We start from the raw sequence: 576,716 nt of genomic DNA on the forward strand, positions 1-576,716 counted from the left end.
AGATTTATATGATGTGAAGAGAAACCAGAGTATTGTTTTTTTATTCAAGTTTTACTTCAAAAAAAAAAAAACTTGCAGAGTAATAAAACCCAAAATGTGTAATTGCTATTGTAAAAAACAGAGGAAAAGAAAGTGCTCTAAAGAATATAACTGCAGGGCTGGGGATTTAACTCAGCAGCATAAGCACCTGCCTTGCAAGCAGGCAGTTGTGAGTTCGATCCCTGGTACCGGTAAAAATGAAAAAGACAAAAAAAAAAAAAAAAAAGAATATAACTGCATGTATGTTTAAGTGTATATGATTGATAACCATATTACTAAGTTTTTGTTGGATAGTTTAACAGAACTGTTTGCAGTCTCACTGTTCAAATGTTCACTTTGTGCTTTACTTTTGTAACTTGAACTAAATAAAATTTTAAAAAAAGAAGTAAAGAAAGACAAAACAAAACAAAATGCGTATAAATAGTACATACTTTCAAACAAAAAAAATAAACAGCAATAAATCTCTTGTTGATGTTTATATATTGTCCTTTTACAAATAACTGTTCAAAATACAAAAGTGGAACATATAAATGGGAATTCAAACCAGGAGACTACAAATAGTTTTGTTCAACTATCTAATAAAAACTTAGCAATATGGCTATCAATCCTATACACTTAAACATGTACGCACTTATCCATATCTTCATTTATGTTGAAATTAAACAAACTAAAGCAGGCTAAAATCACTCTGAACAAAGATTAATAGTATTGCTGGATTTCACATGATGACACTCCAGAATCAGCCCTAGGTACTGTAGTGCCTTTTTTTTTTCCTTCAAAGCATTTGTGCATTTCATCATGTGTCATAAGAGCCGTTCTCATAAACTATTTACAGGTTTTACACAAGCATGAGTCTTAACATGTATTTCTATCCTTTCTATATTAGAGGAAGAAACAGAACAAAATAGGACAGAACAAAACATATTCCTAGGGGCGCCTGCCTTGCAAGTGTGTGGTCGTGAGTTTGATCCCTGGTACCAATAAAAAAGAAAAAGACAAAAAAACAAAAGACCATATTCCTATAGACACCTAAAACTAAAAAGACATATGGAACTGCTGTACAAGGAGTTCTACCATGGTTACTGTGTTGTCTCTTGTTATCATGAATAGAACTGGCCATATCATCAGATAAAGTATAATTGAATATATCAGTACATAATGGTATTAATAGAAATATAACTTTGTAGATAGTGTAGAACTACAAAAACAGGTAGTAATCAAATCAGAATGGGTATCATAGTGAATCATTGTCATTTTCAGTATAGTTGTCTATACTCTCTGACTTGATACTATCAACCTAACAGTTTTGAAAAAAATTTGTTAATAACAAGCAGCAATCAAAAAAATCAGATTTGGGGGCTGGGGATTTAGCTCAGCAGCATAAACGCCTGCCTTGCAAGCAGGCAGTCGTGAGTTCGATCCCCGATACTGGTAAAAAGGATAAATAAATAAATAAATAAACAAACAAACAAAATCAGATTTAACTAAGATCAGTCATGACATAATAGTGTAAGTTATATAGGGATTCAGAAAGTTAGTAGGAAACTAAAGATGATTACTGTGCTATATCCTGATATTTTTGGGACAGCTGTCTGTGCCCTCAGATCTAGTGCAAGTAGACAAACTGGGACAGAGTAAGTTTTATTTAAGCAGAGTGGTGCAAGTAATATGGATATTAATTCCTGATACACTATTAGCAATATCTTCTGCTGTCTTTTTAAAGACTATTCCTCCCCTGTCACTCCCCCAGGATGTACTGAGCATTTTGGGGTCTCCCTAACACCCTCAGTTTTATATTGAGGGGGGCGACCTGCTATTTACCTAAGTGTTGCCAAACCTTCTTACCCCTGGACTTGATCTCTCATTGTATTTCTTTACTTATTTAAGCCTGTCTTTCCATCCTATCCATAAATACTGGTCCAGTTGCTCCTATTACTCTCTGGTTCCTTATCACATACAGTTGTGTTTTCTCATATTTTATTTTGGTCCATATATCCTTCTGTAGGTTAATTATATTTCCTATAAAGAGCATCTCAGCGGATTTTACCACTTGATCCACTCTGCCTGAGATTCTCTTTTTCCTTAATTTAGTGTATCTAGGCCATCTATATTAGAAATTATATCCAAACCTTCTTTTCCTCCTTTCTGTTGTGCTCTTTTTCCATCATTAGTTGTCTGATTCTCTTCATTTCGCTTTTTGCTCCATTCATTGGGGCCTCTCTGCCACTGTTCCTGAAATCCTGGTGCTTTTCTCTCTCTTTAGAATGTCCTGTAGTATTCTCTGTAGGGTTGAATTGGTGGTTGCAAATTCCCCCAATTATTCTTTATCTTGGAAGCATCTCATTTCTCCATTAATTTCCAGGGACATTTTTGCAGGGTACATCAATCTGGCCTCGAGGTTATTTTCTTTCAGGACTTGGAATACTTTGCTCCGCTCTCTTCTCGATTTGATGGTTTGTGCCAAGAAGTCTGCAGTAATTCTGATGGGCTTTCCTTTGTAAATAATCTGTTTCTTGTCTCTGAAAGCTTTTAATATTCTGTTCTTATATTGTATTTCTGGGATCTTGATTATTATATGCCTGGGTGTAGTTCTGTTTTGGTTGTAGGTGGCTGGAGTTCTGTATGCCTCATACATCTAAATATCTTTTCCTTTTCCTATATTTGGGAAGTTTCCTTTAATTAATTCTGTGAATAGCCCTTGTAGTTTCTTTGTTTGTACCCTGCTTCTTCCGTCACATTCTTTATTCTTAAGTTGTAGATCCTCTTGTTGTCTTCTAGCCTTTGTATTGTTACTGCCTGTTTCTTTGTTATTTTTAAGCAATTTTTCCTTTCATGATCCCACATTGCAAACCTGTCTTCAAGTTTTGATAATCTATCCTTCATTTCTTTCAAGCAGTTTTGCCAGCTTTCAATGGAGTTTTTAATTTCCTGGGAATCTCTTTGAACCTGCTTCATGTATTCTGTGTTTTCCCTGTTTTCTTCATCAAATAGTTCTGCCCTTTTTTTGTATTCTTCCCTTCTTCCATCTGTTTTTTCTTGAGATGTGCTTAGCATTTCTTTTATTATTCTATTTATATCTTGCTTTACTTGGTTAAATACTTCACTTTTGAACCCATCTATGAGGTCACAAAGATACCACTTTATGTCTACTGATGCCCTGTCTGATATTGTATGTTTGCTGTTCTCATTCTCCTTTGCATTTACCTTTCCTGGATCAATGTTCTCAGGATTGGGGACAGGGGACCCTTTCTTGTTGCTTCCTCTTCTCATATTTTTTGTTCCTTCCATACAGGTGTATATAGGAGGCCCAGCTTCTTTCTTGTTGGTTACAGTTTGTCTGAAGCGCTGACTAGGTGTTCCCACCCACTGCAGTGTACTATGGAGATACAGACCAGGGCAGCCTATGCTGGGCCTGCCCCTCTGGGTTAGTCAACCTACTGAAAGCGTCACTGCATTAGGGTGCATTGCCAGGCATAGGGACTTGGTTTGGGCTAGCCTATTAGGTCTCAGTCCACAGCGTGACCCAGGTTAAGTGTTCCCCACCAATCCCATCTGAGAAGGGAGCAGCTGACTGAAGTCACTGCAGCCCCTTGTTCTGGCCAGCCTACCCGGTCCCAGAATGTCATCTGATGGAGCCTCTTTGTCTATGGAGGGGTTTTTATTCCCATCACTCACCGCAGGTCGATGCCAGGTTCCCCGCCAGCTCGGCTCTCAGTTCAGTTCGCTGATCCCTGTCCTTAGGGCAAATGCATCTCCAGTGAGTTGAAACTGGTGCGCTTTTGGGTAGCTTGGTAAGTTTCTGCTGCACGGGTTCAGGCACAGCAGCAGCAATGAATCCAAGCAGCGAGTTCAAGTGGCAGTACTAAGACTGTAGTTGTTCCGATAGTAGCACCAGGACTGTATTTTTAATTGGTTTCTCTCAGCTTAGTTTGTAACTGGGTCGAGAGGGTTTATCTCCCTCTGTTTGGGACTCCCCATGCTGTATTATTTTTGGAATCTAAGTTGACTGTCTTAGGGAGCCTCTGTAATCTGGTGTTATCTATCTGCCATCTTTTTCGAGTCCTCCTTACTTTGATGTCTTAAAAGCTATTGTAAGCAATTATAGTCCTTGTTTCATCTTCATGAAGAATTCAGGAGATGCATGGAAAGGGATCTCATGTTCACCTCTAAAGTCACCTTCGCTTGCCTCTAAGGACCCCTTTCATCACCGTTTTAGGGTGCGTACTCAGAGCCTCTTTCTGGCACAAGGAGACCTCAGCCTAAACAACTATTTCTAAAATGACAATATGTAATTATCAACTAGCAATTTCTTACTGTTTTTTTGAAATTATATATTATTTCTACCCTTTTTGCTTTTTATTTTTCTTTAAATAAAAAAACTTGCAGGACCTTTAAGAACTTCAAAAATAATGCTAGTTTTCTAACAATACCTCTCACTTTGAACTTTAAGTATTTAGGACTTTTTAATCCTCTGATAAATAACATACTTCTCACTGATTAAAACTCCATCTTACTCAATTTTAATTTCCTAGCATGAGGCCTAGAAAATCACAGTGTTTGTTAAATACTCATTAACTGTAACTACTTCCTATACTTAAATTTTGTCTATCAAAAGGGTAACTCATAGGTATAGTAGTATCACTTTTTCTAAACCTTAAGCATTGAGTGGTTATATATTATTTACTTCAGTAGAAGTGTAAATAAAATTTATACTATTATTCTTGAGTGTTTCACAATTTCAAACACAAAAGGAAAAAGATCACTAATAATTCATTTTATAAAAATTGAAACATTATGCCAGGAATGCTAGCATACACCTAGAGAAAGAAGGATCACAAGTTCAAGCCCAGCATGGGCAAGCTAATAGTAACTTGTCTGAAAAAATTAAAATGGGCTGGGAATATAATTCAGTATAAAGGATATGGATTCAGTCCTAAGTACTAGCAAAAAATGACATATTTTGTACATATCATTTCTGAGATTACTTTTCAAGTCAAGTTTCAAAGCTGTGTCTTTTTTAAAGCTATTTTATTTCAAAGAGAAAAAGAATTTTCAAAACAGGTCAATCAGGGGGCAACAATGGTACATAAACCATGCATTATTATCCCCAAAACATTCACCTAGAGCAAAGACATCTGCATTCAATTGTTCGAACAATATCAACACAATCTTTCTCTTCAGTGGCCTCAGAGAAATTAGTTGTATAACTATCTTAACTATTTTTATATATATACATACATATACATATGTTGTTTCTTTCAGTTTCTCACACTAGTGAGACAATATGTGGGTCTGATTTACTTCACTTATGAGTATGGTCTCAAGTTGCATCCATTTACCTATAAAACTCTCCAGTTTATCCTTCTTTATGACTGAATAGTACTCCATTGTATGAAAACATCACATCTTTTGGCAATATGTAATCCATTAACTAGTGATTTCCTACTGTTCATTTTTTTCTTCTGTAAATCTGTATAACTTGTACCCTTCACTTTTTTTTCTTTTCTCCTTAAATAAAAAAAAAAAAAAGAAAACATCACATCTTTTTTATCCACTCCTCAATCAATGGACATTTAGGTTGTTTCCAAGATCTAAACATTGTGCTGTTATAAACATGGGTGCACATATATTGCTGTGCTATGATGTCTTTAATTCTTTTGGGAAGATACCCAAAAAGGGAATAGCTGGGTAGATTGAGATCTCTAGTCCTAGATTTTGAGGAATTTCCACACTTATTTCCACAGTGATTCTACCTATCTACACTCCCACCAATAGTGAAGAAGGGTTCCTTTTCCTCACATCCCCTCCAGCATTTGTTACTGGTTGATTTCTTGAAAACAGTCATTCTTTCTGAGGTGAGTTGCAATCTCAGTGTCTTTTTAATTTGCATCTCTCAAATGACCGGTGATGTTGAACATTTTTTCACAAATTTACTTGCTGTTTGCATCTCTTCATCTGAGAAGAGTGCATTCATCTTAGATGACCATTTTTGGATTGAGCCTTTAAAACTGGGAGGACTGATTCTCAGTTTTTTATATAGAACTATTTCTTAACCACATATGTAATTTTCAGATAACATCAAACCTGTCACTCAGTGACATGGAGTTATTCAACAAATTTATACACTACAATTTACCAGACACAGACTCTTCTTAGACTCAGTTCTGATACATGAGTCTTCAATTAATAGTAGCTATTGTTAGCATGAATACCCCCAACCTGAGATACAGTTACCATTCATGCATTTGTACCCTACACTCAATTTCACCTGCAGAAATACAGAACTTCTGTTAAGTGCAGAGCTCAAGTATATGCAATCTTAAGCATAATATTCTTTGCTTCAAATAAATCAACCTTTCAACTGAAGCAATGATCCAAAAGAAAAAAAAATCCCTGACACAAAGTTGAGAGTGTCAAAGATTATGTGGAGGCTACAGTTATTGAGGAATTCAGCTTTTAGAGCAAAAGAAAATATAGAACTTAAGGGAAAAAAGATGGAAAGTGATTGAACAATAAAAATTGCAAATAGTGATAAACACTTAGATTAACAAGGACAACAATTAGCAAAGTTTAAAGTTTAGTGGAGCCAAAAGAGATCTGAGAATTCCTGTGGGCAGGTTTCAAGAGCCATTCCTCAATCGGGAGGAGGATGCTGTGAAAGACCAGGTGTGGTGATGCATGCCTGTGATCCCAGCACGCAGGAGGCAAAAGCAGGAGGACTGTGGCAATTGAGTCCAGCCTGGACTACAGAGTGAGTATAAGACCAGCCTGAAATACATGGTGATACCTTGTCTTTAAAAAAAAAGATGCTATGAAAGTATTGCACAAATTTTTTACCAGAAAGGTAAAAGAGGTGTTTTACACTAATTAAGAGACAAAAGCAGCTGGGGATTTAGCTCAGCGGCATAACCACCTGCCTTGCAAGCAGGCAGTCGTGAGTTCGATCCCTGGTACTGATAAAAAAAGGAAAAAGACAAAAAAAAGAGAGACAAAAGCAATTGCTCAGCATTGGCCTGGGTATAGATACTGACAGTAAATAAGCCATATTAGTAACAAAGAGGCAAAAGAGATTCCAGGAAGCTCTGGCCATCCCAAGCTTAAGATACCACAAGATATCAAAAAAAAAAAAACCTACTAAACTGTACTGCAGTCAATAATATTTACTGACTCACAGGGGATTTAGCTATTTGGCATAAGTATCTGCCTGACAAGCACAAAATCATGAGTTCAATCCCCAGTACAAAAAAAAGAATGCAAAAAAGAGAAAATATTACCAATCCCCTGGCTTTTCCCACTACATCTACTAATCCACACTACTTTGTGTTTGGTCTATTTCTCCTAGTGTAGGAAAACTTTATCATCCTTAGAATTTTCATATAGGCCACTACATGTACTTATACACATGTGGGCTAAAGTAAATAGAGTCCAACACTCCCCAAATGGTACTTCTATTTTTTTTCCACAGCTGCCCCACTTGCCTCAAGACCAGCTGCAACTACATTAAGTGCTCCACAACCATTCTGGCAGACATCTGCTTTTGGATGTAGGAAACTTAAGTCACAAACTCAACCCAAATGCCTCTACCCTGCAGATCCTTCAGGTAATTTAAACCTTACCACCACTCTAGATTACTTGGTCTCTTTGTACCTTTCCTCACCCAGGTCTTCAAGGAGCCTCTCCCACTTAGGACCAAACAGAAAGACTCACACTGCATGCACAAGCCTGCTTTTCTTCTAGAGAAGCAACCTTCTCATACATTTAGAAGGTCATTCTGGGCACTGTTCCCCCTTATGCTGTAGCATAAATCTAAATACAGCCTCTTGCGGAGGGCCTTTTTCTGCCTATTCTGATTCTTATCTCAAAGAGAGTACAGTGAACTGGTACAGTAACAGCCCTTAACACCAAAGGTCACTGGAACTGAAAATGGCCAATATGGTAGGGCTGTGGGAAAAAGAGGAACACTTTTTCCTCTGTTGGTGGGAATGTAGGACTGGCACAACCACTGTAAAAATCAGTGTGGAGATTCCTCAGAAAAATAGGACTAGAGGTCCCATTTGACCCACCTAGTCCCCTTCTTGGTATCTTCCCAAAAGAATTAAAAGCATCATACCACAGTGATATATGGACACCTATGTGTATACCAGCACAGTTTGCAATAGCTAAATCTTGAAAATGACCCATCAGATGAATGAATAAAAAACATGTTTTTTTATATAATGTAGTACTACTCAACCAAGGAAACATGAGAGATTTCTAACTAAATGGATGGACCTTGAGACCATGCTCTTAAGTTAAATAAATCATACACATGTATAAATATTGCACGGTTTCTCTGGTGTGAGAAACTGAAAGTGTAAATAAGAACCAAAATGTATAATAGAAATTGTGACATAGGAAGAAACTGTTCATAAAAACATAGGGCTGGGGATATGGCTCAATAGCACAGTGCCTGCCTGGGCAAGCACAAGGTTGAGTTCAATTCCTGGTACCAAGAGGGGAAAAAAAGCAAAAGGAACAACGATCTACCACAGGGGGATGGGAAAAGAAAAGGAAAGGAAAGAATTGAGAAAAGAAGAATAAAATGGGAACAAAGCTTTGTAAATGAAGGGAGAAGAGGGGTTGAAGGGAGGAGCGTGGAGTAGGGGAGAAAGGTACCACAAGATTATGTACAGGTACAGATTTCATATGATGAATGTGATCAATATGTGTTATCTAAATGATACCACTAAAATTTTTTTTAAACATTAAAAAGAAAATGGCCGGTAGTTGAAGCAGATAACACTAAAGACCACTGGTGCTGAGAACAGTCAACAACTGAAGCTGCTAACACTGAAGGCTACTTGGACCAAATGTAGCCAGCAGCCAGGATCAGAGACATTATAGAATGTTGGCACCAAAAGCAGCCAGTGGCCTGAACTGGTAACACTGAAGAGAACTGAACTGAAAAGAATTGCAGAGCTGCCATCTCCAGTGGCCAGAAGAATTCCTGAGCCCTGCTGGTAGCTGCTGGCTCAGAGCAACAAAGAAGACTGACCACTAACACTAATAGCTGACAGCTGCAGGTATTCAAAGCTTGGAACTGCTATCACTAATAGAGCTATACTGTGCCAATTCATGACCACTTTATGAAATGTGCCCAAAAGACAAAACAAAACAAACAAAATAATCTCACCTACAAAGTACAGGGGCTCATTCCTATAATCCTAGGGGAGACAGAAGCAGGAGAATTGCAAATTCAAAGCCAGCCTAAGCAATGTAGAAGAACCTTTTCTCAAAAATAAATTTTTAGAAAGATGGGGCTGGAGACATAGTTTAGTGGTAGAATGCCCCTGGGCTTCATCTAAGTGCTACTTTTAAAAAAATCCTCATCAACTGACAACATCTTAGCAGCCCATACAGGCCCATGAAGAATTGGACAGTGATGGTCATCAATGGAGAGGCCTCTGAAGCACTAGCCTATCTCTGATTTCCACCTTACTGTAACTATGCTAGATGGTTACAGTATCACCCCTCAAATGATGCCTGTATCTACCCATATGACAGCATCTTCACTAGCAGGATTCCCATCCAAAACACCATCATTTCTCATCTGGACCACCATAATAATCTCCTAAATGACTGCCTGCCTCCCCCAAGCCACAGCAGTGTTTTCAAAAACCAAATTTGACTGTGTCTTTACCCTACCTTAAAATCCTCGGAGATATCATATCTGAGATTTACTTCAAAATAATACAAGAGAGCTGGGGATATAGCTCAGTGACACAATCCCCTACCTGGCAAGTATGAGGTCCTGAGTTCAATTACCAGTACAAAATTAAAATAAATAAATAAATACAAACAGAAGGCAAGGAAACTGAATGGGGACAAAATGAAATACAAGTAGTAAACTGATAACTGTTGAAACTAGGTGTAGATAGACATATACAGATGTAGATGTAGATATATAGCACTTTTCTGTAATACAAAGTTAATGAAGTATTTGAAAGGAAAATCAAACTTTTTTGCAGAAACATTTTAATAGTTTACTGGAAAGAAAAAACTTCTTTTTTGGCCAATGCCAAACTACTTTCTCACTCATGCCCTCCCTTCCATAGTAGCACCTGAGATCCTTTCTATTTCAGGCTCTTTGCACACACAGTTCCTAAAGGGTGCCTTCATCAAGTTAATATTTAGTCACAAAATCTCAGTTTAAACAGTCCAGTACCAGGGATATATTATGTACTCAGTATTCAACCTAATTATAAGTTTAATGAGTTCGATCCCTGGTACCAGCAAAAAAACAAAACAAAACAAAAAAAAATATGTTGCTTTTTCAAGGAAGTTACTGTAAAGTAAAAAAGCAGCAGAGACCACCAGACTTGGATAAAGGCAAAAGGCATGGTATTGATTTTTGTGCCTGATAGAACCATGGGGGACCGGCAGCAGCAGCTGAAAAGATAAGTATGAAATATAAATGACCTTTATTTTAAGAATGGGGGGAGAGACACCCCGGATCTCCTGGGGCATGGCCCCTCTCCGCCCGGTCAGCAACGGCATCTGTCCGCGGAACATGTGGAGTGGAGGCATAGGTGTAGCTTAGGTTGGGGGTGGTGACTGAGGCTGAGGCTTTTCCAGCTACAGTGTCCCGCCTGGGCCAAAACTCTTTCAGTGCCTGGGTTCAGGCAGAGACTGCCATAAAATCTTCTGCCCCAAACCAAGAAATGTGTCCCTTTCAAGGGGATGGAGAGAAGACAGGGGACATTTAGGCAGGAAAATCCCAATGAATATCTGTGATTAAAGTCTTCTGGTAATCTTGCACCTCAGTGGGCTGAGCCTTTGAAATGTCCATTGTAAATTTTTGGGTGTCTTCAGATGTCTCTATGACCTGCAAAACTGCTTGATCCTATCTTATGTCCTATCCTGTGTTTGCCAATGACACCCTCAGGGCTGAGCTGAGTTCCCTGCAGAGGGAAGTGCTTCTGCTGGCAGTGGGGAGAGTCAGGCCAAGTTGCAGACTCACAGTTACCCCTAGATGAACCCACATGAGATTTAGAAAAGTCTAAAATGCTCACACAGCAGCCACTGCTGGACCTTCATTGCGCACTGCATAGTTTGCAACTACATATTATTTTTGGTTACCTGTTTAATGTGTGTTTGTGGCTTAATAAGAAACATATATTTGATTTTGTCCTAATACTGCTTCTGAAATTCTAGGAATTTCATGAGTGACAGGAATAAACCGAACATCTTTTGTTACAAGCCCTTTCAAACATATCTGACTTTATACTAATGAGGAGACTTTTTGTTATAACCTAAGCCCCCTTAACTATTGCGCCGATAAGCGCCACCTGCTGCTTCCCCTACCCTTCTCCCTTCCCGTCTAACTAGGTTAAGTTTTAACTTCCCAAAAGGCCATAAAACAAAGGCCTGAGGTAATAGCTCCTGATAACCCCCTTCCCTACCCGGTGGCCCGTCACAAATTGTGTTAATTGCATTAGATTGTATTAGATTGTACTATTCTTCGCAAAAATAGCTTCATTATATTTGTATCATAGCAATACCTGTAACTTGGCCTTACTGTATGTGTTTTCCTTTTCCCTTTGGGTGACCTAATTGATATGTTAATCAATGCTCTCCTCTGTAAAGAATTGTAAAATCTTATCTAATTGATATGTTAACCATTGTTGCCCTCTACAAATAACAGTTGTGGTGCTAAAGTAAGGTAACTTAGGTTGTTAATTGCTGTTAGACTTCTCTATTCTTACAAGAAAAACAAGACTTCTTCTTATCTAAACTTGCTTGTATGCATGGAGACTTGCAATCCCCATTTCTGTTTTGTAGTGTGCCACACCCCCATCCCCCTCCTTACATTGTGTGACTAGCAGCTGTTTGTGGATTTACAAGATAAAATCCCTGACTTTAAGCTGTCAGGCATGCAGTCTTTGGGTTGACCCTAGAGAGACTGTGCCATCAGGCCTGCAAATAAAGCCTTTGCTCCCCAAATTTTAATTTCTTGCTTCCTTGGATTTTATACCAGGGTCCGAGTTATCAGACTTTTGATGACCCCCACAATCAGACCTTCAGAACCGTAGAGGGGCCAGAGATGAAGGTAATAACCAATAGTCAATGAGCTAATCAACTGAACCTACATAACAGTACTGCCACAAAAATTCCTTAAGAGGTTTGTTTTTCCTTTTTCTTTCTTTTTTTGTTTGTGGTCTGGGGATTGAACCAGTGCATGCTAGGCAAGTACTCTATCACTGTGCTACATTCCCAGCCTCTCAGACAGTTCTGAGAGCCTATAGGATGCTGAACTACCAAGGTGTTGGAAGGGTGGCATATCAAAGGGAAGAGAAACACCCATCCTCCTTGAACTTGCCCTATGCATCTCTTCCATCTGACAATTCTGAGTTGTATCCCTTACAATAAGCTGGCAATGAGAAGCACTGTTTTCCCAAGTTTTCTGAGTCATTTTAGCAGCAGGAAGTAGTAGTTGGAACCCCAGTTTTTTGCCACATCAGACAGAAGTGTGAGGAACCTTCTGAAGTGAGGGCTGTCTTGTAGGACTGAGGCCTTAACCTATAGAGTATGATGCTAACTTATGGATATAAGTATTAAAATTGAATTTGTAGACACTCCTATGGTTTCAGAGATGGGAGAATTTGTTGGTATGAGTAAAAAAAATCTATACATATGGTATAAGAAGTGTTCTAAGTAAGCAAAGCATAGTCAGCTTCACACCAATCTACAAAGGTCTAATCTACAAGGACTATGACCACAAAGACTGTTGATTTCCTTATATCCCCAGTGTTTACTAGTATAGCTAAACCACACAGAAGAATCTCACTAAATATCTGTTGAACCAGCTAAGCTGAGCAACCTAACCTGGATCTAGTTCACTACTCATATTGAATACAGTTTAAACTCAGAAACTGTCTTATCCCAACTGATACAGCAGGAACATGGTGGTACTACAGTAGACATACCCCCATTCTGTCTTCATTCCTTCTTTCAGTGTACACACATTTTTGGACCTCAGCTACTCCCAAAGCTTTTGCTTACCTTTCATATGTGAACAACTCCAGTGCAAATTTCTCTCATGAGCTGTAGACATGAATAGCCACTTTAACATGATATACCCCTCAAATGTCCCAAAGGAAACTCAAATTCATGTTTAAAACTGAATATATTTACTACCCAGGACTCCCTCAAACATGTAAATATCCTTAGATTAGATTAAAAAACAGATATAAAGACATTTATCAAGGGCATTTCTCCAATGCAAGAGGGACAGTCCATTTGCAAAGTTCTGCAACCAAAACTGAAGCACACACTTTGGTGCAGTTCCTGCACTCTTGCCTCAAGTATAATACATCTACAGTAGAGAAATTCACGAGGCTGACTGCCTCTGGCACTCTAGTTAAACCATACAAACTATTACACAAAAATGTAGAGGAAGCCACTAAGTTTCTGCATTAGGTCCAAAAGATCAAACTAAATAAAGTCATTCTTGCCAAATTTTACATCTCCAGGGCAGCTGTATCTATCTGACCGTGCAAGAAATTAGAAGAACCAAATCTCTAAACAGGCCCCTTTTAGCGGCCGTGACAGAAACGCTCTTCTTCTTTAACTTTCTCAAGGAAAGTAAATAAGAGACTAGTACAAATATTCTAGTTATACATTGTTTTTGTTTTCATCAGCCCTTTATAGAAATATAAAGCCAATCTCCTAGACGCAGCTTATTGGAACATTCATTCTGTTTTATGAAGGAAGATGTCACCTGAGTCATGAATCATAGATAAATGTTAAATCTACAACTAAATATGCTGTAATTTTATCTTTTGTTTTTATTTGAAAGAAAATACACTTAACAAAAGATTTGCTGAGTCTGCTGAAAAACTGTTTAGCTACATCAATAATGAGAACTAGTCAAATAAAGCCGGAAGCCAATGTGTTTATTCAATGAGTAAAGAACTACAGACAAAAAAATCAAACTAATAGGTTTTTCCCTTTTCTAGAACCACCAAATCACAATGTAGCTGAACCAGCTCAATACAAACAAAGAAAAAAAAAGCTGTTGTTGTCGTTTTTCAAATAATGGACCAGATATGGTGATGCACACCCATAATCCCAGCTTCTCTGGAGGTTGAAGCACGGCTATCACAATCCTAAAGCCAGCCTGAGCAAGTAAACAAGACCTCTGTCTCTAAACATAACAATTATTAAGAGTGGCAGAGTGTTTACCTAGCATATCTAACACTCCAGGACCAACCCTCAGTACCACATCCCAAAAAGGTTTTTTACGATAATGATTTATGCCACCAAAAACCAATAATGCTTTTCCCCCTCCTGGTTCAATGCACAAATTCAAATTTAACTACATATATAAATTACCAAATTCACCAACAAAATGTAAAGTTTGAAAAACTACCAAAGAACTAAGAAGAAAAATTTAGCACTATTGCTATCTTTCTAAACCTGAAATGAGGAAGGCTGAAAGCAAAGGTAGATAAAAGGTTCCCATATATGAGTCCCTAATCCCTGTAAGTGAGTTTAGCAAATTCTGAAGCTTTCTGACATTCCCTAGTAAACAAAGCAATGATAATTGCTAACACTCATTGTGGCAGGAGTAACTATTTAATCTTCAGAACTCTATAAAACAAGTACTCTGTTAACTTCATTTGCCACAAAAGAAAAGCACAAAGAGGCCAAAATTCATCCAAGGTCACGCTGCCAGTGCTTGGCTAAGCAAGAATTGAAACCATAGATGGGCCTGGTGGTGGTACATGCACATAATCCCAGCATTCTGAGAGGCTGAGGCAAGAGGATCACCAATTTAAACCCAGCCTGGGCAATTTAACAAGATCGTGTGCCAAAATAAAAATGTAGAATGGGCTAGAGATATAGCTTTGGTCTTGGGTTAAATCCCCAGAACCAGAAAAAATAAATTCAAACTAGAACATCTGACAGTTGACCTTTCTATCACTAACTGATGCCACTTCTTATCATCATGGTGGTTTCACATGTTCTTTATCACTCTTTTGAAATTAAAAATCTCAGAAGACTTCAAAGAGTCAACTGCCAATTCAGTTCATTCTTAGGGGCCTAAGCACTCACTCAAAATGATAGTCTCAGTTGAGTATCAAAAGAAAGAAAACAAATCACTTTTCACAGTCCTCATCAGAAACTTGAAGGGCAAAAATGCAAAAGACTGAGAATAACAAAACAATTCTGATAGAGAACACAGTTGAAGAATACACATTAACTGGCTTTGAGGCTTACTATAAAGCTATAATAATCAAAACATGTGGTATTATCATCAAGATATCAGTATCTGTGGTACACACCTGTAAATCCCAGCACTCAGGTGGCTAAGACAGGAGGAGCATCAATTCAAGGCCAGTATGGGGAACATATGAGAAAAACAAAACAAACTTTAAAAAGTGATGTCTACACCAAAATAAATCAATAGAACTAAACAGGAAAAATTTTTTGTTCTTCAAAAAGTACTGTTAAGAATATCAAAAGGTAAGCCCCAAACTGAAAGAATTTATAAAACATATGTCCAGTAAAGGCCAAGTGCAGCAGTGCACACCCACAGTCCCAGACGCTCAGGAGATTACAACACGCTGATCATTTCAGTTCAGTAGCTTGGAGCTAGCCTCGGCAACATAGCAAGATCATGTCTCCAGAAACAATCCATCAGCTCATGTGAGGCACATGCTTGTAATCCCAGCTCTTAGAAGGCTGAGGCAGGAGAATCGCTGTGAGTTCAAGGCCAACCTGGGCTACAAAGCGAGTTCAAGGCCAGCCTGAAATACATAGTGAGATCCTGTCTCAAAAAACCAAAAAAAAAAAAAAGAAAAAAAGAAAGTCCATCAAAAAAAAAAGATATTCTTACAACTGAGTAATAAGAAAACTCAATTTTTAAAGTTAACAAAGTATTTTAAGTCACTTCACTGAAGATATACAACAGTTTCAACATAGGCTGTATTCAGTACTAAGAAGAGAGCAAAAAGTAATTTGAAACTGATAAATCTGGTACGTTTAACTGTGTCCCATGTAGACTGCTTCTTGTTTCTGACTTTAGTAAGAATTCATCCAACTTTAAAGGTGCCTTATTTAAAAGGATCTCCAAATTCCTTTCGTGTGCATGAACAATTGGCATATATGTTAGGGTATAATGGGGTGATGCTGTGGTGCCTGTGCTTTGGATCCACTGATAAACTCCTTCGTTGTTTTAAGAGGCTTGTTTTTCTTAAGATACATATGGTTTAGGGGCTGGGGATTTAGCTCAGTGGCATAAGCGCCTGCCTTGCAAGCAGGCAGTCGTGAGTTCAATCCCCAGTACCGATAAAAAGGAAAAAGACAAAAAAAAAAAAAAAAAAAAAAGATACATATGGTTTGATGCATTAACAAACAGATGTAACATCAGACCAGACTATATGTTTTATATTATTTCACAGTTTATAGTAAACTTGGTTTTTAGAAAATATGGTTTGCCACTTGCGTAAGTACATTGCCCCCTGAAGTTCTTCAAAAAAATTTAAAGCAGTAACTGAGGGGCCAGAAGTTTTCTAAGCATTATAAAATGTTCTGTATTAATATTGATCTAGTTTGAGAGAGTAGAGTCAGGAGGTTGTAAAGAAATAAATGCTTTGTAAAAACATAATTTTAGAGGGGCTGGGGGTTTAGCTCAGTGGCATAAGCGCCTGCCTTGCAAGCAGGCAGTCATGAGTTCGATCCCCAGTACCGATAAAAAGGAAAAAAGATCAAAAAGAAAAAGAACTGTAATTTTAGAACAGATTAATGATTGTGGGAAAATATTTCTAATTTGATTATTTCTCTGAAAGAAATGGAAAGTGTGATAAGCAGGTTTAACTCCCAGTAATATCTTTTGTTTTTGTTTTTTGGTCTTTTTGAGACAGGGTGTCACTAATGCAGTTCAGGCTGGCCTTGAGCTTACCCAGGCTAGTCTTCAACTCACAATGATTCTCCTGTCTCAGAGTGCTGGGATTATGGTGTGAACCACCACAACTGGCTTCAATAGGGTATCTTTAAGAACTCTTGTTATTTGTCTGTTTGTGGGGGTTAATAGTATTGCAGATTTAACCCAGGACCCTCACACAAACTGAGTTATCCTTTTTCACTTTTTATTTCTGAGACAGGATCTCACTAAATTGCCAAAGTGCCCATTCTGGGCTCAAACTTGTATTCCTCCTACCTCACAAGCCCAAAATGCTGGGATTACCAATGGGCACCACTACGAGAACTGATGTGTACAAGATTCCTTAAATAAAAAACAGAGAAATAGCAAAAACTACGGCTAGTCCATAACCATGAAATATGAATTGTAGTCAGGCGTTGTGAGAATATTTAGAATCAGGACACAGAATTTGTAATATTATGATGGTCACTTGGAGTTAAACACAAGAAAATCTGTCCACAACACTAAAGACATAGAATATTCAGCCAAAGGCCTGGATCCCACAGCAATGTCCTGCATGAGTCCAGATGAAAACCTAGAGCCCATGACAGTGCCACCCATGCATCCAACTGGAGGACTAGAGCCCACAGAAGGACTCACGCCAGACTCTTTTATGGATCTGTGCTGGGAAGGCCCAAAGGTCAACAATAGAAGCTAGAAAGTGTATGCCAGTGGGGTGAAGGAGCTGTGCTGGTAGGTTGAGGTTCTACCCTGGAGCTAAGAAGTCACACTCAAAACAAAGATCAGGGCTGTCCTGAAAAGCACCACAGCCATCCTCAGCGACATGGAGTCCTGAGCTCTTCCAATAAGAACATGCCAGAAAGCCAGCATGATGAGTTTTCCTTGGAGAGTAAATGGCACACATCTTTCCCTCTAGAGCCAGGAAGCAATGCTCCATGAAAAGACCACAGCTCTTCCAAAGGGAACCACAGCCACTCTCACCAACAAGGTCCCGAGCTCTTCAGATGATGGTGGAACTCACGTTGTGGAAGCTAGTCATGACGAACTCCTCCAGAAGAACCAACGGCTCAAACAGCAACACTTAGAGAAACCCACAAAGCCTAGCTTCTCCTTTTCCATGTCACTATTTATGCTGGCAACTTTCCTCAGGTGGAACATCTATGCTCAGCACGGTGCTGATTTAATTCAGCTGGTGTTAAGTTGACCATCAGTTTTTAATCCACAAGTACTACCAAAAAAAAAGTTATCTGAAAGATCTACTGGTATAAAAATAGTGGGGTAAAAGAAAAAGCCATAATAACAAGAACACTAAACTTTACCTTTAAAGCTACCTATTAATCTGTAAATCTAAAAAAAAATTTTAAGGGTATATTCTAAGGGTATGTCCTTTTAGTTTTTTTTTTTTTAATATGGTGTCACTTTGCTTTTGTTGTTTTTGTTTGTATGCTTCTTGATATTTTTTATTTTCTCTTTAAAATAAAAAAATCTGTAATTATGTTGAATTTAACAAACGTATTATGACTTATTTGTAACCAGAACTTGATAAGAACATATAAAGTTTATCCACAGTAATGCAGTCTATTACATATAAAGCACTTTACTCTTAATGACCTGGAAACTCAAGACAGAGTCTAGGGAGTAGCTCAGTAGTAGAGAGTGCACTTGTCAAGCATAGGCAAGGTCCTAGGTCTAACCCACTGGAATTCAAGTCAGCCATTAAAATGAGCCAAGCATGGTGGTGCGCATGCCTATAATTGCAGCCCTCCAGAGGCTGAGGCAGGAAGATTGCTGCGAATTTGAGGTCAGCCTGGACTTATACAAGCCAGTTTAACATCTGCCTGTACTACACAGTGAGACTGTCTCAAAAAACAAAAAATCATTACAATGAATAAAGAAGATCTATAACTATCTAGAATGTATTAAACTAGAATGATCATTTTGATACAGTAAAGGAATGAAGATATAACAAACTGGGTATGGTAATGCATTCCTGTAATCTCAGCTATTTAGAAGACTGAAGCAGGAGAATTTCAAGCTTACGGCCAGCCTGGACAAACTGGCAAAATCCTGTCTCAAAACAAAAACTAAATTAGAAAGTCGGAGATGCAGCTAAGCACTTACTCCTTGAGATCAGTCCTCAAAACAAAATTTAAAAAAGGAGACCAAGCAACCAATCTGAAATATATATCCAAAAGAATTAAAAGCAAAAACTTGAACAGATATTTGTATACAATGTTCACAGGTTCATAGCAGCACTATTACAATAGCCAAAAGACAAAAACTCAAATGTCCAGCAACAAATGAATAGATAAACAAAGTACAACACATACGTACAATGAAGAGCAATAAAATTTTGATATATGCTACACCAAGGAAGGACCCTGAACACATTGTGCTTTGTAAAATAGCCTTTCTGAGGTGGGGAGAAGAGGGAGTAAATAATGGACAAGTACAGAATCTCTGAGAAGACACATAAAAAACTGATTAATAGAGCTACAGACTGCAGCTCAGTGGCAGAGTAAGCAGAAAACCCTGGGTTCAATCTCTACCACCATGAAAAGGAAAAGAAAAAAAATAAGAAATGTAATAACAGGAAAGATTAGGAAAAAGAAGATTGGGAACAAAAAGCAGATGTACCTGTTGCTATAGCACCCTTCGTACTGTGTAAGAGTTCTTACCATGTGCATATATTGTTCAAGGACTTTAATAACAAAAGAAATGATTGTTCAGGTAAGGAAACCATCCATATACCCTAAAATCATTGGGAAAGGGCTGTGGGAGAGGCAATTTCATGTTATCTCAAAATACTACCCCAGAGATTACTGATTACTTACAAATGCTGAGAAAGTATACATTTACAATGAAGTAAACTAGAAGTAGTCATCACCTGAAATAAGCAATCAAACAACTCCACTGATAAAGAAAACAGAATTGGGACTGGGGATTTAGCTCTGTGGTATAAGCACCTGCCTTGCAAGCAGGTTGTCATGAATTCGATCCCCAGTACCAATTAAAAAAAAAAAAAGAAAGAAAACAATTAATACTGACTTAGGTGAAGCAAGGTATACACATCACCTTTATGTCACCTGTATAGCATTAATGCAATTAATGTTTAGTCTGATTGCATAGTCTTGAAAAAATAAGGAGCAAATTTAGACTGAGACATTTATTATACTGACTTAGATTCTTCAATAGTTAATTACTTTTACTTTTTTAAAAAATGCAGGTTAACTTTATATGCTCCACTTTAGTATCTTGAATAACTATTTGTAAGAGGACATCTGTAATCATCAATTAGTGATTTCTTACTGTTTATTTTTTTCTTTGAAAGTACGTATTATTTCCCCTCGTTTCTGTTTTGTTTAGTCTTTCTTTAAATAAATTTTTTTAAAAGACACTACAGTACCCAGTGCTGATCCCAGAGTGTCATGATGTGAAATCCAGCAATACTATTATTCTTTGTTCAGAATGATTTTAGCCTGCTTTAGTTTGTTTAATCTCAACATAAAGGAAGATATAGATAACTGCATGTATGTTTAAGTGTATAGGATTGACAACCATATTACTAAGTTTTTGTTGGATAGTTGAACAGAAATGTTTGCAGTCTCACTGTTTGAATTCCCACTTTATATGTTCCACTTTCGTATCTTTTTTTTTTTTTTTTTGGTCTTTTTCGTTTTCGTTTTTATCGGTACCAGGGACTGAACTCAACATCTGCCTGCTTGCAAGGCAGGTACTTATGCTGTTGAGCTAAATCCCCAGCCCCCCACTTTCGTATCTTGAACAACTATTTGTAAGAGGACAGTATGTAAACTTCAACTAGTGATTTCTTACTGTTTATTATTTTCTTTGAACGTATATAATATTTCTACCCATTTTCTGTTTTGCTTAGTCTTTCTTTAAATAATTTTTTTTAAATGCAGGTTATCAATCTATATTTAAAGGACATAAAAACTAAATTATGCCAACATGAATAGATCCAGGATCAGGGAAAAAATAAAGACAATTATAGGAGATATGTGGGGAAGAAAAAATTTAAATACACACATTACATATTAGATGATAATGAATTAGAGGTACTTTCTTTAGGTGAGATAAATTTGGCTTATGCCACACAGTCTGGTTTTAGGAAAAGCAGGTCAAACTTTTAGGAGGAAAATAAGGAGTATGTTGAAGACAACAACTTACTTTCACTTAAAATGTGTGTATGCACACATTGAGAGAAAAGTGCAAGTACAGCAAAATGCTACAAATTGTGAATTTATGTGAAGAATGTAGGTGTTTATTGTATAATTCATCAACTTTATATAAATTTGAGAAATTTTCAAAATAAGTTTGGAGAGGAAGGTAAAAACGTGGATCATGGACAGCTGAGCCTCAATTATATTAAGAAGAAAAAAATTTTATCATAAAATATGCATAATTATTAAATAAGCATGGATTTTATTCATGTGCTTTCTGATGGAGCATGTGTAACACATTATTTATTCCCAGAAGTATCTATTTGTATTAGCCAAATCTTACCTTTAATTTCCTTGCAACATAGTCATTTTCCTTGCAACAATTACACTGATATCATCCATATAAATTCAGAGCTATGCAGATAGATGCGCAACTCTCAACTCTCATTCAAAAATGATGTAGCTGACAGAAAAATGTTATTCCTATAAACAAGCACTAAGTTGTCTACCCTTCCCACATGTAAGATAAAATCTAGATAGCAAAATAACTTAAGCATGTACTTTGTACAAACTGCACAAAAGGAGCTGAAGGGCAAAGAATAGCTTGGTTCACCCAAAAAGAAAAAATAGCACTGGAAGGCAGAATTTTCCATCTCCTCAATATCTGCCCACATGATCATGTTTTAAAGGAATATGAAATCCTGCACTAGAAAACATCAAGGCAATCTCTAATGTAACATGCCTGCAGGTAAGTTCTACCAGGGAAAATCTGATCTGCACCACTAATTTGGACATTTATGTACTTATCTATCTTTACATGTCTATTGTCTTAAGAAGTCACTTTTAAACAAAACAATGAAGTCACACTATTAAAGACATGACTCAGGAGGAAGGGTAAAGTTTTTCCTGTTTCCTATCTTGAAACCTATCTAACTCCTCCCCTAAAATATCTCATGTTGATAAAAAGTAGCCAAATTTGAAAGTAAGCCTATTCTTATGAACTCATCAAACTGTACATCATGTATACTTCTATGAATGTATATTACATTTTAATAAAGTTCTTTAAATATTTTTATTGAAATAAATACTTAGGTACAAATTTAGCAAAATACACAGAGGGGATCTATGTGCTAAACATGACAAAACACTGGTGACAGAAATCAAAGATCACTTATATTAAGCGACAGGCTGGCCTACATTGGAAAACTAAGCATTATAAAAATGCTTTTGATGCATTTTGAGCATTATAAAAATGCTCCTTTTGGGGGCTGGGGATTTAGCTCAGCAGCATAAAGCGCCTGCCTTGTAAGCAGGCAGACATAAGTTCGATCCCTGGTACCAATAAAAAGGAAAAAGACCCCAAAAAAATGCTCCTTTTGTGCAGTTCTCCCCTCAAACTGATCTATCAACAATATTTATCAAAACCTCTGAAAAGCTTATCCATATCTATAAACAAATTTACTTTAAAACATATGTGAAGGCCTGGGGCTATAGCTCAGTGATGGAGCACTAGTTTAACATAACAGACACTCTAGAATTCAAACCCCAGCACCAAAAACATTTTTAAAAGAATGACTATGTATACTTAATGACCTGAAAAGATAAACACAGCAATGCTGATTTTATAATCAAAAGTGAAACCCCTGTCTTGTATGCATTTTTTTTAAAAATTGGTAGGAAAAATATATAAAACTTATTTGTAAAGGTAAAGGAACAAAATAGCTAAAAGCATAAACTATACCATCAACTTGGAACAACTAAGAAAATCTTGGCAAATATAAGTAAAATATAAATTAATCCTCAAAAAGAGAAATAGTTTAAAAATAAGACCTTTGGAAGACCACCAGGATGGTGCTTCTTAAAAGTAGACTATCTGGGGCTGGGGATTTAGCTCAGTGGCATAAGTGCCTGCCTTGCAAGCAGGCAGTCGTGAGTTCGATCCCAGTACCGACAAAAAGGAAAAAGACATAAAAATAAAAATAAAAAAAGTTTAAAAATTAAAGCAAACTATCTGCCTCCATTTTGGCTAAACCTGGCCCTAATCCCATCTATTGACATGTACAAATCTGGCAAGGATAATACTCGACCCCCTCAATTGGCTTTACGCATTGCAAGAGGCACTGATGTGTAGCCTTTGAAGCAATGCAACACATCAGTATTGTCCCATCTATATCTCCTGAACAGCACGTGTGAGCTAGGTCAAGAGACACCATGGTGTGACTGAGATTGAAGCTTCAGAAAGAACCCCTGATGTCTCAGGGCAAGAAGGCCAGACAAGGGTGGAGCATATTGCTCAGTGACATAAGTGCCTGCCTGACAAGTGCAAGGTCCTGAGTTCAATTCCTAATATGAGGGCAGAGCCCAGCAAAATGACAATCTTTGGGCTGGGGACTCAGCTCAGTGGCTCCAGTGCTTGCCTGGTAAGCATAAGGTCATGAGTTAAATCCCAGATATCAAAAAAAGCAAAAAAAGAAGCCCAGACAATAAAGCTGAAGCCATGGCCAAAAACACAAGATACTTCCTCAAACTGTATTATGCAGGTTCTTCCAAATTTACAGGTCTGCATACCTCTCTCTCTCTGCATCATGCAGAGGAGTTATTATGCCTCCTGCCCAATCCAGCTCACAGTCACTCAACCTCGAGCCACTCCCTTCTTCACAGACTAATAAACCTGGGTTCAGCCCTGGGTCATGGCCTTTGTTGCAGTTAGCCAGTGTTCTGACTGAACTAGGACCTCCCTTGGCTCCTCACCACTGAAGATAGGTCTCTGTGTCTTCATTCTTGCCATGAATTGCACTGGAAGTTACTGTGCTCTGTCACCAGAGACTTTTTTTTGGTTGTTTTGTTTTGGTACTGGGGATCAAACTCATGACTTTGCACTTGCCAGGCAGGCATTTATGCAGTAAGCTAAACCCCCAGCGAGTTGCACTGGAAGTGGTAGATTGGAATTACTTATTGGAATTCCAATAACTTTTCTGTGGGATTACAAACATGGACTCCTCTGGACTGGGATGAGGCCGATGAGGGCTCTCTATAAAGACTATCCAAAAATCTGCTTAAGCAGTAAGAGCAACTAAAACAAAGCAAATTATGAGATGTTGTCAATTAATCAGGAAGCAAAATTTGTTGTAGACGCTATTAGGTGGTTAAAAAAATTGACTTCAGGGCTGTGGATTTAGCTCAGTGGCATAAGCCCCTGCCTTGCAAGCAGGCAGGCGTAAGTTCAATCCCTGGTACCGATAAAAAAAAAAAAATCGACTTCAAGCCAGGTGTGGTGGTGCACTCCTGTAATCCCAGCACTTGGGAGGCTGAGGCAGAATTGTTTGCGAGTTTAAGACCAGTCTAGGCTACAAAAGTGAGCCTAAGGCCAGCCTGAACTGCACAGCAAGACCCTGTCTCAAAAAGACAAAAAAGAAAAAAAAAAAGAAATCAACTTCAAATACAAAAATCCACTTCCCAACAAAACAGGCTCTTTAGCCCTCCTTTTATTCCAATAGTACTAATAGTCAGAGATGGTTATATACACACACAAAAAGAGCCAACATAGAAAGTATGCAAAACAATGCTGCTTTATTTTTTTTCCAGTACTAAAAACTGAACTGAGGTCCTTCACATTAATGTACATTCTCATCCCAAGTACACACACCCTTTTTTTTTCTTTGAAGCAATGCAACACAGGATCTTGCTAATTCACTAACCTGCCCCAGCAGGGCTTGAATTTGCAATCCTCCTGTGTTAGCCTCATCAAAAGGCTGAGATTAAAGGTGTGTGCCACCACTTCTGTTTTAAAGTTTAAAAGATATGGGTCACTTACTTTTTATTCTAGGGCAATTTGAAAATTTTATTTTATCAAACTATAAAACAATAATCACAAAGTCTACAGAAAGCAATAAAGAAAGCTTTATACTAACTGTGAAGCAGGAGGAATCCCACCATTCCCCAAGAGGTACTTTTAATTTTGCCTTTTGCCTTGCAGCCAGCCTAGCTACATCACAAGCCCCAGGCCTGTTCCATGAAATTTATGTGTTGGTTACAACTCTGGTCATGGACTTATCCCACATGACTCTATGCTATAGCCTCTCTGGATGATGCCATTGCCTTGCAGCACCCCCCAATTAGGTCCCTAAGGAACCACTCCCCTATCCATGACCAAAAACAGTATGATACTGTGCATGCTGATGCTCTATATAAAGCAACCTTTCTATACTCTTGGTTTATGTACTTTTCCCCTTATGCTGTACCTTAAGTCCTAATAAAGATCCTTCTAGATGGCATATTTTTGCCTGCTTATGATTTGTATCTTGAGTAGAACAAGCTGAGCTGATACACTAAGAGCTGATAACACCAAAGGCCACTGGTGCCCAAAGCAGCCACAACTGGCAACACTGAAGGCAGCAGCAGTAGAAAACAACGGACAACAACAATTTACTGCCAGATGCCACCATCTCTGTGGCTAGAAAAATTCCCTAGGTCTGCCAGTAGCTGCTGGTTCCACGCAGTGAGGTGGGCCATTAAAACTAAGAGCTGAAAAAAAATATCTAAGAGCTGATGATAGTCCCTGGCATGCAAAGCTCAGTGACACCAAAAGAGCTTCACTTTGCCAATTCACACTTTCTGTATTAATTAAGCAAGAATCCTTAGACAACTGGCAAGATTTTAGAAGGCCAACATTTTAGAAGACCTTCCCTTTTTGAAAAAGAGGCTGGGCAATGGCAAGAACAATAAAAAGGTGACCTAGGAACAGGTCCATTTCTAATTTCCACGTTATATATGTCCAAAAATCCACACCAGCCAGAGACAACTGCCTCCATAAGTAACTTATACTTAAATATGTTTTTTATCTATTCACCTAGTCTTACTAATATGTAACTATGGGAGAAAGAGAGGAAAGAATTATATGTTCCAATTTCACCAGGATATGACCATCTTACTTGCTCCTGCATGTACTGTTTACTGATTTGTTGGTTTGTTTTGTAGGCCTGGGAATTGAAACCAGGACTTTCACAATGAGCTACATCTACATTTCATTTCCATTTTTTTTTTAATTTGACATAGAATCTTGCTAAGTTGCCCAGGCTGGTCTCAAACTTTGATCCTCTGCCTTAGCCTCCTGTGTGTACTTCTTTACTTCAACACAGGCAAAAGATCAAAATGCCTATCAATGGTGTCTATTAAGAATACAATATTCAGCCAGTCATAGCAGAAATGCCTGTAATCTGAGCATTAGACAGAAGCAGGAAGACTGTGTGTGACTTTGAGGCCAGCCTCAGCTTCACAGTGAATTCAGTCCTAAACTAGGCCTTAAGGCAAGTTCAAGGCTAGCTTCGGCTGTATAATAGGACGCTGAATCAAGAAATAACAATGGGGGAAAAAACTTTTAAGAGGATATATAGCTCAGTAGTAGAGTGCTTACATAACACATATGAAGTCCTGGAGCCAATCCCCAGAATAAGGTAAATTTTTTTCAGTATTTGGCAGGCTATAAAAATTACAGAATTAACTAAGACAAGTTACATAGCATAGAGAACATTTTCCTTTTGCTAAAGCTGGAATCAAACCCATGGCTTTCTGCATGCCAGGCAAGCACTATACTACTAAACTACATCCCACTCCCAATATTAACTTTTAATAAGCAGAAAACTTAGATTTAAGAAACAGCAATGCAGTGGAAAATAAGGAACTTAACTACCTTTCACAGTTAGAAGGATCAAATGAGAAACCCACGTGAAAGTACTTCAATGCAGTGTACTAACATGAGCTTTGATTATTATAAGCTCATGAGCAAACTACATAAATCTCAGGTCTCACTGTAAGATGAGAAAATCCTGTTAAATGAGCTTCATTTTATTTTTAAGTCTGAAGTTCTGGTATAGTGTGCTCTTGGCCTTCTACCTGCATTTAATGTATCTCTTTTGGACTTGTAACTTCTTCTATGGATACTAGTTCCCATGTCTTCATGTTTTCTATATTCACTGGGACACAGCCAACTCTTCACATTCTTCTCTTATGACCCTAGCTGCCTGAAAGTTAAAGAAAATATATCTGCTCCTTCCAAATAGAATTTAAGGCAAGGGATTTAGCTCAGTGGCATAAGCACTTGTCTAGCAACCACAAGGTTGTGAGTTCAATCCCTGGTACCAAAAAAAAAAGCCAAATAGACTTTAAACCCCTTCTTAAATTAATTTGTATCTCACACTCTCTACTTTTCCTGTCTTGCAGTGTAGGGTGGTGGTTATGCAGACAGACTCTGGAGCCAAGCTAAATTCAGATCTTGGCTCTGCTATGTCATCTTTAACCTTGAATGATTTACTTAATCCCTTTGTCCTTTGGCTTCTTCACTTACACAAGGACTAACAACAATGTACCCACTACTACACAAAACTCTAAAAACACTGCTTGGACATAGTAAACATCATATAGTGACTTTCATTTTCCAATACTGCTTTCTCTAGAAGTATAGTAAATATAGAAGAATAGGCTGAGATAAAACAAAGCAATATTTATCTCTTATTTTTCCCCAGCAAAAAATGTCTCATTATTCAACCACTACCAAAAGCTCCTCCACATCACTGTAGGAAATACACTCTTCATCCCTGGCTATTCAAATTCTCTAATCCAGTATTTCCCAAATTTAATTCCTTAGATTAGTAGTTTGGCTGGACGCTGGATGGGAAGGGTTCAATAAACTTGGGAATGTTTAGTTAAACAGGTTTCTTTAGGTCTTTCACATGTCAATAAGCACCATGGCATTCCAGAGAAGGTTAAGTATACATTGTTTCTCAAATTTATTTGACTCTAAAAGCCTTTTGTCAAGGAGCCACACTGGAACAATCTAATTCAAAATGTTACATCAACTCAGTATTTTGTTAATTTGACTCAAAGGCAGGTCTGTTCTCAAGTACATGCTGAGAATTTTTACTTAAGAAACTAGTCACTGAGTCACTAGCAGTGGTACACACTGGAAATCCCAACCTATGGGGCGGGGGCAGAGGGGGGCTGCTAATACAGAAGACTGCAAGTTGAAGGCCAGCCTGACCAACTTTAATGAGACTTTGTCTCAAAATAAAAAATTTAAAAGAGGGGCTGGGAATGTAGTTTAGGATGAATGTAGGCTCTGGGTTCAATCCCTGTTACAGAAAAAGGAAAAGAAAGAAAAAAGTAACTGCTACCTTGCATAAATTACTTCAGAAATTTCTTAACAGGAATACTGACCCATTTTTTTAAAAATCTGATGACCAATTCCACATTCTTTATCACAAATGATTTCATGATCAGATTCTAACCTTTTTATTGGTGACATGTCCTTTGAAGAAAGTCTATTTATTCATTAATCCCAAGTTTTCATAATGAATTGTACTCTTCCCTCAAAAGCATTCCACACAGAATCTTGTCAAATTATCCCAGTACCAGTGCAGGCATAAATGCAATTTACAGTGTTGAAGAGCTTTCCAAAAGAACACCGTCCAACATATGAAGACAGAATAATAGAGTTCTGCTACTTCACAATCCCTAATGAATCAATAAATTTAAACAATGATCATTACAGCTGCTAATATGACAAAGAGATAGTAAGATCTTACGTACCTCGTAAAAGAAACAAACCCACTCCTATTAAGTACTCATTCCAAAAACAAAAATAAAAAACAATCTATCAACTTACCGGAAATTCAGGAAACAGAAAAATGTGTTAAATGACATTGCTGAGATGCAATCAGCAGACTGAAACTATGGGAAACATCTCAGGGCAAACAACATAGTTTCTTCTAACAAAACTACAAGAAAGGAAAAACAGTGCAGAGTGTCAAGATTAACAGTGAATGAAAAGCCGGGCATGGTGGCTCATATCCATAATCCTTCCATTCCAGGAGGCTGAGGTAGGAAGATCACAAGGTTAAGTCAAGCCTTGGCAACTTAGTGAGAATCCAACTTAAAATCAAAACAGATGGGAATAAATAATAAATCAAAACAGATGGAAATAAAAAAGTAAAAGTGGAAAAACATCCCAAAAATTGTACAGTCAAATCCCACTTCAAGTTAATAAATTCTTCATCTTTATCTATAAACCAGAGAAATATAAAACTGAGTTGCACATATGATATTAAAAATTTGCAATAAGACTGAGGTGTAACTCGGCAGTAAAGCACTTGCCTAGCATGTATGAGTCCCTGGGTCTGATCCTCAGGATTACAAAAGGAAAGCATCTTGCTATAAAATTTGGGGCATGATTACCAATGTGTTATAAAAGATTCTTTTAGGGCTGGGCATGGTGGCGTACTCCTGTAATCCCAGCACTCAGGAGGCTGAGGCAGGAGGATCATTGCAAGTTCGAGACCAGCCTGGGCTACAAACTAAGCCCAAGGCCAGCCTGAACCACATAGTGAGACCCTGTCTCAAAAAGAAAAAAAAAAGTTTCTTTTAGGCCAGGTGTGGTGGGGCACCCCTGTAATACCAGCACTCAGGAGACTGAGGCAGCAGAATCCTTGTGAGTTCAAGACCAGCTTGGGTGACAAAGTGAGTTCAAGCCAGCCTGAACTGAGTATCAAGACCCTGTCTCAAAAAGAAAAGAAAAACAGATACTTTCAGAGCTCAACATTGAGATATCTGAAATGTACAAGGTGTATATGTCTAGAATTTGATTTAAAATAATCTATAGAGATTGGGGGTAAGGTGTGACACATAGAAATATAGATGAAATAAGATATCCTTTACATGTTGATAATTCTATGTATTTAAATATTTTATAATAAAATGCTGCTTGGGAATTGAATTACTTTCCTAGGATTATTTATTATCTCTACATATTCCTATAACAGATTAATCTAGTCAGGCAAAGTGACTGTAAATTTATTACTATTAAATTATACATTACTGAGGCTGGGGATTTAGCTCAGCAGCATAAGCACCTGCCTTGCAAGCAGGCAGTCATGAGTTCAATCCCTGGTACCGATAAAAATGAAAAAGACAAAAAAATAATTATACATTACTGTAAGAAATCATTTGGAAGCCAGATTCAGTGACACATGAATGTAATCCCAAACTACTCAGAAGGCTGAGGCAGAAGGAAAGAAAGTTCAAAGCTTGTCTGGGGAACTTAGCTAGACTCTGTCTCAAAATAAGGACAAGGGTATGTAGCTGAGTGGTAGAGAACTTGCTTGACATGTGAAAGGCCCTGGGTTCAGTGCCCAGCACCACAAAGGAAGGAAAAGAGGGAAAGAGGGAGGGAAAGAAGGAAGGAATGATTCAAGAGGCTAGGAGTGTAGCTCAGCCATAAGACACTTGTCTAGCATGTGTAAGGCCCTAGGCCTTGGGTTCCATCTCCAGTACCACCAAAAAAAACAATAAAAACAAAAACAAAAAGTCATTTAACATGAATTTTATCAGTAATCCACAAGCTAAATTCTCCAATGTAATTGTTCATTACAAGGCTGTTAATAAACAACAAGGCTTTTAACAGTATCTGACCAATTTGCAGCGTCCCATCAAAAAAATACAATGTTCAGAAGGGCATGGTGGCACACACCTGTAATGCCAGCACTCCTTAGCCTGAGGCGGGAGGATGACCAGGAGGCCAACTTGGGCAGCAAAGTGAGTTCAAGGCCAGCCTGAACTACATAATGAGACATCTCAAAAAAAAAAAACAAAAACAAAAACAAAAAAAAAAAACAAAAGAGTACAATGTTCAAATACAGAATAGTTTATCTTTATTTATTAAATATAACAAAAGTCACAGAAAAAAACTTGCAGGCAATGTTGCACAGTCATTGCTATCTTTCTACTCCTCTGAGCCTCGGGATTTCTGGACTTTATCATCAGCAAACTTAACTGCATAAGCACTGTGGCTGATCGAACTACCAAATAGATCCAGTTTTACCTTGCATACAAAATCCCTTTCCCACTTGCCTACTCTGAAATAAGGAGCCAAACTAACAGATGGCAGATCAAAAGGGAGGGAGCAGTGATAGAGAGCCAGCATAAGAGAGCATGTGAAAAAAGAAAATAACATGGAGACCTCAAAGACATCTTAAATAGTAATTAAAGACCATAAAACAATTAGCAATTCCTTAAATTTTTGCAGAACACACTGTCAATCCTCAATTATTTTCAATAAAACTAAGTAAATTTGCATTTGATTTTAGCCCCTTACACAGCATAGTTTTAAAAACTCCTTAATAGAGTAATTAACCAAACCACTGCAAACCACTCTCAAACAAGAGAAATGAGACATACCAAATTTTTATTCTATTCATTACTGCGGTACATTACATCTCCCTTTTTAAAAGCAGCCAGATTTTTTCACTTCAAGAAACTGTATATCTTAAAAACACCTAGATTTAGCGTTAGAGCTGTAGCTCAATAGTAGAGCACTTGTTAAGTAGGTATGAGGTCCTGGGTTCAACCCCCAGTATCTTAAAAAAAAAAAAACGTTTTTTTTCTAGCTATGAAAAAAAAATTCTACCACCTGGTATTTAGCTCAGTGGCATAAGGGCCTGCCTGGCAAACCCAAGGTCGTGAGTTTGATCCCCAGTATTAAAAAAAGAAAAAGATAATAGTCCATTAGGAGGTCAAGTGAAAAACATCAGGAAAACCAGTTAATAAATTATGTACTATAATTAGCTAAGAAATAATGATGGTTTATACCAGGGTAGTAAGGCAGAGATGATGCAATGTGATTGGATTAGAAATATAGAATCTGGGGATGTAGCTCAGTGAGTAAAGTCCTGGGTTCAGTCTTCAGATTTGCAAAACACAGATGTATATATGTATGTTTACATATGTATATGTATACATATTGAAAAGACAAAATCAAGAAAATTTGCTGATGGTCTGGTTATAAGGTACAAGGAAAAAAATACAACTGATTAGTCAGTGGTGCTGCCATTTACTATAAGTAGATTAAGAGAAACTGATAAGGATAGGGAGCATATTTCAGTTGAACACATTTAGCCTGAGATACCTATTAGCCAAACAAAATATAGAATAAACAGATGCATTACAACACTGGATCTCAGGAAAGGGTCTAAGCTGTAAAAGAAGGAGGAAGTCAGCACACAGACAGTAAGTAGTAAAAGCCGTAAAACTAGATAAAGATAATTCAAGAAGATTTTTTTAATTTAATCCTCACTTTAGTTCTATGAAATAGCAACTATTATTCTCATTAGGAAACTTAGAGATTAAGACTTGCCTAACACCACTAAGCCAGTCAGTGGTAGTCTAAAAGAATAGAAAACAAACAAGATGGGGCCCAAGATATAGCTCAGTAGCACAAGCACCTACCTGGCAAGCACAAAGTCCTGAGTTCAATTATCGAGTACCAAAAAAAAAAAAAAAAAAAAAGAAAGAAAGAAAAAAGAAAAGAAAAAAAGGTATTCTGTCTACAATTCCCATGGACATTTCTCAAATGAGACTCATCATCTATAACACACAACACACACAGCAAACAGTTGGGGAGAATATTTCTTGATTCTCCCAAGGATAATCATTCTAGATACACTGGAGAAAAGTTAATTCTTTATATGTACATGTGTCCAAATGTCTTAGAATATTAAGAGTTACACTTTCTGGTGGAACTCCAGTTTTAAAAAGCTATACTCTGTTACTGTTATATTACTGGTCCATTACTACTAGAACAACTAGGAGCCACTTAAAATAAGTTATTTCTATATAGCAAAGAAATCAACAAAACGAAGATAGCTTATGGGTGCAAGAAAAGACCTGCAAGATATTTAGTAAAAGGTTAATATCCATATAAAGGATTCACATAACTCAGTAGAAAACACACACACAAACAACTAGTAAAAAATGGGCAAAGGAGCTAAGGAGATGTTTCTACAAAAACTGTAAAAATGACCAACAGATTTATTAAAAGGTATCCAGCATGCCCACTCATTAGAGAAATGTAAATCTAAACCACAATGAGAAAAATGTAAATCTATACCACCATGAGGTACCACCTTATACCTTTTAGGACAACTATTACCAAAAAGACAAGAGATTAGAATATCTCAAGTGACAGAACCCACACTTTAAAAAAAGAGAGAAAAATGCTGAAGAGGATATAGAGAAAAAAAGAATACTTTTTTACTGTTAATAGAAATGTAAACTGGAACAGCCATTGTGTAATTAAACTATGGATATTCCTCAAAAAACTAAAAATAACACTTCCATATAAGCCAGCAATTTTTCTTCTGACTATATACACTAAGAAAATAATATCAGTACCTCATCTGCACATCTGTATTTACTGAAGCATTATTCACAATAACTAAAATATTAAAACCACCTAAATCTCTGTTGACAGATAGGCAGATAAAGAAACTGGAATGTTACTTAGTTTTAAGAAAAACGATCCTAACTTGGTGTGGTGGCACCTACCTGTAAACCCAAGACTTAAAAGGCTAAGGCAGGAGAATCATGAGTTTGAAGCCATCTAGGCTACATATCATAAAACTGCCTCAAGAAACCAAAAAGAAAACATAGTAAAAAAAAAAAAAAAAAAAAAAAAAAAAGATCTTGCCACTTACTACAATATGGAAGATATAGTGCTAAGTGAAACAAGCAAAACACAAAACAGAGAAACACCCATTCAGTGTAGTAGTGCACATCCAAAATCTCAGCATTTGGGAGGTTGAGGCAAGACAATCACAAGTTCAAGCCAAACCTGAGCAATTAAGCAAGACCCTGTTTCAAAATGAAAAATTACAAAGCATTAGGAATGTAACTCATGTATCCCTGGATTCAACTCCAAGTACTAAAAGAGAGGGAGATGGACAGGGATGACAGAAATTGCCTAATCTCTTCATGTAAAAACAGAAGAAAGGGGATGAGACTTAGGCTTTTTAAAAAGTGCAAGTTACAGTTACATTAGATGAATAAATCTGGAGACCTACAGTACAGCATGAAGGCTTTAGTTAAAATTATTACACTATGTGTTAGATATTTTCTGAGACATTTTAGGTACTCTTACCACAAAAACTGGGGGAGATGAAAGGTTATTTTTAAATGCTTTTCTTGTAGAAATAATTTGTCATGTATATTTATTTCAAAACAGCATGTTGTATATCTTAACTTTATACAACAAATAAACGCAAAATTAAAAAATAAGGAGCTGACAGCATGTTAGGCCTTGGGCTCAGTCCCCAGCACCACAAAATAGTAATAATAACAACTGATAAGTAGAATGAGAAAATATATGTGGACAACATAAGTCACTATCCTGTTACTTTCTTATGGGGTTCTCTCTGTCACCAATAAACTTGAATGTTCCAAGTTTGACAGATTACACTGTCAAATGGTGATTTTACTTTAAGACTGTACCAGACTTTTATGATTCCATTCACAAGCACTACTCAGGATCTGTTCCCCTGGAAACATCAGTTCATATTCACCAGAAGCCAGGTGTGGTGGTACATGCTTACAATCCTAAGGCTGAAATAGAGGGATAAATAGTTCCAGCCTAGGTAGACAGATCAGCAAGACTCTGACTTAAAATACAAAGGGCTGGAGTGTCAGTGTGAAGGGTTCAATCCCCAGGGCAAACACACACACACACACACACACAGAGAGAGAGAGAGAGAGAGAGAGAGAGAGAGAGAGAGACAGAGAGAGAGAGAGAGAGAGAGAGAGAGAGAGAGGAGAGAGAGAAGAACATTACCAAAATACAAGCTCCTGAATCTCAAGGACTTTTTTTCTGTTAGGGATCAAATGCAGGGCTTCACACATGCACTCTACTGCTGCGTTACCTCCTCAGCCCTGTTTTATTATTAGTGTGTTCTAAGCATGTAGAGAATCATCCTTTCTGGGAAAGAACTGAAATTTCTAGCTTCACTGAGCAAATCTAATTACCCTGTATGCTGCAGATATTTTTTTATTTTTTTCTTAGTTTCTTAGCACTACTACCATCTGATAGGATAATACTAACCCAGAACTTCTAACCTCGGTTTCATTTTATAACTTTGCTTTCACATTAATTATGGCATTACTAGTCACAATAACTACCATAACATGGGTATCAGTATGTACAGTTGTATACTGCTTAACACAGCACACAATGGGAACCAACTGCTACTATATCTACACACAAATTCTAGAGGAAGATAATGACTTTCTTACAATTTTGGATATCCTTTGCAAAACAACATAATTATTTCAGACCACAAGTATAATGAGTCAATGCAATATTTTCATTAAATACAAAAGATTTCATCAAAGAGAAGTAGGCTAAAAATTGCATTTGAATCAATTTCACCAGCACATAATTATGTTTCAGTACCATATTAGCAAATAATGCATTCTATTTCCAAGCTGTAAGATCCTATTAACCACAGGCATTAAATGCCCTTCCACTAGGAACCACTGGAAAGACTACAGAGCATTTTTTTAAATTGAAAGAATGAAATCAAGATATTGGAAAACTTGACAACACATTCCGTTAGACTGTAGGAAAAAAAAACAGCAACTTTCATTCATTACTAGTGGAAATGCAACTGGTACCAGTTATGTGAAGGAAAACTAGGATTACTTGAGCCAGGCGTGATGACTCACGCCTGTAATCCCAGCACTCGGGAGGCTGAGGTGGGAGAATCGTTGCAAGTTCCAGACCAGCCTGGGCTACAAAGTGAGCTCAAGGTCAGCCCCAACTGCATAGTGAGACCTTGTCTCAAAAAAGACAAAAAAAGGGGCTGGGGATTTAACTCTGCGGCATAAGCGCCTGCCTTGAAAGCAAACAGTCATGAGTTCGATCCCCGGTACCGATAAAAGGAAAAAGACAACAACAACAAAAAAAAAAACTACGATTACTTAGCAAAACTAGATGTACATTTAACTTTTTATTTGTCAATTCTACTCATAGGAATCTCCCCTTTAAGACACCTGTCTAATAATATAAGAAAGTCGGGACTAGGGATTTAGCTCAGCGGCATAAGTGCCTGCCTTGCAAGCACATGGTCGTGAGTTCAATCCCTGGTATCAGTGTAAAAAAAAAAAAAAAAAAAAAAAAAAAAAAAAAAAACACACAAGAAAGTCATCTATAGTCACATTGTTCACAGTTCTAAAAAAGAGGAAACTATCTAACTGCCCATCCATTGAACGGCGGAGTTAACATACATGTGCACACTGGAGTAACAACAGCCCTTTAAAAAAACTACAATACTGCTCACTTCGGCAGCACATATACTACAATTGGAACGATACAGAGAACATTAGCATGGCTCCTGCACAAGGATGACACGCAAGCTCGTGAAGCTTTCCATATTTTTTCTCTAAATTAAAAAAAAATAATAAAGAGTATGAAAAAAATTGTTGAAGTGCAAAACAACATAATACACCCTTCACCTAAGAAGGGAATCCATAACAGTGATATAGTTCCTCAGAAAGTTAGGCATAGGGCAGAAGATGTAACCCAGAGATAGCTCTGAGACCCCGTCAATACTCAGGAAGCTGAAGCAGGAGGATCGCTGTGAGTTCAAGACCAACCTAGGCTATTTAGTGAATTTAAATCCAGCCTGAACTGCATAGTCAAACACTGTCTCAAAAAAAGACAAAAACAGGAGGGCTGGAGACTTAGCTCAGCAGCATAAGCGCCTGCCTTGCAAGCCCATGGTCCTGAATCCGATCCCCGGTACCGATTGAAAAAAAAAAAGAAAAACAAACAAAGCATATCCCCCAAAGTCCTCATGGGCTCATAGGTGGGCTTTTGGAAGGTTACTGGATCTTGGGGATCCAGCTGCAGCTGACTGGCTGTTAGGAGGTGGGTCCTGAGAAATGTGGGCCACTAGGGGTGTGGCATGGAAGGGTGTCCATCTCCACCTCTTTCCTGCCCCTATGAGGTGAGTGGCCTGCTTGTGGCCTGCAGCCTACCAACCATGGACTGTAATCATGACCCAAAGTAAACCTCTCTTCTTTAAGCTTTGGGTGTCAGGTTGTGTCTCAGCGACAGAGAAAATAACACAAGTATCACATGTTCTCCTTCATATTTGGGAACGGAGAGAGAAAAAGAGGTTCTAGAAGTAGGAGAGGGATATCAGGCCTGGGAAAGAGGACGGGGGAGTAGGAGGAAGAGAGACAAGGTGAAGGTGACCTGTATATAATATGATATGTGCCCATGTGCAAATGTCACAGTGAAACCATATTTAATGCATGATAATAAAACAAATCAGATAAAGTAAGAAAAGGCTTTCTTAAGCAGCCAAAGAACGGAGAAGCAGGAGATTTGCTTGTAAATCAACTTCCCAACTGCAGGGAGCTGTGGGATTACAGACACAGCGCAGGAATAAAAAGGGAGAGGCAGTCATGCATTTCCCACGTATGGGCAGAGCTCTTCCAGACCTGGTGCTGCCCCTTTGGCTCCTTTCACAGTCTGCTGTCCCTGAGATTGGAGGCCATGGTGTCTTCAGCCTTGGAGGGGAAGGAGAGAGCAGAGACAGGTCTAGGTCAAGTAACCCTTGTACTGCAGTTTGGGACAGAAACATTTCTCAAATGGTCAACTTGTCTACATGCAGATCTGAGGAGAATTTGATCCATAAGTTAAGGCAGCAACGGGAACAAACATGGCATGAAAACAGAGATTTCAAGCTTTGTCTTCCAAGGGAGCAGTCAGAATCTCTGGCCAAAGCAGCTTTCAAGTCCCTGAAAAGTAACCTAGGCAACCATTGCCACCTTAACTCACACTGCAGATGTGTTTTTCCCAGTGAAATTGCTGGAAGACTAACCAGCGCACTAAATATGCCAAGACTAAATATGTGAACCTGGTTGCCCTGCTGTGTGGTTGCCAGAATTAGTGATTTTAAAGTCAACTCAAAGCAAGTGAAGCTAGAAGGTTTATTTAGGTTTTCCTTTGGTGTGGGATTACCAGCATGAATCAAACCATTTGACCTAAGGATAAAGTAGAAGATTGTGTCACATAATGATTGCGAACTCATCCTGGGTCATGTTATTCCTAGAAATCTTATGGGTGTCTTGGGTTCTAGGTACTCATAAATGTTTGTTGGACAAACTGTAAAGACAATAAGATTCATTATGACACTCATTCCGGTTGACTATTATCTTCTTTTAAAGCCCTGTAATGTCTCCAATGTTTTGGTTTTATTCTTTACTGTTTTGTTCAATTTTATTATAACTGATGATATAGGCAATTCTTATTAACATAACAAGAGGCAGTATGGTAAACATTGTTAATCACCTAGTATTTTGTTTTCACATTATCTACTATGTTCATCCTTCCGATTTGACTGACTCTGTTCTGTTATGTCACATTTGGTTTTACTCTCTTCAAAAGAAAGTAATAAGATCTGTGGGAGTAATAAAACCCAAAATGTGTAATTGTCATTGTACAAAAGAAAGGAAAAGAAAGTGCTCTAAAGAATATAACTGCATATATATTTAAGTGTATAAGATAGATGACCATATTACTGAGTTTTGTTGGATCATTGAACAAAACTGTTTCCAGTCTCACTGTTTGAAAGTCCACTTTGTATGCTTTAATTTTGTAACTTGAACAACTATTTCTAAGATAATAATATGTAATCTATTAACTAGTGATTGCCTATTGTTTATTTTTTCTGAAATTCTGTATAACTTGTACCCTATTTCTGATTTTTTTCTTTTTCTCCATAATAAAAATAAATAAATAAAATTTAAAAATTTTAAAAAAATGTTTGTTGGACAAATTCCTCTGAAGTACACCACTGTGCCTGCATCCCAGTGAACAGAAGAAAAGGACAGAGAAGAGAACACCTCCACACACACACACCTCTTGCAAACTTGTTGCAGAGGCTGCATGTGCATTTCTGCTTTCATTCTGCTGGTAAAAACTAGTCACTTGACCTGCTAAAGTTGCAAAAGAAAAGGATAGAAAATGTGGTTGCAGAAGGGTATTTAGCTCAGTGGCCTAAGCGCCTGCCTGACAAGTGCAAGGTTGTGAGTTTGGTCCCCAGTACCAAAAAAAGAAGTGTGCTTTCAGTGGTACCAAAGAAGAATGGATGTTGGAGGATGATCAGAAGTTTCTACCAGAGGTGTTTGTTTTTGTTTTGTTTAAAACAGTGTCTTGCTCTGTAGTTCAGGCTGGCCTTGAACTCAGAGATCCCCCTGCCTCTGTGTCCTGAGTGCTGGAATTACAGGCATGTGTCACCATACCCAGCGTTGTTTCATTTGAGACAGGCTTTTGCTAGGTTTAGGTTGACTTTTAACTCACTGTGTATCCCAGAGTAGTCTCTAATTTGCAGCAATCCCCCTGTCTCAGCCTCCCAAGTGTTGGCATTACAGCTGTGTGTCACCACACCTGGTTCTACCAGAGTCTTAATCTCATCACTTTTTACAGTATTATTGCAATATTGTCTAGGATTTTTTTTAGGCACTATTACAGGTGAACCTCTGCAGAAAAATTTTTGTGTATGAAGGAAGATGTTCCAGTTCGCTTGTCATCAGAGTACAATGGATTTGAGTTGTTCTTCTAGAACTGGGTAGGAACTCACAATAATGCAGGTTGCCTCTCTGAGTCCATATACCTCTATTCCAAAGAGAGAGTGAAATGTAAATTTATCTGGGTATGGTAGCCCACACCCACAATCCTCCCACACAGGAGGCTGAGGCAGGAGACTCACCATGAGTTTGAGCCCAAAATACCAAACCTCTTGCCTCAGCCTCCCAAATGCAGGGGTTACAGGTAGGCACCACCATGCCTGGATGTTCTGTTTTGTGTTTGAGACAAAGTGTTGCTATGTAGTTCAGTATGACCTTGAACTCATTTATGTAGCCCAGGCTGGCCTCAAACTTGTGGCCTTAGCCTCCCAAGTGCTGACATTATAGACCTGAGCCACCACACCTGGATCATCAATAAATCTTAAGTAAAAATTAGAATTTCCACTTATTATCGTATTAATGCAAGAGCATACGTAATTTGATCATTTGACTAGCATGATTGTTGTGTGTCAGAAACTGTGCTAAGTTCTGTACGCCTCTCTTTAACTCTCACAGTACCATTCAGTGTATGTCAGCAAAGTCCAGTAATGTGCCCAAAGCCCATGCCTACCCAGCACAGAGTTTTAGATTCTAGTCAGAGCTCATACTTGCTGTGTGCTGCAACCCAGCTCAGCTCCCTCTCATCTAACATTACTGCAACACTGAGGTGGTGGTGTCCCAGAGCGTTGAAGAATGAAACTGCGGTGGAGAAGGTAGGGTGCAGGAAACTTATTAAAAGATAGAAAACTCGGAGCTGGGGATTTAGCTCAGCAGCATAAGCACCTGCCTTGCAAGCAGGTGGTCGTGAGTTCGATCCCCAGTACGGAGAAAAATGAAAAAGACAAAAAAAAAGAAAGAAAACTCAAGGCATTGTATAAGCACTATGATCTCTATCCTACAGGAGACTACATACTGCTTAGACTTTGTGCCGTATTCACAGTGTCCATGAAGGACCACACCCCCTGAGTCAGTACCTGTTTGATTATCCCCTGGGGAGTTTCCTGACAGCCAAGGCCACTTGGCAGATGTTTCTGTAAAATTGCTGGGGGAGAGGGGCACTCTGCAGACTTCATTTTGAAGCTGCTGTCCTTAATAACTAATAGAACCCTAACTTCTGTCTCATTCATTCCTGTCACCCCAACAGCATGGGATCCTCATGGTCACACTGCAGTAGCCACAACACTCAGCTGCAAAAGGCAGTGCCTGTTGCTCTAAGAACATTGCAAAAAAAAAAAAAACCTGGACCAAAAAGGAAAATACACCAGGGAGTTTGGGAAGCAACTTGTTTATTAACATCAGCAGGCTGGGGGGCTGAGTTTGAGTCCAAATCATCAGCCCCCAGTCAACTTAGAGTTTAGCTTAAATACTTTTTTTTTTCATGCTGGGGATCATACTCACAATCTTGTGCTTGCCAGGCAGGCGCTGTGCCACTTAGCTAAATTCCCAGACTTAAATACGTTTTGCAAGCAGGAAGTACAAGGTTTGATAGCAGGTTATTACTTGATTAGTTACATGAATTAAGTCACATGTTGTCAAGCAGACTGGTTTTAAGCAGGTTTACTTTAAAAGGAATTGTTTATCATAAAACAGGGACATCCTGGGAGGAAAGGGGGAGGGTTTGAGTGCAGAGTTAAAAGTGTCCTTGACTGAGCCAGTCTGTTCCAGACATGAAGTCCTTGGAGCAAGTAGGAAAAACTACAGATATTTTTTTAGGAGAAAAACACAAGATATTTCTGCTGGATGCAGTCGGGCTGACCTAGCCCTGGCAGCCACTGCCACCTCCTCACACAGTAAAGTGGAATTTCAAAGAGTCAATGTGTCGCTCGCCACATCTCACTCATGTCTCCCAATGACAAGGCCCATGGGCAAAGCCTGGGTCATACACCCATTTCTGAGCTTATTTAAGAAAATTAGGGACTGTTTCTCTTTCAAAGGGCTGGCCTGCTCTTGGAGGAAGGACATCTTCCCTAGATGAATGATGTGTGCCACCATCAATATGGTCGTCTGACCGGTGACAGGTAGCCAGGCAAAGTGTGACGGCTGTCCACTAAATCACTGAAGCAAGGCTCACTGAGATTCTTAGGGCTCAACTGGGCAAATCATGATGTAAACTGAGTACCTCGGTGTGGGCGTGGTTTTAGTGTGTCCCCCCAAATCTCACAGGTCACAGTTTCGGCCCCCAGGCTGACATGACTAGGAGGTGGGACCCTTTGAGGGGCAGGGCCTATAGGGGAGCCTGACATTCACTGAGTGAGTTCTGGAAAGGAAAAGCAGGGATTTCTCAAGGGGCCTGGTTAGTTTTCTCAAGAAGGTTGTCTCCAGCCACAGCCCAGCTGCCCCGGTCTTTGTGGCTTCCTGAGTGTAGACACCATCTCTCCCTCGATCCTGGGGTTCCTCTGTGATGTAACCAAGAAGGCCTTCATGCCAGAGCAGGGCTAGTACCAGTGCCAGTGCCAGGCCTTTAAATCTCTAAATGGTGGGCTAAATAACCCTCTTTTGTTTATAAAATTAGCCTTCCTCAGGTATCTAATCATAATACCAAAGGGATTGATACACTGTGACTCCATGGAAGAGTTGAGAGGAAAGGCCACAGAACCAGGCTTGGCCACAGGGGTCAAGGGGACCCGGTCACAGATACCAGGTAGGTTGGCTCCATTGCTCCCTGGGAGTGTAGTTGGGTGTAAGGTCCTGCTCAGGCCTTTGGGTAGGGGCTGCATCATCTCTGCAGGAGCTGGGGTGGCTGGTTCATGTGACTCATTGGGGGAAGATGCAAGTTCTCCTGCAGGAATCGAGATCCTGCAAGCTGGTCTTGGCAGGAGAGAGATTCCTACTTTCTGGGATCTGGATCTGAGAGTGGAGATGTGGGCAGGGGATCTGGAGGTGGGAGGATGACAGAGACTCTGCTGCCCCATGGCAGGCAGGGAACTGACTCAGAGGCAAACTGCAGGCGGCCTCAGGAGAGGCTGTCGCATCCTAGGAACCTTCTTCTGTTCTCCAGTGCCTTGAGGGAAGTGGTATTTAGAGGCTCCAATCTGCCTCAGCCAGCCAGGGCGTATTACGGGCTCAGTGTCCCCTGCCTGGAGCCAGGGTGCTGGTAAACTTAGTGCTGAGGTGTCCATTTGTCCCACACACGCACACTTTCTTTTTGGTGCTAGGGATTGAACTCATGACCTCACACATGCCAGGTAGGCACTTGTGCCACTGAGCTGAATCCCGAGCCCCATGTCCTCTTATAATAAGATTTTTGAGAATTCAGTGAAATCATGGATTTTCCTTCAGCCTCATTAAATGAACCAAACATTATCAAGACAGGAAGATGATACTTCTAGGAGCAGGTAAATCAGCCTAAGTCATCAGGGGCTAGGTGGCACTGAAATGTCCAAAAGGTGGTTGAGGGCCAATGAGGGGGACTCAGGTACATGGCAGCAGGTTGTTGGGGTGTAAAACGGTCAAGCACAGAGGCAGGGGGAAGGTGATTCCAGGCCCAGGAGGGCTGCCCCTAAGAACAGAGCTAGGGCAGGGCATATAGCTCAGAGGCATAGGGCCTGCCTGGCAAGCATGAGGTCATGAAAAACAAAACACAACAAAACAAAAACAGAGCTAAGTCACTAGGGCACAATGACAATGCAAACTGTGGGAAGCAACTTCAGTGACTCCCTTTGAATCCAAAACAATTGCTGTGACTGAATATTTGGAGACTCATTTCCTTATACTGATATGTAAAAGGGTGCTAGGGTATTTTCTTCTCTTCAATTAACTCTGAGTATGACAAATAAGGCTAACCCAGGTGCTAATGTGCAAAATCTATAGCCATCACAGAGATGTCAGAGACAACTCCAGTGACTCCTTTTGGATCCAAAACAATTGCTGTGACTTTGATTACTTGGAGACTCATTTCCTTATACTGATATGTGAAAGGCTGGTAGAATATTTCCTTCTCTCTTCAACTGGCTCTAAGCATTGCAAATAAGGATAGCTGAGGTACTAATGTGCAAATCAGACAGTCAGCCATCAGTCATGTTTCCTTGCATGGTTCTCTCCACAATATAGGATTGAACTGGGGAGATGTAGAACAATTTGCTCCGGGAATGTCAACTGGGTATGAGCCTCAAGATAAGAAGCTATGACTCCCCAAGGCACAAGACTTTGCATATCACAAACCGAAGCAATAGCCCCCCAAAACAATCCCATTGCTACCTTAATCAGGTTACATAAATTGATCCTTCTGCATGTCTTTATCTCTGCAAATTAGAGATGCCATCCTTGCACCTGGCCAACCATCTCAAGTTACTCAGAATCCCTGACATCCTGACTATCACTCATCCCTGAGCAACCCCCACCTTTCTCCCAGGATAAATGCTGGAGAGGCCTAGGATCAAGGCCTTTTTCCACATGTCCTCGTGGGAAATGGAAGTAGGACCCCTTGGCTGCCCTTAACTTGGAATACACCTTTGTGTTTTTATTCTCACCGCGGATTGCACTGGTTGGTGGTGGTAGATTGGAATTGACCGGCTGGGATTCCAATAATGTCTCAATGGGATTTCAAATATAACTTTTTGGATTGTGAGGCAGACTAGAAAGAGGATTACAATACTCAGGTGACTGAACTCGAATTTTGGGTTTTCAATAAAAACCAAGAGTAATGCAATTGTTCTCTCGAGGAATTTCAGTTTTAGTCCGGTGGTACCAGCAAAGCTACTGAGGCCAAGACTGGAGGAAACAGAACGAGAGGAAAAGCCCATTCAGACTGCTAGGAAACAGAAGCTGGTGATTTGAGAAGCTGGCCTCTTGTTTGTTGGGCCACAGTCCTTGTTTTGGGGTTTGAAGAATTCAGTGCGGATATTAGGGGCATGGAAAGACTGAAGCCATGCAGAGTCTCGAGGTGTGTCTATTAGTGAATGCAAAAATCTCAGTAAAGCCAGGCAAGGCACCACAGATCTATATTATTAGCTCTGGGGGAGGCTGAGGCAGGACGATTGCAAGGTCCATCTCCCACTGTGCCCCAGGTTTGATCCCCAGTACTGCCAAAAAATAAAACATAAACTCAGTAAATTATCACTAAACTGAGAAGCTGGCACTGAAGACTGACAAAGGTCAATGCAGAGATTAAGTCTTCAATTACAATTCAACAAATTCTCATAAACTGTCTCAACTCCTTTCTCTGGCCTACAGTTTGGTCAAGAGTCTGTTTTTACATAAACGAATTTGCCCTCAAGATATGAAGACTGTATCACAATCAGATTTCATATCATCAATCAAAAACATTTTTAAAACCCATTTACTTAGATGGCCAGCCAAAAATATGGTTATTATTAGTTGTTTGTACAAAAATAGACCATTGAATAATCATTAAAGTAACTATTAATATAGACATTCACAAACATAAAGTACGTTGTGCTGAAATTAAGTGTTCTGACCTCACTTGCCCACTAATACTAAAAATAGTTTCATTCACGTTTGCTGCAATACAATTAAGACTTTTACATCTAACTCCACTTTTTAACAAAAGTCACAGACTTTTTTTTTTTTGAGACAGGGTCTCACCATGTAGTTCATGAGGCATGTTATTAGCTCATTTTTTTTTTTATTGCTCTGTTTTTATGCTCAATGTTGTAGGACAGTTGGACTAGAAATTTTTGCTAATAGTTACAACAAATACTGAGCAACAAAGAGAGGAGAGGTTCTGGTAATATCTAGCTGCAATGAACATTATAGAGTTTAAGAAGTAATGGCATTAAGTCTTGTCAAAATTTCTTATAGAATTGAACCCTGGGGTTTTTTGCATGTTTATATCTTTAATTACATCTTGAATTTCATTGACTGAAATTGGTTTATTTAGAATTTTTATATCTTCTTGATCCTGCTTTGGTAACTCTTTTTTATTTTTTTATTGGTACTGGGGATTCAACTCACAACTGCCTGGTTGCAAGGCAGGTACTTATGCTGCTGAGCTAAATCCCCAGACCCTTTGCTTTGGTACCTCTTATGTATCAAAAATTTTGTGTATTTCTACTTCATTTGTCTCTTATTGGCATGCAAATTGTTGAAGTAGATATAGATAACTTTTAAATTTCTGTGGGATCTGTTGCAGTTTCACCATTTTGATTCCTAATTGCATGGATGTTAGTCTTTTGATTCCTTCCTTTTTTTTTTTTTTTTTTTTTTTTTTTGATTAGTCTGGCTAGGGTTTTGTTTCCATCCTATTTAATCTTTAAAGAAGGAACTGTTGCATTCATTGATATCTTGCTTTGATTTCTTAGTTTCCATTGCATTAATTTCTGTCATGATATGTAATTTTCTTTTCATATGATCTTAGGCTTGACCTGCTCTTCTTTTTCTATAACTTTGAGGTTCAACAGTAAGTTGTTTATTTGAGCTTGCTCTGTTTATTGATATGTATATTCACTGCTATATGTTTCCTTTATAGGACTGCTTTCATCATGTCCCATAAGTTCCAGTATGGTGTACTACTATTATCTTTTAAGTCTAGAAATTGTCTAATTTCTTTGTTAATTTCATGTGTGACCCTTTGGTTGTTCAGGATGGTGTTATTTAATTTCCATATGTTTATGAAGTTCTTGTGATTTCTTTCTTTCTTTCTTTCTTTCTTTCTTTCTTTCTTTCTTTCTCGATATCTGGAATGGCATTCCCTACTTTGCACTGGCCAGGCAGGCACTTATGCCTCTAAGCTATACCTGTGAGCTAATTCTTTGGTTTCTTTTGCCATTGATTTCAAATTTCATTATTACATGATCTGATAATATGCATGGGATAATTTCAGTTCAGTTACCTATACTTTAGATTGTTCTATGAGAAGTATAATTTCTATTTTAGAGAACATCCCAGAGAAAGTGTCAGAGGGGCTCTGTTGTACATGTGGAACTCATTAGTATTTGTGCAACTCTTTGAATTTATGATAGAGATTAGTTTTATTACTAGGTGTGGCCATCAGATCAGTTGAGAAGAGAGTAATAAGCCTGTGATATCAGGTACAAGAGAGGAGAGTTGCTGCAAGGCACAGAATGGCTTGTGACCTGTAGTTGCCTGAGGATGTGGGTAGGCAAGAGAATGGGTTCAAATCAGGGGAAGAACACTGGGAATCAAACCTGCTGAACTAAGCAAATGAGCTTGAACATCATATTCTGAGGAAATAATGGTACATGTGCGGTATCAGATTCTTCACAGCTTTAATACTCTGAGAGATTGCAAGGAGATCTGCACTTATTAAAGCAGATCACAGTGCAGTAGAAACAGCCCTGCACTCCCTGCCAGGGTACCTGAGTTACTGTTTGTTGCCCAGATAGCAGTTCCTGTCAGTTTCTGTTACTTCTGCTTCTTACAAAGAATGATCACTGTGATACACAATTGGTGACTTTGATACATATTGCAAGAACCAATGAGAGACAGCCAAGTGCTCTACCTGTGTACTTCCCTTTTGCAATATATAAAATCCTCTCTCCCTGAGTCTTTGTATTCTGATATTCTTACAAGGATTGATTCTTGTCACTTCCCAACACTATAAATAAATCAGCCTCCTAATCCTGTGTGTCATTTTGGTTTTTCTGTTTGCCATTGCAACAGCATGGTAGAAAAAATATTTGAAGATACCTGAAAGGGGAATGTTAGCAATTTTCAGGGAAACTTGCCCTTCAAGTACTGACCAATAGGTGGAAGCAAAGGGCCGTCTCTTTTAAAGGTAACCTTTCAAATCTTGTCCCTTCCCAGAAAGAGCTGTGATCCAAGAGGCACAATGTTTGAGCTATTTATAACAACCTGCCCTAAGGACATTCCTACATTCTTTCAACACTTTATTTTACATTTGTGAAACTTAAAAGATCTCTTAAAACTCTGTTTTGATTCTAAAACCTCCTTTTCTTTTTTTCCCCTCATCTCTCTGTCTGTTTCTCTGCTTTTGTCTCTGTATCTGTTTCTCTCTCTTTTTCTCTGTCTCTGTCCTTCCCACAGGTGACTGCTATTCGACAGCCTCCCTTGTGGGTTTCTCTTTGTGTCCTGACTGCTGAGAACTGGGTTGCCTGGTAGGGACCAATCTGCTCTCACCTACTTACTTTCATTTCCTGGTGCCTTCAACTCTATTCTTATATTTGCATCTCAAGCACAATCACGTCCCACAGCTCCAAAATCTCACATATGCAGGTTCCGTGGGACAGCTGTTGAGTGGAGGTCCGGGGCCATCTCAGTATTGGAAATATGTTCCATTGCAAGTCCTTATTTCCCCTTGTTTCCCAGTGTTGCTTTTTCTGTCTTCCCATCTAAGGAAGCTTCATAGAAAATTCTGTGGTGGCTCCTTTCCAAATATAAGGCAGGGTTTGATTTTGTTTTTCTGTCTCAGCTCATGTCCAGAATGTCAGCAAATATATTTTTTGTCACTTTAAAATATGGCCAGGATGTGCCCACCTTTCAAAAAGCTGTATTCAGGACTGGAAAATAAAATGACATGATGACTTGGAATATGACATTAGAGGAACTTTTTAATGTCTACTTTGTAAGCTGTCTGGAAGGCCATGAAGAGCAAATAGGCATCAAACTGCATATTATCAGAGTCTTCATTTGTCTCATGTTAAACCTAAGTTTGAGGATAGCAGTGGTCTTGGAGGACTTTCACAAAAAGGAAGAAATGGAGCCTTTTGAGATTTACCAGCCATCATGAGGATGAGCAGACGTGTGAGTTACCAGCCTTAAGTCTAGAAGCATTAGTTCTCCATGTTTTGTTTGCCTGTAAAATGCTTGGAAACAAAGATCTTTGTGGAGACTAAAACCCATATATCTTTGTCAGTAGCAATAGAGAACAGGGGCAAAAATGTCCCATAAAATGCAAATTGAATTTCTGCTAACAGCTGTGAGACATTTTCTGAGAATTTGTTTGCCCTCTTTGTATTGTAGCTGTATTCCTGGATATCACCAACTGTGGAATCCTCCAACTTCTCTCAGGTCATTCCCAGTATGTGAACAGCCAGGAACATGATTTGGATGCCATGCTACACTGATGAGAGAGATGTGACAGGACTGAAGTTTCTTCAGGCCAAGATCTTTCCTCACCCAAGGAGTCAGTAAGACTAAGAACCCTGCAAGATGCACCACTTCATGAATGTCCATGGAGTCTCAGGAATGCAACATTGCGAGCATAGCAAAGATCTCTACAAATTTGACCTTTTCAGATAGAGGCAGCTCTCCAGGAGTGACACACAGGCTGAGAGGAAAATGCTTGTTCACTGTATCCAAACTGGACTGTGATATCTTAACATGGAAGTGCAAATCCAATATGCCTTTTCTTAGTTATTACTCATTTTAGGCTAAACTCATTGTGAGATTGATTTGGTTTCATCAGGTAACAGAGCTTTTAAAGCTCAAAGGAACCCTTCATAGCCAGTTTCAACCTTCTGTCTCTGTGTCAGAGTCCTCAGAAGAACACAGTCTCTGTTCCTTTGCTTTCTTCCTCATTCAGAGTCCCAGGCAGAGGCCTCAGCTACAACTTGTTGTTCTGATTCTTCAGCCTCTTCCTCTCACACAGAGCAGTCTGTGATGTGCTGCTCCCCAGACAGCAGTGCAGGAGGGCAGCTGGGCCTCCTCAGGCAGGGAGGTTTGTGTTTGGGCTGTAGCACTGGGGCAGGATCATGTGTACCTTGCACACTGTAATAAACTCCAGCGCCCTCAGCCTCCACCCTGCTGATTTTGAGAATGAAATCTGTCCATGACCCACTGCCACTGAACCTGTCAGAGACCCAAAATTCCTGATCGGAAACCTGATAAATCATTCTTCGTGGATCCTGGCCTGGTTTGTGCACCACCCAGTGCAAATAGGTGTTTCCATTGCTGTGAAGGAGACTCTGACTGGCCCTGCAGGAGATGGAGGCTGGCTCTCCAGGGATGACAGAGAGGGATAGTTGGGTTTGGGTCAATACAACATCTCCAGAGGATCCTAAAATGATGAAAGAAAAGTAAGTGCAACTTCAGATACAAACATCATCATGCATTTTTACCCTGTTCTCTTTTTTGTAAATGTCAAGCTTAACTATTATGTTATTTTAATATAAAGGGAACTAATATTAGTTTTGAAATAACTCACAAGATCTAATCACAAGGATTCCTCTCGAATTCATCTCCCTACCCATATCTTTCTTTGTGTCATTCTTCATGAGAGGCCCACTCCTGAGGCTTTAGAAATGTTCTTAATTCCCTCATAGAAAGACACACATCCATGCTTCACGTCAGGGCTGCACATCTCACGTATGTACAGAACTCATCGAGGCAGCAGTTTGACCCAGAAATTCACCCCTTCCTCCCATACCCTTCCTCATCTCCCTGTGTCCTTACCAGTGATCCAGAGCAGTAGCACCTCCAGAAGAGGGAGCCTCATTTTGAGAAATTGAACTGAGATTTCTAATCAGTCAAGGCCAAGTTAGAACCAGAATTTATCTGAGACTTGCTTGGGAAGGTCTTTCCTGGGGAGAAAATGCAAATTCCCTGGTGGATGCAGTGGTGCAGAAAGAGTAAAGCACATGGTTTGAGGTTTCACATGTGAGCCAAGTATAATAAAATACCTTCTGCATTTAGAGCAAACAATGCAGCTAAAATACACGCTGGGTGCAGCAGTGGGTACAAGGATCCCTATGAAAATACTCACCTCCAGCAGGGACACAGTGCTCAGGGCTCTGCCCATTCCAGACAGAACTGCAGGCCCTATGATATGGGAGTGTGTGCAGATCAGTCTCTGGGAGGGGGAAAGTCTTGTGCTTCTAGGCCTCCCTGGAAGGAAAGGAAGTGATTTTCACTTGTTGAGAATGCATTTTTAGTATTTTCTATCATTAACAGCCTGTAGCAGAGGTGTGAAGCCCTTCTGACTAGGTGAAATCTCATCATCTAGAAAGAAGATGAGAAACAATATTTTCCTTTATCTAGAAATTAAACAGCATAAGAGCACTAAAGTCAACACAATACGATACAGAGAAAAAGTAACTGTCTTCTAGCTGGAGGGAGTAACTCTTTTGAAGGCAAGACTAAAAGGAAAAAAATATGCCTTATATAATTCACATGAAATTATTTGTAAATAGACTTAGAAATTGGTAAATATGTAGTCATGTCTCTCCCTGTAGATATGTATAATATGATATCTATCTATCTATCTGGTTTATTAAAACCTTTCTTAAGAAAAAGATTTCTCTTGATTTTATGCAAAGTCAATGAGGAATAACATTACACTACTCTTTTCTGAGTGATCATAAATCATCCTTCTCAATTCTACTCATAACAAATACTGAGTAGCCATGGTCTGTAGTTTAAAGAGACATTCTCAATATCAGAATGTCACTATTGAATCTGATTTTTTAATGTCTCAATGTTATTTGAATCAGTGGCTGAAACTTTCTATACCTTATCTAAAATGGTCACTGTGGATAGAAGGTCAATTTCAGACTTTCTCCAAAGCCCCGAGACAATGAAGCCATGCTGTTTTCAGTCTGTAAGGACACCATATGTTTCATGACAGTCCAAGAGCTGCAGTGTACCCTTACACATTTGGGAAAGTGGGTTCATGGAAAAATAAGAAATAAGGAATTTGTAATGTGTGCTTTTATTGTAAATAAAAGACTCTCTGGATGTGCTCATCATCGTGTGTGTGTGTGTGTGTGTGTGTGTGTGTGAGCGCGCGCTGTGGCTTAAACCTGGGACATTCACAACTAGCTACAACAACAGTCCTTTGCATTTTGAAGCAGGGTATCATTGTGTTGTTCACTTGTGCAGCTTCATCTCCAGCTGTCTATTTTCCTGCCTCAGCCACCATTGTGCTGCAGTTACAGGTGTGCACCATGTTTCTTGGTTGATTTTATCTTCTGATTGTGTTTTATTTCTGAATACTTCAAGAGGTTGAAAAGTTCACTTATTGAACCTGCTGGAATCTTAAGTTTCCCTATTTGTCTCACAGGAATCAGTGGTAAATGAAATGGAAGAAAATAAACTTCATCTCAAAATCTTGTGTATTTGGGGGAAAAGCAGTAGAAAAAAAGTCCATGTGGCATCCATCCGCGGGAGGAAGGATCCCATTGTGAAAGGCTGAGTCTCTACTGGACACAGTGCAAAGTTCTCTCCCCAATAGAATAGGTCACTCCCTCCTCACCATTACTGCTCATCGGAGGAGCTTTCTGCTAGTGACACCTTAGTACTAGGAAAGGATTTTAGCAACTGTCATTTCCAGGTGAGCTACTGTGTGTTAGAAACCATGTAAGCCAGTCTTCCCGGCGCAGTGATTAATCTCCATAAGGGCACTGCTGTCAAAAGGATGTGAAGGAAGATAAAAAATGTTCTTATTTCAGGTAGAGACCTAGGTTACCTGTTGAAGTCAAGTAGAGAAGCAGGAAATATTGTACGTTAGGTAATGAGCCGCAATTCCTGGGCAGAGGTGAGTATATTGTCCTGGTATCTCCACATGGACATGTTAACTATACGAGTCTGAATATATGTTAACATGTAAATGTGTATATTTTAAATATTTATTTATAGAAATGTATCTATATATGAGTATTTACGTATTAGTGTGTACCAATTTATATACACACATGAGTGAATATACATCTATAAACGTATACACAGAGCTATGTATATAAATCCATATATGTACATACTCAATTATTAGGTTAGTTAAAATTGTTCTTAGTGCAGTGATTTCTTTGAAACCTTTTTTACTTTTTGGGCTTTTGAGGCAGGAACTCAGTTCAGGCTGCCCTAAGATCACTGTGTAGCCCAGGCTAGGGTTAAGCAAGTCAGCTACTAATCCTGGTTCCATCAGAAACTGCTCGCTCACTGCACACACACCTGAGAGTCCCAGGTCTCTTACCAGTTCAGTGGCCTTTGGTCTGGAAAAGGTTTCAATGTTACCAACAGCAGCTTGTAAGCTGAAGGCACAGTACATAATGCCTGTCAGCAGTGTTGTAGTCATTCTCTCCATGTGATTCATCCTGGAGCAAAAACTCATTTTAGTGTCTGTCCTGCTGTTTGCTGTCCATGTGACAAGGGGGTTGCACTCTCCATCTGCCTAAAGACTACGTCTCATTCTTCCGTATAAGAAATATGACAGGGTCAGTAGAAAATTAAAAGGATTGGTGTGCCTTTAAACTTTTAGTATAGAAGAGTAACAGGAAAACCCAGTAAAGACTTTCACATTATTTTTCTATGTTTACAATTCAATTTTACATGAATTTATGTCTTGAACATGCCAAAGTCATCATGTTACAGTTCCGCAGGTCAGAAGTCCAACTCAGTACTCAGTGTGACAGTGAGGTTGCTATCAGGATGCCTTTGGTCTGGAAGATCTAGAAGTGAATCTGTCCCTTTCCTACTCCTAGAGGTGTCTGGGAGCCTTTGTCCCTCATCTTTCTGTCTCCCAGCAGTTCATCTCTCGCCCCCGTCCAAGTCACACCTGTGGGTGCCACCTGTGTGCTTTTCAGGTGTCAACACTGAGAAACTTCAGTCCACAGGAATGAAGGATGTTGTTTTGTGCCCCAGACAATTTAACTTTCAGTCTTTCCACCTCAGTTAATTCAAAGAATTCTGTTTCTGAAGAGGGAAATCTTCCAATGTGCTAACCAATTCCATTCATGATTCCATTTTCAACTGGAAATAAGCCTTGGCTGTTCTCTGAAGCATAGAGACAATGAAGCTGAGTGTCACAGACCATTTATAATTGTTGAAGTTCTGCACTGGATCTTCAAGTTGTCTCTGTGTGAAGTAGCCTTTCTTTATTTAATTGGTCTCCAGGTGTTCACTGAGATGACAGATGTGCTCAGTGGTACCAGGTGAAGCACATGGTGATGTGGGTGGTGCCATGCACAGATGTAATGGGTGCACCAAGATGAGAGCTTCACCTACACATGAGAAACCCACAGATTTACAACAACAGGAATAACTGATATATACTCCAAAAAGGTAAGAAAAAATTTTCATAGAGAAATTCAAAATTTGTGATGTCCTCATCACAGGGAAGCTGAGGATGAGCATGTGAAACATCTAGAGCATTTATGCAGGGTGCAGGCAGCAGTGAGTCTCAGGTGAGTTTGCAGTGAGTGAACAGAGTGCACCCGGGAATGTCTATGGGTAGTGGATCTGCTTTACAGACCAAATAGGGTTTGAAAACATAGTTATACATATACCAAAATCAATAGAAATATATATTGAAAAAAATTTTTCATAAATGTAAAATTTAGTGCTATAAAACTATTCTAAAAAGAGAAAAGTTCTGTGATTGTGGATGTGCTCTAGCATTGAGTTTCTCAGACTCTAATTCAAAGAAAATAATGTATTATGTCACACATTTCTCACCTTGGGAAAATTCCTGTTCTCATGTCTGGCTAACTTTTCTAGTACACATAGAAGGTCATTTCTCTCTTGGGGAATTGTATGGGAACTGTTAAGAACTACTGAGTAGTATTCTCAATTATAGCCGTTTAAAACGGAAATAGAGGATCCATATGATATTTTCTTGTACAAATGGTGACAGTGCATACATACTATTAAATGGTGAGGCTGGAGTATGGCTGAGGCTTAGGTGCAAAATCTACTCAGTGGCCATATAGCATAGCTTCCCAGCACTTTGCCTTGGTGATGTCCCTGGAGTTGTGGACTCCCTTAGCCTTGGGTGATGTGAAGGTCCTGATGCTGTCTGAGAGGTGAGTAGAGTCTTGCAAGAGTTGAGGGCTTCATTTGCTGCCAGAAATCTTACTCATCCTGATTAGTGAAGGCTGGATGCCCTCATTCTCTGGCCAGAGGCTTTCTTCCCTGTGGAGAAGGTGTGAGGATCACTTCAGACTCAGGGTGAGATCCTCAGATCTTCATATCAGCCATTCCGTGTAAGTCAGAGAATTGTCCCCAGTGCTGTGATTTTTCATTTCAACGTAGAACTGCTGCATTTTTCATGTCAATCACAGAATAATAATGATAAGAATTCTTCTCCCCTAAAAAGAAAAGAAAACAGCCACATCAAATAAACTCTATGATTAAAGTATTCAGCAATATGTCTTTGTCCTGACTGTCATGGTCCTTAGTCTTATGCTTGGTTGCCAAGCTTGGCTGCTGTGTTTGGTGTCTGGTGCAGGACTCTGAAAACTCCTCATTTTCAGACCCATGTCCACAGATTCAGGGGAGACTAGTCTGGCCATGGCTGACTAGTGTTTCTTTCTTTTTTTCTTTCTTTCCTTCTTTCTTTCTTTCTTTCTTTCCTTCTTTCTTTCTTTCTTTCCTTCTCTATTCTTTCCTCCTTTCTTTTGTTTTATTGCAAAGTATTCGAGACAGACCTCAGGAACTCTGCACGCTAGTGAGGTACCGCTATGAGTTACCCCTGCAGCCTGAAATTTGGATTTTCCTGGGCTCTGCAAGGAGAACCAGTGTGATCTGCCCCGCCTGCCCTCTACTTTCTAACCATGTATATTAGCCAACTGCCTTTTTCCCTGCACCTGTTCCCTGGGCCTGCTTTTTGTCAGATGGATTGTTGAATTCTTCCCCTCCTCATGGCCTCATGGCTCCTCATTTCCTTGCCAGGCACTGTCGCCCCTGCTAATCAGGCTTGAGTTCATTCCCCAGGGCCTCTGGCCCTGATGGCAGCCTGGTGGCTTTTTCACTCAGAAACCTGGTGCCTAGAAGTAGAGGACTTTAATCATGTGAACGTTTCATTACCAGTTGTGACAGGAACCATGTATCATTTTATTCATGGATCATTCTTTTCTCAGGTCTGGTCTCCTATTCACAGTGAAAACATTAGTCTCATACTTCTAAAATTATCCCCATCCTTGAATTCTCTGATTTTGGGACAGACCTAGTGTGAGGCAAGTGAGCCATTTGCCTTCTTGCAAAATTTAAGAAAGTGCACAAATCTCAGGCATTTGTGTGAATATCTTTTAGTGCAATCCAAAGTTGTGCAAAGCCTACCTCATAAGGAAAATTCACAATTGTAAGTCAAAATAAGATCTACAAGTTGAAAAATAAGTGTCACTATGAACTGCTTTATATTGTGGCATATCATATTTGTGAGCTTATTTCATTTAAGTTCTTGAACTTCTACCACCAGTTGCTATCAGGGACTGGTTTGAGAGCAGCATTGCAAAATGATTAGAGCACAAGACACTGGAGCTTCTTTAACTTGGAGAATGTCTTGGGTGCTGTACTGGGATGGGACAGGGGTGGGTGTGAGAGTGGATTCCAAAGTCTACAACAGCACTGGGTCAGGGAAAGTGGACGATGGAAAAAAAATGTTGAACAAAAAAATGTTTCCTATGTGTCTACATTCATTATGAAGAATGATAATAATGGGAAGATTAAATGTCTGGAGCTTCCTGAAATCTCTGTGGAAGTTCTGTAGTCACTGAACGAAATCACAGCTGTGTTGTAAGTGTGTAAGGAAAATATTGCAGGAAGTAGTATTTTGAAAGAGGATGACAATTTGGCTTGGGACCCGCAGTGCATGGAGATGACAGCAGAGGGCAGAGCGTGCACACGTCTTTGAAAGCAACCTTGTGTCTCTCCCACCTGCTTGGGGGGAGTCACCCAGAGGTGAGGCTGTATTTGGACCATTCTGTAACAATGATCCACAAAGGGAAATTTCTTTTCAGTTTAATATTGTTTAAGTTTACATTGGTAAACTGAAAAATCATTCTTAAAATGTTATTTGTCTCTGGCATTAAGGTTACTGTTAGGGTGCAAGTTGGACATCTGATGGCATCTGAAAAGTGTATTATGTTCCAGTCCTCACTCTCCATGCTGACTTTCCCTTCCTTCCCATCTAAAGGCATCAATGCAAATTACCTTGTGGTTCAGGTTGAAATATATGTCTCTCATCCTTGATTTAACATTTTCTCTCATATCTCACATTAGTATGTCAGTAAAGTTCATTTGCTGTGCGTTTAAAACATGACCAGAACCTGTCCACCATTCACCACATCCACTGCTCAGTCATAATCCCAGAAATGTGAGTTCATAGCCACTTGGATAGAAGCATCAGAGGAGGCTTTCGGGACTTTTCTATATTTACTTCGTGAACTTAGGCAAAAGACCAAGAATTGTGTATTAGATATCAATTGTCCCTTTACTAAACTCATCATTTTTCTGTTGCCCTGCATTTAACTTTGTTTTTATGTATTTTCAGAGTAATTTTTACAGTGACTAAAGATTTACCCAGTGTCATGAGGATAGGGTGGAGGAATAAGGTGCACCTGTTAATCCTAGAAGCAGTAGGCTGAAACTTACTGTTTGGGTGCAAATAGCCTTAAATAGAAACACTTGTGGAGACAAAAGCCTCTTGTATCTTAGTGGATAATCATGGAGAATAGAGGCTCAAATTGGCCATAGATCCCATCTGCAATTGTTGTCAAATGCTGTGTGAAATTTTCTGAGAATCCATCCACCAACTTCCCATCGCAGGTGCATTCCCGGATCTCACCAAATGCAGAGCCTTCAGATTCCCTCAGGTCATCACCAGTGTAGTGAAGCAGAATCTCCTTTTGAATGCTCACCTTGGCCTTGCTGCAGTGATGAGCAGGGTGTGACACCAACGGAGTTTGTTTAAGCTGGGATCTTTGTTAATCCTGGAGTCTGTGAAGACTGAGAGCCCTTTATCATGATCCATGCAAAGGCCCCAGGACCAACCTTGGAAGCCCAGAAGTGATCATTCCCCTCTGCACTGTGAGCTGCGAGCAGCTCTCAAGCAGTGACAGGCAGGCTGAGGACAATGCATGTCTACTAATTCCCTCCTTGGTGACAAATAAGAGGGCAGTGAAAGATAAAGTACCACCCATATGAGCCAATTCTATTTTATTAATCATTTTAGGCTTAGTTTATGTGTGTGTGTTTGTTTTGCTTTTATTCACTTTCTTACGGAACAAAAATTTCAAGGGCAAAGAACCCGGGAGTCAGCTGCATCATCCTCCCTCTGGGTCAGAGCCCGAAGCACAGCACAAGTTCTGGCTGGTTTTCTGTTTTCGTCACTCTCGGTCTCAGGCAGAGACCTCAGCTCCAAATGTTTCCCCTGCTTTTCTCCTCCATCTTCTCCTTTGTCTTTTTACTCTCTGTCCTTGGGATTGAACCCATAGTCTTTACACTAAGCTGTATCCCAGCGCCTTTGAATATTATTTTTTATCTTATGAGACAGAGTAACCTTAAGTCACTAAGATTGTCAGTTTAGGATGGCACTTGCCGTCCTCTTGCCTTAGGCTCCCTGAATGCTGTGTGACAGGCTTCTACAACCTGGCTTGTGTCTTTGTCTTCTGAGTGTTTACATTCTCTGTAAATACTGGGAAATGTTGGTGTGATTTCATGCTTGACATTTCTAGTCTCTGTTTTGTTCTTTGTGAAATGTTACACAGTGTTACACTAGCATGTTTGCAATGTATAATGATCACATTTATTGTGTGGGGTAGGTACATGTACAGAGCATACCTTAGTGTATTTCCCCTTCTCCTCATTTTTAGATTCTGTGCTTCATCTGTCTAACCTGAGTTAAGAGCGACCAGTAACATGAAAGAAAAAAAGGTTTGAATTTATGGGAACAGACACAGAGCAGGGTTTTAAAGTTTCAAAAAAATGTAGAGAAGATATGAGAAGTTGATGGAAAATAATGGGCACATTGATTCAGCTTTCAAATTCTTGTCCTTGGAAATTCAATAGTCCTTGAGCCCGGCTCAAGGGTGTGCAATTTGGGTGTGTTACTGTAGTCTGTGGCAGCAATCTTAGATCAAATTTGAATCGGATTCTAGAATTTGTAGTACATTATCTAGCTAAGCAAAATAAATGGGAGCTCATATTAATGAAATAATACTCATGTTTTCAGTAATGTTACTGTGCTAATGCTAAATTTTCAAGATGAGTTGTAAATTTACACTGCTTATAAAATACCATGAAATATCAATATTATTGTTGATTAATAGGTTTTTTTTGTTAGTTTCACTTTTCTATATAATACTCTGATTTCTTCAATATGTTTTTCCATTTCCAATTCTGGTTCAGACCTTTTGCTCTCTGTAATTTCTAATTTTTACTTATAATTGAATTCTTTTTCATGTGTGTTTTAGAGATAGAGTTTCATTGTGCAATTTATGCTGGTCTTGTATTCACTTTGTAGCCCCGGCTGGCCTCGAACATGCAGCAATCCTCCTGCCTCGGCTTCCTGAGTACTGGGCTACAGGGATGCACAAACGTGCCAGGCTGAATTATTTTTGAACTGCCAGAATCTTAAATTGTTATTTGTAAAAGCTTTTACATTGTGAGTTACTGATGAAAAATAATGAGTAATTCCTGTCATTGCATTATTTTTCTGTTTCTCATTTTTGTTTTTCCTTTTGATGAACTTCTCACTTTTTGTAGTGCTAGTTTCATGGTCATGAATTTCTTTAATGGCACTTTGTCATGAAATTTCTTTATTTGTTCTAAATTTGGAAAGTTATGTTTGTACAATATTGTAATGCACAGTGAAATGTTTCTTTTGGACTTGATGCATTCCTCCTAGTTCGCCTGTCTAAAACTGAAGTCCATTTTGCATTCTTGTGATTTGATTTATTTTCCAACTTTCATAAAATGCCAGGAATTTGCGAGGCACACAAGGAACCTGCGAAGTCACCCTCATTCTCCCCTATTTATTCGGGATTCACTGGAGCACAGGCCCTTGTTATTCATGGCCTCTTCCCGCTTAGTCTTCTCTATTGACACTGTAGACTCTGGGTCATCTGTTCTTCTGCCGTGTTTGTCTTTCAAGGTCATTACAATCGATAAGGTTATTAATGAATTGTGTTTGGTAGGCAGCTGAGGTACCTCGGAGATACAGACCTTAGTCACAATTTGCTTCTTTCAGGCCATCACTGTCTTTGTTTTCCACAACCTCAAACAACTGGCTGTGCTGTTCCCCAGGCAAGTAGCACAGGAGGGCAGCGGTCCACCCCAATCAGGGAGGTTTATGTTGAGAATCTAACAGTGCGGGAAGAGTTCGTGGACCTTGCACACAGTAATGAATTCCAACATCCTCAGCTTCCACCCTGCTGATTTTGAGTGGGAAATGTGTGTCTGACACACTGCCACTGGATATTTTGAGACATAAATGTGCTTCTTAAAAGTGTTATAAATCATACGTTATGAAGGGTGCCCTGGCTTCTGTATAAGTGAATTGAATAGATGTTTCCATCGTGGTAGAGGAGGCTCCAACTTGGCCTGCAGGAGATGGAGGCCGAGTCTCCAGTTGTGATTGACAGTGAGTAGGTTGTGAGTCATGTCGATAATGCAGTGTATCCCAAAGTAATGAAAAAGCATCAGTTCATTTTTATTGTTTTCTCTTTCTTGTAAGTTTCAAGCTACATTATTTTTTATTTTGATATATAAAGAAAACTATTAAAATTTTATAAGTTAATTAAATTTATTGGTGAAATTTAAGTATACATGCTGATCACAGTCTTCATTGGGAATTGGTTCCATACATGATATAAGTTGATTCTTTTATCCCCATTCCTCTCTACTCTCCTCAATCCTTGATCCCTTCCTTACTTACAAAAGCTTTGTTTCCATTTTTCCTTCTTTTATCATTTTTTATTCTATCCTTCCCTTCCTTAGTTCCCCTTCACATTTGAACATTTTCTTACTATTTCACATCTGTTATACCTTTTGTTACTCACTTACTCTTTTGCGCTCTTATGGTGGAGAAACAATGTGGTATGTACCCTTGTGTGTTCAATTTATTTCACTGAATAGGATGGTCTCAGTGTGCACTCATGTAGATAGAAATGTCTCAAGCTTTGGCTTCTTTATGGCAGAACAGCAGTGTACTATATAACCCCCCACATCTCCTTTTCCCATTTCTCAGTTGATGAACATTTGTGTTGCTTGAGTAATATGAAGTCTTGAGTAATATGAAGCGTGCTGCTTTAAACATGGGTGTGCATGTCTTACTATGGTATGATTACTTGAATTCTTTTGAGAAGATATGAAGACGGAAAAAGCTAGGTGGAATGGATCCTCTTGTCCTAGTTTTTTGGGAAATCTTTACACTGTTTTCCACAGTGCTTGTGTTAGTTCACAGCCCATCAACAGTGGAGAAATCTTCTTTTTATCCCACAGCCCCACCAGCATTTGTTTTGGGCTCATTTTTTGATGATATTCTTCCTTTCTGCAGTGTATGGAATCTAAACATGGTTTTAATCTCTTAAATCACCAGTGACATTGAATAATTTTTCATATGTCTATTTGCCAATTGTACTTCAACTGAGAAATATCTATTCATTTCAGATCCCACTTTTGGATTGGACATCTTTACTTTTGGGCATGTAATTTATTAAATATCTCCTTATATATTCTATAAAATAGTCCTTTTCTAAGAAATGGATGGCGATTTTTTTTCCACTGTGTGGGTTGTCTCTTCATTCTGTGGGTGGTTTTTCTTGCTGTGCAAATGCTTTTTAATAAAATGAAATTCCAGTTGTTGATTCTTTGTGATATTCCTGTGTAACTGGGACCCTGTTCATAAAATCTTTGCCTATATCTTTCTTCAAGAGTTTCACATATTCTATCTTCCTGAAGAGTTAGTGTTTCTGTTTTAATATTTAGATCTTTCATTCCTTTCAATTTTAGTGTAGTGCATGGAGATAGACACTGATCTAGTTTAAGTCATCTGCATGTGGAAAGCTGTTTTTTTAGGCATCTTTTATTAGTGTCTTTCTTCTGGTGAACCACTTTGGCGGCATTTTCAAAGATAATGTGGCTGACAGTGTTCGGAGTTGTTTCTGCATCTTCTGTTCTGTTTCATTGATCCTTATCTCCTTTTTTTTCTGTCACCATGCTGTTTTCATCAAGTAGCTTTGTAGCATAATTTCAATCAGGGATTGTGATGACTCCTGGATGCCTTTTTTGCTCATTTTTTTTAAATTTTGCTGTTTTAGGTCTCTTCTGACTCCAGATGAATTTTAGTAGTTTTCTCTAATCTTGTAAGACATGTTGTTGGAAATTTGATTAGCATTTCACTTGATTGGCATTTTACCTATCTATGTATTAAATTTGAGAATATCGTTTTTTCACTATATTGGTTTTTCCTACCTAATACAATGTTTCTCCATTTTTTGGTATCTACTTCAATTTCCTTTTCCAAAGTATTGCGATTTTGAATGCTAAAGTCTTTTACTCCCTTCTTTAGAAGGGTCCCTATGTATTTCCTTTTTATGGATGCTTTTGTGAAAGGTGTTGTTTCTCTAATTTCTTTCTGGGTGAGTGTGTTTTTCTTGTATAGGAAGGCTATTGACTTTTGAGTGTTGACTTTGCATTCAGCTAGGCTACTGTAGTTGGTTATTAAGCCTAGAAGTCTTTGGGTGGCACTTTAGTATTCTTCCAGGTAGAGTATCATGTCATGTTTGAGTAATGACAATTTAACTTCTTTCTTTCCTATTGTTATTCCTTTTCTTTATTTCTCCTGTTTAATTGTTCTGCCTAAAGTTTCCAGAACTATATAGAATAGGAGTGGTGATAGTGGACATCGGTGACTTGTTATTGATTTTAGAGAGAAAGCTTTCAAGTTTCATTGATTCAGTGTGATGTTGGCTATTGGTTTGTCACAGAATTTTTTTATTAGATTGAGATAAAGTTTATCCCAATTTTCTGTAGTGTTTTTATCATGAATGGTTATTAGACCTTTCAAAATGCTTTTGTTGCATCTATTGAGATGATTGTATGGTTTTGGTCCTTGGTTCTGTTAATATGATATATCACATTTTTGGAGCTGTATATGTTGAAGCACCCCTGCTTCCCTGGCATGAATCATACTTGATCATGTTGCATAGTCTTGATAACTTACTGCATTCTGTTCACTAGTATCTTACTGAAGATGTTTGCATCTATGTGCATTAGGGAGATTGACCTTTATGTAGCTCATTTTCTTGGAGGACCTTCTTGCATTTTGGTATCAGGGGAACGCTTGCTTCCAGGAATGAATTTGGGATTTTTGTTTCCCTTTCAATTTCATTAAAGGTTTTAAGAAGTAGTGGTATTAGGCCTTCTCTAAATTTCTTATAGAATTCTGCAGCAGACCATTAGGGCCTGGGCTTTTCTTTGTTGGTAGCTCTCTAATGTCTTCAATTTAATTGGTTGCTATTGGTTTATTTATAATTTTTAAATCTTCTTTCAGCTTTGAAAATTCATATATATATCAAGGAATATATCCATTTCTTCTGCAGTTTCTATTTTACTGGTATATAATTTCTTGAAATTGATAAACATAATCTAGGTTTCTGTGGGGTCAGTTGTGATTCCACCGTTTCATTTCTAATTGTCTTGATTTGAATCTTTCTTTAATTTTGTGGTAAATTTGGCTGGGTATTTGTCCATCTTATTTAATCTTTCAATGAACCAACTCTTCCATTCATTGGTTCTTTGCATTGCTTTGTTAGTCTCTGTTGCATTAGCTTCTGCTCTGTGGTATAATTTACTGCTTCGTGTTAGCTTGGGTGTAGACCCACTCTGCTTTTTCCAGAACCTTGAGTTTTGACATTAAGTTATTTATTTGACCTTGCTATGTTTTCTTGACAAATGCATTTGGTATTACAATTTTCTCTCATAGAACTGTTTTCATAGTGTCTCACAAGTTTCAGTATGTTTTATTGACATTATCACTGTGTTGTACAAACACATGATTTTTCTTTAATCTTGTCAGTTACCCATTGTTGTTCAGGAAGGTATTATTTAATTTTCAGATATGTATGATTTCTTTGGTTTCTTTGGCTATTGATTTTCAATTTCATTGAGCTATGTCCTGACAATATACAAGGAGTAATTTCAGATCCTTTTTATTTACTTACGCACCTGTTTTGAATGAGTGTGTTTTCTATTTGAAGGAACAACCTGTATGCACCTGAGAAGAATATGCATTCTGATGTTGTGGGTTGGAACGTTCTGTAGACATCTAGTATGTCTTCAGAAGATTGTTTCTGGTCTAATATTTCACCGTTGATTGTCTAGTTGTTTTTTTTTTTTTTTTGTAACAGTGGAGTGTTGATTCCCTAAGAGACTGTGATAATGCTTTTAGATTTTTCCTGTCTGCTAATATTTGTTTTATATAGTTAGAGGCACTAGTGTTTATTGAATCCATATTTATGATTGTTATTTTTCCCTCTTGGATTATTCCATTAGAAGTATGTAATGATTTTTTTGTGTCTCTTAATTTTTAATAGGTCTGGCTTGAAATTCACTTTATGAATAGAATAGCTACCCCTGCTTTCCCCGGCCCCAAGGTTCATGCTGTATGGAGTATTGCTTTCTGTCTTTTGTCTCTCAGTTCATGAATTTCTTTTGGAATTAAATGTGTTTCATGTATACAACATATTGATGGATTTTGCTTCTTGATCCATTTTGCCAGTGTTAGGTATCATTGGTGAATTGAGATTATTACCATTGAGGATTATAAGTGGTATATATAAATTCATCCTGGTGATGTTATTTTCCAGATGTTGGCTCTCTTTTTCTCTACTTTGTTTTATTACATGCCCTACCCAGTAGATTCATTCTGTTGTTGATCATGGAATTGTATTTCCAGTTATCTGTTTTCTAGAATGTCTTTCAGAATATTTTGGAGTGCTAGTTAGGTGCTCATGAATTTCGTCAGGGGTTCTTTTTCAAGGAAGTATCTTATTTCTCCATCAATATTGAAAGATAGTTTTCTAGGGGATATCAATGTAGGCTGAATGGTTTATTTTTAACTTTTTAAAGTTTTTTGAGGGAGTTTGAAATACATCAGTCCAAACTGTCCTTGATTTGAGGGTTTGTGTTGAGAAGTCAGCTATGATTGTGATAGGCTTTCATTCATAGGTTATTTGATTCTTTTGTCTATCAGCTTACAATTTTCTGTTCTTGAGTGGAATTTCTGGAATCTTGATGCTTCTATGTCTGGGTATAGTTTTATTATTTTTATTCATTGTAGTTGAAACTCTATGTGGATCACTTACAGGAATGTCAAATTCTTTCTCCTTGGCAGGCAATTGTTTTGGCATGATGTCTAAGAGCAGTTTTTTCACATGTATGCAGGCTCCTGTTTTTTTTTAACTGACTCCAATCATTCTTATGTTATCCTTCTCTGCTTCATGTAGCAGCTGCTAGATGTACTTCTTGTGCTCCCTAGATATTTTTAAGAAATATTTTTTTTTCATCTTCACTAACCACTATCCTACATTCTATATGTGAGATTCTGTCCTCACATTGTTTTATTCTGCTGTGGAATCTTTAATATCCTGGCTATCTCACTGAATCTGTTTTTGTATTCCTGTTCTTTCCAATATTGGCCATTCATGGCGTCCATCAATTTCCTATGCTCTTCTCTTTTTTCATCTATATCTGCTCTAGAATACTAAGGATACCTTTATATTATGGTCACCATGACTTAGTTATTTAAGAAATTATATCTGAATTGATTTTTGTCTAAATCTTTGTTGATTTGTTTTATTGTTTGCACTTCAGAGATTCTACATAGGTGGCTGTTTGTTTGCCCAACCTCATTACCCCTGTAGGTGAACTGGATGTGTGGGGTTGCATCCTGATGAAATACCTTTTCATTTTTTATTTTTATTATTTTTTTAGTTTAATTCTGGGAATTACGCTTGCAAATTGCTTGTGGTGGGTAACATGACTGCTATTATTTAGAACTTGTAAGAAATGGCTAGTTCTGAGAAGTATCTTCCATATTTAGCTAGCTTTTGGATTTTGTGTGCATTGCAAAATTATACCCCTTCAGTTTATTGAGGATGAAAAGTTGCTGCCTACTTGATCCAGGACCTGGTTCTTCCAAAGTGACCCAGTGTATTACGTGACCTTTAGGCAATCTCAGTCTTGGTATAACAGGGAGAACAGCTGGTTAGCAGAACTATGTCACCTTGGCTAAGGTGCTATATTTGTCAATAAGAATAACAATAAGATCAAAAAAGCCTAGAAAATGACAAACTGTGGTATGCAGTAATTTGCTACCTTTAATTGTCTGCACTAGATTTTTGGTTATATAACAAAATCTAAAATGAACCAGATTATTTATATGAAGTAAAAGTCTTCAGTATACCAATTTTACCCTCAGGTGAGAAACTTTAGCTGTGATTGGCTAGGGAGAACAGATAAACAGAACAAAAGAAAGGGATTAGCTGCAAAACTGCAGGACAAAGGAGGATCATCCAATGTTTATGAAAGTGGTGCAAACTATAGGAGAGAAAGAGAGAAGGAAGAAAGAAAAGAAAAAAAAAACAGAATGGAACCACTAACCCAGGAGAGATAGAAACCATGTTTACATTCATGTAAGGACAATGTCAAACAATAAAGAAAAAAGAACAAGTCAAGAAGAGAATAAAACACAACTGTCCACTTCAAGATGTGTCTCTGTTATCATTGGTACACAAAATGTGCAGATAGAATCCAGATCCATGCTGACTTATGCTAGAAAGCCAGCAATATCTTTACAGTAGGGTTGTGATTAGTCTAGAGGAGCCTCAGCTTTATTTCCCAAGGAGGCCAGGCTGGTTCCTGGCCATAAGGTTGGAACTTGAGCTGGTCAGCTTCCAGCAGTCATCACACCTTCCGCAGGCTTGAAGTCATGTGTGAGCCACTAGGTGGATCCAGTGGTTATTCTGAGTTAAGACCTTGGTAGCTCCAAAACAGCTACTGGCCCATCATGCTACTGGCCAATCATGCTGTTCTGCAGATTGCTAAATCCACATACTCCCATCTATTGCAATCCACGGCATCTAATGTACCCCTGCGTCTCTCCATAAAGCCCTCAGGGGTTGCCAGCATTTGCCATGTGTCCAACCTTTGAAATGCTCCTTCCATGCAGTGAGTCCTGACACTGAGAGAAGGCACCATCCATTACCTTCCAGTCTCTTCAAGCTTTGTACAAACAGCCCTGCCCTTTGATCCTCTGGTCCAGGCATCAGAGTAGTGCAAGGGCCATGCTGAATTTGTATTAATGCAAAATTTAAGAAGTGCTTTTTCTATCCCTTAGAACAGCTGCCTAGTATCTATTATATAGAATAATAGAAAAATGCCAAAATTAATGCAGAAAAATCATCAATAGGAAAAAACTATATTATAAGTAAAAGAAATTCATTGTTTTGTGTAAAGCAAAACGTTCATTTTCTTTTAGTTAAAAACATAATTTTAGGTTGTAACTCTGGATACTAACAAAACATTGATGTGTACCTATTTTACATTGTAGGATGTAATATTTGAACAATGATTTGATTTTAGATATTTGTGCATGTGTGTGCATGTGCCTGTGTGGGTGTGTGTGTTGTTTAGTCAGCAGTTGCATTGAGAGTCAGGTTGAGAGCAGAAACCCAGCCTGTGATGTGGAGTACAGACAGAAAGCAGAGCTGCTGTAATGGACAGGATGGTTGTTATAATTGTCTCAGGATGAGGTGGATCAGACATGCCATTCAAATGATGGGAAGAGCAATGGGAATCGAGCTTGATGAAGAAATCAAATGGTCTTACACCACTGTCTTCCTTATGAGCCAGTTTCCAGCAGGGAAAAAGGAATAACGATACACTCGAGGCATCAAGTTGTCAGACATTCAATATTACGAGGTATTGATATTTCCACAGTAATTAAACTATATAATAGGATGGTAGATAAAATATTTCACTGTGTTTGACAGAAGAAATCTCACTCTTCCTAGGTACTTGCAGTACATGAGAATGACCACTAGGAGAAGCACCTGTCCACTTCTTTGTGAAAGTTCACTTAAAAATCTCCCACCTACCAGAGGGAAACTTTGGATCCTGAGGATGAAACAGTGACAGTGGAAGTTCCATAGTATTTTGCATTGGTGCTCTATGGTGGTTGAATAACTGTTGGATTTTGTGCATTTGGAGGGGGCTGAATGGTTTTGGGAACTGAACTCATGGCCTCGTGCATTTCAGGTAGGTTCAGAGCCTCTGAACTTTATCCCCAGCCCTTGTCCATTTCCTCCTGTCAATTCTTCTATTTATTTTTGCTGGTTGTGGTCAGTGGGAAGGTTGAGAACAGAATACTAAGCTTGTTATATCAGAGTACAAGACAGGAGAGGTACAAATTCCCCTGTGTGCTGTAATTGCTTGAGGAGAGGGGAAGGTGATTGGTTGATTTCAGATTACAGGACCAACACTGGGACCCAAGCTTGGTGAACTGAGAAAATTACCTTGTACAACCTGTTCTCAAAAAATAATGGTACACAAAGGCACCAGGCTCTTCACAGCTGTTGCATTGTAAGATACGGCAAAGGAATCTGCACTTGTTAAACCAGACCACAGCATGATAGAAAAAATATTTCAAGGCAGTTGAAAGTGGAAGGTTAAGAGCAATTTTCCTTTGAAGGTGCCTTGCATAGGAGTGACCAACAAGGGTATCAAGTGGCCATCTCTTTAGAAAAGTGATCCTAGAACGCTTGCCTCTGGCCAGGTTGAGCTGTGGTCTTGTAAGAAACATAATGTTTGCTGTTTATCACAGCCTGCCTTAACTTGGTGTTGATTCAGAACCTTGATCTTATTTTCCTGAAAGGAAAAGAGATTCTTAAAACATTGTCTTGATACTAGGACCTCCTTTTCTGTCCCTTTCTCGGTGTCTCTCTTTGAGAATAGTAGAGGTCTTGGAGGATTTTCCCAAGCAGAAAGAAATGGACCCTATCGAGATTTACCAACGATTACAAGTATTGGTGGAGGTGTGCACCTTAATTCAGAAAGTAGTAGGTCTAAATGCTCTGTTTGACTGTAAAAAGTTTGGAAAGAAAATGCTTGTGGAGACTAAAACCTATTTCTTTCTGACATGGAGAACAGACGTCATAACTGTCCATCAAATCCTTGTCCTATTGCTGCTCAGTGAAGTGATAAATATCTGAATATGTATTTGCTCTCTTTCTATGGAGCTATATTCCTGCAGAAAGTTCTTCATTTGGGCACCTCCTTCACAAGGTTATCTGCAACCAAATTCAGGGTTGGAAGGTCCCAGTCTCTCTGGAGCAGATATTTAAGGATGATAAATCTTTGGTATAATTGAATATGATCTAGGAGCTCAGGCAGGATTGATGCCAAAGAATAAAAAAATGGGTCCAAAATTTGTCCCTTTCTTTTGTCTTTCCTCTTCTTTTCTGTACCCTTTCCTGCCTCTTCCTCTCTGCTTTCTTTCTTTTCTAGTCCTCTCATTCCCTTTAGTATGTTCTCTCTTTTGTGTGGTTTCTCTACCTCCTTTTATCACCTCAGGGATATTGTTGATCTGAGGTAACCAGGGTGTCACTCTGTAGGACCCAACACCTTTAAGTATAGGTTTTATTTGAAGCTAAAGCTCTCTGCATCACATATAGTAGCTGTAACTGGAGTTTCTAAGTTGACCTTCAGGCTGCATCCCCATCTTGTGACTCCTGCAAGAAACCCCTCACCTGTGGTTTAAAAATCAATGAGGACCCTGACATTCCTCCTCTGTGCCCCTCTTTCTTCCATCTACACTGAAGACTATATTTCACCTCTCTGCACTTTCTTCAGAGTTGTGATCCTCTGTGCAGCCTCCCTCTCTGATCTCCTGATGTCAGCACTGTGTAACCTCAGTCTGCACTGCTGATGGATGTGACTCTGTACCCCACATCTTCCTTCCCCTCTCCCAGTATCTATTGATGAATAGAAAGCCATATGGCAAGGGGAAACTTTGTGCATCTATGGGAAGAATTTTCTACCTAATCCTCTTCATATATTAATTTTAAATTGGAATTCATTGCCTACTTTGGGGCATAAATATACAACAGTAAAGAAGGTTCCCATGCCCCTTATCATCATTTAAAAACATGGAAGCATCTTAAGGCTCTGAATAGGAGTCAGCTCTTCCTAACTTGTTTGTTCTGCCAGTGTATACTAGAAACACAGAGATGGCTTTGATATTGCCCACAAGAACACAGGGTGATGTGAGTTTTACCACGCACTGCAAATTTTTGGAGGTGATACATGAAGATCTTTGTAATTCCAGTAACTCTAGAACTTGATCAAAAGCATTTGCCAATGTAGATTCTGACAAAAGGAAATGTGAATACTGCACTTCAGGAACATGTAAAACATGCTTTCATGGTGCAGGCAGCAGTGTGTTTTAGGTCTGTTCCTGGTGAGGGAAGATTTCCTTCAGTGTGGAACCTGGGAAATTTCAAGGCCATCACTTGAGTATGGCTGTGGAGACATAGGTGTGCATTTGTCAAAGAAATACACGATAAAGGAAAATCTACATTTATTCTAGGCAAAATTTGCCCCAGATAACCTCTCCTAAAAAGAAAATAAATTTGTACTTGACATAGGTACTTTTGTGATAACTCTGACCTTCCTGGAACTAATGAAACCAAAATCATACATTAGAGAACAATTCTCATGTAGGGGAAAATTGCAGCTCTCACCATGGCTCAAGGCTTTCCTAACACAGACATTAAAGCTAATTTCTACCTCAGCATGTTACACAGGAACCATGTTTAAAAAACTCTGTGAAAATTTATTAAACAATTGTTATGGAAAATACAGAAAAACATCCTATTTTCTAATAAAAATGGTGGCTGTTAAAGGGCACCACCAGTGTGCAAAGTTCACGCACAGATTCAGTGTCAGTTGGATGACTGATTTAGTGGACTCAGAGGTGACCTTGATGACTTCACACTGTCACAGGCTGGGCTCGAGCTCACTACTCATGCACACCCTGATGCTGTTTCAGAGCAGGCTGGGATCGCTGTACTGCATCCCACATGCTCCTGCTCCAACTGCAACTGGAAACTTACCTGCCCTGTCAGTTGCATGGTGGTGACCTCTGGCCTGCACATTTTTTCCCCAGTGTTGGAGTGTGTTACTGTTGGTGGGAGATCAGCTCAGAGAGTAGAATAGAATCTGCATTTGGTAAATTATATGTGATGTTACATAAGTTAATTTTTCTATGCCAAAGATTTCTCAACTGGAAATCACAGCATGTCTGCAAATTTGCTGTGAGAAGGAAATAAAATAGCGCATGAGAGTTGCTGAGCACAGAATCTAGGAATGTGTCATGTTCTTAGTGAATTCTTATTCTTCTTGTTCAGATTCAGTTTAACAGGAACCAGAGAGGTGTCTGATGAGGAGCAGCAGCAACAGCAGCAGCAACCACAGTCACGATGAAAGAGAACACCACAGGGAAAGGCAAGTAAAACCAGTTTTCTGCTGGCGCTGCTGCGAGTTTGCTGTTTCTTTGGAAAGGCATCATAGTTGGACTTTAAGCCGCCGTCTATGGTCCCCATGTGTGGACGTCTTGGTGGATGGCTGTGACTGGAGGCCCCTTACCTAGTTGTTCCCTTTAATATTCCCCTTAGAGAGACTGCAGGTGATGGATAGTTTCCATTATTCTGTTGCCACTTGTTTTAATTTTATTTGTTATGAACCCCATGACATACAATGCTGTTTTTTGAGCAGATAGTCAATGAACAATTAAAGAGACTGAAAACCAAGTAATTTTTAATACATTTATCCTTGCAGCTACCATGGTTATTGTGACTTAAAAGTTTTGGCCCTCGTTTTCCCTGTGCCTGGGGAACGTGCATCATCATTTTCTGTAATGTTGAAGTACCACTGGGCCTCCTTTATGTCTTACACACTCCTCACATTTCCTTCTCACGTCTCATTTTTCTAAGCAGACTCTTAGATTGAACGTTGTTTCTCAGTATTTTTAGTATTTTGTTTCTTCTCCTTCTTCTTCCCCTAACCCTTTCCTCCCCCACCCCTTTATCCCTCACTTAGTGCTTCTTTCACGTGTGCTCTCCCCAGCCCATCCTTCCCTCATGTGTCTTTCTGTCTCTGTTTATCCCTTTCAAGTGTGTGCTGTTACTGCACAGTGTTAGACGGATACTCTTCACATGGAAGATGCCAGTCTCATGTGAAAAAAATGCTTCATGTCCTTGGAGCTCCTGGTACCTGGGACAGACTAGAATGACACCACTGAGGCATTTGCCTTGGGTGCAAAACTGAAGAAAGTGCCCTCATCTCTGTCACTTGTATGGTAAACTTTAATGCAATCCAATGTTGTGCAAAGGCCACTTCATAGTAAAAAATAAGAATTGCAGATGAAAACAAGATCCTCCTTGTGAACATATAAATGGCAATAGGGATTATGGCAATATGACATTGTTAATGTTATTTGGTTGTTGATTTTGGTTGTGTTTCTGCCACCAGTTGCGATCAGTGGCTGGGTTAAAAGTAGCATTACAAGTGTGTCCTGCAAGATCATTAAAGCTAAAGACACTTGATATCTGTAAGTGGAGAATGGCTGTGTGCTATGCTTGGCTGGGTCAGGAATATGTGTGAGGATTAATTCCAATGACTTCAAGATCTCTGTATCTTGTTAGGAGGATGATGGGAATTGTGTTTCCCCAGTGTTCTGTATGAGCCAGTCTTCAATGAATAAAATGTAAATATCAGACACATTAAATGCCTAGAGGTTCCTGAGATACCTGTGGCAGTTCTGCTGATGTTGAATTAGGTCACAGTTTTGTTTTTTTTTTGTTTGTTTGTTTGTTTGTTTGTTTTTTTTTGATGTTCACATATTATCATTTTACAAATAGTGGTTCAAGATACAAAAATGAAACATGTAAAGTGGGAATTCAAAGAGCGAGACTGCAAACATTCCTGTTCAAGAGTCTAACAAAAACTTAGCAACATGGTTGCCAATCGTATACACTTAAACATACATGCAGTTATCCATATCTTCATTTATGTTTAGATTAAACAAATTAAAGCAGATTAAAATATTTCTGAAAAAAATAATAGTATTGCTGGATTTCACATCATGACACTCCTTGATCAGCACCAGGTATTGAAGCGTCTTTTTTAAATATTTAATTTAAAGAAAGACTAAACAAAACAGAAAACAGGTAGAAATTACACATAATTTCAAACCAAAAATAAACAGTAAGAAATCAGTTATAGATGATTACAGATTATCTTCTTACAAAAAGTTATTCAAGATACTAAAGTGGAGCATATAAAGTGGGAATTCAAACAATGAGATTGCAAGCAGCTCTGTTCAACTATCCAACAAAAACTTAGAAATATGGTTATTAATCCTATACACTTAAACATACATGCAGTTATCCATATCTTCAATTATGTTGAGACTGAATAAACTCAAGCAAGTTAATAGCACTCTGAACAAAGAATAGTACTATCGCTGGGTTTCCCATTATGATACTCCAGGTTCAGCACTGGGTATTTTAGTGCCTCTTTTCTTCAAAGTATCTGTTAATTTCATCATGAGTCATAAGATCAGTTCTCATAAACTGTTTATAGATTCTACCCATGCATGAGTCTTAACATGTATTTCTATCCTTTCTATATTAGAGTGAGAAAGAAAACAAAGCAAGGCAAAACAAAACATATTCCTATAAACACATGAAATGAAATAAACATATTAAGATCATTGTACAAAGAGTTCTACCATGGTTCCTGTGTTGTCTCTTGTTATCTCCAGGAGAACTGGCTATATTATTAGGCATAATATAATTGAATTTATCAGTACATAACAGTATTAATAAAAACAACTTTGTATATTGTATAGAACTTCAAAAAACAGCAGTTACCAAACCAGAATGTGTATTGTAGAGTCTTGTCATCTTCAGTGTAGTTGCCTATACTCTCAAGACTTGATACTATCAATCACATCAGTTTTCAATACAATCTTCTCTGCCTCACTTCTGTTATGCTTTTTTTAGCCATCAGTTGTCTGCTTATCTTCTTCATTCTGTTTTCTACTCCATTCATTGAGGCCTCTCTGTCACTGTTCCTCGAATCCTTATAGTTTTCTCTCTCTCTCTCTAGAATGCCCTACAGTATTCTTTGTAGAGTTGGATTGGTGGTTGTGAATTTATCAAGTTCCTCCTTGTCTTGGAAGCATCTTGTTTCTCCATTAATTTCTAGAGACAGTTTATGAGGGTATATCAATCTGGGATGGAGGTTATTTTCTTTCAGGGCTTGGAATATTTCACTTCAGGCTCTTCTTGACATGATGGTTGTTATTCTGATGGGCCTTCCTTTATACATGGTCTGTTCCTTGTCTCTAATGGCTTTTAATATTCTGTTCATATATTGAATTTCCGGGATCTTGATTATTATATGCCTGTGTGTAACTCTGTTTTGGTTGTAGGTGGCTGGAGTTCTGTATGCCTCATATATTAGAATATCATTTACTTTTCCTATGTTTGGGAAGTTTTCCTGAATTATTTCTGTGAATAACCTTTGTGGTTCCTTTGTTTGTACCCTAGCTTCTTCACTCTCATTCTTTATTGTCCAGTTATAGATCCTTTTGTCATCTTCTAGCTTTTGCATTGTTACTGCTTGTTTCCTTGTTATTTTTAAAGAGTTTTTCCCTTTCATACTCCCACATTGCAAAATTGTCCTCCAGTTTGGATAATCTATCCTTAGTTTCTTTCAAGCTGATTTGCCATCTTTCCATAGATTTTTTAATTTCCTGATGATCTCTTTGAATCTGCTTCATGCATTCTATATTTTTTATATTCTTCATCAAATTGTTCTCTCCTTTGTTTGAGTTCCTCCCTTCTTCCGTCTGTGTCTGCCTGAGGGGTGCTTAGTATCTCTTTAATTATTCTTATATCTTACTTTATTTGGTTAAATATTTCACTTTTGAACTCGTCTATGAGGTTCTGAATATATCTCTTTATGTCCACTGGCGTGTGTCTGATATTGCATGTTTTCTGTTCTCATTCTCCTTTGTATTTACTTGTCCTGGTCAATGTTCTCAGGGTTGGGACCTGGGGACTTTTTATTGTTGCTTCTTCCTCTCATCTTTTTTTTTTGCTTCTTCCAGGAGGCCCCAGTTTCTTTCTTTGTTGGTTACAATTCTTCTGAAGGGTGCTGGCTAGATGACCCTTCCCACTAGGTCACAGTGTTTTAAGCAAAATATTGCAATAAATAGTTCGAAAGACGCTAAACAATGTTGCGGCTCAATTGCAGTGCATGAAGCTGACCTCAAGAGGGCAGCACATGCAGGCTTCTGTAGGTGAAATCTTCAGTGTCTTCCTGCTCAAGGGGCTGTGATCCCACAAATGAAAGGATCCCCAAGGGGAAATTGCCCTGGAATGTAGTATAGGCTAAGTTTACATTTGAAAACCAAAATACCATTCTATTAAATTTATTTTGACTCTTGGGCACAAATCTTTTTCAGTTTCATTCATTCATTCATTCTTTCATTCTTCCTTTTTATTTTTATCATAGTAGCCAACCCTTCTCTGCCTCCAACATAGATTTCTCTTCATCTCTTTGCTTTGCACACTGTGTTACCTTTGGGGTCCCAGTCTGCTTTCACCTGTTACTGCTCGCTTTGTCCTTCGGAATTGTGCCTCATAGCTTAGTGCAGATCCCTGATCACCAGAATCCATCCTGTGTCTCTGGGTTATGACATCACCAGCTAGAATCATGGGACATCTCAAAATTCTAACCTGTTCCCTTCCATGTCTTCAGTTCCCCTGCCTCTCCTTGCTGCTTCCCTTCAACTCCCTGGTCTCACAACATATGGTTTCAAATTCTCCAGTTGCTCAGATACAAACAAGTGGAACAGTTTTCCTGAATTTTACCTTTTTATTACACAACACATCCACAAAGACAACGAAGTTCTTTTGTTTTGCCTTTAAAATACAGTCACTATCTCCCTACTTTTCATTACAGCCTTTGTTGAGTCAAGGATGTGCACAAGGAAGACCTCGCAGTGGAGATTTTCTTCTCTCTCTCTTCCATGACACAGGGCCTTGCTGTTCTGCTGCCTTCCTCAATCTCTCTCCCAGGCAGAGTCCTCAGCTGCAACTTGTTTTTCTGTTTCATCAACCTCTTCCTCTCACACAGAGCAGGCTGTGCTGTGCTATTCCCCAGACAGCGGTGCAGGAGGACAGCTGGGCCTTCTCAGGCAGAGAGGTTTGTGTTCAGGGCTGTGGCACTGTGGGAGGGTCATGTGTATTTTGCACACAATAATAAACTCCAGCATCCTCAGCCTCCACCCTGCTGATTTTGAGTGTGAAATCTGTTCCTGACCCACTGCCAGTGAACCTCTCTGGGGTCCAAGAGTACTTTTCAGAAACCTCATAAATCACACCCCTTGGAGGCTGGCCAGGCTTGTGCACCAACCAGTGCAAATAAGTGTCTCCATCACTATACAGGAGGCTCTGACTGGACCTGCAGGAGATGGAGGCTGGCTCTCCAGGGGAGACAGATAGGGAGAGCGGAGTCTGGGTCATCACTACATCTCCTGTGGATCCTAAAATGATGAAGGAGAAGTGCAGTGTCAGGAGCCAACATCATAAGCCATTTTGATAGATTTCTGTATTTTGTCATTATCAAGTAAAATTAGTATCTTTAATGTAATGTACAATGAAAGATTTTAAAATTTGAGATTGTGTTCAAGGTTTCTAATTACAAGAATCCCTCTAGAATTCATCTCAGCACCTTTCTCTTTCTTTGCGGCAATCTTCATCAAAGGGAAGTTATTGAGTGCCTCAGGAATTTTCTTCACCCATTGATATAACCTCCCACACACACGCTTCAACTCAGGACTGCACATCTCATGTATGGACAGGACTGATCAGGTGGAGTGGGACCCTGAAAGTCACCCTCTCAGACTGACCCCGCCTCATCTCCCAGTGTTCTTACCATTGATCCAGAGTAATAGCAGCCCTAGGACCTGAAGAGGGAGCCTCATTTCGAGAAACTGAACTGAAGAGTTCTGATCAGGCAGGGCCACCATAAATCTAGCTTTTATCTGAGACTCAATTGGGAAGGTCCTCCCTCGGGAACAAAATGCAAATTCCAAGGTGGGTGCAGTGGTGCAGAAAGTGAAGAGTGTGTTGGGAGGCTTCTCAGGGGAGCCCAGTGTTATAAAATGTCTGCTGCATTTGGGGGAAAGCAATAGAGCTACAATCCATTCTGTATGCAGTAATGGGTACAAAGATCTCTGGGAAAATCTGATTCTGCAGCATAGACACAGTGCTCATGACTCTGCCCATCCCAGACAGGACTTCAGTTCCCAGGATACAGGGGTTTGTGCAGACCAGTCTCTGGGAGGGGAGTGCTCATGTTTCTTAGCCTTATTGAAAAGGAAGGAGCAATTGTAAGTTTATTAGAATTCATTTTTTAGCATTTTCTAGCATTAACACCATTTAGTAGTGATGAGGAGACCTTTTTTTATAACCAGTCAACATTCATCCTCTTAGAAGCAAGTATTAGAAATAGTCTTTTCCTTGAAATAGGAATTAAATGACACAGTAGCACTAAAAGCAAAAGTATATGATACAGAGAAAAACATCTGTATTCAAATTGGAGACCAGTAATTCTGTCTTATATAATATGCTCTATCTTATACAATATGACTTATATAGGTGGATATGAAATTCCTTGTGACTAGATTTTCAAATTGGTCAATATCTGTTCAAGCTTGTTGTTTTGCAGACACACACACACACACACACACAGACACACACACAGCAGTTTTATTTTTTAGGCAAAGATTTCTCTTGGTTTTATACTAAAGGAGAAATAATTGATGCTAGTTTTTTCTGAACTATCATAAAGCAAGCTTTTCATAGCTAATCTTTGTTTTAATAAATACTGTGCAGTCATGCTCCACGGTTTAAAGAGACATTCTCAATGTCAGATGTCCCCACTGAATCCAGGGTTTTAATGCCTCAGGGTAGTTTGAACCAAAGGCTGCTATGGTCCTGGAGTTTAACTGAGATGGGAGATATTTAAGCCAAGCTGTCATTGGTCTGTAAATTCGTGTGATTTTTTACTGCAGCCCAAAGCTGCCTTGTGCCTCGCACACATTTGGGCAGGAATGTTTGTGGCAAAATTAGTAAATAAGGATGCTATAATGTGTGCTTTTATTGTAAATAAGGGACGCTGTTTGTACTTATCAACCACTGTTTTATTGTAAATAAGAGACGCTGTTTGTACTTATCGTGTGTGTGTGTGTGTGTGTGTGTGTGTGTGTGTGTGTGTGTGTGTTTGGGGCTTAAAGCTGTATCACCAGTCCTTTGTATTTCTCTGATTTTGAGACTGGGTCTCAGCATTGTTCACCTGCCCAGTTTCTGCTCCACCTGTCCATCTTCCTGACTCAGCCTCACTGTGCTGGGCTGACTGTTGTTCACTATCTGTATTGGGTGACTGTCTTCTGAATGTGTGGGCTCCTACCAAACAGTCTGAGAAGTTGAAACGTTCATTTTTTGGTCCTATCTGGACTCCTTAGGCCCTGTTCCTCATCTGTCTCACAAGGATCAATAGGAATGAAATGAAAAAAAAAATTCAGCTCATTGGAGCAGACACATGACAAAGTTCTAAAGCTTAACACACAGTGAGAGGAGACCAGGAATTGTTAGCATCAGACTCAGACACATTGGAACAGCTTTCATATACTTGTCCTTGTAAATAAGGAGGCTTTAAAAACCACATGCTATTTGGCTGTGTTGTATTGAAGTGAATGAGCATCTTAGATGAGACTCATATCAAGGTATAAGAATTTGTTTTAATATTTCATAGCTAAGAATACAATTATAGCAATAATATTCTGAAAGCAAAATTAATGGTGATATTCACTGATTAAATCAATTAATAAACCACAAATTGAGTTGTGAATATTTGTGGCTTAATTATGAGGATGATTTCAGTGCTTTTATAGTGTGTCTAAAATGTATTGGGATGTCAATTTTCTACAGCTGATTAATGTTTTATTTTTCCTTAGTTTCCTTTACTTCTTAAATAATATGAAGTTTAAAATTTATTTCCTAAATATCTTGTCCTAGGAACTAGATCAGAAGCATTGGAAGAGCCTTTTGCTGTCTGATATTTTCAGTGATATTTACCTTATCTATATGAATTTTAGTATGTAGCATGGCTGACTTTGTAATTTATGGCTCTTTACATAGCTGCTGTGAGCATTCCTGAGGATTTTGTATCGCTGTATCCTCCTCCAAACAGGGTTTCATTTTGCACTTCATCTACCACGTTAAAGGTTAAAATTCCCAATCTTTCTGAAGCAGACATTTTTGAAATACAGATATTAGCTCATATTGGTCTGCACTCATTACTTTCAAGGAAATCTTGTTTTTTTTAAATCTCATTTCCTAGGGTACTTTGAGCCCTCTTTTCAGCTCACCAATTCATTCCTGTGGGAATGGTAATTTCTATCCCCCCTCTGCTGTACACTTCACTCACAGAGAGCACTTGTGAGCCAATTTAGTTTAGGCCCCTAGGAGTCTGCACAAAGCGATTTCTGGCTCAGGCTTCTGCTGTGTGGCTCATGCCCAGCGTGGAGACCAGAGCTCCTGTTTGCTGTGCTCTTCAGTACTTTTCAGATGAATGTGACAGGTGCTCAGGCAGGTTTGGTGACAAAATTAAAAAAATGGGTCCTAAATTTTTCCCTTTTTTTCTTTCCTCTTCTCTTGTCTCCCTTCTCCTGCCTCTTCCTCCTGCTTTCTTTCTTCACTTGTCCTCCCACTCCCTTTTCTTTATTTCTCTCTTTTGTGTGCTTTCCGTGCCCTATTTCACAAGGATTGTGGATCTGAGGTAGCCAGGGTGTCACTGTGTAGCCTCAGCCCCTTTGAGATGTATGTTTTACTTGCAGCTGAAGCTCTCTGCATCACATCTGGAGAGTTCCCCAGTCGGCTTTAGAGCTTCTATTTTGTCCTCTGTATCTGTTTTTGTCACACAAATACATTTTCTGTGATGATATTTTGACTCTGTATCAGCCGCTTTCCCAATGTCTAAGGAGAAACCAGTTACTCTTCTAAATTTGAAACTCAGGTAAGGAATTTATTCTGCAAGTGAGAGCTTCTGCAGACCATGTGTATTTCTGAGTAGAAATTCATTGTAACTCTTGTGATATCCAGGAGTGATATAACCTGAGCCATCTTAGGAAAGTCCCAATACTTGGCAGTGAACTATTGTGGGCTTCAGAAAACAGAGTGGACTCTAAGCCCCCTGTCCTGTAGTGCCTGTTGGTAGGTGGCCTCATGAGACACTTGTGGAGATGGGAAAGATCATGCTCATGCTTGCTCAGAGTTAAAGTGGTTGTCACTCCTCTTGTGGAGGACCCTGCCTTGTGTGGAAATCAGTGGACCCATTGAATGTGGCTGGCTGAGGGGTGTGGTTCTGAATACAGTGAGAATAAGACCATATGGCAAATGTTTCATTTCATCTGCTGAGCCTGTCAGTGTAGGAGTCAGTGGTGAATTCCTTTCCTCTACTTTGTAACACATTTACAGATGTGACCTCAAATGGACCTTAGCTCCATATCTGAAAGTGCAGAGTGGATACTTTTGCCCCAAGTATGTGACTATCCAGCCAGCAGGCTGCACAGCTAGGTGCAGGGTCAGCAGCTCCATGCATAAGCAGGCATGCACATAGACAAACAGAAACACACACACACATACACACACACACACACACACACACACACACACACACACACACACATCCTTTCCTGGTCCTGCCCAGGGGCTAAGACATAGCAGAGCTCACCTGTCTGCAGAATCCACTGTTGGGGAGGGAAGTACATCTGTCTTGAGCTGGGATTTACCACTCTCCTCACGTAAGTACTAATTCAATATTAGAAAACCTAGAAAAATACTTCTGTCATATAACTTTCTCAGCAAGAGAATTCTAGAGTTTGCTTCACTTGCTCTGCTTTGTTTTGTGTTTTCCTTTACCAACTTTATTTACTTATATTTAATGTGGTCCAATATTTTGATCTCTTGTCCGTTTTTACTTCTATAACTCATTCTCTTATTGTTGTCTTATGCTGTTTATTTTATCATTTTCTCAGTCCCCTTTTAAGATTATTATATTGTCAAATTCATCTTTATTAATTTATGTGTTTGTAGTTCATTCTGTATTATTTTGAACCTTTTTCTATTTTTATAGTTGATATATTTGTTAAATTTAATTGATTTTTACTGTATTTCCATATCTTGGTGGGTACTGATGGAAAGGCAGGGCTTTACATAACCATAAATTCCCTAACTACTGTTGATCCTTGTTAGAAATTCCCAGAGAATTCTCTTGCCCCGTTGCATCTCGTTATATTACTGGGTTTTGTGGCATTCCTGTGACAAATGAGGGGTCATTTCCTGTTTTCAAGTCACTGCTGCATTCTGATGAGGTCATTCATAAATAAATTGGGTGTTCAGCTGTGCCCACTGGATTGGTGGGGAATATGTGATAGAACCTAGTGCATACGTGGCCAGGATCATTACTAATCATGGTGTTAGCTTTCCATGATGCAACTTTTCTCCATATTGCAATTGGATCTGACCCATACTTGAAAGTGCAGAAGGTACCTTTTTAACTCTGTGATCCTTCCTGAGGTGTAGGCTGCATCTCCCAACCTGTAAACTAGACTGAGAGAACTGTGCCCAACACCTCATCCCCTAGTGAACCTGACACAATAAGCGAAAAAGGCAGATAGAGTACAAATATTATACACCAATTGCATCTTATTAACTGTCTCAGGTTTACATCCAAATTGAAAAAAGAATACAATTTGCAAAGATCAAGGAACCTGTGGAAGTCAGCCACATCCTCTTTCTCTATGTGTCAGAGTCTGCACAAAACACAGGTCCTCATGCTCTTTTATTTTTCTATTTAGTCATGGGCAGAGGCCTTTCATGCACCATGGTGTACTAAGAACCTCTTTCAGTGCACACAACATTGCAGGAGACCAGCTGGGCCTTCCAGGCTGGAAGGTTTTTGCTCAAGGCTGCATCACTGTGGGAGGACATCCTGTGCCTTGATAACAGTTATAAACTTCAGCCTCCTCACCCTGAACTCTGCTGATTTGGAGTGCGAAATCTGTTCTTCATCAGCTGACACTGCCCCTTTCTAGGACCAAAGAGTGCTTTTTGAAACCCTGAAAAATCATGCCTTGTGGAGCCTGGTATGGCTTATGTACCATTATCTCAAATAGATGATTCCATCACTATGCTCGAGCCTCTATTTGTAACTAGTGGAGATGGAGCCTGGCTCTCCAGGAGACACAAAGAGAGAGAGTGGGGTCTGGGCATCTGAACATCTCTTGTGGACCCTAAAACATTAGAGAGAAATATGAGGTCATGTACAGACATTATGATTCATTTTCATATTCTCTCCATTATTTCATATTTGAAGCTAAATTACTTTTGCCATTTTCATATATAGGAAAATTGTTCACTGATAATAAAGTATCCAACATTTGCACCTCCTTGAGAATTAATGTGCATCATCCTTCTCTTTCTTTGTGACATCACCACTTCACCATAGCTCCAGCTCCAGTGGAATTTTCCTGACTCCCACAGACCTCAAGCTCTTGTTCTCACCCTTTCTAAGAAGGCTGCAGTCTCACATGGTGAGTATAACACAGGAAACATTGGGACCCCAGCCTGCTCACTCATTCTCCACGCTCATCTCCTTCCATCCTTACCAGGGATGCAGAGCATTAGCAGCTCCAGGAAATGAGCAGGGAGCCTCATTTTGAAATGCTGAAGCAAGGGTCCAGATGAATCAAAGCGGGCTGAGTTTCTATCTGGAACTTGATGGGAAGGGCTCCCTTGGGGACACCATGCTAATGCCCTGGTGGGCACAGTGAAGGGCAGGATGGGAGGCCTCTCCCATGAGCAAAATAATTTCAAATCTCTATATTTGGGGAAAAGCAGAAGAGAAAAAGTCCATGTAGTGTCCAGCACTAGGAGGAAGGATCCCATTTTGAAAGGCAGAGTCCATATTGCAGCATGGTGCCTCAGTGCTCTTCCCCAGTAAGGAAACCACTGCCACCTCCAGTTACTGCTCAGCACAGCAGCTTTGTGCTTGTGACAGCATGGATCCTGGATAGGGCTTCGGGAAAATGTTTCCAGGTGAACTATTGAGATGTTAGTCTTCATGGGCACAATAGTTACACACCATCGGGCACTGCTGTCAACAGAATTTTCCAGGAAGATAATAAAAATGTCTCCTTTGGATAGAGAATTAGGTGTCCTGTTGAAGGCAAGTGGAGAAGGAGACAATGGTTGTGCCTTAGGTAACCAATAGGTAATTCCTGGGCAGTAGTTTAATTGATGGATATCGTATCTTTCTTATTTCCACAGAGAGACTTTAATATGAATATGAACAGATATTTTCATATAAATGAATATACTATAAACATATGTTTGTATAGAAATACATCTCTCTATATGTGTTTACATGTTAAGGTGTATCTATTGTACACAGAAATGAAGGAATATGTATCCGTAAATGTATATAGATAGCTATATATAAATGCATATATGTGCATTCTGATATACTAGATTAATTAAAATGGTTTTGGGGGAGTAATTCCTTTGAAATCTTTTTTAATTTTGGGGATTGGATCTCAATTTGTAGTTCAGCCTGGCCTTGAGTTACCTGTGCAGCCCAGGCTAGGATCAAGCAAGTCAGGCACACATCCTGGTTCATCAGAAACTGTTCACTCACTGTACAGACACAAGAGTGTCTGGGATCTCTCACCAGCTCAGTTGCCCTGGGTTTGGAAGAGATTTCACTGTTACTATCAGCAGTTTGTAAGCTGAAGACATAACATAATGACTGTCAGCAGTGTTGGAGTCATTCTCCTGGTGTTTTCATCCTGGAGTGCAAACTCATTTTACTCTCTGTCCTGCTGTTTGCTGGCCATGTGACATGGGAGTTTCACTCTCTCTATCTGCCTAAGAACTGTATCCCATTCCTCCTGACAAAAATGGTGACAGCGTTCAGCAGAAAATTAAATGGACTGGTGTGTCTTACATACTTTATTATGGAAGATTCTTACAGGAAAAGTCAGTAAAGACATCCACTATACTCTTCCATTTCTACAGTAAGATTTCACATGGATTTATGTCTTGAACATGCAAAAGTCATCATGTTACAGTTCTGCAGGTCAGAAGTCCAACTCAGTTATCAATGTGATAGAGCCAGGATGCTATCAGGATGTGGTCACTGTGGAGGATCTGGGAGGGAATCTGTCCTTCTTTAACTCCTAGAGGTGTCCCGGAGCCTGTGTCCCTCATATTCTCAGCTCCCAGCATTTCACCTTCTGTCCCCTTCCAGGTCACACCTGTGTGTGCAGCCCCACTGTGTGCTGTCCAGATGTCAGTGCTGAGAAACCTCAGTTCACAGGAAAGAAGGGTGAGATTATATGTTGCACAGATTCTGCCTTGCAGTCTTTCAACCTCAGTTAATTAAAAGCATTCCATTTTTAAGGAGGAAAACCTTGTTCCCCTGTGGGAATAATGAGCTAGCTGATTCCATTCATGCCTCTATTTTCAATTGCAAATCAGCATTGACTGTTCTAAGACAGTGAAGACAGTGAATTTTAAAGCAAATTTTAAAGTGAATTTTTCTATGAAGTGGCCATTTTTTGCTTGCTTAGTGTGTACCAGGAGAACAGATATATTGAGTGGAAACATGGAGAGCCCATGGTGATGTTTTCAGTGTGGTGTAAAGATACAATGGGATGCACCAAGATGAGATCCTCACCTCCCACTGAGCTATCTATGGAATTATGACAGCAGGAATGACTGATATACTTTATCCAAAATTTAAAAAAAAAGCCATATTTTCCCTAGAAAACACAGCAATTTAAATAGTTGAGGTGTCCACATTGAAGGAAAGTTATCTATGAGTATCTGAGATATTGAGAGCGTTTATGCAGGGAGCAGGCAGCAGTGCATCTCAGGTGAGTTTGTTGTGGGTGAACAGAGTGCATTCGGGATAGCCAATGGGTGCTGGTCCTGCCTTAGAGCTGGAATATGTTTTTCGACATACAGTTGCAATGTGTCAAAATCAATAGTATTATATACTGGAAATGTGACTTTTCATAAATATAAAATTTATTCCTATCACCCTGTCCTAAAAAGGAAAAAGTTCTGTGATTGTGGCTCTGCTGTAGCCCTGAGCATTATGGTAGCCCATATGAAGAAAACAATGTATTGATTTACACAATTCTTACCTAAGAGAATTGTTATCCTCTATGGCTAACTTTTTTTCTCATAAAAATGTTGAAGATCTTTTGTTCTCGGGACTTTCATGGGAGATGTTAAGTACAGAGTTGGGTAATATTTTCATTTAAAGTTTCATAGAAAACTTAAAAACGAGGATTTGTATGATCCTTTCTTGTACAGATGATAATGCTGCATACACAGTATTAAATGGAGATGCTGGCATATGTCCTCAGGCTTGGGCACACAGTCTACCCAGTGGCCACAGCAGGTGGCCTCCTAGCAGCTGGCCTTGAGAATGTCACCCTAGTTGCTGCCTCATCTTAGTTGTGGGGCTCTGAAGGTCCTGATGCTGTCTGAGAACAAAGTAGAGTAATGGGGGCGCTGAGGTCTTCATTTTCAACCAGAAAATTTCACCATCCTGTTAAGGCTGGATTGTGTGTTTCTCTGGCCAGAGTTTTTCTTCCTTGTGGAGGAGGCGTGGAGATCACTTCAGACCCAGGATGAGAACCTTGGCTCTTCATCTTAGCCTTTCTATGTAAGTCAGTTTATTTTTTCCAGTGCTGTCATTTTCATTTGAAGGGAGGAGTGATCCATCTCTCATGTTAAACGTGAAATAATAATAAAAATCCTTTATTCCAAAACAAAGAGAAATGCACATCAAGCCAAGTCTCTGCTTAAAGTAGTCAGTACTTTCTCTTCTTCTTCTTGACTGACTGTCATGGTTCCCAAGTCCCATGGTTGTTAGCCTCCTTGGCTGCTGTGTTTGGAATTTGGTGAACTCTGAATACTCCTTGTGTCCCAATCGATGTCCACAGATTCCTAGAAGTCTGGTCTTGTGATGGATGAAGATGGGGGTTTTCTTCTGCCTGTTTTATTGTGAATGTTTAAGACTGAACAAGCATCTCCACATCCTAGTGAAGCACTCTGGCACTGATCTGTACCTGCAGTCCCAGATGTGAGATTTTTCTCTTCTCTGCAAGCTGATCCAATGTGATCAGCCCTGCCTGCTCTCCTGTCTAATCGTGTGTCCTATCTGGCATCCCTTTCTCCCAAATGCCTGTTCTCTGGGTCTGCTTTATGACCCTGAGGTTGCTGAATTCTTCTCCTGCTCATGGCCTCATGACTCATTATTTCATTGCCCAGGTGCCATTTCCCTTGGTAATCAGGCTTCAGTTCATTTCCCACTGTGACTATGACCCTGGTGAAAGACTGGGTGGCTTTTTCTCTCTTGAGAGCTGGACCTGAAGGTGGAGGACTTTAACCACGAGAGTCTTTCATCACTGGTTGTGACTGGAAGCCCTGAGTTTTTATATATGGATCACATTGTTCTCAGGGCTGATGTGCTATTATTCACAGTGAAATTGCGTCTCACTTTCATACAATCCTCCTTGTTCTTTGAGGCCCTGATTCTTAGGACAGCATAGGGTGAGGCCAGTGAAGCTTTTGCTTTGGTTACAAAATCGAAGCAAGTGCCCACATCTCTGTCACTTGTATGATAAACTGTAATGCATCCAAATTTGTACAAAAGCCACCTGATATTAAAAAAATCAGGATTGTAAGTGAAAACAAGATCTTCCTTGTAACAAATAAATGTCAATAAGGATCGTGTGATATTGTGGCAATGTGATATTGGTAAGGTTATTTGATTCAAGATTTTGGTTGTGCCTCTGCCACTAGTTGGGATCAGTGGCTGGGTTGATAGCACCATTGCAAGTGTGTATTGCAAGGTCATTAGAGCCTAAGACACTAGATTTCTGTAAATGGCTTGTGTGCTGTTTGGCTGGGGCAGGGATGTGTGCAAGTGTTAATTCTAATGACTGCAAGAGCACTGCATCACTTTAGAAGGAGGAGGGAAATGATGTTTCACTAGTGTTCTGTATGAACCTGTTTTCCATAACTAAAATGAAAATAATGAGCAGATTAAATGCCTAAAACTTCCTGAGATATCTGCGACACTTCTGCAGTACTTGAGCCAAAGCACAGTGTTTTAAGTAAAGTAGTACGACAAATCTTAGTTTGAAAGGGACTGAACAATGTCCCTGGGATCTTACAGTGCATGAAATTGACCAGAAGAGGTCACCACATGCACAGCCACATATTGTAGCTGAAACTTTCAGTATCTTTACTCTACTCAAGGGGCTGTGAGTCTACAAGTGAAACTGGCCCATTTTGTAGCAATCAGCCACAGGGGGAAATTTCCTTGGAGTATAATATAGGTTAAGTTTACAATTGCAAAGTGAAAAATGGTCCCATTAATGTTATTTTTGCTCTGGGGCATGAATCTCTCTTGAGTTCTTTTCTAATTTTTTTTTTCTTTATCTTAGTAGCCAGTCCTCGGCCTCCCCTGTGGATTTGTCTTCATCTCTTTGCATTGTACACTGGACTACCTTCCTGGTCCCAGTCTGTTTTCATTTGTTTTTGCTCACTTTGTCCTTTGGAATTGGTCCTCCTAGCTCAGTAAAGTTCACTGATCTCCAGAATCCCTCCTGTGACTCTGGGTTAGGATAGTGCCAGCTGGAGGTTGGCACTCACAATTCTAATCTGAACCATTATATGTCCTAAGTCTCCCCTGCTGGTCACCGTTGCTTCCCTTTAACTCTCCTGGTCTCACAATATATGTTTTGAAATTCTCTGGTTGCTCAGTTTCAAACCATTGGAACAGGAATCCTGAAATTCAACTTTTTCTCACATATCACATCCAGAAAGACAATACAATTTATTCGTATTGACTTTTAAATATAGTCACCATCTGCCTACTTTCACTACAGCATCTGGTGAATCAATATCTGGCAGGAAGACCTCCAAGTGAAGAGTGTTCATCTCTTTTTCTTCCTAGTCACTGGTTCTTGTTGCACAGTGGTCTTCCTCAATCTCTCTCCTGGGCAGAGGAGCTGCACCTTGTTGTTCTGATTTTTTAACCTCTTGCTCTCACACAGAGCAGGCTGTGCTGTGCTGTTCCCCAGACAGCAGTGCAGGAGGGAAGCTGGGCCTACCCAGACAGGGAGGTTTGTGTTCTGGGCTGTAGCACAGTGGGAGGTTCATGTGTACCTTGCGCACAGTAATAAACTCCAGTATCCTCAGCCTGCGGCCTGCTGATTTTGAGTGTGAAATCTACTCCTGATCCATTGCCTCTGAACATTTCTGGGACCCAAGAGTTCTTATCATGTCCTGTGGAGCCTGGCCTGGCTTGTGTACCATCCAATACAAATACATGTTTCCATCACAATGCTGGAAGCTCTGACTGGTCCTGCAGGAGATTGAGGCCAGCTCTATAGGTGCCACAGACAGAGTGGAGTCTGAGTCATCTGAATGTCTCTTGTTGACTCTCAATCATTAGAGAGAAAGACGAGGTCATGTACAGGCATCATGATTCATTTTCACATTGTCTCCTTTATTTCATATTTCAAGCTAAATTTTTTTGTGATTTTCATAAATATGATAAGTGTTCAATTACAATAAAGTACTGAGGATTAGAACCCTTCTTGAGAATTAATGTGCATCATCCTTTTCTTTCTTTGTGACATGGTCACCTCACCATAGTCCCGACTCAAGTGGAGTCTTTCTCACTCACACAGACATCAAGTTCTTGTTCTCATCCTGTCAAAAATAGCTGCAACCTCTCATGAGGATGGAACAAAAAAGGAAGATTGGGACCCCATCTCTCTCATTTGCTCTCCTTCCTCTCCTCCCTCCATCATTATCAGGGATACACAGCATTATCAGCACCATGAACTGATCAAGGAGCCTCATTTTGAGGTGCAGAAGTGAGGGTCCAGATGACTGAAGTCAATTTGACCTTTTATCTGGGACTTGCAGGAAAGAGCCTCCCTGGAGACCTCATGTACATGACCTAGTGGGCACAGTGAGGGGCAGAATGGGAGACCTCTCACATGAAAAGAGTTGTTTCAAATCTCTATATTTGGGGGACAAGTAATAGAGAAAAAGTTCATGTCGTCTTCAGCAGCGGTGGAAAGCCCTCATTGTGAAAGATTGATCCATATTGGAACATGGTGCACAGTGGTCTTCCCCAGTAAGAAAATAATTGTCACCTCCAGTTACTGATCAGCAGAGCCGCTTTGTGCAAGTGACAGCATGGAGCCTGGAGAGGGCTTCTGGCAAATGTTGTTTCCAGGTGAACTATTGAGATAAGACTACTTCATGATTCCAGAGATAAATCTCCATTAGGGCACTGCTGTCAACAGAATTTGTCAGGAAGATAAAAAAAAAAATGTTTGTTTCCACTAGAGAACTAGGTGTCCTGTTGAAGGCAAGTGGAAAAGTGGTGAATGACTGTGCCTTATGTAATCAATATACAAATCCTGGGCACTAGTTTAACTGATGAATGCCCTGTCCTGCTTATCCCCATAGCAAGATTTTAATATGATTATGATATTTATTAACATGTAAATCGGTATACTATAAATATGCATATGTAAATGTATCTATATATGAGTGTTTATATGTCAATTGGTATATTAATCAGTGTTTTACTAGAGAGAACAGATACAACATGAGATATATGCAGATGTATAAGAAACAGCAATATTGGCTTATGATGGTCAGCCACAGAGTTGGGTGAGGAAGCATGCAGAGGGTGTCTGATCACTGGACGCCCAAGGATTTAATCCAAGGTCTGGAGTTCACCCTAATGTCTTGTGAAAGTCCACGCCAGCAGGCTGATGGGTTTGCAACAGAAGGCCGAAGGTTCTATGATGAGAGGTTGAAGAGTCTTGCCAGAAAGCTGGGGTCTAAACAGGAAGCCAGGAGATGAGGTCCAAACCAAAGGTAAAGACTGAAGTTTCTCCCAAGAATGGAAGGCATTCGCCCTTTCTCCTTCCCTTTTATATGCCTCCAAGTGATGAGCCACCCTAGGGTCATCTTCTTCTACATCCTTGTGTGTAGAGTTGCTAAACCCATTTATTTAAGCTTCTAAAATGTCTCAAGTTAACCACCACAATCCACCGCGGGTCAACTTGGCAATCAGACACATTTCTTTAAACTAGTTCCACATATGCAGGCATACATACAACTGTGGGTAACATGTTATAACTGTCCTTTGTACAAACATACAAATGGAAAAGCAATAATTCCCCTACCAGAATACACAATGTAACTTTTCTTTGGTTGATGCTTACTCCTATCAGTTTATAATATTCATGTTATAACTCAAGTTTAACTATTCCCAAAAAACAGCATTAAGTCTAACATTATGTTACATTGAAACCGCATTTGGGCACAAATAGTAATCATAATCATCTTTTTTGTAACTGATTACAGGGTCATATCTGGTATTTAGAACTACCTTCTTCCACTACTCATTCAGTATTTCTTTGGCCTTCAGAAAGCACCTTAGCAGGTCTTGGTGCTTTCTGGTGGAGTGACCCATACCTTCATTCCTGAAGGTTCTGGACCATTTGTCACTTTGTCTGGATTAGGTTGCTGTAATTTTCCATTAATCTTAATGTCAGGGCATGGTAGTACTAAAAGGCGCCCTAAGGAATCTCCTGCACTCCAGGTATATTCTTCCTTTGCTTCATTGTAGAGTACTAGCCCAACTTCCCCTTGGCAGTCTGGGTCAGTCACTCCTGACAACACTCTGACTCCCTTTTTAGCTTGTCAGAAGTCCAGCTCAGTGCTCAGTGTGATAGAGCCAGGATGTTGTCAGGATGTGCTCACTCTGAAGAATCTAGGATGGAATCTGTACTTTCTACCTTCTGGAGGTGTCCCTGAGCCTTTTTCCCCCATCTTCCTATCTCCTTGCATTTTATCTCTTCACCCCTCTCCAGGTCACACCTGTTTGTGTGGCCTCCCTGTGTGCTGTCCAGATGTCAGCACTGAGAAATCTCAGTTGATAGGAAAGAACAGTGTGATTTTGGGTTACAGAGATTCTGCTTTCCAGTCTTTCAACCTCAGTTAATTAAAAAAAAATCTGTTTTTGAGGAGAGAAAACTTTGTTCCAGTATGGAAATAATGTGCTACCGGATTCCATTCATGCATCCAATCTCAATTGGAAATCCATACCGACTGTTCTTAGAGGACAACAAAGAAGGCAGTGAAATTTAAAATTGTGTTTCTATGAAGTGGCCTTTCTTGCCTGCTTGGTGTGCTGGTGTGTAGCTGAAGAACAGATGTGCTGAGTGGTACCAGGTAGAGCATATGTGATGTGGGCATTTCCATGTACAGATGCAATGGGATGCACCAAGATGAAAGCCTCACCTAAAATTGAGTTATGCACAGAATTACAACAGGAATAACTGATGTACATTCTATAAAATTAAAACACACATTTTATCTAGAAAACAGATCAATTCAAATAGTTTGTGGTATCCACATTGAAGGAAAGCTCCCTGTGAGCATGTGTGACATCTAGAGTATTTATGCAGGGTACAGGCAGCAGTTAGTCTCAGTTGAGTTTGTGGTAAGTGAACAGAGCGTACCGAGGAATACCAATGGGTGCTGGAACCACCTTAGAGCCAGAATATACTTTTGGTCACATAGTTAATCATGTGGCAAAATCAATAGAAATATATGTTGGAAATGTCACTTTTCATAAATGTAAAATTTATTCCTATCGACCTATCCTTAAAAGAAAAAAAAAGTTCTGTGATAGTGGCTATGCTGTAACACTGAGCTTTATGGAAGCCCATACAAGGAAACTAATGTATTGAATTACACAGGTCTTTCCTGGAGGAAAATTCCTGTTATTCTCTCTGGCAAACTTTTTCTCATAAAAATGTTGAAGATGTTTTCTCTTGGAGAATTTCATGGAAATGTTAACTACTGAGATGGGTAATATTTTCATTTTTAGTTTCATTGAAAATTCAAAGAGAATTCGTGTGATCCTTTCTTTCACAGAAGGTAATGTTACATACACAGTATTAAATGCAGATGCTGGAGTCTGGCCTCAGGCTCAGGTGCACAATCTACCCAGTGGTCATAGCAGGTGGCCTCCTAGCAGCTGGCCTTGAGAATGTCACCCTAGTTGCTGACTCACCTTTGTTGTGGGGCTCTGAAAGTCCTGATGTTGTCTGAGAGCCAAGTAGAGTAATGTGGGGGCTGAGGTCTTCATTTTCAACCAGAAAATTTCACATCCTGTTAAGGCTGGACTGTGTGTTTCACTGGCCAGAGGTTTTCTTCCTTGTAGAGGAGGCATGGAGATCACTGCAGATCCAGGTTGAGATCCTCAGCTCTTCATTTTAGCCATTCTGTGTAAGTCAGTTTATTTTCCCAATGCTATGGCTTTTCATTTGAAGGTAGAAATGACCCATCTCTAGTGTGAAACACAAAATAATGATAATATAAACTCCCCCCGCCAAACCAAAAAAATACCATGGTGTGCTTAAAGTGCTCAGGGATTTGTTTGTCCTGACTTACTGTCATGGTCCTAGCCCCCAAGCTTGGTTGCCACCCTTGACTGCGGAGTTGGGAATCTGGCACAGAACCCTGAGCACTCAGCATGTCCTGATCTGTGTCCACAAATTCAGAGAAGACTGGTCTGGTGATGAATGAAGATGGGAGTTTTCTTCTTTCTGTTATATTGTGGATGATTAAGACTGATCCCAGCACTTCTACATCCTAGTGGCACACTCTGCCACTGAACTGTCCCTGCAGCCCTGGATTTGAGATTTTTCTCATCTCTGCAAGCGAATCCAATGTATTCTTCCCTGTCTGCTCTCTGCTCTCTAATAGTGTGTCTTGCTGGGCCTTCTTTTCTCCCTGGGCCTGTTCTCCATGTCTGGTTTTTTTTTTTTTTAAACCAGGGATGAAATTCAGTACCTCGTGTTTGCCAGGCAGATGCTAAGGGCACTGAGCTAAATCTCCGGCCCTGGGTCTGCTTTCAGACTACTAGATTGCTGAATTCTCCTCAGGGCCTCACGACAGATTACTTCTCTCCCAGGTGCCATTGCCAACACTCATCAGGCTTGAGTTCATTGCCCATTGTGACTGTGACCCTGGTGAAACTGAAAAATCATTTTACTATTGTTATTTTTGATCAGGGGCATGAGTATCTTTCAGTTCCTTTTTTGTTTGTTTGGTTTTGTTTGTTTGTTTGCTTGTTTTTCATCTTAGTTGCCAGTCCTTGTTGGCCTGCCCCATGCATTTCTCTTCATTGCTTTACTTTGCACACTGTGTTACCTTCTGGGTCCCCGTCGGCTTTCATCTGTTTTGCTCACCTTGTCCTTTGGACTTGCTCCTCATAGCTCAGTGCAGGTCACTGATCTCCAGAATTCCTCCTGTGCCTGTGCATTAGGACATCACTGGCTGGATGATGGGGACGACTCAAATTCTAACCTGCTCCCTTCCAAGTCCTCAGTCCCCTCCCCCCCGCCACTTATTGCTGCTTCCCTTTAACTCTCCTGGTCTCACAATACATGGTTTCAAATTCTCCGGCTGCTCAGATTCAAACCAGTGGAACATTTGTATGAATTTTACCTTTTTCTGACACATCACATCCAGAAAGACAACCCAGTTTATTTGTTTTGCCTTTAAAATACAGTCACTCTGCCTCACTACAGGATTCAGTGTCAAGGTCCTGCAGAAGAAACACCTCAGAGTGGAGAGTTTCCATCTCTCACTCTTCCTTGACACAGGTCCTTGCTGCTCTGCTGTCTTCCTTACTCTTAGTCTCAGGCAGAGGCCTCAGCCTACAACGTGTTCTGATTTTTCAACCTCTTCCTCTCACACAGAGCAGTGTGTGCTGTGCTGCTCCCCAGATAGCAGAGCAGGAAGGCAGCTGGGCCTCCCGGGGCAGGGAGGTTTGTGTTCAGAGCTGTATCATTGTGGGAGCACCATGTGTATGTTGCAAACAGAAATAAACTTCAGCATCCTCAGCTCCTTCCCTGCTGATTTTGAGTGTGAAATCTGTCCTTGAGCCACTGCCACTGAACCTCTCTGGGGTCCAAGAAGATGTTTTGCAAACCTGATGAATCACACCCCTTGGAGCCTGGTCTGGCTTGTGCACCACCCAACTCAGATAGGTGTTTCCATTACTATGTAGCAGGCTCTGACTGGACCTGCAGGAGATGGAGGCAGGCTCTCCAGGGGCGACAGACAGGGAGAGTGGGGTCTGAGTCATCACAACATCTCCCATGGATCCTAAAATGATGAAGGAGAAGTGCAATCTTAGGAACCAACATCACGAGCCTTTTTAATAGATTCCTGTGTTTTGTCATTATCAAGTGAAGTTAGTATTCTTGTTACAATGTTCAATGAAAAATTTTCAATTTAGAGATAGTGTCCAAGGTTTCTAAACACAAGGATCTCACCCGAGTAACTCTTTATTTGTGGCAATCTTCATTAGGGGCCGGGTCCTCAGTACTTTGGGAATTCTCTTGAGTCACTGATGTAACCTCACACACCCATGCTTCAGGTCAGGGTTGCACATCTCACATATGGACAGAACTCAGCCAGGGGGCAGTGACTCTGAAAAACTCACTCTCTCACAACGTGCCCCTCCTCAGCTCCCTGTGTCTTTACCAGTGATCCAGAGCAGTAACAGCCCCAGGAGCTGAAGAGGGAGCCTCGTGTTGAGAAACTGAAAGGGAGAGACCTAATCAGTCAAGGCCAAGTTAGAGCCAGCATTTATCTGAGACTTGCTTGAGAAGGTTTCCCTGGAGACAAAATGCAAATTCTCTGGTGGGTTTTGTGGTGCAGAAGGAGTATAGAGCATGGTGGGAGGTTTCTCATGTGAGCCCTGTGGTGTAAAATGTCCTCTGTATGTACAGGGAACAATAGAGCTACAGTCCATGCTGTGTGCAGCAGTGCGTGCAAGGATCCCTTGGAAAATCTGCAGCTGCATCCCAGATACAGTGCTCAGGGCTCTGCCCATCACAGATAGGACTACAGTCCTCACTTGTTAATTCCCTTAAAAAATCTCCCACTTACCTGAATAAAACTTCGGATCATGAAGAAGAAAAAGGGACAGTGGGGGCTCTGTAGTATTTTACATTGGTGCTTTACACTAGTTGAATAATTGTTGAATTTTGTGCATTTAGAGGGGGCTGCATGGTTTTGGGAATGGAACTTATCCCTCTGAGCTGTATCTGCAGCCCTTGTCCATATTCTCCTGTTGGTTTATTTATTTATTTATTTTAGTTATTTTTACAGGAGTAGTCACTGGGCAGGTTGAGAATGGAATACTAAGCTTGTGATATCAGAGTACAAGACAGGAGAGGTAGAAAATTTCCTGTGCACTGTAATTGCCTCAGCATGGGGGAAGGTGAGAGGATGAGTTCAGATTACAGGACCAACACTGGGAACCAAGTTTGGTGAACCTAGAAAATGACCTGTACTACCTGTGCTAATAAACTAATGTTACACGAAGGCATCAGGCTCTTCACAGCTTCGGTGCTCTGAGATACTGCAAAGGAATCTGCACTTGTTAAACCATATCACAGCATGATAGGAAACATATTTCAAGGCAGTTGAAAGGGGAAGGTTAAGAGCAATTTTCCTTTGAAGGTGTTTTGCATGTGACTGACCAACAAGGGCAGCAAGCGGCCATCTCTTAGAAAAGTGATCCTAGAACACTTTCCCCTGTACAGAATGAGCTGTGGTCTTGTAAGAGACAAGTTTGGGCCCTTTATAATAATAACCTGCTCTAAAGGACATTTTTATGTAAATTCAGCACTTTATTTTTGTAGAAAAAAAGAGAGATTCTTAAAAGATTGTCTTGACACTAGGACCTCCTTTTCTCTCCCTTTTTCTTCCTTACTCTGTGTCTCTCTATCTTTGAGAATAATAGTGATTTTGGAGGATTTTCCCAAGCAGGAAGAAACAGGGCCTCTTGAGATTTACCAGTGTCACAAATATGGGTGGAGGCATGTGCCTTAATTCTAAAAGCAGCAGGTTTTGATGTTCTATTTTCTTGCAAAATGTTTGGAAAGAAAGATTCTTCAGGAGACTGAAATCTCCTATACCTTCCTGACAATGGAGAACACAGCTCATAGTTGCCCATAAAACCCTTGTGAAATTGCTACTCCTTGCTATGATAAATATCTGAGTACTTGTTTGCTTTCTTTGTATGGGAGCTATATTTCTGCATATCATCAAACAATGTTACCTCAACTTCTCCCAGGTCCTCCCCACTATATTATGAGGCAGAATCACAATTTGCACACTCATCTTTGTTTGTTACATTGATTAGAAGAATGAGACATGAGTGCAGCTTCTTTATGCAGGACCTTTACTCATCATGGAGTCAGTAAGACCAAGAGCCCTGCATGATGCACCAATTCCTGATGATCCATGGAGTGGCACAAAGCCCAACATTGCAAGCCCTGAAGGGATCTCCTCATCTTTGGCCTTCTGAGATGGGGGTGCCCTCCAGAAGTGACAGACAGGCTGAAAGGACAATGCATGGTCAACATATGGATTGTGAAATGATAAAAGGAAATGCAAGATAAAGTACATATCTTATATGCCATTTCTATCTTACTAATCACTGTAGTCTACATTCGCTGTGTTTTCAATTTGGCTTTAGTCAGTTTCATAAAAGAATGGAGGATTCAAGTCTCAAAGGGCCAATTGAGAGTGAACACCATCCTTATTTCTCTGTCACAGTCCTTTCCACCACACACGTCCTTCTTGCTCTGCTGTCTTCCTCACTCTAAGTCCTGGGCAGAGGCCACAGCTTCAACTTGTTATTGTGATTTTTCAGCCTCTTCCTCTCACACAGAGCAGGCTGTGCTGTGCTGCTCCCCGGACAGCAGTGCAGGAGGTCTAGGCCTCTCCAGGCAGGGAGGTTTGTGTCTGGGGCTGTAGCACTGTGGGAGGAACAAAAATACCTTGCACACAGTAATAAACCCCAACATCCTCAGCCTCCACCCTGCTAATTTGGAGTGTGATATCTGTCCCTAACCCACTGCCGCTGAACCTGTCTGAGATGCCAGAATATTTGTCGTAAACCTCATAAATCACACCCCTTGGTGCCTGGCCTGACTTGTGCACCACCCAATGCAAATAAGTGTCTCCATCACTACACAGGAGGCTGTGACTGGACCTGCAGGAGATGGAGGCCCACTCTCAATGGCGACAGACAGAGAGAGTGGGGTCTGGGTCATCACAACATCTCCTGTGGATCCTAAAATGATGAAGGAGAAGTGCAAAGTCACATACAAATATCATGAGACATTTTCATACTTTACTCTTTTTGTAATTATCAAGCTAAATTGCTGTTATAATTTTAATTTACAGTGAAAATTCATCAATTTTGAGATAGTTTCCAAGATTTCTAATCACAGGGATCCCTATAAAAGTCATTGGAGCAGCCCTCTCTTTCTTTGTGGCAATATTCATGAGAAGCAAGGTCCTGAGTCCTAAAGGAACTTTCTTCACCCACAGATCTAACCTCACACACCCATGCTTCCAAGCAGGGCTGCGCATCTCATGTTATGTACACAAGCTATCAGGTGGTAATGAAACTCTGAAACTCACCTTATCACCCCATGTCCCTCCTCATCTCCCTGTGCCCAATACCAGTGATCCAGAGGAGTAGCAGCCCCAGGAGCTGAAGAGGGAGCCTCATTTTCAGAAATTGAACTGAAGAGTCCTGATCAGTCAAGGACAAGCTAGTGCCAGCTTTTATCTGAATCTTGCATGGGAATGTTCTCCCTGGGAGACAAAATGTAAATTCTCTGGTGGGTGTAGTGGTACAGAAGAATGAAGAGAATGGTGGGAGGTTTCTCATGTGAGCCCGTGATATAAAATATTCTCTGTATGTGCAGGAAAACAATAGAGCTTCAGTCCATGCTGTGTGCAGCAGTGGATACAGGATGCCTTGGAAAATCTGCATCTCCTGCAGGATCCGTTGCTCTACTCTCTGCCCACCCTGGACTGGCCTGCAGTGCCCCTGGTACTGGGTGTGTGCACATAAGTCTCTGGGAGTGGAAGGCTCATGCTTCTTATCCTCCTGAAAGAGAGCAAACAAGTCTCACTTTATGAAAAGTCATTTTTAGCATTTTCTAGCACTAACATCTTACAGCAGAGCAGAAATTTCCTTTTGTTGTAACCAGGTGAACTCTTGTCATCTTAGAAACAAGTATTAGAAATAGTCTTTAAGTTCACTGTGAAATTAAATAACATGAGAGCACTAAAATTTAAAAAATATAGTACAGATAAAAATAAATGTCTCAAGTTGGAGAGCAGTACTCTCCTGAGGGCAAGAGGAAAAGGAAAATAATATGCCTTATCTAGTGGATTTTAAATTCCTTGTGAATAGATTTTGAAATTGGCAAATATCTAGTAAAGCCTGTTTCATAGTATATAGAAATAGATATATAGATATAGATATAGATAAACACACACAGACACACAAGCACACACACACACAAGATTTGTTAAAACCTTTTTTAGGGAACAATTTCTCTTGATTGTGTACCAACCAATGAGAAATAACATGTCCTACTATTTGCTGAATGATCGAAAACATCCTTCCCATATATACTCTTTATTTTAATAGATACTGGCAGCCATGGCCCATAATTTAAAGAGACAGTCTCAATATCAGAATGTCACAATTGAATAGGTTGGAATGTCTGGGGATAATTTGAACCAAAGGCTGACATGGTCCTGCTGTTTATCAAGATGTCACTATGGAAAGGGGGTCAGTTTGAAATTCCTCCAAAGTTGTGAAAGAGTAAAGCTATGCTATCCTTAGTCTATAAGTTCATGTTATAATTTATGACAGCCCAAAGCTTCAGTGTGCTTTTCACATATTTGGGAAAGAATGTTTGTGATAAAATAAATAAATAAGGATTCTGTACTGCATGCTTTTATTGTAAATAAGGACTCTCTGGATGTGCTTATCACCCTCTAGGTGTGTGCCTGTGAGTGTGCGGGTTTGCACTCAGTAGAATGGTGTAAACCTTGCACATTCATACTGAGCTATATCACTAGTCCTTCATGTTTCTCTGATTTTGAGACTGGGTCTCATAGTGGTGTCAGCTGCCCACTTTCTGCTCTACCTGTCCATCCTCCTTCCTCAGCCTCAATGTGATGGGCTGACTGTCCTTCACTATCTGTCTTTTGTGACTTTGTCTTCTGAATGTGTGGGCTATTTCCAAACAGTCTGGGAAATTGTAAAGTTTACTTGTTGGACCTGTCTGGACATTTAAGGTCCTATTCATCACCTGTCTCATATGAATCAGAAGTAAATGGACTGAAAGAAAATAAATTTTGGCTCATTGGAGCAGTCACAATGCGAAGTTCTAAAGCTTAACACATATGTGGAGGCGATCATGAGTGGTTAGCCTCAGACTTGGACATATTGAATCAGCTTTCATATACTTGTCCCTGGAAATTAGCAAGTTCTAAACACTACACACCACATGTAATTTGGCTGTGTGGTATTGAATTGTTACAACGTATTAGGTGAAACTTATAACACAGTACAAGATTTTATTTTAATACTTCATACCTAAGAAAATAAATGTAGCAATAGTCTCTTGACAGCAAAATAAAATATATTACATTCAGTAAATCAAAAAATAAAAAAAATTGATTGTGAATAATATTTGTGACTGGACTATAAGAATGATTTGAATTATTTATGGGATGTATTAAATATATTGACCTGATAAATGTTTTCCTGTAGTTTCCTCCATTTTTAAATAATATCAGGTTTACAATTTATTTCCTCAATATCCTTTCATAATCACCAAATCCCACAGCCAGTGTACTTGAGTTTTTTTGTTAGTGGCCCAGATAGCAGTGCCTGCTGCAGTTTCTGTTACATCTGCTTCTTAGAAAGGACTGGTCACTGTGATGCACAGCTGGTGACTATGAAATATATTGTAAGCACCTATCAAAGAGAGCCAAGTGCCCTATCTCTGTACTTCTCCTTTTTAACCCCATAAAAACCTCTCTCCCTGAGCCTTCGGGTCTGACATTTTCATAAGTATTGATCACTTGTCACTGCCCAACCACACCAACCAATCTGCCTCTGAACTCTGTATTGCTACGTGTTTATATTTTCCACAGCAAAAGCATTGTAGAAAAAGATGTTTCATGATAATTGAAAGGGGAATGTCAGCAATTTTCCTGGGAACTTGCCCTTCATAGGGATGACAAACACATGGCAGGACAGGGCTGTCTCTTATAAAAGTAATGTTTGAAATCTTACCGCTGCCCCCAAAGAGCTTTGATTCTTTTGAGTCACAGTGCTTGGGCCGTTTATAACAACCTGCCCTAAATAACATTTTGACATTCATTCAACATGTTAATTTTCTGTTTGAGAAAGAAAAGCATTTTTAGACCTTTGTCGTGACTCTTGGATCTCCTTTTTCTCCCTTTTTCAGTGTGTCTCTGTGTCTCTGAGTCTCTGTTTCTCTTCCTCCCTCTCTCCCTCCCTCTCTTCTTCTCTGTGTCCCCTTCCCACAGGTGACTCTTCTGTCACAGCTCTTAGTGCTGGTTTACCCTGTGTTTAGACTTCTGTGGATTCATAGGGACCATTCCGCCCTCATCGCCTTACACTCATTTCCTGCTAATCCCACACCTGCCCCTAGAATTCTGTCTCCAGTTTCGGTGTCTTGCCAGAATTCCACCATGGCATTTCCTTTAGGGACAGCTGTTGACTGGATGTCTGGTGCCATCTCAAAGTTGGAAATATGCTCCATAGCAAGAGTTTATTTTCACCTTTCTCCTAATGTTGTTTTGTCTGCCTTCCCAACTAAGGAAATGTCACTGCAAATTCTCTGGTCACTAATTTCCAAATACTGCAGTCTCTGATTTTGTGATTCACACTCAGCTCAAGTCTGATATCTCAGCATCCACATTTGTTATGACTTTAAAACATGGCTAGAATCTGCCCACTTTTTGAACTAGCTGCTGCAAGATCTGGAAAAGTTAGTTCATACTTACTTAGATAATGGCATTAGAGGAATTTTGTAATACTTACCTCATAATTTGTCCTAAAGGCCAAGAATACAAAACAGGCATTAACAGTCCCTATAATTTAATGCATTTCTCTCATCCTACATTTAACTTTAAGAAAAGAAGTGGCCCTGTAAGCTTTTACCAAAAAGGAAGAAACTGAGCCAAAGATATTTACCAACCATCAAGAGGATGAGAATCATGCCTTAATTTTGACAGAATTTGATCTTCATGTCTTGCTTGCTTGTAAAAGGTGTGGAAAGAAAGATCCTTGTGGAGACTAAATCCTCATATGTGTTTTTAAGGTACTGAATCGTGGAGGCAAAATCGCCCAATAAACCCTTGTGTAATTGCTGCTAAATGCTGTGAGACATTTTCTGAGAATTTGTTTGCCCTATTTGCATGGTGGCTATATTCCTGGGTATCACCCAGTGAGTCATCCCCAGTTTATACTGAGGCAGAATTACAGTTTGCATGCTCATCTTTACCATGCTAAATTGATGAGAGAGATGTGACGTGATTGAAGTTTTGTTTGTTCAGGATCTTTACTCTTCATGGAGTAAGACCAAGAGCCCTGAATGATGCACCACTTCCCAGTGATCCACTGAGTCTCAGGACAGGGATGGCTCTGCAGGAGAGACAGGCTGAGAGGACAATGCATATTCAAGATCTCCCCTTTGGGGTCTTCTCCAGCCTTCTCCCTCTGCGTCAGACTCTCAGCAGAGCACAGGTCCCAGCTGCTCTGTTGTTTTCTTTACTCTTAGTACTGGTCCAAGGCCTCACATGCAACTTGTTGTTTTCAACTTCTCCCTTTCACACAGAGCAGTCTGTGCTGTGCTGCTCCCCAGACAGCAGTGCAAGAGGCAGCTGGGCATCTCTAGGCTGGGAGGTTTTTGTTTAGGGCTGTGTCACTGTGTTAGGAAATTTTGTACCTTGCCAACAGTAATAAACTCCAGCATCCTCAGGCTCCACCCTGGTGATTTTGAGTGTGAAATCTGTCCCTGACCCACTGCCACTGAACCTCTCTGAGATGCCAGAATACCGGTTGGAAACCTTATAAATCATGCTCCTAGGAGCCTGGCCTGGCTTGTGCACAACCCAGTTCAAATAGGTGTTTCCATCACTAAGGAGGCTCTCACTGGCCTTGCAGGAGAAGCTGGCTGGCTCTCCAGGGGAAACGGAGAGAGAGAGTGGTGTCTGTGTCATCACAATATCTCCAGTGGATCCTAAAATGTTGAAAGAGAAGTGCAAAATCATGAACCAACCTAATGAGCCACTATAATGATTTTTTCTGTCATTATCAAGCTAAACTATTACTGTCATTTTTAATATACAATGAAACCTTTCAATATGCCAGTAGCCCCTAAGATTTCGAATCACAATAATCCCTCTGGAATTTGTCTGAGCAACCCTCTCTTTCTTTGTGGCAATCTGCATGAGAGGCCAGGTCCTGAGTCCTTTAGGCATTTTCTTCACTCACTGATCTAACATCATGTATCCGGTGTCAAGTCAGGGCTGCACATCTCAGGTATGGACAGAACTCAAGAGCTGGTAGTGGGACTTAGAAAATCACGATCTCACCTCATGCCCCTCCTGATGTCCCTGTGTCCTTACCAGCAATCCAGAGCAATAGCAGCCCTAGGAGCTAAAGAAGGAGCCTCAGTTTGAGAACTTGAAATGAAGAGACCTGATCAGTCAAGGCTAAGTTAGATTCAGCTTTTATCTGAGACTTGCTTGAGAAGATCCTCCCTGGGGACAAAATGCAAATTCCCTGGTGGGTTCAGTGGTGCAGAAAGAGTGCAGAGCTTGTGGAGGCTTCTCATGTGGGCCCAGGGGTATAAAATATCCTCTGTATTAGTGGCAAACAATAGAGCAAAGTCCATTCTGTGTGAAGCAGTGGATACAAGGATCCTTTAGAAAATCTGAGTGTCCAGCATGGACAGAGTACTCTGGGCTCTGCCCATTCCAGACAGGACTGCATTCCCCAGTATTTATGGGTTCATGCAGATTAGTCTCTTGGAGGGCAAGTCTCATGCTTCTTAGCCTCCTACAGAAAGAAGAAATACTCACTTCATGAAAACTTCATCTTTAAAATTTTTTTACCATTAACAACATATAAACTCTTCTGATGTGATCAGATCAACTTTCATCATCTTAGACATAAGTATTAGAAATAATCTTTACTTTGTTGTAGATATTAAATGATATAAGAGCACCAAAATTAAAAAAATATGATACAGAGGAAATTTTTGTCTTCAAGCTGGAGAACTGCTACTCTGTGGAAAACAAAAGTTAAAAGAAAAAAAATTAGCCCTACATAGTGGATGTGAATTTGTAGATATGCATACACACTTAGACACACACACACACACAAACATACACACTGGATTTATCAAAACCTTTCTTAAAGAAAGGTTTCTCTTGAGTTTATACAAAAGGAAAGAAATAATCTATACCACTCCTCTGAATGATCATAAAACATCCTTCTCATATCTACTTTCTTTTAATATATATTTAACATCTATAGCCCAAAATTGTGTAAAGCAATTTTCTAAATGTCAGAATATCACAATTTAATCTGTGTTTTAACTCTCATGATAATTTGTACCAATGGCTGACATGACCCAGGGGTTTATCTGAGATGGTCACTGTGGAGAAGGGGTCAGTTTGAGAGTTCCTCCAAAGCTGTTGGAGAGTAAAGCCATGCTGTCCTTGGTCTATAAGTTCATGATGTTTATTACGATAGGCCAAAGCTGTAGTGTACCTCTCACATATTTGGGAAAGTGTGTTTGTAGACAAATAATTAAAGGAAGATTCTGTAATATGTGCTTATCACCCTCTGTGTGTAAGTGTGTATGTGCTTGTGTGTGTTCATGTGCATGTGTGTGTGTTCAGGGTTAAAACAGGGCATTCACACTGAGCTACATCACCAGTCCTTTGTATGTTTTTTATTTTGAGACTGGATCTCTCTGTGTTGCTCATTTGCCCACTTTCAGTTCCAGGGTCTGTATTCTCCTGCCTCAGCCACCTGTGTACTAAGGTGCCAGGTGTGTACCGTCTGCCTTAAGTGACTTTAACTTGTGAGTGTGTGTTTTTCCTAAATAGTTGAAGAAGTTGAAAAGTTCATTTATTATACGTGGCTGTACTTTTAAATCCCTTAAGTCTTCTGTCTCACATGAATCTGAAGTAAGAGGTGAAACAGAAGAAAATAAATTTCAGCTCACAGTAGCAGTTCCAAGGCAAAGCTTTGAAGTTCAGCCAAGATGGAGAGGAGACCACAAGTTGTTAGTATCAGATTCAGACACATTGAGTCGGCTTTCATATTCTTGTCCTTGGAAACTAGGAGTTTTAAAAACAACATACAGTTTGGCTGTGTTATATTAAAGTATCCCAGTATTTTACAGGAAACTTACATCAGGGTATAAGAGGTTATTTTTAATATTTCATATGTAAGAAAATAACTGTAGTAATAATCTTCTGAAGGCAAAGTTAAGGGTGATATTTCATAGATTAAATCAAATTAAAAAAAACAAATTGAGTTGTGAATAATGATTCTGGCTTGATTAAAAGATGATTTGAAAGATTTACAGTGTGTATATTATGTATTGAGATGTCAATTTTTTTACAGCTAATTAATGTTTTTTTTTTTGCCAGGAGCTTTCTCCATTACCTACTGTTTTTTTAATAGATATTGGACTACCATACTCCATAGTTTAAAGAGACATTCTCAATAGCAGAATATCATGACTGAATCCAGTGTTTTTAACTTCTCAGGATAATTTGAACTAATGGCTGACATGGCCCTGGGGTTATCTGAGATGGTCACAATGGATTGGGGGTCAGTTGAGAGTTCCTCCAAAGCTGTGAGAGAGTAAAGCCATGCTATCATTGGTCTGTAAGTTTCTGTTATTGTATATGGCAGCCCATGAGCTGCAGTGTACCTGTCACATATGTGAGAAAGACTGTGTGTGGTAAAATAGGTAAGTAAGGAATGTGTGATGCGTGCTTTTATTGTAAACAAGGACTCTCTATATGTGCTTCTCACCCTCTGTGTGTGAGTGTGAGTGTGTGTGTGTGTGTGTGTGTGTGTGTGTGTGTGTGGTGGGGGGATGGGTGTTAAACCCAGGACATTCACACTGAGCTACATCACCTGTCTTTGTATTTCTCTAGTTTTGAGATTGAGTCTCATAGTCTTGTTCAGTTGCCCAGTTACTGCTGCACCTGTCCATCCTCCTGCCTCAGCCTCAGTGTGTGTGAGTTTGTCTTCTGAATGTGTAGGTTCTCTCCAAATAGTCTGAGAAGTTGAAATGTTCACTTGTTAGATTTGTCTGGACTCTTAACACCTTGCTCCTCACTTGACTCACATGAATCAGTAGTAAATGAAATGAAAGAAGTTAAATTACAGCTCATTGGAACAGTCAGATAACAAAGTTCTTAAGTTTAGCATAGATGGAGAGTAAACAATGAGTTGTTAGCATTAGACTCAGACACATTGCATCAGCTTTCGTATTCTTGTCCTTGTAAATCAGGACATTTTAAAACCCACATGCACTTTGGTTGTACTATATCGAAGAATCCCAGCACCTTAGGTGAGACTCACATCAGAGTGTAAGAATTTATGGTAATATTTCATAACTAAGAAAATAAGCTAAGCAATAATATCCTGAATGCAAAAGCAAAGATGGTATCATATTGATTAAATCAAATAATAAAACACAAATTGAATAGTATTTGTGGATTGATTACAAACATAATTTGAATGATTTACATTGTGTATAAAAAGTATTGAGATGTCAATTTTACACAGCTGATTAGTTTTATTTTTTCCTTTAGTTTGCTTCATTTTTCAAATAATAACAAGTTTATAATTGATTTCCTCAATATCTTCTCTAAGTACCAAATCAGAAGTATGGGAAATGTCCTTTTCTATCTAATATTTTCATTAATACTTAGTTTATCTATTTAAAATTTAGTACCTAGAATCTCTGACTTTGTAATCTATGGCCCTTTATGTAGCATTTGTGAGCATTCTTGAGGATTTTCCATGGTTGTGTCCACCTCCAGACAGGGTTTTAGGTGGGCATCTCCCCAAGAAGACTGTGTTCAATCACTGTCAAGGTTGAAAACTCCCAATCCTTCTGAAGCAGACTTTGTTGAAATACAGATATATTGGTCATATTGATCTACACTCATTACTTTCAATAAATCTTGTTTGTTTTTAATCTGGACATTTCCCACTGTACTTAGAAGTCTCTTTTCAGCTCACAGCAGCAGTGGGAAGGGTAATTTGCTGTTAACTTCACTCAGAGAGAGCCCTTCTGAGCCAGCTAACTTTAGCATGCCCAGGAGGCCATGCAGAGTGAGTCCTGCCCCAGGCTGCTGCTGCAGAGCCCATGCCCAGGGTGGAGACTGGAGCTCCTTTTTGCTGTGCTCTTCAGTACTTTCAGATGAAATGACAGCAGCTCAGGCAGGTCTGGTGACAAAAAATAAAAAATGAATCCCAAATTTGTCCCTTTCTCGTGTCTTTTCTCTCCCTTCTCTTGCCTCTTCCTCCCTGCTTTCTTTCCTTGCTTATCCTCCCATTCCCTTTTGTTGGTTCTCTCTTTTGTTTGTTTTCTCCACCATGTTTGAGTGGAGTATGAGCCATCCTGAGAAATTCCCAGTTCTTGGCAATGAATTATTCTGGGGCATCAGAAAACAGAGTGGACCCTCCGCACTCAGCGCTGTGGCTCCTGGTAAGAGCTGGCCACATGAGACACTTGTGGAGAGGGGAAAGGTCATCCTCAAGCTTTTTCAGAGCTGAAGCAGTCAGACACTCTGCTTGTGGAGGACACTGCTTTTTGTGGAGACCAGTGGACTCATCACATGTGGCTGGCTGAGGGGCCTTGTTCTGATTTATGGGAGAGTAAGACCAAGTGGGAGATTGTTCTTTCCTCTGCTGCCCCTTTCAGTGTAGGATTCAGTGGTAAGTTTCTTTCCTCTGCTTTGTGACACATTTGCAGATGTGCCCTGAAGTGCACCTTGGCTCCACCCCTGAGGACACAGAATGGAGAATTTTGCATGACTGTGTGCCTACCTGGCCAGCAGGCTGAAACCTATGGCAGGACTACATGTGCGCATGTGCGTACACACACACACACACACACACACACACACACACACACACGCACGCACGCACGCACGCACACATGCTTTCTTGGCCCTGCCCAGGGGCTAAGACACAGCAGAGCTCACATATCAACAGAATCATCTGTTGGTGAGGGAAATACACCTGTGCTGAGCAGGGATTTACCACTCTCCTCACATAAGTACCAATTCAATATTAGAAAACCCAGAAAAAAAAATATTTCTCTCATCTGTTAGTCTCATCAAGATTATTTTAGAGCTCATTTCATTTGCTCTGACTTGTTTTGTGATTTTCTTCATTTTGTTAATTTTATTTACTTATATTTAATATGATCCAATATTTTGATCTCTTGTTTTCCATTTCTGTTATACATTTTCTTGTTTTATTATGCTTTTTATTTTCTTTTTCTATGCCCCCTTTTAAGCTTATTATATTATTAAGCTCTTCTTTATTAATTTGGGTCTTTCTAGTTCACTATGTTATTTTGACCCTTCTATTTTTATAGTTGATATGTTTGTTAAATGTAATTGTTTTTTACTGTATTTCCTTAACTTGATGAGTAAAAATGGAAAGATAGGGCCTAACACAGGTGTAAATTCCCTGTTGCACTTCTGTCGATCAGTGGGCAGAATTCCCTGAGAATTCTCTTGCCCCTTTGCCTCTTTGTTATATTAGTGCATTCTGTGGCATTCCTGTGACAAATGAGGGCTTGTTTCTGTATTCAAGTCACTCCCAGATTCTATGGAGCTCAGATTCATAAACTGGGTGCTCAGCTGTGCCACCAGCTTGATGTGGAATATGTAATAGAACATAGTGCATCCGGGGCCGTGATCATTACTGCTCATGGCTTTAGCTCTCCACAAGGCACCCTTTCCGAATACTGCGATTGGATCAGGCCCATACTTGAAGATCCAGAGGGACCTCTTTATCTCTGTGATGCTTCCTGAGGTGTAGGCTGTGTTTTCTAGTCTTTCACCAGACAGAGTGAACTGTGCCGACCACCTCATCCCCTAGGGATCCTTACATAATACGAGATAAAAGGTAGACTGAGTACAAATGTTATACATCAATTTCTTCTTATTAACCATCTCAAGTTTACATCCAAATTCAGAAAAGAATAGAACTTGCACTACTCAAGGAACCTGTGCAAGTCAGCCAAAGGTGTCTGAATCCGCACCAGAACATAGGTCTTTATGCTCCTTGGATTTGCTCTACTTAGTCTTGTGCAGAAGCCTCCAATGCACCCTAGACTGCGGCCTTCAACCAACTTCTCTCCCATGTACTAAGAAATTACCAATGTGCACAACAGTGCAGGAGACCAGCTGAGCCTCCCAGGCAGGGAGGTTTTTTTTCAAGGCTGCATCACTGTGGGAGGACATGCTATACCTTGATAACAGTAATAAAATCCAGCATTCTCAGCCTCCACCCTGCTGATTTTGAGTGTGAAATCTGTTCCCATTGCACTGCTACTGAAGCTTTTTGAGACCCTAAGGTTCTTTTTGGAAACCTGAAAAGTCATGTCCTGTGGAGTCTGGCCTGGCTTGTGTACCATCCATCTCAAATAGCTTTTCCCATCTCTATGCTGGAGACTCTGACTGGACCTACAGGAGACAGAGGCTGGCTCTCCAGGTGCAAGGAACAGAGAGAGTGGGGTCTGAGTAACCTGAATATCTCCTCTGGACCCTAAATCATTAGAGAGAAAGACGAGGTCATGTACAGGCATCATGATTTATTTCATATTTTCTTCTTTATTTCATATTTCAAACTAAATTATGTTCACTTGCAATAAAGTATTGAGGATTAGAACCCTTCTTGACAATCAATGTGCATCATCCTTTCTTTGTGACATCATCCCTTCACCATAGCTCCCAGCTCCAGTGATATCTTCCTCACTCACACAGCCCTCAAGCTCTTGCTCTCATCCTATGAAACAAGCCTGCAGCCTCTCATGTGGAGAGAACAACACAGGAAACAGTGGGACCCCAACCTGCTCACTCTCTCTCCTTCCTCATCTCCCTGCATCCTTCCCAGGAATGCAGAGCATTAGCAGCCACAGGAACTGAGCAGGGAGCATCATTTTGAAATGCAGATGCCAGGGTTCAGATGAGTCAAGGTGAGTTGAGGTTTTATCTGGGACTTGCTGTGAAGGGCCTCCCTGGGGACTCTATGCAAATGCCCTTGTAGGTACAGTGAAGGCCAGGATAGGAGGCCTCTCTCCTGAGCAAAGTTGTTTCAAATCTCTGTATTTGGGGGAAAAGTAAAAAAGACAAAGTCCACATGGTATCCAATATACAAGAAAGGATCCTATGGCTAAAAGCTTTTTCTGTATTGGAACTTGGGGCACAGTGTTCTTCCCCAGTAAGGAAACCACACCAACCTGCAGTTACTGCTCAGCCTGGAGAGGGCTTCTGGAAAATGTCATTTCCAAGTGAACTACTGAGATATTAGTCTTCACTAGCCCAGTGGTTACACACCATGGGGCACTGCTGTCAACAGAATTTGCCTGGAAGATTAAAAAAATATATATCTGTTCCAGCAAGAGAACTAAGTGTCCTGTGGAAGGCATGTGGAGAAGGGGAAAATGATTGTGCCTTAGGTAACCCATATGCAATTTCTGGGCACTAGTTTAGTTGATGAATATCCTGTCCTACTTATTTCCATAGAGAGATGTTAATATGAGTATGAACATATATTAACATGTAAATGGGTATACTGTAAATATATATATGTATAGAAATGTAAGTCTATAGATGTTTATATATTAATGGATATCTATTTGTATACACACATGAATGAATATACATCTAAAAATGTATATAGATAGTTGTATATAAATGCATATATGTACATATGCACTAACTTAATGAAAATTATTCTTAGGGTAGTAATTCTTTTGATATATATATATATTTTTTTTTTTGGGGTATTTTGAGGCAGGTTTTCACTTTGTAGCTCAGGCTTTCCTTAAGTTCACTGCTTAGCCCATGCTAGAGTCAAGCAGGACAGCTACTCATCCTGGTTCCATCAGAGACTGCTCACTTGGTAGACAGACACCTGATAATCTGGGGTCTCTCACCAGTTGAGTGGCCGTGGGTCTGGAAAAGATTTCACTATTACCATCAGCAGCTTCTAAGTTAAAGACACGGCACATTATGACTGTCAGCAGTGTTGCAGTCATTCTCCCTGTGTGATTCATCCTGGAGCACAAACTCATTTTAGTGTCTATCCTGCTGTTTGCTGGCCATGTGACACAGGAATTGCCCTCTCTCCATCTGCCTAAAGACTATGTCCCATTCCTCCTGATAAAAAAGGTGACAGTGTTCAGCAGAAAATTAAATGGATTGGAGTTCCTTACATCCTTTATTATGGAAGAGACTTACAGGAAAACTCAGTAAAGACATCCACATTACTTTTCTATTTCTACAGTAAGATTTTGTATGAAATTATGTCTTGAGTCTGTAAAAGTCATCATTTTACTGTTTGGGACATCGGAAGTCCAACTCAGCATTCAGTGTGACAGAGCCAGGATGCTGTCAGGATGCACTCAATCTGGAGTTTCTAGGAGTGAATCTGTCCTTCTTCAGCTCCTAGAGGCATCACGAGTCTGTGTCCCTCATCTTCCCATCTCCCAGCTTTTCATCTCTTGGCCCCTCTCCAGGTCACACCTGTTGGAGATCACTATGAAGTGGCTCTGAGCAGGAATTAAAGTTAACTAATTTACTTTCTATGTTTATCTGTGAGTCTGTTCTAGGCATCTGCCCCTTGCCTGGCAATGGGAGCTCGTTCATAGTAAGTGAACCTCTATGAATCACTGGTCCTGGCTGAGTCCTGTAGTCGTCTATGAAGCCAGATATACCTCAAAGGATAAGGCCACATCTATGGACACTTGGCTCAAACATCACTTAAGTAAATAGTGACTTCAGTTGCAGGGATTACTCCTACTGTCTCACTTTTACCATGTCTTCATGATAAGACATTTCTACTGAATTGACTTGATTCATTACTTGGAGATGTCCTTGAAGTGACTCTCAAGTTCCTGCTCATTGCCTGCATTTTCCTGGGTTTCCCTGCCCTTTGTTGTTGGACCTAATAAAAGTGGGCAGTCCAGAGAAGTCTTTGTCTTAGCCCTGGATGTCTGGAGCTAAGCTAAAGCATTTGGCCCTCCTGGAGCTCTAAAATCATAGCACTTGTCTCATTTTATTTAAACCTCCATTTTATACTCATTTAGGAGATCTAGGATCTAGGTCAGGACCCAATAACCTGTGTGTGTGCAGCCTCCCTGTGTGCTCTCCAGACAGCAGTACTGAGAAACCTCAGTCCACAGGATAAAGGGTGTGATTTCACATTGCAGTGATTTCACCTTGCAATCTGTCAAGCTCAGTAAATTAAAAGAATTCTTTTTTGAGGAAGGAAAGCTTTGTTTCCCTATGGAAATAATGTGCTAACATTTTTTCCATTCACGCATCCATTTTTCCATTGAAATCAGCATCAACTCTTGACAGACAGTGAAGAAGGCAGGAAATTTTAAAGGTGTTATTTTATGAAGAGACCTTTTTTGCTTGCTTAATGTGTACCAGGAGAGCAGATGTAGTGAGTGGTATCAGGTGGAGCACATGATGATTGGGCAGTGCCATGTAAAGATATAATGGGATGCACGAGGATGAGATCCTCACCTACAGCTGAGATATCTACAGAATTACAACAGAAATAACTGAAGTACATTCTACAAAATGAAAAAAAAACTTTTTCCCTAGAACAACACAGCAATTTAAATAATCTGTGGTGTCCACATTCAAAGAAAGCTGCATATGAGCATCTGAGACATCTAAAGCATTTCTGTATGGTGCAGGCAGTGATGAGTCTCCAGTACATTTGAGGTGGGTGAACAGAGTATACTGGGAAAGCCAATGGGTGCTGGTCCTGCCTTACAGCTGGAATGTGTTTTTGAACACACAGTTACAAATGTGTCAAAATCAATAGAAATAAATATTGAAAATGTGGCTTTTCATAAATATAAAATTTATTCCTATCCACCTGTCCTAAAAAGGAAAGAGTTCTGTGATTGTGGCTATGCTGTAACATTGAGCATTATGCAAGCCCATACAAAGAAAATGATATGTTGAATTACACAATTCTCACCTGGGGGAAAATTCCTGTGATTCTCTCTCGCTAACTTTTCTCTCTCTGGAAATTTCATGGGATCTGTTAAGTACTGAGTTGGGTAATATTTTCATTTTTAGTTTCACTGAAAATTCAAAGAGGATTTGTGGGATCCTTTCTTGTGCAGGTGGCAACACTGAATGCACAGCATTAAATGGAGATGCTGGAGTATGGCCCAGCGCTGAGGAGCACAATCCACCCAGTGGCCACAGCAGGTGGCCTCTTAACAGCTGGCCTTGAGCATGTCACCCTAATTCCTGCCTCACTTTAGTTGTGCATGTCTGAAGGTCCTGATGCTGTCTGAGAGCATGTAGAGTAATACGAGGGCTGAAGTCTTCCATTGCAACCAGAAAATTTCACCATCCTTTTAAGGCTGGATGGAGTCATTCTCTGGCCAGAGGTTTTTGTCTCTGTGGAGGAGGCATGGAGATCATTTCCGACCCAGGATGAGATCCTCAGGTCTTCATCTTAGGCATTCTGTGTAAGTCAGTGTATTTTTCCCAGTTTTGTGATTTTCATTTGAATGTAGGAATGATCCGTCTCTGCCCTTAAACGTGAAATAATAATAAAAATCCTTTATTTGAAAACAAAGAGAAATGCACAGCAAGTCAACTCTCTGCTTAAATTATTCAGTGATTTCTCTTTGTCCTGACTTATTGTCATGGTCCCTATGCAAGGCCCCATGGTCGGTAGCCATCCTTGGCTGCTGTGTTTGGAATCTGGTGAAGTCTGAACACTCCTCATGTCCCAATACATGACCACAGATTCAGAGGCGACTGGTCTAGTGATGGATGAAGATGGGAGTTTTCTTCTGCCTGTTTTATTGTAGATGATTAGGACTGACCCAGCACCTCCGCATCCTAGTGAAACACTCTGCCACTGAGCTGTACCTGCAGTGGTAGATTTGGGATTTTTCTCATCTCTGTAAGCTGATCCAGTGTGATCAGCCCTGCCTGCTCTCTGCTGTCTAACCTTGTGTCCTACTGGGACTCATTATCTACCCAGTGCATGTTTTCTGGGTCTGCTTTTCAATCCTGAGATTACTGAATTCTTCTCCTGCTCATGGACTCATGACTCATGACTTCATTGCCCGGTGCCATTGCCCTTGCTAATCAGGCTTGAGTTCATTCCCCACTGTGGCTGTGACCCTGGTGAGAGCCTGGGTGATTTTTTTTTTCTCTCGAGAAGGCAGGACTTCAATGGTAGGAATTTAAACCCGAGCCTTTCATCACTGGTTGTGACTGGAAGCCCTGAGTTTTTACACATGATTACATTGTTCTCAGGGCCGGGCTGCTCTTCACAGTGAAGATACCAGTCTCAGGTTCATAAAATCCTTCATGTGCTTGGAGCCCCTGGTACATGGGACAGACTAGGGTGAGGCCAGTGAGGCATTTGTTTTGGGTGCAAACTTGAATTAAGTGCCCACATGTCTGTCACTTGGATGATTAACTTTTAATGCAATCCAAAATTGTGCAAAAGGCATCTCATAGGAAAAAATCAGAATTGTTGGTAAAAACAAGATCTTCCTTATGAACAAATAAATATCAACAAGGATAATGTGATATTGTGGCAGTATGATATTGGTAAGATTATTTGATTTATGATTTTGGTTTGTTTCTGCTACCAGTTGCAATCAGTGGCTGGGTCGATAGCAGCATTACATGTGTGTATTGCAAGGTCATCAGGGCCCAAGACACTTGACTTCTGTAGCATGGAGAATGGCTTGTGTGCTGTACATTCTTTGCTTGGCTAGGGCAGAGATGTGAGCTGGGGTTAATTCTAATGATTGCAAGAGAAATGGATCACATTAGGAGTACGGAAATGATGTTTCACCAGTGTTCTATATGAGAAAGTTTCCAATAAATAAAATGAAAATAATGGACACATTAAATGCCGAGAGCTTCCTGAGATAGCTGTGGCAGGTCTGCTAGTGCTGAATTAGGTCCCAGTGTTGTAAGCAAAATATTGCAATAAACAGTTAGAAAGAAGCTGAACATTGATGGCAACTTGCAGTGCATGATTCTGGCCAGAAGAGGGCAGCACATGCACACGTCTGTAGGTGAAGCCTTCAGTTTCTTCCCCCTGCTTAAAGGGTTGTGATCCCACAATTGAAACAGTGTGTCCTCTTTTATAGCAATGATCCCCGAGGGAAATTTCCTTTCAGTGTAATATAGGTTAGGTTTACATTTGAAAACTGAAGTCTTCTATTAAAGTTATTTTGTCTCTGGGCCATGAATCTCCTCAGTTCCTTTTAAAAATCTGAGTAGCCAGGGCCTGGGGATTTAGCTCAGTGGTGTAAGCACCTGCCTTGTAAGCAGGCTGTATGAGTTCGATCCCCGGTACTGATAAAAGTGAAAAAGACAAAAAAAAAAAAAAAATCTGAGTAGCCAGTCCTTCTTGGCCTGCCCTGTGGATTTCTCTTCATCTCTTTGCTTTGAGCACTTACAGTCTGCATTCACCTGTTTACACTTTGTAGTTGTTCCTGGTCGCTCAGTGCAGTTCCCTGATCTCCATAATCCCTCCTGTGCCTCTGAGTTAGGAAGTGTGAGCCTGTGGCTGGCAGCTCCTCAGGATTTTAAGCTGCTCCCTGCCAAGTCCTCAGGCCCCATGACTCTCCTTGCTGCTTCCCTTCAACTCCCCTGAGCTCACAACAGATGGTTTCAAATTCTCCAGTTGCTCAGATTCAACCAGTGGAACAGTTGCCCTGAATTTCACCTTTGTCTCATCCCACACATCCTGAAAGACAAAGAAATTTAAGTGTTTTGCCTTTAAAATACAGTCACAATCTGCCTACTTTTCACTACAGCATCTGGTGGGTCAAAGTTGTGCCGAAGAATGACTTCGGAATGGAGAATTTTCTTTTCTCTCTCTCTTCAATGACACAGGTCCATGACATCAGCTTCAGGGTTGGAAGGTCCCAACCTCTCTAAAGCAGATATTTTTGCAGTATAAATCTTTGGTAGCATTGAAAATGACCTAGGATATCAGGTGGGTTTGATGACAAACAAAAAGGTGGGTTTGAAATTTGCCCTTTCTTTTCTCATTCTTCTTCTTTCCTCTCCCTTTTCTTGCATCTTCCTCTCTGCTTCCTGTCTTTGCTTGTCCTCCCATTCCCTTTTGTTAGTTCTCTCTTTGGTGTTGTTTCTCTGCCCCTTTTATTACCTCGTAACTATTGCTGGTCTGAGCTATCCAGGGTGTCACTCTGTAAGACCCAACACCTTTAGGTATATTTTTTATTTGAAGCTAAAGCTCTCTGCACCACATGTAGTAGCTGTAACTGGAGAGTTTCTCAGTTTACCTTCAGACTGCATCCCCATCTTGAGGCTCCTGCAAGGAACCCCTCACCTGTGGTTTCCAAATCCTGGAGGCCCCTCACATTCCCCTTCTGTGCCCCTGCTTTCCTCCATCTTCACTGATGGGAACATTTCATCTCTCTGCACTTTCTTCAGAGTGGTGATCATCTGTGCAGCCTCCCTGTCTGCTCTCCTAATGTCAGCACTGTGAACCTCAGTCTGCACTGCTGATGGATGTGACTCTGTACCCACATCTTTCTTCATATCTCCCAGTCTCAGTTAATGAATAAAAAGTAATACAGAGAAGAGAAACTTTGTGCCCCTATGGGAAGAATTTTCTACCTAATCCTATTCATATATTCATTTTAACTTGAAATTCCGTGCCCACTGTGAGCAAAGAAGAGTTTCCCATGCCACATATAATTGTTTAAAACACAGAGGCATCTGTGCATGAGTCATCTCTTCCTAACTTGCTAGATCTGCCAGAGTATACTAGAAACACACAGATGTGTTCAGTGTTGCCCACCTAAGAGCACAGGGTGATATGAGCTTTGCCATGCACTGTAAAGGTTTGAAGGGGATCCACAAAGATGTTTGTAATTATGGTATCTCTAGAATTTGATCAGTAGAATTTGCCAAGGTAGGTTCTGAAAAGGGGGAAAATCTCACTTTTCTCTAAAGTTTGGTAACAATTTGCCCAGTTTAGATGTCTCTCATTAAAGGAAACATGACTATTGGTGGTCAGGAATATGTAAAACATACTTTCATGGTGCAGGAAGCAGCATGATTTAGGTCTTTTCTTGTTGAGGGAAGGTTGCTCTCAATGTGCCACCTAGGAAGTTTCAAGGGTACAGACTTTTCTGTTACCTGATTAAGGCTGTGGAGACATAGCCATGCATTTGTCAAAGAAATAAATACATAAAGGAAAATGTGCCTTCATTCTTAGCAAAATTTACCCGAGCTAACCTCCTAAAAAGAAAATAATTTTGCACTCGGACATTTGTACTTTTGTCATATCTCTGACCACTGTGCATCTAATGTAAGTAAAAGCATATGTTAGGTAGCACAATTCTCATGTAGGGAAAATTGCAGTTCTCACTGTGGCTGAAGGCTTTCCTAACACAAAAGTTAAAGTAATTTCTACCTCAGGAGTTTACACAGGAGCCATGTTTAAGGAAGTCGGTGAACACTTGAAGAATGTTTCTATGGAAAATGCAGAAATGCTTGTGACACTTTACAGTACAAATGGTGGCCTTGCATGGACACTATCTGAGTGCAAAGTTCACAAACACCCGGTGTGTCAGTTGGACAATGGATTTAGTGGACACAGTGGTGGCTTTGATGATTGTCACAGCTTGGGCTCCAGCTCACTGCTCACACCCACCCTGATGCTTGCAGAGCAGACCAGGGTTGTGGTACTGCAACCCACAGGCTCCTGCTCCATCTGCAGCTGGAAACTTACCCGGCCTGTCAGCTGGATGGTGGAGACCTTGGGCCTGCACATTTCTTCCCAGGTGTGGGAGGTGTGTGATGGTGGGGGGAGGCAATCAGCTCCTAGAGCAGAATAGAAGCTTGAATCTGCATTTGGTGAGTTATATGTGATGTTAGGTAAATTAGGTAACTTTTCCCATGCATTCGATTTCTCATCTGGAAATTATAGCATGTCTGGCATGTGCTGTGACAAGTAATATAATAGCATGGGAGAGTTCCTGAGCATAGAATCTAGCAATGCACCAAGTTGTTAATAATTTTTGTTGCTCAGATTCAGTTTCCAGGAACCAGATTTACACAGAGGTGACCAATGAGCAACAGCTACAGCAACAGCAGCAACCCCAGCCACCACCAGAGAGAACACCACAGGGAAAGGCAAGGAAAACCAGTTCTCTGCTGATGCTGTTGTAAGTTTTCTGTTTCTTTGGAAATGCATCATAGTTGGTCCTTAGGTCACCATCTGTTCCCACTGTGTTCCCACTGTGTGGCCTCTTGGTGGGTGGCTGCAACTGGAGGCTCCTTCCTAGTTGTCCACTATACCATTCCCCTGAGAGTGATGGCAGGTGATGGCGTGTTTCCATTATGCCACTGTCACTCATTTCAATTTCATGTTATAAACCCCATGACACAGTTTGTTCCGTTTTGACTGCATAATCAATAAACTATTGAAGAGACTGAAATAATGAGAACATTCTGTGTATCTCTCCTGGCTGCAGCCTTGCTCCATGTGCCTTAGAAGTTTTGGCCCTCATTTTCCCTGTGCCTGCAGAACATGCATCAGCATTTCCCTTAATGTGAAACCACTGCTGGGGCTCCCTGATGTCTCACACACCTCACATTTTCCTCTAACTTCTTATTTTTCTGAGCAGACTCTTAGATTGAAAGTTGTTTCTCATTTTTTTAATCTTTTGTTCCTTGTCCTCCCCTGCCCTTTCCTCCCCACCCCTTTCTCCTTGACTTAGTGTTTCTGACACATGTGCTCTCCCCAGCCCATTCCTCCCTCATGTGTCTTTCTTTCTCTTGTGTTTATCCCTTTCCAATGTGTGCTATGACTGCACAGGGTTTGCCGGCCTGCTCTTCACAGTGAAGGTGCCAGGTTCATGTGAATAAAATGCTCCATGTCCTTGGAGCTCCTGGTACCTGGGACAGACTAAGGTGAGGCCAGGGAGGCATTTGTCTTGGGAGCAAACCTGAAGAAAGTGCCCACACCTCTGTCACTTGTATGATTAACTTTAATGCATCCAAAGTTGTGCAAAGACCACCTTCTAGGAAAAAATCAGAATTGTAGGTGAACACAAGATCTGCCTTGTGCACAATTAATGTCCTAAGGATGGTGGTAATATGATATTGCTAACGCTGTTTTGGTTGTGTTTCTGCCACCAGTTGTGATCAGTGGCTGGGTTGATAGCAGCATTGTAAGTGTGTACTGCAGGATCATTAGAGCTTAACACACTTAACTTCTGTAGCATGGAGAATGGTTTGTGTGTTATGCATACTGCACTTGCCTGGGCAGAGGTGTGTGCAAGGGTTAATTTTAATGACTGCAAGAGAAGGGGATCAACTTAGGAGGATGATGGAAATGATGTTTCACGAGTGTTGTGCGAGCCCATTTTCAATATACAATAGAAATAAGGGACACATTAAATGCCTGGAGCTTCCTGAGATATCTGTGACAGTTCTGCTGGTACTGAATTGGGTCACAGTATTGTAAGCAAAACATTGCAGTAAATAGTCTGAAAGAGGTTGAACCAAGTTGCTGGACACTTGCAGTGCATGGAGCTTCCCAGAAGAGGGCAGCACTTGCACACTTCCGTAAGGTGAAGCCTTCAGTTTCTTCCTCCTCTAGGGGCTGTGATCCCACAAGTGAAATTATCTGGCTGGTTTTATAGCGAAGATCCCCAAGGGAAATGCCCTTCGTAGGTAAAGTTTCCATTTGAAAACTGAAAAATCGCGCTATTAACATTATTGTGGCTCTGGGGCATGAATTTCTCTCAGTTCCTTTTTTCTTTTCCTTTTTTAATGATAGCCAGTCCTTCTTGGCCTCCCCATGGATTTCTCTTCATATCTTTGCTTTCCACACTGTGTTACCTTCCAAGTGCCAGTCAGTTTTCATCTGTTTCGATCACCGAATCCTTTGGGTTTGCTCCTTGTAGTTCAGTGCAGTTTCCTGATCACCAGAATCCTTCCTGTGCCTCTGGGTTAGGACATCACCAGCGGGATGGCTGGGGACTCCTCACAATTCTAATTTGCTCCCTTCCAAGTTCTCAGTCTCCTTTGCTGCTCATTGCTGCTTCCCTTGAACTCTCCTGGTTTCACAACAAATGGTGAGAAATTCTCCAATTCCTCAGATTGAAACCAGTAGAACAGGTGCCCTCACACAACAGATCCAAAGAGACAAGGCAGTTTATTAGTGTTGCCTTTAAAATACATTCACCACTCTGCCTCCCTTTCCTATAGCGTCTGCTGGGTAAAGGGCAGGAAGAAGACCTCAGAGGGAGAGTTTTCTTTTCTCTCTTCCATGACTCAAGTCCTTGGTGCTCTGCTCTTTTCCTCACTCTTCCTGGCAGAGACCTCAGCTGCAACTTGTTGTTCTGATTCTTCAGCCTCTTTCTGTCACACAGAGCAGGCTGTGCTGTGCTGCTCCCCAGACAGCAGTGCAGCAGGGCAGCTGGGCCTCCCCAGGCAGGGAGGTTTGTGTTTGGGGCTGTAGCACTGTGGGAGGAGCATGTATTCCTTGCAGACAGTAATAAACTCCAGCGTCCTCAGCCTCCACCGTGCTAATGTCGAGTGTGAAATCTGTCCCTGTCCCACTGCCACTGAACCTCTCTGGGGTCCAAGATTCATGTTTGGAGACCTGATATATTATTCCTTGTGGAGCCTGTTCTGGCTTATGCACCACCCAACTCAAATAGATTTTTCCATCACTATGCAGGAGGCTCTGACTGGACCTGCAGGACATGGAGGCTGGCTCTCCAGGGGCAATGATTAGAGAGAGTGGGGTCTGGGTCATCAAAACATCTGCTGTGGATCCTAAAATGATGGAGGAGAAGTGAAATATCAGGAATGAACATTAAGAGCCATTTTGATAAATTTGAAAGATTTTTAAATTTGAGCTTGCCTCCAAGGTTTCTAATTACAAGAACCCCTCTAGAATTCATTTCAGCATCCCTCTATATCTTTGTGGCAGTCTTTATCAGAGGGCAGTTCTTGAGTGCCTAAGGAATTTTCTTCACTTACCCATCTAACCTCACACACCCACGCTTCAACTCAGCACTGCACATCTTGTGTATGGACAGAACTGATCATGTGTAGTCAGACTCCGAAAGTCACCCTCTCATCCCACAACCCACCTCATCTCCCAGTGTCCTTACCAGTGATCCAGAGCAATAGCAGCCCCAGGGGCTGAAGAGGGAGCCTCATTCTGAGAAGCTGAACTGAAGAGTCCTGATCAGGCAAGGCCACCTTAGAGCCAGCTTGTATCTGAGACTTGCTTGGGAAGGTCCTCCCTGGGGACAAAATGCAAATTCCCTGGGGGGTGCAGTGGTGCAGAAAGAGTGCAGAGCATGGGGGGAGGCTTCTCATGTGAGCCCAGTGGTACAAAATACCCTCTGCATTTGGGGGAAAACAATAGAGCTACAGTCCATGCTGTGTGCTGCAGTGGGTACCAGGATCCCTGGCAAAATCTGATTCTGCAGTATTCTGCAGTCCTCAGAGCTGTGCCCATTCCAAACAGGACTGCAGTACCCAGGATACAGGGTGTGTGCAGATCAGTCTCTGGGAGAGCAAGTCTCATGCCTCCTAGTCTCCTGGAAGAGGAAGAAGCAATTCTCCCTTCACAAGGACGCAGTTTTAGCATTTTCTAGCATTAATAGGGCCTAGCAGTGCTGAAAAGCCCTTTGTTGTAACCAGTGGAACATTCATCATCTTAGAAGTAAGAATTACAAATAATATTTTCCTTGACCTAGAAATTAAATGACATAGGAGCACTAAAATCAAAAGAATATGATATAGAGAATAATATTTGTCTTCAAGTTGGAGACCAGTAACTCTGTTAAGCGCAAGAGATAAAAAAAATATGCCTTATACAGTGGATGTGAAATTCCTTGTGACTAGATTTTTAAATTTGTAAATATCTGTTCAAGCTTGTTGTTTTGCACACACACACAAACACACGTAGACAAACACATCAGTTATGTTTTAGGCAAAGAATTCTCTTAGTTTTATAGAAAATAAGAGAAATAATTGATACTTCTTTTTTCTGAATGATCATAATGCAACCTTTTCTTAGCTACTCTTTGTTTTAAATGATGTTGAACAGCCATGGTCCATCATTTTAAGAGATATTCTCTATATCAGAATGTCACCATTGAATCCAGGGTTTTAATGCCTCAGGGTAATTTGAGCCAATGGCTGCCATGGTCCTGGAGTTTATCTGAGATGGGAGGGAGTAAAGCCATGCTGTCCTTAGTCAATAAGTTTGTGTTATTTTTTATGATAGCCCAAAGCTGCAGTGTGCCTCTCACACATTTGGGAAAGAATGTTTGGGGTAAACTTAGTAAATAAGGTTGCTACAATGTCTCCTTTTATTGTAATAAGACACCCTGGGAATGTGCTTCTCTCTCTGTCTCTCTCTCTCTCTGTCTCTGTCTCTCTCTCTCTCTCTCTCTCTCTGTCTGTCTGTCTGTCTGTCTCTCTCTCTCTCTCTGTCTCTCTGTCTCTCTGTCTCTCTGTCTCTCTGTCTCTCTCTCTCTCTCTCTCTCTCTCTCTCTCTGTGTGTGTGTGTGTGTGTGTGTGTGTGTGTGTGTGTTGGGGCTTAAACCTAAGAGATGCACTCTGAGCTACATCTCCAGTCCTTTGTATTTCTCTAATTGTGTGACTGGGTCTCACTGTGTTGTTCAGTTGCCCAGTTTTGTCTCCACCTGTCCATCCTCCTGCCTCAGCCTCACTGTGTTTGGTTGACTGTCATTCACTATCTTGGGTGGCTTTGCCTTCCGAATGTGTGGGCTCCTTCCAAACAGTCTGAGAAGTTGAAATATTCATTTTTTGACCTGTCTGGACTATTAAGCCCCTATTCCTCATCTGTCTCACCAGAATCAGTAGTAAATGAAATGAAAGAAAATAAACTTCAGCTCATTGGAGCAGTCACATGAGAAAGTTCTAAAGCTTAACACACATGGGAAGGAGGACACGAATTGTTAGCATCAGACTTGTACACGCATTGCATCAGCTTTTGTATTCTTGTCCTTGGAAATAAGGAAGCTTTAATACTCACATGCAGTTTGGAGGTGTTGTATGGAAGAGAACCAGCATCGTAGGTGAGACATATCAGATTTTAAGAATTTATTTTAATATTTAATAATTAAGAATATAATTATAGCAATAATCTTCTGAAAGCAAAATTAAAGCTAATGTTACACTGATTAAATCAATTAATAAACCACAAATTGAGTTCTGAATGTTTTTGGCTTGATTATGAGGGTGATTTGAGTGATTTTACAGTGTGTATAAAATGTATTGGGATGTCAGGTTTATACAGCTCATTAATGCTTTATTTTTCCATTAGTTTCCTTTACTGTTTAAAGAATATCAGGTTTATAATTTATTTCCTCACTATCCTCTCATAAGTTCCAAGTCAGAAGTATGGGAAGAGCCCTTTGCTGTCTGATATTTTCAGTAATACTTAGTTTGTCTATTTGAGTTCTAGCACCTAGCATGGCTGACTGTGATCTATGGCTCTTTACATAGCAGCTGTGAGCATTCTTGAGGAATTTGCATAGCGCTGTCCTCCTCAAGACATTGCATTTGGGCACCTCATCCACCACTTTCAAGGTAAAAATTCCCAATCCTTCAGAAGAGGACATTGTTGAAATACAGATATTCAGCCGTATTGGTCTGCACTCATCACTTTCAAGGAAATTTTGTCTTTTTTTAAAATTTCTTACTTAGAGCCCTCATCACTTCACAACAGCTGTGGGAAGGGTCATTTCTACTGTCACTTTGCTGTTCACTTCACTCACAGGGAGCTCTTGTCAGCCTGCTTAATTTAGTGCCCCAGAGTCTGCACAGAGTGAGTTCTGGCCCAGGATTCTGCTGCGTGGCCCATGCCCAGGGCGGGGACTGGAGCTCATGTTTGCTCTGCTCTTCAGGACTTTCTGGATGAAAGTGACAGAAGCTCAGGCAGGTTTGGTGACACATAACAAAAAATGGGTCCCAAATTTGTTCCCTCCTACTGTGTTTCCTCTTCTCTCCCCTCTCCTGCCTCTTCCTCCTGCTTTCTTTCTTCACTTGTCCTCCCACTCTCTTTTGTTAGTTCCCTCCTTTGTGTGCTTTCTGTGCTCTTTTTTATTATTTCACAAGGATTGCAGTTCAGGGTGTCACTGTGTAACGTCAGCTCCTTTAGATGTATTTTTGACTTGCAGCTAATGCTCTCTGCATCACATCTAGTGGCTGTAACTGGAAAGTTCCCAAGTTGGCTTTAGAGCTTCTAGTTTGTCTTCTGTATCTGTTTCTGTCCCACAAATACATTTTCTGTGGTGATATTTTGACTCTGTATCAGCCACTTTCCCAACACAATGCACATGACTAAGAAGAAAGTGGTTACTCTTGTAAATTTGAAACTCAGGGAACAGTTTTATTCTGCAAGTGAGTGCTTCTATAGGTCATGTGAATGTTTGAGTAGAAGTTCATTGTAACTCTTGTGATATCCAAGAGTGATGTAACCTGACCCATTTTAGGAAAGTCCCAATGCTTGGCAGTGAACTATTATGGGCTTCTGCAAACAAGTGGACCCTAAGCGCCCTGTCCCTCAGTCATTGGCAGAAGTTGGCCTCAGGAGACACTTGTGCAGAGGGGAAAGTTCATCCTCATGCTTGCTCAGAGTAGAATCAGTTAGCCTCTCTGCTTGTGAAGGACACTGCTTTGTGTGGGGACCAGTGGACCCATCGCATGTGCCTGGCTGAGGGGGCTGGTTCTCAATAGAGTGAGAGTACGAACAAATTGTAGATGGTTCATTTTCTCCACTACCCCTTTCAGTTACAAGTCAGTGGTGAGGTTTTTTTTTTTCTCTACTTCCTGAGGAATTTACACATGTGACCTCTGATGAACCTTGGCTCCATCCCTGAAGGTGCAGAATGGAGATTTTTACCCCAAGTATTCACTTACCTGGCCAGCAGGCTGCAAAGCTAGGTGCAGGGGCAGCAGCTCCATGCATACGTGCACATGTACATACACACACAAATGGACACATGCACACACACACACACCACACACACACACACACACACACACACACACACACACACACACACAGAAATACACATCCTTTCCTGGCACTGCCCAGGATCTAAGACACAGCAGAGCTCACCTGTCAGCAGAATCAGCTGTTGGGGAGAGAGGTAGACCTGCTCTGAGCTGGAATTTACCACTCTCACCACATAAGTACTAATTCAATATTAGAAAATCCAGAAAAATACTTCTGTCATCTAACTTTCTCAGGAAGAGAATTCTAGACTTTGTTTCACTTATTCTGCAGTTTTTTGTGTTTTCCTTTACCAACTTTATTTACTTACATTTAATGTGATCCAATATTTTGGTCTCTTGTCCCTTTTATTTCTATGACTCATTTTCTTATTGTTTTATCATGCTGTTTATCATTTTCTCAGTCCCCTTTTAAGCTTATTATATTATCAAATTCATTTTATTAATTTGTGTTTCTAGTTTACTCTATTATTTTTACCCTTCTCCTATTTTTATAGTTAATACATTTGTTAAATTTAACTGGTATTTAGTGTATTTCTATGTCTTATTGAGTACTGATAGAAAGACAAGCATTAACACATCTATAAATTCCCTGTCCAACTGCTGTGGGCCAGTGGGACAAGTTTCCCGAGAATTCTCCTGCCCCTTTTCATCTTGTTATATTAGTAGGTTCTATAGCATTCATGTGAAAAAAGAGGGGTCATTTTCTGTTTGCAAGTAACTCTTGGATTCTGATGAGATCAGATTCATAAATTGAGTACTCAGCTGTGCCTACTGGATTGAAGTGGAATATGTGATATGACCTAGCGCATACTTGGATGGTATCATTACTAATCATGGTGTTAGCCCTCCACAATGCACCTTTTCTCCATATTGCAATTGGATCTGTCCCATAGTTTAAAGTCCAGAAGGGACCTCTTTACCTCTGTGGTACTTCCTGAGGTGTAGGCTGGGTCTCCCATCCTGTAAACCAGGCTGAGGGATCTGTGCCCAACACTTCATCTTCATCCTATAGTGAAACTTACATAATAAGAGAGAAAAGGCAGACTGATTGCATCTCATTACCCATCTCAGGTTTACATGCAAATTAAAAAAGAATAGAATTTGCAATGCTCAAGGAACCTGTGGAAGTCAGCCACATCCTATTTCTCAATGTGTCAGAGTCTACACAGAACACAGGTCCTCATGCTCTTTTGTTTTTCTGTTTAGTTGTGGGCAGAGGCCTTTTATACACCCTGGTGTACTAAGAAACTCTTGCATTGTGCACAACAGCACAGGAGACCAGCTGGGCCTCCCAGCCAGGGAGGATTTTGCACAGGGCTGCATCACTGTGGGAGTACATCCTGTACCTTGATAACAGTAATAAGCTCCAGCCTCCTCAGAATGAAGCCTGCTGATTTTGAGTGTGCAATCTGTTCTTGATCTACTACCACTGTACCTTTCTGGGACCCAAGAGTGCTTTGTGGAACACTTTTAAATCATGCCCTGTGAAGCCTTGTATGACTTGTGTACCACTATCTCAAATAGGTGTTTCCATCATGATGCTGGAGGCTCTGTTTGGACTTTCAGGAGATGGAGGCTGGCTCTCCAGGTGTGATGGACAGAGAGAGTGGGGTCTGAGTCATCTGAATATCTCCTGTGGACCCTAAATCATTCGAGAGAAAGATGCGGTCGTGTATAGGCATCATGATTCATTTTCATATTTTCTCCATCATTTCATATTTTAAGGTAAATTATTTTTGCAATTTTCATATATAGGAAAAAGTGTTCACTTATAATACAGTATCCAACATTTTTACCTCCTTGAGAATTAATGTGCATCATCCTCCTCTTTCTTTGTGACATCACCACCTCACCATAGCTCCAGCTCCAGTGGAATCTTCCTCACTCACACAGACCTCAAGCTCTTGTTCTCATCCTGTCAAAGAAGGCTGCAGTCTTTGACATGGAGAGAACATTGCAGGAAACAGTGGGATCCCATCCCACTCACTTGCTCACCATCCTCATCTCCCTCCATCCTTACCAGGGATGCAGAGTATTAGCAGCCAGACACGGAGCAGGAAGCCTCATTTTGAAATGCAGAAGCCAGTATCCAGATGAGTCAAGACAAGTTGAGCTTTTATCTGGGACTTGCTGGGAAGGGCCTCCCTAGGGACTCCAAGGAAGTGCCCTGGTGGGCACAGTGAAGGGCAGGAAGGGAGGCCTCTCTCATGAGCAAAGTTGTTTCAAATCTCAGAATTTGGGGGAAAAGCAAAAGAGAAAATATCCATGTGGTGTCCAAACTAAGAGGAAGGATCCCATTGTGAAAAGCAGAGGTCCCTACTGAAACATGGTGCACAGTGCTCTTCCCCAATAAGGAAAACACTGCCACCTCTAGTTACAGCTCAGCAGAGCAGCTCTGCGCTAGTGACAACATGGAGACTGGAGAGGGCTTCTGGCAAATGTCATTTCTAGGTGAACCATTGAGATGTTAGTCTTCAAGGGCCCAGTGGTTACATGCCATGGGGCACTGATCTCAACAAATTTTTCCAGGAACATAAAAAATATATGTCTGTTTCAGCTAGAGAACTAGGTGTCCTGTTGAAGGCAAGTGGAGAAGAGGATAATGATTGTGCCTTAGGTAGTAGATATTCAATTCCTGGCATTGGTTTAATTGATGAATATTCTGTCCTACTTCTCCCCATAGAGAGATTTTAATATGAGTTTGAACATATATTAGCATGTAAATGGGTGTTCTATAAACATACGTTTATATAGAAATATATCTCTGATTATGAGTGTTTACATGTTAATGTGTTATCTATTGTATATGAATAAATGAATATATATCTATAAATGTATATAGATAGCTATATATGAGTGCACATAAGTGCATTCTAATGTGCTAGATTAATTAATATTGTTCTTGGAGGAGTAATTCCTGTGAAATCTTTTCTACATTTGGGATTTTGAGGCAAGTTCTCACTTTGTAGTTCAGGCTGGCCTTGAGTACACTGTGTAGCCCAGGCTAGGGTCAAGCAGGTCAGCTACTGATCCTGGTTCCATCAGAGTCTGATCACTCGCTGCACAGACACCTGAGAGTCTGAGGTCTCTCACTGTTCAGAGGCTGTGGGTCTGGAAGACCACTGTTTCTATCAGCAGCTTGTAAGCTGAAGACATGACATAATGAGTGTCACTATTGTTGTAATCATTCTCACTGTGTGATTCATCCTGAAGCAGAAACTCAATTTAGTGTCCGTCTTGCTGCTTGCTGACCATGTAATATGGGAGTTTCCTCTCTCCATCTGCCTAAGACTATGTCCCATTTCTCCTGATAAAAAAGGTGGCAGCATTCAGCAGAAAATTAAAGGGAATGGTGTCCCTTACACCCTTTATTATGGAAGAGTCTCAGAGGAAAACTCAGTAAGGGCACCCATGTTACTTTTCTATTTCTACCATAAGATTTCACATGAATTTATGTATTTAACATGCAAAAGTCATCATGTTACAGTTTTGCAGGTCAGAAGCCCTCCTCAGTGCTCAGTGTGACAGAGCCAGGATACTGTCAGGATGCTCTCACTCTGGAAGATCTAAAAGGGAATCTGTCCTTCATATCCTAGATATGTCACTGAGCCTGTGTCCCTCATCTTCCCAGTTCCCAGCATTTCACATCTTGACCCCTTGCCAGGTTACACCTAGGTGTTCAGCCTCCCTGTGTGTTGTCCAGATGTCAGCGCTGAGAAACCTCAGTCCACAGCAAAGAAGGTTGTGATTATGTGTTGCAGAGATTCTGCCTTGCTGTCTTACAATCTCAGTTAATTAAAAATATTCCATTTTTGAGGAGGAAACCTTTGTTCCCATGTGGTAATAATGAGCTAATTGATTGCATTCATGCATCCATTTTCAATTGGAAATCAGTATTGACTGTTCTTAGCCAGCAAAGACAGTGAATTTGAAAGTTGTTTTTCTATGAAGAGGTCTTTCTTTGCTTGCTTACTTTGTACCAGGAGAACAAACATGTTGATTGGCACCACATAGAGCCCATAATGATGGTTTCAATGTGGTGTAAAGATACAATGGGATGCACCAAGATGAGATCCTCACCACCAACTGAGCTATCTATGAAGTTATGATAGCAGGAATGACTGATGTACATTCCACAAAATTAAAAAAACACATTTTCCCTAGAAAACACAGCAACTTAAATAGTTTGTGGTGTCCACACTGAAGGAAAGCTCCTTATGAGCATCTGAGACATCTAGAGCTTTTATGCAGCTTGCAGGCAGCAGTGAGTCTCAGGTGGGTTTGTGGTGGGTGAACAGAGTTCACCTGGGAAAGTCAATGGATGCTGGTCCTGCCTTGGAGCTGGAAGATGTTTTTGGACACACAGCTAGACATGTGTCAACATCAATAGAAATAAATATTGGAAATGTGACTTTTCATGCATGTAAAATGTATTCTTATCATCCTGTCCTTAAAAGGAAAACGTTCTGTGATTTTGGCTCTGCTGTAGCACTGAGTTTTATGGAAGCCCATATGACGAAAATAATGTTAAATTCCACAGTTCTTACCTTTGGGAAAATTCCTGTAATTCTCCCTGGCTAACTTTTTTTCTCTTGGGGAATTTCATGAGAGTTGTAAAGTACAGAGTTGGGTAATTATTTTCGGTTTCAGTTTCAGTTAAAATTCAAAGAAGATTTGTGTGATCCCTTGTTGTACAGGTGGTGACACTGCATACACAGTATTAAATGGAGATGCTGGAATCTGGCCTCAGGCTCAGGTGCACTACTACTCAGTGGCCACAGCAGGTGGCTGCCACAAGTTGGCCTTGAGGATGTCACCCTAGTTGCTGCCTCACCTTAGTTGTGTGCCTCTGAATGTCCAGATGCTGTCTGAGAGCCAAGTAGAGTAATGCGAGAGCTGATGTCTTCAGTTGCAACCAGAAAATTTCACCATCCTGTTAAGGCTGGACAGAGTCTTTCTCTGACCAGAGGTTTTCTTCCATGTGGAGGAGGCTTGGAGATCAGTGCAGAACCACGATCAGATCCTCAGTTGTTCGTCTTAGCCATTCTGTGTAACTCAGGGAATTTTTTCCATGCTATGATTTTTCATTTGAATGTAGGAATGATCCATCTCTCGTGTGAAACAGAAAATAATGATAATACAAACTCTTTCCCCCATAAAACCAATAAAAATATACATCAAATCAATGCTGTGCGTAAATTATTTGGAGATTTGTTTGTCCTGACTTACTGCCATGGTCTGCAGGCCCCAAAGTTGGCTGCCATCCTTGGCTGCTGAGTTTGGAATCTGGTGCAGAACCCTGAACACTCCTCATGTCCTGATCTGTGTCCACAGATTCAGAGGAGACTTGTCTGGTGATGGATCAAAATGGGAGCTTTCTTCTCTCTGTTTTATTGTGCATGGTTAAGACTGACCCCAGCACCTCCACATCCTAGTGAGTCAGTCTACCACTGAGCAGTCCCTGCAGCCCTGGATTTAGGATTTTTCTCATCTTTGCAAGTTGATCAAGTGTGATCAGCCCTATCTGCGCTCTATTGTGTAACCCTGTGTCTTGCTGGGCCTCCTTTTCTCCCTGTGCCTTTTCTCTGTGCCTGTTTTTTTTTTTTTTTTTTTTTTTTTTTTTGTACCACGGATCAAACTCAGGTCTTTGTGCTTGACAGGCAGGTACTTAAGGCACTGAGCTACATTCCCAGCACTGGGTCTGCTTTGTGACTCCTAGATTGCTGAATTCTCCTTCTCAGGGCATCATGACTCATTACTACTCTGCCAGGTGCCATTGTCCCTGCTAATCAGGCTTGAGTTCATTCCCCCTGATGACTGGAAACTCAAAACATCATTCTATTAATGTTATTTTGGCTCTGGGACATGAATCTCCCTCAGTTCCTTTTGCTTTTTTTTTTAATCTTAGTATATCCAGTCCTTCTTGGCCTCCACTGTAGATTCTCTTCATCTCTTTGCTTTGCACACTGTTACCTTCAGGTTCCCAGTCTGCTTTCATCTGTTTACACTCACCTTGTCCTTTGGAATTGTGCCTCATAGCTCAATGCACATCTCCGATCTCCAGAATCCCTCCTGTGCCTCTGCTTTAGGACATCATTAGCTGGAGCCTGGGGACTTCCTAACCTGTTCCTTTCCAAGTCCTCAGTCCCCCATCACTCATTGCTGCTTCCCTTCAACTCTCCTGGTCTCACAACATATGGTTTCAAATTCTCCAGTTGCTCAGATACAAACAAGTGGAACAGTTTTCCTGAATTTTACCTTTTTCTGACACATCACATCCAGAAAGATGACACAGCCATTTGTTTTGCCTTTAAAATACAGTCACCATCTGCCTCCTTTACCTGCAGCATCTGGTGGGTCAAGGGCCTGCAGGAGGAAGACTTTTGAGTGCACAGTTTTCTTCTCTCTCTTCCTTGACACAGGTCCTTGTTCCTTTGTTGTCTTCCTCACTCTTATTCTCTGCCAGAGGCCTCAGTTGCAACTTCTTGTTCTGGTTCTTCCACCTCTTCCTCGCACACAGAGCAGGCTGTGCTGTGCTGCTCCCCAGACAGCATTGCAGAGGGCAGCTGGGCCTCCCCAGGCAGGGAGGTTGGTGTTCAGGGCTGCATCACTGTGGGATGAGCATGTCTATGTTGCACATAGTAATAAACTCCAGTGTCCTGAGCCTCCACTGTGTTCATTTTGAGTGTGAAATCTGTCCCTGACCCACTGCCATTGAATATCTCTGGAGCCCAAGATTGCTGATTGGAAACCCTATAAATCATGCCTCTTGGAGCCTGGCCTGCTTCATGCACCTTCCAACTCATATAGGTGTTTCCATTACTATGCAAGTGGCTCTGATTGGACCTGCAGTAGATGAAGGCCGGCCTTCCTGGAGTGATGGACAGAGTGGGGTCTGGGTCAACACAGTGTCTCCCATGGATCTAAAATGATGAAGAAGAAGGGTGAGATCACTTTCATATATATCAGTCTGAATTATTTTTGTCATTTTGATTTGTGTGCAAAAACATTCAATTTTAAGAATGGGCCCCTAAACTAGCAGCCACAAGGGAACCCATAGAGTTCACCTGAACCATCTCTGTCTTTTTTGTGTAAAACCATCATTGTTCCCTCTGGAATCCTCCTCACTCCACAGACCCAGCCCTTTCTGGTATGTGCTGCAAAACAAGCAGCCCATCACACTGTGTTCTGAGCACATCTGAGTAGCAGAGGGTGTGCAGAGCCCACCTCTCACACCTGAACTCCCCGAGTCCTTACCAGGCAGGCAGAGCATCAGCAGCCCCAGGAGCTGAGTAGGGAGCTTCATGTTGAGAAGCTGAACTGCAGAGTCCTGATCACTCAAGGCATGGTGACTGGGGAGCTTTTATCTCAGGCTTGCATGGGCAGTTCCTTTCTGGGGAGCAAGATGCAAATTCCCTGGTGGGTGCAGTGGTGTGGCAATAGTGAAGGGCATGGCGCTAGGCCTGTGCTTTGAACAGGATGATGGAAAATACTCTGTTTTTGAAGGGAATTTGGTAGAGACACAGTCCCTGCTGTGTGCAGCTGTGGGCCCGAGGACCCCATCATGTAATTCTGCACCTACAACAGGAGTACAAGTCCCCCAAGGCAGTACCCTGACCCTAGGACATGTGCCTGTGTGTTCAGATTAGTGTCCAGGAGGGTTGTTCAGCCTGCCCTTTTCAGCCTCTGTCCTTGCTCTGAAGAAAAATGCTCCTTACAGTGCTCTTCAGAGATTTCCTCCACAGCAGCGCAGAGGGGGACTGTAAAGACTGCGGCCACTGCTGTTTCCTTATAAACTCTGAGAGGATCAAAATCCTGTTGGAAATAGTTACTCCTGAATTGGTGGCTAAACTCCAGAAAAGCACCCATGTTGAAAGAAATTACCTGTTTCTTTCTGATGAATATGTTACAACCTTGTGAAAGTCAAGTGGAAAATTTTAAAAAAATTATGTCTTCTATAATGAATATAAAATTCTTGTTAAATACATTTTAAAAATTTGTGAATACTCTGTCACAAATTGTGCCCATTAATATTTATCAAATCATATTCACTTAAATAAAAACTCATATATACTTGCTTATAAAATTATATATAAATATATAAATGTGTAGATGTGTATATTCACATCAGATTAATAAAAATGCTTCTTGATCTAAAAATTCCCCTGAAGTCCTGTGGATGGAGGAGGGATAATTTCATAGCCGTCTTTCTAAGTGGCCATAAAAGTCCTCGTCATCGTGTTTTATTGTCCTAGTGCTGTGCACCCGGAGTGCTTGTGTGAAAAGGAGCCCTGTTGTGAGGACATCAGGGAGACCCCAGACTTCTTCCTGTCTCTGCGCAGTGTGAATGAGTGAGCAGCTCAGGCCAGGATGATCCTGGGAGCGGTGCTGGGTCAGACCTGCTGAGGGATTTCAATTTCAGACTCCTTCCTCCAAGCCAGGGAAACAAAGCTGGTCCTGAAAGCCTGAAGGCCATGGTATTTGTTTTTAAATTATGGTGCCAGAAACCTGGAGCATCCTTTCAAAACTGTGAATTTTTGTGGGAAAATAAATATTTTCTCATGTTTGCTTTTATAAATACAACACAAAACATATTTCTCTCTTCCTTTCTCTTCCACCTCCTTCATATTTTCTTGTCCCCTGTGATGGAGATTGAACTCATTGCCTTCATCCTAAGCTATATCCTCAGCCTCTTTTATTCTTATGTTTAATATTTTGATGCAGCATCTCCTTGAGTCACTAAGTTAGTCATTTTAGGCTTGCACTTGGCATGTTCCTGCCTCAGCCTCCCAGAATCCTGGGGTTACAGTTATGTGTCATCTGGCTTGGATGTCTGTGTCTTCTGAGTGCTAAAATCTTTGTAAGCATGTACAAAAGTGCCTATGATCCCTTGCTTGGCTTTTCTAGACCATGCTATTATTCCTTTTAAAATTTTATGTATTTTTATTAGTGCATGCTTGCAGGACTTAATGACTGCATTCATCATGGGCAGTGGGCCCATGTCCATGACGTATCCTAATTCTTATTTCTACTTTCCCTCATTTTTAAATTCCTAAGGGTCTGTTCTTCATATGTCAAAACTAACTTACCAGTAGCAACTAACATGAAAGACAGTAAGCTGATGATCATTGGACAGGCACAGAGCAAAGTTCTAAAAGCTCACAAAGGTTTAGAGAGGATATGAAAACCTGATGGGAAATAACTTGGGCACATTTATTCATTTTCATATTCTTCCCCTTGGAAATTAAGGAGTTCCCAAATCTGTGTACAGTTTGACTGTGCTATATTATATTATTTGAACAGTTTTGGATAAAACTCGAAAGAGATTTTAAGTATTTATAGCTCACTGTCTATTGAAAGCAAAGTAGATTGGGAGACCATGTTAATGAAACAAAAGCACACGTTTTCTCAGTAACAATACAGTGTTCATACTAAATTTTCAGCATCTGTTAAATAGTTTATATTGCATGTAAAATACCCTAAGATGTCACTTTTCTTTTTTGTACTGAGAATTGAACTGAGGATCTAGCTCTTGCAAGGCGAGTGTGGCCTACTCATATATCCATAGCCCAAGATGTTAATTTCATGGGGTTCATTAATGAGGTTAATTACATTATTTGTTTTCTGCACATTTTTACAAAAAAATCTTTTTTTGGCCCTGTGTTAAATCTTTTTTAAAGGTTTTTTAACAGAAAAAGAAGGTACAGAAATAGACATTATATTGTGAAGCCCAAGGCATTATTCTCCATTACAAATATGGTGACAAAAAAATCAATAAATTAAATGAACCAGCACTAAACAAAGTAGTTTAAATTTAATTCAGGCTGCATAGCCATGAAATGGTCTGACTCCAGGATTTTGCAAATTAGGTGATTACCTAGAACAAGAAAATGCCCACCATTCTGGCTATGAACTGCCTTATTTCCTTTTGAGAGAAAATATGTGTAATTTTCTGTCTAATATTTCATCAAGCAACAACAGAATAACTTGAAGAAAGTGTTTCTCAAAATGAAGGTCAAAGGCCCTAAAGAATTCTCCTGTGGGATCAGTCACAAACATTTTAAACCAGCTCCCCGTGTGAATATTGTACATTCTGAAAAGCCCTCCAGGAAAAACTATGGTTATAGCAAGATCACAAGCGAATTACTTGCATTGGAGAATTCTCTACAAGTGTATGCTGTGAATACTGCTCTTCATTTTAAAACACATTTCAGGCATGGAGGGGAACATGTATAGCTTGCAAAAGGTCATGTGACTGTATCTCTACATTTTCCTTTGACGTTTTCATTACTTTCAAACTTAGCTATTGGAAGAAAAGACAATGTATGGCTATAAGCTTTGCAAAGTTATATTTCCAATAAATGAGTGCTCTAACAAAGATAAAATATATTGTATTTAATGCCTACAAATTTAAAAATCATTCTACATTTAAAATTAGATAGAGTACTTACCATTAAATTGTCCCAAGATTCTACCATACTAACTCATTTAGAGGATGATGGTTATTTTTAAAATCCTTTACATAAAAAATGGTACTAATCTTGATGCTGTGTCTGACAACTCTTTCCAAAAATGCTAAGCCCTAATTTTTATAAAAATTTCTTAAAAGAGCACTGTCCCTGAAATGAATATTAACACTTATTTCATGTGTTATCCTAGCAAACAAATTTAACTAAGGGAATACAACAATGATATTTCTGCTTTTTATAGATGCATTCAAAATTGTTGTTATTTTCTGGATGTCCCTGAAGACTATATAAACTGGGAGCCAAAAGTATAGGTAATAAGGTTTGGAAAGAAGCAATCATAATGATGACATTGTACTTAAAAAGAAAGTTATATTCCCATATCATAAATGACAAGAAAAATCATCCAAATTCTGTTCGCACTGAACAAGTAGAATGTGTTTACCAGTTTAGTTAACAAGCAAGTGCATCATCCTTATTTAAATAAAATCATAAACAACAACTCTATCAGCAACAACAAAATATGCAGCATTTTCTATTATACACTAACAGAATCTTCTGTTACATCTAAATACATGTACAAAAACCACATTAAAATTAACCTCCAAATAATTGTTAAATGGCTCACTGAATCCATATTGGTAACAAGCTTTTCTGTGCATTTAATGGCAACATAATCAGAACACACAATAAAGAAAATGAGGATCAGACCCGTTCTTCTTCACCAATGAAAGAGGACTAATATCCTCAGAACCTGCAAATCACATCCATTGCTCTTCCTCACAATGTTCTTGTCATCTGGTGTGACCTGGACAGGTGCACTAGTAAACTGAGGGTCAAAGTTGTCCAGAAATAGTTGGTTTGAAGGGAGGCACCAGCTGCTCCATCACATTTCAGTTAGCATCAGGATGGTCCTGAATGTCTGAAAATCCTGTCTGAGGATGACAAACCAGTCATTACCCTGGGTCCTTGTCCAGAAAATTCTGCATGACACTTGTGGTTTCTACAGCCAAACAATGTAGTATGTGAACCTTTCTTACCAAAATGAGTTGCACTAATAAACAATTGACTTTTGATCAGGAGTGTCAGAGTTCTCTGCAATATGAAATGGAGACTCTCCCACCATCATCATGAATATTAACACTCAGAGTCTACCAGTCCACACTGAACCCATAAACTTCTCTACTTATAATGTCAGGCACAACGTATGTAGCAGTGCCACGGAAACTGTGGTCATACTTCAGGCCCTACTCCTTCCTTACACATGCAATAGTCAGTGAGCTTAATGTGGCTTGCTGAGTCCAGTGATACACTGTCTAATGTTAGGTATCTGTAAAGGATCCCTCACTGGCGAAGAGAGTTCAATGCTAAGCTGATCTCTGCAGAGTAAAACCCAGCCTGTGGCTCAGGGAGGTTTCTTTGTTGCTGCATATGAAGTGCAAGGTCTCCTCTGCCAACATGGTCCAGAGCAAAACTCAGACTGCTTTCGGTCTTAGAGCAAGAATGCAGTCCAATGACAAAAGGATGGTTCCATAACTGCTCCAAACATGGCTTTCTGTTTGTTCCCAATGAAATTTGATGCATTCTTTTGTCACACTTTCATTGAAATATTCAACCTTCTTTTTGTAGTTGAACCAAGAATACTTTCCCATAACTTCCTCTGCCTATCCCCTATAGCAAAGTAAAGTCCTGAAGAGCTAACCTAGGTAATGGTTTGTCACTTGTCCTAGTGTTCTTTTCCTCCTGGTCTTCAGCAGCGTGTTCCACACTGTTCTGATGTGAAGGACCAGACAAATTCCTTGTCTGTGGAGGGTCTGGAGATGTGTGTGGTTCAATCATCAGCATCACGGGTTCTGGTGGCAAAGAATGCTGCCCACAATCAAGGGTGACAAGCATGTGACACTTCTTATGCAGCAAGAGTTTACAGTGGATGCACTCCCATGCCTGTTGTGCAGACCCCCTACATGATCAGAGCAGAGGGTACAGTGAGCACCTGCTGAAGCATCTGGCTTGAAATCTATGGCCATTGGCACAAGAAAACTTCCTACTGAGGCTGCAGCTGTGTGGGGATGGATGCTTCTTCTGCATGAGGCCTTTTAGGGTGTAATGATGTACAAGGTAATGACTAGATTAAGAGTTCCTCCTCCTCCTCCAGTTCAGGCAGCCCAAAACATTCTTCTAATTCCAACTGAGGGGATCCAGTACCTGGTTCTCTTCCCTTTCAGCCCATTCTGTGGTGAAAAGCTGTTTATTATCCAAAGCACACATATCTGGAACTTCATCACAGAGCCCGACAAAGGAGAAGGAAGTCCCCAAACATGGTTTTGCAATAGCTCTTCCCATTAGCAGGGCCTGTCACATGCAGATGTGTGTCATGAAATTGCTTGAGAGGAAGGGACCATAGTAGAGTTTACATTTCAGTAAACCTGGCACCAGGTACTCGGGGAGCACATGTGGCCTGATGCCTGGATGGACCACACTGGCTGGAATTGCATACTGAGGAGGGTTCATGAAGAACAATACAGGAATCTAAGCAGCTAAGCTGATAAATTTGACATTGTAATTAACTGAGTTCAGGACCACTTGTGAACAGACCCCTTCGCCCCCATTTCAAAGACCAAATAAGTGGCACTGAACTGGAAAGTTACAGAGCTTTTAAAATAGAGAACCACAAAAGACATCCTGGTGGAAATAATTTAGCTACAATTTTACATTAATTTTTGGTTGAGGCCTGTATCCTGCTTCATTTGTTGAGCACGTTTTTCCCCCTCTGTGGGTACAGCTCATTCTTTTTTTGTCATGGAACTTCTACCCTGAGTAATTTTCCATTTACCTGGGTCAAATACAGGGCACTAGTTCAATGCAGGTGTCTAGATGGCATCAGTTATTATAAGCTACAACATTCCCCACTAATTTTAGTGCATGAATCAAATCCTTGATTCCTGGTCATCCTTTTAAAAGTCATTGTCTTCATCTATATTTTGCAGATCCTTGTAATGCAAACATGTTACCCTTAATTTAATTGATTTGATTTGGCTTTGGATATAATGCACTAAACAGTTTATCATGAAAGGACCAATAGCAATGGCCAGCAAGAGGAAAACCAAGGGTTCTGCTAGAGCTGATTGGATTGGTCAGCCATGAGGTGGTGGAAAACAAATTTGCATACCAACTCTGTTGAAGATGTCTCTCATTTTTCCTATCAACTAGGCGCTTTCTGAGCTGATTAAGAGTGTTCTTAAAAACAACAAGGTTTATCAAGGACAAGGCATAGGACCCACCCCCTCCCCCGCCGTTCTAAGAATAAGACTTCTAGACCTCACCATTTCTGAAGGACCATCTCAGCCAGGGAGTTTAGAGACTCCTCCAGGTGATGAACATTTTGTTCAACACTGCCCAGATCATGGTCTATTTTTGCTTGGTATCTGGTAATATTGGTCTCCCACTATGAGGGTTGTGGTTCTTATTTCTGTGGAACTGGCTACTACTAATCCCAAAAGGGCAGGAATTATGACTGGGGCCCTCTCTTTTGTGAGGTTGGGTAACCCCATATATTTTCTCCCTTCTTTTCCAGAATACCAGTATACTTGGGGAAGAACATGAGTTATGATACAGAGTTTATGGTTAGGTCAAATAAAGACAGTCAGACGAGTGCAAGGAGTGAGACCATTTGTACAGGCAAACCAAGTTCCCAGTAGGGAGACTACATGTTGGTTGAGGGGGTAAGAGACATTTGGTACATATGCAGTTGAATTACAATTGATTCGAAATGGGGAGCACTTTAAGTGGAAATTTCCAGATTTAGTTCAAGCTCCAGATCCCTGAATGTTTCCCAATGTGAGGGACTTAGTTTCCTGTCCCTACCAGTATGAAGAACCAGAATCAAGGATTGAGGTGTTTACCATTTGGGTAAGTGGATTTAGGGCCTGCATATTTTGAGTTTTACTTTGAATCCAGTTAGTTGGAGTCTCTGGTATTGCAGGCATGAAATGGGAGTGATGAACCCAATGGCTCTTTCGGGCCACCTTGAGGGCCGTGGGACTCAAGGTGCCTATACAGGGTCCTTTGGAGCAGGCATCTAAGAATGTGGGCTGTCTCTTTCTGATGTAAATTTAATCACTATGTTGACCTGCCAGTGGGTAATCAGGTATTTCAGAATGGTCTAGTGGCCCAGAACAAGAGGCAGGTCTAGCACAGAAAGAGCTTCAGAGTGTGATAGGACTTAACAAGTTCCCCATTAGTGATGGCAGCCAACTTATTATGTTGGGCATGGGGGATCAATGAGAGCAGTTGGCCATCCACGGCCTCAAAATTATTAATGTCCTGAAGGAGGGGGATACATTGCACATGCAGAAGGCCAAAAAGAAGGAGACTTACCCAATTTTTGCCAGGCTTAAGAGCCAGTTTTGAAGTAGTTTTCTTGCTACTTGGTATGAACTTTGAGGCCAAAAAGCACAATGTAATTTCCAATTGATTTCTAAAGCTGCTGCTCAATTTTGAGTGATTTGAGCTATGAAATCTGGGCCACTCCAACCCTAGGGAGGTGAGCAGTCTGAATTGATTCACTAGCTCATAGATGAGTTTCTTATTTTTGATGAGAGCTCATTCAGTCCAAGGGGCAAATCCTTCAGTCCACCCACTGAATGTATCTACGAGAACTAAATGATATCCTGAGCCCATTTCATTAAAGTCTATTTCTCAGTGATCTCCAGGACTAGGTACTCATTGTCTCCTTTGAACCTCAGTGGTGGCAAGCATAGAGTTCACCTGAAGTCATTGGGAGCATTTTCGGCTGATCTCTTTAGTCTCTACTTGCCCAGTTTGGTTCCCCCAAGTGAGTGGCCCAATGGGTCTCCTGGACGGCCTGGGGGTCCAGTGATCTACCAGCCTTGCAGAGAAAGTTGGGGTTCAAGGCTCTTGGCTGGTCTCAATTCTGAATCTGAATAAGATTGACTTGAATAGCATGGGTGACTAGAGAGCTTGGGGAGCATTACAGACACCACTGGTTGTAGTGCTACCTCAGGGAAGGCATTTTCATGAGATATTGTGGTGTCTTCTTATTGGTGCCCAGAACAGAATATAATGGCAAACTTTTGGGGCAAACAAATGACAACCAGAAGGTCTAAAATCTTGGGAATATTCTTGATCTTTGTTCCTGCTGAGTTAATAGTTTTCTTTCCTGATAAATGGCCTCATGCACATGGACAGTAGCAAAAGTGCACTAACTATTTGTCTTCATCTTAGGGCTTGAGTAAGGGCTATCCGTTTTGCCTGCTGAGATGAATTCCCAACCCTCAAGTTTGGTCCCATATTACCTCAGTTTCAGTGGTCATGGTAGCTCCTGCTTTTAGAGTACCTTGGGGAGGTAGCTGCTGCTATCTGTGAAAAAGTTGGGCAAGCAGGACATAAGTCAGGTCAGCTCAGAGGCTTGAGACTGCATCAGTAATATGCATACAATTATATATCAGCATTGAGGGGTCATCATCAGGCAGGAGAGTCGCTGGGTTGACGGCAGAGGTAGACAGGAACTCGATGTAGTCAGTATCCAGTGAAAGGACTTGGTATTGGACAATGTAATTATTGGAAAACCATCTATCAGGAGGTGACTACAATATTGTCTCTACAGTATCCCGGGCCACTGTTTGGAATCTCTAGCCAAAAGTCAACTTAGTGGCTTCACTGGTGAGTATTGCAGTGGCTGCAACTGTCTGTAGGCAATTGGGCCACCCTTCAGCCATGGGGTCTAATCACCAGAACAAATAGGCAACAGACCTCTTCCAGTGTCCTAGGTACTGGGTTAAGACACCTTTTGTTATCTCATGACTCTTGGCCACATGTAATTGGAAAGGTTTGGCTAAGTCATGGAGAGCAAGGGCTGGAGCCTTCATGAAAGCCTGTTTTAAATCACTGAAAGTTTGTTTCTCTCTACAGGTTTTAAGTCCCATGGTTCATCTTGATTGTTGAAGACCTTTTGGGCTATTTCCACTAAACCTGAGAGTACCTTACCTTTGAATCTTTCTAGCCTTTGAAGCTTTTTTTTAATATCTGAGGTGCACTGGGAAAAAACCACAATTTTAGAATTTGACTATTCTAGACATGTCTAGATGCCTCCAGACATAAAGGTGTATAAATACAATATGCCTTACGAGATGCTCCAGGAATGCAGATGGCCATTTAAATTCACAAGAAAGTTTGGAGCTTCTCTGAGTAAACAAGTTCACCATAGGAAGAGGCTCTCCAATGAAATTCCTGAAGATGTGTTTTAACACAATGCAGGACAACAAAAAAGCAGAAGCAGTCTGACCCAGTCACACAAATAACAGATGAATAATAAACATTAAACCATTGATAAGATTAACAAAACAAATTCACATATGAACATACTGACACCAAGAACTAGTTTTACCTTATGACCTACTAGTCTCAGCCAAATTCCTGTTCTGAGAACAAATGAAGGTGATTTTAATGTTGTGTCCAACATTTCCAAAGACTCACAAGAGGCACCCCAACAAAAATTGAAACAATCTTACTCACAAGCATCTGGAGTGCTCCCTCCAAATTAACGTCCAGGGATTTTGGTTTCTCTATGAAAAATAGACCTCAGACGAACTCTTTGTAGTCCCCCTGAGTAACAATTGCCTCAAAGAGAGGCTTGGATCCTATAATCAAGGGTGAGACCCCAAATGACGTGGGTTCATGAACAACAATATAGAAATCCAAGTAGCCAAACTGATGAATTTGAAATTTAATTGAGTTCAAGACCATTTGAACCTCTCCCCATTTCAGAGTACAAACAAGTGGCATTGAACTGGAAACTTACAGAGCTTTTAAAATAGAGAACCACAAAAGACATCTTGTTAGAAAAAATTTAGCTACAATTTACATTAATTTTTGGTTGACACCTGCATCCTGCTTCTTTTATTGAGCAGGTTAAATTTTCTTTCATTTACAGCTCATTGTGATTTTCTCTTTAGGCTTCTACCCTGAGTAATTTGCCATTTTCCTGGGTAAAATACAGGGCGCTAGTTAAATGCAGGTGTCTAGATGGCATCAGTTATGCCAAGATACAACTATGAAGTGGTTTTCATAAGGGATTGGCTGAGGGTGTAAGGACACTGGGTTTCTTAGTGATTTTCAGGGTCTGGTGGCTGTGGTTTTCTGTTCCCAGCCTGGACTTCTTTGGCTTCTAAGGTTTTGTGGATGCCTGTCGAGAGACCTGTCCATAGCTACTGGGAGTCTCCTGGCCCAGTGAAACTTCCTCTGTGATCTTTAGCTTTGTGATGTTGTAGGAAATTGGGCTTGGGGAGAATTCACATGGGTATGTTGGATTTCTTCATCAGTTGAGGTCATCCTGGAGACACCTTCCTTAGGGAGTCCTGGAGGGTTGAGTTGATCCCACAAGGTGCACTGTGCCATCTGGATGAAGTAAACAGTCTCCTCAGGCTTTAACATAAACTTTCCTTGCCTGGGGTTCTAAACCTGCAGCTTCATTTTGTGGAGAAACAGCCCATTCTGCTCACTGTTGAGCATCTCTGAGCAAGTGGGCTCAAGAGGGTGCTGTGACTACATTGTGATGCTTGGTAACATCAGATCCCAGTTCTGTTTGGTCAGGTTGCCAAGGAAGTGAGGTGGCATTTTAGGGTTCCGTGCCCCTAGCAGGCTCACCAATCTCCCCTCCTCCATGGCCCATCTTTCTCTTCATACTGAATAATCTAGCTACTTACTCATTTTGTTGTATTTTATCTAAGTATATGGGAATAATTTGATCTATACATCATCTGTCTATTACTTTCTTACTTTTGCATTCCTGGAGTTTGTACCTTGTTTGTACCTTATAGATGTATCCACAGACTGTTTTTTTCTGATACAAACTGAATATTTCTCGAAGTCACAAGATTTTTCAGGTTGGACTCTCCCTTGAGCTCTTGACTTAGCTGCCTAGAGTTCTGGGATTACAGCCACACACACCCTCTATTCTAATCCAGTGTGCTACTTAGAAACAGCTCAACTAGGATGCCTTTTGGTGATACGAGGCCCTGGTGATATCTTTACATTTAAGTCAATGTGTGTACATTGACATTTTGCATGTGGTATGCACAGTGCTGTTGGGTCTTTTCCATTGAAGGAGCATTTTCTCTGAAGATACTGTGCTGGGGATTTACAGGTAGATAGTTGTTAAATTTAATGTGCTTTTATTTCCTGATTCTATTTTCATCTCCTTTTTAACTAGAAAGTAGTGCAACTTTCTAGAAAATTTCACAGTAACTTTCCCTTAGAGATATCAATGTTTGGTTCAGAGTCTTACTTCTGCAGTAGCAGTGGTGGATTCATACCAGTTGGATGCTTTCACGTGCAGAGAGGTGATTAATTATTCATCCTGAGCTAATGAACTTAGTACCAAAGTAGAGTATTCAGTTTAGTGACAGAGAGTGTATGTCTGAAACTGTGTGTTTGAAAGACTGGAAAGAGCTAATGGGAATCAGCCCTTGCTGATCATTACCTTGGGGATGGCCACTGTTATGAAGATGATGCCTCACTGCTCTCCTGCTTGATTGGTACTCTGTAATGGCAAATAAAGCAGCAATAGTCAGATTGGGACTGTCAACTGTTTTCTTCATTTTAGGTCTGATTTTCAGGAAAACGTGGAGTCAGGTCAGTGTGCAGTGATTGTATGGCAGATATCCTCTGTAATGCCTATAAAACATCACCCCAGTGGTCATAAAGAACCCACATGTATGGCATTTAAATCATTTTTCTACTTCTCACAATCAGCCTATGTACTTTGTGTCACCTGTAGGTGTTTACCTTTTCTAGATTCATGTAGTCTGTTCCTTGTTTGAAGAGCAATTCCAGTCAGTGAAACTGTGTCAATGATAGTGAATTGCCATAAAGTAGAGCCTCAACCTCCCACATTGTGAGAGAGCAGCCCTGTGCTGAATTCATGAATGGGCAACTTGATACTCCCAGCTGAATTGAGTCAGCTTGGCTCTGGGTATGGAAAGAACATCTGAGGATTGTTGCCAACCGCCTGAAAGGAGAACTGGAGAGGAAGATGGTGCTGTTCATTCTCCTTGAGAAGCTATTATCGCTGCATTTCGTGATATGAACTTACCTGTCCTCATTGTCAGAGCAGCTCCTGTCCTGTCACTGAGGACGGCTGAGGTTCTTTTCAAGGGAACTTGTTCCTTCCCCTCAACTTGGCTTCCTGGTTTCAAAGCAGAGGTCTCTCCCTGATGACACTGATCCTTCACTGTGCTGGGAAGGCCTTTCTGGTTTCCATCATTGACATGTGGGCCACTGAGTGCAGATTCTTGATACAGACTTGCATAAGATATTGTCGTGTCCTCTAAGCTGAACTTATGTGTGGTATTGCGTGAGTATAAGCTGAGCATATGTGTGGTCATGGGCTCTAAGTGGTTAGCTGGAGTAGTGTCATGAAGCACAGTGCCATGGGATATAGTCCTTACCTGGGTTCTTTGCATGTCTAGTATGTGCATGAAACTCCCCCACAGTTTTGCATTGAACTCTTTGGGTGAATATTAGACAATAATCCTCCAAATGATGTATGCTGAGTTAAATCTCTTCCCTTTCACACCCTGAGTATAAAATGAAATTTTATTATCTATATAAAGATCTAAAGCCAAATGGGTAGACTGGCCCATGGCTATAATTCCAATTTGAACTGTGGTCAAGTTGGAAAAATTAGCAAGATCATTTTTTAAAAAAGATTCAAATGCATTGGGGTTGTAGGTCACTGTGAGCGGGCTTCCCCTAGCTTACAAGAGGCTCTAGATTGCATGCCCAGGGCCACCACACAAGGAAAACAAGCTGTAAAGCTACATCTATTACCATGGTCACTCATTTGGCAGAAAATTAACCTCACAGTGCAATAAGATGAGTATCCTCAGATACTCCAAATCACAAGGTGATTCATTTCAACAGTGCTTTTCTTTTCATCCACTTAGTTGGATCAAAAGAAAACTTTCAAATCCATTCTAATAAAAACAAAACCCCTGACAAATGCCATTTACATTCAATTAAATGTTCACTCTCAAGTGCTCAGTTTTACAATGATGATACATTTATAATGACTTAGTGTCTTTCAAAGAAAACTAATTTACAAAATTAAAAGGTAAGGTACAGATGTCTTCTGGAGTTTCCTGAGGGTACACATTATATTAACTGTCACTTGTGTCCAACGATTTGATCACTCAAAATGAAAATTTAGTTGTTTTCATGGTTTTTTTATAATTGTTTTCTTCAGAGTGTTTTTTACAGCTAACAAGTCCACACTCTAGATAGAGCTTGTCAAGTGTGTAGTTTGTACCATTTTCATTCATAGTTGAGTTATCAATTTTTTGGGTCTGTTTTGATATAGGGTGTTGCTATGCAGTTCAGGACGGCCTTGAACTCACTCTGTTGCTCAGGCTGCCATGATATTTTCAGTGATCTGCCTGCTTCAGCCTCCTCAGTGCTGTTTTCATATGGGAGTCACTACACGTGGCTCTATTTTTGAATCTCTAGAATCTCTGACTTTGTGGTCCATGATCCTTAAAGAATCATTGGTAAAGATATTTAAATTGTGAGTTATTACTGAAACATACTGTCTCATTCCCACCATTGTATTATTTTCTTTTACTGGTTTCTTTCTTTTGATTAACTTCTCAATGTTTCTGTAGCTGGTTTGCTCATCATGAATTTCTTAAATGACTCTTAGCCATGGAAATTCTTTATTTCTTCATAAATTTGGAAATATGCTTTAGTAGGTAATTATTATGTGCATTGATTTATTCTAATTTAATATACTCCTTCAATCTCTCCTGGCCTGAAAATCTGTGTTAAGAAATCTGCAGTTATTCTTAGAGGTTTATCTTTAGAAGTTATTTCATATTTCTCTCTAATGGATTTTAGTGTTTTTTCTTTGTTGTGATTTGTTGGATTTTTCCACAATGCGATGTGGAGAGTTTCTTTTCTGGTTGTAGCTACTTGGAGTTTTAAATGCCTCATTATCTGGACATCCATTTCAGTGCCTATATTTGAAAGTTTTGTGCAGTAATTTGGGAGGGATAAGAATTTTAGACCTTACTGTGTTTCTCCAGCCTTTCATTGACCTCTGTGATGCTTAGGTTATATATTTAGAACCATTTGTGTTGGGCAGGGTTGGAGCTCTAGTTTTTCCCTTATCAAAGTTGATTAGACTATTTAGAGTCTTTTTATTTTTGCAGAAATGTAAGAATCAAACATTTAATCTATGTGAAAAAATAATGTTGACAGTGTGATATGGCATTGTGTTTTCTGATCATTTTATTCTCTTCTATTCATTTTTGGTTTCATTCTGAATTTTATTTTTATTAACTGCCAGATAGCTATTGGGGAGGTGTAAAATTTTGAGGCATCTTATTGGCTAGTGTTTCTTTGTTCCTGTGTTTTTCTTCTGAATGGTGTAGGTCAGTTGGACTAGAAACTTCTGCCAATAGATATAACAAACACTGAACTGTAAAGAGAGGACAGTTTATGGTAATATCTACCCACAAAGAACATTACAGCGTTTAATACATACTGGCACTGAAACTGGTTTATTTAGAATATGTGTGTTCTCTTGATCCTACTAGGTTAATTCTTATGTATCAAAAAATCTTTCTATTTCTACTCCATTTGTCTCTTACTAGCATGCCAATTGTTGAGGCAGGAACAGAGAACTTTTAGGATTTCTGTGAGATCTGTTGTCATTTCACCATTTTGATTCCTAACTGCATGGATTTGAGTCTTTTCCTTCCTCTTTTTCATAAGGAGTTTTTTCCATCCTATGTAATCTTTCAGAGAAGCAACTATTGCATTCATGGATTTTTGCTTTGATTTCTTAGTTTCCATTTCTTTAATTTCTGTTATGATTTGTAATTTCCTCCTTCATATGATCTTCATCATTAACCTGCTCTTCTCTATCTGTAAGATTGCAGTTCAACAGTAAGTTATTTATTTGAGCTTGTTCTGTTTTCCCGACATGTATATTCACTGCTAAACCTTTCCCTTTTAGGACTACTTTCAACGTGTCCTGTAATTTCAAGTATGGTTTTACTACTATTATCTTGTAAGTGTATAAATTATCCAATTTCTTTGTTAATTTCATCTGTGACACATTTGTTTTTTTAGGATAGTGTTATTTAATTTCCATGTGTTTATGGATTTCTTGTGGTTTATCCCTTCTGTCTCTCTGTCTCTGTCTCTCTTTCTGTCTCTCTCTCTCTCTCTCTCTCTCTCTCTCTCTCTCTCTCTCTCTCTCCCCCCTTTCTTTCTTTTTATGTATCTGGAATTGCACTCCATACTTTGCACTTGCCAGACAGGCACTTATGCCTCTGAGCTATATCTGTGGTCTAGTTCTTTGGTTTCCCTTGCCATTGATTTCCAATTTCATTGTTATGTAATCTGATAATATGCATGGGATAGTTTCAGTTGAGTTACATATACTTTAGTTTGTTCTACGAGAATATTTTCTATTTAAGAGTATGTCCCAGAAAAAGTGTCAGTGGAGCCCTGTTGTGTTTAAGGAACTCATTAGTATTTGTGAAACTATTTCATTTTCTGATAAAGATTATTTTTATTACTAGGTATGGTCACCGGGTCAGTTGAGAAGAGAATAATAAGCTCCTGATGTCAGGTACAAGAGAGGAGAGTTGCTGCAAGGTACAGAAAGGCTTGTGTGCTGTAATTGCCTGAGGATGGGGATAGGCAAGAGGATGGGAAGAACACTGGGAATCAAGCTTGATGAACTAAGCAAATGACCTTGAACATCATATTCTGAGGAAATAATGCTACATGTGAGGCATCAGATTCTTCACAGTTTCAATGCTCTGAGGTATTGCAAAGAGATCTACACTGCACAAACAGCCCCACACTCCCACAGCCAGTGTACTTGACTTTCTGTTAGTTCCCCAGATATCAGTTCCTGCTACTTCTGTTTCTTAGAAACAGCTGGTCACTGTGATGCACAGCTGATCTTATGAAACATATTAAAAAAACCAATCAAAGACAGTCATGTGCTCTACCTCTCTACTTCCCATTTGAAACCCCATAAAAACCTCTCTGCCTGAGTCTCAGTGGTAGCTCAGTTCACAAATGCTTTTGCTTGTCAATAATTTGGTTTCCAAACAGAAGCATTTGGCAAAATTCTGTTTGTTTACAAATTCTTCATCTGGTGACCAACATGACTGCGTCGATCTATTTTAGACAGATGCAACTGTGGCTGTTTTCCCCAGACTCAGGGAACAGATTAAATTTGTCAACTGACATACCACTGTAGTTAGCCCAAAATATGTCACTACAAGTGACCATCTAAAAAGATTTCTACACTAGCAACAAAGTCTTTACACTAAAATCATCCATAAATTTAGCACAAAATAAAACAAAAAGCCCAAGAGAAACGGGGGAATAAAAGGCAATAGAATGCCTCCCGAATCTCTCAGCTCCATGACACCAATCCAGGGTATAGAGAACAGGATAAGCCACACATGGGAATTACTTCAAAGGAGGTTGGAAAACAGATCAGAGAGGTACACAGAGGAACCACAGAAGACATAACAAAGCAGATAATGGAAGTAATAACCAAAGTGATCCAGAAGCTTCCAGAAGACACAAATAACAAACTAGCTGAGCTAAACAAAACTATACAAACCATAATGACAAGTTTAGAAGAAAAAAAATTGGAATCCATAAAAAGGTTAAAATCAGAAATCTAGGTGATTAAAAATTATATTGAAAGTTTGGACCGCAGAAATGACCAGTGTGAGAACAGAATTTCAGAATTCGAAGGCATTGATGCTTTCAGAAACCAACTACACAAACCAACAAGACAACGTGAAAAATGGACTCAACCACTGGATGACACAAAATAGCCTATGAGTAATTGGAAAAAGTGATAAATCAGAGGATAACACAAATAGCATAAAAAATATTCACAGAAATAATGGCAGAAAACTCCCCAAATACAGGAAAAGAAACAAGCAAACCAATAAGTGAGGCATGACCAAAAGAGAGCTTATTATACTTTTAGTACCAGAAACCTATCACAGGAGACAAACTCTTAAGTGCTATTACAGAAAAGCAACAAATCACATGGAAAGGTAAACGCATTAAAATTACACCAGACTTCTCAACACAGAACTTCAAGGCCAGGAGGACTGAAGGGTTTCGAGCTCTAAAAGATAACTTCCAAACCTGACTTATGCATCCTGAAAAACTCTCCTTCATAACTGATGCAGACATAAAGTATTTCCATTACAAGAAGACAAGATATTCATGGCCACCAAACCAGCATTACCAAAAAATTTCAACTGACTTGAAGATAACAATCTCTAATTATTGTGCTTTGAAATTTTGTTTGTTTTTCTTTTTTTCTCTTTAAAGTAAAATAAATTTAAAAAGAAACAAAAATTTTAAGGGTATTTCTGGAAAACAACAATAAAGCCAACAATGTCAATAAGTCAAAAAGAATGAATATACCCAGTGTGATGAGCAGTTAAGCAAAAGAAAAAAAAAAAAAGGAAAGGAATATCAACAAGAATAAGTTGATAGTTTTCAGTAAAAACTCTCAGTGTGAAATGGTTTCCCCAGCCAAAAGACACAGACTGGCAGAACTGATCCAAAAACAAAATCCTATGATATGCAGGAATCAAGAAACACATTTAATTCAAAAAGAAATTCACAGATTAAAGATCAAAAGATGGAAAATAATATTATATGCAGGAAAAGAGAAGTAGTGATCCTAACTTTATTTTTTATTTAAAAGGAAAAAAAAGAAAAACAAAACAAAACAGTATAATGGTACAAGTAACACACAATTACAAAAAAAGGTAAGAAATGATAATAGATTACATATTGTCATCTTAGAAATGGTTGTTCAAGTTACAGGATTAAAGCATACAAAGTGGACATTCAAACAGTGAGACTGCAAACAGTTGTGTTCAGTGATCCAACAAAAATTCAGTAATATGTTCATTTATCTTAACACACCTAAACACACTTGCAGTTGTATCCTTTAGATCACTTTTTTCTCTGTTTTACAACAAAACCCAAAATGTGTAAATTTTGTAGTGATATTAACTTTAGACAAAGTGGACTTCAAGCCAAAACTAGTCAGAAGAGACAAAGAAAGTCACTACACATTGATGAAGTGAACAATCCATAGGAAGGGATGACGATTATAAACACACTGAATACTAACATGCCCAACTTCATGAAACAAATACAGACATGCAAAGTCAGATACATATTAATGAATGGTAAAGGAAGATCTCGGTAATAACCCACTGTCAAAAACAGATCGTTTGAGAACTGGGCTCCTAAATCAGGCAAGATGCAAGATTGCTCAATGTGCAATTTATTGTCAGCTTACAAGACAAAAAGTCCTCTTTTTCCAGGGGTTTACTCAGTAGCATAAGCACTTGCCTGGAAAGTGTAAGGCCATGATTTTGATCCCTGATTCCAAAAAAAAAAAACAAAATTCTGTCTTGGATGGCACCATGACAAGGCTCACTGGAGGACTGTGAGATCCATTTGCTGAGTGTGAACAGCACATAAAGCAGAGGATGGTAGAGCAGAAAATGTAAGTACATTCCATACCTAGAAATGTTCTACTTCTCTGCTGCTGTGTAACAAGTCATATCTAAGCTAGTGGTGACCAACAACCACTATTTATACTTGATCGTGCCTTCTTGGGTCAGGGGCTTGGGCAGTCTTTGTCTCCCATGCAGGGAAGCTCTCTTGGTTGGGGATGGCTGGGGCTTTGGTCCTGACTGTGGGAGAAGTGCTGTGGTTTTCTTTCTCCATAATATCTCTGGGGCAGGCATGTTTTTTAGGTTCCTCACCAATGTGAATGACAGCTAGCCTAGAGGATGGCTATTCCAGCTGCAGATGGCCACCAGACACCACTCCCTCTCCACAGTTTACATGTGACTAGTACAGGCTTCCTTTCAGCACAGAGGCTATGGAGAGTGGGCTTCTTACTTGGTGGCCTATTCCTTCACAGCAAGAATTTCACAAAGCCCAGGTGGAAGCTGCAGTCTCAGGATGTAGCTTCAGAAGTTTTGAAGCACTGCATCTGCCATATACATGTATTCTACCACTGAGCTGCATTTCCAGGCCTTTATTTTTTGAGTCAGGGAATACTAAATTGCCCAAGCTGCCCACGGTAAAGCTAAGTGTCCAGGCTCCAGAGAGGTTGGGATAACAGGCACATGCCACTGATCTCAGCATATTATATTCTTTTGCTTAAGCAAATCCCTAAACCCAGTCCAAATTTTAGGAAATATTGGAATCACAGTTTACAAGGGAATGGGTTTAATTCAGGACAAATAATTTATAGGATTATTTTATAGTAGTCACCCAAAGAGTCAAATGCAAGCGTGCAGGAGATTTGTGCACATACTAGAGACACAAGGATGGGGGTCTGGATCCCAAGGCAATGTTTATATGAGTCAAGTTGAAGACCCTGAGCCCATAGCAATATCCTCCACAAGTCCAAATGGAAGCCTAGAGCCCACCACAATGTCTCATAAAATTCTATCAAGGATATGCACTGAGAAGGCCCAAAGTTAGGGGTGGAAGCTAGAAAGTCTGTGCCAGCAGGCTGAGGGATCTGCACTGGAGCCAGGAAATGATGCTCAAACTGAGTACCAGAGTTTCCCCAAAGAGAATTATAGTTGTCCTCAGCCATAGCCAGGTCCCAAGCTCTTCTGATCCTAACAGCAGAGTTTGTATCAGAAAAATCAGCCCAACAAGCTTCTCTGAGATCAACAGCGCCAGCTGTTCCTTTCCAGTTCTCCGTTTATGCTGCTGGCAACAACTCAGATGGGCCTTCCACATCCAGCACTAGACACTCAGTTCAATCAGGTGTTACAAGTGGACCATTAGTTACTCCATTACAGAAGTAAAACAATTCTCCATGCAACAGGATCCTAGAAAAAAGCAGGGATAGCTATTCTCTTTGCAGATAAAGTGAATTTCAAGCCAAGACTGATTAACAGAGAGAAAGCTCACTATATCCCTTGTAAAGGGAATAACCAAGAGGAAGAGATAATCATAAATATATATGCACACATAACAGTTCACCCAACTATGTAAAACAATTACTAACAAACATGAAAAATCAAATAGGCCCTAATACAATGGTACTGGGAGACCTCAGTACTCTACTGTGACAAAAACACAGATCAACTAGACAAAAAAAAAAAAAACACACAAAATCAGTAATGAAATATTAGTACTATATCAAACTTTTGAACAAATGGACTTAGTAGATGTCTATAGTGTTTTGCTCCACCACATCAGAATATACAGTCTTTTTAGCTACCAATGGGATGTTTTCCACATACTGGCTCATAGAATATACTTAAATAAATACAAGGGATTTGAAATTATCCTATGCATACTCTCAGACCACAGTGCAATGAAATTGGAAATCCATGCCAAGGAAACCACAAGAACTTCATAAACACATGGAAATTAAGAGCACCCTACTGACAACCAATGGGTCACAGATGAAATTAGAGAAGAAATTAGACCGTTTCTACAGTTGAATGATAACAACAATACAACATACCAGAGCTTGTAGGAAACAATAAAAGCATTCTTAAAAGGGAAATTTATAGCAATAAATAAAAATATCAGGAAAATAGAGCTAGCGTATAGAAACAATTCAATGCTAAACCTCAAATTTCTAGAAAAAGAAGAGCAGGCCAAGCCAAAAGCTTGTATGTAGGAGGAAACTACAAAGATCAGAGCAGAAATTAACACACTGGAGACTAAAAAATACAATACAAGGAATCAACGAATCAAAGAGCTGGTTATTTGAAAGATTAAATAAAACTGACAAAACCTTAGCCAACCTTATCAAAATAAGTTAAGAAAAGACTAAAATCCATACAATTAGGAAAGAAAAGCGTGAAATCACAACAGACTGAAGAAATGCAGAAAAACATGTATACCTACCTGGAAAACTTGTATTCTAATAAGATGGAAAATTCAGAAGAAATGGAGAGATTCCTAGATGCATATGAATTATCAAAGCTGAATCAAGAAGATATAAAAATCCTAAATAGCCCAATATAAATAAATAACATCAAAGAGGTAATTAAAAATTTGTCAACAAAGAAAAGCCTAGGCCTGACAGATTCACTATGGAATGCTACAAGAAATTTACAGAAAACCTAATGTTACTACTACTTCAAACTCTTTAATGACATTGAAAGGAAAGCAAGATTCCCAAATTCATTCCTGGCAGCAAGCATTACCTCATACCCAAATTAAAAGAATTCTAGGCCCATCTCCCTAATGAACATTGATGCAAAAATCCTCAATAACATACTGGCAAACAGACTGCAGCAAGTCATCAAGAAGACTGTACACCATGATCAAGTGGGATTCATCCCAGGGATATGGGAATGGGTCACCATACTTAAATCCATAAGTGTAATACACCACATTAACAGAGCCAAGGACAAAACTCACATGATCATCTCAACAGATGCAAGAAAAGCTTTTGACAAAGTCCAGCAGCCATTCAGGATAAGAGCCCTACAGCAAATCAGAATACATGGTCTTTATCTCAATCTGATAAAAACCATCAATGACAAACCAACAGCCCACATCATACTAAATGGACAAAAAATGAAAGCTTTTTCTCTAAAAAAGCCCAGGATGTCCACTGTCTCCACTCTTATTCAATATAGTCCTGGAAATTTCAGCTGAAAGAATTAGAAAAGAGAAAGAAACAAAAAGAATAGAGATAGAAAAACAAAAAGTTAAATTGTGGTTATTTGCAGATGACATAGAAGACACCAAACACTCCTCCAAAAGACTACTAGATTTAATAAACAAATTCAGTAGTGTAGCTGGTTACAAAGTCAACGCTCAAAAATCAATAGCCTTCCTGTACTCACTGAGAGAGAAATCAGGGAAACAATATCTTTCACAATAACGTCCAAGAAAAAAAAAAAAAGAAATACCTAGGAATTAATCTAACAAAAGATGTAAAAGACCTCTACATTGAAAACTACTGAACTCTGAAAAAGAGATTGAAGAGGATATTCGAAAGGGAGAGATATCCTGTGCTCTTGGGTAGAAAGAACCAATATAGTGAAAATTGCCACTCTTCCAAAACTGTTATTCAGATTCAATGCAATTCCAATCAAAATCCTAAGAGCATATCTCACAGAAGTAGAGAAAACAATCCTAAAATTCATCTGGAACTAGAAAAGCTATAGAATAGCAAAGTCACTCCTCAGCATGGAGACAAGACAGGGGCATCACAATCCCTGACTTGAAATTATAGATAATGCTACTGTGACAAAAAGTACGGTATTGGCAAACAACAACAACAAACACACACAGACACACACACAAAAATCACACCTGAAAATCAGTAGAACATATTAGAAAAACCAGAAACAACTCCAGACACACTGCGCCACCTTATCTTATCAAAGGTGCCAAACACATACACTGGAAGAAAGATAGCCCCTTTAATAAATGGTGCTGGAAAAAGTGGCTCTATACCTGCCAAAGATTAAAACTGGACCGTATCTTTTACCAGGTTCTAAGCTAAAACTAGAATGGACCAAAGATCTGAATATTAAAACAGAAACATTAAATCTGCTAGAAGAGAGAGTCGGTAAAACTCTTGAAGACATTGTGCAGGCAAAAACTTTATGAACAAAACCCAGATTGCACAGGAACTATCACAAAGAATAAACAACTGGGATCTCACCCTATTGAAAAGCTTTTGCAAACCAAGACAAACCACCAACACAGTGAAGAGGCAACTCACAACAAGGGAGAAAATGTTTGCCAGTTGTACCTCAAAGGATAGTAATATCAAGAACATATAAAGAACTAAAGAAAAAATATTAGTCCTCCCAGATTTGAAGACCCAATCCGAAAATGCGCATCTGAGATGAATACACACTTCTCAGATGAAGAAATACAAACAGCAAACAAATATGTGAAAAAAATGTTCAACATCACTGCTCATTTGAGAGATACAAATTAAAACAACACTGAGATTCCATCTCACCCCAGAAAGAATGACTATTGCCAAGAATTCAAGCAAACACAAATGCTGGAGGGGTTGTGGGAAAAAGGAATCCTTTTTCTCCACTGCTGTTGGAAATGCAGACTGGTGCAACCACTTTGAAAATCAGGGTGGAGATTCTTCAAAAAACTAGGATCTGAGGTCCCATATGGCCCAGCTATTCCCCTTCTGGGCATCTTCCCAAAAGAACATCATACTACAGTGATATATCTGTACTCATGTTTATAGCAGCACAATTTTTAATAGACAGATCTTGGAAACAACAAAAATGCCCATCCTCTGGGGAATGGAAACAAGATGTAGTATTTTTATACAATGGAGTATAAAGTCAGAAAGAAGGATAAACTGGAGACTTTTATAGTCAAATGGATGTAACTTGAGATCATATTCATAAGCAAAATAAGACACACGTGTGTAAACATCATATTGTTCAGTGTGAAAAGCTAAAACAACATATGTATATGTATGCAAAAAGTAGTTAAAATAGTTCTACTACTGATTTCTCCTGAGTTCACTGAAGAGAAAGATTTGTGCTGGTAATGTTTGGACAACTGATTGCAGATTTCTTGGGCTCTGGGTGAATGATTTGGGGATGACAATGAACCATGTATGTATCACTGTTGCCTCCTGATTAATGTCTTTTGAAATTTTGAGGGTTTTTTCTCCTTGAAATAAGATGGATTTGAAAAAAACAATCCAAGTCAGGAGAGAATTGACTCCACTTTCATTGAGCAGAGAGGCCAAGAATTTGCAGCCCACAGTAGGACGGATGTCTTCATGTGGCTTCTCAAGTGCAGAATGTCTTTCCTGGTATGTAGCATCCAACTTTCAGACAGAAACACATTAAAGAATACAATCATGATAGGATTTATGAAATGTAGGGGGTACGCACCGGGCTGTGATGTAAACATTCCTGGTACAGGATGGAGTCTTTTAAGAGTGAAGGCAAGAAGCAGTACTTGCAGAAATCTAAAGACTAAATTTATACTAGAGGGGTTTCCCTGAGATACTATTTGTATTTCATTACAGAAAATTCCATACTCAAAAGCAGTCTAATAAAGGTGGGCATGGTGGCACACGGCTGTAATCACAGCACTCGGAAGACTGAGGAATGAGACCCAGCCTGGCTACGCAGTGAAACCCTGTCCCAGAAAACAACAAAAAAGACAAATCCTCACAGATCTCACCTGACTTCAACTGTCACCAGCACACGTGATTTTGTTTCATCTATGTCCTGAGCTGTCACTCTGGACATCACATGATCTCACCTGTTAGGACCTCAGCAGTGGAAATATAGCCTGTAAAGGGCCTGTATGGTGCAGTCCCTCAAATATCTAGAAATAAACATTTATAGCCTGAATACCCAAAGTAGTGGATACAGATTCCGTTTTGACTTACTGCTGCTGGGAGGAGATGGAAGTGTGCTGCATGCTAAAATTTTCATAGATCACAAAGAGAAGCCAAAGACAGGACTAGTGGGCAAATTCGGAGAGAACACTGAACACACACAGGAGTGAGTAACACAATAAAGATTCCAAACAGTTCTCCATGAGTGAGGAGGAGGCGGGAAGAGAAGGCAAATGATGTTCATGTTTTACTTTTAGAAAAATGGAGTTGGGAGTAGAGCTCAGCAGTACTGTACTTGTGTACCTTGTAACACTCACTCACACACACATACACAAACACACACACACACACACACACACACTCCAGAAAGGGCTGAAGCCTTAGTGATTAACATCTCTTCAGCTCTATAGCTTTTGAAATGCTACAGTACTGTTATATCACTTTATGAGAGACTTCTGTCTACCTGAAGATGAGAATGTGGACTATAGGACAGTCTCAGGTCATCAACTCAACTGCCCCCATTAAGAGTAAAGGCCTGTGCTTTCCTGTTGGCCTCCTCTGAAAGGGAAGGGTGAGATGTCTAAGTATTTATAATCAAATCACAGGGAGCTGTTGCCAAATGGTCACGGGGCAAAAGTAAGGCTCTCATGTAACACCGGATGATTTTCACTGGGGTCCTTGAGGCGTGAGAACAGTTCACATGTGGTTTCCTAGAGGACGATAGGATGCCTGAATTGAACAAACTGCCAAACAGTGTGAGCAGATTTCAGACCCTCCATCTGGGAGCAGCCCAGGCGGGGCTGAGTGGAGGTGACCCAAGGCACCCCTGAGAGCTACCCCTGCAAGCTGTAGAGGTGAGGACTCTCCAGGACTTCCCAGAGGAACTGCTTGCTTCCTACGGCTACCTCTGCCCACTGTGTGTTCCTGCTCTGTCAGGTGTCACGGGTCTGAAAAACTGTCCTCAAGTAGCACCACGGGTCCTTTGTACTCGTGGGTTCTACATCCAAGGAGTCAACCAACTGCAGACTGAGAATATTTCTTTAAAAATCTGCATCTGAATTGGTTTGGTAATGTGTGCTTGCACTTCCAGCACTGTGAGGCTGAGGTTTAAGTCCAGCCTACACAATTTAGCAACTTACTGAGACCACCTCAAAATACAAAGGGCCGGGGACAGAGCTTAGTGTGAAGGCCTTGGGCTCCACCTCCAGCACCAGGGTGAGGGGAGTTGTGTCTGTACTGAATACATGCAAATGTGTTTTCTTGTATCTCCTAAAGAGCAAACTACTATTCCCACAGCATTGCCACTGTATTAAGTGTAAGTTATCCAGAGAGAACGCAAAGCATCTATTCAAGGACACATGCAGGTTCTACAAATATGATGTATTTTCTACAAGGGCCCCAGCAGCCATGGCTCTTGGGATCCTTGCGGTAAATTCCCTCATGGAATATGAGAGATGACTGGAAGGCAAAATGACTAATCATTGTCACCAGGGAATTAAGGCCGGGAAATGAGACATAAATGCATGTGGGATATTTGAAATGCAATAAGTGATATGTGGGTGTCCAGAATAGCAGCAGCAATAGCACTAGGATATGGACCATCTACCCACCCAACACCCAGGGACACACCAAGGAATGTGGGAGAGTCTGGCCTCTTCTCTCTGCTCTGCAAACCCCATTCAAAAACACACAGTTTGCAGGGAAAAAGGCCAAGAACCAAAAGCTCAAACCCATGATTACTCTGAGATGCGCCATGTGAAACTTGAAAACAGGAGGGTAACACGGCGCGAACAAAGGGCCTGACACAGCAGGCAAAGCTGAGCTTGTCAGTGTCCCACCCCCAACTGTGCTGGGGGCGCCTCCCCGCCCTGGTCTAACCAGACCCAATCTTCAGCAGGACCCTGTCTTCTCTTGCCTCATGCCCAGGTACACTTATGTCATCCAGCTTTCTGTCTGGTGATTTCCATAGCGACACTACCTTCAGAGAACCTGCCAGGAGCAGGAAGCAAAACAGCTGTGTTTGGGCCAGGGATTTAGCTCAGTGTCATGAGTGCCTGCCTGGCAAGCGTGAGGTTATGAGTTCAATGTCCAGTAACACACACACACACACACACACACACACACACACACACACAATTCAGCTGCACTTAACTTTTAACAAAATCATGGCCTATTCAAAGAACTCTTCATTGGCAGTGAAAAATGTTTCAGAACTTTATTGGAAGAAAGCAATAAATAATACTGTGATTAAAATAGTTCAAAAGTATATATGTGTATATGACTGTATACTTTGTTACTTACTCAGAAAGTTCCACAAAAATTAATAGAAAAAGGGCAGTAATATGGATTGTACAAGTGAACTGTATGCATAAACTAAATTAAAAAGGCATGCTGCCTCTACCTATGTATCAGTTGCACAATAAATAACATGCACCCTGATCTGACTCCTTCCTTGCTGGCTTTTTAATATGCCAGTGAAAAGCAAGTTACATTTGCTACTTGTTCAGTCCAAAATGGCTATGTCATCAAAATCTAAAAATGTATGACTAGTTGAAACATGTTTATAAACCAATGTAAAAAGGTGACTCACATATGAAAAATAAGGCCTTCATTAGTTAGAGTTGTACAACTTTATTTTCAGGGTTTCCTGCTTTCATCTGCTCATGCACCAATGTCTGTGAGATGTGAGCACAATGCTCAGTGATTGGTCCTCTAAGAATAGCTGGAGGCACCTTCCACATGCTCACAGGAAAGAGGCAGGGAAGGTGCCAGGCTGGGGTCCACCCCTGGCCACTCCAGCCCTGCTGAGAGCAGCTCCAAGCTCATGGCTTCTGGTCAAGTCTCTGAAGACAAGCTCCCCAAGTCCAGAGACAGGATGGGGAAAAGGGAACCAGTGCTAAGAAAGTTCTATAGTGCTCTGGTGCAACGGTTCAGTCTGGACTTTATTAGACTCTGATTTCTTGCTAAAAAAAGGACAGTTAAGGTCAGTCAACCTCAAAATATGACAACTGCTTGGAATGAAGTCTACTGATTTTAAAATGACTGATGTAGACCAAGGTGAAGGATAATGCACATTGCTAATGTCACAACAATTTTATAAATGTAGTAAACTGGGCTGGGGATTTAGCTCAGCGGCATAAGCACCTGCCTTGCAAGCAGACAGTCGTGAGTTCAATCCCTGGTACTGATAAAAACAAAAAAGACAAAAAAAATGTAGTAAACTAATTTTTCATTGATGGCTTATCATTAAAAACTTAAACAGCAATAATTACAATATGTGCACAATTTACAAAAACCCTGTATTTGTTCATAGGGTTTATACATACAAGCATTACAGTACATTCATTTGAAAGACTAAAATTAGGTGTAAGAAAATGAATTGCTTCCAGAGACATTTATAGCCTAAACATACTTGAAAAAGTGACTAACTATATAAATGAAAAGTCCTAAGTTTACAAAAATATAAGAAACATTAAATTCTAAAATATTTTCTCTATGGTATTCATGAATTTTTCACTAATTAAAAACTCTGTTATAAAATATCTTAGGAGTCCATATAACAAGTATTAATAGATAGCGATTCGACTGAATTCAAAAATGTAGTCTCTGTTGGATTCAAAATGCTGATATCATCTGTAGAAGTAGTGCGGGAAAACTGGAAGATAAAAACAAACAGAAAGCCTCTCTTAACACAAACCATCTCGAAAAGGACCATGACTTCAGACACACACGGTGGGGCTCACTTCCCCAGGCCTCCTGCCTCCTCCCTGCTGGAGCGTCAGCAGGCAGAACACTGAGGACCCTGCTCATGGACTAGAGAGGTCCTACATTTTGTGACAGTTTTAAAAGTTAAAGTTAAAAGACTATGGAGCCGATCTCAGATTCCAGCTGAGGCACTGAACACAAGCACAGTAGGCAGAGCTCCAGCTGGGGTTCTGATCACGGGTCAATGACACCTCTGCCATCATCAGTCAAAGCTCTAGACCATGAGGCACAAGTGGGTCACTGGCACCCAGGCGTGGCAATGCAGCTTTATGTTTAAAATGTCTGCCATGTATGGTGGCACGTCTGCAATCCCGTATGCCAGAAGGCTGAGGCAGAAAGATTGCAAGTTTGAGCAAGGACTAGATGATCTAGGAAGACCCTGTCCCCACTAAAAAGGGGATGGGGTGCTAGGGATACAGCACAGTGGAAACACTCTGGGTTCAGTTCCCCATATATGTGTGCGTACATATGTGTTTGTAACAAAGCCAGTATAGGAGCTGTGTACCACTGTGTATAAACACAGTGGAAGAGATGCTTCCCAATATCAGGCCCTGGCCTTCTGGTGTGTTCAGCTTTTGGGGTGCTTTTTTCCTCAGCTGCTGCTTTCCTGCCCGCCCCCCGACAATGGCATCAGCAGATCATCACTTCAAGTGAGTAGGCATTTTTAGCTTTTAGGAAAAAATGGGAACGAACGTGTTTTTCTTTAAAACTGGAGACACAAGGGAGACAGGAGAGGGGAGGTAAAAAGATTTAAGATGTCCTAGTACAGGTACCAATTCTCCATGATGAATTTAAGTACAACTAACTTACTAATAAAAATAAAAGTTAACAGAACAAAAATGACACACAGCCCCCTTTATGGTCAGCTAAAAACCAAAATCGCCTTGATGGGTACAGAGCTAATATTTCTGTCATTTTAAAGTTCCCCATGTAAATTGTCATGGTCTAAACCCACACTGTTAGCCCTGTTACAGCTTCGCCCTGCTGTACAGGGATGATCTCCAGGGATTACGCTGCTCTCTACTCACCAACAGGAGGCTTTAGCAGGAGGAAGTCCTGACTGTCGCAGAATCCAACTTCTGTGTTCCTGATACACTGCCTGTTCCAACAACCATGAGAGGAAGTGTGCAAAAACAAAGTGCTGTTAGTTTTAACACTTCACACAGGGCACAGGTAAGACACACATCTCCACACCTACCATGGTGCCTACTGAGGAATCCTAAGACTGCCTGGGAGAGTGAGGAAGGAGCCATGGCAAGAGCATCAGAGGGCTGCCCAGAGTGGTTCTGTCACCACCCAAGGGGACACTGGCACCTAAAACAGCAATAGGGCCCCTTGGAAGTGCAAACCACCTCAGTGTGCACATACAGAAAGGACAACCACCTAACATAGCTACTCTGCAGCTCCTTAAGCCACACTTTGATATAGCAACTGGACTTTTCCTTGTGCCCTACAGCTAGACCTCCAGGAATGAATGGGGTGAATCAGCAGCACGAAGGGGAGGAGGGAACCCCAGCTGCTCTGCAGGCACTGCTCTCAGGGTGGGTTGCAGGCAAAGAGGCACAGCCCAGAGGCCATGGCCAGTGCTTCTCAGAAGACTAAAGCTTGTCTCAGTTTCTACAAAAAAGGATGGAGAACAGGGAGGCAGGGGTCCTTGTTTGACAAATACTGGGTGGCTAAACAGGCAGTACAGCCTGTCACAAACTGGGTAAAGAGCTTGCAACATCTTCTGCAGATATTTACACTCCCAGTTGTACAGTGTTTTGTTTTCCTGCAAGTATACCAGGAATACTTCTTAGCAACATCTTGTCATAGCTCTAGGAAAGACAGATAGCTGACCGTGTTGGTAAGACTGGGCAGTCATTGTAAACCTTCATTCTAAAGTCTAGGAGACCTGCTGTAATTTATCTTATACTCTCCACCTCGCAAGTCATTTGTAACAGTCCACCTTCTTACCAATGTGGCATAGGCTTCTTCTATGTAATTTACCCTGACAACTTTTTCTGTTCAATCCATTTAAATTTAGTGTTACACAGTTTGCCTGCACATGCCTGTAATCCTAGCACTCTGGGAGGTTGAGGCAGGAAAACTCCAAGTTCAAACCAGGCCTGGACAATTTAACAAGACCCTATCTGGGGTGGTGTGTAGTGCAGGAAGAAGGCTCCCTCCCCAGTACCACCCCAAACCCCAAAACAACAACCACAACCACAAAAATGCCTCCAACAAAAACAAATCAACAACAAACAAACTCATTAATACTACCCTTTATTTTGTTTTGTTTTGTTGAAACAAGGTCTCCCTGTTAGTTCACACTGGCCCTACAATCCCTGTGAATTCAAGGCTGGTACTGAGCTCTCAGCAACCTTCCTGCCTTAGCCTCCCCAGCGCTGGGATTACAGGTGATCGCCACACCCAGCTATGTTAATATTGCTTGCGATGTTCAGAGAGAAAATGTGATTCTTATTGTGAAACAGAAATTGAAGGTACAGGGAAAACAACAGAGTACTCATTTAGAATATTTAGTAAGCCAATGGAAATTAAGGTCAAGGCCCGTCACAGCTTACTTACTTATCTATTTTATTTATGATACAAGGTCTTCCTATGTAGCTCAGTATAGCCTTAACCTGGTTTTATGACTCATACATCTCAAGACTCATGATTTTCCTGCCTCAGCCTCCCAAGTACTGGAATTACAGGCATGCACTTCCATGCCTTGCCAACATTTGTAAGACACCTTGAGGGAGAAAGTGTTAATTCTTAAGAACTTACTAGTTAAAAGACACACTGGAAAGTGTTCAGCTTTAAAAGGTTTATATAAATGTATTTTTCTCTGATTTTCATACAGGCAAGAAAGAGAAAAAAGGAAAACTACCTACACAGGGGGCTAACAACAGGAAACTTGTAACAACCCCACTGGTACAGTTTATACAGCACAACCATGTACATCAGGAATGAGAAGGAATGAAGTCTCCACCTAACACTGAGATTGTCAGCAATGCACGAGGCTCAGGACTCCATCAGCTTCACCCACATGACACATTGAAGCATCAAAATCACATTACTATGATGCCCAAGTTACAGATATGGAAACTGAGGCACAGCACAGCTGCATGACTTGCTCAAGGTCATGTCCCTGCTATCACAAGAGCTGGATGTGGATGTGGGCTCTCTCAGGACCCTATGCAGTGCCTTTTACTAGGTGGGCAGGACTGTCAGGGACTCAAGGTCTCCTCTCAGCCAACTGCACTCTTCAGTCAGCAGTTACATAAGGGCCATCCCGACTGCACTGGAAAGGTCAATGTCTTGCCATCTCTCACTGAGAAGGCAGCAGGGCTGCCCTAGCGGTCTCCACAAGGCTTCTGCCTTCTTCCCTGTCCCTCTTCAGGTGGCATAAGGTAAGTATATGGAAAGATAACACTGGAGGGAAGGGAAAAGGAAAGACAGAGTTGGCAGAAGCTGGAAGTTGTGAGCTAAAGTTTACTCCGCCATTTCTTCTGGTGTGGAGAGAAGTCCCAAGTGTCACACTGCAATTTTCCTGGCAAGCCAGTGCTCCCTGCCACACACTGCACCCCACAGGTGCATCAGCCTCAGCCCTGAGAGCACAGATGGGTGCTCCACTTTATTAGTTGGGCAAGGATGCTAAGGTTCAACCAGACAGATTTTTTTAAAATTCTATTATTGTTGTTAACCATTTTCCAACAAATGTTAGGGCTAATTCTGAACCATTGACACCTGGGCATGCAACCAAACTCAGATGCTTTGTAACACATACAATGGCCACTCTAGGTAATTATTAGCGTGCACATGCTCCCAGCCAGTGTTGCGTTACATGGCCCACCACATACCATCCATCTGGATCTTATTTGGCTGCATAGAGCAGAAAGACTTGGAAGAAGAGACTTGGAAGTTTGCAGGGAGTGTCTCTGATGACCCAGGTGCCACGCCGCGAATGGCCTTTTCTCTAAACTTCTCTCTCCATGAAGGTGCTCTCCTAAAGTGTTTGTCATCCTCCTGGCAAATGAAAACACAGAACAGGCACAGTCTAATAAAGATAACTGTCCTTCAGAAGGACTCCTAAACCCCTGACTGTTTTGCTTTACTTAGCCTTTCCTGGTGACCTTCCAATGTGCTGCACACACTGGAACTTCAGTGTGAGAGGAAGCATGATTACATTCCTGCTGGGCCCCAACTGGAGAAACGAGGGCAGTCCTGGGCACCAGGGATGTGATTTTCTCACCCATCAGAATATTTTATTTCTTACTGTGGACAAGCTCTTGCCTGCTATATAATGTACTTTTATTTATTTTCAAAATATTCCGGCTACAAATAATCCAACAAATGCTTTGCTTCCAGATTCAGCTTCCATCTTCTTTGTGAAAATCAAGTACTCTTGGAGCTCACTGAAGACAATCGTAATGTATGGCAACAGGTGAGTTATGATTTAGCATGAGGGGAAATTTAATATACTTTTGAAAGAAACCTTCCAAACACAAGAACTGGGGCAGGACAGTCAGCTGTCACCAAAACACAACTTAAGACTTTGATCGCAGGCTGCAATCTGTTTGACAATATAGAAATAATTTTTGAAGGTTGCCAAAAATTAAGTAGTGGACCAAGAGCAAGGATCAGTAGTAGAGCACTCAACTGGCATATGTGAAGCCCTGAGGTTGATTCCTAGCAGTGAGAGGAGAAAAAAGCTGAAAACTTACAACATCAAAACGTCTGACAGTCCCAAGGACCAAAAGGTCGGCAAATTCTCTGTCCAAGACATTTCGAGCCTGAAGTAACAAAACAACAACTAAATATATCTGAAGGATGTTACACATTACAATTTTTTAAAACAAAGACTTCAAAGACTCACATGCTTGCAACACAAACTGGAAAGAAAAGATAGTGAAAAATCAAGCATTTGCTTATTTTGAACTACCATATTATAGATTAGTTATGGAAAGTGATTACTAGTTGTCTAGAGTTAAATTTTCTCTCCATTCAAATGAAAAATAAGTATTCTAGAACCACAGAAAAACCAAACACTGTGGCTAAGCAGACAGAGGCACAGACTCCGTTGTCACCTTTCTGTTCTCTATCGGGATCTGTAACAACAGGGCCAATGTGTTGTAATCGAAGGCTTCATCTAAGGCCAGCTGTGCGCCATGAACCCCACTCTCTATGAGGTTGTTTGCATATTCTTTAAGGCCAATGGATATGACCCAGCGAATCACTCGATCATTGCTCCAAACAAGCACATCTGTGAAAGAACAAAACAACTGTAAATGTGGCTTCAGAAAACCTCTTCATCATACATGTCCTGCAATGCAGGGGAAAGATTCCTAGCATGGATCTTGATCCCTCAGTTCCTGAAAATGGACTCCACACTCACAAATACTGACAGACACACACCTAGACACAGCTGTTTTGGTTCTGCCTCATTCTAATAAAAACGTTCCCTTTAGAAGCCTCCCCTAGGGCACTCAGGTGTCACAGTAAGATTGTGGATAGGATATATTCAGGGAACAATACAGCATGATTGGCTGAGGATGTAGCTTGGTCGCAGATCACTTGCCTAGTATGTACAAGGCCTGGGGTTCAATCCTAAGACTGCAAAAGCCATCAGGCTGAGGGTCAGAGTCAGACCTAGCACGTATAAGCATGTTTCCTACACAGACCCCAGAGTCTCCTGAAATGCTTCTCCATCATGAAAGGGGCAGATACCATGACAGTTCAGATACCTTGCTGAGTTCAACACAAACTCTTTGCTTCTGACCTTCTGACCTTCGTTTTCTTTTACTTTTTCTTGTTGTGGTACTGGGAATCAAACTCAGAGCCTTGTGCTTACCAGGTAGGTGCTAAGCCACTGAGCCATACCCCAGCCCCTGTGCTTCTGAAGCTTTGGTCATATCAACATCTTAATATATTACAAAGAAAGAATTTTAAAGACATTCCAGCATACTAGATTTTGGCAATCTTATATCATACAAAGATAATTATTAAATGTATTCTATTACAGACCAAAAAATTGCCACTCTGTAAAAATATACCTGACCACCAATCTTTTCAAAGACTGCTTTTGTCAACTGACAAAATATGGAGAGGGGATATAGAAAACAAATTAAATGTATTAATACATTTCATGTCTGATTTTTTTTCTCAACTTTGTTTTGGTACCAGGGATCAAACTCATGACCTTGCACTCGCCAGGCAGCCGCTGTGTTGTTGAGCTATATCCCCGGCCATGACTTTCTTTTCTAAATAGACCTCAACGTATTCTTTGTTTTAAAAGAATTAAAACCCAGGCCTTGCACAGGCTAGGCAAGTGTCCTACCACAGGGCTACATCCCTGGCCAATAGATAATCCTTTATTTTATTTAGAAAAAGACATCAGAATGAGGATGAAAATAACAGAACCACGATGCAGCCTGAATGAATCAACTATGGAAGACTTGACACAGTGCTTGATCATTATTCAGTAAGTCTCATTTCTTCTCATCACTGCAGTGCTATTAGTAACTACCGAGAATTCTGAGAGACTCTCGTGAGCATGACATTCAGTGTTGTCTTCAGAGAAAATGCCTGTCCCTGTCATACTGAGGGGGCTGTCATGCCCTCTCCTACCTCCTGGCCTGTTTCTGACATGTCTTTCCTTTGCCCACAGGACACTGTGTGGTTTCTGTAAGGACTGCAATCCCAGTTAGTATGGGTGCTGTGGCAGGAGATCACAGGTGTAATCCCAGACCAGGCTACTTAGTGAAATTCTGTCTCAAAATAAATAAATAAATTACAAAATTATGGGTGCTAGGCTATTGGTTGCCTTGACCTCTCCCTCCCTCTGGGAGCAGAACTGTGTGCCCTGCATGCTGCCACAGGCCTTAGAAAAAGCTCCCAAAGCTGTAGTTTTGACCTCTATCCAGTAAGCAAAAGGCAGTGGCTTGTTTGCCTTGCTCTGATCTAATAGCATAAGGCAGCATCTCTGAGAGAGCGTATACAGTGTACAACAACAAAAGGAAAACTACATGAAATAGTGCCAGCCCCAAGAGGGTAGCCTACAGACTGAGATAAGCACACACTGTCTCAGGGCAACCCTTTTCATCCCTCCTCTTGTTATCATGCCAAGCCAGTTGTTTCCACTTAAAAGTCTTCCCTGATTTATTTTTTTGTGGTACTAGAGACAGAAGCCAGAGCCCTGAGCATGCTAGGCAAGTCTTTTTTCACTGAACTACATTCTTAGCACCCCTAATTTTCAAATCTAGTTTTAGTTTCTGAGACAGGGTCTCACTAAATTGCCAGGTCGGCCCTGAATTTGTGATCTTCCTGCCTTAGTATTCTTAGTAGCTGGAACTGTAATTTGTGTAATTCCCAGATAAATGTATGATTATTTTGTGCTTTTTTTTTTTCAGTCCTAGGGATCAAATCCAGGGCAATGCAAGTGGTAAGCAAGTGCCTTATCACTAAGCCCTTGATTTCTTTTTGAGGTACTCAGGAATAAACACAGGGATTTGCACTGAGCTGCATCTCTAGCCCTGTTATACTTTTCATTTTGAGAGAAGGTTTCACGGAGTCCAAGCTGCCTGGGCTAGGCTTGTGACTCTGCTGCTATATCCTCCCAGAGTGCTAGGATTGCAGGTATGTGCCAGCTCAGCTGGCTGCTATACTTTTTCAAACAGGCAATCACCCAGGCTGCCTGGGAGGCAGCAGGCATGTGCTGCATCCATCCGGCATAATGGACTTGCCTTTAACTACATCCTGACTTTCTTCTCTTCTTCTTTCCAGTTCTTTCCGATCATAATTTAACCTTTTCAGGCACATAAGTCCACACTGGAAGCTGTTCCTATTTACAAAATAAGGGGTTATTTAAAGGTGGCAATGTGAAGTCTCTTGATCCGTTAGGAAGAACCACTTGCACTGCCTCACCTGTGAAAACTGTCGACCATTTTCAGCCACCCCCGCAGGTCTTTCTTGGTCAGGTGGTCCAGCATCCGAGCATCCACAAGGCACTCCATGAAATAGCTTCGGTACTGAGGGAGGCCCAGGCTGGGCAGCCACTCATTGCCAATCCACTCGTGGTTCATGTCCCCATATGCAAGTGTCTGATTTCAACAAATGAGTGACATCAGTTCAGATTTTTAATCTAGGCAACATTCTTAAAGGCTAAATGAATGACAATATTGCTTTTCATAATTTCTAAATATTTGGTCTCCCATTCCTACCTTTTCAAATTCCTAAAGTTTTATCCAACAGAAATCATATTGGCAAAATTTTATGACTCATTTAGGACAATTTACCAAGCTATAGAAAAATCATACCTGTCTATAAATTCCTTTTCTGAATTAGTTTTCAATATAATAATATAGGAATAAAGAATGATCATGACTCATGAACAAGTTTGAAGAATCAATTCAAATCATTCAAATGAGCTCTAGCTGGTTTTGATTTTATTTTTAATACTTTGTCTTCCTAAATGACAAGTGTATTTGAAAATCAGGAAAAGTAAATTTAAAATGATAAATGAACAACTAATGAGACTAAGAACAAAAACAGAAAAATACAATTAAATTGAGAAGACTTCAACACTCCTCTCTTAACAACTGGTTCAATATGCCAATCAAAAAACCAAAGGGACTAAGAAAAGGAAAACAATCAGGAAGGCTACAGACTGAAACAATACTGTCAATCAATCTGACCCAGATATAACTTACAGAATAGTCTATCCAACTTTTTCCTTTCTTTTTTTGGGGGGGAGGGTACCAGGAATTGAACTCAGGACCTCATGCTTGCAAGGCAGGTGCTGCAACACTGAGCTAAATCCCCAGCCCCTCCCCACAACCTTTAAAGACAGAGATTCCCATTATATTACCAGGATTGAGTGCAGGGGCTATGCACAAGCACTCCCTATGCAAAGAGATATTGATGCCACTCTTAGTATGATGTCCATCTTAGTTTAATGCCCACTTGTCATAGGACATTATAACAGCCAACTTCTGGGCTCAGTCTCTTGAGTTTTGGCAACTACAGGGGTGCATCATCACATCTGGCTTCAGGACGTACTTTTTTGTGGTGTGGTATGGTGGTGCATGTCTGTAAACCCAGCACTCAGGAGGCTGAGACAAAAGTATTTTGAGTTTGGGACTAGTTTGCACTACATCAAAAATAAGGAATCATGGTAAGTAGGTTTACTGACTCAGGAATAGGTTGGTTCACCAACTGAGGAGGAAAAAAAAATCAATGAAATTTGCCCAATTACGAGATCAGCAAAGAAAGCCATGTCTCATAATACCTTATGTGGCACAAGATCCATCATTCAGTTATGAAACTCAGCATTCTAGGACGAAAGACCCACCGCCTCAATCTATTAAGGGTCATCTACCAAAAGCCTGCAGCTAAAAACCTCACAATGAGGGACCAAATGTCTCCCTGAACGGAAAGAAGCACAAGGGGTGTCCACTGTCACCGTTTATGTTTGGCTGTGCTGGAGACCTGGCCACTGTAATGGCAGGAAAAACATAAAAATGGCATGAGTTGAGAAAAACATAAACCTCTCTTTATTAGTAAATGACACAATTATCATTGTTGAAAAAGTCTATGAAATAGCTATTAGGATTTATACATGAATTTAGCAAAGCTGCTGAATATACAATGAATACACAAAAATTAACATTTCTAAATATACAAAATGAACTGGAAATTGAGATTTTAGAAGTATCTTATATAATGGCACTAAACTGCATAAAATCCTTAGCAACCAATTCAACAGAATATGTCCAATGTCTGTACAATGAAAAATAGACATGATATACAACCACTTCACAGAGGATGGTTCATTATGCTCTCCAGCTAAGGAAGATTAAATTACATTCACAGGAATCCTAAGGTACATTGAGGAATCCTTTAAAATAAAAACTATCCATTCCCATCCATCCTCTCTTGGCTTGAACTCAGGGTTTCATACCTGCTAGGCAAGCACTCTAACCTGAGCTACATCCCCAACCCCTTACAACAGGGTCTCACTAGGCCCAGGCTGGTCTCTAAGTTGATATCTTCCAGCCTCAGCCTCCTGAGTTATGGGATTACAGTCATAAACCACCATGCATGGCCTCCATGTTTGGTTTAGAACAATGGATTCCACTATAGTATTTTATTTGTTCCAGTCAAGATACAAGGGATGGCTAAGCTAAGAGGAATGTTCCAATTCTAACAGAAAAGATTTCATAACTTTCTTTAAATGATGAGTGACAAATATACCACTATGGTAACCATTAAGATACCTAACAATGTTACCATGATGCAGTCCTTTGAGTCATACTTTCATGGGCCTGGGATTCACAGCCTGAATATTTGATGTTTTCTGGCCTGCTGACTATGCTCTCTTCTAATGAGTAGAAGAAATCTTCCAAATAAAAAGCTGTGCGGAAGCAAACCCTCCATATCTCTGTTTACTACTTTTGCAGTTGCTGATAATGCAGATTCTGACAGCTCAGACTCAGTTTGAGGGAGAGCCTCCTCCTCTCCCTGGCTGCCACCACAGCCTTCTGAAGAAGTGTGCAAAGGGACCTCATGCTCCAAGCATGGACAAGTCACGCTCATTCTCAAGGTCAGTAAAATGCGAGCTCCATGAGAGTGGGACTGCAGCTGTCCTGCTCATTAATGGCTCCTGGCAGCTGGCACAGCCTTCTTACACAGCCAGTCATATCTTACATCTGATATGCGAACAGTTCTGACCACACTTGAGTGTTCCTTCCAAAGCTCAGTCAGGAGTGAGGCCACCCAGTGCCAGCACGGGCAAAGCACAATGCTTTGTGCTAGCATAGCTCTGTCCTAGCAGCTCTGTCTGGGAAAGGATGGTGGCAAAGTGCACCAAGCCTCTGCAGAACATTGCGTGTGGGGTAAATCTGGAATCTTCTGCATGGGCCCCTTTTATATGGTCACTGCAAAAAGCAAATGTTAAGCTTATTCAACTACACTTTATGTCTCTGATGCTATTTCATATTGAAGTGGTGACCATATTCTACTTTGTCTTTTGGAATATATTGAAACTTACGTAATTATGAAATGCATCGCTTAATTCACTGATGGTCATTGTTGGTCCTGTAGAGAGACCTCTAACTAGGTGAATTTAAGTGATTCTAGAGGCAGGGAGTATCTAAACCCAGGGAGGGAAACCCAGTTAGTAGCTATTCTCTTTCTTCTTAGTTTTTGTTTCTAAACTTTTTGTAATTTTGAGACAGGATTTTACTATGTAGTTTAGGCTGACCTTGAACTCACTATGTAGCCTATGCTGGTCTCAAATTTGCAACAAACATGCTTGATCAACCTCCCAAGTCCTGGGATGACCCATATGTGTCACCAAGCTCCACCTCTCTTTTTTTCAAATGAACAAACAAAACAAACAACCAAGTGCTATAACTGAATAACCTTTAGAAATGCAAACAGAAGCAACTGTTTCAAGCATCATCTTGGAATCAGCAAATTCTAATCTTCACTCATTTATACTTGCTTTCAGACATATGCTAACTCTTCTGAGCCCCCGAATACTGTGCCACTGGGAAAAGCTGAAGAACTACAAGTCCCCTGGTACTGCACTGTGCCCACCAAAGACCCAAGAGGGCAGAGGGATGCTGGGAATTTAACCAAGTCATCTGACTCAGACACTGTAAAACATGGGGCAGAGCTTTCTGTGTAGTGAAGAATTAGGCAGCTGAAATTCAATCTCTGTGAAGTGATAAGCCTTACTTTCTGAGAACTCCATTACTAAGATCTTTAACTCAACACAGTAGGGCAGTACTTAGTCAAATAACAATATAAAGACATAGAGGGAAAGGCCCCGTGCCAACTTTCAGGTTTAGAAGTGTATTTCATGATTTTTTTCAGCAGTACATTTTAGAACAAAACTGACCCAGCAACGAACTACATGTACATAAACTCAGGAGTTGCCTAAACCAGGCGACTTTGTATAAAAGATTCTATTTATAAATAAAACAACCTTCGTTCAAAGTAATTTCCATGATCCCATATGGGAAATGTTCAAAATTATCCATGAGATGTAATCTTTAATCCTGTGATTTATTTTGATTACATGCTTCAAGTCATTAATGATACTATGAATAAATTAAGGTGTGAAAAACACCTACTAAAGCAGGTCACACAAGTTTACATCCTCAATTGCTTTTCGTTGCTACAGAGTGAAGAAATATTATAGAAAGACGCCAACCTTATCCAGCTTCCCTCCTCATCTTCCTGATGTTAGGTTGTTAGGAATGTAAAAGAACATAACTATTAGTATTAGTGAAATTTAGTAGTGTAAGCAAATTAATTCTGCAGGGAACATGCACCTTGACTGAGTGAAAAACATTCAAAATATCAATGCCTCATGCAAAAACTCATGAAAATCCAAGAATTTCAATTTTCCATGCAAGGAGCAGACTTTTTCCATGCCAACTAACCTCATACAGTAGACTGTTGGGGTTAGACAACCACAACGCAGTGCTCAATGGAGTTCTGTCCAAAAGGAGAAGCAAATTACATCTTCTCTAAATGGGGCAAATCTATAAACTAAATTCTTGTAAAAAATCTAAAAAATGCAAATATGACTATTCGCTATGAGCTAATAACCTAAAAAGAACACATCATATTTGAAACAAATGCAAATTAACTTTTGTTTTCAACAAAAGGCAAAGGGCCCTTTGGTCTGGAGTAGGAAACACACTTTGGAGCATGAGCTGCAGGGCTGACTGACCACTTGAGATGTGGCTGCAAGTGTTTCCATCTCTTCATGTGTTAACCAGACATTTCCTGTGGTCTAAGGTGACCCCAGTGCACCAGCCACATCCAGGGCAAGGGAAGCGTGACAGAAAGGAGAAGGACGCACATATGAGCCACAGGCACAGTAAGGAGCCACGAGGCAAAGGTCACTCTTTGCACATTTTCATTTCAGGCACCCACAGAGAAAGCCAGAGATCATTAACACAGGCTCACCCTCTTTTAAACAATAACCACACCTGGTTAACAGTGTGGTTGGAATATAAGGAGAACAGCACACAATTTCCAGATCACATGCTTAAAAGTATGGATGAGAACATACTTTATATTTCTGAAAAGTTACTTTCCCCAGTAACTGATGATTCAATAGACAGTATTTTCAATAGTCTCACCATGTTGGAGGTATAGCTCACGATAGGGTTTTTGCCTGGCTCTCCCAAAGCACTAGGTTTAAGCCTCAGTAGAGCAAAACAAAAAAATAAAACAAAACACACAGAAAGCAGTCTCACCCCAACACAGGCTAACAACAGGATGCTCTGGCCTTGGCTTCCTGTGGCTGCTTTCAGCAGATGATCCAAAGCCAGAGGAAGCCCAGGAGGCCAGGGCACAAGTTAGTGAGCCACAGGAGAGCCAAACAATGCAAACACCAAAAACAAAGCACTTGTCACCATCTGAGTCAAACCTGAGACTGATGGCCACTCTGCTAGCCCACTGTAAGCTCCCCAAGAACAGCAATTTCTGTGTTTGTAACTGGTGATATGGAGAGTCTTTCTGATGTGAGGTCTAGTCCTTGCCAATAGTTCAACTGAATCACAGAAGCTCCCTTTTGAAAGAGGGTTCTTAAAAGCTTTGAAAAAGCCACACAACATCTTCATTTCTACAAAGCCCACATTAATGTGGAAATAGCTGCAGAACAGACTGATACTGGTTACAAAACATTCCACCAAGGGAAAGTGTTCTTTGGCCATACGTTTAAAAAAAAAAAAGGCTTATTGTTCATTTTCATAATTCTCTAACAACAAAATCTTCACACTTTTTTGTGTATAAAGTTACTGTAGGCAGACCTTGCTCTGCTGCTCAGAAGGATGTCTACATAGCTCTAAGAGTTTGTTTTCTCTCAAACACAGAGGATTGAACATGTAAATGAAAAAACCCTGAACTTTGCAAATTAAGAGCTGGCCTGCTCTTCCCTCCTAACAACCACCAATGTTTCATCAGAAGAGTCACCAGGAAGCTCTTTGAGGGCTCTTCACTACTCCCCAAGTGGACAGCATCTTTGTGAGCACAGGCATGGCTGGACAGACACATGCAGCTCCCAAGACCCAGAGCACCGGCTGGTGCCGTGACACACAACCACAGTGCATCTAGGAAACTCAGCATTTTTCCTCCTTTAGTTCTTGTAGGGAAAAAAAAATCCACAAAGAAGAGAAGCTTAGAACTGTCCAGGAACCAGTGGATTTCTGGGAGGTGACCACCCCTTGTTAGCATGTCAACTGTATGTCACTGGCACCTCTGGACTGCCACAAATTACAGTTACTCTGTAAGTCCCGCCTATATGTGCAGTGATGCAGATGCACTCACACGCACAAGGCTGAAGGAAAGAAGCCACACACAACAAAGTAAGGGCAGCCCAACCCCGTTTGTAGCCGAGGGGCCGTAGCCAGGTGCTTATTTATGCCCGGGAGAATGTATGTAAGGGTTTATACATTCCTGGGCTTATCTGTATATTTTGCTACCTGTATACTTGAAGAAAAACAATATTTTCCGCATATAATTTGCTTAGCAAGTACCTTTATATACAGTACAAGTACTAATTATTGTTTGAACTATGAAATAGAAATCAAAGTTCAAGGATAAAATGCTACTTAAAATGTTAACTTTTCCTTCCTCAAGAGGTCCTTACACTTACTCAGTTTTGACAAATTCATACGTACATTTGTGACAATCAATTTTCTACCTTTCAAAAAGCCGTCTTTCTTAAAGAAGGCCTTTCTAACCAAGTTTTATTCATTTATTTAATTATTTATTTTTTGGTCTTTTCTGAAACGGGATCTCATTACGCAGTTCAAGCTCCTCACACTGTAACCCACTGGCCTCGAACTCACAGTGATCCTCCCACCTCAGCCTTCTGAGTGCTGGAACTACAGGCATGTGCCACCACGCCTGGCTTTAACCACACTTTTACACAAGCAGTTCACACATTTTCTTTGGATCACCTCAACCCCTCCAAGTTAGGGGTTGTACTATGCTTTCCTGAAATTTTAAATTGAAACCACCCTGTATGATTAGGAAGCAGCACGGAAACATTAGCAGGCTACTGCTTTTGTGGGCTCTGCCTTCCTCCTCCACAGAGGGCACACAGAGCCTCTGTGAACATACCTTTTTCAATGTGGGTGGAGCCGAAGGGCTGGTGAGCCACAAGTTTTCCTGGATGGCCAGCCGCAGCTTCAGTCTGTGCAGAGGGTGGCTGATGCCAATCTCTTGCTGGATCTGTGTGTCTGACAGAGCTGACATGATGGCCCCACTTTTCACATTTGCTCTGCAGGCAGCCACATACCAAGCAGGCATCCCAACCCAGAGCTAGAAAGAAGAATGAAAAGACCAGAACATCAGGCAGAGACAGGAGATGCACCGACAAGCTTGTGTCATGTAGCATAGGTCTCTGTAGTAAAGGGATGTACCTCCATCCATTCAACCACGGTTGGCCCGTCCCACTGTGAAAATGGTAAGCCTTGCCTCTGGGCTTCCTCCAGCAACTCAGGCCTGTGAAAAAGAAGACATTCAAATTAAAGAAGCACTGTTACACATCCAACAAGTTAATGGAACAGTCTCTGAGCATTTTCAAAAGTATAACACATATTCTCAGTTCCTTTTATCTTCTACAGTTTTAATGTTATTAACATCATCCTTGTAATGACAGTCACACACATACTATGGAGAATGCCTGAGTAAATAAAAAATGCTAAAGAGTTCTCTGGATTCCCAGTCAAATCACCATTACTTCAGAGAATTGAAGAATTACTACCAACTTATAAAACTCAAGCAGAATTTTCATATCCAAGGTAGTAAGACAATTAGGGGAAAACATGAAACCCTACTTCAACAATGAAGAAACAGTATCTAGGAAGAGGAAACCACACCTCAGTTGAGACATCAGTGCCTAACTTTGTGAGAGACTTTAAAAAACAGTGTTTTGGGGGGGTGGTTGTGGTTTGGGGAATGTTGAGACAAAGTCTTGCTATGTATGTAGTCCAGGTTGGCCTCAAACTCTGTGTAACCAGTCTCCCCCAGTGCTTGGATTATAGATGTGTTTCATACTCCCAGCTGTAATGCAGACTTTTAACCACAAAAAGATTATCGTCTAATACAGCAAACAAGTAACAGAGGACAGTTTCTATTGTACACTGCTCTTTAAGTAAACGGGTACTTGATAAGTCACTGGGTCATTCTGTGGTTTTAACCCATTGATCTCTTCTTTAGCCAGCCAAAGTTCCCAACACCTCCTTCAATGCCGAATGTATCACCAGCACAGAAACTCATGCAATACCAAGGCAGTACTGCAGGGAAGTGGGTAGGTGAGTCTTGCATGCACTCCGTAATGTGATTAGAGTTTTCATATATGCTTTATTTCTAAAGACTCAAGTCACACTTTTACTATACTAACATCTCTAAAAGTGATTTGTGTAACACAGTTATGTGAAACAGTAACATTGTAAGCATGGTAAGTCTGACATTAGAACACAAAGGACAAGTGTGTTTCAGATACACAAAAACCCTAGTCAGTCTCAGTCAATCAGTCTCTCTTCCCCTTTTCTTTCTTTTGGAAACTTATGTTCCTAAGTAAAATGTTTCATATACAATTTCAACTAAGAGTTCCTTAAGTTACCGCTAAGCTTACAGGAACAATCACCAGGGAGTAACTGTACCAGAGAAGGCAGCAAATGTGTTATCTCAGATGGAACAAGAAAAAAAGAAGAAGAAGAAGAACAACAACAACAACAACAATTTTCTAGTTGAAACAAGCAAAGCTATTCACAGAGAAACAGATCAGCAGAAGTGTGCTCCTAAGTACAAGAAGTAGTAGGCTACTGTCATGGTTTATGTCTGTGGCCCCCAGGCCTCATGCATTTGCATTGTGCATTTGTGATGGTTCATTGTCTAGTGCTTGGATTCATGGTGTCAGTGTTACACCCACATAAGAGTGGAGCCAGGATATGATGTAATGGTAGGAAGAAAGTGTATCTTGCTCTTTGCCTGTTCCTACTTGCTGTCTGCAGCCACCATGAAATGTGACCCAGCCATGCCCACCTGCCTTGGAGCCAACTGAGTGTGGACTGAAACCTCCAAAAACTGTAAGAAATAAACTTTTCCTTTCCAAACTTGGGCTTCAGGTATTTTGTCTCAGCAATGAGTAAAAAGTAACTAAGACAGAATTTGGTACCGAAGAATGGGGTTGTTTGCTGTGACTATACCTTACCATGTTTTTCAAGAGGCTTTGGAAATGGCTTGTGGGCAGAGTTTGGAAAGGTTTGGATGTGTTGCCTGGATGCATAGAGCTAGAGCAGCTTAGGCAGTTCTGTAGAGGAGATAGTGGTCACAGCTCAGGAGACCAGAAGGCTGATAGGAAGCCTGATGGTAAAGACCAGGCCTGGGAGATTTCTGCTGGGAAGAAGGACTGCAGTGGTTGTTGGACTCCCCATGATGTGAGTTATGGGTTGGCAGAAAGTTGTCTACATTTTGCTCATGTCCAGAGACTTTGCCTGAGACTGAAACAAAGAGCAATGGACTGATTAATCTTGAAAAAGAAATTAAAAAGCAATCAAATGTTGAGTCTGTGGCATGGCTACTGTAGAGGGCTTTTAGCCAGCTTTATGTTGCAAATCAAGAGGAAAGAGCCCAGCGGGATAATTTGCAATACTGTGAGTTTGGCCAGAAAGAATATTTCAGGAAGGCTGTGGATTGTAAAGACAGTTGAGATTCTGATGGCTGAGGGAAAACAGAGAAATAAGAAAGATGGGCCGGGGGCATCCCAGGAAGCAGGTCCCCACCTTGTGCAGCCTCACTGCAAAGGTAAAAGAATTTTTTCAGAGGAGAAAGCTGCAGAGCACCAGGTTCCAGAATGGCGACAGAGACCACATGAGTTTCCAGAATGGTGACAGAGGCCACATGAGGTTCCAGAATGGTGGCAACATAGAGAAGCTTTTCCTCACAATCAGGTAAACAGAGCCCTGTGATCCAGGCAACTGACCCCTACAGCCAAGAGAGAGAAAAGCCTGAGTACTGCTCTAGCTAGCAGCAAACCTTGGTAACATCCACATGGTGCTGATCTTAGGTGCTAGGAAAATGCACAAATTCTGAGGGTAAGATGGCTTCTACCTCTATTGCAAAGGGCCTGGGAGGCCAAGCTGTGTGCCCCTGAGAGGGCAATTTGTGAAGACATAAAGGTGAAGCCAAAGGTGCAGTGGAGACCCCAAAAGTTTGGAAAAGCCAGAAACATGGATGATCCAAGGAAAGCTCCAAAAAGCAAGCAGAGAGGATTTAAGAGAAAAGCTGCAGGAGGTGAAATCCCTGGAAGTGCCTTGGGGGTGGATTCATGCAAGCCTTTTGGAGCTTGTAACCAGATTGCTTCAGATGCAGAGCAAGGAACTCTAGGACTTAATGTTCGTCCTGCTGGATGTTGGATTTGCTTTGCTTCCAATGCTTTATATTCCCCTGCTTATAACTTTTGGAATAGTAATGTTTATTTTGTGCCTTTGCATTTGAGAAATGTTTAAACTTGTTTCATTTGTACAGGGGTTACAGTTAAGAGTTTGCCATAGATCATGGAGGAGACATGGGACTTGGTCTGTGCAGCAATGCTGAAACTTAAGACTTTGGAAACTCTTGGTGGTGGACTAAATGTCTTTTGTATAAAGGATGTACAAGAGTCCTGGGGGCCAGGGGAGGAATGTCATGGTGTATGTCTGTGGGCCCCCAGGCTTCATGTATTTGTATTGTGCATTTGTGATGGTTCATTGTTAGTGCTTGGATTGATGGTGCCAGTGCTATACCCACAGAGGGGTGGAGCCATACAATGTAATGGCAGGGAGAAGGTGTGTCTTGCTCTTTGCCTGTTCCTGCTTGCTGTTTGCAGCCACCATGAACTGTGGCCCAGCCATGCCCTGGAGCCAACTGAGTGTGGACTGAAACCTCCAAAAACTGTAAGAAATAAACCTTTCCTTTCCCAACTTGGCCTTTAGGTATTTTGTCTCAGCAATGAGTAAAAAGTAACTAAGACAGCTACCAAACCTGGCTACAGAGCTGCTATGACTCATTTAAGGAAACAAGAAACACACACACACACACACACACAGAGAGAGAGAGAGAGAGAGAGAGAGAGAGAGAGAGAAAGAGAGAGTGTGTGACAAACATACAGAGAGACAGACAGACAGACAAACAGACAGATTGACTGACCCCAGGAAGCAGTGTAAATCCATTTCTGGGTAAAGATCTGAAATTCTGTAATATTAAGTGAGGGTCTGTCCTGGATGCTCTGGCCAGGCCAGGGAAGAGGAAGACTACTGTTGTAGGTCAGAAGCACTTCTAGATTATGTGCCTATTCAAATAGACTAAGTAAGAACTATGTCCTCAGTAGTCTAAAAATGATTTTGTTGGTGTTTTCATTATTTTTGATGGTCCTGGGGATGGAACCAAGCACTCATTGAACTAAACCGCCAGCCATTTCTACTATACTTTTTATCTTGAGACAGTTTCTTAAGTTGCCTAGAACAATGGTATTGTCATCATAAATGACCCTCCTGCCTGGACCTCCCAGGTAGCTCGGATGATTAAAGGTACATACCACTGCACAGCTGTAATTTGTGAAAGTACATACCAGACATGTACTGCGAACAAGAACAAGGCCCACTACCTGAAGCTTGGTATAAACTGCTGTTGCCTTTACATCCTTCCTCCTCCTTACACCTGCGTCCAGATGCAGCGGTGGGAGGGGTGTGAAGGTACCAGAAGTAGGATGATGCATTCAAAAGTCATGGGATGTTAGGAAATAACACAGAAGACCCTGGCTGTGGAGTTGGCCCAAGTTCCACCTACAGGGAGCTACACCTCCCCTACCAGGTAGTTTGTGGACTACGAGATTGGGCACCTAACCTTGGTTAACACCATAGGTGGGCACATTAGAGTCCAGTTTTCTTGAGAGTTGTTCCCAAAAGTGTTCAGAAGGATCCTGTGTTAAGATGCAGAATCTGGAGCCTGCAGACACTTCTGCACACCTCTACTCTGGCTCTTTGCAATGTTTGGTGATATGCACAACTACCTTCCTTTTACACTGGGTATTGAAACTGGATCTCTTTTGCTTGCTACTGCACATACTTAGTACAGACACCCATTTGTCCAAATCTGTGACCTGCAAGAACTAAATGGCTTCACAGTGTTTACTGACCTACCTGACTATCCACTTAGGTAAGGTTATCCATCTACCCATATGATTAGTTTGGAATAGGAGAACCACCTATTTCCTCCCCCTCTACTAAAGCTGCAAACATTTAAGCTGTAGCAACATTCATTCTTTTCTTTCTCAACTTCCCAAACAATAACTCTTCCAGCTCTGAGCCCCAAAGCTTCAAACAAGGTAATCAAGCTGGGTATGGTGGCATCATCTATAATCCAGCATGTGGGAGATGAAGGCAAAAGGATTTGAGTTCAAGGCTAGTCTGGACTACATAAGGAGCCACTCCCAGGGGAAAAAAAGGAAAAATTTAAAAAGAGCAAATAAAAACATAGTAACCAGTGGGGGGGGCATACTCTGCAGAATGTCCATCATCTGTGCACACTGAATAGCCACCAAGGGCATCTGAATAATATGTCAGTAATCCTAGATGTTGATGTGTCATATCCATCAACTCCAGAAGAAAACCCCTTTGGTTTCTTCTGATATTTGCTTGCTCCCTGAGCTGTGAGATATCATATCCCAATTGATGTGAGAGGCAGGCCAAGCTGGGGCCCTTTGCAGAAGGTGGCTGGGCACTAGATTGCTCTGTTCCTGACATTGTCAGAGCTTCTTTTCTTCAGCTTATAGCTTCTCCCATAGAACCAAACACTAGACACCAGGGTTGATTTTTATAATATCTGCTCTAATGCCAGGATGATGGTACACACCTGTAATCCCAGCACTTTGGAAGCTGAGGCAGGAGAATTGCTATGAGCTGAAAGTCAGCCTGGGTTACACAGTGATTTCAAGGCCAACCTGAACAACACAGTGAGACCCTTTTTTAAAAAAAGAAAAGGAGGCCAGGAATTTAGCTCAGCAGCATAGCACCTGCCTGGCAAGTGCAAGGGCATGAGTTTGATCCCCAGTACCAAAAAAGGAAAAGAAAGGAAAAGAAACCAAACACACACACACACACACACACACACACACACACACACACACACACACAGAATATCTGCTCTAATGCAAACTGATATGGGAACCTTCCTGCCTTTAAATTAGAGACTGAGGGCTGAGTGTAGCTCATTAGTAAAGCACTTGCCCAGCATTCACAAGGTGCTTTGTTTGATCTGCAGCACCAACATGTATATACATGCATGCATACATACATACATACATACTGTTGGAGGAGGCAGCTATTTTAGATTCCGTCATACTAATGATGGAGCTCAGGGCTTTAGCATACTAGGAAAGTGTTCTACAGCTAAGCCGTATTCTCTCGGACCAAAATACACTAAATTCTCTGGGGAACAAATGCGTAAAATAAAAGTTACGTGAAGGCCAGGGATTTAGCTCAGCAGCTTAAGGGCCTGCCTGGCAAGTGTGAGGTTGTGAGTTTGATCCCTGGTACAAAAAATGTCATGTAATCTATGAATTATGATATATTTTATAATGTAGGCAAAAGCACAATGGTAAAGCTGCCCTTCATTTCAAGAAGCTTGTGCGAGTTTCTGCAGAATAAACATTATCTAAGTGACATATAGCAAGAACTTTAACTCTCCATAGTAAATACATATCTGTATTTCCAAGAGATGGGACACTTTTCAACTTCAGGGGTCTTGCACAAGGGCTAAGGAGACCCTTTCTCATGGCTGCAGCTCAGGCTCACATTTCACATGCTAGTCACAGTGTGAGGAAGAGTACTGGGGACCAGTGTGTTGTTTTGACAAGTGAGGAATGGAAGCAACTTTTCTCACCAAACAGAAATATACTCTTGGGAAGTTTAGCAGAGAACCCAAAGCTGGTAACACCAGCACTCCACACTATATGATTCAGAGTACCACTGAGTATGGCTCCATGTGTAACCAACTTCCCACAGCAAATGCACCACAATGCCACGCAACCGGAAGGAGAGCACTACAAAGACAAAGGTGAGTTGGAGATCCATGTTTTGAAACTTCACACAGCATTCTATGAGCTGATGAACGGACTCCAGTCTGAGTCATGCTGATAGTTGCACTGACTACTGAGCACCTCAAGTGTCAGCAGAGCATCAAATTCTTCCAGTAATTCTCAGAGAGCATGAGTTCAGCTAGTCAACATGTGCACTGAGTCCCGGGAAGCCTCCTTCAGTCAATGTGATAGGCTAGTGGTTCAGCGGCAAGGAGCATGGCCTACAGCCAAGTTAGGGCTCATCACAAGAAGTACTGTATTTCTGAGAAAGGACCAAAGTGTTGAACTGTACTCTGTATTCACAGAACAGTTTTTTATTACATCAAGAATGCTCAAAGTAGCTGGATGTGGTTGTGCATGCCTGTAATTCCAGCACTTGAGAGGCTGAGGCAGGAGGATCATTGTGAGTTTGAGATCAGCCTGAGCTACAAAGTGAGCTCAAAGCCAGCCTGAACTGCATAGTGAGACCTGTCTCAGAAAAACAAAAACAAAAACAAACAAACAAACAAAAAAAAACCAAGAATGCTCAAAGTATTAAACTGTACCCTGTATTCACAGAATACTTTTTATCTTCAAATCAATTACATTAAGGTTATCTGACAGATATCACAAAACTGCCCACCATAGTCAGACGACTACTTTAGAATTTTCCCTATGAACTTTCTACTATGGTTGAGAAATCACATATGCATCCCACATAGAACTATAAAGTACAGAGCAAAGACCCATTCTTAGACACCTTGCAACAGCCACAACAGATGTTTGGAGTAAGCAGCATAAACTTGAATCTCCTTGCTACCGAGAAATCTGCCTCCCTACCACCACACACACACACACACACACACACACACACACGTGCGCACTCACACAAACCTGTAAACATGCATGCCTGGTGTGCAATTTAATCATGTGTTTGGGCAAATAATTCAAAGCCTGTCCTGAGGGTGCACACACACTTCTTGAGAGTTAGAAAGTCAATTTTTACAACAGGGAAACATTTTGGTTTTCTGTTTTTTGCTTTTATTGTGGTACTGGGGATTGAACCTAAGGCCTTAATGCATGCTAAGCGAGCACTACACTACCGAGCCACATCCCCAGCAAAATAGCCAAACATATTAGCAAAATTATTTCTTCTCTTACATGAAACATAAACTTCAGAAGGCAATGGGGTGAATGATCAAGCTGTGCTGCTGTTGTTTTTATTACATTAAAATGAGCACGTGAAATAAAAGACACTGGCAAAATCTAGGCAACACTATTTCTTTAGCATGGTTTCGAGAAGGAAAATGACTAGCTTTAATATTAAGCTCCACAAAGCCAACTGCTCATTGCTTAAATTATTATAAAAGACTTTTACACAGTTCAGATTTTGTGGTTAAATGGTAACTGTAAAATTCTATTTACAGAGCACCAAAGATTGAGTATTTGTATAGAATGTTTCCATAACAGAATTTCACCTGCAATGGCATGTCATCACTGTTGAGCTGCTTAAAACAGTTACTATGATCAAGTGTGGTGGCACATGCCTGTAATCCCACCACTTGGGCAGCTAAATCAGGAGGACTGCTGTGAGTTCAGTCCAGCCTGAATTACAAAGTGTGACTCTTGTCTCAAAAAATAAATGAATAAAATAAAAAACAAATGACTCATTATAATATGAAAAACTTCATATATAAGTTAGCTATGAAATAAAAGACAGACAATAGAAGAAAAAATTATTGTAACTCAGCATGGAAAATATATCTAAAGGAATACTTCGACTTAGTACAATTGTGTTCCATCTTTTATATGTGTTTTGGCTTATAGTCTGGTATGTTTGATATATATATATATATATATATATATATATATATTGATATTGATATATATATTTTATATTTATATATATATATATTTCTTTTTAATAGTCTTATTTTTAATCTGTATACATGACAAGGGTTTATAAGAGAAATGCATGAATGGGATTCTGGCAAAATACAAGGATGGTGGAAAATAAAGAATAGAAATGTGTCACGGACATGTATCAACTCCCAAGAACCAACATGATTATTACGTACTGCAAACACATACCAATAGAAGTTTAAAAAAAAAAGGCAGTCATGAATTCAGAGAAGACAACTAAAATGAGTGAGATTTCATAACTGTCCAGCAGAAAGGGTTCCTAGGGATTCGAGTGCAACGCTAGTGTCAGGGCCTTTGCACTCTGAGTTCCACACAGTGCTGGCTTCACTGAGAAGTGGACACCTGATGTTTCCCATAGACAAATTTATCCAAGAACCCACCAACTTTCACCTTTTCTCAAGACCAGTGTGCCCATCTTACCTTAGGCTTTCAAACTTTCCCTACTGTCAAGTTCAAATTGTACCTCTTAGACATTACATACTGTCTGATTTTGTTGCAGAAAGCTTTTTTATTGATATTTTATTAATCATCTCACTAGGAAAATGTCTCAACCTATCTAGATCACTTATAACTCTAGTTTAGGGTGTGGTCAGCTTACACAACCAATCCTACATCAGAGAAGTGTACATACTTCCCTGATATGTTGGTGCCTGTGCTCCCCTATGCAAAATCATTCAGAACACTATTTATTATTTTCACAATCTATCTTTATGTGGGCCTAGGGATGGTATGTCAAGCCAGTACACTCTCACTTATACTCCACTCCTCAGCCCCTTAAGATTTAGTAGAGGATTACAGTTCAATAATACACTGTGAAGTAGAGATCCAATCTCAGATAAAATGTAAAATTATATCACAGTAAATGTTTCTGGAGGACCACTTGTGTAAACAATAGAAGTCACCACAGTGACCTTAATTATAGCTTATTTAGGACTTGTGCCCATGTTTTAAAATATATACATGCACATATATAATTCTATCGAACTGAGAAAAAGCCAGACGATGCATAAACAACTGTAACAGTCATTTGGCAGTTGACAAAACTGAAGCATAAGCTAAATAACTTTGTCAGAGACACACAGCTAACTAGAGAATTAACCAGGATTCAGCGGCCAGAGCTCAAATGGCCAAAACTAACTATTACCCATTCTATCATGTAGGGAGACAACACTGCAAAGGAAGACTGAGAATACACATGTGAGTTCAGTCAAAGTTTCCAAATGTCCTCTGTTCTCCAGACATGATGGCTTAAAACAGGCTTTAGATCAATGGAGGCAAACCTATGGCGTGCATGCTGCAGCAAGCTCTTTGTATCACTGAAAGCTCTAACACTGCTTTAGGTTCATCTTTCAAAAGACAATGTATTTACATAGCTAGAAATTACACTTAAAATCAGCTAAGAATGACTGTTAACTCAGAAAAGTGTTTCATGAGATGGAGAAATAACAAAAAGCTTACTTTTTTTGAAGTTGACGATTTATTTCATCCTTTCCTCCCAATTTGCTAAGCTGGAAGGCATCCTGAGATGAGTTTTCCGTTTCAGAAACAACAGCTACAAAAAAGAAGAAAAGCCCCCAAATTTACAGTAAATTAACATGTCAAAGTTATATGTTTCACAAATAGGAAGAAGATTCTGCAGGTAGAGAGCTGAATAATTTCTGAAGGGTAAGCTTCCGAGCAAACACATATAAATGTTCAAGAGTATAAATTAGCACCTAAGAGGGTTATTCATTCATGCCAAATGAATTTCCACTGCTCTGCTTTGTTTCACACGTGGGCAAACTGGGCTGTCAGGAGAACGCTCAGCCATGACTCCTCGTGGGCACTGGACACCTGCAGCAGGCACATAGGAAAAATCTCACGCTCTCCCAATCCCAGCAGTTAGGACAGCTGCCTAAAACAGGCCCACCTTGTCTTGGTGATTCTTTGCCAGTTTGTCCAGGCTGACCCTTTTCGTTTTTGCCACACAAATGACCAATGGAGGACTTGATGCTCTTCTTCTTTGGGGCTTTGTGGAGCACGTCCTGCCTGCTGTCACTGCTACTGGGATTGTTCACAGGACCTTTCTGGGAGGCTGTTGAGCTTCAAAGAGATAAAATGGATTTTTACCACCCTCTTCCCAGCTCCACAGTCCATTCACACGTACAAGAACAGTCTGCATTTTTAATATTCCTACCTTCAACTTCCTAAAAAAACGTTTCGAGTCTCTTACACACAGTACAATATGCATTGTAATGCAGGGTCCCAGTAATGCTTCCACAGACCTGTGTCTGGAAAGCCAAGATTCTGATGTGCTCCCTGCTCAGAGCAGGCCTGTACTCTAGCCTGCCTGGTTTGGACACATAAGGGAACACCCTCTGCAGGGGCCTTACTCAGGCACTGAGGGTTGCACTCAGTCAACAGGAAAGAGAACAAGGTCTCAGAAGCCTGACTATAATTGTAACTTATTTAGGAATTGTGTCCATGTTATAAAACATATACATGCACATATATAATTCTATTGAACTGAAAAACAGCCACATGATGTATGAACTGTAACTTCCATTTGACAGTTGAGGAAACTGAAGCACAGGATAAGTAACTTTGTCAGAGACACACAGCTAACTAGAGAATTAACCAGAATTCAGCGGCCAGAGCTCAAATGGCCAAGCCTAACTATTACCCATTCTATTATCCTGGGAAACAACTCTGAAAAGGAAGACTGAGAATACATGTGTGAACTCAGTCAAGATTTCCAAATGTCCTCTGTTCTCCAGACATGATGGCTTAAAACAGGCTTTAGGTCAGTGGGAGGCAAACCTATGGCATGCATGCTGCAGCAAGCTCTTTGTATCACTGAAAGCTCTATCACTGCTTTAGGTTCATCTTTCAAAAGACAATGTATTTACATAGCTAGAAATTACACTTAAAATCAGCTAAGAATGACTGTTAACTCAGAAAAGTGATTCATGAGATGGGGAAATAACAAAAAGCTTACTTTTGTTGAAGTTGATGATTTTTTTCATCCTTTCCTTCCAAGTTGCTAAGTTGGAAGGCATCCTGAGATGAGTTTTCCATTTCAGAAACAACAGCTACAAAAAAGAAGAAAATTCCCCAAATTTAGAGTAAATTAACATGGCAAAGTTATATGTTTCACAAATAGGAAGAAGATTCTGCAGGTAGAGAGCTAAATCATTTCTGATGTGTAAGCTTCCGAGCAAACACATATAAATGTTCAAGCATATAAATTAGCATATAAGAAGGTTATTCATTCATGCCAAATGAATGTCCACTGCTCTGCTCTGGTTCACATGTGGGCAGACTGGGCTGTCTGGAGAATGCTCAGCCATGATTCCTTGTGGGCACTGGACACCTGTGGCAGGTACATAGGAAAAAGCTCATGCTCTCCCAATCCCAGCAGTTAGGACAGCTGCCAAAAACCGGCCCACCTTGTCTTGGTGATTCTTTGCCAGTTTGTCCAGGCGGACCCTTTTCCTTTTTGCCAAAAAAACGACCAGTGGAGGACTTGATGCTCTTCTTCTTTAGAGCTTTGTGGAGTGGGTCCTCCCTGCTGTCACTGCTGCTGGGAATGCTCACAGGACCATCCTGGGAGCCTGTTGAGCTTGAAGGAAAGAAAATGGACTTTTACCACCCTCTTCACAGCTCCACAGTCCATTCACATGTACAAGAAAAGTGTGTATTTTTAATATTCCTACCTTCAACTTCCTAAAGAATTTTTCAAGTCTCATACACACAGTAGAATATGCATTGTGATGCAGGGTCCCAGTAATGCTTCCCCAGACCAGTGTCTGGAAAGCCAAAATTCTGATGTGCTCCCTGCTCAAAGCAGGCCGGTACTCTAGCCTGCCTGGTTTGGACACATAAGGGAACATCCTCTGCAGGGGCCTTGCTCAGGCACTGAGGGTTGCACTCAGTCAACAGGAAAGAGAACAAGGTCTCAGAAGCCTGACTATAATTGTAACATATTTAGGACCTGGGTCCATGTTTTAAAACATATACGTGCACATATATAATTCTATTGAACTGAAAAAAAAAACCACATGATGTATGAACAACTGTAACTGCCATTTGACAGTTGAGAAAACTGAAGCACAAGCTAAGTAACTTTGTCAGAGACACACAGCTAACTAGAGAATTAACCAGGATTCAGCGGCCAGAGCTCAAATGTCTAAGCCTAACTCTTAAACACTCTGTCCACTAGGGAGACAACTCTGCAAAGGGAGACTGAGAATAAATGTGTGAGTTAAGTCAACATTTCCAAATGTCCTCGGTTCTCCAGACATGATGGCTTAAAACAGGCTTTAGGTCAATGGAGGCAAACCTAAGGCGTGCATGCTGCAGCAAGCTCTTTGTACCACTGAAAGCTCTATCACTGCTTTAGATTCATCTTTCAAAAGACAATGTATTTACATCGCTAGAAATTACACTTAAAATCAGCTAAGAATGACTGTTAACTCAGAGAAGTGTTTCATGAGATGGAGAAATAACAAAAAGCTTACTTTTTTTGAAGTTGACGATTTTTTTCATCCTTTCCTCCCAATTTGCTAAGTTGGAAGGCATCCTGAGATGAGTTTTCCGTTTCAGAAACAACAGCTACAAAAAAGAAGAAAAGCCCCCAAATTTACAGTAAATTAACATGGCAAAGTTATATGTTTCACAAATAGGAAGAAGATTCTGCAGGTAGAGAGCTCAATAATTTCTGAAGGGTAAGCTTCCGAGCAAACACATATAAATGTTCAAGAGTATAAATTAGCACCTAAGAGGGTTATTCATTCATACCAAATGAATTTCCACTGCTCTGCTTTGTTTCACACGTGGGCAAACTGGACTGTCAGGAGAACGCTCAGCCATGACTCCTCTTGGGCACTGGACACCTGCAGCAGGCACATAGGAAAAATCTCACGCTCTCCCAATCCCAGCAGTTAGGACAGCTGCCTAAAACCGGCCCACCTTGTCTTGGTGATTCTTTGCCAGTTTGTCCAGGCTGACCCTTTTCCTTTTTGCCAAACAAATGACCAATGGAGGACTTGATGCTCTTCTTCTTTGGGGCTTTGTGGAGCGCGTCCTGCCTGCTGTCACTGCTACTGGGATTGTTCACAGGACCTTCCTGGGAGCCTGTTGAGCTTCAAAGAAATAAAATGGATTTTTACCACCCTCTTCCCAGCTCCACAGTCCATTCACATGTACAAGAACAGTCTGCATTTTTAATATTCCTACCTTCAACTTCCTAAACAATGTTTCGAGTCTCTTACACACAGTACAATACGCATTGTAATGCAGGGTCCCAGTAATGCTTCACAGACCTGTGTCTGGAAAGCCAAGATTCTGATGTGCTCCCTGCTCAGAGCAGGCCTGTACTCTAGCCTGCCTGGTTTGGACACATAAGGGAACACCCTCTGCAGGGGCCTTACTCAGGCACTGAGGGTTGCACTCAGTCAACAGGAAAGAGAACAAGGTCTCAGAAGCCTGACTATAATTGTAACTTATTTAGGAATTGTGTCCATGATATAAAACATATACATGCACATATATAATTCTATTGAACTGAAAAACAGCCACATGATGTATGAACTGTAACTTCCATTTGACAGTTGAGGAAACTGAAGCACAGGATAAGTAACTTTGTCAGAGACACACAGCTAACTAGAGAATTAACCAGGATTCAGCGGCCAGAGCTCAAACGGCCAAGCCTAACTATTACCCATTCTATTATCCTGGGAAACAACTCTGAAAAGGAAGACTGAGAATACATGTGTGAACTCAGTCAAGATTTCCAAATGTCCTCTGTTCTCCAGACATGATGGCTTAAAACAGGCTTTAGGTCAATGGGAGGCAAACCTATGGCATGCATGCTGCAGCAAGCTCTTTGTATCACTGAAAGCTCTATCACTGCTTTAGGTTCATCTTGCAAAAGACAATGTATTTACATAGCTAGAAATTACACTTAAAATCAGCTAAGAATGACTGTAAACTCAGAAAAGTGTTTCATGAGATGGAGAAATAACAAAAAGCTTACTTTTTTTGAAGTTGATGATTTTTTTCATCCTTTCCTCCCAATTTGCTAAGTTGGAAGGCATCCTGAGATGAGTTTTCCATTTCAGAAACAACAGCTACAAAAAAGAAGAAAATTCCCCAAATTTAGAGTAAATTAACATGGCAAAGTTATAGGCTTCACAAATAGGAAGAAGATTCTGCAGGTAGAGAGCTAAATCATTTCTGATGTGTAAGCTTCCGAGCAAACACATATAAATGTTCAAGCGTATAAATTAGCATATAAGAGGGTTATTCATTCACGCCAAATGAATGTCCACTGCTCTGCTCTGGTTCACATGTGGGCAGACTGGGCTGTCTGGAGAATGCTCAGCCATGATTCCTTGTGGGCACTGGACACCTGTGGCAGGTACATAGGAAAAAGCTCATTCTCTCCCAATCCCAGCAGTTAGGACAGCTGCCAAAAACCGGCCCACCTTGTCTTGGTGATTCTTTGCCAGTTTGTCCAGGCGGACCCTTTTCCTTTTTGCCAAACAAACGACCAGTGGAGGACTTGATGCCCTTCTTCTTTAGAGCTTTGTGGAGTGTGTCCTCCCTGCTGTCACTGCTGCTGGGAATGCTCACAGGACCATCCTGGGAGCCTGTTGAGCTTGAAGGAAAGAAAATGGACTTTTACCACCCTCTTCACAGCTCCACAGTCCATTCACATGTACAAGAAAAGTGTGTATTTTTAATATTCCTACCTTCAACTTCCTAAGGAATTTTTCAAGTCTCATACACACAGTAGAATATGCATTGTGATGCAGGGTCCCAGTAATGCTTCCCCAGACCAGTGTCTGGAAAGCCAAAATTCTGATGTGCTCCCTGCTCAAAGCAGGCCGGTACTCTAGCCTGCCTGGTTTGGACACATAAGGGAACATCCTCTGCAGGGGCCTTGCTCAGGCCCTGAGGGTTGCACTCAGTCAACAGGAAAGAGAACAAGGTCTCAGAAGCCTGACTATAATTGTAACATATTTAGGACCTGGGTCCATGTTTTAAAACATATACGTGCACATATATAATTCTATTGAACTGAAAAAAAACCACATGATGTATAAACAAATGTAACTGCCATTTGACAGTTGAGAAAACTGAAGCACAAGCTAAGTAACTTTGTCAGAGACACGCAGCTAACTAGAGAATTAACCAGGATTCAGCGGCCAGAGCTCAAATGTCTAAGCCTAACTCTTAACCACTCTGTCCACTAGGGAGACAACTCTGCAAAGGGAGACTGAGAATAAATGTGTGAGTTAAGTCAACATTTCCAAATGTCCTCGGTTCTCCAGACATGATGGCTTAAACCAGGCTTTAGGTCAATGGAGGCAAACCTATGGCGTGCATGCTGCAGCAAGCACTTTCTACCACTGAAAGCTCTATCACTGCTTTAGATTCATCTTTCAAAAGACAATGTATTTACATCGCTAGAAATTACACTTAAAATCAGCTAAGAATGACTGTTAACTCAGAGAAGTGTTTCATGAGATGGAGAAATAACACAAAGCTTACTTTTTTTGAAGTTGACGATTTTTTTCATCCTTTCCTCCCAATTTGCTAAGTTGGAAGGCATCCTGAGATGAGTTTTCCGTTTCAGAAACAACAGCTACAAAAAAGAAGAAAAGCCCCCAAATTTACAGTAAATTAACATGGCAAAGTTATATGTTTCACAAATAGGAAGAAGATTCTGCAGGTAGAGAGCTGAATCATTTCTGATGTCTAAGCTTCCGAGCAAACACATATAAATGTTCAAGCGTATAAATTAGCATATAAGAGGGTTATTAATTCACGCCAAATGAATGTCCACTGCTCTGCTTTGTTTCACACGTTTGCAAACTGGGCTGTCAGGAGAACGCTCAGCCATGACTCCTCGTGGGCACTGGACACCTGCAGCAGGCACATAGGAAAAATCTCACGCTCTCCCAATCCCAGCAGTTAGGACAGCTGCCAAAAACCGGCCCACCTTGTCTTGGTGATTCTTTGCCAGTTTGTCCAGGCGGACCCTTTTCCTTTTTGCCAAACAAACGACCAGTGGAGGACTTGATGCTCTTCTTCTTTAGAGCTTTGTGGAGTGGGTCCTCCCTGCTGTCACTGCTGCTGGGAATGCTCACAGGACCATCCTGGGAGCCTGTTGAGCTTGAAGGAAAGAAAATGGACTTTTACCACCCTCTTCACAGCTCCACAGTGCATTCACATGTACAAGAAAAGTGTGTATTTTTAATATTCCTACATTCAACTTCCTAAAGAATTTTTCAAGTCTCATACACACAGTAGAATACGCATTGTGATGCAGGGTCCCAGTAATGCTTCCCCAGACCAGTGTCTGGAAAGCCAAAATTCTGATGTGCTCCCTGCTCAAAGCAGGCCGGTACTCTAGCCTGCCTGGTTTGGACACATAAGGGAACATCCTCTGCAGGGGCCTTGCTCAGGCACTGAGGGTTGCACTCAGTCAACAGGAAAGAGAACAAGGTCTCAGAAGCCTGACTATAATTGTAACATATTTAGGACCTGGGTCCATGTTTTAAAACATATACGTGCACATATATAATTCTATTGAACTGAAAAAAAACCACATGATGTATGAACAACTGTAACTGCCATTTGACAGTTGAGAAAACTGAAGCACAAGCTAAGTAACTTTGTCAGAGACACACAGCTAACTAGAGAATTAACCAGGATTCAGCGGCCAGAGCTCAAATGTCTAAGCCTAACTCTTAACCACTCTGTCCACTAGGGAGACAACTCTGCAAAGGGAGACTGAGAATAAATGTGTGAGTTAAGTCAACATTTCCAAATGTCCTCGGTTCTCCAGACATGATGGCTTAAAACAGGCTTTAGGTCAATGGAGGCAAACCTATGGCGTGCATGCTGCAGCAAGCTCTTTGTACCACTGAAAGCTCTATCACTGCTTTAGATTCATCTTTCAAAAGACAATGTATTTACATCGCTAGAAATTACACTTAAAATCAGCTAAGAATGACTGTTAACTCAGAGAAGTGTTTCATGAGATGGAGAAATAACAAAAAGCTTACTTTTTTTGAATTTGACGATTTTTTTCATCCTTTCCTCCCAATTTGCTAAGTTGGAAGGCATCCTGAGATGAGTTTTCCGTTTCAGAAACAACAGCTACAAAAAAGAAGAAAAGCCCCCAAATTTACAGTAAATTAACATGGCAAAGTTATAGGTTTCACAAATAGGAAGAAGATTCTGCAGGTAGAGAGCTGAATAATTTCTGAAGGGTAAGCTTCCGAGCAAACACATATAAATGTTCAAGAGTATAAATTAGCACCTAAGAGGGTTATTCATTCGCGCCAAATGAATTTCCACTGCTCTGCTTTGTTTCACACGTGGGCTAACTGGGGTTTCAGGAGAACGCTCAGCCATGACACCACGTGGGCACTGGACACCTGCAGCAGGCACATAGGAAAAATCTCACGCTCTCCCAATCCCAGCAGTTAGGACAGCTGCCTAAAACCGGCCCACCTTGTCTTGGTGATTCTTTGCCAGTTTGTCCAGGCTGACCCTTTTCCTTTTTGCCAAACAAATGACCAATGGAGGATTTGATGCTCTTCTTCTTTGGGGCTTTGTGGAGCGCGTCCTGCCTGCTGTCACTGCTACTGGGATTGTTCACAGGACCTTCCTGGGAGCCTGTTGAGCTTCAAAGAAATAAAATGGATTTTTACCACCCTCTTCACAGCTCCACAGTCCATTCACACGTACAAGAACAGTCTGTATTTTTAATATTCCTACCTTCAACTTCCTAAAAAACGTTTCGAGTTTCTTACACACAGTACAATACGCATTGTAATGCAGGGTCCCAGTAATGCTTCCACAGACCTGTGTCTGGAAAGCCAAGATTCTGATGTGCTCCCTGCTCAGAGCAGGCCTGTACTGTAGCCTGCCTGGTTTGGACACATAAGGGAACACCCTCTGCAGGGGCCTTACTCAGGCACTGAGGGTTGCACTCAGTCAACAGGAAAGAGAACAAGGTCTCAGAAGCCTGACTATAATTGTAACTTATTTAGGAATTGTGTCCATGTTATAAAACATATACATGGACATATATAATCCTATTGAACTGAAAAACAGCCACATGATGTATGAACTGTAACTTCCATTTGACAGTTGAGGAAACTGAAGCACAGGATAAGTAACTTTGTCAGAGACACACAGCTAACTAGAGAATTAACCAGGATTCAGCGGCCAGAGCTCAAATGGCCAAGCCTAACTATTACCCATTCTATTATCCTGGGAAACAACTCTGAAAAGGAAGACTGAGAATACATTTGTGAACTCAGTCAAGATTTCCAAATGTCCTCTGTTCTCCAGACATGATGGCTTAAAACAGGCTTTAGGTCAATGGAGGCAAACCTATGGCATGCATGCTGCAGCAAGCTCTTTGTATCACTGAAAGCTCTATCACTGCTTTAGGTTCATCTTGCAAAAGACAATGTATTTACATAGCTAGAAATTACACTTAAAATCAGCTAAGAATGACTGTTAACTCAGAAAAGTGTTTCATGAGATGGAGAAATAACAAAAAGCTTACTTTTTTTGAAGTTGACGATTTTTTTCATCCTTTCCTCCCAATTTGCTAAGTTGGAAGGCATCCTGAGATGAGTTTTCCGTTTCAGAAACAACAGCTACAAAAAAGAAGAAAATTCCCCAAATTTAGAGTAAATTAACATGGCAAAGTTATATGTTTCACAAATAGGAAGAAGATTCTGCAGGTAGAGAGCTAAATCATTTCTGATGTGTAAGCTTCCGAGCAAACACATATAAATGTTCAAGCGTATAAATTAGCATATAAGAGGGTTATTCATTCACGCCAAATGAATGTCCACTGCTCTGCTCTGGTTCACATGTGGGCAGACTGGGCTGTCTGGAGAATGCTCAGCCATGATTCCTTGTGGGCACTGGACACCTGTGGCAGGTACATAGGAAAAAGCTCATGCTCTCCCAATCCCAGCAGTTAGGACAGCTGCCAAAAACCGGCCCACCTTGTCTTGGTGATTCTTTGCCAGTTTGTCCAGGCGGACCCTTTTCCTTTTTGCCAAACAAACGACCAGTGGAGGACTTGATGCTCTTCTTCTTTAGAGCTTTGTGGAGTGGGTCCTCCCTGCTGTCACTGCTGCTGGGAATGCTCACAGGACCATCCTGGGAGCCTGTTGAGCTTGAAGGAAAGAAAATGGACTTTTACCACCCTCTTCACAGCTCCACAGTCCATTCAAATGTACAAGAAAAGTGTGTATTTTTAATATTCCTACCTTCAAATTCCTAAAGAATTTTTCAAGTCTCATACACACAGTAGAATATGCATTGTGATGCAGGGTCCCAGTAATGCTTCCCCAGACCAGTGTCTGGAAAGCCAAAATTCTGATGTGCTCCCTGCTCAAAGCAGGCCGGTACTCTAGCCTGCCTGGTTTGGACACATAAGGGAACATCCTCTGCAGGGGCCTTGCTCAGGCCCTGAGGGTTGCACTCAGTCAACAGGAAAGAGAACAAGGTCTCAGAAGCCTGACTATAATTGTAACATATTTAGGACCTGGGTCCATGTTTTAAAACATATAGGTGCACATATATAATTCTATTGAACTGAAAAAAAACCACATGATGTATGAACAAATGTAACTGCCATTTGACAGTTGAGAAAACTGAAGCACAAGCTAAGTAACTTTGTCAGAGACACACAGCTAACTAGAGAATTAACCAGGATTCAGCGGCCAGAGCTCAAATGTCTAAGCCTAACTCTTAACCACTCTGTTCACTAGGGAGACAACTCTGCAAAGGGAGACTGAGAATAAATGTGTGAGTTAAGTCAACATTTCCAAATGTCCTCTGTTCTCCAGACATGATGGCTTAAAACAGGCTTTAGGTCAATGGAGGCAAACCTATGGCGTGCATGCTACAGCAAGCTCTTTGTACCACTGAAAGCTCTATCACTGCTTTAGATTCATCTTTCAAAAGACAATGTATTTACATCGCTAGAAATTACACTTAAAATCAGCTAAGAATGACTGTTAACTCAGAGAAGTGTTTCATGAGATGGAGAAATAACACAAAGCTTACTTTTTTTGAAGTTGACGATTTTTTTCATCCTTTCCTCCCAATTTGCTAAGTTGGAAGGCATCCTGAGATGAGTTTTCCGTTTCAGAAACAACAGCTACAAAAAAGAAGAAAAGCCCCCAAATTTACAGTAAATTAACATGGCAAAGTTATATGTTTCACAAATAGGAAGAAGATTCTGCAGGTAGAGAGCTGAATAATTTCTGAAGGGTAAGCTTCCGAGCAAACACATATAAATGTTCAAGAGTATAAATTAGCACCTAAGAGGGTTATTCATTCGCGCCAAATGAATTTCCACTGCTCTGCTTTGTTTCACACGTGGGCTAACTGGGGTGTCAGGAGAACGCTCAGCCATGACACCACGTGGGCACTGGACACCTGAAGCAGGCACATAGGAAAAATCTCACGCTCTCCCAATCCCAGCAGTTAGGACAGCTGCCTAAAACCGGCCCACCTTGTCTTGGTGATTCTTTGCCAGTTTGTCCAGGCTGACCCTTTTCCTTTTTGCCAAACAAATGACCAATGGAGGACTTGATGCTCTTCTTCTTTGGGGCTTTGTGGAGCGCGTCCTGCCTGCTGTCACTGCTACTGGGATTGTTCACAGGACCTTCCTGGGAGCCTGTTGAGCTTCAAAGAAATAAAATGGATTTTTACCACCCTCTTCACAGCTCCACAGTCCATTCACACGTACAAGAACAGTCTGTATTTTTAATATTCCTACCTTCAACTTCCTAAAAAACGTTTCGAGTCTCTTACACACAGTACAATATGCATTGTAATGCAGGGTCCCAGTAATGCTTCCACAGACCTGTGTCTGGAAAGCCAAGATTCTGATGTGCTCCCTGCTCAGAGCAGGCCTGTACTCTAGCCTGCCTGGTTTGGACACATAAGGGAACACCCTCTGCAGGGGCCTTACTCAGGCACTGAGGGTTGCACTCAGTCAACAGGAAAGAGAACAAGGTCTCAGAAGCCTGACTATAATTGTAACTTATTTAGGAATTGTGTCCATGTTAAAAAACATATACATGCACATATATAATCCTATTGAACTGAAAAACAGCCACATGATGTATGAACTGTAACTTCCATTTGACAGTTGAGGAAACTGAAGCACAGGATAAGTAACTTTGTCAGAGACACACAGCTAACTAGAGAATTAACCAGGATTCAGCGGCCAGAGCTCAAATGGCCAAGCCTAACTATTACCCATTCTATTATCCTGGGAAACAACTCTGAAAAGGAAGACTGAGAATACATGTGTGAACTCAGTCAAGATTTCCAAATGTCCTCTGTTCTCCAGACATGATGGCTTAAAACAGGCTTTAGGTCAATGGAGGCAAACCTATGGCATGCATGCTGCAGCAAGCTTTTGTATCACTGAAAGCTCTATCACTGCTTTAGGTTCATCTTTCAAAAGACAATGTATTTACATAGCTAGAAATTACACTTAAAATCAGCTAAGAATGACTGTTAACTCAGAAAAGTGTTTCATGAGATGGAGAAATAACAAAAAGCTTACTTTTTTTGAAGTTGACGATTTTTTTCATCCTTTCCTCCCAATTTGCTAAGTTGGAAGGCATCCTGAGATGAGTTTTCCATTTCAGAAACAACAGCTACAAAAAAGAAGAAAATTCCCCAAATTTAGAGTAAATTAACATGGCAAAGTTATATGTTTCACAAATAGGAAGAAGATTCTGCAGGTAGAGAGCTAAATCATTTCTGATGTGTAAGCTTCCGAGCAAACACATATAAATGTTCAAGCGTATAAATTAGCATATAAGAGGGTTATTCATTCATGCCAAATGAATGTCCACTGCTCTGCTCTGGTTCACATGTGGGCAGACTGGGCTGTCTGGAGAATGCTCAGCCATGATTCCTTGTGGGCACTGGACACCTGTGGCAGGTACATAGGAAAAAGCTCATGCTCTCCCAATCCCAGCAGTTAGGACAGCTGCCAAAAACCGGCCCACCTTGTCTTGGTGATTCTTTGCCAGTTTGTCCAGGCGGACCCTTTTCCTTTTTGCCAAAAAAACGACCAGTGGAGGACTTGATGCTCTTCTTCTTTAGAGCTTTGTGGAGTGGGTCCTCCCTGCTGTCACTGCTGCTGGGAATGCTCACAGGACCATCCTGGGAGCCTGTTGAGCTTGAAGGAAAGAAAATGGACTTTTACCACCCTCTTCACAGCTCCACAGTCCATTCACATGTACAAGAAAAGTGTGTATTTTTAATATTCCTACCTTCAACTTCCTAAAGAATTTTTCAAGTCTCATACACACAGTAGAATATGCATTGTGATGCAGGGTCCCAGTAATGCTTCCCCAGACCAGTGTCTGGAAAGCCAAAATTCTGATGTGCTCCCTGCTCAAAGCAGGCCGGTACTCTAGCCTGCCTGGTTTGGACACATAAGGGAACATCCTCTGCAGGGGCCTTGCTCAGGCCCTGAGGGTTGCACTCAGTCAACAGGAAAGAGAACAAGGTCTCAGAAGCCTGACTATAATTGTAACATATTTAGGACCTGGGTCCATGTTTTAAAACATATACGTGCACATATATAATTCTATTGAACTGAAAAAAAAAACCACATGATGTATGAACAACTGTAACTGCCATTTGACAGTTGAGAAAACTGAAGCACAAGCTAAGTAACTTTGTCAGAGACACACAGCTAACTAGAGAATTAACCAGGATTCAGCGGCCAGAGCTCAAATGTCTAAGCCTAACTCTTAACCACTCTGTCCACTAGGGAGACAACTCTGCAAAGGGAGACTGAGAATAAATGTGTGAGTTAAGTCAACATTTCCAAATGTCCTCGGTTCTCCAGACATGATGGCTTAAAACAGGCTTTAGGTCAATGGAGGCAAACCTAAGGCGTGCATGCTGCAGCAAGCTCTTTGTACCACTGAAAGCTCTATCACTGCTTTAGATTCATCTTTCAAAAGACAATGTATTTACATCGCTAGAAATTACACTTAAAATCAGCTAAGAATGACTGTTAACTCAGAGAAGTGTTTCATGAGATGGAGAAATAACAAAAAGCTTACTTTTTTTGAAGTTGACGATTTTTTTCATCCTTTCCTCCCAATTTGCTAAGTTGGAAGGCATCCTGAGATGAGTTTTCCGTTTCAGAAACAACAGCTACAAAAAAGAAGAAAAGCCCCCAAATTTACAGTAAATTAACATGGCAAAGTTATATGTTTCACAAATAGGAAGAAGATTCTGCAGGTAGAGAGCTCAATAATTTCTGAAGGGTAAGTTTCCGAGCAAACACATATAAATGTTCAAGAGTATAAATTAGCACCTAAGAGGGTTATTCATTCATACCAAATGAATTTCCACTGCTCTGCTTTGTTTCACACGTGGGCAAACTGGGCTGTCAGGAGAACGCTCAGCCATGACGTGGGCACTGGACACCTGCAGCAGGCACATAGGAAAAATCTCACGCTCTCCCAATCCCAGCAGTTAGGACAGCTGCCTAAAACCGGCCCACCTTGTCTTGGTGATTCTTTGCCAGTTTGTCCAGGCTGACCCTTTTCCTTTTTGCCAAACAAATGACCAATGGAGGACTTGATGCTCTTCTTCTTTGGGGCTTTGTGGAGCGCGTCCTGCCTGCTGTCACTGCTACTGGGATTGTTCACAGGACCTTCCTGGGAGCCTGTTGAGCTTCAAAGAAATAAAATGGATTTTTACCACCCTCTTCCCAGCTCCACAGTCCATTCACACGTACAAGAACAGTCTGCATTTTTAATATTCCTACCTTCAACTTCCTAAAAAACGTTTCGAGTCTCTTACACACAGTACAATACGCATTGTAATGCAGGGTCCCAGTAATGCTTCCACAGACCTGTGTCTGGAAAGCCAAGATTCTGATGTGCTCCCTGCTCAGAGCAGGCCTGTACTCTAGCCTGCCTGGTTTGGACACATAAGGGAACACCCTCTGCAGGGGCCTTACTCAGGCACTGAGGGTTGCACTCAGTCAACAGGAAAGAGAACAAGGTCTCAGAAGCCTGACTATAATTGTAACTTATTTAGGAATTGTGTCCATGTTATAAAACATATACATGCACATATATAATTCTATTGAACTGAAAAACAGCCACATGATGTATGAACTGTAACTTCCATTTGACAGTTGAGGAAACTGAAGCACAGGATAAGTAACTTTGTCAGAGACACACAGCTAACTAGAGAATTAACCAGGATTCAGCGGCCAGAGCTCAAATGGCCAAGCCTAACTATTACCCATTCTATTATGCTGGGAAACAACTCTGAAAAGGAAGACTGAGAATACATGTGTGAACTCAGTCAAGATTTCCAAATGTCCTCTGTTCTCCAGACATGATGGCTTAAAACAGGCTTTAGGTCAATGGGAGGCAAACCTATGGCATGCATGCTGCAGCAAGCTCTTTGTACCACTGAAAGCTCTATCACTGCTTTAGGTTCATCTTTCAAAAGACAATGTATTTACATAGCTAGAAATTACACTTAAAATCAGCTACGAATGACTCTTAAGCTAATCAGCTAAGAATGACAGCAAAGAATGACTCAGAAAAGTGTTTCATGAGATGGAGAAATAACAAAAAGTTTACTTTTTTTGAAGTTGACGATTTTTTTCATCCTTTCCTCCCAATTTGCTAAGTTGGAAGGCATCCTGAGATGAGTTTTCCGTTTCAGAAACAACAGCTACAAAAAAGAAGAAAATTCCCCAAATTTAGAGTAAATTAACATGGCAAAGTTATATGTTTCACAAATAGGAAGAAGATTCTGCAGATAGAGAGCTGAATCATTTCTGATGTGTAAGCTTCCGAGCAAACACATATAAATGTTCAAGCGTATAAATTAGCATATAAGAGGGTTATTCATTCACGCCAAATGAATGTCCACTGCTCTGCTCTGGTTCACATGTGGGCAGACTGGGCTGTCTGGAGAATGCTCAGCCATGATTCCTTGTGGGCACTGGACACCTGTGGCAGGTACATAGGAAAAAGCTCATGCTCTCCCAATCCCAGCAGTTAGAACAGGTGCCAAAAACCGGCCCACCTTGTCTTGGTGATTCTTTGCCAGTTTGTCCAGGCGGACCCTTTTCCTTTTTGCCAAACAAACGACCAGTGGAGGACTTGATGCTCTTCTTCTTTAGAGCTTTGTGGAGTGGGTCCTCCCTGCTGTCACTGCTGCTGGGAATGCTCACAGGACCATCCTGGGAGCCTGTTGAGCTTGAAGGAAAGAAAATGGACTTTTACCACCCTCTTCACAGCTCCACAGTCCATTCACATGTACAAGAAAAGTGTGTATTTTTAATATTCCTACCTTCAACTTCCTAAAGAATTTTTCAAGTCTCATACACACAGTAGAATATGCATTGTGATGCAGGGTCCCAGTAATGCTTCCCCAGACCAGTGTCTGGAAAGCCAAAGTTCTGATGTGCTCCCTGCTCAAAGCAGGCCGGTACTCTAGCCTGCCTGGTTTGGACACATAAGGGAACATCCTCTGCAGGGGCCTTGCTCAGGCACTGAGGGTTGCACTCAGTCAACAGGAAAGAGAACAAGGTCTCAGAAGCCTGACTATAATTGTAACATATTTAGGACCTGGGTCCATGTTTTAAAACATATACGTGCCCATATATAATTCTATTGAACTGAAAAAAAACCACATGATGTATGAACAACTGTAACTGCCATTTGACAGTTGAGAAAACTGAAGCACAAGCTAAGTAACTTTGTCAGAGACACACAGCTAACTAGAGAATTAACCAGGATTCAGCGGCCAGAGCTCAAATGTCTAAGCCTAACTCTTAACCACTATGTCCACTAGGGAGACAACTCTGCAAAGGGAGACTGAGAATAAAAGTGTGAGTTAAGTCAACATTTCCAAATGTCCTCGGTTCTCCAGATATGATGGCTTAAAACAGTCTTTAGGTCAAGGGAGGCAAACCTATGGCGTGCATGCTGCAGCAAGCTCTTTGTACCACTGAAAGCTCTATCACTGCTTTAGGTTCATCTTTCAAAAGACAATGTATTTACATCGCTAGAAATTACACTTAAAATCAGCTAAGAATGACTGTTAACTCAGAGAAGTGTTTCATGAGATGGAGAAATAACAAAAAGCTTACTTTTTTTGAAGTTGACGATTTTTTTCATCCTCTCCTCCCAATTTGCTAAGTTGGAAGGCATCCTGAGATGAGTTTTCCGTTTCAGAAACAACAGCTACAAAAAAGAAGAAAAGCCCCCAAATTTACAGTAAATTAACATGGCAAAGTTATATGTTTCCAAATAGGAAGAAGATTCTGCAGGTAGAGAGCTGAATAATTTCTGAAGGGTAAGCTTCCGAGCAAATACATATAAATGTTCAAGAGTATAAATTAGCACCTAAGAGGGTTATTCATTCACGCGAAATGAATTTCCACTGCTCTGCTTTGTTTCACACGTGGGCAAACTGGGCTGTCAGGAGAACGCTCAGCCATGACGTGGGCACTGGACACCTGCAGCAGGCACATAGGAAAAATCTCACGCTCTCCCAATCCCAGCAGTTAGGACAGCTGCCTAAAACCTGCCCACCTTGTCTTGGTGATTCTTTGCCAGTTTGTCCAGGCTGACCCTTTTCCTTTTTGCCAAACAAATGACCAATGGAGGACTTGATGCTCTTCTTCTTTGGGGCTTTGTGGAGCGCGTCCTGCCTGCTGTCACTGCTACTGGGATTGTTCACAGGACCTTCCTGGGAGCCTGTTGAGCTTCAAAGAAATAAAATGGATTTTTACCACCCTCTTCCCAGCTCCACAGTCCATTCACACGTACAAGAACAGTCTGCATTTTTAATATTCCTACCTTCAACTTCCTAAAGAATTTTTCAAGTCTCATACACACAGTAGAATATGCATTGTGATGCAGGGTCCCAGTAATGCTTCTCCAGACCAGTGTATGGAAAGCCAAAATTGTGATGTGCTCCCTGCTGAAAGCAGGCCGGTACTCTAGCCTGCCTGGTTTGGACACATAAGGGAACATCCTCTGCAGGGGCCTTGCTCAGGCACTGAGGGTTGCACTCAGTCAACAGGAAAGAGAACAAGGTCTCAGAAGCCTGACTATAATTGTAACATATTTAGGACCTGGGTCCATGTTTTAAAACATATACGTGCACATATATAATTCTATTGAACTGAAAAAAATCCACATGATGTATGAACAACTGTAACTGCCATTTGACAGTTGAGAAAACTGAAGCACAAGCTAAGTAACTTTGTCAGAGACACACAGCTAACTAGAGAATTAACCAGGATTCAGTGGCCAGAGCTCAAAAGGCCAAGCCTAACTACTACCCATTCTATTATCCTGGGAAACAACTCTGAAAAGGAAGACTGACAATACATGTGTGAACTCAGTCAAGATTTCCAAATGTCCTCTGTACTCCAGACATGATGGCTTAAAACAGGCTTTAGGTCAATGGGAGGGAAAACCTATGGCATGCATGCTGAAGCAAGCTCTTTGTATCACTGAAAGCTCTATCACTGCTTTCGGTTCATCTTTCAAAAGACAATGTATTTACATAGCTAGAAATTACACTTAAAATCAGCTAAGAATGACTGTTAACTCAGAAAAGTGTTTCATGAGATGGAGAAATAACAAAAAGCTTACTTTTTTTGAAGTTGACGATTTTTTTCATCCTTTCCTCCCAATTTGCTAAGTTGGAAGGCATCCTGAGATGAGTTTTCCGTTTAAGAAACAACAGCTACAAAAAAGAAGAAAATTCCCCAAATTTAGAGTAAATTAACATGGCAAAGTTATATGTTTCACAAATAGGAAGAAGATTCTGCAGGTAGAGAGCTGAATCATTTCTGATGTGTAACCTTCCGAGCAAACACATATAAATGTTCAAGAGCATAAATTAGCACCTAAGAGGGTTATTCATTCACGCCAAATGAATGTCCACTGCTCTGCTCTGGTTCACATGTGGGCAGACTGGGCTGTCTGGAGAATGCTCAGCCATGATTCCTTGTGGGCACTTGACACCTGTGGCAGGTACATAGGAAAAAGCTCATTCTCTCCCAATCCCAGCAGTTAGGACAGCTGCCAAAAACCAGCCCACCTTGTCTTGGTGATTCTTTGCCAGTTTGTCCAGGCGGACCCTTTTCCTTTTTGCCAAACAAACGACCAGTGGAGGACTTGATGCTCTTCTTCTTTAGAGCTTTGTGGAGTGGGTCCTCCCTGCTGTCACTGCTGCTGGGAATGCTCACAGGACCATCCTGGGAGCCTGTTGAGCTTGAAGGAAAGAAAATGGACTTTTACCACCCTCTTCACAGCTCCACAGTCCATTCACATGTACAAGAAAAGTGTGTATTTTTAATATTCCTACCTTCAACTTCCTAAAGAATTTTTCAAGTCTCATACACACAGTAGAATATGCATTGTGATGCAGGGTCCCAGTAATGCTTCCCCAGACCAGTGTCTGGAAAGCCAAAGTTCTGATGTGCTCCCTGCTCAAAGCAGGCCGGTACTCTAGCCTGCCTGGTTTGGACACATAAGGGAACATCCTCTGCAGGGGCCTTGCTCAGGCACTGAGGGTTGCACTCAGTCAACAGGAAAGAGAACAAGGTCTCAGAAGCCTGACTATAATTGTAACATATTTAGGTCCTGGGTCCATGTTTTAAAACATATACGTGCACATATATAATTCTATTGAACTGAAAAAAAACCACATGATGTATGAACAACTGTAACTGCCATTTGACAGTTGAGAAAACTGAAGCACAAGCTAAGTAACTTTGTCAGAGACACACAGCTAACTAGAGAATTAACCAGGATTCAGCGGCCAGAGCTCAAATGTCTAAGCCTAACTCTTAACCACTCTGTTCACTAGGGAGACAACTCTGCAAAGGGAGACTGAGAATAAATGTGTGAGTTAAGTCAACATTTCCAAATGTCCTCGGTTCTCCAGACATGATGGCTTAAAACAGGCTTTAGGTCAATGGAGGCAAACCTATGGCGTGCATGCTGCAGCAAGCTCTTTGTACCACTGAAAGCTCTATCACTGCTTTAGATTCATCTTTCAAAAGACAATGTATTTACATCGCTAGAAATTACACTTAAAATCAGCTAAGAATGACTGTTAACTCAGAGAAGTGTTTCATGAGATGGAGAAATAACAAAAAGCTTACTTTTTTTGATGTTGACGATTTTTTTCATCCTTTCCTCCCAATTTGCTAAGTTGGATGGCATCCTGAGATGAGTTTTCCGTTTCAGAAACAACAGCTACAAAAAAGAAGAAAAGCCCCCAAATTTACAGTAAATTAACATGGTAATGTTATATGTTTCACAAATAGGAAGAAGATTCTGCAGGTAGAGAGCTGAATAATTTCTGAAGGGTAAGCTTCCGAGCAAACACATATAAATGTTCAAGAGTATAAATTAGCACCTAAGAGGGTTATTCATTCACGCCAAATGAATTTCCACTGCTCTGCTTTGTTTCACACGTGGGCAAACTGGGCTATCAGGAGAACGCTCAGCCATGACTCCTCGTGGGCACTGGACACCTGCAGCAGGCACATAGGAAAAATCTCACGCTCTCCCAATCCCAGCAGTTAGGACAGCTGCCTAAAACCGGCCCACCTTGTCTTGGTGATTCTTTGCCAGTTTGTCCAGGCTGACCCTTTTCCTTTTTGCCAAACAAATGACCAATGGAGGACTTGATGCTCTTCTTCTTTGGGGCTTTGTGGAGCGCGTCCTGCCTGCTGTCACTGCTACTGGGATTGTTCACAGGACCTTCCTGGGAGCCTGTTGAGCTTCAAAGAAATAAAATGGATTTTTACCACCCTCTTCCCAGCTCCACAGTCCATTCACACGTACAAGAACAGTCTGCATATTTAATATTCTTAACTTCAACTTCCTAAAAAACGTTTCGAGTCTCTTACACACAGTACAATACGCATTGTAATGCAGGGTCCCAGTAATGTTTCCACAGACCCGTGTCTGGAAAGCCAAGATTCTGATGTGCTCCCTGCTCAGAGCAGGCCTGTACTCTAGCCTGCCTGGTTTGGACACATAAGGGAACACCCTCTGCAGGGGCCTTACTCAGGCACTGAGGGTTGCACTCAGTCAACAGGAAAGAGAACAAGGTCTCAGAAGCCTGACTATAATTGTAACTTTTTAGGAATTGTGTCCATGTTATAAAACATATACATGCACATATATAATTCTATTGAACTGAAAAACAGCCACATGATGTATGAACTGTAACTTCCATTTGACAGTTGAGGAAACTGAAGCACAGGATAAGTAACTTTGTCAGAGACACACAGCTAACTAGAGAATTAACCAGGATTCAGTGGCCAGAGCTCAAATGGCCAAGCCTAACTATTACCCATTCTATTATCCTGGGAAACAACTCTGAAAAGGAAGACTGAGAATACATGTGTGAACTCAGTCAAGATTTCCAAATGTCCTCTGTTCTCCAGACATGATGGCTTAAAACAGGCTTTAGGTCAATGGGAGGCAAACCTATGGCATGCATGCTGCAGCAAGCTCTTTGTATCACTGAAAGCTCTATCACTGCTTTAGGTTCATCTTTCAAAAGACAATGTATTTACATAGCTAGAAATTACACTGAAAATCAGCTAAGAATGACTGTTAACTCAGAAAAGTGTTTCATGAGATGGAGAAATAACAAAAAGCTTACTTTTTTTGAAGTTGACGATTTTTTTCATCCTTTCCTCCCAATTTGCTAAGTTGGAAGGCATCCTGAGATGAGTTTTCCGTTTCAGAAACAACAGCTACAAAAAAGAAGAAAATTCCCCAAATTTAGAATAAATTAACATGGCAAAGTTATATGTTTCACAAATAGGAAGAAGATTCTGCAGGTAGAGAGCTGAATCATTTCTGATGTGTAAGCTTCCGAGCAAACACATATAAATATGTTCAAGTGTATAAATTAGCATATAAGAGGGTTATTCATTCACGCCAAATGAATGTCCACTGCTCTGCTCTGGTTCACATGTGGGCAGACTGGGCTGTCTGGACAATGCTCAGCCATGATTCCTTGTGGGCACTGGACACCTGTGGCAGGTACATAGGAAAAAGCTCATGCTCTCCCAATCCCAGCAGTTAGGACAGCTGCCAAAAACCGGCCCACCTTGTCTTGGTGATTCTTTGCCAGTTTGTCCAGGCGGCCCCTTTTCCTTTTTGCCAAACAAACGACCAGTGGAGGACTTGATGCTCTTCTTCTTTAGAGCTTTGTGGAGTGGGTCCTCCCTGCTGTCACTGCTGCTGGGAATGCTCACAGGACCATCCTGGGAGCCTGTTGAGCTTGAAGGAAAGAAAATGGACTTTTACCACCCTCTTCACAGCTCCACAGTCCATTCACATGTACAAGAAAAGTGTGTATTTTTAATATTCCTACCTTCAACTTCCTAAAGAATTTTTCAAGTCTCATACACACAGTAGAATATGCATTGTGATGCAGGGTCCCAGTAATGCTTCCCCAGACGAGTGTCTGGAAAGCCAAAGTTCTGATGTGCTCCCTGCTCAAAGCAGGCCGGTACTCTAGCCTGCCTGGTTTGGACACATAAGGGAACATCCTCTGCAGGGGCCTTGCTCAGGCACTGAGGGTTGCACTCAGTCAACAGGAAAGAGAACAAGGTCTCAGAAGCCTGACTATAATTGTAACATATTTAGGACCTGGGTCCATGTTTTAAAACATATACGTGCACATATATAATTCTATTGAACTGAAAAAAAACCACATGATGTATGAACAACTGTAACTGCCATTTGACAGTTGAGAAAACTGAAGCACAAGCTAAGTAACTTTGTCAGAGACACACAGCTAACTAGAGAATTAACCAGGATTCAGCGGCCAGAGCTCAAATGTCTAAGCCTAACTCTTAACCACTCTGTCCACTAGGGAGACAACTCTGCAAAGGGAGACTGAGAATAAATGTGTGAGTTAAGTCAACATTTCCAAATGTCCTCGGTTCTCCAGACATGATGGCTTAAAACAGGCTTTAGGTCAATGGAGGCAAACCTATGGCGTGCATGCTGCAGCAAGCTCTTTGTATCACTGAAAGCTCTGTCACTGCTTTAGGTTCATCTTTCAAAAGACAATGTATTTACATCACTAGAAATTACACTTAAAATCAGCTAAGAATGACTGTTAACTCAGAGAAGTGTTTCATGAGATGGAGAAATAACAAAAAGCTTACTTTTTTTGAAGTTGACGATTTTTTTCATCCTTTCCTCCCAATTTGCTAAGTTGGAAGGCATCCTGAGATGAGTTTTCCGTTTCAGCAACAACAGCTACAAAAAAGAAGAAAAGCCCCCAAATTTACAGTAAATTAACATGGCAAAGTTATATGTTTCACAAATAGGAAGAAGATTCTGCAGGTAGAGAGCTGAATAATTTCTGAAGGGTAAGCTTCCGAGCAAACACATATAAATGTTCAAGAGTATAAATTAGCACCTAAGAGGGTTATTCATTCACGCCAAATGAATTTCCACTGCTCTGCTTTGTTTCACACGTGGGCAAACTGGGCTGTCAGGAGAACGCTCAGCCATGACTCCTCGTGGGCACTGGACACCTGCAGCAGGCACATAGGAAAAATCTCACGCTCTCCCAATCCCAGCAGTTAGGACAGCTGCCTAAAACCGGCCCAACTTGTCTTGGTGATTCTTTGCCAGTTTGTCCATGCTGACCCTTTTCCTTTTTGCCAAACAAATGACCAATGGAGGACTTGATGCTCTTCTTCTTTGGGGCTTTGTGGAGCGCGTCCTGCCTGCTGTCACTGCTACTGGGATTGTTCACAGGACCTTCCTGGGAGCCTGTTGAGCTTCAAAGAAATAAAATGGATTTTTACCACCCTCTTCCCAGCTCCACAGTCCATTCACACGTACAAGAACAGTCTGCATTTTTAATATTCCTACCTTCAACTTCCTAAAAAACGTTTCGAGTCTCTTACACACAGTACAATATGCATTGTAATGCAGGGTCCCAGTAATGCTTCCACAGACCTGTGTCTGGAAAGCCAAGATTCTGATGTGCTCCCTGCTCAGAGCAGGCCTGTACTCTAGCCTGCCTGGTTTGGACACATAAGGGAACACCCTCTGCAGGGGCCTTACTCAGGCACTGAGGGTTGCACTCAGTCAACAGGAAAGAGAACAAGGTCTCAGAAGCCTGACTATAATTGTAACTTATTTAGGAATTGTGTCCATGTTATAAAACATATACATGCACATATATAATTCTATTGAACTGAAAAACAGCCACATGATGTATGAACTGTAACTTCCATTTGACAGTTGAGGAAACTGAAGCACAGGATAAGTAACTTTGTCAGAGACTCACAGCTAACTGGAGAATTAACCAGGAATCAGTGGCCAGAGCTCAAAAGGCCAAGCCTAACTACTACCCATTCTATTATCCTGGGAAACAACTCTGAAAAGGAAGACTGAGAATACAAGTGTGAACTCAGTCAAAATTTCCAAATGTCCTCTGTTCTCCAGACATGATGGCTTAAAACAGGCTTTAGGTCAATGGGAGGCAAACCTATGGCATGCATGCTGCAGCAAGCTCTTTGTATCACTGAAAGCTCTATCACTGCTTTAGGTTCATCTTTCAAAAGACAATGTATTTACATAGCTAGAAATTACACTTAAAATCAGCTAAGAATGACTGTTAACTCAGAAAAGTGTTTCATGAGATGGAGAAATAACAAAAAGCTTACTTTTTTTGAAGTTGACGATTTTTTTCATCCTCTCCTCCCAATTTGCTAAGTTGGAAGGCATCCTGAGATGAGTTTTCCGTTTCAGAAACAACAGCTACAAAAAAGAAGAAAATTCCCCAAATTTAGAGTAAATTAACATGGCAAAGTTATATGTTTCACAAATAGGAAGAAGATTCTGCAGATAGAGAGCTGAATCATTTCTGATGTGTAAGCTTCCGAGCAAACACATATAAATGTTCAAGAGTATAAATTAGCACCTAAGAGGGTTATTCATTCACGCCAAATGAATTTCCACTGCTCTGCTTTGTTTCACACGTGGGCAAACTGGGCTGTCAGGAGAACGCTCAGCCATGACTCCTTGTGGGCACTGGACACCTGCAGCAGGCACATAGGAAAAATTTCACTCTCTCCCAATCCCAGCAGTTAGGACAGCTGCCTAAAACCGGCCCAACTTGTCTTGGTGATTCTTTGCCAGTTTGTCCAGGCTGACCCTTTTCCTTTTTGCCAAACAAATGACCAATGGAGGACTTGATGCTCTTCTTCTTTGGGGCTTTGTGGAGCGCGTCCTGCCTGCTGTCACTGCTACTCGGATTGTTCACAGGACCTTCCTGGGAGCCTGTTGAGCTTCAAAGAAATAAAATGGATTTTTACCACCCTCTTCCCAGCTCCACAGTCCATTCACACGTACAAAAACAGTCTGCATTTGTAATATTCCTACCTTCAACTTCCTAAAGAATTTTTCAAGTCTCATACACACAGTAGAATATGCATTGTGATGCAGGGTCCCAGTAATGCTTCCCCAGACGAGTGTCTGGAAAGCCAAAGTTCTGATGTGCTCCCTGCTCAAAGCAGGCCGGTACTCTAGCCTGCCTGGTTTGGACACATAAGGGAACATCCTCTGCAGGGGCCTTGCTCAGGCACTGAGGGTTGCACTCAGTCAACAGGAAAGAGAACAAGGTCTCAGAAGCCTGACTATAATTGTAACATATTTAGGTCCTGGGTCCATGTTTTAAAACATATACGTGCACATATATAATTCTATTGAACTGAAAAAAAACCACATGATGTATGAACAACTGTAACTGCCATTTGACAGTTGAGAAAACTGAAGCACAAGCTAAGTAACTTTGTCAGAGACACACAGCTAACTAGAGAATTAACCAGGATTCAGCGGCCAGAGCTCAAATGTCTAAGCCTAACTCTTAACCACTCTGTTCACTAGGGAGACAACTCTGCAAAGGGAGACTGAGAATAAATGTGTGAGTTAAGTCAACATTTCCAAATGTCCTCGGTTCTCCAGACATGATGGCTTAAAACAGGCTTTAGGTCAATGGAGGCAAACCTATGGCGTGCATGCTGCAGCAAGCTCTTTGTACCACTGAAAGCTCTATCACTGCTTTAGATTCATCTTTCAAAAGACAATGTATTTACATCGCTAGAAATTACACTTAAAATCAGCTAAGAATGACTGTTAACTCAGAGAAGTGTTTCATGAGATGGAGAAATAACAAAAAGCTTACTTTTTTTGATGTTGACGATTTTTTTCATCCTTTCCTCCCAATTTGCTAAGTTGGATGGCATCCTGAGATGAGTTTTCCGTTTCAGAAACAACAGCTACAAAAAAGAAGAAAAGCCCCCAAATTTACAGTAAATTAACATGGTAATGTTATATGTTTCACAAATAGGAAGAAGATTCTGCAGGTAGAGAGCTGAATAATTTCTGAAGGGTAAGCTTCCGAGCAAACACATATAAATGTTCAAGAGTATAAATTAGCACCTAAGAGGGTTATTCATTCACGCCAAATGAATTTCCACTGCTCTGCTTTGTTTCACACGTGGGCAAACTGGGCTGTCAGGAGAACGCTCAGCCATGACTCCTCGTGGGCACTGGACACCTGCAGCAGGCACATAGGAAAAATCTCACGCTCTCCCAATCCCAGCAGTTAGGACAGCTGCCTAAAACCGGCCCACCTTGTCTTGGTGATTCTTTGCCAGTTTGTCCAGGCTGACCCTTTTCCTTTTTGCCAAACAAATGACCAATGGAGGACTTGATGCTCTTCTTCTTTGGGGCTTTGTGGAGCGCGTCCTGCCTGCTGTCACTGCTACTGGGATTGTTCACAGGACCTTCCTGGGAGCCTGTTGAGCTTCAAAGAAATAAAATGGATTTTTACCACCCCCTTCCCAGCTCCACAGTCCATTCACACGTACAAGAACAGTCTGCATTTTTAATATTCCTACCTTCAACTTCCTAAAAAACGTTTCGAGTCTCTTACACACAGTACAATACGCATTGTAATGCAGGGTCCCAGTAATGTTTCCACAGACCCGTGTCTGGAAAGCCAAGATTCTGATGTGCTCCCTGCTCAGAGCAGGCCTGTACTCTAGCCTGCCTGGTTTGGACACATAAGGGAACACCCTCTGCAGGGGCCTTACTCAGGCACTGAGGGTTGCACTCAGTCAACAGGAAAGAGAACAAGGTCTCAGAAGCCTGACTATAATTGTAACTTTTTAGGAATTGTGTCCATGTTATAAAACATATACATGCACATATATAATTCTATTGAACTGAAAAACAGCCACATGATGTATGAACTGTAACTTCCATTTGACAGTTGAGGAAACTGAAGCACAGGATAAGTAACTTTGTCAGAGACACACAGCTAACTAGAGAATTAACCAGGATTCAGTGGCCAGAGCTCAAATGGCCAAGCCTAACTATTACCCATTCTATTATCCTGGGAAACAACTCTGAAAAGGAAGACTGAGAATACATGTGTGAACTCAGTCAAGATTTCCAAATGTCCTCTGTTCTCCAGACATGATGGCTTAAAACAGGCTTTAGGTCAATGGGAGGCAAACCTATGGCATGCATGCTGCAGCAAGCTCTTTGTATCACTGAAAGCTCTATCACTGCTTTAGGTTCATCTTTCAAAAGACAATGTATTTACATAGCTAGAAATTACACTGAAAATCAGCTAAGAATGACTGTTAACTCAGAAAAGTGTTTCATGAGATGGAGAAATAACAAAAAGCTTACTTTTTTTGAAGTTGACGATTTTTTTCATCCTTTCCTCCCAATTTGCTAAGTTGGAAGGCATCCTGAGATGAGTTTTCCGTTTCAGAAACAACAGCTACAAAAAAGAAGAAAATTCCCCAAATTTAGAGTAAATTAACATGGCAAAGTTATATGTTTCACAAATAGGAAGAAGATTCTGCAGGTAGAGAGCTGAATCATTTCTGATGTGTAAGCTTCCGAGCAAACACATATAAATATGTTCAAGTGTATAAATTAGCATATAAGAGGGTTATTCATTCACGCCAAATGAATGTCCACTGCTCTGCTCTGGTTCACATGTGGGCAGACTGGGCTGTCTGGAGAATGCTCAGCCATGATTCCTTGTGGGCACTGGACACCTGTGGCAGGTACATAGGAAAAAGCTCATGCTCTCCCAATCCCAGCAGTTAGGACAGCTGCCAAAAACCGGCCCACCTTGTCTTGGTGATTCTTTGCCAGTTTGTCCAGGCGGCCCCTTTTCCTTTTTGCCAAACAAACGACCAGTGGAGGACTTGATGCTCTTCTTCTTTAGAGCTTTGTGGAGTGGGTCCTCCCTGCTGTCACTGCTGCTGGGAATGCTCACAGGACCATCCTGGGAGCCTGTTGAGCTTGAAGGAAAGAAAATGGACTTTTACCACCCTCTTCACAGCTCCACAGTCCATTCACATGTACAAGAAAAGTGTGTATTTTTAATATTCCTACCTTCAACTTCCTAAAGAATTTTTCAAGTCTCATACACACAGTAGAATATGCATTGTGATGCAGGGTCCCAGTAATGCTTCCCCAGACGAGTGTCTGGAAAGCCAAAGTTCTGATGTGCTCCCTGCTCAAAGCAGGCCGGTACTCTAGCCTGCCTGGTTTGGACACATAAGGGAACATCCTCTGCAGGGGCCTTGCTCAGGCACTGAGGGTTGCACTCAGTCAACAGGAAAGAGAACAAGGTCTCAGAAGCCTGACTATAATTGTAACATATTTAGGACCTGGGTCCATGTTTTAAAACATATATGTGCAAATATATAATTCTATTGAACTGAAAAAAAAACCACATGATGTATGAACAACTGCAACTGCCATTTGACAGTTGAGAAAACTGAAGCACAAGCTAAGTAACTTTGTCAGAGACACACAGCTAACTAGAGAATTAACCAGGATTCAGCGGCCAGAGCTCAAATGTCTAAGCCTAACTCTTAACCACTCTGTCCACTAGGGAGACAACTCTGCAAAGGGAGACTGAGAATAAATGTGTGAGTTAAGTCAACATTTCCAAATGTCCTCGGTTCTCCAGACATGATGGCTTAAAACAGGCTTTAGGTCAATGGAGGCAAACCTATGGCGTGCATGCTGCAGCAAGCTCTTTGTATCACTGAAAGCTCTGTCACTGCTTTAGGTTCATCTTTCAAAAGACAATGTATTTACATCACTAGAAATTACACTTAAAATCAGCTAAGAATGACTGTTAACTCAGAGAAGTGTTTCATGAGATGGAGAAATAACAAAAAGCTTACTTTTTTTGAAGTTGACGATTTTTTTCATCCTTTCCTCCCAATTTGCTAAGTTGGAAGGCATCCTGAGATGAGTTTTCCGTTTCAGCAACAACAGCTACAAAAAAGAAGAAAAGCCCCCAAATTTACAGTAAATTAACATGGCAAAGTTATATGTTTCACAAATAGGAAGAAGATTCTGCAGGTAGAGAGCTGAATAATTTCTGAAGGGTAAGCTTCCGAGCAAACACATATAAATGTTCAAGAGTATAAATTAGCACCTAAGAGGGTTATTCATTCACGCCAAATGAATTTCCACTGCTCTGCTTTGTTTCACACGTGGGCAAACTGGGCTGTCAGGAGAACGCTCAGCCATGACTCCTCGTGGGCACTGGACACCTGCAGCAGGCACATAGGAAAAATCTCACGCTCTCCCAATCCCAGCAGTTAGGACAGCTGCCTAAAACCGGCCCAACTTGTCTTGGTGATTCTTTGCCAGTTTGTCCAGGCTGACCCTTTTCCTTTTTGCCAAACAAATGACCAATGGAGGACTTGATGCTCTTCTTCTTTGGGGCTTTGTGGAGCGCGTCCTGCCTGCTGTCACTGCTACTGGGATTGTTCACAGGACCTTCCTGGGAGCCTGTTGAGCTTCAAAGAAATAAAATGGATTTTTACCACCCTCTTCCCAGCTCCACAGTCCATTCACACGTACAAGAACAGTCTGCATTTTTAATATTCCTACCTTCAACTTCCTAAAAAACGTTTCGAGTCTCTTACACACAGTACAATATGCATTGTAATGCAGGGTCCCAGTAATGCTTCCACAGACCTGTGTCTGGAAAGCCAAGATTCTGATGTGCTCCCTGCTCAGAGCAGGCCTGTACTCTAGCCTGCCTGGTTTGGACACATAAGGGAACACCCTCTGCAGGGGCCTTACTCAGGCACTGAGGGTTGCACTCAGTCAACAGGAAAGAGAACAAGGTCTCAGAAGCCTGACTATAATTGTAACTTATTTAGGAATTGTGTCCATGTTATAAAACATATACATGCACATATATAATTCTATTGAACTGAAAAACAGCCACATGATGTATGAACTGTAACTTCCATTTGACAGTTGAGGAAACTGAAGCACAGGATAAGTAACTTTGTCAGAGACTCACAGCTAACTGGAGAATTAACCAGGAATCAGTGGCCAGAGCTCAAAAGGCCAAGCCTAACTACTACCCATTCTATTATCCTGGGAAACAACTCTGAAAAGGAAGACTGAGAATACAAGTGTGAACTCAGTCAAAATTTCCAAATGTCCTCTGTTCTCCAGACATGATGGCTTAAAACAGGCTTTAGGTCAATGGGAGGCAAACCTATGGCATGCATGCTGCAGCAAGCTCTTTGTATCACTGAAAGCTCTATCACTGCTTTAGGTTCATCTTTCAAAAGACAATGTATTTACATAGCTAGAAATTACACTTAAAATCAGCTAAGAATGACTGTTAACTCAGAAAAGTGTTTCATGAGATGGAGAAATAACAAAAAGCTTACTTTTTTTGAAGTTGACGATTTTTTTCATCCTCTCCTCCCAATTTGCTAAGTTGGAAGGCATCCTGAGATGAGTTTTCCGTTTCAGAAACAACAGCTACAAAAAAGAAGAAAATTCCCCAAATTTAGAGTAAATTAACATGGCAAAGTTATATGTTTCACAAATAGGAAGAAGATTCTGCAGATAGAGAGCTGAATCATTTCTGATGTGTAAGCTTCCGAGCAAACACATATAAATGTTCAAGAGTATAAATTAGCACCTAAGAGGGTTATTCATTCACGCCAAATGAATTTCCACTGCTCTGCTTTGTTTCACACGTGGGCAAACTGGGCTGTCAGGAGAACGCTCAGCCATGACTCCTTGTGGGCACTGGACACCTGCAGCAGGCACATAGGAAAAATTTCACTCTCTCCCAATCCCAGCAGTTAGGACAGCTGCCTAAAACCGGCCCAACTTGTCTTGGTGATTCTTTGCCAGTTTGTCCAGGCTGACCCTTTTCCTTTTTGCCAAACAAATGACCAATGGAGGACTTGATGCTCTTCTTCTTTGGGGCTTTGTGGAGCGCGTCCTGCCTGCTGTCACTGCTACTGGGATTGTTCACAGGACCTTCCTGGGAGCCTGTTGAGCTTCAAAGAAATAAAATGGATTTTTACCACCCTCTTCCCAGCTCCACAGTCCATTCACACGTACAAAAACAGTCTGCATTTTTAATATTCCTACCTTCAACTTCCTAAAAAACGTTTCGAGTCTCTTACACACAGTACAATACGCATTGTAATGCAGGGTCCCAGTAATGCTTCCACAGACCTGTGTCTGGAAAGCCAAGATTCTGATGTGCTCCCTGCTCAGAGCAGGCCTGTACTCTAGCCTGCCTGGTTTGGACACATAAGGGAACACCCTCTGCAGGGGCCTTACTCAGGCACTGAGGGTTGCACTCAGTCAACAGGAAAGAGAACAAGGTCTCAGAAGCCTGACTATAATTGTAACTTATTTAGGAATTGTGTCCATGTTATAAAACATATACATGCACATATATAATTCTATTGAACTGAAAAACAGCCACATGATGTATGAACTGTAACTTCCATTTGACAGTTGAGGAAACTGAAGCACAGGATAAGTAACTTTGTCAGAGACACACAGCTAACTAGAGAATTAACCAGGATTCAGCGGCCAGAGCTCAAATGGCCAAGCCTAACTATTACCCATTCTATTATCCTGGGAAACAACTCTGAAAAGGAAGACTGAGAATACATGTGTGAACTCAGTCAAGATTTCCAAATGTCCTCTGTTCTCCAGACATGATGGCTTAAAACAGGCTTTAGGTCAATGGGAGGCAAACCTATGGCATGCATGCTGCAGCAATCTCTTTGTATCACTGAAAGCTCTATCACTGCTTTAGGTTCATCTTTCAAAAGACAATGTATTTACATAGCTAGAAATTACACTTAAAATCAGCTAAGAATGACTGTTAACTCAGAAAAGTGTTTCATGAGATGGAGAAATAACAAAAAGCTTACTTTTTTTGAAGTTGACGATTTTTTTCATCCTTTCCTCCCAATTTGCTAAGTTGGAAGGCATCCTGAGATGAGTTTTCCGTTTCAGAAACAACAGCTACAAAAAAGAAGAAAATTCCCCAAATTTAGAGTAAATTAACATGGCAAAGTTATATGTTTCACAAATAGGAAGAAGATTCTGCAGGTAGAGAGCTAAATCATTTCTGATGTGTAAGCTTCTGAGCAAACACATATAAATATGTTCAAGCGTATAAATTAGCATATAAGAGGGTTATTCATTCACGCCAAATGAATGTCCACTGCTCTGCTCTGGTTCACATGTGGGCAGACTGGGCTGTCTGGAGAATGCTCAGCCATGATTCCTTGTGGGCACTGGACACCTGTGGCAGGTACATAGGAAAAAGCTCATGCTCTCCCAATCCCAGCAGTTAGGACAGCTGCCAAAAACCGGCCCACCTTGTCTTGGTGATTCTTTGCCAGTTTGTCCAGGCGGATGGCTTTTCCTTTTTGCCAAACAAATGACCAGTGGAGGACTTGATGCTCTTCTTCTTTAGAGCTTTGTGGAGTGGGTCCTCCCTGCTGTCACTGCTGCTGGAAATGCTCACAGGACCATCCTTGGAGCCTGTTGAGCTTGAAGGAAAGAAAATGGACTTTTACCACCCTCTTCACAGCTCCACAGTCCATTCACATGTACAAGAAAAGTGTGTATTTTTAATATTCCTACCTTCAACTTCCTAAAGAATTTTTCAAGTCTCATACACACAGTAGAATATGCATTGTGATGCAGGGTCCCAGTAATGCTTCCCCAGACCAGTGTCTGGAAAGCCAAAATTCTGATGTGCTCCCTGCTCAAAGCAGGCCGGTACTCTAGCCTGCCTGGTTTGGACACATAAGGGAACATCCTCTGCAGGGGCCTTGCTCAGGCACTGAGGGTTGCACTCAGTCAACAGGAAAGAGAACAAGGTCTCAGAAGCCTGACTATAATTGTAACATATTTAGGACCTGGGTCCATGTTTTAAAACATATATGTGCACATATATAATTCTATTGAACTGAAAAAAAAACCACATGATGTATGAACAACTGCAACTGCCATTTGACAGTTGAGAAAACTGAAGCACAAGCTAAGTAACTTTGTCAGAGACACACAGCTAACTAGAGAATTAACCAGGATTCAGCGGCCAGAGCTCAAATGTCTAAGCCTAACTCTTAACCACTCTGTCCACTAGGGAGACAACTCTGCAAAGGGAGACTGAGAATAAATGTGTGAGTTAAGTCAACATTTCCAAATGTCCTCGGTTCTCCAGACATGATGGCTTAAAACAGGCTTTAGGTCAATGGAGGCAAACCTATGGCGTGCATGCTGCAGCAAGCTCTTTGTATCACTGAAAGCTCTGTCACTGCTTTAGGTTCATCTTTCAAAAGACAATGTATTTACATCACTAGAAATTACACTTAAAATCAGCTAAGAATGACTGTTAACTCAGAGAAGTGTTTCATGAGATGGAGAAATAACAAAAAGCTTACTTTTTTTGAAGTTGACGATTTTTTTCATCCTTTCCTCCCAATTTGCTAAGTTGGAAGGCATCCTGAGATGAGTTTTCCGTTTCAGCAACAACAGCTACAAAAAAGAAGAAAAGCCCCCAAATTTACAGTAAATTAACATGGCAAAGTTATATGTTTCACAAATAGGAAGAAGATTCTGCAGGTAGAGAGCTGAATAATTTCTGAAGGGTAAGCTTCCGAGCAAACACATATAAATGTTCAAGAGTATAAATTAGCACCTAAGAGGGTTATTCATTCACGCCAAATGAATTTCCACTGCTCTGCTTTGTTTCACACGTGGGCAAACTGGGCTGTCAGGAGAACGCTCAGCCATGACTCCTCGTGGGCACTGGACACCTGCAGCAGGCACATAGGAAAAATCTCACGCTCTCCCAATCCCAGCAGTTAGGACAGCTGCCAAAAACCGGCCCACCTTGTCTTGGTGATTCTTTGCCAGTTTGTCCAGGCTGACCCTTTTCCTTTTTGCCAAACAAATGACCAATGGAGGACTTGATGCTCTTCTTCTTTGGGGCTTTGTGGAGCGCGTCCTGCCTGCTGTCACTGCTACTGGGATTGTTCACAGGACCTTCCTGGGAGCCTGTTGAGCTTCAAAGAAATAAAATGGATTTTTACCACCCTCTTCCCAGCTCCACAGTCCATTCACACGTACAAGAACAGTCTGCATTTTTAATATTCCTACCTTCAACTTCCTAAAAAACGTTTCGAGTCTCTTACACACAGTACAATATGCATTGTAATGCAGGGTCCCAGTAATGCTTCCACAGACCTGTGTCTGGAAAGCCAAGATTCTGATGTGCTCCCTGCTCAGAGCAGGCCTGTACTCTAGCCTGCCTGGTTTGGACACATAAGGGAACACCCTCTGCAGGGGCCTTACTCAGGCACTGAGGGTTGCACTCAGTCAACAGGAAAGAGAACAAGGTCTCAGAAGCCTGACTATAATTGTAACTTATTTAGGAATTGTGTCCATGTTATAAAACATATACATGCACATATATAATTCTATTGAACTGAAAAACAGCCACATGATGTATGAACTGTAACTTCCATTTGACAGTTGAGGAAACTGAAGCACAGGATAAGTAACTTTGTCAGAGACTCACAGCTAACTGGAGAATTAACCAGGAATCAGTGGCCAGAGCTCAAAAGGCCAAGCCTAACTACTACCCATTCTATTATCCTGGGAAACAACTCTGAAAAGGAAGACTGAGAATACAAGTGTGAACTCAGTCAAAATTTCCAAATGTCCTCTGTTCTCCAGACATGATGGCTTAAAACAGGCTTTAGGTCAATGGGAGGCAAACCTATGGCATGCATGCTGCAGCAAGCTCTTTGTATCACTGAAAGCTCTATCACTGCTTTAGGTTCATCTTTCAAAAGACAATGTATTTACATAGCTAGAAATTACACTTAAAATCAGCTAAGAATGACTGTTAACTCAGAAAAGTGTTTCATGAGATGGAGAAATAACAAAAAGCTTACTTTTTTTGAAGTTGACGATTTTTTTCATCCTCTCCTCCCAATTTGCTAAGTTGGAAGGCATCCTGAGATGAGTTTTCCGTTTCAGAAACAACAGCTACAAAAAAGAAGAAAATTCCCCAAATTTAGAGTAAATTAACATGGCAAAGTTATATGTTTCACAAATAGGAAGAAGATTCTGCAGATAGAGAGCTGAATCATTTCTGATGTGTAAGCTTCCGAGCAAACACATATAAATGTTCAAGAGTATAAATTAGCACCTAAGAGGGTTATTCATTCACGCCAAATGAATTTCCACTGCTCTGCTTTGTTTCACACGTGGGCAAACTGGGCTGTCAGGAGAACGCTCAGCCATGACTCCTTGTGGGCACTGGACACCTGCAGCAGGCACATAGGAAAAATTTCACTCTCTCCCAATCCCAGCAGTTAGGACAGCTGCCTAAAACCGGCCCAACTTGTCTTGGTGATTCTTTGCCAGTTTGTCCAGGCTGACCCTTTTCCTTTTTGCCAAACAAATGACCAATGGAGGACTTGATGCTCTTCTTCTTTGGGGCTTTGTGGAGCGCGTCCTGCCTGCTGTCACTGCTACTCGGATTGTTCACAGGACCTTCCTGGGAGCCTGTTGAGCTTCAAAGAAATAAAATGGATTTTTACCACCCTCTTCCCAGCTCCACAGTCCATTCACACGTACAAAAACAGTCTGCATTTTTAATATTCCTACCTTCAACTTCCTAAAAAACGTTTCGAGTCTCTTACACACAGTACAATACGCATTGTAATGCAGGGTCCCAGTAATGCTTCCACAGACCTGTGTCTGGAAAGCCAAGATTCTGATGTGCTCCCTGCTCAGAGCAGGCCTGTACTCTAGCCTGCCTGGTTTGGACACATAAGGGAACACCCTCTGCAGGGGCCTTACTCAGGCACTGAGGGTTGCACTCAGTCAACAGGAAAGAGAACAAGGTCTCAGAAGCCTGACTATAATTGTAACTTATTTAGGAATTGTGTCCATGTTATAAAACATATACATGCACATATATAATTCTATTGAACTGAAAAACAGCCACATGATGTATGAACTGTAACTTCCATTTGACAGTTGAGGAAACTGAAGCACAGGATAAGTAACTTTGTCAGAGACACACAGCTAACTAGAGAATTAACCAGGATTCAGCGGCCAGAGCTCAAATGGCCAAGCCTAACTATTACCCATTCTATTATCCTGGGAAACAACTCTGAAAAGGAAGACTGAGAATACATGTGTGAACTCAGTCAAGATTTCCAAATGTCCTCTGTTCTCCAGACATGATGGCTTAAAACAGGCTTTAGGTCAATGGGAGGCAAACCTATGGCATGCATGCTGCAGCAATCTCTTTGTATCACTGAAAGCTCTATCACTGCTTTAGGTTCATCTTTCAAAAGACAATGTATTTACATAGCTAGAAATTACACTTAAAATCAGCTAAGAATGACTGTTAACTCAGAAAAGTGTTTCATGAGATGGAGAAATAACAAAAAGCTTACTTTTTTTGAAGTTGACGATTTTTTTCATCCTTTCCTCCCAATTTGCTAAGTTGGAAGGCATCCTGAGATGAGTTTTCCGTTTCAGAAACAACAGCTACAAAAAAGAAGAAAATTCCCCAAATTTAGAGTAAATTAACATGGCAAAGTTATATGTTTCACAAATAGGAAGAAGATTCTGCAGGTAGAGAGCTAAATCATTTCTGATGTGTAAGCTTCCGAGCAAACACATATAAATATGTTCAAGCGTATAAATTAGCATATAAGAGGGTTATTCATTCACGCCAAATGAATGTCCACTGCTCTGCTCTGGTTCACATGTGGGCAGACTGGGCTGTCTGGAGAATGCTCAGCCATGATTCCTTGTGGGCACTGGACACCTGTGGCAGGTACATAGGAAAAAGCTCATGCTCTCCCAATCCCAGCAGTTAGGACAGCTGCCAAAAACCGGCCCACCTTGTCTTGGTGATTCTTTGCCAGTTTGTCCAGGCGGATGGCTTTTCCTTTTTGCCAAACAAATGACCAGTGGAGGACTTGATGCTCTTCTTCTTTAGAGCTTTGTGGAGTGGGTCCTCCCTGCTGTCACTGCTGCTGGAAATGCTCACAGGACCATCCTGGGAGCCTGTTGAGCTTGAAGGAAAGAAAATGGACTTTTACCACCCTCTTCACAGCTCCACAGTCCATTCACATGTACAAGAAAAGTGTGTATTTTTAATATTCCTACCTTCAACTTCCTAAAGAATTTTTCAAGTCTCATACACACAGTAGAATATGCATTGTGATGCAGGGTCCCAGTAATGCTTCCCCAGACCAGTGTCTGGAAAGCCAAAGTTCTGATGTGCTCCCTGCTCAAAGCAGGCCGGTACTCTAGCCTGCCTGGTTTGGACACATAAGGGAACATCCTCTGCAGGGGCCTTGCTCAGGCACTGAGGGTTGCACTCAGTCAACAGGAAAGAGAACAAGGTCTCAGAAGCCTGACTATAATTGTAACATATTTAGGACCTGGGTCCATGTTTTAAAACATATACATGCACATATATAATTCTATTGAACTGAAAAAAAAACCACATGATGTATGAACAACTGCAACTGCCATTTGACAGTTGAGAAAACTGAAGCACAAGCTAAGTAACTTTGTCAGAGACACACAGCTAACTAGAGAATTAACCAGGATTAAGCGGCCAGAGCTCAAATGTCTAAGCCTAACTCTTAACCACTCTGTCCACTAGGGAGACAACTCTGCAAAGGGAGACTGAGAATAAATGTGTGAGTTAAGTCAACATTTCCAAATGTCCTCGGTTCTCCAGACATGATGGCTTAAAACAGGCTTTAGGTCAATGGAGGCAAACCTATGGCGTGCATGCTGCAGCAAGCTCTTTGTACCACTAAAAGCTCTATCACTGCTTTAGATTCATCTTTCAAAAGACAATGTATTTACATCACTAGAAATTACACTTAAAATCAGCTAAGAATGACTGTTAACTCAGAGAAGTGTTTCATGAGATGGAGAAATAACAAAAAGCTTACTTTTTTTGAAGTTGACGATTTTTTTCATCCTTTCCTCCCAATTTGCTAAGTTGGAAGGCATCCTGAGATGAGTTTTCCGTTTCAGCAACAACAGCTACAAAAAAGAAGAAAAGCCCCCAAATTTACAGTAAATTAACATGGCAAAGTTATATGTTTCACAAATAGGAAGAAGATTCTGCAGGTAGAGAGCTGAATAATTTCTGAAGGGTAAGCTTCCGAGCAAACACATATAAATGTTCAAGAGTATAAATTAGCACCTAAGAGGGTTATTCATTCACGCCAAATGAATTTCCACTGCTCTGCTTTGTTTCACACGTGGGCAAACTGGGCTGTCAGGAGAAGGCTCAGCCATGACTCCTCGTGGGCACTGGACACCTGCAGCAGGCACATAGGAAAAATCTCACGCTCTCCCAATCCCAGCAGTTAGGACAGCTGCCTAAAACCGGCCCACCTTGTCTTGGTGATTCTTTGCCAGTTTGTCCAGGCTGACCCTTTTCCTTTTTGCCAAACAAATGACCAATGGAGGACTTGATGCTCTTCTTCTTTGGGGCTTTGTGGAGCGCGTCCTGCCTGCTGTCACTGCTACTGGGATTGTTCACAGGACCTTCCTGGGAGCCTGTTGAGCTTCAAAGAAATAAAATGGATTTTTACCACCCTCTTCCCAGCTCCACAGTCCATTCACACGTACAAGAACAGTCTGCATTTTTAATATTCCTACCTTCAACTTCCTAAAAAACGTTTCGAGTCTCTTACACACAGTACAATACACATTGTAATGCAGGGTCCCAGTAATGCTTCCACAGACCTGTGTCTGGAAAGCCAAGATTCTGATGTGCTCCCTGCTCAGAGCAGGCCTGTACTATAGCCTGCCTGGTTTGGACACATAAGGGAACACCCTCTGAAGGGGCCTTACTCAGGCACTGAGGGTTGCATTCAGTCAACAGGAAAGAGAACAAGGTCTCAGAAGCCTGACTATAATTGTAACTTATTTAGGAATTGTGTCCATGTTATAAAACATATACATGCACATATATAATTCTATTGAACTGAAAAACAGCCACATGATATATGAACTGTAACTTCCATTTGACAGTTGAGGAAACTGAAGCACAGGATAAGTAACTTTGTCAGAGACACACAGCTAACTAGAGAGTTAACCAGGATTCAGTGGCCAGAGCTCAAATGGCCAAGCCTAACTATTACCCATTCTATTATCCTGGGAAACAACTCTGAAAAGGAAGACTGAGAATACATGTGTGAACTCAGTCAAGATTTCCAAATGTCCTCTGTACTCCAGACATGATGGCTTAAAACAGGCTTTAGATCAATGGGAGGGAAAACCTATGGCATGCATGCTGAAGCAAGCTCTTTGTATCACTGAAAGCTCTATCACTGCTTTAGGTTCATCTTTCAAAAGACAATGTATTTACATAGCTAGAAATTACACTTAAAATCAGATAAGAATTACTGTTAACTCAGAAAAGTGTTTCATGAGATGGAGAAATAACAAAAAGCTTACTTTTTTTGAAGTTGACGATTTTTTTCATCCTCTCCTCCCAATTTGCTAAGTTGCAAGGCATCCTGAGATGAGTTTTCCGTTTCAGAAACAACAGCTACAAAAAAGAAGAAAAGCCCCCAAATTTACAGTAAATTAACATGGCAAAGTTATATGTTTCACAAATAGGAAGAAGATTCTGCAGGTAGAGAGCTGAATCATTTCTGATGTGTAAGCTTCCAAGCAAACACATATAAATATGTTCAAGCGTATAAATTAGCATATAAGAGGGTTATTCATTCACGCCAAATGAATGTCCACTGCTCTGCTGTGGTTCACATGTGGGCAGACTGGGCTGTCTGGAGAATGCTCAGCCATGATTCCTTGTGGGCACTGGACACCTGTGGCAGGTACATAGGAAAAAGCTCATGCTCTCCCAATCCCAGCAGTTAGGACAGCTGCCAAAAACCGGCCCACCTTGTCTTGGTGATTCTTTGCCAGTTTGTCCAGGCGGACCCTTTTCCTTTTTGCCAAACAAACGACCAGTGGAGGACTTGATGCTCTTCTTCTTTAGAGCTTTGTGGAGTGGGTCCTCCCTGCTGTCACTGCTGCTGGGAATGCTCACAGGACCATCCTGGGAGCCTGTTGAGCTTGAAGGAAAGAAAATGGACTTTTACCACCCTCTTCACAGCTCCACAGTCCATTCACATGTACAAGAAAAGTGTGTATTTTTAATATTCCTACCTTCAACTTCCTAAAGAATTTTTCAAGTCTCATACACACAGTAGAATATGCATTGTGATGCAGGTTCCCAGTAGTGCTTCCCCAGACCAGTGTTTGGAAAGCCAAAGTTCTGATGTGCTCCCTGCTCAAAGCAGGCCGGTACTCTAGCCTGCCTGGTTTGGACACATAAGGGAACATCCTCTGCAGGGGCCTTGCTCAGGCACTGAGGGTTGCACTCAGTCAACAGGAAAGAGAACAAGGTCTCAGAAGCCTGACTATAATTGTAACATATTTAGGGCCTGGGTCCATGTTTTAAAACATATACGTGCACATATATAATTCTATTGAACTGAAAAAAAACCACATGATGTATGAACAAATGTAACTGCCATTTGACAGTTGAGAAAACTGAAGCACAAGCTAAGTAACTTTGTCAGAGACACACAGCTAACTAGAGAATTAACCAGGATTCAGCGGCCAGAGCTCAAATGTCTACGCCTAACTCTTAACCACTCTGTTCACTAGGGAGACAACTCTGCAAAGGGAGACTGAGAATAAATGTGTGAGTTAAGTCAACATTTCCAAATGTCCTCGGTTCTCCAGACATGATGGCTTAAAACAGGCTTTAGGTCAATGGAGGCAAACCTATGGCGTGCATGCTGCAGCAAGCTCTTAGTACCACTGAAAGCTCTATCACTGCTTTAGATTCATCTTTCAAAAGACAATGTATTTACATCGCTAGAAATTACACTTAAAATCAGCTAAGAATGACTGTTAACTCAGAGAAGTGTTTCATGAGATGGAGAAATAACAAAAAGCTTACTTTTTTTGAAGATGACGATTTTTTTCATCCTCTCCTCCCAATTTGCTAAGTTGGAAGGCATCCTGAGATGAGTTTTCCGTTTCAGAAACAACAGCTACAAAAAAGAAGAAAAGCCCCCAAATTTACAGTAAATTAACATGGCAAAGTTATATGTTTCACAAAAAGGAAGAAGATTCTGCAGGTAGAGAGCTGAATAATTTCTGAAGGGTAAGCTTCCGAGCAAACACATATAAATATTCAAGCGTATAAATTAGCACCTAAGAGGGTTATTCATTCACGCCAAATGAATTTCCACTGCTCTGCTTTGTTTCACACGTGGGCAAACTGGGCTGTCAGGAGAACGCTCAGCCATGACTCCTCGTGGGCACTGGACACCTGCAGCAGGCACATAGGAAAAATCTCACGCTCTCCCAATCCCAGCAGTTAGGACAGCTGCCTAAAACCGGCCCACCTTGTCTTGGTGATTCTTTGCCAGTTTGTCCAGGCTGACCCTTTTCCTTTTTGCCAAACAAATGACCAATGGAGGACTTGATGCTCTTCTTCTTTGGGGCTTTGTGGAGCACGTCCTGCCTGTTGTCACTGCTACTGGGATTGTTCACAGGACCTTCCTGGGAGCCTGTTGAGCTTCAAAGAAATAAAATGGATTTTTACCACCCTCTTCCCAGCTCCACAGTCCATTCACACGTACAAGAACAGTCTGCATTTTTAATATTCCTAACTTCAACTTCCTAAAAAACGTTTCGAGTCTCTTACACACAGTACAATACGCATTGTAATGCAGGGTCCCAGTAATGCTTGCACAGACCTGTGTCTGGAAAGCCAAGATTCTGATGTGCTCCCTGCTCAGAGCAGGCCTGTACTCTAGCCTGCCTGGTTTGGACACATAAGGGAACACCCTCTGCAGGGGCCTTACTCAGGCACTGAGGGTTGCACTCAGTCAACAGGAAAGAGAACAAGGTCTCAGAAGCCTGACTATAATTGTAACTTATTTAGGAATTGTGTCCATGTTATAAAACATATACATGCACATATATAATTCTATTGAACTGAAAAACAGCCACATGATGTATGAACTGTAACTTCCATTTGACAGTTGAGCAAACTGAAGCACAGGATAAGTAACTATGTCAGAGACACACAGCTAACTAGAAAATTAACCAGGATTCAGCGGCCAGAGCTCAAATGGCCAAGCCTAACTATTACCCATTCTATTATCCTGGGAAACAACTCTGAAAAGGAAGACTGAGAATACATGTGTGAACTCAGTCAAGATTTCCAAATGTCCTCTGTTCTCCAGACATGATGGCTTAAAACAGGCTTTAGGTCAATGGGAGGCAAACCTATGGCATGCATGCTGCAGCAAGCTCTTTGTATCACTGAAAGCTCTATCACTGCTTTAGGTTCATCTTTCAAAAGACAATGTATTTACATAGCTAGAAATTACACTTAAAATCAGCTAAGAATGACTGTTAACTCAGATAAGTGTTTCATGAGTTGAAGAAATAACAAAAAGCTTACTTTTTTTGAAGTTGACGATTTTTTTCATCCTTTCCTCCCAATTTGCTAAGTTGGAAGGCATCCTGAGATGAGTTTTCCGTTTCAGAAACAACAGCTACAAAAAAGAAGAAAATTCCCCAAATTTAGAGTAAATTAACATGGCAAAGTTATATGTTTCACAAATAGGAAGAAGATTCTGAAGGTAGAGAGCTGAATAATTTCTGAAGGGTAAGCTTCCGAGCAAACACATATAAATGTTCAAGAGTATAAATTAGCACCTAAGAGGGTTATTCATTCACGCCAAATGAATTTCCACTGCTCTGCTTTGTTTCACACGTGGGCAAACTGGGCTGTCAGGAGAACGCTCAGCCATGACTCCTCGTGGGCACTGGACACCTGCAGCAGGCACATAGGAAAAATCTCACGCTCTCCCAATCCCAGCAGTTAGGACAGCTGCCAAAAACTGGCCCACCTTGTCTTGGTGATTCTTTGCCAGTTTGTCCAAGTGGACCCTTTTCCTTTTTGCCAAACAAACGACCAGTGGAGGACTTGATGCTCTTCTTCTTTAGAGCTTTGTGGGGTGGGTCCTCCCTGCTGTCACTGCTGCTGGGAATGCTCACAGGACCATCCTGGGAGCCTGTTGAGCTTGAAGGAAAGAAAATGGACTTTTACCACCCTCTTCACAGCTCCACAGTCCATTCACACGTACAAGAACAGTCTGCATTTTTAATATTCCTACCTTCAACTTCCTTAAAAACGTTTCGAGTCTCTTACACACAGTACAATACGCATTGTAATGCAGGGTCCCAGTAATGCTTCCACAGACCTGTGTCTGGAAAGCCAAGATTCTGATGTGCTCCCTGCTCAGAGCAGGCCTGTACTCTAGCCTGCCTGGTTTGGACACATAAGGGAACACCCTCTGCAGGGGCCTTACTCAGGCACTGAGGGTTGCACTCAGTCAACAGGAAAGAGAACAAGGTCTCAGAAGCCTGACTATAATTGTAACTTATTTAGGAATTGTGTCCATGTTATAAAACATATACATGCACATATATAATTCTATTGAACTGAAAAACAGCCACATGATGTATGAATTGTAACTTCCATTTGACAGTTGAGGAAACTGAAGCACAGAATAAGTAACTTTGTCAGAGACACACAGCTAACTAGAAAATTAACCAGGATTCAGCGGCCAGAGCTCAAATGGCCAAGCCTAACTATTACCCATTCTATTATCCTGGAAAACAACTCTGAAAAGGAATACTGAGAATACATGTGTGAACTCAGTCAAGATTTCCAAATGTCCTCTGAGCTCCAGACATGATGGCTTAAAACAGGCTTTAGGTCAATGGGAGGCAAACCTATGGCATGCATGCTGCAGCAAGCTCTTTGTATCACTGAAAGCTCTATCGCTGGTTTAGGTTCATCTTTGCAAAGACAATGTATTTACATCGCTAGAAATTACACTTAAAATCAGCTAAGAATGACTGTTAACTCAGAAAAGTGTTTCATGAGATGGAGAAATAACAAAAAGCTTACTTTTTTTGAAGTTGACGATTTTTTTCATCCTTTCCTCCCAATTTGCTAAGTTGGAAGGCATCCTGAGATGAGTTTTCCGTTTCAGAAACAACAGCTACAAAAAAGAAGAAAATTCCCCAAATTTAGAGTAAATTAACATGGCAAAGTTATATGTTTCACAAATAGGAAGAAGATTCTGCAGGTAGAGAGCTGAATCATTTCTGATGTGTAAGCTTCCGAGCAAACACATATAAATGTTCAAGCGTATAAATTAGCATATAAGAGGGTTATTCATTCACGCCAAATGAATGTCCACTGCTCTGCTCTGGTTCACATGTGGGCAGACTGGGCTGTCTGAGAATGCTCAGCCATGATTCCTTGTGGGCACTGGACACCTGTGGCAGGTACATAGGAAAAAGCTCATGCTCTCCCAATCCCAGCAGTTAGGACAGCTGCCAAAAACCGGCCCACCTTGTCTTGGTGATTCTTTGCCAGTTTGTCCAGGCGGACCCTTTTCCTTTTTGCCAAACAAACGACCAGTGGAGGACTTGATGCTCTTCTTCTTTAGAGCTTTGTGGAGTGGGTCCTCCCTGCTGTCACTGCTGCTGGGAATGCTCACAGGACCATCCTGGGAGCCTGTTGAGCTTGAAGGAAAGAAAATGGACTTTTACCACCCTCTTCACAGCTCCACAGTCCATTCACATGTACAAGAAAAGTGTGTATTTTTAATATTCCTACCTTCAACTTCCTAAAGAATTTTTCAAGTCTCATACACACAGTAGAATATGCATTGTGATGCAGGGTCCCAGTAATGCTTCCCCAGACCAGTGTCTGGAAAGCCAAAATTCTGATGTGCTCCCTGCTCAAAGCAGGCCGGTACTCTAGCCTGCCTGGTTTGGACACATAAGGGAACATCCTCTGCAGGGGCCTTGCTCAGGCACTGAGGGTTGCACTCAGTCAACAGGAAAGAGAACAAGGTCTCAGAATCCTGACTATAATTGTAACATATTTAGGACCTGGGTCCATGTTTTAAAACATATACGTGCACATATATAATTCTATTGAACTGAAAAAAAACCACATGATGTATGAACAACTGTAACTGCCATTTGACAGTTGAGAAAACTGAAGCACAAGCTAAGTAACTTTGTCAGAGACACACAGCTAACTAGAGAATTAACCAGGATTCAGCGGCCAGAGCTCAAATGTCTAAGCCTAACTCTTAACCACTCTGTCCACTAGGGAGACAACTCTGCAAAGGGAGACTGAGAATAAATGTGTGAGTTAAGTCAACATTTCCAAATGTCCTCGGTTCTCCAGACATGATGGCTTAAAACAGGCTTTAGGTCAATGGAGGCAAACCTATGGCGTGCATGCTGCAGCAAGCTCTTTGTACCACTGAAAGCTCTATCACTGCTTTACATTCATCTTTCAAAAGACAATGTATTTACATCACTACAAATTACACTTAAAATCAGCTAAGAATGACTGTTAACTCAGAGAAGTGTTTCATGAGATGGAGAAATAACAAAAAGCTTACTTTTTTTGAAGTTGACGATTTTTTTCATCCTCTCCTCCCAATTTGCTAAGTTGGAAGGCATCCTGAGATGAGTTTTCCGTTTCAGAAACAACAGCTACAAAAAAGAAGAAAATTCCCCAAATTTAGAGTAAATTAACATGGCAAAGTTATATGTTTCACAAATAGGAAGAAGATTCTGAAGGTAGAGAGCTGAATAATTTCTGAAGGGTAAGCTTCCGAGCAAACACATATAAATGTTCAAGAGTATAAATTAGCACCTAAGAGGGTTATTCATTCACGCCAAATGAATTTCCACTGCTCTGCTTTGTTTCACACGTGGGCAAACTGGGCTGTCAGGAGAACGCTCAGCCATGACTCCTCGTGGGCACTGGACACCTGCAGCAGGCACATAGGAAAAATCTCACGCTCTCCCAATCCCAGCAGTTAGGACAGCTGCCAAAAACTGGCCCACCTTGTCTTGGTGATTCTTTGCCAGTTTGTCCAAGTGGACCCTTTTCCTTTTTGCCAAACAAACGACCAGTGGAGGACTTGATGCTCTTCTTCTTTAGAGCTTTGTGGGGTGGGTCCTCCCTGCTGTCACTGCTGCTGGGAATGCTCACAGGACCATCCTGGGAGCCTGTTGAGCTTGAAGGAAAGAAAATGGACTTTTACCACCCTCTTCACAGCTCCACAGTCCATTCACACGTACAAGAACAGTCTGCATTTTTAATATTCCTACCTTCAACTTCCTTAAAAACGTTTCGAGTCTCTTACACACAGTACAATACGCATTGTAATGCAGGGTCCCAGTAATGCTTCCACAGACCTGTGTCTGGAAAGCCAAGATTCTGATGTGCTCCCTGCTCAGAGCAGGCCTGTACTCTAGCCTGCCTGGTTTGGACACATAAGGGAACACCCTCTGCAGGGGCCTTACTCAGGCACTGAGGGTTGCACTCAGTCAACAGGAAAGAGAACAAGGTCTCAGAAGCCTGACTATAATTGTAACTTATTTAGGAATTGTGTCCATGTTATAAAACATATACATGCACATATATAATTCTATTGAACTGAAAAACAGCCACATGATGTATGAATTGTAACTTCCATTTGACAGTTGAGGAAACTGAAGCACAGAATAAGTAACTTTGTCAGAGACACACAGCTAACTAGAAAATTAACCAGGATTCAGCGGCCAGAGCTCAAATGGCCAAGCCTAACTATTACCCATTCTATTATCCTGGAAAACAACTCTGAAAAGGAATACTGAGAATACATGTGTGAACTCAGTCAAGATTTCCAAATGTCCTCTGAGCTCCAGACATGATGGCTTAAAACAGGCTTTAGGTCAATGGGAGGCAAACCTATGGCATGCATGCTGCAGCAAGCTCTTTGTATCACTGAAAGCTCTATCGCTGGTTTAGGTTCATCTTTGCAAAGACAATGTATTTACATCGCTAGAAATTACACTTAAAATCAGCTAAGAATGACTGTTAACTCAGAAAAGTGTTTCATGAGATGGAGAAATAACAAAAAGCTTACTTTTTTTGAAGTTGACGATTTTTTTCATCCTTTCCTCCCAATTTGCTAAGTTGGAAGGCATCCTGAGATGAGTTTTCCGTTTCAGAAACAACAGCTACAAAAAAGAAGAAAATTCCCCAAATTTAGAGTAAATTAACATGGCAAAGTTATATGTTTCACAAATAGGAAGAAGATTCTGCAGGTAGAGAGCTGAATCATTTCTGATGTGTAAGCTTCCGAGCAAACACATATAAATGTTCAAGCGTATAAATTAGCATATAAGAGGGTTATTCATTCACGCCAAATGAATGTCCACTGCTCTGCTCTGGTTCACATGTGGGCAGACTGGGCTGTCTGAGAATGCTCAGCCATGATTCCTTGTGGGCACTGGACACCTGTGGCAGGTACATAGGAAAAAGCTCATGCTCTCCCAATCCCAGCAGTTAGGACAGCTGCCAAAAACCGGCCCACCTTGTCTTGGTGATTCTTTGCCAGTTTGTCCAGGCGGACCCTTTTCCTTTTTGCCAAACAAACGACCAGTGGAGGACTTGATGCTCTTCTTCTTTAGAGCTTTGTGGAGTGGGTCCTCCCTGCTGTCACTGCTGCTGGGAATGCTCACAGGACCATCCTGGGAGCCTGTTGAGCTTGAAGGAAAGAAAATGGACTTTTACCACCCTCTTCACAGCTCCACAGTCCATTCACATGTACAAGAAAAGTGTGTATTTTTAATATTCCTACCTTCAACTTCCTAAAGAATTTTTCAAGTCTCATACACACAGTAGAATATGCATTGTGATGCAGGGTCCCAGTAATGCTTCCCCAGACCAGTGTCTGGAAAGCCAAAATTCTGATGTGCTCCCTGCTCAAAGCAGGCCGGTACTCTAGCCTGCCTGGTTTGGACACATAAGGGAACATCCTCTGCAGGGGCCTTGCTCAGGCACTGAGGGTTGCACTCAGTCAACAGGAAAGAGAACAAGGTCTCAGAAGCCTGACTATAATTGTAACATATTTAGGACCTGGGTCCATGTTTTAAAACATATACGTGCACATATATAATTCTATTGAACTGAAAAAAAACCACATGATGTATGAACAACTGTAACTGCCATTTGACAGTTGAGAAAACTGAAGCACAAGCTAAGTAACTTTGTCAGAGACACACAGCTAACTAGAGAATTAACCAGGATTCAGCGGCCAGAGCTCAAATGTCTAAGCCTAACTCTTAACCACTCTGTCCACTAGGGAGACAACTCTGCAAAGGGAGACTGAGAATAAATGTGTGAGTTAAGTCAACATTTCCAAATGTCCTCGGTTCTCCAGACATGATGGCTTAAAACAGGCTTTAGGTCAATGGAGGCAAACCTATGGCGTGCATGCTGCAGCAAGCTCTTTGTACCACTGAAAGCTCTATCACTGCTTTACATTCATCTTTCAAAAGACAATGTATTTACATCACTACAAATTACACTTAAAATCAGCTAAGAATGACTGTTAACTCAGAGAAGTGTTTCATGAGATGGAGAAATAACAAAAAGCTTACTTTTTTTGAAGTTGACGATTTTTTTCATCCTCTCCTCCCAATTTGCTAAGTTGGAAGGCATCCTGAGATGAGTTTTCCGTTTCAGAAACAACAGCTACAAAAAAGAAGAAAAGCCCCCAAATTTACAGTAAATTAACATGGCAAAGTTATATGTTTCACAAATAGGAAGAAGATTCTGCAGGTAGAGAGCTGAATAATTTCTGAAGGGTAAGCTTCCGAGCAAACACATATAAATGTTCAAGAGTATAAATTAGCACCTAAGAGGGTTATTCATTCACGCCAAATGAATTTCCACTGCTCTGCTTTGTTTCACACGTGGGCAAACTGGGCTGTCAGGAGAACGCTCAGCCATGACTCCTCGTGGGCACTGGACACCTGCAGCAGGCACATAGGAAAAATCTCACGCTCTCCCAATCCCAGCAGTTAGGACAGCTGCCTAAAACCGGCCCACCTTGTCTTGGTGTTTCTTTGCCAGTTTGTCCAGGCTGACCCTTTTCCTTTTTGCCAAACAAATGACCAATGGAGAACTTGATGCTCTTCTTCTTTGGGGCTTTGTGGAGCGCGTCCTGCCTGCTGTCACTGCTACTGGGATTGTTCACAGGACCTTCCTGGGAGCCTGTTGAGCTTCAAAGAAATAAAATGGATTTTTACCACCCTCTTCCTAGCTCCACAGTCCATTCACACGTACAAGAACAGTCTGCATTTTTAATATTCCTACCTTCAACTTCCTAAAAAACGTTTCGAGTGTCTTACACACAGTACAATACGCATTGTAATGCAGGGTCCCAGTAATGCTTCCACAGACCTGTGTCTGGAAAGCCAAGATTCTGATGTGCTCCCTGCTCAGAGCAGGCCTGTACTCTAGCCTGCCTGGTTTGGACACATAAGGGAACACCCTCTGCAGGGGCCTTACTCAGGCACTGAGGGTTGCACTCAGTCAACAGGAAAGAGAACAAGGTCTCAGAAGCCTGACTATAATTGTAACTTATTTAGGAATTGTGTCCATCTTATAAAACATATACATGCACATATATAATTCTATTGAACTGAAAAAGAGCCACATGATGTATGAACTGTAACTTCCATTTGACAGTTGAGGAAACTGAAGCACAGGATAAGTAACTTTGTCAGAGACACACAGCTAACTAGAGAATTAACCAGGATTCAGCGGCCAGAGCTCAAATGGCCAAGCCTAACTATTACCCATTGTATTATCCTGGGAAACAACTCTGAAAAGGAAGACTGAGAATACATGTGTGAACTCAGTCAAGATTTCCAAATGTCCTCTGTTCTCCAGACATGATGGCTTAAAACAGGCTTTAGGTCAATGGGAGGCAAACCTATGGCATGCATGCTGCAGCAAGCTCTTTGTATCACTGAATGCTCTATCACTGCTTTAGGTTCACCTTTCCAAAGACAATGTATTTACATCGCTAGAAATTACACTTAAAATCAGCTAAGAATGACTGTTAACTCAGAAAAGTGTTTCATGAGATGGAGAAATAACAAAAAGCTTACTTTTTTTGAAGTTGACGATTTTTTTCATCCTTTCCTCCCAATTTGCTAAGTTGGAAGGCATCCTGAGATGAGTTTTCCGTTTCAGAAACAACAGCTACAAAAAAGAAGAAAATTCCCCAAATTTAGAGTAAATTAACATGGCAAAGTTATATGTTTCACAAATAGGAAGAAGATTCTGCAGGTAGAGAGCTGAATCATTTCTGATGTGTAAGCTTCCGAGCAAACACATATAAATGTTCAAGCGTATAAATTAGCATATAAGAGGGTTATTCATTCACGCCAAATGAATGTCCACTGCTCTGCTCTGGTTCACATGTGGGCAGACTGGGCTGTCTGAGAATGCTCAGCCATGATTCCTTGTGGGCACTGGACACCTGTGGCAGGTACATAGGAAAAAGCTCATGCTCTCCCAATCCCAGCAGTTAGGACAGCTGCCAAAAACCGGCCCACCTTGTCTTGGTGATTCTTTGCCAGTTTGTCCAGGCGGACCCTTTTCCTTTTTGCCAAACAAACGACCAGTGGAGGACTTGATGCTCTTCTTCTTTAGAGCTTTGTGGAGTGGGTCCTCCCTGCTGTCACTGCTGCTGGGAATGCTCACAGGACCATCCTGGGAGCCTGTTGAGCTTGAAGGAAAGAAAATGGACTTTTACCACCCTCTTCACAGCTCCACAGTCCATTCACATGTACAAGAAAAGTGTGTATTTTTAATATTCCTACCTTCAACTTCCTAAAGAATTTTTCAAGTCTCATACACACAGTAGAATATGCATTGTGATGCAGGGTCCCAGTAATGCTTCCCCAGACCAGTGTCTGGAAAGCCAAAATTCTGATGTGCTCCCTGCTCAAAGCAGGCCGGTACTCTAGCCTGCCTGGTTTGGACACATAAGGGAACATCCTCTGCAGGGGCCTTGCTCAGGCACTGAGGGTTGCACTCAGTCAACAGGAAAGAGAACAAGGTCTCAGAAGCCTGACTATAATTGTAACATATTTAGGACCTGGGTCCATGTTTTAAAACATATACGTGCACATATATAATTCTATTGAACTGAAAAAAAACCACATGATGTATGAACAACTGTAACTGCCATTTGACAGTTGAGAAAACTGAAGCACAAGCTAAGTAACTTTGTCAGAGACACACAGCTAACTAGAGAATTAACCAGGATTCAGCGGCCAGAGCTCAAATGTCTAAGCCTAACTCTTAACCACTCTGTCCACTAGGGAGACAACTCTGCAAAGGGAGACTGAGAATAAATGTGTGAGTTAAGTCAACATTTCCAAATGTCCTCGGTTCTCCAGACATGATGGCTTAAAACAGGCTTTAGGTCAATGGAGGCAAACCTATGGCGTGCATGCTGCAGCAAGCTCTTTGTACCACTGAAAGCTCTATCACTGCTTTACATTCATCTTTCAAAAGACAATGTATTTACATCACTACAAATTACACTTAAAATCAGCTAAGAATGACTGTTAACTCAGAGAAGTGTTTCATGAGATGGAGAAATAACAAAAAGCTTACTTTTTTTGAAGTTGACGATTTTTTTCATCCTCTCCTCCCAATTTGCTAAGTTGGAAGGCATCCTGAGATGAGTTTTCCGTTTCAGAAACAACAGCTACAAAAAAGAAGAAAAGCCCCCAAATTTACAGTAAATTAACATGGCAAAGTTATATGTTTCACAAATAGGAAGAAGATTCTGCAGGTAGAGAGCTGAATAATTTCTGAAGGGTAAGCTTCCGAGCAAACACATATAAATGTTCAAGAGTATAAATTAGCACCTAAGAGGGTTATTCATTCACGCCAAATGAATTTCCACTGCTCTGCTTTGTTTCACACGTGGGCAAACTGGGCTGTCAGGAGAACGCTCAGCCATGACTCCTCGTGGGCACTGGACACCTGCAGCAGGCACATAGGAAAAATCTCACGCTCTCCCAATCCCAGCAGTTAGGACAGCTGCCTAAAACCGGCCCACCTTGTCTTGGTGTTTCTTTGCCAGTTTGTCCAGGCTGACCCTTTTCCTTTTTGCCAAACAAATGACCAATGGAGAATTTGATGCTCTTCTTCTTTGGGGCTTTGTGGAGCGCGTCCTGCCTGCTGTCACTGCTACTGGGATTGTTCACAGGACCTTCCTGGGAGCCTGTTGAGCTTCAAAGAAATAAAATGGATTTTTACCACCCTCTTCCTAGCTCCACAGTCCATTCACACGTACAAGAACAGTCTGCATTTTTAATATTCCTACCTTCAACTTCCTAAAAAACGTTTCGAGTGTCTTACACACAGTACAATACGCATTGTAATGCAGGGTCCCAGTAATGCTTCCACAGACCTGTGTCTGGAAAGCCAAGATTCTGATGTGCTCCCTGCTCAGAGCAGGCCTGTACTCTAGCCTGCCTGGTTTGGACACATAAGGGAACACCCTCTGCAGGGGCCTTACTCAGGCACTGAGGGTTGCACTCAGTCAACAGGAAAGAGAACAAGGTCTCAGAAGCCTGACTATAATTGTAACTTATTTAGGAATTGTGTCCATCTTATAAAACATATACATGCACATATATAATTCTATTGAACTGAAAAAGAGCCACATGATGTATGAACTGTAACTTCCATTTGACAGTTGAGGAAACTGAAGCACAGGATAAGTAACTTTGTCAGAGACACACAGCTAACTAGAGAATTAACCAGGATTCAGCGGCCAGAGCTCAAATGGCCAAGCCTAACTATTACCCATTGTATTATCCTGGGAAACAACTCTGAAAAGGAAGACTGAGAATACATGTGTGAACTCAGTCAAGATTTCCAAATGTCCTCTGTTCTCCAGACATGATGGCTTAAAACAGGCTTTAGGTCAATGGGAGGCAAACCTATGGCATGCATGCTGCAGCAAGCTCTTTGTATCACTGAATGCTCTATCACTGCTTTAGGTTCACCTTTCCAAAGACAATGTATTTACATCGCTAGAAATTACACTTAAAATCAGCTAAGAATGACTGTTAACTCAGAAAAGTGTTTCATGAGATGGAGAAATAACAAAAAGCTTACTTTTTTTGAAGTTGACGATTTTTTTCATCCTTTCCTCCCAATTTGCTAAGTTGGAAGGCATCCTGAGATGAGTTTTCCGTTTCAGAAACAACAGCTACAAAAAAGAAGAAAATTCCCCAAATTTAGAGTAAATTAACATGGCAAAGTTATATGTTTCACAAATAGGAAGAAGATTCTGCAGGTAGAGAGCTGAATCATTTCTGATGTGTAAGCTTCCGAGCAAACACATATAAATGTTCAAGCGTATAAATTAGCATATAAGAGGGTTATTCATTCACGCCAAATGAATGTCCACTGCTCTGCTCTGGTTCACATGTGGGCAGACTGGGCTGTCTGGAGAATGCTCAGCCATGATTCCTTGTGGGCACTGGACACCTGTGGCAGGTACATAGGAAAAAGCTCATGCTCTCCCAATCCCAGCAGTTAGGACAGCTGCCAAAAACCGGCCCACCTTGTCTTGGTGATTCTTTGCCAGTTTGTCCAGGCGGACCCTTTTCCTTTTTGCCAAACAAACGACCAGTGGAGGACTTCATGCTCTTCTTCTTTAGAGCTTTGTGGAGTGGGTCCTCCCTGCTGTCACTGCTGCTGGGAATGCTCACACGACCATCCTTGGAGCCTGTTGAGCTTGAAGGAAAGAAAATGGACTTTTACCACCCTCTTCACAGCTCCACAGTCCATTCACATGTACAAGAAAAGTGTGTATTTTTAATATTCCTACCTTCAACTTCCTAAAGAATTTTTCAATTCTCATACACACAGTAGAATATGCATTGTGATGCAGGGTCCCAGTAATGCTTCCCCAGACCAGTGTCTGGAAAGCCAAAATTCTGATGTGCTCCCTGCTCAAAGCAGGCCGGGTCTCTAGCCTGCCTGGTTTGGACACATAAGGGAACATCCTCTGCAGGGGCCTTGCTCAGGCACTGAGGGTTGCACTCAGTCAACAGGAAAGAGAACAAGGTCTCAGAAGCCTGACTATATTTGTAACATATTTAGGACCTGGGTCCATGTTTTAAAACATATACGTGCACATATATAATTCTATTGAACTGAAAAAAAACCACATGATGTATGAACAACTGTAACTGCCATTTGACAGTTGAGAAAACTGAAGCACAAGCTAAGTAACTTTGTCAGAGACACACAGCTAACTAGAGAATTAACCAGGATTCAGCGGCCAGAGCTCAAATGTCTAAGCCTAACTCTTAACCACTCTGTCCACTAGGGAGACAACTCTGCAAAGGGAGACTGAGAATAAATGTGTGAGTTAAGTCAACATTTCCAAATGTCCTCGGTTCTCCAGACATGATGGCTTAAAACAGGCTTTAGGTCAATGGAGGCAAACCTATGTCGTGCATGCTGCAGCAAGCTCTTTGTACCACTGAAAGCTCTATCACTGCTTTAGATTCATCTTTCAAAAGACAATGTATTTACATCGCTAGAAATTACACTTAAAATCAGCTAAGAATGACTGTTAACTCAGAGAAGTGTTTCATGAGATGGAGAAATAACAAAAAGCTTACTTTTTTTGAAGTTGACGATTTTTTTCATCCTTTCCTCCCAATTTTCTAAGTTGGAAGGCATCCTGAGATGAGTTTTCCGTTTCAGAAACAACAGCTACAAAAAAGAAGAAAAGCCCCCAAATTTACAGTAAATTAACATGGCAAAGTTATATGTTTCACAAAAAGGAAGAAGATTCTGCAGGTAGAGAGCTGAATAATTTCTGAAGGGTAAGCTTCCGAGCAAACACATATAAATGTTCAAGAGTATAAATTAGCACCTAAGAGGGTTATTCATTCACGCCAAATGAATTTCCACTGCTCTGCTTTGTTTCACACGTGGGCAAACTGGGCTGTCAGGAGAACGCTCAGCCATGACTCCTCGTGGGCACTGGACACCTGCAGCAGGCACATAGGAAAAATCTCACGCTCTCCCAATCCCAGCAGTTAGGACAGCTGCCTAAAACCGGCCCACCTTGTCTTGGTGATTCTTTGCCAGTTTGTCCAGGCTGACCCTTTTCCTTTTTGCCAAACAAATGACCAATGGAGAACTTGATGCTCTTCTTCTTTGGGGCTTTGTGGAGCGCGTCCTGCCTGCTGTCACTGCTACTGGGATTGTTCACAGGACCTTCCTGGGAGCCTGTTGAGCTTCAAAGAAATAAAATGGATTTTTACCACCCTCTTCCCAGCTCCACAGTCCATTCACACGTACAAGAACAGTCTGCATTTTTAATATTCCTACCTTCAACTTCCTAAAAAACGTTTCGAGTGTCTTACACACAGTACAATACGCATTGTAATGCAGGGTCCCAGTAATGCTTCCACAGACCTGTGTCTGGAAAGCCAAGATTCTGATGTGCTCCCTGCTCAGAGCAGGCCTGTACTCTAGCCTGCCTAGTTTGGACACATAAGGGAACACCCTCTGCAGGGGCCTTACTCAGGCACTGAGGGTTGCACTCAGTCAACAGGAAAGAGAACAAGGTCTCAGAAGCCTGACTATAATTGTAACTTATTTAGGAATTGTGTCCATCTTATAAAACATATACATGCACATATATAATTCTATTGAACTGAAAAAGAGCCACATGATGTATGAACTGTAACTTCCATTTGACAGTTGAGGAAACTGAAGCACAGGATAAGTAACTTTGTCAGAGACACACAGCTAACTAGAGAATTAACCAGGATTCAGCGGCCAGAGCTCAAATGGCCAAGCCTAACTATTACCCATTCTATTATCCTGGGAAACAACTCTGAAAAGGAAGACTGAGAATACATGTGTGAACTCAGTCAAGATTTCCAAATGTCCTCTGTTCTCCAGACATGATGGCTTAAAACAGGCTTTAGGTCAATGGGAGGCAAACCTATGGCATGCATGTTGCAGCAAGCTCTTTGTATCACTGAATGCTCTATCACTGCTTTAGGTTCACCTTTCCAAAGACAATGTATTTACATCGCTAGAAATTACACTTAAAATCAGCTAAGAATGACTGTTAACTCAGAAAAGTGTTTCATGAGATGGAGAAATAACAAAAAGCTTACTTTTTTTGAAGTTGACGATTTTTTTCATACTTTCCTCCCAATTTGCTAAGGTGGAAGGCATCCTGAGATGAGTTTTCCGTTTCAGAAACAACAGCTACAAAAAAGAAGAAAAGCCCCCAAATTTACAGTAAATTAACATGGCAAAGTTATATGTTTCACAAATAGGAAGAAGATTCTGCAGGTAGAGAGCTGAATAATTTCTGAAGGGTAAGCTTCCGAGCAAACACATATAAATGTTCAAGAGTATAAATTAGCACCTAAGAGGGTTATTCATTCACGCCAAATGAATTTCCACTGCTCTGCTTTGTTTCACACGTGGGCAAACTGGGCTGTCAGGAGAACGCTCAGCCATCACTCCTCGTGGGCACTGGACACCTGCAGCAGGCACATAGGAAAAATCTCACGCTCTCCCAATCCCAGCAGTTAGGACAGCTGCCTAAAACCGGCCCACCTTGTCTTGGTGATTCTTTGCCAGTTTGTCCAGGCTGACCCTTTTCCTTTTTGCCAAACAAATGACCAATGGAGAACTTGATGCTCTTCTTCTTTGGGGCTTTGTGGAGCGCGTCCTGCCTGCTGTCACTGCTACTGGGATTGTTCACAGGACCTTCCTGGGAGCCTGTTGAGCTTCAAAGAAATAAAATGGATTTTTACCACCCTCTTCCCAGCTCCACAGTCCATTCACACGTACAAGAACAGTCTGCATTTTTAATATTCCTACCTTCAACTTCCTAAAAAACGTTTCGAGTCTCTTACACACAGTACAATACGCATTGTAATGCAGGGTCCCAGTAATGCTTCCACAGACCTGTGTCTGGAAAGCCAAGATTCTGATGTGCTCCCTGCTCAGAGCAGGCCTGTACTCTAGCCTGCCTGGTTTGGACACATAAGGGAACACCCTCTGCAGGGGCCTTACTCAGGCACTGAGGGTTGCACTCAGTCAACAGGAAAGAGAACAAGGTCTCAGAAGCCTGACTATAATTGTAACTTATTTAGGAATTGTGTCCATCTTATAAAACATATACATGCACATATATAATTCTATTGAACTGAAAAAGAGCCACATGATGTATGAACTGTAACTTCCATTTGACAGTTGAGGAAACTGAAGCACAGGATAAGTAACTTTGTCAGAGACACACAGCTAACTAGAGAATTAACCAGGATTCAGCGGCCAGAGCTCAAATGGCCAAGCCTAACTATTACCCATTCTATTATCCTGGGAAACAACTCTGAAAAGGAAGACTGAGAATACATGTGTGAACTCAGTCAAGATTTCCAAATGTCCTCTGTTCTCCAGACATGATGGCTTAAAACAGGCTTTAGGTCAATGGGAGGCAAACCTATGGCATGCATGCTGCAGCAAGCTCTTTGTATCACTGAATGCTCTATCACTGCTTTAGGTTCACCTTTCCAAAGACAATGTATTTACATCGCTAGAAATTACACTTAAAATCAGCTAAGAATGACTGTTAACTCAGAAAAGTGTTTCATGAGATGGAGAAATAACAAAAAGCTTACTTTTTTTGAAGTTGACGATTTTTTTCATCCTTTCCTCCCAATTTGCTAAGTTGGAAGGCATCCTGAGATGAGTTTTCCGTTTCAGAAACAACAGCTACAAAAAAGAAGAAAATTCCCCAAATTTAGAGTAAATTAACATGGCAAAGTTATATGTTTCACAAATAGGAAGAAGATTCTGCAGGTAGAGAGCTGAATCATTTCTGATGTGTAAGCTTCCGAGCAAACACATATAAATGTTCAAGCGTATAAATTAGCATATAAGAGGGTTATTCATTCACGCCAAATGAATGTCCACTGCTCTGCTCTGGTTCACATGTGGGCAGACTGGGCTGTCTGGAGAATGCTCAGCCATGATTCCTTGTGGGCACTGGACACCTGTGGCAGGTACATAGGAAAAAGCTCATGCTCTCCCAATCCCAGCAGTTAGGACAGCTGCCAAAAACCGGCCCACCTTGTCTTGGTGATTCTTTGCCAGTTTGTCCAGGCGGACCCTTTTCCTTTTTGCCAAACAAACGACCAGTGGAGGACTTCATGCTCTTCTTCTTTAGAGCTTTGTGGAGTGGGTCCTCCCTGCTGTCACTGCTGCTGGGAATGCTCACACGACCATCCTTGGAGCCTGTTGAGCTTGAAGGAAAGAAAATGGACTTTTACCACCCTCTTCACAGCTCCACAGTCCATTCACATGTACAAGAAAAGTGTGTATTTTTAATATTCCTACCTTCAACTTCCTAAAGAATTTTTCAATTCTCATACACACAGTAGAATATGCATTGTGATGCAGGGTCCCAGTAATGCTTCCCCAGACCAGTGTCTGGAAAGCCAAAATTCTGATGTGCTCCCTGCTCAAAGCAGGCCGGGTCTCTAGCCTGCCTGGTTTGGACACATAAGGGAACATCCTCTGCAGGGGCCTTGCTCAGGCACTGAGGGTTGCACTCAGTCAACAGGAAAGAGAACAAGGTCTCAGAAGCCTGACTATAATTGTAACATATTTAGGACCTGGGTCCATGTTTTAAAACATATACGTGCACATATATAATTCTATTGAACTGAAAAAAAAAACCACATGATGTATGAACAACTGTAACTGCCATTTGACAGTTGAGAAAACTGAAGCACAAGCTAAGTAACTTTGTCAGAGACACACAGCTAACTAGAGAATTAACCAGGATTCAGCGGCCAGAGCTCAAATGTCTAAGCCTAACTCTTAACAACTCTGTCCACTAGGGAGACAACTCTGCAAAGGGAGACTGAGAATAAATGTGTGAGTTAAGTCAACATTTCCAAATGTCCTCGGTTCTCCAGACATGATGGCTTAAAACAGGCTTTAGGTCAATGGAGGCAAACCTATGGCGTGATTGCTGCAGCAAGCTCTTTGTATCACTGAAAGCTCTATCACTGCTTTAGATTCATCTTTCAAAAGACAATGTATTTACATCGCTAGAAATTACACTTAAAATCAGCTAAGAATGACTGTTAACTCAGAGAAGTGTTTCATGAGATGGAGAAATAAAAAAAAGCTTACTTTTTTTGAAGTTGACGATTTTTTTCATCCTTTCCTCCCAATTTTCTAAGTTGGAAGGCATCCTGAGATGAGTTTTCCGTTTCAGAAACAACAGCTACAAAAAAGAAGAAAAGCCCCCAAATTTACAGTAAATTAACATGGCAAAGTTATATGTTTCACAAAAAGGAAAAAGATTCTGCAGGTAGAGAGCTGAATAATTTCTGAAGATTAAGCTTCCGAGCAAACACATATAAATGTTCAAGAGTATAAATTAGCACCTAAGAGGGTTATTCATTCACGCCAAATGAATTTCCACTGCTCTGCTTTGTTTCACACGTGGGCAAACTGGGCTGTCAGGAGAACGCTCAGCCATGACTCCTCGTGGGCACTGGACACCTGCAGCAGGCACATAGGAAAAATCTCACGTTCTCCCAATCCCAGCAGTTAGGACAGCTGCGTAAAACCGGCCCACCTTGTCTTGGTGATTCTTTGCCAGTTTGTCCAGGCTGACCCTTTTCCTTTTTGCCAAACAAATGACCAATGGAGGACTTGATGCTCTTCTTCTTTGGGGCTTTGTGGAGCGCGTCCTGCCTGCTGTCACTGCTACTGGGATTGTTCACAGGACCTTCCTGGGAGCCTGTTGAGCTTCAAAGAAATAAAATGGATTTTTACCACCCCCTTCCCAGCTCCACAGTCCATTCACACGTACAAGAACAGTCTGCATTTTTAATATTCCTACCTTCAACTTCCTAAAAAACGTTTCGAGTCTCTTACACACAGTACAATATGCATTGTAATGCAGGGTCCCAGTAATGCTTCCACAGACCTGTGTCTGGAAAGCCAAGATTTTGATGTGCTCCCTGCTCAGAGCAGGCCTGTACTCTAGCCTGCCTGGTTTGGACACATAAGGGAACACCCTCTGCAGGGGCCTTACTCAGGCACTGAGGGTTGCACTCAGTCAACAGGAAAGAGAACATGGTCTCAGAAGCCTGACTATAATTGTAACTTATTTAGGAATTGTGTCCATGTTATAAAACATATACATGCACATATATAATTCTATTGAACTGAAAAACAGCCACATGATGTATGAACTGTAACTTCCATTTGACAGTTGAGGAAACTGAAGCACAGGATAAGTAACTTTGTCAGAGACACACAGCTAACTAGAGAATTAACCAGGATTCAGCGGCCAGAGCTCAAATGGCCAAGCCTAACTATTACCCATTCTATTATCCTGGGAAACAACTCTGAAAAGGAAGACTGAGAACACATGTGTGAACTCAGTCAAGATTTCCAAATGTCCTCTGTTCTCCAGACATGATGGCTTAAAACAGGCTTTAGGTCAATGGGAGGCAAACCTATGGCATGCATGCTGCAGCAAGCTCTTTGTATCACTGAAAGCTCTATCACTGCTTTAGGTTCATCTTTCAAAAGACAATGTATTTACATAGCTAGAAATTACACTTAAAATCAGCTAAGAATGACTGTTAACTCAGAAAAGTGTTTCATGAGATGGAGAAATAACAAAAAGCTTACTTTTTTTGAAGTTGACGATTTTTTTAATCCTTTCCTCCCAATTTGCTAAGTTGGAAGGCATCCTGAGATGAGTTTTCCGTTTCAGAAACAACAGCTACAAAAAAGAAGAAAATTCCCCAAATTTAGAGTAAATTAACATGGCAAAGTTATATGTTTCACAAATAGGAAGAAGATTCTGCAGGTAGAGAGCTGAATCATTTCTGATGTGTAAGCTTCCGAGCAAACACATATAAATGTTCAAGCGTATAAATTAGCATATAAGAGGGTTATTCATTCACGCCAAATGAATGTCCACTGCTCTGCTCTGGTTCACATGTGGGCAGACTGGGCTGTCTGGAGAATGCTCAGCCATGATTCCTTGTGGGCACTGGACACCTGTGGCAGGTACATAGGAAAAAGCTCATGCTCTCCCAATCCCAGCAGTTAGGACAGCTGCCAAAAACCGGCCCACCTTGTCTTGGTGATTCTTTGCCAGTTTTTCCAGGCGGACCCTTTTCCTTTTTGCCAAACAAAAGACCAGTGGAGGACTTGATGCTCTTCTTCTTTAGAGCTTTGTGGAGTGGGTCCTCCCTGCTGTCACTGCTGCTGGGAATGCTCACAGGACCATCCTGGGAGCCTGTTGAGCTTGAAGGAAAGAAAATGGACTTTTACCACCCTCTTCACAGCTCCACAGTCCATTCACATGTACAAGAAAAGTGTGTATTTTTAATATTCCTACCTTCAACTTCCTAAAGAATTTTTCAATTCTCATACACACAGTAGAATATGCATTGTGATGCAGGGTCCCAGTAATGCTTCCCCAGACCAGTGTCTGGAAAGCCAAAAATCTGATGTGCTCCCTGCTCAAAGCAGGCTGGTACTCTAGCCTGCCTGGTTTGGACACATAAGGGAACATCCTCTGCAGGGGCCTTGCTCAGGCACTGAGGGTTGCACTCAGTCAACAGGAAAGAGAACAAGGTCTCAGAAGCCTGACTATAATTGTAACATATTTAGGACCTGGGTCCATGTTTTAAAACATATACGTGCACATATATAATTCTATTGAACTGAAAAAAAAAACCACATGATGTATGAACAACTGTAACTGCCATTTGACAGTTGAGAAAACTGAAGCACAAGCTAAGTAACTTTGTCAGAGACACACAGCTAACTAGAGAATTAACCAGGATTCAGCGGCCAGAGCTCAAATGTCTAAGCCTAACTCTTAACCACTCTGTCCACTAGGGAGACAACTCTGCAAAGGGAGACTGAGAATAAATGTGTGAGTTAAGTCAACATTTCCAAATGTCCTCGGTTCTCCAGACATGATGGCTTAAAACAGGCTTTAGGTCAATGGAGGCAAACCTATGGCGTGCTTGCTGCAGCAAGCTCTTTGTATCACTGAAAGCTCTATCACTGCTTTAGATTCATCTTTCAAAAGACAATGTATTTACATCGCTAGAAATTACACTTAAAATCAGCTAAGAATGACTGTTAACTCAGAGAAGTGTTTCATGAGATGGAGAAATAAAAAAAAGCTTACTTTTTTTGAAGTTGACGATTTTTTTCATCCTTTCCTCCCAATTTTCTAAGTTGGAAGGCATCCTGAGATGAGTTTTCCGTTTCAGAAACAACAGCTACAAAAAAGAAGAAAAGCCCCCAAATTTACAGTAAATTAACATGGCAAAGTTATATGTTTCACAAAAAGGAAAAAGATTCTGCAGGTAGAGAGCTGAATAATTTCTGAAGGGTAAGCTTCCGAGCAAACACATATAAATGTTCAAGAGTATAAATTAGCACCTAAGAGGGTTATTCATTCACGCCAAATGAATTTCCACTGCTCTGCTTTGTTTCACACGTGGGCTAACTGGGCTGTCAGGAGAACGCTCAGCCATGACTCCTCGTGGGCACTGGACACCTGCAGCAGGCACATAGGAAAAATCTCACGCTCTCCCAATCCCAGCAGTTAGGACAGCTGCCTAAAACCGGCCCACCTTGTCTTGGTGATTCTTTGCCAGTTTGTCCAGGCTGACCCTTTTCCTTTTTGCCAAACAAATGACCAATGGAGGACTTGATGCTCTTCTTCTTTGGGGCTTTGTGGAGCGCGTCCTGCCTGCTGTCACTGCTACTGGGATTGTTCACAGGACCTTCCTGGGAGCCTGTTGAGCTTCAAAGAAATAAAATGGATTTTTACCACCCTCTTCCCAGCTCCACAGTCCATTCACACGTACAAGAACAGTCTGCATTTTTAATATTCCTACCTTCAACTTCCTAAAAAACGTTTCGAGTCTCTTACACACAGTACAATACGCATTGTAATGCAGGGTCCCAGTAATGCTTCCACAGACCTGTGTCTGGAAAGCCAAGATTCTGATGTGCTCCCTGCTCAGAGCAGGCCTGTACTCTAGCCTGCCTGGTTTGGACACATAAGGGAACACCCTCTGCAGGGGCCTTACTCAGGCACTGAGGGTTGCACTCAGTCAACAGGAAAGAGAACATGGTCTCAGAAGCCTGACTATAATTGTAACTTATTTAGGAATTGTGTCCATGTTATAAAACATATACATGCACATATATAATTCTATTGAACTGAAAAACAGCCACATGATGTATGAACTGTACCTTCCATTTGACAGTTGAGGAAACTGAAGCACAGGATAAGTAACTTTGTCAGAGACACACAGCTAACTAGAGAATTAACCAGGATTCAGCGGCCAGAGCTCAAATGGCCAAGCCTAACTATTACCCATTCTATTATCCTGGGAAACAACTCTGAAAAGGAAGACTGAGAATACATGTGTGAACTCAGTCAAGATTTCCAAATGTCCTCTGTTCTCCAGACATGATGGCTTAAAACAGGCTTTAGGTCAATGGGAGGCAAACCTATGGCATGCATGCTGCAGCAAGCTCTTTGTATCACTGAAAGCTCTATCACTGCTTTAGGTTCATCTTTCAAAAGACAATGTATTTACATAGCTAGAAATTACACTGAAAATCAGCTAAGAATGACTGTTAACTCAGAAAAGTGTTTCATGAGATGGAGAAATAACAAAAAGCTTACTTTTTTTGAAGTTGACGATTTTTTTCATCCTTTCCTCCCAGTTTGCTAAGTTGGAAGGCATCCTGAGATGAGTTTTCCGTTTCAGAAACAACAGCTACAAAAAAGAAGAAAATTCCCCAAATTTAGAGTAAATTAACATGGCAAAGTTATATGTTTCACAAATAGGAAGAAGATTCTGCAGGTAGAGAGCTGAATCATTTCTGATGTGTAAGCTTCCGAGCAAACACATATAAATGTTCAAGCGTATAAATTAGCATATAAGAGGGTTATTCATTCACGCCAAATGAATGTCCACTGCTCTGCTCTGGTTCACATGTGGGCAGACTGGGCTGTCTGGAGAATGCTCAGCCATGATTCTTTGGGGGCACTGGACACCTGTGGCAGGTACATAGGAAAAAGCTCATGCTCTCCCAATCCCAGCAGTTAGGACAGCTGCCAAAAACCGGCCCACCTTGTCTTGGTGATTCTTTCCCAGTTTGTCCAGGCGGACCCTTTTCCTTTTTGCCAAACAAACGACCAGTGGAGGACTTGATGCTCTTCTTCTTTAGAGCTTTGTGGAGTGGGTCCTCCCTGCTGTCACTGCTGCTGGGAATGCTCACAGGACCATCCTGGGAGCCTGTTGAGCTTGAAGGAAAGAAAATGGACTTTTACCACCCTCTTCACAGCTCCACAGTCCATTCACATGTACAAGAAAAGTGTGTATTTTTAATATTCCTACCTTCAACTTCCTAAAGAATTTTTCAAGTCTCATACACACAGTAGAATATGCATTGTGATGCAGGGTCCCAGTAATGCTTCCCCAGACCAGTGTCTGGAAACCCAAAATTCTGATGTGCTCCCTGCTCAAAGCAGGCCGGTACTCTACCCTGCCTGGTTTGGACACATAAGGGAACATCCTCTGCAGGGGCCTTGCTCAGGCACTGAGGGTTGCACTCAGTCAACAGGAAAGAGAACATGGTCTCAGAAGCCTGACTATAATTGTAACTTATTTAGGAATTGTGTCCATGTTATAAAACATATACATGCACATATATAATTCTATTGAACTGAAAAACAGCCACATGATGTATGAACTGTACCTTCCATTTGACAGTTGAGGAAACTGAAGCACAGGATAAGTAACTTTGTCAGAGACACACAGCTAACTAGAGAATTAACCAGGATTCAGCGGCCAGAGCTCAAATGGCCAAGCCTAACTATTACCCATTCTATTATCCTGGGAAACAACTCTGAAAAGGAAGACTGAGAATACATGTGTGAACTCAGTCAAGATTTCCAAATGTCCTCTGTTCTCCAGACATGATGGCTTAAAACAGGCTTTAGGTCAATGGGAGGCAAACCTATGGCATGCATGCTGCAGCAAGCTCTTTGTATCACTGAAAGCTCTATCACTGCTTTAGGTTCATCTTTCAAAAGACAATGTATTTACATAGCTAGAAATTACACTGAAAATCAGCTAAGAATGACTGTTAACTCAGAAAAGTGTTTCATGAGATGGAGAAATAACAAAAAGCTTACTTTTTTTGAAGTTGACGATTTTTTTCATCCTTTCCTCCCAGTTTGCTAAGTTGGAAGGCATCCTGAGATGAGTTTTCCGTTTCAGAAACAACAGCTACAAAAAAGAAGAAAATTCCCCAAATTTAGAGTAAATTAACATGGCAAAGTTATATGTTTCACAAATAGGAAGAAGATTCTGCAGGTAGAGAGCTGAATCATTTCTGATGTGTAAGCTTCCGAGCAAACACATATAAATGTTCAAGCGTATAAATTAGCATATAAGAGGGTTATTCATTCACGCCAAATGAATGTCCACTGCTCTGCTCTGGTTCACATGTGGGCAGACTGGGCTGTCTGGAGAATGCTCAGCCATGATTCTTTGGGGGCACTGGACACCTGTGGCAGGTACATAGGAAAAAGCTCATGCTCTCCCAATCCCAGCAGTTAGGACAGCTGCCAAAAACCGGCCCACCTTGTCTTGGTGATTCTTTCCCAGTTTGTCCAGGCGGACCCTTTTCCTTTTTGCCAAACAAACGACCAGTGGAGGACTTGATGCTCTTCTTCTTTAGAGCTTTGTGGAGTGGGTCCTCCCTGCTGTCACTGCTGCTGGGAATGCTCACAGGACCATCCTGGGAGCCTGTTGAGCTTGAAGGAAAGAAAATGGACTTTTACCACCCTCTTCACAGCTCCACAGTCCATTCACATGTACAAGAAAAGTGTGTATTTTTAATATTCCTACCTTCAACTTCCTAAAGAATTTTTCAAGTCTCATACACACAGTAGAATATGCATTGTGATGCAGGGTCCCAGTAATGCTTCCCCAGACCAGTGTCTGGAAACCCAAAATTCTGATGTGCTCCCTGCTCAAAGCAGGCCGGTACTCTACCCTGCCTGGTTTGGACACATAAGGGAACATCCTCTGCAGGGGCCTTGCTCAGGCACTGAGGGTTGCACTCAGTCAACAGGAAAGAGAACAAGGTCTCAGAAGCCTGACTATAATTGTAACATATTTAGGACCTGGGTCCATGTTTTAAAACATATACGTGCACATATATAATTCTATTGAACTGAAAAAAAACCACATGATGTATGAACAACTGTAACTGCCATTTGACAGTTGAGAAAACTGAAGCACAAGCTAAGTAACTTTGTCAGAGACACACAGCTAACTAGAGAACTAACCAGGATTCAGCGGCCAGAGCTCAAATGTCTAAGCCTAACTCTTAACCACTCTGTCCACTAGGGAGACAACTCTGCAAAGGGAGACTGAGAATAAATGTGTGAGTTAAGTCAACATTTCCAAATGTCCTCGGTTCTCCAGACATGATGGCTTAAAACAGGCTTTAGGTCAACTGAGGCAAACCTATGGCGTGCATGCTGCAGCAAGCTCTTTGTACCACTGAAAGCTCTATCACTGCTTTAGATTCATCTTTCAAAAGACAATGTATTTACATCGCTAGAAATTACACTTAAAATCAGCTAATAATGACTATTAACTCAGAGAAGTGTTTCATGAGATGGAGAAATAACAAAAAGCTTACTTTTTTTGAAGTTGACGATTTTTTTCATCCTTTCCACCCAATTTGCTAAGTTGGAAGGCATCCTGAGGTGAGTTTTCCGTTTCAGAAACAACAGCTACAAAAAAGAAGAAAAGCCCCAAAATTTACAGTAAATTAACATGGCAAAGATATATGTTTCACAAATAGGAAGAAGATTCTGCAGGTAGAGAGCTGAATAATTTCTGAAGAGCAAGCTTCGGAGCAAACACATATAAATGTTCAAGAGTATAAATTAGCACCTAAGAGGGTTATTCATTCACGCCAAATGAATTTCCACTGCTCTGCTTTGTTTCACACGTGGGCAAACTGGGCTGTCAGGAGAACGCTCAGCCATGACTCCTCGTGGGCACTGGACACCTGCAGCAGGCACATAGGAAAAATCTCAGGCTCTCCCAATCCCAGCAGTTAGGACAGCTGCCTAAAACCGGCCCACCTTGTCTTGGTGATTCTTTGCCAGTTTGTCCAGGCTGACCCTTTTCCTTTTTGCCAAACAAATGACCAATGGAGGACTTGATGCTCTTCTTCTTTGGGGCTTTGTGGAGCGCGTCCTGCCTGCTGTCACTGCTACTGGGATTGTTCACAGGACCTTCCTGGGTGCCTGTTGAGCTTCAAAGAAATAAAATGGATTTTTACCACCCTCTTCCCCGCTCCACAGTCCATTCACACGTACAAGAACAGTCTGCATTTTTAATATTCCTACCTTCAACTTCCTCAAAAACATTTCAAGTCTCTTACACACAGTACAATACGCATTGTAATGCAGGGTCCCAGTAATGCTTCCACAGACCTGTGTCTGGAAAGCCAAGATTCTGATGTGCTCCCTGCTCAGAGCAGGCCTGTACTCTAGCCTGCCTGGTTTGGACACATAAGGGAACACCCTCTGCAGGGGCCTTACTCAGGCACTTAGGGTTGCACTCAGTCAACAGGAAAGAGAACAAGGTCTCAGAAGCCTGACTATAATTGTAACTTATTTAGGAATTGTGTCCATGTTATAAAACATATACATGCACATATATAATTCTATTGAACTGAAAAACAGCCACATGATGTATGAACTGTAACTTCCATTTGACAGTTGAGGAAACTGAAGCACAGGATAAGTAACTTTGTCAAAGACACACAGATAACTAGAGAATTAACCAGGATTCAGCGGCCAGAGCTCAAATGGCCAAGCCTAACTATTACCCATTCTATTATCCTGGGAAACAACTCTGAAAAGGAAGACTGAGAATACATGTGTGAACTCAGTCAAGATTTCCAAATGTCCTCTGTTCTCCAGACATGATGGCTTAAAACAGGCTTTAGGTCAATGGGAGGCAAACCTATGGCATGCATGCTGCAGCAAGCTCTTTGTATCACTGAAAGCTCTATCACTGCTTTAGGTTTACCTTTCAAAAGACAATGTATTTACATAGCTAGAAATTACACTTAAAATCAGCTAAGAATGACTGTTAACTCAGAAAAGTGTTTCATGAGATGGAGAAATAACAAAAAGCTTACTTTTTTTGAAGTTGATGATTTTTTTCATTCTTTCCTCCCAATTTGCTAAGTTGGAAGGCATCCTGAGATGAGTTTTCCGTTTCAGAAACAACAGCTACATTAAAGAAGGAAATTCCCCAAATTTGGAGTAGATTAACATGGTAAAGTTATATGTTTCACAAATAGGAAGAAGATTCTGAAGGTAGAGAGCTAAATCATTTCTGATGTGTAAGCTTCCGAGCAAACACATATAAATGTTCAAGCATATAAATTAGCATATAAGAGGGTTATTCATTCACGCCAAATGAATGTCCACTGCTCTGCTCTGGTTCACATGTGGGCAGACTGGGCTGTCTGGAGAATGCTCAGCCATGATTCCTTGTGGGCACTGGACACCTGTGGCAGGTACAGAGGAAAAAGCTCATGCTCTCCCAATCCCAGCAGTTAGGACAGCTGCCAAAAACCGGCCCACCTTGTCTTGGTGATTCTTTGCCAGTTTGTCCAGGCGGACCCTTTTCCTTTTTGCCAAACAAACGATCAGTGGAGGACTTGATGCTCTTCTTCTTTAGAGCTTTGTGGAGTGGGTCCTCCCTGCTGTCACTGCTGCTGGGAATGCTCACAGGACCATCCTGGGAGCCTGTTGAGCTTGAAGGAAAGAAAATGGACATTTACCACCTTCTTCACAGCTCCACAATCCATTCACATGTACAAGAAAAGTGTGTATTTTTAATATTCCTACCTTCAACTTCCTAAAGAATTTTTCATGTCTCATACACACAGTAGAATATGCATTGTGATGCAGGGTCCCAGTAATGCTTCCCCAGACCAGTGTCTGGAAAGCCAAAATTCTGATGTGCTCCCTGCTCAAAGCAGGCCGGTACTCTAGCCTGCCTGGTTTGGACACATAAGGGAACATCCTCTGCAGGGGCCTTGCTCAGGCACTGAGGGTTGCACTCAGTCAACAGGAAAGAGAACAAGGTCTCAGAAGCCTGACTATAATTGTAACATATTTAGGACCTGGGTCCATGTTTTAAAACATATACGTGCACACATATAATTCTATTGAACTGAAAAAAAATCACATGATGTATGAACAACTGTAACTGCCACTTGACAATTGAGAAAGTAGAAGCACAAGCTAAGTAACTTTGTCAGAGACACACAGCTAACTAGAGAATTAACCAGGATTCAGCGGCCAGAGCTCAAATATCTAAGCCTAACTCTTAACCACTCTGTCCACTAGGGAGACAACTCTGCAAAGGGAGACTGAGAATAAATGTGTGAGTTAAGTCAACATTTCCAAATGTCCTCGGTTCTCCAGACATGATGGCTTAAAACAGGCTTTAGGTCAATGGAGGCAAACCTATGGCGTGCATGCTGCAGCAAGCTCTTTGTACCACTGAAAGCTCTATCACTGCTTTAGATTCATCTTTCAAAAGACAATGTATTTACATCGCTAGAAATTACACTTAAAATCAGCTAAGAATGACTGTTAACTCAGAGAAGTGTTTCATGAGATGGAGAAATAACAAAAAGCTTACATTTTTTGAAGTTGACGATTTTTTTCATCCTTTCCTCCCAATTTGCCAAGTTGGAAGGCATCCTGAGATGAGTTTTCCGTTTCAGAAACAACAGCTACAAAAAAGAAGAAAAGCCCCCAAATTTACAGTAAATTAACATGGCAAAGTTATATGTTTCACAAATAGGAAGAAGATTCTGCAGGTAGAGAGCTGAATAATTTCTGAAGGGTAAGCTTCCGAGCAAACACATATAAATGTTCAAGAGTAAAATTAGCACCTAAGAGGGTTATTCATTCACGCAAAATGAATTTCCACTGCTCTGCTTTGTTTCACACGTGGGCAAACTGGGCTGTCAGGAGAACGCTCAGCCATGACTCCTCGTGGGCACTGGACACCTGCAGCAAGCACATAGGAAAAATCTCACGCTCTCCCAATCCCAGCAGTTAGGACAGCTGCCTAAAGCTGGCCCACCTTGTCTTGGTGATTCTTTGCCAGTTTGTCCAGGCTGACCCTTTTCCTTTTTGCCAAACAAATGACCAATGGAGGACTTGATGCTCTTCTTCTTTGGGGCTTTGTGGAGCGCGTCCTGCCTGCTGTCACTGCTACTGGGATTGTTCACAGGACCTTCCTGGGAGCCTGTTGAGCTTCAAAGAAATAAAATGGATTTTTACCACCCTCTTCCCCGCTCCACAGTGCATTCACACATACAAGAACAGTCTGCATTTTTAATATTCCTACCTTCAACTTCCTAAAAAACGTTTCGAGTCTCTTACACACAGTACAATACGCATTGTAATGCAGGGTCCCAGTAATGCTTCCACAGACCTGTGTCTGGAAAGCCAAGATTCTGATGTGCTCCCTGCTCAGAGCAGGCCTGTACTCTAGCCTGCCTGGTTTGGACACATAAGGGAACACCCTCTGCAGGGGCCTTACTCAGGCACTGAGGGTTGCACTCAGTCAACAGGAAAGAGAACAAGGTCTCAGAAGCCTGACTATAATTGTAACTTATTTAGGAATTGTGTCCATGTTATAAAACATATACATGCACATATATAATTCTATTGAACTGAAAAACAGCCACATGATGTATGAACTGTAACTTCCATTTGACAGTTGAGGAAACTGAAGCACAGGATAAGTAACTTTGTCAGAGACACACAGCTAACTAGAGAATTAACCAGGATTCAGCGGCCAGAGCTCAAATGGCCAAGCCTAACTATTACCCATTCTATTATCCTGGGAAACAACTCTGAAAAGGAAGACTGAGAACACATGTGTGAACTCAGTCAAGATTTCCAAATGTCCTCTGTTCTCCAGACATGATGGCTTAAAACAGGCTTTAGGTCAATGGGAGGCAAACCTATGGCATGCATGCTGCAGCAAGCTCTTTGTATCACTGAAAGCTCTATCACTGCTTTAGGTTCATCTTTCAAAAGACAATGTATTTACATAGCTAGAAATTACACTGAAAATCAGCTAAGAATGACTGTTAACTCAGAAAAGTGTTTCATGAGATGGAGAAATAACAAAAAGTTTACTTTTTTTGAAGTTGACGATTTCTTTCATCCTTTCCTCCCAATTTGCTAAGTTGGAAGGCATCCTGAGATGAGTTTTCCGTTTCAGAAACAACAGCTACAAAAAAGAAGAAAATTCCCCAAATTTAGAGTAAATTAACATGGCAAAGTTATATGTTTCACAAATAGGAAGAAGATTCTGCAGGTAGAGAGCTGAATCATTTCTGATGTGTAAGCTTCCGAGCAAACACACATAAATGTTCAAGCGTATAAATTAGCATATAAGAGGGTTATTCATTCACGCCAAATGAATGTCCACTGCTCTGCTCTGGTTCACATGTGGGCAGACTGGGCTGTCTGTAGAATGCTCAGCCATGATTCCTTGTGGGCACTGGACACCTGTGGCAGGTACATAGGAAAAAGCTCATGCTCTCCCAATCCCAGCAGTTAGGACAGCTGCCAAAAACCGGCCCACCTTGTCTTGGTGATTCTTTCCCAGTTTGTCCAGGCGGACCTTTTCCTTTTTGCCAAACAAACGACCAGTGGAGGACTTGATGCTGTTCTTCTTTAGAGCTTTGTGGAGTGGGTCCTCCCTGCTGTCACTGCTGCTGGGAATGCTCACAGGACCATCCTGGGAGCCTGTTGAGCTTGAAGGAAAGAAAATGGACTTTTACCACCCTCTTCACAGCTCCACAGTCCATTCACATGTACAAGAAAAGTGTGTATTTTTAATATTCCTACCTTCAACTTCCTAAAGAATTTTTCAAGTCTCATACACACAGTAGAATATGCATTGTGATGCAGGGTCCCAGTAATGCTTCCCCAGACCAGTGTCTGGAAAGCCAAAATTCTGATGTGCTCCCTGCTCAAAGCAGGCCGGTACTCTAGCCTGCCTGGTTTGGACACATAAGGGAACATCCTCTGCAGGGGCCTTGCTCAGGCACTGAGGGTTGCACTCAGTCAACAGGAAAGAGAACAAGGTCTCAGAAGCCTGACTATAATTGTATCATATTTAGGACTTGGGTCCATGTTTTAAAACATATACGTGCACATATATAATTCTATTGAACTGAAAAAAAACCACATGATGTATGAACAACTGTAACTGCCATTTGACAGTTGAGAAAACTGAAGCACAAGCTAAGTAACTTTGTCAGAGACACACAGCTAACTAGAGAATTAACCAGGATTCAGCAGCCAGAGCTCAAATGTCTAAGCCTAAGTCTTAACCACTCTGTCCACTAGGGAGACAACTCTGCAAAGGGAGACTGAGAATAAATGTGTGAGTTAAGTCAACATTTCCAAATGTCCTCGGTTCTCCAGACATGATGGCTTAAAACAGGCTTTAGGTCAACCGAGGCACACCTATGGCGTGCATGCTGCAGCAAGCTCTTTGTACCACTGAAAGCTCTATCACTGCTTTAGATTCATCTTTCAAAAGACAATGTATTTACATCGCTAGAAATTACACTTAAAATCAGCTAAGAATGACTGTTAACTCAGAGAAGTGTTTCATGAGATGGAGAAATAACAAAAAGCTTACTTTTTTTGAAGTTGACGATTTTTTTCATCCTCTCCTCCCAATTTGCCAAGTTGGAAGGCATCCTGAGATGAGTTTTCCATTTCAGAAACAACAGCTACAAAAAAGAAGAAAAGCCCCCAAATTTACAGTAAATTAACATGGCAAAGTTATATGTTTCACAAATAGGAAGAAGATTCTGCAGGTAGAGAGCTGAATCATTTCTGAAGGGTAAGCTTCCGAGCAAACACATATAAATGTTCAAGAGTATAAATTAGCACCTAAGAGGGTTATTCATTCACGCCAAATGAATTTCCACTGCTCTGCTTTGTTTCACACGTGGGCAAACTGGGCTGTCAGGAGAACGCTCAGCCATGACTCTTCGTGGGCACTGGAGACCTGCAGCAGGCACAAAGGAAAAATCTCACGCTCTCCCAATCCCAGCAGTTAGGACAGCTGCCTAAAACCGGCCCACCTTGTCTTGGTGATTCTTTGCCAGTTTGTCCAGGCTGACCCTTTTCCTTTTTGCCAAACAAATGACCAATGGAGGACTTGATGCTCTTCTTCTTTGGGGCTTTGTGGAGCGCGTCCTGCCTGCTGTCAGTGCTACTGGGATTGTTCACAGGACCTTCCTGGGAGCCTGTTCAGCTTCAAAGAAATAAAATGGATTTTTACCACCCTCTTCCCCGCTCCACAGTCCATTCACACGTACAAGAACAGTCTGCATGTTTAATATTCCTACCTTCAACTTCCTAAAAAACCTTTCGAGTCTCTTACACACAGTACAATATGCATTGTAATGCAGGGTCCCAGTAATGCTTCCACAGACCTGTGTCTGGAAAGCCAAGATTCTGATGTGCTCCCTGCTCAGAGCAGGCCTGTACTCTAGCCTGCCTGGTTTGGACACATAAGGGAACACCCTCTGCAGGGGCCTTACTCAGGCACTGAGGGTTGCACTCAGTCAACAGGAAAGAGAACAAGGTCTCAGAAGCCTGACTATAATTGTAACTTATTTAGGAATTGTGTCCATGTTATAAAACATATACATGCACATATATAATTCTATTGAACTGAAAAACAGCCACATGATGTATGAACTGTAACTTGCATTTGACAGTTGAGGAAACTGAAGCACAGGATAAGTAACTTTGTCAGAGACACACAGCTAACTAGAGAATTAACCAGGATTCAGCGGGCAGAGCTCAAATGGCCAAGCCTAACTATTACCCATTCTATTATCCTGGGAAACAACTCTGAAAAGGAAGACTGAGAATACATGTGTGAACTCAGTCAAGATTTCCAAATGTCCTCTGTTCTCCAGACATGATGGCTTAAAACAGGCTTTAGGTCAATGGGAGGCAAACCTATGGCATGCATGCTGCAGCAAGCTCTTTGTATCTCTGAAAGCTCTATCACTGCTTTAGGTTCATCTTTCAAAAGACAATGTATTTACATAGCTAGAAATTACACTTAAAATCAGCTAAGAATGACTGTTAACTCAGAAAAGTGTTTCATGAGATGAAGAAATAACAAAAAGCTTACTTTTTTTGAAGTTGACGATTTTTTTCATCCTTTCCTCCCAATTTGCTAAGTTGGAAGGCATCCTGAGATGAGTTTTCCGTTTCAGAAACAACAGCTACAAAAAAGAAGAAAATTCCCCAAATTTACAGTAAATTAACATGGCAAAGTTATATGTTTCACAAAAAGGAAAAAGATTCTGCAGGTAGAGAGCTGAATCATTTCTGATGTGTAAGCTTCCGAGCAAACACATATAAATGTTCAAGCGTATAAATTAGCATATAAGAGGGTTATTCATTCACGCCAAATGAATGTCCACTGCTCTGCTCTGGTTCACATGTGGGCAGACTGGGCTGTCTGGAGAATGCTCAGCCATGATTCCTTGTGGGCACTGGACACCTGTGGCAGGTACATAGGAAAAAGCTCATGCTCTCCCAATCCCAGCAGTTAGGACAGCTGCCAAAAACCGGCCCACCTTGTCTTGGTGATTCTTTCCCAGTTTGTCCAGGCGGACCTTTTCCTTTTGGCCAAACAAATGACCAGTGGAGGACTTGATGCTGTTCTTCTTTAGAGCTTTGTGGAGTGGGTCCTCCCTGCTGTCACTGCTGCTGGGAATGCTCACAGGACCATCCTGGGAGCCTGTTGAGCTTGAAGGAAAGAAAATGGACTTTTACCACCCTCTTCACAGCTCCACAGTCCATTCACATGTACAAGAAAAGTGTGTATTTTTAATATTCCTACCTTCAACTTCCTAAAGAATTTTTCAAGTCTCATACACACAGTAGAATATGCATTGTGATGCAGGGTCCCAGTAATGCTTCCCCAGACCAGTGTCTGGAAAGCCAAAGTTCTGATGTGCTCCCTGCTGAAAGCAGGCCGGTACTCTAGCCTGCCTGGTTTGGACACATAAGGGAACATCCTCTGCAGGGGCCTTGCTCAGGCACTGAGGGTTGCACTCAGTCAACAGGAAAGAGAACAAGGTCTCAGAAGCCTGACTATAATTGTAACATATTTAGGACCTGGGTCCATGTTTTAAAACATATACGTGCACATATATAATTCTATTGAACTGAAAAAAAACCACATGATGTATGAACAACTGTAACTGCCATTTGACAGTTGAGAAAACTGAAGCACAAGCTAAGTAACTTTGTCAGAGACACACAGCTAACTAGAGAATTAACCAGGATTCAGCGGCCAGAGCTCAAATGTCTAAGCCTAACTCTTAACCACTCTGTCCACTAGGGAGACAACTCTGCAAAGGGAGACTGAGAATAAATGTGTGAGTTAAGTCAACATTTCCAAATGTCCTCGGTTCTCCAGACATGATGGCTTAAAACAGGCTTTAGGTCAATGGAGGCAAACCTATGGCGTGCATGCTGCAGCAAGCTCTTTGTACCACTGAAAGCTCTATCACTGCTTTAGATTCATCTTTCAAAAGACAATGTATTTACATCGCTAGAAATTACACTTAAAATCAGCTAAGAATGACTGTTAACTCAGAGAAGTGTTTCATGAGATGGAGAAATAACAAAAAGCTTACATTTTTTGAAGTTGACGATTTTTTTCATCCTTTCCTCCCAATTTGCTAAGTTGGAAGGCATCCTGAGATGAGTTTTCCGTTTCAGAAACAACAGCTACAAAAAAGAAGAAAAGCCCCCAAATTTACAGTAAATTAACATGGCAAAGTTATATGTTTCACAAATATGAAGAAGATTCTGCAGGTAGAGAGCTGAATAATTTCTGAAGGGTAAGCTTCCGAGCAAACACATATAAATGTTCAAGAGTATAAATTAGCACCTAAGAGGGTTATTCATTCACGCCAAATGAATTTCCACTGCTCTGCTTTGTTTCACACGTTTGCAAACTGGGCTGTCAGGAGAACGCTCAGCCATGACTCCTCATGGGCACTGGACACCTGCAGCAGGCACATAGGAAAAATCTCACGCTCTCCCAATCCCAGCAGTTAGGACAGCTGCCTAAAACCGGCCCACCTTGTCTTGGTGATTCTTTGCCAGTTTGTCCAGGCTGACCCTTTTCCTTTTTGCCAAAAAAATGTCTAATGGAGGACTTGATGCTCTTCTTCTTTGGGGCTTTGTGGAGCGCGTCCTGCCTGCTGTCACTGCTACTGGGATTGTTCACAGGACCTTCCTGGGAGCCTGTTGAGCTTCAAAGAAATAAAATGGATTTTTACCACCCTCTTCCCAGCTCCACAGTCCATTCACACTTACAAGAACAGTCTGCATTTTTAATATTCCTACCTTCAACTTCCTAAAAAACATTTCGAGTCTCGTACACACAGTACAATACGCATTGTAATGCAGGGTCCCAGTAATGCTTCCACAGACCTGTGTCTGGAAAGCCAAGATTCTGATGTGCTCCCTGCTCAGAGCAGGCCTGTACTCTAGCCTGCCTGGTTTGGACACATAAGGGAACAGCCTCTGCAGGGGCCTTACTCAGGCACTGAGGGTTGCACTCAGTCAACAGGAAAGAGAACAAGGTCTCAGAAGCCTGACTATAATTGTAACTTATTTAGGAATTGTGTCCATGTTATAAAACATATACATGCACATATATAATTCTATTGAACTGAAAAACAGCCACATGATGTATGAACTGTAACTTGCATTTGACAGTTGAGGAAACTGAAGCACAGGATAAGTAACTTTGTCAGAGACACACAGCTAACTAGAGAATTAACCAGGATTCAGCGGCCAGAGCTCAAATGGCCAAGCCTAACTATTACCCATTCTATTATCCTGGGAAACAACTCTGAAAAGGAAGACTGAGAATACATGTGTGAACTCAGTCAAGATTTCCAAATGTCCTCTGTTCTCCAGACATGATGGCTTAAAACAGGCTTTAGGTCAATGGGAGGCAAACCTATGGCATGCATGCTGCAGCAAGCTCTTTGTATCACTGAAAGCTCTATCACTGCTTTAGGTTCATCTTTCAAAAGACAATGTATTTACATAGCTAGAAATTACACTGAAAATCAGCTAAGAATGACTGTTAACTCAGAAAAGTGTTTCATGAGATGGGGAAATAACAAAAAGCTTACTTTTTTTAAAGTTGACGATTTTTTTCATCCTTTCCTCCCAATTTGCTAAGTTGGAAGGCATCCTGAGATGAGTTTTCCATTTCAGAAACAACAGCTACAAAAAAGAAGAAAATTCCCCAAATTTAGAGTAAATTAACATGGCAAAGTTATATGTTTCACAAATAGGAAGAAGATTCTGCAGGCAGAGAGCTAAATCATTTCTGATGTGTAAGCTTCCGAGCAAACACATATAAATGTTCAAGCGTATAAATTAGCATATAAGAGGGTTATTCATTCACGCCAAATGAATGTCCACTGCTCTGCTCTGGTTCACATGTGGGCAGACTGGGCTGTCTGGAGAATGCTCAGCCATGATTCCTTGTGGGCACTGGACACCTGTGGCAGGTACATAGGAAAAAGCTCATGCTCTCCCAATCCCATCAGTTAGGACAGCTGCCAAAAACCGGCCCACCTTGTCTTGGTGATTCTTTGCCAGTTTATCCAGGCGGACCCTTTTCCTTTTTGCCAAACAAACGACCAGTGGAGGACTTGATGCTCTTCTTCTTTAGAGCTTTGTGGAGTGGGTCCTCCCTGCTGTCACTGCTGCTGGGAATGCTCACAGGACCATCCTGGGAGCCTGTTGAGCTTGAAGGAAAGAAAATGGACTTTTACCACCCTCTTCACAGCTCCACAGTCCATTCACATGTACAAGAAAAGTGTGTATTTTAATATTCCTACCTTCAACTTCCTAAAGAATTTTTCAAGTCTCATACACACAGTAGAATATGCATTGTGATGCAGGGTCCCAGTAATGCTTCCCCAGACCAGTGTCTGGAAAGCAAAAGTTCTGATGTTATCCCTGCTCAAAGCAGGCCGGTACTCTAGCCTGCCTGGTTTGGACACATAAGGGAACATCCTCTGCAGGGGCCTTGCTCAGGCACTGAGGGTTGCACTCAGTCAACAGGAATGAGAACAAGGTCTCAGAAGACTGACTATAATTGTAACATATTTGGACCTGGGTCCATGTTTTAAAACATATATGTGCACATATATAATTCTATTGAACTGAAAAAAAACCACATGATGTATGAACAACTGTAACTGCCATTTGACGGTTGAGAAAACTGAAACACAAGCTAAGTAACTTTGTCAGAGACACACAGCTAACTAGAGAATTAACCAGGATTCAGTGGCCAGAGCTCAGATGTCTAAGCCTAACTCTTAACCACTCTGTCCACTAGGGACACAACTCTGCAAAGGGAGACTGAGAATAAATGTGTGAGTTAAGTCAACATTTCCAAATGTCCTCGGTTCTCCAGACATGATGGCTTAAAACAGGCTTTAAGTCAACGGAGGCACACCTATGGCGTGCATGCTGCAGCAAGCTCTTTGTACCACTGAAAGCTCTATCACTGCTTTAGATTCATCTTTCAAAAGACAATGTATTTACATCGCTAGAAATTACACTTAAAATCAGCTAAGAATGACTGTTAACTCAGAGAAGTGTTTCATGAGATGGAGAAATAACAAAAAGCTTACTTTTTTTGAAGTTGACGATTTTTTTCATCCTCTCCTCCCAATGTGCTAAGTTGGAAGGCATCCTGAGGTGAGTTTTCCGTTTCAGAAACAACAGCTACAAAAAAGAAGAAAAGCCCCCAAATTTACAGTAAATTAACATGGCAAAGTTATATGTTTCACAAATAGGAAGAAGATTCTGCAGGTAGAGAGCTGAATAATTTCTGAAGGGTAAGCTTCCGAGCAAACACATATAAATGTTCAAGAGTATAAATTAGCACCTAAGAGGGTTATTCATTCACGCCAAATGAATTTCCACTGCTCTGCTTTGTTTCACACGTGGGCAAACTGGGCTGTCAGGAGAACGCTCAGCCATGACTCCTCGTGGGCACTGGACACCTGCAGCAGGCACATAGGAAAAATCTCACGCTCTCCCAATCCCAGCAGTTAGGACAGCTGCCTAAAACTGGCCCACCTTGTCTTGGTGATTCTTTGCCAGTTTGTCCAGGCTGACCCTTTTCCTTTTTGCCAAACAAATGACCAATGGAGGACTTGATGCTCTTCTTCTTTGGGGCTTTGTGGAGCGCGTCCTGCCTGCTGTCACTGCTACTGGGATTGTTCACAGGACCTTCCTGGGAGCCTGTTGAGCTTCAAAGAAATAAAATGGATTTTTACCACCCTCTTCCCAGCTCCACAGTCCATTCACACGTACAAGAACAGTCTGCATTTTTAATATTCCTACCTTCAACTTCCTAAAAAACGTTTCGAGTCTCTTACACACAGTACAATACGCATTGTAATGCAGGGTCCCAGTAATGCTTCCACAGACCTGTGTCTGGAAAGCCAAGATTCTGATGTGCTCCCTGCTCAGAGCAGGCCTGTACTCTAGCCTGCCTGGTTTGGACACATAAGGGAACACCCTCTGCAGGGGCCTTACTCAGGCACGGAGGGTTGCACTCAGTCAACAGGAAAGAGAACAAGGTCTCAGAAGCCTGACTATAATTGTAACTTATTTAGGAATTGCGTCCATGTTATAAAACATATACATGCACATATATAATTCTATTGAACTGAAAAACAGCCACATGATGTATGAACTGTAACTTCCATTTGACAGTTGAGGAAACTGAAGCACAGGATAAGTAACTTTGTCAGAGTCACACAGCTAACTAGAGAATTAACCAGGATTCAGCGGCCAGAGCTCAAATGGCCAAGTCTAACTATTACCCATTCTATTATCCTGGGAAACAACTCTGAAAAGGAAGACTGAGAATACATGTGTGAACTCAATCAAAATTACCAAATGTCCTCTGTTCTCCAGACATGATGGCTTAAAACAGGCTTTAGGTCAATGGGAGGCAAACCTATGCATGCATGCTGCAGCAAGCTCTTTGTATCACTGAAAGCTCTATCACTGCTTTAGGTTCATCTTTCAAAAGACAATGTATTTACATAGCTAGAAATTACACTGAAAATCAGCTAAGAATGACTGTTAACTCAGAAAAGTGTTTCATGAGATGGAGAAATAACAAAAAGCTTACTTTTTTTGAAGTTGACGATTTTTTTCATCCTTTCCTCCCAATTTGCTAAGTTGGAAGGCATCCTGAGATGAGTTTTCCATTTCAGAAACAACAGCTACAAAAAAGAAGAAAATTCCCCAAATTTAGAGTGAATTAACATGGCAAAGTTATATGTTTCACAAATAGGAAGAAGATTCTGCAGGTAGAGAGCTGAATCATTTCTGATGTGTAAGCTTCCGAACAAACACATATAAATGTTCAAGCGTATAAATTAGCATATAAGAGGGTTATTCATTCACGCCAAATGAATGTCCACTGCTCTGCTCTGGTTCATATGTGGGCAGACTGGGCTGTCTTGAGAATGCTCAGCCATGATTCCTTGTGGGCACTGGACACCTGTGGCAGGTACATAGGAAAAAGCTCATGCTCTCCCAATCCCATCAGTTAGGACAGCTGCCAAAAACCGGCCCACCTTGTCTTGGTGATTCTTTGCCAGTTTATCCAGGCGGACCCTTTTCCTTTTTGCCAAACAAACGACCAGTGGAGGACTTGATGCTCTTCTTCTTTAGAGCTTTGTGGAGTGGGTCCTCCCTGCTGTCACTGCTGCTGGGAATGCTCACAGGACCATCCTGGGAGCCTGTTGAGCTTGAAGGAAAGAAAATGGACTTTTACCACCCTCTTCACAGCTCCACAGTCCATTCACATGTACAAGAAAAGTGTGTATTTTAATATTCCTACCTTCAACTTCCTAAAGAATTTTTCAAGTCTCATACACACAGTAGAATATGCATTGTGATGCAGGGTCCCAGTAATGCTTCCCCAGACCAGTGTCTGGAAAGCAAAAGTTCTGATGTTATCCCTGCTCAAAGCAGGCCGGTACTCTAGCCTGCCTGGTTTGGACACATAAGGGAACATCCTCTGCAGGGGCCTTGCTCAGGCACTGAGGGTTGCACTCAGTCAACAGGAATGAGAACAAGGTCTCAGAAGACTGACTATAATTGTAACATATTTGGACCTGGGTCCATGTTTTAAAACATATATGTGCACATATATAATTCTATTGAACTGAAAAAAAACCACATGATGTATGAACAACTGTAACTGCCATTTGACGGTTGAGAAAACTGAAACACAAGCTAAGTAACTTTGTCAGAGACACACAGCTAACTAGAGAATTAACCAGGATTCAGTGGCCAGAGCTCAGATGTCTAAGCCTAACTCTTAACCACTCTGTCCACTAGGGACACAACTCTGCAAAGGGAGACTGAGAATAAATGTGTGAGTTAAGTCAACATTTCCAAATGTCCTCGGTTCTCCAGACATGATGGCTTAAAACAGGCTTTAAGTCAACGGAGGCACACCTATGGCGTGCATGCTGCAGCAAGCTCTTTGTACCACTGAAAGCTCTATCACTGCTTTAGATTCATCTTTCAAAAGACAATGTATTTACATCGCTAGAAATTACACTTAAAATCAGCTAAGAATGACTGTTAACTCAGAGAAGTGTTTCATGAGATGGAGAAATAACAAAAAGCTTACTTTTTTTGAAGTTGACGATTTTTTTCATCCTCTCCTCCCAATGTGCTAAGTTGGAAGGCATCCTGAGGTGAGTTTTCCGTTTCAGAAACAACAGCTACAAAAAAGAAGAAAAGCCCCCAAATTTACAGTAAATTAACATGGCAAAGTTATATGTTTCACAAATAGGAAGAAGATTCTGCAGGTAGAGAGCTGAATAATTTCTGAAGGGTAAGCTTCCGAGCAAACACATATAAATGTTCAAGAGTATAAATTAGCACCTAAGAGGGTTATTCATTCACGCCAAATGAATTTCCACTGCTCTGCTTTGTTTCACACGTGGGCAAACTGGGCTGTCAGGAGAACGCTCAGCCATGACTCCTCGTGGGCACTGGACACCTGCAGCAGGCACATAGGAAAAATCTCACGCTCTCCCAATCCCAGCAGTTAGGACAGCTGCCTAAAACTGGCCCACCTTGTCTTGGTGATTCTTTGCCAGTTTGTCCAGGCTGACCCTTTTCCTTTTTGCCAAACAAATGACCAATGGAGGACTTGATGCTCTTCTTCTTTGGGGCTTTGTGGAGCGCGTCCTGCCTGCTGTCACTGCTACTGGGATTGTTCACAGGACCTTCCTGGGAGCCTGTTGAGCTTCAAAGAAATAAAATGGATTTTTACCACCCTCTTCCCAGCTCCACAGTCCATTCACACGTACAAGAACAGTCTGCATTTTTAATATTCCTACCTTCAACTTCCTAAAAAACGTTTCGAGTCTCTTACACACAGTACAATACGCATTGTAATGCAGGGTCCCAGTAATGCTTCCACAGACCTGTGTCTGGAAAGCCAAGATTCTGATGTGCTCCCTGCTCAGAGCAGGCCTGTACTCTAGCCTGCCTGGTTTGGACACATAAGGGAACACCCTCTGCAGGGGCCTTACTCAGGCACGGAGGGTTGCACTCAGTCAACAGGAAAGAGAACAAGGTCTCAGAAGCCTGACTATAATTGTAACTTATTTAGGAATTGCGTCCATGTTATAAAACATATACATGCACATATATAATTCTATTGAACTGAAAAACAGCCACATGATGTATGAACTGTAACTTCCATTTGACAGTTGAGGAAACTGAAGCACAGGATAAGTAACTTTGTCAGAGTCACACAGCTAACTAGAGAATTAACCAGGATTCAGCGGCCAGAGCTCAAATGGCCAAGTCTAACTATTACCCATTCTATTATCCTGGGAAACAACTCTGAAAAGGAAGACTGAGAATACATGTGTGAACTCAATCAAAATTACCAAATGTCCTCTGTTCTCCAGACATGATGGCTTAAAACAGGCTTTAGGTCAATGGGAGGCAAACCTATGCATGCATGCTGCAGCAAGCTCTTTGTATCACTGAAAGCTCTATCACTGCTTTAGGTTCATCTTTCAAAAGACAATGTATTTACATAGCTAGAAATTACACTGAAAATCAGCTAAGAATGACTGTTAACTCAGAAAAGTGTTTCATGAGATGGAGAAATAACAAAAAGCTTACTTTTTTTGAAGTTGACGATTTTTTTCATCCTTTCCTCCCAATTTGCTAAGTTGGAAGGCATCCTGAGATGAGTTTTCCATTTCAGAAACAACAGCTACAAAAAAGAAGAAAATTCCCCAAATTTAGAGTGAATTAACATGGCAAAGTTATATGTTTCACAAATAGGAAGAAGATTCTGCAGGTAGAGAGCTGAATCATTTCTGATGTGTAAGCTTCCGAACAAACACATATAAATGTTCAAGCGTATAAATTAGCATATAAGAGGGTTATTCATTCACGCCAAATGAATGTCCACTGCTCTGCTCTGGTTCATATGTGGGCAGACTGGGCTGTCTTGAGAATGCTCAGCCATGATTCCTTGTGGGCACTGGACACCTGTGGCAGGTACATAGGAAAAAGCTCATGCTCTCCCAATCCCAGCAGTTAGGACAGCTGCCAAAAACCGGCCCACCTTGTCTTGGTGATTCTTTGCCAGTTTTTCCAGGCGGACCCTTTTCCTTTTTGCCAAACAAAAGACCAGTGGAGGACTTGATGCTCTTCTTCTTTAGAGCTTTGTGGAGTGGGTCCTCCCTGCTGTCACTGCTGCTGGGAATGCTCACAGGACCATCCTGGGAGCCTGTTGAGCTTGAAGGAAAGAAAATGGACTTTTACCACCCTCTTCACAGCTCCACACTCCATTCACATATACAAGAAAAGTGTGTATTTTTAATATTCCTACCTTCAACTTCATAAAGAATTTTTCAAGTCTCATACACACAGTAGAATATGCATTGTGATGCAGGGTCCCAGTAATGCTTCCCCAGACCAGTGTCTGGAAAGCCAAAATTCTGATGTGCTCCCTGCTCAAAGCAGGCCGGTACTCTAGCCTGCCTGGTTTGGACACATAAGGGAACATCCTCTGCAGGGGCCTTGCTCAGGCACTGAGGGTTGCACTCAGTCAACAGGAAAGAGAACAAGGTCTCAGAAGCCTGACTATAATTGTAACTTATTTAGGACCTGGGTCCATGTTTTAAAACATATACGTGCACATATATAATTCTATTGAACTGAAAAAAAAAACCACATGATGTATGAACAACTGTAACTGCCATTTGAGAGTTGAGAAAACTGAAGCACAAGCTAAGTAACTTTGTCAGAGACACACAGCTAACTAGAGAATTAACCAGGATTCAGCGGCCAGAGCTCAAATGTCTAAGCCTAACTCTTAACCACTCTGTCCACTAGGGAGACAACTCTGCAAAGGGAGACTGAGAATAAATGTGTGAGTTAAGTCAACATTTCCAAATGTCCTCGGTTCTCCAGACATGATGGCTTAAAACAGGCTTTAGGTCAATGGAGGCAAACCTATGGCGTGCATGCTGCAGCAAGCTCTTTGTACCACTGAAAGCTCTATCACTGCTTTAGATTCATCTTTCAAAAGACAATGTATTTACATCGCTAGAAATTACACTTAAAATCAGCTAAGAATGACTGTTAACTCAGAGAAGTGTTTCATGAGATGGAGAAATAAAAAAAAGCTTACTTTTTTTGAAGTTGACGATTTTTTTCATCCTCTCCTCCCAATTTGCTAAGTTGGAAGGCATCCTGAGATGAGTTTTCCGTTTCAGAAACAACAGCTACAAAAAAGAAGAAAAGCCCCCAAATTTACAGTAAATTAACATGGCAAAGTTATATGTTTCACAAATAGGAAGAAGATTCTGCAGGTAGAGAGCTGAATAATTTCTGAAGGGTAAGCTTCCGAGCAAACACATATAAATGTTCAAGAGTATAAATTAGCACCTAAGAGGGTTATTCATTCACGCCAAATGAATTTCCACTGCTCTGCTTTGTTTCACACGTGGGCAAACTGGGCTGTCAGGAGAACGCTCAGCCATGACTCCTCGTGGGCACTGGACACCTGCAGCAGGCACATAGGAAAAATCTCAGGCTCTCCCAATCCCAGCAGTTAGGACAGCTGCCTAAAACCGGCCCACCTTGTCTTGGTGATTCTTTGCCAGTTTGTCCAGGCTGACCCTTTTCCTTTTTTCCAAACAAATGACCAATGGAGGACTTGATGCTCTTCCTCTTTGGGGCTTGGTGGAGCGCGTCCTGCCTGCTGTCACTGCTACTGGGATTGTTCACAGGACCTTCCTGGGAGCCTGTTGAGCTTCAAAGAAATAAAATGGATTTTTACCACCCTCTTCCCAGATCCACAGTCCATTCACACGTACAAGAACAGTCTGCATGTTTAATATTCCTACCTTCAACTTCCTAAAAAACGTTTCGAGTCTCTTACACACAGTACAATACGCATTGTAATGCAGGGTCCCAGTAATGCTTGCACAGACCTGTGTCTGGAAAGCCAAGATTCTGATGTGCTCCCTGCTCAGAGCAGGCCTGTACTCTAGAATGCCTTGTTTGGACACATAAGGGAACACCCTCTGCAGGGGCCTTACTCAGGCACTGAGGGTTGCACTCAGTCAACAGGAAAGAGAACAAGGTCTCAGAAGCCTGACTATAATTGTAACTTATTTAGGAATTGTGTCCATGTTATAAAACATATACATGCACATATATAATTCTATTGAACTGAAAAACAGCCACATGATGTATGAACTGTAACTTCCATTTGACAGTTGAGGAAAATGAAGCACAGGATAAGTAACTTTGTCAGAGACACACAGCTAACTAGAGAATTAACCAGGATTCAGCGGGCAGAGCTCAAATGGCCAAGCCTAACTATTACCCATTCTATTATCCTGGGAAACAACTCTGAAAAGGAAGACTGAGAACACATGTGTGAACTCAGTCAAGATTTCCAAATGTCCTCTGTTCTCCAGACATGATGGCTTAAAACAGGCTTTAGGTCAATGGGAGGCAAACCTATGGCATGCATGCTGCAGCAAGCTCTTTGTATCACTGAAAGCTCTATCACTGCTTTAGGTTCATCTTTCAAAAGACAATGTATTTACATAGCTAGAAATTACACTTAAAATCAGCTAAGAATGACTGTTAACTCAGAAAAGTGTTTCATGAGATGGAGAAATAACAAAAAGCTTACTTTTTTTGAAGTTGATGATTTTTTTCATCCTTTCCTCCCAATTTGCTAAGTTGGAAGGCATCCTGAGATGAGTTTTCCGTTTCAGAAACAACAGCTACAAAAAAGAAGAAAATTCCCCAAATTTAGAGTAAATTAACATGGCAAAGTTATATGTTTCACAAATAGGAAGAAGATTCTGCAGGTAGAGAGCTGAATCATTTCTGATGTGTAAGCTTCCGAGCAAACACATATAAATGTTCAAGCGTATAAATTAGCATATAAGAGGGTTATTCATTCACGCCAAATGAATGTCCACTGCTCTGCTCTGGTTCACATGTGGGCAGACTGGGCTGTCTGTAGAATGCTCAGCCATGATTCCTTGTGGGCACTGGACACCTGTGGCAGGTAGATAGGAAAAAGCTCATGCTCTCCCAATCCCAGCAGTTAGGACAGCTGCCAAAAACCGGCCCACCTTGTCTTGGTGATTCTTTCCCAGTTTGTCCAGGCGGACCTTTTCCTTTTGGCCAAACAAACGACCAGTGGAGGACTTGATGCTGTTCTTCTTTAGAGCTTTGTGGAGTGGGTCCTCCCTGCTGTCACTGCTGCTGGGAATGCTCACAGGACCATCCTGGGAGCCTGTTGAGCTTGAAGGAAAGAAAATGGACTTTTACCACCCTCTTCACAGCTCCACAGTCCATTCACATGTACAAGAAAAGTGTGTATTTTTAATATTCCTACCTTCAAATTCCTAAAGAATTTTTCAAGTCTCATACACACAGTAGAATATGCATTGTGATGCAGGGTCCCAGTAATGCTTCCCCAGACCAGTGTCTGCAAAGCCAAAATTCTGATGTGCTCCCTGCTCAAAGCAGGCCGGTACTCTAGCCTGCCTGGTTTGGACACATAAGGGAACATCCTCTGCAGGGGCCTTGCTCAGGCACTGAGGGTTGCACTCAGTCAACAGGAAAGAGAACAAGGTCTCAGAAGCCTGACTATAATTGTAACATACTTAGGACCTGGGTCCATGTTTTAAAACATATACGTGCACATATATAATTCTATTGAACTGAAAAAAAAACCACATGATGTATGAACAACTGTAACTGCCATTTGACAGTTGAGAAAACTGAAGCACAAGCTAAGTAACTTTGTCAGAGACACACAGCTAACTAGAGAATTAACCAGGATTCAGCGGCCAGAGCTCAAATGTCTAAGCCTAACTCTTAACCACTCTGTCCACTAGGGAGACAACTCTGCAAAGGGAGACTGAGAATAAATGTGTGAGTTAAGTCAACATTTCCAAATGTCCTCGGTTCTCCAGACATGATGGCTTAAAACAGGCTTTAGGTCAATGGAGGCAAACCTATGGCGTGCATGCTGCAGCAAGCTCTTTGTACCACTGAAAGCTCTATCACTGCTTTAGATTCATCTTTCAAAAGACAATGTATTTACATCGCTAGAAATTACACTTAAAATCAGCTAAGAATGACTGTTAACTCAGAGAAGTGTTTCATGAGATGGAGAAATAACAAAAAGCTTACTTTTTTTGAAGTTGACGATTTTTTTCATCCTTTCCTCCCAATTTGCTAAGTTGGAAGGCATCCTGAGATGAGTTTTCCGTTTCAGAAACAACAGCTACAAAAAAGAAGAAAAGCCCCCAAATTTACAGTAAATTAACATGGCAAAGTTATATGTTTCACAAATAGGAAGAAGATTCTGCAGGTAGAGAGCTGAATAATTTCTGAAGGGTAAGCTTCCGAGCAAACACATATAAATGTTCAAGAGTATAAATTAGCACCTAAGAGGGTTATTCATTCACGCCAAATGAATTTCCACTGCTCTGCTTTGTTTCACACGTGGGCAAACTGGGCTGTCAGGAGAACGCTCAGCCATGACTCCTCGTGGGCACTGGACACCTGCAGCAGGCACATAGGAAAAATCTCAGGCTCTCCCAATCCCAGCAGTTAGGACAGCTGCCTAAAACTGGCCCACCTTGTCTTGGTGATTCTTTGCCAGTTTGTCCAGGCTGACCCTTTTCCTTTTTGCCAAACAAATGACCAATGGAGGACTTGATGCTCTTCTTCTTTGGGGCTTTGTGGAGCGCGTCCTGCCTGCTGTCACTGCTACTGGGATTGTTCACAGGACCTTCCTGGGAGCCTGTTGAGCTTCAAAGAAATAAAATGGATTTTTACCACCCTCTTCCCAGCTCCACAGTCCATTCACACGTACAAGAACAGTCTGCATTTTTAATATTCCTACCTTCAACTTCCTAAAAAACGTTTCGAGTCTCTTACACACAGTACAATACGCATTGTAATGCAGGGTCCCAGTAATGCTTCCACAGACCTGTGTCTGGAAAGCCAAGATTCTGATGTGCTCCCTGCTCAGAGCAGGCCTGTACTCTAGCCTGCCTGGTTTGGACACATAAGGGAACACCCTCTGCAGGGGCCTTACTCAGGCACGGAGGGTTGCACTCAGTCAACAGGAAAGAGAACAAGGTCTCAGAAGCCTGACTATAATTGTAACTTATTTAGGAATTGCGTCCATGTTATAAAACATATACATGCACATATATAATTCTATTGAACTGAAAAACAGCCACATGATGTATGAACTGTAACTTCCATTTGACAGTTGAGGAAACTGAAGCACAGGATAAGTAACTTTGTCAGAGTCACACAGCTAACTAGAGAATTAACCAGGATTCAGCGGCCAGAGCTCAAATGGCCAAGTCTAACTATTACCCATTCTATTATCCTGGGAAACAACTCTGAAAAGGAAGACTGAGAATACATGTGTGAACTCAATCAAAATTACCAAATGTCCTCTGTTCTCCAGACATGATGGCTTAAAACAGGCTTTAGGTCAATGGGAGGCAAACCTATGCATGCATGCTGCAGCAAGCTCTTTGTATCACTGAAAGCTCTATCACTGCTTTAGGTTCATCTTTCAAAAGACAATGTATTTACATAGCTAGAAATTACACTGAAAATCAGCTAAGAATGACTGTTAACTCAGAAAAGTGTTTCATGAGATGGAGAAATAACAAAAAGCTTACTTTTTTTGAAGTTGATGATTTTTTTCATCCTTTCCTCCCAATTTGCTAAGTTGGAAGGCATCCTGAGATGAGTTTTCCATTTCAGAAACAACAGCTACAAAAAAGAAGAAAATTCCCCAAATTTAGAGTGAATTAACATGGCAAAGTTATATGTTTCACAAATAGGAAGAAGATTCTGCAGGTAGAGAGCTGAATCATTTCTGATGTGTAAGCTTCCGAACAAACACATATAAATGTTCAAGCGTATAAATTAGCATATAAGAGGGTTATTCATTCACGCCAAATGAATGTCCACTGCTCTGCTCTGGTTCATATGTGGGCAGACTGGGCTGTCTTGAGAATGCTCAGCCATGATTCCTTGTGGGCACTGGACACCTGTGGCAGGTACATAGGAAAAAGCTCATGCTCTCCCAATCCCAGCAGTTAGGACAGCTGCCAAAAACCGGCCCACCTTGTCTTGGTGATTCTTTGCCAGTTTTTCCAGGCGGACCCTTTTCCTTTTTGCCAAACAAAAGACCAGTGGAGGACTTGATGCTCTTCTTCTTTAGAGCTTTGTGGAGTGGGTCCTCCCTGCTGTCACTGCTGCTGGGAATGCTCACAGGACCATCCTGGGAGCCTGTTGAGCTTGAAGGAAAGAAAATGGACTTTTACCACCCTCTTCACAGCTCCACACTCCATTCACATGTACAAGAAATGTGTGTATTTTAATATTCCTACCTTCAACTTCCTAAAGAATTTTTCAAGTCTCATACACACAGTAGAATATGCATTGTGATGCAGGGTCCCAGTAATGCTTCCCCAGACCAGTGTCTGGAAAGCCAAAATTCTGATGTGCTCCCTGCTCAAAGCAGGCCGGTACTCTAGCCTGCCTGGTTTGGACACATAAGGGAACATCCTCTGCAGGGGCCTTGCTCAGGCACTGAGGGTTGCACTCAGTCAACAGGAAAGAGAACAAGGTCTCAGAAGCCTGACTATAATTGTAACTTATTTAGGACCTGGGTCCATGTTTTAAAACATATACGTGCACATATATAATTCTATTGAACTGAAAAAAAAAAACCACATGATGTATGAACAACTGTAACTGCCATTTGAGAGTTGAGAAAACTGAAGCACAAGCTAAGTAACTTTGTCAGAGACACACAGCTAACTAGAGAATTACCCAGGATTCAGCGGCCAGAGCTCAAATGTCTAAGCCTAACTCTTAACCACTCTGTCCACTAGGGAGACAACTCTGCAAAGGGAGACTGAGAATAAATGTGTGAGTTAAGTCAACATTTCCAAATGTCCTCGGTTCTCCAGACATGATGGCTTAAAACAGGCTTTAGGTCAATGGAGGCAAACCTATGGCGTGCTTGCTGCAGCAAGCTCTTTGTATCACTGAAAGCTCTATCACTGCTTTAGATTCATCTTTCAAAAGACAATGTATTTACATCGCTAGAAATTACACTTAAAATCAGCTAAGAATGACTGTTAACTCAGAGAAGTGTTTCATGAGATGGAGAAATAAAAAAAAGCTTACTTTTTTTGAAGTTGACGATTTTTTTCATCCTCTCCTCCCAATTTGCTAAGTTGGAAGGCATCCTGAGATGAGTTTTCCGTTTCAGAAACAACAGCTACAAAAAAGAAGAAAAGCCCCCAAATTTACAGTAAATTAACATGGCAAATTTATATGTTTCACAAATAGGAAGAAGATTCTGCAGGTAGAGAGCTGAATAATTTCTGAAGGGTAAGCTTCCGAGCAAACACATATAAATGTTCAAGAGTATAAATTAGCACCTAAGAGGGTTATTCATTCACGCGAAATGAATTTCCACTGCTCTGCTTTGTTTCACACGTGGGCAAACTGGGCTGTCAGGAGAACGCTCAGCCATGACTCCTCGTGGGCACTGGACACCTGCAGCAGGCACATAGGAAAAATCTCAGGCTCTCCCAATCCCAGCAGTTAGGACAGCTGCCTAAAACCGGCCCACCTTGTCTTGGTGATTCTTTGCCAGTTTGTCCAGGCTGACCCTTTTCCTTTTTGCCAAACAAATGACCAATGGAGGACTTGATGCTCTTCTTCTTTGGGGCTTTGTGGAGCGCGTCCTGCCTGCTGTCACTGCTACTGGGATTGTTCACAGGACCTTCCTGGGAGCCTGTTGAGCTTCAAAGAAATAAAATGGATTTTTACCACCCTCTTCCCCACTCCACAGTGCATTCACACATACAAGAACAGTCTGCATTTTTAATATTCCTACCTTCAACTTCCTAAAAAACGTTTCGAGTCTCTTACACACAGTACAATACGCATTGTAATGCAGGGTCCCAGTAATGCTTCCACAGACCTGTGTCTGGAAAGCCAAGATTCTGATGTGCTCCCTGCTCAGAGCAGGCCTGTACTCTAGCCTGCCTGGTTTGGACACATAAGGGAACATCCTCTGCAGGGGCCTTGCTCAGGCACTGAGGGTTGCACTCAGTCAACAGGAAAGAGAACAAGGTCTCAGAAGCCTGACTATAATTGTAACATATTTAGGACTTGGGTCCATGTTTTAAAACATATACGTGCACATATATAATTCTATTGAACTGAAAAAAAACCACATGATGTATGAACAACTGTAACTGCCATTTGACAGTTGAGAAAACTGAAGCACAAGCTAAGTAACTTTGTCAGAGACACACAGCTAACTAGAGAATTAACCAGGATTCAGCAGCCAGAGCTCAAATGTCTAAGCCTAACTCTTAACCACTCTGTCCACTAGGGAGACAACTCTGCAAAGGGAGACTGAGAATAAATGTGTGAGTTAAGTCAACATTTCCAAATGTCCTCGGTTCTCCAGACATGATGGCTTAAAACAGGCTTTAGGTCAACCGAGGCACACCTATGGCGTGCATGCTGCAGCAAGCTCTTTGTACCACTGAAAGCTCTATCACTGCTTTAGATTCATCTTTCAAAAGACAATGTATTTACATCGCTAGAAATTACACTTAAAATCAGCTAAGAATGACTGTTAACTCAGAGAAGTGTTTCATGAGATGGAGAAATAACAAAAAGCTTACTTTTTTTGAAGTTGACGATTTTTTTCATCCTCTCCTCCCAATTTGCCAAGTTGGAAGGCATCCTGAGATGAGTTTTCCATTTCAGAAACAACAGCTACAAAAAAGAAGAAAAGCCCCCAAATTTACAGTAAATTAACATGGCAAAGTTATATGTTTCACAAATAGGAAGAAGATTCTGCAGGTAGAGAGCTGAATCATTTCTGAAGGGTAAGCTTCCGAGCAAACACATATAAATGTTCAAGAGTATAAATTAGCACCTAAGAGGGTTATTCATTCACGCCAAATGAATTTCCACTGCTCTGCTTTGTTTCACACGTGGGCAAACTGGGCTGTCAGGAGAACGCTCAGCCATGACTCTTCGTGGGCACTGGAGACCTGCAGCAGGCACAAAGGAAAAATCTCACGCTCTCCCAATCCCAGCAGTTAGGACAGCTGCCTAAAACCGGCCCACCTTGTCTTGGTGATTCTTTGCCAGTTTGTCCAGGCTGACCCTTTTCCTTTTTGCCAAACAAATGACCAATGGAGGACTTGATGCTCTTCTTCTTTGGGGCTTTGTGGAGCGCGTCCTGCCTGCTGTCACTGCTACTGGGATTGTTCACAGGACCTTCCTGGGAGCCTGTTCAGCTTCAAAGAAATAAAATGGATTTTTACCACCCTCTTCCCCGCTCCACAGACCATTCACACGTACAAGAACAGTCTGCATGTTTAATATTCCTACCTTCAACTTCCTAAAAAACCTTTCGAGTCTCTTACACACAGTACAATATGCATTGTAATGCAGGGTCCCAGTAATGCTTCCACAGACCTGTGTCTGGAAAGCCAAGATTCTGATGTGCTCCCTGCTCAGAGCAGGCCTGTACTCTAGCCTGCCTGGTTTGGACACATAAGGGAACACCCTCTGCAGGGGCCTTACTCAGGCACTGAGGGTTGCACTCAGTCAACAGGAAAGAGAACAAGGTCTCAGAAGCCTGACTATAATTGTAACTTATTTAGGAATTGTGTCCATGTTATAAAACATATACATGCACATATATAATTCTATTGAACTGAAAAACAGCCACATGATGTATGAACTGTAACTTCCATTTGACAGTTGAGGAAACTGAAGCACAGGATAAGTAACTTTGTCAGAGACACACAGCTAACTAGAGAATTAACCAGGATTCAGCGGCCAGAGCTCAAATGGCCAAGCCTAACTATTACCCATTCTATTATCCTGGGAAACAACTCTGAAAAGGAAGACTGAGAATACATGTGTGAACTCAGTCAAGATTTCCAAATGTCCTCTGTTCTCCAGACATGATGGCTTAAAACAGGCTTTAGGTCAATGGGAGGCAAACCTATGGCATGCATGCTGCAGCAAGCTCTTTGTATCTCTGAAAGCTCTATCACTGCTTTAGGTTCATCTTTCAAAAGACAATGTATTTACATAGCTAGAAATTACACTGAAAATCAGCTAAGAATGACTGTTAACTCAGAAAAGTGTTTCATGAGATGGAGAAATAACAAAAAGCTTACTTTTTTTGAAGTTGACGATTTTTTTCATCCTTTCCTCCCAATTTGCTAAGTTGGAAGGCATCCTGAGATGAGTTTTCCGTTTCAGAAACAACAGCTACAAAAAAGAAGAAAATTCCCCAAATTTAGAGTAAATTAACATGGCAAAGTTATATGTTTCACAAATAGGAAGAAGATTCTGCAGGTAGAGAGCTGAATCATTTCTGATGTGTAAGCTTCCGAGCAAACACATATAAATGTTCAAGCGTATAAATTAGCATATAAGAGGGTTATTCATTCACGCCAAATGAATGTCCACTGCTCTGCTCTGGTTCACATGTGGGCAGACTGGGCTGTCTGGAGAATGCTCAGCCATGATTCCTTGTGGGCACTGGACACCTGTGGCAGGTACATAGGAAAAAGCTCATGCTCTCCCAATCCCAGCAGTTAGGACAGCTGCCAAAAACCGGCCCACCTTGTCTTGGTGATTCTTTCCCAGTTTGTCCAGGCGGACCTTTTCCTTTTGGCCAAACAAATGACCAGTGGAGGACTTGATGCTCTTCTTCTTTAGAGCTTTGTGGAGTGGGTCCTCCCTGCTGTCACTGCTGCTGGGAATGCTCACAGGACCATCCTGGGAGCCTGTTGAGCTTGAAGGAAAGAAAATGGACTTTTACCACCCTCTTCACAGCTCCACAGTCCATTCACATGTACAAGAAAAGTGTGTATTTTTAATATTCCTACCTTCAACTTCCTAAAGAATTTTTCAAGTCTCATACACACAGTAGAATATGCATTGTGATGCAGGGTCCCAGTAATGCTTCCCCAGACCAGTGTCTGGAAAGCCAAAGTTCTGATGTGCTCCCTGCTGAAAGCAGGCCGGTACTCTAGCCTGCCTGGTTTGGACACATAAGGGAACATCCTCTGCAGGGGCCTTGCTCAGGCACTGAGGGTTGCACTCAGTCAACAGGAAAGAGAACAAGGTCTCAGAAGCCTGACTATAATTGTAACATATTTAGGACCTGGGTCCATGTTTTAAAACATATACGTGCACATATATAATTCTATTGAACTGAAAAAAAACCACATGATGTATGAACAACTGTAACTGCCATTTGACAGTTGAGAAAACTGAAGCACAAGCTAAGTAACTTTGTCAGAGACACACAGCTAACTAGAGAATTAACCAGGATTCAGCGGCCAGAGCTCAAATGTCTAAGCCTAACTCTTAACCACTCTGTCCACTAGGGAGACAACTCTGCAAAGGGAGACTGAGAATAAATGTGTGAGTTAAGTCAACATTTCCAAATGTCCTCGGTTCTCCAGACATGATGGCTTAAAACAGGCTTTAGGTCAATGGAGGCAAACCTATGGCGTGCATGCTGCAGCAAGCTCTTTGTACCACTGAAAGCTCTATCACTGCTTTAGATTCATCTTTCAAAAGACAATGTATTTACATCGCTAGAAATTACACTTAAAATCAGCTAAGAATGACTGTTAACTCAGAGAAGTGTTTCATGAGATGGAGAAATAACAAAAAGCTTACTTTTTTTGAAGTTGACGATTTTTTTCATCCTCTCCTCCCAATTTGCTAAGTTGGAAGGCATCCTGAGATGAGTTTTCCGTTTCAGAAACAACAGCTACAAAAAAGAAGAAAAGCCCCCAAATTTACAGTAAATTAACATGGCAAAGTTATATGTTTCACAAATAGGAAGAAGATTCTGCAGGTAGAGAGCTGAATAATTTCTGAAGGGTAAGCTTCCGAGCAAACACATATAAATGTTCAAGAGTATAAATTAGCACCTAAGAGGGTTATTCATTCACGCGAAATGAATTTCCACTGCTCTGCTTTGTTTCACACGTGGGCAAACTGGGCTGTCAGGAGAACGCTCAGCCATGACTCCTCGTGGGCACTGGACACCTGCAGCAGGCACATAGGAAAAATCTCAGGCTCTCCCAATCCCAGCAGTTAGGACAGCTGCCTAAAACCGGCCCACCTTGTCTTGGTGATTCTTTGCCAGTTTGTCCAGGCTGACCCTTTTCCTTTTTGCCAAACAAATGACCAATGGAGGACTTGATGCTCTTCTTCTTTGGGGCTTGGTGGAGCGCGTCCTGCCTGCTGTCACTGCTACTGGGATTGTTCACAGGACCTTCCTGGGAGCCTGTTGAGCTTCAAAGAAATAAAATGGATTTTTACCACCCTCTTCCCAGATCCACAGTCCATTCACACGTACAAGAACAGTCTGCATGTTTAATATTCCTACCTTCAACTTCCTAAAAAACGTTTCGAGTCTCTTACACACAGTACAATACGCATTGTAATGCAGGGTCCCAGTAATGCTTGCACAGACCTGTGTCTGGAAAGCCAAGATTCTGATGTGCTCCCTGCTCAGAGCAGGCCTGTACTCTAGAATGCCTTGTTTGGACACATAAGGGAACACCCTCTGCAGGGGCCTTACTCAGGCACTGAGGGTTGCACTCAGTCAACAGGAAAGAGAACAAGGTCTCAGAAGCCTGACTATAATTGTAACTTATTTAGGAATTGTGTCCATGTTATAAAACATATACATGCACATATATAATTCTATTGAACTGAAAAACAGCCACATGATGTATGAACTGTAACTTCCATTTGACAGTTGAGGAAACTGAAGCACAGGATAAGTAACTTTGTCAGAGACACACAGCTAACTAGAGAATTAACCAGGATTCAGCGGGCAGAGCTCAAATGGCCAAGCCTAACTATTACCCATTCTATTATCCTGGGAAACAACTCTGAAAAGGAAGACTGAGAACACATGTGTGAACTCAGTCAAGATTTCCAAATGTCCTCTGTTCTCCAGACATGATGGCTTAAAACAGGCTTTAGGTCAATGGGAGGCAAACCTATGGCATGCATGCTGCAGCAAGCTCTTTGTATCACTGAAAGCTCTATCACTGCTTTAGGTTCATCTTTCAAAAGACAATGTATTTACATAGCTACAAATTACACTTAAAATCAGCTAAGAATGACTGTTAACTCAGAAAAGTGTTTCATGAGATGGAGAAATAACAAAAAGCTTACTTTTTTTGAAGTTGATGATTTTTTTCATCCTTTCCTCCCAATTTGCTAAGTTGGAAGGCATCCTGAGATGAGTTTTCCGTTTCAGAAACAACAGCTACAAAAAAGAAGAAAATTCCCCAAATTTAGAGTAAATTAACATGGCAAAGTTATATGTTTCACAAATAGGAAGAAGATTCTGCAGGTAGAGAGCTGAATCATTTCTGATGTGTAAGCTTCCGAGCAAACACATATAAATGTTCAAGCGTATAAATTAGCATATAAGAGGGTTATTCATTCACGCCAAATGAATGTCCACTGCTCTGCTCTGGTTCACATGTGGGCAGACTGGGCTGTCTGTAGAATGCTCAGCCATGATTCCTTGTGGGCACTGGACACCTGTGGCAGGTAGATAGGAAAAAGCTCATGCTCTCCCAATCCCAGCAGTTAGGACAGCTGCCAAAAACCGGCCCACCTTGTCTTGGTGATTCTTTCCCAGTTTGTCCAGGCGGACCTTTTCCTTTTGGCCAAACAAACGACCAGTGGAGGACTTGATGCTGTTCTTCTTTAGAGCTTTGTGGAGTGGGTCCTCCCTGCTGTCACTGCTGCTGGGAATGCTCACAGGACCATCCTGGGAGCCTGTTGAGCTTGAAGGAAAGAAAATGGACTTTTACCACCCTCTTCACAGCTCCACAGTCCATTCACATGTACAAGAAAAGTGTGTATTTTTAATATTCCTACCTTCAACTTCCTAAAGAATTTTTCAAGTCTCATACACACAGTAGAATATGCATTGTGATGCAGGGTCCCAGTAATGCTTCCCCAGACCAGTGTCTGGAAAGCCAAAATTCTGATGTGCTCCCTGCTCAAAGCAGGCCGGTACTCTAGCCTGCCTGGTTTGGACACATAAGGGAACATCCTCTGCAGGGGCCTTGCTCAGGCACTGAGGGTTGCACTCAGTCAACAGGAAAGAGAACAAGGTCTCAGAAGCCTGACTATAATTGTAACATACTTAGGACCTGGGTCCATGTTTTAAAACATATACGTGCACATATATAATTCTATTGAACTGAAAAAAAAACCACATGATGTATGAACAACTGTAACTGCCATTTGACAGTTGAGAAAACTGAAGCACAAGCTAAGTAACTTTGTCAGAGACACACAGCTAACTAGAGAATTAACCAGGATTCAGCGGCCAGAGCTCAAATGTCTAAGCCTAACTCTTAACCACTCTGTCCACTAGGGAGACAACTCTGCAAAGGGAGACTGAGAATAAATGTGTGAGTTAAGTCAACATTTCCAAATGTCCTCGGTTCTCCAGACATGATGGCTTAAAACAGGCTTTAGGTCAATGGAGGCAAACCTATGGCGTGCATGCTGCAGCAAGCTCTTTGTACCACTGAAAGCTCTATCACTGCTTTAGATTCATCTTTCAAAAGACAATGTATTTACATCGCTAGAAATTACACTTAAAATCAGCTAAGAATGACTGTTAACTCAGAGAAGTGTTTCATGAGATGGAGAAATAACAAAAAGCTTACTTTTTTTGAAGTTGACGATTTTTTTCATCCTTTCCTCCCAATTTGCTAAGTTGGAAGGCATCCTGAGATGAGTTTTCCGTTTCAGAAACAACAGCTACAAAAAAGAAGAAAAGCCCCCAAATTTACAGTAAATTAACATGGCAAAGTTATATGTTTCACAAATAGGAAGAAGATTCTGCAGGTAGAGAGCTGAATAATTTCTGAAGGGTAAGCTTCCGAGCAAACACATATAAATGTTCAAGAGTATAAATTCGCACCTAAGAGGGTTATTCATTCACGCCAAATGAATTTCCACTGCTCTGCTTTGTTTCACACGTTTGCAAACTGGGCTGTCAGGAGAACGCTCAGCCATGACTCCTCATGGGCACTGGACACCTGCAGCAGGCACATAGGAAAAATCTCACGCTCTCCCAATCCCAGCAGTTAGGACAGCTGCCTAAAACCGGCCCACCTTGTCTTGGTGATTCTTTGCCAGTTTGTCCAGGCTGACCCTTTTCCTTTTTGCCAAACAAATGACCAATGGAGAACTTGATGCTCTTCTTCTTTGGGGCTTTGTGGAGCGCGTCCTGCCTGCTGTCACTGCTACTGGGATTGTTCACAGGACCTTCCTGGGAGCCTGTTGAGCTTCAAAGAAATAAAATGGATTTTTACCACCCTCTTCCCAGCTCCACAGTCCATTCACACGTACAAGAACAGTCTGCATTTTTAATATTCCTACCTTCAACTTCCTAAAAAACGTTTCGAGTCTCTTACACACAGTACAATACGCATTGTAATGCAGGGTCCCAGTAATGCTTGCACAGACCTGTGTCTGGAAACCAAGATTCTGATGGGTTCCCTGCTCAGAGCAGGCCTGTACTCTAGCCTGCCTGGTTTGGACACATAAGGGAACACCCTCTGCAGGGGCCTTACTCAGGCACTGAGGGTTGCACTCAGTCAACAGGAAAGAGAACAAGGTCTCAGAAGCCTGACTATAATTGTAACTTATTTAGGAATTGTGTCCATGTTATAAAACATATACATGCACATATATAATTCTATTGAACTGAAAAACAGCCACATGATGTATGAACTGTAACTTCCATTTGACAGTTGAGGAAACTGAAGCACAGGATAAGTAACTTTGTCAGAGACACACAGCTAACTAGAGAATTAACCAGGATTCAGCGGCCAGAGCTCAAATGGCCAAGCCTAACTATTACCCATTCTATTATCCTGGGAAACAACTCTGAAAAGGAAGACTGAGAACACATGTGTGAACTCAGTCAAGATTTCCAAATGTCCTCTGTTCTCCAGACATGATGGCTTAAAACAGGCTTTAGGTCAATGGGAGGCAAACCTATGGCATGCATGCTGCAGCAAGCTCTTTGTATCACTGAAAGCTCTATCACTGCTTTAGGTTCATCTTTCAAAAGACAATGTATTTACATAGCTAGAAATTACACTTAAAATCAGCTAAGAATGACTGTTAACTCAGAAAAGTGTTTCATGAGATGGAGAAATAACAAAAAGTTTACTTTTTTTGAAGTTGACGATTTCTTTCATCCTTTCCTCCCAATTTGCTAAGTTGGAAGGCATCCTGAGATGAGTTTTCCGTTTCAGAAACAACAGCTACAAAAAAGAAGAAAATTCCCCAAATTTAGAGTAAATTAACATGGCAAAGTTATATGTTTCACAAATAGGAAGAAGATTCTGCAGGTAGAGAGCTGAATCATTTCTGATGTGTAAGCTTCCGAGCAAACACATATAAATGTTCAAGCGTATAAATTAGCATATAAGAGGGTTATTCATTCACGCCAAATGAATGTCCACTGCTCTGCTCTGGTTCACATGTGGGCAGACTGGGCTGTCTGGAGAATGCTCAGCCATGATTCCGTGTGGGCACTGGACACCTGTGGCAGGTACATAGGAAAAATCTCACGCTCTCCCAATCCCAGCAGTTAGGACAGCTGCCAAAAACTGGCCCACCTTGTCTTGGTGATTCTTTGCCAGTTTGTCCAAGTGGACCCTTTTCCTTTTTGCCAAACAAACGACCAGTGGAGGACTTGATGCTCTTCTTCTTTAGAGCTTTGTGGGGTGGGTCCTCCCTGCTGTCACTGCTGCTGGGAATGCTCACAGGACCATCCTGGGAGCCTGTTGAGCTTGAAGGAAAGAAAATGGACTTTTACCACCCTCTTCACAGCTCCACAGTCCATTCACACGTACAAGAACAGTCTGCATTTTTAATATTCCTACCTTCAACTTCCTTAAAAACGTTTCGAGTCTCTTACACACAGTACAATACGCATTGTAATGCAGGGTCCCAGTAATGCTTCCACAGACCTGTGTCTGGAAAGCCAAGATTCTGATGGGCTCCCTGCTCAGAGCAGGCCTGTACTCTAGCCTGCCTGGTTTGGACACATAAGGGAACACCCTCTGCAGGGGCCTTACTCAGGCACTGAGGGTTGCACTCAGTCAACAGGAAAGAGAACAAGGTCTCAGAAGCCTGACTATAATTGTAACTTATTTAGGAATTGTGTCCATGTTATAAAACATATACATGCACATATATAATTCTATTGAACTGAAAAACAGCCACATGATGTATGAATTGTAACTTCCATTTGACAGTTGAGGAAACTGAAGCACAGAATAAGTAACTTTGTCAGAGACACACAGCTAACTAGAAAATTAACCAGGATTCAGCGGCCAGAGCTCAAATGGCCAAGCCTAACTATTACCCATTCTATTATCCTGGAAAACAACTCTGAAAAGGAATACTGAGAATACATGTGTGAACTCAGTCAAGATTTCCAAATGTCCTCTGAGCTCCAGACATGATGGCTTAAAACAGGCTTTAGGTCAATGGGAGGCAAACCTATGGCATGCATGCTGCAGCAAGCTCTTTGTATCACTGAAAGCTCTATCGCTGGTTTAGGTTCATCTTTGCAAAGACAATGTATTTACATCGCTAGAAATTACACTTAAAATCAGCTAAGAATGACTGTTAACTCAGAAAAGTGTTTCATGAGATGGAGAAATAACAAAAAGCTTACTTTTTTTGAAGTTGACGATTTTTTTCATCCTTTCCTCCCAATTTGCTAAGTTGGAAGGCATCCTGAGATGAGTTTTCCGTTTCAGAAACAACAGCTACAAAAAAGAAGAAAATTCCCCAAATTTAGAGTAAATTAACATGGCAAAGTTATATGTTTCACAAATAGGAAGAAGATTCTGCAGGTAGAGAGCTGAATCATTTCTGATGTGTAAGCTTCCGAGCAAACACATATAAATGTTCAAGCGTATAAATTAGCATATAAGAGGGTTATTCATTCACGCCAAATGAATGTCCACTGCTCTGCTCTGGTTCACATGTGGGCAGACTGGGCTGTCTGAGAATGCTCAGCCATGATTCCTTGTGGGCACTGGACACCTGTGGCAGGTACATAGGAAAAAGCTCATGCTCTCCCAATCCCAGCAGTTAGGACAGCTGCCAAAAACCGGCCCACCTTGTCTTGGTGATTCTTTGCCAGTTTGTCCAGGCGGACCCTTTTCCTTTTTGCCAAACAAACGACCAGTGGAGGACTTGATGCTCTTCTTCTTTAGAGCTTTGTGGAGTGGGTCCTCCCTGCTGTCACTGCTGCTGGGAATGCTCACAGGACCATCCTGGGAGCCTGTTGAGCTTGAAGGAAAGAAAATGGACTTTTACCACCCTCTTCACAGCTCCACAGTCCATTCACATGTACAAGAAAAGTGTGTATTTTTAATATTCCTACCTTCAACTTCCTAAAGAATTTTTCAAGTCTCATACACACAGTAGAATATGCATTGTGATGCAGGGTCCCAGTAATGCTTCCCCAGACCAGTGTCTGGAAAGCCAAAATTCTGATGTGCTCCCTGCTCAAAGCAGGCCGGTACTCTAGCCTGCCTGGTTTGGACACATAAGGGAACATCCTCTGCAGGGGCCTTGCTCAGGCACTGAGGGTTGCACTCAGTCAACAGGAAAGAGAACAAGGTCTCAGAAGCCTGACTATAATTGTAACATATTTAGGACCTGGGTCCATGTTTTAAAACATATACGTGCACATATATAATTCTATTGAACTGAAAAAAAACCACATGATGTATGAACAACTGTAACTGCCATTTGACAGTTGAGAAAACTGAAGCACAAGCTAAGTAACTTTGTCAGAGACACACAGCTAACTAGAGAATTAACCAGGATTCAGCGGCCAGAGCTCAAATGTCTAAGCCTAACTCTTAACCACTCTGTCCACTAGGGAGACAACTCTGCAAAGGGAGACTGAGAATAAATGTGTGAGTTAAGTCAACATTTCCAAATGTCCTCGGTTCTCCAGACATGATGGCTTAAAACAGGCTTTAGGTCAATGGAGGCAAACCTATGGCGTGCATGCTGCAGCAAGCTCTTTGTACCACTGAAAGCTCTATCACTGCTTTACATTCATCTTTCAAAAGACAATGTATTTACATCACTACAAATTACACTTAAAATCAGCTAAGAATGACTGTTAACTCAGAGAAGTGTTTCATGAGATGGAGAAATAACAAAAAGCTTACTTTTTTTGAAGTTGACGATTTTTTTCATCCTCTCCTCCCAATTTGCTAAGTTGGAAGGCATCCTGAGATGAGTTTTCCGTTTCAGAAACAACAGCTACAAAAAAGAAGAAAAGCCCCCAAATTTACAGTAAATTAACATGGCAAAGTTATATGTTTCACAAATAGGAAGAAGATTCTGCAGGTAGAGAGCTGAATCATTTCTGAAGGGTAAGCTTCCGAGCAAACACATATAAATGTTCAAGAGTATAAATTAGCACCTAAGAGGGTTATTCATTCACGCCAAATGAATTTCCACTGCTCTGCTTTGTTTCACACGTGGGCAAACTGGGCTGTCAGGAGAACGCTCAGCCATGACTCCTCGTGGGCACTGGACACCTGCAGCAGGCACATAGGAAAAATCTCACGCTCTCCCAATCCCAGCAGTTAGGACAGCTGCCTAAAACCGGCCCACCTTGTCTTGGTGTTTCTTTGCCAGTTTGTCCAGGCTGACCCTTTTCCTTTTTGCCAAACAAATGACCAATGGAGAACTTGATGCTCTTCTTCTTTGGGGCTTTGTGGAGCGCGTCCTGCCTGCTGTCACTGCTACTGGGATTGTTCACAGGACCTTCCTGGGAGCCTGTTGAGCTTCAAAGAAATAAAATGGATTTTTACCACCCTCTTCCTAGCTCCACAGTCCATTCACACGTACAAGAACAGTCTGCATTTTTAATATTCCTACCTTCAACTTCCTAAAAAACGTTTCGAGTGTCTTACACACAGTACAATACGCATTGTAATGCAGGGTCCCAGTAATGCTTCCACAGACCTGTGTCTGGAAAGCCAAGATTCTGATGTGCTCCCTGCTCAGAGCAGGCCTGTACTCTAGCCTGCCTGGTTTGGACACATAAGGGAACACCCTCTGCAGGGGCCTTACTCAGGCACTGAGGGTTGCACTCAATCAACAGGAAAGAGAACAAGGTCTCAGAAGCCTGACTATAATTGTAACTTATTTAGAAATTGTGTCCATCTTATAAAACATATACATGCACATATATAATTCTATTGAACTGAAAAAGAGCCACATGATGTATGAACTGTAACTTCCATTTGACAGTTGAGGAAACTGAAGCACAGGATAAGTAACTTTGTCAGAGACACACAGCTAACTAGAGAATTAACCAGGATTCAGCGGCCAGAGCTCAAATGGCCAAGCCTAACTATTACCCATTGTATTATCCTGGGAAACAACTCTGAAAAGGAAGACTGAGAATACATGTGTGAACTCAGTCAAGATTTCCAAATGTCCTCTGTTCTCCAGACATGATGGCTTAAAACAGGCTTTAGGTCAATGGGAGGCAAACCTATGGCATGCATGCTGCAGCAAGCTCTTTGTATCACTGAATGCTCTATCACTGCTTTAGGTTCACCTTTCCAAAGACAATGTATTTACATCGCTAGAAATTACACTTAAAATCAGCTAAGAATGACTGTTAACTCAGAAAAGTGTTTCATGAGATGGAGAAATAACAAAAAGCTTACTTTTTTTGAAGTTGACGATTTTTTTCATCCTTTCCTCCCAATTTGCTAAGTTGGAAGGCATCCTGAGATGAGTTTTCCGTTTCAGAAACAACAGCTACAAAAAAGAAGAAAATTCCCCAAATTTAGAGTAAATTAACATGGCAAAGTTATATGTTTCACAAATAGGAAGAAGATTCTGCAGGTAGAGAGCTGAATCATTTCTGATGTGTAAGCTTCCGAGCAAACACATATAAATGTTCAAGCGTATAAATTAGCATATAAGAGGGTTATTCATTCACGCCAAATGAATGTCCACTGCTCTGCTCTGGTTCACATGTGGGCAGACTGGGCTGTCTGGAGAATGCTCAGCCATGATTCCTTGTGGGCACTGGACACCTGTGGCAGGTACATAGGAAAAAGCTCATGCTCTCCCAATCCCAGCAGTTAGGACAGCTGCCAAAAACCGGCCCACCTTGTCTTGGTGATTCTTTGCCAGTTTGTCCAGGCGGACCCTTTTCCTTTTTGCCAAACAAACGACCAGTGGAGGACTTCATGCTCTTCTTCTTTAGAGCTTTGTGGAGTGGGTCCTCCCTGCTGTCACTGCTGCTGGGAATGCTCACACGACCATCCTTGGAGCCTGTTGAGCTTGAAGGAAAGAAAATGGACTTTTACCACCCTCTTCACAGCTCCACAGTCCATTCACATGTACAAGAAAAGTGTGTATTTTTAATATTCCTACCTTCAACTTCCTAAAGAATTTTTCAATTCTCATACACACAGTAGAATATGCATTGTGATGCAGGGTCCCAGTAATGCTTCCCCAGACCAGTGTCTGGAAAGCCAAAATTCTGATGTGCTCCCTGCTCAAAGCAGGCCGGGTCTCTAGCCTGCCTGGTTTGGACACATAAGGGAACATCCTCTGCAGGGGCCTTGCTCAGGCACTGAGGGTTGCACTCAGTCAACAGGAAAGAGAACAAGGTCTCAGAAGCCTGACTATATTTGTAACATATTTAGGACCTGGGTCCATGTTTTAAAACATATACGTGCACATATATAATTCTATTGAACTGAAAAAAAACCACATGATGTATGAACAACTGTAACTGCCATTTGACAGTTGAGAAAACTGAAGCACAAGCTAAGTAACTTTGTCAGAGACACACAGCTAACTAGAGAATTAACCAGGATTCAGCGGCCAGAGCTCAAATGTCTAAGCCTAACTCTTAACCACTCTGTCCACTAGGGAGACAACTCTGCAAAGGGAGACTGAGAATAAATGTGTGAGTTAAGTCAACATTTCCAAATGTCCTCGGTTCTCCAGACATGATGGCTTAAAACAGGCTTTAGGTCAATGGAGGCAAACCTATGTCGTGCATGCTGCAGCAAGCTCTTTGTACCACTGAAAGCTCTATCACTGCTTTAGATTCATCTTTCAAAAGACAATGTATTTACATCGCTAGAAATTACACTTAAAATCAGCTAAGAATGACTGTTAACTCAGAGAAGTGTTTCATGAGATGGAGAAATAACAAAAAGCTTACTTTTTTTGAAGTTGACGATTTTTTTCATCCTTTCCTCCCAATTTTCTAAGTTGGAAGGCATCCTGAGATGAGTTTTCCGTTTCAGAAACAACAGCTACAAAAAAGAAGAAAAGCCCCCAAATTTACAGTAAATTAACATGGCAAAGTTATATGTTTCACAAAAAGGAAGAAGATTCTGCAGGTAGAGAGCTGAATAATTTCTGAAGGGTAAGCTTCCGAGCAAACACATATAAATGTTCAAGAGTATAAATTAGCACCTAAGAGGGTTATTCATTCACGCCAAATGAATTTCCACTGCTCTGCTTTGTTTCACACGTGGGCAAACTGGGCTGTCAGGAGAACGCTCAGCCATGACTCCTCGTGGGCACTGGACACCTGCAGCAGGCACATAGGAAAAATCTCACGCTCTCCCAATCCCAGCAGTTAGGACAGCTGCCTAAAACCGGCCCACCTTGTCTTGGTGATTCTTTGCCAGTTTGTCCAGGCTGACCCTTTTCCTTTTTGCCAAACAAATGACCAATGGAGAACTTGATGCTCTTCTTCTTTGGGGCTTTGTGGAGCGCGTCCTGCCTGCTGTCACTGCTACTGGGATTGTTCACAGGACCTTCCTGGGAGCCTGTTGAGCTTCAAAGAAATAAAATGGATTTTTACCACCCTCTTCCCAGCTCCACAGTCCATTCACACGTACAAGAACAGTCTGCATTTTTAATATTCCTACCTTCAACTTCCTAAAAAACGTTTCGAGTGTCTTACACACAGTACAATACGCATTGTAATGCAGGGTCCCAGTAATGCTTCCACAGACCTGTGTCTGGAAAGCCAAGATTCTGATGTGCTCCCTGCTCAGAGCAGGCCTGTACTCTAGCCTGCCTAGTTTGGACACATAAGGGAACACCCTCTGCAGGGGCCTTACTCAGGCACTGAGGGTTGCACTCAGTCAACAGGAAAGAGAACAAGGTCTCAGAAGCCTGACTATAATTGTAACTTATTTAGGAATTGTGTCCATCTTATAAAACATATACATGCACATATATAATTCTATTGAACTGAAAAAGAGCCACATGATGTATGAACTGTAACTTCCATTTGACAGTTGAGGAAACTGAAGCACAGGATAAGTAACTTTGTCAGAGACACACAGCTAACTAGAGAATTAACCAGGATTCAGCGGCCAGAGCTCAAATGGCCAAGCCTAACTATTACCCATTCTATTATCCTGGGAAACAACTCTGAAAAGGAAGACTGAGAATACATGTGTGAACTCAGTCAAGATTTCCAAATGTCCTCTGTTCTCCAGACATGATGGCTTAAAACAGGCTTTAGGTCAATGGGAGGCAAACCTATGGCATGCATGTTGCAGCAAGCTCTTTGTATCACTGAATGCTCTATCACTGCTTTAGGTTCACCTTTCCAAAGACAATGTATTTACATCGCTAGAAATTACACTTAAAATCAGCTAAGAATGACTGTTAACTCAGAAAAGTGTTTCATGAGATGGAGAAATAACAAAAAGCTTACTTTTTTTGAAGTTGACGATTTTTTTCATCCTTTCCTCCCAATTTGCTAAGTTGGAAGGCATCCTGAGATGAGTTTTCCGTTTCAGAAACAACAGCTACAAAAAAGAAGAAAAGCCCCCAAATTTACAGTAAATTAACATGGCAAAGTTATATGTTTCACAAATAGGAAGAAGATTCTGCAGGTAGAGAGCTGAATCATTTCTGATGTGTAAGCTTCCGAGCAAACACATATAAATGTTCAAGAGTATAAATTAGCACCTAAGAGGGTTATTGATTCACGCCAAATGAATTTCCACTGCTCTGCTTTGTTTCACACGTGGGCAAACTGGGCTGTCAGGAGAACGCTCAGCCATGACTCCTCGTGGGCACTGGACACCTGCAGCAGGCACATAGGAAAAATCTCACGCTCTCCCAATCCCAGCAGTTAGGACATCTGCCTAAAACCGGCCCACCTTGTCTTGGTGATTCTTTGCCAGTTTGTCCAGGCTGACCCTTTTCCTTTTTGCCAAACAAATGACCAATGGAGGACTTGATGCTCTTCTTCTTTGGGGCTTTGTGGAGCGCGTCCTGCCTGCTGTCACTGCTACTGGGATTGTTCACAGGACCTTCCTGGGAGCCTGTTGAGCTTCAAAGAAATAAAATGGATTTTTACCACCCTCTTCCCAGCTCCACAGTCCATTCACACGTACAAGAACAGTCTGCATTTTTAATATTCCTACCTTCAACTTCCTAAAAAACGTTTCGAGTCTCTTACACACAGTACAATACGCATTGTAATGCAGGGTCCCAGTAATGCTTCCACAGACCTGTGTCTGGAAAGCCAAGATTTTGATGTGCTCCCTGCTCAGAGCAGGCCTGTACTCTAGCCTGCCTGGTTTGGACACATAAGGGAACACCCTCTGCAGGGGCCTTACTCAGGCACTGAGGGTTGCACTCAGTCAACAGGAAAGAGAACATGGTCTCAGAAGCCTGACTATAATTGTAACTTATTTAGGAATTGTGTCCATGTTATAAAACATATACATGCACATATATAATTCTATTGAACTGAAAAACAGCCACATGATGTATGAACTGTACCTTCCATTTGACAGTTGAGGAAACTGAAGCACAGGATAAGTAACTTTGTCAGAGACACACAGCTAACTAGAGAATTAACCAGGATTCAGTGGCCAGAGCTCAAATGGCCAAGCCTAACTATTACCCATTCTATTATCCTGGGAAACAACTCTGAAAAGGAAGACTGAGAATACATGTGTGAACTCAGTCAAGATTTCCAAATGTCCTCTGTTCTCCAGACATGATGGCTTAAAACAGGCTTTAGGTCAATGGGAGGCAAACCTATGGCATGCATGCTGCAGCAAGCTCTTTGTATCACTGAAAGCTCTATCACTGCTTTAGGTTCATCTTTCAAAAGACAATGTATTTACATAGCTAGAAATTACACTTAAAATCAGCTAAGAATGACTGTTAACTCAGAAAAGTGTTTCATGAGAGGGAGAAATAACAAAAAGCTTACTTTTTTTGAAGTTGACGATTTTTTTCATCCTTTCCTCCCAATTTGCTAAGTTGGAAGGCATCCTGAGATGAGTTTTCCGTTTCAGAAACAACAGCTACAAAAAAGAAGAAAATTCCCCAAATTTAGAGTAAATTAACATGGCAAAGTTATATGTTTCACAAATAGGAAGAAGATTCTGCAGGTAGAGAGCTGAATCATTTCTGATGTGTAAGCTTCCGAGCAAACACATATAAATGTTCAAGCGTATAAATTAGCATATAAGAGGGTTATTCATTCACGCCAAATGAATGTCCACTGCTCTGCTCTGGTTCACATGTGGGCAGACTGGGCTGTCTGGAGAATGCTCAGCCATGATTCCTTGTGGGCACTGGACACCTGTGGCAGGTACATAGGAAAAAGCTCATGCTCTCCCAATCCCAGCAGTTAGGACAGCTGCCAAAAACCGGCCCACCTTGTCTTGGTGATTCTTTGCCAGTTTTTCCAGGCGGACCCTTTTCCTTTTTGCCAAACAAAAGACCAGTGGAGGACTTGATGCTCTTCTTCTTTAGAGCTTTGTGGAGTGGGTCCTCCCTGCTGTCACTGCTGCTGGGAATGCTCACAGGACCATCCTGGGAGCCTGTTGAGCTTGAAGGAAAGAAAATGGACTTTTACCACCCTCTTCACAGCTCCACAGTCCATTCACATGTACAAGAAAAGTGTGTATTTTTAATATTCCTACCTTCAACTTCCTAAAGAATTTTTCAATTCTCATACACACAGTAGAATATGCATTGTGATGCAGGGTCCCAGTAATGCTTCCCCAGACCAGTGTCTGGAAAGCCAAAATTCTGATGTGCTCCCTGCTCAAAGCAGGCTGGTACTCTAGCCTGCCTGGTTTGGACACATAAGGGAACATCCTCTGCAGGGGCCTTGCTCAGGCACTGAGGGTTGCACTCAGTCAACAGGAAAGAGAACAAGGTCTCAGAAGCCTGACTATAATTGTAACATATTTAGGACCTGGGTCCATGTTTTAAAACATATACGTGCACATATATAATTCTATTGAACTGAAAAAAAAAACCACATGATGTATGAACAACTGTAACTGCCATTTGACAGTTGAGAAAACTGAAGCACAAGCTAAGTAACTTTGTCAGAGACACACAGCTAACTAGAGAATTAACCAGGATTCAGCGGCCAGAGCTCAAATGTCTAAGCCTAACTCTTAACAACTCTGTCCACTAGGGAGACAACTCTGCAAAGGGAGACTGAGAATAAATGTGTGAGTTAAGTCAACATTTCCAAATGTCCTCGGTTCTCCAGACATGATGGCTTAAAACAGGCTTTAGGTCAATGGAGGCAAACCTATGGCGTGATTGCTGCAGCAAGCTCTTTGTATCACTGAAAGCTCTATCACTGCTTTAGATTCATCTTTCAAAAGACAATGTATTTACATCGCTAGAAATTACACTTAAAATCAGCTAAGAATGACTGTTAACTCAGAGAAGTGTTTCATGAGATGGAGAAATAAAAAAAAGCTTACTTTTTTTGAAGTTGACGATTTTTTTCATCCTTTCCTCCCAATTTTCTAAGTTGGAAGGCATCCTGAGATGAGTTTTCCGTTTCAGAAACAACAGCTACAAAAAAGAAGAAAAGCCCCCAAATTTACAGTAAATTAACATGGCAAAGTTATATGTTTCACAAAAAGGAAAAAGATTCTGCAGGTAGAGAGCTGAATAATTTCTGAAGATTAAGCTTCCGAGCAAACACATATAAATGTTCAAGAGTATAAATTAGCACCTAAGAGGGTTATTCATTCACGCCAAATGAATTTCCACTGCTCTGCTTTGTTTCACACGTGGGCAAACTGGGCTGTCAGGAGAACGCTCAGCCATGACTCCTCGTGGGCACTGGACACCTGCAGCAGGCACATAGGAAAAATCTCACGTTCTCCCAATCCCAGCAGTTAGGACAGCTGCCTAAAACCGGCCCACCTTGTCTTGGTGATTCTTTGCCAGTTTGTCCAGGCTGACCCTTTTCCTTTTTGCCAAACAAATGACCAATGGAGGACTTGATGCTCTTCTTCTTTGGGGCTTTGTGGAGCGCGTCCTGCCTGCTGTCACTGCTACTGGGATTGTTCACAGGACCTTCCTGGGAGCCTGTTGAGCTTCAAAGAAATAAAATGGATTTTTACCATCCCCTTCCCAGCTCCACAGTCCATTCACACGTACAAGAACAGTCTGCATTTTTAATATTCCTACCTTCAACTTCCTAAAAAACGTTTCGAGTCTCTTACACACAGTACAATATGCATTGTAATGCAGGGTCCCAGTAATGCTTCCACAGACCTGTGTCTGGAAAGCCAAGATTTTGATGTGCTCCCTGCTCAGAGCAGGCCTGTACTCTAGCCTGCCTGGTTTGGACACATAAGGGAACACCCTCTGCAGGGGCCTTACTCAGGCACTGAGGGTTGCACTCAGTCAACAGGAAAGAGAACATGGTCTCAGAAGCCTGACTATAATTGTAACTTATTTAGGAATTGTGTCCATGTTATAAAACATATACATGCACATATATAATTCTATTGAACTGAAAAACAGCCACATGATGTATGAACTGTAACTTCCATTTGACAGTTGAGGAAACTGAAGCACAGGATAAGTAACTTTGTCAGAGACACACAGCTAACTAGAGAATTAACCAGGATTCAGCGGCCAGAGCTCAAATGGCCAAGCCTAACTATTACCCATTCTATTATCCTGGGAAACAACTCTGAAAAGGAAGACTGAGAACACATGTGTGAACTCAGTCAAGATTTCCAAATGTCCTCTGTTCTCCAGACATGATGGCTTAAAACAGGCTTTAGGTCAATGGGAGGCAAACCTATGGCATGCATGCTGCAGCAAGCTCTTTGTATCACTGAAAGCTCTATCACTGCTTTAGGTTCATCTTTCAAAAGACAATGTATTTACATAGCTAGAAATTACACTTAAAATCAGCTAAGAATGACTGTTAACTCAGAAAAGTGTTTCATGAGATGGAGAAATAACAAAAAGCTTACTTTTTTTGAAGTTGACGATTTTTTTAATCCTTTCCTCCCAATTTGCTAAGTTGGAAGGCATCCTGAGATGAGTTTTCCGTTTCAGAAACAACAGCTACAAAAAAGAAGAAAATTCCCCAAATTTAGAGTAAATTAACATGGCAAAGTTATATGTTTCACAAATAGGAAGAAGATTCTGCAGGTAGAGAGCTGAATCATTTCTGATGTGTAAGCTTCCGAGCAAACACATATAAATGTTCAAGCGTATAAATTAGCATATAAGAGGGTTATTCATTCACGCCAAATGAATGTCCACTGCTCTGCTCTGGTTCACATGTGGGCAGACTGGGCTGTCTGGAGAATGCTCAGCCATGATTCCTTGTGGGCACTGGACACCTGTGGCAGGTACATAGGAAAAAGCTCATGCTCTCCCAATCCCAGCAGTTAGGACAGCTGCCAAAAACCGGCCCACCTTGTCTTGGTGATTCTTTGCCAGTTTTTCCAGGCGGACCCTTTTCCTTTTTGCCAAACAAAAGACCAGTGGAGGACTTGATGCTCTTCTTCTTTAGAGCTTTGTGGAGTGGGTCCTCCCTGCTGTCACTGCTGCTGGGAATGCTCACAGGACCATTCTGGGAGCCTGTTGAGCTTGAAGGAAAGAAAATGGACTTTTACCACCCTCTTCACAGCTCCACAGTCCATTCACATGTACAAGAAAAGTGTGTATTTTTAATATTCCTACCTTCAACTTCCTAAAGAATTTTTCAATTCTCATACACACAGTAGAATATGCATTGTGATGCAGGGTCCCAGTAATGCTTCCCCAGACCAGTGTCTGGAAAGCCAAAAATCTGATGTGCTCCCTGCTCAAAGCAGGCTGGTACTCTAGCCTGCCTGGTTTGGACACATAAGGGAACATCCTCTGCAGGGGCCTTGCTCAGGCACTGAGGGTTGCACTCAGTCAACAGGAAAGAGAACAAGGTCTCAGAAGCCTGACTATAATTGTAACATATTTAGGACCTGGGTCCATGTTTTAAAACATATACGTGCACATATATAATTCTATTGAACTGAAAAAAAAAACCACATGATGTATGAACAACTGTAACTGCCATTTGACAGTTGAGAAAACTGAAGCACAAGCTAAGTAACTTTGTCAGAGACACACAGCTAACTAGAGAATTAACCAGGATTCAGCGGCCAGAGCTCAAATGTCTAAGCCTAACTCTTAACCACTCTGTCCACTAGGGAGACAACTCTGCAAAGGGAGACTGAGAATAAATGTGTGAGTTAAGTCAACATTTCCAAATGTCCTCGGTTCTCCAGACATGATGGCTTAAAACAGGCTTTAGGTCAATGGAGGCAAACCTATGGCGTGCTTGCTGCAGCAAGCTCTTTGTATCACTGAAAGCTCTATCACTGCTTTAGATTCATCTTTCAAAAGACAATGTATTTACATCGCTAGAAATTACACTTAAAATCAGCTAAGAATGACTGTTAACTCAGAGAAGTGTTTCATGAGATGGAGAAATAAAAAAAAGCTTACTTTTTTTGAAGTTGACGATTTTTTTCATCCTTTCCTCCCAATTTTCTAAGTTGGAAGGCATCCTGAGATGAGTTTTCCGTTTCAGAAACAACAGCTACAAAAAAGAAGAAAAGCCCCCAAATTTACAGTAAATTAACATGGCAAAGTTATATGTTTCACAAAAAGGAAAAAGATTCTGCAGGTAGAGAGCTGAATAATTTCTGAAGGGTAAGCTTCCGAGCAAACACATATAAATGTTCAAGAGTATAAATTAGCACCTAAGAGGGTTATTCATTCACGCCAAATGAATTTCCACTGCTCTGCTTTGTTTCACACGTGGGCTAACTGGGCTGTCAGGAGAACGCTCAGCCATGACTCCTCGTGGGCACTGGACACCTGCAGCAGGCACATAGGAAAAATCTCACGCTCTCCCAATCCCAGCAGTTAGGACAGCTGCCTAAAACCGGCCCACCTTGTCTTGGTGATTCTTTGCCAGTTTGTCCAGGCTGACCCTTTTCCTTTTTGCCAAACAAATGACCAATGGAGGACTTGATGCTCTTCTTCTTTGGGGCTTTGTGGAGCGCGTCCTGCCTGCTGTCACTGCTACTGGGATTGTTCACAGGACCTTCCTGGGAGCCTGTTGAGCTTCAAAGAAATAAAATGGATTTTTACCACCCTCTTCCCAGCTCCACAGTCCATTCACACGTACAAGAACAGTCTGCATTTTTAATATTCCTACCTTCAACTTCCTAAAAAACGTTTCGAGTCTCTTACACACAGTACAATACGCATTGTAATGCAGGGTCCCAGTAATGCTTCCACAGACCTGTGTCTGGAAAGCCAAGATTCTGATGTGCTCCCTGCTCAGAGCAGGCCTGTACTCTAGCCTGCCTGGTTTGGACACATAAGGGAACACCCTCTGCAGGGGCCTTACTCAGGCACTGAGGGTTGCACTCAGTCAACAGGAAAGAGAACATGGTCTCAGAAGCCTGACTATAATTGTAACTTATTTAGGAATTGTGTCCATGTTATAAAACATATACATGCACATATATAATTCTATTGAACTGAAAAACAGCCACATGATGTATGAACTGTACCTTCCATTTGACAGTTGAGGAAACTGAAGCACAGGATAAGTAACTTTGTCAGAGACACACAGCTAACTAGAGAATTAACCAGGATTCAGCGGCCAGAGCTCAAATGGCCAAGCCTAACTATTACCCATTCTATTATCCTGGGAAACAACTCTGAAAAGGAAGACTGAGAATACATGTGTGAACTCAGTCAAGATTTCCAAATGTCCTCTGTTCTCCAGACATGATGGCTTAAAACAGGCTTTAGGTCAATGGGAGGCAAACCTATGGCATGCATGCTGCAGCAAGCTCTTTGTATCACTGAAAGCTCTATCACTGCTTTAGGTTCATCTTTCAAAAGACAATGTATTTACATAGCTAGAAATTACACTGAAAATCAGCTAAGAATGACTGTTAACTCAGAAAAGTGTTTCATGAGATGGAGAAATAACAAAAAGCTTACTTTTTTTGAAGTTGACGATTTTTTTCATCCTTTCCTCCCAGTTTGCTAAGTTGGAAGGCATCCTGAGATGAGTTTTCCGTTTCAGAAACAACAGCTACAAAAAAGAAGAAAATTCCCCAAATTTAGAGTAAATTAACATGGCAAAGTTATATGTTTCACAAATAGGAAGAAGATTCTGCAGGTAGAGAGCTGAATCATTTCTGATGTGTAAGCTTCCGAGCAAACACATATAAATGTTCAAGCGTATAAATTAGCATATAAGAGGGTTATTCATTCACGCCAAATGAATGTCCACTGCTCTGCTCTGGTTCACATGTGGGCAGACTGGGCTGTCTGGAGAATGCTCAGCCATGATTCTTTGGGGGCACTGGACACCTGTGGCAGGTACATAGGAAAAAGCTCATGCTCTCCCAATCCCAGCAGTTAGGACAGCTGCCAAAAACCGGCCCACCTTGTCTTGGTGATTCTTTCCCAGTTTGTCCAGGCGGACCCTTTTCCTTTTTGCCAAACAAACGACCAGTGGAGGACTTGATGCTCTTCTTCTTTAGAGCTTTGTGGAGTGGGTCCTCCCTGCTGTCACTGCTGCTGGGAATGCTCACAGGACCATCCTGGGAGCCTGTTGAGCTTGAAGGAAAGAAAATGGACTTTTACCACCCTCTTCACAGCTCCACAGTCCATTCACATGTACAAGAAAAGTGTGTATTTTTAATATTCCTACCTTCAACTTCCTAAAGAATTTTTCAAGTCTCATACACACAGTAGAATATGCATTGTGATGCAGGGTCCCAGTAATGCTTCCCCAGACCAGTGTCTGGAAACCCAAAATTCTGATGTGCTCCCTGCTCAAAGCAGGCCGGTACTCTACCCTGCCTGGTTTGGACACATAAGGGAACATCCTCTGCAGGGGCCTTGCTCAGGCACTGAGGGTTGCACTCAGTCAACAGGAAAGAGAACATGGTCTCAGAAGCCTGACTATAATTGTAACTTATTTAGGAATTGTGTCCATGTTATAAAACATATACATGCACATATATAATTCTATTGAACTGAAAAACAGCCACATGATGTATGAACTGTACCTTCCATTTGACAGTTGAGGAAACTGAAGCACAGGATAAGTAACTTTGTCAGAGACACACAGCTAACTAGAGAATTAACCAGGATTCAGCGGCCAGAGCTCAAATGGCCAAGCCTAACTATTACCCATTCTATTATCCTGGGAAACAACTCTGAAAAGGAAGACTGAGAATACATGTGTGAACTCAGTCAAGATTTCCAAATGTCCTCTGTTCTCCAGACATGATGGCTTAAAACAGGCTTTAGGTCAATGGGAGGCAAACCTATGGCATGCATGCTGCAGCAAGCTCTTTGTATCACTGAAAGCTCTATCACTGCTTTAGGTTCATCTTTCAAAAGACAATGTATTTACATAGCTAGAAATTACACTGAAAATCAGCTAAGAATGACTGTTAACTCAGAAAAGTGTTTCATGAGATGGAGAAATAACAAAAAGCTTACTTTTTTTGAAGTTGACGATTTTTTTCATCCTTTCCTCCCAGTTTGCTAAGTTGGAAGGCATCCTGAGATGAGTTTTCCGTTTCAGAAACAACAGCTACAAAAAAGAAGAAAATTCCCCAAATTTAGAGTAAATTAACATGGCAAAGTTATATGTTTCACAAATAGGAAGAAGATTCTGCAGGTAGAGAGCTGAATCATTTCTGATGTGTAAGCTTCCGAGCAAACACATATAAATGTTCAAGCGTATAAATTAGCATATAAGAGGGTTATTCATTCACGCCAAATGAATGTCCACTGCTCTGCTCTGGTTCACATGTGGGCAGACTGGGCTGTCTGGAGAATGCTCAGCCATGATTCTTTGGGGGCACTGGACACCTGTGGCAGGTACATAGGAAAAAGCTCATGCTCTCCCAATCCCAGCAGTTAGGACAGCTGCCAAAAACCGGCCCACCTTGTCTTGGTGATTCTTTCCCAGTTTGTCCAGGCGGACCCTTTTCCTTTTTGCCAAACAAACGACCAGTGGAGGACTTGATGCTCTTCTTCTTTAGAGCTTTGTGGAGTGGGTCCTCCCTGCTGTCACTGCTGCTGGGAATGCTCACAGGACCATCCTGGGAGCCTGTTGAGCTTGAAGGAAAGAAAATGGACTTTTACCACCCTCTTCACAGCTCCACAGTCCATTCACATGTACAAGAAAAGTGTGTATTTTTAATATTCCTACCTTCAACTTCCTAAAGAATTTTTCAAGTCTCATACACACAGTAGAATATGCATTGTGATGCAGGGTCCCAGTAATGCTTCCCCAGACCAGTGTCTGGAAACCCAAAATTCTGATGTGCTCCCTGCTCAAAGCAGGCCGGTACTCTACCCTGCCTGGTTTGGACACATAAGGGAACATCCTCTGCAGGGGCCTTGCTCAGGCACTGAGGGTTGCACTCAGTCAACAGGAAAGAGAACAAGGTCTCAGAAGCCTGACTATAATTGTAACATATTTAGGACCTGGGTCCATGTTTTAAAACATATACGTGCACATATATAATTCTATTGAACTGAAAAAAAACCACATGATGTATGAACAACTGTAACTGCCATTTGACAGTTGAGAAAACTGAAGCACAAGCTAAGTAACTTTGTCAGAGACACACAGCTAACTAGAGAACTAACCAGGATTCAGCGGCCAGAGCTCAAATGTCTAAGCCTAACTCTTAACCACTCTGTCCACTAGGGAGACAACTCTGCAAAGGGAGACTGAGAATAAATGTGTGAGTTAAGTCAACATTTCCAAATGTCCTCGGTTCTCCAGACATGATGGCTTAAAACAGGCTTTAGGTCAACTGAGGCAAACCTATGGCGTGCATGCTGCAGCAAGCTCTTTGTACCACTGAAAGCTCTATCACTGCTTTAGATTCATCTTTCAAAAGACAATGTATTTACATCGCTAGAAATTACACTTAAAATCAGCTAATAATGACTATTAACTCAGAGAAGTGTTTCATGAGATGGAGAAATAACAAAAAGCTTACTTTTTTTGAAGTTGACGATTTTTTTCATCCTTTCCACCCAATTTGCTAAGTTGGAAGGCATCCTGAGGTGAGTTTTCCGTTTCAGAAACAACAGCTACAAAAAAGAAGAAAAGCCCCAAAATTTACAGTGAATTAACATGGCAAAGATATATGTTTCACAAATAGGAAGAAGATTCTGCAGGTAGAGAGCTGAATAATTTCTGAAGAGCAAGCTTCGGAGCAAACACATATAAATGTTCAAGAGTATAAATTAGCACCTAAGAGGGTTATTCATTCACGCCAAATGAATTTCCACTGCTCTGCTTTGTTTCACACGTGGGCAAACTGGGCTGTCAGGAGAACGCTCAGCCATGACTCCTCGTGGGCACTGGACACCTGCAGCAGGCACATAGGAAAAATCTCACGCTCTCCCAATCCCAGCAGTTAGGACAGCTGCCTAAAACCGGCCCACCTTGTCTTGGTGATTCTTTGCCAGTTTGTCCAGGCTGACCCTTTTCCTTTTTGCCAAACAAATGACCAATGGAGGACTTGATGCTCTTCTTCTTTGGGGCTTTGTGGAGCGCGTCCTGCCTGCTGTCACTGCTACTGGGATTGTTCACAGGACCTTCCTGGGTGCCTGTTGAGCTTCAAAGAAATAAAATGGATTTTTACCACCCTCTTCCCCGCTCCACAGTCCATTCACACGTACAAGAACAGTCTGCATTTTTAATATTCCTACCTTCAACTTCCTCAAAAACATTTCAAGTCTCTTACACACAGTACAATACGCATTGTAATGCAGGGTCCCAGTAATGCTTCCACAGACCTGTGTCTGGAAAGCCAAGATTCTGATGTGCTCCCTGCTCAGAGCAGGCCTGTACTCTAGCCTGCCTGGTTTGGACACATAAGGGAACACCCTCTGCAGGGGCCTTACTCAGGCACTTAGGGTTGCACTCAGTCAACAGGAAAGAGAACAAGGTCTCAGAAGCCTGACTATAATTGTAACTTATTTAGGAATTGTGTCCATGTTATAAAACATATACATGCACATATATAATTCTATTGAACTGAAAAACAGCCACATGATGTATGAACTGTAACTTCCATTTGACAGTTGAGGAAACTGAAGCACAGGATAAGTAACTTTGTCAAAGACACACAGATAACTAGAGAATTAACCAGGATTCAGCGGCCAGAGCTCAAATGGCCAAGCCTAACTATTACCCATTCTATTATCCTGGGAAACAACTCTGAAAAGGAAGACTGAGAATACATGTGTGAACTCAGTCAAGATTTCCAAATGTCCTCTGTTCTCCAGACATGATGGCTTAAAACAGGCTTTAGGTCAATGGGAGGCAAACCTATGGCATGCATGCTGCAGCAAGCTCTTTGTATCACTGAAAGCTCTATCACTGCTTTAGGTTCACCTTTCAAAAGACAATGTATTTACATAGCTAGAAATTACACTTAAAATCAGCTAAGAATGACTGTTAACTCAGAAAAGTGTTTCATGAGATGGAGAAATAACAAAAAGCTTACTTTTTTTGAAGTTGATGATTTTTTTCATTCTTTCCTCCCAATTTGCTAAGTTGGAAGGCATCCTGAGATGAGTTTTCCGTTTCAGAAACAACAGCTACAATAAAGAAGGAAATTCCCCAAATTTGAGTAGATTAACATGGTAAAGTTATATGTTTCACAAATAGGAAGAAGATTCTGAAGGTAGAGAGCTAAATCATTTCTGATGTGTAAGCTTCCGAGCAAACACATATAAATGTTCAAGCATATAAATTAGCATATAAGAGGGTTATTCATTCACGCCAAATGAATGTCCACTGCTCTGCTCTGGTTCACATGTGGGCAGACTGGGCTGTCTGGAGAATGCTCAGCCATGATTCCTTGTGGGCACTGGACACCTGTGGCAGGTACAGAGGAAAAAGCTCATGCTCTCCCAATCCCAGCAGTTAGGACAGCTGCCAAAAACCGGCCCACCTTGTCTTGGTGATTCTTTGCCAGTTTGTCCAGGCGGACCCTTTTCCTTTTTGCCAAACAAACGATCAGTGGAGGACTTGATGCTCTTCTTCTTTAGAGCTTTGTGGAGTGGGTCCTCCCTGCTGTCACTGCTGCTGGGAATGCTCACAGGACCATCCTGGGAGCCTGTTGAGCTTGAAGGAAAGAAAATGGACATTTACCACCTTCTTCACAGCTCCACAATCCATTCACATGTACAAGAAAAGTGTGTATTTTTAATATTCCTACCTTCAACTTCCTAAAGAATTTTTCATGTCTCATACACACAGTAGAATATGCATTGTGATGCAGGGTCCCAGTAATGCTTCCCCAGACCAGTGTCTGGAAAGCCAAAATTCTGATGTGCTCCCTGCTCAAAGCAGGCCGGTACTCTAGCCTGCCTGGTTTGGACACATAAGGGAACATCCTCTGCAGGGGCCTTGCTCAGGCACTGAGGGTTGCACTCAGTCAACAGGAAAGAGAACAAGGTCTCAGAAGCCTGACTATAATTGTAACATATTTAGGACCTGGGTCCATGTTTTAAAACATATACGTGCACACATATAATTCTATTGAACTGAAAAAAAATCACATGATGTATGAACAACTGTAACTGCCACTTGACAATTGAGAAAGTAGAAGCACAAGCTAAGTAACTTTGTCAGAGACACACAGCTAACTAGAGAATTAACCAGGATTCAGCGGCCAGAGCTCAAATATCTAAGCCTAACTCTTAACCACTCTGTCCACTAGGGAGACAACTCTGCAAAGGGAGACTGAGAATAAATGTGTGAGTTAAGTCAACATTTCCAAATGTCCTCGGTTCTCCAGACATGATGGCTTAAAACAGGCTTTAGGTCAATGGAGGCAAACCTATGGCGTGCATGCTGCAGCAAGCTCTTTGTACCACTGAAAGCTCTATCACTGCTTTAGATTCATCTTTCAAAAGACAATGTATTTACATCGCTAGAAATTACACTTAAAATCAGCTAAGAATGACTGTTAACTCAGAGAAGTGTTTCATGAGATGGAGAAATAACAAAAAGCTTACATTTTTTGAAGTTGACGATTTTTTTCATCCTTTCCTCCCAATTTGCCAAGTTGGAAGGCATCCTGAGATGAGTTTTCCGTTTCAGAAACAACAGCTACAAAAAAGAAGAAAAGCCCCCAAATTTACAGTAAATTAACATGGCAAAGTTATATGTTTCACAAATAGGAAGAAGATTCTGCAGGTAGAGAGCTGAATAATTTCTGAAGGGTAAGCTTCCGAGCAAACACATATAAATGTTCAAGAGTAAAATTAGCACCTAAGAGGGTTATTCATTCACGCAAAATGAATTTCCACTGCTCTGCTTTGTTTCACACGTGGGCAAACTGGGCTGTCAGGAGAACGCTCAGCCATGACTCCTCGTGGGCACTGGACACCTGCAGCAAGCACATAGGAAAAATCTCACGCTCTCCCAATCCCAGCAGTTAGGACAGCTGCCTAAAGCTGGCCCACCTTGTCTTGGTGATTCTTTGCCAGTTTGTCCAGGCTGACCCTTTTCCTTTTTGCCAAACAAATGACCAATGGAGGACTTGATGCTCTTCTTCTTTGGGGCTTTGTGGAGCGCGTCCTGCCTGCTGTCACTGCTACTGGGATTGTTCACAGGACCTTCCTGGGAGCCTGTTGAGCTTCAAAGAAATAAAATGGATTTTTACCACCCTCTTCCCCGCTCCAAAGTGCATTCACACATACAAGAACAGTCTGCATTTTTAATATTCCTACCTTCAACTTCCTAAAAAACGTTTCGAGTCTCTTACACACAGTACAATACGCATTGTAATGCAGGGTCCCAGTAATGCTTCCACAGACCTGTGTCTGGAAAGCCAAGATTCTGATGTGCTCCCTGCTCAGAGCAGGCCTGTACTCTAGCCTGCCTGGTTTGGACACATAAGGGAACACCCTCTGCAGGGGCCTTACTCAGGCACTGAGGGTTGCACTCAGTCAACAGGAAAGAGAACAAGGTCTCAGAAGCCTGACTATAATTGTAACTTATTTAGGAATTGTGTCCATGTTATAAAACATATACATGCACATATATAATTCTATTGAACTGAAAAACAGCCACATGATGTATGAACTGTAACTTCCATTTGACAGTTGAGGAAACTGAAGCACAGGATAAGTAACTTTGTCAGAGACACACAGCTAACTAGAGAATTAACCAGGATTCAGCGGCCAGAGCTCAAATGGCCAAGCCTAACTATTACCCATTCTATTATCCTGGGAAACAACTCTGAAAAGGAAGACTGAGAACACATGTGTGAACTCAGTCAAGATTTCCAAATGTCCTCTGTTCTCCAGACATGATGGCTTAAAACAGGCTTTAGGTCAATGGGAGGCAAACCTATGGCATGCATGCTGCAGCAAGCTCTTTGTATCACTGAAAGCTCTATCACTGCTTTAGGTTCATCTTTCAAAAGACAATGTATTTACATAGCTAGAAATTACACTGAAAATCAGCTAAGAATGACTGTTAACTCAGAAAAGTGTTTCATGAGATGGAGAAATAACAAAAAGTTTACTTTTTTTGAAGTTGACGATTTCTTTCATCCTTTCCTCCCAATTTGCTAAGTTGGAAGGCATCCTGAGATGAGTTTTCCGTTTCAGAAACAACAGCTACAAAAAAGAAGAAAATTCCCCAAATTTAGAGTAAATTAACATGGCAAAGTTATATGTTTCACAAATAGGAAGAAGATTCTGCAGGTAGAGAGCTGAATCATTTCTGATGTGTAAGCTTCCCAGCAAACACACATAAATGTTCAAGCGTATAAATTAGCATATAAGAGGGTTATTCATTCACGCCAAATGAATGTCCACTGCTCTGCTCTGGTTCACATGTGGGCAGACTGGGCTGTCTGTAGAATGCTCAGCCATGATTCCTTGTGGGCACTGGACACCTGTGGCAGGTACATAGGAAAAAGCTCATGCTCTCCCAATCCCAGCAGTTAGGACAGCTGCCAAAAACCGGCCCACCTTGTCTTGGTGATTCTTTCCCAGTTTGTCCAGGCGGACCTTTTCCTTTTTGCCAAACAAACGACCAGTGGAGGACTTGATGCTGTTCTTCTTTAGAGCTTTGTGGAGTGGGTCCTCCCTGCTGTCACTGCTGCTGGGAATGCTCACAGGACCATCCTGGGAGCCTGTTGAGCTTGAAGGAAAGAAAATGGACTTTTACCACCCTCTTCACAGCTCCACAGTCCATTCACATGTACAAGAAAAGTGTGTATTTTTAATATTCCTACCTTCAACTTCCTAAAGAATTTTTCAAGTCTCATACACACAGTAGAATATGCATTGTGATGCAGGGTCCCAGTAATGCTTCCCCAGACCAGTGTCTGGAAAGCCAAAATTCTGATGTGCTCCCTGCTCAAAGCAGGCCGGTACTCTAGCCTGCCTGGTTTGGACACATAAGGGAACATCCTCTGCAGGGGCCTTGCTCAGGCACTGAGGGTTGCACTCAGTCAACAGGAAAGAGAACAAGGTCTCAGAAGCCTGACTATAATTGTATCATATTTAGGACTTGGGTCCATGTTTTAAAACATATACGTGCACATATATAATTCTATTGAACTGAAAAAAAACCACATGATGTATGAACAACTGTAACTGCCATTTGACAGTTGAGAAAACTGAAGCACAAGCTAAGTAACTTTGTCAGAGACACACAGCTAACTAGAGAATTAACCAGGATTCAGCAGCCAGAGCTCAAATGTCTAAGCCTAACTCTTAACCACTCTGTCCACTAGGGAGACAACTCTGCAAAGGGAGACTGAGAATAAATGTGTGAGTTAAGTCAACATTTCCAAATGTCCTCGGTTCTCCAGACATGATGGCTTAAAACAGGCTTTAGGTCAACCGAGGCACACCTATGGCGTGCATGCTGCAGCAAGCTCTTTGTACCACTGAAAGCTCTATCACTGCTTTAGATTCATCTTTCAAAAGACAATGTATTTACATCGCTAGAAATTACACTTAAAATCAGCTAAGAATGACTGTTAACTCAGAGAAGTGTTTCATGAGATGGAGAAATAACAAAAAGCTTACTTTTTTTGAAGTTGACGATTTTTTTCATCCTCTCCTCCCAATTTGCCAAGTTGGAAGGCATCCTGAGATGAGTTTTCCATTTCAGAAACAACAGCTACAAAAAAGAAGAAAAGCCCCCAAATTTACAGTAAATTAACATGGCAAAGTTATATGTTTCACAAATAGGAAGAAGATTCTGCAGGTAGAGAGCTGAATCATTTCTGAAGGGTAAGCTTCCGAGCAAACACATATAAATGTTCAAGAGTATAAATTAGCACCTAAGAGGGTTATTCATTCACGCCAAATGAATTTCCACTGCTCTGCTTTGTTTCACACGTGGGCAAACTGGGCTGTCAGGAGAACGCTCAGCCATGACTCTTCGTGGGCACTGGAGACCTGCAGCAGGCACAAAGGAAAAATCTCACGCTCTCCCAATCCCAGCAGTTAGGACAGCTGCCTAAAACCGGCCCACCTTGTCTTGGTGATTCTTTGCCAGTTTGTCCAGGCTGACCCTTTTCCTTTTTGCCAAACAAATGACCAATGGAGGACTTGATGCTCTTCTTCTTTGGGGCTTTGTGGAGCGCGTCCTGCCTGCTGTCAGTGCTACTGGGATTGTTCACAGGACCTTCCTGGGAGCCTGTTCAGCTTCAAAGAAATAAAATGGATTTTTACCACCCTCTTCCCCGCTCCACAGTCCATTCACACGTACAAGAACAGTCTGCATGTTTAATATTCCTACCTTCAACTTCCTAAAAAACCTTTCGAGTCTCTTACACACAGTACAATATGCATTGTAATGCAGGGTCCCAGTAATGCTTCCACAGACCTGTGTCTGGAAAGCCAAGATTCTGATGTGCTCCCTGCTCAGAGCAGGCCTGTACTCTAGCCTGCCTGGTTTGGACACATAAGGGAACACCCTCTGCAGGGGCCTTACTCAGGCACTGAGGGTTGCACTCAGTCAACAGGAAAGAGAACAAGGTCTCAGAAGCCTGACTATAATTGTAACTTATTTAGGAATTGTGTCCATGTTATAAAACATATACATGCACATATATAATTCTATTGAACTGAAAAACAGCCACATGATGTATGAACTGTAACTTGCATTTGACAGTTGAGGAAACTGAAGCACAGGATAAGTAACTTTGTCAGAGACACACAGCTAACTAGAGAATTAACCAGGATTCAGCGGGCAGAGCTCAAATGGCCAAGCCTAACTATTACCCATTCTATTATCCTGGGAAACAACTCTGAAAAGGAAGACTGAGAATACATGTGTGAACTCAGTCAAGATTTCCAAATGTCCTCTGTTCTCCAGACATGATGGCTTAAAACAGGCTTTAGGTCAATGGGAGGCAAACCTATGGCATGCATGCTGCAGCAAGCTCTTTGTATCTCTGAAAGCTCTATCACTGCTTTAGGTTCATCTTTCAAAAGACAATGTATTTACATAGCTAGAAATTACACTTAAAATCAGCTAAGAATGACTGTTAACTCAGAAAAGTGTTTCATGAGATGGAGAAATAACAAAAAGCTTACTTTTTTTGAAGTTGACGATTTTTTTCATCCTTTCCTCCCAATTTGCTAAGTTGGAAGGCATCCTGAGATGAGTTTTCCGTTTCAGAAACAACAGCTACAAAAAAGAAGAAAATTCCCCAAATTTACAGTAAATTAACATGCAAAGTTATATGTTTCACAAAAAGGAAAAAGATTCTGCAGGTAGAGAGCTGAATCATTTCTGATGTGTAAGCTTCCGAGCAAACACATATAAATGTTCAAGCGTATAAATTAGCATATAAGAGGGTTATTCATTCACGCCAAATGAATGTCCACTGCTCTGCTCTGGTTCACATGTGGGCAGACTGGGCTGTCTGGAGAATGCTCAGCCATGATTCCTTGTGGGCACTGGACACCTGTGGCAGGTACATAGGAAAAAGCTCATGCTCTCCCAATCCCAGCAGTTAGGACAGCTGCCAAAAACCGGCCCACCTTGTCTTGGTGATTCTTTCCCAGTTTGTCCAGGCGGACCTTTTCCTTTTGGCCAAACAAATGACCAGTGGAGGACTTGATGCTGTTCTTCTTTAGAGCTTTGTGGAGTGGGTCCTCCCTGCTGTCACTGCTGCTGGGAATGCTCACAGGACCATCCTGGGAGCCTGTTGAGCTTGAAGGAAAGAAAATGGACTTTTACCACCCTCTTCACAGCTCCACAGTCCATTCACATGTACAAGAAAAGTGTGTATTTTTAATATTCCTACCTTCAACTTCCTAAAGAATTTTTCAAGTCTCATACACACAGTAGAATATGCATTGTGATGCAGGGTCCCAGTAATGCTTCCCCAGACCAGTGTCTGGAAAGCCAAAGTTCTGATGTGCTCCCTGCTGAAAGCAGGCCGGTACTCTAGCCTGCCTGGTTTGGACACATAAGGGAACATCCTCTGCAGGGGCCTTGCTCAGGCACTGAGGGTTGCACTCAGTCAACAGGAAAGAGAACAAGGTCTCAGAAGCCTGACTATAATTGTAACATATTTAGGACCTGGGTCCATGTTTTAAAACATATACGTGCACATATATAATTCTATTGAACTGAAAAAAAACCACATGATGTATGAACAACTGTAACTGCCATTTGACAGTTGAGAAAACTGAAGCACAAGCTAAGTAACTTTGTCAGAGACACACAGCTAACTAGAGAATTAACCAGGATTCAGCGGCCAGAGCTCAAATGTCTAAGCCTAACTCTTAACCACTCTGTCCACTAGGGAGACAACTCTGCAAAGGGAGACTGAGAATAAATGTGTGAGTTAAGTCAACATTTCCAAATGTCCTCGGTTCTCCAGACATGATGGCTTAAAACAGGCTTTAGGTCAATGGAGGCAAACCTATGGCGTGCATGCTGCAGCAAGCTCTTTGTACCACTGAAAGCTCTATCACTGCTTTAGATTCATCTTTCAAAAGACAATGTATTTACATCGCTAGAAATTACACTTAAAATCAGCTAAGAATGACTGTTAACTCAGAGAAGTGTTTCATGAGATGGAGAAATAACAAAAAGCTTACTTTTTTTGAAGTTGACGATTTTTTTCATCCTTTCCTCCCAATTTGCTAAGTTGGAAGGCATCCTGAGATGAGTTTTCCGTTTCAGAAACAACAGCTACAAAAAAGAAGAAAAGCCCCCAAATTTACAGTAAATTAACATGGCAAAGTTATATGTTTCACAAATAGGAAGAAGATTCTGCAGGTAGAGAGCTGAATAATTTCTGAAGGGTAAGCTTCCGAGCAAACACATATAAATGTTCAAGAGTATAAATTAGCACCTAAGAGGGTTATTCATTCACGCCAAATGAATTTCCACTGCTCTGCTTTGTTTCACACGTTTGCAAACTGGGCTGTCAGGAGAACGCTCAGCCATGACCCCTCATGGGCACTGGACACCTGCAGCAGGCACATAGGAAAAATCTCACGCTCTCCCAATCCCAGCAGTTAGGACAGCTGCCTAAAACCGGCCCACCTTGTCTTGGTGATTCTTTGCCAGTTTGTCCAGGCTGACCCTTTTCCTTTTTGCCAAAAAAATGTCTAATGGAGGACTTGATGCTCTTCTTCTTTGGGGCTTTGTGGAGCGCGTCCTGCCTGCTGTCACTGCTACTGGGATTGTTCACAGGACCTTCCTGGGAGCCTGTTGAGCTTCAAAGAAATAAAATGGATTTTTACCACCCTCTTCCCAGCTCCACAGTCCATTCACACTTACAAGAACAGTCTGCATTTTTAATATTCCTACCTTCAACTTCCTAAAAAACATTTCGAGTCTCGTACACACAGTACAATACGCATTGTAATGCAGGGTCCCAGTAATGCTTCCACAGACCTGTGTCTGGAAAGCCAAGATTCTGATGTGCTCCCTGCTCAGAGCAGGCCTGTACTCTAGCCTGCCTGGTTTGGACACATAAGGGAACAGCCTCTGCAGGGGCCTTACTCAGGCACTGAGGGTTGCACTCAGTCAACAGGAAAGAGAACAAGGTCTCAGAAGCCTGACTATAATTGTAACTTATTTAGGAATTGTGTCCATGTTATAAAACATATACATGCACATATATAATTCTATTGAACTGAAAAACAGCCACATGATGTATGAACTGTAACTTGCATTTGACAGTTGAGGAAACTGAAGCACAGGATAAGTAACTTTGTCAGAGACACACAGCTAACTAGAGAATTAACCAGGATTCAGCGGCCAGAGCTCAAATGGCCAAGCCTAACTATTACCCATTCTATTATCCTGGGAAACAACTCTGAAAAGGAAGACTGAGAATACATGTGTGAACTCAGTCAAGATTTCCAAATGTCCTCTGTTCTCCAGACATGATGGCTTAAAACAGGCTTTAGGTCAATGGGAGGCAAACCTATGGCATGCATGCTGCAGCAAGCTCTTTGTATCACTGAAAGCTCTATCACTGCTTTAGGTTCATCTTTCAAAAGACAATGTATTTACATAGCTAGAAATTACACTGAAAATCAGCTAAGAATGACTGTTAACTCAGAAAAGTGTTTTATGAGATGGGGAAATAACAAAAAGCTTACTTTTTTTAAAGTTGACGATTTTTTTCATCCTTTCCTCCCAATTTGCTAAGTTGGAAGGCATCCTGAGATGAGTTTTCCATTTCAGAAACAACAGCTACAAAAAAGAAGAAAATTCCCCAAATTTAGAGTAAATTAACATGGCAAAGTTATATGTTTCACAAATAGGAAGAAGATTCTGCAGGCAGAGAGCTAAATCATTTCTGATGTGTAAGCTTCCGAGCAAACACATATAAATGTTCAAGCGTATAAATTAGCATATAAGAGGGTTATTCATTCACGCCAAATGAATGTCCACTGCTCTGCTCTGGTTCACATGTGGGCAGACTGGGCTGTCTGGAGAATGCTCAGCCATGATTCCTTGTGGGCACTGGACACCTGTGGCAGGTACATAGGAAAAAGCTCATGCTCTCCCAATCCCATCAGTTAGGACAGCTGCCAAAAACCGGCCCACCTTGTCTTGGTGATTCTTTGCCAGTTTATCCAGGCGGACCCTTTTCCTTTTTGCCAAACAAACGACCAGTGGAGGACTTGATGCTCTTCTTCTTTAGAGCTTTGTGGAGTGGGTCCTCCCTGCTGTCACTGCTGCTGGGAATGCTCACAGGACCATCCTGGGAGCCTGTTGAGCTTGAAGGAAAGAAAATGGACTTTTACCACCCTCTTCACAGCTCCACAGTCCATTCACATGTACAAGAAAAGTGTGTATTTTAATATTCCTACCTTCAACTTCCTAAAGAATTTTTCAAGTCTCATACACACAGTAGAATATGCATTGTGATGCAGGGTCCCAGTAATGCTTCCCCAGACCAGTGTCTGGAAAGCAAAAGTTCTGATGTTATCCCTGCTCAAAGCAGGCCGGTACTCTAGCCTGCCTGGTTTGGACACATAAGGGAACATCCTCTGCAGGGGCCTTGCTCAGGCACTGAGGGTTGCACTCAGTCAACAGGAATGAGAACAAGGTCTCAGAAGACTGACTATAATTGTAACATATTTGGACCTGGGTCCATGTTTTAAAACATATATGTGCACATATATAATTCTATTGAACTGAAAAAAAACCACATGATGTATGAACAACTGTAACTGCCATTTGACGGTTGAGAAAACTGAAACACAAGCTAAGTAACTTTGTCAGAGACACACAGCTAACTAGAGAATTAACCAGGATTCAGTGGCCAGAGCTCAGATGTCTAAGCCTAACTCTTAACCACTCTGTCCACTAGGGACACAACTCTGCAAAGGGAGACTGAGAATAAATGTGTGAGTTAAGTCAACATTTCCAAATGTCCTCGGTTCTCCAGACATGATGGCTTAAAACAGGCTTTAAGTCAACGGAGGCACACCTATGGCGTGCATGCTGCAGCAAGCTCTTTGTACCACTGAAAGCTCTATCACTGCTTTAGATTCATCTTTCAAAAGACAATGTATTTACATCGCTAGAAATTACACTTAAAATCAGCTAAGAATGACTGTTAACTCAGAGAAGTGTTTCATGAGATGGAGAAATAACAAAAAGCTTACTTTTTTTGAAGTTGACGATTTTTTTCATCCTCTCCTCCCAATTTGCTAAGTTGGAAGGCATCCTGAGGTGAGTTTTCCGTTTCAGAAACAACAGCTACAAAAAAGAAGAAAAGCCCCCAAATTTACAGTAAATTAACATGGCAAAGTTATATGTTTCACAAATAGGAAGAAGATTCTGCAGGTAGAGAGCTGAATAATTTCTGAAGGGTAAGCTTCCGAGCAAACACATATAAATGTTCAAGAGTATAAATTAGCACCTAAGAGGGTTATTCATTCACGCCAAATGAATTTCCACTGCTCTGCTTTGTTTCACACGTGGGCAAACTGGGCTGTCAGGAGAACGCTCAGCCATGACTCCTCGTGGGCACTGGACACCTGCAGCAGGCACATAGGAAAAATCTCAGGCTCTCCCAATCCCAGCAGTTAGGACAGCTGCCTAAAACTGGCCCACCTTGTCTTGGTGATTCTTTGCCAGTTTGTCCAGGCTGACCCTTTTCCTTTTTGCCAAACAAATGACCAATGGAGGACTTGATGCTCTTCTTCTTTGGGGCTTTGTGGAGCGCGTCCTGCCTGCTGTCACTGCTACTGGGATTGTTCACAGGACCTTCCTGGGAGCCTGTTGAGCTTCAAAGAAATAAAATGGATTTTTACCACCCTCTTCCCAGCTCCACAGTCCATTCACACGTACAAGAACAGTCTGCATTTTTAATATTCCTACCTTCAACTTCCTAAAAAACGTTTCGAGTCTCTTACACACAGTACAATACGCATTGTAATGCAGGGTCCCAGTAATGCTTCCACAGACCTGTGTCTGGAAAGCCAAGATTCTGATGTGCTCCCTGCTCAGAGCAGGCCTGTACTCTAGCCTGCCTGGTTTGGACACATAAGGGAACACCCTCTGCAGGGGCCTTACTCAGGCACGGAGGGTTGCACTCAGTCAACAGGAAAGAGAACAAGGTCTCAGAAGCCTGACTATAATTGTAACTTATTTAGGAATTGCGTCCATGTTATAAAACATATACATGCACATATATAATTCTATTGAACTGAAAAACAGCCACATGATGTATGAACTGTAACTTCCATTTGACAGTTGAGGAAACTGAAGCACAGGATAAGTAACTTTGTCAGAGTCACACAGCTAACTAGAGAATTAACCAGGATTCAGCGGCCAGAGCTCAAATGGCCAAGTCTAACTATTACCCATTCTATTATCCTGGGAAACAACTCTGAAAAGGAAGACTGAGAATACATGTGTGAACTCAATCAAAATTACCAAATGTCCTCTGTTCTCCAGACATGATGGCTTAAAACAGGCTTTAGGTCAATGGGAGGCAAACCTATGCATGCATGCTGCAGCAAGCTCTTTGTATCACTGAAAGCTCTATCACTGCTTTAGGTTCATCTTTCAAAAGACAATGTATTTACATAGCTAGAAATTACACTGAAAATCAGCTAAGAATGACTGTTAACTCAGAAAAGTGTTTCATGAGATGGAGAAATAACAAAAAGCTTACTTTTTTTGAAGTTGACGATTTTTTTCATCCTTTCCTCCCAATTTGCTAAGTTGGAAGGCATCCTGAGATGAGTTTTCCATTTCAGAAACAACAGCTACAAAAAAGAAGAAAATTCCCCAAATTTAGAGTGAATTAACATGGCAAAGTTATATGTTTCACAAATAGGAAGAAGATTCTGCAGGTAGAGAGCTGAATCATTTCTGATGTGTAAGCTTCCGAACAAACACATATAAATGTTCAAGCGTATAAATTAGCATATAAGAGGGTTATTCATTCACGCCAAATGAATGTCCACTGCTCTGCTCTGGTTCATATGTGGGCAGACTGGGCTGTCTTGAGAATGCTCAGCCATGATTCCTTGTGGGCACTGGACACCTGTGGCAGGTACATAGGAAAAAGCTCATGCTCTCCCAATCCCAGCAGTTAGGACAGCTGCCAAAAACCGGCCCACCTTGTCTTGGTGATTCTTTGCCAGTTTTTCCAGGCGGACCCTTTTCCTTTTTGCCAAACAAAAGACCAGTGGAGGACTTGATGCTCTTCTTCTTTAGAGCTTTGTGGAGTGGGTCCTCCCTGCTGTCACTGCTGCTGGGAATGCTCACAGGACCATCCTGGGAGCCTGTTGAGCTTGAAGGAAAGAAAATGGACTTTTACCACCCTCTTCACAGCTCCACACTCCATTCACATATACAAGAAAAGTGTGTATTTTTAATATTCCTACCTTCAACTTCATAAAGAATTTTTCAAGTCTCATACACACAGTAGAATATGCATTGTGATGCAGGGTCCCAGTAATGCTTCCCCAGACCAGTGTCTGGAAAGCCAAAATTCTGATGTGCTCCCTGCTCAAAGCAGGCCGGTACTCTAGCCTGCCTGGTTTGGACACATAAGGGAACATCCTCTGCAGGGGCCTTGCTCAGGCACTGAGGGTTGCACTCAGTCAACAGGAAAGAGAACAAGGTCTCAGAAGCCTGACTATAATTGTAACTTATTTAGGACCTGGGTCCATGTTTTAAAACATATACGTGCACATATATAATTCTATTGAACTGAAAAAAAAAACCACATGATGTATGAACAACTGTAACTGCCATTTGAGAGTTGAGAAAACTGAAGCACAAGCTAAGTAACTTTGTCAGAGACACACAGCTAACTAGAGAATTAACCAGGATTCAGCGGCCAGAGCTCAAATGTCTAAGCCTAACTCTTAACCACTCTGTCCACTAGGGAGACAACTCTGCAAAGGGAGACTGAGAATAAATGTGTGAGTTAAGTCAACATTTCCAAATGTCCTCGGTTCTCCAGACATGATGGCTTAAAACAGGCTTTAGGTCAATGGAGGCAAACCTATGGCGTGCATGCTGCAGCAAGCTCTTTGTACCACTGAAAGCTCTATCACTGCTTTAGATTCATCTTTCAAAAGACAATGTATTTACATCGCTAGAAATTACACTTAAAATCAGCTAAGAATGACTGTTAACTCAGAGAAGTGTTTCATGAGATGGAGAAATAAAAAAAAGCTTACTTTTTTTGAAGTTGACGATTTTTTTCATCCTCTCCTCCCAATTTGCTAAGTTGGAAGGCATCCTGAGATGAGTTTTCCGTTTCAGAAACAACAGCTACAAAAAAGAAGAAAAGCCCCCAAATTTACAGTAAATTAACATGGCAAAGTTATATGTTTCACAAATAGGAAGAAGATTCTGCAGGTAGAGAGCTGAATAATTTCTGAAGGGTAAGCTTCCGAGCAAACACATATAAATGTTCAAGAGTATAAATTAGCACCTAAGAGGGTTATTCATTCACGCCAAATGAATTTCCACTGCTCTGCTTTGTTTCACACGTTTGCAAACTGGGCTGTCAGGAGAACGCTCAGCCATGACTCCTCGTGGGCACTGGACACCTGCAGCAGGCACATAGGAAAAATCTCAGGCTCTCCCAATCCCAGCAGTTAGGACAGCTGCCTAAAACCGGCCCACCTTGTCTTGGTGATTCTTTGCCAGTTTGTCCAGGCTGACCCTTTTCCTTTTTGCCAAACAAATGACCAATGGAGGACTTGATGCTCTTCCTCTTTGGGGCTTGGTGGAGCGCGTCCTGCCTGCTGTCACTGCTACTGGGATTGTTCACAGGACCTTCCTGGGAGCCTGTTGAGCTTCAAAGAAATAAAATGGATTTTTACCACCCTCTTCCCAGATCCACAGTCCATTCACACGTACAAGAACAGTCTGCATGTTTAATATTCCTACCTTCAACTTCCTAAAAAACGTTTCGAGTCTCTTACACACAGTACAATACGCATTGTAATGCAGGGTCCCAGTAATGCTTGCACAGACCTGTGTCTGGAAAGCCAAGATTCTGATGTGCTCCCTGCTCAGAGCAGGCCTGTACTCTAGAATGCCTTGTTTGGACACATAAGGGAACACCCTCTGCAGGGGCCTTACTCAGGCACTGAGGGTTGCACTCAGTCAACAGGAAAGAGAACAAGGTCTCAGAAGCCTGACTATAATTGTAACTTATTTAGGAATTGTGTCCATGTTATAAAACATATACATGCACATATATAATTCTATTGAACTGAAAAACAGCCACATGATGTATGAACTGTAACTTCCATTTGACAGTTGAGGAAAATGAAGCACAGGATAAGTAACTTTGTCAGAGACACACAGCTAACTAGAGAATTAACCAGGATTCAGCGGGCAGAGCTCAAATGGCCAAGCCTAACTATTACCCATTCTATTATCCTGGGAAACAACTCTGAAAAGGAAGACTGAGAACACATGTGTGAACTCAGTCAAGATTTCCAAATGTCCTCTGTTCTCCAGACATGATGGCTTAAAACAGGCTTTAGGTCAATGGGAGGCAAACCTATGGCATGCATGCTGCAGCAAGCTCTTTGTATCACTGAAAGCTCTATCACTGCTTTAGGTTCATCTTTCAAAAGACAATGTATTTACATAGCTAGAAATTACACTTAAAATCAGCTAAGAATGACTGTTAACTCAGAAAAGTGTTTCATGAGATGGAGAAATAACAAAAAGCTTACTTTTTTTGAAGTTGATGATTTTTTTCATCCTTTCCTCCCAATTTGCTAAGTTGGAAGGCATCCTGAGATGAGTTTTCCGTTTCAGAAACAACAGCTACAAAAAAGAAGAAAATTCCCCAAATTTAGAGTAAATTAACATGGCAAAGTTATATGTTTCACAAATAGGAAGAAGATTCTGCAGGTAGAGAGCTGAATCATTTCTGATGTGTAAGCTTCCGAGCAAACACATATAAATGTTCAAGCGTATAAATTAGCATATAAGAGGGTTATTCATTCACGCCAAATGAATGTCCACTGCTCTGCTCTGGTTCACATGTGGGCAGACTGGGCTGTCTGTAGAATGCTCAGCCATGATTCCTTGTGGGCACTGGACACCTGTGGCAGGTAGATAGGAAAAAGCTCATGCTCTCCCAATCCCAGCAGTTAGGACAGCTGCCAAAAACCGGCCCACCTTGTCTTGGTGATTCTTTCCCAGTTTGTCCAGGCGGACCTTTTCCTTTTGGCCAAACAAACGACCAGTGGAGGACTTGATGCTGTTCTTCTTTAGAGCTTTGTGGAGTGGGTCCTCCCTGCTGTCACTGCTGCTGGGAATGCTCACAGGACCATCCTGGGAGCCTGTTGAGCTTGAAGGAAAGAAAATGGACTTTTACCACCCTCTTCACAGCTCCACAGTCCATTCACATGTACAAGAAAAGTGTGTATTTTTAATATTCCTACCTTCAAATTCCTAAAGAATTTTTCAAGTCTCATACACACAGTAGAATATGCATTGTGATGCAGGGTCCCAGTAATGCTTCCCCAGACCAGTGTCTGCAAAGCCAAAATTCTGATGTGCTCCCTGCTCAAAGCAGGCCGGTACTCTAGCCTGCCTGGTTTGGACACATAAGGGAACATCCTCTGCAGGGGCCTTGCTCAGGCACTGAGGGTTGCACTCAGTCAACAGGAAAGAGAACAAGGTCTCAGAAGCCTGACTATAATTGTAACATACTTAGGACCTGGGTCCATGTTTTAAAACATATACGTGCACATATATAATTCTATTGAACTGAAAAAAAAACCACATGATGTATGAACAACTGTAACTGCCATTTGACAGTTGAGAAAACTGAAGCACAAGCTAAGTAACTTTGTCAGAGACACACAGCTAACTAGAGAATTAACCAGGATTCAGCGGCCAGAGCTCAAATGTCTAAGCCTAACTCTTAACCACTCTGTCCACTAGGGAGACAACTCTGCAAAGGGAGACTGAGAATAAATGTGTGAGTTAAGTCAACATTTCCAAATGTCCTCGGTTCTCCAGACATGATGGCTTAAAACAGGCTTTAGGTCAATGGAGGCAAACCTATGGCGTGCATGCTGCAGCAAGCTCTTTGTACCACTGAAAGCTCTATCACTGCTTTAGATTCATCTTTCAAAAGACAATGTATTTACATCGCTAGAAATTACACTTAAAATCAGCTAAGAATGACTGTTAACTCAGAGAAGTGTTTCATGAGATGGAGAAATAACAAAAAGCTTACTTTTTTTGAAGTTGACGATTTTTTTCATCCTTTCCTCCCAATTTGCTAAGTTGGAAGGCATCCTGAGATGAGTTTTCCGTTTCAGAAACAACAGCTACAAAAAAGAAGAAAAGCCCCCAAATTTACAGTAAATTAACATGGCAAAGTTATATGTTTCACAAATAGGAAGAAGATTCTGCAGGTAGAGATCTGAATAATTTCTGAAGGGTAAGCTTCCGAGCAAACACATATAAATGTTCAAGAGTATAAATTAGCACCTAAGAGGGTTATTCATTCACGCCAAATGAATTTCCACTGCTCTGCTTTGTTTCACACGTTTGCAAACTGGGCTGTCAGGAGAACGCTCAGCCATGACTCCTCATGGGCACTGGACACCTGCAGCAGGCACATAGGAAAAATCTCACGCTCTCCCAATCCCAGCAGTTAGGACAGCTGCCTAAAACCGGCCCACCTTGTCTTGGTGATTCTTTGCCAGTTTGTCCAGGCTGACCCTTTTCCTTTTTGCCAAAAAAATGTCTAATGGAGGACTTGATGCTCTTCTTCTTTGGGGCTTTGTGGAGCGCGTCCTGCCTGCTGTCACTGCTACTGGGATTGTTCACAGGACCTTCCTGGGAGCCTGTTGAGCTTCAAAGAAATAAAATGGATTTTTACCACCCTCTTCCCAGCTCCACAGTCCATTCACACTTACAAGAACAGTCTGCATTTTTAATATTCCTACCTTCAACTTCCTAAAAAACATTTCGAGTCTCGTACACACAGTACAATACGCATTGTAATGCAGGGTCCCAGTAATGCTTCCACAGACCTGTGTCTGGAAAGCCAAGATTCTGATGTGCTCCCTGCTCAGAGCAGGCCTGTACTCTAGCCTGCCTGGTTTGGACACATAAGGGAACAGCCTCTGCAGGGGCCTTACTCAGGCACTGAGGGTTGCACTCAGTCAACAGGAAAGAGAACAAGGTCTCAGAAGCCTGACTATAATTGTAACTTATTTAGGAATTGTGTCCATGTTATAAAACATATACATGCACATATATAATTCTATTGAACTGAAAAACAGCCACATGATGTATGAACTGTAACTTGCATTTGACAGTTGAGGAAACTGAAGCACAGGATAAGTAACTTTGTCAGAGACACACAGCTAACTAGAGAATTAACCAGGATTCAGCGGCCAGAGCTCAAATGGCCAAGCCTAACTATTACCCATTCTATTATCCTGGGAAACAACTCTGAAAAGGAAGACTGAGAATACATGTGTGAACTCAGTCAAGATTTCCAAATGTCCTCTGTTCTCCAGACATGATGGCTTAAAACAGGCTTTAGGTCAATGGGAGGCAAACCTATGGCATGCATGCTGCAGCAAGCTCTTTGTATCACTGAAAGCTCTATCACTGCTTTAGGTTCATCTTTCAAAAGACAATGTATTTACATAGCTAGAAATTACACTGAAAATCAGCTAAGAATGACTGTTAACTCAGAAAAGTGTTTCATGAGATGGGGAAATAACAAAAAGCTTACTTTTTTTAAAGTTGACGATTTTTTTCATCCTTTCCTCCCAATTTGCTAAGTTGGAAGGCATTCTGAGATGAGTTTTCCATTTCAGAAACAACAGCTACAAAAAAGAAGAAAATTCCCCAAATTTAGAGTAAATTAACATGGCAAAGTTATATGTTTCACAAATAGGAAGAAGATTCTGCAGGCAGAGAGCTAAATCATTTCTGATGTGTAAGCTTCCGAGCAAACACAAAAAATGTTCAAGCGTATAAATTAGCATATAAGAGGGTTATTCATTCACGCCAAATGAATGTCCACTGCTCTGCTCTGGTTCACATGTGGGCAGACTGGGCTGTCTGGAGAATGCTCAGCCATGATTCCTTGTGGGCACTGGACACCTGTGGCAGGTACATAGGAAAAAGCTCATGCTCTCCCAATCCCATCAGTTAGGACAGCTGCCAAAAACCGGCCCACCTTGTCTTGGTGATTCTTTGCCAGTTTATCCAGGCGGACCCTTTTCCTTTTTGCCAAACAAACGACCAGTGGAGGACTTGATGCTCTTCTTCTTTAGAGCTTTGTGGAGTGGGTCCTCCCTGCTGTCACTGCTGCTGGGAATGCTCACAGGACCATCCTGGGAGCCTGTTGAGCTTGAAGGAAAGAAAATGGACTTTTACCACCCTCTTCACAGCTCCACAGTCCATTCACATGTACAAGAAAAGTGTGTATTTTAATATTCCTACCTTCAACTTCCTAAAGAATTTTTCAAGTCTCATACACACAGTAGAATATGCATTGTGATGCAGGGTCCCAGTAATGCTTCCCCAGACCAGTGTCTGGAAAGCAAAAGTTCTGATGTTATCCCTGCTCAAAGCACGCCGGTACTCTAGCCTGCCTGGTTTGGACACATAAGGGAACATCCTCTGCAGGGGCCTTGCTCAGGCACTGAGGGTTGCACTAAGTCAACAGGAATGAGAACAAGGTCTCAGAAGACTGACTATAATTGTAACATATTTGGACCTGGGTCCATGTTTTAAAACATATATGTGCACATATATAATTCTATTGAACTGAAAAAAAACCACATGATGTATGAACAACTGTAACTGCCATTTGACGGTTGAGAAAACTGAAACACAAGCTAAGTAACTTTGTCAGAGACACACAGCTAACTAGAGAATTAACCAGGATTCAGTGGCCAGAGCTCAGATGTCTAAGCCTAACTCTTAACCACTCTGTCCACTAGGGACACAACTCTGCAAAGGGAGACTGAGAATAAATGTGTGAGTTAAGTCAACATTTCCAAATGTCCTCGGTTCTCCAGACATGATGGCTTAAAACAGGCTTTAAGTCAACGGAGGCACACCTATGGCGTGCATGCTGCAGCAAGCTCTTTGTACCACTGAAAGCTCTATCACTGCTTTAGATTCATCTTTCAAAAGACAATGTATTTACATCGCTAGAAATTACACTTAAAATCAGCTAAGAATGACTGTTAACTCAGAGAAGTGTTTCATGAGATGGAGAAATAACAAAAAGCTTACTTTTTTTGAAGTTGACGATTTTTTTCATCCTCTCCTCCCAATGTGCTAAGTTGGAAGGCATCCTGAGGTGAGTTTTCCGTTTCAGAAACAACAGCTACAAAAAAGAAGAAAAGCCCCCAAATTTACAGTAAATTAACATGGCAAAGTTATATGTTTCACAAATAGGAAGAAGATTCTGCAGGTAGAGAGCTGAATAATTTCTGAAGGGTAAGCTTCCGAGCAAACACATATAAATGTTCAAGAGTATAAATTAGCACCTAAGAGGGTTATTCATTCACGCCAAATGAATTTCCACTGCCCTGCTTTGTTTCACACGTGGGCAAACTGGGCTGTCAGGAGAACGCTCAGCCATGACTCCTCGTGGGCACTGGACACCTGCAGCAGGCACATAGGAAAAATCTCAGGCTCTCCCAATCCCAGCAGTTAGGACAGCTGCCTAAAACTGGCCCACCTTGTCTTGGTGATTCTTTGCCAGTTTGTCCAGGCTGACCCTTTTCCTTTTTGCCAAACAAATGACCAATGGAGGACTTGATGCTCTTCTTCTTTGGGGCTTTGTGGAGCGCGTCCTGCCTGCTGTCACTGCTACTGGGATTGTTCACAGGACCTTCCTGGGAGCCTGTTGAGCTTCAAAGAAATAAAATGGATTTTTACCACCCTCTTCCCAGCTCCACAGTCCATTCACACGTACAAGAACAGTCTGCATTTTTAATATTCCTACCTTCAACTTCCTAAAAAACGTTTCGAGTCTCTTACACACAGTACAATACGCATTGTAATGCAGGGTCCCAGTAATGCTTCCACAGACCTGTGTCTGGAAAGCCAAGATTCTGATGTGCTCCCTGCTCAGAGCAGGCCTGTACTCTAGCCTGCCTGGTTTGGACACATAAGGGAACACCCTCTGCAGGGGCCTTACTCAGGCACGGAGGGTTGCACTCAGTCAACAGGAAAGAGAACAAGGTCTCAGAAGCCTGACTATAATTGTAACTTATTTAGGAATTGCGTCCATGTTATAAAACATATACATGCACATATATAATTCTATTGAACTGAAAAACAGCCACATGATGTATGAACTGTAACTTCCATTTGACAGTTGAGGAAACTGAAGCACAGGATAAGTAACTTTGTCAGAGTCACACAGCTAACTAGAGAATTAACCAGGATTCAGCGGCCAGAGCTCAAATGGCCAAGTCTAACTATTACCCATTCTATTATCCTGGGAAACAACTCTGAAAAGGAAGACTGAGAATACATGTGTGAACTCAATCAAAATTACCAAATGTCCTCTGTTCTCCAGACATGATGGCTTAAAACAGGCTTTAGGTCAATGGGAGGCAAACCTATGCATGCATGCTGCAGCAAGCTCTTTGTATCACTGAAAGCTCTATCACTGCTTTAGGTTCATCTTTCAAAAGACAATGTATTTACATAGCTAGAAATTACACTGAAAATCAGCTAAGAATGACTGTTAACTCAGAAAAGTGTTTCATGAGATGGAGAAATAACAAAAAGCTTACTTTTTTTGAAGTTGATGATTTTTTTCATCCTTTCCTCCCAATTTGCTAAGTTGGAAGGCATCCTGAGATGAGTTTTCCATTTCAGAAACAACAGCTACAAAAAAGAAGAAAATTCCCCAAATTTAGAGTGAATTAACATGGCAAAGTTATATGTTTCACAAATAGGAAGAATTCTGCAGGTAGAGAGCTGAATCATTTCTGATGTGTAAGCTTCCGAACAAACACATATAAATGTTCAAGCGTATAAATTAGCATATAAGAGGGTTATTCATTCACGCCAAATGAATGTCCACTGCTCTGCTCTGGTTCATATGTGGGCAGACTGGGCTGTCTTGAGAATGCTCAGCCATGATTCCTTGTGGGCACTGGACACCTGTGGCAGGTACATAGGAAAAAGCTCATGCTCTCCCAATCCCAGCAGTTAGGACAGCTGCCAAAAACCGGCCCACCTTGTCTTGGTGATTCTTTGCCAGTTTTTCCAGGCGGACCCTTTTCCTTTTTGCCAAACAAAAGACCAGTGGAGGACTTGATGCTCTTCTTCTTTAGAGCTTTGTGGAGTGGGTCCTCCCTGCTGTCACTGCTGCTGGGAATGCTCACAGGACCATCCTGGGAGCCTGTTGAGCTTGAAGGAAAGAAAATGGACTTTTACCACCCTCTTCACAGCTCCACACTCCATTCACATATACAAGAAAAGTGTGTATTTTTAATATTCCTACCTTCAACTTCATAAAGAATTTTTCAAGTCTCATACACACAGTAGAATATGCATTGTGATGCAGGGTCCCAGTAATGCTTCCCCAGACCAGTGTCTGGAAAGCCAAAATTCTGATGTGCTCCCTGCTCAAAGCAGGCCGGTACTCTAGCCTGCCTGGTTTGGACACATAAGGGAACATCCTCTGCAGGGGCCTTGCTCAGGCACTGAGGGTTGCACTCAGTCAACAGGAAAGAGAACAAGGTCTCAGAAGCCTGACTATAATTGTAACTTATTTAGGACCTGGGTCCATGTTTTAAAACATATACGTGCACATATATAATTCTATTGAACTGAAAAAAAAAAACCACATGATGTATGAACAACTGTAACTGCCATTTGAGAGTTGAGAAAACTGAAGCACAAGCTAAGTAACTTTGTCAGAGACACACAGCTAACTAGAGAATTAACCAGGATTCAGCGGCCAGAGCTCAAATGTCTAAGCCTAACTCTTAACCACTCTGTCCACTAGGGAGACAACTCTGCAAAGGGAGACTGAGAATAAATGTGTGAGTTAAGTCAACATTTCCAAATGTCCTCGGTTCTCCAGACATGATGGCTTAAAACAGGCTTTAGGTCAATGGAGGCAAACCTATGGCGTGCTTGCTGCAGCAAGCTCTTTGTATCACTGAAAGCTCTATCACTGCTTTAGATTCATCTTTCAAAAGACAATGTATTTACATCGCTAGAAATTACACTTAAAATCAGCTAAGAATGACTGTTAACTCAGAGAAGTGTTTCATGAGATGGAGAAATAAAAAAAAGCTTACTTTTTTTGAAGTTGACGATTTTTTTCATCCTCTCCTCCCAATTTGCTAAGTTGGAAGGCATCCTGAGATGAGTTTTCCGTTTCAGAAACAACAGCTACAAAAAAGAAGAAAAGCCCCCAAATTTACAGTAAATTAACATGGCAAATTTATATGTTTCACAAATAGGAAGAAGATTCTGCAGGTAGAGAGCTGAATAATTTCTGAAGGGTAAGCTTCCGAGCAAACACATATAAATGTTCAAGAGTATAAATTAGCACCTAAGAGGGTTATTCATTCACGCGAAATGAATTTCCACTGCTCTGCTTTGTTTCACACGTGGGCAAACTGGGCTGTCAGGAGAACGCTCAGCCATGACTCCTCGTGGGCACTGGACACCTGCAGCAGGCACATAGGAAAAATCTCAGGCTCTCCCAATCCCAGCAGTTAGGACAGCTGCCTAAAACCGGCCCACCTTGTCTTGGTGATTCTTTGCCAGTTTGTCCAGGCTGACCCTTTTCCTTTTTGCCAAACAAATGACCAATGGAGGACTTGATGCTCTTCTTCTTTGGGGCTTTGTGGAGCGCGTCCTGCCTGCTGTCACTGCTACTGGGATTGTTCACAGGACCTTCCTGGGAGCCTGTTGAGCTTCAAAGAAATAAAATGGATTTTTACCACCCTCTTCCCCACTCCACAGTGCATTCACACATACAAGAACAGTCTGCATTTTTAATATTCCTACCTTCAACTTCCTAAAAAACGTTTCGAGTCTCTTACACACAGTACAATACGCATTGTAATGCAGGGTCCCAGTAATGCTTCCACAGACCTGTGTCTGGAAAGCCAAGATTCTGATGTGCTCCCTGCTCAGAGCAGGCCTGTACTCTAGCCTGCCTGGTTTGGACACATAAGGGAACATCCTCTGCAGGGGCCTTGCTCAGGCACTGAGGGTTGCACTCAGTCAACAGGAAAGAGAACAAGGTCTCAGAAGCCTGACTATAATTGTAACATATTTAGGACTTGGGTCCATGTTTTAAAACATATACGTGCACATATATAATTCTATTGAACTGAAAAAAAACCACATGATGTATGAACAACTGTAACTGCCATTTGACAGTTGAGAAAACTGAAGCACAAACTAAGTAACTTTGTCAGAGACACACAGCTAACTAGAGAATTAACCAGGATTCAGCAGCCAGAGCTCAAATGTCTAAGCCTAACTCTTAACCACTCTGTCCACTAGGGAGACAACTCTGCAAAGGGAGACTGAGAATAAATGTGTGAGTTAAGTCAACATTTCCAAATGTCCTCGGTTCTCCAGACATGATGGCTTAAAACAGGCTTTAGGTCAACCGAGGCACACCTATGGCGTGCATGCTGCAGCAAGCTCTTTGTACCACTGAAAGCTCTATCACTGCTTTAGATTCATCTTTCAAAAGACAATGTATTTACATCGCTAGAAATTACACTTAAAATCAGCTAAGAATGACTGTTAACTCAGAGAAGTGTTTCATGAGATGGAGAAATAACAAAAAGCTTACTTTTTTTGAAGTTGACGATTTTTTTCATCCTCTCCTCCCAATTTGCCAAGTTGGAAGGCATCCTGAGATGAGTTTTCCATTTCAGAAACAACAGCTACAAAAAAGAAGAAAAGCCCCCAAATTTACAGTAAATTAACATGGCAAAGTTATATGTTTCACAAATAGGAAGAAGATTCTGCAGGTAGAGAGCTGAATCATTTCTGAAGGGTAAGCTTCCGAGCAAACACATATAAATGTTCAAGAGTATAAATTAGCACCTAAGAGGGTTATTCATTCACGCCAAATGAATTTCCACTGCTCTGCTTTGTTTCACACGTGGGCAAACTGGGCTGTCAGGAGAACGCTCAGCCATGACTCTTCGTGGGCACTGGAGACCTGCAGCAGGCACAAAGGAAAAATCTCACGCTCTCCCAATCCCAGCAGTTAGGACAGCTGCCTAAAACCGGCCCACCTTGTCTTGGTGATTCTTTGCCAGTTTGTCCAGGCTGACCCTTTTCCTTTTTGCCAAACAAATGACCAATGGAGGACTTGATGCTCTTCTTCTTTGGGGCTTTGTGGAGCGCGTCCTGCCTGCTGTCACTGCTACTGGGATTGTTCACAGGACCTTCCTGGGAGCCTGTTCAGCTTCAAAGAAATAAAATGGATTTTTACCACCCTCTTCCCCGCTCCACAGTCCATTCACACGTACAAGAACAGTCTGCATGTTTAATATTCCTACCTTCAACTTCCTAAAAAACCTTTCGAGTCTCTTACACACAGTACAATATGCATTGTAATGCAGGGTCCCAGTAATGCTTCCACAGACCTGTGTCTGGAAAGCCAAGATTCTGATGTGCTCCCTGCTCAGAGCAGGCCTGTACTCTAGCCTGCCTGGTTTGGACACATAAGGGAACACCCTCTGCAGGGGCCTTACTCAGGCACTGAGGGTTGCACTCAGTCAACAGGAAAGAGAACAAGGTCTCAGAAGCCTGACTATAATTGTAACTTATTTAGGAATTGTGTCCATGTTATAAAACATATACATGCACATATATAATTCTATTGAACTGAAAAACAGCCACATGATGTATGAACTGTAACTTCCATTTGACAGTTGAGGAAACTGAAGCACAGGATAAGTAACTTTGTCAGAGACACACAGCTAACTAGAGAATTAACCAGGATTCAGCGGCCAGAGCTCAAATGGCCAAGCCTAACTATTACCCATTCTATTATCCTGGGAAACAACTCTGAAAAGGAAGACTGAGAATACATGTGTGAACTCAGTCAAGATTTCCAAATGTCCTCTGTTCTCCAGACATGATGGCTTAAAACAGGCTTTAGGTCAATGGGAGGCAAACCTATGGCATGCATGCTGCAGCAAGCTCTTTGTATCTCTGAAAGCTCTATCACTGCTTTAGGTTCATCTTTCAAAAGACAATGTATTTACATAGCTAGAAATTACACTGAAAATCAGCTAAGAATGACTGTTAACTCAGAAAAGTGTTTCATGAGATGGAGAAATAACAAAAAGCTTACTTTTTTTGAAGTTGACGATTTTTTCCATCCTTTCCTCCCAATTTGCTAAGTTGGAAGGCATCCTGAGATGAGTTTTCCGTTTCAGAAACAACAGCTACAAAAAAGAAGAAAATTCCCCAAATTTAGAGTAAATTAACATGGCAAAGTTATATGTTTCACAAATAGGAAGAAGATTCTGCAGGTAGAGAGCTGAATCATTTCTGATGTGTAAGCTTCCGAGCAAACACATATAAATGTTCAAGCGTATAAATTAGCATATAAGAGGGTTATTCATTCACGCCAAATGAATGTCCACTGCTCTGCTCTGGTTCACATGTGGGCAGACTGGGCTGTCTGGAGAATGCTCAGCCATGATTCCTTGTGGGCACTGGACACCTGTGGCAGGTACATAGGAAAAAGCTCATGCTCTCCCAATCCCAGCAGTTAGGACAGCTGCCAAAAACCGGCCCACCTTGTCTTGGTGATTCTTTCCCAGTTTGTCCAGGCGGACCTTTTCCTTTTGGCCAAACAAATGACCAGTGGAGGACTTGATGCTCTTCTTCTTTAGAGCTTTGTGGAGTGGGTCCTCCCTGCTGTCACTGCTGCTGGGAATGCTCACAGGACCATCCTGGGAGCCTGTTGAGCTTGAAGGAAAGAAAATGGACTTTTACCACCCTCTTCACAGCTCCACAGTCCATTCACATGTACAAGAAAAGTGTGTATTTTTAATATTCCTACCTTCAACTTCCTAAAGAATTTTTCAAGTCTCATACACACAGTAGAATATGCATTGTGATGCAGGGTCCCAGTAATGCTTCCCCAGACCAGTGTCTGGAAAGCCAAAGTTCTGATGTGCTCCCTGCTGAAAGCAGGCCGGTACTCTAGCCTGCCTGGTTTGGACACATAAGGGAACATCCTCTGCAGGGGCCTTGCTCAGGCACTGAGGGTTGCACTCAGTCAACAGGAAAGAGAACAAGGTCTCAGAAGCCTGACTATAATTGTAACATATTTAGGACCTGGGTCCATGTTTTAAAACATATACGTGCACATATATAATTCTATTGAACTGAAAAAAAACCACATGATGTATGAACAACTGTAACTGCCATTTGACAGTTGAGAAAACTGAAGCACAAGCTAAGTAACTTTGTCAGAGACACACAGCTAACTAGAGAATTAACCAGGATTCAGCGGCCAGAGCTCAAATGTCTAAGCCTAACTCTTAACCACTCTGTCCACTAGGGAGACAACTCTGCAAAGGGAGACTGAGAATAAATGTGTGAGTTAAGTCAACATTTCCAAATGTCCTCGGTTCTCCAGACATGATGGCTTAAAACAGGCTTTAGGTCAATGGAGGCAAACCTATGGCGTGCATGCTGCAGCAAGCTCTTTGTACCACTGAAAGCTCTATCACTGCTTTAGATTCATCTTTCAAAAGACAATGTATTTACATCGCTAGAAATTACACTTAAAATCAGCTAAGAATGACTGTTAACTCAGAGAAGTGTTTCATGAGATGGAGAAATAACAAAAAGCTTACTTTTTTTGAAGTTGACGATTTTTTTCATCCTCTCCTCCCAATTTGCTAAGTTGGAAGGCATCCTGAGATGAGTTTTCCGTTTCAGAAACAACAGCTACAAAAAAGAAGAAAAGCCCCCAAATTTACAGTAAATTAACATGGCAAAGTTATATGTTTCACAAATAGGAAGAAGATTCTGCAGGTAGAGAGCTGAATAATTTCTGAAGGGTAAGCTTCCGAGCAAACACATATAAATGTTCAAGAGTATAAATTAGCACCTAAGAGGGTTATTCATTCACGCGAAATGAATTTCCACTGCTCTGCTTTGTTTCACACGTGGGCAAACTGGGCTGTCAGGAGAACGCTCAGCCATGACTCCTCGTGGGCACTGGACACCTGCAGCAGGCACATAGGAAAAATCTCAGGCTCTCCCAATCCCAGCAGTTAGGACAGCTGCCTAAAACCGGCCCACCTTGTCTTGGTGATTCTTTGCCAGTTTGTCCAGGCTGACCCTTTTCCTTTTTGCCAAACAAATGACCAATGGAGGACTTGATGCTCTTCTTCTTTGGGGCTTGGTGGAGCGCGTCCTGCCTGCTGTCACTGCTACTGGGATTGTTCACAGGACCTTCCTGGGAGCCTGTTGAGCTTCAAAGAAATAAAATGGATTTTTACCACCCTCTTCCCAGATCCACAGTCCATTCACACGTACAAGAACAGTCTGCATGTTTAATATTCCTACCTTCAACTTCCTAAAAAACGTTTCGAGTCTCTTACACACAGTACAATACGCATTGTAATGCAGGGTCCCAGTAATGCTTGCACAGACCTGTGTCTGGAAAGCCAAGATTCTGATGTGCTCCCTGCTCAGAGCAGGCCTGTACTCTAGAATGCCTTGTTTGGACACATAAGGGAACACCCTCTGCAGGGGCCTTACTCAGGCACTGAGGGTTGCACTCAGTCAACAGGAAAGAGAACAAGGTCTCAGAAGCCTGACTATAATTGTAACTTATTTAGGAATTGTGTCCATGTTATAAAACATATACATGCACATATATAATTCTATTGAACTGAAAAACAGCCACATGATGTATGAACTGTAACTTCCATTTGACAGTTGAGGAAACTGAAGCACAGGATAAGTAACTTTGTCAGAGACACACAGCTAACTAGAGAATTAACCAGGATTCAGCGGGCAGAGCTCAAATGGCCAAGCCTAACTATTACCCATTCTATTATCCTGGGAAACAACTCTGAAAAGGAAGACTGAGAACACATGTGTGAACTCAGTCAAGATTTCCAAATGTCCTCTGTTCTCCAGACATGATGGCTTAAAACAGGCTTTAGGTCAATGGGAGGCAAACCTATGGCATGCATGCTGCAGCAAGCTCTTTGTATCACTGAAAGCTCTATCACTGCTTTAGGTTCATCTTTCAAAAGACAATGTATTTACATAGCTAGAAATTACACTTAAAATCAGCTAAGAATGACTGTTAACTCAGAAAAGTGTTTCATGAGATGGAGAAATAACAAAAAGCTTACTTTTTTTGAAGTTGATGATTTTTTTCATCCTTTCCTCCCAATTTGCTAAGTTGGAAGGCATCCTGAGATGAGTTTTCCGTTTCAGAAACAACAGCTACAAAAAAGAAGAAAATTCCCCAAATTTAGAGTAAATTAACATGGCAAAGTTATATGTTTCACAAATAGGAAGAAGATTCTGCAGGTAGAGAGCTGAATCATTTCTGATGTGTAAGCTTCCGAGCAAACACATATAAATGTTCAAGCGTATAAATTAGCATATAAGAGGGTTATTCATTCACGCCAAATGAATGTCCACTGCTCTGCTCTGGTTCACATGTGGGCAGACTGGGCTGTCTGTAGAATGCTCAGCCATGATTCCTTGTGGGCACTGGACACCTGTGGCAGGTAGATAGGAAAAAGCTCATGCTCTCCCAATCCCAGCAGTTAGGACAGCTGCCAAAAACCGGCCCACCTTGTCTTGGTGATTCTTTCCCAGTTTGTCCAGGCGGACCTTTTCCTTTTGGCCAAACAAACGACCAGTGGAGGACTTGATGCTGTTCTTCTTTAGAGCTTTGTGGAGTGGGTCCTCCCTGCTGTCACTGCTGCTGGGAATGCTCACAGGACCATCCTGGGAGCCTGTTGAGCTTGAAGGAAAGAAAATGGACTTTTACCACCCTCTTCACAGCTCCACAGTCCATTCACATGTACAAGAAAAGTGTGTATTTTTAATATTCCTACCTTCAACTTCCTAAAGAATTTTTCAAGTCTCATACACACAGTAGAATATGCATTGTGATGCAGGGTCCCAGTAATGCTTCCCCAGACCAGTGTCTGGAAAGCCAAAATTCTGATGTGCTCCCTGCTCAAAGCAGGCCGGTACTCTAGCCTGCCTGGTTTGGACACATAAGGGAACATCCTCTGCAGGGGCCTTGCTCAGGCACTGAGGGTTGCACTCAGTCAACAGGAAAGAGAACAAGGTCTCAGAAGCCTGACTATAATTGTAACATACTTAGGACCTGGGTCCATGTTTTAAAACATATACGTGCACATATATAATTCTATTGAACTGAAAAAAAAACCACATGATGTATGAACAACTGTAACTGCCATTTGACAGTTGAGAAAACTGAAGCACAAGCTAAGTAACTTTGTCAGAGACACACAGCTAACTAGAGAATTAACCAGGATTCAGCGGCCAGAGCTCAAATGTCTAAGCCTAACTCTTAACCACTCTGTCCACTAGGGAGACAACTCTGCAAAGGGAGACTGAGAATAAATGTGTGAGTTAAGTCAACATTTCCAAATGTCCTCGGTTCTCCAGACATGATGGCTTAAAACAGGCTTTAGGTCAATGGAGGCAAACCAATGGCGTGCATGCTGCAGCAAGCTCTTTGTACCACTGAAAGCTCTATCACTGCTTTAGATTCATCTTTCAAAAGACAATGTATTTACATCGCTAGAAATTACACTTAAAATCAGCTAAGAATGACTGTTAACTCAGAGAAGTGTTTCATGAGATGGAGAAATAACAAAAAGCTTACTTTTTTTGAAGTTGACGATTTTTTTCATCCTTTCCTCCCAATTTGCTAAGTTGGAAGGCATCCTGAGATGAGTTTTCCGTTTCAGAAACAACAGCTACAAAAAAGAAGAAAAGCCCCCAAATTTACAGTAAATTAACATGGCAAAGTTATATGTTTCACAAATAGGAAGAAGATTCTGCAGGTAGAGAGCTGAATAATTTCTGAAGGGTAAGCTTCCGAGCAAACACATATAAATGTTCAAGAGTATAAATTAGCACCTAAGAGGGTTATTCATTCACGCCAAATGAATTTCCACTGCTCTGCTTTGTTTCACACGTTTGCAAACTGGGCTGTCAGGAGAACGCTCAGCCATGACTCCTCATGGGCACTGGACACCTGCAGCAGGCACATAGGAAAAATCTCACGCTCTCCCAATCCCAGCAGTTAGGACAGCTGCCTAAAACCGGCCCACCTTGTCTTGGTGATTCTTTGCCAGTTTGTCCAGGCTGACCCTTTTCCTTTTTGCCAAACAAATGACCAATGGAGAACTTGATGCTCTTCTTCTTTGGGGCTTTGTGGAGCGCGTCCTGCCTGCTGTCACTGCTACTGGGATTGTTCACAGGACCTTCCTGGGAGCCTGTTGAGCTTCAAAGAAATAAAATGGATTTTTACCACCCTCTTCCCAGCTCCACAGTCCATTCACACGTACAAGAACAGTCTGCATTTTTAATATTCCTACCTTCAACTTCCTAAAAAACGTTTCGAGTCTCTTACACACAGTACAATACGCATTGTAATGCAGGGTCCCAGTAATGCTTGCACAGACCTGTGTCTGGAAACCAAGATTCTGATGGGTTCCCTGCTCAGAGCAGGCCTGTACTCTAGCCTGCCTGGTTTGGACACATAAGGGAACACCCTCTGCAGGGGCCTTACTCAGGCACTGAGGGTTGCACTCAGTCAACAGGAAAGAGAACAAGGTCTCAGAAGCCTGACTATAATTGTAACTTATTTAGGAATTGTGTCCATGTTATAAAACATATACATGCACATATATAATTCTATTGAACTGAAAAACAGCCACATGATGTATGAACTGTAACTTCCATTTGACAGTTGAGGAAACTGAAGCACAGGATAAGTAACTTTGTCAGAGACACACAGCTAACTAGAGAATTAACCAGGATTCAGCGGCCAGAGCTCAAATGGCCAAGCCTAACTATTACCCATTCTATTATCCTGGGAAACAACTCTGAAAAGGAAGACTGAGAACACATGTGTGAACTCAGTCAAGATTTCCAAATGTCCTCTGTTCTCCAGACATGATGGCTTAAAACAGGCTTTAGGTCAATGGGAGGCAAACCTATGGCATGCATGCTGCAGCAAGCTCTTTGTATCACTGAAAGCTCTATCACTGCTTTAGGTTCATCTTTCAAAAGACAATGTATTTACATAGCTAGAAATTACACTTAAAATCAGCTAAGAATGACTGTTAACTCAGAAAAGTGTTTCATGAGATGGAGAAATAACAAAAAGTTTACTTTTTTTGAAGTTGACGATTTCTTTCATCCTTTCCTCCCAATTTGCTAAGTTGGAAGGCATCCTGAGATGAGTTTTCCGTTTCAGAAACAACAGCTACAAAAAAGAAGAAAATTCCCCAAATTTAGAGTAAATTAACATGGCAAAGTTATATGTTTCACAAATAGGAAGAAGATTCTGCAGGTAGAGAGCTGAATCATTTCTGATGTGTAAGCTTCCGAGCAAACACATATAAATGTTCAAGCGTATAAATTAGCATATAAGAGGGTTATTCATTCACGCCAAATGAATGTCCACTGCTCTGCTCTGGTTCACATGTGGGCAGACTGGGCTGTCTGGAGAATGCTCAGCCATGATTCCGTGTGGGCACTGGACACCTGTGGCAGGTACATAGGAAAAAGCTCATGCTCTCCCAATCCCAGCAGTTAGGACAGCTGCCAAAAACCGGCCCACCTTGTCTTGGTGATTCTTTCCCAGTTTGTCCAGGCGGACCTTTTCCTTTTGGCCAAACAAACGACCAGTGGAGGACTTGATGCTGTTCTTCTTTAGAGCTTTGTGGAGTGGGTCCTCCCTGCTGTCACTGCTGCTGGGAATGCTCACAGGACCATCCTGGGAGCCTGTTGAGCTTGAAGGAAAGAAAATGGACTTTTACCACCCTCTTCACAGCTCCACAGTCCATTCACATGTACAAGAAAAGTGTGTATTTTTAATATTCCTACCTTCAACTTCCTAAAGAATTTTTCAAGTCTCATACACACAGTAGAATATGCATTGTGATGCAGGGTCCCAGTAATGCTTCCCCAGACCAGTGTCTGGAAAGCCAAAATTCTGATGTGCTCCCTGCTCAAAGCAGGCCGGTACTCTAGCCTGCCTGGTTTGGACACATAAGGGAACATCCTCTGCAGGGGCCTTGCTCAGGCACTGAGGGTTGCACTCAGTCAACAGGAAAGAGAACAAGGTCTCAGAAGCCTGACTATAATTGTAACATATTTAGGACTTGGGTCCATGTTTTAAAACATATACGTGCACATATATAATTCTATTGAACTGAAAAAAAACCACATGATGTATGAACAACTGTAACTGCCATTTGACAGTTGAGAAAACTGAAGCACAAGCTAAGTAACTTTGTCAGAGACACACAGCTAACTAGAGAATTAACCAGGATTCAGCAGCCAGAGCTCAAATGTCTAAGCCTAACTCTTAACCACTCTGTCCACTAGGGAGACAACTCTGCAAAGGGAGACTGAGAATAAATGTGTGAGTTAAGTCAACATTTCCAAATGTCCTCGGTTCTCCAGACATGATGGCTTAAAACAGGCTTTAGGTCAACCGAGGCACACCTATGGCGTGCATGCTGCAGCAAGCTCTTTGTACCACTGAAAGCTCTATCACTGCTTTAGATTCATCTTTCAAAAGACAATGTATTTACATCGCTAGAAATTACACTTAAAATCAGCTAAGAATGACTGTTAACTCAGAGAAGTGTTTCATGAGATGGAGAAATAACAAAAAGCTTACTTTTTTTGAAGTTGACGATTTTTTTCATCCTCTCCTCCCAATTTGCCAAGTTGGAAGGCATCCTGAGATGAGTTTTCCATTTCAGAAACAACAGCTACAAAAAAGAAGAAAAGCCCCCAAATTTACAGTAAATTAACATGGCAAAGTTATATGTTTCACAAATAGGAAGAAGATTCTGCAGGTAGAGAGCTGAATAATTTCTGAAGGGTAAGCTTCCGAGCAAACACATATAAATGTTCAAGAGTATAAATTAGCACCTAAGAGGGTTATTCATTCACGCCAAATGAATTTCCACTGCTCTGCTTTGTTTCACACGTGGGCAAACTGGGCTGTCAGGAGAACGCTCAGCCATGACTCTTCGTGGGCACTGGAGACCTGCAGCAGGCACAAAGGAAAAATCTCACGCTCTCCCAATCCCAGCAGTTAGGACAGCTGCCTAAAACCGGCCCACCTTGTCTTGGTGATTCTTTGCCAGTTTGTCCAGGCTGACCCTTTTCCTTTTTGCCAAACAAATGACCAATGGAGGACTTGATGCTCTTCTTCTTTGGGGCTTTGTGGAGCGCGTCCTGCCTGCTGTCAGTGCTACTGGGATTGTTCACAGGACCTTCCTGGGAGCCTGTTCAGCTTCAAAGAAATAAAATGGATTTTTACCACCCTCTTCCCCGCTCCACAGTCCATTCACACGTACAAGAACAGTCTGCATGTTTAATATTCCTACCTTCAACTTCCTAAAAAACCTTTCGAGTCTCTTACACACAGTACAATATGCATTGTAATGCAGGGTCCCAGTAATGCTTCCACAGACCTGTGTCTGGAAAGCCAAGATTCTGATGTGCTCCCTGCTCAGAGCAGGCCTGTACTCTAGCCTGCCTGGTTTGGACACATAAGGGAACACCCTCTGCAGGGGCCTTACTCAGGCACTGAGGGTTGCACTCAGTCAACAGGAAAGAGAACAAGGTCTCAGAAGCCTGACTATAATTGTAACTTATTTAGGAATTGTGTCCATGTTATAAAACATATACATGCACATATATAATTCTATTGAAGTGAAAAACAGCCACATGATGTATGAACTGTAACTTCCATTTGACAGTTGAGGAAACTGAAGCACAGGATAAGTAACTTTGTCAGAGACACACAGCTAACTAGAGAATTAACCAGGATTCAGCGGCCAGAGCTCAAATGGCCAAGCCTAACTATTACCCATTCTATTATCCTGGGAAACAACTCTGAAAAGGAAGACTGAGAATACATGTGTGAACTCAGTCAAGATTTCCAAATGTCCTCTGTTCTCCAGACATGATGGCTTAAAACAGGCTTTAGGTCAATGGGAGGCAAACCTATGGCATGCATGCTGCAGCAAGCTCTTTGTATCTCTGAAAGCTCTATCACTGCTTTAAGTTCATCTTTCAAAAGACAATGTATTTACATAGCTAGAAATTACACTTAAAATCAGCTAAGAATGACTGTTAACTCAGAAAAGTGTTTCATGAGATGGAGAAATAACAAAAAGCTTACTTTTTTTGAAGTTGACGATTTTTTTCATCCTTTCCTCCCAATTTGCTAAGTTGGAAGGCATCCTGAGATGAGTTTTCCGTTTCAGAAACAACAGCTACAAAAAAGAAGAAAATTCCCCAAATTTAGAGTAAATTAACATGGCAAAGTTATATGTTTCACAAATAGGAAGAAGATTCTGCAGGTAGAGAGCTGAATCATTTCTGATGTGTAAGCTTCCGAGCAAACACATATAAATGTTCAAGCGTATAAATTAGCATATAAGAGGGTTATTCATTCACGCCAAATGAATGTCCACTGCTCTGCTCTGGTTCACATGTGGGCAGACTGGGCTGTCTGGAGAATGCTCAGCCATGATTCCTTGTGGGCACTGGACACCTGTGGCAGGTACATAGGAAAAAGCTCATGCTCTCCCAATCCCAGCAGTTAGGACAGCTGCCAAAAACCGGCCCACCTTGTCTTGGTGATTCTTTCCCAGTTTGTCCAGGCGGACCTTTTCCTTTTGGCCAAACAAACGACCAGTGGAGGACTTGATGCTGTTCTTCTTTAGAGCTTTGTGGAGTGGGTCCTCCCTGCTGTCACTGCTGCTGGGAATGCTCACAGGACCATCCTGGGAGCCTGTTGAGCTTGAAGGAAAGAAAATGGACTTTTACCACCCTCTTCACAGCTCCACAGTCCATTCACATGTACAAGAAAAGTGTGTATTTTTAATATTCCTACCTTCAACTTCCTAAAGAATTTTTCAAGTCTCATACACACAGTAGAATATGCATTGTGATGCAGGGTCCCAGTAATGCTTCCCCAGACCAGTGTCTGGAAAGCCAAAATTCTGATGTGCTCCCTGCTCAAAGCAGGCCGGTACTCTAGCCTGCCTGGTTTGGACACATAAGGGAACATCCTCTGCAGGGGCCTTGCTCAGGCACTGAGGGTTGCACTCAGTCAACAGGAAAGAGAACAAGGTCTCAGAAGCCTGACTATAATTGTAACATACTTAGGACCTGGGTCCATGTTTTAAAACATATACGTGCACATATATAATTCTATTGAACTGAAAAAAAAACCACATGATGTATGAACAACTGTAACTGCCATTTGACAGTTGAGAAAACTGAAGCACAAGCTAAGTAACTTTGTCAGAGACACACAGCTAACTAGAGAATTAACCAGGATTCAGCGGCCAGAGCTCAAATGTCTAAGCCTAACTCTTAACCACTCTGTCCACTAGGGAGACAACTCTGCAAAGGGAGACTGAGAATAAATGTGTGAGTTAAGTCAACATTTCCAAATGTCCTCGGTTCTCCAGACATGATGGCTTAAAACAGGCTTTAGGTCAATGGAGGCAAACCTATGGCGTGCATGCTGCAGCAAGCTCTTTGTACCACTGAAAGCTCTATCACTGCTTTAGATTCATCTTTCAAAAGACAATGTATTTACATCGCTAGAAATTACACTTAAAATCAGCTAAGAATGACTGTTAACTCAGAGAAGTGTTTCATGAGATGGAGAAATAACAAAAAGCTTACTTTTTTTGAAGTTGACGATTTTTTTCATCCTTTCCTCCCAATTTGCTAAGTTGGAAGGCATCCTGAGATGAGTTTTCCGTTTCAGAAACAACAGCTACAAAAAAGAAGAAAAGCCCCCAAATTTACAGTAAATTAACATGGCAAAGTTATATGTTTCACAAATAGGAAGAAGATTCTGCAGGTAGAGAGCTGAATAATTTCTGAAGGGTAAGCTTCCGAGCAAACACATATAAATGTTCAAGAGTATAAATTAGCACCTAAGAGGGTTATTCATTCACGCCAAATGAATTTCCACTGCTCTGCTTTGTTTCACACGTTTGCAAACTGGGCTGTCAGGAGAACGCTCAGCCATGACTCCTCATGGGCACTGGACACCTGCAGCAGGCACATAGGAAAAATCTCACGCTCTCCCAATCCCAGCAGTTAGGACAGCTGCCTAAAACCGGCCCACCTTGTCTTGGTGATTCTTTGCCAGTTTGTCCAGGCTGACCCTTTTCCTTTTTGCCAAACAAATGACCAATGGAGAACTTGATGCTCTTCTTCTTTGGGGCTTTGTGGAGCGCGTCCTGCCTGCTGTCACTGCTACTGGGATTGTTCACAGGACCTTCCTGGGAGCCTGTTGAGCTTCAAAGAAATAAAATGGATTTTTACCACCCTCTTCCCAGCTCCACAGTCCATTCACACGTACAAGAACAGTCTGCATTTTTAATATTCCTACCTTCAACTTCCTAAAAAACGTTTCGAGTCTCTTACACACAGTACAATACGCATTGTAATGCAGGGTCCCAGTAATGCTTGCACAGACCTGTGTCTGGAAACCAAGATTCTGATGGGTTCCCTGCTCAGAGCAGGCCTGTACTCTAGCCTGCCTGGTTTGGACACATAAGGGAACACCCTCTGCAGGGGCCTTACTCAGGCACTGAGGGTTGCACTCAGTCAACAGGAAAGAGAACAAGGTCTCAGAAGCCTGACTATAATTGTAACTTATTTAGGAATTGTGTCCATGTTATAAAACATATACATGCACATATATAATTCTATTGAACTGAAAAACAGCCACATGATGTATGAACTGTAACTTCCATTTGACAGTTGAGGAAACTGAAGCACAGGATAAGTAACTTTGTCAGAGACACACAGCTAACTAGAGAATTAACCAGGATTCAGCGGCCAGAGCTCAAATGGCCAAGCCTAACTATTACCCATTCTATTATCCTGGGAAACAACTCTGAAAAGGAAGACTGAGAATACATGTGTGAACTCAGTCAAGATTTCCAAATGTCCTCTGTTCTCCAGACATGATGGCTTAAAACAGGCTTTAGGTCAATGGGAGGCAAACCTATGGCATGCATGCTGCAGCAAGCTCTTTGTATCTCTGAAAGCTCTATCACTGCTTTAAGTTCATCTTTCAAAAGACAATGTATTTACATAGCTAGAAATTACACTTAAAATCAGCTAAGAATGACTGTTAACTCAGAAAAGTGTTTCATGAGATGGAGAAATAACAAAAAGCTTACTTTTTTTGAAGTTGACGATTTTTTTCATCCTTTCCTCCCAATTTGCTAAGTTGGAAGGCATCCTGAGATGAGTTTTCCGTTTCAGAAACAACAGCTACAAAAAAGAAGAAAATTCCCCAAATTTAGAGTAAATTAACATGGCAAAGTTATATGTTTCACAAATAGGAAGAAGATTCTGCAGGTAGAGAGCTGAATCATTTCTGATGTGTAAGCTTCCGAGCAAACACATATAAATGTTCAAGCGTATAAATTAGCATATAAGAGGGTTATTCATTCACGCCAAATGAATGTCCACTGCTCTGCTCTGGTTCACATGTGGGCAGACTGGGCTGTCTGGAGAATGCTCAGCCATGATTCCTTGTGGGCACTGGACACCTGTGGCAGGTACATAGGAAAAAGCTCATGCTCTCCCAATCCCAGCAGTTAGGACAGCTGCCAAAAACCGGCCCACCTTGTCTTGGTGATTCTTTCCCAGTTTGTCCAGGCGGACCTTTTCCTTTTGGCCAAACAAACGACCAGTGGAGGACTTGATGCTGTTCTTCTTTAGAGCTTTGTGGAGTGGGTCCTCCCTGCTGTCACTGCTGCTGGGAATGCTCACAGGACCATCCTGGGAGCCTGTTGAGCTTGAAGGAAAGAAAATGGACTTTTACCACCCTCTTCACAGCTCCACAGTCCATTCACATGTACAAGAAAAGTGTGTATTTTTAATATTCCTACCTTCAACTTCCTAAAGAATTTTTCAAGTCTCATACACACAGTAGAATATGCATTGTGATGCAGGGTCCCAGTAATGCTTCCCCAGACCAGTGTCTGGAAAGCCAAAATTCTGATGTGCTCCCTGCTCAAAGCAGGCCGGTACTCTAGCCTGCCTGGTTTGGACACATAAGGGAACATCCTCTGCAGGGGCCTTGCTCAGGCACTGAGGGTTGCACTCAGTCAACAGGAAAGAGAACAAGGTCTCAGAAGCCTGACTATAATTGTAACATACTTAGGACCTGGGTCCATGTTTTAAAACATATACGTGCACATATATAATTCTATTGAACTGAAAAAAAAACCACATGATGTATGAACAACTGTAACTGCCATTTGACAGTTGAGAAAACTGAAGCACAAGCTAAGTAACTTTGTCAGAGACACACAGCTAACTAGAGAATTAACCAGGATTCAGCGGCCAGAGCTCAAATGTCTAAGCCTAACTTTTAACCACTCTGTCCACTAGGGAGACAACTCTGCAAAGGGAGACTGAGAATAAATGTGTGAGTTAAGTCAACATTTCCAAATGTCCTCGGTTCTCCAGACATGATGGCTTAAAACAGGCTTTAGGTCAATGGAGGCAAACCTATGGCGTGCATGCTGCAGCAAGCTCTTTGTACCACTGAAAGCTCTATCACTGCTTTAGATTCATCTTTCAAAAGACAATGTATTTACATCGCTAGAAATTACACTTAAAATCAGCTAAGAATGACTGTTAACTCAGAGAAGTGTTTCATGAGATGGAGAAATAACAAAAAGCTTACTTTTTTTGAAGTTGACGATTTTTTTCATCCTTTCCTCCCAATTTGCTAAGTTGGAAGGCATCCTGAGATGAGTTTTCCGTTTCAGAAACAACAGCTACAAAAAAGAAGAAAAGCCCCCAAATTTACAGTAAATTAACATGGCAAAGTTATATGTTTCACAAATAGGAAGAAGATTCTGCAGGTAGAGAGCTGAATAATTTCTGAAGGGTAAGCTTCCGAGCAAACACATATAAATGTTCAAGAGTATAAATTAGCACCTAAGAGGGTTATTCATTCACGCCAAATGAATTTCCACTGCTCTGCTTTGTTTCACACGTTTGCAAACTGGGCTGTCAGGAGAACGCTCAGCCATGACTCCTCATGGGCACTGGACACCTGCAGCAGGCACATAGGAAAAATCTCACGCTCTCCCAATCCCAGCAGTTAGGACAGCTGCCTAAAACCGGCCCACCTTGTCTTGGTGATTCTTTGCCAGTTTGTCCAGGCTGACCCTTTTCCTTTTTGCCAAACAAATGACCAATGGAGAACTTGATGCTCTTCTTCTTTGGGGCTTTGTGGAGCGCGTCCTGCCTGCTGTCACTGCTACTGGGATTGTTCACAGGACCTTCCTGGGAGCCTGTTGAGCTTCAAAGAAATAAAATGGATTTTTACCACCCTCTTCCCAGCTCCACAGTCCATTCACACGTACAAGAACAGTCTGCATTTTTAATATTCCTACCTTCAACTTCCTAAAAAACGTTTCGAGTCTCTTACACACAGTACAATACGCATTGTAATGCAGGGTCCCAGTAATGCTTGCACAGACCTGTGTCTGGAAACCAAGATTCTGATGGGTTCCCTGCTCAGAGCAGGCCTGTACTCTAGCCTGCCTGGTTTGGACACATAAGGGAACACCCTCTGCAGGGGCCTTACTCAGGCACTGAGGGTTGCACTCAGTCAACAGGAAAGAGAACAAGGTCTCAGAAGCCTGACTATAATTGTAACTTATTTAGGAATTGTGTCCATGTTATAAAACATATACATGCACATATATAATTCTATTGAACTGAAAAACAGCCACATGATGTATGAACTGTAACTTCCATTTGACAGTTGAGGAAACTGAAGCACAGGATAAGTAACTTTGTCAGAGACACACAGCTAACTAGAGAATTAACCAGGATTCAGCGGCCAGAGCTCAAATGGCCAAGCCTAACTATTACCCATTCTATTATCCTGGGAAACAACTCTGAAAAGGAAGACTGAGAACACATGTGTGAACTCAGTCAAGATTTCCAAATGTCCTCTGTTCTCCAGACATGATGGCTTAAAACAGGCTTTAGGTCAATGGGAGGCAAACCTATGGCATGCATGCTGCAGCAAGCTCTGTGTATCACTGAAAGCTCTATCACTGCTTTAGGTTCATCTTTCAAAAGACAATGTATTTACATAGCTAGAAATTACACTTAAAATCAGCTAAGAATGACTGTTAACTCAGAAAAGTGTTTCATGAGATGGAGAAATAACAAAAAGTTTACTTTTTTTGAAGTTGACGATTTCTTTCATCCTTTCCTCCCAATTTGCTAAGTTGGAAGGCATCCTGAGATGAGTTTTCCGTTTCAGAAACAACAGCTACAAAAAAGAAGAAAATTCCCCAAATTTAGAGTAAATTAACATGGCAAAGTTATATGTTTCACAAATAGGAAGAAGATTCTGCAGGTAGAGAGCTGAATCATTTCTGATGTGTAAGCTTCCGAGCAAACACATATAAATGTTCAAGCGTATAAATTAGCATATAAGAGGGTTATTCATTCACGCCAAATGAATGTCCACTGCTCTGCTCTGGTTCACATGTGGGCAGACTGGGCTGTCTGGAGAATGCTCAGCCATGATTCCGTGTGGGCACTGGACACCTGTGGCAGGTACATAGGAAAAAGCTCATGCTCTCCCAATCCCAGCAGTTAGGACAGCTGCCAAAAACCGGCCCACCTTGTCTTGGTGATTCTTTCCCAGTTTGTCCAGGCGGACCTTTTCCTTTTGGCCAAACAAACGACCAGTGGAGGACTTGATGCTGTTCTTCTTTAGAGCTTTGTGGAGTGGGTCCTCCCTGCTGTCACTGCTGCTGGGAATGCTCACAGGACCATCCTGGGAGCCTGTTGAGCTTGAAGGAAAGAAAATGGACTTTTACCACCCTCTTCACAGCTCCACAGTCCATTCACATGTACAAGAAAAGTGTGTATTTTTAATATTCCTACCTTCAACTTCCTAAAGAATTTTTCAAGTCTCATACACACAGTAGAATATGCATTGTGATGCAGGGTCCCAGTAATGCTTCCCCAGACCAGTGTCTGGAAAGCCAAAATTCTGATGTGCTCCCTGCTCAAAGCAGGCCGGTACTCTAGCCTGCCTGGTTTGGACACATAAGGGAACATCCTCTGCAGGGGCCTTGCTCAGGCACTGAGGGTTGCACTCAGTCAACAGGAAAGAGAACAAGGTCTCAGAAGCCTGACTATAATTGTAACATATTTAGGACTTGGGTCCATGTTTTAAAACATATACGTGCACATATATAATTCTATTGAACTGAAAAAAAACCACATGATGTATGAACAACTGTAACTGCCATTTGACAGTTGAGAAAACTGAAGCACAAGCTAAGTAACTTTGTCAGAGACACACAGCTAACTAGAGAATTAACCAGGATTCAGCAGCCAGAGCTCAAATGTCTAAGCCTAACTCTTAACCACTCTGTCCACTAGGGAGACAACTCTGCAAAGGGAGACTGAGAATAAATGTGTGAGTTAAGTCAACATTTCCAAATGTCCTCGGTTCTCCAGACATGATGGCTTAAAACAGGCTTTAGGTCAACCGAGGCACACCTATGGCGTGCATGCTGCAGCAAGCTCTTTGTACCACTGAAAGCTCTATCACTGCTTTAGATTCATCTTTCAAAAGACAATGTATTTACATCGCTAGAAATTACACTTAAAATCAGCTAAGAATGACTGTTAACTCAGAGAAGTGTTTCATGAGATGGAGAAATAACAAAAAGCTTACTTTTTTTGAAGGTGACGATTTTTTTCATCCTCTCCTCCCAATTTGCTAAGTTGGAAGGCATCCTGAGATGAGTTTTCCGTTTCAGAAACAACAGCTACAAAAAAGAAGAAAAGCCCCCAAATTTACAGTAAATTAACATGGCAAAGTTATATGTTTCACAAATAGGAAGAAGATTCTGCAGGTAGAGAGCTGAATAATTTCTGAAGGGTAAGCTTCCGAGCAAACACATATAAATGTTCAAGAGTATAAATTAGCACCTAAGAGGGTTATTCATTCACGCCAAATGAATTTCCACTGCTCTGCTTTGTTTCACACGTGGGCAAACTGGGCTGTCAGGAGAACGCTCAGCCATGACTCCTCGTAGGCACTGGACACCTGCAGCAGGCACATAGGAAAAATCTCACGCTCTCCCAATCCCAGCAGTTAGGACAGCTGCCTAAAACCGGCCCACCTTGTCTTGGTGATTCTTTGCCAGTTTGTCCAGGCTGACCCTTTTCCTTTTTGCCAAACAAATGACCAATGGAGGACTTGATGCTCTTCTTCTTTGGGGCTTTGTGGAGCGCGTCCTGCCTGCTGTCACTGCTACTGGGATTGTTCACAGGACTTTCCTGGGAGCCTGTTGAGCTTCAAAGAAATAAAATGGATTTTTACCACCCTCTTCCCAGCTCCACAGTCCATTCACACGTACAAGAACAGTCTACATTTTTAATATTCCTACCTGCAACTTCCTAAAAAACGTTTCGAGTCTCTTACACACAGTACAATACGCATTGTAAGGCAGGGTCCCAGTAATGCTTCCACAGACCTGTGTCTGGAAAGCCAAGATTCTGATGTGCTCCCTGCTCAGAGCAGGCCTGTACTCTAGCCTGCCTGGTTTGGACACATAAGGGAACACCCTCTGCAGGGGCCTTACTCAGGCACTGAGGGTTGCACTCAGTCAACAGGAAAGAGAACAAGGTCTCAGAAGCCTGACTATAATTGTAACTTATTTAGGAATTGTGTCCATGTTATAAAACATATACATGCACATATATAATTCTATTGAACTGAAAAACAGCCACATGATGTATGAACTGTAACTTCCATTTGACAGTTGAGGAAACTGAAGCACAGGATAAATAACTTTGTCAGAGACACACAGCTAACTAGAGAATTAACCAGGATTCAGCGGCCAGAGCTCAAATGGCCAAGCCTAACTATTACCCATTCTATTATCCTGGGAAACAACTCTGAAAAGGAAGACTGAGAATACATGTGTGAACTCAGTCAAGATTTCCAAATGTCCTCTGTTCTCCAGACATGATGGCTTAAAACAGGCTTTAGGTCAATGGGAGGCAAACCTATGGCATTCATGCTGCAGCAAGCTCTTTGTATCACTGAAAGCTCTATCACTGCTTTAGGTTCATCTTTCAAAAGACAATGTATTTACATAGCTAGAAATTACACTTAAAATCAGCTAAGAATGACTGTTAACTCAGAAAAGTGTTTCATGAGATGGAGAAATAACAAAAAGCTTACTTTTTTTGAAGTTGACGATTTTTTTCATCCTCTCCTCCCAATTTGCTAAGTTGGAAGGCATCCTGAGATGAGTTTTCCATTTCAGAAACAACAGCTACAAAAAAGAAGAAAAGCCCCCAAATTTAGAGTAAATTAACATGGCAAAGTTATATGTTTCACAAATAGGAAGAAGATTCTGCAGGTAGAGAGCTGAATCATTTCTGATGTGTAAGCTTCCGAGCAAACACATATAAATATGTTCAAGCGTATAAATTAGCATATAAGAGGGTTATTCATTCACGCCAAATGAATGTCCACTGCTCTGCTCTGGTTCACATGTGGGCAAACTGGGCTGTCAGGAGAACGCTCAGCCATGACTCCTCGTGGGCACTGGACACCTGCAGCAGGCACATAGGAAAAATCTCACGCTCTCCCAATCCCAGCAGTTAGGACAGCTGCCTAAAACCGGCCCACCTTGTCTTGGTGATTCTTTGCCAGTTTGTCCAGGCTGACCCTTTTGCCAAACAAATGACCAATGGAGGACTTGATGCTCTTCTTCTTTAGAGCTTTGTGGAGTGGGTCCTCCCTGCTGTCACTGCTGCTGGGAATGCTCACAGGACCATCCTGGGAGCCTGCTGAGCTTGAAGGAAAGAAAATGGACTTTTACCACCCTCTTCACAGCTCCACAGTCCATTCACATGTACAAGAAAAGTGTGTATTTTTAATATTCCTACCTTCAACTTCCTAAAGAATTTTTCAAGTCTCATACACACAGTAGAATATGCATTGTGATGCAGGGTCCCAGTAATGCTTCCCCAGACCAGTGTCTGGAAAGCCAAAGTTCTGATGTGCTCCCTGCTCAAAGCAGGCCGGTACTCTAGCCTGCCTGGTTTGGACACATAAGGGAACATCCTCTGCAGGGGCCTTGCTCAGGCACTGAGGGTTGCACTCAGTCAACAGGAAAGAGAACAAGGTCTCAGAAGCCTGACTATAATTGTAACATATTTAGGACCTGGGTCCATGTTTTAAAACATATACGTGCACATATATAATTCTATTGAACTGAAAAAAAACCACATGATGTATGAACAACTGTAACTGCCATTTGACAGTTGAGAAAACTGAAGCACAAGCTAAGTAACTTTGTCAGAGACACACAGCTAACTAGAGAATTAACCAGGATTCAGCGGCCAGAGCTCAAATGTCTAAGCCTAACTCTTAACCACTCTGTCCACTAGGGAGACAACTCTGCAAAGGGAGACTGAGAATAAATGTGTGAGTTAAGTCAACATTTCCAAATGTCCTCGGTTCTCCAGACATGATGGCTTAAAACAGGCTTTAGGTCAATGGAGGCAAACCTATGGCGTGCATGCTGCAGCAAGCTCTTTATACCACTGAAAGCTCTATCACTGCTTTAGATTCATCTTTCAAAAGACAATGTATTTACATCGCTAGAAATTACACTTAAAATCAGCTAAGAATGACTGTTAACTCAGAGAAGTGTTTCATGAGATGGAGAAATAACAAAAAGCTTACTTTTTTTGAAGGTGACGATTTTTTTCATCCTCTCCTCCCAATTTGCTAAGTTGGAAGGCATCCTGAGATGAGTTTTCCGTTTCAGAAACAACAGCTACAAAAAAGAAGAAAAGCCCCCAAATTTACAGTAAATTAACATGGCAAAGTTATATGTTTCACAAATAGGAAGAAGATTCTGCATGTAGAGAGCTGAATAATTTCTGAAGGGTAAGCTTCCGAGCAAACACATATAAATGTTCAAGAGTATAAATTAGCACCTAAGAGGGTTATTCATTCATGCCAAATGAATTTCCACTGCTCTGCTTTGTTTCACACATGGGCAAACTGGGCTGTCAGGAGAATGCTCAGCCATGACTCCTCGTGGGCACTGGACACCTGCAGCAGGCACATAGGAAAAATCTCACGCTCTCCCAATCCCAGCAGTTAGGAAAGCTGCCTAAAACCGGCCCACCTTGTCTTGGTGATTCTTTGCCAGTTTGTCCAGGCTGACCCTTTTCCTTTTTGTCAAACAAATGACCAATGGAGGACTTGATGCTCTTCTTCTTTGGGGCTTTGTGGAGCGCGTCCTGCCTGCTGTCACTGCTACTGGGATTGTTCACAGGACCTTCCTGGGAGCCTGTTGAGCTTCAAAGAAATAAAATGGATTTTTACCACCCTCTTCCCAGCTCCACAGTCCATTCACACGTACAAGAACAGTCTACATTTTTAATATTCCTACCTGCAACTTCCTAAAAAACGTTTCGAGTCTCTTACACACAGTACAATACGCATTGTAATGCAGGGTCCCAGTAATGCTTCCACAGACCTGTGTCTGGAAAGCCAAGATTCTGATGTGCTCCCTGCTCAGAGCAGGCCTGTACTCTAGCCTGCCTGGTTTGGACACATAAGGGAACACCCTCTGCAGGGGCCTTACTCAGGCACTGAGGGTTGCACTCAGTCAACAGGAAAGAGAACAAGGTCTCAGAAGCCTGACTATAATTGTAACTTATTGAGGAATTGTGTCCATGTTATAAAACATATACATGCACATATATAATTCTATTGAACTGAAAAACAGCCACATGATGTATGAACTGTAACTTCCATTTGACAGTTGAGGAAACTGAAGCACAGGATAAATAACTTTGGCAGAGACACACAGCTAACTAGAGAATTAACCAGGATTCAGCTGCCAGAGCTCAAATGGCCAAGCCTAACTATTACCCATTCTATTATCCTGAGAAACAACTCTGAAAAGGAAGACTGAGAATACATGTGTGAACTCAGTCAAGATTTCCAAATGTCCTCTGTTCTCCAGACATGATGGCTTAAAACAGGCTTTAGGTCAATGGGAGGCAAACCTATGGCATGCATGCTGCAGCAAGCTCTTTGTATCACTGAAAGCTCTATCACTGCTTTAGGTTCATCTTTCAAAAGACAATGTATTTACATAGCTAGAAATTACACTTAAAATCAGCTAAGAATGACTGTTAACTCAGAAAAGTGTTTCATGAGATGGAGAAATAACAAAAAGCTTACTTTTTTTGAAGTTGACGATTTTTTTCATCCTTTCCTCCCAATTTGCTAAGTTGGAAGGCATCCTGAGATGAGTTTTCCGTTTCAGAAACAACAGCTACAAAAAAGAAGAAAATTCCCCAAATTTAGAGTAAATTAACATGGTAAAGTTATCTGTTTCACAAATAGGAAAAAGATTCTGCAGGTAGAGAGCTGAATCATTTCTGATGTGTAAGCTTCCGAGCAAACACATATAAATATGTTCAAGCGTATAAATTAGCATATAAGAGGGTTATTCATTCACGCCAAATGAATGTCCACTGCTCTGCTCTGGTTCACATGTGGGCAGACTGGGCTGTCTGGAGAATGCTCAGACATGATTCCTTGTGGGCACTGGACACCTGTGGCAGGTACGAAGGAAAAAGCTCATGCTCTCCCAATCCCAGCAGTTAGGACAGCTGCCAAAAACCGGCCCACCTTGTCTTGGTGATTCTTTGCCAGTTTGTCCAGGCGGACCCTTTTCCTTTTTGCCAAACAAACGACCAGTGGAGGACTTGATGCTCTTCTTCTTTAGAGCTTTGTGGAGTGGGTCCTCCCTGCTGTCACTGCTGCTGGGAATGCTCACAGGACCATCCTGGGAGCCTGCTGAGCTTGAAGGAAAGAAAATGGACTTTTACCACCCTCTTCACAGCTCCACAGTCCATTCACATGTACAAGAAAAGTGTGTATTTTTAATATTCCTACCTTCAACTTCCTAAAGAATTTTTCAAGTCTCATACACACAGTAGAATATGCATTGTGATGCAGGGTCCCAGTAATGCTTCCCCAGACCAGTGTCTGGAAAGCCAAAGTTCTGATGTGCTCCCTGCTCAAAGCAGGCCGGTACTCTAGCCTGCCTGGTTTGGACACATAAGGGAACATCCTCTGCAGGGGCCTTGCTCAGGCACTGAGGGTTGCACTCAGTCAACAGGAAAGAGAACAAGGTCTCAGAAGCCTGACTATAATTGTAACATATTTAGGACCTGGGTCCATGTTTTAAAACATATACGTGCACATATATAATTCTATTGAACTGAAAAAAAACCACATGATGTATGAACAACTGTAACTGCCATTTGACAGTTGAGAAAACTGAAGCACAAGCTAAGTAACTTTGTCAGAGACACACAGCTAACTAGAGAATTAACCAGGATTCAGCGGCCAGAGCTCAAATGTCTAAGCCTAACTCTTAACCACTCTGTCCACTAGGGAGACAATTCTGCAAAGGGAGACTGAGAATAAATGTGTGAGTTAAGTCAACATTTCCAAATGTCCTCGGTTCTCCAGACATGATGGCTTAAAACAGGCTTTAGGTCAATGGAGGCACACCTATGGCGTGCATGCTGCAGCAAGCTCTTTGTACCACTGAAAGCTCTATCACTGCTTTAGATTCATCTTTCAAAAGACAATGTATTTACATCGCTAGAAATTACACTTAAAATCAGCTAAGAATGACTGTTAACTCAGAGAAGTGTTTCATGAGATGGAGAAATAACAAAAAGCATACTTTTTTTGAAGGTGACGATTTTTTTCATCCTCTCCTCCCAATTTGCTAAGTTGGAAGGCATCCTGAGATGAGTTTTCCGTTTCAGAAACAACAGCTACAAAAAAGAAGAAAAGCCCCCAAATTTACAGTAAATTAACATGGCAAAGTTATATGTTTCCAAATAGGAAGAAGATTCTGCAGGTAGAGAGCTGAATAATTTCTGAAGGGTAAGCTTCCGCGCAAACACATATAAATGTTCAAGAGTATAAATTAGCACCTAAGAGGGTTATTCATTCACGCTAAATGAATTTCCACTGCTCTGCTTTGTTTCACACGTGGGCAAACTGGGCTGTCAGGAGAACGCTCAGCCATGACTCCTCGTGGGCACTGGACACCTGCATCAGGCACATAGGAGAAATCTCACGCTCTCCCAATCCCAGCAGTTAGGACAGCTGCCTAAAACCAGCCCACCTTGTCTTGGTGATTCTTTGCCAGTTTGTCCAGGCTGACCCTTTTCCTTTTTGCCAAACAAATGACCAATGGAGGACTTGATGCTCTTCTTCTTTGGGGCTTTGTGGAGCGCGTCCTGCCTGCTGTCACTGCTACTGGGATTGTTCACAGGACCTTCCTGGGAGCCTGTTGAGTTTCAAAGAAATAAAATGGATTTTTTCCACCCTCTCCCCAGCTCCACAGTCCATTCACACGTACAAGAACAGTCTGCATTTTTAATATTCCTACCTTCAACTTCCTAAAAAACGTTTTGAGTCTCTTACACACAGTACAATACACATTGTAATGCAGGGTCCCAGTAATGCTTCCACAGACCTGTGTCTGGAAAGCCAAGATTCTGATGTGCTCCCTGCTCAGAGCAGGCCTGTACTCTAGCCTGCCTGGTTTGGACACATAAGGGAACATCCTCTGCAGAGGCCTTACTCAGGCACTGAGGGTTGCACTCAGTCAACAGGAAACAAGGTCTCAGAAGCCTGACTATAATTGTAACTTATTTAGGAATTGTGTCCATGTTATAAAACATATACATGCACATATATAATTCTATTGAACTGAAAAACAGCCACATGATGTATGAACTGTAACTTCCATTTGCCATTTGAGGAAACTGAAGCACAGGATAAGTAACTTTGTCAGAGACACACAGCTAACTAGAGAATTAACCAGGATTCAGCGGCCAGAGCTCAAATGTCTAAGCCTAACTCTTAACCACTCTGTCCACTAGGGAGACAACTCTGCAAAGGGAGACTGAGAATAAATGTGTGAGTTAAGTCAACATTTCCAAATGTCCTCGGTTCTCCAGACATGATGGCTTAAAACAGGCTTTAGGTCAATGGAGGCAAACCTATGGCGTGCATGCTGCAGCAAGCTCTTTGTACCACTGAAAGCTCTATCACTGCTTTAGATTCATCTTTCAAAAGACAATGTATTTACATCGCTAGAAATTACACTTAAAATCAGCTAAGAATGACTGTTAACTCAGAGAAGTGTTTCATGAGATGGAGAAATAACAAAAAGCTTACTGTTTTTGAAGTTGACGATGTTTTTCATCCTCTCCTCCCAATTTGCTAAGTTGGAAGGCATCCTGAGATGAGTTTTCCGTTTCAGAAACAACAGCTACAAAAAAGAAGAAAAGCCCCCAAATTTGCAGTAAATTAACATGGCAAAGTTATATGTTTCACAAATAGGAAGAAGAATCTGCAGGTAGAGAGCGGAATAATTTCTGAAGGGTAAGCTTCCGAGCAAACACATATAAATGTTCAAGAGTATAAATTAGCACCTAAGAGGGTTATTCATTCATGCCAAATGAATTTGCACTGCTCTGCTTTGTTTCACACTTAGGCAAACAGGGCTGTCAGGAGAACGCTCAGCCATGACTCCTCGTGGGCACTGGACACCTGCAGCAGGCACATAGGAAAAATCTCACGCTCTCCCAATCCCAGCAGTTAGGACAGCTGCCTAAAACCGGCCCACCTTGTCTTGGTGATTCTTTGCCAGTTTGTCCAGGCTGACCCTTTTCCTTTTTGCCAAACAAATGACCAATGGAGGACTTCATGCTCTTCTTCTTTGGGGCTTTGTGGAGCGCTTCCTGCCTGCTGTCACTGCTACTGGGATTGTTCACAGGACCTTCCTGGGAGCCTGTTGAGCTTCAAAGAAATAAAATGGATTTTTACCACCCTCTTCCCAGCTCCACAGTCCATTCATACGTACAAGAACAGTCTGCATTTTTAATATTCCTACCTTCAACTTCCTAAAAAACATTTGGAGTCTCTTACACACAGTACAATTCGCATTGTAATGCAGGGTCCCAGTAATGCTTGCACAGACCTGTGCCTGGAAAGCCAAGATTCTGATGCGCTCCCTGCTCAGAGCAGGCCTGTACTCTAGCCTGCCTGGTTTGGACACATAAGGGAACATCCTCTGCAGGGGCCTTACTCAGGCACTGAGGGTTGCACTCAGTCAACAGGAAAGAGAACAAGGTCTCAGAAGCCTGACTATAATTGTAACTTATTTAGGAATTGTGTCCATGTTATATAACATATACATGCACATATATAATTCCATTGAACTGAAAAACAGCCACATGATGTATGAACTGTAACTTCCATTTGACAGTTGAGGAAACTGAAGCACAGGATAAGTAACTTTGTCAGACACACGCAGCTAACTAGAGAATTAACCAGGATTCAGCGGCCAGAGCTCAAACGGCCAAGCCTAACTATTACCCATTCTATTATCCTGGGAAACAACTCTGAAAAGGAAGACTGAGAATACATGTGTGAACTCAGTCAAGATTTCCAAATGTCCTCTGTTCTCCAGACATGATGGCTTAAAACAGGCTTTAGGTCAATGGGAGGCAAACCTATGGCATGCATGCTGAAGCAAGCTCTTTGTATCACTGAAAGCTCTATCACTGCTTTAGGTTCATCTTTCAAAAGACAATGTATTTACATAGCTAGAAATTACACTTAAAATCAGCTAAGAATGACTGTTAACTCAGAAAAGTGTTTCATGAGATGGAGAAATAACAAAAAGCTTACTTTTTTTGAAGTTGACGATTTTTTTCATCCTTTCCTCCCAATTTGCTAAGTTGGAAGGCATCCTGAGATGAGTTTTCCGTTTCAGAAACAACAGCTACAAAAAAGAAGAAAATTCCCCAAATTTAGAGTAAATTAACATGGCAAAGTTATATGTTTCACAAATAGGAAGAAGATTCTGCAGGTAGAGAGCTGAATCATTTCTGATGTGTAAGCTTCCGAGCAAACACATATAAATGTTCAAGCGTATAAATTAGCATATAAGAGGGTTATTCATTCACGCCAAATGAATGTCCACTGCTCTGCTCTGGTTCACATGTGGGCAGACTGGGCTGTCTGGAGAATGCTCAGCCGTGATTCTTTGTGGGCACTGGACACCTGTGGCAGGTACATAGGAAAAAGCTCATGCTCTCCCAATCCCAGCAGTTAGGACAGCTGCCAAAAACCGGCCCACCTTGTCTTGGTGATTCTTTGCCAGTTTGTCCAGGCGGACCCTTTTCCTTTTTGCCAAACAAACGACCAGTGGAGGACTTGATGCTCTTCTTCTTTAGAGCTTTGTGGAGTGGGTCCTCCCTGCTGTCACTGCTGCTGGGAATGCTCACAGGACCATCCTGGGAGCCTGTTGAGCTTGAAGGAAAGAAAATGGACTTTTACCACCCTCTTCACAGCTCCACAGTCCATTCACATGTACAAGAAAAGTGTGTATTTTTAATATTCCTATCTTCAACTTCCTAAAGAATTTTTCAAGTCTCATACACACAGTAGAATATGCATTGTGATGCAGGGTCCCAGTAATGCTTCCCCAGACCAGTGTCTGGAAAGCCAAAGTTCTGATGTGCTCCCTGCTCAAAGCAGGCCGGTACTCTAGCCTGCCTGGTTTGGACACATAAGGGAACATCCTCTGCAGGGGCCTTGCTCAGGCACTGAGGGTTGCACTCAGTCAACAGGAAAGAGAACAAGGTCTCAGAAGCCTGACTATAATTGTAACATATTTAGGACCTGGGTCCATGTTTTAAAACATATACGTGCACATATATAATTCTATTGAACTGAAAAAAAAACCACATGATGTATGAACAACTGTAACTGCCATTTGACAGTTGAGAAAACTGAAGCACAAGCTAAGTAACCTTGTCAGAGACACACAGCTAACTAGAGAATTAACCAGGATTCAGCGGCCAGAGCTCAAATGTCTAAGCCTAACTCTTAACCACTCTGTCCACTAGGGAGACAACTCTGCAAAGGGAGACTGAGAATAAATGTGTGAGTTAAGTCAACATTTCCAAATGTCCTCGGTTCTCCAGACATGATGGCTTAAAACAGGCTTTAGGTCAATGGAGGCAAACCTATGGCGTGCATGCTGCAGCAAGCTCTTTGTACCACTGAAAGCTCTATCACTGCTTTAGATTCATCTTTCAAAAGACAATGTATTTACATCGCTAGAAATTACACTTAAAATCAGCTAAGAATGACTGTTAACTCAGAGAAGTGTTTCATGAGATGGAGAAATAACAAAAAGCTTACTTTTTTTGAAGTTGACGATTTTTTTCATCCTCTGCTCCCAATTTGCTAAGTTGGAAGGCATCCTGAGATGAGTTTTCCATTTCAGAAACAACAGCTACAAAAAAGAAGAAAAGCCCCTAAATTTACAGTAAATTAACATGGCAAAGTTATATGTTTCACAAATAGGAAGAAGATTCTGCATGTAGAGAGCTGAATAATTTCTGAAGGGTAAGCTTCCGAGCAAACACATATAAATGTTCAAGAGTATAAATTAGCACCTAAGAGGGTTATTCATTCATGCCAAATGAATTTCCACTGCTCTGCTTTGTTTCACACGTGGGCAAACTGGGCTGTCAGGAGAACGCTCAGCCATGACTCCTCGTGGGCACTGGACACCTGCAGCAGGCACATAGGAAAAATCTCACGCTCTCCCAATCCCAGCAGTTAGGACAGCTGCCTAAAACCGGCCCACCTTGTCTTGGTGATTCTTTGCCAGTTTGTCCAGGCTGACCCTTTTCCTTTTTGCCAAACAAATGTCCAATGGAGGACTTGATGCTCTTTTTCTTTGGGGCTTTGTGGAGCGCGTCCTGCCTGCTGTCACTGCTACTGGGATTGTTCACAGGACCTTCCTGGGAGCCTGTTGAGCTTCAAAGAAATAAAATGGATTTTTACCACCCTCTTCCCAGCTCCACAGTCCATTCACACATACAAGAACAGTCTGCATTTTTAATATTCCTACCTTCAACTTCCTAAAAAACGTTTCAAGTCTCTTACACACAGTACAATACGCATTGTAATGCAGGGTCCCAGTAATGCTTCCACAGACCTGTGTCTGGAAAGCCAAGATTCTGATGTGCTCCCTGCTCAGAGCAGGCCTGTACTCTAGCCTGCCTGGTTTGGACACATAAGGGAACACCCTCTGCAGGGGCCTTACTCAGGCACTGAGGGTTGCACTCAGTCAACAGGAAAGAGAACAAGGTCTCAGAAGCCTGACTATAATTGTAACTTATTTAGTAAATGTGTCCATGTTATAAAACATATACATGCACATATATAATTCTATTGAACTGAAAAACAGCCACATGATGTATGAACTGTAACTTCCATTTGACAGTTGAGGAAACTGAAGCACAGGATAAGTAACTTTGTCAGAGACACACAGCTAACTAGAGAATTAACCAGGATTCAGCGGCCAGAGCTCAAATGGCCAAGCCTAACTATTACCCATTGTATTATCCTGGGAAACAACTCTGAAAAGGAAGACTGAGAATACATGTGTGAACTCAGTCAAGATTTCCAAATGTCCTCTGTTCTCCAGACATGATGGCTTAAAACAGGCTTTAGGTCAATGGGAGGCAAAGCTATGGCATGCATGCTGCAGCAAGCTCTTTGTATCACTGAAAGCTCTATCACTGCTTTAGGTTCATCTTTCAAAAGACAATGTATTTGCATAGCTAGAAATTACACTTAAAATCAGCTAAGAATGACTGTTAACTCAGAAAAGTGTTTCATGAGATGGAGAAATAACAAAAAGCTTACTTTTTTTGAAGTTGACGATTTTTTTCATCCTTTCCTCCCAATTTGCTAAGTTGGAAGGCATCCTGAGATGAGTTTTCCGTTTCAGAAACAACAGCTACAAAAAAGAAGAAAATTCCCCAAATTTAGAGTAAATTAACATGGCAAAGTTATATGTTACACAAATAGGAAGAAGATTCTGCAGGTAGAGAGCTGAATCATTTCTGATGTGTAAGCTTCCGAGCAAACACATATAAATGTTCAAGCGTATAAATTAGCATATAAGAGGGTTATTCATTCACGCCAAATGAATGTCCACTGCTCTGCTCTGGTTCACATGTGGGCAGACTGGGCTGTCTGGAGAATGCTCAGCCATGATTCCTTGTGGGCACTGGACACCTGTGGCAGGTACATAGGAAAAAGCTCATGCTCTCCCAATCCCAGCAGTTAGGACAGCTGCCAAAAACCGGCCCACCTTGTCTTGGTGATTCTTTGCCAGTTTGTCCAGGCGGACCCTTTTCCTTTTTGCCAAACAAACGACCAGTGGAGGACTTGATGCTCTTCTTCTTTAGAGCTTTGTGGAGTGGGTCCTCCCTGCTGTCACTGCTGCTGGGAATGCTCACAGGACCATCCTGGGAGCCTGTTGAGCTTGAAGGAAAGAAAATGGACTTTTACCACCCTCTTCACAGCTCCACAGTCCATTCACATGTACAAGAAAAGTGTGTATTTTTAATATTCCTACCTTCAACTTCCTAAAGAATTTTTCAAGTCTCATACACACAGTAGAATATGCATTGTGATGCAGGGTCCCAGTAATGCTTCCCCAGACCAGTGTCTGGAAAGCCAAAGTTCTGATGTGCTCCCTGCACAAAGCAGGCCGGTACTCTAGCCTGCCTGGTTTGGACACATAAGGGAACATCCTCTGCAGGGGCCTTGCTCAGGCACTGAGGGTTGCACTCAGTCAACAGGAAAGAGAACAAGGTCTCAGAAGCCTGACTATAATTGTAACATATTTAGGACCTGGGTCCATGTTTTAAAACATATATGTGCACATATATAATTCTATTGAACTGAAAAAAAAACCACATGATGTATGAACAACTGCAACTGCCATTTGACAGTTGAGAAAACTGAAGCACAAGCTAAGTAACTTTGTCAGAGACACACAGCTAACTAGAGAATTAACCAGGATTCAGCGGCCAGAGCTCAAATGTCTAAGCCTAACTCTTAACCACTCTGTCCACTAGGGAGACAACTCTGCAAAGGGAGACTGAGAATAAATGTGTCAGTTAAGTCAACATTTCCAAATGTCCTCGATTCTCCAGACATGATGGCTTAAAACAGGCTTTAGGTCAATGGAGGCAAACCTATGGCGTGCATGCTGCAGCAAGCTCTTTGTATCACTGAAAGCTCTATCACTGCTTTAGATTCATCTTTCAAAAGACAATGTATTTACATCGCTAGAAATTACACTTAAAATCAGCTAAGAATGACTGTTAACTCAGAGAAGTGTTTCATGAGATGGAGAAATAACAAAAAGCTTACTTTTTTTGAAGTTGACGATTTTTTTCATCCTCTCCTCCCAATTTGCTAAGTAGGAAGGCATCCTGAGATGAGTTTTCCGTTTCAGAAACAACAGCTACAAAAAAGAAGAAAAGCCCCTAAATTTACAGTAAATTAACATGGCAAAGTTATATGTTTCACAAATAGGAAGAAGATTCTGCAGGTAGAGAGCTGAATAATTTCTGAAGGGTAAGCTTCCGAGCAAACACATATAAATGTTCAAGAGTATAAATTAGCACCTAAGAGGGTTATTCATTCACGCCAAATGAATTTCCACTGCTCTGCTTTGTTTCACACGTGGGCAAACTGGGCTGTCAGGAGAACGCTCAGCCATGACTCCTCGTGGGCACTGGACACCTGCAGCAGGCACATAGGAAAAATCTCACGCTCTCCCAATCCCAGCAGTTAGGACAGCTGCCTAAAACCGGCCCACCTTGTCTTGGTGATTCTTTGCCAGTTTGTCCAGGCTGACCCTTTTCCTTTTTGCCAAACAAATGACCAATGGAGGACTTGATGCTCTTCTTCTTTGGGGCTTTGTGGAGCGCGTCCTGCCTGCTGTCACTGCTACTGGGATTGTTCACAGGACCTTCCTGGGAGCCTGTTGAGCTTCAAAGAAATAAAATGGATTTTTACCACCCTCTTCCCAGCTCCACAGTCCATTCACACATACAAGAACAGTCTGCATTTTTAATATTCCTACCTTCAACTTCCTAAAAAACGTTTCGAGTCTCTTACACACAGTACAATACGCATTGTAATGCAGGGTCCCAGTAATGCTTCCACAGACCTGTGTCTGGAAAGCCAAGATTCTGATGTGCTCCCTGCTCAGAGCAGGCCTGTACTCTAGCCTGCCTGGTTTGGACACATAAGGGAACACCCTCTGCAGGGGCCTTACTCAGGCACTGAGGGTTGCACTCAGTCAACAGGAAAGAGAACAAGGTCTCAGAAGCCTGACTATAATTGTAACTTATTTAGTAATTGTGTCCATGTTATAAAACATATACATGGACATATATAATTCTATTGAACTGAAAAACAGCCACATGATGTATGAACTGTAACTTCCATTTGACAGTTGAGGAAACTGAAGCACAGGATAAGTAACTTTGTCAGAGACACACAGCTAACTAGAGAATTAACCAGGATTCAGCGGCCAGAGCTCAAATGGCCAAGCCTAACTATTACCCATTCTATTATCCTGGGAAACAACTCTGAAAAGGAAGACTGAGAATACATGTGTGAACTCAGTCAAGATTTCCAAATGTCCTCTGTTCTCCAGACATGATGGCTTAAAACAGGCTTTAGGTCAATGGGAGGCAAACCTATGGCATGCATGCTGCAGCAAGCTCTTTGTATCACTGAAAGCTCTATCACTGCTTTAGGTTCATCTTTCAAAAGACAATGTATTTACATAGCTAGAAATTACACTTAAAATCAGCTAAGAATGACTGTTAACTCAGAAAAGTGTTTCATGAGATGGAGAAATAACAAAAAGCTTACTTTTTTTGAAGTTGACGATTTTTTTCATCCTTTCCTCCCAATTTGCTAAGTTGGAAGGCATCCTGAGATGAGTTTTCCGTTTCAGAAACAACAGCTACAAAAAAGAAGAAAATTCCCCAAATTTAGAGTAAATTAACATGGCAAAGTTATATGTTTCACAAATAGGAAGAAGATTCTGCAGGTAGAGAGCTGAATCATTTCTGATGTGTAAGCTTCCGAGCAAACACATATAAATGTTCAAGCGTATAAATTAGCATATAAGAGGGTTATTCATTCACGCCAAATGAATGTCCACTGCTCTGCTCTGGTTCACATGTGGGCAGACTGGGCTGTCTGGAGAATGCTCAGCCATGATTCCTTGTGGGCACTGGACACCTGTGGCAGGTACATAGGAAAAAGCTCATGCTCTCCCAATCCCAGCAGTTAGGACAGCTGCCAAAAACCGGCCCACCTTGTCTTGGTGATTCTTTGCCAGTTTGTCCAGGCGGACCCTTTTCCTTTTTGCCAAACAAACGACCAGTGGAGGACTTGATGCTCTTCTTCTTTAGAGCTTTGTGGAGTGGGTCCTCCCTGCTGTCACTGCTGCTGGGAATGCTCACAGGACCATCCTGGGAGCCTGTTGAGCTTGAAGGAAAGAAAATGGACTTTTACCACCCTCTTCACAGCTCCACAGTCCATTCACATGTACAAGAAAAGTGTGTATTTTTAATATTCCTACCTTCAACTTACTAAAGAATTTTTCAAGCCTCATACACACAGTAGAATATGCATTGTGATGCAGGGTCCCAGTAATGCTTCCCCAGACCAGTGTCTGGAAAGCCAAAGTTCTGATGTGCTCCCTGCTCAAAGCAGGCCGGTACTCTAGCCTGCCTGGTTTGGACACATAAGGGAACATCCTCTGCAGGGGCCTTGCTCAGGCACTGAGGGTTGCACTCAGTCAACAGGAAAGAGAACAAGGTCTCAGAAGCCTGACTATAATTGTAACATATTTAGGACCTGGGTCCATGTTTTAAAACATATACGTGCACATATATAATTCTATTGAACTGAAAAAAAACCACATGATGTATGAACAACTGTAACTGCCATTTGACAGTTGAGAAAACTGAAGCACAAGCTAAGTAACTTTGTCAGAGACACACAGCTAACTAGAGAATTAACCAGGATTCAGCGGCCAGAGCTCAAATGTCTAAGCCTAACTCTTAACCACTCTGTCCACTAGGGAGACAACTCTGCAAAGGGAGACTGAGAATAAATGTGTGAGTTAAGTCAACATTTCCAAATGTCCTCGGTTCTCCAGACATGATGGCTTAAAACAGGCTTTAGGTCAATGGAGGCAAACCTATGGCGTGCATGCTGCAGCAAGCTCTTTGTACCACTGAAAGCTCTATCACTGCTTTAGATTCATCTTTCAAAAGACAATGTATTTACATCGCTAGAAATTACACTTAAAATCAGCTAAGAATGACTGTTAACTCAGAGAAGTGTTTCATGAGATGGAGAAATAACAAAAAGCTTACTTTTTTTGAAGTTGACGATTTTTTTCATCCTCTCCTCCCAATTTGCTAAGTTGGAAGGCATCCTGAGATGAGTTTTCCGTTTCAGAAACAACAGCTACAAAAAAGAAGAAAAGCCCCTAAATTTACAGTAAATTAACATGGCAACGTTATATGTTTCACAAATAGGAAGAAGATTCTGCAGGTAGAGAGCTGAATAATTTCTGAAGGGTAAGCTTCCGAGCAAACACATATAAATGTTCAAGAGTATAAATTAGCACCTAAGAGGGTTATTCATTCACGCCAAATGAATTTCCACTGCTCTGCTTTGTTTCACACGTGGGCAAACTGGGCTGTCAGGAGAACGCTCAGCCATGACTCCTCGTGGGCACTGGACACCTGCAGCAGGCACATAGGAAAAATCTCACGCTCTCCCAATCCCAGCAGTTAGGACAGCTGCCTAAAACCGGCCCACTTGTTTGGTGATTCTTTGCCAGTTTGTCCAGGCTGACCCTTTTCCTTTTTGCCAAACAAATGACCAATGGAGGACTTGATGCTCTTCTTCTTTGGGGCTTTGTGGAGCGCGTCCTGCCTGCTGTCACTGCTACTGGGATTGTTCACAGGACCTTCCTGGGAGCCTGTTGAGCTTCAAAGAAATAAAATGGATTTTTACCACCCCCTTCCCAGCTCCACAGTCCATTCACACGTACAAGAACAGTCTGCATTTTTAATATTCCTACCTTCAACTTCCTAAAAAACCTTTCGAGTCTCTTACACACTGTACAATACGCATTGTAATGCAGGGTCCCAGTAATGCTTCCACAGACCTGTGTCTGGAAAGCCAAGATTCTGATGTGCTCCCTGCTCAGAGCAGGCCTGTACTCTAGCCTGCCTGGTTTGGACACATAAGGGAACACCCTCTGCAGGGGCCTTACTCAGGCACTGAGGGTTGCACTCAGTCAACAGGAAAGAGAACAAGGTCTCAGAAGCCTGACTATAATTGTAACTTATTTAGTAATTGTGTCCATGTTATAAAACATATACATGCACATATATAATTCTATTGAACTGAAAAACAGCCACATGATGTATGAACTGTAACTTCCATTTGACAGTTGAGGAAACTGAAGCACAGGATAAGTAACTTTGTCAGAGACACACAGCTAACTAGAGAATTAACCAGGATTCAGCGGCCAGAGCTCAAATGGCCAAGCCTAACTATTACCCATTCTATTATCCTGGGAAACAACTCTGAAAAGGAAGACTGAGAATATATGTGTGAACTCAGTCAAGATTTCCAAATGTCCTCTGTTCTCCAGACATGATGGCTTAAAACAGGCTTTAGGTCAATGGGAGGCAAACCTATGGCATGCATGCTGCAGCAAGCTCTTTGTATCACTGAAAGCTCTATCACTGCTTTAGGTTCATCTTTCAAAAGACAATGTATTTACATAGCTAGAAATTACACTTAAAATCAGCTAAGAATGACTGTTAACTCAGAAAAGTGTTTCATGAGATGGAGAAATAACAAAAAGCTTACTTTTTTTGAAGTTGACGATTTTTTTCATCCTTTCCTCCCAATTTGCTAAGTTGGAAGGCATCCTGAGATGAGTTTTCCGTTTCAGAAACAACAGCTACAAAAAAGAAGAAAATTCCCCAAATTTAGAGTAAATTAACATGGCAAAGTTATATGTTTCACAAATAGGAAGAAGATTCTGCAGGTAGAGAGCTGAATCATTTCTGATGTGTAAGCTTCCGAGCAAACACATATAAATGTTCAAGCGTATAAATTAGCATATAAGAGGGTTATTCATTCACGCCAAATGAATGTCCACTGCTCTGCTCTGGTTCACATGTGGGCAGACTGGGCTGTCTGGAGAATGCTCAGCCATGATTCCTTGTGGGCACTGGACACCTGTGGCAGGTACATAGGAAAAAGCTCATGCTCTCCCAATCCCAGCAGTTAGGACAGCTGCCAAAAACCGGCCCACCTTGTCTTGGTGATTCTTTGCCAGTTTGTCCAGGCGGACCCTTTTCCTTTTTGCCAAACAAACGACCAGTGGAGGACTTGATGCTCTTCTTCTTTAGAGCTTTGTGGAGTGGGTCCTCCCTGCTGTCACTGCTGCTGGGAATGCTCACAGGACCATCCTGGGAGCCTGTTGAGCTTGAAGGAAAGAAAATGGACTTTTACCACCCTCTTCACAGCTCCACAGTCCATTCACATGTACAAGAAAAGTGTGTATTTTTAATATTCCTACCTTCAACTTCCTAAAGAATTTTTCAAGCCTCATACACACAGTAGAATATGCATTGTGATGCAGGGTCCCAGTAATGCTTCCCCAGACCAGTGTCTGGAAAGCCAAAGTTCTGATGTGCTCCCTGCTCAAAGCAGGCCGGTACTCTAGCCTGCCTGGTTTGGACACATAAGGGAACATCCTCTGCAGGGGCCTTGCTCAGGCACTGAGGGTTGCACTCAGTCAACAGGAAAGAGAACAAGGTCTCAGAAGCCTGACTATAATTGTAACATATTTAGGACCTGGGTCCATGTTTTAAAACATATACGTGCACATATATAATTCTATTGAACTGAAAAAAAAACCACATGATGTATGAACAACTGTAACTGCCATTTGACAGTTGAGAAAACTGAAGCACAAGCTAAGTAACTTTGTCAGAGACACACAGCTAACTAGAGAATTAACCAGGATTCAGCGGCCAGAGCTCAAATGTCTAAGCCTAACTCTTAACCACTCTGTCCACTAGGGAGACAACTCTGCAAAGGGAGACTGAGAATAAATGTGTGAGTTAAGTCAACATTTCCAAATGTCCTCGGTTCTCCAGACATGATGGCTTAAAACAGGCTTTAGGTCAATGGAGGCAAACCTATGGCGTGCAAGCTGCAGCAAGCTCTTTGTACCACTGAAAGATCTATCACTGCTTTAGATTCATCGTTCAAAAGACAATGTATTTACATCGCTAGAAATTACACTTAAAATCAGCTAAGAATGACTGTTAACTCAGAGAAGTGTTTCATGAGATGGAGAAATAACAAAAAGCTTACTTTTTTTGAAGTTGACGATTTTTTTCATCCTCTCCTCCCAATTTGCTAAGTTGGAAGGCATCCTGAGATGAGTTTTCCGTTTCAGAAACAACAGCTACAAAAAAGAAGAAAAGCCCCTAAATTTACAGTAAATTAACATGGCAAAGTTATATGTTTCACAAATAGGAAGAAGATTCTGCAGGTAGAGAGCTGAATAATTTCTGAAGGGTAAGCTTCCGAGAAAACACATATAAATGTTCAAGAGTATAAATTAGCACCTAAGAGGGTTATTCATTCACGCCAAATGAATTTCCACTGCTCTGCTTTGTTTCACACGTGGGCAAACTGGGCTGTCAGGAGAACGCTCAGCCATGACTCCTCGTGGGCACTGGACACCTGCAGCAGGCACATAGGAAAAATCTCACGCTCTCCCAATCCCAGCAGTTAGGACAGCTGCCTAAAACCGGCCCACTTGTTTGGTGATTCTTTGCCAGTTTGTCCAGGCTGACCCTTTTCCTTTTTGCCAAACAAATGACCAATGGAGGACTTGATGCTCTTCTTCTTTGGGGCTTTGTGGAGCGCGTCCTGCCTGCTGTCACTGCTACTGGGATTGTTCACAGGACCTTCCTGGGAGCCTGTTGAGCTTCAAAGAAATAAAATGGATTTTTACCACCCCCTTCCCAGCTCCACAGTCCATTCACACGTACAAGAACAGTCTGCATTTTTAATATTCCTACCTTCAACTTCCTAAAAAACCTTTCGAGTCTCTTACACACTGTACAATATGCATTGTAATGCAGGGTCCCAGTAATGCTTCCACAGACCTGTGTCTGGAAAGCCAAGATTCTGATGTGCTCCCTGCTCAGAGCAGGCCTGTACTCTAGCCTGCCTGGTTTGGACACATAAGGGAACACCCTCTGCAGGGGCCTTACTCAGGCACTGAGGGTTGCACTCAGTCAACAGGAAAGAGAACAAGGTCTCAGAAGCCTGACTATAATTGTAACTTATTTAGGAATTGTGTCCATGTTATAAAACATATACATGCACATATATAATTCTATTGAACTGAAAAACAGCCACATGATGTATGAACTGTAACTTCCATTTGACAGTTGAGGAAACTGAAGCACAGGATAAGTAACTTTGTCAGAGACACACAGCTAACTAGAGAATTAACCAGGATTCAGCGGCCAGAGCTCAAATGGCCAAGCCTAACTATTACCCATTCTATTATCCTGGGAAACAACTCTGAAAAGGAAGACTGAGAATACATGTGTGAACTCAGTCAAGATTTCCAAATGTCCTCTGTTCTCCAGACATGATGGCTTAAAACAGGCTTTAGGTCAATGGGAGGCAAACCTATGGCATGCATGCTGCAGCAAGCTCTTTGTATCACTGAAAGCTCTATCACTGCTTTAGGTTCATCTTTCAAAAGACAATGTATTTACATAGCTAGAAATTACACTTAAAATCAGCTAAGAATGACTGTTAACTCAGAAAAGTGTTTCATGAGATGGAGAAATAACAAAAAGCTTACTTTTTTTGAAGTTTACGATTTTTTTCATCCTTTCCTCCCAATTTGCTAAGTTGGAAGGCATCCTGAGATGAGTTTTCCGTTTCAGAAACAACAACTACAAAAAAGAAGAAAATTCCCCAAATTTAGAGTAAATTAACATGGCAAAGTTATATGTTTCACAAATAGGAAGAAGATTCTGCAGGTAGAGAGCTGAATCATTTCTGATGTGTAAGCTTCTGAGCAAACACATATAAATGTTCAAGCGTATAAATTAGCATATAAGAGGGTTATTCATTCACGCCAAATGAATGTCCACTGCTCTGCTCTGGTTCACATGTGGGCAGACTGGGCTGTCTGGAGAATGCTCAGCCATGATTCCTTGTGGGCACTGGACACCTGTGGCAGGTACATAGGAAAAAGCTCATGCTCTCCCAATCCCAGCAGTTAGGACAGCTGCCAAAAACCGGCCCACCTTGTCTTGGTGATTCTTTGCCAGTTTGTCCAGGCGGACCCTTTTCCTTTTTGCCAAACAAACGACCAGTGGAGGACTTGATGCTCTTCTTCTTTAGAGCTTTCTGGAGTGGGTCCTCCCTGCTGTCACTGCTGCTGGGAATGCTCACAGGACCATCCTGGGAGCCTGTTGAGCTTGAAGGAAAGAAAATGGACTTTTACCACCCTCTTCACAGCTCCACAGTCCATTCACATGTAAAAGAAAAGTGTGTATTTTTAATATTCCTACCTTCAACTTCCTAAAGAATTTTTCAAGTCTCATACACACAGTAGAATATGCATTGTGATGCAGGGTCCCAGTAATGCTTCCCCAGACCAGTGTCTGGAAAGCCAAAATTCTGATGTGCTCCCTGCTCAAAGCAGGCCGGTACTCTAGCCTGCCTGGTTTGGACACATAAGGGAACATCCTCTGCAGGGGCCTTGCTCAGGCACTGAGGGTTGCACTCAGTCAACAGGAAAGAGAACAAGGTCTCAGAAGCCTGACTATAATTGTAACATATTTAGGACATGGGTCCATGTTTTAAAACATATACGTGCACATATATAATTCTATTGAACTGAAAAAAAACCACATGATGTATGAACAACTGTAACTGCCATTTGACAGTTGAGAAAACTGAAGCACAAGCTAAGTAACTTTGTCAGAGACACACAGCTAACTAGAGAATTAACCAGGATTCAGCGGCCAGAGCTCAAATGTCTAAGCCTAACTCTTAAACACTCTGTCCACTAGGGAGACAACTCTGCAAAGGGAGACTGGGAATAAATGTGTGAGTTAAGTCAACATTTCCAAATGTCCTCCGTTCTCCAGACATGATGGCTTAAAACAGGCTTTAGGTCAATGGAGGCAAACCTATGGCGTGCATGCTGCAGCAAGCTCTTTGTACCACTGAAAGCTCTATCACTGCTTTAGATTCATCTTTCAAAAGACAATGTATTTACATCGCTAGAAATTACACTTAAAATCAGCTAAGAATGACTGTTAACTCAGAGAAGTGTTTCATGAGATGGAGAAATAACAAAAAGCTTACTTTTTTTGAAGTTGACGATTTTTTTCATCCTCTCCTCCCAATTTGCTAAGTTGGAAGGCATCCTGAGATGAGTTTGCCCTTTCAGAAACAACAGCTACAAAAAAGAAGAAAAGCCCCCAAATTTACAGTAAATTAACATGGCAAAGTTATATGTTTCACAAATAGGAAGAAGATTCTGCAGGTAGAGAGCTGAATAATTTCTGAAGGGTAAGCTTCTGAGAAAACACATATAAATGTTCAAGAGTATAAATTAGCACCTAAGAGGGTTATTCATTCACGCCAAATGAATTTCCACTGCTCTGCTTTGTTTCACACGTGGGCAAACTGGGCTGTCAGGAGAACGCTCAGCCATGACTCCTCGTGGGCACTGGACACCTGCAGCAGGCACATAGGAAAAATCTCACGCTCTCCCAATCCCAGCAGTTAGGACAGCTGCCTAAAACCGGCCCACCTTGCCTTGGTGATTCTTTGCCAGTTTGTCCAGGCTGACCCTTTTCCTTTTTGCCAAACAAATGACCAATGGAGGACTTGATGCTCTTCTTCTTTGGGGCTTTGTGGAGCACTTCCTGCCTGCTGTCACTGCTACTGGGATGGTTCACAGGACCTTCCTGGGAGCCTGTTGAGCTTCAAAGAAATAAAATGGATTTTTACCACCCTCTTCCCTGCTCCACAGTCCATTCACACGTACAAGAACAGTCTGCATTTTTAATATTCCTACCTTCAACTTCCTAAAAAACGTTTCGAGTCTCTTACACACAGTACAATACGCATTGTAATGCAGGGTCCCAGTAATGCTTGCACAGACCTGTGTCTGGAAAGCCAAGATTCTGATGTGCTCCCTGCTCAGAGCAGGCCTGTACTCTAGCCTGCCTGGTTTGGACACATAAGGGAACACCCTCTGCAGGGGCCTTACTCAGGCACTGAGGGTTGCACTCAGTCAACAGGAAAGAGAACAAGGTCTCAGAAGCCTGACTATAATTGTAACTTATTTAGGAATTGTGTCCATGTTATAAAACATATACATGCACATATATAATTCTATTGAACTGAAAAACAGCCACATGATGTATGAACTGTAACTTCCATTTGACAGTTGAGGAAACTGAAGCACAGGATAAGTAACTTTGTCAGAGACACACAGCTAACTAGAGAATTAACCAGGATTCAGCGGCCAGAGCTCAAATGGCCAAGCCTAACTATTACCCATTCTATTATCCTGGGAAACAACTCTGAAAAGAAAGACTGAGAATACATGTGTGAACTCAGTCAAGATTTCCAAATGTCCTCTGTTCTCCAGACATGATGGCTTAAAACAGGCTTTAGGTCAATGGGAGGCAAACCTATGGCATGCATGCTGCAGCAAGCTCTTTGTATCACTGAAAGCTCTATCACTGCTTTAGGTTCATCTTTCAAAAGACAATGTATTTACATAGCTAGAAATTACACTTAAAATCAGCTAAGAATGACTGTTAACTCAGAAAAGTGTTTCATGAGATGGAGAAATAACAAAAAGTTTACTTTTTTTGAAGTTGACGATTTTTTTCATCCTCTCCTCCCAATTTGCTAAGTTGGAAGGCATCCTGAGATGAGTTTTCCGTTTCAGAAACAACAACTACAAAAAAGAAGAAAATTCCCCAAATTTAGAGTAAATTAACATGGCAAAGTTATATGTTTCACAAATAGGAAGAAGATTCTGCAGGTAGAGAGCTGAATCATTTCTGATGTGTAAGCTTCTGAGCAAACACATATAAATGTTCAAGCGTATAAATTAGCATATAAGAGGGTTATTCATTCACGCCAAATGAATGTCCACTGCTCTGCTCTGGTTCACATGTGGGCAGACTGGGCTGTCTGGAGAATGCTCAGCCATGATTCTTTGGGGGCACTGGACACCTGTGGCAGGTACATAGGAAAAAGCTCATGCTCTCCCAATCCCAGCAGTTAGGACAGCTGCCAAAAACCGGCCCACCTTGTCTTGGTGATTCTTTGCCAGTTTGTCCAGGCGGACCCTTTTCCTTTTTGCCAAACAAACGACCAGTGGAGGACTTGATGCTCTTCTTCTTTAGAGCTTTGTGGAGTGGGTCCTCCCTGCTGTCACTGCTGCTGGGAATGCTCACAGGACCATCCTGGGAGCCTGCTGAGCTTGAAGGAAAGAAAATGGACTTTTACCACCCTCTTCACAGCTCCACAGTCCATTCACATGTACAAGAAAAGTGTGTATTTTTAATATTCCTACCTTCAACTTCCTAAAGAATTTTTCAAGTCTCATACACACAGTAGAATATGCATTGTGATGCAGGGTCCCAGTAATGCTTCCCCAGACCAGTGTCTGGAAAGCCAAAGTTCTGATGTGCTCCCTGCTCAAAGCAGGCCGGTACTCTAGCCTGCCTGGTTTGGACACATAAGGGAACATCCTCTGCAGGGGCCTTGCTCAGGCACTGAGGGTTGCACTCAGTCAACAGGAAAGAGAACAAGGTCTCAGAAGCCTGACTATAATTGTAACATATTTAGGACCTGGGTCCATGTTTTAAAACACATACGTGCACATATATAATTCTATTGAACTGAAAAAAAAACCACATGATGTATGAACAACTGTAACTGCCATTTGACAGTTGAGAAAACTGAAGCACAAGCTAAGTAACTTTGTCAGAGACACACAGCTAACTAGAGAATTAACCAGGATTCAGCGGCCAGAGCTCAAATGTCTAAGCCTAACTCTTAACCACTCTGTCCACTAGGGAGACAACTCTGCAAAGGGAGACTGAGAATAAATGTGTGAGTTAAGTCAACATTTCCAAATGTCCTCGGTTCTCCAGACATGATGGCTTAAAACAGGCTTTAGGTCAATGGAGGCAAACCTATGGCATGCATGCTGCAGCAAGCTCTTTGTACCACTGAAAGCTCTATCACTGCTTTAGATTCATCTTTCAAAAGACAATGTATTTACATCGCTAGAAATTACACTTAAAATCAGCTAAGAATGACTGTTAACTCAGAGAAGTGTTTCATGAGATGGAGAAATAACAAAAAGCTTACTTTTTTTGAAGTTGACGATTTTTTTCATCCTCTCCTCCCAATTTGCCAAGTTGGAAGGCATCCTGAGATGAGTTTTCCGTTTCAGAAACAACAGCTACAAAAAAGAAGAAAAGCCCCCAAATTTACAGTAAATTAACATGGCATAGTTATATGTTTCACAAAAAGGAAAAAGATTCTGCAGGTAGAGAGCTGAAAAATTTCTGAAGGGTAAGCTTCCGAGCAAACACATATAAATGTTCAAGAGTATAAATTAGCACCTAAGAGGGTTATTCATTCACGCCAAATAAATTTCCACTGCTCTGCTTTGTTTCACACGTGGGCAAACTGGGCTGTCAGGAGAACGCTCAGCCATGACTCCTCGTGGGCACTGGACACCTGCAGCAGGCACATAGGAAAAATCTCACGCTCTCCCAATCCCAGCAGTTAGGACAGCTGCCTAAAACCGGCCCACCTTGTCTTGGTGATTCTTTGCCAGTTTGTCCAGGCGGACCCTTTTCCTTTTTGCCAAACAAATGACCAATGGAGGACTTGATGCTCTTCTTCTTTGGGGCTTTGTGGAGCGCGTCCTGCCTGCTGTCACTGCTACTGGGATTGTTCACAGGACCTTCCTGGGAGCCTGTTGAGCTTCAAAGAAATAAAATGGATTTTTACCACCCTCTTCCCAGCTCCACAGTCCATTCACACGTACAAGAACAGTCTGCATTTTTAATATTCCTACCTTCAACTTCCTAAAAAACGTTTCGAGTCTCTTACACACAGTACAATACGCATTGTAATGCAGGGTCCCAGTAATGCTTGCACAGACCTGTGTCTGGAAAGCCAAGATTCTGATGTGTTCCCTGCTCAGAGCAGGGCCTGTACTCTAGCCTGCCTGGTTTGGACACATAAGGGAACACCCTCTGCAGGGGCCTTACTCAGGCACTGAGGGTTGCACTCAGTCAACAGGAAAGAGAACAAGGTCTCAGAAGCCTGACTATAATTGTAACTTATTTAGGAATTGTGTCCATGTTATAAAACATATACATGCACATATATAATTCTATTGAACTGAAAAAGAGCCACATGATGTATGAACTGTAACTTCCATTTGACAGTTGAGGAAAATGAAGCACAGGATAAGTAACTTTGTCAGAGACACACAGCTAACTAGAGAATTAACCAGGATTCAGCGGCCAGAGCTCAAATGGCCAAGCCTAACTATTACCCATTCTATTATCCTGGGAAACAACTCTGAAAAGGAAGACTGAGAATACATGTGTGAACTCAGTCAAGATTTCCAAATGTCCTCTGTTCTCCAGACATGATGGCTTAAAACAGGCTTTAGGTCAGTGGGAGGCAAACCTATGGCATGCATGCTGCAGCAAGCTCTTTGTATCACTGAAAGCTCTATCACTGCTTTAGGTTCATCTTTCAAAAGACAATGTATTTACATAGCTAGAAATTACACTTAAAATCAGCTAAGAATGACTGTTAACTCAGAGAAGTGTTTCATGAGATGGAGAAATAACAAAAAGCTTACTTTTTTTGAAGTTGACGATTTTTTTCATCCTCTCCTCCCAATTTGCTAAGTTGGAAGGCATCCTGAGATGAGTTTTCCGTTTCAGAAACAAAAGCTACATAAAAGAAGAAAAGCCCCCAAATTTACAGTAAATTAACATGGCAAAGTTATATGTTTCACAAATAGGAAGAAGATTCTGCATGTAGAGATCTGAATAATTTCTGAAGGGTAAGCTTCCGAGCAAACACATATAAATGTTCAAGAGTATAAATTAGCACCTAAGAGGGTTATTCATTCACGCCAAATGAATTTCCACTGCTCTGCTTTGTTTCACACGTGGGCAAACTGGGCTGTCAGGAGAAGGCTCAGCCATGACTCCTTGTGGGCACTGGACACCTGCAGCAGGCACATAGGAAAAATCTCACGCTCTCCCAATCCCAGCAGTTAGGACAGCTGCCTAAACCGGCCCACCTTGTCTTGGTGATTCTTTGCAGTTTGTCCAGGCTGACCCTTTTCCTTTTTGCCAAACAAATGACCAATGGAGGACTTGATGCTCTTCTTCTTTGCGGTTTTGTGGAGCGCATCCTGCCTGCTGTCACTGCTACTGGGATTGTTCACAGGACCTTCCTGGGAGCCTGTTGAGCTGCAAAGAAATAAAATGGATTTTTACCACCCTCTTCCCAGCTCCACAGTCCATGCACACGTACAAGAACAGTCTGCATTTTTAATATTCCTACCTTCAACTTCCTAAAAAACCTTTCGAGTCTCTTACACACAGTACAATACGCATTGTAATGCAGGGTCCCAGTAATGCTTCCACAGACCTGTGTCTGGAAAGCCAAGATTCTGATGTGCTCCCTGCTCAGAGCAGGCCTGTACTCTAGCCTGCCTGGTTTGGACACATAAGGGAACACCCTCTGCAGGGGCCTTACTCAGGCACTGAGGATTGCACTCAGTCAACAGGAAAGAGAACAAGGTCTCAGAAGCCTGACTATAATTGTAACTTATTTAGGAATTGTGTCCATGTTATAAAACATATACATGCACATATATAATTCTATTGAACTGAAAAACAGCCACATGTTGTATGAACTGTAACTTCCATTTGACAGTTGAGGAAACTGAAGCACAGGATAAGTAACTTTGTCAGAGACACACAGCTAACTAGAGAATTAACCAGGATTCAGCGGCCAGAGCTAAAATGGCCAAGCCTAACTATTACCCATTCTATTATCCTGGGAAACAACTCTGAAAAGGAAGACTGAGAATACATGTGTGAACTCAGTCAAGATTTCCAAATGTCCTCTGTTCTCCAGACATGATGGCTTAAAACAGGCTTTAGGTCAATGGGAGGCAAACCTATGGCATGCATGCTGCAGCAAGCTCTTTGTATCACTGAAAGCTCTATCACTGCTTTAGGTTCATCTTTCAAAAGACAATGTATTTACATAGCTAGAAATTACACTTAAAATCAGCTAAGAATGACTGTTAACTCAGAAAAGTGTTTCATGAGATGGAGAAATAACAAAAAGCTTACTTTTTTTGAAGTTTACGATTTTTTTCATCCTTTCCTCCCAATTTGCTAAGTTGGAAGGCATCCTGAGATGAGTTTTCCGTTTCAGAAACAACAACTACAAAAAAGAAGAAAATTCCCCAAATTTAGAGTAAATTAACATGGCAAAGTTATATGTTTCACAAATAGGAAGAAGATTCTGCAGGTAGAGAGCTGAATCATTTCTGATGTGTAAGCTTCTGAGCAAACACATATAAATGTTCAAGCGTATAAATTAGCATATAAGAGGGTTATTCATTCACGCCAAATGAATGTCCACTGCTCTGCTCTGGTTCACATGTGGGCAGACTGGGCTGTCTGGAGAATGCTCAGCCATGATTCCTTGTGGGCACTGGACACCTGTGGCAGGTACATAGGAAAAAGCTCATGCTCTCCCAATCCCAGCAGTTAGGACAGCTGCCAAAAACCGGCCCACCTTGTCTTGGTGATTCTTTGCCAGTTTGTCCAGGCGGACCCTTTTCCTTTTTGCCAAACAAACGACCAGTGGAGGACTTGATGCTCTTCTTCTTTAGAGCTTTCTGGAGTGGGTCCTCCCTGCTGTCACTGCTGCTGGGAATGCTCACAGGACCATCCTGGGAGCCTGTTGAGCTTGAAGGAAAGAAAATGGACTTTTACCACCCTCTTCACAGCTCCACAGTCCATTCACATGTAAAAGAAAAGTGTGTATTTTTAATATTCCTACCTTCAACTTCCTAAAGAATTTTTCAAGTCTCATACACACAGTAGAATATGCATTGTGATGCAGGGTCCCAGTAATGCTTCCCCAGACCAGTGTCTGGAAAGCCAAAATTCTGATGTGCTCCCTGCTCAAAGCAGGCCGGTACTCTAGCCTGCCTGGTTTGGACACATAAGGGAACATCCTCTGCAGGGGCCTTGCTCAGGCACTGAGGGTTGCACTCAGTCAACAGGAAAGAGAACAAGGTCTCAGAAGCCTGACTATAATTGTAACATATTTAGGACATGGGTCCATGTTTTAAAACATATACGTGCACATATATAATTCTATTGAACTGAAAAAAAACCACATGATGTATGAACAACTGTAACTGCCATTTGACAGTTGAGAAAACTGAAGCACAAGCTAAGTAACTTTGTCAGAGACACACAGCTAACTAGAGAATTAACCAGGATTCAGCGGCCAGAGCTCAAATGTCTAAGCCTAACTCTTAAACACTCTGTCCACTAGGGAGACAACTCTGCAAAGGGAGACTGGGAATAAATGTGTGAGTTAAGTCAACATTTCCAAATGTCCTCCGTTCTCCAGACATGATGGCTTAAAACAGGCTTTAGGTCAATGGAGGCAAACCTATGGCGTGCATGCTGCAGCAAGCTCTTTGTACCACTGAAAGCTCTATCACTGCTTTAGATTCATCTTTCAAAAGACAATGTATTTACATCGCTAGAAATTACACTTAAAATCAGCTAAGAATGACTGTTAACTCAGAGAAGTGTTTCATGAGATGGAGAAATAACAAAAAGCTTACTTTTTTTGAAGTTGACGATTTTTTTCATCCTCTCCTCCCAATTTGCTAAGTTGGAAGGCATCCTGAGATGAGTTTGCCCTTTCAGAAACAACAGCTACAAAAAAGAAGAAAAGCCCCCAAATTTACAGTAAATTAACATGGCAAAGTTATATGTTTCACAAATAGGAAGAAGATTCTGCAGGTAGAGAGCTGAATAATTTCTGAAGGGTAAGCTTCCGAGAAAACACATATAAATGTTCAAGAGTATAAATTAGCACCTAAGAGGGTTATTCATTCACGCCAAATGAATTTCCACTGCTCTGCTTTGTTTCACACGTGGGCAAACTGGGCTGTCAGGAGAACGCTCAGCCATGACTCCTCGTGGGCACTGGACACCTGCAGCAGGCACATAGGAAAAATCTCACACTCTCCCAATCCCAGCAGTTAGGACAGCTGCCTAAAACCGGCCCACCTTGCCTTGGTGATTCTTTGCCAGTTTGTCCAGGCTGACCCTTTTCCTTTTTGCCAAACAAATGACCAATGGAGGACTTGATGCTCTTCTTCTTTGGGGCTTTGTGGAGCGCTTCCTGCCTGCTGTCACTGCTACTGGGATGGTTCACAGGACCTTCCTGGGAGCCTGTTGAGCTTCAAAGAAATAAAATGGATTTTTACCACCCTCTTCCCAGCTCCACAGTCCATTCAAACGTACAAGAACAGTCTGCATTTTTAATATTCCTACCTTCAACTTCCTAAAAAACGTTTCGAGTCTCTTACACACAGTACAATACGCATTGTAATGCAGGGTCCCAGTAATGCTTGCACAGACCTGTGTCTGGAAAGCCAAGATTCTGATGTGCTCCCTGCTCAGAGCAGGCCTGTACTCTAGCCTGCCTGGTTTGGACACATAAGGGAACATCCTCTGCAGGGGCCTTGCTCAGGCACTGAGGGTTGCACTCAGTCAACAGGAAAGAGAACAAGGTCTCAGAAGCCTGACTATAATTGTAACATATTTAGGACCTGGGTCCATGTTTTAAAACACATACGTGCACATATATAATTCTATTGAACTGAAAAAAAAACCACATGATGTATGAACAACTGTAACTGCCATTTGACAGTTGAGAAAACTGAAGCACAAGCTAAGTAACTTTGTCAGAGACACACAGCTAACTAGAGAATTAACCAGGATTCAGCGGCCAGAGCTCAAATGTCTAAGCCTAACTCTTAACCACTCTGTCCACTAGGGAGACAACTCTGCAAAGGGAGACTGAGAATAAATGTGTGAGTTAAGTCAACATTTCCAAATGTCCTCGGTTCTCCAGACATGATGGCTTAAAACAGGCTTTAGGTCAATGGAGGCAAACCTATGGCATGCATGCTGCAGCAAGCTCTTTGTACCACTGAAAGCTCTATCACTGCTTTAGATTCATCTTTCAAAAGACAATGTATTTACATCGCTAGAAATTACACTTAAAATCAGCTAAGAATGACTGTTAACTCAGAGAAGTGTTTCATGAGATGGAGAAATAACAAAAAGCTTACTTTTTTTGAAGTTGACGATTTTTTTCATCCTCTCCTCCCAATTTGCCAAGTTGGAAGGCATCCTGAGATGAGTTTTCCGTTTCAGAAACAACAGCTACAAAAAAGAAGAAAAGCCCCCAAATTTACAGTAAATTAACATGGCATAGTTATATGTTTCACAAAAAGGAAAAAGATTCTGCAGGTAGAGAGCTGAAAAATTTCTGAAGGGTAAGCTTCCGAGCAAACACATATAAATGTTCAAGAGTATAAATTAGCACCTAAGAGGGTTATTCATTCACGCCAAATAAATTTCCACTGCTCTGCTTTGTTTCACACGTGGGCAAACTGGGCTGTCAGGAGAACGCTCAGCCATGACTCCTCGTGGGCACTGGACACCTGCAGCAGGCACATAGGAAAAATCTCACGCTCTCCCAATCCCAGCAGTTAGGACAGCTGCCTAAAACCGGCCCACCTTGTCTTGGTGATTCTTTGCCAGTTTGTCCAGGCGGACCCTTTTCCTTTTTGCCAAACAAATGACCAATGGAGGACTTGATGCTCTTCTTCTTTGGGGCTTTGTGGAGCGCGTCCTGCCTGCTGTCACTGCTACTGGGATTGTTCACAGGACCTTCCTGGGAGCCTGTTGAGCTTCAAAGAAATAAAATGGATTTTTACCACCCTCTTCCCAGCTCCACAGTCCATTCACACGTACAAGAACAGTCTGCATTTTTAATATTCCTACCTTCAACTTCCTAAAAAACGTTTCGAGTCTCTTACACACAGTACAATACGCATTGTAATGCAGGGTCCCAGTAATGCTTGCACAGACCTGTGTCTGGAAAGCCAAGATTCTGATGTGTTCCCTGCTCAGAGCAGGGCCTGTACTCTAGCCTGCCTGGTTTGGACACATAAGGGAACACCCTCTGCAGGGGCCTTACTCAGGCACTGAGGGTTGCACTCAGTCAACAGGAAAGAGAACAAGGTCTCAGAAGCCTGACTATAATTGTAACTTATTTAGGAATTGTGTCCATGTTATAAAACATATACATGCACATATATAATTCTATTGAACTGAAAAAGAGCCACATGATGTATGAACTGTAACTTCCATTTGACAGTTGAGGAAAATGAAGCACAGGATAAGTAACTTTGTCAGAGACACACAGCTAACTAGAGAATTAACCAGGATTCAGCGGCCAGAGCTCAAATGGCCAAGCCTAACTATTACCCATTCTATTATCCTGGGAAACAACTCTGAAAAGGAAGACTGAGAATACATGTGTGAACTCAGTCAAGATTTCCAAATGTCCTCTGTTCTCCAGACATGATGGCTTAAAACAGGCTTTAGGTCAGTGGGAGGCAAACCTATGGCATGCATGCTGCAGCAAGCTCTTTGTATCACTGAAAGCTCTATCACTGCTTTAGGTTCATCTTTCAAAAGACAATGTATTTACATAGCTAGAAATTACACTTAAAATCAGCTAAGAATGACTGTTAACTCAGAGAAGTGTTTCATGAGATGGAGAAATAACAAAAAGCTTACTTTTTTTGAAGTTGACGATTTTTTTCATCCTCTCCTCCCAATTTGCTAAGTTGGAAGGCATCCTGAGATGAGTTTTCCGTTTCAGAAACAAAAGCTACATAAAAGAAGAAAAGCCCCCAAATTTACAGTAAATTAACATGGCAAAGTTATATGTTTCACAAATAGGAAGAAGATTCTGCATGTAGAGATCTGAATAATTTCTGAAGGGTAAGCTTCCGAGCAAACACATATAAATGTTCAAGAGTATAAATTAGCACCTAAGAGGGTTATTCATTCACGCCAAATGAATTTCCACTGCTCTGCTTTGTTTCACACGTGGGCAAACTGGGCTGTCAGGAGAAGGCTCAGCCATGACTCCTTGTGGGCACTGGACACCTGCAGCAGGCACATAGGAAAAATCTCACGCTCTCCCAATCCCAGCAGTTAGGACAGCTGCCTAAACCGGCCCACCTTGTCTTGGTGATTCTTTGCAGTTTGTCCAGGCTGACCCTTTTCCTTTTTGCCAAACAAATGACCAATGGAGGACTTGATGCTCTTCTTCTTTGCGGTTTTGTGGAGCGCATCCTGCCTGCTGTCACTGCTACTGGGATTGTTCACAGGACCTTCCTGGGAGCCTGTTGAGCTGCAAAGAAATAAAATGGATTTTTACCACCCTCTTCCCAGCTCCACAGTCCATGCACACGTACAAGAACAGTCTGCATTTTTAATATTCCTACCTTCAACTTCCTAAAAAACCTTTCGAGTCTCTTACACACAGTACAATACGCATTGTAATGCAGGGTCCCAGTAATGCTTCCACAGACCTGTGTCTGGAAAGCCAAGATTCTGATGTGCTCCCTGCTCAGAGCAGGCCTGTACTCTAGCCTGCCTGGTTTGGACACATAAGGGAACACCCTCTGCAGGGGCCTTACTCAGGCACTGAGGATTGCACTCAGTCAACAGGAAAGAGAACAAGGTCTCAGAAGCCTGACTATAATTGTAACTTATTTAGGAATTGTGTCCATGTTATAAAACATATACATGCACATATATAATTCTATTGAACTGAAAAACAGCCACATGTTGTATGAACTGTAACTTCCATTTGACAGTTGAGGAAACTGAAGCACAGGATAAGTAACTTTGTCAGAGACACACAGCTAACTAGAGAATTAACCAGGATTCAGCGGCCAGAGCTAAAATGGCCAAGCCTAACTATTACCCATTCTATTATCCTGGGAAACAACTCTGAAAAGGAAGACTGAGAATACATGTGTGAACTCAGTCAAGATTTCCAAATGTCCTCTGTTCTCCAGACATGATGGCTTAAAACAGGCTTTAGGTCAATGGGAGGCAAACCTATGGCATGCATGCTGCAGCAAGCTCTTTGTATCACTGAAAGCTCTATCACTGCTTTAGGTTCATCTTTCAAAAGACAATGTATTTACATAGCTAGAAATTACACTTAAAATCAGCTAAGAATGACTGTTAACTCAGAAAAGTGTTTCATGAGATGGAGAAATAACAAAAAGCTTACTTTTTTTGAAGTTTACGATTTTTTTCATCCTTTCCTCCCAATTTGCTAAGTTGGAAGGCATCCTGAGATGAGTTTTCCGTTTCAGAAACAACAACTACAAAAAAGAAGAAAATTCCCCAAATTTAGAGTAAATTAACATGGCAAAGTTATATGTTTCACAAATAGGAAGAAGATTCTGCAGGTAGAGAGCTGAATCATTTCTGATGTGTAAGCTTCTGAGCAAACACATATAAATGTTCAAGCGTATAAATTAGCATATAAGAGGGTTATTCATTCACGCCAAATGAATGTCCACTGCTCTGCTCTGGTTCACATGTGGGCAGACTGGGCTGTCTGGAGAATGCTCAGCCATGATTCCTTGTGGGCACTGGACACCTGTGGCAGGTACATAGGAAAAAGCTCATGCTCTCCCAATCCCAGCAGTTAGGACAGCTGCCAAAAACCGGCCCACCTTGTCTTGGTGATTCTTTGCCAGTTTGTCCAGGCGGACCCTTTTCCTTTTTGCCAAACAAACGACCAGTGGAGGACTTGATGCTCTTCTTCTTTAGAGCTTTCTGGAGTGGGTCCTCCCTGCTGTCACTGCTGCTGGGAATGCTCACAGGACCATCCTGGGAGCCTGTTGAGCTTGAAGGAAAGAAAATGGACTTTTACCACCCTCTTCACAGCTCCACAGTCCATTCACATGTAAAAGAAAAGTGTGTATTTTTAATATTCCTACCTTCAACTTCCTAAAGAATTTTTCAAGTCTCATACACACAGTAGAATATGCATTGTGATGCAGGGTCCCAGTAATGCTTCCCCAGACCAGTGTCTGGAAAGCCAAAATTCTGATGTGCTCCCTGCTCAAAGCAGGCCGGTACTCTAGCCTGCCTGGTTTGGACACATAAGGGAACATCCTCTGCAGGGGCCTTGCTCAGGCACTGAGGGTTGCACTCAGTCAACAGGAAAGAGAACAAGGTCTCAGAAGCCTGACTATAATTGTAACATATTTAGGACATGGGTCCATGTTTTAAAACATATACGTGCACATATATAATTCTATTGAACTGAAAAAAAACCACATGATGTATGAACAACTGTAACTGCCATTTGACAGTTGAGAAAACTGAAGCACAAGCTAAGTAACTTTGTCAGAGACACACAGCTAACTAGAGAATTAACCAGGATTCAGCGGCCAGAGCTCAAATGTCTAAGCCTAACTCTTAAACACTCTGTCCACTAGGGAGACAACTCTGCAAAGGGAGACTGGGAATAAATGTGTGAGTTAAGTCAACATTTCCAAATGTCCTCCGTTCTCCAGACATGATGGCTTAAAACAGGCTTTAGGTCAATGGAGGCAAACCTATGGCGTGCATGCTGCAGCAAGCTCTTTGTACCACTGAAAGCTCTATCACTGCTTTAGATTCATCTTTCAAAAGACAATGTATTTACATCGCTAGAAATTACACTTAAAATCAGCTAAGAATGACTGTTAACTCAGAGAAGTGTTTCATGAGATGGAGAAATAACAAAAAGCTTACTTTTTTTGAAGTTGACGATTTTTTTCATCCTCTCCTCCCAATTTGCTAAGTTGGAAGGCATCCTGAGATGAGTTTGCCCTTTCAGAAACAACAGCTACAAAAAAGAAGAAAAGCCCCCAAATTTACAGTAAATTAACATGGCAAAGTTATATGTTTCACAAATAGGAAGAAGATTCTGCAGGTAGAGAGCTGAATAATTTCTGAAGTGTAAGCTTCCGAGAAAACACATATAAATGTTCAAGAGTATAAATTAGCACCTAAGAGGGTTATTCATTCACGCCAAATGAATTTCCACTGCTCTGCTTTGTTTCACACGTGGGCAAACTGGGCTGTCAGGAGAACGCTCAGCCATGACTCCTCGTGGGCACTGGACACCTGCAGCAGGCACATAGGAAAAATCTCACACTCTCCCAATCCCAGCAGTTAGGACAGCTGCCTAAAACCGGCCCACCTTGCCTTGGTGATTCTTTGCCAGTTTGTCCAGGCTGACCCTTTTCCTTTTTGCCAAACAAATGACCAATGGAGGACTTGATGCTCTTCTTCTTTGGGGCTTTGTGGAGCGCTTCCTGCCTGCTGTCACTGCTACTGGGATGGTTCACAGGACCTTCCTGGGAGCCTGTTGAGCTTCAAAGAAATAAAATGGATTTTTACCACCCTCTTCCCAGCTCCACAGTCCATTCAAACGTACAAGAACAGTCTGCATTTTTAATATTCCTACCTTCAACTTCCTAAAAAACGTTTCGAGTCTCTTACACACAGTACAATACGCATTGTAATGCAGGGTCCCAGTAATGCTTGCACAGACCTGTGTCTGGAAAGCCAAGATTCTGATGTGCTCCCTGCTCAGAGCAGGCCTGTACTCTAGCCTGCCTGGTTTGGACACATAAGGGAACACCCTCTGCAGGGGCCTTACTCAGGCACTGAGGGTTGCACTCAGTCAACAGGAAAGAGAACAAGGTCTCAGAAGCCTGACTATAATTGTAACTTATTTAGGAATTGTGTCCATGTTATAAAACATATACATGCACATATATAATTCTATTGAACTGAAAAACAGCCACATGATGTATGAACTGTAACTTCCATTTGACAGTTGAGGAAACTGAAGCACAGGATAAGTAACTTTGTCAGAGACACACAGCTAACTAGAGAATTAACCAGGATTCAGCGGCCAGAGCTCAAATGGCCAAGCCTAACTATTACCCATTCTATTATCCTGGGAAACAACTCTGAAAAGAAAGACTGAGAATACATGTGTGAACTCAGTCAAGATTTCCAAATGTCCTCTGTTCTCCAGACATGATGGCTTAAAACAGGCTTTAGGTCAATGGGAGGCAAACCTATGGCATGCATGCTGCAGCAAGCTCTTTGTATCACTGAAAGCTCTATCACTGCTTTAGGTTCATCTTTCAAAAGACAATGTATTTACATAGCTAGAAATTACACTTAAAATCAGCTAAGAATGACTGTTAACTCAGAAAAGTGTTTCATGAGATGGAGAAATAACAAAAAGTTTACTTTTTTTGAAGTTGACGATTTTTTTCATCCTCTCCTCCCAATTTGCTAAGTTGGAAGGCATCCTGAGATGAGTTTTCCGTTTCAGAAACAACAACTACAAAAAAGAAGAAAATTCCCCAAATTTAGAGTAAATTAACATGGCAAAGTTATATGTTTCACAAATAGGAAGAAGATTCTGCAGGTAGAGAGCTGAATCATTTCTGATGTGTAAGCTTCTGAGCAAACACATATAAATGTTCAAGCGTATAAATTAGCATATAAGAGGGTTATTCATTCACGCCAAATGAATGTCCACTGCTCTGCTCTGGTTCACATGTGGGCAGACTGGGCTGTCTGGAGAATGCTCAGCCATGATTCTTTGGGGGCACTGGACACCTGTGGCAGGTACATAGGAAAAAGCTCATGCTCTCCCAATCCCAGCAGTTAGGACAGCTGCCAAAAACCGGCCCACCTTGTCTTGGTGATTCTTTGCCAGTTTGTCCAGGCTGACCCTTTTCCTTTTTGCCAAACAAACGACCAGTGGAGGACTTGATGCTCTTCTTCTTTAGAGCTTTGTTTAGTGGGTCCTCCCTGCTGTCACTGCTGCTGGGAATGCTCACAGGACCATCCTGGGAGCCTGCTGAGCTTGAAGGAAAGAAAATGGACTTTTACCACCCTCTTCACAGCTCCACAGTCCATTCACATGTACAAGAAAAGTGTGTATTTTTAATATTCCTACCTTCAACTTCCTAAAGAATTTTTCAAGTCTCATACACACAGTAGAATATGCATTGTGATGCAGGGTCCCAGTAATGCTTCCCCAGACCAGTGTCTGGAAAGCCAAAGTTCTGATGTGCTCCCTGCTCAAAGCAGGCCGGTACTCTAGCCTGCCTGGTTTGGACACATAAGGTAACATCCTCTGCAGGGGCCTTGCTCAGGCACTGAGGGTTGCACTCAGTCAACAGGAAAGAGAACAAGGTCTCAGAAGCCTGACTATAATTGTAACATATTTAGGACCTGGGTCCATGTTTTAAAACATATACGTGCACATATATAATTCTATTGAACTGAAAAAAAAACCACATGATGTATGAACAACTGTAACTGCCATTTGACAGTTGAGAAAACTGAAGCACAAGCTAAGTAACTTTGTCAGAGACACACAGCTAACTAGAGAATTAACCAGGATTCAGCGGCCAGAGCTCAAATGTCTAAGCCTAACTCTTAACCACTCTGTCCACTAGGGAGACAACTCTGCAAAGGGAGACTGAGAATAAATGTGTGAGTTAAGTCAACATTTCCAAATGTCCTCGGTTCTCCAGACATGATGGCTTAAAACAGGCTTTAGGTCAATGGAGGCAAACCTATGGCATGCATGCTGCAGCAAGCTCTTTGTACCACTGAAAGCTCTATCACTGCTTTAGATTCATCTTTCAAAAGACAATGTATTTACATCGCTAGAAATTACACTTAAAATCAGCTAAGAATGACTGTTAACTCAGAGAAGTGTTTCATGAGATGGAGAAATAACAAAAAGCTTACTTTTTTTGAAGTTGACGATTTTTTTCATCCTCTCCTCCCAATTTGCCAAGTTGGAAGGCATCCTGAGATGAGTTTTCCGTTTCAGAAACAACAGCTACAAAAAAGAAGAAAAGCCCCCAAATTTACAGTAAATTAACATGGCAAAGTTATATGTTTCACAAAAAGGAAAAAGATTCTGCAGGTAGAGAGCTGAATAATTTCTGAAGGGTAAGCTTCCGAGCAAACACATATAAATGTTCAAGAGTATAAATTAGCACCTAAGAGGGTTATTCATTCACGCCAAATGAATTTCCACTGCTCTGCTTTGTTTCACACGTGGGCAAACTGGGCTGTCAGGAGAACGCTCAGCCATGACTCCTCGTGGGCACTGGACACCTGCAGCAGGCACATAGGAAAAATCTCACGCTCTCCCAATCCCAGCAGTTAGGACAGCTGCCTAAAACCGGCCCACCTTGTCTTGGTGATTCTTTGCCAGTTTGTCCAGGCGGACCCTTTTCCTTTTTGCCAAACAAATGACCAATGGAGGACTTGATGCTCTTCTTCTTTGGGGCTTTGTGGAGCGCGTCCTGCCTGCTGTCACTGCTACTGGGATTGTTCACAGGACCTTCCTGGGAGCCTGTTGAGCTTCAAAGAAATAAAATGGATTTTTACCACCCTCTTCCCAGCTCCACAGTCCATTCACACGTACAAGAACAGTCTGCATTTTTAATATTCCTACCTTCAACTTCCTAAAAAACGTTTCGAGTCTCTTACACACAGTACAATACGCATTGTAATGCAGGGTCCCAGTAATGCTTGCACAGACCTGTGTCTGGAAAGCCAAGATTCTGATGTGTTCCCTGCTCAGAGCAGGCCTGTACTCTAGCCTGCCTGGTTTGGACACATAAGGGAACACCCTCTGCAGGGGCCTTACTCAGGCACTGAGGGTTGCACTCAGTCAACAGGAAAGAGAACAAGGTCTCAGAAGCCTGACTATAATTGTAACTTATTTAGGAATTGTGTCCATGTTATAAAACATATACATGCACATATATAATTCTATTGAACTGAAAAAGAGCCACATGATGTATGAACTGTAACTTCCATTTGACAGTTGAGGAAAATGAAGCACAGGATAAGTAACTTTGTCAGAGACACACAGCTAACTAGAGAATTAACCAGGATTCAGCGGCCAGAGCTCAAATGGCCAAGCCTAACTATTACCCATTCTATTATCCTGGGAAACAACTCTGAAAAGGAAGACTGAGAATACATGTGTGAACTCAGTCAAGATTTCCAAATGTCCTCTGTTCTCCAGACATGATGGCTTAAAACAGGCTTTAGGTCAGTGGGAGGCAAACCTATGGCATGCATGCTGCAGCAAGCTCTTTGTATCACTGAAAGCTCTATCACTGCTTTAGGTTCATCTTTCAAAAGACAATGTATTTACATAGCTAGAAATTACACTTAAAATCAGCTAAGAATGACTGTTAACTCAGAGAAGTGTTTCATGAGATGGAGAAATAACAAAAAGCTTACTTTTTTTGAAGTTGACGATTTTTTTCATCCTCTCCTCCCAATTTGCTAAGTTGGAAGGCATCCTGAGATGAGTTTTCCGTTTCAGAAACAAAAGCTACATAAAAGAAGAAAAGCCCCCAAATTTACAGTAAATTAACATGGCAAAGTTATATGTTTCACAAATAGGAAGAAGATTCTGCATGTAGAGATCTGAATAATTTCTGAAGGGTAAGCTTCCGAGCAAACACATATAAATGTTCAAGAGTATAAATTAGCACCTAAGAGGGTTATTCATTCACGCCAAATGAATTTCCACTGCTCTGCTTTGTTTCACACGTGGGCAAACTGGGCTGTCAGGAGAAGGCTCAGCCATGACTCCTTGTGGGCACTGGACACCTGCAGCAGGCACATAGGAAAAATCTCACGCTCTCCCAATCCCAGCAGTTAGGACAGCTGCCTAAACCGGCCCACCTTGTCTTGGTGATTCTTTGCAGTTTGTCCAGGCTGACCCTTTTCCTTTTTGCCAAACAAATGACCAATGGAGGACTTGATGCTCTTCTTCTTTGCGGTTTTGTGGAGCGCATCCTGCCTGCTGTCACTGCTACTGGGATTGTTCACAGGACCTTCCTGGGAGCCTGTTGAGCTGCAAAGAAATAAAATGGATTTTTACCACCCTCTTCCCAGCTCCACAGTCCATGCACACGTACAAGAACAGTCTGCATTTTTAATATTCCTACCTTCAACTTCCTAAAAAACCTTTCGAGTCTCTTACACACAGTACAATACGCATTGTAATGCAGGGTCCCAGTAATGCTTCCACAGACCTGTGTCTGGAAAGCCAAGATTCTGATGTGCTCCCTGCTCAGAGCAGGCCTGTACTCTAGCCTGCCTGGTTTGGACACATAAGGGAACACCCTCTGCAGGGGCCTTACTCAGGCACTGAGGATTGCACTCAGTCAACAGGAAAGAGAACAAGGTCTCAGAAGCCTGACTATAATTGTAACTTATTTAGGAATTGTGTCCATGTTATAAAACATATACATGCACATATATAATTCTATTGAACTGAAAAACAGCCACATGTTGTATGAACTGTAACTTCCATTTGACAGTTGAGGAAACTGAAGCACAGGATAAGTAACTTTGTCAGAGACACACAGCTAACTAGAGAATTAACCAGGATTCAGCGGCCAGAGCTAAAATGGCCAAGCCTAACTATTACCCATTCTATTATCCTGGGAAACAACTCTGAAAAGGAAGACTGAGAATACATGTGTGAACTCAGTCAAGATTTCCAAATGTCCTCTGTTCTCCAGACATGATGGCTTAAAACAGGCTTTAGGTCAATGGGAGGCAAACCTATGGCATGCATGCTGCAGCAAGCTCTTTGTATCACTGAAAGCTCTATCACTGCTTTAGGTTCATCTTTCAAAAGACAATGTATTTACATAGCTAGAAATTACACTTAAAATCAGCTAAGAATGACTGTTAACTCAGAAAAGTGTTTCATGAGATGGAGAAATAACAAAAAGCTTACTTTTTTTGAAGTTGACGATTTTTTTCATCCTTTCCTCCCAATTTGCTAAGTTGGAAGGCATCCTGAGATGAGTTTTCCGTTTCAGAAACAACAGCTACAAAAAAGAAGAAAATTCCCCAAATTTAGAGTAAATTAACATGGCAAAGTTATATGTTTCACAAATAGGAAGAAGATTCTGCAGGTAGAGAGCTGAATCATTTCTGATGTGTAAGCTTCCGAGCAAACACATATAAATGTTCAAGCGTATAAATTAGCATATAAGAGGGTTATCCATTCACGCCAAATGAATGTCCACTGCTCTGCTCTGGTTCACATGTGGGCAGACTGGGCTGTCTGGAGAATGCTCAGCCATGATTCTTTGGGGGCACTGGACACCTGTGGCAGGTACATAGGAAAAAGCTCATGCTCTCCCAATCCCAGCAGTTAGGACAGCTGCCAAAAACCGGCCCACCTTGTCTTGGTGATTCTTTGCCAGTTTGTCCAGGCGGACCCTTTTCCTTTTTGCCAAACAAACGACCAGTGGAGGACTTGATGCTCTTCTTCTTTAGAGCTTTGTGGAGTGGGTCCTCCCTGCTGTCACTGCTGCTGGGAATGCTCACAGGACCATCCTGGGAGCCTGTTGAGCTTGAAGGAAAGAAAATGGACTTTTACCACCCTCTTCACAGCTCCACAGTCCATTCACACATACAAGAAAAGTGTGTATTTTTAATATTCCTACCTTCAACTTCCTAAAGAATTTTTCAAGTCTCATACACACAGTAGAATATGCATTGTGATGCAGGGTCCCAGTAATGCTTCCCCAGACCAGTGTCTGGAAAGCCAAAGTTCTGATGTGCTCCCTGCTCAAAGCAGGCCGGTACTCTAGCCTGCCTGGTTTGGACACATAAGGGAACATCCTCTGCAGGGGCCTTGCTCAGGCACTGAGGGTTGCACTCAGTCAACAGGAAAGAGAACAAGGTCTCAGAAGCCTGACTATAATTGTAACATACTTAGGACCTGGGTCCATGTTTTAAAACATATACGTGCACATATATAATTCCATTGAACTGAAAAAAAAACCACATGATGTATGAACAACTGTAACTGCCATTTGACAGTTGAGAAAACTGAAGCACAAGCTAAGTAACTTTGTCAGAGACACACAGCTAACTAGAGAATTAACCAGGATTCAGCGGCCAGAGCTCAAATGTCTAAGCCTAACTCTTAACCACTCTGTCCACTAGGGAGACAACTCTGCAAAGGGAGACTGAGAATAAATGTGTGAGTTAAGTCAACATTTCCAAATGTCCTCGGTTCTCCAGACATGATAGCTTAAAACAGGCTTTAGGTCAATGGAGGCAAACCTATGGCGTGCATGCTGCAGCAAGCTCTTTGTACCACTGAAAGCTCTATCACTGCTTTAGATTCATCTTTCAAAAGACAATGTATTTACATCGCTAGAAATTACACTTAAAATCAGCTAAGAATGACTGTTAACTCAGAGAAGTGTTTCATGAGATGGAGAAATAACAAAAAGCTTACTTTTTTTGAAGTTGACGATTTTTTTCATCCTCTCCTCCCAATTTGCTAAGTTGGAAGGCATCCTGAGATGAGTTTTCCGTTTCAGAAACAACAGCTACAAAAAAGAAGAAAAGCCCCCAAATTTACAGTAAATTAACATGGCAAAGTTATATGTTTCCAAATAGGAAGAAGATTCTGCAGGTAGAGAGCTGAATAGTTTCTGAAGGGTAAGCTTCCGAGCAAATACATATAAATGTTCAAGAGTATAAATTAGCACCTAAGAGGGTTATTCATTCACGCCAAATGAATTTCCACTGCTCTGCTTTGTTTCACACGTGGGCAAACTGGGCTGTCAGGAGAACGCTCAGCCATGACTCCTCGTGGGCACTGGACACCTGCAGCAGGCACATAGGAAAAATCTCACGCTCTCCCAATCCCAGCAGTTAGGACAGCTGCCTAAAACCGGCCCACCTTGTCTTGGTGATTCTTTGCCAGTTTGTCCAGGCTGACCCTTTTCCTTTTTGCCAAACAAATGACCAATGGAGGACTTGATGCTCTTCTTCTTTGGGGCTTTGTGGAGCGCGTCCTGCCTGCTGTCACTGCTACTGGGATTGTTCACAGGACATTCCTGGGAGCCTGTTGAGCTTCAAAGAAATAAAATGGATTTTTACCACCCTCTTCCCAGCTCCACAGTCCATTCACACGTACAAGAACAGTCTGCATTTTTAATATTCCTACCTTCAACTTCCTAAAGAATTTTTCAAGTCTCATACACACAGTAGAATATGCATTGTGATGCAGGGTCCCAGTAATGCTTCCCCAGACCAGTGTCTGGAAACCCAAAATTGTGATGTGCTCCCTGCTCAAAGCAGGCCGGTACTCTAGCCTGCCTGGTTTGGACACATAAGGGAACATCCTCTGCAGGGGCCTTGCTCAGGCACTGAGGGTTGCACTCAGTCAACAGGAAAGAGAACAAGGTCTCAGAAGCCTGACTATAATTGTAACATATTTAGGACCTGGGTCCATGTTTTAAAACATATACGTGCACATATATAATTCTATTGAACTGAAAAAAAACCACATGATGTATGAACAACTGTAACTGCCATTGACAGTTGAGAAAACTGAAGCACAAGCTAAGTAACTTTGTCAGAGACACACAGCTAACTAGAGAATTAACCAGGATTCAGCGGCCAGAGCTCAAATGTCTAAGCCTAACTCTTAACCACTCTGTCCACTAGGGAGACAATTCTGCAAAGGGAGACTGAGAATAAATGTGTGAGTTAAGTCAACATTTCCAAATGTCCTCGGTTCTCCAGACATGATGGCTTAAAACAGGCTTTAGGTCAATGGAGGCAAACCTATGGCGTGCATGCTGCAGCAAGCTCTTTGTAACACTGAAAGCTCTATCACTGCTTTAGATTCATCTTTCAAAAGACAATGTATTTACATCGCTAGAAATTACACTTAAAATCAGCTAAGAATGACTGTTAACTCAGAGAAGTGTTTCATGAGATGGAGAAATAACAAAAAGCTTACTTTTTTTGAAGTTGACGATTTTTTTCATCCTCTCCTCCCAATTTGCTAAGTTGGAAGGCATCCTGAGATGAGTTTTCCGTTTCAGAAACAACAGCTACAAAAAAGAAGAAAAGCCCACAAATTTACAGTAAATTAACATGGCAAAGTTATATGTTTCACAAATAGGAAGAAGATTCTGCAGGTAGAGAGCTGAATAATTTCTGAAGGGTAAGCTTCCGAGCAAACACATATAAATGTTCAAGAGTATAAATTAGCACCTAAGAGGGTTATTCATTCATGCCAAATGAATTTCCAATGCTCTGCTTTGTTTCACACGTGGGCAAACTGGGCTGTCAGGAGAACACTCAGCCATGACTCCTCGTGGGCACTGGACACCTGCAGCAGGCACATAGGAAAAATCTCACGCTCTCCCAATCCCAGCAGTTAGGACAGCTGCCTAAAACCGGCCCACCTTGTCTTGGTGATTCTTTGCCAGTTTGTCCAGGCTGACCCTTTTCCTTTTTGCCAAACAAATGACCAATGGAGGACTTGATGCTCTTCTTCTTTGGGGCTTTGTGGAGCGCATCCTGCCTGCTGTCACTGCTACTGGGATTGTTCACAGGACCTTCATGGGAGCCTGTTGAGCTTCAAAGAAATAAAATGGATTTTTACCACCCTCTTCCCAGCTCCACAGTCCATTCACACGTACAAGAACAGTCTGCATTTTTAATGTTCCTACCTTCAGCTTCCTAAAAAACGTTTCGAGTCTCTTACACACAGTACAAAACGCATTGTAATGCAGGGTCCCAGTAATGCTTCCACAGACCTGTGTCTGGAAAGCCAAGATTCTGATGTGCTCCCTGCTCAGAACAGGCCTGTACTCTAGCCTGCCTGGTTTGAACACATAAGGGAACACCCTCTGCAGGGGCCTTACTCAGGCACTGAGGATTGCACTCAGTCAACAGGAAAGAGAACAAGGTCTCAGAAGCCTGACTATAATTGTAACTTATTTAGGAATTGTGTCCATGTTATAAAACATATAAATGCACATATATAATTCTATTGAACTGAAAAACAGCCACATGTTGTATGAACTGTAACTTCCATTTGACAGTTGAGGAAACTGAAGCACAGGATATGTAACTTTGTCAGAGACACACAGCTAACTAGAGAATTAACCAGGATTCAGCGGCCAGAGCTCAAATGGCCAAGCCTAACTATTACCCATTCTATTATCCTGGGAAACAACTCTGAAAAGGAAGACTGAGAATACATGTGTGAACTCAGTCAAGATTTCCAAATGTCCTCTGTTCTCCAGACATGATGGCTTAAAACAGGCTTTAGGTCAATGGGAGGCAAACCTATGGCATGCATGCTGCAGCAAGCTCTTTGTATCACTGAAAGCTCTATCACTGCTTTAGGTTCATCTTTCAAAAGACAATGTATTTACATAGCTAGAAATTACACTTAAAATCAGCTAAGAATGACTGTTAACTCAGAAAAGTGTTTCATGAGATGGAGAAATAAAAAAAGCTTACTTTTTTTGAAGTTGACGATTTTTTTCATCCTTTCCTCCCAATTTGCTAAGTTGGAAGGCATCCTGAGATGAGTTTTCCGTTTCAGAAACAACAGCTACAAAAGAGAAGAAAATTCCCCAAATTTAGAGTAAATTAACATGGCAAAGTTATATGTTTCACAAATAGGAAGAAGATTCTGCAAGTAGAGAGCTGAATCATTTCTGATGTGTAAGCTTCGGAGCAAACACATATAAATGTTCAAGCGTATAAATTAGCATATAAGAGGGTTATTCATTCACGCCAAATGAATGTCCACTGCTCTGCTTTGTTTCACACGTGGGCAAACTGGGCTGTCAGGAGAACGCTCAGCCATGACTCCTCGTGGGCACTGGACACCTGCAGCAGGCACATAGGAAAAATCTCACGCTCTCCCAATCCCAGCAGTTAGGACAGCTGCCTAAAACCGGCCCACCTTGTCTTGGTGATTCTTTGCCAGTTTGTCCAGGCTGACCCTTTTCCTTTTTGCCAAACAAATGACCAATGGAGGACTTGATGCTCTTCTTCTTTGGGGCTTTGTGGAGCGCGTCCTGCCTGCTGTCACTGCTACTGGGATTGTTCACAGGACCTTCCTGGGAGCCTGTTGAGCTTCAAAGAAATAAAATGGATTTTTACCACCCTCTTCCCAGCTCCACAGTCCATTCACACGTACAAGAACAGTCTGCATTTTTAATATTCCTACCTTCAACTTCCTAAAGAATTTTTCAAGTCTCATACACACAGTAGAATATGCATTGTGATGCAGGGTCCCAGAAATGCTTCCCCAGACCAGTGTCTGGAAACCCAAAATTGTGATGTGCTCCGTGCTCAAAGCAGGCCGGTACTCTAGCCTGCCTGGTTTGGACACATAAGGGAACATCCTCTGCAGGGGCCTTGCTCAGGCACTGAGGGTTGCACTCAGTCAACAGGAAAGAGAACAAGGTCTCAGAAGCCTGACTATAATTGTAACATATTTAGGACCTGGGTCCATGTTTTAAAACATATACGTGCACATATATAATTCTATTGAACTGAAAAAAAACCACATGATGTATGAACAACTGTAACTGCCATTTGACAGTTGAGAAAACTGAAGCACAAGCTAAGTAACTTTGTCAGAGACACACAGCTAACTAGAGAATTAACCAGGATTCAGCGGCCAGAGCTCAAATGTCTAAGCCTAACTCTTAACCACTCTGTCCACTAGGGAGACAACTCTGCAAAGGGAGACTGAGAATAAATGTGTGAGTTAAGTCAACATTTCCAAATGTCCTCGGTTCTCCAAACATGATGGCTTAAAACAGGCTTTAGGTCAATGGAGGCAAACCTATGGCGTGCATGCTGCAGCAAGCTCTTTGTACCACTGAAAGCTCTATCACTGCTTTAGATTCATCTTTCAAAAGACAATGTATTTACATCGCTAGAAATTACACTTAAAATCAGCTAAGAATGACTGTTAACTCAGAGAAGTGTTTCATGAGATGGAGAAATAACAAAAAGCTTACTTTTTTTGAAGTTGACGATTTTTTTCATCCTCTCCTCCCAATTTGCTAAGTTGGAAGGCATCCTGAGATGAGTTTTCCGTTTCAGAAACAACAGCTACAAAAAAGAAGAAAAGCCCACAAATTTACAGTAAATTAACATGGCAAAGTTATATGTTTCACAAATAGGAAGAAGATTCTGCAGGTAGAGAGCTGAATAATTTCTGAAGGGTAAGCTTCTGAGCAAACACATATAAATGTTCAAGAGTATAAATTAGCACCTAAGAGGGTTATTCATTCATGCCAAATGAATTTCCACTGCTCTGCTTTGTTTCACACGTGGGCAAACTGGGCTATCAGGAGAACACTCAGCCATGACTCCTCGTGGGCACTGGACACCTGCAGCAGGCACATAGGAAAAATCTCACGCTCTCCCAATCCCAGCAGTTAGGACAGCTGCCTAAAACCGGCCCACCTTGTCTTGGTGATTCTTTGCCAGTTTGTCCAGGCTGACCCTTTTCCTTTTTGCCAAACAAATGACCAATGGAGGACTTGATGCTCTTCTTCTTTGGGGCTTTGTGGAGCGCATCCTGCCTGCTGTCACTGCTACTGGGATTGTTCACAGGACCTTCATGGGAGCCTGTTGAGCTTCAAAGAAATAAAATGGACTTTTACCACCCTCTTCCCAGCTCCACAGTCCATGCACACGTACAAGAACAGTCTGCAGTTTTAATATTCCTACCTTCAGCTTCCTAAAAAACGTTTCGAGTCTCTTACACACAGTAGAATACGCATTGTAATGCAGGGTCCCAGTAATGCTTCCACAGACCTGTGTCTGGAAAGCCAAGATTCTGATGTGCTCCCTGCTCAGAGCAGGCCTGTACTCTAGCCTGCCTGGTTTGGACACATAAGAGAACACCCTCTGCAGGGGCCTTACTCAGGCACTGAGGATTGCACTCAGTCAACAGGAAAGAGAACAAGGTCTCAGAAGCCTGACTATAATTGTAACTTATTTAGCAATTGTGTCCATGTTATAAAACATATACATGCACATATATAATTCTATTGAACTGAAAAACAGCCACATGTTGTATGAACTGTAACTTCCATTTGACAGTTGAGGAAACTGAAGCACAGGATAAGTAACTTTGTCAGAGACACACAGCTAACTAGAGAATTAACCAGGATTCAGCGGCCAGAGCTCAAATGGCCAAGCCTAACTATTACCCATTCTATTATCCTGGGAAACAACTCTGAAAAGGAAGACTGAGAATACATGTGTGAACTCAGTCAAGATTTCCAAATGTCCTCTGTTCTCCAGACATGATGGCTTAAAACAGGCTTTAGGTCAATGGGAGGCAAACCTATGGCATGCATGCTGCAGCAAGCTCTTTGTATCACTGAAAGCTCTATCACTGCTTTAGGTTCATCTTTCAAAAGACAATGTATTTACATAGCTAGAAATTACACTTAAAATCAGCTAAGAATGACTGTTAACTCAGAAAAGTGTTTCATGAGATGGAGAAAGAAAAAAAGCTTACTTTTTTTGAAGTTGACGATTTTTTTCATCCTTTCCTCCCAATTTGCTAAGTTGGAAGGCATCCTGAGATGAGTTTTCCGTTTCAGAAACAACAGCTACAAAAAAGAAGAAAATTCCCCAAATTTAGAGTAAATTAACATGGCAAAGTTATATGTTTCACAAATAGGAAGAAGATTCTGCAGGTAGAGAGCTGAATCATTTCTGATGTGTAAGCTTCGGAGCAAACACATATAAATGTTCAAGAGTATAAATTAGCTCCTAAGAGGGTTATTCATTCACGCCAAATGAATGTCCACTGCTCTGCTTTGTTTCACACGTGGGCAAACTGGGCTGTCAGGAGAACGCTCAGCCATGACTCCTCGTGGGCACTGGACACCTGCAGCAGGCACATAGGAAAAATCTCATGCTCTCCCAATCCCAGCAGTTAGGACAGCTGCCTAAAACAGGCCCACCTTGTCTTGGTGATTCTTTGCCAGTTTGTCCAGGCTGACCCTTTTCCTTTTTGCCAAACAAATGACCAATGGAGGACTTGATGCTCTTCTTCTTTGGGGCTTTGTGGAGCGCGTCCTGCCTGCTGTCACTGTTACTGGGATTGTTCACAGGACCTTCCTGGGAGCCTGTTGAGCTTCAAAGAAATAAAATGGATTTTTACCACCCTCTTCCCAGCTCCACAGTCCATTCACACGTACAAGAACAGTCTGCATTTTTAATATTCCTACCTTCAACTTCCTAAAGAATTTTTCAAGTCTCATACACACAGTAGAATATGCATTGTGATGCAGGGTCCCAGTAATGCTTCCCCAGACCAGTGTCTGGAAACCCAAAATTGTGATGTGCTCCCTGCTCAAAGCAGGCCGGTACTCTAGCCTGCCTGGTTTGGACACATAAGGGAACATCCTCTGCAGGGGCCTTGCTCAGGCACTGAGGGTTGCACTCAGTCAACAGGAAAGAGAACAAGGTCTCAGAAGCCTGACTATAATTGTAACATATTTAGGACCTGGGTCCATGTTTTAAAACATATACGTGCACATATATAATTCTATTGAACTGAAAAAAAACCACATGATGTATGAACAACTGTAACTGCCATTTGACAGTTGAGAAAACTGAAGCACAAGCTAAGTAACTTTGTCAGAGACACACAGCTAACTAGAGAATTAACCAGGATTCAGCGGCCAGAGCTCAAATGTCTAAGCCTAACTCTTAACCACTCTGTCCACTAGGGAGACAACTCTGCAAAGGGAGACTGAGAATAAATGTGTGAGTTAAGTCAACATTTCCAAATGTCCTCGGTTGTCCAGACATGATGGCTTAAAACAGGCTTTAGGTCAATGGAGGGAAACCTATGGCGTGCATGCTGCAGCAAGCTCTTTGTACCACTGAAAGCTCTATCACTGCTTTAGATTCATCTTTCAAAAGACAATGTATTTACATCGCTAGAAATTACACTTAAAATCAGCTAAGAATGACTGTTAACTCAGAGAAGTGTTTCATGAGATGGAGAAATAACAAAAAGCTTACTTTTTTTGAAGTTGACGATTTTTTTCATCCTCTCCTCCCAATTTGCTAAGTTGGAAGGCATCCTGAGATGAGTTTTCCGTTTCAGAAACAACAGCTACAAAAAAGAAGAAAAGCCCACAAATTTACAGTAAATTAACATGGCAAAGTTATATGTTTCACAAATAGGAAGAAGATTCTGCAGGTAGAGAGCTGAATAATTTCTGAAGGGTAAGTTTCCGAGCAAACACATATAAATGTTCAAGAGTATAAATTAGCACCTAAGAGGGTTATTCATTCATGCCAAATGAATTTCCACTGCTCTGCTTTGTTTCACACGTGGGCAAACTGGGCTATCAGGAGAACACTCAGCCATGACTCCTCGTGGGCACTGGACACCTGCAGCAGGCACATAGGAAAAATCTCATGCTCTCCCAATCCCAGCAGTTAGGACAGCTGCCTAAAACCGGCCCAACTTGTCTTGGTGATTCTTTGCCAATTTGTCCAGGCTGACCCTTTTCCTTTTTGCCAAACAAATGACCAATGGAGGACTTGATGCTCTTCTTCTTTGGGGCTTTGTGGAGCGCATCCTGCCTGCTGTCACTGCTACTGGGATTGTTCACAGGACCTTCATGGGAGCCTGTTGAGCTTCAAAGAAATAAAATGGATTTTTACCACCCTCTTCCCAGCTCCACAGTCCATTCACACGTACAAGAACAGTCTGCATTTTTAATATTCCTACCTTCAACTTCCTAAAAAACGTTTCGAGTCTCTTACACACAGTACAATACGCATTGTAATGCAGGGTCCCAGTAATGCTTCCACAGACCTGTGTCTGGAAAGCCAAGATTCTGATGTGCTCCCTGCTCAGAACAGGCCTGTACTCTAGCCTGCCTGGTTTGGACACATAAGGGAACACCCTCTGCAGGGGCCTTACTCAGGCACTGAGGGTTGCACTCAGTCAACAGGAAAGAGAACAAGGTCTCAGAAGCCTGACTATAATTGTAACTTATTTAGGAATTGTGTCCATGTTATAAAACATATACATGCACATATATAATTCTATTGAACTGAAAAACAGCCACATGTTGTATGAACTGTAACTTCCATTTGACAGTTGAGGAAACTGAAGCACAGGATAAGTAACTTTGTCAGAGACACACAGCTAACTAGAGAATTAACCAGGATTCAGCGGCCAGAGCTCAAATGGCCAAGCCTAACTATTACCCATTCTATTATCCTGGGAAACAACTCTGAAAAGGAAGACTGAGAATACATGTGTGAACTCAGTCAAGATTTCCAAATGTCCTCTGTTCTCCAGACATGATGGCTTAAAACAGGCTTTAGGTCAATGGGAGGCAAACCTATGGCATGCATGCTGCAGCAAGCTCTTTGTATCACTGAAAGCTCTATCACTGCTTTAGGTTCATCTTTCAAAAGACAATGTATTTACATAGCTAGAAATTACACTTAAAATCAGCTAAGAATGACTGTTAACTCAGAAAAGTGTTTCATGAGATGGAGAAAGAAAAAAAGCTTACTTTTTTTGAAGTTGACGATTTTTTTCATCCTTTCCTCCCAATTTGCTAAGTTGGAAGGCATCCTGAGATGAGTTTTCCGTTTCAGAAACAACAGCTACAAAAAAGAAGAAAATTCCCCAAATTTAGAGTAAATTAACATGGCAAAGTTATATGTTTCACAAATAGGAAGAAGATTCTGCAGGTAGAGAGCTGAATCATTTCTGATGTGTAAGCTTCGGAGCAAACACATATAAATGTTCAAGAGTATAAATTAGCTCCTAAGAGGGTTATTCATTCACGCCAAATGAATGTCCACTGCTCTGCTTTGTTTCACACGTGGGCAAACTGGGCTGTCAGGAGAACGCTCAGCCATGACTCCTCGTGGGCACTGGACACCTGCAGCAGGCACATAGGAAAAATCTCATGCTCTCCCAATCCCAGCAGTTAGGACAGCTGCCTAAAACAGGCCCACCTTGTCTTGGTGATTCTTTGCCAGTTTGTCCAGGCTGACCCTTTTCCTTTTTGCCAAACAAATGACCAATGGAGGACTTGATGCTCTTCTTCTTTGGGGCTTTGTGGAGCGCGTCCTGCCTGCTGTCACTGTTACTGGGATTGTTCACAGGACCTTCCTGGGAGCCTGTTGAGCTTCAAAGAAATAAAATGGATTTTTACCACCCTCTTCCCAGCTCCACAGTCCATTCACACGTACAAGAACAGTCTGCATTTTTAATATTCCTACCTTCAACTTCCTAAAGAATTTTTCAAGTCTCATACACACAGTAGAATATGCATTGTGATGCAGGGTCCCAGTAATGCTTCCCCAGACCAGTGTCTGGAAACCCAAAATTGTGATGTGCTCCCTGCTCAAAGCAGGCCGGTACTCTAGCCTGCCTGGTTTGGACACATAAGGGAACATCCTCTGCAGGGGCCTTGCTCAGGCACTGAGGGCTGCACTCAGTCAACAGGAAAGAGAACAAGGTCTCAGAAGCCTGACTATAATTGTAACATATTTAGGACCTGGGTCCATGTTTTAAAACATATACGTGCACATATATAATTCTATTGAACTGAAAAAAAACCACATGATGTATGAACAACTGTAACTGCCATTTGACAGTTGAGAAAACTGAAGCACAAGCTAAGTAACTTTGTCAGAGACACACAGCTAACTAGAGAATTAACCAGGATTCAGCGGCCAGAGCTCAAATGTCTAAGCCTAACTCTTAACCACTCTGTCCACTAGGGAGACAACTCTGCAAAGGGAGACTGAGAATAAATGTGTGAGTTAAGTCAACATTTCCAAATGTCCTCGGTTCTCCAGACATGATGGCTTAAAACAGGCTTTAGGTCAATGGAGGCAAACCTATGGCGTGCATGCTGCAGCAAGCTCTTTGTACCACTGAAAGCTCTATCACTGCTTTAGATTCATCTTTCAAAAGACAATGTATTTACATCGCTAGAAATTACACTTAAAATCAGCTAAGAATGACTGTTAACTCAGAGAAGTGTTTCATGAGATGGAGAAATAACAAAAAGCTTACTTTTTTTGAAGTTGACGATTTTTTTCATCCTCTCCTCCCAATTTGCTAAGTTGGAAGGCATCCTGAGATGAGTTTTCCGTTTCAGAAACAACAGCTACAAAAAAGAAGAAAAGCCCACAAATTTACAGTAAATTAACATGGCAAAGTTATATGTTTCACAAATAGGAAGAAGATTCTGCAGGTAGAGAGCTGAATAATTTCTGAAGGGTAAGTTTCCGAGCAAACACATATAAATGTTCAAGAGTATAAATTAGCACCTAAGAGGGTTATTCATTCATGCCAAATGAATTTCCACTGCTCTGCTTTGTTTCACACGTGGGCAAACTGGGCTATCAGGAGAACACTCAGCCATGACTCCTCGTGGGCACTGGACACCTGCAGCAGGCACATAGGAAAAATCTCATGCTCTCCCAATCCCAGCAGTTAGGACAGCTGCCTAAAACCGGCCCACCTTGTCTTGGTGATTCTTTGCCAATTTGTCCAGGCTGACCCTTTTCCTTTTTGCCAAACAAATGACCAATGGAGGACTTGATGCTCTTCTTCTTTGGGGCTTTGTGGAGCGCATCCTGCCTGCTGTCACTGCTACTGGGATTGTTCACAGGACCTTCATGGGAGCCTGTTGAGCTTCAAAGAAATAAAATGGATTTTTACCACCCTCTTCCCAGCTCCACAGTCCATTCACACGTACAAGAACAGTCTGCATTTTTAATATTCCTACCTTCAACTTCCTAAAAAACGTTTCGAGTCTCTTACACACAGTACAATACGCATTGTAATGCAGGGTCCCAGTAATGCTTCCACAGACCTGTGTCTGGAAAGCCAAGATTCTGATGTGCTCCCTGCTCAGAACAGGCCTGTACTCTAGCCTGCCTGGTTTGGACACATAAGGGAACACCCTCTGCAGGGGCCTTACTCAGGCACTGAGGGTTGCACTCAGTCAACAGGAAAGAGAACAAGGTCTCAGAAGCCTGACTATAATTGTAACTTATTTAGGAATTGTGTCCATGTTATAAAACATATACATGCACATATATAATTCTATTCAACTGAAAAACAGCCACATGATGTATGAACTGTAACTTCCATTTGACAGTTGAGGAAACTGAAGCACAGGATAAGTAACTTTGTCAGAGACACACAGCTAACTAGAGAATTAACCAGGATTCAGCGGCCAGAGCTCAAATGGCCAAGCCTAACTATTACCCATTCTATTATCCTGGGAAACAACTCTGAAAATGAAGACTTAGAATACATGTGTGAACTCAGTCAAGATTTCCAAATGTCCTCTGTTCTCCAGACATGATGGCTTAAAACAGGCTTTAGGTCAATGGGAGGCAAACCTATGGCATGCATGCTGCAGCAAGCTCTTTGTATCACTGAAAGCTCTATCACTGCTTTAGGTTCATCTTTCAAAAGACAATGTATTTACATAGCTAGAAATTACACTTAAAACCAGCTAAGAATGACTGTTAACTCAGAGAAGTGTTTCATGAGATGGAGAAATAACAAAAAGCTTACTTTTTTTGATGTTGACGATTTTTTTCATCCTTTCCTCCCAATTTGCTAAGTTGGAAGGCATCCTGAGATGAGTTTTCCGTTTCAGAAACAAAAGCTACATAAAAGAAGAAAAGCCCCCAAATTTACAGTAAATTAACATGGCAAAGTTATATGTTTCACAAATAGGAAGAAGATTCTGCATGTAGAGATCTGAATAATTTCTGAAGGGTAAGCTTCCGAGCAAACACATATAAATGTTCAAGAGTATAAATTAGCACCTAAGAGGGTTATTCATTCACGCCAAATGAATTTCCACTGCTCTGCTTTGTTTCACACGTGGGCAAACTGGGCTGTCAGGAGAACGCTCAGCCATGTCTCCTTGTGGGCACTGGACACCTGCAGCAGGCACATAGGAAAAATCTCAAGCTCTCCCAATCCCAGCAGTTAGGACAGCTGCCTAAACCGGCCCACCTTGTCTTGGTGATTCTTTGCCAGTTTGTCCAGGCTGACCCTTTTCCTTTTTGCCAAACAAATGACCAATGGAGGACTTGATGCTCTTCTTCTTTGGGGTTTTGTGGAGCGCATCCTGCCTGCTGTCACTGCTACTGGGATTGTTCACAGGACCTTCCTGGGAGCCTGTTGAGCTTCAAAGAAATAAAATGGATTTTTACCACCCTCTTCCCAGCTCCACAGTCCATGCACACGTACAAGAACAGTCTGCATTTTTAATATTCCTACCTTCAGCTTCCTAAAAAACGTTTCGAGTCTCTTACACACAGTACAATATGCATTGTAATGCAGGGTCCCAGTAATGCTTCCACAGACCTGTGTCTGGAAAGCCAAGATTCTGATGTGCTCCCTGCTCAGAACAGGCCTGTACTCTAGCCTGCCTGGTTTGGACACAGAAGGGAACACCCTCTGCAGGGGCCTTACTCAGGCACTGAGGATTGCACTCAGTCAACAGGAAAGAGAACAAGGTCTCAGAAGCCTGACTATAATTGTAACTTATTTAGGAATTGTGTCCATGTTATAAAACATATACATGCACATATATAATTCTATTGAACTGAAAAACAGCCACATGTTGTATGAACTGTAACTTCCATTTGACAGTTGAGGAAACTGAAGCACAGGATAAGTAACTTTGTCAGAGACACACAGCTAACTAGAGAATTAACCAGGATTCAGCGGCCAGAGCTAAAATGGCCAAGCCTAACTATTACCCATTCTATTATCCTGGGAAACAACTCTGAAAAGGAAGACTGAGAATACATGTGTGAACTCAGTCAAGATTTCCAAATGTCCTCTGTTCTCCAGACATGATGGCTTAAAACAGGCTTTAGGTCAATGGGAGGCAAACCTATGGCATGCATGCTGCAGCAAGCTCTTTGTATCACTGAAAGCTCTATCACTGCTTTAGGTTCATCTTTCAAAAGACAATGTATTTACATAGCTAGAAATTACACTTAAAATCAGCTAAGAATGACTGTTAACTCAGAAAAGTGTTTCATGAGATGGAGAAATAACAAAAAGCTTACTTTTTTTGAAGTTGACGATTTTTTTCATCCTTTCCTCCCAATTTGCTAAGTTGGAAGGCATCCTGAGATGAGTTTTCCGTTTCAGAAACAACAGCTACAAAAAAGAAGAAAATTCCCCAAATTTAGAGTAAATTAACATGGCAAAGTTATATGTTTCACAAATAGGAAGAAGATTCTGCAGGTAGACAGCTGAATCATTTCTGATGTGTAAGCTTCCGAGCAAACACATATAAATGTTCAAGCGTATAAATTAGCATATAAGAGGGTTATTCATTCACGCCAAATGAATGTCCACTGCTCTGCTTTGTTTCACACGTGGGCAAACTGGGCTGTCAGGAGAACGCTCAGCCATGACTCCTCGTGGGCACTGGACACCTGCAGCAGGCACATAGGAAAAATCTCACGCTCTCCCAATCCCAGCAGTTAGGACAGCTGCCTAAAACCGGCCCACCTTGTCTTGGTGATTCTTTGCCAGTTTGTCCAGGCTGACCCTTTTCCTTTTTGCCAAACAAATGACCAATGGAGGACTTGATGCTCTTCTTCTTTGGGGCTTTGTGGAGCGCGTCCTGCCTGCTGTCACTGCTACTGGGATTGTTCACAGGACCTTCCTGGGAGCCTGTTGAGCTTCAAAGAAATAAAATGGATTTTTACCACCCTCTTCCCAGCTCCACAGTCCATTCACACGTACAAGAACAGTCTGCATTTTTAATATTCCTACCTTCAACTTCCTAAAGAATTTTTCAAGTCTCATACACACAGTAGAATATGCATTGTGATGCAGGGTCCCAGTAATGCTTCCCCAGACCAGTGTCTGGAAACCCAAAATTGTGATGTGCTCCCTGCTCAAAGCAGGCCGGTACTCTAGCCTGCCTGGTTTGGACACATAAGGGAACATCCTCTGCAGGGGCCTTGCTCAGGCACTGAGGGTTGCACTCAGTCAACAGGAAAGAGAACAAGGTCTCAGAAGCCTGACTATAATTGTAACATATTTAGGACCTGGGTCCATGTTTTAAAACATATACGTGCACATATATAATTCTATTGAACTGAAAAAAAACCACATGTTGTATGAACAACTGTAACTGCCATTTGACAGTTGAGAAAACTGAAGCACAAGCTAAGTAACTTTGTCAGAGACACACAGCTAACTAGAGAATTAACCAGGATTCAGCGGCCAGAGCTCAAATGTCTAAGCCTAACTCTTAACCACTCTGTCCACTAGGGAGACAACTCTGCAAAGGGAGACTGAGAATAAATGTGTGAGTTAAGTCAACATTTCCAAATGTCCTCGGTTCTCCAGACATGATGGCTTAAAACAGGCTTTAGGTCAATGGAGGCAAACCTATGGCGTGCATGCTGCAGCAAGCTCTTTGTACCACTGAAAGCTCTATCACTGCTTTAGATTCATCTTTCAAAAGACAATGTATTTACATCGCTAGAAATTACACTTAAAATCAGCTAAGAATGACTGTTAACTCAGAGAAGTGTTTCATGAGATGGAGAAATAACAAAAAGCTTACTTTTTTTGAAGTTGACGATTTTTTTCATCCTCTCCTCCCAATTTGCTAAGTTGGAAGGCATCCTGAGATGAGTTTTCCGTTTCAGAAACAACAGCTACAAAAAAGAAGAAAAGCCCACAAATTTACAGTAAATTAACATGGCAAAGTTATATGTTTCACAAATAGGAAGAAGATTCTGCAGGTAGAGAGCTGAATAATTTCTGAAGGGTAAGCTTCCGAGCAAACACATATAAATGTTCAAGAGTATAAATTAGCACCTAAGAGGGTTATTCATTCATGCCAAATGAATTTCCACTGCTCTGCTTTGTTTCACACGTGGGCAAACTGGGCTATCAGGAGAACACTCAGCCATGACTCCTCGTGGGCACTGGACACTTGCAGCAGGCACATAGGAAAAATCTCACGCTCTCCCAATCCCAGCAGTTAGGACAGCTGCCTAAAACCGGCTCACCTTGTCTTGGTGATTCTTTGCCAGTTTGTCCAGGCTGACCCTTTTCCTTTTTGCCAAACAAATGACCAATGGAGGACTTGATGCTCTTCTTCTTTGGGGCTTTGTGGAGCGCATCCTGCCTGCTGTCACTGTTACTGGGATTGTTCACAGGACCTTCATGGGAGCCTGTTGAGCTTCAAAGAAATAAAATGGATTTTTACCACCCTCTTCCCAGCTCCACAGTCCATTCACACGTACAAGAACAGTCTGCATTTTTAATATTCCTACCTTCAACTTCCTAAAAAACATTTCGAGTCTCTTACACACAGTACAATACGCATTGTAATGCAGGGTCCCAGTAATTCTTCCACAGACCTGTGTCTGGAAAGCCAAGATTCTGATGTGCTCCCTGCTCAGAGCAGGCCTGTACTCTAGCCTGCCTGGTTTGGACACATAAGGGAACACCCTCTGCAGGGGCCTTACTCAGGCACTGAGGATTGCACTCAGTCAACAGGAAAGAGAACAAGGTCTCAGAAGCCTGACTATAATTGTAACTTATTTAGGAATTGTGTCCATGTTATAAAACATATACATGCACATATATAATTCTATTGAACTGAAAAACAGCCACATGTTGTATGAACTGTAACTTCCATTTGACAGTTGAGGAAACTGAAGCACAGGATAAGTAACTTTGTCAGAGACACACAGCTAACTAGAGAATTAACCAGGATTCAGCGGCCAGAGCTCAAATGGCCAAGCCTAACTATTACCCATTCTATTATCCTGGGAAACAACTCTGAAAAGGAAGACTGAGAATACATGTGTGAACTCAGTCAAGATTTCCAAATGTCCTCTGTTCTCCAGACATGATGGCTTAAAACAGGCTTTAGGTCAATGGGAGGCAAACCTATGGCATGCATGCTGCAGCAAGCTCTTTGTATCACTGAAAGCTCTATCACTGCTTTAGGTTCATCTTTCCAAAGACAATGTATTTACATCGCTAGAAATTACACTTAAAATCAGCTAAGAATGACTGTTAACTCAGAAAAGTGTTTCATGAGATGGAGAAATAACAAAAAGCTTACTTTTTTTGAAGTTGACGATTTTTTTCATCCTTTCCTCCCAATTTGCTAAGTTGGAAGGCATCCTGAGATGAGTTTTCCGTTTCAGAAACAACAGCTACAAAAAAGAAGAAAATTCCCCAAATTTAGAGTAAATTAACATGGCAAAGTTATATGTTTCACAAATAGGAAGAAGATTCTGCAGGTAGAGAGCTGAATCATTTCTGATGTGTAAGCTTCGGAGCAAACACATATAAATGTTCAAGCGTATAAATTAGCATATAAGAGGGTTATTCATTCACGCCAAATGAATGTCCACTGCTCTGCTCTGGTTCACATGTGGGCAGACTGGGCTGTCTGGAGAATGCTCAGCCATGATTCTTTGGGGGCACTGGACACCTGTGGCAGGTACATAGGAAAAAGCTCATGCTCTCCCAATCCCAGCAGTTAGGACAGCTGCCAAAAACCGGCCCACCTTGTCTTGGTGATTCTTGGCCAGTTTGTCCAGGCGGACCCTTTTCCTTTTTGCCAAACAAACGACCAGCGGGGGACTTGATGCTCTTCTTCTTTAGAGCTTTGTGGAGTGGGTCCTCCCTGCTGTCACTGCTGCTGGGAATGCTCACAGGACCATCCTGGGAGCCTGTTGAGCTTGAAGGAAAGAAAATGGACTTTTACCACCCTCTTCACAGCTCCACAGTCCATTCACACATACAAGAAAAGTGTGTATTTTTAATATTCCTACCTTAAACTTCCTAAAGAATTTTTCAAGTCTCATACACACAGTAGAATATGCATTGTGATGCAGGGTCCCAGTAATGCTTCCCCAGACCAGTGTCTGGAAAGCCAAAGTTCTGATGTGCTCCCTGCTCAAAGCAGGCCGGTACTCTAGCCTGCCTGGTTTGGACACATAAGGGAACATCCTCTGCAGGGGCCTTGCTCAGGCACTGAGGATTGCACTCAGTCAACAGGAAAGAGAACAAGGTCTCAGAAGCCTGACTATAATTGTAACATATTTAGGACCTGGGTCCATGTTTAAAACATATACGTGAACATATATAATTCTATTGAACTGAAAAAAAACCACATGATGTATGAACAACTGTAACTGCCATTTGACAGTTGAGAAAACTGAAGCACAAGCTAAGTAACTTTGTCAGAGACACACAGCTAACTAGAGAATTAACCAGGATTCAGCGGCCAGAGCTCAAATGTCTAAGCCTAACTCTTAAACACTCTGTCCACTAGGGAGACAACTCTGCAAAGGGAGACTGAGAATAAATGTGTGAGTTAAGTCAACATTTCCAAATGTCCTCGGTTCTCCAGACATGATGGCTTAAAACAGGCTTTAGGTCAATGGAGGCAAACCTATGGCCTGCATGCTGCAGCAAGCTCTTTGTACCACTGAAAGCTCTATCACTGCTTTAGATTCATCCTTCAAAAGACAATGTATTTACATCGCTAGAAATTACACTTAAAATCAGCTAAGAATGACTGTTAACTCAGAGAAGTGTTTCATGAGATGGAGAAATAACAAAAAGCTTACTTTTTTTGAAGTTGACGATTTTTTTCATCCTCTCCTCCCAATTTGCTAAGTTGGAAGGCATCCTGAGATGAGTTTTCCATTTCAGAAACAACAGCTACAAAAAAGAAGAAAAGCCCACAAATTTACAGTAAATTAACATGGCAAAGTTATATGTTTCACAAATAGGAAGAAGATTCTGCAGGTAGAGAACTGAATAATTTCTGAAGGGTAAGCTTCCGAGCAAACACATATAAATGTTCAAGAGTATAAATTAGCACCTCAGAGGGTTATTCATTCATGCCAAATGAATTTCCACTGCTCTGCTTTGTTTCACACGTGGGCAAACTGGGCTATCAGGAGAACACTCAGCCATGACTCCTCGTGGGCACTGGACACCTGCAGCAGGCACATAGGAAAAATCTCACGCTCTCCCAATCCCAGCAGTTGGGACAGCTGCCTAAAACCGGCCCACCTTGTCTTGGTGATTCTTTGCCAGTTTGTCCAGGCTGACCCTTTTCCCTTTTGCCAAACAAATGACCAATGGAGGACTTGATGCTCTTCTTCTTTGGGGCTTTGTGGAGCGCATCCTGCCTGCTGTCACTGCTACTGGGATTGTTCACAGGACCTTCATGGGAGCCTGTTGAGCTTCAAAGAAATAAAATGGATTTTTACCACCCTCTTCCCAGCTCCACAGTCCATTCACACGTACAAGAACAGTCTGCATTTTTAATATACCTACATTCAACTTCCTAAAAAACGTTTCGAGTCTCTTACACACAGTACAATACGCATTGTAATGCAGGGTCCCAGTAATGCTTCCACAGACCTGTGTCTGGAAAGCCAAGATTCTGATGTGCTCCCTGCTCAGAGCAGGCCTGTACTCTAGCCTGCCTGGTTTGGACACATAAGGGAACACCCTCTGCAGGGGCCTTACTCAGGCCCTGAGGGTTGCACTCAGTCAACAGGAAAGAGAACAAGGTCTCAGAAGCCTGACTATAATTGTAACTTATTTAGGAATTGTGTCCATGTTATAAAACATATACATGCACATATATAATTCTATTGAACTGAAAAACAGCCACATGATGTATGAACTGTAACTTCCATTTGACAGTTGAGGAAACTGAAGCACAGGATAAGTAACTTTTTCAGAGACACACAGCTAACTAGAGAATTAACCAGGATTCAGCGGCCAGAGCTCAAATGGCCAAGCCTAACTATTACCCATTCTATTATCCTGGGAAACAACTCTGAAAATGAAGACTGAGAATACATGTGTGAACTCAGTCAAGATTTCCAAATGTCCTCTGTTCTCCAGACATGATGGCTTAAAACAGGCTTTAGGTCAATGGGAGGCAAACCTATGGCATGCATGCTGCAGCAAGCTCTTTGTATCACTGAAAGCTCTATCACTGCTTTAGGTTCATCTTTCAAAAGACAATGTATTTACATAGCTAGAAATTACACTTAAAACCAGCTAAGAATGACTGTTAACTCAGAGAAGTGTTTCATGAGATGGAGAAATAACAAAAAGCTTACTTTTTTTGAAGTTGACGATTTTTTTCATCCTCTCCTCCCAATTTGCTAAGTTGGAAGGCATCCTGAGATGAGTTTTCCATTTCAGAAACAACAGCTACAAAAAAGAAGAAAAGCCCCCAAATTTACAGTAAATTAACATGGCAAAGTTATATGTTTCACAAATAGGAAGAAGATTCTGCATGTAGAGATCTGAATAATTTCTGAAGGGTAAGCTTCCGAGCAAACACATATAAATGTTCAAGAGTATAAATTAGCACCTAAGAGGGTTATTCATTCACGCCAAATGAATTTCCACTGCTCTGCTTTGTTTCACACGTGGGCAAACTGGGCTGTCAGGAGAACGCTCAGCCATGACTCCTTGTGGGCACTGGACACCTGCAGCAGGCACATAGGAAAAATCTCACGCTCTCCCAATCCCAGCAGTTAGGACAGCTGCCTAAACCGGCCCATCTTGTCTTGGTGATTCTTTGCCAGTTTGTCCAGGCTGACCCTTTTCCTTTTTGCCAAACAAATGACCAATGGAGGACTTGATGCTCTTCTTCTTTGGGGTTTTGTGGAGCGCATCCTGCCTGCTGTCACTGCTACTGGGATTGTTCACAGGACCTTCCTGGGAGCCTGTTGAGCTTCAAAGAAATAAAATGGATTTTTACCACCCTCTTCCCAGCTCCACAGTCCATGCACACGTACAAGAACAGTCTGCATTTTTAATATTCCTACCTTCAACTTCCTAAAAAACGTTTCGAGTCTCTTACACACAGTACAATACGCATTGTAATGCAGGGTCCCAGTAATGCTTGCACAGACCTGTGTCTGGAAAGCCAAGATTCTGATGTGCTCCCTGCTCAGAGCAGGCCTGTACTCTAGCCTGCCTGGTTTGGACACATAAGGGAACACCCTCTGCAGGGGCCTTACTCAGGCACTGAGGATTGCACTCAGTCAACAGGAAAGAGAACAAGGTCTCAGAAGCCTGACTATAATTGTAACTTATTTAGGAATTGTGTCCATGTTATAAAACATATACATGCACATATATAATTCTATTGAACTGAAAAACAGCCACATGTTGTATGAACTGTAACTTCCATTTGACAGTTGAGGAAACTGAAGCACAGGATAAGTAACTTTGTCAGAGACACACAGCTAACTAGAGAATTAACCAGGATTCAGCGGCCAGAGCTCAAATGGCCAAGCCTAACTATTACCCATTCTATTATCCTGGGAAACAACTCTGAAAAGGAAGACTGAGAATACATGTGTGAACTCAGTCAAGATTTCCAAATGTCCTCTGTTCTCCAGACATGATGGCTTAAAACAGGCTTTAGGTCAATGGGAGGCAAACCTATGGCATGCATGCTGCAGCAAGCTCTTTGTATCACTGAAAGCTCTATCACTGCTTTAGGTTCATCTTTCCAAAGACAATGTATTTACATCGCTAGAAATTACACTTAAAATCAGCTAAGAATGACTGTTAACTCAGAGAAGTGTTTCATGAGATGGAGAAATAACAAAAAGCTTACTTTTTTTGAACTTGACGATTTTTTTCATCCTCTCCTCCCAATTTGCTAAGTTGGAAGGCATCCTGAGATGAGTTTTCCATTTCAGAAACAACAGCTACAAAAAAGAAGAAAAGCCCACAAATTTACAGTAAATTAACATGGCAAAGTTATATGTTTCACAAATAGGAAGAAGATTCTGCAGGTAGAGAACTGAATAATTTCTGAAGGGTAAGCTTCCGAGCAAACACATATAAATGTTCAAGAGTATAAATTAGCACCTAAGAGGGTTATTCATTCATGCCAAATGAATTTCCACTGCTCTGCTTTGTTTCACACGTGGGCAAACTGGGCTATCAGGAGAACACTCAGCCATGACTCCTCGTGGGCACTGGACACCTGCAGCAGGCACATAGGAAAAATCTCACGCTCTCCCAATCCCAGCAGTTAGGACAGCTGCCTAAAACCGGCCCACCTTGTCTTGGTGATTCTTTGCCAGTTTGTCCAGGCTGACCCTTTTCCCTTTTGCCAAACAAATGACCAATGGAGGACTTGATGCTCTTCTTCTTTGGGGCTTTGTGGAGCGCATCCTGCCTGCTGTCACTGCTACTGGGATTGTTCACAGGACCTTCATGGGAGCCTGTTGAGCTTCAAAGAAATAAAATGGATTTTTACCACCCTCTTCCCAGCTCCACAGTCCATTCACACGTACAAGAACAGTCTGCATTTTTAATATTCCTACCTTCAACTTCCTAAAAAACGTTTCGAGTCTCTTACACACAGTACAATACGCATTGTAATGCAGGGTCCCAGTAATGCTTCCACAGACCTGTGTCTGGAAAGCCAAGATTCTGATGTGCTCCCTGCTCAGAGCAGGCCTGTACTCTAGCCTGCCTGGTTTGGACACATAAGGGAACACCCTCTGCAGGGGCCTTACTCAGGCACTGAGGGTTGCACTCAGTCAACAGGAAAGAGAACAAGGTCTCAGAAGCCTGACTATAATTGTAACTTATTTAGGAATTGTGTCCATGTTATAAAACATATACATGCACATATATAATTCTATTGAACTGAAAAACAGCCACATGATGTATGAACTGTAACTTCCATTTGACAGTTGAGGAAACTGAAGCACAGGATAAGTAACTTTGTCAGAGACACACAGCTAACTAGAGAATTAACCAGGATTCAGCGGCCAGAGCTCAAATGGCCAAGCCTAACTATTACCCATTCTATTATCCTGGGAAACAACTCTGAAAATGAAGACTGAGAATACATGTGTGAACTCAGTCAAGATTTCCAAATGTCCTCTGTTCTCCAGACATGATGGCTTAAAACAGGCTTTAGGTCAATGGGAGGCAAACCTATGGCATGCATGCTGCAGCAAGCTCTTTGTATCACTGAAAGCTCTATCACTGCTTTAGGTTCATCTTTCAAAACACAATGTATTTACATAGCTAGAAATTACACTTAAAACCAGCTAAGAATGACTGTTAACTCAGAGAAGTGTTTCATGAGATGGAGAAATAACAAAAAGCTTACTTTTTTTGAAGTTGACGATTTTTTTCATCCTCTCCTCCCAATTTGCTAAGTTGGAAGGCATCCTGAGATGAGTTTTCCGTTTCAGAAACAACAGCTACAAAAAAGAAGAAAAGCCCACAAATTTACAGTAAATTAACATGGCAAAGTTATATGTTTCACAAATAGGAAGAAGATTCTGCATGTAGAGATCTGAATAATTTCTGAAGGGTAAGCTTCCAAGCAAACACATATAAATGTTCAAGAGTATAAATTAGCACCTAAGAGGGTTATTCATTCACGCCAAATGAATTTCCACTGCTCTGCTTTGTTTCACACGTGGGCAAACTGGGCTGTCAGGAGAACGCTCAGCCATGACTCCTTGTGGGCACTGGACACCTGCAGCAGGCACATAGGAAAAATCTCACGCTCTCCCAATCCCAGCAGTTAGGACAGCTGCCTAAACCGGCCCATCTTGTCTTGGTGATTCTTTGCCAGTTTGTCCAGGCTGACCCTTTTCCTTTTTGCCAAACAAATGACCAATGGAGGACTTGATGCTCTTCTTCTTTGGGGTTTTGTGGAGCGCATCCTGCCTGCTGTCACTGCTACTGGGATTGTTCACAGGACCTTCCTGGGAGCCTGTTGAGCTTCAAAGAAATAAAATGGATTTTTACCACCCTCTTCCCAGCTCCACAGTCCATGCACACGTACAAGAACAGTCTGCATTTTTAATATTCCTACCTTCAACTTCCTAAAAAACGTTTCGAGTCTCTTACACACAGTACAATACGCATTGTAATGCAGGGTCCCAGTAATGCTTCCACAGACCTGTGTCTGGAAAGCCAAGATTCTGATGTGCTCCCTGCTCAGAGCAGGCCTGTACTCTAGCCTGCCTGGTTTGGACACATAAGGGAACACCCTCTGCAGGGGCCTTACTCAGGCACTGAGGATTGCACTCAGTCAACAGGAAAGAGAACAAGGTCTCAGAAGCCTGACTATAATTGTAACTTATTTAGGAATTGTGTCCATGTTATAAAACATATACATGCACATATATAATTCTATTGAACTGAAAAACAGCCACATGTTGTATGAACTGTAACTTCCATTTGACAGTTGAGGAAACTGAAGCACAGGATAAGTAACTTTGTCAGAGACACACAGCTAACTAGAGAATTAACCAGGATTCAGCGGCCAGAGCTCAAATGGCCAAGCCTAACTATTACCCATTCTATTATCCTGGGAAACATCTCTGAAATGGAAGACTGAGAATACATGTGTGAACTCAGTCAAGATTTCCAAATGTCCTCTGTTCTCCAGACATGATGGCTTAAAACAGGCTTTAGGTCAATGGGAGGCAAACCTATGGCATGCATGCTGCAGCAAGCTCTTTGTATCACTGAAAGCTCTATCACTGCTTTAGGTTCATCTTTCCAAAGACAATGTATTTACATCGCTAGAAATTACACTTAAAATCAGCTAAGAATGACTGTTAACTCAGAAAAGTGTTTCATGAGATGGAGAAATAACAAAAAGCTTACTTTTTTTGAAGTTGACGATTTTTTTCATCCTCTCCTCCCAATTTGCTTAGTTGGAAGGCATCCTGAGATGAGTTTTCCGTTTCAGAAACAACAGCTACAAAAAAGAAGAAAAGCCCCCAAATTTAGAGTAAATTAACATGGCAAAGTTATATGTTTCACAAATAGGAAGAAGATTCTGCAGGTAGAGAGCTGAATCATTTCTGATGTGTAAGCTTCCGAGCAAACACATATAAATATGTTCAAGCGTATAAATTAGCATATAAGAGGGTTATTCATTCACGCCAAATGAATGTCCACTGCTCTGCTCTGGTTCACATGTGGGCAGACTGGGCTGTCTGGAGAATGCTCAGCCATGATCCCTTGTTGGCACTGGACACCTGTGGCAGGCACATAGGAAAAAGCTCATGCTCTCCCAATCCCAGCAGTTAGGACAGCTGCCAAAAACCGGCCCACCTTGTCTTGGTGATTCTTTGCCAGTTTGTCCAGGCGGACCCTTTTCCTTTTTGCCAAACAAACGACCAGTGGAGGACTTGATGCTCTTCTTCTTTAGAGCATTGTGGAGTGGGTCCTCCCTGCTGTCACTGCTGCTGGGAATGCTCACAGGACCATCCTGGGAGCCTGTTGAGCTTGAAGGAAAGAAAATGGACTTTTACCACCCTCTTCACAGCTCCACAGTCCATTCACACGTACAAGAAAAGTGTGTATTTTTAATATTCCTACCTTCAACTTCCCAAAGAATTTTTCAAGTCTCATACACACAGTAGAATATGCATTGTGATGCAGGGTCCCAGTAATGCTTCCCCAGACCAGTGTCTGGAAAGCCAAAGTTCTGATGTGCTCCCTGCTCAAAGCAGGCCGGTACTCTAGCCTGCCTGGTTTGGACACATAAGGGAACATCCTCTGCAGGGGCCTTGCTCAGGCACTGAGGATTGCACTCAGTCAACAGGAAAGAGAACAAGGTCTCAGAAGCCTGACTATAATTGTAACATATTTAGGACCTGGGTCCATGTTTTAAAACATATACGTGAACATATATAATTCTATTGAACTGAAAAAAAACCACATGATGTATGAACAACTGTAACTGCCATTTGACAGTTGAGAAAACTGAAGCACAAGCTAAGTAACTTTGTCAGAGACACACAGCTAACTAGAGAATTAACCAGGATTCAGCGGCCAGAGCTCAAATGTCTAAGCCTAACTCTTAAACACTCTGTCCACTAGGGAGACAACTCTGCAAAGGGAGACTGAGAATAAATGTGTGAGTTAAGTCAACATTTCCAAATGTCCTCGGTTCTCCAGACATGATGGCTTAAAACAGGCTTTAGGTCAATGGAGGCAAACCTATGGCGTGCATGCTGCAGCAAGCTCTTTGTACCACTGAAAGCTCTATCACTGCTTTAGATTCATCTTTCAAAAGACAATGTATTTACATCGCTAGAAATTACACTTAAAATCAGCTAAGAATGACTGTTAACTCAGAGAAGTGTTTCATGAGATGGAGAAATAACAAAAAGCTTACTTTTTTTGAAGTTGACGATTTTTTTCATCCTCTCCTCCCAATTTGCTAAGTTGGAAGGCATCCTGAGATGAGTTTTTAGTTTCAGAAACAACAGCTACAAAAAAGAAGAAAAGCCCACAAATTTACAGTAAATTAACATGGCAAAGTTATATGTTTCCAAATAGGAAGAAGATTCTGCAGGTAGAGAGCTGAATAATTTCTGAAGGGTAAGCTTCCGAGCAAACACATATAAATGTTCAAGAGTATAAATTAGCACCTAAGAGGGTTATTCATTCACGCGAAATGAATTTCCACTGCTCTGCTTTGTTTCACACGTGGGCAAACCGGGCTGTCAGGAGAACCCTCAGCCATGACATTGGCACTGGACACCTGCAGCAGGCACATAGGAAAAATCTCACGCTCTCCCAATCCCAGCAGTTAGGACAGCTGCCTAAAACCGGCCCACCTTGTCTTGGTGATTCTTTGCCAGTTTGTCCAGGCTGACCCTTTTCCTTTTTGCCAAACAAATGACCAATGGAGGACTTGATGCTCTTCTTCTTTGGGGCTTTGTGGAGCGCGTACTGCCTGCTGTCACTGCTACTGGGATTGTTCACAGGACCTTCCTGGGAGCCTGTTGAGCTTCAAAGAAATAAAATGGATTTTTAGCACCCTCTTCCCAGCTCCACAGTCCATTCACACGTACAAGAACAGTCTGCATTTTTAATATTCCTACCTTCAACTTCGTAAAGAATTTTTCAAGTATCATACACACAGTAGAATATGCATTGTGATGCAGGGTCCCAGTAATGCTTCCCCAGACCAGTGTCTGGAAACCCAAAATTGTGATGTGCTCCCTGCTCAAAGCAGGCCGGTACTCTAGCCTGCCTGGTTTGGACACATAAGGGAACATCCTCTGCAGGGGCCTTGCTCAGGCACTGAGGGTTGCACTCAGTCAACAGGAAAGAGAACAAGGTCTCAGAAGCCTGACTATAATTGTAACATATTTAGGACCTGGGTCCATGTTTTAAAACATATACGTGCACATATATAATTCTATTGAACTGAAAAAAAACCACATGATGTATGAACAACTGTAACTGCCATTTGACAGTTGAGAAAACTGAAGCACAAGCTAAGTAACTTTGTCAGAGACACACAGCTAACTAGAGAATTAACCAGGATTCAGTGGCCAGAGCTCAAATGTCTAAGCCTAACTCTTAACCACTCTGTTCACTAGGGAGACAACTCTGCAAAGGGAGACTGAGAATAAATGTGTGAGTTAAGTCAACATTTCCAAATGTCCTCGGTTCTCCAGACATGATGGCTTAAAACAGGCTTTAGGTCAATGGAGGCAAACCTATGGCGTGCATGCTGCAGCAAGCTCTTTGTACCACTGAAAGCTCTATCACTGCTTTAGATTCATCTTTCAAAAGACAATGTATTTACATCGCTAGAAATTACACTTAAAATCAGCTAAGAATGACTGTTAACTCAGAGAAGTGTTTCATGAGATGGAGAAATAACAAAAAGCTTACTTTTTTTGAAGTTGATGATTTTTTTCATCCTCTCCTCCCAATTTGCTAAGTTGGAAGGCATCCTGAGATGAGTTTTCCGTTTCAGAAACAACAGCTACAAAAAAGAAGAAAAGCCCACAAATTTACAGTAAATTAACATGGCAAAGTTATATGTTTCACAAATAGGAAGAAGATTCTGCAGGTAGAGAGCTGAATAATTTCTGAAGGGTAAGCTTCCGAGCAAACACATATAAATGTTCAAGAGTATAAATTAGCACCTAAGAGGGTTATTCATTCACGCCAAATGAATTTCCACTGCTCTGCTTTGTTTCACACGTGGGCAAACTGGGCTGTCAGGAGAACGCTCAGCCATGACTCCTCATGGGCACTGGACACCTGCAGCAGGCACATAGGAAAAATCTCACGCTCTCCCAATCCCAGCAGTTAGGACAGCTGCCTAAAACCGGCCCACCTTGTCTTGGTGATTCTTTGCCAGTTTGTCCAGGCTGACCCTTTTCCTTTTTGCCAAACAAAAGACCAATGGAGGACTTGATGCTCTTCTTCTTTGGGGCTTTGTGGAGCGCATCCTGCCTGCTGACACTGCTACTGGGATTGTTCACAGGACCTTCCTGGGAGCCTGTTGAGCTTCAAAGAAATAAAATGGATTTTTACCACCCTCTTCCCAGCTCCACAGTCCATTCACACATACAAGAACAGTCTGCATTTCTAATATTCCTACCTTCAACTTCCTAAAAAACGTTTTGAGTCTCTTACACACAGTACAATACGCATTGTAATGCAGGGTCCCAGTAATGCTTCCACAGACCTGTGTCTGGAAAGCCAAGATTCTGATGTGCTCCCTGCTCAGAGCAGGCCTGTACTCTAGCCTGCCTGGTTTGGACACATAAGGGAACACCCTCTGCATGGGCCTTACTCAGGCCCTGAGGGTTGCACTCAGTCAACAGGAAAGAGAACAAGGTCTCAGAAGCCTGACTATAATTGTAACTTATTTAGGAATTGTGTCCATGTTATAAAACATATGCATGCACATATATAATTCTATTGAACTGAAAAACAGCCACATGATGTATGAACTGTAACTTCCATTTGACAGTTGAGGAAACTGAAGCACAGGATAAGTAACTTTGTCAGAGACACACAGCTAACTAGAGAATTAACCAGGATTCAGCGGCCAGAGCTCAAATGGCCAAGCCTAACTATTACCCATTCTATTATCCTGGGAAACAACTCTGAAAAGGAAGACTGAGAATACATGTGTGAACTCAGTCAAGATTTCCAAATGTCCTCTGTTCTCCAGACATGATGGCTTAAAACAGGCTTTAGGTCAATGGGAGGCAAACCTATGGCATGCATGCTGAAGCAAGCTCTTTGTATCACTGAAAGCTCTATCACTGCTTTAGGTTCATCTTTCAAAAGACAATGTATTTACATAGCTAGAAATTACACTTACAATCAGCTAAGAATGACTGTTAACTCAGAAAAGTGTTTCATGAGATGGAGAAATAACAAAAAGCTTACTTTTTTTGAAGTTGACGATTTTTTTCATCCTCTCCTCCCAATTTGCTAAGTTGGAAGGCATCCTGAGATGAGTTTTCCGTTTCAGAAACAAAAGCTACATAAAAGAAGAAAAGCCCCCAAATTTACAGTAAATTAACATGGCAAAGTTATATGTTTCACAAATAGGAAGAAGATTCTGCATGTAGAGATCTGAATAATTTCTGAAGGGTAAGCTTCCGAGCAAACACATATAAATGTTCAAGAGTATAAATTAGCACCTAAGAGGGTTATTCATTCACGCCAAATGAATTTCCACTGCTCTGCTTTGTTTCACACGTGGGCAAACTGGGCTGTCAGGAGAACGCTCAGCCATGACTCCTCGTGGGCACTGGACACCTGCAGCAGGCACATAGGAAAAATCTCAGGCTCTCCCAATCCCAGCAGTTAGGACAGCTGCCTAAAACCGGCCCACCTTATCTTGGTGATTCTTTGCCAGTTTGTCCAGGCTGACCCTTTTCCTTTTTGCCAAACAAATGACAAATGGAGGACTTGATGCTCTTCTTCTTTGGGGTTTTGTGGAGCGCATCCTGCCTGCTGTCACTGCTACTGGGATTGTTCACAGGACCTTCCTGGGAGCCTGTTGAGCTTCAAAGAAATAAAATGGATTTTTACCACCCTCTTCCCAGCTCCACAGTCCATTCACACGTACAAGAACAGTCTGCATTTTTAATATTCCTACCTTCAACTTCCTAAAAAACGTTTCGAGTCTCTTACACACAGTACAATACGCATTGTAATGCAGGGTCCCAGTAATGCTTCCACAGACCTGTGTCTGGAAAGCCAAGATTCTGATGTGCTCCCTGCTCAGCGCAGGCCTGTACTCTAGCCTGCCTGGTTTGGACACATAAGGGAACACCCTCTGCAGGGGCCTTACTCAGGCACTGAGGGTTGCACTCAGTCAACAGGAAAGAGAACAAGGTCTCAGAAGCCTGACTATAATTGTAACTTATTTAGGAATTGTGTCCATGTTATAAAACATATACATGCACATATATAATTCTATTGAACTGAAAAACAGCCACATGATATATGAACTGTAACTTCCATTTGACAGTTGAGGAAACTGAAGCACAGGATAAGTAACTTTGTAAGAGACACACAGCTAACTAGAGAATTAAGCAGGATTCAGCGGCCAGAGCTCAAATGGCCAAGCCTAACTATTACCCATTCTATTATCCTGGGAAACAACTCTGAAAAGGAAGACTGAGAATACATGTGTGAACTCAGTCAAGATTTACAAATGTCCTCTGTTCTCCAGACATGATGGCTTAAAACAGGCTTTAGGTCAATGGGAGGCAAACCTATGGCATGCATGCTGCAGCAAGCTCTTTGTATCACTGAAAGCTCTATCACTGCTTTAGGTTCATCTTTCAAAAGACAATGTATTTACATAGCTAGAAATTACACTTACAATCAGCTAAGAATGACTGTTAACTCAGAAAAGTGTTTCATGAGATGGAGAAATAACAAAAAGCTTACTTTTTTTGAAGTTGACGATTTTTTTCATCCTTTCCTCCCAATTTGCTAAGTTGGAAGGCATCCTGAGATGAGTTTTCCGTTTCAGGAACAACAGAAACAAAAAAGAAGAAAATTCCCCAAATTTAGAGTAAATTAACATGGCAAAGTTATATGTTTCACAAATAGGAAGAAGATTCTGCAGGTAGAGAGCTGAATCATTTCTGATGTGTAAGCTTCCGAGCAAACACATATAAATGTTCAAGCGTATAAATTAGCATATAAGAGGGTTATTCATTCACGCCAAATGAATTTCCACTGCTCTGCTTTGTTTCACACGTGGGCAAACTGGGCTGTCAGGAGAACGCTCAGCCATGACTCCTCGTGGGCACTGGACACCTGCAGCAGGCACATAGGAAAAATCTCACGCTCTCCCAATCCAAGCAGTTAGGACAGCTGTCTAAAACCGGCCCACCTTGTCTTGGTGATTCTTTGCCAGTTTGTCCAGGCTGACCCTTTTCCTTTTTGCCAAACAAATGACCAATGGAGGACTTGATGCTCTTCTTCTTTGGGGCTTTGTGGAGCGCATCCTGCCTGCTGTCACTGCTACTGGGATTGTTCACAGGACCTTCCTGGGAGCCTGTTGAGCTTCAAAGAAATAAAATGGATTTTTACCACCCTCTTCCCAGCTCCACAGTCCATTCACACATACAAGAATAGTCTGCATTTTTAATATTCCTACCTTCAACTTCCTAAAAAACGTTTCGAGTCTCTTACACACAGTACAATACGCATTGTAATGCAGGGTCCCAGTAATGCTTCCACAGACCTGTGTCTGGAAAGCCAAGATTCTGATGTGCTCCCTGCTCAGAGCAGGCCTGTACTCTAGCCTGCCTGGTTTGGACACATAAGGGAACACCCTCTGCAGGGGCCTTACTCAGGCCCTGAGGGTTGCACTCAGTCAACAGGAAAGAGAACAAGGTCTCAGAAGCCTGACTATAATTGTAACTTATTTAGGAATTGTGTCCATGTTATAAAACATATACATGCACATATATAATTCTATTGAACTGAAAAACAGCCACATGATGTATGAACTGTAACTTCCATTTGACAGTTGAGGAAACTGAAGCACAGGATAAGTAACTTTGTCAGAGACACACAGCTAACTAGAGAATTAACCAGGATTCAGCGGCCAGAGCTCAAATGGCCAAGCCTAACTATTACCCATTCTATTATCCTGGGAAACAACTCTGAAAAGGAAGACTGAGAATACATGTGTGAACTCAGTCAAGATTTCCAAATGTCCTCTGTTCTCCAGACATGATGGCTTAAAACAGGCTTTAGGTCAATGGGAGGCAAACCTATGGCATGCATGCTGCAGCAAGCTCTTTGTATCACTGAAAGCTCTGTCACTGCTTTAGGTTCATCTTTCAAAAGACAATGTATTTACATAGCTAGAAATTACACTTAAAATCAGCTAAGAATGACTGTTAACTCAGAAAAGTATTTCATGAGATGGAGAAATAACAAAAAGCTTACTTTTTTTGAAGTTGACGATTTTTTTCATCCTCTCCTCCCAATTTGCTAAGTTGGAAGGCATCCTGAGATGAGTTTTCCGTTTCAGAAACAAAAGCTACATAAAAGAAGAAAAGCCCCCAAATTTAAAGTAAATTAACATGGCAAAGTTATATGTTTCACAAATAGGAAGAAGATTCTGCATGTAGAGATCTGAATAATTTCTGAAGGGTAAGCTTCCGAGCAAACACATATAAATGTTCAAGAGTATAAATTAGCACCTAAGAGGGTTATTCATTCATGCCAAATGAATTTCCACTGCTCTGCTTTGTTTCACACGTGGGCAAACTGGGCTGTCAGGAGAACGCTCAGCCATGACTCCTCGTGGGCACTGGACACCTGCAGCAGGCACATAGGAAAAATCTCAGGCTCTCCCAATCCCAGCAGTTAGGACAGCTGCCTAAAAGCGGCCCACCTTATCTTGGTGATTCTTTGCCAGTTTGTCCAGGCTGACCCTTTTCCTTTTTGCCAAACAAATGACCAATGGAGGACTTGATGCTCTTCTTCTTTGGGGTTTTGTGGAGCGCATCCTGCCTGCTGTCACTGCTACTGGGATTGTTCACAGGACCTTCCTGGGAGCCTGTTGAGCTTCAAAGAAATAAAATGGATTTTTACCACCCTCTTCCCAGCTCCACAGTCCATTCGCACGTACAAGAACAGTCTGCATTTTTAATATTCCTACCTTCAACTTCCTAAAAAACGTTTCGAGTCTCTTACACACAGTACAATACGCATTGTAATGCAGGGTCCCAGTAATGCTTCCACAGACCTGTGTCTGGAAAGCCAAGATTCTGATGTGCTCCCTGCTCAGCGCAGGCCTGTACTCTAGCCTGCCTGGTTTGGACACATAAGGGAACACCCTCTGCAGGGGCCTTACTCAGGCACTGAGGGTTGCACTCAGTCAACAGGAAAGAGAACAAGGTCGCAGAAGCCTGACTATAATTGTAACTTATTTAGGAATTGTGTCCATGTTATAAAACATATACATGCACATATATAATTCTATTGAACTGAAAAACAGCCACATGATATATGAACTGTAACTTCCATTTGACAGTTGAGGAAACTGAAGCACAGGATAAGTAACTTTGTCAGAGACACACAGCTAACTAGAGAATTAAGCAGGATTCAGCGGCCAGAGCTCAAATGGCCAAGCCTAACTATTACCCATTCTATTATCCTGGGAAACAACTCTGAAAAGGAAGACTGAGAATACATGTGTGAACTCAGTCAAGATTTCCAAATGTCCTCTGTTCTCCAGACATGATGGCTTAAAACAGGCTTTAGGTCAATGGGAGGCAAACCTATGGCATGCATGCTGCAGCAAGCTCTTTGTATCACTGAAAGCTCTATCACTGCTTTAGGTTCATCTTTCAAAAGACAATGTATTTACATAGCTAGAAATTACACTTACAATCAGCTAAGAATGACTGTTAACTCAGAAAAGTGTTTCATGAGATGGAGAAATAACAAAAAGCTTACTTTTTTTGAAGTTGACGATTTTTTTCATCCTTTCCTCCCAATTTGCTAAGTTGGAAGGCATCCTGAGATGAGTTTTCCATTTCAGAAACAACAGCTACAAAAAAGAAGAAAATTCCCCAAATTTAGAGTAAATTAACATGGCAAAGTTATATGTTTCACAAATAGGAAGAAGATTCTGCAGGTAGAGAGCTGAATCATTTCTGATGTGTAAGCTTCCGAGCAAACACATATAAATGTTCAAGCGTATAAATTAGCATATAAGAGGGTTATTCATTCACGCCAAATGAATTTCCACTGCTCTGCTTTGTTTCACACGTGGGCAAACTGGGCTGTCAGGAGAACGCTCAGCCATGACTCCTCGTGGGCACTGGACACCTGCAGCAGGCACATAGGAAAAATCTCACGCTCTCCCAATCCCAGCAGTTAGGACAGCTGCCTAAAACCGGCCCACCTTGTCTTGGTGATTCTTTGCCAGTTTGTCCAGGCTGACCCTTTTCCTTTTTGCCAAACAAATGACCAATGGAGGACTTGATGCTCTTCTTCTTTGGGGCTTTGTGGAGCGCATCCTGCCTGCTGTCACTGCTACTGGGATTGTTCACAGGACCTTCCTGGGAGCCTGTTGAGCTTCAAAGAAATAAAATGGATTTTTACCACCCTCTTCCCAGCTCCACAGTCCATTCACACATACAAGAATAGTCTGCATTTTTAATATTCCTACCTTCAACTTCCTAAAAAACGTTTCGAGTCTCTTACACACAGTACAATACGCATTGTAATGCAGGGTCCCAGTAATGCTTCCACAGACCTGTGTCTGGAAAGCCAAGATTCTGATGTGCTCCCTGCTCAGAGCAGGCCTGTACTCTAGCCTGCCTGGTTTGGACACATAAGGGAACACCCTCTGCAGGGGCCTTACTCAGGCCCTGAGGGTTGCACTCAGTCAACAGGAAAGAGAACAAGGTCTCAGAAGCCTGACTATAATTGTAACTTATTTAGGAATTGTGTCCATGTTATAAAACATATACATGCACATATATAATTCTATTGAACTGAAAAACAGCCACATGATGTATGAACTGTAACTTCCATTTGACAGTTGAGGAAACTGAAGCACAGGATAAGTAACTTTGTCAGAGACACACAGCTAACTAGAGAATTAACCAGGATTCAGCGGCCAGAGCTCAAATGGCCAAGCCTAACTATTACCCATTCTATTATCCTGGGAAACAACTCTGAAAAGGAAGACTGAGAATACATGTGTGAACTCAGTCAAGATTTCCAAATGTCCTCTGTTCTCCAGACATGATGGCTTAAAACAGGCTTTAGGTCAATGGGAGGCAAACCTATGCCATGCATGCTGAAGCAAGCTCTTTGTATCACTGAAAGCTCTATCACTGCTTTAGGTTCATCTTTCAAAAGACAATATATTTACATAGCTAGAAATTACACTTAAAATCAGCTAAGAATGACTGTTAACTCAGAAAAGTGTTTCATGAGATGGAGAAATAACAAAAAGCTTACTTTTTTTGAAGTTGACGATTTTTTTCATCCTCTCCTCCCAATTTGCTAAGTTGGAAGGCATCCTGAGATGAGTTTTCCGTTTCAGAAACAAAAGCTACATAAAAGAAGAAAAGCCCCCAAATTTACAGTAAATTAACATGGCAAAGTTATATGTTTCACAAATAGGAAGAAGATTCTGCATGTAGAGATCTGAATAATTTCTGAAGGGTAAGCTTCCGAGCAAACACATATAAATGTTCAAGAGTATAAATTAGCACCTAACAGGGTTATTCATTCACGCCAAATGAATTTCCACTGCTCTGCTTTGTTTCACACGTGGGCAAACTGGGCTGTCAGGAGAACGCTCAGCCATGACTCCTCGTGGGCACTGGACACCTGCAGCAGGCACATAGGAAAAATCTCACGCTCTCCCAATCCCAGCAGTTAGGACAGCTGCCTAAAACTGGCCCACCTTGTCTTGGTGATTCTTTGCCAGTTTGTCCAGGCTGACCCTTTTCCTTTTTGCCAAACAAATGACCAATGGAGGACTTGATGTTCTTCTTCTTTGGGGTTTTGTGGAGCGCATCCTGCCTGCTGTCACTGCTACTGGGATTGTTCACAGGACCTTCCTGGGAGCCTGTTGAGCTTCAAAGAAATAAAATGGATTTTTACCACCCTCTTCCCAGCTCCACAGTCCATTCACACGTACAAGAACAGTCTGCATTTTTAATATTCCTACCTTCAACTTCCTAAAAAATGTTTCGAGTCTCTTACACACAGTACAATACGCATTGTAATGCAGGGTCCCAGTAATGCTTCCACAGACCTGTGTCTGGAAAGCCAAGATTCTGATGTGCTCCCTGCTCAGAGCAGGCCTGTACTCTAGCCTGCCTGGTTTGGACACATAAGGGAACACCCTCTGCAGGGGCCTTACTCAGGCACTGAGGGTTGCACTCAGTCAACAGGAAAGAGAACAAGGTCTCAGAAGCCTGACTATAATTGTAACTTATTTAGGAATTGTGTCCATGTTATAAAACATATACATGCACATATATAATTCTATTGAACTGAAAAACAGCCACATGATATATGAACTGTAACTTCCATTTGACAGTTGAGGAAACTGAAGCACAGGATAAGTAACTTTGTCAGAGACACACAGCTATCTACAGAATTAACCAGGATTCAGCGGCCAGAGCTCAAATGGCCAAGCCTAACTATTACCCATTCTATTATCCTGGGAAACCACTCTGAAAAGGAAGACTGAGAATACATGTGTGAACTCAGTCAAGATTTCCAAATGTCCTCTGTTCTCCAGACATGATGGCTTAAAACAGGCTTTAGGTCAATGGGAGGCAAACCTATGGCATGCATGCTGCAGCAAGCTCTTTGTATCACTGAAAGCTCTATCACTGCTTTAGGTTCATCTTTCAAAAGACAATGTATTTACATAGCTAGAAATTACACTTACAATCAGCTAAGAATGACTATTAACTCAGAAAAGTGTTTCATGAGATGGAGAAATAACAAAAAGCTTACTTTTTTTGAAGTTGACGATTTTTTTCATCCTTTCCTCCCAATTTGCTAAGTTGGAAGGCATCCTGAGATGAGTTTTCCGTTTCAGAAACAACAGCTACAAAAAAGAAGAAAATTCCCCAAATTTAGAGTAAATTAACATGGCAAAGTTATATGTTTCACAAATAGGAAGAAGATTCTGCAGGTAGAGAGCTGAATCATTTCTGATGTGTAAGCTTCCGAGCAAACACATATAAATATGTTCAAGCGTATAAATTAGCATATAAGAGTGTTATTCATTCACGCCAAATGAATGTCCACTGCTCTGCTCTGGTTCACATGTGGGCAGACTGGGCTGTCTGGAGAATGCTCAGCCATGATTCCTTGTGGGCACTGGACACCTGTGGCAGGTACATAGGAAAAAGCTCATGCTCTCCCAATCCCAGCACTTAGGACAGCTGCCAAAAACCGGCCCACCTTGTCTTGGTGATTCTTTGCCAGTTTGTCCAGGCGGACCCTTTTCCTTTTTGCCAAACAAACGACCAGTGGAGGACTTGATGCTCTTCTTCTTTAGAGCTTTGTGGAGTGGGTCCTCCCTGCTGTCACTGCTGCTGGGAATGCTCACAGGACCATCCTGGGAGCCTGTTGAGCTTGAAGGAAAGAAAATGGACTTTTACCACCCTCTTCACAGCTCCACAGTCCATTCACATGTACAAGAAAAGTGTGTATTTTTAATATTCCTACCTTCAACTTCCTAAAGAATTTTTCAAGTCTCATACACACAGTAGAATATGCATTGTGATGCAGGGTCCCAGTAATGCTTCCCCAGACCAGTGTCTGGAAACCCAAAATTCTGATGTGCTCCCTGCTCAAAGCAGGCCGGTACTCTAGCCTGCCTGGTTTGGACACATAAGGGAACATCCTCTGCAGGGGCCTTGCTCAGGCACTGAGGGTTGCACTCAGTCAACAGGAAAGAGAACAAGGTCTCAGAAGCCTGACTATAATTGTAACATATTTAGGACCTGGGTCCATGTTTTAAAACATATACATGCACATATATAATTCTATTGAACTGAAAAAAAACCACATGATGTATGAACAACTGTAACTGCCATTTGACAGTTGAGAAAACTGAAGCACAAGCTAAGTAACGTTGTCAGAGACACACAGCTAACTAGAGAATTAACCAGGATTCAGTGGCCAGAGCTCAAATGTCTAAGCCTAACTCTTAACCACTCTGTTCACTAGGGAGACAACTCTGCAAAGGGAGACTGAGAATAAATGTGTGAGTTAAGTCAACATTTCCAAATGTCCTCGGTTCTCCAGACATGATGGCTTAAAACAGGCTTTAGGTCAATGGAGGCAAACCTATGGCGTGCATGCTGCAGCATGCTCTTTGTACCACTGAAAGCTCTATCACTGCTTTAGATTCATCTTTCAAAAGACAATGTATTTACATCACTAGAAATTACACTTAAAATCAGCTAAGAATGACTGTTAACTCAGAGAAGTGTTTCATGAGATGGAGAAATAACAAAAAGCTTACTTTTTTTGAAGTTGACGATTTTTTTCATCCTCTCCTCCCAATTTGCTAAGTTGGAAGGCATCCTGAGATGAGTTTTCCGTTTCAGAAACAACAGCTACAAAAAAGAAGAAAAGCCCCCAAATTTACAGTAAATTAACACGGCAAAGTTATATGTTTCACAAATAGGAAGAAGATTCTGCAGGTAGAGAGCTGAATAATTTCTGAAGGGTAAGCTTCTGAGCAAACACATATAAATGTTCAAGAGTATAAATTAGCACCTAAGAGGGTTATTCATTCACGCCAAATGAATTTCCACTGCTCTGCTTTGTTTCACACGTGGGCAAACTGGGCTGTCAGGAGAACGCTCAGCCATGACTCCTCGTGGGCACTGGACACCTGCAGCAGGCACATAGGAAAAATCTCACGCTCTCCCAATCCCAGCAGTTAGGACAGCTGCCTAAAACCGGCCCACCTTGTCTTGGTGATTCTTTGCCAGTTTGTCCAGGCTGACCCTTTTCCTTTTTGCCAAACAAATGACCAATGGAGGACTTGATGCTCTTCTTCTTTGGGGCTTTGTGGAGCGCGTCCTGCCTGCTGTCACTGCTCCTGGGATTGTTCACAGGACCTTCCTGGGAGCCTGTTGAGCTTCAAAGAAATAAAATGGATTTTTACCACCCTCTTCCCAGCTCCACAGTCCATTCACACGTACAAGAACAGTCTGCATTTTTAATATTCTTAACTTCAACTTCCTAAAAAACGTTTCGAGTGTCTTACACACAGTACAATACGCATTGTAATGCAGGGTCCCAGTAATGCTTGCACAGACCTGTGTCTGGAAAGCCAAGATTCTGATGTGCTCCCTGCTCAGAGCAGGCCTGTACTCTAGCCTGCCTGGTTTGGACACATAAGGGAACACCCTCTGCAGGGGCCTTACTCAGGCACTGAGGGTTGCACTCAGTCAACAGGAAAGAGAACAAGGTCTCAGAAGCCTGACTATAATTGTAACTTATTTAGGAATTGTGTCCATGTTATAAAACATATACATGCACATATTTAATTCTATTGAACTGAAAAACAGCCGCATGATGTATGAACTGTAACTTCCATTTGACAGTTGAGGAAACTGAAGCACAGGATAAGTAACTTTGTCAGAGACACACAGCTAACTAGAGAATTAACCAGGATTCAGCGGCCAGAGCTCAAATGGCCAAGCCTAACTATTACCCATTCTATTATCCTGGGAAACAACTCTGAAAAGGAAGACTGAGAATACATGTGTGAACTCAGTCAAGATTTCCAAATGTCCTCTGTTCTCCAGACATGATGGCTTAAAACAGGCTTTAGGTCAATGGGAGGCAAACCTATGGCATGCATGCTGCAGCAAGCTCTTTGTATCACTGAAAGCTCTATCACTGCTTTAGGTTCATCTTTCAAAAGACAATGTATTTACATAGCTAGAAATTACACTTAAAATCAGCTAAGAATGACTGTTAACTCAGAGAAGTGTTTCATGAGATGGAGAAATAACAAAAAGCTTACTTTTTTTGAAGTTGACGATTTTTTTCATCCTCTCCTCCCAATTTGCTAAGTTGGAAGGCATCCTGAGATGAGTTTTCCATTTCAGAAACAACAGCTACAAAAAAGAAGAAAAGCCCCCAAATTTAGAGTAAATTAACATGGCAAAGTTATATGTTTCACAAATAGGAAGAAGATTCTGCAGGTAGAGAGCTGAATCATTTCTGATGTGTAAGCTTCCGAGCAAACACATATAAATATGTTCAAGCGTATAAATTAGCATAAAAGAGGGTTATTCATTCACGCCAAATGAATGTCCACTGCTCTGCTCTGGTTCACATGTGGGCAGACTGGGCTGTCTGGAGAATGCTCAGCCATGATTCCTTGTGGGCACTGGACACCTGTGGCAGGTACATAGGAAAAAGCTCATGCTCTCCCAATCCCAGCAGTTAGGACAGCTGCCAAAAACCGGCCCACCTTGTCTTGGTGATTCTTTGCCAGTTTGTCCAGGCGGACCCTTTTCCTTTTTGCCAAACAAACGACCAGTGGAGGACTTGATGCTCTTCTTCTTTAGAGCTTTGTGGAGTGGGTCCTCCCTGCTGTCACTGCTGCTGGGAATGCTCACAGGACCATCCAGGGAGCCTGTTGAGCTTGAAGGAAAGAAAATGGACTTTTACCACCCTCTTCACAGCTCCACAGTCCATTCACATGTACAAGAAAAGTGTGTATTTTTAATATTCCTACCTTCAACTTCCTAAAGAATTTTTCAAGTCTCATACACACAGTAGAATATGCATTGTGATGCAGGGTCCCAGTAATGCTTCCCCAGACCAGTGTCTGGAAAGCCAAAGTTCTGATGTGCTCCCTGCTCAAAGCAGGCCGGTACTCTAGCCTGCCTGGTTTGGACACATAAGGGAACATCCTCTGCAGGGGCCTTGCTCAGGCACTGAGGGTTGCACTCAGTCAACAGGAAAGAGAACAAGGTCTCAGAAGCCTGACTATAATTGTAACATATTTAGGACCTGGGTCCATGTTTTAAAACATATACGTGCACATATATAATTCTATTGAACTGAAAAAAAACCACATGATGTATGAACAACTGTAACTGCCATTTGACAGTTGAGAAAACTGAAGCACAAGCTAAGTAACTTTGTCAGAGACACACAGCTAACTAGAGAATTAACCAGGATTCAGTGGCCAGAGCTCAAATGTCTAAGCCTAACTCTTAACCACTCTGTTCACTAGGGAGACAACTCTGCAAAGGGAGACTGAGAATAAATGTGTGAGTTAAGTCAACATTTCCAAATGTCCTCGGTTCTCCAGACATGATGGCTTAAAACAGGCTTTAGGTCAATGGAGGCAAACCTATGGAGTGCATGCTGCAGCATGCTCTTTGTACCACTGAAAGCTCTATCACTGCTTTAGATTCATCTTTCAAAAGACAATGTATTTACATCACTAGAAATTACACATAAAATCAGCTAAGAATGACTGTTAACTCAGAGAAGTGTTTCATGAGATGGAGAAATAACAAAAAGCTTACTTTTTTTGAAGTTGACGATTTTTTTCATCCTCTCCTCCCAATTTGCTAAGTTGGAAGGCATCCTGAGATGAGTTTTCCGTTTCAGAAACAACAGCTACAAAAAAGAAGAAAAGCCCCCAAATTTACAGTAAATTAACATGGCAAAGTTATATGTTTCACAAATAGGAAGAAGATTCTGCAGGTAGAGAGCTGAATAATTTCTGAAGGGTAAGCTTCTGAGCAAACACATATAAATGTTCAAGAGTATAAATTAGCACCTAAGAGGGTTATTCATTCACGCCAAATGAATTTCCACTGCTCTGCTTTGTTTCACACGTGGGCAAACTGGGCTGTCAGGAGAACGCTCAGCCATGACTCCTAGTGGGCACTGGACACCTGCAGCAGGCACATAGGAAAAATCTCACGCTCTCCCAATCCCAGCAGTTAGGACAGCTGCCTAAAACCGGCCCACCTTGTCTTGGTGATTCTTTGCCAGTTTGTCCAGGCTGACCCTTTTCCTTTTTGCCAAACAAATGACCAATGGAGGACTTGATGCTCTTCTTCTTTGGGGCTTTGTGGAGCGCGTCCTGCCTGCTGTCACTGCTCCTGGGATTGTTCACAGGACCTTCCTGGGAGCCTGTTGAGCTTCAAAGAAATAAAATGGATTTTTACCACCCTCTTCCCAGCTCCACAGTCCATTCACACGTACAAGAACAGTCTGCATTTTTAATATTCTTAACTTCAACTTCCTAAAAAACGTTTCGAGTGTCTTACACACAGTACAATACGCATTGTAATGCAGGGTCCCAGTAATGCTTGCACAGACCTGTGTCTGGAAAGCCAAGATTCTGATGTGCTCCCTGCTCAGAGCAGGCCTGTACTCTAGCCTGCCTGGTTTGGACACATAAGGGAACACCCTCTGCAGGGGCCTTACTCAGGCACTGAGGGTTGCACTCAGTCAACAGGAAAGAGAACAAGGTCTCAGAAGCCTGACTATAATTGTAACTTATTTAGGAATTGTGTCCATGTTATAAAACATATACATGCACATATTTAATTCTATTGAACTGAAAAACAGCCACATGATGTATGAACTGTACCTTCTTTTGACAGTTGAGGAAACTGAAGCACAGGATAAGTAACTTTGTCAGAGACACACAGCTAACTAGAGAATTAACCAGGATTCAGCGGCCAGAGCTCAAATGGCCAAGCCTAACTATTACCCATTCTATTATCCTGGGAAACAACTCTGAAAAGGAAGACTGAGAATACATGTGTGAACTCAGTCAAGATTTCCAAATGTCCTCTGTTCTCCAGACATGATGGCTTAAAACAGGCTTTAGGTCAATGGGAGGCAAACCTATGGCATGCATGCTGCAGCAAGCTCTTTGTATCACTGAAAGCTCTATCACTGCTTTAGGTTCATCTTTCAAAAGACAATGTATTTACATAGCTAGAAATTACACTTAAAATCAGCTAAGAATGACTGTTAACTCAGAAAAGTGTTTCATGAGATGGAGAAATAACAAAAAGCTTACTTTTTTTGAAGTTGACGATTTTTTTCATCCTCTCCTCCCAATTTGCTAAGTTGGAAGGCATCCTGAGATGAGTTTTCCATTTCAGAAACAACAGCTACAAAAAAGAAGAAAAGCCCCCAAATTTAGAGTAAATTAACATGGCAAAGTTATATGTTTCACAAATAGGAAGAAGATTCTGCAGGTAGAGAGCTGAATCATTTCTGATGTGTAAGCTTCCGAGCAAACACATATAAATATGTTCAAGCGTATAAATTAGCATATAAGAGGGTTATTCATTCACGCCAAATGAATGTCCACTGCTCTGCTCTGGTTCACATGTGGGCAGACTGGGCTGTCTGGAGAATGCTCAGCCATGATTCCTTGTGGGCACTGGACACCTGTGGCAGGTACATAGGAAAAAGCTCATGCTCTCCCAATCCCAGCAGTTAGGACAGCTGCCAAAAACCGGCCCACCTTGTCTTGGTGATTCTTTGCCAGTTTGTCCAGGAGGACCCTTTTCCTTTTTGCCAAACAAACGACCAGTGGAGGACTTGATGCTCTTCTTCTTTAGAGCATTGTGGAGTGGGTCCTCCCTGCTGTCACTGCTGCTGGGAATGCTCACAGGACCATCCTGGGAGCCTGTTGAGCTTGAAGGAAAGAAAATGGACTTTTACCACCCTCTTCACAGCTCCACAGTCCATTCACATGTACAAGAAAAGTGTGTATTTTTAATATTCCTACCTTCAACTTCCTAAAGAATTTTTCAAGTCTCATACACACAGTAGAATATGCATTGTGATGCAGGGTCCCAGTAATGCTTCCCCAGACCAGTGTCTGGAAAGCCAAAGTTCTGATGTGCTCCCTGCTCAAAGCAGGCCGGTACTCTAGCCTGCCTGGTTTGGACACATAAGGGAACATCCTCTGCAGGGGCCTTGCTCAGGCACTGAGGGTTGCACTCAGTCAACAGGAAAGAGAACAAGGTCTCAGAAGCCTGACTATAATTGTAACATATTTAGGACCTGGGTCCATGTTTTAAAACATATACGTGCACATATATAATTCTATTGAACTGAAAAAAAACCACATGATGTATGAACAACTGTAACTGCCATTTGACAGTTGAGAAAACTGAAGCACAAGCTAAGTAACTTTGTCAGAGACACACAGCTAACTAGAGAATTAACCAGGATGCAGTGGCCAAAGCTCAAATGTCTAAGCCTAACTCTTAACCACTCTGTTCACTAGGGAGACAACTCTGCAAAGGGAGACTGAGAATAAATGTGTGAGTTAAGTCAACATTTCCAAATGTCCTCGGTTCTCCAGACATGATGGCTTAAAACAGGCTTTAGGTCAATGGAGGCAAACCTATGGCGTGCATGCTGCAGCATGCTCTTTGTACCACTGAAAGCTCTATCACTGCTTTAGATTCATCTTTCAAAAGACAATGTATTTACATCACAAGAAATTACACTTAAAATCAGCTAAGAATGACTGTTAACTCAGAGAAGTGTTTCATGAGATGGAGAAATAACAAAAAGCTTACTTTTTTTGAAGTTGACGATTTTTTTCATCCTCTCCTCCCAATTTGCTAAGTTGGAAGGCATCCTGAGATGAGTTTTCCGTTTCAGAAACAACAGCTACAAAAAAGAAGAAAAGCCCCCAAATTTACAGTAAATTAACATGGCAAAGTTATATGTTTCACAAATAGGAAGAAGATTCTGCAGGTAGAGAGCTGAATAATTTCTGAAGGGTAAGCTTCCGAGCAAACACATATAAATGTTCAAGAGTATAAATTAGCACCTAAGAGGGTTATTCATTCACGCCAAATGAATTTCCACTGCTCTGCTTTGTTTCACACGTGGGCAAACTGGGCTGTCAGGAGAACGCTCAGCCATGACTCCTCGTGGGCACTGGACACCTGCAGCAGGCACATAGGAAAAATCTCACGCTCTCCCAATCCCAGCAGTTAGGACAGCTGCCTAAAACCGGCCCACTTGTTTGGTGATTCTTTGCCAGTTTGTCCAGGCTGACCCTTTTCCTTTTTGCCAAACAAATGACCAATGGAGGACTTGATGCTCTTCTTCTTTGGGGCTTTGTGGAGCGCGTCCTGCCTGCTGTCACTGCTCCTGGGATTGTTCACAGGACCTTCCTGGGAGCCTGTTGAGCTTCAAAGAAATAAAATGGATTTTTACCACCCTCTTCCCAGCTCCACAGTCCATTCACACGTACAAGAACAGTCTGCATTTTTAATATTCTTAACTTCAACTTCCTAAAAAACGTTTCGAGTGTCTTACACACAGTACAATACGCATTGTAATGCAGGGTCCCAGTAATGCTTCCACAGACCTGTGTCTGGAAAGCCAAGATTCTGATGTGCTCCCTGCTCAGAGCAGGCCTGTACTCTAGCCTGCCTGGTTTGGACACATAAGGGAACACCCTCTGCAGGGGCCTTACTCAGGCACTGAGGGTTGCACTCAGTCAACAGGAAAGAGAACAAGGTCTCAGAAGCCTGACTATAATTGTAACTTATTTAGGAATTGTGTCCATGTTATAAAACATATACATGCACATATATAATTCTATTGAACTGAAAAACAGCCACATGATGTATGAACTGTAACTTCCATTTGACAGTTGAGGAAACTGAAGCACAGGATAAGTAACTTTGTCAGAGACACACAGCTAACTAGAGAATTAACCAGGATTCAGCGGCCAGAGCTCAAATGGCCAAGCCTAACTATTACCCATTCTATTATCCTGGGAAACAACTCTGAAAAGGAAGACTGAGAATACATGTGTGAACTCAGTCAAGGTTTCCAAATGTCCTCTGTTCTCCAGACATGATGGCTTAAAACAGGCTTTAGGTCAATGGGAGGCAAACCTATGGCATGCATGCTGCAGCAAGCTCTTTGTATCACTGAAAGCTCTATCACTGCTTTAGGTTCATCTTTCAAAAGACAATGTATTTACATAGCTAGAAATTACACTTAAAATCAGGTAAGAATGACTGTTAACTCAGAAAAGTGTTTCATGAGATGGAGAAATAACAAAAAGCTTACTTTTTTTGAAGTTGACGATTTTTTTCATCCTTTCCTCCCAATTTGCTAAGTTGGAAGGCATCCTGAGATGAGTTTTCCGTTTCAGAAACAACAGCTAAAAAAAGAAGAAAATTCCCCAAATTTAGAGTAAATTAACATGGCAAAGTTATATGTTTCACAAATAGGAAGAAGAGTCTGCAGGTAGAGAGCTGAATCATTTCTGATGTGTAAGCTTCCGAGCAAACACATATAAATATGTTCAAGCGTATAAGTTAGCATATAAGAGGGTTATTCATTCACGCCAAATGAATGTCCACTGCTCTGCTCTGGTTCACATGTGGGCAGACTGGGCTGTCTGGAGAATGCTCAGCCATGATTCCTTGTGGGCACTGGACACCTGTGGCAGGTACATAGGAAAAAGCTCATGCTCTCCCAATCCCAGCAGTTAGGACAGCTGCCAAAAACCGGCCCACCTTGTCTTGGTGATTCTTTGCCAGTTTGTCCAGGCGGACCCTTTTCCTTTTTGCCAAACAAACGACCAGTGGAGGACTTGATGCTCTTCTTCTTTAGAGCTTTGTGGAGTGGGTCCTCCCTGCTGTCACTGCTGCTGGGAATGCTCACAGGACCATCCTGGGAGCCTGTTGAGCTTGAAGGAAAGAAAATGGACTTTTACCACCCTCTTCACAGCTCCACAGTCCATTCACATGTACAAGAAAAGTGTGTATTTTTAATATTCCTACCTTCAACTTCCTAAAGAATTTTTCAAGTCTCATACACACAGTAGAATATGCATTGTGATGCAGGGTCCCAGTAATGCTTCCCCAGACGAGTGTCTGGAAAGCCAAAGTTCTGATGTGCTCCCTGCTCAAAGCAGGCCGGTACTCTAGCCTGCCTGGTTTGGACACATAAGGGAACATCCTCTGCAGGGGCCTTGCTCAGGCACTGAGGGTTGCACTCAGTCAACAGGAAAGAGAACAAGGTCTCAGAAGCCTGACTATAATTGTAACATATTTAGGACCTGGGTCCATGTTTTAAAACATATACGTGCACATATATAATTCTATTGAACTGAAAAAAAACCACATGATGTATGAACAACTGTAACTGCCATTTGACAGTTGAGAAAACTGAAGCACAAGCTAAGTAACTTTGTCAGAGACACACAGCTAACTAGAGAATTAACCAGGATTCAGCGGCCAGAGCTCAAATGTCTAAGCCTAACTCTTAACCACTCTGTTCACTAGGGAGACAACTCTGCAAAGGGAGACTGAGAATAAATGTGTGAGTTAAGTCAACATTTCCAAATGTCCTCGGTTCTCCAGACATGATGGCTTAAAACAGGCTTTAGGTCAATGGAGGCAAACCTATGGCGTGCATGCTGCAGCAAGCTCTTTCTACCACTGAAAGCTCTATCACTGCTTTAGATTCATCTTTCAAAAGACAATGTATTTACATCACTAGAAATTACACTTAAAATCAGCTAAGAATGACTGTTAACTCAGAGAAGTGTTTCATGAGATGGAGAAATAACAAAAAGCTTACTTTTTTTGAAGTTGACGATTTTTTTCATCCTCTCCTCCCAATTTGCTAAGTTGGAAGGCATCCTGAGATGAGTTTTCCGTTTCAGAAACAACAGCTACAAAAAAGAAGAAAAGCCCCCAAATTTACAGTAAATTAACATGGCAAAGTTATATGTTTCACAAATAGGAAGAAGATTCTGCAGGTAGAGAGCTGAATAATTTCTGAAGGGTAAGCTTCTGAGCAAACACATATAAATGTTCAAGAGTATAAATTAGCACCTAAGAGGGTTATTCATTCACGCCAAATGAATTTCCACTGCTCTGCTTTGTTTCACACGTGGGCAAACTGGGCTGTCAGGAGAACGCTCAGCCATGACTCCTCGTGGGCACTGGACACCTGCAGCAGGCAAATAGGAAAAATCTCACGCTCTCCCTATCCCAGCAGTTAGGACAGCTGCCTAAAACCGGCCCACCTTGTCTTGGTGATTCTTTGCCAGTTTGTCCAGGCTGACCCTTTTCCTTTTTGCCAAACAAATGACCAATGGAGGACTTGATGCTCTTCTTCTTTGGGGCTTTGTGGAGCGCGTCCTGCCTGCTGTCACTGCTCCTGGGATTGTTCACAGGACCTTCCTGGGAGCCTGTTGAGCTTCAAAGAAATAAAATGGATTTTTACCACCCTCTTCCCAGCTCCACAGTCCATTCACACGTACAAGAACAGTCTGCATTTTTAATATTCTTAACTTCAACTTCCTAAAAAACGTTTCGAGTGTCTTACACACAGTACAATACGCATTGTAATGCAGGGTCCCAGTAATGCTTCCACAGACCTGTGTCTGGAAAGCCAAGATTCTGATGTGCTCCCTGCTCAGAGCAGGCCTGTACTCTAGCCTGCCTGGTTTGGACACATAAGGGAACACCCTCTGCAGGGGCCTTACTCAGGCACTGAGGGTTGCACTCAGTCAACAGGAAAGAGAACAAGGTCTCAGAAGCCTGACTATAATTGTAACTTATTTAGGAATTGTGTCCATGTTATAAAACATATACATGCACATATATAATTCTATTGAACTGAAAAACAGCCACATGATGTATGAACTGTAACTTCCATTTGACAGTTGAGGAAACTGAAGCACAGGATAAGTAACTTTGTCAGAGACACACAGCTAACTAGAGAATTAACCAGGATTCAGCGGCCAGAGCTCAAATGGCCAAGCCTAACTATTACCCATTCTATTATCCTGGGAAACAACTCTGAAAAGGAAGACTGAGAATACATGTGTGAACTCAGTCAAGATTTCCAAATGTCCTCTGTTCTCCAGACATGATGGCTTAAAACAGGCTTTAGGTCAATGGGACGCAAACCTATGGCATGCATGCTGCAGCAAGCTCTTTGTATCACTGAAAGCTCTATCACTGCTTTAGGTTCATCTTTCAAAAGACAATGTATTTACATAGCTAGAAATTACACTTAAAATCAGCTAAGAATGACTGTTAACTCAGAAAAGTGTTTCATGAGATGGAGAAATAACAAAAAGCTTACTTTTTTTGAAGTTGACGATTTTTTTCATCCTCTCCTCCCAATTTGCTAAGTTGGAAGGCATCCTGAGATGAGTTTTCCATTTCAGAAACAACAGCTACAAAAAAGAAGAAAAGCCCCCAAATTTAGAGTAAATTAACATGGCAAAGTTATATGTTTCACAAATAGGAAGAAGTTTCTGCAGGTAGAGAGCTGAATCATTTCTGATGTGTAAGCTTCCGAGCAAACACATATAAATATGTTCAAGCGTATAAATTAGCATATAAGAGGGTTATTCATTCACGCCAAATGAATGTCCACTGCTCTGCTCTGGTTCACATGTGGGCAGACTGGGCTGTCTGGAGAATGCTCAGCCATGATTCCTTGTTGGCACTGGACACCTGTGGCAGGTACATAGGAAAAAGCTCATGCTCTCCCAATCCCAGCAGTTAGGACAGCTGCCAAAAACCAGCCCACCTTGTCTTGGTGATTCTTTGCCAGTTTTTCCAGGCGGACCCTTTTCCTTTTTGCCAAACAAACGACCAGTGGAGGACTTGATGCTCTTCTTCTTTAGAGCATTGTGGAGTGGGTCCTCCCTGCTGTCACTGCTGCTGGGAATGCTCACAGGACCATCCTGGGAGCCTGTTGAGCTTGAAGGAAAGAAAATGGACTTTTACCACCCTCTTCACAGCTCCACAGTCCATTCACATGTACAAGAAAAGTGTGTATTTTTAATATTCCTACCTTCAACTTCCTAAAGAATTTTTCAAGTCTCATACACACAGTAGAATATGCATTGTGATGCAGGGTCCCAGTAATGCTTCCCCAGACCAGTGTCTGGAAAGCCAAAGTTCTGATGTGCTCCCTGCTCAAAGCAGGCCGGTACTCTAGCCTGCCTGGTTTGGACACATAAGGGAACATCCTCTGCAGGGGCCTTGCTCAGGCACTGAGGGTTGCACTCAGTCAACAGGAAAGAGAACAAGGTCTCAGAAGCCTGACTATAATTGTAACATATTTAGGACCTGGGTCCATGTTTTAAAACATATACGTGCACATATATAATTCTATTGAACTGAAAAAAAACCACATGATGTATGAACAACTGTAACTGCCATTTGACAGTTGAGAAAACTGAAGCACAAGCTAAGTAACTTTGTCAGAGACACACAGCTAACTAGAGAATTAACCAGGATTCAGTGGCCAGAGCTCAAATGTCTAAGCCTAACTCTTAACCACTCTGTTCACTAGGGAGACAACTCTGCAAAGGGAGACTGAGAATAAATGTGTGAGTTAAGTCAACATTTCCAAATGTCCTCGGTTCTCCAGACATGATGGCTTAAAACAGGCTTTAGGTCAATGGAGGCAAACCTATGGCGTGCATGCTGCAGCATGCTCTTTGTACCACTGAAAGCTCTATCACTGCTTTAGATTCATCTTTCAAAAGACAATGTATTTACATCACAAGAAATTACACTTAAAATCAGCTAAGAATGACTGTTAACTCAGAGAAGTGTTTCATGAGATGGAGAAATAACAAAAAGCTTACTTTTTTTGAAGTTGACGATTTTTTTCATCCTTTCCTCCCAATATGCTAAGTTGGAAGGCATCCTGAGATGAGTTTTCCGTTTCAGAAACAACAGCTACAAAAAAGAAGAAAAGCCACCAAATTTACAGTAAATTAACATGGCAAAGTTATATGTTTCACAAATAGGAAGAAGATTCTGCAGGTAGAGAGCTGAATAATTTCTGAAGGGTAAGCTTCCGAGCAAACACATATAAATGTTCAAGAGTATAAATTAGCACCTAAGAGGGTTATTCATTCACGCCAAATGAATTTCCACTGCTCTGCTTTGTTTCACACGTGGGCAAACTGGGCTGTCAGGAGAACGCTCAGCCATGACTCCTCGTGGGCACTGGACACCTGCAGCAGGCACATAGGAAAAATCTCACGCTCTCCCAATCCCAGCAGTTAGGACAGCTGCCTAAAACCGGCCCACCTTGTCTTGGTGATTCTTTGCCAGTTTGTCCAGGCTGACCCTTTTCCTTTTTGCCAAACAAATGACCAATGGAGGACTTGATGCTCTTCTTCTTTGGGGCTTTGTGGAGCGCGTCCTGCCTGCTGTCACTGCTACTGGGATTGTTCACAGGACCTTCCTGGGAGCCTGTTGAGCTTCAAAGAAATAAAATGGATTTTTACCACCCTCTTCCCAGCTCCACAGTCCATTCACACGTACAAGAACAGTCTGCATTTTTAATATTCCTACCTTCAACTTCCTAAAAAACGTTTCGAGTCTCTTACACACAGTACAATACGCATTGTAATGCAGGGTCCCAGTAATGCTTGCACAGACCTGTGTCTGGAAAGCCAAGATTCTGATGTGCTCCCTGCTCAGAGCAGGCCTGTACTCTAGCCTGCCTGGTTTGGACACATAAGGGAACACCCTCTGCAGGGGCCTTACTCAGGCACTGAGGGTTGCACTCAGTCAACAGGAAAGAGAACAAGGTCTCAGAAGCCTGACTATAATTGTAACTTATTTAGGAATTGTGTCCATGTTATAAAACATATACATGCACATATATAATTCTATTGAACTGAAAAACAGCCACATGATGTATGAACTGTAACTTCCATTTGACAGTTGAGGAAACTGAAGCACAGGATAAGTAACTTTGTCAGAGACACACAGCTAACTAGAGAATTAACCAGGATTCAGCGGCCAGAGCTCAAATGGCCAAGCCTAACTATTACCCATTCTATTATCCTGGGAAACAACTCTGAAAAGGAAGACTGAGAATACATGTGTGAACTCAGTCAAGGTTTCCAAATGTCCTCTGTTCTCCAGACATGATGGCTTAAAACAGGCTTTAGGTCAATGGGAGGCAAACCTATGGCATGCATGCTGCAGCAAGCTCTTTGTATCACTGAAAGCTCTATCACTGCTTTAGGTTCATCTTTCAAAAGACAATGTATTTACATAGCTAGAAATTACACTTAAAATCAGGTAAGAATGACTGTTAACTCAGAAAAGTGTTTCATGAGATGGAGAAATAACAAAAAGCTTACTTTTTTTGAAGTTGACGATTTTTTTCATCCTTTCCTCCCAATTTGCTAAGTTGGAAGGCATCCTGAGATGAGTTTTCCGTTTCAGAAACAACAGCTAAAAAAAGAAGAAAATTCCCCAAATTTAGAGTAAATTAACATGGCAAAGTTATATGTTTCACAAATAGGAAGAAGAGTCTGCAGGTAGAGAGCTGAATCATTTCTGATGTGTAAGCTTCCGAGCAAACACATATAAATATGTTCAAGCGTATAAGTTAGCATATAAGAGGGTTATTCATTCACGCCAAATGAATGTCCACTGCTCTGCTCTGGTTCACATGTGGGCAGACTGGGCTGTCTGGAGAATGCTCAGCCATGATTCCTTGTGGGCACTGGACACCTGTGGCAGGTACATAGGAAAAAGCTCATGCTCTCCCAATCCCAGCAGTTAGGACAGCTGCCAAAAACCGGCCCACCTTGTCTTGGTGATTCTTTGCCAGTTTGTCCAGGCGGACCCTTTTCCTTTTTGCCAAACAAACGACCAGTGGAGGACTTGATGCTCTTCTTCTTTAGAGCTTTGTGGAGTGGGTCCTCCCTGCTGTCACTGCTGCTGGGAATGCTCACAGGACCATCCTGGGAGCCTGTTGAGCTTGAAGGAAAGAAAATGGACTTTTACCACCCTCTTCACAGCTCCACAGTCCATTCACATGTACAAGAAAAGTGTGTATTTTTAATATTCCTACCTTCAACTTCCTAAAGAATTTTTCAAGTCTCATACACACAGTAGAATATGCATTGTGATGCAGGGTCCCAGTAATGCTTCCCCAGACCAGTGTCTGGAAAGCCAAAGTTCTGATGTGCTCCCTGCTCAAAGCAGGCCGGTACTCTAGCCTGCCTGGTTTGGACACATAAGGGAACATCCTCTGCAGGGGCCTTGCTCAGGCACTGAGGGTTGCACTCAGTCAACAGGAAAGAGAACAAGGTCTCAGAAGCCTGACTATAATTGTAACATATTTAGGACCTGGGTCCATGTTTTAAAACATATACGTGCACATATATAATTCTATTGAACTGAAAAAAAACCACATGATGTATGAACAACTGTAACTGCCATTTGACAGTTGAGAAAACTGAAGCACAAGCTAAGTAACTTTGTCAGAGACACACAGCTAACTAGAGAATTAACCAGGATTCAGCGGCCAGAGCTCAAATGTCTAAGCCTAACTCTTAACCACTCTGTTCACTAGGGAGACAACTCTGCAAAGGGAGACTGAGAATAAATGTGTGAGTTAAGTCAACATTTCCAAATGTCCTCGGTTCTCCAGACATGATGGCTTAAAACAGGCTTTAGGTCAATGGAGGCAAACCTATGGCGTGCATGCTGCAGCAAGCTCTTTCTACCACTGAAAGCTCTATCACTGCTTTAGATTCATCTTTCAAAAGACAATGTATTTACATCACTAGAAATTACACTTAAAATCAGCTAAGAATGACTGTTAACTCAGAGAAGTGTTTCATGAGATGGAGAAATAACAAAAAGCTTACTTTTTTTGAAGTTGACGATTTTTTTCATCCTCTCCTCCCAATTTGCTAAGTTGGAAGGCATCCTGAGATGAGTTTTCCGTTTCAGAAACAACAGCTACAAAAAAGAAGAAAAGCCCCCAAATTTACAGTAAATTAACATGGCAAAGTTATATGTTTCACAAATAGGAAGAAGATTCTGCAGGTAGAGAGCTGAATAATTTCTGAATGGTAAGCTTCCGAGCAAACAAATATAAATGTTCAAGAGTATAAATTAGCACCTAAGAGGGTTATTCATTCACGCCAAATGAATTTCCACTGCTCTGCTTTGTTTCACACGTGGGCAAACTGGGCTGTCAGGAGAACGCTCAGCCATGACTCCTCGTGGGCACTGGACACCTGCAGCAGGCACATAGGAAAAATCTCACGCTCTCCCAATCCCAGCAGTTAGGACAGCTGCCTAAAACTGGCCCACCTTGTCTTGGTGATTCTTTGCCAGTTTGTCCAGGCTGACCCTTTTCCTTTTTGCCAAACAAATGACCAATGGAGGACTTGATGCTCTTCTTCTTTGGGGCTTTGTGGAGCGCGTCCTGCCTGCTGTCACTGCTCCTGGGATTGTTCACAGGACCTTCCTGGGAGCCTGTTGAGCTTCAAAGAAATAAAATGGATTTTTACCACCCTCTTCCCAGCTCCACAGTCCATTCACACGTACAAGAACAGTCTGCATTTTTAATATTCTTAACTTCAACTTCCTAAAAAACGTTTCGAGTGTCTTACACACAGTACAATACGCATTGTAATGCAGGGTCCCAGTAATGCTTCCACAGACCTGTGTCTGGAAAGCCAAGATTCTGATGTGCTCCCTGCTCAGAGCAGGCCTGTACTCTAGCCTGCCTGGTTTGGACACATAAGGGAACACCCTCTGCAGGGGCCTTACTCAGGCACTGAGGGTTGCACTCAGTCAACAGGAAAGAGAACAAGGTCTCAGAAGCCTGACTATAATTGTAACTTATTTAGGAATTGTGTCCATGTTATAAAACATATACATGCACATATATAATTCTATTGAACTGAAAAACAGCCATATGATATATGAACTGTAACTTCCATTTGACAGTTGAGGAAACTGAAGCACAGGATAAGTAACTTTGTCAGAGACACACAGCTAACTAGAGAATTAACCAGGATTCAGCGGCCAGAGCTCAAATGGCCAAGCCTAACTATTACCCATTCTATTATCCTGGGAAACAACTCTGAAAAGGAAGACTGAGAATACATGTGTGAACTCAGTCAAGATTTCCAAATGTCCTCTGTTCTCCAGACATGATGGCTTAAAACAGGCTTTAGGTCAATGGGAGGCAAACCTATGGCATGCATGCTGCAGCAAGCTCTTTGTATCACTGAAAGCTCTATCACTGCTTTAGGTTCATCTTTCAAAAGACAATGTATTTCCATAGCTAGAAATTACACTTAAAATCAGCTAAGAATGACTGTTAACTCAGAAAAGTGTTTCATGAGATGGAGAAATAACAAAAAGCTTACTTTTTTTGAAGTTGACGATTTTTTTCATCCTCTCCTCCCAATTTGCTAAGTTGGAAGGCATCCTGAGATGAGTTTTCCGTTTCAGAAACAACAGCTACAAAAAAGAAGAAAAGCCCCCAAATTTACAGTAAATTAACATGGCAAAGTTATATGTTTCACAAATAGGAAGAAGATTCTGCAGGTAGAGAGCTGAATCATTTCTGATGTGTAAGCTTCCGAGCAAACACATATAAATATGTTCAAGCGTATAAATTAGCATATAAGAGGGTTATTCATTCACGCCAAATGAATGTCCACTGCTCTGCTCTGGTTCACATGTGGGCAGACTGGGCTGTCTGGAGAATGCTCAGCCATGATTCCTTGTGGGCACTGGACACCTGTGGCAGGTACATAGGAAAAAGCTCATGCTCTCCCAATCCCAGCAGTTAGGACAGCTGCCAAAAACCGGCCCACCTTGTCTTGGTGATTCTTTGTCAGTTTGTCCAGGCGGACCCTTTTCCTTTTTGCCAAACAAACGACCAGTGGAGGACTTGATGCTCTTCTTCTTTAGAGCTTTGTGGATTGGGTCCTCCCTGCTGTCACTGCTGCTGGGAATGCTCACAGGACCATCCTGGGAGCCTGTTGTGCTTGAAGGAAAGAAAATGGACTTTTACCACCCTCTTCACAGCTCCACAGTCCATTCACATGTACAAGAAAAGTGTTTATTTTTAATATTCCTACCTTCAACTTCCTAAAGAATTTTTCAAGTCTCATACACACAGTAGAATATGCATTGTGATGCAGGGTCCCAGTAATGCTTCCCCAGACCAGTGTCTGGAAAGCCAAAATTCTGATGTGCTCCCTGCTCAAAGCAGGCCGGTACTCTAGCCTGCCTTGTTTGGACACATAAGGGAACATCCTCTGCAGGGGCCTTGCTCAGGCACTGAGGGTTGCACTCAGTCAACAGGAAAGAGAACAAGGTCTCAGAAGCCTGACTATAATTGTAACATATTTAGGACCTGGGTCCATGTTTTAAAACATATACGTGCACATATATAATTCTATTGAACTGAAAAAAAACCACATGATGTATGAACAACTGTAACTGCCATTTGACAGTTGAGAAAACTGAAGCACAAGCTAAGTAACTTTGTCAGAGACACACAGCTAACTAGAGAATTAACCAGGATTCAGCGGCCAGAGCTCAAATGTCTAAGCCTAACTCTTAACCACTCTGTCCACTAGGGAGACAACTCTGCAAAGGGAGACTGAGAATAAATGTGTGAGTTAAGTCAACATTTCCAAATGTCCTCGGTTCTCCAGACATGATGGCTTAAAACAGGCTTTAGGTCAATGGAGGCAAACCTATGGCGTGCATGCTGCAGCAAGCTCTTTGTACCACTGAAAGCTCTATCACTGCTTTAGATTCATCTTTCAAAAGACAATGTATTTACATCGCTAGAAATTACACTTAAAATCAGCTAAGAATGACTGTTAACTCAGAGAGGTGTTTCATGAGATGGAGAAATAACAAAAAGCTTACTTTTTTTGAAGTTGACGATTTTTTTCATCCTCTCCTCCCAATTTGCTAAGTTGGAAGGCATCCTGAGATGAGTTTTCCGTTTCAGAAACAACAGCTACAAAAAAGAAGAAAAGCCCCCAAATTTACAGTAAATTGACATGGCAAAGTTATATGTTTCACAAATAGGAAGAAGATTCTGCAGGTAGAGAACTGAATAATTTCTGAAGGGTAAGCTTCCGAGCAAACACATATAAATGTTCAAGAGTATAAATTAGCACCTAAGAGGGTTATTCATTCACGCCAAATGAATTTCCACTGCTCTGCTTTGTTTCACACGTGGGCAAACTGGGCTGTCAGGAGAACGCTCAGCCATGACTCCTCTTGGGCACTGGACACCTGCAGCAGGCACATAGGAAAAATCTCACGCTCTCCCAATCCCAGCAGTTAGGACAGCTGCCTAAAACCGGCCCACCTTGTCTTGGTGATTCTTTGCCAGTTTGTCCAGGCTGACCCTTTTCCTTTTTGCCAAACAAATGACCAATGGAGGACTTGATGCTCTTCTTCTTTGGGGCTTTGTGTAGCGCGTCCTGCCTGCTGTCACTGCTACTGGGATTGTTCACAGGACCTTCCTGGGAGCCTGTTGAGCTTCAAAGAAATAAAATGGATTTTTACCACCCTCTTCCCAGCTCCACAGTCCATTCACACGTACAAGAACAGTCTGCATTTTTAATATTCCTACCTTCAACTTCCTAAAAAACGTTTCGAGTCTCTTACACACAGTACAATATGCATTGTAATGCAGGGTCCCAGTAATGCTTGCACAGACCTGTGTCTGGAAAGCCAAGATTCTGATGTGCTCCCTGCTCAGAGCAGGCCTGTACTCTAGCCTGCCTGGTTTGGACACATAAGGGAACACCCTCTGCAGGGGCCTTACTCAGGCACTGAGGGATGCACTCAGTCAACAGGAAAGAGAACAAGGTCTCAGAAGCCTGACTATAATTGTAACTTATTTAGGAATTGTGTCCATGTTATAAAACATATACATGCACATATATAATTCTATTGAACTGAAAAACAGCCACATGATGTATGAACTGTAACTTCCATTTGACAGTTGAGGAAACTGAAGCACAGGATAAGTAACTTTGTCAGAGACACACAGCTAACTAGAGAATTAACCAGGATTCAGAGGCCAGAGCTCAAATGGCCAAGCCTAACTATTACCCATTCTATTATCCTGGGAAACAACTCTGAAAAGGAAGACTGAGAATACATGTGTGAACTCAGTCAAGATTTCCAAATGTCCTCTGTTCTCCAGACATGATGGCTTAAAACAGGCTTTAGGTCAATGGGAGGCAAACCTATGGCATGCATGCTGCAGCAAGCTCTTTGTATCACTGAAAGCTCTATCACTGCTTTAGGTTCATCTTTTCAAAGACAATGTATTTACATCGCTAGAAATTACACTTAAAGTCAGCTAAGAATGACTGTTAACTCAGAAAAGTGTTTCATGAGATGGAGAAATAACAAAAAGCTTACTTTTTTTGAAGTTGACGAATTTTTTCATCCTTTCCTCCCAATTTGCTAAGTTGGAAGGCATCCTGAGATGAGTTTTCCGTTTCAGAAACAACAGCTACAAAAAAGAAGAAAATTCCCCAAATTTAGAGTAAATTAACATGGCAAAGTTATATGTTTCACAAATAGGAAGAAGATTCTGCAGGTAGAGAGCAGAATCATTTCTGATGTGTAAGCTTCCGAGCAAACACATATAAATATTCAAGCATATAAATTAGCATATAAGAGGGTTATTCATTCACGCCAAATGAATGTCCACTGCTCTGCTCTGGTTCACATGTGGGCAGACTGGGCTGTCTGGAGAATGCTCAGCCATGATTCCTTGTGGGCACTGGACACCTGTGGCAGGTACATAGGAAAAAGCTCATGCTCTCCCAATCCCAGCAGTTAGGACAGCTGCCAAAAACCGGCCCACCTTGTCTTGGTGATTCTTTGCCAGTTTGTCCAGGCGGACCCTTTTCCTTTTTGCCAAACAAACGACCAGTGGAGGACTTGATGCTCTTCTTCTTTAGAGCTTTGTGGAGTGGGTCCTCCCTGCTGTCACTGCTGCTGGGAATGCTCACAGGACCATCCTGGGAGCCTGTTGAGCTTGAAGGAAAGAAAATGGACATTTACCACCCTCTTCACAGCTCCACAGTCCATTCACATGTACAAGAAAAGTGTGTATTTTTAATATCCCTACCTTCAACTTCCTAAAGAATTTTTCAAGTCTCATACACACAGTAGAATATGCATTGTGATGCAGGGTCCCAGTAATGCTTCCCCAGACCAGTGTCTGGAAAGCCAAAGTTCTGATGTGCTCCCTGCTCAAAGCAGGCCGGTACTCTAGCCTGCCTGGTTTGGACACATAAGGGAACATCCTCTGCAGGGGCCTTGCTCAGGCACTGAGGGTTGCACTCAGTCAACAGGAAAGAGAACAAGGTCTCAGATGCCTGACTATAATTGTAACATATTTAGGACCTGGGTCCATGTTTTAAAACATATACGTGCACATATATAATTCTATTGAACTGAAAAAAAACCACATGATGTATGAACAACTGTAACTGCCATTTGACAGTTGAGAAAACTGAAGCACAAGCTAAGTAACTTTGTCAGAGACACACAGCTAACTAGAGAATTAACCAGGATTCAGCGGCCAGAGCTCAAATGTCTAAGCCTAACTCTTAACCACTCTGTCCACTAGGGAGACAACTCTGCAAAGGGAGACTGAGAATAAATGTGTGAGTTAAGTCAACATTTCCAAATGTCCTCGGTTCTCCAGACATGATGGCTTAAAACAGGCTTTAGGTCAATGGAGGCAAACCTATGGCGTGCATGCTGCAGCAAGCTCTTTGTACCACTGAAAGCTCTATCACTGCTTTAGATTCATCTTTCAAAAGACAATGTATTTACATCACTAGAAATTACACTTAAAATCAGCTAAGAATGACTGTTAACTCAGAGAAGTGTTTCATGAGATGGAGAAATAACAAAAAGCTTACTTTTTTTGAAGTTGATGATTTTTTTCATCCTCTCCTCCCAATTTGCTAAGTTGGAAGGCATCCTGAGATGAGTTTTCCGTTTCAGAAACAACAGCTACAAAAAAGAAGAAAAGCCCCCAAATTTACAGTAAATTAACATGGCAAAGTTATATGTTTCACAAATAGGAAGAAGATTCTGCAGGTAGAGAACTGAATAATTTCTGAAGGGTAAGCTTCCGAGCAAACACATATAAATGTTCAAGAGTATAAATTAGCACCTAAGAGGGTTATTCATTCACGCCAAATGAATTTCCACTGCTCTGCTTTGTTTCACACGTGGGCAAACTGGGCTGTCAGGAGAACGCTCAGCCATGACTCCTCGTGGGCACTGGACACCTGCAGCAGGCACATAGGAAAAATCTCACGCTCTCCCAATCCCAGCAGTTAGGACAGCTGCCTAAAACCGGCCCACCTTGTCTTGGTGATTCTTTGCCAGTTTGTCCAGGCTGACCCTTTTCCTTTTTGCCAAACAAATGACCAATGGAGGACTTGATGCTCTTCTTCTTTGGGGCTTTGTGGAGCGCGTCCTGCCTGCTGTCACTGCTACTGGGATTGTTCACAGGACCTTTCTGGGAGCCTGTTGAGCTTCAAAGAAATAAAATGGATTTTTACCACCCTCTTCCCAGCTCCACAGTCCATTCACACGTACAAGAACAGTCTGCATTTTTAATATTCTCAACCTTCAACTTCCTAAAAAACGTTTCGAGTCTCTTACACACAGTACAATACGCATTGTATTGCAGGGTCCCAGTAATGCTTGCACAGACCTGTGTCTGGAAAGCCAAGATTCTGATGTGCTCCCTGCTCAGAGCAGGCCTGTACTCTAGCCTGCCTGGTTTGGACACATAAGGGAACACCCTCTGCAGGGGCCTTACTCAGGCACTGAGGGTTGCACTCAGTCAACAGGAAAGAGAACAAGGTCTCAGAAGCCTGACTATAATTGTAACTTATTTAGGAATTGTGTCCATGTTATAAAACATATACATGCACATATATAATTCTATTGAACTGAAAAACAGCAACATGATGTATGAACTGTAACTTCCATTTGACAGTTGAGGAAACTGAAGCACAGGATAAGTAACTTTGTCAGAGACACACAGCTAACTAGAGAATTAACCAGGATTCAGAGGCCAGAGCTCAAATGGCGAAGCCTAACTATTACCCATTCTATTATCCTGGGAAACAACTCTGAAAAGGAAGACTGAGAATACATGTGTGAACTCAGTCAAGATTTCCAAATGTCCTCTGTTCTCCAGACATGATGGCTTAAAACAGGCTTTAGGTCAATGGGAGGCAAACCTATGGCATGCATGCTGCAGCAAGCTCTTTGTATCACTGAAAGCTCTATCACTGCTTTAGGTTCATCTTTCCAAAGACAATGTATTTACATCGCTAGAAATTACACTTAAAATCAGCTAAGAATGACTGTTAACTCAGAAAAGTGTTTCATGAGATGGAGAAATAACAAAAAGCTTACTTTTTTTGAAGTTGACGAATTTTTTCATCCTTTCCTCCCAATTTGCTAAGTTGGAAGGCATCCTGAGATGAGTTTTCCGTTTCAGAAACAACAGCTACAAAAAAGAAGAAAATTCCCCAAATTTAGAGTAAATTAACATGGCAAAGTTATATGTTTCACAAATAGGAAGAAGATTCTGCAGGTAGAGAGCTGAATCATTTCTGATGTGTAAGCTTCCGAGCAAACACATATAAATATTCAAGCGTATAAATTAGCATATAAGAGGGTTATTCATTCACGCCAAATGAATGTCCACTGCTCTGCTCTGGTTCACATGTGGGCAGACTGGGCTGTCTGGAGAATGCTCAGCCATGATTCCTTGTGGGCACTGGACACCTGTGGCAGGTACATAGGAAAAAGCTCATGCTCTCCCAATCCCAGCAGTTAGGACAGCTGCCAAAAACCGGCCCACCTTGTCTTGGTGATTCTTTGCCAGTTTGTCCAGGCGGACCCTTTTCCTTTTTGCCAAACAAACGACCAGTGGAGGACTTGATGCTCTTCTTCTTTAGAGCTTTGTGGAGTGGGTCCTCCCTGCTGTCACTGCTGCTGGGAATGCTCACAGGACCATCCTGGGAGCCTGTTGAGCTTGAAGGAAAGAAAATGGACATTTACCACCCTCTTCACAGCTCCACAGTCCATTCACATGTACAAGAAAAGTGTGTATTTTTAATATCCCTACCTTCAACTTCCTAAAGAATTTTTCAAGTCTCATACACACAGTAGAATATGCATTGTGATGCAGGGTCCCAGTAATGCTTCCCCAGACCAGTGTCTGGAAAGCCAAAGTTCTGATGTGCTCCCTGCTCAAAGCAGGCCGGTACTCTAGCCTGCCTGGTTTGGACACATAAGGGAACATCCTCTGCAGGGGCCTTGCTCAGGCACTGAGGGTTGCACTCAGTCAACAGGAAAGAGAACAAGGTCTCAGAAGCCTGACTATAATTGTAACATATTTAGGACCTGGGTCCATGTTTTAAAACATATACGTGCACATATATAATTCTATTGAACTGAAAAAAAACCACATGATGTATGAACAACTGTAACTGCCATTTGACAGTTGAGAAAACTGAAGCACAAGCTAAGTAACTTTGTCAGAGACACACAGCTAACTAGAGAATTAACCAGGATTCAGCGGCCAGAGCTCAAATGTCTAAGCCTAACTCTTAACCACTCTGTCCACTAGGGAGACAACTCTGCAAAGGGAGACTGAGAATAAATGTGTGAGTTAAGTCAACATTTCCAAATGTCCTCGGTTCTCCAGACATGATGGCTTAAAACAGGCTTTAGGTCAATGGAGGCAAACCTATGGCGTGCATGCTGCAGCAAGCTCTTTGTACCACTGAAAGCTCTATCACTGCTTTAGATTCATCTTTCAAAAGACAATGTATTTACATCACTAGAAATTACACTTAAAATCAGCTAAGAATGACTGTTAACTCAGAGAAGTGTTTCATGAGATGGAGAAATAACAAAAAGCTTACTTTTTTTGAAGTTGACGATTTTTTTCATCCTCTCCTCCCAATTTGCTAAGTTGGAAGGCATCCTGAGATGAGTTTTCCGTTTCAGAAACAACAGCTACAAAAAAGAAGAAAAGCCCCCAAATTTACAGTAAATTAACATGGCAAAGTTATATGTTTCACAAATAGGAAGAAGATTCTGCAGGTAGAGAGCTGAATAATTTCTGAAGGGTAAGCTTCCGAGCAAACACATATAAATGTTCAAGAGTATAAATTAGCACCTAAGAGGGTTATTCATTCACGCCAAATGAATTTCCACTGCTCTGCTTTGTTTCACACGTGGGCAAACTGGGCTGTCAGGAGAACGCTCAGCCATGACTCCTCTTGGGCACTGGACACCTGCAGCAGGCACATAGGAAAAATCTCACGCTCTCCCAATCCCAGCAGTTAGGACAGCTGCCTAAAACCGGCCCACCTTGTCTTGGTGATTCTTTGCCAGTTTGTCCAGGCTGACCCTTTTCCTTTTTGCCAAACAAATGACCAATGGAGGACTTGATGCTCTTCTTCTTTGGGGCTTTGTGGAGCGCGTCCTGCCTGCTGTCACTGCTACTGTTATTGTTCACAGGACCTTTCTGGGAGCCTGTTGAGCTTCAAAGAAATAAAATGGATTTTTACCACCCTCTTCCCAGCTCCACAGTCCATTCACACGTACAAGAACAGTCTGCATTTTTAATATTCCTACCTTCAACTTCCTAAAAAACGTTTCGAGTCTCTTACACACAGTACAATACGCATTGTAATGCAGGGTCCCAGTAATGCTTGCACAGACCTGTGTCTGGAAAGCCAAGATTCTGATGTGCTCCCTGCTCAGAGCAGGCCTGTACTCTAGCCTGCCTGGTTTGGACACATAAGGGAACACCCTCTGCAGGGGCCTTACTCAGGCACTGAGGGTTGCACTCAGTCAACAGGAAAGAGAACAAGGTCTCAGAAGCCTGACTATAATTGTAACTTATTTAGGAATTGTGTCCATGTTATAAAACATATACATGCACATATATAATTCTATTGAACTGAAAAACAGCCACATGATGTATGAACTGTAACTTCCATTTGACAGTTGAGGAAACTGAAGCACAGGATAAGTAACTTTGTCAGAGACACACAGCTAACTAGAGAATTAACCAGGATTCAGAGGCCAGAGCTCAAATGGCCAAGCCTAACTATTACCCATTCTATTATCCTGGGAAACAACTCTGAAAAGGAAGACTGAGAATACATGTGTGAACTCAGTCAAGATTTCCAAATGTCCTCTGTTCTCCAGACATGATGGCTTAAAACAGGCTTTAGGTCAATGGGAGGCAAACCTATGGCATGCATGCTGCAGCAAGCTCTTTGTATCACTGAAAGCTCTATCACTGCTTTAGGTTCATCTTTCCAAAGACAATGTATTTACATCGCTAGAAATTACACTTAAAATCAGCTAAGAATGACTGTTAACTCAGAAAAGTGTTTCATGAGATGGAGAAATAACAAAAAGCTTACTTTTTTTGAAGTTGACGAATTTTTTCATCCTTTCCTCCCAATTTGCTAAGTTGGAAGGCATCCTGAGATGAGTTTTCCGTTTCAGAAACAACAGCTACAAAAAAGAAGAAAATTCCCCAAATTTAGAGTAAATTAACATGGCAAAGTTATATGTTTCACAAATAGGAAGAAGAGTCTGCAGGTAGAGAGCTGAATCATTTCTGATGTGTAAGCTTCCGAGCAAACACATATAAATATGTTCAAGCGTATAAGTTAGCATATAAGAGGGTTATTCATTCACGCCAAATGAATGTCCACTGCTCTGCTCTGGTTCACATGTGGGCAGACTGGGCTGTCTGGAGAATGCTCAGCCATGATTCCTTGTGGGCACTGGACACCTGTGGCAGGTACATAGGAAAAAGCTCATGCTCTCCCAATCCCAGCAGTTAGGACAGCTGCCAAAAACCGGCCCACCTTGTCTTGGTGATTCTTTGCCAGTTTGTCCAGGCGGACCCTTTTCCTTTTTGCCAAACAAACGACCAGTGGAGGACTTGATGCTCTTCTTCTTTAGAGCTTTGTGGAGTGGGTCCTCCCTGCTGTCACTGCTGCTGGGAATGCTCACAGGACCATCCTGGGAGCCTGTTGAGCTTGAAGGAAAGAAAATGGACTTTTACCACCCTCTTCACAGCTCCACAGTCCATTCACATGTACAAGAAAAGTGTGTATTTTTAATATTCCTACCTTCAACTTCCTAAAGAATTTTTCAAGTCTCATACACACAGTAGAATATGCATTGTGATGCAGGGTCCCAGTAATGCTTCCCCAGACCAGTGTCTGGAAAGCCAAAGTTCTGATGTGCTCCCTGCTCAAAGCAGGCCGGTACTCTAGCCTGCCTGGTTTGGACACATAAGGGAACATCCTCTGCAGGGGCCTTGCTCAGGCACTGAGGGTTGCACTCAGTCAACAGGAAAGAGAACAAGGTCTCAGAAGCCTGACTATAATTGTAACATATTTAGGACCTGAGTCCATGTTTTAAAACATATACGTGCACATATATAATTCTATTGAACTGAAAAAAAACCACATGATGTATGAACAACTGTAACTGCCATTTGAGAGTTGAGAAAACTGAAGCACAAGCTAAGTAACTTTGTCAGAGACACACAGCTAACTAGAGAATTAACCAGGATTCAGCGGCCAGAGCTCAAATGTCTAAGCCTAACTCTTAACCACTCTGTCCACTAGGGAGACAACTCTGCAAAGGGAGACTGAGAATAAATGTGTGAGTTAAGTCAACATTTCCAAATGTCCTCGGTTCTCCAGACATGATGGCTTAAAACAGGCTTTAGGTCAATGGAGGCAAACCTATGGCGTGCATGCTGCAGCAAGCTCTTTGTACCACTGAAAGCTCTATCACTGCTTTAGATTCATCTTTCAAAAGACAATGTATTTACATCACTAGAAATTACACTTAAAATCAGCTAAGAATGACTGTTAACTCAGAGAAGTGTTTCATGAGATGGAGAAATAACAAAAAGCTTACTTTTTTTGAAGTTGACGATTTTTTTCATCCTCTCCTCCCAATTTGCTAAGTTGGAAGGCATCCTGAGATGAGTTTTCCGTTTCAGAAACAACAGCTACAAAAAAGAAGAAAAGCCCCCAAATTTACAGTAAATTAACATGGCAAAGTTATATGTTTCACAAATAGGAAGAAGATTCTGCAGGTAGAGAGCTGAATAATTTCTGAAGGGTAAGCTTCCGAGCAAACACATATAAATGTTCAAGAGTATAAATTAGCACCTAAGAGGGTTATTCATTCACGCCAAATGAATTTCCACTGCTCTGCTTTGTTTCACACGTGGGCAAACTGGGCTGTCAGGAGAACGCTCAGCCATGACTCCTCGTGGGCACTGGACACCTGCAGCAGGCACATAGGAAAAATCTCACGCTCTCCCAATCCCAGCAGTTAGGACAGCTGCCTAAAACCGGCCCACCTTGTCTTGGTGATTCTTTGCCAGTTTGTCCAGGCTGACCCTTTTCCTTTTTGCCAAACAAATGACCAATGGAGGACTTGATGCTCTTCTTCTTTGGGGCTTTGTGGAGCACGTCCTGCCTGCTGTCACTGCTACTGGGATTGTTCACAGGACCTTCCTGGGAGCCTGTTGAGCTTCAAAGAAATAAAATGGATTTTTACCACCCTCTTCCCAGCTCCACAGTCCATTCACACGTACAAGAACAGTCTGCATTTTTAATATTCCTACCTTCAACTTCCTAAAAAACGTTTCGAGTCTCTTACACACAGTACAATACGCATTGTAATGCAGGGTCCCAGTAATGCTTGCACAGACCTGTGTCTGGAAAGCCAAGATTCTGATGTGCTCCCTGCTCAGAGCAGGCCTGTACTCTAGCCTGCCTGGTTTGGACACATAAGGGAACACCCTCTGCAGGGGCCTTACTCAGGCACTGAGGGTTGCACTCAGTCAACAGGAAAGAGAACAAGGTCTCAGAAGCCTGACTATAATTGTAACTTATTTAGGAATTGTGTCCATGTTATAAAACATATACATGCACATATATAATTCTATTGAACTGAAAAACAGCCACATGATGTATGAACTGTAACTTCCATTTGACAGTTGAGGAAACTGAAGCACAGGATAAGTAACTTTGTCAGAGACACACAGCTAACTAGAGAATTAACCAGGATTCAGAGGCCAGAGCTCAAATGGCCAAGCCTAACTATTACCCATTCTATTATCCTGGGAAACAACTCTGAAAAGGAAGACTGAGAATACATGTGTGAACTCAGTCAAGATTTCCAAATGTCCTCTGTTCTCCAGACATGATGGCTTAAAACAGGCTTTAGGTCAATGGGAGGCAAACCTATGGCATGCATGCTGCAGCAAGCTCTTTGTATCACTGAAAGCTCTATCACTGCTTTAGGTTCATCTTTCCAAAGACAATGTATTTACATCGCTAGAAATTACACTTAAAATCAGCTAAGAATGACTGTTAACTCAGAAAAGTGTTTCATGAGATGGAGAAATAACAAAAAGCTTACTTTTTTTGAAGTTGACGAATTTTTTCATCCTTTCCTCCCAATTTGCTAAGTTGGAAGGCATCCTGAGATGAGTTTTCCGTTTCAGAAACAACAGCTACAAAAAAGAAGAAAATTCCCCAAATTTAGAGTAAATTAACATGGCAAAGTTATATGTTTCACAAATAGGAAGAAGATTCTGCAGGTAGAGAGCTGAATCATTTCTGATGTGTAAGCTTCCGAGCAAACACATATAAATATTCAAGCGTATAAATTAGCATATAAGAGGGTTATTCATTCACGCCAAATGAATGTCCACTGCTCTGCTCTGGTTCACATGTGGGCAGACTGGGCTGTCTGGAGAATGCTCAGCCATGATTCCTTGTGGGCACTGGACACCTGTGGCAGGTACATAGGAAAAAACTCATGCTCTCCCAATCCCAGCAGTTAGGACAGCTGCCAAAAACCGGCCCACCTTGTCTTGGTGATTCTTTGCCAGTTTGTCCAGGCGGACCCTTTTCCTTTTTGCCAAACAAACGACCAGTGGAGGACTTGATGCTCTTCTTCTTTAGAGCTTTGTGGAGTGGGTCCTCCCTGCTGTCACTGCTGCTGGGAATGCTCACAGGACCATCCTGGGAGCCTGTTGAGCTTGAAGGAAAGAAAATGGACTTTTACCACCCTCTTCACAGCTCCACAGTCCATTCATATGTACAAGAAAAGTGTGTATTTTTAATATTCCTACCTTCAACTTCCTAAAGAATTTTTCAAGTCTCATACACACAGTAGAATATGCATTGTGATGCAGGGTCCCAGTAATGCTTCCCCAGACCAGTGTCTGGAAAGCCAAAGTTCTGATGTGCTCCCTGCTCAAAGCAGGCCGGTACTCTAGCCTGCCTGGTTTGGACACATAAGGGAACATCCTCTGCAGGGGCCTTGCTCAGGCACTGAGGGTTGCACTCAGTCAACAGGAAAGAGAACAAGGTCTCAGAAGCCTGACTATAATTGTAACATATTTAGGACCTGGGTCCATGTTTTAAAACATATACGTGCACATATATAATTCTATTGAACTGAAAAAAAACCACATGATGTATGAACAACTGTAACTGCCATTTGACAGTTGAGAAAACTGAAGCACAAGCTAAGTAACTTTGTCAGAGACACACAGCTAACTAGAGAATTAACCAGGATTCAGCGGCCAGAGCTCAAATGTCTAAGCCTAACTCTTAACCACTCTGTCCACTAGGGAGACAACTCTGCAAAGGGAGACTGAGAATAAATGTGTGAGTTAAGTCAACATTTCCAAATGTCCTCGGTTCTCCAGACATGATGGCTTAAAACAGGCTTTAGGTCAATGGAGGCAAACCTATGGCGTGCATGCTGCAGCAAGCTCTTTGTACCACTGAAAGCTCTATCACTGCTTTAGATTCATCTTTCAAAAGACAATGTATTTACATCACTAGAAATTACACTTAAAATCAGCTAAGAATGACTGTTAACTCAGAGAAGTGTTTCATGAGATGGAGAAATAACAAAAAGCTTACTTTTTTTGAAGTTGACGATTTTTTTCATCCTCTCCTCCCAATTTGCTAAGTTGGAAGGCATCCTGAGATGAGTTTTCCGTTTCAGAAACAACAGCTACAAAAAAGAAGAAAAGTCCCCAAATTTACAGTAAATTAACATGGCAAAGTTATATGTTTCACAAATAGGAAGAAGATTCTGCAGGTAGAGAGCTGAATAATTTCTGAAGGGTAAGCTTCCGAGCAAACACATATAAATGTTCAAGAGTATAAATTAGCACCTAAGAGGGTTATTCATTCACGCCAAATGAATTTCCACTGCTCTGCTTTGTTTCACACGTGGGCAAACTGGGCTGTCAGGAGAACGCTCAGCCATGACTCCTCGTGGGCACTGGACACCTGCAGCAGGCACATAGGAAAAATCTCACGCTCTCCCAATCCCAGCAGTTAGGACAGCTGCCTAAAACCGGCCCACCTTGTCTTGGTGATTCTTTGCCAGTTTGTCCAGGCTGACCCTTTTCCTTTTTGCCAAACAAATGACCAATGGAGGACTTGATGCTCTTCTTCTTTGGGGCTTTGTGGAGCGCGTCCTGCCTGCTGTCACTGCTACTGGGATTGTTCACAGGACCTTCCTGGGAGCCTGTTGAGCTTCAAAGAAATAAAATGGATTTTTACCACCCTCTTCCCAGCTCCACAGTCCATTCACACGTACAAGAACAGTCTGCATTTTTAATATTCCTACCTTCAACTTCCTAAAAAACGTTTCGAGTCTCTTACACACAGTACAATACGCATTGTAATGCAGGGTCCCAGTAATGCTTGCACAGACCTGTGTCTGGAAAGCCAAGATTCTGATGTGCTCCCTGCTCAGAGCAGGCCTGTACTCTAGCCTGCCTGGTTTGGACACATAAGGGAACACCCTCTGCAGGGGCCTTACTCAGGCACTGAGGGTTGCACTCAGTCAACAGGAAAGAGAACAAGGTCTCAGAAGCCTGACTATAATTGTAACTTATTTAGGAATTGTGTCCATGTTATAAAACATATACATGCACATATATAATTCTATTGAACTGAAAAACAGCCACATGATGTATGAACTGTAACTTCCATTTGACAGTTGAGGAAACTGAAGCACAGGATAAGTAACTTTGTCAGAGACACACAGCTAACTAGAGAATTAACCAGGATTCAGAGGCCAGAGCTCAAATGGCCAAGCCTAACTATTACCCATTCTATTATCCTGGGAAACAACTCTGAAAAGGAAGACTGAGAATACATGTGTGAACTCAGTCAAGATTTCCAAATGTCCTCTGTTCTCCAGACATGATGGCTTAAAACAGGCTTTAGGTCAATGGGAGGCAAACCTATGGCATGCATGCTGCAGCAAGCTCTTTGTATCACTGAAAGCTCTATCACTGCTTTAGGTTCATCTTTCCAAAGACAATGTATTTACATCGCTAGAAATTACACTTAAAATCAGCTAAGAATGACTGTTAACTCAGAAAAGTGTTTCATGAGATGGAGAAATAACAAAAAGCTTACTTTTTTTGAAGTTGACGAATTTTTTCATCCTTTCCTCCCAATTTGCTAAGTTGGAAGGCATCCTGAGATGAGTTTTCCGTTTCAGAAACAACAGCTACAAAAAAGAAGAAAATTCCCCAAATTTAGAGTAAATTAACATGGCAAAGTTATATGTTTCACAAATAGGAAGAAGATTCTGCAGGTAGAGAGCTGAATCATTTCTGATGTGTAAGCTTCCGAGCAAACACATATAAATATTCAAGCGTATAAATTAGCATATAAGAGGGTTATTCATTCACGCCAAATGAATGTCCACTGCTCTGCTCTGGTTCACATGTGGGCAGACTGGGCTGTCTGGAGAATGCTCAGCCATGATTCCTTGTGGGCACTGGACACCTGTGGCAGGTACATAGGAAAAAGCTCATGCTCTCCCAATCCCAGCAGTTAGGACAGCTGCCAAAAACCGGCCCACCTTGTCTTGGTGATTCTTTGCCAGTTTGTCCAGGCGGACCCTTTTCCATTTTGCCAAACAAACGACCAGTGGAGGACTTGATGCTCTTCTTCTTTAGAGCTTTGTGGAGTGGGTCCTCCCTGCTGTCACTGCTGCTGGGAATGCTCACAGGACCATCCTGGGAGCCTGTTGAGCTTGAAGGAAAGAAAATGGACTTTTACCACCCTCTTCACAGCTCCACAGTCCATTCACATGTACAAGAAAAGTGTGTATTTTTAATATTCCTACCTTCAACTTCCTAAAGAATTTTTCAAGTCTCATACACACAGTAGAATATGCATTGTGATGCAGGGTCCCAGTAATGCTTCCCCAGACCAGTGTCTGGAAAGCCAAAGTTCTGATGTGCTCCCTGCTCAAAGCAGGCCGGTACTCTAGCCTGCCTGGTTTGGACACATAAGGGAACATCCTCTGCAGGGGCCTTGCTCAGGCACTGAGGGTTGCACTCAGTCAACAGGAAAGAGAACAAGGTCTCAGAAGCCTGACTATAATTGTAACATATTTAGGACCTGGGTCCATGTTTTAAAACATATACGTGCACATATATAATTCTATTGAACTGAAAAAAAACCACATGATGTATGAACAACTGTAACTGCCATTTGACAGTTGAGAAAACTGAAGCACAAGCTAAGTAACTTTGTCAGAGACACACAGCTAACTAGAGAATTAACCAGGATTCAGCGGCCAGAGCTCAAATGTCTAAGCCTAACTCTTAACCACTCTGTCCACTAGGGAGACAACTCTGCAAAGGGAGACTGAGAATAAATGTGTGAGTTAAGTCAACATTTCCAAATGTCCTCGGTTCTCCAGACATGATGGCTTAAAACAGGCTTTAGGTCAATGGAGGCAAACCTATGGCGTGCATGCTGCAGCAAGCTCTTTGTACCACTGAAAGCTCTATCACTGCTTTAGATTCATCTTTCAAAAGACAATGTATTTACATCACTAGAAATTACACTTAAAATCAGCTAAGAATGACTGTTAACTCAGAGAAGTGTTTCATGAGATGGAGAAATAACAAAAAGCTTACTTTTTTTGAAGTTGACGATTTTTTTCATCCTCTCCTCCCAATTTGCTAAGTTGGAAGGCATCCTGAGATGAGTTTTCCGTTTCAGAAACAACAGCTACAAAAAAGAAGAAAAGTCCCCAAATTTACAGTAAATTAACATGGCAAAGTTATATGTTTCACAAATAGGAAGAAGATTCTGCAGGTAGAGAGCTGAATAATTTCTGAAGGGTAAGCTTCCGAGCAAACACATATAAATGTTCAAGAGTATAAATTAGCACCTAAGAGGGTTATTCATTCACGCCAAATGAATTTCCACTGCTCTGCTTTGTTTCACACGTGGGCAAACTGGGCTGTCAGGAGAACGCTCAGCCATGACTCCTCGTGGGCACTGGACACCTGCAGCAGGCACATAGGAAAAATCTCACGCTCTCCCAATCCCAGCAGTTAGGACAGCTGCCTAAAACCGGCCCACCTTGTCTTGGTGATTCTTTGCCAGTTTGTCCAGGCTGACCCTTTTCCTTTTTGCCAAACAAATGACCAATGGAGGACTTGATGCTCTTCTTCTTTGGGGCTTTGTGGAGCGCGTCCTGCCTGCTGTCACTGCTACTGGGATTGTTCACAAGACCTTCCTGGGAGCCTGTTGAGCTTCAAAGAAATAAAATGGATTTTTACCACCCTCTTCCCAGCTCCACAGTCCATTCACACGTACAAGAACAGTCTGCATTTTTAATATTCCTACCTTCAACTTCCTAAAAAACGTTTCGAGTCTCTTACACACAGTACAATACGCATTGTAATGCAGGGTCCCAGTAATGCTTGCACAGAGCTGTGTCTGGAAAGCCAAGATTCTGATGTGCTCCCTGCTCAGAGCAGGCCTGTACTCTAGCCTGTCTGGTTTGGACACATAAGGGAACACCCTCTGCAGGGGCCTTGCTCAGGCACTGAGGGTTGCACTCAGTCAACAGGAAAGAGAACAAGGTCTCAGAAGCCTGACTATAATTGTAACTTATTTAGGAATTGTGTCCATGTTATAAAACATATACATGCACATATATAATTCTATTGAACTGAAAAACAGCCACATGATGTATGAACTGTAACTTCCATTTGACAGTTGAGGAAACTGAAGCACAGGATAAGTAACTTTGTCAGAGACACACAGCTAACTAGAGAATTAACCAGGATTCAGCGGCCAGAGCTCAAATGGCCAAGCCTGACTATTACCCATTCTATTATCCTGGGAAACAACTCTGAAAAGGAAGACTGAGAATACATGTGTGAACTCAGTCAAGATTTCCAAATGTCCTCTGTTCTCCAGACATGATGGCTTAAAACAGGCTTTAGGTCAATGGGAGGCAAACCTATGGCATGCATGCTGCAGCAAGCTCTTTGTATCACTGAAAGCTCTATCACTGCTTTAGGTTCATCTTTCAAAAGACAATGTATTTACATAGCTAGAAATTACACTTAAAATCAGCTAAGAATAACTGTTAACTCAGAAAAGTGTTTCATGAGATGGAGAAATAACAAAAAGCTTACTTTTTTTGAAGTTGACGATTTTTTTCATTCTTTCCTCCCAATTTGCTAAGTTGGAAGGCATCCTGAGATGAGTTTTCCGTTTCAGAAACAACAGCTACAAAAAAGAAGAAAATTCCCCAAATTTAGAGTAAATTAACATGGCAAAGTTATATGTTTCACAAATAGGAAGAAGATTCTGCAGGTAGAGAGCTGAATCATTTCTGATGTGTAAGCTTCCGAGCAAACACATATAAATGTTCAAGCGTATAAATTAGCATATAATAGGGTTATTCATTCACGCCAAATGAATGTCCACTGCTCTGCTCTGGTTCACATGTGGGCAGACTGGGCTGTCTGGAGAATGCTCAGCCATGATTCCTTGTGGGCACTGGACACCTGTGGCAGGTACATAGGAAAAAGCTCATGCTCTCCCAATCCCAGCAGTTAGGACAGCTGCCAAAAACCGGCCCGCCTTGTCTTGCTGATTCTTTGCCATTTTTTCCAGGCGGACCCTTTTCCTTTTTGCCAAACAAACGACCAGTGGAGGACTTGATGCTCTTCTTCTTTAGAGCTTTGTGGAGTGGGTCCTCCCTGCTGTCACTACTGCTGGGAATGCTCACAGGACCATCCTGGGAGCCTGTTGAGCTTGAAGGAAAGAAAATGGACTTTTACCACCCTCTTCACAGCTCCACAGTCCATTCACATGTACAAGAAAAGTGTGTATTTTTAATATTCCTACCTTCAACTTCCTAAAGAATTTTTCAAGTCTCATACACACAGTAGAATATGCATTGTGATGCAGGGTCCCAGTAATGCTTCCCTAGACCAGTGTCTGGAAAGCCAAAGTTCTGATGTGCTCCCTGCTGAAAGCAGGCCGGTACTCTAGCCTGCCTGGTTTGGACACATAAGGGAACATCCTCTGCAGGGGCCTTGCTCAGGCACTGAGGGTTGCACTCAGTCAACAGGAAAGAGAACAAGGTCTCAGAAGCCTGACTATAATTGTAACATATTTAGGACCTGGGTCCATGTTTTAAAACATACACGTGCACATACATAATTCTATTGAACTAAAAAAAAACCACATGATGTATGAACAACTGTAACTGCCATTTGACAGTTGAGAAAACTGAAGCACAAGCTAAGTAACTTTGTCAGAGACACACAGCTAACTAGAGAATTAACCAGGATTCAGCGGCCAGAGCTCAAATGTCTAAGCCTAACTCTTAACCACTCTGTCCACTAGGGAGACAACTCTGCAAAGGGAGACTGAGAATAAATGTGTGAGTTAAGTCAACATTTCCAAATGTCCTCGGTTCTCCAGACATGATGGCTTAAAACAGGCTTTAGGTCAATGGAGGCAAACCTATGGCGTGCATGCTGCAGCAAGATCTTTGTACCACTGAAAGCTCTATCACTGCTTTAGATTCATCTTTCAAAAGACAATGTATTTACATCGCTAGAAATTACACTTAAAATCAGCTAAGAATGACTGTTAACTCAGAGAAGTGTTTCATGAGATGGAGAAATAACAAAAAGCTTACTTTTTTTGAAGTTGATGATTTTTTTTCATCCTCTCCTCCCAATTTGCTAAGTTGGAAGGCATCCTGAGATGAGTTTTCCGTTTCAGAAACAACAGCTACAAAAAAGAAGAAAAGCCCCCAAATTTACAGTAAATTAACATGGCAAAGTTATATGTTTCACAAATAGGAAGAAGATTCTGCAGGTAGAGAGCTGAATAATTTCTGAAGGGTAAGCTTCCGAGCAAACACATATAAATGTTCAAGAGTATAAATTAGCACCTAAGAGGGTTAATCATTCACGCCAAATGAATTTCCACTGCTCTGCTTTGTTTCACACGTGGGCAAACTGGGCTGTCAGGAGAACGCTCAGCCATGACTCCTCGTGGGCACTGGACACCTGCAGCAGGCACATAGGAAAAATCTCAGGCTCTCCCAATCCCAGCAGTTAGGACAGCTGCCTAAAACCAGCCCACCTTGTCTTGGTGATTCTTTGCCAGTTTGTCCAGGCTGACCCTTTTCCTTTTTGCCAAACAAATGACCAATGGAGGACTTGATGCTCTTCTTCTTTGGGGCTTTGTGGAGCGCGTCCTGCCTGCTGTCACTGCTACTGGGATTGTTCACAGGACCTTCCTGGGAGCCTGTTGAGCTTCAAAGAAATAAAATGGATTTTTACCACACTCTTCCCAGCTCCACAGTCCATTCACACGTACAAGAACAGTCTGCATTTTTAAAATTCCTACCTTCAACTTCCTAAAAAACGTTTCGAGTCTCTTACACACAGTACAATACGCATTGTAATGCAGGGTCCCAGTAATGCTTCCACAGACCTGTGTCTGGAAAGCCAAGATTCTGATGTGCTCCCTGCTCAGAGCAGGCCTGTACTCTAGCCTGCCTGGTTTGGACACATAAGGGAACACCCTCTGCAGGGGCCTTACTCAGGCACTGAGGGTTGCACTCAGTCAACAGGAAAGAGAACAAGGTCTCAGAAGCCTGACTATAATTGTAACTTATTTAGGAATTGTGTCCATGTTATAAAACATATACATGCACATATATAATTCTATTGAACTGAAAAACAGCCACATGATGTATGAACTGTAACTTCCATTTGACAGTTGAGGAAACTGAAGCACAGGATAAGTAACTTTGTCAGAGACACGCAGCTAACTAGAGAATTAACCAGGATTCAGCGGCCAGAACTCAAAGGGCCAAGCCTAACTATTACCCATTCTATTATCCTGGGAAACAACTCAGAAAAGGAAGACTGAGAATACATGTGTGAACTCAGTCAAGATTTCCAAATGTCCTCTGTTCTCCAGACATGATGGCTTAAAACAGGCTTTAGGTCAATGGGAGGCAATCCTATGGCATGCATGCTGCAGCAAGCTCTTTGTATCACTGAAAGCTCTATCACTGCTTTAGGTTCATCTTTCAAAAGACAATGTATTTACATAGCTAGGAATTACACTTAAAATCAGCTAAGAATGACTGTTAACTCAGAAAAGTGTTTCATGAGATGGAGAAATAACAAAAAGCTTACTTTTTAAGTTGACGATTTTTTTCATCCTTTCCTCTCAATTTGCTAAGTTGGAAGGCATCCTGAGATGAGTTTTCCGTTTCAGAAACAACAGCTACAAAAAAGAAGAAAATTCCCCAAATTTAGAGTAAATTAACATGGCAAAGTTATATGTTTCACAAATAGGAGGAAGATTCTGCAGGTAGAGAGCTGAATCATTTCTGATGTGTAAGCTTCCGAGCAAACACATATAAATGTTCAAGCGTATAAATTAGCATATAAGAGGGTTATTCATTCACGCCAAATGAATGTCCACTGCTCTGCTCTGGTTCACATGTGGGCAGACTGGGCTGTCTGGAGAATGCTCAGACATGATTCCTTGTGGGCACTGGACACCTGTGGCAGGTACATAGGAAAAAGCTCATGCTCTCCCAATCCCAGCAGTTAGGACAGCTGCCAAAAACCGGCCCACCTTGTCTTGTTCATTCTTTGCCAGTTTGTCCAGGCGGACCCTTTTCCTTTTTGCCAAACAAACGACCAGTGGAGGACTTGATGCTCTTCTTCTTTAGAGCTTTGTGGAGTGGGTCCTCCCTGCTGTCACTGCTGCTGGGAATGCTCACAGGACCATCCTGGGAGCCTGTTGAGCTTGAAGGAAAGAAAATGGACTTTTACCACCCTCTTCACAGCTCCACAGTCCATTCACATGTACAAGAAAAGTGTGTATTTTTAATATTCCTACCTTCAACTTCATAAAGAATTTTTCAAGTCTCATACACACAGTAGAATATGCATTGTGATGCAGGGTCCCAGTAATGCTTCCCCAGACCAGTGTCTGGAAAGCCAAAATTCTGATGTGCTCCCTGCTCAAAGCAGGCCGGTACTCTAGCCTGCCTGGTTTGGACACATAAGGGAACATCCTCTGCAGGGGCCTTGCTCAGGCACTGAGGCTTGCACTCAGTCAACAGGAAAGAGAACAAGGTCTCAGAAGCCTGACTATAATTGTAACATATTTAGGACCTGGGTCCATGTTTTAAAACATATACGTGCACATATATAATTCTATTGAACTGAAAAAAAACCACATGATGTATGAACAACTGTAACTGCCATTTGACAGTTGAGAAAACTGAAGCACAAGCTAAGTAACTTTGTCAGAGACACACAGCTAACTAGAGAATTAACCAGGATTCAGCGGCCAGAGCTCAAATGGCTAAGCCTAACTCTTAACCACTCTGTCCACTAGGGAGACAACTCTGCAAAGGGAGACTGAGAATAAATGTGTGAGTTAAGTCAACATTTCCAAATGTCCTCGGTTCTCCAGACATGATGGCTTAACACAGGCTCTAGGTCAATGGAGGCAAACCTATGGCGTGCATGCTGCAGCAAGCTCTTTGTACCACTGAAAGCTCTATCACTGCTTTAGATTATTCTTTCAAAACACAATGTATTTACATCGCTAGAAATTACACTTAAAATCAGCTAAGAATGACTGTTAACTCAGAGAAGTGTTTCATGAGATGGAGAAATAACAAAAAGCTTACTTTTTTTGAAGTTGACGATTTTTTTCATCCTTTCCTCCCAATTTGCTAAGTTGGAAGGCATCCTGAGATGAGTTTTCTGTTTCACAAACAACAGCTACAAAAAAGAAGAAAAGCCCCCAAATTTACAGTAAATTAACATGGCAAAGTTATATGTTTCACAAATAGGAAGAAGATTCTGCAGGTAGAGAGCTGAATAATTTCTGAAGGGTAAGCTTCCGAGCAAACACATATAAATGTTCAAGAGTATAACTTAGCACCTAAGAGGGTTATTCATTTACGCCAAATGAATTTCCACTTCTCTGCTTTGTTTCACACGTGGGCAAACTGGGCTGTCAGGAGAACGCTCAGCCATGACTCCTCCTGGGCACTGGACACCTGCAGCAGGCACATAGGAAAAATCTCAGGCTCTCCCAATCCCAGCAGTTAGGACAGCTGCCTAAAACCGGCCCACCTTGTCTTGGTGATTCTTTGCCAGTTTGTCCAGGCTGACCCCTTTCCTTTTTGCCAAACAAATGACCAATGGAGGACTTGATGCTCTTCTTCTTTGGGGCTTTGTAGAGCGCGTCCTGCCTGCTGTCACTGCTACTGGGATTGTTCACAGGACCTTCCTGGGAGCCTGTTGAGCTTCAAAGAAATAAAATGGATTTTTACCACCCTCTTCCCAGCTCCACAATCCATTCACACGTACAAGAACAGTCTGCATTTTTAATATTCCTACCTTCAACTTCCTAAAAAACGTTTCGAGTCTCTTACACACAGTACAATACGCATTGTAATGCAGGGTCCCAGTAATGCTTCCACAGACCTGTGTCTGGAAAGCCAAGATTCTGATGTGCTCCCTGCTCAGAGCAGGCCTGTACTCTAGCCTGCCTGGTTTGGACACATAAGGGAACACCCTCTGCAGGGCCCTTACTCAGGCACTGAGGGTTGCACTCAGTCAACAGGAAAGAGAACAAGGTCTCAGAAGCCTGACTATAATTGTAACTTATTTAGGAATTGTGTCCATGTTATAAAACATATACATGCACATATATAATTCTATTGAACTGAAAAACAGCCACATGATGTATGAACTGTAACTTCCATTTGACAGTTGAGGAAACTGAAGCACAGGATAAGTAACTTTGTCAGAGACACGCAGCTAACTAGAGAATTAACCAGGATTCAGCGGCCAGAGCTCAAATGGCCAAGCCTAACTATTACCCATTCTATTATCCTGGGAAACAACTCAGAAAATGAAGACTGAGAATACATGTGTGAACTCAGTCAAGATTTCCAAATGTCCTCTGTTCTCCAGACATGATGGCTTAAAACAGGCTTTAGGTCAATGGGAGGCAAACCTATGGCATGCATGCTGCAGCAAGCTCTTTGTATCACTGAAAGCTCTATCACTGCTTTAGGTTCATCTTTCAAAAGACAATGTATTTACATAGCTAGAAATTACACTTAAAATCAGCTAAGAATGACTGTTAACTCAGAAAAGTGTTTCATGAGATGGAGAAATAACAAAAAGCTTACTTTTTTTGAAGTTGACGATTTTTTTCATCCTTTCCTCCCAATTTGCTAAGTTGGAAGGCATCCTGAGATGAGTTTTCCGTTTCAGAAACAACAGCTACAAAAAAGAAGAAAATTCCCCAAATTTAGAGTAAATTAACATGGCAAAGTTATATGTTTCACAAAAGGAAGAAGATTCTGCAGGTAGAGATCTGAATCATTTCTGATGTGTAAGCTTCCGAGCAAACACATATAAATGTTCAAGCGTATAAATTAGCATATAAGAGGGTTATTCATTCACGCCAAATGAATGTCCACTGCTCTGCTCTGGTTCACATGTGGGCAGACTGGGCTGTCTGGAGAATGCTCAGACATGATTCCTTGTGGGCACTGGACACCTGTGGCAGGTACATAGGAAAAAGCTCATGCTCTCCCAATCCCAGCAGTTAGGACAGCTGCCAAAAACCGGCCCACCTTGTCTTGGTGATTCTTTGCCAGTTTGTCCAGGCGGACCCTTTTCCTTTTTGCCAAACAAACGACCAGTGGAGGACTTGATGCTCTTCTTCTTTAGAGCTTTGTGGAGTGGGTCCTCCCTGCTGTCACTGCTGCTGGGAATGCTCACAGGACCATCCTGGGAGCCTGTTGAGATTGAAGGAAAGAAAATGGACTTTTACCACCCTCTTCACAGCTCCACAGTCCATTCACATGTACAAGAAAAGTGTGTATTTTTAATATTCCTACCTTCAACTTCCGAAAGAATTTTTCAAGTCTCATACACACAGTAGAATATGCATTGTGATGCAGGGTCCCAGTAATGCTTCCCCAGACCAGTGTCTGGAAAGCCAAAGTTCTGATGTGCTCCCTGCTGAAAGCAGGCTGGTACTCTAGCCTGCCTGGCTTGGACACATAAGGGAATATCCTCTGCAGGGGCCTTGCTCAGGCACTGAGGGTTGCACTCAGTCAACAGGAAAGAGAACAAGGTCTCAGAAGCCTGACTATAATTGTAACATATTTAGGACCTGGGTCCATGTTTTAAAACATATACGTGCACATATATAATTCTATTGAACTGAAAAAAAACCACATGATGTATGAACAACTGTAACTGCCATTTGACAGTTGAGAAAACTGAAGCACAAGCTAAGTAACTTTGTCAGAGACACACAGCTAACTAGAGAATTAACCAGGATTCAGCGGCCAGAGCTCAAATGTCTAAGCCTAACTCTTAACCACTCTGTCCACTAGGGAGACAACTTTGCAAAGGGAGACTGAGAATAAATATGTGAGTTAAGTCAACATTTCCAAATGTCCTCGGTTCTCCAGACATGATGGCTTAAAACAGGCTTTAGGTCAATGGAGGCAAACCTATGGCGTGCATGCTGCAGCAAGCTCTTTGTACCACTGAAAGCTCTATCACTGCTTTAGATTCATCTTTCAAAAGACAATGTATTTACATCGCTAGAAATTACACTTAAAATCAGCTAAGAATGACTGTTAACTCAGAGAAGTGTTTCATGAGATGGAGAAATAACAAAAAGCTTACTTTTTTTGAAGTTGACGATTTTTTTCATCCTCTCCTCCCAATTTGCTAAGTTGGAAGGCATCCTGAGATGAGTTTTCCGTTTCAGAAACAACAGCTACAAAAAAGAAGAAAAGCCCCCAAATTTACAGTAAATTAACATGGCAAAGTTATATGTTTCACAAATAGGAAGAAGATTCTGCAGGTAGAGAGCTGAATAATTTCTGAAGGGTAAGCTTCCGAGCAAACACATATAAATGTTCAAGAGTATAAATTAGCACCTAAGAGGGTTATTCATTCACGCCAAATGAATTTCCACTGCTCTGCTTTGTTTCACACGTGGGCAAACTGGGCTGTCAGGAGAACGCTCAGCCATGACTCCTCGTGGGCAGTGGACACCTGCAGCAGGCACATAGGAAAAATCTCACGCTCTCCCAATCCCAGCAGTTAGGACAGCTGCCTAAAACCGGCCCACCTTGTCTTGGTGATTCTTTGCCAGTTTTTCCAGGCTGACCCTTTTCCTTTTTGCCAAACAAATGACCAATGGAGGACTTGATGCTCTTCTTCTTTGGGGCTTTGTGGAGCGCGTCCTGAATGCTGTCACTGCTACTGGGATTGTTCACAGGACCTTCCTGGGAGCCTGTTGAGCTTCAAAGAAATAAAATGGATTTTTACCACCCTCTTCCTAGCTCCACATTCCATTCAAACATACAAGAACAGTCTGCATTTTTAATATTCCTACCTTCAACTTCCTAAAAAACGTTTCGAGTCTCTTACACACAGTACAATACGCATTGTAATGCAGGGTCCCAGTAATGCTTGCACAGACCTGTGTCTGGAAAGCCAAGATTCTGATGTGCTCCCTGCTCAGAGCAGGCCTGTACTCTAACCTGCCTGGTTTGGACACATAAGGGAACACCCTCTGCAGGGGCCTTACTCAGGCACTGAGGGTTGCACTCAGTCAACAGGAAAGAGAACAAGGTCTCAGAAGCCTGACTATAATTGTAACTTATTTAGGAATTGTGTCCATGTTATAAAACATATACATGCACATATATAATTCTATTGAACTGAAAAACAGCCACATGATGTATGAACTGTAACTTCCATTTGACAGTTGAGGAAACTGAAGCACAGGATAAGTAACTTTGTCAGAGACACACAGCTAACTAGAGAATTAACCAGGATTCAGCGGCCAGAGCTCAAATGGCCAAGCCTAACTATTACCCATTCTATTATCCTGGGAAACAACTCTGAAAAGGAAGACGGAGAATACATGTGTGAACTTAGTCAAGATTTCCAAATGTCCTCTGTTCTCCAGACATGATGGCTTAAAACAGGCTTTAGGTCAATGGGAGGCAAACCTATGGCATGCATGCTGCAGCAAGCTCTTTGTATCACTGAAAGCTCTATCACTGCTTTAGGTTCATCTTTCAAAAGACAATGTATTTACATAGCTAGAACTTACACTTAAAATCAGCTAAGAATGACTGCTAACTCAGAAAAGTGTTTCATGAGATGGAGAAATAACAAAAAGCTTACTTTTTTTGAAGTTGACGATTTGTTTCATCCTTTCCTCCCAATTTGCTAAGTTGGAAGGCATCCTGAGATGAGTTTTCCGTTTCAGAAACAACAGCTACAAAAAAGAAGAAAATTCCCCAAATTTAGAGTAAATTAACATGGCAAAGTTATATGTTTCACAAATAGGAAGAAGATTCTGCAGGTAGAGATCTGAATCATTTCTGATGTGTAAGCTTCCGAGCAAACACATATAAATGTTCAAGCGTATAAATTAGCATATAAGAGGGTTATTCATTCACGCCAAATGAATGTCCACTGCTCTGCTCTGGTTCACATGTGGGCAGACTGGGCTGTCTGGAGAATGCTCAGACATGATTCCTTGTGGGCACTGGACACCTGTGGCAGGTACATAGGAAAAAGCTCATGCTCTCCCAATCCCAGCAGTTAGGACAGCTGCCAAAAACCGGCCCACCTTGTCTTGGTGATTCTTTGCCAGTTTGTCCAGGCGGACCCTTTTCCTTTTTGCCAAACAAACGACCAGTGGAGGACTTGATGCTCTTCTTCTTTAGAGCTTTGTGGAGTGGGTCCTCCCTGCTGTCACTGCTGCTGGGAATGCTCACAGGACCATCCTGGGAGCCTGTTGAGCTTGAAGGAAAGAAAATGGACTTTTACCACCCTCTTCACAGCTCCACAGTCCATTCACATGTACAAGAAAAGTGTGTATTTTTAATATTGCTACCTTCAACTTCCTAAAGAATTTTTCAAGTCTCATACACACAGTAGAATATGCATTGTGATGCAGGGTCCCAGTAATGCTTCCCCAGACCAGTGTCTGGAAAGCCAAAGTTCTGATGTGCTCCCTGCTGAAAGCAGGCCGGTACTCTAGCCTGCCTGGTTTGGACACATAAGGGAACATCCTCTGCAGGGGCCTTGCTCAGGCACTGAGGGTTGCACTCAGTCAACAGGAAAGAGAACAAGGTCTCAGAAGCCTGACTATAATTGTAACATATTTAGGACCTGGGTCCATGTTTTAAAACATATACGTGCACATATATAATTCTATTGAACTGAAAAAAAACCACATGATGTATGAACAACTGTAACTGCCATTTGACAGTTGAGAAAACTGAAGCACAAGCTAAGTAACTTTGTCAGAGACACACAGCTAACTAGAGAATTAACCAGGATTCAGCGGCCAGAGCTCAAATGTCTAAGCCTAACTCTTAACCACTCTGTCCACTAGGGAGACAACTCTGCAAAGGGAGACTGAGAATAAATGTGTGAGTTAAGTCAACATTTCCAAATGTCCTTGGTTCTCCAGACATGATGGCTTAAAACAGGCTTTAGGTCAATGGAGGCAAACCTATGGCGTGCATGCTGCAGCAAGATCTTTGTACCACTGAAAGCTCTATCACTGCTTTAGATTCATCTTGCAAAAGACAATGTATTTACATCGCTAGGAATTACACTTAAAATCAGCTAAGAATGACTGTTAATTCAGAGAAGTGTTTCATGAGATGGAGAAATAACAAAAAGCTTACTTTTTTTGAAGTTGATGATTTTTTTCATCCTCTCCTCCCAATTTGCTAAGTTGGAAGGCATCCTGAGATGAGTTTTCCGTTTCAGAAACAACAGCTACAAAAAAGAAGAAAAGCCCCCAAATTTACAGTAAATTAACATGGCAAAGTTATATGTTTCACAAATAGGAAGAAGATTCTGCAGGTAGAGAGCTGAATAATTTCTGAAGGGTAAGCTTCCGAGCAAACACATATAAATGTTCAAGAGTATAAATTAGCACCTAAGAGGGTTATTCATTCACGCCAAATGAATTTCCACTGCTCTGCTTTGTTTCACACGTGGGCAAACTGGGCTGTCAGGAGAACGCTCAGCCATGACTCCTCGTGGGCACTGGACACCTGCAGCAGGCACATAGGAAAAATCTCACGCTCTCCCAATCCCAGCAGTTAGGACAGCTGCCTAAAACCGGCCCACCTTGTCTTGGTGATTCTTTGCCAATTTGTCCAGGCTGACCCTTTTCCTTTTTGCCAAACAAATGACCAATGGAGGACTTGATGCTCTTCTTCTTTGGGGCTTTGTGGAGCGCGTCCTGCCTGCTGTCACTGCTACTGGGATTGTTCACAGGACCTTCCTGGGAGCCTGTTGAGCTTCAAAGAAATAAAATGGATTTTTACCACCCTCTTCCCAGCTCCACAGTCCATTCACATGTACAAGAACAGTCTGCATTTTTAATATTCCTACCTTCAACTTCCTAAAAAACGTTTCGAGTCTCTTACACACAGTACAATACGCATTGTAATGCAGGGTCCCAGTAATGCTTCCTCAGACCTGTGTCTGGAAAGCCAAGATTCTGATGTGCTCCCTGCTCAGAGCAGGCCTGTACTCTAGCCTGCCTGGTTTGGACACATAAGGGAACACCCTCTGCAGGGGCCTTACTCAGGCACTGAGGGTTGCACTCAGTCAACAGGAAAGAGAACAAGGTCTCAGAAGCCTGACTATAATTGTAACTTATTTAGGAATTGTGTCCATGTTATAAAACATATACATGCACATATATAATTCTATTGAACTGAAAAACAGCCACATGATGTATGAACTGTAACTTCCATTTGACATTTGAGGAAACTGAAGCACAGGATAAGTAACTTTGTCAGAGACACACAGCTAACTAGAGAATTAACCAGGATTCAGCGGCCAGAGCTCAAATGGCCAAGCCTAACTATTACCCATTCTATTATCCTGGGAAACAACTCTGAAAAGGAAGACTGAGAATACATGTGTGAACTCAGTCAAGATTTCCAAATGTCCTCTGTTCTCCAGACATGATGGCTTAAAACAGGCTTTAGGTCAATGGGAGGCAAACCTATGGCATGCATGCTGCAGCAAGCTCTTTGTATCACTGAAAGCTCTATCACTGCTTTAGGTTCATCTTTCAAAAGACAATGTATTTACATAGCTAGAAATTACACTTAAAATCAGCTAAGAATGACTGTTAACTCAGAAAAGTGTTTCATGAGATGGAGAAATAACAAAAAGCTTACTTTTTTTGAAGTTGACGATTTTTTTCATCCTTTCCTCCCAATTTGCTATGTTGGAAGGCATCCTGAGATGAGTTTTCCGTTTAAGAAACAACAGCTACAAAAAAGAAGAAAATTCCCCAAATTTAGAGTAAATTAACATGGCAAAGTTATATGTTTCACAAATAGGAAGAAGATTCTGCAGGTAGAGAGCTGAATCATTTCTGATGTGTAAGCTTCCGAGCAAACACATATAAATGTTCAAGCGTATAAATTAGCATATAAGAGGGTTATTCATTCACGCCAAATGAATGTCCACTGCTCTGCTCTGGTTCACATGTGGGCAGACTGGGCTGTCTTGGAGAATGCTCAGCCATGATTCCTTGTGGGCACTGGACACCTGTGGGAGGTACATAGGAAAAAGCTCATGCTCTCCCAATCCCAGCAGTTAGGACAGCTGCCAAAAACCGGCCCAACTTGTCTTGGTGATTCTTTGCCAGTTTGTCCAGGCGGACCCTTTTACTTTTTGCCAAACAAACGACCAGTGGAGGACTTGATGCTCTTCTTCTTTAGAGCTTTGTGGAGTGGGTCCTCCCTGCTGTCACTGCTGCTGGGAATGCTCACAGGACCATCCTGGGAGCCTGTTGAGCTTGAAGGAAAGAAAATGGACTTTTACCACCCTCTTCACAGCTCCACAGTCCATTCACATGTACAAGAAAAGTGTGTATTTTTAATATTCCTACCTTCAACTTCCGAAAGAATTTTTCAAGTCTCATACACACAGTAGAATATGCATTGTGATGCAGGGTCCCAGTAATGCTTCCCCAGACCAGTGTCTGGAAAGCCAAAGTTCTGATGTGCTCCCTGCTCAAAGCAGGCCGGTACTCTAGCCTGCCTGGTTTGGACACATAAGGGAACATCCTCTGCAGGGGCCTTGCTCAGGCACTGAGGGTTGCACTCAGTCAACAGGAAAGAGAACAAGGTCTCAGAAGCCTGACTATAATTGTAACATATTTAGGACCTGGGTCCATGTTTTAAAACATATACGTGCACATATATAATTCTATTGAACTGAAAAAAAACCACATGATGTATGAACAACTGTAACTGCCATTTGACAGTTGAGAAAACTGAAGCACAAGCTAAGTAACTTTGTCAGAGACACACAGCTAACTAGAGAATTAACCAGGATTCAGCGGCCAGAGCTCAAATGTCTAAGCCTAACTCTTAACCACTCTGTCCACTAGGGAGACAACTCTGCAAAGGGAGACTGAGAATAAATGTGTGAGTTAAGTCAACATTTCCAAATGTCCTTGGTTCTCCAGACATGATGGCTTAAAACAGGCTTTAGGTCAATGGAGGCAAACCTATGGCGTGCATGCTGCAGCAAGCTCTTTGTACCACTGAAAGCTCTATCACTGCTTTAGATTCATCTTTCAAAAGACAATGTATTTACATCGCTAGAAATTACACTTAAAATCAGCTAAGAATGACTGTTAATTCAGAGAAGTGTTTCATGAGATGGAGAAATAACAAAAAGCTTACTTTTTTTGAAGTTGACGATTTTTTTCATCCTCTCCTCCCAATTTGCTAAGTTGGAAGGCATCCTGAGATGAGTTTTCCGTTTCAGAAACAACAGCTACAAAAAAGAAGAAAAGCCCCCAAATTTACAATAAATTAACATGGCAAAGTTATATGTTTCACAAATAGGAAGAAGATTCTGCATGTAGAGAGCTGAATAATTTCTGAAGGGTAAGCTTCCGAGCAAACACATATAAATGTTCAAGAGTATAAATTAGCACCTAAGAGGGTTATTCATTCACGCCAAATGAATTTCCACTGCTCTGCTTTGTTTCACACGTGGGCAAACTGGGCTGTCAGGAGAACGCTCAGCCATGACTCCTCGTGGGCACTGGACACCTGCAGCAGGCACATAGGAAAAATCTCACGCTCTCCCAATCCCAGCAGTTAGGACAGCTGCCTAAAACCGGCCCACCTTGTCTTGGTGATTGTTTGCCAGTTTGTCCAGGCTGACCCTTTTCCTTTTTGCCAAACAAATGACCAATGGAGGACTTGATGCTCTTCTTCTTTGGGGCTTTGTGGAGCGCGTCCTGCCTGCTGTCACTGCTACTGGGATTGTTCACAGGACCTTGCTGGGAGCCTGTTGAGCTTCAAAGAAATAAAATGGATTTTTACCACCCTCTTCCCAGCTCCACAGTCCATTCACACGTACAAGAACAGTCTGCATTTTTAATATTCCTACCTTCAACTTCCTAAAAAACGTTTCGAGTCTCTTACACACAGTACAATACGCATTGTAATGCAGGGTCCCAGTAATGCTTCCACAGACCTGTGTCTGGAAAGCCAAGATTCTGATGTGCTCCCTGCTCAGAGCAGGCCTGTACTCTAGCCTGCCTGGTTTGGACACATAAGGGAACACCCTCTGCAGGGGCCTTACTCAGGCACTGAGGGTTGCACTCAGTCAACAGGAAAGAGAACAAGGTCTCAGAAGCCTGACTATAATTGTAACTTATTTAGGAATTGTGTCCATGTTATAAAACATATACATGCACATATATAATTCTATTGAACTGAAAAACAGCCACATGATGTATGAACTGTAACTTCCATTTGACAGTTGAGGAAACTGAAGCACAGGATAAGTAACTTTGTCAGAGACACACAGCTAACTAGAGAATTAACCAGGATTCAGCGGCCAGAGCTCAAATGGCCAAGCCTAACTATTACCCATTCTATTATCCTGGGAAACAACTCTGAAAAGGAAGACTGAGAATACATGTGTGAACTCAGTCAAGATTTCCAAATGTCCTCTGTTCTCCAGACATGATGGCTTAAAACAGGCTTTAGGTCAATGGGAGGCAAACCTATGGCATGCATGCTGCAGCAAGCTCTTTGTATCACTGAAAGCTCTATCACTGCTTTAGGTTCATCTTTCAAAAGACAATGTATTTACATAGCTAGAAATTACACTTAAAATCAGCTAAGAATGACTGTTAACTCAGAAAAGTGTTTCATGAGATGGAGAAATAACAAAAAGCTTACTTTTTTTGAAGTTGATGATTTTTTTCATTCTTTCCTCCCAATTTGCTAAGTTGGAAGGCATCCTGAGATGAGTTTTCCGTTTCAGAAACAACAGCTACAAAAAAGAAGAAAATTCCCCAAATTTACAGTAAATTAACATGGCAAAGTTATATGTTTCACAAATAGGAAGAAGATTCTGCAGGTAGAGAGCTGAATAATTTCTGAAGGGTAAGCTTCCGAGCAAACACATATAAATGTTCAAGAGTATAAATTAGCACCTAAGAGGGTTATTCATTCACGCCAAATGAATTTCCACTGCTCTGCTTTGTTTCACACGTGGGCAAACTGGGCTGTCAGGAGAACGCTCAGCCATGACTCCTCGTGGGCACTGGACACCTGCAGCAAGCACATAGGAAAAATCTCACGCTCTCCCAATCCCAGCAGTTAGGACAGCTGCCTAAAACCGGCCCACCTTGTCTTGGTGATTCTTTGCCAGTTTGTCCAGGCTGACCCTTTTACTTTTTGCCAAACAAATGATAAATGGAGGAGTTGATGCTCTTCATCTTGGGGCTTTGTGGAGCGCATCCTGCCTGCTGTCACTGCTACTGGGATTGTTCACAGGACCTTCCTGGGAGCCTGTTGAGCTTCAAAGAAATAAAATGGATTTTTACCACCCTCTTCCCAGCTCCACAGTCCATTCACACGTATAAGAACAGTCTGCATTTTTAATATTCCTACCTTCAACTTCCTAAAAAACGTTTCGAGTCTCTTACACACAGTACAATACGCATTGTAATGCAGGGTCCCAGTAATGCTTCCACAGACCTGTGTCTGGAAAGCCAAGATTCTGATGTGCTCCCTGCTCAGAGCAGGCCTGTACTCTAGCCTGCCTGGTTTGGACACATAAGGGAACACCCTCTGCAGGGGCCTTACTCAGGCACTGAGGGTTGCACTCAGTCAACAGGAAAGAGAACAAGGTCTCAGAAGCCTGACTATAATTGTAACTTATTTAGGAATTGTGTCCATGTTATAAAACATATACATGCACATATATAATTCTATTGAACTGAAAAACAGCCACATGATGTATGAACTGTAACTTCCATTTGACAGTTGAGGAAACTGAAGCACAGGATAAGTAACTTTGTCAGAGACACACAGCTAACTAGAGAATTAACCAGGATTCAGCGGCCAGAGCTCAAATGGCCAAGCCTAACTATTACCCATTCTATTATCTTGGGAAACAACTCTGAAAAGGAAGACTGAGAATACATGTGTGAACTCAGTCAAGATTTTTAAATGTCCTCTGTTCTCCAGACATGATGGCTTAAAACAGGCTTTAGGTCAATGGGAGGCAAACCTATGGCATGCAAGCTTCAGCAAGCTCTTTGTATCACTGAAAGCTCTATCACTGCTTTAGGTTCATCTTTCAAAAGACAATGTATTTACATAGCTAGAAATTACACTTAAAATCAGCTAGAAATGACTGTTAACTCAGAAAAGTGTTTCATGAGATGGAGAAATAACAAAAAGCTTACTTTTTTTGAAGTTGATGATTTTTTTCATTCTTTCCTCCCAATTTGCTAAGTTGAAAGGCATCCTGAGATGAGTTTTCCGTTTCAGAAACAACAGCTACAAAAAAGAAGAAAATTCCCCAAATTTACAGTAAATTAACACGGCAAAGTTATATGTTTCACAAATAGGAAGAAGATTCTGCAGGTAGAGAGCTGAATAATTTCTGAAGGGTAAGCTTCTGAGCAAACACATATAAATGTTCAAGAGTATAAATTAGCACCTAAGAGGGTTATTCATTCACGCCAAATGAATTTCCACTGCTCTGCTTTGTTTCACACGTGGGCAAACTGGGCTGTCAGGAGAACGCTCAGCCATGACTCCTCGTGGGCACTGGACACCTGCAGCAGGCACATAGGAAAAATCTCACGCTCTCCCAATCCCAGCAGTTAGGATAGCTGCCTAAAACCGGCCCACCTTGTCTTGGTGATTCTTTGCCAGTTTGTCCAGGCTGACCCTTTTCCTTTTTGCCAAACAAATGACCAATGGAGGACTTGATGCTCTTCTTCTTGGGGCTTTGTGGAGCGCATCCTGCCTGCTGTCACTGCTACTGGGATTGTTCACAGGACCTTCCTGGGAGCCTGTTGAGCTTCAAAGAAATAAAATGGATTTTTACCACCCTCTTCCCAGCTCCACAGTCCATTCACACGTGCAAGAACAGTCTGCATTTTTAATATTCCTACCTTCAACTTCCTAAAAAACCTTTCGAGTCTCTTACACACAGTACAATACGCATTGTAATGCAGGGTCCCAGTAATGCTTCCACAGACCTGTGTCTGGAAAGCCAAGATTCTGATGTGCTCCCTGCTCAGAGCAGGCCTGTACTCTAGCCTGCCTGGTTTGGACACATAAGGGAACACCCTCTGCAGGGGCCTTACTCAGGCACTGAGGGTTGCACTCAGTCAACAGGAAAGAGAACAAGGTCTCAGAAGCCTGACTATAATTGTAACTTATTTAGGAATTGTGTCCATGTTATAAAACATATACATGCACATATATAATTCTATTGAACTGAAAAACAGCCACATGATGTATGAACTGTAACTTCCATTTGACAGTTGAGGAAACTGAAGCACAGGATAAGTAACTTTGTCAGAGACACACAGCTAACTAGAGAATTAACCAGGATTCAGCGGGAGAGCTCAAATGTCCAAGCCTAACTATTACCCATTCTATTATCCTGGGAAACAACTCTGAAAAGGAAGACTGAGAATACATGTGTGAACTCAGTCAAGATTTTTAAATGTCCTCTGTTCTCCAGACATGATGGCTTAAAACAGGCTTTAGGTCAATGGGAGGCAAACCTATGGCATGCATGCTGCAGCAAGCTCTTTGTATCACTGAAAGCTCTATCACTGCTTTAGGTTCATCTTTCAAAAGACAATGTATTTACATAGCTAGAAATTACACTTAAAATCAGCTAAGAATGACTGTTAACTCAGAAAAGTGTTTCATGAGATGGAGAAATAACAAAAAGCTTACTTTGTTTGAAGTTGATGATTTTTTTCATTCTTTCCTCCCAATTTGCTAAGTTGAAAGGCATCCTGAGATGAGTTTTCCGTTTCAGAAACAACAGCTACAAAAAAGAAGAAAATTCCCCAAATTTACAGTAAATTAACATGGCAAAGTTATATGTTTCACAAATAGGAAGAAGATTCTGCAGGTAGAGAGCTGAATAATTTCTGAAGGGTAAGCTTCCGAGCAAACACATATAAATGTTCAAGAGTATAAATTAGCACCTAAGAGGGTTATTCATTCACGCCAAATGAATTTCCACTGCTCTGCTTTGTTTCACACATGGGCAAACTGGGCTGTCAGGAGAACACTCAGCCATGACTCCTCGTGGGCACTGGACACCTGCAGCAGGCACATAGGAAAAATCTCACGCTCTCCCAATCCCAGCAATTAGGACAGCTGCCTAAAACCGGCCCACCTTGTCTTGGTGATTCTTTGCTAGTTTGTCCAGGCTGACCCTTTTCCTTTTTGCCAAACAAATGACCAATGGAGGACTTGATGCTCTTCTTCTTTGGGGCTTTGTGGAGCGCATCCTGCCTGCTGTCACTGCTACTGGGATTGTTCACAGGACCTTCCTGGGAGCCTGTTGAGCTTCAAAGAAATAAAATGGATTTTTACCACCCTCTTCCCAGCTCCACAGTCCATTCACACGTACAAGAACAGTCTGCATTTTTAATATTCCTACCTTCAACTTCCTAAAAAACGTTTCGAGTCTCTTACACACAGTACAATACGCATTGTAATGCAGGGTCCCAGTAATGCTTCCACAGACCTGTGTCTGGAAAGCCAAGATTCTGATGTGCTCCCTGCTCAGAGCAGGCCTGTACTCTAGCCTGCCTGGTTTGGACACATAAGGGAACACCCTCTGCAGGGGCCTTACTCAGGCACTGAGGGTTGCACTCAGTCAACAGGAAAGAGAACAAGGTCTCAGAAGCCTGACTATAATTGTAACTTATTTAGGAATTGTGTCCATGTTATAAAACTTATACATGCACATATATAATTCTATTGAACTGAAAAACAGCCACATGATGTATGAACTGTAACTTCCATTTGACAGTTGAGGAAACTGAAGCACAGGATAAGTAACTTTGTCAGAGACACACAGCTAACTAGAGAATTAACCAGGATTCAGCGGCCAGAGCTCAAATGGCCAAGCCTAACTATTACCCATTCTATTATCCTGGGAAACAACTCTGAAAAGGAAGACTGAGAATACATGTGTGAACTCAGTCAAGATTTCCAAATGTCCTCTGTTCTCCAGACATGATGGCTTAAAACAGGCTTTAGGTCAATGGGAGGCAAACCTATGGCATGCATGCTGCAGCAAGCTCTTTGTATCACTGAAAGCTCTATCACTGCTTTAGGTTCATCTTTCAAAAGACAATGTATTTACATAGCTAGAAATTACACTTAAAATCAGCTAAGAATGACTGTTAACTCAGAAAAGTGTTTCATGAGATGGAGAAATAACAAAAAGCTTACTTTTTTTGAAGTTGACGATTTTTTTCATCCTTTCCTCCCAATTTGCTAAGTTAGAAGGCATCCTGAGATGAGTTTTCCGTTTCAGAAACAACAGCTACAAAAAAGAAGAAAATTCCCCAAATTTAGAGTAAATTAACATGGCAAAGTTATATGTTTCACAAATAGGAAGAAGATTCTGCAGGTAGAGAGCTGAATCATTTCTGATGTGTAAGCTTCCGAGCAAACACATATAAATGTTCAAGCATATAAATTAGCATATAAGAGGGTTATTCATTCACGCCAAATAAATGTCCACTGCTCTGCTCTGGTTCACATGTGGGCAGACTGGGCTGTCTGGAGAATGCTCAGCCATGATTCTTTGGGGGCACTGGACACCTGTGGCAGGTACATAGGAAAAAGCTCATGCTCTCCCAATCCCAAGCAGTTAGGACAGCTGCCAAAAACCGGCCCACCTTGTCTTGGTGATTCTTTGCCAGTTTGTCCAGGCGGACCCTTTTCCTTTTTGCCAAACAAACGACCAGTGGAGGACTTGATGCTCTTCTTCTTTAGAGCTTTGTGGAGTGGGTCCTCCCTGCTGTCACTGCTGCTGGGAATGCTCACAGGACCATCCTGGGAGCCTGTTGAGCTTGAAGGAAAGAAAATGGACCTTTACCACCCTCTTCACAGCTCCACAGTCCATTCACATGTACAAGAAAAGTGTGTATTTTTAATATTCCTACCTTCAACTTCCTAAAGTATTTTTCAAGTCTCATACACACAGTAGAATATGCATTGTGATGCAGGGTCCCAGTAATGCTTCCCCAGACCAGTGTCTGGAAAGCCAAAATTCTGATGTGCTCCCTGCTCAAAGCAGGCCGGTACTCTAGCCTGCCTGGTTTGGACACATAAGGGAACATCCTCTGCAGGGGCCTTGCTCAGGCACTGAGGGTTGCACTCAGTCAACAGGAAAGAGAACAAGGTCTCAGAAGCCTGACTATAATTGTAACATATTTAGGACCTGGGTCCATGTTTTAAAACATATACGTGCACATATATAATTCTATTGAACTGAAAAAAAACCACATGATGTATGAACAACTGTAACTGCCATTTGACAGTTGAGAAAACTGAAGCACAAGCTAAGTAACTTTGTCAGAGACACACAGCTAACTGGAGAATTAACCAGGATTCAGCGGCCAGAGCTCAAATGTCTAAGCCTAACTCTTAACCACTCTGTCCACTAGGGAGACAACTCTGCAAAGGGAGACTGAGAATAAATGTGTGAGTTAAGTCAACATTTCCAAATGTCCTCGGTTCTCCAGACATGATGGCTTAAAACAGGCTTTAGGTCAATGGAGGCAAACCTATGGCGTGCATGCTGCAGCAAGCTCTTTGTACCACTGAAAGCTCTGTCACTGCTTTAGATTCATCTTTCAAAAGACAATGTATTTACATCGCTAGAAATTACACTTAAAATCAGCTAAGAATGACTGTTAACTCAGAGAAGTGTTTCATGAGATGGAGAAATAACAAAAAGCTTACCTTTTTTGAAGTTGACGATTTTTTTCATCCTCTCCTTCCAATTTGCTAAGTTGGAAGGCATCCTGAGATGAGTTTTCCGTTTCAGAAACAACAGCTACAAAAAAGAAGAAAAGCCCCCAAATTTACAGTAAATTAACATGGCAAAGTTATATGTTTCACAAATAGGAAGAAGATTCTGCAGGTAGAGAGCTGAATAATTTCTGAAGGGTAAGCTTCCGAGCAAACACATATAAATGTTCAAGAGTATAAATTAGCACCTAAGAGGGTTATTCATTCACGCCAAATGAATTTCCACTGCTCTGCTTTGTTTCACACGTGGGCAAATTGGGCTGTCAGGAGAACGCTCAGCCATGACTCCTCGTGGGCACTGGACACCTGCAGCAGGCACATAGGAAAAATCTCACGCTCTCCCAATCCCAGCAGTTAGGACAGCTGCCTAAAACCGGCCCACCTTGTCTTGGTGATTCTTTGCCAGTTTGTCCAGGCTGACCCCTTTCCTTTTTGCCAAACAAATGACCAATGGAGGACTTGATGCTCTTCTTCTTTGGGGCTTTGTGGAGCGCGTCCTGCCTGCTGTCACTGCTACTGGGATTGTTCACAGGACCTTCCTGGGAGCCTGTTGAGCTTCAAAGAAATAAACTGGATTTTTACCACCCTCTTCCCAGCTCCACAGTCCATTCACACGTACAAGAACAGTCTGCATTTTTAATATTCCTACCTTCAACTTCCTAAAAAACGTTTCGAGTCTCTTACACACAGTACAATAAGCATTGTAATGCAGGGTCCCAGTAATGCTTCCACAGACCTGTGTCTGGAAAGCCAAGATTCTGATGTGCTCCCTGCTCAGAGCAGGCCTGTACTCTAGCCTGCCTGGTTTGGACACATAAGGGAACACCCTCTGCAGGGGCCTTACTCAGGCACTGAGGGTTGCACTCAGTCAACAGGAAAGAGAACAAGGTCTCAGAAGCCTGACTATAATTGTAACTTATTTAGGAATTGTGTCCATGTTATAAAACATATACATGCACATATATAATACTATTGAACTGAAAAACAGCCACATGATGTATGAACTGTAACTTCCATTTGACAGCTGAGGAAACTGAAGCACAGGATAAGTAACTTTGTCAGAGACACACAGCTAACTAGAGAATTAACCAGGATTCAGCGGCCAGAGCTCAAATGGCCAAGCCTAACTATTACCCATTCTATTATCCTGGGAAACAACTCTGAAAAGGAAGACTGAGAATACATGTGTGAACTCAGTCAAGATTTCCAAATGTCCTCTGTTCTCCAGACATGATGGCTTAAAACAGGCTTTAGGTCAATGGGAGGCAAACCTATGGCGTGCATGCTGCAGCAAGCTCTTTGTACCACTGAAAGCTCTATCACTGCTTTAGATTCATCTTTCAAAAGACAATGTATTTACATCGCTAGAAATTACACTTAAAATCAGCTAAGAATGACTGTTAACTCAGAGAAGTGTTTCATGAGATGGAGAAATAACAAAAAGCTTACTTTTTTTGAAGTTGACGATTTTTTTCATCCTCTCCTCCCAATTTGCTAAGTTGGAAGGCATCCTGAGATGAGTTTTCCGTTTCAGAAACAACAGCTACAAAAAAGAAGAAAAGCCCCCAAATTTACAGTAAATTAACACGGCAAAGTTATATGTTTCACAAATAGGAAGAAGATTCTGCAGGTAGAGAGCTGAATAATTTCTGAAGGGTAAGCTTCCGAGCAAACACATATAAATGTTCAAGAGTATAAATTAGCACCTAAGAGGGTTATTCATTCACGCCAAATGAATTTCCACTGCTCTGCTTTGTTTCGCACGTAGGCAAACTGGGCTGTCAGGAGAACGCTCAGCCATGACTCCTTGTGGGCACTGGACACCTGCAGCAGGCACATAGGAAAAATCTCAGGCTCTCCCAATCCCAGCAGTTAGGACAGCTGCCTAAAACCGGCCCACCTTGTCTTGGTGATTGTTTGCCAGTTTGTCCAGGCTGACCCCTTTCCTTTTTGCCAAACAAATGACCAATGGAGGACTTGATGCTCTTCTTCTTTGGGGCTTTGTGGAGCGCGTCCTGCCTGCTGTCACTGCTACTGGGATTGTTCACAGGACCTTCCTGGGAGCCTGTTGAGCTTCAAAGAAATAAACTGGATTTTTACCACCCTCTTCCCAGCTCCACAGTCCATTCACACGTACAAGAACAGTCTGCATTTTTAATATTCCTACCTTCAACTTCCTAAAAAACGTTTCGAGTCTCTTACACACAGTACAATACGCATTGTAATGCAGGGTCCCAGTAATGCTTCCACAGACCTGTGTCTGGAAAGCCAAGATTCTGATGTGCTCCCTGCTCAGAGCAGGCCTGTACTCTAGCCTGCCTGGTTTGGACACATAAGGGAACACCCTCTGCAGGGGCCTTACTCAGGCACTGAGGGTTGCACTCAGTCAACAGGAAAGAGAACAAGGTCTCAGAAGCCTGACTATAATTGTAACTTATTTAGGAATTGTGTCCATGTTATAAAACATATACATGCACATATATAATTCTATTGAACTGAAAAACAGCCACATGATGTATGAACTGTAACTTCCATTTGACAGTTGAGGAAACTGAAGCACAGGATAAGTAACTTTGTCAGAGACACACAGCTAACTAGAGAATTAACCAGGATTCCGCGGCCAGAGCTCAAATGGCCAAGCCTAACTATTACCCATTCTATTATCCTGGGAAACAACTCTGAAAAGGAAGACTGAGAATACATGTGTGAACTCAGTCAAGATTTCCAAATGTCCTCTGTTCTCCAGACATGATGGCTTAAAACAGGCTTTAGGTCAATGGGAGGCAAACCTATGGCATGCATGCTGCAGCAAGCTCTTTGTATCTCTGAAAGCTCTATCACTGCTTTAGGTTCATCTTTCAAAAGACAATGTATTTACATAGCTAGAAATTACACTTAAAATCAGCTAAGAATGACTGTTAACTCAGAAAAGTGTTTCATGAGATGGAGAAATAACAAAAAGCTTACTTTTTTTGAAGTTGACGATTTTTTTCATCCTTTCCTCCCAATTTGCTAAGTTGGAAGGCATCCTGAGATGAGTTTTCCGTTTCAGAAACAACAGCTACAAAAAAGAAGAAAATTCCCCAAATTTAGAGTAAATTAACATGGCAAAGTTATATGTTTCACAAATAGGAAGAAGATTCTGCAGGTCGAGAGCTGAATCATTTCTGATGTGTAAGCTTCCGAGCAAACACATATAAATATGTTCAAGCATATAAATTAGCATATAAGAGGGTTATTCATTCACGCCAAATGAATGTCCACTGCTCTGCTCTGGTTCACATGTGGGCAGACTGGGCTGTCTGGAGAATGCTCAGCCATGATTCCTTGTGGGCACTGGACACCTGTGGCAGGTACATAGTAAAAAGCTCATGCTCTCCCAATGCCAGCAGTTAGGACAGCTGCCAAAACCCGGCCCACCTTGTCTTGGTGATTCTTTGCCAGTTTGTCCAGGCGGACCCTTTTCCTTTTTGCCAAACAAACGACCAGTGGAGTACTTGATGCTCTTCTTCTTTAGAGCTTTGTGGAGTGGGTCCTCCCTGCTGTCACTGCTGCTGGGAATGCTCACACGACCATCCTGGGAGCCTGTTGAGTTTGAAGGAAAGAAAATGGACTTTTACCACCCTCTTCACAGCTCCACAGTCCATTCACATGTACAAGAAAAGTGTGTATTTTTAATATTCCTACCTTCAACTTCCTAAAGAATTTTTCAAGTCTCATACACACAGTAGAATATGCATTGTGATGCAGGGTCCCAGTAATGCTTCCCCAGACCAGTGTCTGGAAAGCCAAAATTCTGATGTGCTCCCTGCTCAAAGCAGGCCGGTACTCTAGCCTGCCTGGTTTGGACACATAAGGGAACATCCTCTGCAGGGGCCTTGCTCAGGCACTGAGGGTTGCACTCAGTCAACAGGAAAGAGAACAAGGTCTCAGAAGCCTGACTATAATTGTAACATATTTAGGACCTGGGTCCATGTTTTAAAACATATACGTGCACATATATAATTCTATTGAACTGAAAAAAAACCACATGATGTATGAACAACTGTAACTGCCATTTGACAGTTGAGAAAACTGAAGCACAAGCTAAGTAACTTTGTCAGAGACACACAGCTAACTAGAGAATTAACCAGGATTCAGCGGCCAGAGCTCAAATGTCTAAGCCTAACTCTTAACCACTCTGTCCACTAGGGAGACAACTCTGCAAAAGGAGACTGAGAATAAATGTGTGAGTTAAGTCAACATTTCCAAATGTCCTCGGTTCTCCAGACATGATGGCTTAAAACAGGCTTTAGGTCAATGGAGGCAAACCTATGGCCTGCATGCTGCAGCAAGCTCTTTGTACCACTGAAAGCTCTGTCACTGCTTTAGATTCATCTTTCAAAAGACAATGTATTTACATCGCTAGAAATTACACTTAAAATCAGCTAAGAATGACTGTTAACTCAGAGAAGTGTTTCATGAGATGGAGAAATAACAAAAAGCTTACTTTTTTTGAAGTTGACGATTTTTTTCATCCTCTCCTTCCAATTTGCTAAGTTGGAAGGCATCCTGAGATGAGTTTTCCGTTTCAGAAACAACAGCTACAAAAAAGAAGAAAAGCCCCCAAATTTACAGTAAATTAACATGGCAAAGTTATATGTTTCACAAATAGGAAGAAGATTCTGCAGGTAGAGAGCTGAATAATTTCTGAAGGGTAAGCTTCCGAGCAAACACATATAAATGTTCAGGAGTATAAATTAGCACCTAAGAGGGTTATTCATTCACGCCAAATGAATTTCCACTGCTCTGCTTTGTTTCACACGTGGGCAAATTGGGCTGTCAGGAGAACGCTCAGCCATGACTCCTCGTGGGCACTGGACACCTGCAGCAGGCACATAGGAAAAATCTCACGCTCTCCCAATCCCAGCAGTTAGGACAGCTGCCTAAAACCGGCCCACCTTGTCTTGGTGATTCTTTGCCAGTTTGTCCAGGCTGACCCCTTTCCTTTTTGCCAAACAAATGACCAATGGAGGACTTGATGCTCTTCTTCTTTGGGGCTTTGTGGAGCGCGTCCTGCCTGCTGTCACTGCTACTGGGATTGTTCACAGGACCTTCCTGGGAGCCTGTTGAGCTTCAAAGAAATAAACTGGATTTTTACCACCCTCTTCCCAGCTCCACAGTCCATTCACACGTACAAGAACAGTCTGCATTTTTAATATTCCTACCTTCAACTTCCTAAAAAACGTTTCGAGTCTCTTACACACAGTACAATAAGCATTGTAATGCAGGGTCCCAGTAATGCTTCCACAGACCTGTGTCTGGAAAGCCAAGATTCTGATGTGCTCCCTGCTCAGAGCAGGCCTGTACTCTAGCCTGCCTGGTTTGGACACATAAGGGAACACCCTCTGCAGGGGCCTTACTCAGGCACTGAGGGTTGCACTCAGTCAACAGGAAAGAGAACAAGGTCTCAGAAGCCTGACTATAATTGTAACTTATTTAGGAATTGTGTCCATGTTATAAAACATATACATGCACATATATAATTCTATTGAACTGAAAAACAGCCACATGATGTATGAACTGTAACTTCCATTTGACAGTTGAGGAAACTGAAGCACAGGATAAGTAACTTTGTCAGAGACACACAGCTAACTAGAGAATTAACCAGGATTCAGCGGCCAGAGCTCAAATGGCCAAGCCTAACTATTACCCATTCTATTATCCTGGGAAACAACTCTGAAAAGGAAGACTGAGAATACATGTGTGAACTCAGTCAAGATTTCCAAATGTCCTCTGTTCTCCAGACATGATGGCTTAAAACAGGCTTTAGGTCAATGGGAGGCAAACCTATGGCGTGCATGCTGCAGCAAGCTCTTTGTACCACTGAAAGCTCTATCACTGCTTTAGATTCATCTTTCAAAAGACAATGTATTTACATCGCTAGAAATTACACTTAAAATCAGCTAAGAATGACTGTTAACTCAGAGAAGTGTTTCATGAGATGGAGAAATAACAAAAAGCTTACTTTTTTTGAAGTTGACGATTTTTTTCATCCTCTCCTCCCAATTTGCCAAGTTGGAAGGCATCCTGAGATGAGTTTTCCATTTCAGAAACAACAGCTACAAAAAAGAAGAAAAGCCCCCAAATTTACAGTAAATTAACACGGCAAAGTTATATGTTTCACAAATAGGAAGAAGATTCTGCAGGTAGAGAGCTGAATAATTTCTGAAGGGTAAGCTTCCGAGCAAACACATATAAATGTTCAAGAGTATAAATTAGCACCTAAGAGGGTTATTCATTCACGCCAAATGAATTTCCACTGCTCTGCTTTGTTTCGCACGTAGGCAAACTGGGCTGTCAGGAGAACGCTCAGCCATGACTCCTCGTGGGCACTGGACACCTGCAGCAGGCACATAGGAAAAATCTCAGGCTCTCCCAATCCCAGCAGTTAGGACAGCTGCCTAAAACCGGCCCACCTTGTCTTGGTGATTCTTTGCCAGTTTGTCCAGGCTGACCCCTTTCCTTTTTGCCAAACAAATGACCAATGGAGGACTTGATGCTCTTCTTCTTTGGGGCTTTGTGGAGCGCGTCCTGCCTGCTGTCACTGCTACTGGGATTGTTCACAGGACCTTCCTGGGAGCCTGTTGAGCTTCAAAGAAATAGAATGGATTTTTACCACCCTCTTCCCAGCTCCACAGTCCATTCACACGTACAACAACAGTCTGCATTTTTAATATTCCTACCTTCAACTTCCTAAAAAACGTTTCGAGTCTCTTACACACAGTACAATACGCATTGTAATGCAGGGTCCCAGTAATGCTTCCACAGACCTGTGTCTGGAAAGCCAAGATTCTGATGTGCTCCCTGCTCAGAGCAGGCCTGTACTCTAGCCTGCCTGGTTTGGACACATAAGGGAACACCCTCTGCAGGGGCCTTACTCAGGCACTGAGGGTTGCACTCAGTCAACAGGAAAGAGAACAAGGTCTCAGAAGCCTGACTATAATTGTAACTTATTTAGGAATTGTGTCCATGTTATAAAACATATACATGCACATATATAATTCTATTGAACTGAAAAACAGCCACATGATGTATGAACTGTAACTTCCATTTGACAGTTGAGGAAACTGAAGCACAGGATAAGTAACTTTGTCAGAGACACACAGCTAACTAGAGAATTAACCAGGATTCAGCGGCCAGAGCTCAAATGGCCAAGCCTAACTATTACCCATTCTATTATCCTGGGAAACAACTCTGAAAAGGAAGACTGAGAATACATGTGTGAACTCAGTCAAGATTTCCAAATGTCCTCTGTTCTCCAGACATGATGGCTTAAAACAGGCTTTAGGTCAATGGGAGGCAAACCTATGGCATGCATGCTGCAGCAAGCTCTTTGTATCTCTGAAAGCTCTATCACTGCTTTAGGTTCATCTTTCAAAAGACAATGTATTTACATAGCTAGAAATTACACTTAAAATCAGCTAAGAATGACTGTTAACTCAGAAAAGTGTTTCATGAGATGGAGAAATAACAAAAAGCTTACTTTTTTTGAAGTTGACGATTTTTTTCATCCTTTCCTCCCAATTTGCTAAGTTGGAAGGCATCCTGAGATGAGTTTTCCGTTTCAGAAACAACAGCTACAAAAAAGAAGAAAATTCCCCAAATTTAGAGTAAATTAACATGGCAAAGTTATATGTTTCACAAATAGGAAGAAGATTCTGCAGGTCGAGAGCTGAATCATTTCTGATGTGTAAGCTTCCGAGCAAACACATATAAATATGTTCAAGCATATAAATTAGCATATAAGAGGGTTATTCATTCACGCCAAATGAATGTCCACTGCTCTGCTCTGGTTCACATGTGGGCAGACTGGGCTGTCTGGAGAATGCTCAGCCATGATTCCTTGTGGGCACTGGACACCTGTGGCAGGTACATAGTAAAAAGCTCATGCTCTCCCAATCCCAGCAGTTAGGACAGCTGCCAAAACCCGGCCCACCTTGTCTTGGTGATTCTTTGCCAGTTTGTCCAGGCGGACCCTTTTCCTTTTTGCCAAACAAACGACCAGTGGAGTACTTGATGCTCTTCTTCTTTAGAGCTTTGTGGAGTGGGTCCTCCCTGCTGTCACTGCTGCTGGGAATGCTCACACGACCATCCTGGGAGCCTGTTGAGTTTGAAGGAAAGAAAATGGACTTTTACCACCCTCTTCACAGCTCCACAGTCCATTCACATGTACAAGAAAAGTGTGTATTTTTAATATTCCTACCTTCAACTTCCTAAAGAATTTTTCAAGTCTCATACACACAGTAGAATATGCATTGTGATGCAGGGTCCCAGTAATGCTTCCCCAGACCAGTGTCTGGAAAGCCAAAATTCTGATGTGCTCCCTGCTCAAAGCAGGCCGGTACTCTAGCCTGCCTGGTTTGGACACATAAGGGAACATCCTCTGCAGGGGCCTTGCTCAGGCACTGAGGGTTGCACTCAGTCAACAGGAAAGAGAACAAGGTCTCAGAAGCCTGACTATAATTGTAACATATTTAGGACCTGGGTCCATGTTTTAAAACATATACGTGCACATATATAATTCTATTGAACTGAAAAAAAACCACATGATGTATGAACAACTGTAACTGCCATTTGACAGTTGAGAAAACTGAAGCACAAGCTAAGTAACTTTGTCAGAGACACACAGCTAACTAGAGAATTAACCAGGATTCAGCGGCCAGAGCTCAAATGTCTAAGCCTAACTCTTAACCACTCTGTCCACTAGGGAGACAACTCTGCAAAGGGAGACTGAGAATAAATGTGTGAGTTAAGTCAACATTTCCAAATGTCCTTGGTTCTCCAGACATGATGGCTTAAAACAGGCTTTAGGTCAATGGAGGCAAACCTATGGCGTGCATGCTGCAGCAATCTCTTTGTACCACTGAAAGCTCTGTCACTGCTTTAGATTCATCTTTCAAAAGACAATGTATTTACATCGCTAGAAATTACACTTAAAATCAGCTAAGAATGACTGTTAACTCAGAGAAGTGTTTCATGAGATGGAGAAATAACAAAAAGCTTACTTTTTTTGAAGTTGACGATTTTTTTCATCCTCTCCTTCCAATTTGCTAAGTTGGAAGGCATCCTGAGATGAGTTTTCCGTTTCAGAAACAACAGCTACAAAAAAGAAGAAAAGCCCCCAAATTTACAGTAAATTAACATGGCAAAGTTATATGTTTCACAAATAGGAAGAAGATTCTGCAGGTAGAGAGCTGAATAATTTCTGAAGGGTAAGCTTCCGAGCAAACACATATAAATGTTCAAGAGTATAAATTAGCACCTAAGAGGGTTATTCATTCACGCCAAATGAATTTCCACTGCTCTGCTTTGTTTCACACGTGGGCAAACTGGGCTGTCAGGAGAACGCTCAGCCATGACTCCTCGTGGGCACTGGACACCTGCAGCAGGCACATAGGAAAAATCTCACGCTCTCCCAATCCCAGCAGTTAGGACAGCTGCCTAAAACCGGCCCACCTTGTCTTGGTGATTCTTTGCCAGTTTGTCCAGGCTGACCCCTTTCCTTTTTGCCAAACAAATGACCAATGGAGGACTTGATGCTCTTCTTCTTTGGGGCTTTGTGGAGCGCGTCCTGCCTGCTGTCACTGCTACTGGGATTGTTCACAGGACCTTCCTGGGAGCCTGTTGAGCTTCAAAGAAATAAACTGGATTTTTACCACCCTCTTCCCAGCTCCACAGTCCATTCACACGTACAAGAACAGTCTGCATTTTTAATATTCCTACCTTCAACTTCCTAAAAAACGTTTCGAGTCTCTTACACACAGTACAATACGCATTGTAATGCAGGGTCCCAGTAATGCTTCCACAGACCTGTGTCTGGAAAGCCAAGATTCTGATGTGCTCCCTGCTCAGAGCAGGCCTGTACTCTAGCCTGCCTGGTTTGGACACATAAGGGAACACCCTCTGCAGGGGCCTTACTCAGGCACTGAGGGTTGCACTCAGTCAACAGGAAAGAGAACAAGGTCTCAGAAGCCTGACTATAATTGTAACTTATTTAGGAATTGTGTCCATGTTATAAAACATATACATGCACATATATAATTCTATTGAACTGAAAAACAGCCACATGATGTATGAACTGTAACTTCCATTTGACAGTTGAGGAAACTGAAGCACAGGATAAGTAACTTTGTCAGAGACACACAGCTAACTAGAGAATTAACCAGGATTCAGCGGCCAGAGCTCAAATGGCCAAGCCTAACTATTACCCATTCTATTATCCTGGGAAACAACTCTGAAAAGGAAGACTGAGAATACATGTGTGAACTCAGTCAAGATTTCCAAATGTCCTCTGTTCTCCAGACATGATGGCTTAAAACAGGCTTTAGGTCAATGGGAGGCAAACCTATGGTATGCATGCTGCAGCAAGCTCTTTGTATCTCTGAAAGCCCTATCACTGCTTTAGGTTCATCTTTCAAAAGACAATGTATTTACATCGCTAGAAATTGCACTTAAAATCAGCTAAGAATGACTGTTAACTCAGAGAAGTGTTTCATGAGATGGAGAAATAACAAAAAGCTTACTTTTTTTGAAGTTGATGATTTTTTTCATCCTCTCCTCCCAATTTGCTAAGTTGGAAGGCATCCTGAGATGAGTTTTCCGTTTCAGAAACAACAGCTACAAAAAAGAAGAAAAGCCCACAAATTTACAGTAAATTAACATGGCAAAGTTATATGTTTCACAAATAGGAAGAAGATTCTGCAGGTAGAGAGCTGAATAATTTCTGAAGGGTAAGCTTCCGAGCAAACACATATAAATGTTCAAGAGTATAAATTAGCACCTAAGAGGGTTATTCATTCACGCCAAATGAATTTCCACTGCTCTGCTTTGTTTCACACGTGGGCAAACTGGGCTGTCAGGAGAACGCTCAGCCATGACTCCTCGTGGGCACTGGACACCTGCAGCAGGCACATAGGAAAAAGCTCATGCTCTCCCAATCCCAGCAGTTAGGACAGCTGCCTAAAACCGGCCCACCTTGTCTTGGTGATTCTTTGCCAGTTTGTCCAGGCTGACCCCTTTCCTTTTTGCCAAACAAATGACCAATGGAGGACTTGATGCTCTTCTTCTTTGGGGCTTTGTGGAGCGCATCCTGCCTGCTGTCACTGCTACTGGGATTGTTCACAGGACCTTCCTGGGAGCCTGTTGAGCTTCAAAGAAATAAACTGGATTTTTACCACCCTCTTCCCAGCTCCACAGTCCATTCACACGTACAAGAACAGTCTGCATTTTTAATATTCCTACCTTCAACTTCCTAAAAAACGTTTCGAGTCTCTTACACACAGTACAATACGCATTGTAATGCAGGGTCCCAGTAATGCTTCCACAGACCTGTGTCTGGAAAGCCAAGATTCTGATGTGCTCCCTGCTCAGAGCAGGCCTGTACTCTAGCCTGCCTGGTTTGGACACATAAGGGAACACCCTCTGCAGGGGCCTTACTCAGGCACTGAGGGTTGCACTCAGTCAACAGGAAAGAGAACAAGGTCTCAGAAGCCTGACTATAATTGTAACTTATTTAGGAATTGTGTCCATGTTATAAAACATATACATGCACATATATAATTCTATTGAACTGAAAAACAGCCACATGATGTATGAACTGTAACTTCCATTTGACAGTTGAGGAAACTGAAGCACAGGATAAGTAACTTTGTCAGAGACACACAGCTAACTAGAGAATTAACCAGGATTCAGCGGCCAGAGCTCAAATGGCCAAGCCTAACTATTACCCATTCTATTATCCTGGGAAACAACTCTGAAAAGGAAGACTGAGAATACATGTGTGAACTCAGTCAAGATTTCCAAATGTCCTCTGTTCTCCAGACATGATGGCTTAAAACAGGCTTTAGGTCAATGGGAGGCAAACCCATGGCATGCATGCTGCAGCAAGCTCTTTGTATCTCTGAAAGCTCTATCACTGCTTTAGGTTCATCTTTCAAAAGACAATGTATTTACATAGCTAGAAATTACACTTAAAATCAGCTAAGAATGACTGTTAACTCAGAAAAGTGTTTCATGAGATGGAGAAATAACAAAAAGCTTACTTTTTTTGAAGTTGACGATTTTTTTCATCCTTTCCTCCCAATTTGCTAAGTTGGAAGGCATCCTGAGATGAGTTTTCCGTTTCAGAAACAACAGCTACAAAAAAGAAGAAAATTCCCCAAATTTAGAGTAAATTAACATGGCAAAGTTATATGTTTCACAAATAGGAAGAAGATTCTGCAGGTAGAGAGCTGAATCATTTCTGATGTGTAAGCTTCCGAGCAAACACATATAAATGTTCAAGCGTATAAATTAGCATATAAGAGGGTTATTCATTCACGCCAAATGAATGTCCACTGCTCTGCTCTGGTTCACATGTGGGCAGACTGGGCTGTCTGGAGAATGCTCAGCCATGATTCCTTGTGGGCACTGGACACCTGTGGCAGGTACATAGGAAAAAGCTCATGCTCTCCCAATCCCAGCAGTTAGGACAGCTGCCAAAAACCGGCCCACCTTGTCTTGGTGATTCTTTGCCAGTTTGTCCAGGCGGACCCTTTTCCTTTTTGCCAAACAAACGACCAGTGGAGGACTTGATGCTCTTCTTCTTTAGAGCTTTGTGGAGTGGGTCCTCCCTGCTGTCACTGCTGCTGGGAATGCTCACAGGACCATCCTGGGAGCCTGTTGAGCTTGAAGGAAAGAAAATGGACTTTTACCACCCTCTTCACAGCTCCACAGTCCATTCACATGTACAAGAAAAGTGTGTATTTTTAATATTCCTACCTTCAACTTCCTAAAGAATTTTTCAAGTCTCATACACACAGTAGAATATGCATTGTGATGCAGGGTGCCAGTAATGCTTCCCCAGACCAGTGTCTGGAAAGCCAAAATTCTGATGTGCTCCCTGCTCAAAGCAGGCCGGTACTCTAGCCTGCCTGGTTTGGACACATAAGGGAACATCCTCTGCAGGGGCCTTGCTCAGGCACTGAGGGTTGCACTCAGTCAACAGGAAAGAGAACAAGGTCTCAGAAGCCTGACTATAATTGTAACATATTTAGGACCTGGGTCCATGTTTTAAAACATATACGTGCACATATATAATTCTATTGAACTGAAAAAAAACCACATGATGTATGAACAACTGTAACTGCCATTTGACAGTTGAGAAAACTGAAGCACAAGCTAAGTAACTTTGTCAGAGACACACAGCTAACTAGAGAATTAACCAGGATTCAGCGGCCAGAGCTCAAATGTCTAAGCCTAACTCTTAACCACTCTGTCCACTAGGGAGACAACTCTGCAAAGGGAGACTGAGAATAAATGTGTGAGTTAAGTCAACATTTCCAAATGTCCTCGGTTCTTCAGACATGATGGCTTAAAACAGGCTTTAGGTCAATGGGAGGCAAATCTATGGCATGCATGCTGCAGCAAGCTCTTTGTATCACTGAAAGCTCTATCACTGCTTTAGGTTCATCTTTCAAAAGACAATGTATTTACATAGCTAGAAATTACACTTAAAATCAGCTAAGAATGACTGTTAACTCAGAAAAGTGTTTCATGAGATGGAGAAATAATAAAAACCTTACTTTTTTTGAAGTTGATGATTTTTTTCATCCTTTCCTCCCAATTTGCTAAGTTGGAAGGCATCCTGAGATGAGTTTTCCGTTTCAGAAACAACAGCTACAAAAAAGAAGAAAAGCCCCCAAATTTACAGTAAATTAACATGGCAAAGTTATAGTTTCACAAATAGGAAGAAGATTCTGCAGGTAGAGATCTGAATAATTTCTGAAGCGTAAGCTTCCGAGCAAACACATATAAATGTTCAAGAGTATAAATTAGCTCCTAAGAGGGTTATTCATTCACGCCAAATGAATTTCCACTGCTCTGCTTTGTTTCACACGTGGGCAAACTGGGCTGTCAGGAGAACGCTCAGCCATGACTCCTCGTGGGCACTGGACACCTGCAGCAGGCACATAGGAAAAATCTCACGCTCTCCCAATCCCAGCAGTTAGGACAGCTGCCTAAAACCGGCCCACCTTGTCTTGGTGATTCTTTGCCAGTTTGTCCAGGCTGACCCCTTTCCTTTTTGCCAAACAAATGACCAATGGAGGACTTGATGCTCTTCTTCTTTGGGGCTTTGTGGAGCGCGTCCTGCCTGCTGTCACTGCTACTGGGATTGTTCACAGGACCTTCCTGGGAGCCTGTTGAGCTTCAAAGAAATAAACTGGATTTTTACCACCCTCTTCCCAGCTCCACAGTCCATTCACACGTACAAGAACAGTCTGCATTTTTAATATTCCTACCTTCAACTTCCTAAAAAACGTTTCGAGTCTCTTACACACAGTACAATACGCATTGTAATGCAGGGTCCCAGTAATGCTTCCACAGACCTGTGTCTGGAAAGCCAAGATTCTGATGTGCTCCCTGCTCAGAGCAGGCCTGTACTCTAGCCTGCCTGGTTTGGACACATAAGGGAACACCCTCTGCAGGGGCCTTACTCAGGCACTGAGGGTTGCACTCAGTCAACAGGAAAGAGAACAAGGTCTCAGAAGCCTGACTATAATTGTAACTTATTTAGGAATTGTGTCCATGTTATAAAACATATACATGCACATATATAATTCTATTGAACTGAAAAACAGCCACATGATGTATGAACTGTAACTTCCATTTGACAGTTGAGGAAACTGAAGCACAGGATAAGTAACTTTGTCAGAGACACACAGCTAACTAGAGAATTAACCAGGATTCAGCGGCCAGAGCTCAAATGGCCAAGCCTAACTATTACCCATTCTATTATCCTGGGAAACAACTCTGAAAAGGAAGACTGAGAATACATGTGTGAACTCAGTCAAGATTTCCAAATGTCCTCTGTTCTCCAGACATGATGGCTTAAAACAGGCTTTAGGTCAATGGGAGGCAAACCTATGGCATGCATGCTGCAGCAAGCTCTTTGTATCACTGAAAGCTCTATCACTGCTTTAGGTTCATCTTTCAAAAGACAATGTATTTACATAGCTAGAAATTACACTTAAAATCAGCTAAGAATGACTGTTAACTCAGAAAAGTGTTTCATGAGATGGAGAAATAACAAAAAGCTTACTTTTTTTGAAGTTGACGATTTTTTTCATCCTTTCCTCCCAATTTGCTAAGTTGGAAGGCATCCTGAGATGAGTTTTCCATTTCAGAAACAACAGCTACAAAAAAGAAGAAAATTCCCCAAATTTAGAGTAAATTAACATGGCAAAGTTATATGTTTCACAAATAGGAAGAAGATTCTGCAGGTAGAGAGCTGAATCATTTCTGATGTGTAAGCTTCCAAGCAAACACATATAAATATGTTCAAGCATATAAATTAGCATATAAGAGGGTTATTCATTCATGCCAAATGAATGTCCACTGCTCTGCTCTGGTTCATATGTGTGCAGACTGGGCTGTCTGGAGAATGCTCAGCCATGATTCCTTGTGGGCACTGGACACCTGTGGCAGGTACATAGGAAAAAGCTCATGCTCTCCCAATCCCAGCAGTTAGGACAGCTGCCAAAACCCGGCCCACCTTGTCTTGGTGATTCTTTGCCAGTTTGTCCAGGCGGACCCTTTTCCTTTTTGCCAAACAAACGACCAGTGGAGTACTTGATGCTCTTCTTCTTTAGAGCTTTGTGGAGTGGGTCCTCCCTGCTGTCACTGCTGCTGGGAATGCTCACACGACCATCCTGGTAGCCTGTTGAGTTTGAAGGAAAGAAAATGGACTTTTACCACCCTCTTCACAGCTCCACAGTCCATTCACATGTACAAGAAAAGTGTGTATTTTTAATATTCCTACCTTCAACTTCCTAAAGAATTTTTCAAGTCTCATACACACAGTAGAATATGCATTGTGATGCAGGGTCCCAGTAATGCTTCCCCAGACCAGTGTCTGGAAAGCCAAAATTCTGATGTGCTCCCTGCTCAAAGCAGGCCGGTACTCTAGCCTGCCTGGTTTGGACACATAAGGGAACATCCTCTGCAGGGGCCTTGCTCAGGCACTGAGGGTTGCACTCAGTCAACAGGAAAGAGAACAAGGTCTCAGAAGCCTGACTATAATTGTAACATATTTAGGACCTGGGTCCATGTTTTAAAACATATACGTGCACATATATAATTCTATTGAACTGAAAAAAAACCACATGATGTATGAACAACTGTAACTGCCATTTGACAGTTGAGAAAACTGAAGCACAAGCTAAGTAACTTTGTCAGAGACACACAGCTAACTAGAGAATTAACCAGGATTCAGCGGCCAGAGCTCAAATGTCTAAGCCTAACTCTTAACCACTCTGTCCACTAGGGAGACAACTCTGCAAAGGGAGACTGAGAATAAATGTGTGAGTTAAGTCAACATTTCCAAATGTCCTCGGTTCTTCAGACATGATGGCTTAAAACAGGCTTTACGTCAATGGGAGGCAAACCTATGGCGTGCATGCTGCAGCAAGCTCTTTGTATCACTGAAAGCTCTATCACTGCTTTAGGTTCATCTTTCAAAAGACAATGTATTTACATAGCTAGAAATTACACTTAAAATCAGCTAAGAATGACTGTTAACTCAGAAAAGTGTTTCATGAGATGGAGAAATAATAAAAAGCTTACTTTTTTTGAAGTTGATGATTTTTTTCATCCTTTCCTCCCAATTTGCTAAGTTGGAAGGCATCCTGAGATGAGTTTTCCGTTTCAGAAACAACAGCTACAAAAAAGAAGAAAAGCCCCCAAATTTACAGTAAATTAACATGGCAAAGTTATAGTTTCACAAATAGGAAGAAGATTCTGCAGGTAGAGATCTGAATAATTTCTGAAGCGTAAGCTTCCGAGCAAACACATATAAATGTTCAAGAGTATAAATTAGCACCTAAGAGGGTTATTCATTCACGCCAAGTGAATTTCCACTGCTCTGCTTTGTTTCACACGTGGGCAAACTGGGCTGTCAGGAGAACGCTCAGCCATGACGTGGGCACTGGACACCTGCAGCAGGCACATAGGAAAAATCTCACGCTCTCCCAATCCCAGCAGTTAGGACAGCTGCCTAAAACCGGCCCATCTTGTCTTGGTGATTCTTTGCCAGTTTGTCCAGGCGGACCCTTTTCCTTTTTGCCAAACAAATGACCAATGGAGGACTTGATGCTCTTCTTCTTTGGGGCTTTGTGGAGCGCGTCCTGCCTGCTGTCACGGCTACTGGGATTGTTCACAGGACCTTCCTGGGAGCCTGTTGAGGTTCAAAGAAATAAAATGGATTTTTACCACCCTCTTCCCAGCTCCACAGTCCATTCACACGAACAAGAACAGTCTGCATTTTTAATATTCCTACCTTCAACTTCCTAAAGAATTTTTAAAGTCTCATACACACAGTAGAATATGCATTGTGATGCAGGGTCCCAGTAATGCTTCCCCAGACCAGTGTCTGGAAAGCCAAAGTTCTGATGTGCTCCCTGCTCAAAGCAGGCCGGTACTCTAGCCTGCCTGGTTTGGACACATAAGGGAACATCCTCTGCAGGGGCCTTGCTCAGGCACTGAGGGTTGCACTCAGTCAACAGGAAAGAGAACAAGGTCTCAGAAGCCTGACTATAATTGTAACATATTTAGGACCTGGGTCCATGTTTTAAAACATATACGTGCACATATATAATTCTATTGAACTGAAAAAAAACCACACGATGTATGAACAACTGTAACTGCCATTTGACAGGTGAGAAAACTGAAGCACAAGCTAAGTAACTTTGTCAGAGACACACAGCTAACTAGAGAATTAACCAGGATTCAGCGGCCAGAGCTCAAATGGCCAAGCCTAACTATTACCCATTCTATTATCCTGGGAAACAACTCTGAAAAGGAAGACTGAGAATACATGTGTGAACTCAGTCAATTTCCAAATGTCCTCTGGTCTCCAGACATGATGGCTTAAAACAGGCTTTAGGTCAATGGGAGCCAAACCTATGGCATGCATGCTGCAGCAAGCTCTTTGTATCACTGAAAGCTCTATCACTGCTTTAGGTTCATCTTTCAAAAGACAATGTATTTACATAGCTAGAAATTACACTTAAAATCAGCTAAGAATGACTGTTAACTCAGAGAAGTGTTTCATGAGATGGAGAAATAACAAAAAGCTTACTTTTTTTGAAGTTGACGATTTTTTTCATCCTTTCCTCACAATTTGCTAAGTTAGAAGGCATCCTGAGATGAGTTTTCCGTTTCAGAAACAACAGCTACAAAAAAGAAGAAAATTCCCCAAATTTAGAGTAAATTAACATGGCAAAGTTATATGTTTCACAAATAGGAAGAAGATTCAGCAAGTAGAGAGCTGAATCATTTCTGATGTGTAAGCTTCCGAGCAAACACATATAAATGTTCAAGCGTATAAATTAGCATATAAGAGGGTTATTCATTCACGCCAAATGAATGTCCACTGCTCTGCTCTGGTTCACATGTGGGCAGACTGGGCTGTCTGGAGAATGCTCAGCCATGATTCTTTGGGGGCACTGGACACCTGTGGCAGGTACATAGGAAAAAGCTCATGCTCTCCCAATCCCAGCAGTTAGGACAGCTGCCAAAAACCGGCCCACCTTGTCTTGGTGATTTTTTGCCAGTTTGTCCAGGCTGACCCTTTTCCTTTTTGCCAAACTAACGACCAGTGGAGGACTTGATGCTCTTCTTCTTTAGAGCTTTGTGGAGTGGGTCCTCCCTGCTGTCACTGCTGCTGGGAATGCTCACAGGACCATCCTGGGAGCCTGTTGAGCTTGAAGGAAAGAAAATGGACTTTTACCACCCTCTTCACAGCTCCACAGTCCATTCACATGTACAAGAAAAGTGTGTATTTTTAATATTCCTACCTTCAACTTCCTAAAGAATTTTTCAAGTCTCATACACACAGTAGAATATGCATTGTGATGCAGGGTCCCAGTAATGCTTCCCCAGACCAGTGTCTGGAAAGCCAAAGTTCTGATGTGCTCCCTGCTCAAAGCAGGCCGGTACTCTAGCCTGCCTGGTTTGGACACATAAGGGAACATCCTCTGCAGGGGCCTTGCTCAGGCACTGAGGGTTGCACTCAGTCAACAGGAAAGAGAACAAGGTCGCAGAAGCCTGACTATAATTGTAACATATTTAGGACCTCGGTCCATGTTTTAAAACATATACGTGCACATATATAATTCTATTGAACTGAAAAAAAACCACACGATGTATGAACAACTGTAACTGCCATTTGACAGTTGAGAAAACTGAAGCACAAGCTAAGTAACTTTGTCAGAGACACACAGCTAACTAGAGAATTAACCAGGATTCAGCGGCCAGAGCTCAAATGGCCAAGCCTAACTATTACCCATTCTATTATCCTGGGAAACAACTCTGAAAAGGAAGACTGAGAATACATGTGTGAACTCAGTCAATTTCCAAATGTCCTCTGGTCTCCAGACATGATGGCTTAAAACAGGCTTTAGGTCAATGGGAGCCAAACCTATGGCATGCATGCTGCAGCAAGCTCTTTGTATCACTGAAAGCTCTATCACTGCTTTAGGTTCATCTTTCAAAAGACAATGTATTTACATAGCTAGAAATTACACTTAAAATCAGCTAAGAATGACTGTTAACTCAGAGAAGTGTTTCATGAGATGGAGAAATAACAAAAAGCTTACTTTTTTTGAAGTTGACGATTTTTTTCATCCTTTCCTCACAATTTGCTAAGTTAGAAGGCATCCTGAGATGAGTTTTCCGTTTCAGAAACAACAGCTACAAAAAAGAAGAAAATTCCCCAAATTTAGAGTAAATTAACATGGCAAAGTTATATGTTTCACAAATAGGAAGAAGATTCAGCAAGTAGAGAGCTGAATCATTTCTGATGTGTAAGCTTCCGAGCAAACACATATAAATGTTCAAGCGTATAAATTAGCATATAAGAGGGTTATTCATTCACGCCAAATGAATGTCCACTGCTCTGCTCTGGTTCACATGTGGGCAGACTGGGCTGTCTGGAGAATGCTCAGCCATGATTCTTTGGGGGCACTGGACACCTGTGGCAGGTACATAGGAAAAAGCTCATGCTCTCCCAATCCCAGCAGTTAGGACAGCTGCCAAAAACCGGCCCACCTTGTCTTGGTGATTCTTTGCCAGTTTGTCCAGGCTGACCCTTTTCCTTTTTGCCAAACTAACGACCAGTGGAGGACTTGATGCTCTTCTTCTTTAGAGCTTTGTGGAGTGGGTCCTCCCTGCTGTCACTGCTGCTGGGAATGCTCACAGGACCATCCTGGGAGCCTGTTGAGCTTGAAGGAAAGAAAATGGACTTTTACCACCCTCTTCACAGCTCCACAGTCCATTCACATGTACAAGAAAAGTGTGTATTTTTAATATTCCTACCTTCAACTTCCTAAAGAATTTTTCAAGTCTCATACACACAGTAGAATATGCATTGTGATGCAGGGTCCCAGTAATGCTTCCCCAGACCAGTGTCTGGAAAGCCAAAGTTCTGATGTGCTCCCTGCTCAAAGCAGGCCGGTACTCTAGCCTGCCTGGTTTGGACACATAAGGGAACATCCTCTGCAGGGGCCTTGCTCAGGCACTGAGGGTTGCACTCAGTCAACAGGAAAGAGAACAAGGTCGCAGAAGCCTGACTATAATTGTAACATATTTAGGACCTCGGTCCATGTTTTAAAACATATACGTGCACATATATAATTCTATTGAACTGAAAAAAAACCACACGATGTATGAACAACTGTAACTGCCATTTGACAGTTGAGAAAACTGAAGCACAAGCTAAGTAACTTTGTCAGAGACACACAGCTAACTAGAGAATTAACCAGGATTCAGCGGCCAGAGCTCAAATGGCCAAGCCTAACTATTACCCATTCTATTATCCTGGGAAACAACTCTGAAAAGGAAGACTGAGAATACATGTGTGAACTCAGTCAAGATTTCCAAATGTCCTCTGTTCTCCAGACATGATGGCTTAAAACAGGCTTTAGGTCAATGGGAGGCAAACCTATGGCATGCATGCTGCAGCAAGCTCTTTGTATCACTGAAAGCTCTATTACTGCTTTAGGTTCATCTTTCAAAAGACAATGTATTTACATAGCTAGAAATTACACTTAAAATCAGCTAAGAATGACTGTTAACTCAGAAAAGTGTTTCATGAGATGGAGAAATAACAAAAAGCTTACTTTTTTTGAAGTTGACGATTTTTTTCATCCTTTCCTCCCAATTTGCTAAGTTAGAAGGCATCCTGAGATGAGTTTTCCTTTTCAGAAACAACAGCTACAAAAAAGAAGAAAATTCCCCAAATTTAGAGTAAATTAACATGGCAAAGTTATATGTTTCACAAATAGGTAGAAGATTCTGCAGGTAGAGAGCTGAATCATTTCTGATGTGTAAGCTTCCGAGCAAACACATATAAATGTTCAAGCGTATAAATTAGCATATAAGAGGGTTATTCATTCACGCCAAATGAATGTCCACTGCTCTGCTCTGGTTCACATGTGGGCAGACTGGTCTGTCTGGAGAATGCTCAGCCATGATTCTTTGGGGGCACTGGACACCTGTGGCAGGTACATAGGAAAAAGCTCATGCTCTCCCAATCCCAGCAGTTAGGACAGCTGCCAAAAACCGGCCCACCTTGTCTTGGTGATTCTTTGCCAGTTTGTCCAGGCTGACCCTTTTCCTTTTTGCCAAACTAACGACCAGTGGAGGACTTGATGCTCTTCTTCTTTAGAGCTTTGTGGAGTGGGTCCTCCCTGCTGTCACTGCTGCTGGGAATGCTCACAGGACCATCCTGGGAGCCTGTTGAGCTTGAAGGAAAGAAAATGGACTTTTACCACCCTCTTCACAGCTCCACAGTCCATTCACATGTACAAGAAAAGTGTGTATTTTTAATATTCCTACCTTCAACTTCCTAAAGAATTTTTCAAGTCTCATACACACAGTAGAATATGCATTGTGATGCAGGGTCCCAGTAATGCTTCCCCAGACCAGTGTCTGGAAAGCCAAAGTTCTGATGTGCTCCCTGCTCAAAGCAGGCCGGTACTCTAGCCTGCCTGGTTTGGACACATAAGGGAACATTCTCTGCAGGGGCCTTGCTCAGGCACTGAGGGTTGCACTCAGTCAACAGGAAAGAGAACAAGGTCTCAGAAGCCTGACTATAATTGTAACATATTTAGGACCTGGGTCCATGTTTCAAAACATATACGTGCACATATATAATTCTATTGAACTGAAAAAAAACCACATGATGTATGAACAACTGTAACTGCCATTTGACAGTTGAGAAAACTGAAGCACAAGCTAAGTAACTTTGTCAGAGACACACAGCTAACTAGAGAATTAACCAGGATTCAGCGGCCAGAGCTCAAATGTCTAAGCCTAACTCTTAACCACTCTGTCCACTTGGGAGACAATTCTGCAAAGGGAGACTGAGAATAAATGTGTGAGTTAAGTCAACATTTCCAAATGTCCTCGGTTCTCCAGACATGATGGCTTAAAACAGGCTTAAGTCAATGGAGGCAAACCTATGGCGTGCGTGCTGCAGCAAGCTCTTTGTACCACTGAAAGCTCTATCACTGCTTTAGATTCATCTTTCAAAAGACAATGTATTTACATCGCTAGAAATTACACTTAAAATCAGCTAAGAATGACTGTTAACTCAGAGAAGTGTTTCATGAGATGGAGAAATAACAAAAAGCTTACTTTTTTTGAAGTTGACGATTTTTTTCATCCTCTACTCCCAATTTGCTAAGTTGGAAGGCATCCTGAGATGAGATTTCCGTTTCAGAAACAAGAGCTACAAAAAAGAAGTAAAGCCCCCAAATTTACAGTAAATTAACATGGCAAAGTTATATGTTTCACAAATAGGAAGAAGATTCTGCATGTAGAGATCTGAATAATTTCTGAAGGGTAAGCTTCCGAGCAAACACATATAAATGTTCAAGAGTATAAATTAGCACCTAAGAGGGTTATTCATTCATGCCAAATGAATTTCCACTGCTCTGCTTTGTTTCACACGTGGGCAAACTGGGCTGTCAGGAGAACGCTCAGCCATGACTCCTCGTGGGCACTGGACACATGCAGCAGGCACATAGGACAAATCTCACGCTCTCCCAATCCCAGCAGTTAGGACAGCTGCCTAAAACCGGCCCACCTTGTCTTGGTGATTCTTTGCCAGTTTGTCCAGGCTGACCCTTTTCCTTTTTGCCAAACAAATGACCAATGGAGGACTTGATGCTCTTCTTCTTTGGGGCTTTGTGGAGCGCATCCTGCCTGCTGTCACTGCTACTGGGATTGTTCACAGGACCTTCCTGGGAGCCTGTTGAGCTTCAAAGAAATAAAATGGATTTTTACCACCCTCTTCCCAGCTCCACAGTCCATTCACACGTACAAGAACAGTCTACATTTTTTATATTCCTACCTGCAACTTCCTAAAAAACGTTTCGAGTCTCTTACACACAGTACAATACGCATTGTAATGCAGGGTCCCAGTAATGCTTCCACAGACCTGTGTCTGGAAAGCCAAGATTCTGATGTGCTCCCTGCTCAGAGCAGGCCTGTACTCTAGCCTGCCTGGTTTGGACACATAAGGGAACACCCTCTGCAGGGGCCTTACTCAGGCACTGAGGGTTGCACTCAGTCAACAGGAAAGAGAACAAGGTCTCAGAAGCCTGACTATAATTGTAACTTATTTAGGAATTGTGTCCATGTTATAAAACATATACATGCACATATATAATTCTATTGAACTGAAAAACAGCCACATGATGTATGAACTGTAACTTCCATTTGACAGTTGAGGAAACTGAAGCACAGGATAAGTAACTTTGTCAGAGACACACAGCTAACTAGAGAATTAACCAGGATTCAGCGGCCAGAGCTCAAATGGCCAAGCCTAACTATTACCCATTCTATTATCCTGGGAAACAACTCTGAAAAGGAAGACTGAGAATACATGTGTGAACTCAGTCAAGATTTCCAAATGTCCTCTGTTCTCCAGACATGATGGCTTAAAACAGGCTTTAGGTCAATGGGAGGCAAACCTATGGCATGCATGCTGCAGCAAGCTCTTTGTATCACTGAAAGCTCTATCACTGCTTTAGGTTCATCTTTCAAAAGACAATGTATTTACATAGCTAGAAATTATACTTAAAATCAGCTAAGAATGACTGTTAACTCAGAAAAGTGTTTCATGAGATGGAGAAATAACAAAAAGCTTACTTTTTTGAAGTTGACGATTTTTTTCATCCTTTCCTCCCAATTTGCTAAGTTGGAAGGCATCCTGAGATGAGTTTTCCTTTTCAGAAACAACAGCTACAAAAAAGAAGAAAATTCCCCAAATTTAGAGTAAATTAACATGGCAAAGTTATATGTTTCACAAATAGGAAGAAGATTCTGCAGGTAGAGAGCTGAATCATTTCTGATGTGTAAGCTTCCGAGCAAACACATATAAATATGTTCAAGCGTATAAATTAGCATATAAGAGGGTTATTCATTCACGCCAAATGAATGTCCACTGCTCTGCTCTGGTTCACATGTGGGCAGACTGGGCTGTCTGGAGAATGCTCAGCCATGATTCCTTGTGGGCACTGGACACCTGTGGCAGGTACATAGGAAAAAGCTCATGCTCTCCCAATCCCAGCAGTTAGGACAGCTGCCAAAAACCGGCCCACCTTGTCTTGGTGATTCTTTGCCAGTTTGTCCAGGCGGACCCTTTTCCTTTTTGCCAAACAAACGACCATTGGAGGACTTGATGCTCTTCTTCTTTAGAGCTTTGTGGAGTGGGTCCTCCCTGCTGTCACTGCTGCTGGGAATGCTCACAGGACCATCCTGGGAGCCTGTTGAGCTTGAAGGAAAGAAAATGGACTTTTACCACCCTCTTCACAGCTCCACAGTCCATGCACATGTACAAGAAAAGTGTGTATTTTTAATATTCCTACCTTCAACTTCCTAAAGAATTTTTCAAGTCTCATACACACAGTAGAATATGCATTGTGATGCAGGGTCCCAGTAATGCTTCCCCAGACCAGTGTCTGGAAAGCCAAAATTCTGATGTGCTCCCTGCTCAAAGCAGGCCGGTACTCTAGCCTGCCTGGTTTGGACACATAAGGGAACATCCTCTGCAGGGGCCTTGCTCAGGCACTGAGGGTTGCACTCAGTCAACAGGAAAGAGAACAAGGTCTCAGAAGCCTGACTATAATTGTAACATATTTAGGACCTGGGTCCATGTTTTAAAACATATACGTGCACATATATAATTCTATTGAACTGAAAAAAAACCACATGATGTATGAACAACTGTAACTGCCATTTGACAGTTGAGAAAACTGAAGCACAAGCTAAGTAACTTTGTCAGAGACACACAGCTAACTAGAGAATTAACCAGGATTCAGCGGCCAGAGCTCAAATGTCTAAGCCTAACTCTTAACCACTCTGTCCACTAGGGAGACAACTCTGCAAAGGGAGACTGAGAATAAATGTGTGAGTTAAGTCAACATTTCCAAATGTCCTTGGTTCTCCAGACATGATGGCTTAAAACAGGCTTTAGGTCAATGGAGGCAAACCTATGGCATGCATGCTGCAGCAAGCTCTTTGTACCACTGAAAGCTCTATCACTGCTTTAGATTCATCTTTCAAAAGACAATGTATTTACATCGCTAGAAATTACACTTAAAATCAGCTAAGAATGACTGTTAACTCAGAGAAGTGTTTCATGAGATGGAGAAATAACAAAAAGCTTACTTTTTTGGAAGTTGACGATTTTTTTCATCCTTTCCTCCCAATTTGCTAAGTTGGAAGGCATCCTGAGATGAGTTTTCCGTTTCAGAAACAACAGCTACAAAAAAGAAGAAAAGCCCCCAAATTTACAGTAAATTAACATGGCAAAGTTATATGTTTCACAAATAGGAAGAAGATTCTGCAGGTAGAGAGCTGAATAATTTCTGAAGGGTAAGCTTCCGAGCAAACACATATAAATGTTCAAGAGTATAAATTAGCACCTAAGAGGGTTATTCATTCATGCCAAATGAATTTCCACTGCTCTGCTTTGTTTCACACGTGGGCAAACTGGGCTGTCAGGAGAACGCTCAGCCATGACTCCTCGTGGGCACTGGACACCTGCAGCAGGCACATAGGAAAAATCTCACACTCTCCCAATCCCAGCAGTTAGGACAGCTGCCTAAAACCGGCCCACCTTGTCTTGGTGATTCTTTGCCAGTTTGTCCAGGCTGACCCTTTTACTTTTTGCCAAACAAATGACCAATGGAGGACTTGATGCTCTTCTTCTTTGGGGCTTTGTGGAGCACGTCCTGCCTGCTGTCACTGCTACTGGGATTGTTCACAGGACCTTCCTGGGAGCCTGTTGAGCTTCAAAGAAATAAAATGGATTTTTACCACCCTCTTCCCAGCTCCACAGTCCATTCACACGTACAAGAACAGTCTACATTTTTTATATTCCTACCTGCAACTTCCTAAAAAACGTTTCGAGTCTCTTACACACAGTACAATACGCATTGTAATGCAGGGTCCCAGTAATGCTTCCACAGACCTGTGTCTGGAAAGCCAAGATTCTGATGTGCTCCCTGCTCAGAGCAGGCCTGTACTCTAGCCTGCCTGGTTTGGACACATAAGGGAACACCCTCTGCAGGGGCCTTACTCAGGCACTGAGGGTTGCACTCAGTCAACAGGAAAGAGAACAAGGTCTCAGAAGCCTGACTATAATTGTAACTTATTTAGGAATTGTGTCCATGTTATAAAACATATACATGCACATATATAATTCTATTGAACTGAAAAACAGCCACATGATGTATGAACTGTAACTTCCATTTGACAGTTGAGGAAACTGAAGCACAGGATAAGTAACTTTGTCAGAGACACACAGCTAACTAGAGAATTAACCAGGATTCAGCGGCCAGAGCTCAAATGGCCAAGCCTAACTATTACCCATTCTATTATCCTGGGAAACAACTCTGAAAAGGAAGACTGAGAATACATGTGTGAACTCAGTCAAGATTTCCAAATGTCCTCTGTTCTCCAGACATGATGGCTTAAAACAGGCTTTAGGTCAATGGGAGGCAAACCTATGGCATGCATGCTGCAGCAAGCTCTTTGTATCACTGAAAGCTCTATCACTGCTTTAGGTTCATCTTTCAAAAGACAATGTATTTACATAGCTAGAAATTACACTTAAAATCAGCTAAGAATGACTGTTAACTCAGAAAAGTGTTTCATGAGATGGAGAAATAACAAAAAGCTTACTTTTTTTGAAGTTGACGATTTTTTTCATCCTTTCCTCCCAATTTGCTAAGTTGGAAGGCATCCTGAGATGAGTTTTCCGTTTCAGAAACAACAGCTACAAAAAAGAAGAAAATTCCCCAAATTTAGAGTAAATTAACATGGTAAAGTTATCTGTTTCACAAATAGGAAGAAGATTCTGCAGGTAGAGAGCTGAATCATTTCTGATCTGTAAGCTTCCGAGCAAACACATATAAATATGTTCAAGCGTATAAATTAGCATATAAGAGGGTTATTCATTCACACCAAATGAGTGTCCACTGCTCTGCTCTGGTTCACATGTGGGCAGACTGGGCTGTCTGGAGAATGCTCAGACATGATTCCTTGTGGGCACTAGACACCTGTGGCAGGTACGTAGGAAAAAGCTCATGCTCTCCCAATCCCAGCAGTTAGGACAGCTGCCAAAAACCGGCCCACCTTGTCTTGGTGATTCTTTGCCAGTTTGTCCAGGCGGACCCTTTTCCTTTTTTCCAAACAAACGACCAGTGGAGGACTTGATGCTCTTCTTCTTTAGAGCTTTGTGGAGTGGGTCCTCCCTGCTGTCACTGCTGCTGGGAATGCTCACAGGACCATCCTGGGAGCCTGCTGAGCTTGAAGGAAAGAAAATGGACTTTTACCACCCTCTTCACAGCTCCACAGTCCATTCACATGTACAAGAAAAGTGTGTATTTTTAATATTCCTACCTTCAACTTCCTAAAGAATTTTTCAAGTCTCATACACACAGTAGAATATGCATTGTGATGCAGGGTCCCAGTAATGCTTCCCCAGACCAGTGTCTGGAAAGCCAAAGTTCTGATGTGCTCCCTGCTCAAAGCAGGCCGGTACTCTAGCCTGCCTGGTTTGGACACATAAGGGAACATCCTCTGCAGGGGCCTTGCTCAGGCACTGAGGGTTGCACTCAGTCAACAGGAAAGAGAACAAGGTCTCAGAAGCCTGACTATAATTGTAACATATTTAGGACCTGGGTCCATGTTTTAAAACATATACGTGCACATATATAATTCTATTGAACTGAAAAAAAACCACATGATGTATGAACAACTGTAACTGCCATTTGACAGTTGAGAAAACTGAAGCACAAGCTAAGTAACTTTGTCAGAGACACACAGCTAACTAGAGAATTAACCAGGATTCAGCGGCCACAGCTCAAATGTCTAAGCCTAACTCTTAACCACTCTGTCCACTAGGGAGACAACTCTGCAAAGGGAGACTGAGAATAAATGTGTGAGTTAAGTCAACATTTCCAAATGTCCTCGGTTCTCCAGACATGATGGCTTAAAACAGGCTTTAGGTCAATGGAGGCAAACCTATGGCATGCATGCTGCAGCAAGCTCTTTGTACCACTGAAAGCTCTATCACTGCTTTAGATTCATCTTTCAAAAGACAATGTATTTACATCGCTAGAAATTACACTTAAAATCAGCTAAGAATGACTGTTAACTCGGAGAAGTGTTTCATGAGATGGAGAAATAACAAAAAGCTTACTTTTTTTGAAGGTGACGATTTTTTTCATCCTCTCCTCCCAATTTGCTAAGTTGGAAGGCATCCTGAGATGAGTTTTCCGTTTCAGAAACAACAGCTACAAAAAAGAAGAAAAGCCCCCAAATTTACAGTAAATTAACATGGCAAAGTTATATGTTTCACAAATAGGAAGAAGATTCTGCAGGTAGAGAGCTGAATAATTTCTGAAGGGTAAGCTTCCGAGCAAACACATATAAATGTTCAAGAGTATAAATTAGCACCTAAGAGGGTTATTCATTCACGCCAAATGAATTTCCACTGCTCTGCTTTGTTTCACACGTGGGCAAACTGGGCTGTCAGGAGAACGCTCAGCCATGACTCCTCGTGGGCACTGGACACCTGCAGCAGGCACATAGGAAAAATCTCACGCTCTCCCAATCCCAGCAGTTAGGACAGCTGCCTAAAACCGGCCCACCTTGTCTTGGTGATTCTTTGCCAGTTTGTCCAGGCTGACCCTTTTCCTTTTTGCCAAACAAATGACCAATGGAGGACTTGATGCTCTTCTTCTTTGGGGCTTTGTGGAGCGCGTCCTGCCTGCTGTCACTGCTACTGGGATTGTTCACAGGACCTTCCTGGGAGCCTGTTGAGCTTCAAAGAAATAAAATGGATTTTTACCACCCTCTTCCCAGCTCCACAGTCCATTCACACGTACAAGAACAGTCTGCATTTTTAATATTCCTACCTTCAACTTCCTAAAAAACGTTTCGAGTCTCTTACACACAGTACAATATGCATTGTGATGCAGGGTCCCAGTAATGCTTCCCCAGACCAGTGTCTGGAAAGCCAAGATTCTGATGTGCTCCCTGCTCAGAGCAGGCCTGTACTCTAGCCTGCCTGGTTTGGACACATAAGGGAACACCCTCTGCAGGGGCCTTACTCAGGCACTGAGGGTTGCACTCAGTCAACAGGAAAGAGAACAAGGTCTCAGAAGCCTGACTATAATTGTAACTTATTTAGGAATTGTGTCCATGTTATAAAACATATACATGCACATATAAAATTCTATTGAACTGAAAAACAGCCACATGATGTATGAACTGTAACTTGCATTTGACAGTTGAGGAAACTGAAGCACAGGATAAGTAACTTTGTCAGAGACACACAGCTAACTAGAGAATTAACCAGGATTCAGCGGCCAGAGCTCAAATGGCCTAGCCTAACTATGACCCATTCTATTATCCTGGGAAACAACTCTGAAAAGGAAGACTGAGAATACATGTGTGAACTCAGTCAAGATTTCCAAATGTCCTCTGTTCTCCAGACATGATGGCTTAAAACAGGCTTTAGGTCAATGGGAGGCAAACCTATGGCATGCATGCTGCAGCAAGCTCTTTGTATCACTGAAAGCTCTATCACTGCTTTAGGTTCATCTTTCAAAAGACAATGTATTTACATCGCTAGAAATTACACTTAAAATCAGCTAAGAATGACTGTTAACTCAGAAAAGTGTTTCATGAGATGGAGAAATAACAAAAAGCTTACTTTTTTTGAAGTTGACGATTTTTTTCATCCTTTCCTCCCAATTTGCTAAGTTGGAAGGCATGCTGAGATGAGTTTTCCATTTCAGAAACAACAGCTACAAAAAAGAAGAAAATTCCCCAAATTTAGAGTAAATTAACATGGCAAAGTTATATGTTTCACAAATAGGAAGAAGATTCTGCAGGTAGAGAGCTGAATCATTTCTGATGTGTAAGCTTCCGAGCAAACACATATAAATGTTCAAGCGTATAAATTAGCATATAAGAGGGTTATTCATTCACGCCAAATGAATGTCCACTGCTCTGCTCTGGTTCACATGTGGGCAGACTGGGCTGTCTGGAGAATGCTCAGCCATGATTCCTTGTGGGCACTGGACACCTGTGGCAGGTACATAGGAAAAAGCTCATGCTCTCCCAATCCCAGCAGTTCGGACAGCTGCCAAAAACCGGCCCACCTTGTCTTGGTGATTCTTTGCCAGTTTGTCCAGGCGGACCCTTTTCCTTTTTGCCAAACAAACGACCAGTGGAGGACTTGATGCTCTTCTTCTTTAGAGCTTTGTGGAGTGGGTGCTCCCTGCTGTCACTGCTGCTGGGAATGCTCACAGGACCATCCTGGGAGCCTGTTGAGCTTGAATGAAAGAAAATGGACTTTTACCACCCTCTTCACAGCTCCACAGTCCATTCACATGTACAAGAAAAGTGTGTATTTTTAATATTCCTACCTTCAACTTCCTAAAGAATTTTTCAAGTCTCATACACACAGTAGAATATGCATTGTGATGCAGGGTGCCAGTAATGCTTCCCCAGACCAGTGTCTGGAAATCCAAAATTCTGATGTGCTCCCTGCTCAAAGCAGGCCGGTACTCTAGCCTGCCTGGTTTGGACACATAAGGGAACATCCTCTGCAGGGGCCTTGCTCAGGCACTGAGGGTTGCACTCAGTCAACAGGAAAGAGAACAAGGTCTCAGAAGCCTGACTATAATTGTAACATATTTAGGATCTGGGTCCATGTTTTAAAACATATACGTGCACATATATAATTCTATTGTACTGAAAAAAAACCACATGATGTATGAACAACTGTAACTGCCATTTGACAGTTGAGAAAACTGAAGCACAAGCTAAGTAACTTTGTCAGAGACACACAGCTAACTAGAGAATTAACCAGGATTCAGCGGCCAGAGCTCAAATGTCTAAGCCTAACTCTTAACCACTCTGTCCACTAGGGAGACAACTCTGCAAAGGGAGACTGAGAATAAATGTGTGAGTTAAGTCAACATTTCCAAATGTCCTCGGTTCTCCAGACATGATGGCTTAAAACAGGCTTTAGGTCAATGGAGGCAAACCTATGGCGTGCATGCTGCAGCAAGCTCTTTGTACCACTGAAAGCTCTATCACTGCTTTAGATTCATCTTTCAAAAGACAATGTATTTACATAGCTAGAAATTACACTTAAAATCAGCTAAGAATGACTGTTAACTCAGAGAAGTGTTTCATGAGATGGAGAAATAACAAAAAGCTTACTTTTTTTGAAGTTGACGATTTTTTTCATCCTCTCCTCCCAATTTGCTAAGTTGGAAGGCATCCTGAGATGAGTTTTCCGTTTCAGAAACAAGAGCTACAAAAAAGAAGAAAAGCCCCCAAATTTACAATAAATTAACATGGCAAAGTTATATGTTTCACAAATAGGAAGAAGATTCTGCAGGTAGAGAGCTGAATAATTTCTGAAGGGTAAGCTACCGAGCAAACACATATAAATGTTCAAGAGTATAAATTAGCACCTAAGAGGGTTATTCATTCACGCCAAATGAATTTCCACTGCTCTGCTTTGTTTCACACGTGGGCAAACTGGGCTGTCAGGAGAACGCTCAGCCATGACTCCTCGTGGGCACTGGACACCTGCAGCAGGCACATAGGAAAAATCTCACGCTCTCCCAATCCCAGCAGTTAGGACAGCTGCCTAAAACCGGCCCACCTTGTCTTGGTGATTCTTTGCCAGTTTGTCCAGGCTGACCCTTTTCCTTTTTGCCAAACAAATGACCAATGGAGGACTTGATGCTCTTCTTCTTTGGGGCTTTGTGGAGCGCATCCTGCCTGCTGTCACTGCTACTGGGATTGTTCACAGGACCTTCCTGGGAGCCTGTTGAGCTTCAAAGAAATAAAATGGATTTTTACCACCCTCTTCCCAGCTCCACAGTCCATTCACACGTACAAGAACAGTCTGCATTTTTAATATTCCTACCTTCAACTTCCTAAAAAACGTTTCGAGTCTCTTCCACACAGTACAATACGCATTGTAATGCAGGGTCCCAGTAATGCTTGCACAGACCTGTGTCTGGAAAGCCAAGATTCTGATGTGCTCCCTGCTCAGAGCAGGCCTGTACTCTAGCCTGCCTGGTTTGGACACATAAGGGAACACCCTCTGCAGGGGCCTTACTCAGGCACTGAGGGTTGCACTCAGTCAACAGGAAAGAGAACAAGGTCTCAGAAGCCTGACTATAATTGTAACTTATTTAGGAATTGTGTCCATGTTATAAAACATATACATGCACATATATAATTCTATTGAACTGAAAAACAGCCACATGATGTATGAACTGTAACTTCCATTTGACAGTTGAGGAAACTGAAGCACAGGATAAGTAACTTTGTCAGAGACACACAGCTAACTAGAGAATTAACCAGGATTCAGCGGCCAGAGCTCAAATGGCCAAGCCTAACTATTACCCATTCTATTATCCTGGGAAACAACTCTGAAAAGGAAGACTGAGAATACATGTGTGAACTCAGTCAAGATTTCCAAATGTCCTCTGTTCTCCAGACATGATGGCTTAAAACAGGCTTTAGGTCAATGGGAGGCAAACCTATGGCATGCATGCTGCAGCAAGCTCTTTGTATCACTGAAAGCTCTATCACTGCTTTAGGTTCATCTTTCAAAAGACAATGTATTTACATAGCTAGAAATTACACTTAAAATCAGCTAAGAATGACTGTTAACTCAGAAAAGTGTTTCATGAGATGGAGAAATAACAAAAAGCTTACTTTTTTGAAGTTGACGATTTTTTTCATCCTTTCCTCCCAATTTGCTAAGTTGGAAGGCATCCTGAGATGAGTTTTCCGTTTCAGAAACAACAGCTACAAAAAAGAAGACAATTCCCCAAATTTAGAGTAAATTAACATGGCAAAGTTATATGTTTCACAAATAGGAAGAAGATTCTGCGGGTAGAGAGCTGAATCATTTCTGATCTGTAAGCTTCCGAGCAAACACATATAAATATGTTCAAGCGTATAAATTAGCATATAAGAGGGTTATTCATTCACGCCAAATGAATGTCCACTGCTCTGCTCTGGTTCACATGTGGGCAGACTGGGCTGTCTGGAGAATGCTCAGCCATGATTCCTTGTGGGCACTGGACACCTGTGGCAGGTACATAGGAAAAAGCTCATGCTCTCCCAATCCCAGCAGTTAGGACAGCTGCCAAAAACCGGCCCACCTTGTCTTGGTGATTCTTTGCCAGTTTGTCCAGGCGGACCCTTTTCCTTTTTGCCAAACAAACGACCAGTGGAGGACTTGATGCTCTTCTTCTTTAGAGCTTTGTGGAGTGGGTCCTCCCTGCTGTCACTGCTGCTGGGAATGCTCACAGGACCATCCTGGGAGCCTGTTGAGCTTGAAGGAAAGAAAATGGACTTTTACCACCCTCTTCACAGCTCCACAGTCCATGCACATGTACAAGAAAAGTGTGTATTTTTAATATTCCTACCTTCAACTTCCTAAAGAATTTTTCAAGTCTCATACACACAGTAGAATATGCATTGTGATGCAGGGTCCCAGTAATGCTTCCCCAGACCAGTGTCTGGAAAGCCAAAATTCTGATGTGCTCCCTGCTCAAAGCAGGCCGGTACTCTAGCCTGCCTGGTTTGGACACATAAGGGAACATCCTCTGCAGGGGCCTTGCTCAGGCACTGAGGGTTGCACTCAGTCAACAGGAAAGAGAACAAGGTCTCAGAAGCCTGACTATAATTGTAACATATTTAGGACCTGGGTCCATGTTTTAAAACATATACGTGCACATATATAATTCTATTGAACTGAAAAAAAAACCACATGATGTATGAACAACTGTAACTGCCATTTGACAGTTGAGAAAACTGAAGCACAAGCTAAGTAACTTTGTCAGAGACACACAGCTAACTAGAGGATTAACCAGGATTCAGCGGCCAGAGCTCAAATGTCTAAGCCTAACTCTTAATCACTCTGTCCACTAGGGAGACAACTCTGCAAAGGGAGACTGAGAATAAATGTGTGAGTTAAGTCAACATTTCCAAATGTCCTCGGTTCTCCAGACATGATGGCTTAAAACCGGCTTTAGGTCAATGGAGGCAAACCTATGGCATGCATGCTGCAGCAAGCTCTTTGTACCACTGAAAGCTCTATCACTGCTTTAGATTCATCTTTCAAAAGACAATGTATTTACATCGCTAGAAATTACACTTAAAATCAGCTAAGAATGACTGTTAACTCAGAGAAGTGTTTCATGAGATGGAGAAATAACAAAAAGCTTACTTTTTTGGAAGTTGACGATTTTTTTCATCCTCTCCTCCCAATTTGCTAAGTTGGAAGGCATCCTGAGATGAGTTTTCCGTTTCAGAAACAACAGCTACAAAAAAGAAGAAAAGCCCCCAAATTTACAGTAAATTAACATGGCAAAGTTATATGTTTCACAAATAGGAAGAAGATTCTGCAGGTAGAGAGCTGAATAATTTCTGAAGGGTAAGCTTCCGAGCAAACACATATAAATGTTCAAGAGTATAAATTAGCACCTAAGAGGGTTATTCATTCACGCCAAATGAATTTCCACTGCTCTGCTTTGTTTCACACGTGGGCAAACTGGGCTGTCAGGAGAACGCTCAGCCATGACTCCTCGTGGGCACTGGACACCTGCAGCAGGCACATAGGAAAAATCTCACACTCTCCCAATCCCAGCAGTTAGGACAGCTGCCTAAAACCGGCCCACCTTGTCTTGGTGATTCTTTGCCAGTTTGTCCAGGCTGACCCTTTTCCTTTTTGCCAAACAAATGACCAATGGAGGACTTGATGCTCTTCTTCTTTGGGGCTTTGTGGAGCACGTCCTGCCTGCTGTCACTGCTACTGGGATTGTTCACAGGACCTTCCTGGGAGCCTGTTGAGCTTCAAAGAAATAAAATGGATTTTTACCACCCTCTTCCCAGCTCCACAGTCCATTCACACGTACAAGAACAGTCTACATTTTTTATATACCTACCTGCAACTTCCTAAAAAACGTTTCGAGTCTCTTACACACAGTACAATACGCATTGTAATGCAGGGTCCCAGTAATGCTTCCACAGACCTGTGTCTGGAAAGCCAAGATTCTGATGTGCTCCCTGCTCAGAGCAGGCCTGTACTCTAGCCTGCCTGGTTTGGACACATAAGGGAACACCCTCTGCAGGTGCCTTACTCAGGCACTGAGGGTTGCACTCAGTCAACAGGAAAGAGAACAAGGTCTCAGAAGCCTGACTATAATTGTAACATATTTAGGACATGGGTCCATCTTTTAAAACATATACGTGCACATATATAATTCTATTGAACTGAAAAAAAACCACATGATGTATGAACAACTGTAACTGCCATTTGACAGTTGAGAAAACTGAAGCACAAGCTAAGTAACTTTGTCAGAGACACACAGCTAACTAGAGAATTAACCAGGATTCAGCGGCCAGAGCTCAAATGTCTAAGCCTAACTCTTAACCACTCTGTCCACTAGGGAGACAACTCTGCAAAGGGAGACTGAGAATAAATGTGTGAGTTAAGTCAACATTTCCAAATGTCCTCGGTTCTCCAGACATGATGGCTTAAAACAGGCTTTAGGTCAATGGAGGCAAACCTATGGCGTGCATGCTGCAGCAAGCTCTTTGTACCACTGAAAGCTCTATCACTGCTTTAGATTCATCTTTCAAAAGACAAGGTATTTACATCGCTAGAAATTAAACTTAAAATCAGCTAAGAATGACTGTTAACTCAGAGAAGTGTTTCATGAGATGGAGAAATAACAAAAAGCTTACTTTTTTTGAAGTTGATGATTTTTTTCATCCTCTCCTCCCAATTTGCTAAGTTGGAAGGCATCCTGAGATGAGTTTTCCGTTTCAGAAACAAGAGCTACAAAAAAGAAGAAAAGCCCCCAAATTTACAATAAATTAACATGGCAAAGTTATATGTTTCACAAATAGGAAGAAGATTCTGCAGGTAGAGAGCTGAATAATTTCTGAAGGGTAAGCTTCCGAGCAAACACATATAAATGTTCAAGAGTATAAATTAGCACCTAAGAGGGTTATTCATTCACGCCAAATGAATTTCCACTGCTCTGCTTTGTTTCACACGTGGGCAAACTGGGCTGTCAGGAGAACGCTCAGCCATGACTCCTCATGGGCACTGGACACCTGCAGCAGGCACATAGGAAAAATCTCACGCTCTCCCAATCCCAGCAGTTAGGACAGCTGCCTAAAACCGGCCCACCTTGTCTTGGTGATTCTTTGCCAGTTTGTCCAGGCTGACCCTTTTCCTTTTTGCCAAACAAATGACCAATGGAGGACTTGATGCTCTTCTTCTTTGGGGCTTTGTGGAGCGCATCCTGCCTGCTGTCACTGCTACTGGGATTGTTCACAGGACCTTCCTGGGAGCCTGTTGAGCTTCAAAGAAATAAACTGGATTTTTACCACCCTCTTCCCAGCTCCACAGTCCATTCACACGTACAAGAACAGTCTGCATTTTTAATATTCCTACCTTCAACTTCCTAAAAAACGTTTCGAGTCTCTTACACACAGTACAATACGCATTGTAATGCAGGGTCCCAGTAATGCTTGCACAGACCTGTGTCTGGAAAGCCAAGATTCTGATGTGCTCCCTGCTCAGAGCAGGCCTGTACTCTAGCCTGCCTGGTTTGGACACATAAGGGAACACCCTCTGCAGGGGCCTTACTCAGGCACTGAGGGTTGCACTCAGTCAACAGGAAAGAGAACAAGGTCTCAGAAGCCTGACTATAATTGTAACTTATTTAGGAATTGTGTCCATGTTATAAAACATATACATGCACATATATAATTCTATTGAACTGAAAAACAGCCACATGATGTATGAACTGTAACTTCCATTTGACAGTTGAGGAAACTGAAGCACAGGATAAGTAACTTTGTCAGAGACACACAGCTAACTAGAGAATTAACCAGGATTCAGCGGCCAGAGCTCAAATGGCCAAGCCTAACTATTACCCATTCTATTATCCTGGGAAACAACTCTGAAAAGGAAGACTGAGAATACATGTGTGAACTCAGTCAAGATTTCCAAATGTCCTCTGTTCTCCAGACATGATGGCTTAAAACAGGCTTTAGGTCAATGGGAGGCAAACCTATGGCATGCATGCTGCAGCAAGCTCTTTGTATCACTGAAAGCTCTATCACTGCTTTAGGTTCATCTTTCAAAAGACAATGTATTTACATAGCTAGAAATTACACTTAAAATCAGCTAAGAATGACTGTTAACTCAGAAAAGTGTTTCATGAGATGGAGAAATAACAAAAAGCTTACTTTTTTGAAGTTGACGATTTTTTTCATCCTTTCCTCCCAATTTGCTAAGTTGGAAGGCATCCTGAGATGAGTTTTCCGTTTCAGAAACAACAGCTACAAAAAAGAAGAAAATTCCCCAAATTTAGAGTAAATTAACATGGCAAAGTTATATGTTTCACAAATAGGAAGAAGATTCTGCAGGTAGAGAGCTGAATCATTTCTGATGTGTAAGCTTCCGAGCAAACACATATAAATATGTTCAAGCGTATAAATTAGCATATAAGAGGGTTATTCATTCACGCCAAATGAATGTCCACTGCTCTGCTCTGGTTCACATGTGGGCAGACTGGGCTGTCTGGAGAATGCTCAGCCATGATTCCTTGTGGGCACTGGACACCTGTGGCAGGTACATAGGAAAAAGCTCATGCTCTCCCAATCCCAGCAGTTAGGACAGCTGCCAAAAACCGGCCCACCTTGTCTTGGTGATTCTTTGCCAGTTTGTCCAGGCGGACCCTTTTCCTTTTTGCCAAACAAACGACCAGTGGAGGACTTGATGCTCTTCTTCTTTAGAGCTTTGTGGAGTGGGTCCTCCCTGCTGTCACTGCTGCTGGGAATGCTCACAGGACCATCCTGGGAGCCTGTTGAGCTTGAAGGAAAGAAAATGGACTTTTACCACCCTCTTCACAGCTCCACAGTCCATGCACATGTACAAGAAAAGTGTGTATTTTTAATATTCCTACCTTCAACTTCCTAAAGAATTTTTCAAGTCTCATACACACAGTAGAATATGCATTGTGATGCAGGGTCCCAGTAATGCTTCCCCAGACCAGTGTCTGGAAAGCCAAAATTCTGATGTGCTCCCTGCTCAAAGCAGGCCGGTACTCTAGCCTGCCTGGTTTGGACACATAAGGGAACATCCTCTGCAGGGGCCTTGCTCAGGCACTGAGGGTTGCACTCAGTCAACAGGAAAGAGAACAAGGTCTCAGAAGCCTGACTATAATTGTAACATATTTAGGACCTGGGTCCATGTTTTAAAACATATACGTGCACATTTATAATTCTATTGAACTGAAAAAAAACCACATGATGTATGAACAACTGTAACTGCCATTTGACAGTTGAGAAAACTGAAGCACAAGCTAAGTAACTTTGTCAGAGACACACAGCTAACTAGAGAATTAACCAGGATTCAGCGGCCAGAGCTCAAATGTCTAAGCCTAACTCTTAACCACTCTGTCCACTAGGGAGACAACTCTGCAAAGGGAGACTGAGAATAAATGTGTGAGTTAAGTCAACATTTCCAAATGTCCTCGGTTCTCCAGACATGATGGCTTAAAACAGGCTTTAGGTCAATGGAGGCAAACCTATGGCATGCATGCTGCAGCAAGCTCTTTGTACCACTGAAAGCTCTATCACTGCTTTAGATTCATCTTTCAAAAGACAATGTATTTACATCGCTAGAAATTACACTTAAAATCAGCTAAGAATGACTGTTAACTCAGAGAAGTGTTTCATGAGATGGAGAAATAACAAAAAGCTTACTTTTTTGGAAGTTGACGATTTTTTTCATCCTTTCCTCCCTATTTGCTAAGTTGGAAGGCATCCTGAGATGAGATTTCCGTTTCAGAAACAACAGCTACAAAAAAGAAGAAAAGCCCCCAAATTTACAGTAAATTAACATGGCAAAGTTATATGTTTCACAAATAGGAAGAAGATTCTGCAGGTAGAGAGCTGAATAATTTCTGAAGGGTAAGCTTCCGAGCGAACACATATAAATGTTCAAGAGTATAAATTAGCACCTAAGAGGGTTATTCATTCACGCCAAATGAATTTCCACTGCTCTGCTTTGTTTCACACGTGGGCAAACTGGGCTGTCAGGAGAACGCTCAGCCATGACTCCTCGTGGGCACTGGACACCTGCAGCAGGCACATAGGAAAAATCTCACACTCTCCCAATCCCAGCAGTTAGGACAGCTGCCTAAAACCGGCCCACCTTGTCTTGGTGATTCTTTGCCAGTTTGTCCAGGCTGACCCTTTTCCTTTTTGCCAAACAAATGACCAATGGAGGACTTGATGCTCTTCTTCTTTGGGGCTTTGTGGAGCACGTCCTGCCTGCTGTCACTGCTACTGGGATTGTTCACAGGACCTTCCTGGGAGCCTGTTGAGCTTCAAAGAAATAAAATGGATTTTTACCACCCTCTTCCCAGCTCCACAGTCCATTCACACGTACAAGAACAGTCTACATTTTTTATATTCCTACCTGCAACTTCCTAAAAAACGTTTCGAGTCTCTTACACACAGTACAATACGCATTGTAATGCAGGGTCCCAGTAATGCTTCCACAGACCTGTGTCTGGAAAGCCAAGATTCTGATGTGCTCCCTGCTCAGAGCAGGCCTGTACTCTAGCCTGCCTGGTTTGGACACATAAGGGAACACCCTCTGCAGGGGCCTTACTCAGGCACTGAGGGTTGCACTCAGTCAACAGGAAAGAGAACAAGGTCTCAGAAGCCTGATTATAATTGTAACTTATTTAGGAATTGTGTCCATGTTATAAAACATATACATGCACATATATAATTCTATTGAACTGAAAAACAGCCACATGATGTATGAACTGTAACTTCCATTTGACAGTTGAGGAAACTGAAGCACAGGATAAGTAACTTTGTCAGAGACACACAGCTAACTAGAGAATTAACCAGGATTCAGCGGCCAGAGCTCAAATGGCCAAGCCTAACTATTACCCATTCTATTATCCTGGGAAACAACTCTGAAAAGGAAGACTGAGAATACATGTGTGAACTCAGTCAAGATTTCCAAATGTCCTCTGTTCTCCAGACATGATGGCTTAAAACAGGCTTTAGGTCAATGGGAGGCAAACCTATGGCATGCATGCTGCAGCAAGCTCTTTGTATCACTGAAAGCTCTATCACTGCTTTAGGTTCATCTTTCAAAAGACAATGTATTTACATAGCTAGAAATTACACTTAAAATCAGCTAAGAATGACTGTTAACTCAGAAAAGTGTTTCATGAGATGGAGAAATAACAAAAAGCTTACTTTTTTTGAAGTTGACGATTTTTTTCATCCTTTCCTCCCAATTTGCTAAGTTGGAAGGCATCCTGAGATGAGTTTTCCGTTTCAGAAACAACAGCTACAAAAAAGAAGAAAATTCCCCAAATTTAGAGTAAATTAACATGGTAAAGTTATCTGTTTCACAAATAGGAAGAAGATTCTGCAGGTAGAGAGCTGAATCATTTCTGATGTGTAAGCTTCCGAGCAAACACATATAAATATGTTCAAGCGTATAAATTAGCATATAAGAGGGTTATTCATTCACACCAAATGAGTGTCCACTGCTCTGCTCTGGTTCACATGTGGGCAGACTGGGCTGTCTGGAGAATGCTCAGACATGATTCCTTGTGGGCACTGGACACCTGTGGCAGGTACGTAGGAAAAAGCTCATGCTCTCCCAATCCCAGCAGTTAGGACAGCTGCCAAAAACCGGCCCACCTTGTCTTGGTGATTCTTTGCCAGTTTGTCCAGGCGGACCCTTTTCCTTTTTGCCAAACAAACGACCAGTGGAGGACTTGATGCTCTTCTTCTTTAGAGCTTTGTGGAGTGGGTCCTCCCTGCTGTCACTGCTGCTGGGAATGCTCACAGGACCATCCTGGGAGCCTGCTGAGCTTGAAGGAAAGAAAATGGACTTTTACCACCCTCTTCACAGCTCCACAGTCCATTCACATGTACAAGAAAAGTGTGTATTTTTAATATTCCTACCTTCAACTTCCTAAAGAATTTTTCAAGTCTCATACACACAGTAGAATATGCATTGTGATGCAGGGTCCCAGTAATGCTTCCCCAGACCAGTGTCTGGAAAGCCAAAGTTCTGATGTGCTCCCTGCTCAAAGCAGGCCGGTACTCTAGCCTGCCTGGTTTGGACACATAAGGGAACATCCTCTGCAGGGGCCTTGCTCAGGCACTGAGGGTTGCACTCAGTCAACAGGAAAGAGAACAAGGTCTCAGAAGCCTGACTATAATTGTAACATATTTAGGACCTGGGTCCATGTTTTAAAACATATACGTGCACATATATAATTCTATTGAACTGAAAAAAAACCACATGATGTATGAACAACTGTAACTGCCATTTGACAGTTGAGAAAACTGAAGCACAAGCTAAGTAACGTTGTCAGAGACACACAGCTAACTAGAGAATTAACCAGGATTCAGTGGCCAGAGCTCAAATGTCTAAGCCTAACTCTTAACCACTCTGTCCACTAGGGAGACAACTCTGCAAAGGGAGACTGAGAATAAATGTGTGAGTTAAGTCAACATTTCCAAATGTCCTCGGTTCTCCAGACATGATGGCTTAAAACAGGCTTTAGGTCAATGGAGGCAAACCTATGGCATGCATGCTGCAGCAAGCTCTTTGTACCACTGAAAGCTCTATTACTGCTTTAGATTCATCTTTCAAAAGACAATGTATTTACATCGCTAGAAATTACACTTAAAATCAGCTAAGAATGACTGTTAACTCAGAGAAGTGTTTCATGAGATGGAGAAATAACAAAAAGCTTACTTTTTTTGAAGGTGACGATTTTTTTCATCCTCTCCTCCCAATTTGCTAAGTTGGAAGGCATCCTGAGATGAGTTTTCCGTTTCAGAAACAACAGCTACAAAAAAGAAGAAAAGCCCCCAAATTTACAGTAAATTAACATGGCAAAGTTATATGTTTCACAAATAGGAAGAAGATTCTGCAGGTAGAGAGCTGAATAATTTCTGAAGGGTAAGCTTCCGAGCAAACACATATAAATGTTCAAGAGTATAAATTAGCACCTAAGAGGGTTCATTCACGCCAAATGAATTTCCACTGCTCTGCTTTGTTTCACACGTGGGCAAACTGGGCTGTCAGGAGAACGCTCAGCCATGACTCCTCGTGGGCACTGGACACCTGCAGCAGGCACATAGGAAAAATCTCACGCTCTCCCAATCCCAGCAGTTAGGACAGCTGCCTAAAACCGGCCCACCTTGTCTTGGTGATTCTTTGCCAGTTTGTCCAGGCTGACCCTTTTCCTTTTTGCCAAACAAATGACCAATGGAGGACTTGATGCTCTTCTTCTTTGGGGCTTTGTGGAGCGCGTCCTGCCTGCTGTCACTGCTACTGGGATTGTTCACAGGACTTTCCTGGGAGCCTGTTGAGCTTCAAAGAAATAAAATGGATCTTTACCACCCTCTTCCCAGCTCCACAGTCCATTCACACGTACAAGAACAGTCTGCATTTTTAATATTCCTACCTTCAACTTCCTAAAAAACGTTTCGAGTCTCTTACACACAGTACAATATGCATTGTGATGCAGGGTCCCAGTAATGCTTCCCCAGACCAGTGTCTGGAAAGCCAAGATTCTGATGTGCTCCCTGCTCAGAGCAGGCCTGTACTCTAGCCTGCCTGGTTTGGACACATAAGGGAACACCCTCTGCAGGGGCCTTACTCAGGCACTGAGGGTTGCACTCAGTCAACAGGAAAGAGAACAAGGTCTCAGAAGCCTGACTATAATTGTAACTTATTTAGGAATTGTGTCCATGTTATAAAACATATACATGCACATATAAAATTCTATTGAACTGAAAAACAGCCACATGATGTATGAACTGTAACTTCCATTTGACAGTTGAGGAAACTAAAGCACAGGATAAGTAACTTTGTCAGAGACACACAGCTAACTAGAGAATTAACCAGGATTCAGCGGCCAGAGCTCAAATGGCCTAGCCTAACTATTACCCATTCTATTATCCTGGGAAACAACTCTGAAAAGGAAGACTGAGAATACATGTGTGAACTCAGTCAAGATTTCCAAATGTCCTCTGTTCTCCAGACATGATGGCTTAAAACAGGCTTTAGGTCAATGGGAGGCAAACCTATGGTATGCATGCTGCAGCAAGCTCTTTGTATCACTGAAAGCTCTATCACTGCTTTAGGTTCATCTTTCAAAAGACAATGTATTTACATAGCTAGAAATTACACTTAAAATCAGGTAAGAATGACTGTTAACTCAGAGAAGTGTTTCATGAGATGGAGAAATAACAAAAAGCTTACTTTTTTTGAAGTTGACGATTTTTTTCATCCTTTCCTCCCAATTTGCTAAGTTGGAAGGCATCCTGAGATGAGTTTTCCATTTCAGAAACAACAGCTACAAAAAAGAAGAAAATTCCCCAAATTTAGAGTAAATTAACATGGCAAAGTTATATGTTTCACAAATAGGAAGAAGATTCTGCAGGTAGAGAGCTGAATCATTTCTGATGTGTAAGCTTCCGAGCAAACACATATAAATGCTCAAGCGTATAAATTAGCATATAAGAGGGTTATTCATTCATGCCAAATGAATGTCCACTGCTCTGCTCTGGTTCACATGTGGGCAGACTGGGCTGTCTGGAGAATGCTCAGCCATGATTCCTTGTGGGAACTGGACACCTGTGGCAGGTACATAGGAAAAAGCTTATGCTCTCCCAATCCCAGCAGTTAGGACAGCTGCCAAAAACCGGCCCACCTTGTCTTGGTGATTCTTTGCCAGTTTGTCCAGGCGGACCCTTTTCCTTTTTGCCAAACAAACGACCAGTGGAGGACTTGATGCTCTTCTTCTTTAGAGCTTTGTGGAGTGGGTGCTCCCTGCTGTCACTGCTGCTGGGAATGCTCACAGGACCATCCTGGGAGCCTGTTGAGCTTGAATGAAAGAAAATGGACTTTTACCACCCTCTTCACAGCTCCACAGTCCATTCACATGTACAAGAAAAGTGTGTATTTTTAATATTCCTACCTTCAACTTCCTAAAGAATTTTTCAAGTCTCATACACACAGTAGAATATGCATTGTGATATAGGGTCCCAGTAATGCTTCCCCAGACCAGTGTCTGGAAAGCCAAAATTCTGATGTGCTCCCTGCTCAAAGCAGGCCGGTACTCTAGCCTGCCTGGTTTGGACACATAAGGGAACATCCTCTGCAGGGGCCTTGCTCAGGCACTGAGGGTTGCACTCAGTCAACAGGAAAGAGAACAAGGTCTCAGAAGCCTGACTATAATTGTAACATATTTAGGATCTGGGTCCATGTTTTAAAACATATACGTGCACATATATAATTCTATTGTACTGAAAAAAAACCACATGATGTATGAACAACTGTAACTGCCATTTGACAGTTGAGAAAACTGAAGCACAAGCTAAGTAACTTTGTCAGAGACACACAGCTAACTAGAGAATTAACCAGGATTCAGCGGCCAGAGCTCAAATGTCTAAGCCTAACTCTTAACCACTCTGTCCACTAGGGAGACAACTCTGCAAAGGGAGACTGAGAATAAATGTGTGAGTTAAGTCAACATTTCCAAATGTCCTCGGTTCTCCAGACATGATGGCTTAAAACAGGCTTTAGGTCAATGGAGGCAAACCTATGGCGTGCATGCTACAGCAAGCTCTTTGTACCACTGAAAGCTCTATCACTGCTTTAGATTCATCTTTCAAAAGACAATGTATTTACATCGCTAGAAATTACACTTAAAATCAGCTAAGAATGACTGTTAACTCAGAGAAGTGTTTCATGAGATGGAGAAATAACAAAAAGCTTACTTTTTTTGAAGTTGACGATTTTTTTCATCCTCTCCTCCCAATTTGCTAAGTTGGAAGGCATCCTGAGATGAGTTTTCCGTTTCAGAAACAAGAGCTACAAAAAAGAAGAAAAGCCCCCAAATTTACAATAAATTAACATGGCAAAGTTATATGTTTCACAAATAGGAAGAAGATTCTGCAGGTAGAGAGCTGAATAATTTCTGAAGGGTAAGCTTCCGAGCAAACACATATAAATGTTCAAGAGTATAAATTAGCACCTAAGAGGGTTATTCATTCACGCCAAATGAATTTCCACTGCTCTGCTTTGTTTCACACGTGGGCAAACTGGGCTGTCAGGAGAACGCTCAGCCATGACTCCTCATGGGCACTGGACACCTGCAGCAGGCACATAGGAAAAATCTCACGCTCTCCCAATCCCAGCAGTTAGGACAGCTGCCTAAAACCGGCCCACCTTGTCTTGGTGATTCTTTGCCAGTTTTTCCAGGCTGACCCTTTTCCTTTTTGCCAAACAAATGACCAATGGAGGACTTGATGCTCTTCTTCTTTGGGGCTTTGTGGAGCGCATCCTGCCTGCTGTCACTGCTACTGGGATTGTTCACAGGACCTTCCTGGGAGCCTGTTGAGCTTCAAAGAAATAAAATGGATTTTTACCACCCTCTTCCCAGCTCCACAGTCCATTCACACGTACAAGAACAGTCTGCATTTTTAATATTCCTACCTTCAACTTCCTAAAAAACGTTTCGAGTCTCTTACACACAGTACAATACGCATTGTAATGCAGGGTCCCAGTAATGCTTCCACAGACCTGTGTCTGGAAAGCCAAGATTCTGATGTGCTCCCTGCTCAGAGCAGGCCTGTACTCTAGCCTGCCTGGTTTGGACACATAAGGGAACACCCTCTGCAGGGGCCTTACTCAGGCACTGAGGGTTGCACTCAGTCAACAGGAAAGAGAACAAGGTCTCAGAAGCCTGACTATAATTGTAACTTATTTAGGAATTGTGTCCATGTTATAAAACATATACATGCACATATATAATTCTATTGAACTGAAAAACAGCCACATGATGTATGAACTGTAACTTCCATTTGACAGTTGAGGAAACTGAAGCACAGGATAAGTAACTTTGTCAGAGACACACAGCTAACTAGAGAATTAACCAGGATTCAGCGGCCAGAGCTCAAATGGCCAAGCCTAACTATTACCCATTCTATTATCCTGGGAAACAACTCTGAAAAGGAAGACTGAGAATACATGTGTGAACTCAGTCAAGATTTCCAAATGTCCTCTGTTCTCCAGACATGATGGCTTAAAACAGGCTTTAGGTCAATGGGAGGCAAACCTATGGCATGCATGCTGCAGCAAGCTCTTTGTATCACTGAAAGCTCTATCACTGCTTTAGGTTCATCTTTCAAAAGACAATGTATTTACATAGCTAGAAATTACACTTAAAATCAGCTAAGAATGACTGTTAACTCAGAAAAGTGTTTCATGAGATGGAGAAATAACAAAAAGCTTACTTTTTTGAAGTTGACGATTTTTTTCATCCTTTCCTCCCAATTTGCTAAGTTGGAAGGCATCCTGAGATGAGTTTTCCGTTTCAGAAACAACAGCTACAAAAAAGAAGAAAATTCCCCAAATTTAGAGTAAATTAACATGGCAAAGTTATATGTTTCACAAATAGGAAGAAGATTCTGCAGGTAGAGAGCTGAATCATTTCTGATGTGTAAGCTTCCGAGCAAACACATATAAATATGTTCAAGCGTATAAATTAGCATATAAGAGGGTTATTCATTCACGCCAAATGAATGTCCACTGCTCTGCTCTGGTTCACATGTGGGCAGACTGGGCTGTCTGGAGAATGCTCAGCCATGATTCCTTGTGGGCACTGGACACCTGTGGCAGGTACATAGGAAAAAGCTTATGCTCTCCCAATCCCAGCAGTTAGGACAGCTGCCAAAAACCGGCCCACCTTGTCTTGGTGATTCTTTGCCAGTTTGTCCAGGCGGACCCTTTTCCTTTTTGCCAAACAAACGACCAGTGGAGGACTTGATGCTCTTCTTCTTTAGAGCTTTGTGGAGTGGGTGCTCCCTGCTGTCACTGCTGCTGGGAATGCTCACAGGACCATCCTGGGAGCCTGTTGAGCTTGAATGAAAGAAAATGGACTTTTACCACCCTCTTCACAGCTCCACAGTCCATTCACATGTACAAGAAAAGTGTGTATTTTTAATATTCCTACCTTCAACTTCCTAAAGAATTTTTCAAGTCTCATACACACAGTAGAATATGCATTGTGATATAGGGTCCCAGTAATGCTTCCCCAGACCAGTGTCTGGAAAGCCAAAATTCTGATGTGCTCCCTGCTCAAAGCAGGCCGGTACTCTAGCCTGCCTGGTTTGGACACATAAGGGAACATCCTCTGCAGGGGCCTTGCTCAGGCACTGAGGGTTGCACTCAGTCAACAGGAAAGAGAACAAGGTCTCAGAAGCCTGACTATAATTGTAACATATTTAGGATCTGGGTCCATGTTTTAAAACATATACGTGCACATATATAATTCTATTGTACTGAAAAAAAACCACATGATGTATGAACAACTGTAACTGCCATTTGACAGTTGAGAAAACTGAAGCACAAGCTAAGTAACTTTGTCAGAGACACACAGCTAACTAGAGAATTAACCAGGATTCAGCGGCCAGAGCTCAAATGTCTAAGCCTAACTCTTAACCACTCTGTCCACTAGGGAGACAACTCTGCAAAGGGAGACTGAGAATAAATGTGTGAGTTAAGTCAACATTTCCAAATGTCCTCGGTTCTCCAGACATGATGGCTTAAAACAGGCTTTAGGTCAATGGAGGCAAACCTATGGCGTGCATGCTACAGCAAGCTCTTTGTACCACTGAAAGCTCTATCACTGCTTTAGATTCATCTTTCAAAAGACAATGTATTTACATCGCTAGAAATTACACTTAAAATCAGCTAAGAATGACTGTTAACTCAGAGAAGTGTTTCATGAGATGGAGAAATAACAAAAAGCTTACTTTTTTTGAAGTTGACGATTTTTTTCATCCTCTCCTCCCAATTTGCTAAGTTGGAAGGCATCCTGAGATGAGTTTTCCGTTTCAGAAACAAGAGCTACAAAAAAGAAGAAAAGCCCCCAAATTTACAATAAATTAACATGGCAAAGTTATATGTTTCACAAATAGGAAGAAGATTCTGCAGGTAGAGAGCTGAATAATTTCTGAAGGGTAAGCTTCCGAGCAAACACATATAAATGTTCAAGAGTATAAATTAGCACCTAAGAGGGTTATTCATTCACGCCAAATGAATTTCCACTGCTCTGCTTTGTTTCACACGTGGGCAAACTGGGCTGTCAGGAGAACGCTCAGCCATGACTCCTCATGGGCACTGGACACCTGCAGCAGGCACATAGGAAAAATCTCACGCTCTCCCAATCCCAGCAGTTAGGACAGCTGCCTAAAACCGGCCCACCTTGTCTTGGTGATTCTTTGCCAGTTTTTCCAGGCTGACCCTTTTCCTTTTTGCCAAACAAATGACCAATGGAGGACTTGATGCTCTTCTTCTTTGGGGCTTTGTGGAGCGCATCCTGCCTGCTGTCACTGCTACTGGGATTGTTCACAGGACCTTCCTGGGAGCCTGTTGAGCTTCAAAGAAATAAAATGGATTTTTACCACCCTCTTCCCAGCTCCACAGTCCATTCACACGTACAAGAACAGTCTGCATTTTTAATATTCCTACCTTCAACTTCCTAAAAAACGTTTCGAGTCTCTTACACACAGTACAATACGCATTGTAATGCAGGGTCCCAGTAATGCTTCCACAGACCTGTGTCTGGAAAGCCAAGATTCTGATGTGCTCCCTGCTCAGAGCAGGCCTGTACTCTAGCCTGCCTGGTTTGGACACATAAGGGAACACCCTCTGCAGGGGCCTTACTCAGGCACTGAGGGTTGCACTCAGTCAACAGGAAAGAGAACAAGGTCTCAGAAGCCTGACTATAATTGTAACTTATTTAGGAATTGTGTCCATGTTATAAAACATATACATGCACATATATAATTCTATTGAACTGAAAAACAGCCACATGATGTATGAACTGTAACTTCCATTTGACAGTTGAGGAAACTGAAGCACAGGATAAGTAACTTTGTCAGAGACACACAGCTAACTAGAGAATTAACCAGGATTCAGCGGCCAGAGCTCAAATGGCCAAGCCTAACTATTACCCATTCTATTATCCTGGGAAACAACTCTGAAAAGGAAGACTGAGAATACATGTGTGAACTCAGTCAAGATTTCCAAATGTCCTCTGTTCTCCAGACATGATGGCTTAAAACAGGCTTTAGGTCAATGGGAGGCAAACCTATGGCATGCATGCTGCAGCAAGCTCTTTGTATCACTGAAAGCTCTATCACTGCTTTAGGTTCATCTTTCAAAAGACAATGTATTTACATAGCTAGAAATTACACTTAAAATCAGCTAAGAATGACTGTTAACTCAGAAAAGTGTTTCATGAGATGGAGAAATAACAAAAAGCTTACTTTTTTGAAGTTGACGATTTTTTTCATCCTTTCCTCCCAATTTGCTAAGTTGGAAGGCATCCTGAGATGAGTTTTCCGTTTCAGAAACAACAGCTACAAAAAAGAAGAAAATTCCCCAAATTTAGAGTAAATTAACATGGCAAAGTTATATGTTTCACAAATAGGAAGAAGATTCTGCAGGTAGAGAGCTGAATCATTTCTGATGTGTAAGCTTCCGAGCAAACACATATAAATATGTTCAAGCGTATAAATTAGCATATAAGAGGGTTATTCATTCACGCCAAATGAATGTCCACTGCTCTGCTCTGGTTCACATGTGGGCAGACTGGGCTGTCTGGAGAATGCTCAGACATGATTCCTTGTGGGCACTGGACACCTGTGGCAGGTACGTAGGAAAAAGCTCATGCTCTCCCAATCCCAGCAGTTAGGACAGCTGCCAAAAACCGGCCCACCTTGTCTTGGTGATTCTTTGCCAGTTTGTCCAGGCGGACCCTTTTCCTTTTTGCCAAACAAACGACCAGTGGAGGACTTGATGCTCTTCTTCTTTAGAGCTTTGTGGAGTGGGTCCTCCCTGCTGTCACTGCTGCTGGGAATGCTCACAGGACCATCCTGGGAGCCTGCTGAGCTTGAAGGAAAGAAAATGGACTTTTACCACCCTCTTCACAGCTCCACAGTCCATTCACATGTACAAGAAAAGTGTGTATTTTTAATATTCCTACCTTCAACTTCCTAAAGAATTTTTCAAGTCTCATACACACAGTAGAATATGCATTGTGATGCAGGGTCCCAGTAATGCTTCCCCAGACCAGTGTCTGGAAAGCCAAAGTTCTGATGTGCTCCCTGCTCAAAGCAGGCCGGTACTCTAGCCTGCCTGGTTTGGACACATAAGGGAACATCCTCTGCAGGGGCCTTGCTCAGGCACTGAGGGTTGCACTCAGTCAACAGGAAAGAGAACAAGGTCTCAGAAGCCTGACTATAATTGTAACATATTTAGGACCTGGGTCCATGTTTTAAAACATATACGTGCACATATATAATTCTATTGAACTGAAAAAAAACCACATGATGTATGAACAACTGTAACTGCCATTTGACAGTTGAGAAAACTGAAGCACAAGCTAAGTAACGTTGTCAGAGACACACAGCTAACTAGAGAATTAACCAGGATTCAGTGGCCAGAGCTCAAATGTCTAAGCCTAACTCTTAACCACTCTGTCCACTAGGGAGACAACTCTGCAAAGGGAGACTGAGAATAAATGTGTGAGTTAAGTCAACATTTCCAAATGTCCTCGGTTCTCCAGACATGATGGCTTAAAACAGGCTTTAGGTCAATGGAGGCAAACCTATGGCATGCATGCTGCAGCAAGCTCTTTGTACCACTGAAAGCTCTATCACTGCTTTAGATTCATCTTTCAAAAGACAATGTATTTACATCGCTAGAAATTACACTTAAAATCAGCTAAGAATGACTGTTAACTCAGAGAAGTGTTTCATGAGATGGAGAAATAACAAAAAGCTTACTTTTTTTGAAGGTGACGATTTTTTTCATCCTCTCCTCCCAATTTGCTAAGTTGGAAGGCATCCTGAGATGAGTTTTCCGTTTCAGAAACAACAGCTACAAAAAAGAAGAAAAGCCCCCAAATTTACAGTAAATTAACATGGCAAAGTTATATGTTTCACAAATAGGAAGAAGATTCTGCAGGTAGAGAGCTGAATAATTTCTGAAGGGTAAGCTTCCGAGCAAACACATATAAATGTTCAAGAGTATAAATTAGCACCTAAGAGGGTTCATTCACGCCAAATGAATTTCCACTGCTCTGCTTTGTTTCACACGTGGGCAAACTGGGCTGTCAGGAGAACGCTCAGCCATGACTCCTCGTGGGCACTGGACACCTGCAGCAGGCACATAGGAAAAATCTCACGCTCTCCCAATCCCAGCAGTTAGGACAGCTGCCTAAAACCGGCCCACCTTGTCTTGGTGATTCTTTGCCAGTTTGTCCAGGCTGACCCTTTTCCTTTTTGCCAAACAAATGACCAATGGAGGACTTGATGCTCTTCTTCTTTGGGGCTTTGTGGAGCGCGTCCTGCCTGCTGTCACTGCTACTGGGATTGTTCACAGGACCTTCCTGGGAGCCTGTTGAGCTTCAAAGAAATAAAATGGATCTTTACCACCCTCTTCCCAGCTCCACAGTCCATTCACACGTACAAGAACAGTCTGAATTTTTAATATTCCTACCTTCAACTTCCTAAAAAACGTTTCGAGTCTCTTACACACAGTACAATATGCATTGTGATGCAGGGTCCCAGTAATGCTTCCCCAGACCAGTGTCTGGAAAGCCAAGATTCTGATGTGCTCCCTGCTCAGAGCAGGCCTGTACTCTAGCCTGCCTGGTTTGGACACATAAGGGAACACCCTCTGCAGGGGTCTTACTCAGGCACTGAGGGTTGCACTCAGTCAACAGGAAAGAGAACAAGGTCTCAGAAGCCTGACTATAATTGTAACTTATTTAGGAATTGTGTCCATGTTATAAAACATATACATGCACATATAAAATTCTATTGAACTGAAAAACAGCCACATGATGTATGAACTGTAACTTCCATTTGACAGTTGAGGAAACTAAAGCACAGGATAAGTAACTTTGTCAGAGACACACAGCTAACTAGAGAATTAACCAGGATTCAGCGGCCAGAGCTCAAATGGCCTAGCCTAACTATTACCCATTCTATTATCCTGGGAAACAACTCTGAAAAGGAAGACTGAGAATACATGTGTGAACTCAGTCAAGATTTCCAAATGTCCTCTGTTCTCCAGACATGATGGCTTAAAACAGGCTTTAGGTCAATGGGAGGCAAACCTATGGTATGCATGCTGCAGCAAGCTCTTTGTATCACTGAAAGCTCTATCACTGCTTTAGGTTCATCTTTCAAAAGACAATGTATTTACAAAGCTAGAAATTACACTTAAAATCAGCTAAGAATGACTGTTAACTCAGAGAAGTGTTTCATGAGATGGAGAAATAACAAAAAGCTTACTTTTTTTGAAGTTGACGATTTTTTTCATCCTTTCCTCCCAATTTGCTAAGTTGGAAGGCATCCTGAGATGAGTTTTCCATTTCAGAAACAACAGCTACAAAAAAGAAGAAAATTCCCCAAATTTAGAGTAAATTAACATGGCAAAGTTATATGTTTCACAAATAGGAAGAAGATTCTGCAGGTAGAGAGCTGAATCATTTCTGATGTGTAAGCTTCCGAGCAAACACATATAAATGTTCAAGCGTATAAATTAGCATATAAGAGGGTTATTCATTCATGCCAAATGAATGTCCACTGCTCTGCTCTGGTTCACATGTGGGCAGACTGGGCTGTCTGGAGAATGCTCAGCCATGATTCCTTGTGGGCACTGGACACCTGTGGCAGGTACATAGGAAAAAGCTTATGCTCTCCCAATCCCAGCAGTTAGGACAGCTGCCAAAAACCGGCCCACCTTGTCTTGGTGATTCTTTGCCAGTTTGTCCAGGCGGACCCTTTTCCTTTTTGCCAAACAAACGACCAGTGGAGGACTTGATGCTCTTCTTCTTTAGAGCTTTGTGGAGTGGGTGCTCCCTGCTGTCACTGCTGCTGGGAATGCTCACAGGACCATCCTGGGAGCCTGTTGAGCTTGAATGAAAGAAAATGGACTTTTACCACCCTCTTCACAGCTCCACAGTCCATTCACATGTACAAGAAAAGTGTGTATTTTTAATATTCCTACCTTCAACTTCCTAAAGAATTTTTCAAGTCTCATACACACAGTAGAATATGCATTGTGATATAGGGTCCCAGTAATGCTTCCCCAGACCAGTGTCTGGAAAGCCAAAATTCTGATGTGCTCCCTGCTCAAAGCAGGCCGGTACTCTAGCCTGCCTGGTTTGGACACATAAGGGAACATCCTCTGCAGGGGCCTTGCTCAGGCACTGAGGGTTGCACTCAGTCAACAGGAAAGAGAACAAGGTCTCAGAAGCCTGACTATAATTGTAACATATTTAGGATCTGGGTCCATGTTTTAAAACATATACGTGCACATATATAATTCTATTGTACTGAAAAAAAACCACATGATGTATGAACAACTGTAACTGCCATTTGACAGTTGAGAAAACTGAAGCACAAGCTAAGTAACTTTGTCAGAGACACACAGCTAACTAGAGAATTAACCAGGATTCAGCGGCCAGAGCTCAAATGTCTAAGCCTAACTCTTAACCACTCTGTCCACTAGGGAGACAACTCTGCAAAGGGAGACTGAGAATAAATGTGTGAGTTAAGTCAACATTTCCAAATGTCCTCGGTTCTCCAGACATGATGGCTTAAAACAGGCTTTAGGTCAATGGAGGCAAACCTATGGCGTGCATGCTGCAGCAAGCTCTTTGTACCACTGAAAGCTCTATCACTGCTTTAGATTCATCTTTCAAAAGACAATGTATTTACATCGCTAGAAATTACACTTAAAATCAGCTAAGAATGACTGTTAACTCAGAGAAGTGTTTCATGAGATGGAGAAATAACAAAAAGCTTACTTTTTTTGAAGTTGACGATTTTTTTCATCCTCTCCTCCCAATTTGCTAAGTTGGAAGGCATCCTGAGATGAGTTTTCCGTTTCAGAAACAAGAGCTACAAAAAAGAAGAAAAGCCCCCAAATTTACAATAAATTAACATGGCAAAGTTATATGTTTCACAAATAGGAAGAAGATTCTGCAGGTAGAGAGCTGAATAATTTCTGAAGGGTAAGCTTCCGAGCAAACACATATAAATGTTCAAGAGTATAAATTAGCACCTAAGAGGGTTATTCATTCACGCCAAATGAATTTCCACTGCTCTGCTTTGTTTCACACGTGGGCAAACTGGGCTGTCAGGAGAACGCTCAGCCATGACTCCTCATGGGCACTGGACACCTGCAGCAGGCACATAGGAAAAATCTCACGCTCTCCCAATCCCAGCAGTTAGGACAGCTGCCTAAAACCGGCCCACCTTGTCTTGGTGATTCTTTGCCAGTTTTTCCAGGCTGACCCTTTTCCTTTTTGCCAAACAAATGACCAATGGAGGACTTGATGCTCTTCTTCTTTGGGGCTTTGTGGAGCGCATCCTGCCTGCTGTCACTGCTACTGGGATTGTTCACAGGACCTTCCTGGGAGCCTGTTGAGCTTCAAAGAAATAAAATGGATTTTTACCACCCTCTTCCCAGCTCCACAGTCCATTCACACGTACAAGAACAGTCTGCATTTTTAATATTCCTGCCTTCAACTTCCTAAAAAACGTTTCGAGTCTCTTACACACAGTACAATACGCATTGTAATGCAGGGTCCCAGTAATGCTTCCACAGACCTGTGTCTGGAAAGCCAAGATTCTGATGTGCTCCCTGCTCAGAGCAGGCCTGTACTCTAGCCTGCCTGGTTTGGACACATAAGGGAACACCCTCTGCAGGGGCCTTACTCAGGCACTGAGGGTTGCACTCAGTCAACAGGAAAGAGAACAAGGTCTCAGAAGCCTGACTATAATTGTAACTTATTTAGGAATTGTGTCCATGTTATAAAACATATACATGCACATATATAATTCTATTGAACTGAAAAACAGCCACATGATGTATGAACTGTAACTTCCATTTGACAGTTGAGGAAACTGAAGCACAGGATAAGTAACTTTGTCAGAGACACACAGCTAACTAGAGAATTAACCAGGATTCAGCGGCCAGAGCTCAAATGGCCAAGCCTAACTATTACCCATTCTATTATCCTGGGAAACAACTCTGAAAAGGAAGACTGAGAATACATGTGTGAACTCAGTCAAGATTTCCAAATGTCCTCTGTTCTCCAGACATGATGGCTTAAAACAGGCTTTAGGTCAATGGGAGGCAAACCTATGGCATGCATGCTGCAGCAAGCTCTTTGTATCACTGAAAGCTCTATCACTGCTTTAGGTTCATCTTTCAAAAGACAATGTATTTACATAGCTAGAAATTACACTTAAAATCAGCTAAGAATGACTGTTAACTCAGAAAAGTGTTTCATGAGATGGAGAAATAACAAAAAGCTTACTTTTTTGAAGTTGACGATTTTTTTTCATCCTTTCCTCCCAATTTGCTAAGTTGGAAGGCATCCTGAGATGAGTTTTCCGTTTCAGAAACAACAGCTACAAAAAAGAAGAAAATTCCCCAAATTTAGAGTAAATTAACATGGCAAAGTTATATGTTTCACAAATAGGAAGAAGATTCTGCAGGTAGAGAGCTGAATCATTTCTGATGTGTAAGCTTCCGAGCAAACACATATAAATATGTTCAAGCGTATAAATTAGCATATAAGAGGGTTATTCATTCACGCCAAATGAATGTCCACTGCTCTGCTCTGGTTCACATGTGGGCAGACTGGGCTGTCTGGAGAATGCTCAGCCATGATTCCTTGTGGGCACTGGACACCTGTGGCAGGTACATAGGAAAAAGCTCATGCTCTCCCAATCCCAGCAGTTAGGACAGCTGCCAAAAACCGGCCCACCTTGTCTTGGTGATTCTTTGCCAGTTTGTCCAGGCGGACCCTTTTCCTTTTTGCCAAACAAACGACCAGTGGAGGACTTGATGCTCTTCTTCTTTAGAGCTTTGTGGAGTGGGTCCTCCCTGCTGTCACTGCTGCTGGGAATGCTCACAGGACCATCCTGGGAGCCTGTTGAGCTTGAAGGAAAGAAAATGGACTTTTACCACCCTCTTCACAGCTCCACAGTCCATGCACATGTACAAGAAAAGTGTGTATTTTTAATATTCCTACCTTCAACTTCCTAAAGAATTTTTCAAGTCTCATACACACAGTAGAATATGCATTGTGATGCAGGGTCCCAGTAATGCTTCCCCAGACCAGTGTCTGGAAAGTCAAAATTCTGATGTGCTCCCTGCTCAAAGCAGGCCGGTACTCTAGCCTGCCTGGTTTGGACACATAAGGGAACATCCTCTGCAGGGGCCTTGCTCAGGCACTGAGGGTTGCACTCAGTCAACAGGAAAGAGAACAAGGTCTCAGAAGCCTGACTATAATTGTAACATATTTAGGACCTGGGTCCATGTTTTAAAACATATACGTGCACATATATAATTCTATTGAACTGAAAAAAAACCACATGCTGTATGAACAACTGTAACTGCCATTTGACAGTTGAGAAAACTGAAGCACAAGCTAAGTAACTTTGTCAGAGACACACAGCTAACTAGAGGATTAACCAGGATTCAGCGGCCAGAGCTCAAATGTCTAAGCCTAACTCTTAACCACTCTGTCCACTAGGGAGACAACTCTGCAAAGGGAGACTGAGAATAAATGTGTGAGTTAAGTCAACATTTCCAAATGTCCTCGGTTCTCCAGACATGATGGCTTAAAACAGGCTTTAGGTCAATGGAGGCAAACCTATGGCATGCATGCTGCAGCAAGCTCTTTGTACCACTGAAAGCTCTATCACTGCTTTAGATTCATCTTTCAAAAGACAATGTATTTACATCGCTAGAAATTACACTTAAAATCAGCTAAGAATGACTGTTAACTCAGAGAAGTGTTTCATGAGATGGAGAAATAACAAAAAGCTTACTTTTTTGGAAGTTGACGATTTTTTTCATCCTTTCCTCCCAATTTGCTAAGTTGGAAGGCATCCTGAGATGAGTTTTCCGTTTCAGAAACAACAGCTACAAAAAAGAAGAAAAGCCCCCAAATTTACAGTAAATTAACATGGCAAAGTTATATGTTTCACAAATAGGAAGAAGATTCTGCAGGTAGAGAGCTGAATAATTTCTGAAGGGTAAGCTTCCGAGCAAACACATATAAATGTTCAAGAGTATAAATTAGCACCTAAGGGGGTTATTCATTCACGCCAAATGAATTTCCACTGCTCTGCTTTGTTTCACACGTGGGCAAACTGGGCTGTCAGGAGAACGCTCAGCCATGACTCCTCGTGGGCACTGGACACCTGCAGCAGGCACATAGGAAAAATCTCACACTCTCCCAATCCCAGCAGTTAGGACAGCTGCCTAAAACCGGCCCACCTTGTCTTGGTGATTCTTTGCCAGTTTGTCCAGGCTGACCCTTTTCCTTTTTGCCAAACAAATGACCAATGGAGGACTTGATGCTCTTCTTCTTTGGGGCTTTGTGGAGCACGTCCTGCCTGCTGTCACTGCTACTGGGATTGTTCACAGGACCTTCCTGGGAGCCTGTTGAGCTTCAAAGAAATAAAATGGATTTTTACCACCCTCTTCCCAGCTCCACAGTCCATTCACACGTACAAGAACAGTCTACATTTTTTATATTCCTACCTGCAACTTCCTAAAAAACGTTTCGAGTCTCTTACACACAGTACAATACGCATTGTAATGCAGGGTCCCAGTAATGCTTCCACAGACCTGTGTCTGGAAAGCCAAGATTCTGATGTGCTCCCTGCTCAGAGCAGGCCTGTACTCTAGCCTGCCTGGTTTGGACACATAAGGGAACACCCTCTGCAGGGGCCTTACTCAGGCACTGAGGGTTGCACTCAGTCAACAGGAAAGAGAACAAGGTCTCAGAAGCCTGACTATAATTGTAACTTATTTAGGAATTGTGTCCATGTTATAAAACATATACATGCACATATATAATTCTATTGAACTGAAAAACAGCCACATGATGTATGAACTGTAACTTCCATTTGACAGTTGAGGAAACTGAAGCACAGGATAAGTAACTTTGTCAGAGACACACAGCTAACTAGAGAATTAACCAGGATTCAGCGGCCAGAGCTCAAATGGCCAAGCCTAACTATTACCCATTCTATTATCCTGGGAAACAACTCTGAAAAGGAAGACTGAGAATACATGTGTGAACTCAGTCAAGATTTCCAAATGTCCTCTGTTCTCCAGACATGATGGCTTAAAACAGGCTTTAGGTCAATGGGAGGCAAACCTATGGCATGCATGCTGCAGCAAGCTCTTTGTATCACTGAAAGCTCTATCACTGCTTTAGGTTCATCTTTCAAAAGACAATGTATTTACATAGCTAGAAATTACACTTAAAATCAGCTAAGAATGACTGTTAACTCAGAAAAGTGTTTCATGAGATGGAGAAATAACAAAAAGCTTACTTTTTTTGAAGTTGACGATTTTTTTCATCCTTTCCTCCCAATTTGCTAAGTTGGAAGGCATCCTGAGATGAGTTTTCCGTTTCAGAAACAACAGCTACAAAAAAGAAGAAAATTCCCCAAATTTAGAGTAAATTAACATGGTAAAGTTATCTGTTTCACAAATAGGAAGAAGATTCTGCAGGTAGAGAGCTGAATCATTTCTGATGTGTAAGCTTCCGAGCAAACACATATAAATATGTTCAAGCGTATAAATTAGCATATAAGAGGGTTATTCATTCACACCAAATGAGTGTCCACTGCTCTGCTCTGGTTCACATGTGGGCAGACTGGGCTGTCTGGAGAATGCTCAGCCATGATTCCTTGTGGGCACTGGACACCTGTGGCAGGTACATAGGAAAAAGCTCATGCTCTCCCAATCCCAGCAGTTAGGACAGCTGCCAAAAACCGGCCCACCTTGTCTTGGTGATTCTTTGCCAGTTTGTCCAGGCGGACCCTTTTCCTTTTTGCCAAACAAACGACCAGTGGAGGACTTGATGCTCTTCTTCTTTAGAGCTTTGTGGAGTGGGTCCTCCCTGCTGTCACTGCTGCTGGGAATGCTCACAGGACCATCCTGGGAGCCTGCTGAGCTTGAAGGAAAGAAAATGGACTTTTACCACCCTCTTCACAGCTCCACAGTCCATTCACATGTACAAGAAAAGTGTGTATTTTTAATATTCCTACCTTCAACTTCCTAAAGAATTTTTCAAGTCTCATACACACAGTAGAATATGCATTGTGATGCAGGGTCCCAGTAATGCTTCCCCAGACCAGTGTCTGGAAAGCCAAAGTTCTGATGTGCTCCCTGCTCAAAGCAGGCCGGTACTCTAGCCTGCCTGGTTTGGACACATAAGGGAACATCCTCTGCAGGGGCCTTGCTCAGGCACTGAGGGTTGCACTCAGTCAACAGGAAAGAGAACAAGGTCTCAGAAGCCTGACTATAATTGTAACATATTTAGGACCTGGGTCCATGTTTTAAAACATATACGTGCACATATATAATTCTATTGTACTGAAAAAAAACCACATGATGTATGAACAACTGTAACTGCCATTTGACAGTTGAGAAAACTGAAGCACAAGCTAAGTAACTTTGTCAGAGACACACAGCTAACTAGAGAATTAACCAGGATTCAGCGGCCAGAGCTCAAATGTCTAAGCCTAACTCTTAACCACTCTGTCCACTAGGGAGACAACTCTGCAAAGGGAGACTGAGAATAAATGTGTGAGTTAAGTCAAGATTTCCAAATGTCCTCGGTTCTCCAGACATGATGGCTTAAAACAGGCTTTAGGTCAATGGAGGCAAACCTATGGCGTGCATGCTGCAGCAAGCTCTTTGTACCACTGAAAGCTCTATCACTGCTTTAGATTCATCTTTCAAAAGACAATGTATTTACATCGCTAGAAATTACACTTAAAATCAGCTAAGAATGACTGTTAACTCAGAGAAGTGTTTCATGAGATGGAGAAATAACAAAAAGCATACTTTTTTTGAAGGTGACGATTTTTTTCATCCTCTCCTCCCAATTTGCTAAGTTGGAAGGCATCCTGAGATGAGTTTTCCGTTTCAGAAACAACAGCTACAAAAAAGAAGAAAAGCCCCCAAATTTACAGTAAATTAACATGGCAAAGTTATATGTTTCACAAATAGGAAGAAGATTCTGCAGGTAGAGAGCTGAATAATTTCTGAAGGGTAAGCTTCCGAGCAAACACATATAAATGTTCAAGAGTATAAATTAGCACCTAAGAGGGTTATTGATTCATGCCAAATGAATTTCCACTGCTCTGCTTTGTTTCACACGTGGGCAAACTGGGCTGTCAGGAGAACGCTCAGCCATGACTCCTCGTGGGCACTGGACACCTGCAGCAGGCACATAGGAAAAATCTCACGCTCTCCCAATCCCAGCAGTTAGGACAGCTGCCTAAAACCGGCCCACCTTGTCTTGGTGATTCTTTGCCAGTTTGTCCAGGCTGACCCTTTTCCTTTTTGCCAAACAAATGACCAATGGAGGACTTGATGCTCTTCTTCTTTGTGGCTTTGTGGAGCGCGTCCTGCCTGCTGTCACTGCTGCTGGGAATGCTCACAGGACCATCCTGGGAGCCTGCTGAGCTTGAAGGAAAGAAAATGGACTTTTACCACCCTCTTCACAGCTCCACAGTCCATTCACATGTACAAGAAAAGTGTGTATTTTTAATATTCCTACCTTCAACTTCCTAAAGAATTTTTCAAGTCTCATACACACAGTAGAATATGCATTGTGATGCAGGGTCCCAGTAATGCTTCCCCAGACCAGTGTCTGGAAAGCCAAAGTTCTGATGTGCTCCCTGCTCAAAGCAGGCCGGTACTCTAGCCTGCCTGGTTTGGACACATAAGGGAACATCCTCTGCAGGGGCCTTGCTCAGGCACTGAGGGTTGCACTCAGTCAACAGGAAAGAGAACAAGGTCTCAGAAGCCTGACTATAATTGTAACATATTTAGGACCTGGGTCCATGTTTTAAAACATATACGTGCACATATATAATTCTATTGAACTGAAAAAAAACCACATGATGTATGAACAACTGTAACTGCCATTTGACAGTTGAGAAAACTGAAGCACAAGCTAAGTAACTTTGTCAGAGACACACAGCTAACTAGAGAATTAACCAGGATTCAGCGGCCAGAGCTCAAATGTCTAAGCCTAACTCTTAACCACTCTGTCCACTAGGGAGACAACTCTGCAAAGGGAGACTGAGAATAAATGTGTGAGTTAAGGCAACATTTCCAAATGTCCTCGGTTCTCCAGACATGATGGCTTAAAACAGGCTTTAGGTCAATGGAGGCAAACCTATGGCATGCATGCTGCAGCAAGCTCTTTGTACCACTGAAAGCTCTATCACTGCTTTAGATTCATCTTTCAAAAGACAATGTATTTACATCGCTAGAAATTACACTTAAAATCAGCTAAGAATGACTGTTAACTCAGAGAAGTGTTTCATGAGATGGAGAAATAACAAAAAGCTTACTTTTTTTGAAGTTGACGATTTTTTTCATCCTCTCCTCCCAATTTGCTAAGTTGGAAGGCATCCTGAGATGAGTTTTCCGTTTCAGAAACAAGAGCTACAAAAAAGAAGAAAAGCCCCCAAATTTACAGTAAATTAACATGGCAAAGTTATATGTTTCACAAATAGGAAGAAGATTCTGCAGGTAGAGAGCTGAATAATTTCTGAAGGGTAAGCTTCCGAGCAAACACATATAAATGTTCAAGAGTATAAATTAGCACCTAAGAGGGTTATTCATTCACGCCAAATGAATTTCCACTGCTCTGCTTTGTTTCACACGTGGGCAAACTGGGCTGTCAGGAGAACGCTCAGCCATGACTCCTCGTGGGCACTGGACACCTGCAGCAGGCACATAGGAAAAATCTCACGCTCTCCCAATCCCAGCAGTTAGGACAGCTGCCTAAAACCGGCCCACCTTGTCTTGGTGATTCTTTGCCAGTTTGTCCAGGCTGACCCTTTTCCTTTTTGCCAAACAAATGACCAATGGAGGACTTGATGCTCTTCTTCTTTGGGGCTTTGTGGAGCGCGTCCTGCCTGCTGTCACTGCTACTGGGATTGTTCACAGGACCTTCCTGGGAGCCTGTTGAGCTTCAAAGAAATAAAATGGATCTTTACCACCCTCTTCCCAGCTCCACAGTCCATTCACACGTACAAGAACAGTCTGCATTTTTAATATTCCTACCTTCAACTTCCTAAAAAACGTTTCGAGTCTCTTACACACAGTACAATATGCATTGTGATGCAGGGTCCCAGTAATGCTTCCCCAGACCAGTGTCTGGAAAGCCAAGATTCTGATGTGCTCCCTGCTCAGAGCAGGCCTGTACTCTAGCCTGCCTGGTTTGGACACATAAGGGAACACCCTCTGCAGGGGTCTTACTCAGGCACTGAGGGTTGCACTCAGTCAACAGGAAAGAGAACAAGGTCTCAGAAGCCTGACTATAATTGTAACTTATTTAGGAATTGTGTCCATGTTATAAAACATATACATGCACATATAAAATTCTATTGAACTGAAAAACAGCCACATGATGTATGAACTGTAACTTCCATTTGACAGTTGAGGAAACTGAAGCACAGGATAAGTAACTTTGTCAGAGACACACAGCTAACTAGAGAATTAACCAGGATTCAGCGGCCAGAGCTCAAATGGCCTAGCCTAACTATTACCCATTCTATTATCCTGGGAAACAACTCTGAAAAGGAAGACTGAGAATACATGTGTGAACTCAGTCAAGATTTCCAAATGTCCTCTGTTCTCCAGACATGATGGCTTAAAACAGGCTTTAGGTCAATGGGAGGCAAACCTATGGCATGCATGCTGCAGCAAGCTCTTTGTATCACTGAAAGCTCTATCACTGCTTTAGGTTCATCTTTCAAAAGACAATGTATTTACATCGCTAGAAATTACACTTAAAATCAGCTAAGAATGACTGTTAACTCAGAAAAGTGTTTCATGAGATGGAGAAATAACAAAAAGCTTACTTTTTTTGAAGTTGACGATTTTTTTCATCCTTTCCTCCCAATTTGCTAAGTTGGAAGGCATCCTGAGATGAGTTTTCCTTTTCAGAAACAACAGCTACAAAAAAGAAGAAAATTCCCCAAATTTAGAGTAAATTAACATGGCAAAGTTATATGTTTCACAAATAGGAAGAAGATTCTGCAGGTAGAGAGCTGAATCATTTCTGATGTGTAAGCTTCCGAGCAAACACATATAAATGTTCAAGCGTATAAATTAGCATATAAGAGGGTTATTCATTCACGCCAAATGAATGTCCACTGCTCTGCTCTGGTTCACATGTGGGCAGACTGGGCTGTCTGGAGAATGCTCAGCCATGATTCCTTGTGGGCACTGGACACCTGTGGCAGGTACATAGGAAAAAGCTCATGCTCTCCCAATCCCAGCAGTTAGGACAGCTGCCAAAAACCGGCCCACCTTGTCTTGGTGATTCTTTGCCAGTTTGTCCAGGCGGACCCTTTTCCTTTTTGCCAAACAAACGACCAGTGGAGGACTTGATGCTCTTCTTCTTTAGAGCTTTGTGGAGTGGGTGCTCCCTGCTGTCACTGCTGCTGGGAATGCTCACCGGACCATCCTGGGAGCCTGTTGAGCTTGAAGGAAAGAAAATGGACTTTTACCACCCTCTTCACAGCTCCACAGTCCATTCACATGTACAAGAAAAGTGTGTATTTTTAATATTCCTACCTTCAACTTCCTAAAGAATTTTTCAAGTCTCATACACACAGTAGAATATGCATTGTGATGCAGGGTGCCAGTAATGCTTCCCCAGACCAGTGTCTGGAAAGCCAAAATTCTGATGTGCTCCCTGCTCAAAGCAGGCCGGTACTCTAGCCTGCCTGGTTTGGACACATAAGGGAACATCCTCTGCAGGGGCCTTGCTCAGGCACTGAGGGTTGCACTCAGTCAACAGGAAAGAGAACAAGGTCTCAGAAGCCTGACTATAATTGTAACATATTTAGGATCTGGGTCCATGTTTTAAAACATATACGTGCACATATATAATTCTATTGTACTGAAAAAAAACCACATGATGTATGAACAACTGTAACTGCCATTTGACAGTTGAGAAAACTGAAGCACAAGCTAAGTAACTTTGTCAGAGACACACAGCTAACTAGAGAATTAACCAGGATTCAGCGGCCAGAGCTCAAATGTCTAAGCCTAACTCTTAACCACTCTGTCCCTAGGGAGACAACTCTGCAAAGGGAGACTGAGAATAAATGTGTGAGTTAAGTCAACATTTCCAAATGTCCTCGGTTCTCCAGACATGATGGCTTAAAACAGGCTTTAGGTCAATGGAGGCAAACCTATGGCGTGCATGCTGCAGCAAGCTCTTTGTACCACTGAAAGCTCTATCACTGCTTTAGATTCATCTTTCAAAAGACAATGTATTTACATCGCTAGAAATTACACTTAAAATCAGCTAAGAATGACTGTTAACTCAGAGAAGTGTTTCATGAGATGGAGAAATAACAAAAAGCTTACTTTTTTTGAAGTTGACGATTTTTTTCATCCTCTCCTCCCAATTTGCTAAGTTGGAAGGCATCCTGAGATGAGTTTTCCGTTTCAGAAACAAGAGCTACAAAAAAGAAGAAAAGCCCCCAAATTTACAATAAATTAACATGGCAAAGTTATATGTTTCACAAATAGGAAGAAGATTCTGCAGGTAGAGAGCTGAATAATTTCTGAAGGGTAAGCTTCCGAGCAAACACATATAAATGTTCAAGAGTATAAATTAGCACCTAAGAGGGTTATTCATTCACGCCAAATGAATTTCCACTGCTCTGCTTTGTTTCACACGTGGGCAAACTGGGCTGTCAGGAGAATGCTCAGCCATGACTCCTCATGGGCACTGGACACCTGCAGCAGGCACATAGGAAAAATCTCACGCTCTCCCAATCCCAGCAGTTAGGACAGCTGCCTAAAACCGGCCCACCTTGTCTTGGTGATTCTTTGCCAGTTTGTCCAGGCTGACCCTTTTCCTTTTTGCCAAACAAATGACCAATGGAGGACTTGATGCTCTTCTTCTTTGGGGCTTTGTGGAGCGCATCCTGCCTGCTGTCACTGCTACTGGGATTGTTCACAGGACCTTCCTGGGAGCCTGTTGAGCTTCAAAGAAATAAAATGGATTTTTACCACCCTCTTCCCAGCTCCACAGTCCATTCACACGTACAAGAACAGTCTGCATTTTTAATATTCCTACCTTCAACTTCCTAAAAAACATTTCGAGTCTCTTACACACAGTACAATACGCATTGTAATGCAGGGTCCCAGTAATGCTTGCACAGACCTGTGTCTGGAAAGCCAAGATTCTGATGTGCTCCCTGCTCAGAGCAGGCCTGTACTCTAGCCTGCCTGGTTTGGACACATAAGGGAACACCCTCTGCAGGGGCCTTACTCAGGCACTGAGGGTTGCACTCAGTCAACAGGAAAGAGAACAAGGTCTCAGAAGCCTGACTATAATTGTAACTTATTTAGGAATTGTGTCCATGTTATAAAACATATACATGCACATATATAATTCTATTGAACTGAAAAACAGCCACATGATGTATGAACTGTAACTTCCATTTGACAGTTGAGGAAACTGAAGCACAGGATAAGTAACTTTGTCAGAGACACACAGCTAACTAGAGAATTAACCAGGATTCAGCGGCCAGAGCTCAAATGGCCAAGCCTAACTATTACCCATTCTATTATCCTGGGAAACAACTCTGAAAAGGAAGACTGAGAATACATGTGTGAACTCAGTCAAGATTTCCAAATGTTCTCTGTTCTCCAGACATGATGGCTTAAAACAGGCTTTAGGTCAATGGGAGGCAAACCTATGGCATGCATGCTGCAGCAAGCTCTTTGTATCACTGAAAGCTCTATCACTGCTTTAGGTTCATCTTTCAAAAGACAATGTATTTACATAGCTAGAAATTACACTTAAAATCAGCTAAGAATGACTGTTAACTCAGAAAAGTGTTTCATGAGATGGAGAAATAACAAAAAGCTTACTTTTTTGAAGTTGACGATTTTTTCCATCCTTTCCTCCCAATTTGCTAAGTTGGAAGGCATCCTGAGATGAGTTTTCCGTTTCAGAAACAACAGCTACAAAAAAGAAGAAAATTCCCCAAATTTAGAGTAAATTAACATGGCAAAGTTATATGTTTCACAAATAGGAAGAAGATTCTGCAGGTAGAGAGCTGAATCATTTCTGATGTGTAAGCTTCCGAGCAAACACATATAAATATGTTCAAGTGTATAAATTAGCATATAAGAGGGTTATTCATTCACGCCAAATGAATGTCCACTGCTCTGCTCTGGTTCACATGTGGGCAGACTGGGCTGTCTGGAGAATGCTCAGCCATGATTCCTTGTGGGCACTGGACACCTGTGGCAGGTACATAGGAAAAAGCTCATGCTCTCCCAATCCCAGCAGTTAGGACAGCTGCCAAAAACCGGCCCACCTTGTCTTGGTGATTCTTTGCCAGTTTGTCCAGGCGGACCCTTTTCCTTTTTGCCAAACAAACGACCAGTGGAGGACTTGATGCTCTTCTTCTTTAGAGCTTTGTGGAGTGGGTCCTCCCTGCTGTCACTGCTGCTGGGAATGCTCACAGGACCATCCTGGGAGCCTGTTGAGCTTGAAGGAAAGAAAATGGACTTTTACCACCCTCTTCACAGCTCCACAGTCCATGCACATGTACAAGAAAAGTGTGTATTTTTAATATTCCTACCTTCAACTTCCTAAAGAATTTTTCAAGTCTCATACACACAGTAGAATATGCATTGTGATGCAGGGTCCCAGTAATGCTTCCCCAGACCAGTGTCTGGAAAGCCAAAATTCTGATGTGCTCCCTGCTCAAAGCAGGCCGGTACTCTAGCCTGCCTGGTTTGGACACATAAGGGAACATCCTCTGCAGGGGCCTTGCTCAGGCACTGAGGGTTGCACTCAGTCAACAGGAAAGAGAACAAGGTCTCAGAAGCCTGACTATAATTGTAACATATTTAGGACCTGGGTCCATCTTTTAAAACATATACGTGCACATATATAATTCTATTGAACTGAAAAAAAACCACATGATGTATGAACAACTGTAACTGCCATTTGACAGTTGAGAAAACTGAAGCACAAGCTAAGTAACTTTGTCAGAGACACACAGCTAACTAGAGAATTAACCAGGATTCAGCGGCCAGAGCTCAAATGTCTAAGCCTAACTCTTAACCACTCTGTCCACTAGGGAGACAACTCTGCAAAGGGAGACTGAGAATAAATGTGTGAGTTAAGTCAACATTTCCAAATGTCCTCGGTTCTCCAGACATGATGGCTTAAAACAGGCTTTAGGTCAATGGAGGCAAACCTATGGCGTGCATGCTGCAGCAAGCTCTTTGTACCACTGAAAGCTCTATCACTGCTTTAGATTCATCTTTCAAAAGACAATGTATTTACATCGCTAGAAATTACACTTAAAATCAGCTAAGAATGACTGTTAACTCAGAGAAGTGTTTCATGAGATGGAGAAATAACAAAAAGCTTACTTTTTTGGAAGTTGACGATTTTTTTCATCCTTTCCTCCCTATTTGCTAAGTTGGAAGGCATCCTGAGATGAGTTTTCCGTTTCAGAAACAACAGCTACAAAAAAGAAGAAAAGCCCCCAAATTTACAGTAAATTAACATGGCAAAGTTATATGTTTCACAAATAGGAAGAAGATTCTGCAGGTAGAGAGCTGAATAATTTCTGAAGGGTAAGCTTCCGAGCAAACACATATAAATGTTCAAGAGTATAAATTAGCACCTAAGAGGGTTATTCATTCACGCCAAATGAATTTCCACTGCTCTGCTTTGTTTCACACGTGGGCAAACTGGGCTGTCAGGAGAACGCTCAGCCATGACTCCTCGTGGGCACTGGACACCTGCAGCAGGCACATAGGAAAAATCTCACACTCTCCCAATCCCAGCAGTTAGGACAGCTGCCTAAAACCGGCCCACCTTGTCTTGGTGATTCTTTGCCAGTTTGTCCAGGCTGACCCTTTTCCTTTTTGCCAAACAAATGACCAATGGAGGACTTGATGCTCTTCTTCTTTGGGGCTTTGTGGAGCACGTCCTGCCTGCTGTCACTGCTACTGGGATTGTTCACAGGACCTTCCTGGGAGCCTGTTGAGCTTCAAAGAAATAAAATGGATTTTTACCACCCTCTTCCCAGCTCCACAGTCCATTCACACGTACAAGAACCGTCTACATTTTTTATATTCCTACCTGCAACTTCCTAAAAAACGTTTCGAGTCTCTTACACACAGTACAATACGCATTGTAATGCAGGGTCCCAGTAATGCTTCCACAGACCTGTGTCTGGAAAGCCAAGATTCTGATGTGCTCCCTGCTCAGAGCAGGCCTGTACTCTAGCCTGCCTGGTTTGGACACATAAGGGAACACCCTCTGCAGGGGCCTTACTCAGGCACTGAGGGTTGCACTCAGTCAACAGGAAAGAGAACAAGGTCTCAGAAGCCTGACTATAATTGTAACTTATTTAGGAATTGTGTCCATGTTATAAAACATATACATGCACATATATAATTCTATTGAACTGAAAAACAGCCACATGATGTATGAACTGTAACTTCCATTTGACAGTTGAGGAAACTGAAGCACAGGATAAGTAACTTTGTCAGAGACACACAGCTAACTAGAGAATTAACCAGGATTCAGCGGCCAGAGCTCAAATGGCCAAGCCTAACTATTACCCATTCTATTATCCTGGGAAACAACTCTGAAAAGGAAGACTGAGAATACATGTGTGAAATCAGTCAAGATTTCCAAATGTCCTCTGTTCTCCAGACATGATGGCTTAAAACAGGCTTTAGGTCAATGGGAGGCAAACCTATGGCATGCATGCTGCAGCAAGCTCTTTGTATCACTGAAAGCTCTATCACTGCTTTAGGTTCATCTTTCAAAAGACAATGTATTTACATAGCTAGAAATTACACTTAAAATCAGCTAAGAATGACTGTTAACTCAGAAAAGTGTTTCATGAGATGGAGAAATAACAAAAAGCTTACTTTTTTTGAAGTTGACGATTTTTTTCATCCTTTCCTCCCAATTTGCTAAGTTGGAAGGCATCCTGAGATGAGTTTTCCGTTTCAGAAACAACAGCTACAAAAAAGAAGAAAATTCCCCAAATTTAGAGTAAATTAACATGGTAAAGTTATCTGTTTCACAAATAGGAAGAAGATTCTGCAGGTAGAGAGCTGAATCATTTCTGATGTGTAAGCTTCCGAGCAAACACATATAAATATGTTCAAGCGTATAAAATAGCATATAAGAGGGTTATTCATTCACACCAAATGAGTGTCCACTGCTCTGCTCTGGTTCACATGTGGGCAGACTGGGCTGTCTGGAGAATGCTCAGACATGATTCCTTGTGGGCACTGGACACCTGTGGCAGGTACGTAGGAAAAAGCTCATGCTCTCCCAATCCCAGCAGTTAGGACAGCTGCCAAAAACCGGCCCACCTTGTCTTGGTGATTCTTTGCCAGTTTGTCCAGGCGGACCCTTTTCCTTTTTTCCAAACAAACGACCAGTGGAGGACTTGATGCTCTTCTTCTTTAGAGCTTTGTGGAGTGGGTCCTCCCTGCTGTCACTGCTGCTGGGAATGCTCACAGGACCATCCTGGGAGCCTGCTGAGCTTGAAGGAAAGAAAATGGACTTTTACCACCCTCTTCACAGCTCCACAGTCCATTCACATGTACAAGAAAAGTGTGTATTTTTAATATTCCTACCTTCAACTTCCTAAAGAATTTTTCAAGTCTCATACACACAGTAGAATATGCATTGTGATACAGGGTCCCAGTAATGCTTCCCCAGACCAGTGTCTGGAAAGCCAAAGTTCTGATGTGCTCCCTGCTCAAAGCAGGCCGGTACTCTAGCCTGCCTGGTTTGGACACATAAGGGAACATCCTCTGCAGGGGCCTTGCTCAGGCACTGAGGGTTGCACTCAGTCAACAGGAAAGAGAACAAGGTCTCAGAAGCCTGACTATAATTGTAACATATTTAGGACCTGGGTCCATGTTTTAAAACATATACGTGCACATATATAATTCTATTGAACTGAAAAAAAACCACATGATGTATGAACAACTGTAACTGCCATTTGACAGTTGAGAAAACTGAAGCACAAGCTAAGTAACTTTGTCAGAGACACACAGCTAACTAGAGAATTAACCAGGATTCAGCGGCCAGAGCTCAAATGTCTAAGCCTAACTCTTAACCACTCTGTCCACTAGGGAGACAACTCTGCAAAGGGAGACTGAGAATAAATGTGTGAGTTAAGTCAAGATTTCCAAATGTCCTCTGTTCTCCAGACTTGATGGCTTAAAACAGGCTTTAGGTCAATGGAGGCAAACCTATGGCATGCATGCTGCAGCAAGCTCTTTGTACCACTGAAAGCTCTATCACTGCTTTAGATTCATCTTTCAAAAGACAATGTATTTACATCGCTAGAAATTACACTTAAAATCAGCTAAGAATGACTGTTAACTCAGAGAAGTGTTTCATGAGATGGAGAAATAACAAAAAGCTTACTTTTTTTGAAGGTGACGATTTTTTTCATCATCTCCTCCCAATTTGCTAAGTTGGAAGGCATCCTGAGATGAGTTTTCCGTTTCAGAAACAACAGCTACAAAAAAGAAGAAAAGCCCCCAAATTTACAGTAAATTAACATGGCAAAGTTATATGTTTCACAAATAGGAAGAAGATTCTGCAGGTAGAGAGCTGAATAATTTCTGAAGGGTAAGCTTCCGAGCAAACACATATAAATGTTCAAGAGTATAAATTAGCACCTAAGAGGGTTATTCATTCACGCCAAATGAATTTCCACTGCTCTGCTTTGTTTCACACGTGGGCAAACTGGGCTGTCAGGAGAACGCTCAGCCATGACTCCTCGTAGGCACTGGACACCTGCAGCAGGCACATAGGAAAAATCTCACGCTCTCCCAATCCCAGCAGTTAGGACAGCTGCCTAAAACCGGCCCACCTTGTCTTGGTGATTCTTTGCCAGTTTGTCCAGGCTGACCCTTTTCCTTTTTGCCAAACAAATGACCAATGGAGGACTTGATGCTCTTCTTCTTTGGGGCTTTGTGGAGCGCGTCCTGCCTGCTGTCACTGCTACTGGGATTGTTCACAGGACCTTCCTGGGAGCCTGTTGAGCTTCAAAGAAATAAAATGGATTTTTACCACCCTCTTCCCAGCTCCACAGTCCATTCACACGTACAAGAACAGTCTACATTTTTAATATTCCTACCTGCAACTTCCTAAAAAACGTTTCGAGTCTCTTACACACAGTACAATACGCATTGTAAGGCAGGGTCCCAGTAATGCTTCCACAGACCTGTGTCTGGAAAGCCAAGATTCTGATGTGCTCCCTGCTCAGAGCAGGCCTGTACTCTAGCCTGCCTGGTTTGGACACATAAGGGAACACCCTCTGCAGGGGCCTTACTCAGGCACTGAGGGTTGCACTCAGTCAACAGGAAAGAGAACAAGGTCTCAGAAGCCTGACTATAATTGTAACTTATTTAGGAATTGTGTCCATGTTATAAAACATATACATGCACATATATAATTCTATTGAACTGAAAAACAGCCACATGATGTATGAACTGTAACTTCCATTTGACAGTTGAGGAAACTGAAGCACAGGATAAATAACTTTGTCAGAGACACACAGCTAACTAGAGAATTAACCAGGATTCAGCGGCCAGAGCTCAAATGGCCAAGCCTAACTATTACCCATTCTATTATCCTGGGAAACAACTCTGAAAAGGAAGACTGAGAATACATGTGTGAACTCAGTCAAGATTTCCAAATGTCCTCTGTTCTCCAGACATGATGGCTTAAAACAGGCTTTAGGTCAATGGGAGGCAAACCTATGGCATTCATGCTGCAGCAAGCTCTTTGTATCACTGAAAGCTCTATCACTGCTTTAGGTTCATCTTTCAAAAGACAATGTATTTACATAGCTAGAAATTACACTTAAAATCAGCTAAGAATGACTGTTAACTCATTAAAGTGTTTCATGAGATGGAGAAATAACAAAAAGCTTACTTTTTTTGAAGTTGACGATTTTTTTCATCCTTTCCTCCCAATTTGCTAAGTTGGAAGGCATCCTGAGATGAGTTTTCCGTTTCAGAAACAACAGCTACAAAAAAGAAGAAAATTCCCCAAATTTAGAATAAATTAACATGGCGAAGTTATATGTTTCACAAATAGGAAGAAGATTCTGCAGGTAGAGAGCTGAATCATTTCTGATGTGTAAGCTTCCGAGCAAACACATATAAATATGTTCAAGCGTATAAATTAGCATATAAGAGGGTTATTCATTCACGCCAAATGAATGTCCACTGCTCTGCTCTGGTTCACACGTGGGCAAACTGGGCTGTCAGGAGAACGCTCAGCCATGACTCCTCGTGGGCACTGGACACCTGCAGCAGGCACATAGGAAAAATCTCACGCTCTCCCAATCCCAGCAGTTAGGACAGCTGCCTAAAACCGGCCCACCTTGTCTTGGTGATTCTTTGCCAGTTTGTCCAGGCTGACCCTTTTCCTTTTTGCCAAACAAATGACCAATGGAGGACTTGATGCTCTTCTTCTTTGGGGCTTTGTGGAGCGCGTCCTGCCTGCTGTCACTGCTACTGGGATTGTTCACAGGACCTTCCTGGGAGCCTGTTGACCTTCAAAGAAATAAAATGGATTTTTATCACCCTCTTCCCAGCTCCACAGTCCATTCACACGTACAAGAACAGTCTGCATTTTTAATATTCCTACCTTCAACTTCCTAAAAAACGTTTCGAGTCTCTTACACACAGTACAATACGCATTGTAATGCAGGGTCCCAGTAATGCTTCCACAGACCTGTGTCTGGAAAGCCAAGATTCTGATGTGCTCCCTGCTCAGAGCAGGCCTGTACTCTAGCCTGCCTGGTTTGGACACATAAGGGAACACCCTCTGCAGGGGCCTTACTCAGGCACTGAGGGTTGCACTCAGTCAACAGGAAAGAGAACAAGGTCTCAGAAGCCTGACTATAATTGTAACTTATTTAGGAATTGTGTCCATGTTATAAAACATATACATGCACATATATAATTCTATTGAACTGAAAAACAGCCACATGATGTATGAACTGTAACTTCCATTTGACAGTTGAGGAAACTGAAGCACAGGATAAGTAACTTTGTCAGAGACACACAGCTAACTAGAGAATTAACCAGGATTCAGCGGCCAGAGCTCAAATGGCCAAGCCTAACTGTTACCCATTCTATTATCCTGGGAAACAACTCTGAAAAGGAAGACTGAGAATACATGTGTGAACTCAGTCAAGATTTCCAAATGGCCTCTGTTCTCCAGACATGATGGCTTAAAACAGGCTTTAGGTCAATGGGAGGCAAACCTATGGCATTCATGCTGCAGCAAGCTCTTTGTATCACTGAAAGCTCTATCACTGCTTTAGGTTCATCTTTCAAAAGACAATGTATTTACATAGCTAGAAATTACACTTAAAATCAGCTAAGAATGACTGTTAACTCAGAAAAGTGTTTCATGAGATGGAGAAATAACAAAAAGCTTACTTTTTTTGAAGTTGACGATTTTTTTCATCCTTTCCTCCCAATTTGCTAAGTTGGAAGGCATCCTGAGATGAGTTTTCCGTTTCAGAAACAACAGCTACAAAAAAGAAGAAAATTCCCCAAATTTAGAGTAAATTAACATGGTAAAGTTATCTGTTTCACAAATAGGAAGAAGATTCTGCAGGTAGAGAACTGAATCATTTCTGATGTGTAAGCTTCCGAGCAAACACATATAAATATGTTCAAGCGTATAAATTAGCATATAAGAGGGTTATTCATTCACACCAAATGAGTGTCCACTGCTCTGCTCTGGTTCACATGTGGGCAGACTGGGCTGTCTGGAGAATGCTCAGACATGATTCCTTGTGGGCACTGGACACCTGTGGCAGGTACGTAGGAAAAAGCTCATGCTCTCCCAATCCCAGCAGTTAGGACAGCTGCCAAAAACCGGCCCACCTTGTCTTGGTGATTCTTTGCCAGTTAGTCCAGGCGGACCCTTTTCCTTTTTTCCAAACAAACGACCAGTGGAGGACTTGATGCTCTTCTTCTTTAGAGCTTTGTGGAGTGGGTCCTCCCTGCTGTCACTGCTGCTGGGAATGCTCACAGGACCATCCTGGGAGCCTGCTGAGCTTGAAGGAAAGAAAATGGACTTTTACCACCCTCTTCACAGCTCCACAGTCCATTCACATGTACAAGAAAAGTGTGTATTTTTAATATTCCTACCTTCAACTTCCTAAAGAATTTTTCAAGTCTCATACACACAGTAGAATATGCATTGTGATGCAGGGTCCCAGTAATGCTTCCCCAGACCAGTGTCTGGAAAGCCAAAGTTCTGATGTGCTCCCTGCTCAAAGCAGGCCGGTACTCTAGCCTGCCTGGTTTGGACACATAAGGGAACATCCTCTGCAGGGGCCTTGCTCAGGCACTGAGGGTTGCACTCAGTCAACAGGAAAGAGAACAAGGTCTCAGAAGCCTGACTATAATTGTAACATATTTAGGACCTGGGTCCATGTTTTAAAACATATACGTGCACATATATAATTCTATTGAACTGAAAAAAAACCACATGATGTATGAACAACTGTAACTGCCATTTGACAGTTGAGAAAACTGAAGCACAAGCTAAGTAACTTTGTCAGAGACACACAGCTAACTAGAGAATTAACCAGGATTCAGCGGCCAGAGCTCAAATGTCTAAGCCTAACTCTTAACCACTCTGTCCACTAGGGAGACAACTCTGCAAAGGGAGACTGAGAATAAATGTGTGAGTTAAGTCAACATTTCCAAATGTCCTCGGTTCTCCAGACATGATGGCTTAAAACAGGCTTTAGGTCAATGGAGGCAAACCTATGGCGTGCATGCTGCAGCAAGCTCTTTATACCACTGAAAGCTCTATCACTGCTTTAGATTCATCTTTCAAAAGACAATGTATTTACATCGCTAGAAATTACACTTAAAATCAGCTAAGAATGACTGTTAACTCAGAGAAGTGTTTCATGAGATGGAGAAATAACAAAAAGCTTACTTTTTTTGAAGGTGACGATTTTTTTCATCCTCTCCTCCCAATTTGCTAAGTTGGAAGGCATCCTGAGATGAGTTTTCCGTTTCAGAAACAACAGCTACAAAAAAGAAGAAAAGCCCCCAAATTTACAGTAAATTAACATGGCAAAGTTATATGTTTCACAAATAGGAAGAAGATTCTGCAGGTAGAGAGCTGAATAATTTCTGAAGGGTAAGCTTCCGAGCAAACACATATAAATGTTCAAGAGTATAAATTAGCACCTAAGAGGGTTATTCATTCACGCCAAATGAATTTCCACTGCTCTGCTTTGTTTCACACGTGGGCAAACTGGGCTGTCAGGAGAACGCTCAGCCATGACTCCTCGTGGGCACTGGACACCTGCAGCAGGCACATAGGAAAAATCTCACGCTCTCCCAATCCCAGCAGTTAGGACAGCTGCCTAAAACCGGCCCACCTTGTCTTGGTGATTCTTTGCCAGTTTGTCCAGGCTGACCCTTTTCCTTTTTGCCAAACAAATGACCAATGGAGGACTTGATGCTCTTCTTCTTTGGGGCTTTGTGGAGCGCGTCCTGCCTGCTGTCACTGCTACTGGGATTGTTCACAGGACCTTCCTGGGAGCCTGTTGAGCTTCAAAGAAATAAAATGGATTTTTACCACCCTCTTCCCAGCTCCACAGTCCATTCACACGTACAAGAACAGTCTACATTTTTAATATTCCTACCTGCAACTTCCTAAAAAACGTTTCGAGTCTCTTACACACAGTACAATACGCATTGTAATGCAGGGTCCCAGTAATGCTTCCACAGACCTGTGTCTGGAAAGCCAAGATTCTGATGTGCTCCCTGCTCAGAGCAGGCCTGTACTCTAGCCTGCCTGGTTTGGACACATAAGGGAACACCCTCTGCAGGGGCCTTACTCAGGCACTGAGGGTTGCACTCAGTCAACAGGAAAGAGAACAAGGTCTCAGAAGCCTGACTATAATTGTAACTTATTTAGGAATTGTGTCCATGTTATAAAACATATACATGCACATATATAATTCTATTGAACTGAAAAACAGCCACATGATGTATGAACTGTAACTTCCATTTGACAGTTGAGGAAACTGAAGCACAGGATAAATAACTTTGGCAGAGACACACAGCTAACTAGAGAATTAACCAGGATTCAGCTGCCAGAGCTCAAATGGCCAAGCCTAACTATTACCCATTCTATTATCCTGGGAAACAACTCTGAAAAGGAAGACTGAGAATACATGTGTGAACTCAGTCAAGATTTCCAAATGTCCTCTCTTCTCCAGACATGATGGCTTAAAACAGGCTTTAGGTCAATGGGAGGCAAACCTATGGCATGCATGCTGCAGCAAGCTCTTTGTATCACTGAAAGCTCTATCACTGCTTTAGGTTCATCTTTCAAAAGACAATGTATTTACATAGCTAGAAATTACACTTAAAATCAGCTAAGAATGACTGTTAACTCAGAAAAGTGTTTCATGAGATGGAGAAATAACAAAAAGCTTACTTTTTTTGAAGTTGACGATTTTTTTCATCCTTTCCTCCCAATTTGCTAAGTTGGAAGGCATCCTGAGATGAGTTTTCCGTTTCAGAAACAACAGCTACAAAAAAGAAGAAAATTCCCCAAATTTAGAGTAAATTAACATGGTAAAGTTATCTGTTTCACAAATAGGAAAAAGATTCTGCAGGTAGAGAGCTGAATCATTTCTGATGTGTAAGCTTCCGAGCAAACACATATAAATATGTTCAAGCGTATAAATTAGCATATAAGAGGGTTATTCATTCACGCCAAATGAATGTCCACTGCTCTGCTCTGGTTCACATGTGGGCAGACTGGGCTGTCTGGAGAATGCTCAGACATGATTCCTTGTGGGCACTGGACACCTGTGGCAGGTACGAGGAAAAAGCTCATGCTCTCCCAATCCCAGCAGTTAGGACAGCTGCCAAAAACCGGCCCACCTTGTCTTGGTGATTCTTTGCCAGTTTGTCCAGGCGGACCCTTTTCCTTTTTGCCAAACAAACGACCAGTGGAGGACTTGATGCTCTTCTTCTTTAGAGCTTTGTGGAGTGGGTCCTCCCTGCTGTCACTGCTGCTGGGAATGCTCACAGGACCATCCTGGGAGCCTGCTGAGCTTGAAGGAAAGAAAATGGACTTTTACCACCCTCTTCACAGCTCCACAGTCCATTCACATGTACAAGAAAAGTGTGTATTTTTAATATTCCTACCTTCAACTTCCTAAAGAATTTTTCAAGTCTCATACACACAGTAGAATATGCATTGTGATGCAGGGTCCCAGTAATGCTTCCCCAGACCAGTGTCTGGAAAGCCAAAGTTCTGATGTGCTCCCTGCTCAAAGCAGGCCGGTACTCTAGCCTGCCTGGTTTGGACACATAAGGGAACATCCTCTGCAGGGGCCTTGCTCAGGCACTGAGGGTTGCACTCAGTCAACAGGAAAGAGAACAAGGTCTCAGAAGCCTGACTATAATTGTAACATATTTAGGACCTGGGTCCATGTTTTAAAACATATACGTGCACATATATAATTCTATTGTACTGAAAAAAAACCACATGATGTATGAACAACTGTAACTGCCATTTGACAGTTGAGAAAACTGAAGCACAAGCTAAGTAACTTTGTCAGAGACACACAGCTAACTAGAGAATTAACCAGGATTCAGCGGCCAGAGCTCAAATGTCTAAGCCTAACTCTTAACCACTCTGTCCACTAGGGAGACAACTCTGCAAAGGGAGACTGAGAATAAATGTGTGAGTTAAGTCAACATTTCCAAATGTCCTCGGTTCTCCAGACATGATGGCTTAAAACAGGCTTTAGGTCAATGGAGGCACACCTATGGCGTGCATGCTGCAGCAAGCTCTTTGTACCACTGAAAGCTCTATCACTGCTTTAGATTCATCTTTCAAAAGACAATGTATTTACATCGCTAGAAATTACACTTAAAATCAGCTAAGAATGACTGTTAACTCAGAGAAGTGTTTCATGAGATGGAGAAATAACAAAAAGCATACTTTTTTTGAAGGTGACGATTTTTTTCATCCTCTCCTCCCAATTTGCTAAGTTGGAAGGCATCCTGAGATGAGTTTTCCGTTTCAGAAACAACAGCTACAAAAAAGAAGAAAATTCCCCAAATTTAGAGTAAATTAACATGGCAAAGTTATATGTTTCACAAATAGGAAGAAGACTCTGCAGGTATAGAGCTGAATAATTTCTGAAGGGTAAGCTTCCGAGCAAACACATATAAATGTTCAAGAGTATAAATTAGCACCTAAGAGGGTTATTCATTCACGCCAAATGAATTTCCACTGCTCTGCTTTGTTTCACACGTGGGCAAACTGGGCTGTCAGGAGAACGCTCAGCCATGACTCCTCGTGGGCACTGGACACCTGCAGCAGGCACATAGGAAAAATCTCACGCTCTCCCAATCCCAGCAGTTAGGACAGCTGCCTAAAACCGGCCCACCTTGTCTTGGTGATTCTTTGCCAGTTTGTCCAGGCTGACCCTTTTCCTTTTTGCCAAACAAATGACCAATGGAGGACTTGATGCTCTTCTTCTTTGGGGCTTTGTGGAGCGCGTCCTGCCTGCTGTCACTGCTACTGGGATTGTTCACAGGACCTTCCTGGGAGCCTGTTGAGCTTCAAAGAAATAAAATGGATTTTTACCACCCTCTTCCCAGCTCCACAGTCCATTCACACATACAAGAACAGTCTACATTTTTAATATTCCTACCTGCAACTTCCTAAAAAACGTTTCGAGTCTCTTACACACAGTACAATACGCATTGTAATGCAGGGTCCCAGTAATGCTTCCACAGACCTGTGTCTGGAAAGCCAAGATTCTGATGTGCTCCCTGCTCAGAGCAGGCCTGTACTCTAGCCTGCCTGGTTTGGACACATAAGGGAACACCCTCTGCAGGGGCCTTACTCAGGCACTGAGGGTTGCACTCAGTCAACAGGAAAGAGAACAAGGTCTCAGAAGCCTGACTATAATTGTAACTTATTTAGGAATTGTGTCCATGTTATAAAACATATACATGCACATATATAATTCTATTGAACTGAAAAACAGCCACATGATGTATGAACTGTAACTTCCATTTGACAGTTGAGGAAACTGAAGCACAGGATAAGTAACTTTGTCAGAGACACACAGCTAACTAGAGAATTAACCAGGATTCAGCGGCCAGAGCTCAAATGGCCAAGCCTAACTGTTACCCATTCTATTATCCTGGGAAACAACTCTGAAAAGGAAGACTGAGAATACATGTGTGAACTCAGTCAAGATTTCCAAATGGCCTCTGTTCTCCAGACATGATGGCTTAAAACAGGCTTTAGGTCAATGGGAGGCAAACCTATGGCATTCATGCTGCAGCAAGCTCTTTGTATCACTGAAAGCTCTATCACTGCTTTAGGTTCATCTTTCAAAAGACAATGTATTTACATAGCTAGAAATTACACTTAAAATCAGCTAAGAATGACTGTTAACTCAGAAAAGTGTTTCATGAGATGGAGAAATAACAAAAAGCTTACTTTTTTTGAAGTTGATGATTTTTTTCATCCTTTCCTCCCAATTTGCTAAGTTGGAAGGCATCCTGAGATGAGTTTTCCGTTTCAGAAACAACAGCTACAAAAAAGAAGAAAATTCCCCAAATTTAGAGTAAATTAACATGGTAAAGTTATCTGTTTCACAAATAGGAAGAAGATTCTGCAGGTAGAGAACTGAATCATTTCTGATGTGTAAGCTTCCGAGCAAACACATATAAATATGTTCAAGCGTATAAATTAGCATATAAGAGGGTTATTCATTCACACCAAATGAGTGTCCACTGCTCTGCTCTGGTTCACATGTGGGCAGACTGGGCTGTCTGGAGAATGCTCAGACATGATTCCTTGTGGGCACTGGACACCTGTGGCAGGTACGTAGGAAAAAGCTCATGCTCTCCCAATCCCAGCAGTTAGGACAGCTGCCAAAAACCGGCCCACCTTGTCTTGGTGATTCTTTGCCAGTTAGTCCAGGCGGACCCTTTTCCTTTTTTCCAAACAAACGACCAGTGGAGGACTTGATGCTCTTCTTCTTTAGAGCTTTGTGGAGTGGGTCCTCCCTGCTGTCACTGCTGCTGGGAATGCTCACAGGACCATCCTGGGAGCCTGCTGAGCTTGAAGGAAAGAAAATGGACTTTTACCACCCTCTTCACAGCTCCACAGTCCATTCACATGTACAAGAAAAGTGTGTATTTTTAATATTCCTACCTTCAACTTCCTAAAGAATTTTTCAAGTCTCATACACACAGTAGAATATGCATTGTGATGCAGGGTCCCAGTAATGCTTCCCCAGACCAGTGTCTGGAAAGCCAAAGTTCTGATGTGCTCCCTGCTCAAAGCAGGCCGGTACTCTAGCCTGCCTGGTTTGGACACATAAGGGAACATCCTCTGCAGGGGCCTTGCTCAGGCACTGAGGGTTGCACTCAGTCAACAGGAAAGAGAACAAGGTCTCAGAAGCCTGACTATAATTGTAACATATTTAGGACCTGGGTCCATGTTTTAAAACATATACGTGCACATATATAATTCTATTGAACTGAAAAAAAACCACATGATGTATGAACAACTGTAACTGCCATTTGACAGTTGAGAAAACTGAAGCACAAGCTAAGTAACTTTGTCAGAGACACACAGCTAACTAGAGAATTAACCAGGATTCAGCGGCCAGAGCTCAAATGTCTAAGCCTAACTCTTAACCACTCTGTCCACTAGGGAGACAACTCTGCAAAGGGAGACTGAGAATAAATGTGTGAGTTAAGTCAACATTTCCAAATGTCCTCGGTTCTCCAGACATGATGGCTTAAAACAGGCTTTAGGTCAATGGAGGCAAACCTATGGCGTGCATGCTGCAGCAAGCTCTTTATACCACTGAAAGCTCTATCACTGCTTTAGATTCATCTTTCAAAAGACAATGTATTTACATCGCTAGAAATTACACTTAAAATCAGCTAAGAATGACTGTTAACTCAGAGAAGTGTTTCATGAGATGGAGAAATAACAAAAAGCTTACTTTTTTTGAAGGTGACGATTTTTTTCATCCTCTCCTCCCAATTTGCTAAGTTGGAAGGCATCCTGAGATGAGTTTTCCGTTTCAGAAACAACAGCTACAAAAAAGAAGAAAAGCCCCCAAATTTACAGTAAATTAACATGGCAAAGTTATATGTTTCACAAATAGGAAGAAGATTCTGCAGGTAGAGAGCTGAATAATTTCTGAAGGGTAAGCTTCCGAGCAAACACATATAAATGTTCAAGAGTATAAATTAGCACCTAAGAGGGTTATTCATTCACGCCAAATGAATTTCCACTGCTCTGCTTTGTTTCACACGTGGGCAAACTGGGCTGTCAGGAGAACGCTCAGCCATGACTCCTCGTGGGCACTGGACACCTGCAGCAGGCACATAGGAAAAATCTCACGCTCTCCCAATCCCAGCAGTTAGGACAGCTGCCTAAAACCGGCCCACCTTGTCTTGGTGATTCTTTGCCAGTTTGTCCAGGCTGACCCTTTTCCTTTTTGCCAAACAAATGACCAATGGAGGACTTGATGCTCTTCTTCTTTGGGGCTTTGTGGAGCGCGTCCTGCCTGCTGTCACTGCTACTGGGATTGTTCACAGGACCTTCCTGGGAGCCTGTTGAGCTTCAAAGAAATAAAATGGATTTTTACCACCCTCTTCCCAGCTCCACAGTCCATTCACACGTACAAGAACAGTCTACATTTTTAATATTCCTACCTGCAACTTCCTAAAAGACGTTTCGAGTCTCTTACACTCAGTACAATACGCATTGTAATGCAGGGTCCCAGTAATGCTTCCACAGACCTGTGTCTGGAAAGCCAAGATTCTGATGTGCTCCCTGCTCAGAGCAGGCCTGTACTCTAGCCTGCCTGGTTTGGACACATAAGGGAACACCCTCTGCAGGGGCCTTACTCAGGCACTGAGGGTTGCACTCAGTCAACAGGAAAGAGAACAAGGTCTCAGAAGCCTGACTATAATTGTAACTTATTTAGGAATTGTGTCCATGTTATAAAACATATACATGCACATATATAATTCTATTGAACTGAAAAACAGCCACATGATGTATGAACTGTAACTTCCATTTGACAGTTGAGGAAACTGAAGCACAGGATAAATAACTTTGGCAGAGACACACAGCTAACTAGAGAATTAACCAGGATTCAGCTGCCAGAGCTCAAATGGCCAAGCCTAACTATTACCCATTCTATTATCCTGGGAAACAACTCTGAAAAGGAAGACTGAGAATACATGTGTGAACTCAGTCAAGATTTCCAAATGTCCTCTGTTCTCCAGACATGATGGCTTAAAACAGGCTTTAGGTCAATGGGAGGCAAACCTATGGCATGCATGCTGCAGCAAGCTCTTTGTATCACTGAAAGCTCTATCACTGCTTTAGGTTCATCTTTCAAAAGACAATGTATTTACATAGCTAGAAATTACACTTAAAATCAGCTAAGAATGACTGTTAACTCAGAAAAGTGTTTCATGAGATGGAGAAATAACAAAAAGCTTACTTTTTTTGAAGTTGACGATTTTTTTCATCCTTTCCTCCCAATTTGCTAAGTTGGAAGGCATCCTGAGATGAGTTTTCCGTTTCAGAAACAACAGCTACAAAAAAGAAGAAAATTCCCCAAATTTAGAGTAAATTAACATGGTAAAGTTATCTGTTTCACAAATAGGAAAAAGATTCTGCAGGTAGAGAGCTGAATCATTTCTGATGTGTAAGCTTCCGAGCAAACACATATAAATATGTTCAAGCGTATAAATTAGCATATAAGAGGGTTATTCATTCACGCCAAATGAATGTCCACTGCTCTGCTCTGGTTCACATGTGGGCAGACTGGGCTGTCTGGAGAATGCTCAGACATGATTCCTTGTGGGCACTGGACACCTGTGGCAGGTACGAGGAAAAAGCTCATGCTCTCCCAATCCCAGCAGTTAGGACAGCTGCCAAAAACCGGCCCACCTTGTCTTGGTGATTCTTTGCCAGTTTGTCCAGGCGGACCCTTTTCCTTTTTGCCAAACAAACGACCAGTGGAGGACTTGATGCTCTTCTTCTTTAGAGCTTTGTGGAGTGGGTCCTCCCTGCTGTCACTGCTGCTGGGAATGCTCACAGGACCATCCTGGGAGCCTGCTGAGCTTGAAGGAAAGAAAATGGACTTTTACCACCCTCTTCACAGCTCCACAGTCCATTCACATGTACAAGAAAAGTGTGTATTTTTAATATTCCTACCTTCAACTTCCTAAAGAATTTTTCAAGTCTCATACACACAGTAGAATATGCATTGTGATGCAGGGTCCCAGTAATGCTTCCCCAGACCAGTGTCTGGAAAGCCAAAGTTCTGATGTGCTCCCTGCTCAAAGCAGGCCGGTACTCTAGCCTGCCTGGTTTGGACACATAAGGGAACATCCTCTGCAGGGGCCTTGCTCAGGCACTGAGGGTTGCACTCAGTCAACAGGAAAGAGAACAAGGTCTCAGAAGCCTGACTATAATTGTAACATATTTAGGACCTGGGTCCATGTTTTAAAACATATACGTGCACATATATAATTCTATTGTACTGAAAAAAAACCACATGATGTATGAACAACTGTAACTGCCATTTGACAGTTGAGAAAACTGAAGCACAAGCTAAGTAACTTTGTCAGAGACACACAGCTAACTAGAGAATTAACCAGGATTCAGCGGCCAGAGCTCAAATGTCTAAGCCTAACTCTTAACCACTCTGTCCACTAGGGAGACAACTCTGCAAAGGGAGACTGAGAATAAATGTGTGAGTTAAGTCAACATTTCCAAATGTCCTCGGTTCTCCAGACATGATGGCTTAAAACAGGCTTTAGGTCAATGGAGGCAAACCTATGGCGTGCATGCTGCAGCAAGCTCTTTGTACCACTGAAAGCTCTATCACTGCTTTAGATTCATCTTTCAAAAGACAATGTATTTACATCGCTAGAAATTACACTTTAAATCAGCTAAGAATGACTGTTAACTCAGAGAAGTGTTTCATGAGATGGAGAAATAACAAAAAGCATACTTTTTTTGAAGGTGACGATTTTTTTCATCCTCTCCTCCCAATTTGCTAAGTTGGAAGGCATCCTGAGATGAGTTTTCCGTTTCAGAAACAACAGCTACAAAAAAGAAGAAAAGCCCCCAAATTTACAGTAAATTAACATGGCAAAGTTATATGTTTCACAAATAGGAAGAAGATTCTGCAGGTAGAGAGCTGAATAATTTCTGAAGGGTAAGCTTCCGAGCAAACACATATAAATGTTCAAGAGTATAAATTAGCACCTAAGAGGGTTATTCATTCATGCCAAATGAATTTCCACTGCTCTGCTTTGTTTCACACGTGGGCAAACTGGGCTGTCAGGAGAACGCTCAGCCATGACTCCTCGTGGGCACTGGACACCTGCAGCAGGCACATAGGAAAAATCTCACGCTCTCCCAATCCCAGCAGTTAGGACAGCTGCCTAAAACCGGCCCACCTTGTCTTGGTGATTCTTTGCCAGTTTGTCCAGGCTGACCCTTTTCCTTTTTGCCAAACAAATGACCAATGGAGGACTTGATGCTCTTCTTCTTTGGGGCTTTGTGGAGCGCGTCCTGCCTGCTGTCACTGCTGCTGGGAATGCTCACAGGACCATCCTGGGAGCCTGCTGAGCTTGAAGGAAAGAAAATGGACTTTTACCACCCTCTTCACAGCTACACAGTCCATTCACATGTACAAGAAAAGTGTGTATTTTTAATATTCCTACCTTCAACTTCCTAAAGAATTTTTCAAGTCTCATACACACAGTAGAATATGCATTGTGATGCAGGGTCCCAGTAATGCTTCCCCAGACCAGTGTCTGGAAAGCCAAAGTTCTGATGTGCTCCCTGCTCAAAGCAGGCCTGTACTCTAGCCTGCCTGGTTTGGACACATAAGGGAACATCCTCTGCAGGGGCCTTGCTCAGGCACTGAGGGTTGCACTCAGTCAACAGGAAAGAGAACAAGGTCTCAGAAGCCTGACTATAATTGTAACATATTTAGGACCTGGGTCCATGTTTTAAAACATATACGTGCACATATATAATTCTATTGAACTGAAAAAAAAACCACATGATGTATGAACAACTGTAACTGCCATTTGACAGTTGAGAAAATTGAAGCACAAGCTAAGTAACTTTGTCAGAGACACACAGCTAACTAGAGAATTAACCAGGATTCAGCGGCCAGAACTCAAATGTCTAAGCCTAACTCTTAACCACTCTGTCCACTAGGGAGACAACTCTGCAAAGGGAGACTGAGAATAAATGTGTGAGTTAAGTCAACATTTCCAAATGTCCTCGGTTCTCCAGACATGATGGCTTAAAACAGGCTTTAGGTCAATGGAAGCAAACCTATGGCATGCATGCTGCAGCAAGCTCTTTGTACCACTGAAAGCTCTATCACTGCTTTAGATTCATCTTTCAAAAGACAATGTATTTACATCGCTAGAAATTACACTTAAAATCAGCTAAGAATGACTGTTAACTCAGAGAAGTGTTTCATGAGATGGAGAAATAACAAAAAGCTTACTTTTTTTGAAGTTGACGATTTTTTTCATCCTCTTCTTCCAATTTGCTAAGTTGGAAAGCATCCTGAGTTGAGTTTTCCGTTTCAGAAACAACAGCTACAAAAAAGAAGAAAAGCCCCCAAATTTACAGTAAATTAACATGGCAAAATTATATGTTTCACAAATATGAAGAAGATTCTGCAGGGAGAGAGCTGAATAATTTCTGAAGGGTAAGCTTCCGAGCAAATACATATAAATGTTCAAGAGTATAAAATAGCACCTAAGAGGGTTATTCATTCACACCAAATGAATTTCCACTGCTCTGCTTTGTTTCACACGTGGGCAAACTGGGCTGTCAGGCTGACCCTTTTCCTTTTTGCCAAACAAATGACCAATGGAGGACTTGATGCTCTTCTTCTTTGAGGCTTTGTGGAGCGCGTCCTGCCTGCTGTCACTGCTACTGGGATTGTTCACAGGACCTTCCTGGGAGCCTGTTGAGCTTCAAAGAAATAAAATGGATTTTTACCACCCTCTTCCCAGCTCCACAGTCCATTCACACGTACAAGAACAGTCTGCATTTTTAATATTCCTACCTTCAACTTCCTAAAAAACGTTTCGAGTCTCTTACACACAGTACAATACGCATTGTAATGCAGGGTCCCAGTAATGCTTCCACAGACCTGTGTCTGGAAAGCCAAGATTCTGATGTGCTCCCTGCTCAGAGCAGGCCTGTTCTCTAGCCTGCCTGGTTTGGACACATAAGGGAACACCCTCTGCAGGGGCCTTACTCAGGCACTGAGGGTTGCACTCAGTCAACAGGAAAGAGAACAAGGTCTCAGAAGCCTGACTATAATTGTAACTTATTTAGGAATTGTGTCCATGTTATAAAACATATACATGCACATATATAATTCTATTGAACTGAAAAACAGCCACATGATGTATGAACTGTAACTTCCATTTGACAGTTGAGGAAACTGAAGCACAGGATAAGTAACTTTGTCAGAGACACACAGCTAACTAGAGAATTAACCAGGATTCCGCGGCCAGAGCTCAAATGGCCAAGCCTAACTATTACCCATTCTATTATCCTGGGAAACAACTCTGAAAAGGAAGACTGAGAATACATGTGTGAACTCAGTCAAGATTTCCAAATGTCCTCTGTTCTCCAGACATGATGGCTTAAAACAGGCTTTAGGTCAATGGGAGGCAAACCTATGGCATGCATGCTGCAGCAAGCTCTTTGTATCACTGAAAGCTCTATCACTGCTTTAGGTTCATCTTTCAAAAGACAATGTATTTACATAGCTAGAAATTACACTTAAAATCAGCTAAGAATGACTGTTAACTCAGAAAAGTGTTTCATGAGATGGAGAAATAACAAAAAGCTTACTTTTTTTGAAGTTGACGATTTTTTTCATCCTTTCCTCCCAATTTGCTAAGTTGGAAGGCATCCTGAGATGAGTTTTCCGTTTCAGAAACAACAGCTACAAAAAAGAAGACAATTCCCCAAATTTAGAGTAAATTAACATGGCAAAGTTATATGTTTCACAAATAGGAAGAAGATTCTGCAGGTAGAGAGCTGAATCATTTCTGATGTGTAAGCTTCCGAGCAAACACATATAAATGTTCAAGAGTATAAATTAGCACCTAAGAGGGTTATTCATTCACGCCAAATGAATTTCCACTGCTCTGCTTTGTTTCACACGTGGGCAAACTGGGCTGTCAGGAGAATGCTCAGCCATGACTCCTCGTGGGCACTGGACACCTGCAGCAGGCACATAGGAAAAATCTCACGCTCTCCCAATCCCAGCAGTTAGGACAGCTGCGTAAAACCGGCCCACCTTGTCTTGGTGATTCTTTGCCAGTTTGTCCAGGCTGACCCTTTTCCTTTTTGCCAAACAAATGACCAATGGAGGACTTGATGCTCTTCTTCTTTGGGGCTTTGTGGAGCGCGTCCTGCCTGCTGTCACTGCTACTGGGATTGTTCACAGGACCTTCCTGGGAGCCTGTTGAGCTTCAAAGAAATAAAATGGATTTTTACCACCCTCTTCCCAGCTCCACAGTCCATTCACACGTACAAGAACAGTCTGCATTTTTAATATTCCTACCTTCAACTTCCTAAAAAACGTTTCGAGTCTCTTACACACAGTACAATACGCATTGTAATGCAGGGTCCCAGTAATGCTTCCACAGACCTGTGTCTGGAAAGCCAAGATTCTGATGTGCTCCCTGCTCAGAGCAGGCCTGTACTCTAGCCTGCCTGGTTTGGACACATAAGGGAACACCCTCTGCAGGGGCCTTACTCAGGCACTGAGGGTTGCACTCAGTCAACAGGAAAGAGAACAAGGTCTCAGAAGCCTGACTATAATTGTAACTTATTTAGGAATTGTGTCCATGTTATAAAACATATACATGCACATATATAATTCTATTGAACTGAAAAACAGCCACATGATGTATGAACTGTAACTTCCATTTGACAGTTGAGGAAACTGAAGCACAGGATAAGTAACTTTGTCAGAGACACACAGCTAACTAGAGAATTAACCAGGATTCCGCGGCCACAGCTCAAATGGCCAAGCCTAACTATTACCCATTCTATTATCCTGGGAAACAACTCTGACAAGGAAGACTGAGAATACATGTGTGAACTCAGTCAAGATTTCCAAATGTCCTCTGTTCTCCAGACATGATGGCTTAAAACAGGCTTTAGGTCAATGGGAGGCAAACCTATGGCATGCATGCTGCAGCAAGCTCTTTGTATCACTGAAAGCTCTATCACTGCTTTAGGTTCATCTTTCAAAAGACAATGTATTTACATAACTAGAAATTACACTTAAAATCAGCTAAGAATGACTGTTAACTCAGAAAAGTGTTTCATGAGATGGAGAAATAACAAAAAGCTTACTTTTTTTGAAGTTGACGATTTTATTCATCCTTTCCTCCCAATTTGCTTAGTTGGAAGGCATCCTGAGATGAGTTTTCCGTTTCAGAAACAACAGCTACAAAAAAGAAGAAAATTCCCCAAATTTAGAGTAAATTAACATGGCAAAGTTATATGTTTCACAAATAGGAAGAAGTTTCTGCAGGTAGAGAGCTGAATCATTTCTGATGTGTAAGCTTCCCAGCAAACACATATAAATGTTCAAGCATATAAATTAGCATATAAGAGGGTTATTCATTCACGCCAAATGAATGTCCACTGCTCTGCTCTGGTTCACATGTGGGCAGACTGGGCTGTCTGGAGAATGCTCAGCCATGATTCCTTGTGGGCACTGGACACCTGTGGCAGGTACATAGGAAAAAGCTCATGCTCTCCCAATCCCAGCAGTTAGGACAGCTGCCAAAAACCGGCCCACCTTGTCTTGGTGATTCTTTGCCAGTTTGTCCAGGCGGACCCTTTTCCTTTTTGCCAAACAAACGACCAGTGGAGGACTTGATGCTCTTCTTCTTTAGAGCTTTGTGGAGTGGGTCCTCCCTGCTGTCACTGCTGCTGGGAATGCTCACAGGACCATCCTGGGAGCCTGTTGAGCTTGAAGGAAAGAAAATGGACTTTTACCACCCTCTTCACAGCTCCACAGTCCATTCACATGTACAAGAAAAGTGTGTATTTTTAATATTCCTACCTTCAACTTCCTAAAGAATTTTTCAAGTCTCATACACACAGTAGAATATGCATTGTGATGCAGGGTCCCAGTAATGCTTCCCCAGACCAGTGTCTGGAAAGCCAAAGTTCTGATGTGCTCCCTGCTCAAAGCAGGCCGGTACTCTAGCCTGCCTGGTTTGGACACATAAGGGAACATCCTCTGCAGGGGCCTTGCTCAGGCACTGAGGGTTGCACTCAGTCAACAGGAAAGAGAACAAGGTCTCAGAAGCCTGACTATAATTGTAACACATTTAGGACCTCGGTCCATGTTTTAAAACATATACGTGCACATATATAATTCTATTGAACTGAAAAAAAACCACATGATGTATGAACAACTGTAACTGCCATTTGACAGTTGAGAAAACTGAAGCACAAGCTAAGTAACTTTGTCAGAGACACACAGCTAACTAGAGAATTAACCAGGATTCAGCGGCCAGAGCTCAAATGTCTAAGCCTAACTCTTAACCACTCTGTCCACTAGGGAGAGAACTCTGCAAAGGGAGACTGAGAATGAATGTGTGAGTTAAGGCAACATTTCCAAATGTCCTCGGTTCTCCAGACATGATGGCTTAAAACAGGCTTTAGGTCAATGGAGGCAAACCTATGGCGTGCATGCTGCAGCAAGCTCTTTGTACCACTGAAAGCTCTATCACTGCTTTAGATTCATCTTTCAAAAGACAATGTATTTACATCGCTAGAAATTACACTTAAAATCAGCTAAGAATGACTGTTAACTCAGAGATGTGTTTCATGAGATGGAGAAATAACAAAAAGCTTACTTTTTTTG

At 41.8% G+C, this 576,716-nt stretch overlaps 1 protein-coding gene, 2 long non-coding RNA genes and 1 other non-coding gene across 5 annotated transcripts; 3 read left to right on the forward strand and 1 right to left on the reverse strand.

The window, feature by feature from the left end:
- The first annotated feature begins 36,294 nt into the window (after positions 1-36,294).
- Positions 36,295-36,401, forward strand: LOC111754438 (U6 spliceosomal RNA). Its single transcript, XR_002789128.1, has one exon. It is a non-coding gene; the product is annotated as a U6 spliceosomal RNA (small nuclear RNA).
- Positions 36,402-81,898: 45,497 nt separating this feature from the next.
- LOC134476694 (uncharacterized) lies at positions 81,899-156,046 on the forward strand. Its single transcript, XR_010048507.1, has 4 exons — positions 81,899-81,985; positions 83,701-83,778; positions 146,866-146,941; positions 155,373-156,046. It is a non-coding gene; the product is annotated as an uncharacterized LOC134476694 (long non-coding RNA).
- A 1,845-nt stretch (positions 156,047-157,891) lies between these two features.
- LOC100721982 (liprin-alpha-1-like) lies at positions 157,892-466,047 on the reverse strand. Of its 2 annotated transcripts, none has more exons than XM_063252480.1 (10): positions 465,957-466,047; positions 174,887-174,968; positions 174,585-174,785; positions 167,364-167,539; positions 167,183-167,280; positions 164,528-164,703; positions 164,165-164,233; positions 163,301-163,466; positions 160,484-160,554; positions 157,892-159,345 (listed from the first exon to the last, which is right to left on the reverse strand). In XM_063252480.1, the coding sequence occupies exons 1-9, from the start codon at positions 466,016-466,018 to the stop codon at positions 160,496-160,498; spliced, it is 1,089 nt and encodes a 362-aa protein (XP_063108550.1). In that variant the 5' UTR covers positions 466,019-466,047; the 3' UTR covers positions 157,892-159,345; positions 160,484-160,495. The 2 variants fall into 2 exon arrangements, with proteins under 2 accessions (XP_063108550.1, XP_063108549.1); XM_063252479.1 differs by lacking the exon at positions 465,957-466,047 and adding an exon at positions 189,506-189,595.
- Positions 163,797-170,029, forward strand: LOC134476820 (uncharacterized). Its single transcript, XR_010048574.1, has 3 exons — positions 163,797-163,884; positions 165,825-165,921; positions 169,898-170,029. It is a non-coding gene; the product is annotated as an uncharacterized LOC134476820 (long non-coding RNA).
- Positions 466,048-576,716: the final 110,669 nt, after the last annotated feature.

Source organism: Cavia porcellus, unplaced genomic scaffold (assembly GCF_034190915.1).
Source record: "Cavia porcellus strain 051 isolate PalLab524CR breed Dunkin Hartley unplaced genomic scaffold, mCavPor4.1 scaffold_7, whole genome shotgun sequence".
Lineage (NCBI taxonomy): Eukaryota > Metazoa > Chordata > Mammalia > Rodentia > Caviidae > Cavia > Cavia porcellus.

Excerpts from the sequence above, each read along its gene's own strand:
- LOC100721982 (XM_063252479.1), bottom strand. The coding sequence starts at position 189,585 with ATGGAAAACTCATCTCAGGATGCCTTCCAACTTAGCAAATTGGGAGGA. Across the intron at positions 174,969-189,505 it reads AATCATCAACTTCAAAAAAA|GCCTGAGTTGCTGGAGGAAG; the intron begins GTAAGCTTTTTG and ends TCTTTTTCACAG. Across the intron at positions 163,467-164,164 it reads CTGTCAGACGTTTTGATGTT|GAGGATGACAAACACTTTAG; the intron begins GTAAGTTTTCAG and ends TTCATTTGCCAG.